We start from the raw sequence: 439,740 nt of genomic DNA, 5'->3' as shown, positions 1-439,740 counted from the left end.
ACTTTTGGCCAGCTTGGGGGGGCCTCCTGACCCCCACAAGACTTGTGGTCCGGAACGACCTCCTGCAGTCGAATCGTGTTGCCGTACGGCTGGAAAAACGATTCGCGTGCAGGAAGTCGTTCCCGGACCCCCGCTGGACTTTTGGCAAGTCTTGTGGGGGTCAGGAGGCCCCCCCAAGCTGGCCAAAAGTCCCTGGGGGTCCAGCGTGGGTCCAGGAGTGATCTCCTACGCTCCTGCCATCGGGGGACAAAAAAACAAAATGGCGCCGGCGCTACCTTTGCCCTGTCATATGACAGGTCAAAGGTAGCGCCGGCGCCATTTCTACAACGCACCGGAGGTCCGAGAGTAAAAGATCACACCGGGACCCTTCCTCTGGACCCCAGGTAATTTAAGGCATTTTGGGGGGGTTCGGGAGGGTGGGGGATTTATTTTAAAGGGTCGGGGTGGGTTTTAGGGATGTTTTAGTGTGCCGGTTTTCGATTTACACGATATTTAAAAAACCCAAACTGCGACGATCCGATTCCCTCCCCCTCTCAGCCGAAATCGATCGTTAAGACGATCGATCACACGCTTCACATCTCTACTCTGGACCTCGAGAGAAGGGGAGAAGAAGGTGGAGAGGCGGCCTGTGGCTCCTGCCTCAGGCCAAATCGTAAACACCTTTCTGTTGATCTATGTTCAATGATGTATCCGGTTTGGTAACATTTTCTTGGTCTAAAAATTAAAAATAACATGAAGTCACTCATTTTATTCCTTTTACAATATTTTAAGAAGAATTTTGTAACCTTGAAAACTATAACAGAAAAAATATTTACTATGTTGTTATCTTTAGGTTTTTTGGAAGGTGGTTCTTCAAATTTTGTTGGCTTATTCAGTTCTTGGTCTGACATGTAAAAACACAAGGCAATATCTTTTTCATTTACACACCTGAGAACTATTTGGATGTTTGCTTGTATAGATGTAAAAATGTTTACTTACCTTCGTTTGGTCTGCTCTCAGAAAAGCTGTGTGGCCTTTTCATTTTTTCTTTAGGTGTCTTGCTATATACTGGCTGTTGGTCTCTGCTCAATGATGTATCTGGTTTTAATACATTTTCTTGCTCTGATAATAAAAAAAACAGCCACACTTTTTTTCTTTTACAATAGTTTTAAAATAACATCTAAAAATAAAAACATCAACAAAACCATTAATTAGGTTTTAATTTTCTTTGATGTCACCGTTTAGTAAAGGACATTTTATTTATAAATTTTGCCCTCTGCCTCTCATTGTTTGAAGAATCCATTTCTGTTTCAGCCTCTTCAGCCCTTACAATCTGCAGATTGGTGAACCTTTCTGGTCACTGGATATATCTTTATTCCGCCCACCCTAAAGGAGTAACTCACAACTATCCTCAAAAGTATTGTGTATTATATCACAAAACCGTCTGACCGCTCTGTCACATGATGGACGTCTATAGCATCTACACCCAGCCCCTCATAGTATAAGTTAAATCTCTTGAGTGGGTTATCATTTACAGACCTTTTGAGTGAATTATCAATGCCTCTTTAGGCCTTGGGGCTCTTTACAAACTCTAGACTGGTGAACCTTTCTGTGATTTAATGGTCCCTGTGTGTTCCTTCATTCCCCACAGAGGTGTAACCGCAGCAATCCTCAAACGTATTGTGTATTGTATCATAAAATTGGCTGCCCAAACTGTCATGTGTTGAATAACTGTAATGCCTGCCTACAGCAACCAACCTTACAGTGAAGTTAGCTTCTTGGGTCTATCATCATTATCAACCAGACCCTTTGTTTTCCTCCAAAGACTTCATATTATACATTGTTTCTCGCTGATTATATTATCCATTCACAGATCTCGAGTCCAGACATCTGCCCCCACCTAGATCATTACAATGTCCATTCCCTTAATTCATGAAATGGTTGTTGCATCAACCATTTTACAGTCTGAGCATGGTCATCAGCGAGGCTTAATAAAGCCATAAAGATTGCTTGCTATACATGCTTTGTGTGGGGGTTGTCCTTTGTCTCTCAAAACCTTCCATGGACCCTTAAAACACACTTGACACAGTTGTTAATTCATATACACATTTGTTTATTAATTGCTTTCATATGTTTCTTTATTAATCATTTTATACAGATGGCAAAATTTATTAAACATCAATGTACACTTTTTTCCTCTTCATACGGTATTTCATGTTCAATATGTATTTCTGAAAATACAGACAAAATAGACATTGATAACACACATCGGTTGTTTTATTATTCTTATTATATAGTTTTAAAAAATGACTGGTGCTTTCTCCCAGAGATGATGGCATTTATATTTTTCATCATTAAAATCTCATCTGTAGGTCTAAGCATACTGTTTAGTTTTTCTACAGGATTTAGAGCACTTTTCACATTATTTAGACTTAACATACCTCTTTTATATGCTGCTAAAATAATAAGATTCAAAACACGTTCTAGGCACAACTTGGTACAAACTGTCCTTAATTTTTCCTGTATGTCGAAGGCATTCCACAGGAGACAATTGTGTTTTTTTTTACTTGGGTCATCTAAAACACAAACAAAACAGTCATCATGACAAGTACCAGCCAAGCATTTTGCAAGAATGCTGTACATGGCCACACGTATTATTGATTTAAATGTGGTTTTTTTTTAAAGTTCATGTACTGGTGGGGACTTCAGCACTCCTATCCCTGTCCACCAGCTCAAATCATGAGCATCTTCTGGTCTGACCATTTTTACTGTCATTTTGATTACCTTCTGTATCTGATGGTTCCTTGATGCTTGGACAAAAACAGCACAGACAGGACAAGTTGATAACTGGTGTGTCCCTATATTCTCTAGAATGTGAAGATCCTTCATTTTTGTATAAAACATAGTGTTAACATGAAATTAAAAACCTCTTCTAAACAAGGCCACTATTACAGTAATATCCCAACCCCTAAAATGCTTAATCACAATGAAAGAATTCTTTCTTACCTCTAACCCTTCAAGTTTTTCCAGCAAATAATCTGCTTTAGCATCTAATGTGACTTGGTGAAACTCCATATGTGTAGAATCCACTGCATTATCGTTTTGAAAGGCTGGATGCTGTGAATCAAAAAGCTGTTGTCCCAGTGGTCGCTCCTCTGTCTCTGTCATTTAATCTGCTTTCCGTTTCTCGCCATCATTCACATGCGACGTGTGCAGTGGTGGGTCATCTTCTGTTTCAGCGATAAGGTCCATGAGGAAGCCGCAGCGTTTAGGATCGCTCTTTAGTTTTGGCTGCTGCTTGCTTTCCATTTCCAACCATTTAGGAGTCTCATACAAATAAATAATTTTATTTGCAGAAGCGCTGAGCTAAAGCTTTTCACGAGCAGTTACTGTCTTTCTATATGTTCTCACATGACCTCTATCACATGTTAGTTATCAGGTGCTTATTTCTACATCCAGTTGTACAAGCCTGGGCATGCCTATGCAAACTAAGTTGCATACAGCCATCATAGCAACCCAACCTTCTGTGTCTTAGCAGGACGGTGTAAAGAATAAGCAATCTTGATATGTAAACCATTCAGTTACTTGCTTTCTGGTCATTTTGGATTTTAAGGTCCTGTTAAATCTCTCCACAACTGCTGCCTTAACATCATTGTTGGTCCCAAAATGATGACCACCTCTGTGTTTTAACAAATTCTTCACAGAGCTATTTAAAAACTCTTTACCCTTGTCTGTTTGTATTTTATTGGGAATACAGCTACCGTTAAACATATTTTCAAATGCCTTGGCCACTTCATGGTCTCTCTGGTTTTAGGCTCATAACCCATGCATATTTTGACAAGATATCTATCACCGTCAATATGTATTTGCAGCCGCTATTATAACTGGACAAGGCGGTCAGGTCAGATCAGCCTGCCATTGTGCATCCATGTCTGTCACGATGATTTTGTTTCTTTTAAAATGTGTCCTAGCATGTCTGTGTAAAGAATAAGCATCTTGATCTGAAAGCCATTCAGTTACTTGTTTTCTGGTCACTGTTTCATTACATGTTTTAGCAGCCTGAAAAAGAAGATTTATTCCACTAAGATTTCCTATAGTGCCTGAGTCATAATAAATTTTATTTAATAGCTGCTCGTGCATGGTTACAGTGGTCTATATTTAAAAAAAAAAAAACTCAAGCCTTGCTTTATTCACTTTTGCATGCCTGAGTTTCTAATACCCCAACCCCCACACCCTGCTATTAATCATCCTTTTTGTATACTTCAAAAGGATCTGCTCACATTTTCACGCTAAATGTCTACCTGGCAGGGTCATTAAGCATGCGTATTTACACTAAGGGGGAGGAGGAAAGGGGGAAAACGAGAAAGCTTCCTGCTATGTCTCAGCTAATGAAATTTAATTCTGTATGCCAGCCAGGCAAGCTATTTGGGCATAGATATTTACAATGAGGGGAGGAGGGAAGGGGGAAAGAAGAGAGAGAGAAAGAGAACTTCCTGCCAAGTTACAGCTAGTAATTTTTAAATCCGGGGTCAGAAAGTCCTGTTTCCGGCTCTATCACCACCCCCAAGTGCAATTATTTGGAATTCCGGTGAGGTCATCAAAAAGCAGACTGGGTCCATTAATTTTGTCATCATTAAAAGCGACAGGGCCATTTCTGATGACATTCTGAAAGGTGTATTTTTGAGGGGTGGGTTCAGTTGGACTTCCTATGATGTCATCAAAAGACAGTCAAAGGTCATTTCTGGTAACATAGGGGGTGTGGCTTGGGGATGGGGTGTGTTTTGGGTAAGAGGGGATGTGGCTTAGGGTGGAGCATGGGAGAGGCTACTTCATTCACTTCTATGGAATTGGAAGGGTATGGGTGGAGTTATGGGCGGGGTTTGTAGGGGTTGGGTGGGGTATGTGGGTGGGGTATGTGGGTGGGCGTGAGGTGTGGTTTGGGACGGGGCTACACCCACTCACTTCTATGAGGTAGGAGGGGCATTGGCAGAGTTTGGAGTGGAGTGGGCATGGCTTAGACGAAGTAAATGCTGATTGGCTAATATTTTCAGTGACAGTGTACCTATTATACTATTCATAGTTTTTTATTATGTCCAGTTCTTTTTCAGTATTGGATTAACGTATTGAAAATCATATAATTTGTTGTTCAATAAAAGCCATCTTTTTGTGGAGAATTTCTTCTATTGGGCTCTTTAAAATGGTTAAGAAATTTCTCTAAGAATCAAGCAAAGTTTCTCCATATATTGATTTTCAGATCGATACTCTAAGGCCGCGGTAGAAACAGTGCGGCAGTGTCAGGCGCACCCTCGTTCCCCGCACGCACAGTTCTCTTCACTACCACTCGATACTCTCTTCAAATTGCATGCAAATGCATGCCGCGGCTGCGAAGCCTTAGGCGAGCGTTAGGCCCGCGCAACCCATTTTACTGTATAGAGCGCCTATACAGTATCCTGGATTCGCGGGCCTAACGCTTCACGGCCACGCTGGTATCTGTCATTTCAAATGACATTTGAAATGACAGGTACCAAGAAGTGGACAGTTATGTTCCCCGATGCTCAGCAAACTTTCCCCCAGCCCCCGCTTACCTGCCCTGGCCCCGTCCGGTCTCCGGTGCAGCCGCAGCCCCAGTCCTGTCCCCTCCTCCCGAAGCAAAAAAAAAAAAAAACGAAAAGTAGCAAGGCTCGGGCCTGCTACGGTAGTCCCTTCTCACTTCTCCTCTCCTCCCGATTTCGCCGCTCAAGGCGGCCGGGTGGGCGTGCATTCATCCAGGCAGAGGGAGCCGGCGGCAAAAGCGGCCTCCGGCTCCCTCTGCCTGGATGAATGCACGGCCCCCGCCGGCAGTGAATGAATGCCCGTGCGATTTCGGCGCTCAAGTCAGTCACATGGCGTGACGTCACGCCTTGAGCACCGAAATCGCACGGGCATTCATTCACTGCTGGCGGGGGCTGTGCAGAGGCCCCCGCCGGCAGTGGGGAGCCTCTGCAGAGGGAGCCGGAGGCCGCTTTCGCCGCCGGCTCCCTCTGCCTGGATGAATGCATGCCCACCCGGCCGCCTTGAGCGGCGAAATCGGGAGGAGAGGAGAAGGGAGAAGGGACTACCGTAGCAGGCCCGAGCCTTGCTACTTTTTCGGTTTTTTTTTTTTGCTTCAGGAGGAGGGGACAGGACTGGGGCTGCACCGGAGACTGGATGGGGCCAGGGCAGGTAAGCGGGGGCTGGGGGAAAGTTTGCTGAGCATCGGGGAACATAACTGTCCACTTCCTGGTACCTGTCATTTCAAATTTCATTTGAAATGACATTTAAAATGACATTTGAAATGACGATACCAGCGTGGCCGTGAAGCATTAGGCCCGCGAACCCAGGATACTGTATAGGCGCTCTATACAGTAAAATGGATTGCGCGGGCCTAACGCTCGCCTAAGGCTTCGCAGCCGCGGCATGCATTTGCATGCAATTTGAAGAGAGTATCGAGCGGTAGGTGAAGAGAACTGTGCGTGCGGGGAACGAGGGTGCGCCTGACACTGCCGCACTGTTTCTACCGCGGCCTTAGAGTATCAATCTGTAAATCTTGTATTCTGTTCTGGTGGAGCAAGCCAAGTCCCATGCCATTGATGTGCCAACAAAAATTGGCAGACTGGATGCAAACTGAAAGGTTGGATGTTAAATTTGCAAGGCACAAAGTGCAAGAAGAATATATAAAATTATGGGAACTCTTGTTTAATCTTTTACCAGCAACACTTACCCAACCACTGCTGGCTCGTGGATACTCTTTGAAATGGTAATTGATCTAAAGAGGCTCTCTCCTCCCTTTATGATTGAGACAATTAGTGAGTATGAGTCTGAGCGAATGAGAATGGATGAGTGGGAGTGGATGTATGGGTATGATTGTTTATGTCTGATATAAAAGTATTAAAAAAACAAGAAAAAAATCTGTATGCATATGAGTGAACTGAAAATGCATACAGTTCATACAAATGTGTGGTTTAAGAATTTTAAGTGATGTTTATAGTATGGTTTATTATACTGAGTTGTCAATGTTACTTGCCAGTTGCAGTTATACAATACTGTTTGTTCCTACCTTTATGCTTAAATAAAGAATTACATAGTAGTAAATAAGTAAAAAATAAATAAACAGATAAATAAATAATTTCACCACTAAAGACAAGGATAATTTCATGGAGCATTTCCAAAAATTGCATTCAAAAATGGTTAGGATCAAGGCAATGAATCGTCATGACAAAATTCCCAGTTGTTTAGAGAGAGGGCCTGAAATGGTCCAAAAAGAGGCACGCCCTTCAGCACAGGCCTTCTTGAAGGCAGAAGCCTTTAAGTAAATGCACTATTAATCTCTGGAGTTAATTGCAGAGGATGTGGTTAAGGAAGTTAGCATAGCTGGGTGTAAAAAGGGTTTGGACAAGTTCCTGGAGATAATATCACTGCCTGATAGCATAGGCTCCTGCGTCAGTGATGATATCTCCCCATGGAGGGGGAAAGATGTGTAGAAAGCTCCACAATCAAGTGCAAGTGCTGAAGGTTTGTATTTTAATTAAGCACTGAAATCAGCCTCAGACTAACAAGCAGGCACTATCGCACACCTTTTCTCTTATGAAAAGTCTGTAGGAATGGGAAAATGGGCAAGGAAATAACATAAGAGCCAACTTTTCAAAATGCTCTGGGTGCTAAAATCAACACAAATTACCCCATCCTGGACAAAGTGAAGGAGTTTGTCAAATACCGGGGGTGCTCAAGAGCCCACTTCACCCACCGAGTTGGCACGGATGGAAGTAAGCAATGACAAAGACAAGTCACTCTCTAATCATAAACTGTGAATCTGGTCTCCAAATCCTAAAGCAGCCTCTGCTCCTAAGTGCAGTACCCCCCTCCTGACTAACAGGCCGATACAGTACAATGCGCTCCGACGGAGCACTGTTAGCCAGCATTTGGATGCACGTTTTCCTTTACCCCTTATTCAGTAAGGGGCGGAAAACGCGCGTCCAACCCGACGAACCTAATAGGTATTTGCGCGCGATTCAGAAAGTAAAATGTGCAGCCAAGCCGCACATTTTACTTTCAGAAATTAGCGCCTACCCAAAGGTAGGCGCTAATTTCTTCCGGCACCCTCCGGCACCTTCCGGCACCCTCCGACTTTACAGAATCGGCCTGTGACAGCACTGACAAAGGTCCAACATGGGAAGCTGGTTAGTTATGTAGGGTTCTGGGGAGCAGGAGAAAGAAATGGACCTCCGTAATCCGGGCATGACGATATTAAGTCGGAGGTCCCGAAGAGTAAAAAAAGTTTAAAAAAAAAGAAAAAAAAAATTGAAGTCAGCCGGCGGCTATTGGGTCAAAAACCGGACACTCAATTTTTCCGGCGTCCGGTTTCTGAGCCCGTGGCTGTCAGCGGGCTCACGAACCGACGCTGGCAAAATTGAGCGTCGGTTGTCAAACTTCTGACAGCTGCCGCTCCTTTTGCCCGTTTCTACCGCCGGGCCTCATTTGAATACTGTATCGCGCGCACAGGCCACTTTACTGAATCGGCTTGTGACAGCACTGACAAAGGTCCAACATGGGAAGCTGGTTAGTTATGTAGGTTCCTGGGGAGCAGGAGAAACAAATGGAGCATGTTCATTGCACAGGGTATGTTAAATGATGCAGCTGTATGCTACTTAGTGCAGTGTGTGCTGCGTTATTCACTGCAACATGCCCTAACAGTGCAAAACAGGTTAATTTATGCAGCCTATGCTCTCCCTCTACATAAAGAGGCCGATGCAGTAATCCGGGCACTAAAAAACTGTTTATAATGCCCAGATTATTTTTTAAACTCCAGATGCAGTAAACTAATGCTATATTAAAGCATCTGGAATTAAAAAACGTGATTAAACTTTAAAATATGTATTTAGCACAGGCCGAACACACATTTTAATTTATGAAAGGGGTGAAGGCACCCCTAACAGGCTATCTGGTAAGTGGCAGCAGCTACGGCCACTAATTAGCAAGATAAATACTGATTTGTCCATCTATCTGATAGTGGGAAGCAGCTGCCAGATAGCTGCACAAGACAGTTCTTATCTGGCTATCTGTGTGGATCACTGCTGCTTAGCTGGATAAGCACTTGATCCAGCTAAGTAGTGGTGAATCACACGAAAGTCAGCAGTTATCCCAGTAAATGTCAGCAGCCTCTGCCATTTACCCAGATAAATCAGTAATTATCCGGTTAACTAGTAACAGCTACAGCACTTACCTGGAGAATTCCTATTTTTTAAACATTTTAAAACTTTTTTACTATTTTTTTCATCTTGCTGGAAACTTAACTCCAGTCCTGACCTAGGAGTTAAGTTTCCAGTGTTAAAAATGGCCCACTGGCCAGATGCAATCTTTCTGCATTGCAGACTACCACTTAATGCCCTCATTTGCATGGGATTTCCATGCAAGGGCGCTAAGCAGTACTCCCATTAAGCAATACACATTGGGGCCGATGCAATAAATATGACTGAAAACAAGCGCTCGTTTTCCTAATGCACGCCCAGCCACTTCTCCTGGGCTTCCAATCCACTATTAAAATGAGGGGGGTCACACTCAAAAGGAGGCGCTAGGGACAAATGTGCATCAGAAGGGCTACCAAAATGATAAGGGGAATGGAACAGCTTCCCTATGAGGAAAGACTAAAGAGGTTAGGACTTTTCAGCTTGGAGAAGAGACGGCTGAGGGGGGATATGATAGAGGTGTTTAAAATCATGAGAGGTCTAGAATGGGTAGATGTGAATAGGTTATTTACTCTTTCGGATAGTTGAAAGACTAGGGGGCACTCCATGAAGTTAGCATGGGGCACATTTAAAACTAATCGGAGAAAGTTCTTTTTTACTCAACGCACAATTAAACTCTGGAATTTGTTGCCAGAGGATGTGGTTAGTGCAGTTAGTATAGCTGGGTTTAAAACAGGATTGGATAAGTTCTTGGTGGAGAAGTCCATTACCTGCTATTAAGTTCACTTAGAGAATAGCCACTGCCCTTAGCAATGGTAACATGGAATAGACTTAGTTTTTGGGTAATTGCCGGGTTCTTATGGCCTGGATTGGCCACTGTTGGAAACAGGATGCTGGGCTTGATGGACCCTTGGTCTGACCCAGTATGGCATTTTCTTATGTTCTTATGTTCCTAGCACCTCCTTGAAATTGGGCGCACAGGAAAGTGGCTGGCAAGCTGGTTGGGAAAAAGGATGCTCAATCTACAAGTGTCCATTTTCTCCTGCTACCGGCATATACACACACAAGATATGGGGCCTGGATCGTGTATCGTGTGTGTGTATTGGACATCCACAAAAAAAATAAATAAATACTGCTTTATTTGGTTTCTCCTACATAGTATCGCTCTGATACTATTAGGAGGAATCTCAGAAAGCAGGATTTATCTTTTTTTTTTTTCTTCAATGCACCCTTGAGCATGGCATACCTATATGCCAGCCCTGGGCTGGCGTAAAATTTGCTGCGTTGCAAGGGTTCATTGGCCGCAGTGAGATGTAAATTCATAAACCAGGACTTGACCAAATACCTCCAGCAACTGGGACGGTTAGTAACTGTGCCATGGAGCCGGGAGGAGAGCCCAGTTAATTATTTCCTTACCAGCCAGGAGCGGATACCGGGGGTGAGTGCTGCCTTGCCCCGACGGCCTGATTCCATCTCCGCCTGTGTTTGCTGTCTGAGGGGGGCGGTGCCTGAGGAGGCGGGACCCGGCCTCGGACTTAAATTTCAACAGAGCAGCGGCGCGCTGCTAAAGCCGCGCGCGATTAAGGGGCGCGCGGCTAAGCAGGGCTTAGCCGGGCTTCGCCAGGCCTTCGCTGGGATTCGCTGATCTACTGGAAGGTTGGGACTTTATAGAAATTGTTTAAGTTGAATATTACTTGTATCTCTTCCTTGGTTCCAATAGAAGTGATAACTATAAGTTTATTTGGTTTTTAAAGAAGTGCATTGTTAACCCCAGTACTTTCCTAAAATATATTTCCTTTACAGGATGCCACATACAAAGAGGAAGGCTAGAATAAGGCCTCCTATTGAAGTGGCATCAGTAGAAGTTAAGCAAAAAACAGTACTGGAATGGTTAGATCCCCCAAATTCCCCAATTGGGCAGACCGCTGTAGGAGAGTCACTAGAACGAGGTGCCGCCCCTCAGGTCAGTGAAATATCTTTAAGCCCTGGGGCACCGGTTCCACCATCTCCTCCTGGGAAAATGGGCCAAGAGACCCAAGAAAAACCAGGGGTAAATCAGGAGGGCTTAGTAGGTCACTTGGAGATACAAGGAGTAGGTGATAATCAGCTTAAGGATTTGCATGGAATAGAATTTAAATCAAAAGAGAAAGTACTTTTAAGTTTGACACAAAGTCCAACTGAGTTCCCTATTGACTCAAGTACACCTAAAATTACTAATACATCAATAGATGGTAATCAGAATGTGGAAGTGGTTATAAAGTCTAATATTTCACTTCCTAAACCAAATAATATAACTATGGAAAGTCTCTGGAACTGCCTAGTGAAATTGGATTCATCAATAAATAAGTTGACAGAGGTAGTAATGAAAACTTCTAATTCTTCTGTATTAAATGCAGCAGAGTTAAATAAACAGAAAGTTGTAGTAGATAAAATGGAGAAAAGAATTATTCAGGTAGAAAAAGTTCAATGTGAACAGATAGTTGAGAGTGGAGAAGTAAGTAAAAGATTAGAAAAATTGGAAAATATGGTTAGATCATTGAATATAAGAGTCAATAATTTTCCAATTATAAAGAAATTAAGTCCCACAGAATTATTCAGGAATTATTTACTACAAATATTAAAAATACCAGAGAATTGTTTACCAGTTATAGTAAGAGCATTCTACCTAGGGAGTAAGAAAAAAGAGACAGGACAGGAATCAAAGGAAATGAATAATAAAGCATTGGAGAATGTTAGTACATCTTTAGACTTGTCAGACTTACTTCAGAAATCGCAGGATGAGTTAGATGTAAAAATAAGAGGAACATTGCTGGTTCAATTAGCTTTCTCAACTGATAAAGATAACATCATGAGGTCCTTCTTTCGGAATAGAACAACTACTTTTTATGGCCAAAAGGTTTGGATTTTTCCTGACCTCATTAAAATTACACAGGCCCGTAGGAAGGATTTCCTTCGATACAGAGAACAAGTATTGGAAAAAGGAGGTAGTTTTAGATTGATATATCCATGTAAATGCAGTGTTAAGCTGAATGATCGTAGTTATTCTTTTTTAGATCCAATTGATTTAAAAAACCTTCTTGAAAATTAATGACCGGTATCGAAGTGTATGAGAGGATCTAAATATGCCTTTTTCCTTTAAGTATTCGTTCAATTATAAATGGCTATCACTTCTAAATTACCTTATGATATTATTGATTAATGATAGGAAAGTGACTGTGTATGTAACTTTGTTATAATTATCACAGTTTGCTGGACAATCATATGTTAATTTATTTGTTGTTGTTATTATTGAAACAATAAATAAAGAATTAAAAAAAAAAAAGTAACTGTGCCATACTCATTCAAAAAGACAGACCGTGTCAACAAGAACGAATTAGCCTCAGGAATACCATTTGAAGGTTGGGCACCCTCATGTTGTTTCTGATATGGGTATAGTAGGCTGTTTAAACCCGTGCAAAGTACACTGTTGTGGAACAGGTTTAACGTTTTTTTTTTTGTTGGTTTTTTTTTTTAGGTGAGTGGCCACAGCCTCCAGTAGCTTTGTGATTTCTGCGAGATGTGCGCTGTAGAGCTGAGCGGGCTGCTGGCAGCCGTGAGACAGCCCAGAGTGCGGCGCAAAGCACCCAGGCGCCGGCAGAGGGCGCCAGAGCCGGAGGTCGCGGTCTGCAGCGGCCCCTCCCCTGACGCTGGAGACGCTCAGAATTGAGGCAGGGCGGCGACAGGAGCCCGGAAAGAAGAAGTTCCTCGTTGACTGCCCGAAGTATGGAGGAGCCGCCGCCGCACGGGGAGGTAACTGCGCCCCACCCGCTTCGCTGAGTAACAGGCGTGGGGGGCAGCATTAGCTGGCGTTTGTGGGGTCCCAGCGTGGCCCCGGGACCCAGGGCAGGTTCCGTGCTGGCTACGTGCGAGTGTAGATGAAGGAGTAGGGCCGGGGCTGTTCGCGCGGTGCAGCAGAATGGGGGACAAGAGAGACCAGGATGTGCAGGGGCAGAGGGATGTTTGTTATTGCACCCAACCACCGTTTGGACTGATGCAATTGCAGTCCGGTTAGAGGATGCATCCCTCCTCTAACCGGACTGCAGAGCGAGGCATCCCTATACCACGTAACCGGCTTTACAGTAGTAAAGGTGGGGCTGGGTGGACCTCGCCAGTCGCTCGGTGCCCGAGGCGGTGAAGCTGGCACGGTTCTCCATCGTGAGAGAAGCTTGCTGACACCCCAGGCAGGGAGAGGAGGAGCTGACTATTGCCATCTCTCTTACGTTTCCATTCCCTTTCTTTCTGGTGGCAGTATCAGTCCATCTTTATGGATGAGTCGGTAATAGAGGAAAGTACACTGGTCTTTCTATTTGTAATAACAAAACTCTGCTAACACTTTAAAACTATATCCCTTAAGGAAAAAGCATGCACATTAGTAAGTATTATGGAATTCTAATTTTACTCTATTTCCTCTCGCTGTCCACTATGTTGGCTGGCAGTCAGTTTGTGGTACAGTATACAAATAGAGAAGCTTTTGTAAGATAGGGAGAGTTACCACCCCTCCTCCCTCAATCCCTTTCTCCTTTTTTGTCTTTGATTACAGAAAGTTGATAAATAGTTGTATTGTTAGAAGTGAAGCAGTCTCTCAGCTGTTTTACTGAGCAACCAGATCGGGTCCTTTATTGTCTGGTTGTTAGATGCATACAGACAGACTTAGTGTCAACAGTAGACACCCCTGCAATAGTGCAGGGAAATGTGCACCTAAAAATCACTGTGATGTTAAAAACCTTAACCAAATTCAAGTAAACTGTATCCTATTTTAGCAGCAAATTGGGTAGGAAACAATCTTAAAAATCCCTGCAACATGTATCTGTGGCCCCTGAAGCCGTGCAGATTCTTACTATTAGTTCCTCTCTACGTCCACAATAAATCTTCTCTTTTATAATTGTTCCCAGTTTTTTCCCTAAAATTGACATTTAGTCACATGGCTCTTAATGTGATCCCTTTGTGAGTTGGAGAGCTACATGTCTTATCTGTCAGATATGCATTAATCAATTCTTGAGTGCAGTGGCTTTGCAAACCGTTCACTCAGTTTCCAAAGTACAATGAAGATGGATTAAAAGCTGTGTTGGTACGCTATATAAGTTTATAATGCACCCAAGGCATGCTGGCAGTGGCCAAAGAAAGCACTTTCTCATACTTTCTGTATTTCACAGCAAGTAAAGTCCTGGCAATCTACTGTATAAAGTGGGCTTTCTTAGCGTCTAGTCAGATGAATCCAGAACCAGTGGGTTATGCACCTCTACCAGCAGATGGAGATGGAGCAAAGCTGACATCACAGTATATATACCCTTGCAGTGACAGCCCGCCAGTATTCTCTGTCTCCAGCAGTTGGTGGACATGCATTTCCCTACAGGGGATTGCTTTTAAATTTAGGAGAAAAGGAAATTAATTCTCCTTGCTCTCTTTTGGTAATAAGTTAAGGTCCCTCCCTCAGTTGAGAATTCCTCAGGTGATTTCCGTGGTCCCTCAGATGAGTGCCTTGGGCAAGTAGCTGTCTTTTGAGTTGGCGTGGACTTAGCTGTAAAAAAAAAAAAAAAAAGCTGAAAGGCAAGTAGGTGCAGTTAGCTGAGCGCGGTGGTGAAGGTTTTTACCCTCTCCCTCTGCAGCCGGACACCATGCATGTACTCAGTCGGGACAGGCTGAGCTCAAATAAAGTCTTTAAAATTGTTTGAGAAGGGCAGTTGATTAGGGATCCCCCCCCACCTTTTCCAGGCTCCGTGCTCAGCAAGCGATCTGATGGCCATTCCCACCTCCACAAGAACATAAGAACATAAGAAAATGCCATACTGGGTCAGACCAAGGGTCCATCAAGCCCAGCATCCTGTTTCCAACAGTGGCCAATCCAGGCCACAAGAACCTGGCAAGTACCCAAAAACTAAGTCTATTCCATGTAACCATTGCTAATGGCAGTGGCTATTCTCTAAGTGAACCTAATAGCAGGTAATGGACTTCTCCTCCAAGAACTTATCCAATCCTTTTTTAAACACAGCTATACTAACTGCACGAACCACATTCTCTGGCAACAAATTCCAGAGTTTAATTGTGTGTTGAGTAAAAAAGAACTTTCTCCGATTAGTTTTAAATGTGCCCCATGCTAACTTCATGGAGTGCCCCCTAGTCTTTCTACTATCCGAAAGAGTAAATAACCGATTCACATCTACCCGTTCTAGACCTCTCATGATTTTAAACACCTCTATCATATCCCCCCTCAGTCGTCTCTTCTCCAAGCTGAAAAGTCCTAACCTCTTTAGTCTTTCCTCACAGGGGATTGCTTTTAAATTTAGGAGAAAAGGAAATTAATTCTCCTTGTTCTCCTTGCTCTCTTTTGGTAATATGTTAAGGTCCCTCCCTCAGTTGAGAATTCCTCAGGTGATTTCCGTGGTCCCTCAGATGAGTGCCTTGGGCAAGTAGCTGTCTTTTGAGTTGGCGTGGACTTAGCTGTAAAAAAAAAAAGAAAAAAAAAGCTGAAAGGCAAGTAGGTGCAGTAAGCCGAGCGCGGTGGTGAAGGTTTTTACCCTCTCCCTCTGCAGCCGGACACCATGCATGTACTCCAGTGGTGTTCGGGAATCGGGGGGCAGCCTGGCAGGTTGAGCAGCCCTTGCGGCTAGGCCCCCTCCAAGGCTCGACTGGGTCGCCGTATGGTAGGCTGTAGTGGCACCTTCGCATGTTTTTTTGTGCACAGTATACTGCCCTCTTCAGTTCCGTCAGATTGTGACTTATGTGCCCGACTGTGCGGCCTTTTGTGCGTTTTGGTTATGTGCCTAGGAGCGCCTACCAGGGCTCCCAAATTATGCACACGCCTTTTTTATGCTCATACACACGAACTCGTAATCCCTAAGCTTCCTGTCATTTCAAAAGCCCGCAATCTTGGAGTAATAATTGATTCCAGTCTTTCTATATCCCACCATATATCTCTGATAGTAAAAAAAAAACCCTATTTTTTAAAATTACATGTGCTGAAACATCTTCAACCTTTATTACACCAGCAAGATTTTAGAACAATTTTGCAATCCCTAATTTTTAGCAGCCTGGACTATTGTAAAGCTTTGTTTTTGGTCTTCACCATAATGCCATCCGCCCTCTTCAGTTAATCCAGAATGCAGCAGCGCGTATCCTCACCGGCAAGTCACGTAGAGATCACATTTCCTCTGTACTATATTCTTTACACTGGTTACCCATTGAATACAGGATTAAATACAAAATTCTTTCCATCATTCATAATTTGTTAAATGATGACACTTCAACCTGACTTAGTTCACAACTCCGCATCTATAGACCCTTTAGAAGCCTATGTTCAGCCCATGAAAATCTATTACAAGTTCCAACAGTTAAAATTGCTTGACTGGATATCATGAGATGTCACGCATTCTCAGTAGCTGGCCCTCCGTTCTGGAGTTTGATCCCAGACAATATAAGGCACCTTGACAATAGGAAATAATTTAAAAAGTTTAAAAACCTATCTCTTCAAATGCGCTTTCAACATCAATGATGCCACCTAAACTTCTGCTTAAATATTGTTTATTTTCATTGTTTTCCCTTTCCCTCTCCCAGTTTTTATGAATAACACTGTTTTTAACTTTTATATTGTTTTAAAATTGTCCTTGTTTTGTGCTCTGTGAATTTTATTATGTATATTGCATTGTAAACTGTTTTGATTACACCTCAGTATAACAAAACGGTATATAAAACATTTTAAATAAAAAAATTAAATAAGTGGAGCACCTTGAAGCCTCCCAGTGAAGGTGTGCTAACCCACTTCCGGGATCAGGAGATAGGAGGTTGTCCCTTTTTATCAGAGGTGGGTCGAGATCACTACAGACCAGTGGGTTCTGGAGGTGATACGAGATATGCGCTGGCGTTTTGCAGTGTTTCTCGGGAAGTGTTCATGGTGTCTTCCTGCAACTCTCCGCAGAAGATTCAGGCAGTGGAGTTTACATTGTCTAGACTGCTCGGCCTGTGGGCTATGGTTCCAGTTCCCACATTTCCATAAAATATGGGCCGATATTCCATTTATTTCGTTGTGCCAAAGAAGGAGGGCTCGTTTTGCCCCATCCTGGATCTCAGAGGAGTCAATCATCATTTGCAGGTGACTCATTTTTTAATGGAAACCTTGCGCTCCGTGATAATGGCAGTATAGTCAGGGGAGTTCCTGACGTCTCAGGATTTGTCTGAGGCATACCTGCATATTCCCATCCAACTAGAGCATCATCAATGTTTGTGTTTCGCGATTTTGGGGCATTATCATTTTTGAGTGCTTCCTTTTTGTTTGGCCACCACGCCCAAGACTTTTTCCAAGGTCATGTTGGTGGTGGCAGCGGAGTTGAGAAAGGATGGGATCCTGTTTCATCTGAACTTAGACAACTGCTGATTTGGGCCAAGAGTCTGGAAGAGAGCCTCCAGGTTTCACGCAAGGTGATCTCCTGGCCAAGAGCAGTCTCTGGCCGTCTCAGTCACTCGAGTATCTCTGTGTTCGGTTCGACACAACACAGGGCAGTGTGTTCCTGCTGGAGAACCATATTCAAAAGCTGATGGCACAGGTGCGTCTATTAACAAACACAATACACCAGAGAGTGTGGTCATATCTGCAGGTGCTTGGATTGATGGCAGCCATCCTGGAGGTGATGCTGTGAGTGAGGGCACATATGCGTTCTCTCAGCGCACTCTGCTGTCTTGTTGAAGCCCACAGTCTCAAGATTATTCGATTCGGCTCCACCTGTCGATGGAAATTTGCACTCAACTGCAGTAGTGGTTAAAAGCTGATCACCTGAGGAAGGGGGTTTCCCTAAGGTCACCGGACTGGCTAGTACTCACGACAGTTGCAAGCCTCCACGGTTGGGGAGCTCACTGTCGGGAGCTGACAGTGCAGGGACGCTGGAGTATTGAAGAGTCTCTTTCTAGAATATCAATCGGCTGGAAGCCCAGGAGGTCCGGTTGGCATTCTTGCAGTTCGACAACAGGTTGCAGGGTCAGCGGTCCAGATAATGTCGGACAATGTGACAACAGTAGCCTACATCAATCAAAGGGAGAAAACGAGGCAGCAAGTGTCGCAGGAAATAGACCGGCTTATGGAATGGGTGGTCGTGCATCTTCAGGAGGTCTCAGCTTTGCATATTGCAGGAAAAAACAATGTAAGAGCAGACTTTCTCAGCAGGCAAAGTATGGACAGAGGAGAATGGAAATTATAAGATGAGGTGTTTCAGCTTATAGTGGATCACTGGGGTCTGCTGTTTCTGGACCTGCTGGTGACATTTCGCAATGCAAAGGTTCCTCAATTTTTCAGTCACAGGAGAGATCCAAAGTCCTTGGGCATCGATGCTCTCATGCAGGAATAGCCGGAGGATAAGCTGTTGTATGCCTTTCCCCTATGATCCATGTTGGGCAGAATGGTTCAGAGGGTCAAGAGTCACAGAGGGATGGTGCGAGTGTTTGAGGCTTGGTGTGAAAATCAAGGGGTTCCTCCTCATTCAGTACAGATCCCGCTCATCTTGGAATCTTTTCAGGATGGTCTGAGTAAAGGATTGGCCTATTAATTCATTAAAGGTACAGGTAGTGGCTCTTCCATGTTTCAGGGGTCATGTGAATGGTGGACCATTGTCAGCTCATCCAGATGTAGCCCGTTTCTTGAAAGGTCTTCGTCTTCCTTTGCTGTTACTGTGCCCTTGTGGAGTCTTTAATCTGGTTTAGGATTTCTTAGCAGGCCCTACATTCAGACCAATGCGTAGCCTTTCCTTGTGGTTACTGACCTTGAAAACTGTGTTTCTTGTGATGATTTGTTCTGTGCGACTAATTTCCGAGCTGCGGGCCTTGTCTTGCCGGGAGCCATTTCTTTGGGTGATTCCAGGAGCAATACAGCTGTTTACTGTTCCTTCCAGTTTGCCCAAAGTAGTCTCAGATTTTCACTTGAATCAGTCCATTTTCCTGCCTTCTCTGGGTAGGGAAAGAGATGTGGAAGAATGTCACCTGTTATAACCCTTGGATGTTAAGAGACATATCGTGAAGTGTCTGGAGGTTTCTAAGCCTTTCCTGAAGATGGATCACTTATTTGTCCTCCATGAATGTAGTAAACAGGGCGAGCCAGCTTTGCGGGCTACAGTAGCTCGCTGGATTAAGGAGGTAGTCACGGCTGTGTACGTAGATGCTTAACAGTCATTGCCTATTCAGGTTAGGCCTTTTTCCATTAGGGCTCAGGCAGTGTCATGGGCGGAGGTTAGATTGATGTATCCTGTCGACATTTGCCGAGCTGCAACATGGTCCTCCATACACAGTTTTCCAGGTATTATCATCTGGATTTGCAGGCCTAGGAGGATGCAGCCTTTGTACGTGTGGTTTTGAATGGACTGCGGGCAACCTCGTGCCCTATTCGGGAGTAGCTTGGGTACATCCCACTGGTTCTGGATTCATCTGACTAGATGCTTTGAGATGAGAAATTACTACTTTTACCTGATGATTTCCTTTTCTTTAGAATAGTCAAATGAATCCAGCTTCCCGCCCTTGGCTGCCGAATGATTGTCCAATGGTCCTCCTGCGTGGCTGCGTGCTCCAGGGGTTACTGGTAAGTGTTAATCCAGTCCCTAGACTAGTGTTAATACATTCTTTGTCTGAGCTCAGTGTTTCCTTTTGACTGAGTAGTGGAATGGTTATCTAGTGTTAATAAAGTTTTTAGTTTGTCCACAGTTGGCTTTTTCAGAGAATACTGGCAGGCTGATGTCATTGCAGGAGTATATATACTGTGACGTCAGCTTTGCTCCATCTCCATCTGCTGGTAGACATGCATAACTCACTGGTTCTGGAGTCATCTGACCAGTTGTATCATTTATTTCTTTATGCATTTTTGTAAGTGAAGATCAGGAGGATGGTACGTTATCATATGAATTGGTATACCTATGTGTTAAAACTATGACTAAATCAAAGTGTTCTGATCTGAGGGAGTGCTCGCTCCCTAAAGCTAGTCAAGACATATAAAAATAAAATATCTGTGCATTCAACTGGACTAACATGTCAACCATGTTACTAAATGGATCTCCATACCAACTTCAAGCTCTGATTGATTAAGAGCCTACTCACTCTCTTTAAATGTTTTTATTATCCTAATCTCTATGTTTCTTTAGACCTTTCTTTCTAGCAGTCTTGGCTTCCAAGTTTACTACCCCTGTTGAATGTAACTTTGTCCTTCCTGTTTTTTTTTTTACCAATGGTTTGTTACAGTTTCCCCTTTCGATGTAAACCGATCTGATATGGTCCTAAACCATGAAGGTCGGTATAGAAAAGTGTTAAATAAATAAATAAATCAAAGTTTGTGCTGGCTAATTTGGTTTTGTTGGGGAAAAATGCTCAGTGCAATGTGAACTATAGCTCTAGCAGTTCTTAGTGACTCCGGCCACAGCTTTTGGTGGGTGCACTTATTTAAGTGTTAAACACACAATCTTCCTGACAGTTTAATTTCATAGGAGCACCATTCTGCTGATTCCAGTTTAGAAATACACCTAGATTGTAATATTAAGATACCTGTGCAATGGGTGCATAGCTCAAAGAAATTTGCTGTTCTTCTAGCTGGAGCTTTGCTATTTTTCCCTGATTTTCATGGATCCTATGTGCATGTTTATTTTAATGAATATCTACATTTGTGTGTTTGATCAAAAAGGAAAGCAGAAAGAAAATAAAGTTATGTAGTTTACTGTATAGCATTACTTCAGTCTTTTAGGTGGCTTATATATGCCTTCCACACAGATAAATCATCAGATGGGGAAAATTGTGGACCCCCTACTGATAAATGAATTGGGGGATTTGCAGACCTTTCAGTAAAGGACACCCTACTCCCCTGAAACTTACAGGGGAGCAGTTTGATATTTTAAGTAAATAACTAAACTTCTGTTGAACTTCTCTTTTGTAGGCCAGCTTTAATGCCGATGAAGCCAGCAGCATTGTGAAGGAGGTCAGTGATTTATGTCATCTTGAAGCATCTTATTGTGAATATTTTATTTTTCTGAAACTGTAAAGGGCTTTTCCTCTTAGTAAATGATAGTTGTCTCTCATGGTAGCTAAAGCTGCTAAAATAAATGCCTTCTTACAGCAAGCCAATACCTTGCCCCCACTCCTACCCCAGAATTACTTACATCTGCTAAAACTGAAATTGTTTTACGTTTTCAACTTAGTATGGCCAGGGTTAGACTCTCTTCAAGCTGAATGAAAGGGTAGTGTTTTGTTTTTTTCATTTTCGCTCATCTCATCTTTCCTATTTGTAAGCCAAGTATTGTAATGATCTCCTATGAAAAGTGCAAGACCTGTACCCCTTCTCTTAATTTTAATTTTGGTTGGCCACTAGGTGCATTTATTTGCCGCATTGATGGCTTGCAAGAGACAAAAATCTAATTTATGACTACAGAATATGAGCATCACTAGGGCGGACTTGAGGGTAGAAATCCAGTCATTAATGGTGTGAGGACCGAGAGATCCTTCTGCAGACAGTCAAAATTCCCATGATCCTGGAATTTCTGCAGGACGGCTTGAAGAAGGGGTTGTGTCTCAACTCCCTCAAGGTTCGGGTGGCCGTGTTGGCCTGCTTCAGAGCCAAAGTGGATGGCGTCAGTCTATCAACCCATTCAGATGTTTCCCGCTTCCTGAGTGGAGTCAAACAAATCTGACCACCATTAAAGTGGCCGGTGCCCCTATGAAATCTCAATCTAGTACTAGACTTCCTAGTGGGAACTTTCTTCAGACCAATACGCGGCCTGTCACTACGGCTCCTGACCTTGAAGACTGCATTCCTAGTGGCAATATGTTCAGCCTGTCGCATCTCCGAGCTGCAAGCACTATCCTGTCAGAAATCGTTCCTCAGGTTCACACCAGGAACAATACAGCTACGCACTGTCCCCCTCCTTTCTACCAAAAGTGGTTTCTCAATTTCATCTAAACCAAACCATCTCGCTGCCATCTCCAGACGAACATAAGGACTTGGAAGACTCATGCCTTCTTCGCCATCTAAACGTCAGCAGACTCCTAGTCCGATACCTGGAAAGATCGGAATCTGTGCGAAAGATGGACCACCTATTCATCTTTCACAGCAGGAAAAAACAGGGGGAAGCAGCCTCGCGGGCAACCATAGCCTGCTGGATCAAAGAAGTAATCAAGGCGGCCTACATAGAAGCAGGGAAGCCCCCACCTCTGCAAGTCATGGCCCATTCTCAAGGACCCAGGCAGTATCCTGGGCGGAAACCATGCTGCTGTCACCTGCCGAGATCTGTCGGGTGGCGATGTGGTCCTCCATACACACCATCTCCAGGTTCTACTGCCTGGATGTCCAGGCCCGGGAGGACATAACCTTTGCAAGGGCAGTACTAAGTGGGCCATGGGCAGCCTCCCGCCCTGTTCAGGAGTAGCTTTTGTACTTCCCATTGGTCCTGAGTCCATCTGCTACATGCTAGGAAATGGAGAAATTACTTACCTGATAATTTCATTTTCCTTAGTGTAGACAGATGGACTCAGCATCCCACCCTTGACTGCCCCGGAATCCAGGAACCTCTGGTGACAAACCCCGAGAACAAGACAAACACGGGTAAGCCAAGTATTACCCCTAGTTCAAGACACCCATAGTTGCCGGGTGTCGGCGTTATCCGGTTGAGTGCACTGGCGGTCTCCAATTTGGAAATCAGTTGAAACCAGTCCTAGTTAATCAAGTTATTAAAGCACACATATATCCACAATTGCTTTTTGAGGAGCTTACTGAAGAGCTAAGCATGCTGCACGGGTATATGTAGGGTGACGTCAGCTTTGAAATCTGACTCAGTCTCCCATCTGCTATCAGGAGTACACCATACCCATTGGTCCTGAGTCCATCTGTCTACACTAAGGAAAGCGAAATTATCAGGTAAGTAATTTCTTCATTGATGAATTGCCCAGTTATACAATTTTAAAGTTGGAGTTGCTAAGTCACCCTCCTTTCTACATTGTTCCAAAATGTTTCTTACCACTCTGGGTTCCCCCCCCCCCCCCCCCCCCCCCCCATTAACATGTTAATACTTTTATTCTGTGTCAACAAGCGGGGCTGAATTAGCCATAAACTTGGAAGATGTCATCCAACAGCACCAAATGGATCCAACTCTCTAACTCAGTAAAGTTTTACTACTAAGCATATGTGGGAGTTCCCATGCGCACGCTGCCTCTTGAGCCCACTGGACTTTTTTGTCTTGAGTTTCCACAAGGAAATGTTCCCTTTCTCTCTCTCTCTCTCTTATCATTTTTTTTAAGTCCTGATCAAGCTCACTCATTTTTAGAGTTGCCTTGCTGCCAACAGAATGTTTCAGTATACAAAAAAAAAAAAAATTTAGTAATGACAGCAGAAAAGGACCAGATGGTCCACCCAGTCTGCCAACAAGCTTCTCATGATAGTACCTGCCACTCCATGCAGGTTACCCCCATGTTTCTGTTAAGGTAGTAACTGCTGTTCTGTGCAGTTACCCCCAAGCCTTATAATAAAGGTAGTAATTTTTACAATGAAAACCAAGCAACTGTCAAACCCATAACAAATTATTGCTAGCATCATAAAAAATGTATGAATTACCTATGACTAAGATCCCTAAGCGATTTACAAATGAAACATACATAATTTAAAATATTGCATCAATAAACAAACAGCTAACATATTGCATATTTAAACATATTCATCAGTAAAAGGAAAACCTGCTCTTGCAAGTTGTCCAGCTCTAGGAAGGTCACCTCCAGCGGCTTCAGGGGCTGTGTCTGTGGCTGCAAGATGTTCATCACTGACAACCATATTTGTTACATAATCCTGTGTCCCAACCATGATTCAGCCAATTGCTATGACTATAGTTGGATGTTGCCAAGTCCCAGAGAAGCAGAGCCTGAAATATGGAAGTACTTTGCAGGTTGGTCAAAAGTCAGAACCAACCATCTATCCTCTGATTCCCTTCCTGCCAAGTTGAGCAGGAACTCCCCTGGCAAAGCTCTGTCAATTACGGTGCTGGGTGTTGAACCCTCTGTAATTCAGGGGTTGAGCAACACACAGAAACATCAAGCATAGGGGCACATCCGGGCGATTCTGTCTCTTCATAGGAACTGTTGGCACATAAGCTTTTGGAACCATAGAAACACAGACTTTGATGCACTGGTACCCAGTGCCATTAATGTATTTGATGCACTCTGTGCAACAGCAAGCTTTGGGAGGACCAGGAGGAGACTCCTTACAGTTATCCTTCTACATGTTGGTGCCCTTGTCTCCATCTTGCCTGCTGGAACTGCTTCTCTTCTGTCAGCATATGGGCTTTGTCTGGAGATTTCGGACTTATATTCTCCATTGTGCTTCTGGTCTCCATGTGGCAGCCAGTGCAGTTACCCCAGGAGGGAGTCACTGCCTGGAGTCCAGTGCATGCTTCTCCGGAGGTTGACCCTATATTTGTTTCAGAGGAGGATGTGTCTTCCTCCAACTCCAGGTCGAAGGGTAACAGCCCATAGAACAAGTGGCTGAGTTGGTAAAGACTTTCTTTAACTCATTAGTAGCTAATGACAAGGAGGCATTCTTCAATCTCTTCTGTTCAAAATGTCAGATTTGTTCCGAGAAGGGGGAGTCTTATCTTGCCCCCATGCATCGTGAGCTCCTATCAGAGGTCCTAGTGCCACCTTTGTCTTCATCAGGGTCATGGACTAGTGTCCCTCCACCTCTGGATTCAGATCAAGGGTCTAGGGAGATGCCCTGACCTGCCGGAGCATTTATCTCTGCCAGAATACCTCTCAAACTCAAAATCCCATGATATACTGGGTAAAGTGCTCAGATTCAATATCCTTAGGAACACAGATCTCTGTGCAGAGGTGTTCAGGATACTGCAGATTTTGGAAACGCCTGCTCAACCTATTGCAATGCCAATTCAGTCCTGCGGGGATTACAAATGAGAATGTGGAATAATCCAGCCTCCTGTCCCCTAGTAGCCAGGAAACTGGACTTCAGATACAAGGTTCAGCTACTGCACCAGTCCATGATTGTAGAGTCCAGCTTTGAAGTGGACAAAAAAGGCCAGGATTTTCTCTAACACTCCACCCTCCCTCCCTCCCGAAGGAAGGACCCTATGTTGGAAAACTTTGGGAAGAAAATCTTAGAGTTTGATGCTCAATAAGTGGAGGAGTAACCTAGAGGTTACAGCAGCGGGCAACAAACCAGGGAAACCAGAGTCAAATCCCACTGCTGCTCCTTGTGACCTTGGGCAAGTCACTTTACCCTCCATTGCCTCAGGTACAAATTTAGAATGTAAGCCCTCTGGGGATAAGGAAATGCCTACCTGGGCTGGTGCCAGCTTTTTTTGCTGCCTTGTGCAAATAATTACTGACCCTAACAATTAGGAATAGCTATTGCCAAATGCACATTGTTTAACTGACCTGCAAAAACTATATTGTACATTGCTATGCTCTGGCTGCCTTCCAAATCATGTACTCTGTCAAGGCTCATCAAATAAGAGCCATGAGCTACTTCAGTTCCTCACCTAAGAGCCATCTCCACTGAAGACATCTGCAAAGTTGAAATTTGTTCATTGGTTCACACCTTCATGTCTGTCTGGACAATCTATCAAGTAGTGACAGTAACTTTGGGCAAGTAGTTTTGCACAGTCTGTTCTCCTAGTAGTCCTCTCTCCCCTGATTGCTTTTCAGTAAGTGTTCCACTGCAGTCCTTGGTTTGGGACTCCCCATGTGTCTCAGCTAATTGAGCTCTGCTTGTCAGCAGAGAAAGCAAGTTTGCTTACCATAAATGGAGTTCTCCGTAGACAGCAGGATGAATTAGCCATGCTGAATACCCACCCGCCTCCCTACAGAGTTGACTTCCTAGATAATACTAAGCTCTGCAATTGACTGAGTAGCTCACGAAGCAGTGCACATGGAAAGTCCCATGCATGCTCAGTAGTAAAAGTTAACTGAGATAGAGAGAAGGGTCTGTTTGGCACTGTTGGATGACATCACCCACACATCATAGCGAATTCATCCTGCAGTCTACGAAGAGCCCCATTTATGGTAAACAAACCTGCTTTCAGCTCCCTAAAGAAAAACTCAGGGATGCTAATAGGAAACAGCATGAAAAAGAGCTTACTCTAGGGAAAATATAGTATTTTTCGCTCCATAAGATGCACTTTTTTTTCCCCCACAAGTGGGGGGAAAATGTCTGTGCGAATTATGGAGCGAATGTAGCATTTCTCCCTCTCGTGTGCCGTCCCCCTCCTCCTCCTCCTTCTCCTCCCCCCATCTCAGCCCAATCAGTATGGTGGCGCAGGTCAAATGTATCGTCTTCTGCTGGCAGAGCTTGAGTTCCCTACCAGTCTGCTGTTCGAACTGGAGGGGTCTCCCTAGCGCACGTGGTTCAAACAGCTGATGTTTGACCTGCGCCACGCCGAGCTTCGCTGTAAAATGCACCCCGGGAATACGGACAGGCAGGGAGCTCAAGCTCTGCCGGCAGAAGACGATACATGGCATCAAAGTTTATGGTTAATGCAAGCCATTTCCTTCTCATTTGTTCAGATATATTAGAAAATCATGAGGGTAATATACTGCCTGGGATAGAGGACACATGATACAAACCTTTACTTTTTTAGTTCATGGTGTAGTTCAGTGATTTATGATAAAATGTTTCTTGCATATGAAGCAATGTGGATTTTCAGAACTGATTAGCAGTTTTTGACAGCTGAAATTAATGAAAAGCATACCAGGGCACCTGGAGGGAGCTCTGTACAGAGCCCGTCATGGGGACAACATTTTTTCTTATTTTCCTCCTCTAAATCCTAGGTGTGTCTTATGGAGCGAAAAATACGATACTTTTTAATAGATGCAGTCTTTCCCAACCAGGAATTTTGCATAGATAAACGTGGGGTAAAATATAAAGAGAAGAAACTCACTTTAATGTTTATATTAATTCCCAGATAATGCAGAGAACTATTAGACTACTTCCCCTATTTTATAATTCCATGTAGTTGCGTCTTCACACATTTGTGATTGTCATTTTCAGTGGTATTTTATATCAGGATTATCCTATGCATTATGCTTGTAAATGGGGGGGGGGGGGGGTGGGAGATTTTCTGTGTTACAGAAAACCATTTTTGAAGTAATGTTGGTGGAAAAGGTGCCGAGTTAGGGTTACTGTGGTCTCCATAATGCTGACTTTCCTATGTTGGCCCTCTGGCTAAGACTTCAGTGCAGAGTGTCCAGTAGGGCTCATTGTGCCTGGGAATACCACAGAGGAAGTGCATGTACAGCCCTGGGGTCTGGCAAGTAATTCTTGGCAAACTAAGCAATGCGATATGGGGAAGAGTAAGGGCAGAAGAGACTGCTGCAGGTACTGGGGAGCAAGAAACATTTCCTGACTTATAACATTCTTCCATCAATTTTTGTATTGAATTAGTGAAAATCTGGTTAATTTGTTACACTAAAGTGATTTGATTAACCTGACCAGCTCTGCTTGAATGATTCTCAGTAGTTGCTTCTTTTGGATGCAGTACTGAAATATAGTAAAGACATTTTATTTCTGTACAGTGTTGTTCATACAGTAATACAGAAATGCAATGGGGAAAAGCACGTCTTCCTTTCGCAGCCCTTATAGCTGCCTTTCCATAGTCGGCCCTCCGCATGACTCACGATGGCCTGCTTTGGCACGGGTCCTGCCACGGGTCCTGAGTTCAGAAACACGAGGAAAGGAGTTATGTTCATGGTCAGCATCCCAGTAAGTGCAAAGAGTGGATGTACTAGCAAATCCAAGGAATGGCACCATTACCTGACAGCTCAGTAAACCCATTGAATTTTCAAGAGTTGGAGGAAATAACTAATCACCATTTAAAGAATAATTAACAGACATGTTTTCTGTACAACCCCTAGGTCTATGGCAGGGATTAAGTAAATTGATGAAATAGGCCACAATAGTGAATTCTCCGATTTTACTGTTTGTCTGTACTTTGTTTATTTTCTAGTGTGTTGATGTCATCTTGGGAGGTTTAAGCTATGACCCTGAAAAAATCAATCAGTGGATGGCAGCAGTAGTGGAGCAGTGCCTCACTCATCTTGTCAAGCTGGGAAAAATGTACAAGTACATTGGTAAGTGCAGAGATATATAAAATTATTTTAATAAGAATAGCTTAAATATTTGGAAGTCCATATTGAAAAGCATTTAACTGGCTGAATGAATATTTGAGTAGATATTAGCCAGCTAGGATGTAGCCAGATAAGTTGAGGGCATTCCAAGAGCATAACAGGGAGGAGTTAAGTAGTCTGGCTACGTCTGGTTGGGTCAAAGAGTTGTCCTAAATGTATCCAGCTAACATTAAGATAGCCAGCTTATTCAATAGTGAGGCTGCGCTAGTGAAAGCTGAAAAGTCCTAATTTTGTTAAGTCTTTCTTTCTTCTGAATTTAAACAAAATCCACCAGTGGGAGCTTAGGGGAGAGTCAAAGAAATTTGAGGCCCATACTGAGTAAGCCAGAGAGTGGGACAGTTATCCAGGCAGAGCTACCTGAATAACTTGAACTAGTTATTTGGTGGCGCTTACCTGGGTAAATGTCCCGCTGAATCCAGATAATTTTAGGATTTTTTTCTGATCAGACTTACCTAAAGTTAAAGCCACACTCCCAGCAATACCTCTTTACCCAGCTAACTTTTTTGTACAAGCAAAAAGTTGTCCAGATAGAATTTAGCTGGGGAGTAGGATATTAAGATCTTTGATTTTGTCCAGCTAAATCCCCAGGTCTTGACCTCGTGGTTTATAATATGGGGGTATTAGGACAGTTGAGTTGAATCCTGGTGCCTGCTTTGCTTTCTGAAGGAAATGGTTTCCTTTGTGATGCTGGGGGGTGGGGGAAGTGATCCAGATATACAACCTGACAAGAAACAAAGGAATCTACTATGATTACTATCTGAGTTTGCCAAAAAATATGGAGGGGCGGAACCTAAAATCATTAGCTAAGGAAAAATTGCAAAGGCATTTTAGAAGCCGTGGATAACCTGATCATACAAAACATATACTCCAGCCATATTTTGACAAGATATCTCTATACATATATATATGATATACCTATTTACTTCAAGTAATTTCAATTTATTTCTTTATTTTAACACTGCAGCTTCAGATTACCTATTAAAGCCACAAGTTATTTTGAATCATCACTTGCCCTGGCATTTGAATCCAGTAGTAATTTTCTTGACGTTTCAAACAGACGAAAAAACAGTTGTTTTGGAACCTAAGTCTCTCCCCATTGACCAGATGTGCTCATCTTACCATTAGTATAGTCACACAAGGGTCAAAAGACAAACTACCTCTTCCTTACTGAAATGCAAAATGTACACAAGAAGAGGACATATTCAACAAATAAATTCGTTTATTCATATATACCAATTACCTATCTAACATTAAAATCTCTCTAACACACTCATCCATCACACATACACACACATCTAAAACCAATGTTCATCAGTAAACATGAAGTACTCTGTATACAATGTATATGATTTTTAATTATAGTTTTTAAATATTTTTTAATTTTTATAAATATTTATAAAGTGCTGATGTTTGTCCTGAACATCCAACAAAGATCTTCGTTTTGCCCGTTTTATCTTAAAGGCTTCTTCAGGGATGGACTCAAACATCAAAGAACATCCGGAATAACTTTCCCAGACGGTATTATATTTCTTCCTGATTAATCCTTTCCAACAGGTATCCTTAATATCGTCATCAACTTCATAAAAATCTAAACAAACATTAATAAAGATACAATGAACACCTTACTCAAGGACAAGTACCTTATTGACATGCATAAGCCTAAAAGCTTTATATTGCTTACCACCAACTTGCTCAGTGTATATCCCGATCGCAGATATTTTACATCACACGCCCAAATATCCGCTCTTAACGCCTCATATCAGACTTATGAAGATTATGGCCCCAGTTGATATCTAATTCTACAATAAAAAGTAACAGGAGATAATCCTTACTACCCACGCCTGAAACAATAGCCAGAATAGAAGTATAACCATAATCATAAAGCTTACAATACCTTCAAAGAATCTTCAGCTGAATGATTACGCAATCAATCTGTATTATTCATACCATATCTTATCCCAGAAGGGAATTCACCGTCTATAACATATCAAAAATGCTTTTAAATGATCAAGTCCTTTCACAATGAAATTAGAATTAGATATCAACTGGGGCCATAATCTTCATAAGTCTGATATGAGGCGTTAAGAGCGGATATTTGGGCGTGTGATGTAAAATATCTGGGATCGGGATATACACTGAGCAAGTCGGTGGTAAGCAATATAAAGCTTTTGGGCTTATGCATGTCAATAAGGTACTTGTCCTTGAGTAAGGTGTTCATTGTATCTTTATTAATGTTTGTTTAGATTTTTATGAAGTTGATGACTATATTAAGGATACCTGTTGGAAAGGATTAATCAGGAAGAAATATAATACCGTCTGGGAAAGTTATTCCGGATGTTCTTTGATGTTTGAGTCCATCCCTGAAGAAGCCTTTAAGATAAAACGGGCAAAACCAAGATCTTTGTTGGATGTTCAGGACAAACATCAGCACTTTATAAATATTTATAAAAATTAAAAAATATTTTAAAACTATAATTAAAAATCATATACATTGTATACAGAATACATCATGTTTACTGATGAACATTGGTTTTAGATGTGTGTGTATGTGTGATGGATGAGTATGTTAGAGAGATTTTAATGTTAGATAGGTAATTGGTATATATGAATAAACGAATTTATTTGAATATATCCTCTTCTTGTGTACATTTTGCATCTTACCATTAGGGCATTCTTCACATATAGAAGGTTGACCAGGTTCAGCTGAACTGCTTTGTTCAAGCACCAGCACTTTTTCTCATGTGTTTGTGTTTTTTGATAAAATACAGTGGTATCGTTGCACACTCCTGCCTCTCAATTTGTCCTCACTGCAAATTTAATATCTTTGTATCCATCACCTTCGCAATCATGCCGTTCACCTCTGTAAGTGTCAGTAGCATTGCCCTTTCACATCCATATCAGAATGTCTCCAGCATAACGCTGAAGTATCCCAAAGTCTGAGAAGTATAGTAATCTGATCATATATTTATATTGCTTGTCCGAATCAGGCCTCTTAAGACTGCTTTTTGAACCCTATATTTCAGTGTCTTGCACAGTTATGCAGAAGACGGGAGCAGGATTGCACACAGCAAGTTCTTGCTTTTGGGATAACCGTACTGATGGTAAGAGCCTTTTCTTTAGTTAATTTAAATAAGCATCGGGTTACTTAGAAGAAACTCTGAGATATGATATTGCTTTATGCACTGTAGTGCTTTCTTCTGGAGTTCATAGGATGTAATATATACAAGCAACATATCAAGGTCCACCTGGAAGTTCCTCTTATTCAAGCTGCTGGCACCCAATTCAGTTGGAACAGTCTTGGTATCTTTATTGGCTTTGTGAGCAGTACAGATCCCTCCCTTGGTGTCTCTTCACCTCTGCTTTTGTTAGTATTTTCTTGATCACTGCTTTGCGGACACTGAAAGGATTTGTCAGTGAAGTTGCTCCACCTGGGCTGTATGGAGGTGCCAGGACAGGAGGCAGAAGGTGCATTTAAAGAATTATTCTGCCCTTAGAGCACAGACAGCACAATGCTGACCACCCCTTGGCATACCAAATTATTTCAACATCCCTCATGTGAAAACAAACTACAGCAGTGAAATTAGGTCTGCTCTTCCTTGTGCTACAGAATAGAGCACACAAATCACAGACTTAGCTAGATAGTATGTTGGATTAGAGAAATTTTGTGAGCTGGTTTCTCCTAGGGTATGAACAGCTGCTGCTGATGCCACCATCTCTGGTTAGGCTGTAGATTTGATTTTGGATTCTCTTGACTCCATTTGGCATTGAATGCTAAGCAAATGCAGTGGCCATGCCATTGCTACAAAGCCAAGAGCAGAAGCAGGAGAGATGACTTGAACGATTATTTGCACAAAACTACCAACATTTAAAAGCAAGATACTCTATTAAAAATTAATTAAAAGTTTTGCTTTGAATAATTACGGTCAAACTTGGTGTACTCTGAATTAGAGTTCCTAGGTTTCAAGTATGCTTTCCTAATCGCTGCATTTCTCAGGTAGTGAGAAGAAGTGATGTATCCTACAAGCAGTCAGGTTTGTAGGCTTAACAGCTGGGAGATCTAAGTGCAGTGGGTGGCAGAGGTAAGAGTAAAGAAGGACAGTGGCCACAGCTAGAACAGTGAAGGCAGTCAAGCTTGTACAGCTGGGAGATCCCCACAGCTAGAGGAGGGTAGGCAGGGGCAACCAGGAAGACCGGATATAACCTGTCTACTATGTTACTGTATGACCATGGGTACATCTTGTTTTGATTTAGTGTACTCTGTTTCAGTTGGATGGTAATAAAATGTTTCCTTTTTGTGTCATGTACAGCAGCATCAAAATTGGTTACCAGATTTTGCACCTCAGAGGTGACTGAATTCATATTTGTGAAATACTGTAATGATAAAACAAATTGAGACTCTGGATAAGATGTGCTATGTAAACACAAAGTGATAATAAATTATAGGAAATTGTTTCACATTTTGATTTTAGTGATCCATTTTTATACACCTCTGGTATAAATTCAGTGTATGACTATGCATATTATAAAATTGTTTAGCGGGACTCTTACAGGGAGACTATCAGGGTTGGTAATTTTAAGAATTAAAAAATATTTAACTACTGTTACCCCAAACCTTTCCCTTTTTCTGTTTTTCATTTTGCTAGGAAACTGCACAGTGCGGTGGGAAAACCGGACCATGTACTGTGTGGTCAACGTGTTTGCTGTTGCTATTCCTCTGTAGCTGACTGGTTGCTTACATCTACATGTGAGTCTTAAAGTGGAACTCCAAGCTCAGAGTTCAAGGCTGCCCTGTTCAGTGAAAGAGCACCCCCAGCTGAATGGCATATTTCAATCTCAAGTGGACTATAAATTAACTTAACTTGAAGTGTGCTTTCCGCTGCCTCTGGGAGCATCTATTTGGTGCTGGAGCAGCAGAACAGCAATATCAGAAAGCCCATCCCATTGTGGAAGACAGAAGGCTTTGGGACCTCCCTATTTGCTCTGTTGCCCCCAGTACAAAGTGGATGCTCGGTTTGAGACCCAGGCAGGGCCAGGGAATGCCTTCACTTGGACAGTAAGGTACATGGCCTTCCTCTTTTTAAGATCACCAACTGTAAAACAGAGTAGGAAGAAAATTAAGAAGTTGACATTTAAAAGGCTTGTCTGGGTGACTTGTTATCGACTCCATACAAATCTCGAGTTTTAATTTCCCGCCTCTCTCCATGGTGAAATTTTATCTGGGGAAAAAGAATCAGGACAGGAGGCGTTAAAAATGTATCCAGCTAGCTCCAGTATTCAGCACTAGCTGGGTGAACGTAGCCGGGTAAGTTTGATCAGAAAAGTCAAAGTCCTGGGTAGCTTTAGTCTGATATAGTCAGTGGATCGCTTCGCAAGGTAGGTTTACCAAATATCGGGTAACTTTCCCACTCCCCAGTTTACTGAAGGCTAAGGGTACATTACATAGCAAACAGGAAGAGATGCAACATGCCTTTAAGTGCTTGGCAACTCAAAGTAAAACAGGAACAATGCACCATCAGTGCTCAATTTCCTCCCGAATTATAAAGTTCTTATTGAAATGATTTTCCTATTCTGGCCAAAGCCAGCTGACCGGAAAAGCACCATTTATCCTAAGCCTTGTCTTTTTTTTAAGTAATCTCTTTTTTTTTCTCTTTCTCAGATCCCTTTGTGGGTGATATTACAGCTCAGGCTATTTAATTCAAACCCAGTGTAAAAACTGATTTACTCCATTCATTTTTACCCTTCCTTCAAAACATCTCCCTATAGTTTTCTACCTGCTTTTCATTGGGAGTAGTCATAAGTGCCAGCACAGACTTAATGGCTTCCTTATCCCCTCCATGTAAAAGACCAAGGTGTGGAAGCAGCAGGTGCCACTTGCTCACAGTTATTCTTCATGCTTCGCCTGGACTATCACTTAGCCATCGGGATGACCACCTGGATCTGAAGTCACCAGAATTGGGTGAGCAAGCCCTGCGTTTTATACTGCTTTATCTTTGTTTTTAATATTGATAAACTCCCAGGAAAGCAGGAATTGAAAAATTAGGACGGACTCCTCTTCTCTTAAAGATTGGACAGCACAGGGTCATCGACAGTCATTGCAAACTCAGGACTTGGCTCAGGCATCCTTCAGGGAAATGAGTACTACCGACGAAGCATCTGTGGCCGCAGGAGCCTCAACCTCTGGTCAAACCTCAGGTCTCCCAGCTGGCAGCACAGCATTCCAACCGTTGGCATGGCTTTCATATCTAACCCGTATTTCTGAGACTTTATTCTGTGTGCTGCCTCTCTTTTTATTTTCATTCCACTGTACCGCAGAGTCTCACTTTTGAAAGAATTGGAGCACTTATGTCTGTGACATTCACTAAGTTTTTGAGCTGGAGCATGTTAATGCAATTTCTGTGCCTTAATCAGAATAGAGTTGCCTGCATGAATGACTGTATTTAAACTAATTCTTGACTGCTATGTCCAAAATGGGTTTTACAACATACTGCCCTTCACACACAGTGAAAGAAAAGGGTCAGACTGGACTCAGAAAATCCCAGATCCTGAATAGCTGGCAAGAAGAAAAAAGCATTTAAGATACAGCAATAGTTGACTTGCACTGACAGCAATCTGTAATGAATTTCTACTTTGTGCCTATTGGTGTAACTGCTTTGTATTTGCTTGGACCAGGCATGTTACTTATGTATAAAGTAAGGGATAGTATAATTGGGGGGGGGGGGGGGGAGGGATTGGCCAAGCAGTTTTTTCCTGCTTCTTTCGGCTTCTTGCTCAATCAGACGTGGTCTCTGCTAGGCTACAACACATGATCCTTCACTTACCACCACCCAGGATGTTTTCCCCATTTTATATCCCTTCCAGCCAACGCATGGACAGTCTGTGGCCAGGGGTCACAAGCTCAGTACTAAGTATTAACTGTTGAGCAGTGGTCGAGACTAACGCCCCACCAAGGGCTGTGAAAGCCTTTATCACAGCATTCTTAGCTGTGGCTGGCGCATGGAGCAGAGGTCCACGTCCCTCTGCACAATGGGGTGCAGTACTGTCACAGAGGCAGCCTGCAGTAGCATCCAGAAAACTTTTTCCTTCTTTAAAATTTTTGTTTTTTAACTCATTTATTGTATGCAGTCTTACCTAACTGTGTAGATCCATAGGATTTTGTAGCTTGTAGTTACCACTTCACAAAGAGGGGATAAAGAGAGAGAATTGTTTTCACAGAAGTTAGTTTTAATAATTTTCTTGTATAATATAGACTTGTGAATTCATGTGCTCTTTCATCTCCCCGCTGGCTCATTCAGCTTCAAATAGTAAGGCCTTGAGGCTTGTTATCGACTTCAGGTAAAGAAAGATGCTTTAAACTTATTAATTGAATTAGTGAAAGAAAAATGTGAACACTTGTACTTATTAGCTTTTCAGCCCTGTATTTATAGATTGACAATACTTGGTACCAAAGAGTTACCTTTTTGCCTTTATGGCTAAACTTACCAACTGCATGATATGCAGAGGATAGCACTCAGAACCTCCGAGAGGTGTCATTTCCTAGTGACGTCCATAGAGTTAAAGAAAATTGTAGAAAGTGGAAAAAAGTCTCTTTTGCACCAAATAAGAGGGAATTTTCCTTCTAAACAGGGAGAGTTGGCAGCTTTGACTGTCCATTGTACTGAAAAGTGGATATTCAATAAGCAGAACTTGATGGTAATTTGTAGAAGTTGCACCTTTGGCTTACCGATGTGGAGTTGCTCTGAGATTAACAGCCTGTGTGTTTCTATGCACATTGGCTATATCTGTGCAAAAAAAGACTGAATTGACAAATTGGATTGGTTGGTCCAGTCATGTCTTAACTAGTATAACCAAGCAGCATGGAATGAAAGCATTAGGGACAAAATACAAAATTCTATAAATCAAACTGATAAAAGTAAGTGGGAGATAGCAAAGTGTGCAGTGCCTGCTGTCAGCACTGACTGGCAATCAGATTTGGTGTTGTAAGAAAGTAGATGGAAAATATGTACTACTGCCTCTATCAAAATATCTCCCCTAAACTACATCAAAGAATGCAACTGGGGAATCAAAACAAATGTGCTGTAACTTGTGATGTTCTGTACTGGTCTTGTGGGTGGTAACCGTTAATTAGGTTAAAACTCAGGCTGTGCACCCATACTGTTTTTGCTTTATTTAATATTTAATTTGTGAAAACTTATATTGGTTTATTTTTATAGTGTAATTTTCTCTTTATGACAAAAAGTCTCTCATGACTTTGGATTTATTTGTTCTTTTATTGCCAAAGCTCTCCTTGTGTTAGCTTACTAAATTTGTATTGTTGTTAACCATTTGGCAGACTTATCTTAATGAATGCTGCAAGCGATTGTTATTTCAAGCGATGATTTCTTTTTGAAGGTAATGGCTCAAACCTGCCCGCCACTGGCCATGTTTCGAAGCACAGCATCTGTTTCAGGGGTTAGGGAGTTGATAAAGGCTTTCTCTTCATTCTTCAACTGCCACCTTTCCTGCAGTAAAAGAACAAATAAGTCCAACGTCATGAGAGATCTTTTATCATAAAGAGAAAATTACACTATAAAAATACACCAATATACAGTAAGTTTTCACAAAGTAATATTAAATAAAACAAAAATGGTACGAGTGCACAGTCTGATTTTTAAGCAAATTAACGGTTACCACCCACAAGACCAGTACCGACCATCACAAGTTAGAGCACATTTGTTCTGATTCCCCGTTTGAGAAAGCAGATGAAGCCAGTGGTCAATCCACTGGTAATAACACAGGTAGGACTTTCTGGGCTTCAGAGAGGCTGTGCAGGTCTTCTCGTTTACTAGTGAAAATTTCTTATTTTTGCACAACAAAAAAGTTTATATCCTCTCAAGCAAAAGTAGAATAGTAGTGTCATAATCATGTCGACCGTAGGAAAAACATATCCTGAGTACTTCGGACCAGTCACCCAATCAAGTATGGGGGATGATTTTATTAAATAGGTTGGTCAGATATGATCCAAAAGTCCCAACTTCACAAGCTGGCACACTACTGCTAATGGTGGTCGTTGTTGCCAAAGTTAGTTTTTAGAAGATAAACAATTAAGAAGTTAAAAATACTCAGGTGGAGTTTGTTTTAAAAAGGATCATTTTCGTTTCAAGCAAAGGAATTATTGTATCTTTTGTTACCTAATGTAAGGTGCAATTGGTTCAGCTATTAGAAAACCTTGCAAGTTTGATTTGAAGAAGCAGTCCTCTTAAATCAGGTACCTGGTACAATAGATATTGCTGATTATTCAGAAAACTCTTTACTATAAGCCCTACTAAAGTTAAGAGGAGACAGAATTTAAGATGCTGGGAATGAAGATATATTTAAGAAGTCTCTAATGGCTTTGCTTCCGACTCTTGCCAAATAGTACATACATGGTATATAATGACACGTTAGTAATGATCGAGAAACTCATAAACAAAGCCTCCAGTGATTTCTTAAATGGATTTGTGGTCTCTTGCCAATGGATAGGTGTCCATAACACTAAAACCTACCATGGCAATTAGCACCCTTGTTGATATTCTGAGAAGAGATTGAAAGGGCATGGAAACTGCCAGTAACCCCCTCACCCCTCCTCCAGGCAGGTCCTTGCAGGAATATGATTGAACCAAATTGTCAAGGCAGCATGGCCAAACTTATACTGCTGCTTCAGTTCTGTTCCTTTACTGTGGATCAAAAACTTCGGTTCTCAGTTCATATTAGAAAAATATTATGGATATAATATATCTTTATTACGCCTGTTTGTACTTCTTATGCAACAGTGTTTTTGTTTCATGGGCTGTTGGCTTTATAACTGGCTTAGCAGTCTTATTAAAAAAAATACTAGCAAACCAACAACAACAACAGAAACAAAACTGCCTTATGAAAGCTGCCTTTTTTTTCCACTGGATGTCTCATACAAAACTTGTTTGTGAAAGCTGCCTTAGTATATAGTGTTATGCTTAAAAAACAAGAGGAAAATATGGATGTATGTGTTTATTATTGATAGCATTGTGTCAAACAAATCTATTGTATGCTAACCATTCATAAATATATAAATTTAAAGAGCATAACGATACACAGAAAACCTGATATAGGGGTATATCTCTACACCTATTACATATATTGTGTAGTATCTATATACAAAAGCTAAAGCTCTTAGGAAATATACAAAGATTAACATATCTGTGACCAAAGAAAAATATTTAGAATCGGTTAAGATAACAATGTGTTGCAAGAGAAATAGTTTCGCTTAAAATTAATTTAGGAGTAATTTTAATGAAGATGATGGTTGTACCTTATTGGTGCTTTTAATAAATGCAGCATGAGCATTCATTGGTGGCTGTTTTGTTGCAGAAGCTCTTTCAGCCCCTCCCTCCTCATTCCATTTGCGTAATTTTCTGGGAGACATATTTTCCGATAGATGACAACGTAGCATGACTAAGAAGAAAAAATGACTGGCATCTCTGAGAATCAAGCAAAATAATATTTACTACTAACCATTTTAGCAAATGTAATCAGCTGGAATAGAATTGTTCACGTGTTCGTTATGTGTTTGTTCATTGCAAATGTTAGTGGCAAATAGGATATTGAAGTGCCACATAAAACAGATAGTAATGAGGCTAACCCTTCCTCATAGAGCAAGATTTATACAAAACCTAATGTAAGCAGAGACTGTAAAATGGCTTGTATGGTGTAAGTTGGTGATGAATTCTTTTGACAAATCCACAACATTGCCACCATATGCTTGGTTAAAGAAGGTTGGATAGCTTGGCCTGATATCTTGCATAGTATGATTTTAATGAAGTTATGAAACAAAGATCACCCACCAGAGATCCTGGAAATTGTTTGATTTCTGTTTGTCACAAAAAAAAAAAAATCTGCCTTTGTTGCACTTTTGAGTTTGATAAAATCCGAACATTATGCACAGCTGTAACCTTATAATAAATTATTTTTATTCTAGCCTGTTACAGGTGTATCTATATTGTAGCTGTAATTATTGTCATGGGGAAATGTCACATTTGGTGGCAGAGAAACTTTTATGTGAGTTTTCTTGAATATGGAAAAAGCTGAAAATGAAAAGTGATTTAAGGAAGTTGCAGATGGAGATAAGGACACAGGAATAGAGAGCTATATACATTTTGATTCTTTTAGTGAGAGTGGGGATTTTGAAATTATATATTTCTGATTACCACTTTCTTTAATAAACAAGGGCACACGAGAGAGAATGCGAAAAGGAAACTTGTCATTCTGGAAAGAAAAGACTACTGCATATATATAGTGACAAATGGGATCGAATCCTGATGTCTGAAAGCAAAATATTGACTGTATAGAAATGAGAAGAACATGTGTAGCAGACAGGGAAAGAGGGTAGCAGATCAGACATTATTTAGTAAAGAAGATATGTCTTGAAAAAGATCCTTGTGGCGTAGCAGATGCCCAGTGTAATTAATGTTTTATGAAATGAGAAAATCACAAATTCCTCATGAGAATGTAAACAGTAAAATGGCTGAGCTTCCACAAAACATGAAAAGCTTGTAATATGGTTAGCCAGGCCTTAATCCTTCTCCTATGCCTGCCCTTTCACAAAAATCATCACAATAAATACACATACAACTCAGTGGGATCACAGGCTGCAGCTTTATTACAAGTAACAACCAGGAGCCCGAGCCAGATATAAGATAGTAATCAACCCACAGCGTCCATTCACCACCAACCAGCCAACTGGACAGCTCCAGGCTACCCAGCCTGTAGTTTAACATCATTAATAATAACTGTACCCATGACCCCCACCACCTCCCAGTAAGGAGCCATGCAGACCCTCTCCACCATCCAGCAAGGAGCTGTACATGGATAAACTGCACCCAGCTGTTCTCACAGGAATTCCTGACATGACCACCATCAAGTCAGTCAGCCATTCAACACCAGGCAGAACTCCCAGTTGGCACGGGTTGCCCAGCTGCAACGATAAAACCATACCCAAACACAAGCAAAATGCGGGTAGGATGCAGCGGCTCAAGTGACAACAGGCACGTGTCACTTGCACCGTCACGCATGACCCCCAAAATGCTCAAACTCCACCCACTACCCGACAATACCAGCCCCCAGGAAACAATCTGTTTCCTGATTCGCAGTGGTTTAAATTCAAACCACTAACCCTAGCCTAACTGACTGGAAAAATCCAGTCACCACCAGCCCCCTTCCTCCACTAAGCCAGGCTTGTTCACAAAGCGAGCCTGGTTCCATATTACTATGGGCAGTCAGATACCAGACCTGCCTGCCTGCCCGCCCATCCATAATATGGGTAGCTAGGACTTCTGCTTCTCCCGCACCTGCCCTTTCACAAACATCATCACAATAAATACACATACAACTAAGTGGGATCAAACAGGCTGCATCTTTATTACAAATAACAACCAGGAGCCCGCGCCAGATATAAGATAGCAATCAATCCACAGCATCCATCTGCCACCGACCAGCAACATGGACACCACCAGGCTACCCAGCCTGTAGGTTAACATCATTAACAATAACCAGACCCACAACCCCCACTACCTCCCAGCAAGGAGCCATACATAGGACAACTGCACCCAGTTCTCACAGGAATTCCTGACATGACCATCATCAACAATCAACCCAATCGTATCACTGGTAAAACTATCAACATTTACTGGTCGCTGCCAAGTGTTATATGTAGGCCTCTCACTCACAGGGTCTGCATAGCGTATCAGACTCCTAATTAGGTACAAGGCCACCTTACTTTAATTGTAATATTTTTGTTAGAATTTTTTGAATTTTTTTGCACATTAAAACTGCCTCGTATCAGTTCTTCAGTAGATTTTTCATATATTATATTCCAAAGGTACGGGAGAAACAATAAGTACTTATCTCGCCAATTTTGGTTAGTCACCCGACACGCGCGTGTTTCGAACCATCGGTTCTGCTTCAGGGGAATTTTCTTCCGTATCCTGTCTCAAAGACGAACTTCTGGGTTTCCATTCCGCAAGTTGAGGCGTCCATCTCTCTTTTCTTGGCTCAATTACCACGATTTTAAATATTGCCGCGGCTTCCTTGCGCCGCGTCCATCTTTGAAAGGCACGCCGACTCGAGTGATCCTATTATAGCCCAGACCGGAACCTACGTCATTCCAAACAGTCTCCTTTCACGTCCGGTCCTCTCGTTTACTTTTCTATTTTGAGATACACAGACCCCACGGAAGTCACGTGGTAATTGAGCCAAGAAAAGAGAGATGGACGCCTCAAAGTCACGTGGTAATTGAGCCAAGAAAAGAGAGATGGACGCCTCAAACTTGCGGAATGGAAACCCAGAAGTTCGTCTTTGAGACAGGATACGGAAGAAAATTCCCCTGAAGCAGAACCGATGGTTCGAAACACGCGCGTGTCGGGTGACTAACCAAAATTGGCGAGATAAGTAGTTATTGTTTCTCCCGTACCTTTGGAATATAATATATGAAAAATCTACTGAAGAACTGATACGAGGCAGTTTTAATGTGCAAAAAAATTCAAAAAATTCTAACAAAAATATTACAATTAAAGTAAGGTGGCCTTGTACCTAATTAGGAGTCTGATACGCTATGCAGACCCTGTGAGTGAGAGGCCTACATATAACACTTGGCAGCGACCAGTAAATGTTGATAGTTTTACCAGTGATACGATTGGGTTGATTGTTGTGGGATACATTGAAGGTACACTGGAGTACAGTTGTATACGGGTAGAAGGTTGTGATTGATATGACCATCATCAAGTCAGCCAGTCATTCAACACCAGACAGAACCCCCAATTGATTCAGGGTACCCACCACAGGCACAGGTAGAAACTACTTGTGACCCCCAAAGGTGTGGCCAGGATCCCCATGAACAATGACTTCCAAGGCCTCCTGCAATGTATTCAGAAACAAGTCCAAAGCAATAAAGGACAGGTGGAGCCCCATCCCCTCCAAACAAACCCCCAGCCAGATCCCATGACCAAATCTAATATGATAACCCCCCATTGAAACCAGTCAAGTACCAATCTGCTGATTGGCCTTAGCTCAGCGGTGGCACCATATTTCCTTATCAATCTCAGCAGGCCTTGGAGTTATGTCAGACCAGCAAATTACAGCAGCAGGCAACAGAATTGAAATAGAGAGCAAGTCCTTTCTGACTATACTGATGAACTTGTGGCCAGACATCTTACTCCAATCATTACCCCCAGGATGAATAATCACCACATGTGGATGCCCAAAACAAACGAGCCTGCAACGCAGACAAGGAATCAGTTTATCCCAGTGCATCCCTCTACACCCCAGCCAAAAAAACAGTTATCCCATACCGCCGCATATCCAGCTGCATCCCGTAAGAACGCCCGCAAGCATGCGTATAGGCCCACACGATGTATGAATGGCCTACTATCCATGCAATAGTCCCTCAGCATGCCGAGCCTGCAAAGAGAAAACAATTACTATGATAAACACATTAAGAAGCTCCAGGATGAACATACCTGAAGGTGTCTGATTTCCACCGCCCAATTTTCTGAATTACACCGCCTGACAATCCAGAGGAAGCTGCCGACATTGCGACCCCAATCCGGAATGAATGAGTCCCGAACTGGTACTTAGTCAAAGGCCACAAGTCACAATGGACCAAAAATTGAGATCCTCAGCCGATTTAACTGGCAGATACAATACAAACTACTTACCATTGTTGCCAACTTAGCCAGCAATTTTTATTGTGAATTATCATCCACCTTGCATCTATATACTCCAGCTCGAGTCTTGCAACCCCAGAACCAAATGCTCTTACAGATACCTTCCCCAAAATCCACTAGACTGGTAATAACCTGCGAAAGATTCTTCTCCATAGCTGGCCCCATCATTTAGAACTCCCTGCCCAAATCCATATTATAACCGACTCTAAAGATTTCAAAAAAGTGCTGAAAACCCACTTATTCAAATGTGCCTTTCCAGATTAACTACCTTGATCTCATTCTTCTGATTCTACACTACCACCTTTTCATGTTCCCCTCCTCTTTGCTTCTCCCCCATCTCCTCTTTCTTTGTTTTGTTCATTTATTTGTAATTATTTTATATTCATTTTGTCTATTTTTAACTATAATTTTAAATTCTGTTTTAAAATATTATTAGTCATTTGTTAGTTTTATTCATTTTTCTCTTTATGTATGTTTCATTGTAAACCGCCCCGAACCTTGGAGGATGCGGTATATAAATATTTTAAATAAATAAATAAAAGCGATAGAATTAGTTACTGGACAGATCTGCAAGCTCAGAACAGCTGTGAGGACCTCCGAAGTACCCCTACCACCCTGATCAATTTTTGATCTAGGAATGTAAATAATAATGGAGTTGCTACCCAATGTAAAGTGTTGTGATAAGCCAGAAGACTCTTTAGTCGCCTTGGCAACAAGCTCACTAACTCAGAAAGCACCAAAAAAGGCAAGCACAAAGGGTAGATGGAACAGACAGCATTCATATTGCAAATCATAAATACTCAATAACACATCCCATAACCTAAGCAAGAAATCACGAGTAATGGGTAACTGTCTGTCCAATTCCTGCACTGTGCCCCGGGACCAACCCAGTAACAAGCAACGAACCAAAACTCTACCCATGGGAAAACCCCAACCGTGAACCCGCATAAAAAAAGGAAAACCCCCAATAATTGCCTGGAAATGGCAGCCTTCAAAACCCCATCAGCTTTCGCACTTTCAATAAAGACACACATCAGGAACAGGATCCCACTGCCAGTCCACAGTTGCAAGGATGGACACCACCTTGTCAGCTCCTTTCACATAACTGGTCCAAGTGGAAGGGGCTAGGGATGCCCGGAGCAGCTTCCATGCTTCCAGGAACCAAAGTTCCACAGAAAAGGTGGTACTGACGCTCCACACTGATCCTCCTCTGGAGCAAGCTTCCGAAATAAGGCCTGCTTGCAACAAGAAAAAGAAATAGCCAAAGCATTAGATACCCCAGGCACATGACGAGCCCAAACAGTAACATTCAACCCCATGCAATGCAGCACAGATTCCTGCAACAGGTCAGAAACTATAACATGCATTTTGCTGATCGCTTATTGATAACCTCCACCACAACTGGGTTATCACAACAGAAAACTACCTTCTTGTCCCTCGGACATGAGCCCTACAAAAAGACCAAGACCACTATTGGAAACAACTCCAAAAAGTTGATTTTTTTCATAGTACCGGAAGACTTCCAATCCTCCAGCCAAGAAACCGCAAACCAAGAACCTTGACAGGCACCGAAACCCATCGAATCCGCTGCATCAATGTTCAACTCCAAATCAAGATTAGACAATGACTCAGATTGCATAGCAAACAACCATTAAAGTCTAACAAGAAATGGTCCCATACATGCAAGTCCTCCTGCATCTTATGTGTAATTCGTATGCGATAATTGCTCTCTCACACCCACCATAGCGAAGGTTAACCTGCGCAGAAAAACTACCCATGGGAATCATGTGACATGCAAAATTCAAACTACCCACCAGGGATTGCATCTGTCACAAGGTCAACTTCTTACAAAGAAGTGCCCTCCCTACCAGACCCTTCAAAATCTCCACCTTCTCAGAAGGCAACCGCAAGATTATTTCCATTGAATTCAACTCGATCCCCATGAAGACCAATCGAGTGCCAGGCCCTTCGGTCTTGCCTTCAGCAATAGGATTACTGAAAGTAGAGGCAATATCTTGAAAGCACTGCAACTCCTCCGCACAGGCCATCGAAGACGCCTCACCAACAAACAAGAAGTCATCTATGTTCAATGTTCCTGCCCGTTCTGCAATTATCCAATGGACAAAAGTACTGAATGCCTCAAAATACGCACATGTGATTGAGCACCCTATAGGCAAGCATTTATCAAAATAGTATGCATCATTAAAGTGGAAACCCAACAACAGGAAACTCTCTGGATGAACTGGCAATAGCCGGAAGGCCGTCTCAATGTCCACCTTAGCCATCAAAGCCCCCGACCGCAACGCCGAACCTTTTTCACAGCCAAATCAAAGGAAGCATGCCACACAGTGCACAGTTCTCATGGAATAAAATCATTAACAGAATTACCCTCAGGAAACAAGAGATTATGAATCAGGTGAAATTTTCCAGGTTTCTTCTTTGGAACCATCGATAAAGGCGACAAAACCATTCCCTGGAACGGAGGTTTCGCAAAAGGGCCAGTGATTCTTCCCAACTCAATCTCCCCGTACAACTTGTCACTAATTACATGTGCCAGCTTCCGAGCTAAAGGACAATTTTGTCCACACCCCACCCCAACCGGTCCCGAAAAAGGGATCTGGAAACCAAATTCAAACCCATGAAACAAGAGAAGGGCAACCTCCACCTTCGGATACGCCTCTAACCAGGGCAACAAAGCAGCATCTCTAGTTGGTGTAGGAGCCTGACAAAATTTTGCAGCGGCCCCCTGCTAGCTGCATTTCCAGACTGCTTAGGATATTTGGAAACTGGATGGCTGGCTCCGCAACCCGAACACACATGCTGGATTTTGCAGTCAGGAAAGTTGCAGACAGAATGATTGAACTGCCAGCACACATCAAGGAGGCCAGTCCCAGATTGCCCTGGTGCGGGTCCCAACTGAAAGGACTACCTACCCGATCCACTAACTATTCCGCCCCCATTACCCCCAGAAGAGGACAAGACCTTGGTATTCATCTGGGTCAACCATTGCCCTATGTCCTGTGTGTCCCACGACATAAATTTGTTCTCCATCCAGTCGCAGAAATGCTCATCATAATTGAGCCAAGACCACCCCTCATACTCTCTGCTGGTGGCCAGAATAGCATCAGCATAAGCCAGAAGAGGACCATACTGTGAAGAATCGTGATGTCCAACCACACTAGCCAAACAAAGGATCTAATCCAATTAAGAACATTCCACGCCACCTTCTTTTGAGTCCCCAGGAATCGCTCGGCACTCCCCTTCTTCTTCTCCCTCCTCGGCCTTCCAGTAGCTGAAAAATATCTATATACTTACGCTGCCTAATTTTCTTCCTAAGGGACTTAGGTACATCCACAATTCAGAAAAGGTTACTAGCGCAGGCGCCCCTCTACCAGCCCCTTTTTCCCCTGGCCCCACTACAGCTACAGGTGAAAGAACTGAAAAACCAGAAGATGAAGAAGAGGACGAGGAATCAGAAGAGCTGGACCTAGCACGCTGTTTCTTCAACTTGTCCCACCTCTTTACCTCCAAAGAATCATCTGCCTTACCCCCAGCAGCCAACGACTCTTCTACTGCACCCCCTCCAACAGATGACTGTAGATACAGCAAACAGATTGAGAAGAAACCTCAACCCCTCTACCAAGATCACTGGATGACTCACCATGCCGATCACTGCCAAGGTCGGTCTCTCTGGAAGCTGGGATCGAAGTACCAGACGTATTAGACGCCAGGCCATTCTGCCATCTTTCCCATCGTGAGGAACCTGGACCATCCAAGGACTCATGGGATGGATGCACCTGCAAAGGAAAAGGAGCAGCCGAACAGCAGGCCCAAAAGACCCTGCCGAACCTGGATCCTCAACGGACTCCCAAGAAAAATCAGCAAAAGGGCCCCAACCCATCGAGTAACCCGGAGCAGCCCACCAAGAACCCTGACCCGAGGAACCAGGAGTGGCTCCACCCACATCAAAACTTTTCAGCCAAAAACCCAGTTGCCCCCACACAGAGAAGGAAACCTCCCATGGAGGCAAGGCCCCAACCAAGGAGCTGAGGGACCCTGTCCCCAGCTGAAAAGAATGGTCCCCAGTTATCCCAGGAACCTCTAAAATTGTTATTTTCTGTTATTTATTTAGGAGAGTAGTGGGTGGATCCTTGGGCTGGTGGCAGATGACCACGCCCCCGGGGGAAGAGCCCGAGAGGGACCACCGGTCAGGCTCAAAGTCAGGAGACAAACGCACACTAGTTCTTTTATTTAGACAGTATACTGAACCACCAGAGATGGCAGTAGTGAGCTGGTAAGCTCAGCTGGGCTGTAGTCCCTCAGATACTGGAACAGTGATACCTGGAGGCTGAGCTGAAGAGAGACTAAGAAATAGTGAGTAGGCAGGGTATGCAAATGGTAACACTCACACAACATCCCAATGAAGGCCAGGAGCTGGAAAGTATAGGCCCTCGAGGAGCGAGTACTTGGTTCCAGGGAAAGCTCAGAGAGAAAGATGGTAACTCACTGATGTAGCTGATATAGTTGGTAGTGATGACTTCCAGGCAGAAGAGTATACGAAGCAAGTCTGGGATCAGGGCCCTCGAGGAGCGAGTACCGGTTCCACACTCTCGCCTGAAAAAACAAGGAGAGAGCGAGGCCCCCGAGGAGCGGGTACCTCTGGTAAGTCCGAGGAGGCAGAGTAGCTTGGGTAGCGAAACTCTTGCTAACTCGATGTGTTAGCAAATTCTGAGACCTTAAATATCCGTCGCGCCACACGCGTGCCCCTAGGCCTCCAGGAAACATGGCGGTTGCAGCGTCGAGCCGGTCCAGGAACGCCTGAGGACAAGTGGCAGGAGAATGCCACGGCAGCCAATCTTCCCGCGGACGGAGAGGGAGGCACCAGAGAGTTAAGGAGGGCAGAGAGAGAGGGCATCGGGCACCAACGGACACAACAAACAGCTGAAAACCACCAATCCCGCACCCCCAGTCAGCAGGAAAACAAGCATCCATAATGGATCCAGCTCTATCATTCCCAGCTGAGGCCTCCCCACCTGGATGTAGAGCTCCCCATGAACTAGGCCCATCCCACTCCACGCGCAAACTACCTGAACCCACCCCCCCCTCCCCCCCCAGCGCCGAATCTGCACTGAGGCCAGGACTCAAATCAGAAGCTCTCCCCCTCAGAAGAAACAGCAACTGAAGCACTGACTGTTTCAGCACCGGACAGCTCTGGCTTACTCATGGCAGCGGAGGAAGCCACAGACAGCCTAGGCTCCGAAGCCTTGCGAGAAGAAGAGCAGGCCCGAGACAAGACTCCCCGTGAAGGCGGATGAGGCCTCTCCAGCAGAAGGTCCATGACTATGCACCCCTGAGCGCGCACCAGCACATTCCAACACGGGCGGGACAGGCAAAGCTGTCCCACCCCAACAATCCTCAGATGACCACACGCTGCTCAGAGCACTTACCACTGGAAGGTCCAGGAAACTAACAGGCCCCGAAGGAACAATTGCACTGCTATGAGACTCCGCAGCTGCCTGCACCTGTTGACTGCCACGGGATACTGCCACCGGCAAAAAGTGCAGACCACTGCTCTCCTCAGCGATCTCCTCCGCCAGCATTGCTGCCTCTTCAGACTCCATGAGACAACAACGTCAGCGAAGACTAACCTGCGACGAAGAGCTGCAGTGACTCCAGAGATGGCAGGCAAGTTTCACTTGCACTGCCGCACATGACTCCCATAATGCTCAAACTCTGCCCACTACCCGACAATCCCAATCCCCAGCAACCAATTGGGTCTCTGATTCGCAGTGGATTAAATTCAAACTACTAGCCCTAGCCTAAGTGACTGGAAAAATCCAGTCACCACCAACCCCCTTCCCCCACCAAGCTAGGCCTGCTCACAAAGCGAGCCTGGCACCATATTACTACGGGCAGACAGGTACCAGACCTGCCCTCCCATCCAAAAGGGGTGTGCAAATAGTCCAAAAATTAAAAAGGGGTTAAAGGTTAACTTTGTCAAGCTGCAGATGCGCATTGCCCATATCCTGTTTACAAGCAAAGATAAATAGATGTTTGTTTGTTTTTTCTTTTTTCATTTCAATAGACCAGATTTAAACAAAACAAATTATTATGAGGCTCAGTCCAACACGTCTAAACAAGGAATGTACTGATACAGTATTGGGAGGGGATTACAAAAATTCCTTAATACAATTTTGGACAGGTACAAAGTTAGGAATGCCAAACATAAAAGGAAAAGAAAAAAAGTTATAGAACAAAAGATCATGTTATGAGGCTCAAAGAGGGTAAACTCAGGAGTAACATTAGAAAAACTTTCTTCAAGGGACAGTGTAGTAATCCGTATACAGGAATGTAAGAGTTAAAACTGAAATTGTAAGTGAATAACTGAAATGAAGAGATGGAACAGCCAGAGTAAAATTATGTGGTAAACAAAAAAAAAAAAAAAACTACTGCAAAGGCCAACAAAGAATAAACAATTTATCTCAGCACTAAAATGTCTCTGGTCAATGTGACATTTTCATCTTAGTCCCTGAAAATGTTCTAAGCTTTAGATTGTATGTTCCTGCATGATCTAATAACACAGTTGCTATAGCCACCGGTTTGCATAATAAAGATAATTGCTATTTTATAGCAAAAATGTATAAAACCTGATCAGTGAGAAAGGTATATTGGCTGCCATAATCCTGGTTTGTGGGAAGCTTTGTTAATAGCCAAGTAAGCTAAGCAGCTCTCAGTAATCCATTGCTAGTACCAGTCTACTCTCCTGGACCACTCGCAGCATCTCCCCCAGTGTCGTGGCTGCTGGAAAGCAGGCACAGCTGCCTTGGTTATCATGAGAAGAGCAGGAGAGGCAGCAGGTCATGATACTAAAGCAGGAAACAGTGAGGCCACAATTCTTACTGTCCTTAAGGATATTTACCTCTTCTTCCTGTCTTCTATTGCATGGGCTTGCTGATTAGAAAGGAAGTCTGCACAGGGATAGGAGGAAGAGGAGGCAGCTGTGGGGACAGGAAGTGCAGTGTACTTATTACTGTTTCCTATGGAGGCTGCTGCTGCTGCTTCTTTTCTTGCATCCTGCTATTTCTGCGCTTGTGGTGGTTGTTTTGCTACTTCCTAGTTGCCATAGGGGAGATGACAAGATTGGAGATAAGAGATGTGAGAAGTGAGAAGTGGAAAAAAAAACCAAAGATGTGAATTGGAGAGGAAGAAAAAAACCCCAAGAAATAAGGGCCTGGCAGCGGAGGAGAGAAGACGAGAAGGGGAAAGACAGGAAATGGAAAGGTGAGAAGTAGAGTGAGCCAGATAAAATGCTGGGGTGAATATCTTGCTGGGGAGCAGGACAAGAGGGAGTTGGAGGGCTGGGAGAGGTTAGGGAGAGGGAGAGTAAGAGCTGAGAGCCAGTAAAGAGATTGTGGCTAGCTGTGGAAAATTATGCAGGTATGTAAAAGTTAAGCATGGAAGTTTCCACAACCAGGAAATTTAGATGGTTATGTGTCCACAGATGAGTAGATGAAAAATCACACAGAACAGCCGGAGCACACGTTCCCCTTCATCCACAATTCCACCAAAACACAACCCATCCACCCCACACCCACTCCCCAAATTAAAATTCTCACTCACAATCTCCCACATACTGAGCACCTCCTCTAAATACTATCCCACCCACACACACACACCCCTATTCTTCTCCCACTCCCAAGTCTCTTCCTACGCACCAAATCCATCACACACAAAAAAAAATATGTAGGAATCCTTCTGCAAAGGTCTGAGAGGGTTAATTACAATTATAAGTGAAAAATACGTGAAATGCAGGGTTGGAACAGCCATGGTAAAGTGGGCTAAAAATCTTCAGCAAGACCAAAAATATACTTTTTAAGAACATAAGAACATGCCATACTGGGTCAGACCAAGGGTCCATCAAGCCCAGCATCCTGTTTCCAACAGTGGCCAATCTAGGCCATAAGAACCTGGCAAGTACCCAAAAACTAAGTCTATTCCATGTTACCGTTGCTAATGGCAGTGGCTATTCTCTAAGTAAACTTAATAGCAGGTAATGGACTTCTCCTCCAAGAACTTATCCAATCCTTTTATAATCACAGCTATACTAACTGCACTAACCACATCCTCTGGCAACAAATTCCAGAGTTTAATTGTGTGTTGAGTGAAAAAGAACTTTCTCCGATTAGTTTTAAATGTGCCACATGCTAATTTCATGGAATGCCCCCTACTCTTTCTATTAGCCGAAAGAGTAAATAACTGATTCACATCTACGCGTTCTAGACCTCTCATGATTTTAAACACCTCTATCATATCCCCCCTCAACCGTCTCTTCTCCAAGCTGAAAAGTCCTAACCTCTTTAGTCTTTCCTCATAGGGGAGCTGTTTCATTCCCCTTATCATTTTGGTAGCCCTTCTCTGTACCTTTTCCATCGCAATTATATCTTTTTTGAGATGCGGCGACCAGAATTGTACACAGTATTCAAGATGCGGTCTCACCATGGAGCGATACAGAGGCATTATGACATTTTCCGTTTTATTCACCATTCCCTTTCTAATAATTCCCAACATTCTGTTTGTTTTTTTGACTGCCGCAGCACACTGAACCGACAATTTCAATGTGTTATCTGGTCTCTGGTCACTGTGACATATTAATTTTAGTTTCTGAGAATATTCTAAGCTTAGATTATATGTTCTATAGTGTTCCATAAATATAAATTGCTATAGTTGCTAGCTTATGTAATAAGATATTTGCCATTTTGCAGGAGAAATATATTTGTAATTAAGCTGGGATCCTACTACTACTAGTACTATTTCATGAAGCGATCCTAAGAACTGCTTTTCTACCCATTGTATCTTATCTCTACACAGCTGCACTGGGAATATAGTTACAAAGGAAACATAAGAAATGTGCCAGTGGGTCAGACCTAATGTTCATCATTTCCAGCATACTCTCTCCAACAGTGGTCAATTGAGATCACATGTGCTTGGCAGGATCTCAAAGAACAGATCCAAGCCATCTTGCTCATAACCAAGAATATGCAGTGGCTTTACCAAGTCTACATAGCTAATAATAATTAATGGACTTTTCCTTTAGGAACTTGCCTAAACCCAGCTGCACTAACTGCTTTCATCACAACCTCTGGCAACAAATTCCAGTTTAATTGTGCATGGACTGAAAAAATAGTTTCTTAGATTTGTTTTAAAGGTGCTACGTATTAGGTTCCTGGAGTGTCCTGTAGTTGTAATACTATTTGAAAGGATGCATAACCGTTCACTTTTCCCCCATTCCACCCTACTCATATTTTACAGACCTCTGTTATACCTTCTCTCAGTCATTTCTTCTCCAAGCTGAAGAACCTTAACCTGTTTAGACTTTCTTGATAGGGAAGGCGTTCCATTCCCTTTATAATTTTAGTCACCATTCTCACATTTTCTAGTTCCACTTTTATCTTTTCTAAGATGGAGTGATCCAAAATGCATACAGTACTCAAGGCGTGTTCATACCATGCATCAATACAGAAGCAATATGATATCCTCAGGGCTAGGGGGGGGTTCTATTCTTTTCCTAATAATACCTAACATTGTGTACATTTTGCCTGCTGCCATGCACTGGGCCAAGGATTTCAAAGTATTATCCACAATGACTCCAAAGTCTGTTTCTTGGGTGGTGACACCTAACATGGAACCCAGCATTGTGTACCTATAGGTATAAGTTTATACATCATTATAGTAGGAACCAGAGCCAGGAGTATTGTTTTACCTTGTTGAGGGATTTGGGAGAAGCCTAACAGGAAGCCCAGTGCTATAAAAAAAAACCACACACACCACATAGGGTTCTGGGGGACTGTCTAGAGCAGTGTTTACTAAAACTGTCCTGGAGGTCTCTCAACCAATCAGATTTTCAAGATATCCACAATGAATATGCATGAGATAAAATTTGCATGCACTGCCTCCATAGCATGCACATTTTATCTCATGCATATTCATTGTGGATATCCTGATAACCTGGCTGACTGGCAGACCCCCCAGGACAAGTTTAGGAACCTCTGGTATATCCCATCCTCATCACCCAGGGAAAGAGGGTTTGCACCTGTCCCCAACCTGTCCCCAAACGGAGGACATGTTAACACAACACATGTCCTCCGTTTCACACCCCAACAAACACCTTGGAATACCCACATTCCTCTTGCACACTCCCACAAATCTTCCACACACAGTTCCTTCAAAACAAACCCCACCTACCACACACACATTATTACATAGACACACACACACATACCCCAAAATTTAAAAAAACCCTCGCATTAGCACCCTCCCCACACAAATATGTACTCACTATGTACTCAACACACATCACCTTTAAAAATTATATGTAGCAAACAGCAAGAATTATTGTTTACATTTCTCCATTGTATGTACCACACTCCAGTGTTCTTTGCAAAGTTAAGTGCCTCCCGATGGAGAGGCTCTGTGTAGAAGGGCTCTTATTCACATATGTGGTGAGCGTGTGGGGAGGTGCAGATCTTTTGGTACAAGGAGGTGGATCTTATATCTATTATGTGTGGTGAAAGGCTGAACATTGATGCCTTTTTATGCCTTCTGGGACTGTGGTCCAAATGATCTAGTTTCATGGATCTGAGCCCTTTGGCTGTGGCATGGTGATGCAACCTAGCAGGTGAACCCACTAGTCCCACATCGACAGCAGGTGGACACGCACTTACAAGGACTAGGAGTAGGGCTATACCAGCTCATTCCCCACATGTTGAGCCCTTGGGTTCCAGGGGCAGTAGGGCTTAGCAAAGCACCTGTAAGGAGCAGTCAGGCAAGGTCAAGGAGCAGGCCAAAGTCAGGGCAGGCAGCGAGTATCAAGGAAGCAGTATTAAGGGGCAGGCAGAGATAATGCAGCGTTGAAGTCCAGGCAAAGATCCAGGAGAGTACTCGAGGTCCAAGCTGAGGTCAAACCAGGAAGGAATCAGGCAGAGACAGACAAGACCAGGGCAAGGGACCAAGATATGGTTGGGGCAGGCAAGGTAAGGCAACAAAGGCAAGGCAGGAGAAGGCAACAAGGAGACACCAAGGAAGCAACGCACACTGCAAGACTGCAGGAAAGCCTGTTTCTGAGGCGCTAGCTGGAAGCACAGCTTGGGTTTAAATACTCAACCGCTGCCAACATCATCACTGAGTGATGTTACAGGTTTCCCACCACGTGGCCTCTGTCAATGTACACCATGCACGCATGCCTAAGGGAAGCCGTGGGAGGAGCAGCATGGCGGCATCCCTGTTGCTGAGAAGGCTGTGGCATTAGGAGTTAAGTACAGTTAGTCGTGGGGCCATTCTGCGGTCAGCCAAACATGACATCTAGTATGCGAGGACAGAAGAAATTGATGATTCAGCTTCTTCATGTAGTGCATTGTGTACAGGTGGAAGACTTCTCCATCGATTACCTGTTGGGAATACAAAGCAGCTGACATTGCTACGCTGGAACAACAGACTTATTCTCTCAAGAACAAATAGAACTGGCATAGGGAGATAATGAATAATTAGCACTTTGTCATGGTTATTGGGATCTAACTTGAATACTTTGCTTATATATTTTTATGACCTTATGAAACTATTTGCTTTGTTGAATGTAAGTACCTAATATTGTTGTGCAGCATACCACAATTTACTGAGGTGTATAGACTTGGACCTGTTCTCTGTTTTTGTGCCTTGTTGAAATAACGAGTTAAAAAAAAATACACCATATATTATTTTTGGCATTTTTTTATGTATGGAAAAGAGATGAGTAGGATTAGATTGGCTTCTTATCTGCTTCCACCTATAGTTCAAGCTTCTTTTAATTCCCTACAAGAGCATTCATTCTGCAGCTCCTCAACACCTCTTCTATCTTTCTCTACATCTCTCTCTCAGGCCAATGCAATATCGGGTGCTCAGATCAGCTCGCTGCTTAACACGTGGTTGGGCGTGTGTTTTGGATGCGCTAGATTTACGCCTGATGCAATACAGGGATTAGCATGTCCAAAATGCATGTTCAATCTAGCACATAGCTAATAACCGCTCATCCATATAGATGAGGCAATTAGCTATTACCCTGCAATGCCAAAAATTGAATGCAGCCAAGGCACCCATTTTAACGCAGCAAATTTAACGGCTGCCCAGAAGCAAGCATTAAAGCATGCCGCACTCAAGGGTTCATGAAAAAAAAAAAGTGCTGCTTTCTGTGATTCCTCCTATTAATATTGAAGTAATACTAAATAGGAGGAACCACCGAAAGCAGAATCATGCCGTGCTCAAGGACTCAATAAAAAAAATCGTGCTTTCGGTGGTTCCTACTATTAGTATCGTCCTGATAAAAGTAAGAGGAACCGCAGAAAGCAGAATCCCCAAGTTCTGGCCTGATTGAAGGAGTGAATAAATTAATATTAAGGGTCAGATACTTATTATTAATTTATTCACTTCTTCATGAGAGGTCTAGAATGGGTAAATATGAATTAGTTATTTACTCTTTTGGATAATAGAAGGACTAGGGGGCACTCCATGAAGTTAGCATGTGGCACATTTAAAACTAATCAGAGAAAGTTCTTTTTCACTCAATGCACAATTAAACTCTGGAATTTGTTGCCAGAGGATGTGGTTAGTGCAGTTAGTGTAGCTGGGTTTAAAAAAGGATTGGATAAGTTCTTGGAGGAGAAGTCCATTATCTGCTATTGATTAAGTTGACTTAGAAAATAGCCACTGCTATTACTAGCAACAGTAACGTTGGATAGACTTAGTTTTTGGGTACTTGCCAGGTTCTTATGGCCTAGATTGGCCACTGTTCGAGACAGGATGCTGGGCTTGATGGACCCTTGGTCTGACCCAGTATGGCATGTTCTTATTTACTGCTGATTGGTCCATTCACTGTCACATGTCAGTGAAAGGACCAATCCCCTTTCAGAAGACTGTCCTGAAAAGGTCCTTTCACTGACAAGTATCGGTTAAAAGGACCAATCGGGAACATCCCTGCTGGGAGGGTAGGGAGGGAGCTCTGGCCAGGCTGTTATGGATACACAGCTACTCTCCTGGGTACCTGATGCAGAGTGCTAGGAATGCACAAATTATCCATTGCATATCCCTTTTAGCGCTTCAGATCATTTGCCTATTGCATCAAGCACCCAGGAAAGTTGGATGTGTGCGTATTCAAAAAACGTGCACTCAGTTCAGATGCACGTTTTTTTACGCAGTGATATTGCATTGGCCTGTTTGTGAACTCTGTTTTTGGACAAGTCATTCTTATCTATGCCCATCTCCTCTTATTCCCAACTCAAGACTCCATTGTTTCCACCTGGTTGCACTTCCTGAGTTGTGGGCTATGCTCCCTCTCTGGCATTATTCAAATCCATCCTAAAAACCCTTTTTTTTTTTTTTTTTTTTTTTTTAATAACTCTTTATTTATTAAATTTCCAAGGCATACTTCAAAGAAATAATAAAGGAAAAGTCCTCAACAGCTTATACAAAGTGTACAATCTCCTTAAGAAAGGAAGGTAGAAAGAAGGCAAAATGATTACCATCATGGTTAAAAGGTGAGGTGAAAGAGGCTATTTTAGCCAAAAAAAATCCTTCAAAAATTGGAAGAAGGATCCATCTGAAGAAAATAGGATAAAACATAAGCATTGTCAAGTTAAGTGTAAAACATTGATAAGACAGGCGAAGAGAGAATTTGAAATGAAGTTGGCCACAGAGGCAAAAACTCATAATACAAACTTTTTTAAATATATCAGAAGCAAGAAACCTGTGAGGGAGTCGGTTGAACCATTAGATGATCGAGGGGTTAAAGGGGCTCTTAGAGAAGATAAGGCCATTGCAGAAAGACTAAATGAATTCTTTGCTTCCGTGTTTACTAATGAGGATGTTGGGGAGATACCAGTTCCGGAGATGGTTTTCAGGGTTGATGAGTCAGACGAACTGAACGAAATCACTGTGAACCTGGAAGATGTAGAAGGCCAGATTGACAAATTAAAGAGTAGCAAATCACCTGGACCGGATGGTATGCATCCTAGGGTACTGAAGGAACTAAAGAATGAAATTTCTGATCTATTAGTTAAAATTTGTAAACTATCATTAAAATCATCCATTGTACCTGAAGACTGGAGAGTGGCCAATGTAACCCCAATATTTAAAAAAGATTCCAGGGGTGATCCAGGTAACTATAGATCAGTGAGCCTGACTTCAGTGCCGGGAAAAATAGTGGAAACTATTCTCAAGATCAAAATCGTAGAGCATATAGAAAGACATGGTTTATTGGAACACAGTCAACATGGATTTACCCAAGGGAAGTCTTGCCTAACAAATCTGCTTCATTTTTTTGAAGGGGTTAATAAATATGTTGATAAAGGTGAACCGGTAGATGTAGTGTATTTGGATTTTCAGAAGACATTTGACAAAGTCCCTCACGAGAGGCTTCTAGGAAAACTAAAAAGTCATGGGATAGGAGGTGATGTCCTTTTGTGGATTACAAACTGGTTAAAAGACAGGAAACAGAGAGTTGGATTAAATGGTCAATTTTCTCAGTGGAAAAGGGTAAACAGTGGAGTGCCTCAGGAACTGGAAAGGAATACGACGAGTGAGGTTATCAAATTTGCAGATGATACAAAATTATTCAGTTAAATCACAAGCGGACTGTGATACATTACAGGAGGACCTTGCAAGACTGGAAGATTGGGCATCCAAATGGCAGATGAAATTTAATGTGGACAAGTGCAAGGTGTTGCATATAGGGAAAAATAACCCTTGCTGTAGTTACACGATGTTAGGTTCCATGTTAGGAGCTACCACCCAGGAAAAACATCTAGGCATCATAGTGGATAATACTTTAAAATCGTCAGCTCAGTGTGCTGCATCAGTCAAAAAAGCAAACAGAATGTTAGGAATTATTAGGAAGAGAATGGTTAATAAAACAGAAAATGTCATAATGCCTCTTTATCGCTCCATGGTGAGACCGCACCTTGAATACTGAGTACAATTCTGGTTGCCACATCTAAAAAAAGATATAGTTGCAATGGAGAAGGTACAGAGAAGGGCAACCAAAATGATAAAGGGGATGGAACAGCTCCCCTATGAGGAAAGGCTGAAGAGGTTAGGGCTGTTCAGCTTGGAGAAGAGACGGCTGAGGGGGGATATGATAGAGGTCTTTAAGATCATGAGAGGTCTTGAACGAGTAGATGTGACTTGGTTATTTACACTTTCGAATAATAGAAGGACTAGGGGGCATTCCATGAAGTTAGCAAGTAGCACATTCAAGACTAATAGGAAAAAATTCTTTTTCACTCAACGCACAATAAAGCTCTGGAATTTGTTGCCAGAGGATGTGGCTAGTGCAGTTAGTGTAGCTGGGTTCAAAAAAGGTTTGGATAAGTTCTTGGAGGAGAAGTCCATTAATGGCTATTAATCAATTTTACTTAGGGAATAGCAACTGCTATTAATTGCAACAGTAGCATGGGATCTTCTTAGTGTTTGGGTAATTGCCAGGTTCTTGTGGCCTGGCTTGGCCTCTGTTGGAAACAGGATGCTGGGCTTGATGGACCCTTGGTCTGACCCAGCATGGCAATTTCTTATGTTCTTATGTAATACGGGCATGGTCACCGTCAAGCTGCAAAACATTTGGCAGCCATTTTTCAAAGAAGTGAACTGCCTGAATGCTTTCTCAGGGACTCCAAGTACGCGAATGTTGCCACAACACGAGCAATTTTCTAACTCATCTATTTTTTTCTAGGGCCGAGTTATAATGCTGCTCCAAATGATCAATCTTAGCTCCAGCTGCTGCTGTCAGGGCCATTTCAATGTCCCTCATTTTTCCATCATGCTCTTCCAATTTTGTGGGGTTATCCTGCACTGCCTCCACTAATTGAGCCACTTTGTCCACGACAATGACGTGCCGGTCATCGAGCTTCACTGAGATCTTTTCAGCAAACTCTATCCAAGCACAAATAAAGGCCGCCTCATCACAGGCCTTGTGAAGCGCACCGGCCATGTCTTCTTCAGAGGCAGAGTTGCTAGCCTGCTCCAGCATGGCAGCCCCGCTTTTCTTTATAGATTTCTTGATAGTTATGGCCTGCTCCGCCCAAAAAGATGGCAGAAATCACTTGCCAGCATCTTTACTGAGCAACATATCCAAACATTAAATGCTCTTTGTAATAGGATAAATGTAAAAAGGATGAAAGTGGCAGGAGCTCACGTGAGACACAGCTTCCCCTCCTACTGCATAACCAGAAGTCCAAAAACCCATTTTCTTGAGACTCCTTTTAAATCTTAATCCCTGGTTCTCCTGCTCATATCCATGTTGATTTAACAATTTCTATAATAAATGAAATGTCCAAAGTATCTTATTTGGTCTGTCTTGGATAGATTGTAAACTTTAAATATATTTGTACAGTCTTGCATATATCAAAAAGCACTATAGAAATTATTAATATTAGTAGTAGTAGACCAGTGTTCACTTGCAATATGCCTTCCCTTGTTTCCCGGAAGTGAACAAAGTAAACTTGGGTTATTTGGCACTTCCTACCTCTGCCATAGTGTCCCTTGTTTCTTCCCCAAGATCTAAACTGATGCCAGTCTACTAGAAAGATACAATAAAGCTGTTACACTTGCCAGTCTCACTCACCTGATGTCGTACCAGGGCGGTTGGGTCAGCCCTGGGCCTCCTAGTTGTGGCAGGGTGCCACCGTCACTGACCCTGCAGCCCTGAGCCACCAGCTGCTGCCGCAGGATCCCTCCTCTTTGCAGCTGGAATGCTGCCGACACTGCCTCATTTCCTCGCGGTCTGAGCCGCCAGCCCAATGCCGCCAACTTCCTCTACCCGGCATTCCCCTAGTCATTGGCGCGCCCATCCTCGTTATTTAAAGGGCCTTGGGCTGTTACGCGCCCCAGTGTGCTGCATCAGTCTCGATGACATCTCCATCTCGATGACATCACCATCAGGGGACTATATAAGGCTGGACCCTGCTTCCAGCCTTTGACTTGGTAATAACTTGGTATTGACTTGGTAATAACTTGGGGAGGAGGAATAGCCTAGTGGTTAGAGCAGTGGGCTACAAACCAGGAGACCAGGGTTCGAGTCCTGCTGTCGCTCCTTGTGACCTTGGGCAAGTCACTTTACCCTCAATTGCCTCAGGTACAAAACTTGGTTTGTAAGCCATCTGGGGATAGAGAAATACCTACAGTACCTGAATGTAAACCAATGTGATATCTCAGATCAAATGTCAGTATATAATAAATAAATAATAGGTCTCCTCACTCCTGCAAAGTGGATTGTCATCCTGAGTTCCTTCCTTTGTTCTTCAGACTGATCTTGGTCATGACCTTGACTATGAGCTATGCTGCCAGCCACAACCCTTGCCTAGAAACTGGAACACAATCTTTGCCACCTGCCACAACCATTGCCTGGATCTTGACCATGAGATATTTACTTATTTTTATTTATGGTTTTTATATACCAGCATTCATGAATGAATCACATCATATTGGTTTACAATTAACAGGGGGACTGGGTGAAACAAGAGCATGGAACGAGTGCACAGCAACCGAGAAGTTACAATAAAACAAGGCTGGTTGAACTGGGAAAGCTAGAAAGAATTAACAGAATGAGGCATAATTATTTACAGTATTTACAGTATATACGGTATTCTGAAGTGTCTGATTGAAGAAAATGTTGATTTGAAATTTAGGTAGGGTCTGGAAAGGCTTGTTTAAATAACCATGCTGCCTACCTTGATGTTCTGCCTACCTTGGTCCTTGCCTGGATCCTGACCTCTTGCTTCACTGCCTGTTCCTGAACTTGGCTTGCACCTCAGCATCTTCTCTTCTTCCTGGACTTCCATCTCCGCAGCGGCCCCTCATAAGTCCAGCTGGCCCCGGCACCCGAGAGCTCAACCTAAGGGAACTTGGGCTGGTAGTGGTGAAGCTCCAGTGGGGTCTCTGCTCTCCATCTGTCTCACCTATTGACAGTGGGGACCTGTGGGGCTCCTTCCCAAAGGTAGTGTTAACTCTCCCTCAATCCAAGGGTCCACCAGAACAACAAAAACACTGACAGAAATGCTCTCTCTAGCTACCTCGGCATCACTGGCTCTGCCAGCATCGGCATCTGGGCATATGGGTGCTGCTTGTTATTTGCCAGTTAAATGCTAATTGAAAAACAGACCTAAACCTCACACTGAAATTTAAAATAGAGTGTTTTCTCTGAATGTTGAATTTGTATACTGGAGACACACAAGATATCTCAGATTCTTGGAAAGGATACAGTAGTCATGAAAGGTTTAGAACCACTGGTCTAGGGCACTGTAACCAGAAGTAAATTAAGTAGATTTATCTGCTGTTTTATTCTCGGTTTCTATGAGGGAAGTTGGATTACAAATGCTGGAGGAATATCACAGATCCTTGGAGAAATAACTAGAGCATCCTGAAGAGAAAGGAACTTATGCCTTCCTATCCCCTTGCTGTCAATCATTTTTGCTTAATTTTTTTTTATCCTGATCTTGTTATAAAATACAGGGTCAGCGCGTGCAAGGCTGCGCAAAATCGGCAGCCTGCGCGCGCAGAGCCGTGTAGACATCCTCCATTCCCTCCGAGGCCGCTCCGATTTCGGAGCGACCTCAGAGGGAACTTTCCTTCTGGCCCTCCCACTTTCCCCTCCCTTCCCCTATCTAACCCACCCCCCAGCCCTAACTAATTCCCCCCACACCTTTATTTTACAAGTTACGCCTGCCGGCCGCACCATGTTCCGGTCCGGGGGCTGGTCCAGAGGCTGCAGCCCCGCCCCCGGAATGCCCCCCGATGACGCATCGACCGCGACATGCCCCGACACGCCCCCCCCCCCCAGGAAAGCCCCGGGACTTACGCGCGTCCCGGGGCTTGCACGCACCGCCGAGTCTATGCAAGATAGGCTCAGCGTGTGCAGGGGATGGAAGGGGCAGCTTTTCAGGGGTTATGCACGTATCTTAACGTGCGTAACCCTTTGAAAAATCTGCCCCTTAATGTACAGATAAGGCAATCTTCAGATGATTTTGCACTGTCCAAAAGAAGCCATTGACGTTCCACATTAGAGGCTCTTTATACACCGGCTTTATAATTCGCAAAGAATAATCTCTTTGTAATAATTTGTTACAGAGATTATTTTTCTTTGAATATATCCTCCATAAGCACAAAAACTGGCCCACGGGTAAATTAGAATGAAGACTATAAGGATGGAAACTGTCAAATCTCAAAAGTGTATTACAATCTGTAGGTTTTCTGTACATTGTTAATTCCAATTACATTCCTTATTTGTAAATCCAAATATCCAGGAAAGCTCTATATTCTGCATGTACCTCCATAGTAAATTGTAGATTGTTATCTTTGGAGTTAAGCCAACTCTTGAAATTTTGTAATTCCTCCAATGTAGATGACCACAGACAAAGAATGTCATCAATATATCTTGCCAATAAATCGAAAGCTATGATCCCAGATAATCCATAGTATGGATTATCTGGGATCATAGCTTTCGATATATTGGCTGTTTGTTTCGCTATTCCCTCCCTAGTAATGTTGCACTAGAAGATACTATAACTTGTTCTGATCAATATATCTTGATCAGGTATGGATCTTTTCAAATTACAATGATGTGTATAGGAAAGCTGTGGAATCTCAGGAGGCCAGGGACCCTGAATAAAATCATAAATCAATAAACATTTCAATCAAGAAAGAAAATTCTGGATCAGGACAGTGTCACCTGGCTATATTTCATGTGCGATATCCTTGCCAAGTTTTGGCAGTGCAGCACTGACCTGTTGAGATATCTCAGTCAGTACACTGCAATAAGAAATTATTGAATCTGTTAAATAAGCCAACCACAATGTCTCAGCCATAATAGAATCTCTGGTCAATTAAACCACTTAAGGTATAGAAATCTAGCAAACAGAAATCAGATCCTTAGCTGGAGTGGTTTTACAGAAAACGACAAACACTAGCTATGCTATTAGCTGAGAAGGGGGGAGTTTTGCTAGTTCATTAACACTTCTTGTACATTTATTGATAAATCTGAAGAATACAAAAGGTCTCCACTTCCTCTATGTCCTCTCCCATCAAGTTTATATTCCTTTGCAGAACTCCTAGGATTGGAATTGTTAGGTATAGGGGCCTCATTTGGAAGTTTGGATAAGAAATTAAAGTACATAATTGTGTTTATTGCAGTTATAATGATCATTTTTATTGTTCTATGCCTTGGCTGCCAATGTGTAATCAATCTCCATCTCTGCATTTCCTCTATCAAACAATGGCTGCATCAAAATAAACTCTCTTTAAATATGTCTAAAACAGAATTTCTATTGATTCAGAGGCCATTTTCCAGCTGCCAGCACGATTCTATTTCAATTGATAATTTGACCTTCTCAATTAAGACTCCTATAAAAAGTTTAGGTGTTTTAATTGATTCTTCGCTTTCTTTCCAGCCACAAATTACATCCAAAATTAAACTTGGATTTTATAAGTTGCATTTATTAGCAGGCTTGAGACATCTTTTGCACAGTAATGATTTCTATACTGTTGTTCAACCAATATTTTTTCTCATATTGATTACTGCAATAGTCTTTATTTAGGTCTTCCATCTAACTCTTTAAAACCATTACAATTATTTTTGAATTCTGCTGCACGATTGATTACAGGAACTAGATGATACAGATATATACTGAGGTATTAAATAAATTAAATTGGCTACCTATTCAACAATGAATTTTCTATAAAATTGGTATGATATTGTTCAAACTGTTAACCTCAGATTCTTGTTCATGGTCCAATGCTTTACTAAACATTTATGAACCATCCTGACAATTCAGATCATCTAATTGAGGCTTACTTGATGTACCTTCGATTCAACAGGCCCATCTCTCCACAACAAGAGACTCTGCTTTCTCAGTTGCAGCACCCATTCTTTGGAATTCCTTGCCTATGAAACTCTGGATGGCTGATTGTGTTAAGAAATTTAGACTTATTTTAAAAAGCTGTTTGTTAAAAACAGGCATTTTATTAAGAACTGCAGCTTTGACTTTTACAATATAGTAGCTTGCGATATTATGTGCCAACTTGAGTTTTTTGAATGTTTTTTGTTTTTATGATTTTTATATGTATTTATTATTATGAATGTTTTTAATTTTTGTACACCGCTTAGGCCCTTTTTGTGTTAAGTGATTAATAAATTTAATATATGAAATGAAAAAAAATCTCTTCTGTAAGTCTGCCTCAAATTTGATAGTTTCTGCAGTGATGACATCCCCACTGCCTGACATTGAATACCTCTCTGCAGACACCTGTCTAACTGATTCACATTTTCCTCTTATACCCCCGGAGGATTCAACCTGTTACAAATAGGCCTCAAATAAATGCAAGGCCTCATTCTATACCCAGATGCTTCCCCCTCTATGACGAGTAAGGATCCTAGCCTATCTATAGCTCTGTGGGTCAGGCATGCTTAGGACCAACATAAGACAAGGGAGGGAGGCCACTGGTTTTTGAGCTGTACCGCATTATCATCATACTAAAAATGATAAAGAGGTGGAATGTAGCGCAACCCTGCAGAGATTTTATGATAAATACCTGCAAAGGTACATCCCTAAGCAATAAAGTGCAGAGGAACAATACAAAGGCAAGGCACAGTATATCATTATTTTTAAATAAAGTACTGCATTTTACTTAGTATTAAATGTAGTACTTGCAAGGCAAATACATTTTTAGAAACCAGAAATTTCTAGTAATGGCTAGTAAGAAGTTTGTTAGCACTCAATGTACTGAAAATTGGAATAAAGTTCAACAATATAGGGAGGGGACTGAAGCCAGCTTTGCTCTAAGCTCATTTTACATTATTATATATTAAAGATAAGAAAATTTGCATTAGCCACTTGTAGAAATATTATTCATTATCAGCCAATTAAAAAATTGTTTTGCTTATTAAGTAGCTAATTCATTGGTGTATGGATTAGAGTGTCAAACTATTTAATCCTATGTATCAACAATTGATTCCTGAGAGACTGCTCCTAACCATCTTGCGTGGTAAACTTGTAGCAGCTCTCCATAAGGTTACTTGCTTTTTGAAAAGAAAGACTTTTCCCTTCTAGCTGTTCGGTATTATGAGTTTCTGTAATAGCCTTCATCAATATCCTAATATGTACTAGATTAGCATAAACACAGGATATTAGGCACCCTAGGTAAACCTTACAGCCTGGCGCCCCTCCCCCACCTCCCCATACACAATTTTAAATTATGCATTTATAACAACATATTTTACATGAAAAACGACATTCTGAGGTAAAATTAATATACACGTTGTTGTGATAATTCCATGCACTGTTGTGATGCCAACAAAAAAACTTTGCATCTTGGAATTCATATGGCATCATACCTATTGTGATATGTTTAGGCATGGTCCTCCCGTATCAACACAGTCCTATCTGCCAACACTCAAAGAATAACAACCTGGCCTAGGTCCTGCAGCTGCCACCAGTGTCGGGAACTGGGATAACATTTTTTCACAATTCTGAGCAGGTCCGATGGAAGCAGTAGGTGGCTGCTGTTAGGGTTTGCTCCCCCAGAGGGGAAGAGTTAGCAATCTGTTAGAGGTTTGCTCCTCCAGAGGGGAGGAGTTGGCACTCTATTATAATCTCCGTGCTGAGTTGCAATCTGTTATGGTTCTGATGTCTGATGGGCGGAGACATTAGATAAGAACTAGCACTCTGATATGCTCAGCTCCTGAAATGGGAAGGGTGAGCACACTGTAGTAAATAGGTGAATCCTTGGGCCGATGGCAGATGACAGCACCCCCAAGAGGATATCCTGAGAGGGACCACTGGCTAGGCTTGAGTATGGAGACAAACACAGATATTTCTTTTATTAGACAGGTTAGTAGAACCACCAGAGGTGGCAGTAGTGAGCTGGTATGCCCAACAGGGCTGAAGTCCCTCAGATACTGGAACTGCGATCCCAGGGTGGCTGAGCTGTAGAGAGACTATAGATAGTGAGTAGACAGGGTATGCTGTATACATAGCCAGTAGTAGATGACAATCTCACATAGAATCTTAAGGAGGCTCAGTAGCTGGAAAGAGTTAGGCTCTCGAGGAGCGTGTACCTGATTCCAGGGAAAGCTCTGAGAGAGTGGTGGCAACTCACGATTGTCTGTATCTATAGTAGCTTCTAGACAATAGAGAATCTTCAGAGTCTTCAGGAACATGGGCCCTTGAGGAGCGAGTACCGGTTCCTATCTGCAATCTGAAATAGAGAAAAGAGAGTGAGGTCCCCGAGGAGCGGGTACTCCTGGTAAGTCCGAGGAGGCAGAGTAGCTTGGACGAATCCGTATTCCTAGACCGAGTACGATTCGTAGTCCTTGCTAACTCAAATAGTCAGCGCAAGTGAAGACCTTTTATGTTGGAAGCGGATGACATCAATACAGGGGGACGCCCCTGCGGTTCGCGCCCTTGCTGGTACATACTTTGGAGCGCGCACCGTACATCATCAGGAACATGGCGGATCCGCAGTGTTGAGCCGGTCCGGGGATGTCGGAAAGAAGCGGCATGGAGATGCCGCGGCGGCAAGCCATCCATCAGGCCCAGAGGGAGTCACCATAGTGGTAGAGAGGGTGGAGCGAGGGCGAAGAGCAGGCCCGAACGCAACAGCTGCTGGGTAGCCCCTAAACCTTTGGCACCCTAGGCGATCGCCTAGTTCGCCTAGTGCTTCCACTGGACCTGCATAAACATATGTATTTTTACCATAGTGGAGTGCAGTATATCTCATAATATGCACAATGAGACTTAAGGGGGAGAGAAAGCTGGATAGAGTATTTTTTTTTTCAATCAAGTTTTGCTATGCACCTTCAGGTGATGAACTCATTATATAACATCTAGACCAAATCTCAGCAAGGTAACCACCACCACTGGAATTTGAAAGGAAGGATAAAGAATTCTTCCATGCTATCCATACATCACCCAGAATAAAAAGGTGCAGGCTCTTAGCCTCAGCACTAGGTCTAATGATGATGGTAGTGGAAGTACAGAATTTTCATGGGAAGACAGCATCCCATGTGCAGCTATAGGCCAAGGTGAAACTGTTCATGGACCCACTGCAGCAGGACCATAGAAGCTAATTAAATAATTAAGGAATTAACTACAGTTAGGTGGACTCCTGAAGATAAAAATGAGATAATGTATTACAATGTTTATATACTAGAAGAAAATTTGAGATTGAGATTGTATCCAACATGTCCTGGCTTACAAATGAGGTTCATTCCTGTTATTAGAGATGTGCATTCCTTTTAAACGAACAAAGATCTGAACTGACAAAATGGGCATTTTGTGTTCAGATCATTTTAAACAAAATGAATCCAACCTGCTAACGCAAACACTGACAATTTTTGAATGTTTTGATTTTGGGAAATATTGCTTGCTATTTGCTAATATTGTGCACTCATTGCTGAGGGGAAAAAATAGATGGCCCCTGCCACAAAGCCAGGGCCCACCCAGCTGAGCTAAACCCAGCCAGTGCCTCCACTGGCTCTTCTGGCCCCTCAGCCCCTAGCAATAAACTGGGACCAGGGTCCAGGCCTATCTGGCTTGACTGATCTAAGCCTAGCTGGGACCACCCAGGCCCCTCCAGCCCTCCCCCTCCCTCTTTACTTAACCCCATTTACACCTTCCATGAGGATCCTGCAGCAAGAAAGGGGCAGAAACACTGCCCACTCACTCTTGCCCCACCATAGGCTCTAAAAATGGCACCAACTGGCCCTGAGACTGGGTGGGCTGGGGTGGGTTGAAGGGGACTGGGAAGGCTCCTGTGGGGCTTGGCTCAGCCCAGCCAGGGAGGTCCAATTTTGAATTATTTTCTTTTTTTTATGAAAATCTTTTTTTATTGCACAAAGATAAAATACAACAATAGCACAGGATATAATTTTCCTTTTCCATATTATACAGGTAACGTACATGGCCAATAAAGAAAGAACATCACTGTAGAACTTATTTCCTTTTTTCAATGTTTATTTTGTTTTGGCAAATGAACCAAACTGAAAAAAAACATTAAAATTAACTGAAAAATAAACACCCCCCTTTCCCCTCCCCATAATGAAAAAATGAACTAAAATAAAATTTTGGAGTCTGCCCATCCCTGCAAAACTAAAATACAAATAGAAGGAACCCAAAACATAAATATAAAATGTCAGAGGTTAATCTTCTGGCATTTAATCATATATTTTATCAACAGACAGGTGGCACAGCTGTGGGCGCAACTATGGCCCCTGACCATGCCAATTTATATGTTGGTGATTTTGAAGCTCACTGGTTGGTGGATTTCCCATATAAAACTTCAGTGTTATTATGGAATCGTTACATTGACAATATTTTTTTTTATTGTGGAAAGGATCGATGTTTATATTTGAAGAATTCCTGGCTTGGCTTAATTCATTGAATAGTCATCTTAATTTTATAGCCAATACACACACCTATGAGATTCCTTTTTTGGATATTCTGACCCGCAATATGTCCATTGGACTAACTACAATGCTGTACTGTAAACCTGTCAGCTCTAATACATTACTACATTTTTCGAGCTGTCATCCACGGGCTTTAAAGACCAGTCTCCCAGTCAGTCAATTTCTTTGTCTTCGTTGAATCTGCTCATCCATAGAAATGACGGCAGAAAAAGACCAATCGGCCCATCCAGTCTGCCCAGCAAGCTCCCACACTTATTTTCCCATACTTATCTGTTTCACTAACCACCAAGTTCAGGGCCCTTGTTGGTAACTGATTCAAATTTCCTGCCATCCCCTGCCATTGATGCAGAGAATAATGTTGGAGTTGCATCAAAGGTGAGCATAAGGCTTAATGGTTAAGGGTAGTAACCGCCACATCAAGCAAGTTACCCCGATGCTTGTTTACCCAGACTGCACATATCAATGCCTTGTTAGATGTTGTCTGAATGTAAATCCTCTTTTCCACATTTATCCCTGCCGTTGAAGCAGAGAGCAACGCTGTATATGCATTCAAAGTGATGTATCAGGCTTAACTGATTTAAGGTAGTAACCGCCGTAATAAGCAAACTACCCCCAAGCTTATTTGTTTACCCAGACTGTGAAGTTTGGTCCTTGTTGGTTGTTATCTGAATGCAAATCCTCTTTTCGACATTTCCATTGATGATTTCAAATTACAGGCTAAATCCCTGACTAACTGCTTTTTGGATACAGGATATCCGAAATCTTGTGTTACGAAAGCTTTCTTAAGAGCACGGTTTAATCATCGTAAGTGGCTATTTTTACCATGCACTACTGAGGAATCATCATGTTGTACTTGCGTTCTCCCATTTTCACCTCAAATTCATGTGCTGCTTTCTTCAATACTACATAATTGGAGAATCCTTCAGATACATGATGTTTTCAAAGAACTGCCAAGGATTACTTATACCTGGAGCAATAACTTAAAGGACTTACTTGTTCATTCGGATGATTCACATTATATCACTAGATCTGATTTTTTTTAGTTTTGGTTCACATCAACCTTCCAGTCACTGTTCTGTTTATCATGTTTCCATGAATGTATCTTCCTTAACAGTGCTCCAACAAATTATCAGATTGTACTGAAACATCATACTACATGTCTATCTACATCAATAATCTATTTGATCAAGTGTCCTTGCGACAAGATTTATGTGGGCAAGACTAAATGTATAATTAGAACTTGTTTAATAGGGCGGCTGTGCTAGCGGCAGAGGGACCTACCCGTGTGCAGAGAGACTATCTGGCTTTTGGCATTGCGCTAGCCCTGAACGCTGAGAGCAGCCTGCAGAACCGGGAAGAACACCTGGGCTCCACCCCTGAAGCCCCTGACGTCATCTGAAGGGGACGAGACGACTATAAAATCAGCGTCTGTGCGGCGCCCCGTCAACGCTGGCGCGCCACCAAGCCGGCCACACACAAGGGGTGCGCCGGCTTGGTCCGGCTTAGTCCGGAGGTTTGGAGCTGATAGGAACCGTGAAGCAACACAATCCGTCAAAAGGAGACAGAAGGCTGTAATAAACGCAGTGAGTAAGCCGCTAGAACGTGTTTGAAAAATTTCCTTGAAGTATGCCATCTAAAAGGAAGGGGAGAGTTCGGGTCTACCCCTCCGAACTCTCCCCGAACACAAATCAGCGCTTAATCACCGCTTATACTCCTGCGTTGGTGACCTTAGAGGAGAATGTCCCCGCTATGGCACGGGAGGTGGGAGCTCCTTCGCCGTCAGGGGAAGTGACTCTGTCTCCTCCTGATCCCCGACGCCTAATAATGAAGTCACCCACCGGCTCGCCCGTGTTTGCTGATGTACAGCCAACTGAAGGGGTTGGGGATGTCTTGGCTGGAGTAGACCCCGGGTGTGAGCGTCTCAGCTTTCCAGAATCTCCTGAAGGAACCGCGATAGGTGTTAATGGAGGTTTGGCGGTAGTATCAACATCAACTCCTGAGCAGGGAGTGGGAGTAAGAATGGAAAAGCAGATGATGGTGGAGAATAGTCTGGCTGATAGGGTGGGCGAGTCAGCCCCCTTCTTATTACCAGCAAAGCCAGCAATTGTGACACTTGACTCATTATGGGACTTAGTGGCTGGTTTGAGTAAAGCTTTATTTGAGACAAATGCAAATGTTGGAACTCTCAGTACTAAGATGGAAAAAATGGAAGATAAAGTAGAAAAAAGTGAATCCAGAATAAATAAAATAGAAGCTGCTATAGAAAAAAATGTTAATGTTCAAACTAAGCTTATTAAGGATGTTACCTCAGCTTCACGTAGAATTGAATATCTTGAAAATTATTCCAAACATGTCAACCTTAGATTTACAAATTTTCCAAAGATAGTGGGGCAAACGATGGAAGTCACTCTTAAGAAATATTTTCTTGAAAATTTAAAGCTTGATGAACAGGGGTTACCTAGTATCACCAAGCAAATTTTCTTAAAGTCCCCACAGATGTCTAGAGTGCGGAATGAAAATCAGGCTGAGATAATGGAAAATTTAACTGGATACTTGGAAGATTCCTTAATAGAATTGTGTGATAGAGCTACCCTCCTAGTTACCTTTGCCACTGTGCAAGATATAGGAATTGTGATGAAAAATTTCTTTAAGAATATATCAACTCCATTTTATGGAGCAGGGGTGAGAATTTTCCCAGACCTTGCTCGTGCTACACAGCAAAGGAGAAGGGAATTTTTGTTGTTTAGAACACAGGTAAAAAATTTAGGCTACTCTTATGTCTTGAGATACCCTAGCAGATGCATTGTAAAAAGAAAAGATGATGAATGCTTCGTGTTTTATTATCCAGAGCAACTCAAGTCATTTGTAAATGCTAGGGTGATTTCTGTAATATCTCCTAGTGAGCACTAAGAGGGATTTAGAAAATTTAAGTCATCAGTAATGTCAGCCGTTATAAATATAAATATAGAATACCTGAATAACTCCTAATAATTTTAGTCTCCGCAGATTTCTTTGTTTAAGGATTTGGCCAATTAAGTTAAAATGTGATATTGGATATATATATTACCATGATTATTAATATGGCTGTATTCTTTTTTCTCTTGTAAGTTTTGTCTTACTTTAATCATTTGGAAAATTATAATAAAGATTAAATAAAAAAAAAGAACTTGTTTAATAGAACATCATTCAAGCTTGTTACATCATCATTTAATGCCCCTTTTGTTGGTCAGTGTGATGAGATGCACCATCTGTTTGATGAATTACAGTACTGTGTGATTGATCATGTGATTGTTCATTGACGTAGTGGTAATCATAATCGGAAACTTTTGCGATTAGAACAAAAATGGATTCATCATTTACAATCTGTATCTCCAAATGGGTTTAATGTTGATTTGGATCTGAGTTTGCTTCTGGGCTGATTTGCATGCATTTGCATGTGCTTACGTCACACCATTATCATTCTTCTCTAACCTTTCCAGGTGGATTCCCTTGTTGACATCACTTTTGACCTAAAAAGATGTTCATGTCTTCCTTCAAGTGGTCTGATGAGATGCCTTTGCAGAGACAATGGGGTAGATTTTCAAACCGCGCGATTTGGCGTACTTTTGCTGGCGCATCAGGCGCAAGCAAAAGTACGCGGGATTTTAGTAGATACGCGCGTAGCCGCGCGTATCCGCTAAAATCCTGGATCGGCGCGCGCAAGGCTATCAATTCCGTATAGCCGGCGCGCGCCGAGCCGCGCAGCCTACCCCCGTTCCCTCCGAGGCCGCTCCGAAATCGGAGCGGCCTCGGAGGGAACTTTCTTTTGCCCTCCCCTCACCTTCCCCTCCCTTCCCCTACCTAACCCACCCGCCCGGCCCTGTCTAAACCCACCCTTACTTTTGTCGGGGGATTTACGCCTCCCGGAGGGAGAAGTAAATCCCCGCGCGCCAGCGGGCCGCTAGCGCACCTGGACGCGACCTGGGGGCGGGTCCGGAGGGCGCGGCCACGCCCCCAGACCGCCCCGGGCCGTAGCCACGCCCCCAGGCCCGCCCCCGGAACACTCTCGACACGCCCCGAAAACGCCGCGCGGTTCGGGCCCGCCCCCGACACGCCCCCCTCAGAAAACCCCAGGACTTACGCGAGTCCCGGGGCTCTGCGCGCGCCGGTAGGCCTATGTAAAATAGGCTCACCGGCGCGCAGGGCCCTGCTCGCCTAAATCTGCCCGGATTTGGGCGGATTTAGGCGAGCAGGGCTCTTAAAATCCGCCCCATTGTGTCCTGCCTTGCATGGTATTTTTCTGGCATGCAGATAAGTATTTTATTACATTTTATTTGTTAATCATTATGACTGATTATTACTTTTCTCATTTATTGTAGACAACAGTTCATGACAACAGTCATATTATTGGATTATAAGCATTTTTGTACCCCTGAATAAGCTATAATTAGCGAATCACTGGCCATGTTGGGCTTGTTTCTATACTTACGACTATTGCAATTGATTTTATATGCTTGAAAAAACTCTCAAAAAATAGCATTTGCATTGAAGGTGGATGATTGAACAGTCTAGGTGGTCCTAAGCGTATTTCTTCACAGGATACGCTGTCAGGCTTGCTGACACATTTCACTATTATAAGACACTTCTGCTGATCACTGGTATTTATATTTATGTTTTGGGTTCCTTCTATTTGTATTTTGTTTATTTGATTGGGTCCTTTTTTTTTACTCTTTGATGTGTATGCAAAATTAATCCATTTTGGATACTGATCATATACAGAACAAACTACCGTACATAATAATGTACACATGAACAGCCAGTCTGTGATTCATGATCTGAATATCTAATACATATGTGTTTTGCCTTGTTAAAATCTGTATCAAGTGAAACACTGTGCTATATTAAGTGTTATACCCACCTGCACTAAAAAGGACCTGTTATACAAAGCGCATCAATCTTGGTCAGCTGAAAGAAAAGCTTTAGAGGAGTTGGTAATGGTATAGCACTCTTCAAGTTTCCTTTGGCAAAGACTTCAACAAGTTATAACATGTAAGTGTTGGAAATTTATAGCTGAGTCACAGCTAGAGTCCAGTGTTTTTAATTTAGCTGCTAAAGTTTATATTGTACATGGTGGTTGGTTCTGTACATAATTGGCATAACACATGGTTTAATGGACTCCAGCTTTTGCCATTAAAACTGTTTCCTTATCATAGTACAGTGCACATCTATTTTGTTATCCTCCATTTTCCTCCATCCCAGATAATCTTGGTCAAGAGCTGAAAGAAAGCATATTTCAAAGAGACTGCCGTAGTAGCAGCTGCCACCTTCCCTTCCTCCCTCTCCATCATCTCCACAGTGCATCCAAGCCTCACTGGCCCCATCAGACAGGAAACTCAAACTTGGGTCCCCTGCACTGCAGTGGAGGGCCATGGCCAAACCACAGGGTCAGACCCACATCTATTTTTTTATAACAAAATGCCACACTTTTAAAATGACTCTCTTTTTGAAAAAATTAAAAATGACAATAGTTAATTCTTCACTGAATATATTATAATCAAGGAACATTGTATCTCCTTTCTATCTTTTTTAAAGATGATCGAGAAAAAATGAGTATACATGAAATGGCCATCTGCCATTTCACTCATGGTTAACCCATAACAAATTGGCATTAAATATTTCAAAAAACAAATTGCCTGTAATCCATTGTCAACCTGATTCATAATTTCCCTCTTCCCTTACCATGGACAATGTTGTGTTTCTAATTCTTAGAGTGAAAAGTCTTGGCATCTGGATTGATTCCACGTTATCATTCCGTTACCATGTCAGCTCAATTGTAAAAACTGTTTCTCCAAGCTATGGGGTAGATTTTTAAATTTACGCGCGCAGGGGGAGTTTGGGGTACGTTTTCAGGGGGTACGCTCGTATCTTACGCGCGTACCCCTTTGAAAATCTACCGCTATATGTTCTTTTTGTGGCTTGAAACCTTTGCTAGACCCCTGTGATTTTCATATAATAGTACAAGCCTCGATTCTGCTTTTCTTTGACTACTGTAATGCTATATATTTGGGCCTTCCTGCATCCACATTGTGAGCACAACTGCTGCATAACGCAGCTTTGCAGCTGATCTTGGGAAGAAGCCAAAGGGACCATATATCACCGGTCCTCCTTGAGCTACATTGGTTAACCATTCAGTATCATGTGTTGCGCCGGAGGTGGACCCTTGGGCCGAGGTGGGGTTGACGTTACCCGTAGAGGGATCGTACAGGTCCCCACCGTCGGCAGGCAGAGAGGGCTGACAGACGGAGGCCAGCTGGCACTTCACCAATACCAGTCCTTGTTCCCCGCGGGTTCAGCCTTTGGGTGCCGGGGCCGGCTGGACTTAAGTGGCCTCCGTCAGTGGTCATCGATGGTTGGATCGAGGTCAGCCCAGAGGCAGCAACTGGTATAGGTATCAGTCTGTACTGGATGAGGCAGAGTCCCGGAGACCCAGGCGCCAATAGGAACACAGTCTGACAGAGGGTGCCCGAGCAAGAGCAGGCCGAAGCCTGAATGAACCACGTCCAGGACAAAGGCTGAAGAGGCGTCTTTAGGCAAGCTGGGTTCTCGGCTGGCGGCAGTCTGGAAGCAGTGGCAAGCAAGGCTGAGGTCTAGACGAGGAGAGAGTCAAAGGATGGTCAGATGAAGCAGGAGTCCAGGGCTGGAGAGAAGCAAGGGCGTGGTCAGGCAATGCAGAGGTCTGGGACTGGAGAAAGGCAACGGAGTAGTCAGGCAATGCAGGGTCAAACCAGGTTGGCAATCCGATGGAGGGATGAAGGAACAGAAACACCAGAACAAGGAAACAGGAACGAAGGCAATCAGGATCAGGAACCAGGAACTGAGGAAGAAACGAGTATTCGACTAGCAAGGGGACCTGTTGCATAGGCAATTTGAGAGAGCGGAGCCCGGCCTTAAATACTGGGTCTTAGCCGATGTCATCATCTGGGGCTGCGGCCCGGTTCCCGCCGCTGGCCCTATTAAGGGATCAGCTGTGCATGCGCGTGCCTAGGGAGGGGCACGGCATTGGTTGGGAAGCCGTCTCTCTGCGGGCCACGCGGAGAGGCCCGACGCGGAGCATCAGGAACTGTAGCAGAGCCGGAGGCCCCAGGGGCAGCCCAAGGACAGAGCCGGCGGCCCACAGCCGCCAGAGATGAGGGACCAGGTGCTGGATCACTTTGAAAGAGATGAGGGGGGCCGAGCTGCAGATCTGCTGCGGCCGGCGCGCGTAACATCGTGTTGTGATTTTATGCTCAACAATGGTGCATAAGGTATTGGGGATAGATTCTCTGCCATGGGTTAATGCGCTTCTGCGCATTTATAATCTGATACAATCTCTCAGGTCATCTCAGAGAGGCCTTCTTGGCATGCCTTCCCTAAAATAGCGCTTTCTTTGTTGAGTCCCCCGTCTTCAGGAAATCACGGCCTGTGGCCCTGTGATTAATGGACTATCCTAGAAATTTCAAGTTCATGTTGAAGACACTCCTCTTTTGAGCAAATGCTAGCTGAATAGTCTGTGCCACAGGCAAAGATAAGGAAACTGTGACAAAGTTCTAGTTTAATGTTAGTATAATTGCTGGATAACATCTCAGCGGGTGTATATTTGTATGCTTTTATGTTAATTTTGTTTGTTTTGCTTTGAATTATGAATGTAATAGTTGTACATCACTTAGGGCAATTGCGTAAGCAAATAATAACTAATAAATAAATGTTGTGCTAAATGTTTTCAGAAAGGAGTCAGATGAAAAGAACATTTCATCTAAATATTTTTGGGGTATAAGTATTGCATAGTAGGCATTTTGGGGAGAAATAGTAGTTCTGCAACATGATATGAGGGGACAGACACATGAACAACATAAGAAAGCATTTCTTCTCAGAAATGGTGGTAGTAGCATGGACATCTTCCAACGTAGGTGATGGGGCAAAACCGGTGACAGAATTCAAGAAATACATGTGGCAGTTGTAGGGTTGCTTAGAGGGACACGAGGATAAAAGACAAACACGCCAAGTCTCAAGCATTTTGTGTGGGCTCAAACATCAGAAGGGGGTCATGTGCACTCAAACTGTGAGCTCGTCCTCTCAAGTATTCGAACCTTGGCGAGATGGTAAAGATGCACTTGAGGGGTTCCCACCCCCCCGCCTCCCATGGGCAGAAGACATGAACAGCAGCAGCACAGTGATGACGTGCCTGTGGGGTTCTCACCCCTTGCGTGGACCATGTGTGGACCATGGCTTCCGTGCTGCCGCTGGAAGCTCTCTCTGTCCTTCGGGGACAGTTTCAGATTCTGTTCCTATGATATACATACTGGATAATATGTTGACTGAATGGCTCATGGAGGTCTGTAGAGTGGGTTTTAGAACTGCTTTTGCTATTAATGTTTTTAATTACTTTTTATTCTTTTGAATTTGATAGGAAAAGGTTACACAATTTTCAGAATAATTTATAATTAACGGATTATACTGCAGTTTATATATAGTTTTTAATGTGCAATGAACTTTGACATGGTTCATGATTTCACTTTAATTATAACACACACTTCTGTCTTCCCATCTCACAAAAACTAAACTGTTTATCTGTATTATCATACCTCCCCCCCCCCCCCCCCCAAGGAAGCGGAAATAGAAAGGGGTCTGAGATTTAATCTTCCTCCGTTACTTCCGGGATCCTAGCTGCTAGTCGGGTCTGTGCGGTACTGCCATTGAGTTTCAGCGAAGCCCCCAGCATTGTTTTCTTGGCAAATGCGGATACTGTTTTCATTTTGGACGGTCGACATTTAACAGCTGGCATATCGGATAATTTCGTCCAGGACTGCATGGATTTTCCTATTCTTCTGGACAGTACAAAAAGGTCAGGAAGGGGCTGATTAGGATAGATCAGATTTTAAAATATTTTACGGGATTTTTTTTTAATGGATTATGCACCTGACGTACCCTCAACGTCTGCACTGTGATTTAATTCACGTCGAGTTTTTAAAGCCCGTTTTTGCAAACGTCATTTGTTCAACAATGGCATCTGCAGAACTCCCGTGTGTCATAAATCTGGAATGCTGATCCGATCGATATCTCTCACAGTTGCAACGCAAACATAAAAGAGCTGTTCAGCGCAATTTACGCCAATTAAACCGACAACTTTCTGGCACGGCAATGTAGAAAATGCTTCTGGTACCTATTTTTTCATATTTTTGCAAATGTTGCAGTAAAACAGAGTCATCGTATACATATACCTAACACTGCATCCAGACTGAACGGGATGGGGGTGGTGAATAAAAAGCAAATGCAGAAAATATGTTCGGGAAGATCAGATGCCATTGTGCGGTCACAATGAAACCGATGGATTTTGCACTGAAGTCTGCATAAGGAAAGAAGGCACCGCCGCAGCTTGCATACAAGACAAGGGGAAGCTCCCGCGCGCCATCCAATTACCTTCCCGCCCAGAAGCTCGGCGCCGCCCAGCTCCAGGTGAGCTCCCTGATGGGCGCGAGCTCTCAGGGCTGACTGTGAAGGCGACCAATGAGGGCGCCGTTTCCATGGCGCTGGCCTGCGCCAGCCGTCACCGTACGGCGCTCCTCGATTGGCTGAGCTTTGGCGTTTGTGGGCTGCAGGCGGAGTTCGCGCTGCACCGGTTATCGCAGCGAGACGGAGATAGGCAGGAAAACCGAGATAAGAGCGAAGCACAGTGATAAGAGGGAAAAGGGACAGAACGAGAACAAATAGGGAGAGAACGATATGACTGCAATAGAAGAGGATAGATAGAGACAATGTCAGAGACCAGGACAGTTGGAAAGAGAGATGAATAGAGAGAGACAAGGAAATACATTACTGTTTATCCAAAAGGATAAGCGCAGAAAATTGAACAAATAAAGATGAGAGAGAATAAAAGAATCAGAAAGACAACATCATCAGAAAGAGAAACTACCAGGAGAGACAACAAGATGCACTGGAGCCTGCTGCTAACAGTAATTATATTTCTTATAAAAGCCTTCCTCCATCTGCCAGTTCTTTTGTCCCATTGTCTCAGTGTTCTCCTCCAAAACAGTTGGGAGATTGTGGAGGGTTCTACTTCGAAAGCTTGACCATCTCCCTTGTTCTCTCAGAGAATCTCCTGAAATGTGGCCTAGTTCTCTCTATCACTTTCGGGAGATTTTCTTAGACTTGCTCCTTCCTCCTTTGCATATTCAGGAGACCACAGGAGAGGTGGGAAATTCACATTTTGAATGCTGAAGTGTCTTCTGAGTTGTGAAAGGCACCTGATCTATTGCACTTGTGTTCTTCAGAGGCATGGGATGGTTTCTTTACAGTGGATTTACTCCTGAGATGCGAATGCGTACCCTTTCTTTCTCAGATTTCCTGAGGCACAGTCTCCTGCCGCCTGTTTTCAGAGTATGTCTTGAGATACAGGCTCCTATTATCTTAGGGGATTTTTTTTATTCTTTTAACTATTATTTTTGTCCTAACATTTTTCTCTCTTGTTATACGCCAATTCCTCCAGTAAAATCCCCTTCCCTTATTTTCATGAATCTCCTGAAACTTAGACTCTTTCTTTTTACATTGTAGATATTAGCAGATAAGTACCAACTGACTTACCCAGTCTGTCTAACTGTCCTAGCTAAAATGTCCTGTTTTGGAGGAAAGTAAAAATGTCTCTGTCCCAAGGGTTAATCAAGCTTAATAAAAAGCATGTGAATGGGAGGGAGGTGTATCATGCCTTAGAGATTTGAAAGTGTATGAATTGATGGTAAATAAATAGGGGTGTGTTTACTCAGTGATGAAGGATGGTGGTAATGTATGGTCGTATGTTGGTTCATTGTGCCGATTGTACTAGGTGAGATGAGATGTTGTGGGTGGTAGGGACAGTATGTGGTTTGTACTGATGGAAATGGGTTTATTGTAAAATTGGGGTCAGGAGGCCTTGCTACTATAATTGTGATAAGCCTGGGATTTCCATAAGGAACATTCACAGTCTTATTGAGTTTGGTTGGGTTTTTATAGCTAAGTGAGGGCTAGTCTGGAGTCTTACGTTAATGCACTTATGTATAATCAGTTTTGATGTATGGGATTGTTTCTTTGATTTCTTTTGTATTACACATGGTTTTATTTTTATTTTTTTATGAGTGTTGATGGCATTTTTGTAAATTGTACACTGCTTTTGGTTAAACTGGAAAATGTATAATGTAGTATATAAATGTTTCATGAGAGATCTCCCACCTGTCAGCTGTACAAATTTAATCACCTGCAGCATACCCCTTCTTCTCCAAGTTTGTTTTGTTATCTCTCATTCTGAGTAGATGATCAGGGATTTGAAAATTCCTCCAGGACTTACTCATAATTAGGTTTCTATTCTTAAGTGTTTATAAATTGTAAATATTTTCCAGCTAATTAGGGGTTCTTTGAGAATATAAAAAGCCTCTGTTTACTGTTTTTGCGATGTAGGTACTGTTTGCTGGGTATCTTTTCCAGTTGCACAAATATACACACTATCTAATTCATCTGAGGAATCCTCAGCACTGGAAAGGCACAAAAACAGAGTGCAGGGTTGAAGGCAGGCAAGGGGAGGGGTGAGAGAACTATTTTATTTTTTGCATTGTGAGCGTGTGCTTAGTTAAAATCTAAAATTAGCCCTCCTTTCTTCCCCTTCTTTCACTCTCTTCCTCTCACTTTCCTCTCTGCAACCCTGTTGCTGCCTCCCAGGCCTCTAATGGAGGGAGCTGAAGACACTGCCTCCTCCTTCCAGACCATGACTGGCACCAAAGATGCTTCTCCCTCCTCCTGAATCTCCAACCGGGGCAAAGATGCCACCTCTGTTCTCAGTTCCATCTCACCGGCTGACATAATCCACTCACCTCTGACCAGAGTATTTTCAAAACTTTTGATGCTCGTATGTTTCCATATCTAAACTGATACAGAGCTCTTCCCCCCCCCCCCCCCTAATTTGTCTTACTCAGCTTTTTCCAGCCCTTACTCTTATCATTGCTCTCTGTATCTCTCCCAACCAAACTCGAATTCTGTCCTAGTGCTGGTTTTCATAAACTCTGTGGGTAGGTTATTCCAAGCATCTGTCACCCCTCTCCATAAGGAAGCATTCCCTCTCTCCCTCCAGTTTCGTATTATGACCTCAGTCTTCTGGCTCTCCTCCCTTTTGCTTTCCCAAGCAATCTCCAGAGATGTGGGCTGGTTCCCTCCCCTACTTGCAGTGGATCTCCTGAGAGAGAGATGCACTCTTTTTCCCTTTTCTCACTCTCAGGATGATCTCCTAAGATTCTGGCAGGCTTCTTGCCCCTCGCACCCCTGGGTATCCTGAGAATGTGGACTGCCTGCCCCTCGCGCACTCGTGAGGATCTTTAAGATGAGTTTCCTCGGTGTCATCAGGTGAGTTGTGTGACATTTTGGCAACAGTAACAAGAAAAAGCTTGCCTTATTTTGACCTTTTAGTTTTCTGGATAAAGGTCTAAAAGTATATGGTTTCAAGATAGATGAGATCTGTACCTTGTGAATCATAGAAGCATTGTGATGTTATAGGACATTAATACATTCTTACAGTATTGCATTGTTACATGTTGCCATGGATCATTTTTATATAGTCTCTTCTCTGGAAATGCTGCCACAATGACAAGAATATATTTTCAGTGATTGAAAAGCGTGATTCCCAATCATATGTAGCTTTTTTTTTTTTTTTTTCCTTGATGAGTATGCTGTAAAAACCAATAAATTGTGCTTGTATGAAGCCAATAAGCACAAATGCAGATATTTTCTACTATTTATTAAACTGCATCAAGCCATTTAGACTGAAATACATTTCTTGCTCTGGGATGGTGCTGAGGAGATCATTAAATGTATGTGGTGCAGCTGTTATTTTCCATCAGTTAGGTACATCTGGGTTGGCTGGGTTAGAAATCAAGATCCAGGTTCCTGCTGTCAGCTACTGGCTTCCTTAGTCTGAATGCTCTTTGATGGCTCTCTACTTTACTTTACTTTTCTCCCCTCTGTGGAAACTGGCTCTTGTGCAAGAGGGTGGAAGCATTATGTGGGATTTTAACCTCCTCTCCAGCACTGCACACCCAACACTGATCTTCTGCAAAGTGAAATGCATCCTCCATCTCGGGCTGCTTTTCTCTTTATGCTGCTGCTGTTATTCTGCTTGCTTGTTCTTTACGCAGTGCTCTAAACTGTGTGCTTACTGGACAAAGTCATTCTTTATTAAAAATATGGGGTCTTTTACGTTGATTGACACACGGGAAGAGATGGGTTTTACTTTCATTCCAGAGTGCATCCTCTTAAATGCTTCGGTGCCTTATGTTGCCTGGGTCAGGCTGCTCACTGAATGGTAAATAGTTTGGACTTTATCTCTGTGATCTGGTCCTCCTTCAGTATTTATTTTTCAGTTTGAATAGTTGTTGGATCCCGGCTTCCAAGCACATAGTTGAAGTAAGAGTTCTTTAGGCATTTCCCTGTCCTCTCTGCATGAAAGATGTGTTGTGTCTTCTTGAGTCAGCAACCCCTTAGTTTATTTTTTGGACTGCAAGTAAGACATTTGTCATTCTGTCTTTTCTGCATAATGTAGATGTGGATTGCTGATTCTGTTGTCCATGCCTCCTCCCTCCCCCCCCCCCCCCCCACCAAAAAAAAAAATCTATGTTTCTTGCAGCTAAGAACATATCCACTTTAAGTTTAAAAAAAAACCTGATGCAGAGCCTTAATAAACAGACTGCAAAAGAAATGTTTTGATTTAAAAATACGTTTCTTTGATTGTTATTTGATTTTTAATATGTATTAAGTTGCCTTGAACTGTTGCATTAGTTTCACATGGAATTTGTTACACTTTAGTTATGGTTTTACATGTAATTTGTTTTTTTAAGAATGATAAACACACCCGTTTGTGCAGTAAAATATCTTTTAAAGATATTTATTTGAAGTGATGCAGTGTTTGGCATTTCAAAGTGAGGGGCACCCTTGTGCACTTTTAAAATATTGCATATTTTACAAATAGGCAGACATACTTCTCCCAGAAGGGGAAAACGGCACTTTACCGGTAAGCATATTTTTATTTTAATTCAAGGCATTTGGTGGAGCGTCCATATTCCACACTGGGTCACCAGTGACCTCACATGGAATGGCTTCTCATTGGCTAATGCAGTTTGTGATTCCAGAGCACTGAGATCTAGTGAGCATGAAGGCTGCTCAGTTTTGTCTCTAACCCATGCTTGACATAATTTTATACTTTTTTTTTTTTTTTTTTTGTAACTGGAGGTTTAGTCCTTGTTTTTGTCAGGGTGCAAGCAGTTTGCTCCCAGTAGGGTCAGGTGGTAAGGCACTATTTGCTTCCTTCCTCCACCCTACCAAGAATGGACCATCCTCAGCTCATGGCCCAGATCTTACACTTAATCTTAGTCAAAAAGAGGCCACTAAGCAATGTTGTACATCACGTTTAAATGCAGTCAACAGGAAACATACACCTGCAGTATGTGACATGGTGTGTATGATGTAATGGAGAATGCAGAGAAGACAGAACATTTGGCAGGTTGTGATACCTGGCATGAATATATGAAGGTGCTGTGCATGAGCTTTTGAGATTGTAGAACGTCTTTTCTTCAGTTATCGCACCAAAAGCTCATGTGCAGCATTATCTTTGGGCAGTCTTCCTACTGGTCCAGTGAAAGGCATCTCCTCTCCTCCTTTCTCCTTTTTGGTCCCAATTAATCCTTCCTTCTCTGAAGCAGCAGTGCTTGCTGGGGTTCGTCAAAATATTGAATTGCCAGTTTCTTGGCTCCCTTTTTAATCATGTTCCTGGTTGGGGGAATTATTTTGTCCTTTTTATATATTTTCTTAAGGTTTTACACCTTTGGGAATTAAAGGAGTGTGTACTTTTGATTAACGGCCACATGCCCCTGGGTTTTTAAATCCCCCTTCACCATGTTGTCCGCTCTTTAGCACTTGGCTGCACTCATGCTTTATGCGTGTCAGTGTGATGCCTAAGTGGGCTTCTGCCCACGCCACTGAAATCTTAACAACGTTTGTTAAGTTTCCGCCTACAGTTTCTCGTATTGTATATTCAGCACCTGCAGCGTTTTAACAAAGTGCGTTGTTAAACAGCCTCCTTCTAACCTAAGAGAAGAGTTGGTTATATTTTATAAACCAGAACATTTTTTTCAGTGGGGATAATACTCTGTACTCTTACACAAAAAAAAAAAAAAAAAAAAAGCATTGCGCGTTCTGTAACCCCTGGAATTTTTCTTGGGGTGATGGTGCCTTTTAGAGGTTTGCACATGACTTTTCTGCAGCTTTGCTTAGGATGATTAGATGAAAAATGCCTTGGGACCTTGTGGGAACAATGTTTGTGATTTTAGTCTTGTAAAACCAGTCTGACAGGGTCTTACTCTACTTCTAGGTTTACAGAGGTATTTGATTCTTCTACAATACTTATCACTCCACCTTTGATAGCCTCATGCTAGGTTGAATGAACACTTTTTTTTTTTTTTTTTTTTTAGAGTGGGGGTTAGGGATAGGGGGCCAGATAGGATAACAAAAATGTTTCCTGATACTTTTTTTTTTTTTCCATAACCAAAATTAAAATTTGACTCTAGTTTCCTGAAATCTGGGTAGGATTGGATTTTCATTTTTTTTTTCTTTGCCCAGCCTACTTTCTACTGCTTTTTTTTTTTTTTTTTTACTTCCTGTTTAACTGGAGCCAACTTCTGTTTGGGTTGCGGTAAGCATCCAGAGTTTTTCTCCCACCCCCGCTCCTCAAGGGTCCTTGGCTCAGTCTTTGCAGTGATGGTCAGAAGCTGGTACCTGAGTCTGGCTACTAGGTGTTACAGTTGAGTGAAGGATGGCACTCCCTATATCTCCCCCACAATCTCACAGATTGAGTGCGCTGCCTCTGCAGCATCCCTATCACTGGCTGGCCCCGGGAAGAGAGTCCTGGCCTGGAAATAATCTATCCTAGGTCTTCCGTATGGCAGTGTACAGCTTTGCCACTGGGCCAGCTCTATAGGCTGACTATAAAGTATGCCTATTAAATTGCACATTTAGCACCAATCACAAATGATCTTTTCTGTCCAGAGAGATAATAGTTCTTCAACTTTTTTTATTTTATTTCTGGCTGTGATTTGTTCTTCCATCTTGACTCTTTGTTTCATTTCTTTTTTCTCTGTCTTTCGCTTTCTCTTCTCCTGCAGTTCCAACATCCATTTTACTAGTCCCTCTATTTTCTCTTTCATCACTTTAGTCTCTCTTTCTTTGCTCTGCGATCGCTTTCCCCTATTGTTTATCTGTGCCTCCTTCCTGTAGTTTGTATCTGTCTGATTCTTCCTATTTTTTTCCTTCTGCCTCCTAGACTGTTCCTCTTCTATGCTTACCTCACTATTGGTCCCTTGTTTGGCCTTTTAGCTTTAGGTTGCTCTCTCTCCTCCCCTGGCATTGTGGATACCTTGCACTTGTTGCTTCCCTGCAATAGTTTGCAGAATTCCAGTTCGTCTGTTGGTGCCAACAGAGATCCATAAAACTGCAGGCACCCCACACCCAGTGAGAGTTCTTAACAGCTAATACTAGGGAGGGGAGAGAGAGGCTTACTTCTGTGTATGAGCAGAGCAAAGAGGAAATGCTCTGCTCATTCTCTGTTCTGCTTTAGCTGTGCCAGTGAATCTCTAGTTCCCCTCCCTTCCCCCTGTGGCCCTCTGCCTAGCAGAGAACCACAGCTGCCCCTATGGGAAAGTGATTTTGAAATGAACATGAGATGTGCAGAAAGTTACCCAGTGAATGTTGGTTACAGGTGTTGGGGGAAAAAAATCCTTTGTAATTCAGGAGAATGTCTTCAGGCCAAAGTGCCCAAGCAAGTGGAAACATGAGTTGTGGAACCTGTAGCACTGGGCTGGAACTCTTCACCTGTTGTATTATATGCTCTCTCCCGAGTAGAAACATATTTCTCTAACTAAACTTGTGTATTTTGTTATACAGTAGGCCGACATAATAAAACTGCGGTAAAATATCAGCACCAAAAAGGTAACTGTCAAAAGGATTTACATGCTGAAAACTGGGTTTTACGTGTGTAAATGCACTTTATGTAATCAAGTGGGCTTTTTAAAATTGCTACGATATATGCTACTGAATTGCATGTACATGGGCTTTTGAAAATTGCTATGAATTATGCTAATTTTACGCATGTAAATCCTTTTTGAAAATTACACCCTAAGTTTTTTAACCCTGATTTTGTTATCAATGCAATAAATTATATTTCTGATGTAATAAGCAAATGAGTTGCATAACACACAATAGTTAAAATTATGCTCTAAATCAAAAGTAAAGTAAAAAGTGAGCTAAAATGGAAATAAACTTTTGTCTTTTTTTTTTACTTCAATATTTAGAGGTGGAGGTTAATATTAACTCGCACCTGTAACCAGGGAAGTAAAAAATAAAAAAAAATTGGACATGTCTGGTTTGTCCCGAGTGCCCTGGTTCTCCCAAGGCAGAGAAACTCTAATCCCAGGACCAGAGAGCCCCCACTAAACCAGTCCCCACCCGTCTACTTTCCACCTTCCTCTTCTGATCCCCACTCTCTAACGCATTTACTTACCCCTTCAATTACTGGGGTGGGGAATAGTGAATAGGAAGGGGGTGGGTGAGTTGGTTGGGGGTTAGATAAGTGGGTAGAGTGAGTTGGGGGCAGTAGATGGTTGGTGAGGGTTGAGTGGGTTCGGGTATTGGGGAAGCCATATTAGGGGGATGAGTTTGGGAATGTGGGGTATAGTGGGCAGGAGGGAGTAGAGTGGAGGGAATAAGGGGGGGATGGGTTAGAGGTTATGGAGGACTTTTACCTGTGAGTCTTTGGTCTGTGGATCACCAAACTGGGGGCCTGTGTCCAGGAGTCTACAACTTGGGGATCCCAGGTTGGTGGGTGGTTTGTATTTTTAATTTCTGTTCACTTCCCATAGAAGCAAATGGAAGTTAAAGCTTTACTTCATCCTAATTCTATTCTTGTTCAATTTTTGTTAAATTATGTTCATTATGTTCATATTGTTCATATTGTTAAATTATGTTCATATTGTTCGCTGTAATTTCCAACTGCTGGTTCGCTGTAAACCGAAGCGATATGTACTTGTACATGATCTTCGGTATAAAAAAGTCTTTAAATAAAAAAATAAAATCCTTGAGGTGAAGTAAAAATCTGAGTGCACTTGCTGACTGGAAATAATTCTATATGCAAATCATTGCCATGCAGCGTGTGCTAAAACCCTCACTCTTTTACTTTCCTCTTAGCGTACATTACTCGTGTGCTAAAACCCTTATTACATGGAAAGTAACGGATGCTGAGCCCAAAGTGAAGCAGTGCACCAGCTCTAGCACCCTTGATTACATAAGAAATGCCGTGCATCGAGCCCAGCATCTTGTTTCTGATGGTGGCCAATTCGGGTCATAAGGGATAAGCGTTGGCTTTCTCAGGTCTTACGTGGTGGTTAATGCTTTTATAAACATTCTCCTCTAGGGAAATGTCCACATCCCTTTGAAATCCAGCTGGGTCAGATACCTTGACCACACCTTCTGGCAACACATTCCATGACCTGTTTTTGAGCTGAGTGAAAAAATACTTTCTCAGACTTATTTTTTTTATCTGCTGTTAATCCTAAAACTAAGGGATACACTATGAAACTATCTAAAAGGTTAAATAACCATTCCCTATTTACCTGTTCCACCCACTCATGATGTTCTAAACCTCTGTTATATCTGCTCTGTTGCCTCTTCTCCAAATTGAAGAACCCTAAAACGTTTAGCCTTTCTTCATAAGGGAACCATTCCATCCTCGTTAGTTTTTTTTGCCCTTCTTTGGACCCTTTTCTGGTAGGGAATGTGCTGTTGTCCTAAAATGACAAGGAAATAACAAAAATTGTTTAAAAATGTTTCATTTTGTGTTCCTTCTCATTTGATGTCATTTAACTTTTTGTTTTAGTGCATGGTAAAATGAATCGGTGTGCACTAAAATGATTTAGCATATGCTGAAACTACAGAAACGAAATGAAAACACAAACCAACTAGAAAACAAAACAACATTTAAAAACTTTTCTCTATGCACTCTTCCATTTTCCTGTTCCACTTTTTATCTTTTTTTTTTTTTAGATGGAGTGAATAGACCTGCAAACAATACTCTAACAGGCTGATAACGTGTAATCCCGTAAACAAAAACGCGTGTCCAAACTGGGCACACATTTTTTGTACGTGCGCACATCCACCTCTCCTGGGTGCGCGATGTAATAGGCAAATAATCTTCCGTGCTAAAAGGGACGTGCAATGGGTAATTTGTGCCTCCCTAGCACTCTGCATCGGGTGCCCAGGAGATGTGGCTGTGTGCCCACAGCAGCCTGGCCAGAGTTACCTCCCCACCCCCGATGCTTGTCAGTGAAAAGGACCAATCCCCTTTCAGTTCAGCCTTCTGCAAGGAGATTGGTTCTTTCACACACACGTGACAGTGAATGTACTAGTCAGCAGTAAGTGCCATACGCTTAATATTAATTTATTCACTCCTTCCCTTACTGCTGGCAGGGTTTCTAATTAGGCCAGACCTTGGGGATGCTGCTTTCTGTGGTTTCCCCCATGAGGAACCACGGAAAGCAGGATTTTTTTTAGTTTTTGAGTCCTTCTGCACAGCGTGATTCTGCTTTCCGTGGTTCCTCCTGATTAGTATTGTGACGATTCCAATAGCAGGCATCGCAGAAAGCAGTATTTTTGTTTTTTTTCGGTGAGCCCTTGGCTTTAATGCCAGCTCCCGGGCAGGAGTTAAATTTGCCATATTAAAATGTGCGCCTTGACTGCGTGGCAATTTTTGGCATCGCAGGGTAATAGCCAATAGCCTGATCTACATGCAGTTTACATGTGATGAACGCTGGATATGCTGATCCCAGTATTGCATCAGGGGAAGTCCAAAACGCACGTCCAACCGCACATTTAGTGGCGTGCGGACCTGAGCACCCGATATTGCATCGGCCTGCAGGTGTGGTTGTACCATGGATTAATACAGGAACAATATTATATTTTCCATTTTATTCTCCATTCCTTTTAAGATCGTTCTTAAAATTCTGTTTGCTATTTTTGAACGCCGCCAGACACTGACCTGAGGATTTCAAGGTATTGTGCATAATGACTCCGAGATCCTTTTACTGGATGGTGACGCCTAATAAAGAAACCAGCATTATATACCTATAGTTAGTATATTTTTCCCAATGTGCATCTCGCTACACTTTTCCATATTAAATTTAATTTACCATGTGGGTGCCCAGTCCCCAGTATCGCAGGATCCTTCCTTTTGCAGTTTCTCACAATCTGCTCATGTTTTAAACAGCTTTTTATCTGTAAACTTGATCACCTCACTCATTGCTCCCTTTTCCCGATCATTTAAACGTATGTCAAACAACTTTGGTCCCAGTGCAGAAACCTGGGGGCACTCCATTATTTAGCTTTCTCCATTGGGGAAAACTGACCATTTAGTCCTATTCTCTCTTGTTTCCTGTGTTGTTAGCTGTTACCAATGCACAATAGGACATTGCCCCCCCATCTCATAATTTTTAATTTTCCGAAGAATCTCTCATGAGGGACTTTGTCAAATGCTTTCTGAAAATCCAGATACAGTATATGGACTAGCTCACTCTTATTCACCTTAAAAAAAAAAAAAAAATGCGGTAGATTGGTGAGGCAAGACTTCCCGTGGGTAATCTCTGGTGGTTCTTCACTATTTGGCTATGTCTATCTATACGGTCAGTAGTTTTGTTTTTTTAAGAATAGCTTCTATCATTTTTCCTAGAAATAATATCAGGCTGATTGGTCTATAGTTTCCCAGAAAACTTCTGGAGCCCTTTTAAAAGTTGCCATTTCATTGCCCACCCTCCAATCTTTAGGTATTTGGGCTGTTTTTAATGAGAGGTTATAGATTACTAGCAACAGGTCTGCAATTTCATATTTGTGTTCGTTGTGAGCTCTGGGGTGAATACCATCTGCTTCTATTTCTGCTTTAGTTTGTCAGTTTGATCTCTCCCATTTTCACAGCGATTTGCTTTAGTTCCTCTGAAACATCAAGGAACATTTCCAATGTGGTTATGTCCCCCCAATATCCTCCTTAGTAAAGACCAAAGCAAAGCATTTAGTTAATTTTTTTGCTATGGTCTTGTCATCTCTGAGTACCCCTTTGGCTCCCTTTAGACATTTAGTGGTCTGAGTGACTTCCCTCATAAGCTGCTTGTTTCAAATGTAGAATAAAAACATTTTCAAGTTGTTTTTGCTTTCTTAGCAAAATTCTTTTCAAATTCTCTCTTGGTCTGCCTTATTAATGTTTCCATATAACTTGCTAGTGCTTATGCACTAGAGAAAAGGCACGGAAGTGCGACCAAAATGATAAAGGGCATGGAAAGGCTGAAGAGGTTAGGGCTGTTCAGCTTGGAGAAGAGACAGCTGAGGGGGGATATGATAGAGCTCTAAAAAATCATGAAAGGACTTGAATGGATAAATGTGAAACATTTATTTACTCTTTCAGATAATACAAGGACTAGGGGGCACTCCATGAAGTTAGAAAGTGGCACATTTAAAATGAATCTGAGAAAATTATTTTTCACTGGACGCATATTTAAGCTCTGGAATTCATTACCAGAGGATGTGGTTAGTGCAGTTAGTGTAGCTGGGTTTAAAAAAGGTTTGGATAAGTTCCTGGAGGAGAAGTCCATTACCTGCTATTAATCAATAGGGAATAGCCTCTATTTGTTGCTGGCATTAGTAGCATGAGATCTGTTTAATGTTTGGATACTTGCCAGGTACATAGGACTTGGATTGGCCACTGTTGGAGACAGGATGCCGGGCTTGATGGATCCTGGTCTGACCCAGTATAGCAATTTCTTATGATGTTATGCTTTTTCTTATTGTCCTCATTTCAAAAAATGGAAAGCAGATCAAAAAATGTCCTTTTGGCTTTAACCCCCCTCTTTTATATCACCATTTAACCATGCTGGCAGTCATTTGGTCTTCCTTTGACATTTTTTAATGCACAGAATACATTTTTTCTGGGTTTCCATTATGATATTTTTATATAATGTCCACACCTCATGCAACCTTTTAACCTTTAACCACTCCTTTTTAGGAATTTCCTCATTTTACCATATTCTTCCTTTTTAAAGTTAAAGGCTTCTGTAGTAGTTTAACTTATCCTCCTCCTTCCAGTAACTGTCGTATTAGCTTATTAGTCTTGTAGCAAGACTCCGGTTGTACTTCTCGATGAACCTTAGTTTAGAGGGTACAGGTTAGAGTATCTGTGGAACTAGCCGTGTAGTATAGATACACATCCTGATTATTAGGAGTCCCGACTCTCCCGTTCAGTGAATGTGGCTCCATGCAGTTACCACACTTTCTGGATGCAGACGTTGCATTGGTACTTTGAACAAAATCACAAGCTTACAGCACAGACTGGAGAGCACTGCAATCATGGCACAAGCAGCAAGTACTAGAAAGGACTGATCTCTACTTTTTTTTTTTTTTTTGCTTTAACAGATGTCCTTAGAGCTAGAAAGTAGCTAAAATATCCAGGCTGGACTCGGCATATGCTCCCCTCTTGAGTGGCTTCAGTGAACTCATCTGAGTCCAGCTTGTGCGGGCAGGACCAAGGCTATTGAGCATTGCACCCTCCCTTGCCCCACCGTGCACTTTCAGGTCTATAAACCAAGACTCCAAATCCCTGAGATTTTGATAATTTCAACTCAATAATTATGGTAGCCCCACCAGAACAATCTTGTAAAAACACATAATTATACTTAGGGAAGGCAACTTTCAAAAGCCATTTACGCAGATAAATACAGATTTACCTGGGTAAAAGGGCTTTTTAAAAATGTCTCACCCTGTAAGTGCCTAAATGTGCATACAGTGTGAAAGGAACTTATGCTCCTATTTTTGTTTGAGAATTAGTACCTTGGCACCAAAATGAACAGTTCTGAAAACTGCTCCCCATACTTTTAAATATTAAACTTTTGTTTGCATATGCATAATACAAATATGTTTCAGAAATCATGTCAGTGTCTAATGAATGTGTTTGTGATTTTTGGGGTAGACAGCAAAAAAAACCCCCACCCCATTATGAAATGCACCCAGTTTATAAATGAAAAGGAATCCATGCTGCATTTGAAGGTAGTCTCCTGAGATGATTGGCTGATTGGCCAGGTTGAGCAAGGATGTTTCTCCAGACAAAAATAATTCAGATTTCTTTTTTCAGCTTAGTAACTGTGACACCATCTCCCTCCATTACCAGGTACATTATAAAGTAACACAAAATTCTGCGGCAAAAAAAAAAAAGTCCTTCAGAATCTATAGCAAACCTGCCATTCCAAAACAGCATTAACTCCCAGAATTCATAGATACCACTGTTGCTGTTTGAAAAAACCCCCAAAACTGTAAATATTGCATTAGACCCTAGAACAACATTACTGTTCTTCCCAGCAAGGAAAAGAACTGACCTAGTGGCTGCAGTAATAGGCTGAGATCCAGGGAAATCATACTCCCTCTCAGACATTCCTTGTGACCTTGAGTAAGCCTTTACCTTGCCCATTGCTTTAAGTACCCACTTAGTTTCTAAGCTCTTTGGGGCAGGGACTTATTGCATCCAAATTTTAAGCATGCTGTAAACTGCCTTGAATACTATTTGGAAAGGTAGACTAAACATCTAAATTTATTATTAGCAATCCCCCTCTTATTGGGAAAACAGAATAAGTTGGAATACACAAAAAGTACACATTAGCAGAATATCTCAGGTTGGTCATGCACACAGAGCACAAAAAAAGTTTCCCACCAAATACAAAATAAGTGACCACAAATTTATAAATAGAAATATGCAAAAACTGCATTTTTTTTGTCCACTTTTGTTGCAACCGCCTCCTGTTCCCTGCAAGACAGGTGGGGAGGGGCTGTATTAAGGGAAACATTATCTGCTCTGAGCATTGCTCTGACCATTCTAGCCTTGACTTCTCCCATCCTGTAACGTGCAGACAGGAAGTGCCTGCTCCTTTCTCTGCTCTGGCTCATGCCTCCCCCATCTGTTCCCTACACTCTGCCTAGGTGGGGAAGGGACAGAGCGGGAAATAGAAGGCACTGGCCAGTAGTCACAGGGACAGAGTCCTGTGTATTCATACATAACAAAGCTCCTGGTGGAATCCCCCCAAAATTGCTGTGCTCTAGAGTCTAAGAATCACCTACATCTGTCTAATGGAAGAGTTCTCGCCACTTGCAGTAACTGCTCTGGACTGCCAGTGTAAAATGTGACGGTGAAAAGCTTGCAAAATCTATTCTGCAGAACAGTTGTTCTCATCCGTACTACAATGGCAGTCACAGGGAAATATGCTTAGTTGTCAGCGTGCCTCCCTAAAATTGCAACTGCACCTGTGTGACCCCCACTAAGGCCAACACTGTGGACTTTGTGAGAAACAAAGGTGCTGACCTTGTTATTGATGCCTCTAATTCTATAAATCTAGGCAAAAGTCAAACTGGGCAGAGTCTTTCCTCTGTTTTTCATGGAAAAAGCAGGGCTGAATTATAGCCATTATATATGCCCAGATTACTTCCAGAAATGTGGGGGGCAAGTGTTTTTATAAAGTAGTTTGGATCTGTTATCTGCAGCGCACAAAAGTGTTTTAAGAGGTTTTTATTTTTTTAGCTTGCTTTACCTAGTGTTTAATACTATTCTTCAGCAAAAAATTAATTCCTGGGGGATGTGGTTTTCAGCTGCCTTCTTTCTAGGTGCCGCTCTAAAACTGTTAGCATGGGATATTGTGAGTTTGACTGAGAGTTCTGTAATGGCAGGGTGCTGCATGCTCATAAGCTTGTTTAAGTCTTTGATAGCAGACTGGTATCTTATCATTTAGTGATTAAACCTGTAAATTCTTATGGTAAAACTAAGGCGGAAGCAAACTCATCAAGATCCAGACCTCTGGATTTTCTAACGGGTATTTTTATTTTGGGGAGCTAATTAACAATAGAACAAAAGGTAATTTAAAATACTGCCATCTCCAAATAGGAGATCTAGATAGTCTACTTTCCAGGGAGGCGGGGAAGAATTGTTCTAGAGAACTTGTCCAGACAGTAATAAGATGTAAAAGTGCACACAGATGATCATATTGCAGCTTTGCAGATGTCTTAAAAAGGTACTTCTCACAAATGGGTGACAGGAAAGGCCATAACTTTCATCTGATGATCTTTGACAGTGTCTGTGATTTGCAAGTCTGCTGCAGAGTAGCAGTGCGCTGTGCACACTTTTTACGTCCTAGTACTGTCTGGACAATCTCTCAAGAGCTGATGGTAAATTTGGACAAGCAGTTTTGTGTAACTTGCTCTCTCAGTAGTTGACTCTCTATGATGGAGTCCTGGTTGCAACCCTCAGCTTGGGACTCCCTACATGTAATAGCTAATTCAGTCTGCTTATCAACAGAAAAAGTAAGGTTACTTACCATAAATAGTGCTTTCTGTAGATAGCAGGATTAATTAGACGTGGAATACCCACCTGGCTCCTTGGAGAGTTGAGTGTCTAGCTAGTTTAAGCTCTGTTATCAACTGAGGAGGTTCAAGAGGCAATACCTGCATGGGAACTCCTGCACATGCTCGGTAGAGCTTAAAGCTCTACTAGCTGGGAGAGACAAGTCCATTTGGTGCTGCTGGATGATGTTGCCCACATGTAACGGCTAATTTATCCTGCTGTCTACGGAAAAACTAATTTACGGTAAGCAAACTTGCTTCAGCCCCAATCTTTTGTGAACTGGGAAGGGAAGGGCATAGCCATCCTTCTGTGTAGAGGGAGAGGGTATCCCTGTCTACAGTGCTTTATAGGGTTTAGAAGAGGGATTTCCTAGCTCCTGCACTGCTTTCCTTATTCTTAGGGCTGTAGGAGAGAGGTTCCCTAGCTCCAGTGTTGTTGCCTCCATCTTTGTGTTGCAGATAAAATAGCTGCGCCGGTTTCACTGAAGAACTTTTTTTTTTTTTTTTTTTTCGTGATGAAAACCATAAGCCAGTGGGGATTGTGGTTTTAACACAGAGGTGGTATTAGATCTGTAAAGCATGGTGGTGTAACCCAACTACATTTAACTGTAACAGAAGTGTTCCAGGAAGAAACATTTGCAACTTGTCATGATGTGATTACTCAGCTGTTTGCTCTGGGGTGAGTGCATTCTTTTTTTTTGGCTGGTGGGTCCCAGAGTTGCGGGTAGGCAGCAGAAGCATATTTTGTCCTGTGACGGAGAGGTGGTGTCAGAATTTGGGAGGAAAGGCTGAGGGGGGAGCGCATGGCCAGAGAAAAGGAGGTACAAGAGGGAGAAGAGGAGAAAGGGAGAGGGGGAAGGAGAGGGCAGGCTGTGAGAGAGGACTGCACCTGGGGGAGTAGGGGGAGGAAGTGTGGGATGGAGGAGTACAGTGAGAAGACTGCATGCATCAGACATGAAATGCACTCGCCATGTATTTCTGCTGCCACTACCCCTTCCCCCTATATATATAATTTTTTTTTTGGTTTGGTGGAGTGGAAGGCAAGTGTATTTAATGCCAAGTCCTGGAGGAATTTCTCATAATATAACTGGGCACAGGAAAGAAACCACCGTCATATGACCATTCTCACTCCTTAGTTAGGCAGGGTTTCAAGTATTAAAGAGATTTAAAGAGAGCTGTAATTTACATGTTGCTGCTGTTTTACCTTGAGAATTTTCGTGATAGCAAGCAGTCGCTGGTTGAGATGCATGGACTGCGGTTAAAGACCAGGGTTCCTGCCTGCCTCGCATAACCTTGAGTTTGGAACCCTTGTTCAGCATCTCTGTTGAATGCGTCACAGAGGTAACAGCATGACAGCATTGGCACTGAGCTTGGAAAGGTTCAGAAGCTGTGGATAGATTGGCGTGGTAAATCATGGAATGTGCCTTGGATGGTGCCTAAGGTAGGCAGTCAGAGAAATGTGGTGAAGCAGGGTTTACTCACCAAACAAACAGATTCTGAGACATTCAGAGTCTTGTTTGTTTATTAGTACTTGATTAGTCACAGTTTAATTATAAATGTAAAACAAAGCGATGTACAAATAAAATAGGCAAAGCTAACAAAGCAATATGTAGAAAAAATAAACAAAATTAGTAATAAACTGCAAATCAAATCTAAAAAAGCAAAAAAACCCCCAAAATACAATAAAATAAATAAATACAGATAAAATTCAAATAAGAAAATACAAAATAAACATATACTGGCTGATTTAGTTAACAATTCATTGTGGAAAGAGTCTGTGCAAAAAAATAAGAATTTAATGCCTTCCTAAATTTAAAAAAATCTTTCTCAAGATAAATATTGAGAGGTAAAGAATTCCAGAGATGAAGAGATAGGTAAGAAAAATTACACGTGAGCTTTCAAAATGAATATTACAAAAAGAAGGTAGTACTGAAAGTTCATATTGTGAAAACTGTAATTGACGAGAAGGAAGATAGGGAGAAACTGCAGAGGCAAGTCTTGCATGCAGTCTTCTGCAGGCAAGACTGTGTTTTTAGTTTGCTTTTATTTTATTCTAATTGCTCAGAGCAAATAGCAAAGCAGCGGAGTAAACAACTGTTCACATAGATGTTAGTGGAGGAAAGGCAGCAGATGATGAACTGATGAAATGTTTTAATTTTTCATGTACAAAAATAAAATGTGTTGTGTAGGACTGATGCCAGTAGACAGGTGAATGATTGAAAAGATTGGGTTGTTTTCTAAAATTGCCTTATTGCTCTGAAAAGACATTGAACTGTCCTGGCTTGCTGACACACACATCTACATCTTTCACAGATTTTGGTGCTTGTTAATAGCACTCTTTTGTTACTATCTCTCGTTTTTGTGATTTTATTTATTTACTTATATGCCAGTAACAACGTCCTGTCTTACCTGGTGCTTATGGCACCATGATTTGTTTTTTCTCTTTTGTAATTTTTCCTTCCCCCACCCATGTCTAGCTCCGCCATTGCCGCAGCAGTATTTGGCTGATAGGTACAGTCTAGAGATCCATTTCAAAGCCAGTGCCGAGTGCACTATTGACCTAGCAGTTTGAGGACAAAGCACTAGGACTACCTCTCTCTCCTTCCCAGAAGCTGTGAATGCTGAAAGTCAGGAGCTGGGTTCTGGCAATTGGACTTGCACTCCTACCCGTTGGCCCGTTGGACTGGCCCACCTGTATCCTAAGTATATTTCAAAATGAAAACTTAACAAGATAAATGTGTGAACATTTTATGATGCCTAGTTTCTCTCCTTTTTTTGGTACATAAATGTGTTTGTTTATGGTTTTGACTACTAATCAATTTATCAACCACCTTTCAATTAAAAAAAAAATGTTCAAGGTAGAGAACAGCAATAATAAAACTGGCAGGGCAGTTTTCAAAATGCTTGACGACATTACCATGTACTTTGACCTCCCTGAGATTTCAGCTGAACCGATCTGGTTCCCTATAGGAAGGGGACACTAAGCATCGGGGCCTTTGAGGGCCCACGACTAGTATCGGGAGCTCCACCCTCTGCCACAGAAATCTGAATGAAATTGGAGGAACGCTCCAAATGTTGTTGACGGAGGAGGAAGAGACGGCCGCGCAAGCATTAATGGTTTTATAAGGCTAGATTCCTCTCCTCTGGGTTGGCCGAGGTTGCTGCGGATTGATAGCCCGTGATTACAGGGTGCTGGAAGGAGCACTGGCGGGTGCATTGTCCCTGTCCATGGTCTGTTTCAGTGACTTGGACTAGTTGGTAGGGGAAGCACCCCCCTTCACCCCTGCCAGGTAGCTGTGCACGAAGGTTCAAAGTTCACCATACCCCAACAGAAGTCAGCTCTAACTGAGCCAAAAGCCCAGAGGAACAGAAGAAAACCACTGTCCAAAAACAAACCCACTTCCAATTAAGGCTACCAAAATGGTTAGCCATAGTCATTTACTTTTGTTTTTGTTAATTACTGCTATGTCTTTATGGTATATGTAATGATAATGCATGCAACGGCCAAAGTTTCATATTTCATAAGAAGCGAGCTTCCAGTGAATCATCCACACAGAAGTAAAAATAGCTTCGACTTTTGCTGGCATTTCTCATGTTCAGCACGTCGAGTACTGCTTGAGAATCCTTCCCTCCCACCACCCAGCCCCACAATATACAAATCGCTTCTGATGTATGCAAATCTATGTCATGAAAATTCATACCGGGCATCCTGCAAATCAGACCCTATTGGAGGTGGGGGTTGGGGGAGGATTTAAGGGCTTGATCTGAAAGCGATGGAATAAACAGTTTGGATCACAGTACATTTCTTTTTTTTTTTTTTTTGCTAGTAGCAACTTGATGTGAGGATTTGTCCTGGTCTGTGGGATTTTGTAAATATTTTTACTTCATTTAATGCTTTCTGACAGACTGGGACACTGAAACTTTGTGGAGACTTTTCACAGCTATTTTTTTTTTCTCTAAAATTTATATGGACAATTATTTTCTAGTGTTAATAAATTTGTGTCCCAACTTCTGGGACACTAGAAATCTGTGAAAACCTTTTTTCTTTTGTGTTGCAGCTAATTTTTCCACTACTTTATTCTCCCCACCCCCCCCCCCCCCCCCCCCCCCCAAAAAAATGAAGGGTTTTTTTTTTTTTTTTCACTTCTGTGGTTTTTATTTTTGTTTCTCTCCTTAAGGGCCTTAGTAACATTAGAAGAAAAGGCAATGTAAAATATGTGTCCCTTCTTGATTTAATTGTAATGCTTTATGATATTTTCTGGATTTTATTTTTTCATCTGTGCTGCTTAAAAGATAATGATTTGTTTGTTTTGATTTGTTTGTTTTATTGGATTCTAATTGTTGTACCTTAAACCTTTATGGAAAGATGAGTTTTATAAATTGGTGTAATAATAATAATATCTGCTTGAAGTATTTTCCCTATTCACGAACACTACATACGTATAAGGTGTGATAGCAGATATCAGTATAGCTGGCTGTTAATGAAATCATGTTGAAATGCTGTTTCTAATAAGAAAATGTATATATTTTACTGTGCCACCTACTCATGAACTCCAAAAGCAAACGAGGGGGAAGTCCAATATGCATTAAATACCGAAATGCAATTTTTCTTTGTTTTTTTGTTAGTGGATACGGTAAAGATTGGGCCTGGTCACACTAAGTGTGACCATAAAAGTAGAAAATTTCAAAATGCTTTATTCTCTACTAAAGAAGATTTTCTTCGGTGAGTGGGCTGTTTCTTATTGAAATGCTGTTTTAGGAAATCTGCTGAAAATAAACAGAAATGCATGAAAATAAGCTTGACGCCTGCAGAGGGATGTTAGTTGAAGGGTTAGCATCGTTTGCCAATCGTATTTCATCACTTTTGCGTGTTGCTATTTACGGTTTATCTCCTTTATTTTTCTTCCTGATACCCTTAACTCCTCCTTCCCCGTTGTTTGCTGCCAGTCAGCTCTCTCCTATCTGATTTGTTTAAAAATCTTCCCAGCTTTTTTTCTCTCCAGCTTCATGGAGGCAGACAGGCTGAAGCCTGATGAAAGAAAATTGCACAGCAGTCTAAAAGTTGGGGAATTAGTGGATTTTTTTTCTGAGTGTAATTTTCCGCTCTCACTGCTGATAGTTTAGCTCTAATAGCTGATGACGTTTTCTACAACTGTCATGCATAGAGTTCTAGCAGATTGATGGTGCAGAAAACTGGCTGCTTTGTTGATTGCAATACCTTAAAAAAAAAATTAGACCAAGGCAAGTTGAAACTAGCAAAATGATGGAGAGATTCACCTTGTTAGGTGAGAACTGAGCAGAGATCCCTGTTCAGGAGAGTAGATGAGCTCTTGAGCTCCTTTGCAGCTATACCTTTAGTGTTGTCAGCACTTTTGGTCATGGCAGTTAACAGCCAATGTGTTTGCTTCAGTTTTTGTTAATTTTTTCTAGTCTGTCTGACTTTTTTGATAAAACTTCCCATTTTTTGACAAATCAGTATGATCCGTGGTTCAGTTGACATCTCTGTTATCTTTCTGTGTAAATGGCAAGTGTCCTGCAATGGCATCCACACACAAACTTAAGTTTGTTACTAGTATGTAAATAAAGGTTAGCCAAACATGATGGTGTAGGTAAGAACATAAGAAATTGCCATACTGGGTCAGACCAAGGATCCATCAAGCCCAGCATCCTGTTTCCAACCGTGGCCACTTCAGGCTGCAAGTACCTGGCAAGTGCCCCAAACTTTAAGTAGATCCCATGCTACTGATGCCAGTAATAGCAGTGGCTGTTCCCTAAGTCAGCTTGATTAATAGCAGTTTATGGACTTCTCCAAGAACTTATCCAAACCTTTTTTAAACCCAACTACACTAACTGCTTTTGGGACCATGGAATGCCCTGACTGTGACCAAATACATTTTGGGCCGGATTTTAAAAAGGTTATGCGCGTAAATCCGGAGGCTTTATGCGCGCCGGGCCTATTTTAAAAAGGCCCAGCAACGTGAGTAAAGCCCTGGGACGCGTGTAAGTTCCGGGGCTATCCTAAAGGGGCGGTCTGGGGGCGGGGCCAGAGGCAGGTGCAAAAGGTAAGACGATTCGGGGGGGGGAAGGGGTGGGAAGGTTAGGTTATGGGGGAAGGAATGGAGGAAGGCAGCACGCCTCCGCGTTCGCAAGGTGCACAATTGTGCACCCCCTTGCGTGCGCCGACCCCGGATTTTATAACATGAGTGTGCCTGCGCGTGCATGTTATAACATCAGGCGTACATGCGCGCGCACTTCTTTTAAAATCTACCCCTTTGTTTTTACATTAACATTTTAAATCCATAGGAACTTGTTTTATCGTTGTCCTGCAGACCAGTCCAGATGAATGGGATTCACCACCCCCCTGCTAGCAAATAGAGGCAGAGTGTAAAATGTTTGACCCGATGACCCTCCTTATGGAGCCTGGTGTAGCAGGGAAGGCGTCACTAGTACTTTGCCCCCAGCAGATGGCAGGCAAAAGTCTGGGGCAGCAGGAAAAAGCGGAGGACGCAGGCTCTTGGGGCAACAGTCTCTGAGGCTGCTTTTTCCAGGGAGACTTTGGCCAAGCAGGGAGCTGAAGTCCCGGGATGACATTCGGAGAGGTGGTTGCTCTTTTCTTCCCCCAGGGTAATCAAGGCAGGAGATCCCTGCCTTGATTACCCTAGGGGTAAATGGCAAAACTTCCCCTTTAAAGAGGTTAATTAAAAAAGAAATAGGAGAGGATAAGAGTTGCATAGTAGTCAGCAGTCCATGACCCTTGGCAGTGACTCAGCCAAGAGATCCAGATGCTCTGAGAGCATTACCCCCCTCTCTCCCCTGCTGATTAGCAGCTATGGAATGCGGGAGGAAGTGTGGAGGGTGTGGGGTCCTTAGCCTTACTACTGTGGCCAGCTCCTTTTGCAGGAGCTGTGATGCAGCTGAGATAAATGTGGCACTGAGGAGGGAGGGGCCTGTGGGTAGAACAGCTACCGATGAACTCCAAGGTCCTTCCAAACCAGTGTTCCAGGCGCTGCTGGAACAGGAAAACGGTTACACCCCTCCACGGCCTCAGTAGTGTTCCTGGGAGACCTGAAGCGGGAATCACGGGGCCTGGAGAAGAGTGAAGTGTTCTGGTGATGCACAAAGCTTTTTGTAAATTAAAAGCGAGAAAAAGCAGGCCGTGCCTCAATAGAAGAGCCCCAGCTGCATAAGAAGTTAAAGTTGCAGCCAGATCAGGTGTTACCCTTGGAGGAGAGCTCTCCTTTAGGTAATGCTTGCAAATCATCAGGAGGAAAGGAAGTAGTTGACAGACAATGGTTGCAGTGAGGAAATGGGGCAGCTGATTGCTGAAGTAATTCACTCTATAAAGTTGGAGGAAGATCAACCCAAACAAGAAGAACCAAAAAGGGACCCGATACCGATGGGATACAGAGGCCCTCTAAAGCATTAACAGTCTATTTGGGTATAATGGAAATGCTGGGACTTAAGTGGGAATGCCCTGATGCAATGTTTAAATGCAGAGGGGCTATAGAAGAATTGTACCCGCTACAACAGAAAGATTAGGTTACCTAAGGTAGAAGCAGTGGCAGCAGTGACCTAAGAGAACCACAATGCCAGTTGAAGGCGGAGCAGCGCTTAAGGACCCACAGGAAAGGAAAAGAATCATTCAAAGTGACTAGCCTTTCACTTCTGCAGAGGTTATGTAGCAAGGTGGATGCAACACTCCCCTTAGTGTGAGGACCAAGAGATATCTCAAATCCAATGGTATGCACATGGCATCTAGAGTCAGCAGCAGCCTTTTGTAGCATGATTTGGACAGGACTTCAGCTAAACAAATGGCATCATTAGTGTTGGCCAGGTGCCGGCTGGGGTTGAAAAACTGGGCAGCAGATTCAGACTCTAAGACCAGATTGGGCAAATTTATTTTTGAGGAGACGTAGAAAAGTTAGTGAAAATTGCTGGTGGGAATCAAAGCTGCAGAGATTGCCTGAGATAAGGGCAGAACTAGTTTTAAAAAGGCAGCCAGTAGGGCCTAGCTAAATAGCTATAGGCAGTATGGGCCAGGTAGGTCTCTGTCATAGCAAATATCTAGACCACTGGGATGCATACAACCGTTTTGAAGAAACAGGTGAAATGGCATAGATAAGAATACCAGGGGTTCAACAACAGGCAAAAGTGCCCAGGGCCACTCCTTGATCCCACCAGTAGGAGGTTGGTTTCAATAGTACTACGAGGAGTGGACCCACATAATGGGGGATCAGTGAGTCTTAGAAGTCATCTGGTAGGGTTATGCATTGGAAATAAAAGCCCCAGTAAATGGTTCAGTCCCCATGCAAGGGACACAAAAAGTTAGCGGTACAGGCAACAATAGACAAGTTGCTATATTTACAAGCAATAGTGCCAGAACAGGAGAGGGAAAGGCAGGTACTCAATTTACTTTATCCCCAAAAATGAGGGAACCTTTTGTCTGGTTTTAGACTTAAAAGGGGTAAACCAGTCACTTCATGCACCACACTTCTGCATGGAAAAATTGAAGACAGTATTTACGGCAGTAAGAAAAGGAGAGTTTTTGTCAGCGATAGATCTGTCAGAGGCCTACCTCCATATACCAATAAGAAAATAGCCGCAATATCTGCATTTTGCAATATTAGGAAATCATTACTAATTTAAGGCCTTACCATTTGGCTTAGGATCAGCCCCCAGGACATTTACAAAAGAATTGGTGGTAGTAGCAGCCATCTTTTGCAGGGAAGAAATAAGGGTGCACTTGTATCTGGACACTTGGTTAATAAGGGCAGATTCTGTGCAGGAGGGGCAACGATCAGCGTTATGCAAACACTGGAGAACCTAGGCTGGGTAGTGAATGAGGGCAAAAGCCATTTAGAACCATCACAGTGGCTCACCACCTCAAAGTTCTGTTCAATATGAGGATAGGGAAAGTATTCCTACCAAAAAAAGAGAACACTCAAACTATGAACCAAAATCGGAGGCATGCTGACCACAACCTCGCCAACTACCGATGATTTTCTCCATCTCCTAGACTCGATGACAGCCACGATTAAGTTGGTGTCCTGGGCAAGAGCCCACTTACAGAACAGCCTATTATCCAGAAGGTCACCACAGAGTCAAGAATTTGACAGGATTCTTTCTGATAAGATGGACTAGGGAAAACCTGCAGTGGTAGCTTTTCAGAGCCAGCATAACAAAAGGAATCAATTTGGAAGCACCAGAGTGCGTAATGGTGACTACAGATGTGAGCAGGATAGGATGGGAGGAAAGGCACATTGTGAAGAAAAAGTGGTAATCAAGGATGCTGGTTGAAGAGAGCAGTGATACTTTCAATGAATCATCTAGAAACCAGAGCAATCAAACTGCCACTGAAGATCATCCTACCAACGTTCAAAGGTAAAGCTCTAAGAGTATTATCAGATGGTGCAGTAGCAATGGCCTATGTCAACAGGCAAGGGGGAAAAAAGTCTGCAATTGACAATGGAAGCAGAATGCCTCAAAGGATAGATGGAGGAATATCTGTTGGATATATCAGCCATGCACATAGATGGAGCACTCAATATGAAAGTGGATATCTTAAGCTGTCAGAGATTAGACCCAAGGGAATGGGAACTGGCAGAAAAAGCCTTCAACCAGATGGGGATGCCCCCATTGGGATCTAATGGTGACACACAAGAACACCAACGTGAAGTACTTCTTCATTTGAAGAAGAGAATGGGGATCTAGGGAGATAGACACACTAACACAGACCTCTTCCAGAAAGGTGTTCCTATATGTATTTCCACCTTGGCTGATGGTAGGAAGAATCGCGAATCATCGAATGATGCCAGACTGTGTGCCAGAATGATGCCAGACTGTGTGAGGTGCCCATGATATGCAGACCTGGCAAGGCTCAAACAGGAAGAATCACTAAGATTTACCCAGACTAAAGGTCTACTATGTCAGGACCCGATGATGATGGAAAATGCAGCACAATTTTGTCTCATGGCATAGCTCTTGAAAGGCGAAATCTCGACAGAAGAGGGTACTTAAGACAAGTAATAGCAACCTTATTAAGACAAGAAAGAAGTCCACCTTGATAGCTTATGCAAGAATTTGGAAGATTGAGACATAATACAGGAAGAAGGGAGTGACTCCGAGAAAGGCACAGTTGCCCTCTGTTTTGGACTTCCTCCAGGATGGATCAGATAAAGGCTAGCAGTAAACTAAGAATAGAGTGAGTCTCTATATGCTACAGGTAGCAACTCAGAGGCCCCTCTAGTATCTCACCCAGATGTGGCTTGCTTCTTGAAAGAAATAGGCCAGATTAGGCCAGTGATAAGAACTTGGTCCTGAGGGCATTCACAAAAGCTCCATTTGAACCACTTAAAAGAGCCAGTATTAAGGACTTAACATTGGTAGGAATGTGTTCAGCCAGTAGGATCTCAGAATTACAGGCTCTGTCATACAGAGACCCTTATTTCTCCTCCTTTTTGGAAAAAGCCATGATCAGGATAATCTCATTCTTCTTACCAAAGGTAATGTCAGAATTTCACTTAACACAAGTGGTTACTTTATCGGGGTTTAAAAAGAAGAATGTTGGGGACAAAAGAAGGATCTGAGATTTCTGGATGTAAGGAGATGCCTGTTCAGATAGCTGGAAGCTACAAATCGATTTAGAAAGTCAGACAAACTATGTTATTTGCAGGGGCACACAGAGGGGAAGTGGCCTCAAAGGCAGCAATTGCAAGATGGATTAAAGAAGCAACTGCATCAGCATACATAAATGAATGGAAAACAAGTACCAGATGGGCTGAAAGCCCACTCCATGAGAGCTCAGGCGGGCTCATGGGTGGAGCGTAGACTGGCAGACCCAATAGAGATTTGTAGGGCAGCCACATAGTTGTCACTGCAATGATTTGCAAAACCTTATGGGCTGAATCTTCAGGAGAGAGGAGATACAGCTTTTGCCATGGAGGTCTTAGAGGCAGGTCTAGGATACTCCCAGCCAGGTTAGGTACTTCTTAGGTAAATCCCACTTGTCTGGACATGGTCCACAGGATGATGAGGATGGTTCAAATAGATCTTACCTGGTAACTATCTTTCCTTGAGTGCTGAGAGACCAGCCCAGAACCCATTCCGAGAAGTGATCAGGAGATAACCCCCCGCCCCCCCCCTCCCCACACACAAAAATGTTGGAATACAGTGGGAAGGAGTAAAGTAGACAAAGAATAAAGAAGTAAGACAAGGAATCTCTTTTTTCCTTTCCTCTACTTTTTTACTTGTAGCACAATTGAAACGTAGCCCAGGAAGGGAGAGCAGAAATTACTTACTCCTATTCTATTTCTGTTCATTGATTTCTTTTTTGAATATAATTTATAATACTTTGAGATCCAGAGGAATCCGTATCCTTCAACTTGAGCAAAGAGACTATTAACACCTTCCCTGCTGCACCAGGCTATATAGGGAAACATTTTGCCCCTCCGTCTCTATCTATTGTATGGGGATGAATCTCACTTGTCTGGACTGGTCTGTCAGGACTCAAACAAAGACAATTAGCAGGTAAGAAATGAAGTGATGAGGTGGCTACTGGCAATTTCATAATGGATACTGTAGAGAATTTTGCTAATTCATTTGTGTTAGCATTATCTTTAATGCCCCTTCCAAAGTTAAAGCAGTGAAATGGTTTAAACCTAGAGTTCCTTGGTTTGATACTGCTCTTGTAACTTAAGAAAAGATCCATGCGCCAAGCCGAGAGGAAGTGGTGCAGGTCTTACTGCTGAATCTCATTTACAGTATGTTTATGATCAGCAGGAGTATTGGGCATTTTTTTACTACAAAATTGCAATAGCCCTTAATCATCCTCGTATGTTATTTGAGACAATAGGTAAATTAATAGCTCTAATAAGAGAATTGTGGCCTTTCAGGAGTTTGCAGATTATATTGTTGCTAAAAGGGTAGTGTTAGCAGATAAGGTTATATGGCAGTGAGCCTCTTTAAGCCCTGTGACTAATCTGCAATCTTTAGTTACTGATATTACTTGTTCCGGGGGCTTTTTACCAGCAGTCTGAGAAGATTTCAAATATATTAGTTGTAAAGAAGTGGAGAGCATGTTAAATAAAATTAAGAATTTCTATTGCCCTTTGTATCCGTGTCTTTTTTTTTTTTATTTTTTATTTTATATGTTTTGAGAGAGGTTTTTTTTTACCGATTCTGACTGCCCTGGTAAATCAGTCAGTTTTGAAAAGAGTTTTGATATGTTCTGTCTTTTTAAGAAGGGTGGATTATGCCGCAAGCTACTGAGCCACCCTTCTCTAACACCACTTTAGGAAAGTTGTTAGTGAAAGTGGTTTATCAGCAGCTTGATCAATTTTTAAACCACAAACGATTTCTTTGCATCGCTTTCGGTGTGGGTTTCAAAAGAAAACCAGTACTGAAACTCTGCTTTTATCAGTAGTTGACGGTGTTTTACAGGAGTTTTTTGATAGGAGGTATGCCATCATTGTGGTGTTTTTAGATGCTACTGCAGCATTTGGTAACTGTTTCTCATACAATTTGGGTGTGTGGGTTACAAAATATTGGGATTCAGGACTCTGTTTATCAGTGGTTTGAATCATACTTTTGTAAGAGCAAACAAGAAGTTCATTTTGGCAATTCTGAATCTGATTTGGTATGATATGTGGACTGAGTTTCTACGGGGGTCGGCTCTTTCCTCTGCTTTATTTAATTATGTCCTCTGTGCTAGTTTTTAGATCACCTTTCTATTAAGTTTTGATTTTATGAAGATGTTCACTTGATTTATTCCTTTTGAAAAAACTAATTTGCCTAGAGTGTTATCAAAAATTGAGGGGTATTTGTGTGTTATAAACACCTGGACGTGTAGCAGCAACTTGCTAAATCTTGCTAAGATTGAACTTCTCTGTTTCTTATTAAATCGCAGTACAATCCTGTACTTTAACTGTTCTGAGTACTCCACATTTTATTTTCAGTATCCCGGGGACTATCTAATAGCCTCATCAACATGCATTTGCATGTGATGGGTGCGTTTTTCGATGAGCTAAACCCCTTACTATATAAGGGGTAATAGCGTCGAAAATGCACGGCCAATTGCAGGTTAAACGGTGCGCTCGGTCGAGCTCGCTTTACTGTATCGGCCGGTCAGTCATCAAGCTGTCTCTGTGGCTCCAGGGCAGGCTGTTACCGATAATGTATTCAGCCAGCTCGAGGAGTCGGGGGGAGCCACAGGAGGAGATAGTATTGCCGGTTGAAGAAGATGCAGTAGCAGGAGGCTTTGGAAGAATCCCACAGAGGTGGAACTGAAAGCCTCTGTCAGGATTAGGGAGATTCAGCAACAATGAGGTGAGAAAGGAACTTTCTACCTAGCAAAGCCTGACTAATTTACCTTCGAGGAAAACTATAGTGGGACTAGGTCAATCTCTCACCTTACAGATTTCCCCCATAACAGAGAAGGTGTAAATGTTAGAGACTGCTTTGGCACAGGCTCAGAACTCTGTTCAGGAGGAGCAGCGAAGGTTTTGTGCACTCAGGTTAAATGTATCTAAGCTGGAGTCAGTGCAAGAAGCCCTCATTAAAGATAATTCTTGGATAAATGCTAAGATGGTGAATTTGGAAAACTTATTTCAGTGATGTTATTTACGTTTCATTAATTTTCCAAGAATGTCTGTGGTTTCTTCTGTTGAGATGTTGAAGAGAGAGAGAGATGCAGTGGAAATGTTAAAAGTACCAGAGAAATCTGTTCTCCTGTTGCACAAATTTATTATAGTCCATTGTTTAGAAAAAAAAGAATCTGGAACAGGTTAGGGCAACTCTTTCACCCACATCTAGTAATAACTTGAATTTGACTGGGTTTTTGGAAACTTCTGATGATAAATTGGTGGAACTAGAGACTAATTATTTCTCTAGCTTTAGATCTGGCAGGGATTGGCTCTTAAAGTTGTTTTTTAGATATCGTGAAGATTTATTTTTGAAAATGAACGTAATGAAGCTGGCTACTAGGCAGTCCCCTGCCAGCAGGGAGCTGCAATGGGCGTATCAGACCCACACTCTCGCCTCCAACTTTAAGGCTGCGTGATGCAGCAAGGCCAGCCCTATAAAACTCCCTCACAGCTTATTTCCTGCCTCAGTGTGGCGTCTCTTCCTTCTTTGGACTCCTGTCCATGTATTCTTTGCCTGGTATCTTTGCTCTTGCACCTTACCTGTGTATACCTTTCCTTGCTGTTGCTCTCTTTAGGTCTCCCGGTGGCCCAGTTCTTGTTCTTTGCCCTTCTCTTGCTCTATTTAGGTCTCCTAGGGTATAATCCTTGTCTTTTGTCCTTGCCTGTGTGCTCTTTGTCTTGGCTTCCTGATCTTGCCCCCTGTCTTACCTAGGTCTTCCTGGAGGTCTTTTTAGCCTTTGTGCTCCTCTTCTGGTTCCTTGCCCAATTGAGGTCTCTCAGTGGCCTTCCGTGCTTGTGTGATCCCAGCCCTCCTCTTGCATGGTCTGGGCCTTCCTGTGGCCCTTCCTATCAGTGTGTTTCTAGTTTGCCCCCCTCCTGTGCTAGGCCTTGCTATGGCCCCTTGTTCATGTGGTTCCTTTCCTGTCCTTGCTGTTCCATGCTTTGTCTAGCCCCTTGTTTGTCTATATACCTCCACTGCCTTGTACTTCCTTGTCTGTCCCTGTCCTACCCGTGCACTCCTTGTTTGTATTCAGAGGGTTCAGGGCGCCTTCCTGGCCCTTGCTGCCTGCCAGTCCCTGTGGGTTCCCTGACCCTGATCGTCTGCACCATCCACCCAAAGGGTAGGTGGCTGTTCAGACAGAAGACCTCAAACTTGACCTGCCTGCTTCTGACTTTTGCATTCCCCGCCTTGGGGGTATCATTGAATCAGCCCATGTGGCCGTGTCAGTGAGGGTGTTTGCAGATTTCGCTACAGCTACTCAAAGAAGAACAAGCAATTTCTTTTGTTGAAGCCAGAGGTTTTCCAGTTGGGATCATCTTTCTTTATGAAGCATCCTTGTAAATGTCTAATTTGAATCTCAAATATTTTTTGAGTTTTGTTTTTTAACCGAGCCAGTAGTGTCTCTTGCTTAATGTTAAGCATATCTAGGATGGCTGGTAATTAATTTCTATCTCACTGAGTCTTTATATAATTTGTAACTCTCAATTTAACAACTGTTCACTTACTTTAGGTTTTATTGCTTTTTTTTGTTTGAATATTTCTTGGGATTGTGTTATTGTTTCCCTTTTGAAATGAGGATAGTATGGATATGTATGTTTTTTCAATATTTGTATTGCTTATGGTATGTAAAATATGCATATTCTTTTTCCTCAAGGCTTCTTGAAGTATAATTTTTTTGGAAATTAATAAAAAGTAAATTGAAATGCCTCTTCAAGCCGTTACCCACTTGGGTAGAAGGCAGGGTGTTTTGCTGAAGAATACAGGGAATGGGAATGGCATCTTTTTGTGGAATTCCCAATAACAGCTGACTTGTGGATCATGAAACTGGTTTGCTTAAGTGAAACCGCTTTGTGCGGACCATCAGGCTGTCCCATAGCAGCCAATTTTGACTACATGAAAGAACTGTCTTTATACCTTAAAAAAAACAACCCAACAAAAAACCCAAAACCTGTCGGGATAACTTTCTTAAATCTCAGCAGATTACCATTGAAGTGTCTCTGGGATAAGTTCTGGATGTAGCCAAGAAAGCTTCTTCCAGAACTCTTTTCCACATTTTCACTGTAAATAATCATTCTCCAGACTTAAATCTGCCCCTCTAGTTTTAGTATTTTACAGGGTCTCCTTGTTCTGGTGTCTTGAGGGAAAATATTTTCTTTACAAGATAATGTAAAACTTTGTAATGATTTTGTACAATTTAATCATGCTCCCCGTCCCAGCCTTTTTTGCCAAGGGAAGTTTAGACTAATAAAGTTCTACTCATAGGGTGACTCCCATTAGTCCCTTTTAATTTAATTATCCTTAACTGTCCCCCTCTTTTTTTTTTTTTTTTTTTTTTTTTTTTAAACTCCTCTTCTTACATTTTTCCCCAATCAAGCAAAGTTAAGGCTTTATTAGGTAAAACAGCCTTTACTCAAATGTATGCATGTAGTTATGAGTCTCGCTTAAAAGTTATTTATTCACAAAACCTAGATTTGTATAATGATATGAAAAAGGAGAATGAACCATTGGTATAGAGGTTTCTGCATAAAAAATATTTTTGCCATGGTGGGGGTGGGGAAACAGATTACCCTCCTTGTTAAAATCCAGGCCCATAAGGATACAGCATGAAAGCAGTGGGCTTCCTCTGTACTAATGAGTCAGACATATTAAAAAGATGAAATAGTAAAATTAGTCATATTTAACCCCCAGCATAGAAGGTTGTTTGAGGGATTTTGGTACAACCAGACTGTAAGAGGCCCTTAACAGTAAACAATGGTGCAAAATGAATGTGTAACATGGGAGAAAGCGGCTAGCCTAGCAATGGTTTTAACTGTTTTTATAATAAATGAAACTCCCCAATTCTCTTATTTGCCCTGTCTTGAATAGACTGTATTAATGAATAACCCAGTGCTCTTCACTTTAAACTGGATATTATTGACGCTGCACAGCTAACAATCTTCAGAAATGACCATCATACTAGGCTTCCTCGTAAGGGCTTTTGCCTATTCAACTCGGCCTTATAAATAATCATAGGTCATGTTGATGAAGCTATTTTTTAAGTATTTTTCTTATGCACTTAAAACTCGCAAAATCATGGGCTACTTTAGCCAAAATTAATATTATGCCTTGTGCAAATCCATCATTTGAAATTTCAACTTATCTTAAGCTCTTCGATATGTGAATAAAAAATGTCAGTCTTGAACCATGACGATGGTCTCAGTGCTGATGACCCGACACGGAGCCGTGTTTCGGACTGCTCTCACCATCTGCCAGTCCTTCTTCAAGGGTAATATTTTACAGTTGTCGAACCTTTTCAAAAATGGCGCTTCAGCGTTTTTTTAGTCATTTCTTTAGTCATTTCTTTTTTTAGTCATTTTTAGTCATTTAGTCATTCTTTTTTTAGTCATTTAGTCAGGGAAATGACTAAAAAAACGCTGAAGCGCCATTTTTTAAAAGGTTCGACAACTGTAAAATATTACCCTTGAAGAAGGACTGGCAGATGGTGAGAGCAGTCCGAAACACGGCTCCGTGTCGGGTCATCAGCACTGAGACCATCGTCATGGTTCAAGACTGACATTTTTTATTCACATATCGAAGAGCTTAAGATAAGTTGAAATTTCAAATGATGGATTTGCACAAGGCATAATATTAATTTTGGCTAAAGTAGCCCATGATTTTGCGAGTTTTAAGTGCATAAGAAAAAATACTTAAAAAATAGCTTCATCAACATGACCTATGATTATTTATAAGGCCGAGTTGAATAGGCGAAAGCCCTTACGAGGAAGCCTAGTATGATGGTCATTTCTGAAGATTGTTAGCTGTGCAGCGTCAATAATATCCAGTTTAAAGTGAAGAGCACTGGGTTATTCATTAATACTGGTTTATTCCCAATACTTTTCGTCTATAATATTAAGTCCTACTCCTTTGAATTCGAGTTGAATAGACTGTAAACATGGATTACCTCTTATGTGTATTTGTACAGCTCTGCCTACATCTAGCTATGCTATTGATATTAGTAATAGTAAATTCAGGCACTGGAGTCCAATTTATGACTCTGAAGTTGTGGACTCTTTTCCTAGATATTATGTGGCTATTTATTTGCAGATTCTGAGTCCCAAAACAGATAGATGCTCTTGACAGTAGCTGCAAGTTGAGCTTGAGTACAGGATTCAGATGCCAGCCCCTCTGACAATAATGTAATCAGTTAAGTTTCCCTCTCCTGCTAGTGCACTCCTTGTTAGTGACCCCAAATCCAGGAAAATAGATTTTTTTCCACCCATTCAAATGTTAAATTTGATTTAATGTAAATAGATTTTCTTTTACCTTTAATTTACATGCCTTTTTACTTCAGAAATAGCCAGTTGTTTTAATTGCAAATTTTTTTTCCTGGTGGACAAACGGCCGCATCTCAATCAATCAATTTGTTTTATTCATCATCCGCCTTTCCTGCAAGAGTTTAAGATGAGGTATAACAACTATAAAAAATGATAAACAATAGATAAGACAACAAAAACTTAGACATGTAGCATAAAACAATATGCAAAAAACCAACAGAACAAAAAGTCATGCATAACAGAAACAAATAGAGGAATCCAAAGACAATGTAGCATCAGCTAATGCAAACAAAAATAATAGTTAAAACTGAAAAATAAGAATACCAAAGAATGGATCAAATTTTAAAAGCATTAGCTTTTGAAAGATCAGGGTTCTTTTACTGTCTCCATACCCCAGATTTCTGTAACTAGTGACAAAGTAGAACATCGGATTTGAGTCTTCATACTTGACCGAGACATTCTTAAGTTTGGGAGCATTCTCTGCTTACTCTGCCTTCCCTTCTATGCTACAAAGATTTCACAGGCCTGTAGTAGCATTTACTAGAGACCAAACCTTTATCATGGAAGGTAATTTAACTCTTCAGATTGTCAGTCCCAGAACTGATTTGCTTCAATGTTGCTTCTAAGGAATTGTATAAATGGTGCCTATGAAGTAATATTTGAGAGTGAAGACTCCAAGGAGCACAGACTTATATCTTCACTCATGCATACTGTAGTTCAGTTGATATGAACACACTTCCTTTAATGTACTGCTTTCTGAGAGTCATGTGCTAATTGACTTAGATTATTTGTCTGACTTTGGCATTTTAATTTCTCAAGTTTAGAATGGTAGAATATCAAGGCAGAAACGAATGAAAATCAAAGAAGCCACAGCCTTTTAAAGGTAATTGAAAATTTAAATAGCGGGAGCTCTTAAAGGTAATTTTAAAAGCTGTAGGTAATACTTTTTATTGGAATTACTGCAATGGAAACATTACCGTACCACCCTTATAATCTAACTTGCAATTGAATTGTATAGTCAGCTAACATCATCCTAAGCTCATTCTGCACACAACTATCAGGTCGATACAGTAAAGTGTGCTCCGTCGGAGCGCACTGTCAGCCTGCTCTGGACGCGTGTTTTCCCTTACCCCTTATTCAGTAAGGGGAGGAAAACACGCGGCCCACCCGCGGCACCTAATAGGGCCCTCAACATGCAAATGCATGTTGAGGGCCCTATTAGGTATGCGCGCGGGATCCAGTAAGTAAAATGTGCAGCCAAGCCGCACATTTTACTCTAAGAAATTAGCGCCGACCCAAAGGTCGGCGCTAATTTCTTCCGGCGCCAGAAAAGTGCACAGAAAAGCAGTAAAAACTGCTTTTCTGTGCACCCTCCGACTTAATATCATAGCGATATTAAGTCGGAGGTCCCCAAAAGTAAAAAAAGTAAAAAAAAAAAAAAAAAAAAAAAATTTTGAATTCGGCCCGCGGCTGTCGGGCCGAAAACCGGACGCTCAATTTTGCCGGCGTCCGGTTTCCGAGCCCGTGGCTGTCAGCGGGCTCGAGAAACCGACGCCGGCAAAATTGAGCGTCGGCTGTCAAACCCGCTGACAGCCGCCGCTCCGAGCCAAAAGGAGGCGCTAGGGACGCGCTAGTGTCCCTAGCGCCTCCTTTCCCTCGTTTGCACCGCGTCACCCTCATTTGAATACTGGATCGCCTCGCACCGGCGAAGGGCCGGTGCGTGCGCCGGGAGAGCGGGCGTTCGTCCGCTCTCCCGCGGTTTTACAGTATCGATCCGTATGTTAGACACCTTACAGGACATACTATTGCCCCCCTTGTTTAGTTGAAATGCAAGGTAAAATATTATAAAGCTCAATGTATTATAAAGTTTCAATGTATAATAAGTATCACCCGTCCTTTTAAAAACCCTAGTACACTGTAAACCGATGTGATATTCCAGATCGAACACCAGTATAGAAAAACAAATAAATAAAATAAATAAAACTAATCAAGGAAAAAAAACTCCCAAATGTGGTGTTAGGTCCAAAAAAAAGGTATAATTTACATTTTGTGTTTATTTCCATGTACCCATTTGGACTAATGCAGCAACCACTGCTTTATCCACGATTGCTCAAAAATCGCATGTGCACATAGCATTGAAATGCCCCCAACATATCCTCTTTCTTGTTTCAAATAACTTGATATCTTTCCTGAAGTGTGAGGCCAAGAGCTGGTCCTTTCCTCAAAATCGTCGGATTGTTTGACTAGGCTTGTACTATCCTGAATATTGTTTATACAGCCAATAGCAACTTTATAGCTTGATGTTTTTAACAATATTGGCTATGTTCATATGAATTCACTCTTCCAGATCATTTGTATATAGGATATATGAGAGCCAGCTTACCATTGGCTCTTGGTGTATACTACATGCAGTATTTTTCCAATGATCGCTACTCATTGTAACCTATCAACCAGTTTTTGATCTAAAGACAAAAAGGATCCTCCTCTAATTTCTTTAGCTTTTACAACTTTTCAAAGGAGCAAAAGCAAATAAAAAAAAAAAAAGGGAGACCCATAAACAGAAAACATTTTCTATGCAATGGTCCACTGCAGAAAGTAGACAAACGTCCACAAACGCTTCAAAAACTAAATTTTTAAAAATATACACATATAGGGATTATTCCTGTTTAAAAGTGCATTTTGCTTAAAGATTGATAGAATTATACAATTTGTTCAGTATTCAAACTCCCTTCTACTCATTGACTCTGAGGGGGCACATTAGGGAGCTGAGGGTCCATCAGTTTCCTAGCGTGTAGACAGATGGACTCAGGACCAGTGGGTCATGCTTCCCTCTCAGCAGATGAAGATGGAGCCTGCCAGTATTCTCTGTCTCCAGCAGATTGTTGATTGCTTCCGATTTTGGAAGGAGAAATTTTAAATTAAGAAGGAAAAACCCCGTTCTCCCGCGGTGATACCAGATTGTTTCCCCTCCCCCCCCCCCCCCCCGTTGAGAATTCCCCAGATGATTTCTGTGGTCCCTCAGATGTGTGCTTTGGTCCAGTAGCTGGGTTTCCCAGCAACGACTTAGCTGATTGTACAGCTTAAAGGCAGTGGGAGGAGGAGGCGAGCATGGTGGTGATGGCAGATGCCCTCTCCTCCCGCAGCTGGAGATCATCTCTATCCTCAACCAGTAAGAGCTGAGCTCAGGTAAGGTTTGAAAAAAAAAAAGATTTTTTTTACCTTAAGTAACAGAGACAGTTGGAGGAGTTTGTAGGACTTCCTCCGATCTCTGTGCTCGGCGCATCATTCTGACGTCATTCCCGCTCCCATAGGGATTAGGGAAACTGGGTGTTGCACTTCCCAGCCGTGGCAGGCCTGCAGCCGGCTTCACTCATCCCCAACGCTGGGGCCCCAGACCTGGCTCATCCTCTCTGGCAGCGGTGGGCAGCCGCCTATGCGCTCACGCTCTCTGTGCTCCCAGGCCCCTCCAGCGCTGCTGCGGTCTCCTCCGGTCCCGGTCGGGTATCCCCACGTGCGTCGCGGGGAGACGCTGCCATTTCCTAGTCTTCGGCCTGTTTGCCTTAGGCTTGCGTGCGAGCGCCTCCCCAGACTCTAAAGGAGCTGTAGTGGGAAAGCATCCCACAGCCCCGGATGATGACGTCAACCAGTCTCCGTATATAAGACAGGCCCTGCTACATAGACTTTGCCTTAGCAACAGATCTCCATGCTTCCTGTCGTGTTCTTCAGTTCCTGTTCAGTACCTGATCCTGTTCTAGCTCCTGTTCTTGCTCCAGTACCTGCTCCAGCCCCAGTTCCTTCTTTCCTTCGGACGGCCCTCCCTGGCTTTGACTTCTGCTTGAACCTGACCGAGTCTCCAGCCACCTACCCTGACTTCTGCTTGAACCTGGCCGTGTCTTCAGTATCTGCCTGACTTGCAGTCCGGACTTAACCTTGTCTCCAACTGCATTGCCTCCGCTTCAATCTGTCCGGACTTTGGATCCTGTCTCTCCCTTTTGGGACCCTGCATCTCCGCTGCTTCCTGGCATCCTGCTTTGGACACTCTCTCCAGGATCAGCCACGCGGAGGCCCACCTAAGTCCAGCCGGCCCCAGTACCCAAGGGCTCAACCTGCGGGAAACGAGGGCTGGTATTGGCGAAGCTCCAGTTGGCCTCCGCTTCCTGTTTGGCCTTGCCTCCTGATGGTGGGGACCCGTGGGGGTTTCCCCCACAGGTGGCGCCAACACCACCTTGGGCCAAGGGTCCACCTCTGCAACACTGGGCAGCCTGGAGGGTTGAGCAGCCCCAGTGGGCTAGGGCCCGCAGTTAGGCCTTTTGCCTGCACTCTGCGTGGTAGGCCACATCAGCCTGTTTGTGTGCTTTTGTGCGTGCTTTACTGCCCTCTGCAGATGTCGGTGTGCATAGTGCGTCGGCTCTGTGCATGCGTTGTGCGCTCAGTTTTGGGCGTGCCTTTTGCGCACACAAGTTTTAAGCATGGTGATGCACTCAAGCTTTGGCGCACAAGTTGTGCATGTGTTTTGCGGCGGTTACTTTTGAGGCTCATAAAAGTTTTTAAGCGAGAGCTGTTTGGACGCGCATTCACCGTCGCCTTGCACTGGTAACACCGGTGAACAAGAAAGTGCCTTTCTCTCTGTGTTGCATGTCATATTCAGGCTTCTCAGCCTGACCTGTCCTCTAACATGGGTCAGTGCTGTTTGGATGCTCAGGGTGAGCTGTCTTCCTCCGACTTCACTAAGCCTGGATTCTCCCATCCTGATGATGGTCTGGTTTCGGCTCCGTCTGGAGGTACGCCAAACCTTGGTACTCCCTTGACTGGCTACTCTGCTGGCGATGGCAGTTCACTGGGCCCCACACTAGTTCCTTCTGGGTTTGGACTGGATCCAGCTGTTTTTTCTTGGGTGGAGTTTTTTTTTTTTCAGAGTTTACAAGCGCAGTCCTCAGCTTCGCCCAATCCCTGCCCTCTTCCAGTCCTCTGGTTAAGTGCTAGGGTATGCCTCTGTTTGCTGCGGTATTCCCAACAGGAACCCGGATGGCACTGATGACGAGGCAGATTCTGATTCCCTTGAAGATGGGGAAATTCCTCCAGGGCTGGAACTGTATCGGACCAGTCCTTGAAGATGCTGGGTGTTCCTGGTATGGAAGGAAGGCCAAGCGATTGCCAGCATGGTTAAAAGGACCAGTTGCAAAGCTTGAAGGGTAGGCTCTGGTAAACCAGTATACAAAGAATTACAGTATGATTGGATCTTTCATTTTGCTGTCCTAATTGACCCAATTAGAAAGCACTATGATGCTTCGTCCACAACGTGTTTTGTTTGACCAATGACTTTACAAATTAGGCTGATCCATGTCTCCTACTTTAGTATAAATACCTCAGCATTTTTTCTCTTCTCACAGTCATGTGGACCTATTACATCTTTGGCAAAATTTCGCTTATTATGAGAAGTCCACATTAAGTTACAGCTGTCAAGGGGATGAAATAAACCCCTGAGGCAGGCAGCTAGTAAAGCCAGAACAGCACCTGTGATATGTAGATTTTTCTTGCTCCCATCTTTTTCTTCCCCCTGTCAAGAGAACCCAAGATGTTAGGACTCTTTCTGGTCTGTACGGGAAGCTGTCCGGTGTCTTGGCTGGTTTGGAGGTCAGTTCTATGCCGATACAAAATAGATCATCAGGTTGTCAAGAGCCTAGAGATCCGGTCTTATAATACCTCTCTGCATTCCTAAGTGCAAGGTCTTTCCTTATCCAAGTAACCCCTTCCTCCCCCCTCCCCCCCCTCATGTTTATCTTCCTTTCTGCCTGCTCTCTGGGTAGGCCCCTCTCCTGAACCTAAATTATCCTGGTTCCCACAGTATCTTCCTTTAACAGGTTCACCCTGGGTTTGTTCTATCTTTCTTTGCTCAAAAGAAAACACTTTAACATCACTTCTATCCATATACTTTTTAAATTCTTTAGTCTCTCTTTTATATAACAACAAAATCTTCTGAGCCTTAGAATTCTCTACAGGATTTACATAAACCATACATTCTCAGAAGCTTTGTCAATAATTCAGAGAAAGAAAGGAAAAAAAACATTGCTACTTGCTTGCTGATAATAGTCCTCATTCTTTGAAGCTCTCTTCTACAACCTTCTACTCCAAACCACCTGATAGGCAGGGCATGGTTTTCTACTACTTATATAATTCAAGATTTATTAAAACTAACACAAAGTTAATCTCTTAGGGCAACTTCTGCTGTATTAGAGCTCAGTGCAAAAACCTTTCCATTTAAGTTGAACTAATAGCAATGCAAGGTTTGCTTCTGTGGGATCCTCCCTAAACAACTGGCAACCTCTAGTTTAAGCTAATTAACTTTCATTTTCCAGTGAAACTGGAACACAGCTCTCATGCAGACACTAGTACTTCACTCTTTAACCACAAAAATAAGTGTCAACGTGACTTAGTTTAGGGTTTTCCTTTCCTTTTCTCATTTTTTCTTTCCCCTAGAGCATAATCCTGTAATCTATTTCTTTACCCCCTATACCCAGCACTGCCTTAATTAGAGGAACACAGTCTCTTAATGTTTTTCAAAAATAAATTTAGCTTAAATACTGATAACATTCCCCATATAGGCTCTGACTCAGGCTCTGGATCTCAGAAAGCTCCTCCATCGCATGGATGAGATGACTGCCACAGCTTGTTCTCCTCCTTCCCCCTCTCTCCCCTTATTCTTAATCCCACTACTTATTGAAAGTGCCTAGCAGCCTAAGGCTGAGAGACTGCTGAGTTATCCTGACAGCCCCTGCTTGCTTATGCTCTGAGTCTGGGTACAGGGGAAGCTGGGACATGTAGTCCCATCAGCGGCCATCTTAGCTTCTGTTAGCCCTATCTCTTCCCCACAGCTATTGATTTATAGTTTTACAGGGCTTCTTTTGAGCAGAGACTAACAGCTGCTCTCAGTAAATCATCACACTCCGTTTAAGTGACTTTCCACATAAAAAGAGAGTCCGATTTAACTTTACATGTTTAAGGGAGCTTTGTTCTTGTGTATGCTTTTCGGACTTTTTAGCATGATTCGGTTTTGGGATATTTCTTATTTATTTTTGTTTAACACATGGATAATAGGGCTTCTATCGGTTTTATGCGCAAGCAGTGCCAGTGCTTCCATTAGGAAAACTAAGCAGTTGCCTAGAATGCCAAAATTTTGGAGGCAGCAAAACCCACCAGCATAAGGCTCAGAAACTGTATTCTGCAAGAGCCCAATATCACCAAGGACTGCTGTGTTGGAGCTACTGGCAATAGGCAGCTAGGGAAGGGGGCGCACGACCAAAGGTACACCCAAGGCACCAAATACTCTTCTTCTGGCCCTGGTTGTAAGATTTCTTTGGTCCTCAACCAATGTTTTGGTAAGACATACCCTATACAGTGCTGAGAGTTTGTGAACCCCCTAGAATGATCTGTATTTTAGCACAATTTATACCCTGAGTTAGACCCTAATCTAAAGCCTGATAAGAGAGGAAGTTAAACTCCACTGAACAAATAACTCAGACAAAGGATATATTTTTATTTTTTCAACAAAAAGATTCAACAATAAGTATCCTTGTGTGGAAAAAGTATAGGAACCCTTTATTTAGTAACTGGTGGCACCTCCTTGAGTAGCTTTAACTTTCAATGCTTCTTTTAACAGTCAATTCGTTTCTCACATCACCTTTGTGGAATTTTGGTTCACTCTTCCATACAGAACTGTTTCAGCTCTGTGACGTTTGAGGGCTTCCTTGTATGAACAGCTCGTTTCATGTCTTGCCGCAACATTTCAATAGGGTTTGGATTAGCACTTTTGACTTGGTCAAGCCAAAATACAAAATCTCTTCTTCAGCCATTTATTTATTAAAACTCAGCCGTAGCACGCCTATGACCATAGCCATAGGCACCGCTACCGAAGAGCACCATAGCACCGCCATATGCCAGCGAGAGCAGCGAGGCCTCGGTAAGAAAAAAAGCAGCATGGCCCCATCAAAATTGACGACATGGTCGGCAGGGTCTTACTAAGTGGAAAAGTAGTGCAGCCCCACCGCCACACTGCTGATTTTGGTGGGGCCATGTTGCTTTTCCACTTAGTAAGGCCCTGCCAACCATGGTGTCAGTTTCAGCGGAGTCATGTTGCTTTGGAGGAGGAGGTGGCGCACGCTCTGCCTTGCTATGCCCTGCCAGAAGGATTCCAAGGCCAGAGCTGGGTCCCCCCCCCCGGCCAGACGTTGTTTGTTCCCTTGGCTGCAGGGCTGAAGAAGGAGACTGCTGCTGCTTTAAGGGGGGAGTGATAGCGTCTGTGTGTGCGTGTGTCTGTGTGTAGAGTGAGAAAGCTTGTGCGTATGCATATGGAGGAGAGAGCAAATGTATGCAGAACAAATCCCACTTCTCTGCCTGTTAACCCATGACAATTTCAGGACATCTGGAAATCAAAAGTTTCCAGGTATGGATAACGGGATTTTTAAAAACCTTTATTAGTTTTAATTGTTGGGTGTTATTTGATGTCTGTTTTGAAATATTTTATTGGGTTTTGGAAAATGTTTACATTTTTTTTTATTATTGTTCTATTCATTAGTTTTGAATTGTTCTATTTATTGACATGGCTTTACTAATTTTATTTTATGAGGAATGGTAATGCTTCTGTTTTTTCATTGTTGCAGTGCATACAGAAATTGACTTGTTGTGATTTCCAGTTTTTGTTTGTGCTATTTATTCTTCCAGGTAGTTTAACTGGAAGGCTTCAGATGGTCTAAAATGTAGCAGCAAGAATCGTTTTGGGTTGTTCTAGACATGAATCTGCAGTTCCTCTTTTAATGAAAATGCATTGGTTGCCCATAAGGTTACGATACAAATTTAAAGTGCTTGTACTTGCATTTAAGATCTTGCATGGGATTTGCTCTCCTCACATGGCTCAAAGGCTTCATTTGAGATCATCAGTCAGAGGTCTACATTCACAGTATTGCCATCAGTTCCAAATTCCATATCCAAAGATTTTTTGTCATGAAAGATTACAGAATAGATCATTTTCTATATCTGTACCAAAGTTATGGAATGATCTACCTTTATCAATCAGAGAAAAATCTAATCTAATACAGTTTCACTGTAAGTTGAAGACCTGGCTGATGATAATTATTAAAGAATTAGATGGGCCTAGCAGCAAATTGTTTTGTTTTAATTTTAAGTTAATGGTAGAAGTATGTTTCTTTGTTGGGGTAATGTTTTTATCTATTTTAGTGTATAATTGGGATGTTCTATTTTATTTTTTTTGTATTTCTGTTTTTCATTTTATCGTACATCGCTTTGGAAGATTTTACTGTAAAACCTGGAATGTGGTTCATAATTTTTATAAATAAATATTCTGTATTTGAGGGTCTATCCATGTTTTGCATGTATAACTGAAGTGAGGTTTTCCAATAGTGTGTAGTTTCAACGTAGGGATCTATAGCAGCTTTGCTTGTTCTGTTTTCCTAATAGGCGGTGTATTACTGTGTTAGGCCTGGTGTAATATTTACAGTGTTAACTTCCATAGGTAAATTGTCGCTGTTTGAGTGCTGGCAGTTTGTGGTGTTTTGGTATAGAAAGTTTATTGCATCGTAATTGTTTGTTTTCTTGTGGCTCTGTGAGGGTCATGCCCATACCTGCCTAATCCTAGTGTCTCTTGCTTTTTTGTTTTTGTAGGGCTTTCTGGTTGGCCCCACATCAGTGCACATAAATATAATAAATATATTGTAAGTGATATTTCTACCTCAGAAGACTGCTTTGAATGTCCTTTTTATGTAAAATTTGTTATTATAACTGCATAATTTTTATTGTGTGTGAGGATGGGGTGAGAGGTGCAAAGCTGTAAGGTTTTCCTAGGGCACCTAATACTCTTACACCAGTCGTGGGCATTTGCTGTACAAACATTTAACAAACTCTCCCAACTCATGTTGTCATGTATTGCATAATGGGTGAGGGTGCAGTTTTTCACTTGGCCATAGGCGCCACATTGCCTGGCTACAGCTCTGATAAAACTTAATTACATGCTTCCCATCAAATAGAAAACAAAGTGTAGTACAATAACATTTGCTCAATACCCAATGTCATCAAATGCAATGCATATCACATCCTACCTAATAAACGAAGGATGACCGACGTGCCGCAAATGCGCAGTAGAGACCAGCTCTACCGCGCATGTGCGGGCGAGCATGTCTGTCTGAGCCGAAAAAAAATGGCGGCGTCCAGTGGCAGCGGCGTCCAGTGGTAGCGGCAGCGTCGGGAGGCAGCGGCAGCGTCCGGTGGTGGCGGTGGCAGCGGCGGCGGCGGATGGCAGCGGCGGCAGCGGCAGCGAGGGAGGAGAGAGAGGGGGAGGGACTGACAGAGAGAGGGAGGGACTGAGTGAGAGGGGAGGAGAGAGAGGGAGTGGGACTGAGTGAGAGGGAGGGAGGGAGTGGGACTGAGTGAGAGGGAGGGAGTGGGACTGAATGAGGGGGGAGAGAGGGAGGGAGTGGGACTGAGAGAGAGGGAGAGAGGGAGTGGGACTGAGGGAGAGGGGGAGGGAGTGGGAGTGGGGACTGAGGGGGAGGGGGAGGGAGTGGGACTGAGGGGGAGGGAGTGGGACTGAGGGGGAGGGGGAGGGCGGGGGACTGAGGGGGAGGGGGAGGGCGTGGGACTGAGTGTGAGTGGGAGGGAGAGAGGAGGGAGGGGAGTGAGGGGGAGGGAGTGGGACTGAGGGAGAGTGAGTGGGACTGAGTGAGTGAGAGGGGAGTGAGTGAGAGGAGAGGGAGGAGTGGGTGAGAGGGAGGGAGGTAGGGGGTGGTGAAGAGTGAGGGGAGAGAGAATGAGGGGGAGGTGAGAGACAGAGGGATGTAGCCCGTTTTAACGGGCTTAACAGCTTGTAATAGCATATACAACCCTGGTTAAAAATCCTCCCTCTCTCCAATATACATCGAACAGCCAGAAACCATAAAATCATTAAATGAACAATCATCATCTGTCTCATTAACAATAAAAGCCCAGCCACCAGTCATCTAAAAACATAGAGCCATACTCACCAGTAAAATTAGGTGAAGAGTCTAGATTTTACTAATTTCCTAAACTTTAAATGACCTGAAGACTTACATCAAGCATTAGATTGTCCCATGGCTTGGAACCAAAATAGCTGAAAGCTTTGTCTCATAGTTGAAAGCTTCACCTCTCTGAGACTAGGGGGCAACACGAGGGCTTTCTGGGATGAAAATAGGGATCTTATAGGTTCATAGGATTTTATCAAACTAGCTCAGTAAATTGGTAGGCCATGGTGACTGCACACTTTTGATTTAAATGTCGCCCTTCTCCAACAAAAGACCCAAGGTGGCTAACAGACATCAAAGATAAAATCTTAAACTGAATGCAGGATTCGATAGACAACCAATGCAATTCATGTAAATTTGGGGTGATGCAGTTATGTTTCTTGGCTCCTATCGCTAACTGTGCCACAGTATTTTGAATTAGTATCAGTTGGCATAAACTCATTCCTGTTAAATCCTGATAAATACTATTGCAATAATAGAGTTTATTTGTAATTGGTGAATTACAGTTTTTCATGTAGATAATGGAAGGTAGATATGTAGTTGTGTTATGTGATAAAAACTTAAATGCACAGCATTTGAAATTTAAACTTTTCATGTTTATCTTGCTGTCAAGCCACACACCCAAAGTCAATACTGTTACCTTTCGGGTAAGCAACAAATCTCTAACTTTTGGTAGAAATAATAATGGCCTTTTTCTATGGCTAGCCATAGTGCCTTTGATTTTTCTGGGTTTAATTTCAGTCCATTTTGATCAAAATATACTCCTAATGATTTAAAAAAGTATTGATATTCTCTGTGGCTTCCTTCTGATCTTGTCCCACTCCACTGGGGCCATTCTGAATGTCATCCACAAATAGATAACAAAAAAGGAAATCTTCATCCAGGAGTCAAATACAAAATACATATTCAATAAAATTCTATATGACCATCATACTTTGGATGCAGGCCACACACAAGAAGTAGAGTGAGAAATGTTTTAATAATCAGTCATTAGAAAAACTCATGTTGCCTTAAGTGTTTTCTATATAAAATTCTCTAAAAATTATCTGTGAAAAGAGTCTTTCAGTCTGATGTGATGTTATACATACAGTCTGATACTCTTTAGGAAGGGAAGTTTAAAAAACACCCGACATTGGCAGTATTTCAAAGATATTACATCTGCTTTCAAAACCATTGAATGGTATGTACAATATCTGAAAAGAAACATATACTTTGACCCTTTGTGTAACTGCATATGGAAGCATTTCATGAAGGTTAAAGTCTCCAAAAACAAGGCGTTATTAATACAAATTGAGCACTGAGAAGAAAAAGAATCTTTACACAATTGAGTGCATTCTGCAAGTCATAAAGTATCAATAAAATGTACCAGAAATAAACTTTTGAAGTTCAAGTAACATTTTGCCATCATAAATGTTGTAATATTAAACATCCACACTTGCAAATCAATCCATCAAGGCCAGTAAGCAGGCTCTCCTGCCTTTGATCATCCTAGCTCTGGAATCAAGTATAGATTCAAACCGATGTAAGATCTGCTCGGATTGCTGCTATCTTATGATCAAAGGCAAGAGAGCCTGCACACCGCCATCATTAAAAGGACAATGGCAGCATTCCCATTAATAAAAGAAAAATATTAAAATCATGTTTTTAATACTTTATTCTGTTCAGTACTGTATTAAGTTTGAATCATGTTTTAATGTATTTTGGGTAGATTTTAAAACATTGCGCGCATGTGTCCATGTGTGCATGCTACCCGGTGCGCACGTGTGGATGCGTGATTTTATAACATGAGTGCGCTGGCGTGCGCATGTTATAAAATGCCAGGTCAGCACGCGCAGGGGGGGGGGAAGATATTTGCATTTATGCGTGGTAACGCATTGGGTCCTTCCCCGGTTCCCTCCCAGTCCGCTCCAATTAAGGAGCAGTCTGGAAGGGAACTTCCAACCCCTAGCCTGACCTCCCTTCCTCTATCCTGCCCTCCCCCTATCCCTATCCCTATCCTAAATCCCCCCCAAATCCTCAACTTACCTTTTACGCCTGCTTCTGAGCAAGAGCAAGTTGCACGCGTCGGCACGCGATCCCCCAGCACAGCAGCAAATGGCTGCTGTGCCGGGTGCCTCTAGCCCCGCTCCCTGCACTGCCCCTTTCACTAACCCCGGTACTTACATGCGTGGCCGGGCCTTTGAAAATTGGCCCGGCGCGCGTAAGGCCCACCTAGTGTGTAAACCCCTGGGTTTTACGCACGTAGATGATTTAAAATACGGCCCTTTGTGTGGTTAATTATAACCTGCCGAGATCTATGAACGTGTCATAGTTTACATTAAAAAAAAAAAATTATTTATCTTCTCGTTCAGCCTGGATATTGCCATGTTGTTCAGAGAAAATCTGATGATGATCGTGTTTGTTAGGAATTGCATTAATATCGCCTCCTCTTGGCAATTGGATTTTCTCTAAAATCAATTCAGTTGGTTAAAAGTATGTTCATATGAAAGGTAGTATTAGACAGTAGGTGCCTGAATCTTCCTTGTGTTTAGGAAATGTGTGTATTCTATTAGCTATGTCCTAATTGGTAAGCTAGTTCTTCCTATATTAATCAAAGAATATGACACTGTATTGCATAAGTTACTGGTTGTGTTGTGCAGTCTGTCTGATCCTGAAGTTTCTAGAGTTCATATGGTTATACACGTCACATCACAGTGGCCACATATTTGATGGCCTGATTGCAAGGATGATCTTTCAGATGTAAGAGGGAGTACTGCTCACACAACTCGTTCCTTGATATTAGAGACACAATGGTGGCATCTGGAATACCGGGTACATCATTAGTGTGTGCCGGTGTTGCTTAATAAATGCTGTTAATTTGTGTGCCATATCAGAGTAATTTTTTTTTTTTTTTTTTTTAATTCTTTATTTATGAGTTTTTCAACTTACATTGAATAACATTTAAAATTTACTATATTCAAAAAACTTTTTGAACATTTTTTTAAGGTGGCATGATATTCCATAACAAAACCAAATAACCTCACAAAAACAACATCATAATATCATATTTGTATCATATCTTGTCACCAGGTACAAAACTAATGGAGGAGCTCTGAGCAAATTTATATATTCAATATTAACTACTTAAAGCTAACAGGATTGTAGATTTTACATATTTACTTATTTCATTCCAACTGGCAATTAAGTTATGGCCTCTCCGACCACTGGGTTTCTCCGACTTTCTAAAAACTTTTCTAAATGAATAGGATCATAATAAACGTATCTAACTCCATCAACTCTCAAGACACACTTACATGGAAATCTTATTATTATTTGTATTCCTTGTGTCCTTGCTAAATTGGCCAATAGAATAAATCTTTTCCTTTTTTCCTGTGTCTCCTTAGAGACATCTGGATATATCCAGATCTTTTGACCCAAGTAGAGAGCTGAACGTTTTCCCATAAAAGCTTTTAATACCCTATCTCTATCTAGAGACTTCTCAAATTTTACCAATAGTGTTCCTCTTGACTCTACTTGGGCAGTATATGATGTCTCAATTAAATCTGTTAGGTTCAGAGACCCTTCTATTTGGTCCACATCATTTATTTTCTTTTGATTCACAAAATATAGATTAATTATTGATGGAACTGTTTCAGGCTGCCATAATAAAATTTCCGAACAATAGTTTTTTAGCTGTTCCTTAGGTGATGTCATTTTACACTTAGGGAAGTTCACTATTCTTAAATTAGAATACCTAACTTGATTTTCCAATATTTCAACTTTTTTACTTAAAACTGTTTCACCTTTAATAATTGTTGCTTGCACTTTTTCTATAGACGAAATATTCTCTTGTACTTTATTTATTGCTACTCCATAATTAGACACCATAGGGTTTAAATTTACCAATATATTTTGCATTTCCTTTATACTATTATCCAATTTCAAAATATTATTTTGTAATGCACTCATGGCACGCCAGAGCGTATCCACAGTTACTGTTTTATGATTACCAGGTTGGGCCTCGGGTAATGATGAAGAAGAAGATGCGTTAGCTAACAATGGAGTCAAGATACTCCCCAGTGGAGGGATTGATGCCATTCCTATAGATGAAAACGAAACCTTGGAGCTTTCCAAGATTTCACCAACTCAGAGTAATTTAAAACAAAAATCAACTCATTAGATCAAGGCTTTGATTTGTAGTGAAGAAGTTGGTCATGATCTGCATACTTTGCTCACAGATAGGCTTATTTGATTATCTGTTTGGGATAACTTCTGTGAGAACCTATGAATCAGATTCTGTGTTTGGAATTTATACTCCGATGAATAAGAGTAATGTCGTTGGAGTTGTTGGAGCTTAAATTCATGGGGGTGAAAACTTTGAAAACAAGGTTATTGTACTCTATGGGGTCATTTTCAAAGGAGTTACGCGCATAAATGTAACTACTATTGTAGCAATTTTCAAAAGCCATTTACTCACGTAAAGTGAACTTATGCGAATAAATCCTATGGACGATTCAATGGCATATATTGTAGCAATTTTCAAAAGCCCACTTACTCGAGTAAAGTGCATTTACATGTGTAAAACCCAGATTTACGCATGTAAATGCTTTTTAAAATCCGCCCCTATATGTTTACGAAAAATGTAGTAGAGATAGCTGTCCCTAACTTCTTATATATTGATATCAAGAAAAGAGATGGTATCATAATGATATTTTAACCTAAATTTCAGGTTCCCTTCTTGCAAGTTAAGCCACTGGTGATACTCCTTCAATTGTTGTTCTGTTCTTGTCCATATAAAAAGAATGTCATAAATGCATCTTCCCCAGAAAATATTTGCAAAGAGAGAGGATGGATATGTAAATTGTTATTCGAATCTAGTGACATACAAATTGGCCATGTCTGGGGCTACTAGTGACTCCATGGCTACACTATGTATTTGATGGGTAGAATTCAGAGCCAAACATAAAATAATTTTCACACAACGCTAACTCTGCCAAATCATAAATAAAAGATGTAGTCCATTGTGGTATAGATTGATCTAGAATCGACTTAAATATGTACAATGCTGCTAATTGCGGGATATTCATATACAGTGATTCCACATCTAATGTAACGAACAAAGAATTTTCAGGAAAATTTAAATAAATTTGACAATGTCCTTAAACACATGAGGAGTCCTGTATATATGAAATGGCTGTTTGGATATAAGGCTACAAAGTAGGAACAATAAGACTAAATCAGAATCAATGAATGAAAAATATGTATTTATTTATTTAACATTTTTCTATACCGACCTTCATGGTTAAATACCATATCAGGTCGGTTTACATCGAACAGGGGTAAATAACTAAGGTAAAGGAAAAACAAAGTTACATTAAACGAGGACCATGAACTTGGAAGCTTAGGTAGCTGGAAGAAAAAGATTAAGTTAAGTTAAAGGGAGACATAACAAATTCCAGACTAGGGTTAGTCCAGACTAGAGTTAATCCACATTTTAAGAGTCTGTATCCATGCCGTCCAGGTAATCAGAGGAGGGGAGGTTCCATTGTTCGTGAGTAGATACCGTCTAATGTGGGTCCCAGGGTTCTGGGAAGGCTTGGCGGAACAGCCACGTTTTGAGTTTTTTCTTAAACGTTAGCAGGCAAGGTTCCAGCCTGAGTTCTGCAGGGAGGTTGTTCCAGATAGCTGGGCCTGCTGTTGAAAATGCTCGGTCCCTAGATGCGATGAGTCGCGTGGCTTTGGTTGGCGGGGCTTGTAGCGTTCCTTTGGATATTTCTCTCATTGGTCTGTTAGATGTATGGAGTTTTAACGGAATTTCAAGGTCGAGATAAAGGAGATTGTGGATGGATTTGTGTATTAATGTTAAAGATTTATGTAGGACTCTGTGGTTGACTGGTAACCAGTGTAGGTTTCGGAGGATGGGTGTAATATGATCTCTCCGGTTGGTGCTGGTCAGGATTCTGGCCGCAGCATTTTGTATCATCTGAAGTGGCTTGATGGTTGAGCTGGGTAGTCCTGTGAGGAGCGCGCTGCAGTAGTCTATTTTGGCAAATATCAAAGATTGAAGAACTGTCCTAAAATACTAAAATACTAAGTAAACCCCTAGTTTCCTTAGAACAATAATATTTTTTTTGTTAACACCTAGTATAACTAGACAAAAAAGAAACAACTTCTGAGGTTTGAGAAAAATGTTAAGAACATGCCATACTGACTCAGACCAAGGGTCCATCAAGCCCAGCATCCTGTTTCCAACAGTGGCCAATCCAGGCCATAAGTATCTGGCAAGTATTAAAGATGTTGTGTTTATATTGAAGGTGCTAAAGATCTGAGAGATACTTCCTGAAGAAGTTCTGGCTAATAGCAGTGGATTTGTTTTAAAGGATGTTGTTGACTTCCTGCAGGAGAAATAGTTCTTTAGAATGTAAATACTAATACACTGAGGTGCCATTTTTGGAATCCATTGGAGACAAAATTTGCTATGCCAAAGTGTTTGGTTTTTTTTTTTTTTGTTTTTGCTTTTTCTTTGATCATATTAGAGATTTGCACAATTTGATTTCTGAGCTCTCTTCATTTATCCCAACCTATTGTGTTACTCTTTGTATTATATTAAGTTGTGATCTTCCACCTCTATGTTCTGGAGTAGAAAACAAAATACACCCCCGACTCCCTTTTGTGATACTCTTAAGAGTAGCATCTTCCTCTCATCTCCTAGAAGCTGCCGCACATGGGAAAATTATGAGACTTGGCAGCTATCTAATGAACTTCTATTTGCCGCCTTCTCCCCTTTTTAATTGTGCTTCCTTCCTTTTCTTGTCTGGCCCCAGCTGGCTGTCTAAGTGACTTCCTTTTATACTGAAATCCTAATGCTGACGTATACAGCAGCCATTATCACAGCCTCCCTCACATTCACTGCCAGCTTGGCTCACCGGTTGGAAATGACTTTGTAGCTGCTGTGAAGACTAAACTTGGCTCTAGGCAGCTGGTCTATTTTTATTTTTTAAAATAGTAGCACTGACAAAAAAAATATATATTTTAGATAAGGGATGACCAGCTTTCAGTATTCAGAGAGTCAGTACACTACTTACTAAAAATTTCAAGATCCACAACTGAGTCCGGAGCCTTGTTACTCATGGCAGTAAAATGTTCAGGTAAAGACAGATCCAGAAAAGCTATTTGTGCCACACACTTCTACAGAGTGTAGTTTAGCAAGGGTCACAACTTTATAGCTTCCAAATTGTTTGGAATAGCATGTCTGGCAAGTATTGATCTGCTGCTGTAGGTTGACATTCTTGGTAGTGGTGTATGTTTTGACAATGCAATTTGGAACTAGAGAATCTAAATGCAGATAAAGACCACCTGACTCTTTTTAGGATCTCCATTTTCCCTGTGCTTGTTTTGTACCATTGAAATTTTTTATGCTGCTTCTTCCCTTACCACCTGAACTATGAAAGCTGTTGAAGTATCCTGCCCTTTCTGTGAAGATATGCATCCTTATTACTAAATCTACTTCCTGGGTGCCTGTCATGACACCTTGTCCTAGCATTTCCTTTCCATTGAAAAATGTTTGCATTCGTGTATTTTTTATCCCCTTGAGCTCTTTCAATGTCTGTGCTATCCCTCACTTTTCTTCCTGACCTCCACAATAATTCTCATCTACTAGGGCAGGCACTGTGCCATTTGGGTAGCCTGCTTGCTGATTTTCTGTGTTATCCCTCCATGTAATGTAGTCCTCGGAAATGATCACAAAACTCCAGATGATTTCACTAGTGACTTGTAGATGCTGCATTCTAGGAGCTGATGGTCCACGAGAAGACTCAAGTCTGTAGTTTGTGTACAGAAATATTTATATTAAAGTAGGCCTGGTATAACAGTCAATATTAGAAATTAAGGAAGCTTTGTTAAATGCCAATATTTTATATTCAAGAAAACTTTTATCAAAGCATCAAGTGTATAATTAATTTTTTTTTCTTAAGTGCTCTACTGATCCCCTGTGCACTAAAGTTCCTGTATATTTGTAGAGAGAGGTCAAATGATATGTTATAAGACCCTAGATCAAAAATCATTTTAGGAAGTTTAAATCCACTATTATACCTTGCAGGTTTCAAGTCATCCTTAAATCAAGAAATTAAGTTTAAAATAATGCTAACATAAAAAACTATGGTTACCCCTGATGTATCTGGGTTGTCAGTCCAATTAAATTACTTGCAGCCAAAAACAATTATTATTACAACAAAGACTTGAATGAAAGACGACTTCGGTTTAATTGACTTTCTTAGAACTCTAGAATAGTGACAAGATGGATATTCATAATGGCTAATATATCCCATATTAACTGTCTCTTGTTCTAACGATGACTTTTAGCAGGTTTCTAATTTGCAAACCATCCACCTACTTGTACCAGTCTGAAGAGAAAATAGAGCACAGTAAAAAGAGGGAAGGAATAATGTCCTAAAGGCTTTAGCTGATAACACTATTGCAGGCCCATACAGTGTAAGATGTTCTCTACCTTGCTATGTGTAGTATTTCATAGCAATTACAATCTACAGGAGACAATGATGCCTTCAGTTAATCAAATAGATTAAACAACCATGATCACCATGAATTTTTATGAGTGTTTATTGTAATTCGTGTTTGAACATTGCAAGAATATGCGGAATATGGGTTTTTTTGTTAAATAAATCACTACTAAACAACACATAGGAATAAAGAATAACAAGCCTACAAGTTAGCTTCCCAAAATTCTAATACTAATAATAATTCTAAAGTCCATGGTGTTCTAGTCCCAGAGTTGGTGACGCTCAATCTCTAGACGATTGTTGCTAGGTTACTAAGTTGCTAAGCAACAACATACACATAGTAACTGAAAAATTAATCCTGAAGGACAAAATGTGCAAACCGTTTTTATATAATAACCAAAGTTGATTTCTTCACATCCCAAAACATGAGATTGTGTGGAACCAGACACACACACACACACTTTAAATTATTTACGCTCAAATTGTAACAGTGTGTCCTCCCAAACGATTACATTTTTTTTTTTAGTTGCAGCCCAAATATACAATTCATCGTTGATTTCTTATTTCTAATGTCCATATTATCGCCCAGAAAACTGTACTCAGAAGAAAAAAAAGTTTGTGTGTGTGTGTTTGTTAGGGATGTGCATTCATATAAAATAAATGGCACATCTGAACCGAAAAAAGCCATTTTAGGTATGTTCTGAAGAGAAAAATCTGTAAATTAGCCTTGCCTGAAAATACTTGAGAATTTTCAGTTTATTTAAAAATGCTCCTTGAGCTCACCCCGATACTGCATTTTTGTAGATATACAGTTACCATGACTCTTATCCATTATATTTCCTCTACAAAAATCCCCAAACTCTTTTAGGCCAATTAGACCAGAAGGATCACCCAGATGTGATATTAATAGTCTAAAAGAGAAAATTACATGGAAGCTAAAGATTTTAGATTGAAAGAAATAAATATTTTTACTTAAGGTACTTAAAGGTAAATTGTTATACCATTGCGCTGTAAAAAGCTCCAGTAATGTATGTAGGCAATAAAAGTACCATATTCAAACTCATCACTTTGCATCACTTACCACTTCTTTCATGGTCAGGCTAATGGTCCTGTAGTTATTTTTCTCTTTGCTCATGCTTTTTTATGGCGAGGGACTACATCTACACTTCTTCAGACCTCCGGAGCTACTTCTTTCTCTAGTGAATATCTGAACAACATTACCACTGACAGTGCCCTGCCGGAGTATGGAGGTATGGGCTCCACTGCGGCCCAGCCAGGCATCTTCCTTTTTCTCGAAGATCTTTTCTCGAAGATCTCTAAGATCTTCCTTTTTCTCTAAGATCTGTTACAGAAGATGTCCTCCTTTCACAAGAAATAATCTTAAAGTTCTTTCTAGCAGGAGCAGAGAATTGGGTTTCCTACACTGAAACCCATTCAAAAAACTGATTTTTTTTTTTTGTCAGATTGAGCAATGAGTGTCCACATAAGCCAGCATTTGGGGTATGCGACCTGTGCGTTAAGGGATGCTATGGACTCGCACTGCTAGTGCAGTGTTTTGGCCTTCTAACAAGTGCCTTGCAGCCAACTCACTTTGCCAGAAAAATATGATTATTAAAATGCACACGGGGCCGTAGCAGAGTCCATCCTGCCCTGGCCCAAAAAAGGAAGATGCCTGGCTGGGCCGCAGTGGAGCCCATACCTCCATGGCCTGAAGAAAGAGAGGGTTGTAATGGATCCCATCCCACTGCGGCCTAAAGAAAGAGAAAGCCCAGCAGAGCCCATCCTGCTGCGACTCAAAGAAAGAGGGAGCTGGGTGGAGCAAATTCCACTGTGGCATGAAGGAGGAGGAGGCCCTGAGAGTATGTGTGCCCTGCATGCCTGCCAGAGAGCTTGTGTGGATGTGTGAGAGAGCCTCATGTCCATGTGTGTGTAGTGTGGGTGTGCGCAAGAGCTGTGGGCATGTGTGTATGGTGTGCTAGGAGCCTGTATATGCATATTTGTATATGTGTGACAGAGTCTGTATGCATGTGTGGATGTGTGAGAGAGCCTGTATGCATGTATGTGGGTTGTGTGGGAGTGCATGCTGAGGGATCGAGAACCTGTGTATGTGCATGTTGTGTGAGAGAGAGAGGAGGATAAAGTTTTTTTGCAGTCCCCTCCCCCAATCCATGACAATCTTAGGGTGACTGGAAATTAAAATATCCCAGGTCAGTGTGAAATTTTTTAAAATTATTAGATTTAACTGTTGGGTTTTATTTGATGGGTCTGTTTTGAAATATTTTGTTTTGTTTTTTTTTCAGAACTTTGCAAACACTTTTTTTGTTTAATTAAGGTGTCCTGCTCATCAGCTGTTTTGAAATATTTTTTTTCTTATTAGTATAGTTTTACTATTATTGATGTGTGTGTGTGTGTGTGAGTGCTTGCATGTATATGAGAGAGCCTATGTGGGTGTGTGCGTATATGAGGGAAAGAGATCCAGTGTATGTGAGAGCATGGGCATGTATGTATGATAGAGGGAGTGTGCAAGAGAATGAACGTGTGTGTGTGTGTTTGTGAGTGAGAGAGAAGATAAAATTTGTGCAGTCCCACCTCCCCCAGAACTCGACAATCTCAGGATGACTGGAAATCAAAAGATCCCAGGTTTAGAGAGCAGGAGACTTTTTAATCCTTATTAGTTTTAATTATTTAATGTTTGATATTTCAGCTGTTTTGAAAAATTGTATTTGTATTTTGGGAACTATATAACATTTTTTAATTTATCTGATGTTTATCAGATGTACTGAAATAATCTTTTAATTAGTATGGTTTTACTATTATGATTCATGAGTTATATTTCTTTCGTGTTTGATGTTTTATGAGGAATGGTAATTTTGCACTTTATACAGTGTCTGGCTTATTAAGATTTCTAATTCAGCTTTTGTCTGCATATTTCTATTTATTCTTTATGGTCTCTTTATTCTGTATTTGTCTCCAACAGTTATCTAACACTGTGGATATATTTTGTATAATATATGAGGCATTAAATATTATTTGAATAAGATCTTAAATCCGTTTTCTAAAATTGTTGCAGTGTTAAATGATTTTAAAAATAGTTTTGCTAGGTGGCTAGAACTGGCCAGGGCTTTGTTTTTCTTGTAATGTCTTATAGCCAAACTGCCAGATACAATCAATGTCAGGCCAAGGTATGTGTGCTCTACTTCTTGATTATTTAGATAAAATGTGAAATTTTGTTGGAGATCCTTTGGTTCAGTTCTGTTAGTGATGTGTGATCCAGGCATATGTGATTGATAGAAAATTTAAAAATGTCTTTTTATTCTGTAGATGCAGCATATCTACATCTAGAGAATGTGTATTGCTATATTTCTAAGGCCAGCACGGGAGTGGTGCTGGTAGTGGGAGGAAATGGGGAGAGAGTGCTAAGGTCAGGGGAAGAGAGAAAGTGTGCTCGCTACTGCTTAATCCATGTCAGTCTGAAGGGAAGTGTTTGCCCTTCTCCCATCTCCTCCCAGTCTGACCTCCTTACCTTTTGCCCCTGAGCATCAGGGATCAGTTGTTTGGGGGGTTTTTTCGGTGGGGGGAGGGCACCATCAACAATTTTTGCATAGGGTGCCATTTGCACTAGCACCACCCCTGAGTGTCCAGGTTCACATTCTACAAGACTTGCCAGTTAGGGAAAGACCAATTTTTGCAAGTGAAGTGTAGTTCTCATTCAACTGAAGAAGCCATTTGATTCTTGTGAGCCAAAGTATTTGACATAAAAGCTTATATTTTTGTTAGTGGTCTCTTCAACCTACAAAGTTGATGAGCCTCAGTCTCTTACTAACAGATCCACTACTTGCCAAATTTTTATGATGACAAGCTGTTCCACTCTACATCCATTTCTGCCTAAAGTGATGATCGAATTCCACCTTAACCAGTCATTCTTCTAGTATTCTTTGCATAATTACTGCTAGGGAGAAGCTACCTATTACGATCTTGAATCTTAAGAGTTATTGTCTTCTATTTGGCAAACTTTATCCAGCCTTTATCTTTTTTTATCCCAATAAACCTGGCCTCCTTTTGTGTAAACATGAAATTTCCAGTTGGCTAGCAGATTTCGTCTTTGTTATATCCTGGCAGACTTGAACCTAGAGCACAAAAATGATGAAGAAAGGGGAAAAAAAAAAAAAGGATAATTGATCATAAATCTTATGGTAATTTTATAAGGGTGATAACCGCCACTCCCAATTCTAATTATCGGCGTAGCAAATATGTACTCACAAATTCATCTTTGTCACTGGAAGTTTGTATGTGAACATTGAGAGAGCTATTTTACATTTTCTCTGCACCTCTGTTGCAGATATTCATTGAAACACAGACCATATCTGGTGGGCAGGGCTTTTTTTTTTTTTTTTCCCAAGGTCCTAATTCTCTTGGATCCCTTTGGAAAATTTTGAAGAACACATATTTTGAAAAACATTTTTTGGCTTGAATCTGTCTGGACTATAGTGGTTTGTCTTTTTAAATGCATAGATACATATTTTCCCAAAAAGTATTGGGATTCCAAGGGACCAATGATTAGGATTTAGGGGTAGCGATTAACACCTTTTCCCCATTATAATTTTATGAGGCTTTTATCAGAACTGTAGTTATTGATTGGGTATCACCTTTCGTTTTTCTTTTGTTGTGACTTTTATTGGGTCTTATTTTGCTTGATACTCGAAGCAACAGTGATAACCATGTTTGTGGCTAAACTTGGATCAAAAACCATTAGGAGCTTTGTAAAGCTGTTATGTTTGTTCTAGTGTGAACCCCTGGGCTGCGGAGAGAGGTGTCTCCGCCCACAGGGAGGAGCCCTGTGAGCCTCACCACTGGCAACCGTGGCCTCAGCAACGTCAGACACAGCTGTGGAATAGAGTCTTTTATTGATAGCAGAAAGTAAAGTTCAGAGCAGGGGGTATCCCTAATGATGGTGATGTCACAGGTGACGATCCGGTAGTGGCCCGCGGAGCGGGGTATGCCAGAAAGTCTTGCAGTAATGGAGGACAGTCGGATGTGTAGATCCGGTAGTGGCCCACAAGCGGGATATGCCGGAGATGAGTCTCAAAGATGAAAAGAGAAGGCTTATCCGAAGTGCAGTAAAAGCCAATAGGCCGGATATACCGAAGTAGTTCCTTCAGGGGAGAAGTGGTAGTGGCCCGAGGCACAGGGTACACCACAGCGAATCCCCAAACGAGGCTTTAGATAGCAGAAGTCCGAAGAAGTAGTTACTCACAGAAGGCAGTTCCAGAGGGAGTTCCAGGAAGAGGAACTGATGGTAGTTTAAGGCAAAGGGTCCTCTGAGGAGCGGATAACCAGAGATGGATAGGGCCCCCGAGGAGCGGGTACCCAGAGAGTCTCACGCCAATGAAGAACTGGAACGGAAGTCCAGTGAGTGGAATTCAGCAGGAAGGAATTCTTTGCTAACTTGTAGCAGTGAAGGGCTGAGTAGTTTAAGTACCGGAGGTGGATGACATCATTCAGGGGGGATGCCCCCGAAGTTCCCGCCATGACGTGTACAAGAGCGGCCCATGCATGTACGCCTAAGTGATCCCTGGTCCAAGATGATGGTCGGCAGCACTCACGCCGTCCCGGGGACACCAGGCTGGTTGGCGGTGGCTGGCAGAGGCCGCCATTCGTCCAAGGAATGAAGATGCAGCAGAAAAAGAGGTGAGTATGAGAGGTCACAGCTCTCTGCGACCGGGCGTAACAAAAGCATATCTCCACTAAGCACTCTTGTCTAGATATATCCTTTCGGTTGGACTTTGGTTTTATGATGCTTCAAGAGGATATTCTTCTGATATTGTCCATCTTCTACCCCAGGGTCATCTTTTTCTTCCTTACAAAAAATAAAGCACACACATAATAATCTGTCTTGATTTTCCTAGATATGTATTCTGGAACATAAATGCCATGCTGGATCAGACCAAGGGTCCATCGAGCCCAGCATCCTGTCTCTGATGGTGGCCAGTCTGGGTCACAAGTACATGGCAGATCCCAAAAAATCTATTTCCTGTTACTCGGTCCCAGGGATAGCAGTGGATTTTTCAGGTTCACCAGGCTAATGTTTTATGAACGTTTCCTCTAGGAGCTTGTCTAAACTTATTATATCCTTTGTTATCGCTGAGATTTGTGTTTGGTTGCTCAGACACATTCCCATCTATCACTGTTACTCATAGTAACAAGGTAAATGATGGCAGATAAATGCTAACATGGCCTGTCTAGTCTGTCCAGTAGCAATTTATCCACTTTGGATAGATACATGTATACATTTCTGCATGGAACTCAATACACACTCCCCTGTGGGTCTTCTAGGGTTGTAGGGCTGATCTGTGCAGGTTATCCCCATGTTTTCCAAGAAGCGCAATGCAGGCCTTTCACTGGGGTTTTGAACTGTAGCTGCTGCTCCATGCAGGTTCCCATAGTGCTTCATTATTATTCTCTTGCCACCAGAGATCCTAACATCAGTTTATCCCTTTTTTATGTTTTTATTTTAATTTTGTTACTATTGTTTCCATTACCTCTTCTGGGAGGGCATTCCAGGCATCCACCATCTTGTCTATGAAAAAAAAAAATTCTTGACAACGTTCCTGAGTCTACCCACTTGGAGCTTCCTATCATGACCCCTAGTGTTACAATTATCCTTCCATTGAAAAAGTTTTGCTTCTTTTGCATTAATAACTTTCACATATTTAAATGTCTGTTTTATCTCGCCCCTTTCTTGCCACTGTCCTAGAGTATAGTTATTGATGTCCTTAAGTTTCATCTCAGTAAGGCTTGTGGTACAAACCCTGCACTGTTTTGGTTGCCTTTTTCTGGACTGTGTCTAGCTTCTCTATATCTTTGTTCCGAGATGGCCCCAAAACCAAACACAATACTCTAGGTGAGACTTCATCAACAATATATTAAAATCATTCATTGTACCTGAAGACTGTAAAGTGGCCAATGTAATCCCAATATTTAAAAAGGGCTGCAGGGGTTTTCCAATAAATTATAGACTGGTGACCCTGACTTCAGTGCCAGGAAAAACTGTGGAAACCATTCTGAAAACAAATCACAGAACATATAGATAGGCATAGTTTAATTGGAAACTCAAAACAAGCCCCAATAAACTCAGAAATCTGAGGTAACTATAACAAGACCAAAAAAACCACAGCACACTGGTCCTCAGTATATTTTTTTGTCATTAAATCAGCTATTTTTGTAGGAACTTCATGGGAACAACTTTTAAACCAACAGATAAGTTGTGTATCCTTTCTGGTCCACTTTTATTTAATTTTATCTCATTTATGTATATCCATTTTTTGTAGTTTTTTACTTTTTTCTTTAAAACACAGTCCCAACTCGTGAAGATCTTTAAATCAGATCACATCCAAACACCATATCTCATTTCAAAAGAATTAAATGAGAGCCGCTTTCACTTATATTTTTTTCGGAGTCCAATTTTACTCACAAATCCCCTTTTTGATAGTTTAATTGGACACAGCCAGCATGGATTTATCAAGGGAAAGTCTTGCCTCACCAAATCTCAACAGTATTTTGTAATAATGTGGACAAAGGTGAACCGATAGATGTGGTATTTTTGGATTTTCAGAAGGGTGTTTGACAAATGAGAGGCCTTTTAAGAAAATTAAAAGTCATGGGATAGGAGGCAAAGTACTTTTGTGAATTGTAAACTGGTTAAGAAGAAGGAATCAGAGAGCAGCATTAAAATAGTCAGTTTTCTCATTGGAGAGAAGTAACAGTGCTCAAGATCTGTACTTGGACCAATGCTTTTCACATATATTTATAAATGATCTGGAAACGGGAATAAGTGAGGTGACGCAATTATCAGAGTATTTAAATCAAAAGTGGATAATGTTTTAATTGCAGAAAGACTTTGCAAGACTGGAAGATTTTGTGTCCAAATGGCAGATGAAATTTAATGTGGGCAAGTGCAAGGTGATGTATACAGGGAAAAATAACCCATGCTGGAGTTACATGATGTTAGGTTTCATGTTAGGAGTTACCACCCAAGAAAAAGATCTAGGTGTCATAGTGGCAATGCATTGAAATAGTCTGCTCAGTGTGCTGTGATAGTAAAAAAAAAACCAACAAACAAACAGGATGTTAGGAATTATTAGGAAGGGAATGATGAATAAAACAGAGAATGTCATAATGCCTCTATATCTTTCCATGGTGAGACCGCACCTTGAGTACTGTGTTTCGATTCTGGTTGCCACATCTCAAAAAGATGACTGGAGATGGTACAGAGAAGGGCAATCAAAATGATAAAGTGAATAGAACAGCTCCCCTATGAAGAAAGGTTAAAGAGGTTAGGCTGTCTAGCTTGGAGAAGAGACGGCTGAGGGAGGCTATGATGGAGGTTTACAAAATCATGAGAGGACTAGAATGGGTAAATGTGAATTGGTTGTTTACTCTTTTAGATAATGGAAGGATAATGGAAGTTAACAAGTAGCACATTTAAATCAAATCAGAGAAAATTCTTTCACTCAATGCACAGTTAAGCTCTAGAATTTGTTTGCCAGAGGATATGGTTAAGGCAGTTAGCTTAGCTGGGTTAAAAAACGTTTGGTCAAGTTCCTGGAGAAGAAGTCCTTAAACTGCTATTAGTCAAATTGACTTAAGGAATAGCCACTGCTTATTACCGGCATTAGTAACATGAGATCTATTTAATGATTGTATAGTTGCTAGGTACTTGTATCCTGGATTGGCCACTGTTGGAAAAGGGATGCTGGGCTTCATGGACCCAGTATGGCAACTTCTTAGGTTCTTAAATATGACATGGCATTATCATCATTTTTTTTTTCCTTTGTACTGATGATGCCTCTCTCTGTGCACCCAAACATTCTCCTTTCTCTGGCCACCACTTTATCACACTGTTTTGCTACCTTGAGGTCTCTCTCCTGGTCAGTGCACCTTAGTTCCTTACCATTTATCTCATACCTTTCCTATTGATTTCTGCACCCCAAGTGCCGGATTCTGCACTTTTTATTCAGGATGATTACTTTGTAGAAAGGGTGAATACTAAGTTCTTTGAAGATAACATCTGAATAGTCACACAACTATCTCTCCTATCCTTTTGTGGAGTTGGCCATTGCCCTTTTCAAGCCCTTATTAAAAAACAAACTGAGGGAGCTTTTGGTGGTGGCAAAGCCGCCTTGTGGCGTGAGAACATTCTGAAAGTTCGAGAGCTTGGAAGTAGCTGCTGCGAGTTTAGCACTTGTCAGGTCAAGTGACTCATAAAAGTGGCCCAATCCAAAGGCTAAACAATTACTGCAGGTAATTATCCTTTTAAAAATTATTGCAGAAATAAGGGTCAGCAGACAGTTGTAGGTGATGCCTTTTTATTGATCTAATTTTAATACATTTGTGACTAGCTTTTGATCATTATCCTCCCTTCCTCGGGTCAGAAGCTGCAGAAAGGACTCTGATGGAGTTTTGGCCATTTCGGTGGTAGTTGACCAGCAGGACTTTGCAGTTATGGTTATAATGGATATTGATCTCGGAACTTATATGGTCATAAATTTATTAATATTCATGATCAGGAAGTGCACTTAGCCAGTCAGAAGTCACTTTTTAATTCTAGTGATTCTGATTTCTCCTAAAATAATGACCAGTTCCTAAGAGAAATTTAATCAAACTTGAAATTACGACATGCTTTAGTTCCCCTGACATTTCATTTGAATCATTTGAACAAAAAAAAAAAAAAAAGCTTTAAAAGTTAGCCTTTAAGATTTTAAAACCAGTATTATTTTGGAAGCAGTGCATTAAGATTTTGCCACACTTTTGTGTGCAAATGGCACACTGCATTTTGCCTCAAACCCTACAAGGTACCTAGATTATGCAGCAAAATGGTTTAGTGCACACCCTTGTCTGTAGCTGTTGTTTCCTTGGAGTTGCCTTTAATATTATTGCTTGGTGATGCATCATCAGGAAGATCTGGGAAGCTAGAGATTTGGCTCTTCTTTTTGCAGAAGGAAACAGACAAAACAGCACACGAGCTGAGCATTGTCATTTCTGCAGAAGGAAGTAAAGCATAGTTTTAACGCAGTACAGGCAATCATTCCAGGTATGCTTGGCACATCTTCCCAACCTTGGAATATTCTGTTTTTCCCCCCCAAGAATAATATAGCATCTTTTGAAAAAAAGAGTTAAGATAAATGTATAGTATCTCTATCAGCTGTTTATTAATTGCTTTTTACAATTAACTCAATGTAACCTAGGCTGAAGGTTCTCATGATTGGCTACTTGCACACTGTTTCAGAGTTGTGAACTGGAGGCACCCTGCAGAGGTATCCACAGGCAATTAGACACACTGGGCAGGAAGCAGAGAGTGAGGAGGAGGAGGTTCACACCAGCCAGAGTTCGCATTTGTGTAAGAGGATACCAAAAGCAGAATTAAATAGATGAGAGGAGGGAAAGGGGAAAAAAAAAAAAAAAGCTCAACACACCCAAATGGCTGGTCTGATGAAATGTACGGAGTTACACCCACTCAGCCAGCCGGAAGCACAGTGACACCGGGGCATTTCTTCATCGCTTGCGCTGGATGTTAAAGCATGTGGATCACGACATGGGTAAAATGATTCTATTAACTCTGGTAAGTTTTATAGCAACAAACTTGATAGGTCGTTTTGATCTTTCTTGTACCGTATACAATTTATGTAGTTGCTATGTGCGAAAGTAATTAGTACTGATGTGTTTGTGCACACTGGAAGCTTTGCTTTGTTACACAGTACGCTTGAGAAGAAATTTTAGTCTATATTTTTCTAATTTTCACATTTTAGACCGCATGCGTGTTCAGTCTGGATTGTGTTTTAAAGTGAAAGTACTGATAGCATATGTTAGACTTCTCATAGGGCTATTTTGGCATTTAATCTTTTACAGCGGACTTGTTATAAAGCATTGATTAAGGCTGTTTTTTATCACAGCTTTTTAGAATTAATGCTGTAAGATGAATTTTATTGCTTGCAATCTGTACATTTTTAATTCAGCCCAAGGCTTTCTTTAAAAAAAAAAGCTTGTAAAAATCTAACAAACTAAAATCAGCAAAGGAGAAAAATCTCTCTAGTGATGACTATTGAAAGTGAAGAAATGCATGATAATTCTCTGCATATTCCTACTTTAAACATCGTTCTCTTGATCAAAAATAACGTGGTGCTGTTTGTGCTTGCCTTCTGTTACTTCAGAACATTTAGAGCCCTGTGTGGTGTTCTTTACCTGAAGTAGTTCTGAGAAAAGGTTTTCTCATTATCTATTGTACACCCTCAGGCCTCTCTTCTTGCTGACCCCTTTGTTTGTCTTGCCTGCCTGCATGCCTTTTTTCCCTTGCTATACCCTACCCACTCCCCCATGAAATAGTATACCATGCTCCTGGTTTCCCTTCTCTCCTCTGTTCTTCAGAGGGTAATCTCATTTGACTCTAAATCTAACCCTGATCTGCTGCATTGGTGTAACTACTTCCTTATCCCTTCCCTCCCCTAACCCATTCCTATTACTCTTCTACTCTTGTCTCTCTCTCTCTCTGACCCTTTAGGCTTTAGGCTGTTTGGGGCAGGAAACTTTTACCTAATGGATCTCTGAGGCTCTGCTGTTTCTCTGATACAGAGCAACATGTAGTCTTTTTTTTTTTTAAATTAATAGTCCATGCACAAAAACTTTGCACATTCAGCATGGTTAACGCTTATATCATAAATGGCATCGCAGTTGATAACTTATGTAAAGTTTTAAAAAAAAGTGCTGTTCCATTTTAAGTATAAAATGTCCAAGAATTCCCAATAACCATTGTGCCTGTTTACATGTATTTATTTATAGACTTTTGATATTCTGCCTTTTTCTAAGAATGGCCTCAAGGCAGATTGCAAACTTTTTGTTTTTTTTAAATAAACAGTTTAAAAGCTTCTGCCCTCAGCTACTAGCCCCCCTCACTCCACTGATCATGCCTTTTGTCTTTCCTAGTACCGTTCCCTCATGTGCTTCTGCTTTCCTATGACTCTCCTCCATCTCCTCGCTTCCCTTATTCCTTCCATCTCTGTTAAACTTCTCTCCTATGACTGTTCCCCCCCCCCCCCCAACACATCTCTCTTCTGCTTATTTCTCCTCAGAATTTCATTGACCTACTTCTCCTACTGTGAATTTCTTCCTGGTAACCCCGTCCTTCATTGCCATGCTCTCTAACTTGTACTGAACGTCCTGTAACCCTCTTTAACCTGTACATAATAGTGAAGTCATGATAGTGGAGAAAGGTGCTTAAGTCTTGATTGCTGAATTTCCTAACTACTTTGTGTTTGTTATAACGATAAAAATGACTGTTTTTGTGAATGAATTTCTAAGGAATGGTTTGTGTGTTTGTTTATTTTTCAAGTCCGTTTAACTCTTTTATGGCCACTCTGGTGTAATAATAAAAGGCCCAGGGTGCAAGCTTACCCTTGTCACTCCTGCTTGAGAACTGAAATGGCTATAATTGTTTTGTGTGTTTTTTTTTTTTCCAACTGGTTTAACCAGCACAGCAAACTCAAGCTGACACTATAGATTGCTGCTCCCTTCACGTTCTTAATAGCCAAACATCAAGGACTACTGATCAACCTAGTGTTCCATGCTCTATGCACCATCATTACAAGTGAAATTGATCGACAGTATAGGAATACTGTCCCCCTAATAAATAGCCAATAAACTGCTGTGGAAGTTGATAGCAAGAGTGTCAGTACTGATCAGTATTAGAGTTGAAAGCAATTTCCATGCCGATATTATTCTTCTGAAAATATGGCCACTAAGTGGCCATGGAAATCAGTATGAAGAATGTCAGCACTGATAATTCAGAATTTATTCAACTAAATTAATATTTGGGCACTTTATGTGGCTAAATTCTGTCTGGATATCTTTTTATCCAGCTAAAATTTGGCCTGATAAGTCACGGGTGTTCCGGGGACATAACTGGGAGGAGCTGACTTAGCCCGATAAGTTATCTGGCTAACTCTGATCAGCACTTACACCTGTCCTAAATTTAGCTGGATGTATTCAGTGGTGTGGCTGTACTGTTAAATGTATAGGCTAAGTTATCTGGATAAGTTTATCTGAATAATTAGCCAAGCCACACAGTGACTGAATGTGGACCTCAAAAGTAAATGATGGCAGATAAAGGCCAATTGGCCCATCCATATGCCCAGTTATTCTGGTCCACACTGCTAAAGATATATCCCAGGTGCCAGCTTTAGAAGTTTGACATCTTGTAGATATCATTTCTTATTTATTTATTTATTTATTTAAGGACTTTTATATACCGAAGATCATGTACTAGTACATATCGCTTCGGTTTACAGATAACCAGCATTAGAATTACCATATATATGGTGTACATAGAACAATTAACAGTCAACAGTGTACATTAAATAAGGAATACATAAAACAATTAACAGTCAACAGTTATCCAATTAACAATTAACAATTAACAGTCAACAACTGACTTATCCAAGTCAGTTGTTGCTGTCGTCCTCCTTGATTCTATGCCATCCTGGGTAGATGAGTATCTAAGTTTCCAAACTTAATCAAACACCCAGCAACCCTCCTCTCCATGTCTGACCACCATGCTTTGTAGTAATCTAATTGGCTGTCAAGTTAGTGAAGCTGTTGCCATACATCTGGCTGCCTAGGTCTTATGACATTGCTTGAAGGTATTGTCAATCTGATTGGTTTCTGGGGTAGTTGCAGTCTTTGGTTTCCAATTCATTGATCCCATGGCCTACTGTGTCACTAGGTTGTGCTTCCATTATCTTTCTTTGCCTTTGCTCTTGAAGGAGTAAAGGATGGCATGTTTGCAATACTTTATTCTGTTTCATTCATAGATAAAGAAGCATCAAACGGGCTGCTGAGAGAACTGAAACTTCCTCTAGCCTCATATCCTGACCATCCTCAAGTACCTTAAATTGTTTTGTGAAAAAGGTGCAACTTAAATCAAAAGTCCCAAAAACCAAATATCAGTCTATTCAAATTCCCTAACACCATCTTTATAAATAGAGAAGCTACTTAGCTTGTCTGTCTTGTTCCACTCCACACGGGTAAGACTCAAATTTTTTGACTCCTTGGAGTCATTGCACTGAGTTTTATTTTTTTTTTGTCCACATCTTTAGGGTGGAGCACCTCTGAGCTTGACTGCTTCTGTAGTTACAACTGTGGCCCCGAATTTCCGCTCAGCACCACTGGCATTGGCAACCCTTTAGTGAGAATGAGCCTCCTCTAACTCAGTACAGAGTTTGGGGTAGTTTAGTTACTGCACCACTCTGTGGTAGTAGTATTGGTGTTGAAATATGCAATGCACAATCATGATTACTCTAACATGCTTCCTGGAAGGATCCAAAGGTGTTGGATACTTTGTGGGAAATATGGTCTTCCAAGGATCCATGTATAGTACTCTGATCTCGGCTCATCAATGGTAAATGGTGCAGTATTTGCATGAATGCATGCAAAAGCTGAAGCTTTTGATGGAATCATCCGACCAGCAATGGAAGACACAAAGGAGTGTGAGAAGCATCTGATCTGCTCTGCCTATGAAGCTTTTGACCTTGTGACCAGGACTTTGGCTACTTCCATAGGAACTTGAAGGCTCATGTGGTTGTGAGTGAGTGGCCTTCATGTAGATGTATATAGCCATTTGGTGGATGTTCTCTGTACAAGGGATAATTTGTTCAGCAATAAAGATAAAGAAATGGTATCTCTGATTAAGGAGCATCAGTCCTCCCTACAGTCATTATCAGTGGAAGTGGGGACCTGCCAGCCCCAGCCTGATAGCAGTACTTCTGTGAGTGTCTATTCTTCTAAAGACATCCTTTCTGTTCTTGTCAATGTTATCGAGCTCCTCCCACTCTTAAGCCACAACAGTTGACCCCTAGATGTCAGCCAAAGGCCAGGCCCAGCACCCTCGCAGCCTAAGTTCAGAACTAGTTTTTTATGTCCTTGAGGTTCACCTCCAGTGGGATGAAGGGTTCAGTCCTTTTTTTAGAAATGGATCAGCATCACCAAGGACCAATGTGTCCTAAAAGTTGTAGCATATGGCTATTGCTTGTGTTTCTCTCATCCTCATCCAACCCACTGGATTTCAAACTTCAATTCTAATCCCTTTCAATCTGCCTAGCTGGTGCTGGAGGTAGAGTTGCACCTTCAAAAGAAGGTAATCAAGTTGTCTCTTTGAAAATGTGGCCAGGGGTTCTATTCCTAGTATTTTCTAATCAACAAGAAATCGGGGACGTTGAAGCCTATTCTGGCCTAATGGAGGATGAACAAATTATTGGTGTGGGAGGAGTTCAAGATGAACTCTGTTCAGACAATTCTTCCTGTCATTTAGCTAGGGGATTGGATGTGCACTCTGTATATGAAAAATGCCTTTGCGAACATTCATTTTACCCCATCTATCAGAAGTTCCTCAGGTTTATGGTGAAGGACATGCATTATCAGTACAAAGTGCTTCCTTTTGGCCTTGCTATGAGAATGTTCACAAAATGCTTGGGCTACACAACGGGGAGACTGTGTATTCCCATGTCTGGATGATTGGTTGGTGACAAGCCCACCTCTGACAAGAGTTTTGGTGTCTTTTGAAACAACTATCTGACTTATCCAGTCTTTGGGTTTCCTGGTCAACTTCTCAAAGTCCAACATGACCCTGCTCAAAGAATTCAGTTCATAGAAGCCTGGATGGACTCACTTCAGGAGGTGTTCCTTCCTGTTGAAAGAGCCATTTTGCTGATGGGCCTTGTAAGGTCTATTCTATACTACAGCAAAGTCTGTTCTAATTCTTCTGGGAGGCATGCATGCAATTCCTCTGACTTATCTGCATATAAAGAACCTTCATTGGGTCCTCTAAAGCCAGTGGGATCAGTTCTATCAACTATTATTCCACAAAATCTCTGTAATTCCCCTAGCTGAGAGTTTCCCTATAGTAGTGGATTAACCTGGAGGTTCTAAAGGTGAGGGTCTCACTGCATCAAGTGACCCTGTGTACCAGCACCTCCACCAAGGGGTTGAGGGGGGGCGGGGGGCACATAACGAGGTTATGTGAATCCAAGGATTGTGGTTTCCAGCAGAGAATTTTCTGTAGATCAACGTTCTGGAACTGCAAGCCATCTGTTATGCTCTAAAGGCTTTCTCTTACCTACTGTTGAGTAAGAGAATGTTGATCTGGATGGACAACCAGGTGGCCATGTTCTGCATAAACAAGCAGGGAGGAACAAGCTCATAGGTCCTCTGGGGTGAAGGCCTCTAGATCATAATAAATAGCTCAAGGTGGCCTACCTTCCAGGAATCCAGAACCCATTAGTGGAATGCCTCAGCAGAGTGCGGTAACTGCACAAGTAATTCCTGGATAACAGGGTAGCAGATGATTTATTCAGTCACTGTGGAATTCTATTGATTGACCTATTCACTTTTAAGGACTACAGGTCGAGAGGTTCTGCTCTATACATCTAAGCAGCTACAGATCAGCTCCCGATGCTTTTGTGCTAGACTGGAGTGCCAATCTACTTTCTGCATAGCTACCAATTCCTATAACTGCTAAGGCTATCCAGAAGGCTCTTCAAGACAAGGCAAGGTAAATTCACATACATTGACTTGGCTGCATTAAGTGTGGTATCCTTATCTCCTCAGTCTATCAATTCAGTCCTTGTTCCATTAGGGAGTTCTCCAACTCTCATCAAACAAGAGAGCAGGCTCTTCTATCCTAACCTGACATTGCTGGCCCTGATGGCATGTATGTTGAAAATAAAATAGTCTTCTCCTTGCTCCTTTTTAAGGAGGTGGAGATGGAAGAGATTCTCAACTTGGTTTGGGACTAGCCAGCTGGATCCCTTCTCCTGTAGCCTGAGGGACTTGCTTCAGTATTCGTCCTCTCATCTGGAGGTTTTAGCACCTATTAAGTTAAAGTTCACCTCAGTGCCATTGCTGCATATGAGCAGCAGGTAGAAGGGGCTTTGATCTCCCTCCAATTGTTTGTATCAAAGTTCATGAAAAGATCGTGGCATTTCAAGTTCCTTGGGACTTTACCATAGACTTTGCTCAACTCTTGAAACCTCCCTTTGGACCTCTTGAGCTGATGAATTTGAAATTTCTCACATAAAAAGTATTGTTACTTTTTGCCATCACCTTGACACAAATTACATACTCTGGTTTCATATTCACTGTTCAGAACATAGTGGTTTTATGCACTTGCTCTAATTTCCTTCAAAAGTGGCATCTGTATTTCACATTAATTGTACTGCCTACTTTCTTTCCAAAACCACCTGCACACAAAAATGGAGGTCTTCATTACTTGAACTGCAAAAGAACCCTAGCATATTACTCGAAGGACTCAACCACACCTTCAAGCTTCTCCGTTATTTGCGGCTTTGAGCCCAATAAATTGAGACGGGGTTACCAAAGGAACTCTGCCTATTTGGCTAGCAAACTGTATTACACAATGTAATACATGGCCTGGCTTACAGATTATAAACTCTGTCAATGCTCATCAAGTGAGAGCCATGACAACTTCTATGGCTCATCTCAGGGCCACTTCCATTGACAACATATGCAAAGGTGCTGTTTGGTTGTCAATTCCCATCTTTATGTCCCACTACTTTCTGAACAACATTTCCTGAGGAGACAGTAACTTTGAATAAGCAGTTTTGAGCGGCCTCTTTACCCAATAGTCCATGCTCTACAAGCGAGATCCAGCTTGCCTGTTTTCTGTAGGGGTTCCACTATGCAGTCTTCTGCTAGGGACTCCCCACGCATAGTGACTGGTCTATGCCTACCTGTCAGTGGTGAAAACAAGTTTGCTTATCTGGAAACATGGTTCTTCATGGATAATAGGATAAATCTTCTATACTTAATATTCGCCTGCTTCCTTGGAGAATTGACTATCAAACTTAAGCTCTGGAAGAGACTGAGGAGCTGACAAGGTAGTGCATGCAGTAATTCCTATGCATGCTCAGAAACTTTTACTGAGCTCTGAGAACTGGGGTCCGTATGACCATGACATCAAGATGATGTCTCCCATAGGTAACAGCTGCCTATGTTGAACCCTGTTTACAGGTAAGCAAACTTGCTCTCTCATGCTTACTTTGAATCTGCCTTCTTCCAACTTCATATCATGACTCTTTGTCCTTGAAATTCCTTTTAAATGGAAACTATCACCTTCCTGTAATTTATTGAAGCTCATTAAAAATATTTGAAAATTTTATTTTTTTTTTTGAAACCAGCAATTTTCTTCTGCTCCTTTGTGCTTGCAGTTCAATTGGAATGAGGGCTGGGATCTGATGCCAAGTGCCTTCATTCACAACAACCCAAGGTTTTTCTTCCTATTGCATATCCTCCAACATTTCTAGTCTGGTCATTACTGTGACAGTCATGGGCCAAGGACCAGGCACCAGGGCTCCTTCTGGAACCCTGCAATCATGCATCCTGAATCTGGCCACTAGGTGTTACTCGTAAGCATTGATCAGGGCTCCCTCCCCTCCCCAGGGGCTGGGAGCACTGCATCTGCAAAATCTCCAGACCCGGCCAATCTGAGAAGTAGAAGACCCAACCCAAGGATTGAATCGAGGATCTTCCTTGTGTCAGTGCACAGCACTGCCATTGAGCCCCAGGGCCAGCTCTGTTTGAATGTTTTTTTGACATATCGCCTTTTTTTCTTTTTTCTCTGCATCAAATAAATTTTGAGTGTTAATCCTTTTTTTGTAAGGTTTATATTTCAGGACCTCTGTTATTTTAGTAGCCCTTCTTTTAACTGCTTCCATCCTCTCCTTGTCTTTGTGAAGTTATGACCTTCAGAAATGTACATAGTATTGAAGGGCGGGTGCGGTCTCATTAGTGATCCATACAAGGGCTGTATTTCCTTTTTCCTGCTGATTCCACCTCTACATATGCAACTAAGCATGCCCTTAGCTTTCCTTGTTGCTTTATTACATTGACTGGCTACCTTCAGGTCTTCTGAGATTATTACTCCTGGAGTTCTTTCTTCTTTAACAGTTTTTTTTTTTCAAGTTTTGTCCTTCTGAATGATATATAGTTGGATTTTTGTACCTCAAATTAATGATTTTATATTTTTTTTTAACACTGAAGATCTTTTTTCAAACCCTTGACCATTCTTCTAGTTTTCTCAAGACCCCTTTCATTGCTTCTTCCCTCCCAGTGTGTCTAGCAAATATTTTTTTATCATTCTGTAAACAATTTTTTCCATCAAATCCAGGGGTTTGAAAATTCCTCTAATTTACTCACCAGCAAAGAAATGCATTCTCCATGTACTGTATCCTTATTGCCCGCACCCGTTTTAGCCTGCTTATTCTCCTTCCTCTCCACGTTTTCCTAGCGCAGTTCTATCACTCTCCTTCCATCCCTGCTCTCTCTCCTCACTCCGCCTCATACAGCTCTCACTCTCCTCCCCCTCCCATTGCAGTCATCTCACTCTTTTCCCCTACAGCACTTCACTCTTCTTCTACAGTGCAGTGTTGCCCAACCTTTTTATGCTCGAGACACAACCTACATTCACAGAAAATGGCATGTAGTGCACTAACCACCATGGACCAGGCAGTCCAGACAGGAAGAGGACTCGTATGGCCAAAAGAAAGAGCTAGGAAAGCACTGAAAGCCTCGCCAGTCTCTTCCAAATATTAAAACAAAGGGAGAGAGAGGCTGAAGTCAGAAGACAACATGGACCAGTTCCCTCTATTTATATAAGTGTAGAAAAAGGGAGAGGTCCGTGTGGTGCAGGCAGCCCCCCTCTATTAGTTACCTTGGCTGCTGCATGCCAGAGCTCCTTCATTGTTGCTGCTCCCAACACTCGAAAGTGAGTCACGCTGTCCCCGTGTCATTCAGCCTGTGGATAAGACAGAGATTGGAAAGGCTCAGACAAGATGCGGAGGTGCTGTGTACAATATGTATGCTGCACAAAGTAGGTCCCAGCTAACTGTACCCTGCATGCTACCCATTAATTACCATAATCCAGGGCTCATGCTGCAGCTAGGAAGAAGACATGTATCATTATGCATATATTCAGAAAGGAGCTTCTAGACTTTTAAGAGTCACCACAGCTGTCTCTCTTGTTGCTGCAGGGTTCTGAGAGCAGAGCCCAGATGCTGGCCTGCATCAGGCAGTGGTGACTTTTCTGTAGCACACCTGATTAGAGTGGAAGGCACCCTGGCTGGAACACACTGTCCCCTGCTAAGTGGTACGCTTTCTCTACTCTCTCTCCCACGCCGCAGTACTCTCTCTCTCTCTCTCTCCTCCCTTCCTCTCCATTCCCCCAGCCTTTTCAGTTCTTCTGCTGACCTTCCTTCCCCCCCATACTCCCTGCAGTCCTCTTGCTCTCCCCAGCACTCACCCCCGTGTAATTATAATTTTCTTATGTCTTAAGTATAAGTCAGTACACCCTTAACACCATGTACCATTTGCATGCAAATGTTTGAAGTGACATGCATAAGAGTTGTTGAGTTTTAGGTGGCTACCTGTATAACTTCTTTTAACTGAAGTGAACGTCCAGCTTGTGTAGTGCTGCAGTATACCTATGTGCTGGAGCGTCTTTCCCAAAATATACACTTGACTTCACAGTGGTCTGTGGTTATTGCAGTCACTGGTTTTGCTTTTGCTTTTTGTTTAACTGATTTTTTTTAAGATTACGCAATGCATAATGATGCGGATACAGGGTTCATATTATTCAAATCGAAAAAGACAGCAAATTGAATCATTATATAAAAAGCCTACACTGGGTAAATCAGCACACTAACTCAAAATAATAAACAGTCTGAAGGCTTGTACCTTGCATGTATTTAATAATAATTTTTTATAAAGGGGGGAAGCTGACTGCAAAAGTATTCACTCTTTCTGTTCCCCATGTTCCCCACCCTCCAAGTTCATACGTGAGTTTTTTGATTATTGCAGTTTCGGCAATCTATGCTCTCTCATGGTCCATGTGTAGTTTCGCTCTTCCTTGAATAGGAAAATCTTTGTTTTTTTGGGTATTAAATATAAACATATAAGCACAAATATAAATATTACATTGTATTTCCTTCATATGCTGAAAATGTATTCATTCAAGACAGCTTTGTGGTATTTTACCAAGCTTAGTATATCAGCAGTTTATGTTCATCAGATTACTTACTGAAATAGTAAATCATAGAAAATGATTTCATTGCATTTGGCTTTTGTCATTGAATATGTTTTCCGTTTTTCAAGCCTATTTTATCAGGCGTTGGTTTAAGTGAGCTTCAGTGTTTTGAGGGAAGAACTATAGCATTCTTAAAAGAGGAAGGTTTTCAGGCTGCTTTATTGTGACAGTATCACTGCATAAAGCCGCATACAATATCCAAGTTTGGGAGCTGATAAGGGTAAGGAGAGTTAACATCAGGTGCTTTATGAGTGACTCCTGAAGAGTTCAGCTTTCCAGTCCTCCACCATCAAAGGATCTTTGGGTACCTGAGAGAGATTTTCTGTAGGAGCACAACAGAGATGTGCTTTTGTTTGAAACAAAAAGGGATATTTTAATAAAATGTTCCATTTTTGTTTCAATTCAATTTGAAAATGGAAGAAAACCAAATACAATTTTGTTCTGAGTTTGGTTTTTGTTTTTTTTTTTGTTCCATTTTCAAAAGCAAGGCCCTATATCTGAATAGATCAGCTCATAAAATCTAAGCAGGGCATCTAACCTGCTAATATATTTGTCCTCCAGGAGTTTCACTAACCTCCCCATATCCCATGATTTTATTACTTTTAAGTGTAAAATCTTCATCCTCTAGAGGTGACGAAACTCATAGCTAATATTGACGTTGTTGCAAGGCACTTTAAAATACTCAGGGCACAGATACATATGATCTTCATGGAAAGGGTGATAGATGGATGAAATGCCCTCCCAAAAGACGTGGTGAATGCAAGAATGGTAATGGAATTCAAAAGGGCATGGGATAAGCACAGAGGATCCTTAGTGGCTAAAGATGAAAAAACAATTAGCACGGGTTATCCTGCTTCTTCTAAGTGTAACATTTCTGCATGGGGGTAACCTGCGAGGAGCATCGGTTACTATGCTAAACAATTTGCTAGGCAGACTGGATGGACTATTTGGTATGTTACTATATTACTATCTCCTTGGAATTTTGCTAATTACATTCAACTATCTTGATTAGCTCCCTCTGACCCTCAAGATGATCCAGTAAAAATACGGTACTAGTGTTACTGAGATTCTGCTGGCTTTACGAGAACAACTTCCAATGTGATTGGTGACAATTTTGTAAGAGTCATGGGATATGCTATACTGGTTGATTCTTATATAATCAGTGATGTGCTGTCAGTTTCTTATGAAAGGGCTTGCACCAGCTCTATTCCACTTGAAGTACTCCTTGTTTTCACAGAATTATTTAACCGTGCATCATCTTTCTCCATGTAATAAAAAATGAATTGTACATATGACTTAACATTAAAAATTGAATTCTATTTATGGCAGGGATGACGAACTCCAGTCCTCAAGGGCTGCAAGCAGGCCAGGTTTTCAGGATATCCACAATGAATATGCATGAGAAAGATCTGCATGCACTGCCTCCACTGATTGCAAATCTTTCTCATGCGTGCTCATTGTAGATATCCTAAAAACCTGGCCTGCTTGCAGCCCTCGAGGACTGGAGTTCGCTCTCCCTGATTTATGGGATTCTTAGCAGATTCTAAAACCTTTTGCCTGATCAGTGTACAAATTATCTAAAAATATTCTACATGAGCTTTTGAAACCATAGAAGTCCATTCTTCAGAGACATTCAAAGCTACATATGGATGCTATATGGTCTTGATAGCTCATATACAACAGTTTTGGATAAGACTTACATTGATCCAATATACTCAATCTCATCTTGCAGAAAATCCAGATTAATCCAAGAACCATACATAGAGGCAATTCTAGATAGACGTATTTGGGGGGAGGGGGACAACATGGTGGGAAAACCAAAGTGACTTTCTGCACATCATGCCCACCCCCACAGCACAACCTCCTGTCCTTCAAATTGGCTATGAAAGAGACTAGAAAAAAGTTCCAAGGACCTTCTAGGCAATTTAAAAACAAACAAACAAAAAAAAAAACCCAACCAGTTTCAACCATCTAGTAAAACTTCTTTTAAAGTTATTTGATAGCATCATTCAGTCGATTTTTCTGTATGGCTATGGGAATGAAGCCTGGAGTCTATACAGGAAGGGATAGAATCTCAATATAAATCCTGAACCTCCAGTTCCGTAACACATATGCTACATCCACAGAAATTCCCTGAACAACTCACCATACAAAAAAATATTAAAATTCTGGGGGCCGATATTCAGCCGCAAAGTGGATAGTTTACATTAGCTGGATATAGCTATCCGGCTAACTTAACAGGAATATTCAGCAGTGCAACCTTGCTTCTGAATATTCCTGGCTATCTTAAAGTTAGCCAGATAAGTATATCCTGCTAAATATAGAATAGCCCTATGGTGTGACAAGTGTTAGCCACTTAACTTATGTAGCTGACTCTGGCCCATCCCAAAACACCTCCTGCATGCCCCCAGACTATCCCTGATTTATGCGGCTAGAATTTAGCCACATACGGCTTCTAATATCGCCGCTTTGCCATTTAGACAGATAACTGAAAAATTGTCTAAATGGCTTCTGAATATTGGCCTCTACTTTTCCCCTCAGTGACAGCTACCTTTAATTGCCAGAAACATCATGAAGTAACATACAACCCTGCAAAAAAAAAAAAAAGACATTTGGATCCTTTGTAGCAAACCTTCCATACCATAAGAGCACTAACTTCCAGGACTCTTACAGCAGCAGCCCTATTTGATAAGGGCCCTAGATTACCAATAAACCTCCTACTGGGGGAAAAAAAGAACAAGCCAGACTGCTATAAATTCCTACATGCTAACAGAATCTCTGACCACAATCACACAAGCAGAACACAGACCAACTCTTACCTAATACAGAATTAGAAACAAACTGAAGTGGTAACCCCAGACAGCCAGACTGAATGCAGTACAACACCAGAGAAACAGAAACAGAAATCTATTTCCTCCTGTACGAAGAAAAATGTAAGGATATAAGAAATGCATATTTCCAGAACTGACATAGTCCACTTTGGGCATTTAGTTTTTTTGGGACTATTTTGGTTCTGGTCTCTTTCAGTCTTCTCCAAAGATTTTTTCCAGGGTCTCCTTTCCATTTCTTTTCACGTCTTGACTTCTTCCCTTCTTTCCTTACATCTGTCTCAAAACATTGATTTTCTCCTTCAACTTTTTTCTCTTTTTTTTTTTTTTTCTTCTCATAATCTTCCCCCCTCTAACCCTCTATAATCAGTCTCCCTCTTTTTACCTCTGACATACCTACCAGCTTTCTATCTCCTGCTCTCACACCACCTCCAGTCCACCCCATTCCCGATATAACTCCATCCCCAGCTTGGTAAACTGAAGCTGACCGCAGGAATTGAACCTGGGTCATCTTCACAGCACTGCACAGAGCCATTGGGCCAACTCAAGTTATTTAATGTTCTTAAACTACAGGACTCAAAACTGTGCCCTTTTCTCCAGGCCTGATATAAAAGAGTCTTTCAAAGCGGTAATAAAATTTAACCCCTCAATTTTTCTTCACATTTACTACACATCAACACTTTGCCCAGACTCTGAGGTTTTCACAGTGTTCAATTTTCATTTCTGGTCCACTCTGTGGTTCTGTCCCTTGTAGAGTTCAACATTTTGTGATTTCCTTTGGTTTTGCTGTAGGTTGCCATGACAACCTGCATTAAATTCTCAAGCTCTCTGTGGATTGCTACAACTCTGAAACAGCTGGTACTGTAATATCCACGTTTGTTTTTTTCCCTGTGAGATAGGAGAGGGCACAGAGACTGGTCCAGTCAGTTAATATTCTGCTGTTTTTGTGTGTCTCATTTGCAGTTATCTGGTAATCTAGTTTCATTTCAGAGTTACGTGAACATTTGTATTGTTTGGACAGTAAAAATGTTTTAAAAAATGTTTTTTTCACAGTTCGGGACATGTTCCCTATGTTGACCAATACATGAACTGTCATATGGGATTTATTTTTCAAAGAACATACCAGAAAAATGTGCAAGTTAGACCCAAGTGCTTAAAAAAAAAAGAAAGAAAGATTGTTCTAAAGCAATTGGCTGGAGATACTGATGAAACCCAAGTACTTCATCTTCTCTCCTTCTTCACCACTCCCTTTGCTTAGCACAGGGGGGGGGGTCTGTCCTCTCTGCCCCTTTAGCTTCTTTGCTGCACTTTCGTCTTCAAGCAGTTTCTCTTCCTCTATCTTTCTTCTAGAATGCTCTTCTCCCTCTTTCTGTTTTCAGATTTAAAGGTTAAGTTCTTACCCTCTATTAGATTCTTCCCAACTGGTATTTACTGAGTGCAGTCCTCCAACCTTCCTCCTTAGCCCATCCTATGATGGAGTATGTTTGGCAAGCTCCATGTCAGAAGGGTCAGGAAAGGCTTGGCCAGTCCTGGCTGTACATCATTGCATCCATGGAACTGGTAATCCTCTTTTAGAGAAATTGAAGCCATTGCATATGACGTGGAGTTTGTTGGTAATCTTACTCGTTATTTTTCCTTTCTTCTAACTTGGACTTCAAGCCGTTGGTAGCAGTGAGCTCTCTAACAGTTGGTTTGAATTGTATTTAGTATCAATGTTAACGATTTTTTTTAATGTTTACTATATACAAGTTATACTACTGATAAGAGATCTTGCAAACGTAAGATATATGGAAAATCTACCCAAGATCTCCCGAAATTTAAAAAAAGAGAGAATATTTTTCCTCAAAATAGCTGTGCAAGTTTGAACGGATTCTGAACTCATTAGTCAGTTTGAGTGGATTTTTCAGATTCACTCATCTTTGTTACTTCACATTTCCCCAGAGCTGCCAGGAAAAGAGTCAGATTGTTCCCCAGCAATCTAGGGAAAAATCTGATTTTGTTTTTTCCCATAAAAAAAAACCAAAACTCAAACCGGGCAGAAATCCTTCTGATTTGAGTTTGACCTCAAATTGTTCACAGTGTTACTGCGTGGGAGGGGTGGGAGTAAAAGAGGATCTCAATATATTTTATTAAATCTCTCAGTGAGAAATATTTGATACAAAGCTAGGAAAGGAGAAATTGTATTCTCTGTCATTGTGCTTGTGTCGAGGTGTGCAGCAGAATTCAAAGATTCATAGGAATTCGACAGAAGCCGCAATAGGAACACTTTTGCTATGGAACTGAACGGAGGCCTCCATCTCCTTTCCTATAGGCTACCTTAGCTGGGATTTGAGGTGAAAAAAAAAAGACTCTAATCCCATAAACAATTCTCCTGAGACATCCAGCCACCTGCAAATGTACTGGTGCTGTTTAAATTCTATGAGCTGCCAACATGAGTCAGCAATTTCACTGCTTGTAATCAGTTTATTTTTGTTAAATTTCACAATTACACAAATTAATGAATCATATGAATATAAATTTTGCCTGATGCCATAGTTACTATGTTTGCAGATGGTTAACACTGAAACACAATAAATACTGTAGGAGTGCTCCAGAAGTATTTTTCTGACTACGTGATTTCTATGCAACTTTCTTCTAAATCTGTTTGCAAAGAAGGGCTAGAAGTGCTTTTTCTCTCTCTGTCTCTTGTTATAACTGCCTTAGTCTTCGTCTGCCTCAAAGCATTTTAATTTCTGCTGCAGTGGGGGACACTCATGACACAATAAAAATAACGTGCTGAAGGGAGGGACTGTTTCGTTCATCCAGGTTTCCCCCTGTAAACCAGTAAGGGCATGTTTAACCTGTGGAGATGGCATGCTTTTGTAAGCATCTCTAGTGCTTGATTTATTGTTTGCTCCCGCCCTCACCATCACCAGTACTTGTTTACAAAATCACTTTCACTTTTACTTGCTTCTTTTAATATGTAATTTGTGTTTTGGGGTGGGTTTTTTTTTTTGACTTGGCTCTTTTCAAAGAGAGGCTTATGAAATCCTACCAGTGTCTGTGCTGTGTGCTGCGGTTTCTGTGTGTATGTGTGTTTTATCTCCATTGTAACTCAGAAACGGCTTTAGAAGGGTTTGAAACTTTGGGGGTGCAGAAGGACTTAGGCAGGGACGTGACCTTTGTGGTTTTAGAGGGTTGGGACGTAATAACTAAGGGTGGCGTATGTCAAAGAAATGCATTTGCAGGAGGTTCGGTAGGAAGCTATGGGGAAACGCAGAGATGAGGCTCTAGAATCTTAGTTTCTGCATGTCATCTCATGAATATGATTTTTTTCCATCCCGTTCATATCATTGGCCAAATGCCTTTTACAGTACTTTACTAGCCTTCAATCCTAAGGCTTTGTCCTGCACCCTTCCTTGCTTGTTCTAACCTGTAATTTTTCAGGCTGCAATTTCTGTTACCCGCCCAGATCTCTCTCTTATTGAAAACAGTGTTTCCTCTTGCTTTGGGTTCTCATTGAGGGAGGGACAAAAGTCCCAGCCCTATTTTTTTTTTCTCTTTTGTTAGCTGCGGGAAAGGATACTGGAGGACCCTGTTTTCCTGTGATGTTGGGAGAATATTGCCAGTAACATTAGTGGGGCTGACTGATGGATGCATTCATCAGGGATGCACCAGCAACAAAATTACAAGACCGGCGTTGATTCGTATCTTTAGAGACCTTCAGTTACAAAGCCTGAAGAAAGTCAAGGTACAAGCACCTTGTACTGTGGCAAAGAAAACAATTTTTGCTTGCTGTGGATCTAAATCAAGTTACAGCACAGAACAGGAAGAAGCTTTTGTCTAGGTGAGACAGCTAAGAAATTTAGAAGCAAGGTTCAGATGATTTTGTCCAGCAGGGATTAGTCACTGTGACTGTAAGACCAAAATATCTGAGGATCCTGAATAAGTGCAAGGTTATATTCAGGTTTGCTGCAATGTTTGGCCTTTGTGGTAGAATTGTGCAGTCTCCTTCAAGATCATAGGAGACTAGAAGCAGGTTCAGGGGGACAGCAGTTGGCTGGCTGGGCATGCATGTGAGTGAGTATGTGCCTGCCCGCTAACTCCCTATCTCCTCACATGTGTGATGATCAGCTGGCAGGAGGAAGAGGAGCAGGGCGATGCCTTGAGCTATATTTTCCTCCTCTTCCTCTCTTGACCTGACTCAGGGTTTGAAAAGCTAATTTCCAACCTTGAGTTAGATCCCAGGCAGTAAAGGAAGAAGAGGAAGCAGCTCAGGGCACCAATATTCTCCTCTTTACTGTTGGCCAATCAGTCCAGATAGAGAGGGAAGAGGAGGATGAGAACTGGAGTGGAGAGGGAGGGGGGAGAGAATTAATAAGTGGGAAGGGAGGAGGGGTTGCACGGATAGGGAAAGGTGGGGGTTGTGTGTCTTTGAGAAATGAGAGCGAGTATCCTCTCCTCCTCCATCCCAAAGATCTCATCCCCATGCCAGTCCCTCTTGGCCCCTTCCTGCACCGATCATGAATCCCTTTTTGCCCACCCAAACAAAACTAAAAAAAAATAAAATAAAATACTCACATGATTAAGAAAGGTCAGAAAATGGCTTTATTTCTATAAAGTACAGTAAATTGTATATTATCTAAGATGCATGTATATGCAGATTTATGCAAACATGCTGCAGAATTTTCTAACCCTTGCTGCAGAATCCAGCCCCAGGACTGTGCTTATATTTATTTATGTATTTTTTTAAAAGAATGTAACTACTTTTTAACAAGTAATTTATTTATTTATTTATTTATTTATAATTTTTATATACCGACATTCTTACATTAAAATGCAAATCAAAATTTCAAAGCAGTGTACAATTTAAAGTAACATACATAAAAAGTTCAGAAATAAGTCAAAATTAAACCCTAAAATAGGGCTTCCCAAACCTGTCCTGGGGACCTGATAGCCAGTCAGGTTTTCAGGATATCCACAATGAATATGCATGAGAGAAATTTGCATGCCATAGAGCCTCAGAATATGCAAATTTATTTTGTGCATGTTTATTGTGGATATCCTGAAAACCCGACTGGCTGCAGGGTCCCTAGGACAGGCTTGGGAAGCCCTGCCCTAAAATTTACAGAAAAGTATAAAGCCTGCTCACACTCTTCAGGACCCAATCTCAACAGCAGATGGAGTTTCTTGCTCAAATGCCAGAGCAAGAAAATACATTTTCAAGGTTTTCTTGAAGGTCTTCCTGCATGATATTGAAAAAAGATAGTCTGTAAATGAGTTCCAGTGAATAAGGCTAGCAAATGAAAAAGCTCTTGCGCTAGTAAATTCCAAGTGAACCAGTTTAACAGTTGAAACCTCAAGCCAATTTGTATTTGCTGACTGAAGCACCTGAGTGGGTTTATAGACTCGCATTACTGCGTTAGCTCAAGGGCTTGAGTCGCCATACAAGATTTTATGTATCAAAAAACTAACTTAAATGAGGCCCGTCATTTCAGAGGAAGCCATTTATTTATTTATTTATTTAAATTCTTTTGATATACCGATACTCAAGACTAGGGTCTTATCATACCGGTTTACAGCGAAACAAGTGGTAACCAATTAACTAGAAAGATAAAGTTACAATGAACAGGGATTTACAGAGTGGGAGAGATGAGAGCAAAAAGAATAAGATTAACATAACAAAGTTTAACAAAAGGAACGAATGTAGCAAGCTTTGGCAATGGCTTAATCTTTAGATCAAGAACTGAAGGCAAGAATGTGGGAGAAGGTGGAGGCCGATCTGTGAAAATGAAGTGCAGGACTATGCTGTTAGTGGGGTGTCCATCAAGGGAAGGCTTGAGTGAACAGCCATGTTTTTAGTTTCTTTCTGAATGAAAAAGGGCATTGTTCCTGCCGAAGTTCCAATGATACGGTCGGCCGTGCACAAGGTTCTTTTCTGGATGGAGGTGTGACTAGTGGATTTGTTAGAGGGGGCTTGGAGAGTTCCTTTGTATGCCGATCTGATCGGTCTTGTGGAAACGTGAAGTTCGAGTGGAATTTTGAGTTGTAGTGTAGATCGGTGATAGATGTTTTTGTGGATGATGGATAAGGTCTTAAACATTATTCTGTGGTTGATAAGTAACCAGTGTAAGTTTTTTAGGATTGGTGTGAAGCGACATTAGTATAGGAGTGATATGATTATGCATGTATGAGCCTGTCAATATATATGTACTGTGGCCGTTCTGTATCATTTGTAAGGGATGAGTCACATTCACTGGCAAACCAATGTATAATGCATTACAGTAATCCAGGCCCACTATCAGAACGGCCTGGAGAGCAGTGTAGAAAGTTTTAGTTTCAAGAATAGGCCTAAGCTTCCTAAGCATTCATAATTTGAAAAAACAAACACAAAAAAAACCCAACCCAGATTTCATAATTCTTTTAATGTGCAGAATCAGAGATTGACTAGGATCAATCAATACTCCCAACCTATGCACATGTTGAATAATTGGGATGTTGTAATCACCAAACTGAAAAAAAGGAATATTTGTGTGAAGAAATTTGCTCAAGATCATGACTTCATTCTTTTCAGTATTCGGCAATATCGTATTGTGTGACAACCAGTGATTAATGGAATTTAATATAGCGAGACAAATTTAAGTTTCAGACCAGGATGAAGTATATGGTATAAAAAATTGAATGTCATCAGTTTAACTACATAGCTTAAAACCTAAAACTTTACAAAGGGGAAAAAAGGGTAAACATTGGAAAGGGGTTGCCAATAAGGCAGAGCCTTATGGAATGCCTGTGGTTACAGCATGCCTGCTAGAGACTGCATTCCCAATTCTCATCTGTTGAGTTGGGTTGGAAAGACAGGAGTCAAACCAGTTGAAAACAATATCAGAAATGCTAAAAATGACAGTTGTCATCTGTGAGTTGCCCCAGAAATGAATGGCCTAATGCCAGGAGAGCCACCGATAGGCAAGCCATTTTCTCTTTGGGTTGAGCCCTCCGGTGCTGGTGGCTGACAAGGTATGAGAAGCAAGAGTAGCCCCAACATGAGCAAGGTGAGGAGCAGGAACAGACCACAAATCCAGGAACCTAGGAAGGAGAGCAAGCAGGAGCGCTAAATGTAGAATCTGAAGATGAAGAAGTCTTCCAAATGTAGGAGCGTAGCCAGAGTACGAGAATTAGAAGGAAGGACCAAGCTCTGGCAACTGACTGATGAAACTTCCTCAATATAAATACAACTCTATACAGGAAACAAGATGGCCACTGAGAGGAAATGACGGGTACTGAGCTAGGAGGACTGTATAGATAGACCAGGTGGCTCACAGTACCACCTATAGGCCAGAGAAGCTCTCGGCAATGGATCTTTACAAAATGATTTCAAGTGTACTAGTAAGATACTGTGGTCAAGGGTATCAAAAGTAGTGGAAATGTCGACTAAGAGAACAAGCATACATTCAGTGTTGCTATCGAAACCCTTGATGATGGTATCAGAACTAGATAAGAGAAGAGTCTCTGTGCTATGAAACTTTCTGAAACTGAATTGGTGCTAAGTCAACTTAATTAATAGCAGGTAAGAGACTTCTCCTCCAAGAACTTATCCAATCCTTTTTTAAACACAGCTATAATAACTGCAGTAACCACATCTTGTGGCAACAAATTCCAGAGTTTAATTGTGCGTTGAGTGAAAAATAACTTTCTCTGATTAGTTTTAAATATGCCACATGCTAACTTCATGGAGTGCCCCCTAGGCTTTCTATTATCCGAAAGAGTAAAAAACTGATTCATATCTACCCGTTCTAGACTTCTCATGATTTTAAACACCTCTATCATATCCCCCCTCAGCCTTCTCTTCTCCAAGCTGAAAGGTTCTAACCTCTTTAGTCTTTCCTCATAGGAGAGCTGTTCCATTCCCTTATTTTGGTAGCCCTTCTCTGTACCTTCTCCATCGTAATTATATCTTTTTTGAGATGCGGCGACCAGAATTGTACACAATATTCAAGGTGCGGTCTTCCTGCATGGGTCTCAAGGAAATCAGAAAGCTGAGCCAGCACAGCACTTTCAGTTATCTTGCTAAGAGTTGGAAGTGACGATATAAGTCTGTAATTAGCCAGGGTGAAGGGGTCAGCATAGAATCTTTTCAGTAAGGGATACGCTGATGCTTGTTTAAGAGAATTTGGAAGAGTACAAGTTGACAAAGGGAGATTAACTATGTCTGTAATAAATCCGCAGAGATCAACACTCAACATCTTTAATAGAGCAGTAGGACAGGGATTAAGAGGACATAAGAAATACTTCAATCTGGCTAAAATATAAGTAATATCCACAGAAACCAGGTCAAAAGAATCCCAAGAAGTATAATTCTCAGTAATGGTATTAGCAGATATAACTGAATTAAAGCTATTACAAATATTTTTGTGGGAAAAATAATCTGAAAATTCATTTCAGTGAGCGGAACTATTATCACAGGCTAAACCAGGGTTCACTGGCCTGGAGGTTAATAATTTTGCAATGTGAAAAAGTTCAGCAGGAATGTTTCCTATTGCATGAATTATTTTGGGAATAATACTACTTTTTAGCTTTATTAATCTGTGTCCAGTAGAGAGCAAGTTTCTGAAGGTAAGCTGATTTTGTAGATAAAGAGGGATCTTTGTGCCATCTGCTCTCATAGCACTGTTATTGCTTTAAAATCCTTATAACAACACTATAGCATGAAGCAACCTTAGAATATTTGAAACAATGTGATTTTACAGGATCAATTTGATCAGTAATTGAATTCCATTCATGATCTATATTATACTTGGGAAGTTCAGCAAGCAAAGGTAATACAGCAGCCATAAACATATCTGGTTCTAGATACCCATGCTTAGTGATTTGTTGGCTAGAAGTGTTGATTGGTGTCATAAGGTCTGAAAGAACAAACAATGAATAGTAAATAATGATCAGACCAAAGGATATGTTTTTCCTTAATTTGAACAGTGTTTTGAACAAAGCATCCAGAGTTTAAGAAAATCAAATCAAGTGTGTAGTCGTGGTATGGATGGGACATTTAACATATTATCCCACCCAAGGCCAATCATCATGGAAAAGAGAGTACCTGCTGCATGTGATAGAGTTTGGTTACATGAAGATTGAAATAACCTAAAATAATCGTGTATATAGATTGCTATGTAAATCTGAAACAAGTTCAACTAAAGGAGAAATATTATGAGGTAAAGCTCATATTGCAATATTGGAATAAACCTAACATAACGTAAAAGAAGGTATTAAATCTAAAGTAAGTTGAGAAAATCTAAACTTATCCTTTATGGTAACCATCAGACCACCTCCACTTCTATTCAGGCACAGCTCTTTCAGAAAACAAAATGGAAACTTGGTGAGGACAGGTAAATTTGGGAGTGAGCAATAAGGACTAGATCTATTTTTGGGATATGCTGGGTACTTGTGACCTGGATTGGCCACTGTTAGAAAAAGGATGCTGGGCTCTATGGATCTTTTGGTCTGATGCAGTATGGCACATCTAATGTTTTCAGGTAACCAGGCTTATCTGAGAGCTTGGAGGAGTGGGCTTAAAAATGCAAGATGTAGTAGGAATCATTTATAGGAGCATGTTCTGCATTATAAAGGTTGTAAAAAAGTATGCATGGGCTTTGATATTACTTTAACTTAGAAACCACCAACCAAAATATAAACCCAAAAGGATCACTTGGAATTATTTTTGGTGACCACCATCCCAACATCCAAATGTTAAGAGGAGTATTTTCATGTAAGGCCACCATGCATTATTTATTTATTTTATTTATGCAGTTTTTATATACCGTGGCACAGAAAGCAAGTTTCTATCTCTACGGGTCACACAAAAAGAAAAAGAAGTACAATAAAATCCAATATAAACTCAATTTGATATTCATAAAACTACAATTAACACTAAAAATATGAATGTACTAATAATCTAAAAACATAACAAATATTAAAACATTAAGATTAAATTAATCAATGTTAGTACTTGACATGACTCTCAGCTGTCCTCTTGGGAATTAGGGTCGTATGCTTGGTGGAAACACCTCATTTTCAGGTCTTTTTTGAACCTCTTTAAATTATGTTGTAATCTTAGATCAGGTGGGAGACTGTTCCAAAGTTTTGGACCCGCCACTGAAATAGCACGATCTCTTACCTCACTGAGGTGTGCCTATCTTACCGTGGGAATTGAAAGGAGACCTTTGTTGGAAAGAATTGTGAACTATCTACAAGCAGCAGAATTGATGGACCAGAGGCAGCATGGTTTCACCCAGGGAAGGTCCTGTCAGATAAACCTGAGAGACTTTTTTGACTGGGTGACTAAGGAATTGGATCAAGGAAGAGCGCTCGATGTCATCTACTTGGATTTTAGCAAAGCTTTTGATACGGTCCCATACAGGAGGCTAGTGAATAAAATAGTGAGTGCCAAGGTGGTGGCCTGGATTGCAAACTGGTTGAAGGACAGGAGACAATGTGTGACGGTAAATGGAACTTACTCTGAAGAGAGAGCGGTGTTAAGTGGAGTGCCGCAAGGATCGGTGTTGGGACTGGTCCTGTTCAATATCTTTGTGAGCAACATTGCGGATGGGATAGAAGGTAAGGTTTATCTTTTTGTGGATGACACTAAGATCTGCAACAGAGTGGACACGCCGGAAGGAGTGGAGAGAATGAGACTGAATTTAAGGAAGCTGGAAGAGTGGTCGAAGATATGGCAGCTGAGATTCAATGCCAAGAAGTGCAGAGTCATGCATATGGGGGTAGATTTTATAATTTTGCGCGAGCGTGTACTTTTGTTCGCGCACCAGGCGGGGTCGGCAGGCACAAGGGGGTGCACATTTGTGCAACCTGCGCGCACCGAGTCCGGCGCGCGCTGCCTGTGCCCTCCGAGGCCGCTCCGAAATTGGAGCGGCCTTGGAGGGAACTTTCTTTCCCCCCCCCCCCCCCGCACCTTCCCCTCCCTTCCCCTACCTAACCCACCCCTCCGGCCCTATCTAACCCCCCCTACCTTTTGTTGGCAGATTTACGCCTGCTGAAAGCAGATGTAAATCTGCGCGCGCCAGCGGGCTGCTGGCGCGCCATCACCCGACCCAGGGGGCTGGTCCGGAGGCCTCGACCACACCCCGGTCCCGCCCCTTCCCCGCCCCTTTTTCGAAGCCCCGGGACTTGCGGGCGTCCCAGGGCTGTGCGCCAGCGGCTTATGCAAAATAGGCGCGCTGGCGCGCATAAATCCGTCCAGATTTACATGCGCAGGGCATTTAAAATTCGGCCCATGGGGTGTGGAAATACGAAAGAACAGTATTCGAGGGGGAGGAGAGGGCTGGTGTGCACAGAGCAGGATAGATACCTTGGGGTGATAGTGTCTAACGATCTGAAGTCGGCGAAACAATGTGACAAGGCGATAGCTAAAGCCAGAAGGATGCTGGGCTGCATAGAGAGAGGAATATTGAGTAAGGAAAGGGAAGTGATTATCCCTTTGTACAGGTCCTTTGTGAGGCCTCACCTGGAGTACTGTGCTCAGTTCTGGAGACCGTATCTCCGAAGGGACAGAGACAGGATGGAAGCGGTCCAGAGAAGGGCGACCAAAAAGGTGGAGGGTCTTCACCGAATGACTTACGAGGAGAGATTGAAGAATCTAAATATGTACACCCTGGAGGAAAGGAGGAGCAGAGGTGATATGATACAGACTTTCAGATACTTGAAAGGTTTTAATGATCTAAAGACAATGACAAACCTTTTCCATTGGAAACAAATCAGCAGAACCAGGGGTCACGATTTGAAACTCCAGGGAGGAAGACTCAGAACCAATGTCAGGAAGTATTTCTTCACGGAGAGGGTGGTGGATGCCTGGAACGCCCTTCCGGAAGAAGTGGTGAAGACCAAAACTGTGAGGGACTTCAAAGGGGCGTGGGATAAATACTGTGGATCCATAAAGTCTAAAGCATGTGAATGAAGAGAAGAGGCATGGGGATAGCTTGAGGGAATTACGGCTACTTCCTGGATATTAATACCCTTATTCAATAAACACACTCACTGTCAGTGCAACTCCAGCATTCCTCTATGCTTCAATGGCATGAGGAAATGTGGAAAAAAAAGGATTTGCATTCACAAAAAACCAGGGAGTAGCTTGCTTATTGCTGCAGTTATTACCCCAAACCAAATAAGTCTGATACTTCACTTCAATGCATATCCAGCATAGCTCTCTGCTTCGACGGCAGGGGGGGGGGGGGGGGGGGGGTGGGGAAGAGGAAAAGAGGTTTTATTTTCAGGCAACAACCAACAAGGAATGAATTACATAGTCTGGGCAAACAAATAATTATGGGAGTAGCTTGGTGGTTACTACTCTGAATCAATTAAGCCGGATACTTCACTGGGAAGAAAAGAGGAATTATATTCAGACAACTAACAAGAACTGAATGGCACAGGCTGGGTAAACAAATAAGCGTTGGAGTAACTTGCTTATTGCAGCAGTTGCTACCCCTCACCAATTGAGCTGGATGCTTCACTTGGATGCAGCTCCAGCGCTGCTCTCTACATCGATGGCAGGGGTAAAGGGAAACTGGAACCAGGGCGTTGCTGATGGGGGCCAAGAGTAACAGATAAGTATGAGGAAAAAAAAAGTGTGAAAGCTTGCTGGGCAGACTGGATGGGCCATTTGGTCTTCTTCTGCCATCATTTCTATGTTTCTATAAGATCTTAGGTCTCGCTGTGGAATATGTAATTTTATGGTTGAGTTCACCATATATGATTTTATGAACAATACATAATAATTTGTACTTTATTCGATATTCGACTGGTAGCCAATGGAGGTTCTTTTGAACTGGGGTGATATGATCCTTCTTTCTTGTATTGGTCAGGAACCTAGCTGGCCTGACCAATGGTGGCTTTTGGGAGTCCTCGCATGGTAGAGTTACAATAATCAAGACCCGTGAATTACATGACCTGAAGGACATATCTAAAGTTGTCGAATGAAAGTAAGTGTTTCAAACGTTTAAGCATCCTTAATTTATAAAATCCTTCTTTTACTTTTTTTGATATATGTGCTTTAAAATTTAGTTCATAATCTAAAAAGAGTCCTAAGTTTCTTGCTACGTCCACTAGCTTAAAACATGCTTTGTTGTCAAGGGTAATCATATTCTTCTCTAAATTAACATTTTTTCTGTCTAAAATCATAAAAACCAACTTATCTAAATTTAAAATCAGTTTCATTTGAGCAACTAGCTGACCAATAATTTTTAAGTACATGTCAACTAATATGAAGGTAGCTTCTATATTGCTTTTGATTGGAAATAGAAGCTGAATAATATAATCAGCATAAGTAAAATATGTTAAACTCAAACCTGAAAGCAAATGACACAACGGGAGTAAATAAATATTAAAAAGGGTAGCCAATAAGGCAGAACCCTATGGGACTCCTGTCGATAATTTTATCTTTTCAGAGATTTTATCTCAACAGGAGAGGCTGAAGGATCTAAATATGTATATCCTGGGGGAAAAGGGGAGCAGAGGAGATATGATACAGACCTTCAGATACACTGATGGATATTAATGATGCACAAACTTCAAACCTTTTCCACTGGAAAGGAAACAATAGAACTAGGGGTCATGATATAAAACTCCAGGGGGGAAGACTCAGAATCAATATCAGGAAATATTTCTTCACCGAGAGGGTGGTGGATGCCTCGAATGCTCTCCCAGAAGAGGTGATGAAGACGAGAACAGTTGTTAATGAATTCAGAAGGGCATGGGACAAATACTGCGGATCCCTAAAGGCATAAAGAACATAAGAACATAAGAAATTGCCATGCTGGGTCAGACCAAGGGTCCATCAAGCCCAGCATCCTGTTTGCAACAGAGGCCAAACCAGGCCACAAGAACTTGGTAATTACCCAAACACTAAGAAGATCCCATGCTACTGATGCAATTAATAGCAGTGGCTATTCCCTAAGTAAATGGACTTCTCCTCCAAGAACTTATCCAAACCTTTTTTGAACCCAGCTACACTAACTGCATTAACCACATCCTTTGGCTATTCCCTAAGTAAATGGACTTCTCCTCCAAGAACTTATCCAAACCTTTTTTGAACTCAGCTACACTAACTGCATTAACCACATCCTTTGGCAACAAATTCCAGAGCTTAAGTGTGCGTTGGGTGAAAAATAATTTTCTCCGATTAGTCTTAAATGTGCTACTTGCTAACTTCACGGAATGCCCCCTAGTCCTTCTATTATTTGAAAGTGTAAATAACCGATGTAACATTTCTGCATTAGGGTCACCTGCATGGAGCGGCAGTTAGTACCTTTAACAGGACAAATGAGGGTAACTTGCGTGGAGTTGCAGCTACTACCATAAGCAAATTGCTGAGTAGAGTGGATGGACCATCTAGTCTTTATCTGCCATCATTACTATGTAACATGTATCATCATCGTAATCCTTATGTATAAAATCCATTACACCACTTTTTGGAAAAAATGTTTGAATCAGTTAAAAACGTATCTGAAGTCATAGCATCATAGCCAATTCTTAATACAGACATTAATATAGGGCTGCGGTTCGAGTCCTGTCTTCAAGGGCACATAATTTCCAAATGTTATATAGCTTTCAACAGAAAGGTATCTCACTGGTTACACATTGAAGCACCAGTCACATGCTATTTATGAAGCTATTGATCCTGAAAAACATCCAATCAAAAACGTCCACCGTTACTCAAAATAACCAGTCATGTACTGTTCTGTGTAATCACGTTGATGGAACAAGGTCAAAACAAAATAAAGGTGACTAAATACAAAATGAGTTCAGAATAATGTGTGCCATTGTAAATCTTCATTAAGTCCCATCGGGGAGACAGTGTGCAGAGTATAAATCTAATACTGTTCTGGATAGTTAAGATGGGCTGTCTATCACCACCTCTGGTCAAGGGTAACACTTGTTCTATTACCGTCCACTGTAATTGTGTAAATTTGTTCTATTCTACACAGTGCTGCACTAGCAGTGCACTGATTTTCCCTGTCTTTATCTAGCTCTGATGCTTGATAAGCCTAGTCTTAACTGGCCACTTTGTGAGGCTCACATATATTTTTGAACACGAGAACATTATAACACACACCACAAAACTGAAAGGGCAATTCGTAACTGTTGTCCTCTTTATTTTGTAGTTGGTAACAGAATGTATCCATTCACTACTTGATTATGGAGGTAGCACAGAAATCACACCTGCTGTTGCGTGGTACACGGGTGGGACTAATATTAGCTGACTGTTCTTCCACAGGCGCAGCCGCCCGTACTACTTGGTCCTAAATATTGGGACTACGAAGAGCATGGTATTAATGTTTTTTCTCGGAATATACTATGGAGAACTAGTACATGCCAATGTTTTTGTATTGATGCTGCTATTTCCCCTGCCTTGTTTGCATATTTTTTTACACACATACTGTGGTGTAGATTGTGACCAATACTGTAAAAATAAATAAATAAAAAGCTATCTTAGTCAGAAAAAAGGGTTCTCTTATTAGCCTGCATAAGAGCAATGACTATATTGAGAATTGGCTACAATACTGTGAATTCAGTATGATTTTTTTTTTAAACTGCTTAAATGGACTTTATACATACGGAATGTGATGATGATATGTGTGAATTCAAAGGGGAATGGGATAATTACTGTGGATCCCTAAAAACTACAGGATGGAAATGAAGAAAAGAGTGCATGGGGATAACTTGCTGTTGTGCCGGTTACAACCCTTAACCAATAAGCCTACATTTTGACAGTGCAACTCCATCAGTGCTCTCTGCTTCAACGGCAAGGGGTAACGGGGAATTGGATTCAGACAGTAACCAATGAGGGCCCTGACATTTACGGTTTGGGAAACTGATAAGCATGGGGGTAACTTGCATGGCGTGGCAGATACTACCATAAGCTTGCTGGGTTCTTTTCGGCAGTCATCTCTGTGTTTCACCTGTTGAGAATACTCCTCTTTAATGTTTTCTAACATTTGGATGCTGAGATGGTGGTCAGCAAAAATAATTCCAAGTGTTAGGATTCTTTGATTTTACTTGCTGGGGCTTTTCCCCAGTGACTGTGAATGTGAGGTTGGCGCTGGGCATCCTGCATGCAGGCTCATTGTGGCATGGCATGGCAAGTGAAACTGAAGTGTAAGCTATCGGGGTTGGATACCTCCAGATGAACAGTACCCACTTTGGCACCCACTAGGACAGTCTTGGATCCAAGGCCGTTTTGGCAAGGGGAAGGAAGGGGAGAGGGGGAAGGAAAGGGGAAAGAAAAGGGATGTGAGGGAAAGGGGCAAAAGGGGGGTGATAGAGGGGAAGGAAGGGTGGGAGGCAGGTACTAAGGTTCCTGGGAGAGTGTGGCAGAGTTGCCCAGCTTCCTGATATTATTACCGACTTCTGTCTCCACTAGGAAACCTTCCCCTCACCCCCTCATATACATCCCCTATTCTTCAGCGTTTCAAATCTCTGAAAGGGCCAGACTCCAAGGCACTCCCTATCTGCAAATCCCCAAAGAGGTTTGCCCACTCCCGCCCCCTGCTCTGGCTGTTTCGGGGACTCATCCTGTCCCGTGCACCAGGCGGCAGTCTGCTTTCAGCTGCCTTTATTGGGGATACTGTAATATACTCCCTGATACATTTTGTTCACCAACCACACTGGTGGTGGGTTGTGAGGATAGTTTGTAGGTTGCCAGCTGGCTCCAGATTTTCAGAACAGGTTGATCTGGTCCTGGTTTGACCCCATTGCATGCTGGGATTTATTCTGATTGCCCTGTTGCATTCCTCTGTATAAGAGAGCGTTGGAAGGAGCCCAAGCCTGGCCCTGTCATGGTCCCAAATTTTACAGGACCAAAACAAAATTGTGTGTGTTGGGTTGTTATGAAATTCAGTAAAATAAATTTTGTCAAGCTTGGAATTTTTTTCTGGTAAAAATTGGTTTAAACTAAAAAAAAAAAAAAAAAATGAAGGGCCCTGTGGTGGAGCGCACCCGGGAAACTACCTTGAGAATCTCTTCATGAGAGCCAAGGTCATGGTCCCAAAACCCATTAAACCTGTTAATAGATTGTATTTTCTCTACAGCTGGGAACATGTTTCAGGTGTGTCACATCTCTCAAAACCAGAGCTCTCAAATGTGCTGCTGGGTTATTAGTGGGAGAAGCAGCGCAGTCTCTCCTATGTCTGAAAACAGTCCACTCAAAAGAAGATTGATGGAACACAGAAAAGGCGTTGAATACTTTAATGGCCATTTAGATTAATATTTCCCTTAGTTAAAAGTTGGAGTTTCCAAAACTCATGTTGGTCTGGAAGCTGCCAATTGGTTTGGTGCTAAGGAGTTCTTGAGACCCAGATTTAGCACAGTTCACTTTTACAAAGGTATTGGCGAGGGGGCGGAGGGGCAGGCTTGTGCAAAATAAGATGTTACCAACAGCAGCTACAGCAGTAACCATGTGACTTTATTTTACTGCAGTTTTTTGAGTGGGGAAAGGAGGAGGTCCGTATAAGCAGAGGTGTGGCATCATCAGGAAGTGTGCTAGCAAGGAGGTTGCTCTCTCTTTCTAGCCCACCTTGCACACTTTTTTTTACCTCTCAGGCTGACTCCTCTTTCTGTCTTCTCTCATGTTGCCCTTTCCTCTCCTGGTGTCTTCTCCTGGCTGAGCTAATGGCGTCAGCCGCAGCTTTCATTCCCCGTGGCTTGGGACTTGAGCTATATACATCTTGCACTCAAGATGTTTTGTTTCTCAGAGCAGTGCTAAGTAAGCAGCAACATCGCCTCCCTCCCATAACCGTATGGAGGCTATGCAGAATCTCCCTTGCTCCCTTGCCCTCATGGGAGTTTCTTGTCTCTGGATTGCTCGTGGTGGAAGTTCCACCAAGGTGCAGGAATCTTGGCATGCATGCATGCAATAGGGAAGCCTCTTCAAAGTAGGTTAGCTCAGGGTCCACTTGCATCCCATGCTAATGCCCAACCTTGGGGTGCTTTCAGTGGGCTGGAGGACAAATTGCCTTGACGTTTTTCTACCTTTCCAGAACAGTTTTTCATTGTTAGCAGATTCATTAGTAGAAACTTTATTTCTGAATTGTGGCTTTTTTTTTTTTTTTGCTCTCCAGGTTTACAGCGTTTATTCACACACTGATGAAAGAGTAATAAAGTCTTAGCGGGGCAGGTGCTGACAGATTCTGCGGTTCCAGTAATTTCAGTTTGGATTTTAATTCCAATCCCATGCATCTCAATGCTACAAATGCCTTGGCAATTTTCTGCTGGATATCCTCGCTGCCTTGCAAGGTATTGAGACAGTTATATTTTTTATAATCCCTTATTCTGTGGAAGGGGAGTTTTATGCCTGTGGTTACTCACAACTTAATTCATGATCTCTCCGCCGTCTGGTTATGTACCACATTACGTCTATATCAACCCCAGGGTCACCTACATTCTGCCGATCATTATCTCCTTCAAGTCCCAATGATAAAAATCACTAGATTAGAAATGACAAGAAAGCACGCATTCTCAGTGGCTGGTCCTATCTTATGGAGCTCACTTCCAACAGCTCTTAAACTATTAACTAATTCTAAAGAATTTAAGAAAAAATTGAAAACTCATCTGTAGCCTGTCTCCTTCGACACAAAAGTATAAGCTGATGTTTTATTTTATTTTCCTGTTTCACTTATTTTATTTTTATTTTTTCTTTAATGAGTATATGTTGTTAATGTCTGTCTTATACCTTGACATATGTTCCTTAACATGTTTATGTGAGTTATCATTGTACGATTATGTACGTTACACATTGTAAACCACTTAGATCTCTTATTTGTATTGGCGGTATAAAAGTTTTTAAGTAAATAAATGAGGCAGTGCAGAAATCAGGAGAATTTTTAGAACCCATAGTTTCTCATAATCCCATTGTAAATATATCCTCCTAGCTGGGTATCGTCACTATGACACTGCTAGCTGAAGTTCAACTTGCGAGTCCATTGGTTTAGGAGAGATCACATGACCTATTAGGTTTTCCTCAATAAACTCTTGTATGGACAAGCTAATAAACTATTTTCAGGTTAATAGATCTGGTGCTGATATCCCTCCTTTCTGTCCAGGTTTTATCACCCTGCTCTTTCTTAAAATGTTATAACCTAAGATATACTACTTTTTACTTTAAATTTTTCCAAAATTATATTTTTTTAACCAGATTTCATTTTTTAATTTTCTAAACTGGCTGTTTGCAGTCTCTTGCTCTCGTCTCATGGTATTACAGTCTTGTTATTGGATTTTCTCAGACTTTATGGCTTCATATTTTCTTGCTACAATCCTGATGCTTATACAGTATATATTGGTTGCGTTCTCTGCACCAGTTTGTCCATGGAATAACTGACAGGCGAAAATGACTTATTGCAGCCTGGCTGGGCATTTCCAAGGACTGGCTTGAGAACCACTAGTTTAACTTATCCTATCATGTGGTATTGTGTACTGGTTTTGTTTTGTTTTATTTTTTTAATACAATTCTAAGCACTGCTCTGCAATTGGAATGCATTGATTTAACAGCCATCTCTAGTCTATTAGATGTCATGAAGGCATCCTGAGAGCGACAGTGAAACCAAAACAGCTTGATATTTTAAGCAGCAGATTCACATCCGGCAATAAACAGAGTACATGGTGATTTCCCATATCAGACAGGATTAATTCTCGTTCACTTACAAGCGGAGTAAACGCTTTCCCCACGCAAAAGAGTTACGGAAACATTTCCTCATACTCCTCACTGGTAAATGGGCCTCTGGTAAATGGGCTCCCATTATAGATCTATTCTCTGTTTGTTTTTAGGACCGTGCATCCTGCTCTGGAATTGGAATGCACTGATGTAATTGCCCACCTCTGGCCAATCACATGTGCCTCATGTTGCAAAGCTGTCATAGTGGTCAATGACATCACAAGGTCAGTTTCAGCAAAACCAGAAGAGCCTGAAATGGCAGCACTGATTTGGTTTGCCAGTTCACATGCGGCATAAACAAAATCGAGGAAACAGATTTTCCTAACGGCCTTAAGAGTATGCATCTTACAAGGCATGCAAACCCTTTCCCTTATTTGTGATAAATGAGAATAAAACCTTTATTTAATAGGTAATTGTTATGTATCCTATATACAGTATAACGGGGGGTGTGTATGGAAAGGTTTGCATCCTCAATGAATTTCTGTATGAGTTAGGGTGACAGTACTTTTTGTGTACTAGAGTAGGAAAAGATGGATTATTTCTCAGGAGCAAAACTTGTTTATATAAATTGTAAGACCCTTTCCATTGTGCAAACCCAGTTTTACACGTAGTTGTTTTTCAAAATATTTTTAAAACCAGTTCCCTGGGTGCACATTTCTTCTTAAACTAGTTTCCAGTTGAAAGGGATGGTGCTGGGTCAGCAATTACTGAAAAACATTTTTGCTGGAGCCATTTACAATCAAACCTCATGACCCATCTCTCTCGAGTTGTCCTGAAAATGTCTGTTGTTTTGCATTCTCTGTTAGATGGACACAGTTTGACTTAAGTACTTCAGGAAAAAAATGACCTTCAGTCTTACGCTTGCTATTTTGTGAATGGATGTATTTTCTTGCAGAGCTAGCACAAAAGGAATTGAAGGCCTTTGCTTGTTGCGATGTAATTTAAGTATAAAAACAAGCCTCACGGTTTTGAATATAAATACACTGGGGAAATAGTTACAAGAAGGAGACAGGAGCTCGACAGAGCAATACATTAAAAGGGATATTGCAAGCCTTTGTCCCAGCTCTCCCATCTGGATGGATCCAAATCCATCATGATACGGGGAAAAAAGACAATTTATGCCCCCCTAGTGCTTTGAGAACCACTATGGACTTTTTAGGCACTGAGGTTTGTTACTGCTGATGATTAGGCTTCCTTTATACTTCGGCATTATTTCACGGTGAGCATTATTGCCTCAAATATTTCTCACTGGTGATGGTTATTACAGCAGCTGAGTGGCTGGGGCCATTCGTGCTGCTCGTTCCCAATATATGTGATCGATTCTGTACTGACAGAGGAGAGAAATTTCTGATGTTGTCAGAAGATATTGTAGGGGAAAGTCGATATAGTAGAAGATTTGTTGTGTGTTGTGGGAGATAGGTAATTGTATAGGCAGCATCTCAGGTTATAATTGAATGCTGATGAAATGTTTTTAGGTAAGAAAGGAGGCACAGTAAGTGTGTCAGCTCTTAATTTTTTATTTTTTTTTTTTGTTAAATGGCAGCTGTTCTTTTTATATATATTTTTTTTCAAATATGGGGCAGAAAAGATTACATTTAACAGACATATGCATATGCTTTTAAAATATGTTTTGCAATTCTTGTTTTCATAAGGGGATATTTTGAAAACAATGAAATGTACACTCTTTAAATTAGATTTTTTTTTTCATATCAACCTTTAGATTTGCTTGAAAAGCTTGGATTAGTCAGTGCTTATAGAAACATATTTAATGTGGCAGTAATGAAAAATCTGCCTGATATGAGAAAATAAGGGATTCTAATATTTTAAAATAGATTTAGAAAAAATACATAATTTTGTGTTTGAATGTGTTTGTTAAAACACATAAGAAAATGTTTTGTTTTGTTTTTTAATTTCAGGCAGAAACACTCCTCTCCCCTAATTACCAAATCCACCATTAAAAATTGGTAGACAGCTACATCAGGAAATTATATGCCTTGGTGATAGCTCTGATATATAGATTTTACTGAGAATTACCGGTAAATCAATTGCATTCAGGTTTTTAGGCCTAGAGTGGGTGAAAGGGATTTACATTGTCCCTTTTAGCTTGTTTAAATATCCCAAATCTGTTTATAAGCTGTACAGTGCACAAAGCCTAAGCTCTTGAGCTGTAATGTTAATTTTTGCAAAGTACTAATTACAGTCTAAAATCTAGGCCTGTATCAGTCCTCCCACCAGTAATTTAATTTCTACATTTGTAATCTACTTCTCTATAGTTTGCTTCAAATACTCTTTTAATAGAGTACCAATGTGAGCTCTGCTTTTGTCCAGTCTTAATAGAATGTCAGTATGAGAAAAAGAGAAGATGCAAAGTGATTAGGAGGATATAACCCAGTGTTCCAAAATCTTTAAGTGATATGGAGCACTTACAAGCAAATTTATTGTAATTAAAGTAATGTGTAGAAAATGTTTGATGAAGCTAGCAAGTTTCTATGCCTTCATGTAGTAGTCCAAGAATGGCTTGATAATCTGAAGCCCAGTTCAGATCTGTAGATTATCAAATGATGGGGCACAGCACTTCTGCTAAATGGTGTTCAGACTTGCTTTAGCTCAAATTAGCGAATCAAGAAGGATTTGTGTGTGATATGTTTCCTCTTAGGATAATTAGCTATCAGCATCTTATGCAAATACCCTGTTGAACGCACATCACTGAAGATGAATGATGTAGGAAACTTTAAATTAATAGGTTTTGTTTAATTTTAATAGAAAGATAGAAATGACAGCAGAAAAGGACCAAATGGTCTATCCAGTCTGCCCAGCAAGCTTATGGTAGCATCTGCCGTGCCATACAGGTCACCCCCATAATTAGTTTCCCAAACTGTCAGTGTCAGGGCCTTTGTCGGTTGCTGTCTGAGTCCAATCCTCTGGCACTTCCTGCCGTTGAAGCGGAGAGCAATGTTGGAGTTGCATCAAAAGTATCAGGCTTATTGGTTAAGGGTAGCAACAGCCGCATCAGCAAGTTACCCCCCATTCTTATTTGTTTTCCCAGACTGTAAAATTCTCTGTCCTTGTTGGTTGCTGTCTGAATCCAATTCCCTTTCCTCTTTTCTCCCCGCTGTTGAAACAGAGAGCAATAATGGAGTTGCATCAACAGTATGAAGGGCCAATGGTTAAGGGTAGTAACTGCCACACCAGCAGGTTACCCCTATGCATTCAATTCTTCATTTCATCCTCTAGCCCAGCGGTTCTCAACCTGTGGGTCGCGACCCCTTTGGGGGTCGAATGACGATTTGCTAGGGGTCACCTAAGAGACCATCGGAAATATGGGTTTTTTGTCGCTCCTCGAGTCACTCCCTCCCCTCACCGGATGCAGTAAAAAAGTTCATTCTGCGCTCCCTCGCTCCTTTTGCCCAGCACCGACCAATCGGGCAGCGTGCCTTCACTCCTCGAGTCACTCCCTCCTGCTGTAAACGTTGGAATGCTTTGGAAGAGGGGTAGTCTTATACGGCGAGTATATCCCAAACTCTATATTTTAACTGTAAAAGTTGGGGGTCGTCTTATACGCCGGAAAATACGGTATATACAGTACAGTTACTTAGGCCTATGAACGAAAATAATTTTACGGTTGGGGTCGCCACATAGTGGGGAATTGTATTAAAAGGGTCGCAGAACTATAAAGGTTGAGAACCACTGCTCTGGCCTTTAGAGATCCACAATGTTTATCCCATGCCCCTTTGAAATCTTTCACCATTTTTGTCTAAATCACCTCCTCTGGAAGGGCATTCCAGGCATCCACCACCCTCTTCATGAAGAAATATTTCCTGTCATAAGTCGTCCTCCCTGGAGGTTCATTTCGTGACCCCTGTTTCTACAGACTTCTTTCCAATGGAGAAGGTTTTGTCGAATGATGCCTAGTGAAACAATGCATGTAACATCTAAGAATCATACAAAATATACAAGAAAGTCAGATGATCTGTTGAGTGACAATTAAACAATGGATAGTTCAAAAGTGAATTTGAAAAACGTAATATTAAACAGTTATCCTGGGTATGGTTTGCAACAGCGCCAAAATTGTTCCACTATCATTTTATCTGTTATGGCCTTAGACTTTTACTCCAGTGGAGACTAGTACCAAAATACTTTCTCTCTCTGGAGCTGATGCAATATCATGCGCTCAGGCTAGTGCACAGGTTAGCCCATGATTGGACGCATGTTTTGGATGCGCTAGCCTAACACCCGATGCGAAAAGGGGATTAGTGCATCTAACATGTGCATCCAAACACATTCTTAGCTAATAGCCTCATCTACTTGGTATTTACATGTGATGAGAGCTATTAGCTATTGCCCCTGATGCAAAAAATCACGCCCGACGCACACATTTTTCCAGTCGAGACTTAACACCAGCCCCGGAGCTGGCAATAAGTCTTGACACATGTCAAGGGCTCAAAAAAAAAAAAAAAGGAGAAATTACTGCTTTTCTGTGGTTCCTCCTACTTAGTAATCACCCCAGTACTAAGTAGGAAGATCCACAGAAAGCAGCATGAAAAAAAATCTTGATGGTGTTTAGGTTAGGAAAGCAGCTGCTTAATTTGAGTGTCCATTTTCCTAACCCATGGCTGTGTGTGGTTTAGGAAAACGGACACTTGTTAATTGAGCGTCTATTTTCCTAACCCATGCACAGCCACATCTCCTGGGCACCCGATGCCATGGATGCGCTAGGGATGCACAATTTATCCTTTTTAGCATGGCAGCTCATTTGCCTATCGGATTGGGAGTCCAGGAGAGGAGGAGGATGTGCGCACATTGAAAAAATGTGTGCCCAATTTGGATGCACGTTTTTTTTCTTGCTTGATATTGCATCGGCCCCTCTGTCTGAACAGGGTCAGAAACAACTGTGCTTCTCTTGCTGGTGTTTATTTATTTTCATTTATTTTAACAGCTTTTGTATACCGACGAACGTTGGGAACATCTCATCGGTTCACATGGAACAAAAATTAGCAACAGGCTTTACAGAGAACAAAGAACTGTAGGAAAATTAACAGAGGGAGAGGGCAGGGAGAGGGGCGGGGGGGCGAGGAAGTATATTAAGCACAACATTCTTATGAGGAGAAACTATTTACAAAATTGTATACAGATTATTTACAAATTATAAACAAATATTCAATTGCAAAGGAGTTAAGATAGGTAGCATTGTCATTGGCTACAAGAGGTTATGCTGACAAATTGTACTTTGATTTGAATTCGGAGGAGAAGTTGCAGCGGAGGAGAAATGCGGGAGAGAAAAGCGTAGAGAGTCGCACAGAGATAAATGTGAGGAGGAGATAAGGACGGCAATAGGTAGGGCGTGCAGTTATGTGTAAGCTTGCTTGAAGAGCCAAGGCTTAAGGTTCTGCTTGAATTTTTTAGGGCAAGGAGTGAGGATGGTAGCTTGTTCCAGAGGGAGGGCCCTGCTAGGGAAAAGGCCCTACCTTTGGTAGAGCATAGCTTGGTAAGTTTGGGTGAGAGGGTGTGCAGAGTAGCCTGGTATTCTTTTCTTGTGGGTCTATTCAGAAAGAATATCCTTGGTCAGTCTGCAAAGCATAACCTCAACCAACATCACTGCTAGCTAACTAGCTGAACTGGCAAGACACCCAGTGTTGTACTAGATGTATTGCTTATCTTCGTAGCAGCCTAATCTCCAAATGTACTCGTTTCTGGTTACTACTAATGTTCCTGGCTAAGTCTGTAGCTGCATTGTAATTGACGAGCCCCACATGCCAGTAGACAAGCTGCTGGGTGGTTCCGTAGATGACCGTCTGACTTGCTGAACTACCAAGTCTTCCACTCAAGCGCAGTCAAGACAGGCTGGTTTTCAAAGATCACCCAGTGGCTGACATTCCCCTTCCACCCTGCAAATTGAAGCCCGACACCTTGAACTTTGACCTAAACATTTTTGCTCCAACATTATTCTTTCTGGTAGATCTTGAAGGGAACAGCTAACCTGGCTCTTTCTGCCCTACTCATCTTAACTCCATTCTACCAGCTCATGTACTTGTTCATCCACCTACCTTCACATTCTTTTCTCAGCAGTCGACTCACAACAGCTGTCAAATGTACTCCATTCTAGGTGCAAGAAGCTTTCTTTTTTTTTTTTATACCCACCCAAGATTATAAAGTTTTTTTTTTCCACTGATTAAATTTTCAATTCTTATAATAATCAGAATAACAAATCAAGTTTTCAAGGTTAAAAATACATATCATGGTGCATCCTTGTAAGTGCATGTACTCAAAAAAAGTGAATATACTTATTTATTGAACAATTATTTCTCTTTATGAGGTATAATTGGTCAAAACACTATGGGGTAGATTTTATAATTTTGTGCGAGCGCGTACTTTTGTTCGCACTAGGTGAAAAGTACATGCGGGATTTCAATAGATACGCGCGTAGCCGCTAAAATCCGGGATTGGCGCGCCTCTCCATGCATGCCTCGGGACTTAAGCGCAAGGCTGCCGATTTTGGGCAGCCTGCGTGTGCCGAGCCGCGCAGCCTGCCTCCGTTCCCTCCAAGGCCGCTCTGAAATCGGAGCGGCCTCGGAGGGAACTTACTTTCGCCCTCCCCTCACCTTCCCCTCCCTAACCCACCCCCTCCCCTACCTTTATCGCCGGATTTACGCCTGCCGGAGGCAGACGTAAATCTGTGCGCGCCAGCGGGCTGCTGGCGAGCCATCACCCGACCCAGGGGCTGTTCCGGAGGGTGCGGCCACGCCCCCGGAACACCCCCGGGCCAAAACCACGGCGCCGCCCCCCGAAACGTCGCGTCACGACCGCCACGCCCCTGACACACCTCTCCATGCAAGCCTCGGGACTTGCGCGCGCCGCCGAGCCTATGTAAAATAGGCTCGGCGCGCGCAGGGGTGGTTTGGGGTAGGTTTTCGGGAGGTACGCGTGTATCCCTTTGAAAATCTACCCCTATATATACAGTGAAACACCAGTTCAGGAAGGTATAGGATACATTTTAAGCACATACAGGCACTGTTAACCCGCGATTGGACGCACGTTTTTGATGCGCTAGCTTTACCCCTTATTCAGTAAGGGGTAATAGCGTGTCCAAAACGCACGTCCAACCCCCCCCCGAATCCCCCAAAGGTAGGCGTTAATTTCTGCTGGCGCCAGGGAAGTGCACAGAAAAGCAGTAAAAACTGCTTGTGGGTTTAAAACTGGACGCTCAATTTTGCCGGTGTCCGGTTTCGAACCCGTGGCTGTCAGCGGGCTCGAGAACCGACGCCGGCAAAATTGAGCGTTGGCTGTCAAAGTCGCTGACAGCTGCCGCTCCTGTCCAAAAAGAGGCGCTAGGGACGCGCTAGTGTCCCTAGCGCCTCTTTTTGCCGCGGACCCTCATTTAAATAAATTAATTTACTGTATCACGCGCACAGGAGAGCGCTCTCCCATGATTTTTACTGTATCGGCCCGATAGACAGTGGCCACGCTTGGTTAGAGATCATCTAGCATTGTTTAAAGCGTAATCTAAATTGTTGCTTAAAAGCTAAGAAAAGGTTAAACAAGTCTGTATGTGTTGCCGAGGCAATAAGGACATTATGGCCTTAAACTTGGAAAGATTGAATGTAGTGAGAAATAAAGTTGCTATGTAATCTGCCCATTTTCCCTTCCTCTTTTAATACTGCAGATCCAATTGGATTTTAATTGACTTAATTATCCCACAGCTAAGGGTCCTTTGCACGTATCCCGTGCTTCCTTCAATTCTGATTTTTGCATCCCCTGCCTCTAGTGGCAGTCTGATTGAGTCCTATGCATCACCCTTTCTGTGAAGTCATTTTTCCTTACGTTACTACTGAGTCTCCCCCCTCCTGACCCCAGGCCACCTGTTAGGACCTCTTGTCCTAGAACTTCTTTTCTACATGTATTTATATCTTTTAAGGTATCATAATTCCCCGCTCCTTTTTCTCCTCTATGTACGTAGGCTCTTCCGCATAGGACTTAAATAATGCAGGCACTGCAACATTTGGCTAGGCCTCCTCTGAACTGACTCTACTCTTTCCACATTTTTTTTTTTTTTTTGGGGTGATGTGACCTCCAGAGCTGAACACGACTCTCAATTCCAGGTGAGGTCCTACCAATGATTTGTACAGAGACATTTTCCCTTTTTTTTTTTTTTTTTGCTGCTAGTTATTTGATATCATCCTGAAGTCATCTTTTCTTACAAGGTGCCCACACTGCTTACAGAAAATAGTATAGTGATTTAGAAATGTGAAATACGAATGAAGGGTGGGTGGGGGGGAAATACATGTTTGTATCAGTCAAATGCCAGAAGTATTAAGTATATGTGAAATTGAACTGCTGATGTCACTATACAATGAAGCCAGAATGCAAGCAGCTTACACCAAATGTTATTCTTGATTTACTGCAATTTAAAAGTGATTTTTTTTTCCAATTTCTTTATACGCTTTAAGATGAATTTTAAAAGCTCGGCTTGTGCATCCATTAGGGGATGCGCATTTAAGTCGGGCTTATGCATGCTGATCGAATATTTAAAGCTCCGAAATATGGACGCATTTCCTGCTGCGTGCACATCTCACCTGGATTTAAAAAAGGAGTATGGTCTGGGCGGGGTGTGGGCATTTCAGCTCATGGCCAAGAGATATGCATGTAAATACTTACACGCCCGGGTCCAGAGCCGTGTAACTTTTATTTCTGCTGTGGAGGAGGTGTAAGTTTAAAAAAAAAAAAAAAAAAGCCATCTCTGAAGGGTTTAAAGGGTATGGAGTAACTGGAGAGAGTACAAGCTATTAAACCAGGGGGGTTTAGAGGAGTTAGCTCTACACTAGGGGAACTGGTGGGCAAACTGGTAAAACTGGTCATGGTGTGGACACGCACCTGTTATAAAATTCCCCAGCTGGTGTGGCAGAAACCCAAATTGCGTGGCTGGGCGCACACAGACTTAAAAGTTGAGTTTACACGTGCACACTCCCAGGCTGTTTTATAATGTGCGTGCAAGTTCCACAATTGCTGCATCCCTGGACGTGCACCAATACACATGCGACAGAGTGCGCCCGCTTGCACCTTTGAGAGTTACCATCTTTGGGAGCAATTTTCAAATGTCTGTAGGTAGCTACAAAGTCCATCGGTTCTTCCACCCTCCCCGCTCCCCACTCCAGACATTGCACCAGTTCTCAAAGGGAAAGTACCTGTAGAGATTTGCACCTCCTTTTTCCATGGGAACTTTTCCCCCTTCAAAACAATGGGGCGGATTTTCAGAGCCCTGCTTGCCTAAATCCGCCTAAATCCGGGCGGATTTAGGCGAGCAGGGCCCTGCGCGCCGGTGCGCCTATGTTCAATAGGCGCACCGGCGCGCGCAGACCCCGGGACTCGCGTAAGTCTCGGGGTTTGGCGAGGGGGGCGTGTCGGGGGCGGGCCCGGTCGGCACGGCGTTTTGGGGGCGTGTCGGCAGCGTTTTGGGGGCGGGCCCGGGGGCGTGGTTACGGCCCGGGGCGGTCCGGGGGCGTGGCCACGCCCTTCGTACCCGCCCCCAGGTTGCGTCCCGGCACACTAGCGGCCCGCTGGCGCGCGGGGATTTACTTCTCCCTCCGGGAGGCGTAAATCCCCCGACAAAGGTAAGGGGGAGGTTTAGACAGGGCTGGGCGGGTGGGTTAGGTAGGGGAAGGGAGGGGAAGGTGAGGGGAGGGCAAAAGAAAGTTCCCTCCGAGGCCGCTCCAATTTCGGAGCGGCCTCGGAGGGAACGGGGTAGGCTGTGCGGCTCGGCGCACACCGGCTATACAGAATCGATAGCCTTGCGCGCGCCGATCCAGGATTGTAGCGGCTACGCGCGTATCTACTAAAATCCCGCGTACTTTTGCTTGCGCCTGATGCGCCAGCAAAAGTACGCCAATTCGCGCGGTTTGAAAATCTACCCCAATATGCGTAATTATGAAAATGCAAAACTATGGTCATTGTTGCATTCCCTGCTCCCGGGATGACTTCCATTCAATGCAGGGTTTACATCAGGGGAGCAGTTTTCCACAAGCACATTTACTCAGTTAAATAACTATTTGCCCACCTTCTTGGTGACTCTGAGCTGAGGCATAGACTGTCGTGATGTGCATGATGCAGTCACAGCAGTGTTGGTTTTGGCACACTGGCAAGTCTGTAGGTATTTTGCATATATAAAAGTACACATTGATGCGTATTTTAAAATGTGATGATTCTTTAGCGGAACTGAGAAGGCAGGTTTAATTCATTTCATTTCAAATCTTGTTCTTTTCTATTGGAAATTGAAGCTTTGACCTGGGACACCTTTCTTTAAGCAGAATCTGTATTGGCATTGTTTCACGTTGGCTCGTTTAAATATGAATATTTAGCATAGCGCAAAGAATAAAGTCCATGAAGGAAAAAACAAAAATCTAAATATAAGTAATCCTTCTAAATACTATGACACTAATTTTTGGGAAAGACCAGCATATTGAAAAGCAATATGCATTGCTGCAAGCTTAACTGCAACCATTATTGCCTGCTTCACGTGTTTAATCACAGGTATACCCCAACATTATCGTAGAATCTTTGTTCTTATTTTCTTTTTCTCTCACTTTTCTTTTAAATATGCACATAAAACTGAATATTTATCTTAAACACTCTTGGGAAGGAAAGTTTGTCCCATTGAAGGACACTGTCCCCAATTATTCAATTGTCCAATTGTGAAAGATGGTCCCCTTGGTTCTGTTCAGGCATCCTATCTTGACAACTGACCGCTCATCCAACATGGTCCATATTTCAGAAGTCTGAACTTCCTGCTTCAGGGAAACATTTAATGTGGGAACAAAAAAATGTAATCCTTCAAGGGCACTACAAATATCTGAATGGGCATCAATTGTAATTAGAATCAACTTTCCACCAAAGTCCCTAGGCACCACAGAGTGTTAACCTGCATGGTGAAGACTGCGTCTTGCATCACTGCTGCGTCAGCCGTTGCAGCTCATGATTAAAAAAGAACCTGCAACCTTCAAGATACATATATCAGAACCTCATTCTCTGGTGTTATAGTTACTTGGAAGAGAACAGAATATCATCGCTGTGTCAAGAAAATCAAAGTGCAGAAAGTATGACCTATAAAAGTCCAATACAGACATCCACACAGTTTTATATCAAAGAATACCGGTCTGTTTCCTGGTTAAGATCAGATGGATGTACTGTCTTAAAGTATGTATCCAAACTGTTCTCACACATTTAATATTTTTTTTATTTAGATTTTTATTCCGCTTTTTGCACTATTTTTTTTCAGCACTTCAAAGTGGATTACATTCAGGTACTGTAGGTATTTCCCTAACCCCAGAGGGCTTACATTCTAACGGGCAGATACAGTACAGTGCGCCCTGCCATTGGACGTGCGTTTTCGACGTGCTAGCGTTACCCATTATTCAGTAAGGGGCCGAAAACATGTGTCCAACCCCCCGAACCAAATAGCGCCCGCAGCATGCAAATGCATGTTGATGGCCCTATTAGGTATTCCTGTGCGATTCAGAAAACAAAATGTGCAGCTAAGCCACACATTTTGCTTTCAGAAATTAGCGCCTACCCAAAGGTAGGCGCTAATTTCTTTGGGCACCGGGAAAGTGCACAGAAAAGCAGTAAAAGCTGCTTTTCTGTGCACCCTCCGACTTAATATCATGGCGATATTGAGTTGGAGGTCCCGAAAGTTTCCAAAAGTTTAAAAAAAAAAAAAAAAATTGAAGTCGGCCCGTGGCTGTCAGGTCGAAAACCGCACGCTCAGTTTTGCCAGCGTCCAGTTTCCGAGCCCGTGGCTGTCAGCGGGCTCGAGAACCGACGCCAGCAAAATTGAGCGTCAGCTGTCAAATCCGCTGACAGCCGCCGCTCTGGTCCAAAAGGAGGCGCCAGGGACGCGCTAGTGTCCTTAGCGCCTCCTTTTGCCTGTTTTACCGCCGGGCCTCATTTGAATAGAGAATCGCACGCACAGGAGAGGGGCCTGTGCTTGCGCCGGGACGCCCACTCTCCCGCGGACTTTACTGTATCGGCCCGTAAGTTTGTACCTGAGGCAATGGAGGGTAAAGTGACTTGCCCAAGGTCACAAGGAGCAGCAGTATCTTTGTTTTCCCCCCCTGTGCTGGAACAGGCACATGATCAATGATGACTGAACGCAATTGATTAAAACTATGAGCATATTCAATTGTTGTGATGCACCAGTCTGTGTCTTAGTCCCTGAGCAGGAATCCCTGGTTAAAACCATAGGAGAAGTGCAAGATTAGGTAGAAGTAAAAGAAAAGTGAAAATAGTTGTGCAGGGGTCTACATATCCCAGAGTGCCTCTGCCCAGTCCCTTGGGCAAGAGGCCAGCACACCTGGTTCAGGACTGGGTGGAGGGATTAACACCTCTCAGAAGACTCGGGGTATAAGAGGCCCCTGGAGCAGTAAAGCAAGGAATGAGGGCTGAGAGACCACTGCTGGGAAAACACAGCCAGGGGAACAGCTGAGGCACTCTCACCATGAAAGGAGACACAGATGAAGAGGATCCCGAGATAGGATTTTCCATACCGTAGGACTTTTAAGTTAAGTGATGGTTTTCTTTTGCCAGACTGCCTAAGAAGGACACTGCCATAAATTGAAAATGAAAGGAAAGGTTTTGTAGAAGTGTATGAGAGGAACAAGGCAGAAGCTAGTGAAGCTATAACCTGCCTGGAGTTGGGGTTTGCTTGTTGTGCTAAGTCCTGCCCAAGTTGGGGACTCTAATGTATTCAGCAGTAAAGAGAATGTGGGCAGTGGTAGCAGCAAACAAACTGATCTTATAAGTAAATAGAGACTCTGTGAAATGCCCAGGATTAAACCTCTCCACAGCTTATAAACTGTGGTAGGGGAAATACATAGGAATAGTGTTTTGTTTGAATTAAAAAGCTGTGTTTGTGAGATGCCCAGAAGTAAAAGACTAGGCTTAATTAGTATCTGTGAGAGCTGTACAGGGGCAGATCATCCCCTCCTAATTAGCAAATAGGAATGTAAAGCCTCAGAGTTTAGGAAACCTCTTCCTAAATCACTAACCTTGCCTGGGGACCTACAGACCATTTGCTTGGAAGTGGTATGCAGCTGAATAGTCCAAGGAGCTGCTACATTTTTTTTTTACATGGGGAGCTCCAGAATTGGGCCCCTCGGTAGGAGACAATGTGTTTGGGCAAGCCGTGCAGGCCGGAGGATGTGAAGTGTGAATAATTGAACCACCTCTGGGGCTGTGGGAAGTCGGGGAAGCGGAATGAAATGAGCCATGTTCAAGAAGCGATTGACTATGACCCAAATGATTGTGCAACCCGTTCGAGAGAGAGGGAGCTCCACAACAAAGCCCGGGCCCTGCTTAATAAAGCAAAGTGTTGAAATGTACCGAAATGTTAACTGCTTTGTTTGAACCCAAGAATTTTGCCTGTGATTTGTTATGGAAGAATTATAATGCTGCTGGGGGCAGTGAGGCTGAGATTTGCCTGAAGAGAGATGGCACCAGGGAAGTTTATTAATAGAAGTAACTAAAGGAATGCTTCTGCTTCATGCACTACTTGTTCTTTTGGGATATTAAGAGACAGGTCTGATTTTGACAGCCTGAATGTGTCATTGAGCAGGTGAACTTAAAGGAATGCTACAGCGAATCCCAGAGGGAGGAAAGGGTCAGCAGTGATATCACAAAGCACTCTGCCCAGGGCCGTGAAAGTACGGGGACCTAGGAGAAGTAAATTGGAATTTAGGGCACAGTTTGCCTGATTTACAGATTAGCCGGCACCCCAGCACAGGACAGCTAAAACACTAAACCCACTGGACTTGTAGGCCCCAAGGCTCCCGCCTTGCTACATCAATACAGGGTTTTCCAATGGGCGCTGTGTTTTTCAGGATTACCAAACAACTGCGATGTTCCTTGAGATGTGTCTTCTTCAGTGGGACAGCTTTTCCTTTCCAAGACTGTTTAAGTATTGAGTTTTATGTGCATATTTAAAAGGAAAAAAAGAACCTAAAGATTCTGTGATAATGTTGGGCTAGACCTGTGATTAAACACTTGAGGCAGGCAATGATGGTTGCAGTTAAGCTTGCAGCAATGCACATTGCCTTATAATATGTTGGTCTTGCCCAAACATTTAATTTTGTGTTAATTAGGGTCATATAGTATTTAGGAGGATTATTTATATTTATAATATTTAGCATAGGACATTTTGTTAAACCAGATTTTGTTCAGCTTTTTGTGGTGAATCCAAATTACCTTTATCATTTGTCTCATCGGTAATCCCAAAATCAAAGTTCCATACAAGTAGATCAGAGTTGCAAATGGCAGGGGGGGCAATATTCAGAATTTTTTTTACCTGGTAAAGGCAGTTTGAATATTGTCCCTGCCCACCACTGTGTGAGGGTAAACGTATGTGTACTTTTCCCTGCACAGTAACATGGGATTGCATTCTCTAGCCACACACATTGCATAGGCAATGTGTGTGCTTCAGCTAGAGCATGCAATCCCGGTACAAAAGTGGCCACTTCGTGTGCTACGCCCACACTTTCAAAGGGAAACTCCATAGAGAGTTTCTCTTTTTGAAAACTGGCTTGCTGGCCTGCGGACACAAAGCAAAAAAGCCTGTAAGCTGCCTGTGGGATTTCGGAATTGCCCTTGCCTTTTCTTTCATATTTCTGAGTTTGATAAACCTTTAAAAAAAATGGAGGATAGTGGTAAACAGTTTAACCTTTTGCTAAATCTTTTTTTCTTGATTACCCACATAACTATGTGAAACCAAAGGCCAGATGGTTTTCCGTTTAGAAATATAATGCAGCAGAAAATCATAGAGCTCCATTGTACCATCCCTCATGTTTCTACTTCACCAACAATAGCAGCTCGCAGCTTTCTTATATTAAAAATAAAATCCAGTTTTCTTCAGAACCAGTGTAACTACTAGAGTGCTGCACATATGATATATGATAAAAATGAATAAATCACAGCTTGGGATGCATGAACTCTATTCCTTATTGTACCAATATAAAAGATATAGACTGATCATATATCAGAGGGCGTTAGAATCCAGCCTGCCTGTTGGATGTGGTAATTATGTGATATAATACAGACACTATCTGAAGTGAGGGGGTATGATCTCAGTTACTTGTTGTAATGATATAGGCTGTATTATAAGTTGGAGGTGGGGATGCTGTAATGAGATGGGTTGATGTAGGCTGAATCATACCTGGGGGTGTTATGATACAGAGTTCTTTCTTAACCCTTGGGAGCCCGAACACTTCTCACAGTTTCACAGAATGCTCTGTTTGTCGGTGATGGAGTCGTGTAACAACAACCAGGCCGACAAATGTTTTATTTGATTAGACTTAATCCCAGTACAAATGTCTTCAAGCTGCACATTTTCTTTTATAGTTTTTTTAAATTTTCTCCTACAAAAAAAATCCATAACAGAAGCATGAAATTATAGGTAAAAAAAAAACCAAACCACCTTGTTTTTGTACTTTTAATGGAACAAGAGCAATAGGAATTTTGTTTGACTTTGATGCCAAGGTTTGTGTATTCACTGACTTTGAAGGGAATGTGTAAAAGTAAAATTGTCTTTCTGGCTTGGCTTATAATTATAGCAATATGCAATAAAGATGGCCAATGTTTAGATCATGACAACTGGGGACTTTATTTTAATTTATTTATTTTTTTGCCTTGATAGTTCTACACATCATGAAATTCCACTTGTTGATCACAATCTAAAACTGAGACCTGTGACAGAAAATATCCGGTTTGGAACAACCTTTGGGGGGATGGAAGCGAGGAGAGCGGATTGGAACTTTTATGCAGCAGCTATCTCAATGGGAGGGATTCGGGATGAATGCATACCGGCTTCTGCAGGGCTTCTACTGTTTCACTGCTAGGATGGTTATACAAGGCAGAGAGCGAGGCCTCGCTGGGAAAACCTCCATGGAAGGCCCATGCACACGGTGCTGGCCATTCCCTCTCTCATAAATAGCAGCGAGTTAAACCTGAGCAGGTTCCAGTGGGGCTGAAAGCTCAGGTGAGGGAGCAGTCAAATTGGGCTAGAAAAAATATGGACCCTAGCTGTTTAGGGATTGTAAGAGTCCACTAGAACTTTGCGATCAAGAAAAATAACCCAGATGACAAAAATTAAAAAAAAATTAAACCAGCATCTTTCATTTTTATTCGGATTGTTCACCTCCCCCCCCCCCCCCCCCCCCACATATCATGATCATCACAATACAAAAATTGTTTCTCTCTCCTATTTAATTTTATTTTTTAATCTGGTTTACCAGTTACTTTCTTGGAGATTTTGATGGGCGTGTGGGCGTTCATGTGCACGTGTGGGTCGGCACATGCCCAGAGACGCAGCCATTTTATAACATGCACACACTACGCGCGTATGTTGCACAGGCCTAGGCTGTTTTATATGTGTGGGCACGCTCAGCAGTGTAAAGTCGTGTTTGAACTGTGCAAGTGGGGAAATTTTTATAACAGATGTGTGACCACGCCATGACCAATTTCACCAGTTCACCCACTCTAGGACTAGGCCCTCCATACCCCCCTGGTTCTTTAGCCTGCACCCCCCAGTTGCCCCAAACCCTTTAAAGCCCTCAGGGATGGCTTTTAAAAAATTTTTTTAACTTACACCTCCTCCATAGCAGAAGTAAAACTTAAGCAGCAGTGGATCTGGGCTCAGGACCAAACGTGTAGGTTCTTGCGCGCACATCTCTTGGCCATGCCCCACCCACACCGCGCCCCTTTTTCGTTTGAAGTGAGATATTCGTGTATTGGGAGATGTGCGTGCACGTAGGCAGCTTTTAAAATCAGGTGGACACACTCATGTCCTACATGCGCACATATCTCCTGATTTTAGTGCGCGCCCGGCTGTTAAAATTCACTTTTATGTGTGTTCTCTTTGTAGTCTCATCACTCGTGCATGTACTTACATACGTTTCATACCAAAGACATTGTGGTTTTACATAATGCTTCTTGTGAGCTGAGCTGTGCTTATATTGATGGGATTTTATGCTCTGTGTTATAAAGCCTTGTGGTCACTCAAAGTAATTGACTCTGTTGCTACTAATTTTTTAAGCAGTTTGGTTACTTTTTGTGTTTGGTTACAATATTTCCTGTGATCTGCTTTTTCTGAATATGGAAATACCTCTCAATACAGTTCAGTATTTTTTTAAAAATACAGTATTTGTTTTGTTTACAAACTATTCTCAAAACAGCCTGTAAATGAACTATTTTAATTTGTTTGCTTCATATATGTAGAATGTGTCAATGATGATTATTTGTATGTTTATGGAAAAAAAACACACTGAAGTGTTATATCTTGGTGCCAAGTGAGACCAAAGTAGCTGTAGCCAGTTTTTCTTTCTGATAAACTAAGAACCATCACTAGTCATAATTTTCTATCTAACCAGTAACTCTTTTTAAAAGTATCATTTTTCAGCATTGCCCTCTAAATTCACATTGATAACAGGTCTTCCTTCTTCCAGTGTAGACTATTGGATGTAATGAATTGCCTTTTAAAACTCAATTGTGTTTTTTTTTTTTCTTTTTTTCTTGTAGATTTTAAAACTATGGGAAATGCAGAAAGTCAAAACTTAGAGCGTGCATTTTATGAAAAAGAGCATGCCAGCCTGAGGCGAAAGCACACGTCACGCTCACTTCGCCTTTCGAACAAGAGTGGTCGCCGAACTCGCCGCGCATCATCAGGGAAGGCTCTGCGCAGGAACTCTGAAGTGATCACTAGATCCAGCAGTACTCCAAGCATTCCCCAGTCTTTGGAAGAGAATGGCCTCGAACCCTACTCCCAGGAGGCGAACTTAGAGGATTTTGCAGGCTCGGTTTGGATGGATATGGGTTTGAGACCTGTCTCGTACCACACAGACTCTTCAATGACTCCCAGTGCGGCCAGCAGTACAGTGCTTACGACAGCTTCGGTGCAGAGCATGCAAGATTCAGAAGAAGGCAGATTGTATGGGGACGAAGCCATGTATTTGTCTGAGGGAGATGGCAGACTACATCCATTTGTAACGAGCGGGTCTACCTTCATGGAAGTGGCAAACTTTAAGAAGAAACGCTCAAAGTCTGCAGACATTTGGCGGGAGGACAGCATGGAATTTTCACTTTCTGATTTTAGCCAAGAACATTTAACTAGCACGGAAGATATTTTAGATTTTGCAGAGGAGAAGGAGAGTGAGGGAACAAACAGGACAGAAGCAGATGGCAGTCTCAAGCAGCTGGATACCTGCCAGCGTGCCAGTTCTCTAAGTGACTTGTATATTCAGAGAAGCTCAAATGCAGCAGTGAATGGCGTTCCAACAAATAAATTCATTGGTTATTTTCGGGATTTGGTATCCCACTCACCAGATGTTGCTAAACACAAGGTACTGCCAATGTCCAAGAAGGATACATCTTTTTATAGTAATTATAATACACTTCCCTGTAGGAAATCACACTGCCTTTCAGAAGGTGCCAGTAACCAACAAATTAACCATGGCAGTAGCATGCAAGGCCGAAGAGCAAAAACAAGTCAGGTAAGCAGAAGCATTTCATAGGGATAGCTTTGGTACCCACGATATGGATCATTTTTAGAATTTTTTTTTCTTTATAGAAGATTTCAAAATCATTGACTTGAGGAATCTCAACAAAGTTGTACTCTCACATCTTCCTGTTCAGAGTAAGCTTTTGAGCTTAGCCATTTCCCATGCTTTGATCTGTTCAGCAAGCCAAAAATGCCATGAAGCACACGCTGGGATAACCTTTCACCAAAAATTCAAACACCCACACCTCACCAGTGCACTCTGTCCATCTCTATTTTTTTTTAACTCTTTATTTTAAGACACAACACAAAGCACAGAAATGGGGTATACATCAATAATACTAGAATAAATGAAAGGTTACAATATCATAGAAAAATGATAAATTCTACATTAAAAATAAGAATTAGGGAGTTAGGGAGTATAACTAGAATAATATAATTTAAAATTACATTAAAAAAGTGAACATCCCCCTAACCAATACATACCCCATACTTGCTCATATCCCTCCTGCTTCTCTTTCAGTGTAAAGGAAATCCTTTTCCAGTCTCTCTCTTTTTTTCAAGTATACTAAATCCATTCCTTAAAAGAGAGTCTTTATTCTCTCATAACACTGGTCTACATCAATTTTGCTGACTACAAGATAACATGTGATCTTTATGTATTTTAATGTGCTGAATCCAAAAATCACATCCGTTTCCTCCAGTCACGTCCGGTTTTTCTGCAAAATGCTGACTACTCATAAACTCTTATAGCAGTAACGTAACATTATTATTTAGATATGCTGAATACACAAAAAGATAATTAATGCGCAAAAAGACATGCTGAATACGCAATCGGTAAAACCAATAGGAAGACTGCTTATTAAACTATTTAAAACTGCTGACGTTGACATTTTATGGCTATATAAGTAGCGTGAAAACAGACAGCAGCATTCAGTTGTTCAAGAGGCTTAGAAGTCACAGCAAATTTAACTCTTAAATCTGTTTTTGTTGAATATGTCATCCAACACTCGAATAGTTCGTGGACGGTGCTAGTATGATCCTGATATATTCTGTTACATTTGTGGTTGTTTTACAACACCCAAACAAAAGACAAATATATCTGACTTTGTATGAAAAGCTTATCATGCATGTTTCAGGGTTAAACTGGGTGACCAAGACAAACCTTGGACACCACATAAAGTGTGCAGGACATGTGTTTGAAAACCTGAGACAGTGGACTAAAGGTCAGAGAAAAAGTTCAGCTTCGGAGTTCCAATGGTGTGGCGAGAGCCCCAAAACCATGTTGATAACTCTAACAATGCTCCCTAACAATTAAAATTTACACAACTATTGCTCTCTTGGTTAGACGATAGACTCGTTTTTTGCATAAAACAAATATATTACCTGCTATCGCTTCTTCAGAACTTATTACCCTTGATATTTGACTTTATAATCTTTAATCAAACATTTCTCATTTGTGAAAAAATTTGACGTACTGCATACTTTTTGAGTTCATATTTTAAATCAGCACCTTTCATTTGGGTTAAATCAAAAATAATTAGGTCAGCAGAAAACATTTTTTCAAATGTAGACCAGTGTAATTGTCTTCTTTCAGCCTTTCTCCTTTTCCTTCTCCTGGTCCTCTCCATCAATCGTTCCCAACTCTACCTTGGCTTCTCCTGATCCACTTTTTTGATCTGTATTTCCATGTACTACCACTCGCCTCTTGATTGCCCTTTTCTTCCTCTTATTCATACCTCTCCTCTTGTTTTGGTCTTTGGACTTTTCCATCATCTTTCTGAGAGCTTGCTGTCTGACCTGCCTCATCTTCTCTCTCTGGAGAAATGGTTAGAACAGAGGACTAAAGAAGCCAGGGTTCAAATCCTGCTTCTCCCACCAACCCTCCTTGTAACCTAAGCAATTTACTTTATCCTTCATTGCCTCAGGTGCTAACTTTTATTTATTTCATTGACTTACACTTGATTACCAACTTACCCTTTCCAAAGAAGTGAGGTACAATATAATTTACAAAATAATTTAAAATTAAAAAATTAGCAAAACCTCAGGTGCAGCAGATAAAACTGTTTTAACTTGAAAATTTCTGGTCAAAAAGACAAACTTTTAACCTTTTACTTAGATTGTAAACTCTCTGGGTCAGGAACTTACCTAATATACCTAAATTGCATTTTTTTTATTTGATATTTATTTATTTACAATCTTGTGTATGCTACCTATACAAATATTTTGTTAGATCTAAGCGGTTCACAATAAAAGGAACAGAATGGTAGACATGAGAATTGAAAAGATAAAATAATTATCTAAAAAGTTATAAAAGAAGAAAAACTCATATTGCTCAGAGTTTACTAAACGCAGAGGAACATAAATGTATTTTAAGAGAGGTTTTCTTTTAAACTCTTTTGAATTTGATATTAATCTGAGGGAGTCGGGAAGTGAGTTTCATAAAGTGGGGCCTGCCACTGAGAAGGCACATTTTCTTCTTAGATCCAGCCTAGCAGTCTTAATCGTAGGAACTTGTAGTAAGCATTTATTAATTGAACGTAAGTGACGTGACGGTTGGTATAGTCTTCATGAGGATCAAAGTCACACTGTGGATGGATTGTAAATTATGTTGTGAATTAGTATCAGGACTTTGTATTGAGTACATTGGCGAATCGGGAGCCAATGGAGAGTTTGAAGTACTGAGGGTAATGTGATCTCTACGAGATGAATTAGTAATAAGACGAGCAAAAGTATTTTAGACTAGTTGAAGTGGACGCAGAGCAATATCTGGGAGACCAAGATAAACAGTAGTCAAGGCCTCTCAATATATGAGAGCTTGTAGGACCGTGTGGAAATCAAAGGGGTATAGTAAAGGTTTTAATCTTTTTAACTGCTGAATTTTGTAGATGATTTTTTCACTACTGCAGAAATATTTGTGGACATTGATAAGTTGGAATCCAAGATGACTCCTAAATTACGGGCACAATTAGCAATGGAAATGATACAGTTTTGAAAGATAAATTCAGTCAGGGGACAACAAATAGAGTGGGGAATAGTGGATAGATAAATCATTTCGGTTTTTGCAGTGTTTAATTTCAGGCGGTTATGGGATAGCCATGCGTTTGTGGATTTGAGGTATAGGTTTATTAAAGAGAGTGTGTTTGGTCATGATTAGGTGTAAGGACTGAACTGAATGTCATCAGCATAAATCTTGAAATTTATTCCTAAGCCGGCTAGCAAGTGACAGAGAGGAAGCAGATAGATGTTAAATAAGGTAGCAGATAGGGAAAAACCTTGAGGGACACCCAAGTTAGTGCAATACCAATAGAATAAGATTCCCCAAGATTGACTTTTTGAGGACGATTAGACAGAAAAGATTTAAACCTATGTGTTGAAGATTGGAAAAGAGAATGTCGTGATTTAAAGTGTCAAAGGCGGCAGAAATATCAAGAAATACTAGAATATAATCTATATTAGAATCAAAACCACGAATAATAGTTACAGGATGAAAGAAGAAGAGATTCTGTGCTGTGTTCTTTACGGAAACCATGTTGCTTTGGGTGAAGCAAATTGTTGTCATCTATGTAATCAGTGAGTTGGTGAAGTACAAAGGATTTGGTTATCTTTGCTAGGGTGGGAAGAGAGGCTATTAGTAATATCTAGTGGATACATTGTTTTCTTTTTGGGAATTGGTAGAGCCAATATTTGTTTTAACATGATTGGAAACAATCCAGTGTTAAATGATAAATTTACTAATTGAGCTAAAGCATATGAAATATGTTCCTTTATGTCCGTTAATAGTTATCCAGGACATGGATTGAAGGGACTATTGAAGGCTTTTGATTTTGAAAGGATGTGGATCTATAGTAGTGAAGTCAGACCAGGAACACGTGGCTGGGGGAAGATTAGTATGCGGAATTGGTAAATGAATAAATTCAGCAGAAATTTTGCTTATTTTGTCCTTGAAATGTTGTGCAATACTATCACAGAAATCCTTGATAATGTAATCAGATGATTCGGAGTGTGTTGTAATAAGATATTTTATGATGTTTAATAGTATGAGGATTGCCATTAGCAGCCTGTATTTTGTGAGCGTAGAGGGACTTTTTCATACGGCCGACTTTTTTGGCACTTCAGAGCAGATTATTCTAGGTATTTCCTTCCCTGGGACCAGAGGGATCACAATCTAAGGAGGTACCAGTAATTTTAAAAGGAGTTCATGTGTAAATGTAAGATACTATCTTAGCAATTTAAAAAAAACAAAAACATTTACGCACATAAAGCTCACTTACATGTGAATATTCTGTGGCAGTTCAATGGCATGTATTGTAACAATTTTCAAAAAGCCCACTTACATAGATAAAGTGCATTTTTATACGTGTAAAACCCAATTTTAAGCATGTAAAATGCTTTCTAAAATCAGGCCCTAAATTTTTACCTGCGCCAATGGAGGGCGAAGTGACTTGCCCAAGGTCCCAAGAAGTGACAGTGGGATTTGAACCCTGGCTTCTCCTCCGCTCCTGCATTGTAGTTTACTTTGAGCATGGGCTCGGAAAGATGAATAATAAAAATCCAAATTAGATCTCATGATCTGGCTTCAAGTTATCTTCCACACTACTGTAGCCAAAATGAGTAATGCTTTTACTGCCTGGTATAGAGTAGCAGAGGTTTGTGGCTTTTGGGCAGCTCTTGTTTTTCTTTATGGTCATTACCCGGTCAGCTCTCTTTACAGAGCATGAGCTGAGAGCCAGTAGTTAAATATAGCACCGACTTGTAAATAAAGAAAAAGATAAAGTGTTATTTTTGGAAGCGAGACACTGGTTTATCATAAAGGGTGTCATTTTTGAAGCCATTTATGTAACTAAAACCTGGTTTTATGCGCATAAACGGTTTAACTAAAATAGGCTGGGGCCAAAGGTAGTCCAGGCAAATCTTCTGTCTTGTGCCCCCATTGCCCCCCCCCTCCCTTTTACTTTTTGGTAGCAGCTCCAGCACAATGCCCAGTGCCTTAATTACATTGGTTCTGGCCCAGCATCCCCCTCTCTTTGCCCACTCTCCACCACCCATAGTGCCCAGAATCCTCCCTCTCTGCCCAAATCTCTCTTCTGCCCTCCCCCACAGCATTCTCTTCTTTCTCAACTCCATGTTTAGTATGCCAGCATCACCCCAATCTCTTTGCCCTCTTTCTACAGTAATAATATCCTCTCTCTCCGCCCCACCCTCATTCACCCTGCACCCTCTTCTTTCCACCCTGCCAACTGCTCAGCACTTTCTCTCACCACCCCATATGCTCAGCACATACACTCTCTTGCCACCCCCACCACCCATCCAATATCCTATCTCTTTGTCTCCCTGCCCTTCACGCTTATAAGCATTTATTTCTTTCTCCCTTTCTAATGCGGCAGCTCCAGGCCGCCTCCTGGATTCTTCAGCCATTGGTGGGATGGACAGTACCAGCAGCGTTGCCATTGGGCCTATTCCTCCTTTTCGGTTGCTATATTAGAGAGGCTCCGCCAGCCGTCCTGGGCCTTGCACTGGTGGGAATTTGCCACCCAAAAAAGCTTGGCACTCTAGTTTACCTAATGAAAATACCAATCCTGGCCTGTGAACGTACATGTGTACTCTTACACAAACCAAGCAGAGACGTGGCAGGGTGCAGAGTAGGCATATGCGCATACTCTTTGATTTAAAAAAATATGCGCTTAAGTATACACGCCTACGTTTCGCCCTCCAAAGCAGAACTGTAGTGAGTGAATATGTGCAGCCAGTTACCCAAGTATATTCAAAGTGAAAGTGGGTATGTTTGCTTTTAAAATACTTGGTAAAGTTTGCATGCGCAATGTACGTGCAGTCTTTACCACTATGCGGGCTGTTTGAAAATTACCCTCAAAAACATTGTCCTGAGGAAACTGTTCTACACAAATAATAGCAGTGGATGACCCAAATGTTGACCTGGAAAACAATGTGACCTTCCACGGTGCTCAGCAACCATTCTTGGTGGCCAGAGCTGTGCACACAAGCAGGCAGATATTGCACTGTCAGATGGGGAAAAAAAAAGCTAACAAGAAATCAAACAGAACAGAACCCTGAGTAATCCTCTGAGTGGCCAATGCTATAAAGTGTGCCCAGCCTAACGCACGGTTTTACTTGCGGTTGGATGCACATTTTGGACACTCTAAACTAGCATCTGATTCAATAAGGGGATTAGCGCATCCAAAACACGCACCCAAACAACTGTGTAGCCAATAGCGCTCATCGTGTGTAAAGCCCATGTAGACGAGGCTGTTAACATGACAAATTTAACTCCAGCCCCAGAGCTGGCGTGAAGTCCAGCTGTGAGATATTTCCAATGTGTAAAAATACAAACCAACCACCGCGTAAAGAAATACCAGGAGGATATGCAGGACTTGGACAGCCCTGGTTCAATAGTTCTGCCATTGAAACATGGTAAGGAGAAACTATTGAAAAGAGAGCCCGTTTTTCATAACATCGCCCGCAAACTAAAACTTGTCAGAGTGACAGGTCTGCCGAGCGAGCATTGGCGCGCGCCCCGCATTCACATCCTGGGCTCCGTGGCAGCTGCGGGCTCCTGGGAGGACTGAGGGCTGCATCTTCTGTAGGCGGGTTTGAAGTGTGAATTTCTGTACGCTGTTGCAATTGTGGGCACACTGCCACGTCTCCTGGACGCCCGATGCAGTTGAGTGCTAGAGACGCACAACTCTTCCCTAGCGTGTCCTTGGTAACGTGGCAGCTCATTTAAATGTTGCATCGGATGTCCAGGAGAAATGGCCATTTTTTTATGCGTGTCTTATTGCATTGACTTGGTGAAGTTGTTCAAATGCCGGTTTGTGACCTACATGATAAAGTCCTTTTGTACCTGTCAGCCACCACTCCTAGGTAATAATGTATGTCTGCTCTCTTACCTGCGGCAGTGTCAGGTTTGGAACAGATTAAGAAACTTATGTTGATAGTCATTCATTGGTTACAGTTGTAACCACCTTACTGGTGGTTAAATGTTACGATCGATGAGTTCTTGTTGTTATGGTATTTTGGGGTTTTAATTTTAAGTTGGTCTGGATTGTAATGGCATTTTAATTAATTTAAAGAAATAGTCTTTAATATTTTTTGTAGTATTGTACTCCGCCTTGGGTGGCAATGTGGCTGGAAAAGCGGTTTAGAAATCTTTTACATAAATAAAAGTAAGTTGTGGTAAAGGAGCACTTTTAAAACCGCTTTTACAAACTCTCTTTCATTCCACTGTTGCAATTCTTTTCTTTCCTGTGCTTATGGACAGGCTCAACTGATGGCCAAATAACGTAAGGTGCGATTTATAAATAATAATTTAGAATCCCTTCCTTCCCCCTAGTGGGATAAGTTTACATTTCACAGTCTGTGGCAGGAGAAGACCTTGGAGTATTACAAGTCAGCATTGACTCTGCAAGGAATTTAAAAGAAGACTTGCAGACCTTTCCAAGAATGTTACTGTGAATGAGCAATGTTATCGCTTACCGTAGGAAGCTGTGATTTTGGAAACAGCATCTGTTTTTAAAAATCAGTTTCTCTCTCTCTCTTTATATACACACCGCCTTGGGCAGCAATGTGGCTGGAAAAGTGGTTTAGAAATGTTTTACATAAATAAAGTAAGCTGTGGTAAAGGAGAGCAAGAGAGATTTTTTTTTTCTTTTCTTAATGTGATGCTGATATGGTGGGCGCAATGGGTGTGAGAAGTCGGTCAAACTGGGCAAAAATCTGCCTCGTCTGAGTGTGATGGGAAATGCATACACTTCCCCAGACCTGCTGGGAAAATTGGATGGATTTTTTTTTGGCAAATCTGGAGGGAAATGTGAACTATGGATTTCTGTGGATACATTTCAGGTTTTGCAGCAAATGTGGCTTTTACATTCAGGCTGACTTGAAGAAATCTGCAGATTTTCTCATGTGTTTGCCCAAATGGCTGCTGAACCTCTTTAAAAGAGATTTGAAGATCCTCTCTGAGAACCTGGCTCCTAATTCCTGCAGTGATATTATAGTGGTTTTTTGCATTAGTAATATCTGTATCCAAGCTTTGGTTCCATGAGCTGATCTAAGTAATGCTGAAGGAGGTCACGTTGAGGTGGTTATACTGAAAGACAATTTTTCCTTCAGCATTTGGGTCAAGGCATATGTGTTGATGAGGTTTTAATGAACAGTAGATCTGGCTGAGACTGTAACTTAAAGCGATCAACCAGGAGACCTCAGTTTGTTTCCTTTATCCACCACACACTCTGTGACCTCTATGCACGTCATTTAATCTTCCTACCCTAACAATTACATTTCGTAACCTAGATTGTATATTCCATGGCTCATAAGCAGCAGTCCTTAGGGGGCCACAGATGGATCTGATTTTCCAGTTGTTCACAGTAAGTGAGATTACCTGTTTATTGGAACAGATAAATGCAAATCTAATTAGTATATTTGATTACCCTGAAATTCAGAGCTGTGTTGACCCTCAAGGGTTAGAATTGGAGGGTCCTGGCATACACGAAAGTCCATATATAAAAATATTACTATTTCTTTCTGCAGCCAGTTTTTATAAGTGTTGGAATGCGTTAAAGTTTTATGGATACTTTAAATACCTAACTTGGATATTTAAAAGTATGAGAGCTTGTGGAACACACTTCAGATTTGTGTGGCATAACATTGATAGGGTTTGGATTGACTCTGGGCATTCTTCTTTTCTTTATCAGGATGTCGTTAGCACAGGTGAGAGAAGTGAATTTGCTGACAGTGGGATTGAGGGAACTGTTGCAGATGCAGAACTTCTATCCAGATGTCCCAGTGATGCTGCATCCAGCTATTCTCCAATCGGAGGAACATTTTCCACTAGCGACTGTGGCAGTAGTGTGGGAGATTCTCTTCACCAGGGAGTGTATGAGAACTTTAGGCGGGAGCTGGAAATGAGCAGTGCCAGTAGAGAGAATTTGGAAGAAGCCAACTGTACACTGAGCGACGAACAAAGCAGCGGTACATTGAGTTCTCCGGGTCAGTCTGACATCCTTCTCACTGCAGCCCAAGGAACGGTACGCAAAGCCGGCACGCTAGCGATCAAAAACTTTTTGGTCCACAAAAAAAATAAAAAAGTAGAGTCGGCAACTCGCAGAAAATGGAAACAGTACTGGGTTTCCTTAAAAGGTAAGTACATCTGTATGATTTCTTTCCTAAAATGTTGATTATCCCTTGTGGGTAATTTAAAGTAAGCACAAAACGTATGATTTATCCATGTATAAATACCATAGTCTATTTTTTTTTTTTTAAAGTTTCTCATGCAGCTTGGTTGAAGTTTGCATGTGCATGGAGAAATAATGAGTTTTGGGGAGTTCTTTGCATTCTCAAATGAACTTTGAATTTGCTAACTTAATTTTTAAAAATCTGACTCTGAAGTTTTCCTGAAAAGCATGAAAAATAGGTAGCATTTCCACTTTATGAGTTTACTCGTGATTAATGTTTAACATGATGTTGGATCAACTCAGTATAGGGCATAGATTTCTATGATATTAGGTTGTTAAATTTTGAAAGCAGGTTTAATAACAATGCAAGATTATTCCCTACCTAGATATCTGGTTTAGATTATATTAGACTGTGCCATGAAGATTTCATCAAGCCCGATGAGCAGAAATAGAAATGGATGCTGTATTGTCTCTGCATGGAAAGCTCATGTAGAAATGATAGGCTCTCGTAGCATGGAGAGCTGAGCTAGGATTAATTTTTAAAATGTCTGAGCTTCAAAAGCAGGTTTATAAATAATTATGGGTCATTCCAGCCTGGACAAAGGAGTGATACCGGATCCTCCTAACATGAAAATAAAGTTTTGATGATATTAGATTGCGTCAGTACAGCGGGCAGGATTAGGAGATGTTGGATTATTCCAGACCATAAAAGATGCACAGAAATGACCAAAGTTTGGCCAGACAAAGAACAGATATATGGAGGATTCTGGATGTGATCCAGCATGGTTGGATTTGTTCATCATTTATAATCAACATATCCCTTGATTTCTCTTTTTAAATTAAGCATCAGTTTGAAAAGGTGTGAAGATGCTGGTATATAGAGAAGGCATGGGGAGTTAAAGAAATGTTTCCATTCATAAGCAAGATGAATTAGCCATGATCTTGGTGATGCCCCTTAGTGGCACCGAACTGAACCTCTCTCTCCTGGCTTATAGAGCTTTTGCAGGATTTTCCGCACAGCCGTTACCTCTGAGATCCCTCAGTCTTTTAGTCCATGCTGGCGCATGGATGGACTCTCTAATTCCCTTCAATATTTTTCTGTACTACTTCATTTTTTTACCTTTCTTCACTGCTTGGGCAGCCTCCCAACAGCACTCTTCAGTGCTCTCTCAATTTATGTTTTCCAAAAAAAAAAAAAGGGAGCAATGGAGAAAATTGAAAAATGGAGTAAAAAAAAGGCAGTAAGCGGCTTTAAAGCCTATCCTTGTGGGCACCTGATGTTGGTGATGGACACTCATGACCGATGCTATTGGTGTTTGGGACCCGACCATGACCAGTCCGGCTGTGCCACCTGCGGCAAAATGTCTCCCTGGGCCCAAAGGAAAAGGGAAGAAAAGATTGAGGAGATCCATAGAGCATGAGGACACAGCAAATTTTACTCCCCAGCTCCAGGCAGTGAAGCTAGTATAGCCTCCTCTACCCAGTCATGCGGTGAGTCGAAAGTTCAGAGCGAGAAGAGTCCAAAAAGGCCAAAGTCGCAGTTGATGTGTCATTCGATGCATGAGGCGTAGGTTTCAAAGCAGACCGCGTCAGGGTCTGTGCTGCTGACACACAGTGAACCAAAGGATCACGGTGCGTCGACTCATATGTCTGTGGCAGTGAAGAAGCCATGACCGATGCATCCTGCGCCAACAATTCAGGTGTCGACTCCTACGAAGCGCTCAGTCTACAGCATCAGGCGCCTCTGCTCCGATGAAGCATGTTCCAAAACTGGCTGACCATAAGCCCCAAAGCCATAAAACTCTTAAGGCCTTCTTCGCCTGGAAGTATCAGAGTGTTACTCCAGATTTCCTTCTGGTGCATTGAGACATTCTTCTGGAGCACAGTGGAGTCGTGCAATTTCACCATCTTCCTTAAAGTATTCATTGAGGCCTAAGACATCCCAGTGAATGACTCCTGCGTCGAGGCAGTCCCCGATGCAGGAGAACAGAGTACTCGAGGCCTGACTCGGACATCTCAGCGGTGGGGCTACCAGTACTGTATAGATGCATATACCCCCTCTGGAGCAGATGTTTCACTATCTGCCATTTATCGATACCTTGCCGATTGGTCACTTGATATCTGAAGGGACCGCAGCCTCTCTGCTCTATTGTTTGTTTGTTTGTTTATTTAAGGACTTTTATATACCGAAGATCATGTACTAGAACATATCGCTTCGGTTTACAGATAACCAGCATTAGAATTACCATATGTATGGTGTACATAGAACAATTAACAGTCAACAGTGTACATTAATAAATAAGGAATACATAACACATAGGGTAATACGAATTAAAACGTTAAAAAATTTGAAATGGTGAACCATAATGCATAGGGTATACCTAGAATATGGCGTGTTATGCAAATAAGAATATTCATATGAAGGTGCGGTATGGGTAGTGTGGTGCTTTATTGGTAGCATGGCAGTTTAAGTGAAGGCTTCGGTAAAGAGCCAGGTCTTCAGTTTCTTCTGACTTCATCAATGTAGCACACATGACTGAATGAACTCAGTCTTATCCCAGAGGAGGACATAGAGCTCCCTTCACTGACAAGGAGAATCCAATCATCCATGGAACAGCTGATAGATCTGGTTAAGTCCTTTGCAGCTTTTATGCCACCCTTGCTGGCACTGCCTCTGCCGACTACGTATCCTCTTCTGCTAACCCAACTGATCATGCCAGGGGCTCCTTCCCTCTCACCTCAAGGGGACTCGTAGGATGGCGCATATTCATCTCTGGGAAGACCCAACCCGATCTATCTGACGACATCTCCTCCAACTTTGCTGGCCTCCTCACAATCCCGCTCTCCTTTACCGGCATTTTTGGGAGGCCACTCCCCGGGGGAGTCCCCAAGTAGTTCTAAGGGGATCTTTTCGGATCCATTTCCAGTTCCATCAGCTCATACCTCTCCATTTGAGAACTGAACTGGTGGCCCTACCCACACACACACACACACTACTGGATTACATCCAAAAGAGAATGTGGGAAACTCCCATCTCATTTGTGCCAACGACGAGAAAGCTGGACCTGAAATTTTGGGTGCAGAAGTTACAGGGGCCATGGGGTGGAACAGCTCCTACATCAGTCTGTGGTGGAATCTAAACTCAAGAAAGCCAAAAAGATGAGGCTGCATTCGAACGTGCCACCTGGAAAAGATCACCATCTCTTGGATACCTTTGGAAAGAAGGTCTTTTGGGGCTCTGTTTGGGGGCCCACATAATATATCACGAATTCTACATGGTTCAGTATGTTCAAAACTGTATATGGGCCCTTAAGCCATACATCAGAGACTATTCAGGAGTGCCGATCACTCCATTGCCTCTTCTGGACCTGGAGAAAGAGGTACGACAACTATTACGAGCCGACAGTGAATGAATGGCTGCGAGCGAGATCCATCCACGACTATGTGCACGAGAAGTTGGCAGATCTCCCGTGCACGTGGGATAACCTAATCGAGGAAAAGCTTAGGGAGACCGTATCTCAACTAAAAGAACATGTAACAATTCAATCCCTTTCCTCGGAACATGCTGGCACTCCGTGTTGCCCCTACTACAACTTTAAGTGAGCTTATTAGTCTCGAAGGCCATAACAACCATTCCAGCAATATCGCTTGCCACCCTCAGCTTCCAAGCAGAGGACAACCATGTGAGTGTCGGATGCAGAAGATGCCTCTGCAGTCACAGGCAAAACCCACTCCGTTTTTAGTGAAGCCGATACTGAGGAATCTCAGTCCAGTGGGCAGCAAAATAGCACATTATTTGACAGCTTGGCATATAATAACAGATCAGTGTTTTCTCTTTATTGTGCAGTAGGGATATCATCTGAATTTCTCACAACTTCCCCCTCTGATATTCATGTTGACCAGTCATACAGACCAGTTGCTGCAGATGGAGGTCCAGAAGCTCTTGGAGCACTGGGCGATAGAACGAGTCCTTCCAGATCAGTCAACCCAGTGTTTTACTCTGATATTTTCTCATTCCTTAAAAATTGGCGGGGTATCCACCTGATCCTGGACCTTTGTAATCTTGAATACATTTCTGCAATGAAAGAAATTCAGAAGGAACTCCTTGGACACTATTTTGCCATTCATTCAGAAGGGAGACTGGCTGTGCTCCCTGGATGTCCAGGATGCATATGTGCAGATTCTCATTCATACATCCTATTGGAATTACCTCCAATTCCAGGTGAATAGAACGCACTACCAATACAGGATGCTTCCCTTCAGCCTTTCTGCTGCACCATGCGTCTTCGCTTCGCTAAGTGTCTAGTGGTGGCAGTGGCACAACTTCGCCGACAAAGAATCCAGGTTTTCCTTACCTGGACTATTGGCTAATATCTGCTCCTACCAGAGAGGAAGCCCAAAATCGCTACTGAACACTATTGAGCTTCTTCAGAATCTTGGAATCTTAATTTTGAAAAGTCATACCTGACTCCCACTCAGTCTCTACAGTTCATAGGGGCACATCTGGACATCCTAACTGCCAGAGCAAGCTTGCCAAAGGAAAGGCTTGAAAGTCTGCACTACCATGTGAACCGACTCCTCCATCAGCAAATTGTGACAGCTCGCCAATTGCTTGTTGCGTGGGACACATGACGACTGAGATATATGTGGTACTGTTCATGCATCTGCACGTGATGCCTGCAATTTGGTGTCAGGGTACAATGGGATCAGTGACAGCAATGCTTACACACCCAGTTCTCACGCCAGAAATGAAGGAAGACCTGGCATGGTAGCTCCACTCGAGGCCCATCAGGGAAGGCACTCCACTGGCTCCTGTCCGTATCGCATTATACTCATCTTGGATGCTTCCAGTGTTGGATGGGGAATGCATGTGCTCTCTGTGAAAATGCAGGAGACCTGGACACTTGCAGAAAGATTGCTCCACATCAATCTACTGGAGTTGTGTGCTATAAAGAACATTCTGCGGGCCTTTATCCATTTGCTAGAGGGACATAATGTTCTCCTAGGGCAAGAAGGATGGTAGTCCTCACATGTGGATGACCTCATCCAATGGAGCCCGGCATGGAAAACTTTTGTCAAAGTTTCTAGAAGCTTTGACCAGCACACTGAGCATGCCCAGCATGCCACTATCCACGCATCCACACGAGGTCCCCCTTTAGTCTCTTCTTTTCTATGGTGCAGTTGCTTCGGGGTTCATGGAGCTCCTTTCCTTTCTTATTTTCTCGACGGCATTGGGACTTTACCCGTCTTCCTCGACTGGTCCTCCTTTGCGGTCCTCCTCTCGGCATGGTAGGTTATTTACTGCCTTTTTTTCTCTTCTGCGGTTGATTCCTGATTCCTCGCCTCACGGTGACTGCTGGTTATCGACCACACATCGGGTATTCTTATGGTGTGCAGTTTTCGTCGGTGCCCCCAGTGCTTGCAGACCATCACGGATCTACATGAGGTTTGCATCCTCTGCCTGGGGGCCTCGCATGACATCTGTGGGTATCGTCTGTGTGATCAGATGACCCCCAAAGGCTGTCGGGCACGTCTTGATAAGATGGAGAAACTTTTCGGTTCTTCAAAGTCTGCTCCTTCCATTCCTGCATCAGAGCCCTCGACATCGGGGAGCCCCTTGATATGCTCCCTCTTGTAGTTCCTATCATTACCTGAGAGTTCAATATAGTAGGTTCCCCCCACCACAGGAGAAACCTGTAAAGCACTATTAGGCTGTAGGTGGTTCTCCTGTGAGCCTGCTAAAAGCGCAGAATCCAATTTAGGTGGCAAGTGAGAGTTAGGGCTAAGGGAGGTGGAATTCCCCAAAATAGAGGGTGCAATAGCCCCCATGCCAGACTAAGGCATCCCTGACGGTGCAAGACCCCCCTCAATAGTAGGCTGGGTCACTGAAGAGAGAGGAACTGTGAATTTGGAAGGGAAAACATAGACAGTCCCTTTCCTCTTCTTCCCCATGCGCTTCAGCGAGTTAATGCCCAGTGGAAATAATAAAGGGAGAGAGAAAGACTTACTTGGAGGAAGCTTCGAGATAATTAGCAGGAACAGTCAGAAGTTCAAGTTGGTCAAAATTAGACAAAGCCGTGCACTCCAGCAGGGCCGTTTAAGAGGCCCCTCTGATGTCCCAGGGTGATGACATCAGGGCACTTGCTGTCCGCGGTTGGAGCAGATCAAAATCATGCTCCTGGGTGGGCTCGGAGTCTCCTCTCACCTCTCTCTCTCTCTCCTCCAGTCCCCATGATCCTTTTTCTTGTGAGGTCACAACCCTACCGAGCTACCTCCATCATCTTTCCTTTGTGGGCTTAGCCACCTCTTCTGTGCGGATGCATCTTAGCAGCTTACCACGAGCAAATCAATGATGGGTCCATCACTATACATCTGTTGGTCTTTTGCTTCATGAAGGGGTTGCTTCACATTCACCCTCTTATAAGGTGCCCTACTTCCCCATGGGACCTTAATGTTGTTCTTCAGCAGCTCATGTGGTCCCCATTTAAACCTTTGGAACTGGTGCCACTAAAAAATCTGACGTAGAAGGTCTTGTTCCTTGTGGCTATCACATCAGCATGCCACATTAGCGAACTTCAGGCCCTGTTCACGACACGCCTTACCTTCTCTTCCATTGTGCCAAAGTGGTGCTGCCAACTAACCTTATATTTCTATAAAAATGTTATCATTGTTCCATATTAATCAAAACATTATATTGCCTACCTTCTTCCCTCACCCATATGCTCATCAGAGGGAAAAGGACTTCCATACACCAGACTGCAAATGGGCACTGGCTTACTACAAGCAGAAAATGGAGATTTTCTGCAAATCTTCACATGGGAGTTGCTGGGGCAAAAAGAACAATGGCAAATTGCTGGGCTGCATTCACCACTGTTATGATGCGGTATACCTCCCACTCAGTGGCTCGGTTCATGCCCACCAGATTCTAGCCACAGTGATGTCGGTGGCTAATCTACACAACATCCCCATCGAGGACATTTGCAGGGCGGTGACATGGTCTTCACTACATACTTTCTCCATCCACTATTGCCTGGATAAACAAGCAGAGGTGGATAGCACTGTGGAAAGAGCAGTGTTGTCGCAACTCCTTCAATTCTAGTCTGATCTCTACTGTAGGATTAGGGTTGCAAAAAAAAAAGTATCATTTGGCTTCATAACCCTTAGCTGGGGACTCCCCAAGATCATGGTTAATTCAGCCTGCTTATCAACGGAAAAAGCAAGTTCGCGTACTGGAAACGTTGTTTTCCTTAGATAGCAGGATGAACTAGCCATGAGCTACCTGTCCACCTCCCTGGAGATCAGACGGGATTCCTTCCTATGGCTACATACAGACTGAGGGATCTTAGAGGCAACGGTTGTGCGGAAAATCCTGCACCTGCTCAGTAGAGCTCCAATTCAGTGCCATCAAGGAGCGTCACCAAGATCCTGGCTAATTCATCCTGCTCTCTATGGAAAACACCATTTACGGTAAGCAAACTTGCTTTTACCACTAATATTTATTTATTTAATTTATTCTAAAGTATTTTATTTCCCACACCCTCCAAAGTTCAGGACAGAATCGCATACATAATGAAATCACAAATTCAATATCAAAGACAAAAAAACATAAACAAACATCCATGTTGCCTGCATCAACAGCCAGTCTTGACAAGGAAGTAATAAACTGCAGATGGATTCCCTTGCTAGCTAATGCTCTGCTTTGCTTTGCCAGGATGCACGTTATTCTTTTACGAGAGCGATGGCAGATCTGGGATTGACAACAGCAGTATTCCGAAGCATGCCGTCTGGGTGGAGAACAGCATAGTGCAAGCTGTGCCTGAGCACCCCAAGAAAGACTTTGTTTTCTGCCTTAGTAATTCACTTGGCGATGCATTCCTATTTCAGGTTTGTTCCGCTTTCTGCTTGTATGAAGCTGCTGGGTTTGTTTTTTTTAAATAGAGATGGGCTAAAGATTACCCTTGAGCTCATTATCAGAAACTGCAAGTAGCTACTTACTAGTAGGTGGTGTTTACCGGATCATGGTCAGAGATTGGGTTATTAATATCTCGGAATGATGAAAATACACCAGTGTCCCTAATCATGTGAGGAACTTTGTCATCCCCCCCCCCCCCCCCCCCCCCCCCGCCATGATTTTCTGGGAACTTAATAATTCAATCTCTGATTTGCTATGTGGTAAACTCTACCCACTAGTAAGTAACTCATGTGATGGGTGACTTTTAAAGTCTGTTCACAGCTTATGTTCCCTGTACGTACCAGGATCATTCCAGATGGTGGGTTATGTCCCCCGTCCAGCAGATGGAGTCAGATGGAATGATCCATGGTACTACAGGAACAAAAATTAGCAGGTAAGGAATAATTTTCATATTTTTCAGCCCATTCTTAAACATTCATTGCTGTAATGTATGGAATGGGCTCCCAATGGAGGTGTTGAAGTTAAAAACATGGTATAGGACAAGCACAGAGGATCCTCAGAGTTGAGATAGTGAAAGGGATGCCAGGGATTGGCTGGGGTCTGTGGCCTTTATTTATTTATTTATTTGGAGCTTTTTCTATACCGGCATTCATGATAAAATCATATCATGCCAGTTTACATGTAACGGGGGTGCAATAACCTTGAACATTTAACAAGTGGAGATGAGCCAAAAGTTACAATAATATTGTACTGGGGGAGGAAGGAGACAAGAGTAAGAGTAACTTTACAGTAGTAATTATTTACATTGTGCTAAAAGGTCTCTTAATAGTTGTTGTGGTGAATCAGTTAGAATCGGGAAAGGCTTGTTTGAATAACCAAGTTTTAAGCCTTTTTCTGAATGTTAATAGACATGGTTCCTGTCTGAGATCAGGGGGTAAGGTATTCCAAAGAGAAGGTCCTGCTGTAGAAAAGGCCCGATCTCTGAATGCTAGATGGTGTGTAGATTTGGTTGGGGGGACAAGCAGGGAACCTCTGTAGGCTTTAGGAGCAAGGGGAACTGGATTGCATGGACTCTAATGGTCCTCGTTTGATGTCATGTTTTATAATTGTGGTAAGAACAATTGCTGTTAGGTTGCAGTACTGTAAGTCACCCACCTTTCACTCCTGGGGCAGAGGCAGGTGGTGAGGTGATAAGGACAAAACAGAGTAGATAATAGAAGCATGACATAAAATGCTGCAGGCCTTGGAGAAGCTAGATTGATACCAACGGCAAAAACCCCCTCAAACTAACCGGTTTGATGTTAGCAGATTGCAAGACCACAGGAACCTAAGAGGCTGGGTGTTTATACAACAGTCTTATAGGTTTTGGTGGCTGTTTTGGATTGATAGAATCCTTGGAGGTGGGGAGGGCTGGATTTTGGATTGAATGTGGGATCTTGATGTTCATTTATCTAGGATGGTGGAGAAACCAGTGAGGAAGAAAACAAAAAATTTGCTTGGGTAAGGAGCGATATCCCACAAGCATTCAGGCTTCTATGGCTGGCAGCTGGGGTGTATCCTTGCAGAGTGATACCACTGGGCAAATTGGATTGATTGATTGAATTGTTCTACTGTGTTAACATGTAATTCTCTGGCTCCAGCATTTAGTTTTCTGGCTTAGAAAGCGGTTTTCTTTTCATGATTGATGCAGAGTGCTTATTCTTCTATGCATATTTAAAAAAAATAAATATTAGGTGCTAGCCCTTTGTTTTTGTGGGGTGTGAATCTATATGAAGTAAACATTTGTTCTTCGTAGGCTTTATGACCAAAACTGCTCTGTGCAAGTTCCCTTCCTTTGTCACACCAAAATCAAACTTAAGAAGAATAATTCCATTGCTTACAGCAGGGGTGGCAAACTCCGGTCCTCGAGGGCCACAAACAGGCCAGGTTTTCAGGACAACCACAATGAATATGCATGAGAAAGATTTGCATGCTCTGCCTCCAAAGTATGCAAACCTATCCCATGCATATTCATTGTGGTGTTATCCTGAAAACCTGGCCTGTTTGTGGCCCTTGAGGACCAGAGTTTGCCACCCCTGGCTTACAGAAATGTTCTTGGCTCCTGGATGCATGTCCCTTTTGTAGATGTTTGATATGTTTAAAGGAAAAAAGACTTTTCAAAAATAGTATAGAATAGTTTTGCTATGAGGTATCTGGATTTTTTTGCCTCATGTTCCTTGATACCTCAATAATGCTTATTAGCTTTTCTCAATAGTAGCTGAATTCACTGTTTACAGGGATACCACTGAGCCTCAAAGAGTTTAGACTGGGACTGGCTAACTCTGGTCTAAAATGCTAGTCTTTCAGGATATCCACAATGATCATCATTGAAATATATTTGCATGCGGTGGAGGCAGTGCCATGCAGATATAGGCCATGCATATTCATTGTGAACATCCTGAAATCCTGACCTGTTTTGGAGTCTCTTAAGGACCAGACTTGGCCATCCCTGGTTTCAACTGAGCTGAAAGGCTTAACCTGGAGATGTCACCTGTCCTTGATGAAGCTCCTGCTGTAAACAAAGCAAACCCTTCCTCGCCACCACCCCCTTTTCTTATGACCCCCGGGAGTGAGGGAGAGCGGTATTTTCTTTCAGGTGTATTGTAATGCTTTTAAGTGCATCTTTCTTTTAACCTGTTGCTTTGAGGTACTGCAGTAGTTACAGGAAGCACTTGGTTGTACTGAAACGTGTGTGAAAACACAGCTGCCTCCTACCTAATAGTCATAAAAATGTCTTTTGCATGGATTCCTTTGTTGGAGCAGTAGATTCCACTTCTGGCTATATCTTCTAGCACCACAATACAATATAAATTTCTAGCCCCTCTCTGCGTTTGTCCTTACAAGCAGGAAATTTTGCCACCAATGAAAGGAAGTAACAGGAAACAGATAACAATCTGAGTAGTAGACTGAGTAAGATATTTTTTTTTTTTTTGCATGTAAAACATTCAATATTAATCTTTTTGTTAGCTTTAAGTACTTATAGGAGATGTAAACCTTGATTGAGGTCAATATTCAATGCTGGATATATTCAGCGGCATATCTAAGTTAGACCTGCTGAATGGCAGGTCTAACTTAGCCAGTTAACTAATGCAGCTAAGACCGAATATCACTGCTTAGTCGCATAAGTTATGCAGCTAAATAATTCTGCCCTGATCCGCCCTCTAATGCAGCTAACTCTTTAGTCGTATAAGTGACTTATGCAGCTGAGTGGTGGCTGCTGAACGTAGGTCTATATTCAGCGGCAGCTACTTAGCCAGATAAGTTAAACTGATCCGGCTAAATAGCGCTAAATGTACTTTGAATATTGACCTCATTAGGTTTAATGGGAGGCTAAAGAGCTTGCTGTAGTGAGACTTTAGTGCTGATCCAGACAGAGGTGCAATTTTTGGGATCATAAAGAAAATCCTTTCACTGAGGGACAAAAAGTTGTTGCAAAAGTATATTTTGGTTACCTTCAGTTAGGTGGAGAGGCTGTAACATGATGGGGGGTGGTGGTCTTCGTTCAACTTTTTCTGTTGTGATACTGTGTGGGTCAAAACCTCTCTAAACCCAAGGGCAGTATCCTGATATCACTTTAGCCAGTCAAAGGGAAGGGGTTGCTGTAATGATAGAGGTGTTTAAAATCACGAGAGGTCTAGAACGGGTAGATGTGAATCGGTTATTTACTCTTTTGGATAATAGAAGGACTAGGGGGAACTCCATGAAGTTAGCATGTGGCACATTTAAAACTAATTGGAGAAAGTTCTTTTTTACTCAACGCACAATTAAACTCTGGAATTTGTTGCCAGAGGATGTGGTTAGTGCAGTTAGTATAGCTGTGTTTAAAAAAGGATTGGATAAGTTCTTGGAGGAGAAGTCCATTACCTGCTATTAAGTTGACTTAGAAAATAGCCACTGCTATTACTAGCAACAGTAACATGGAAAAGACTTAGTTTTTGGGTTCTTGCCAGGTTCTTGTGGCCTGGTTTGGCCACTGTTGGAAACAGGATGCTGGGCTTGATGGACCCTTGGTCTGACCCAGTATGGCATCTTCTTATGTTCTTATCATATGCAAATATCATAGTACCACAAAAGTGAAAAAAGAGGCCTAGCAGGGGCAGTTTGGATTTATGTGCACACTTTGGATTGTAAAAAGTACTTGTGTAAAGAAACATGCTCAAGTATCGCGTTGCAGAGAGCAGGTGTGGGTTTGTATGCGTACTTTAAGGATAATTTTCAAAGCAAAGTTAATGCGCACCAGTTCGCTTGTGAAAACTGTTATAACTTAAGCGTGTAAGTGTGCATTAGATACCTGCGATGTTACAGAAATACCTTCCCTAAACACCGTCATTGAGGGTATCACCTTCAGAAGTATTTAATTTTTACAATTTTATTGAGCCTTGAAAAATTGCGGTAAACTCAGAAAGCACAGAGCAGAGCTTCAGAACAGAGAGAGAGCATGCCATGACAGCCAGATGCAAAGCACAGCAAGGAGCCCTGCTTCCTAGCTACTGGAAACCTGCAGCGGCAGTCGGGCGATCAGCATCAGACAGCCCAGGCTGCATGGAAAAATCAGAACAGAGGGGCTAAAAAAATTAAAAAAAAGAGTTCAAAGTTTTTTAGCCCTGGGAATAAGTTGAAATCTACAGCACAGCACTGGTCTGTGGACTCGAGGACATTTAAATCCAGTAGGAGGCTGGTGGTGGAAGGAAGGATATAATGGCAGTACTTTTTGGAACTTTAGATGTGCTGCATAAAAATGCTATTTAGTAGAGCTCCCTATACCATAATCTTTCAACCTTTCCCTCTTCTCCCAGCTCCCTGCATTGCCTAATGTTTCTCCTCTTCCATGCTAAACTACAGCCCAGTTGGAATTAAATGGATGTTGACAAAAGAGCTTTTTTTTTTTTATTTTTTTTTTATAGTAGTATATAAAGTGATTAAAGCTCGGTGGAAGAACTTATGACAGCAGTTAATATTATTTGGACTAGTGATTTTCAAGCTTTTAGTTTTTTTTGCCTGTAATGCAGATACTAGTGAAAAAATAATTTGATCAGGGTGAACAGACTCGCATTCTAGGTTTCAGTAGGATTTTTAAATTTTATTGTTTGTTTTTTTTTTATCTGGGATTATGAAAATACTCACTGCTTTTCCACCCCCTGCTGTACTTTCAGACCTTTAGCCAAACGGAGCTCGAGAACTGGGTGACTGCAATCCATTCGGCCTGTGCCAGTGCAGTGGCCAGGCAGCATCACAATGAGGACACCATCAAAGTGCTGAAATCGGAGATCAAGAAAGTAGAACAAAAGATTGACATGGATGAGAAAATGAAAAAAATGGGTGAAATGCAGCTTTCGGCAGTAACTGATTCAAAGAAAAAGAAGACCATTCTGGAGCAGGTAATAACTCTCTGTGCTATATGAAAAGAAAATCGCATAATCCCCCAAATCAGAGACTGCTGCTTCTGTATTACTTTCCAGTCTTTCCGGAAGGTAAATTGAATGGAACATCCACACACGTCTGATGGAAATCAGAGGTTTCTTGGAAATAATTTGCTGTGAAATGTTTTAGCACTTAACGTGCATGAAAGTATTTTGATTTTGATGAATACTTCTGAGCAGTGTGTGTGTGGATATATATATAACAAAAAAACACTCTAATGAGAGTGGGATACAAGCACTTTCTATATTACAAATAATTTTAAAATTGTATTAAACAGACATTTTTATCAAAAAAATTATTTATTACACAAAATGTTTACAATAATTGTTACACAATAACATGCAATTATTCAAAATGCATTACATACATCAATTACTTTATAATCCAAAAACATTAATTATGTACCTAAAACCTTTACATCATTGTAGAAAAACCAATCATTCACCCCCATGTGAAACTCCATTCATAACCCCTACTAAATCATACAATATGACAAATTAAACTGTAAACATTGACCTTTTCTTAAATTCTATCTAGCAATATTTAAGCTGTATCAAAATCACAAACTGTGTTTAAAAATATATATTCCAATTGATCTCTCTTCTAATCAAAAATTGCAATATTATGATCCTCACGCCCACCAGCCACCTGGCTGTCTACATTCCTAATAATCGAATCACCTACTATGATGGCCAACCTAACCCTTCCCTCCTGGGCAGTAGCCCTGGGAGACACATCCTCGGTGCGAGAAGACAATGCATCACCTGGAAAGCAGGTCCTTGCTACAAATCTTTTCCTGCTGCACCAGGTTGATGCTCTACGATCATGAGACCTTCCTCCTCCAAGGCAGCACCAGAGCTGCCAGACTGGAATTGCTACACTACATGCAGTTGGGCAACTGAAATATACAAGATATGGTTGAGATTCATGAGCTCAAAATGCATACTTTAGACTTCAGGAATAATAAATAGTGCCGAGTCTAAAGTGTGGAGGGTAGAGTTCATTGGGAGATGATCTTCTCATCCTTAAGACTTCAGTCTTGGGGAGGGGGAGGGTTCGGTTTTGATATATTAACGTGCCTCCAATCAGATATCTTCCCTAAACATTGGTTTAATTCTTGGTTTAGGAATAAGGAATCCCTTCATCTGAAGTGGGCGAAAACTATTTTCTGTTATCCTTAGAGGATGTGTCTTTGCTTGATACCCTGGGAGTGTAAAAAAATAAAAAGGTTGCCAGTAAGATCTCTGTAGGGATCAATAATATAGTTGTTCAGTATAATTAAATCCTCCCTCAATTGTCTCTTTTCTAAGAAAAACAAAACTGTCTTTGGCTGCAGCTGCAAGGCTGGTGAGAGGTTTTTTGTTCTTGGTTTTTGTTTTTTGTTTGCCATCCTTAAGGGCAGAGTAGAGGAGGCCAGAGGAATAACAGCTGCAACAGGTGATTGTGTAGAAGACACTTAGATTGGCAGAAGAGGGTCTCCCACATCAGGGAAGATTAGCACCTGGAGAGGTGGGGGTATGAGGGCCCAGAGTGACAGTGGAGAGGAATAAACATAGAATCGAGAAAAGGTGGAGAAAACAGAAATCTGGACCAGGAGCGGAGCGGAGGTATGGGGGAGCCCACAGCACTGTCCCTGCTTGCCGTGAGATTCTGCTGCTGTTAGTTCCTGTGTCTGGTGTGAATCAGACAAGGCATTGACGGGGTGGGGGGCTGACAGGATGAGGTTGAGTTTTGCCGCTCCTTCCATTGTGTCGCCCTGTGGATGATAAAATATTACCTTGCAATATTCTAAGTACTGACCCCTCAGGGAATACCATTTTTTTTTCAGCCTGGCAGTTTCCTCCTGCCCCTTTGGTCTTCCAGCTCAGTCGAAATTGGGGCAACTTATAATCCCCCCTCCAAACTTAGCCTGGTTGTTGCCTTCAGGGAGCTCTGCTAATTCCAGTCATCGGGTGTCACATTTTTGCAATGACTTACGACTCCCTTCCCTCCACAGGGGACAGTAAGTGCTGCCTCCAGAGCATCACCAGCAAACCTTGGGGAACAGGAGTCTTGACCCGGGAATAGACACCACATTATCTGAATGGCATCGACACTGAGCCACCAAGATGGCCCTGAACTCCACTTACATTTTATTCCAGTTGGAATCTGTGCTACTCATGAACTGATACTGCTCAGCTATGCCTTCCATCATTTTAAAACCAATCTTAGTCTCGGCTGAATCTGGATAAATAAGAGAGAGCCCGGACTGCTTCTTGCTAACCATGTTCCACATAGGCCTTAATATTATTAAACCTTAACAGAAAACTGGTAGGAAGCTAAGTCTGATGAGCCAGGACAGCAGCATCTGCCATGGTTTACTCGGCCTAGCCGTGGCAATGCTGCTGGGCTCCTTCAGGATAGTAATTTCCCAAGAACCGTGCGAGCCGCTTGGCCCTGCGATGCTTTGTAATACATTGCTTCGCAAATGAATTTATATGTACAAGACAGTACATAATGGAATAGCGGATAAGGCCTCCTTTGCTCCTCTTGACAAAAAAGTAAGGGAAAAAACCTTTACTGTAGGACCTTTACATTTTTTGTTTGGTTTTGCATTCCTGTAAAATAGGTGCCCTGACTACAATGCTGCAGAAATTGTTTTGGTATCATATGGTCCTTAGCATTCCAGCAGAGGTTTTGGAGAGCCTCACAAGTTTTATCCATGTGCAGCTTTCAACATTTTAGTTTGTATTTCTCAGTTGTTTTTTTCAATTTTAGCTCAAGGAAGTTTACAGCATATTTTTGCCACAATAAGTCCCTTCTTCAAAGAATTTATAATCTAAGGGGGGTCATTGGCCAAGCCTCGGTATTTTTACCCAAGGGGAAAAAAATACCAGGGGAATCACAAAGCCGCGGTAAAAGGAGCTGTGGCCCCTGTGAGTCCCACAGTTAATTTTGCCCTGCTGGAAAATATCGCAGCAAAGAAAGCTTCCCCCCAAACAACGTGTGATGTAGCCCTGGGACTCTGGGGCTGCACTTGCTTAAAGCGGATGCTCAGCCTAAGTAAGCCCCCACCCAAAATTTGTCACAACCCGCGGGGTGGGGGGGGGGGTGTCAGGGGTCTGCATAGGCCCTTCTTTTCCCCCTGCCCCTCCCCTCACTGGCCGCCCTTGGAAGCAGCCACCAGGTAAGGACGCTTCCCTTACACCAGGGATCTTGTTGTGTGGAAGGGGGGGTGTGGGGGACTAGGATAAGGGGGAGGGGGAACCTGCCTCTCAGCCTCTTGGTGGGAAGCAGGTCTTGTGATAATTCCTATAAAGTAATTTATTTTTAAATTGAGCAACAGCTGCTTCCAAGGGCAGCCTGGGGGGGGGGGGGGGGGGGGAGGTGGGACAGGGAGGGCTGTGCAGACCCAAGGGGGTTTCAACTAATTTTGGGAGGGGGGAACTATTCAGGGTCAACAGCCCCTTTAAGACAGGTGCCTCAGTATGCGCATTAATGTCCCATGGCTCAGGAGGAGTTAAGTTACAACTTCAGTGCTGTAGCTATCTTCAATTCAAATAACGTGGCTTGCAAATTTTTCAGCAAGCCCTGTTATTTTAGATGCATAATTTAGGGTAGTTTAGGGTATTAATGAGGTTTTTTTTAATATGCTCTGTGCTGGGGCTCATTTAACACAAGACATTTCAAATATCTTGTGTTAGGTCATTTACTTTGTGAAAATCAGCCTAATGCAACATAGTAAACGAGTCCCTAAGTAAGTATCTGAGACAATGGGAGACAGTATGATTTGCCCAAGGTCACAAGGAATGTCAGTGGGAGCAGCACATTTTCTCTAATTCACAGCCTCTTTCTCCAACCACTGGGCCTCTCCTTCCTCTGTTCATCTTTTTATGATGGGTCCTTCATGGTTCTTCAAATTATGTACTTACAATGTCTACAGGACTATCTAAGCCAAGTATGGCCAACTCCAGTCTTGCATAAATGGGCCTGATTTTCAGGACATTCACAATGAATATGCATGAGATAGCTTTGCATACAATGAAGGATCTATCTCATGCATATTCATTGTGAATATCCTGAAAACCAGGCCTGTTTGTGGCTCTTGCATACCAGAATTGGCCACCCCTGATTTAAACTAATTTCCAGTCATAGAATGTCAGACCATGTATACCATCTAATAAGATCTATTTACTTAAAATGAACATTTTGCTGAAACAATCTTTGCCAATTGACTCCCTGTCATATCATTATTAAAAATATTGAGGTTAATAGTTTGTGTGTGTGTGTGTATGAGAGAGAGAGATCTCTGTAGAAAGGGAAGTAACTTGATTGGAAACAGAAGTAAAAATAGTTGTCCCACTTAGTCCATTCTCCAAATTCCTACTAAGGTACTTAAGAAAATAATATAGGTGACTTATAATTAAGTTTGCGCTCAACATATAATGTAAAGTATTTGTGACGTCTGGCATTTGCAGAGATTTCATTTGCTCGCTTAACACCAGTACAACACAATCTTGGCTTTTCTCCATGGATCTGAAAGGAAGTCACTCAGCTGAAACACTGTTCATAGGAAAGAGGCTGTAATCACTTTTAATGTACTCATTCCATTTCATATTAATGTGGATTCGAGGTTTTTGTAGTAGTTTAAGACCAAAGTTTTTTCTATTTGTTTATAGAAATGTAGGTAGTAGGGTGCTAGACTAAATATTTTATTTGATAACCAAGAACCCAGGAAGGAAGAGAATTGTGACACAGAATCTGGTACATGCATCCGTCACCTGACGGGCTGTCGTTTGAGATCTCATCTTGAAGGAATCATTGGGTACTCACCCAAGAGATTTTGCAGTATTGCCTATCCCGAGGACCCGTGCCATAGCAATGCCGTTATTTCAGATGGAAATGGTATATATCCAGTTGCGTTTGAGGAGTTGTGGGGAAACTGGATCTGTAGCAACTTGTTTTGGGTCAGCTTGTTGACCTATTTTGGGTCTAAGTATTTAGTAAAAGTAAGAAAGCAATAAAAGAGGATCCACCTATAAAATCCACTGTTAGACTCATTTGTAGTGGAAGTGGAAACATGGGATACTTTACTAGCAAACTGAACTCTCAACCAGTGCTTGTTTCCTTCTTTCAGGTCAGTTTTGATCTGGTGAAACAAGATGGCTGATCTGTTGAGACACATTTAGGATGTTTTTAGGCATGCCTAAGCAGGTTGCTTACAGATATAGTTTAAAACTAGGAAGGGCCAGTGGTATCTGGGCTACATTTGGAGACAACCTCGTGCTTGACCAGAATAATGTACTTGTTTGGTTTTTTTTTACCAGGACTAATTTGGATTCTGGTCACTTACACATTTGGATTTTCCTATTTTGACTGAAGGGAAGAGTATATCATATTGGTGGGGTTATGGTGGATTTAGAAGAAAGCTACTTTTTCAATTATGTATTTGTATCTTGAATATCTGTACATGCTGTTTACTATAAAGGTTTCCTAAATTTCTAGTGAAATGAAAACTAAAAACTAAATGTTTCCTATGTCCATGTCTCTCTCTGAGTCCCTGTTAATATAAGTTGCGCCAAGCTGTGCGCGCATGTGTTTCTGCATACATTTATGTGTGTAGAAGTGAACGCCTGATGTAGCAAAGAGTTTTATGCACAAAAATATGTGCACAGCCCTGCATGCAAATCCATTGTTAATCAAGACATTAGCTGCTATTCCCCAGCACAGACAGATATACTGGAAATCTGACTCCTGGTCAGAGATGGAATAAAGTTTCAGGGGACTAGTGTTAGTGTATGGAATTTCACTAACACTCACCTCTTATTACATTGGGGCCTTTGCTAGTGCTACCGCTATACTGTCTTGGCAGGCGTTTCACTGTTGATGTAGCTAATCTTATCAGCATAAAAACACTGGGAGGCTTTTCTCTTGAGCATGAGTATTTACTTTTCTTCCATTTGTTTATCTTCGAAGATAGCTTATCGATGATCTTAATAGTCTCCTAAACTTTCCTTCTTCCCTTCTGAGTGTTACACAATTTACTTTCGCTATATCTAGAGTTGTTCTTGCACAAAGGGGCCAATGCAATATTTGTGTGCGCAGAAAACGAGCACTCAGTGTTGAGAGCCCGTTTTCCTAACATGCGCCCAGCTGCCTCTCCTGGGCCTGCAATGTAATATTTAAATTAGGGGTTGCGCTAAAAAGGAGGCGCTAGGGAAAATTGTGTGTTCCTAGTGCCTCCTCGGCATCAGGTGCCCAGGAGAGGTGGCTGTCAGCATCCATTTTCTCCTGTTACTGGCATATACATGCACAAGATACATGGCCTGGACCGTGTATCGTGTGTGTGTGTGTCTGTGTGTGTGTGTGTCTCTGTGTGTGTGTGTTGGACGTCCAGAATTTTTTTACCCCAAAACTTTTTATTTTTTTTTACCTAAATCTGCTTTCTTTGGTTCCTTCTAATTATTATCACGACTATACTGTTAGGAAGAATCACAGAAAGGATTTTTCTTTTTTTTAATGCACCCTTGAATGTGGCATACCTTTATGCCAGCCCCAGGCTGGCATAAATTTGCCGTATTTGCAATGGGCTTATTGACCGTGCAAGAAATTTTTTGCATCGTGGGGATTAGCTAACAACCTCAACTACACGGAATTTACATGTGATGATCGCTATTAAGAACATAAGAAAATGCCATACTGGGTCAGACAAAGGGTCCATCAAGCCCAGCATCCTGTTTCCAACAGTGGCCAATCCAGGCCATAAGAACCTGGCAAATACCAAAAAGCTAAGTCTATTCCATGTTACCATTGCTAATGGCAGTGGCTATTCTCTAAGTGAACTTGATTAATAGCAGGTAATGGACTTCTCCTCCAAGAACTTATCCAATCCTTTTTTAAACACCGCTATACTAACTGCACTAACCACATCCTCTGGCAACAAATTCCAGAGTTTAATTGTGCGTTGAGTGAAAAAGAACTTTCTCCGATTAGTTTTAAATGTGCCACATGCTAACTTCATGGAATGCCCCCTACTCTTTCTATTATCCAAAAGAGTAAATAACAGATTCACATCTACCCGTTCTAGACCTCTCATGATTTTAAACATCTCTATCATATCCCCCCTCAGCCGTCTCTTCTCCAAGCTGAAAAGTCCTAACCTCTTTAATCTTTCCTCATAGGGGAACTGTTCCATTCCCCTTATCATTTTGGTAGCCCTTCTCTGTACCTTCTCCATCGCAATTATATCTTTTTTGAGATGCGGCGACCAGAATTGTACACAGGATTCAAGGTGCGGTCTCACTATGGAGCGATACAGAGGCATTATGACATTTTCCGTTTTATTCACCATTCCCATTCTTATGTTCTTATGCTATTAGTTACGCGATGATTTGGACGTGTTAAGCCGTTTGCTAGCCGCTGCACATGGTATTGCATTGGCCCCAAAGTTTCAAAGGACGTGAGATAGTGGGTACATAATACAAGCATATCCTGAAGTGCAAGGTACTTCAGAAGTATTCTAGGAAGCTTTGCTGGATGCATGAGCTAGAGCTGTGGCTCTTAACCTGGTTCTCAAGTCCTGCCCCCACCAGTCTGGTTTTTCAGGATATCTCAAAGACTATGCATGAGAGATATTTGTAAGCACTGTCTCCTCGTGCGTATTCATTAGGAGAACCACTGAATTAGAGCAAAGGACACATTTGGATGACTTCATTAAAACGTATTTATTTATTTAAAATTATTTGTATCTCGCATCCTCCAGTGTTCAGGGTGGGTAACATTGTTATAGACCTAAAAATACATAGTTTATACATAGAACAACAGGAGAAAGATAGTAAAAGGACCAAACATACACAACAGTGACATGGTAAAACTTCAACAAAACCTTGTTGTACACTTTTTCTAATGGCTGCATTGCGTTATTATCTTAGCTATAAGTAGGTATAGATTTAAATGCTAGTTTATCTGTAACCTAGCAAATTTGTTAGTAGTCGCAGGAACCTGTGTATCAATGTAACAACATGCTTTACTGTGGGAGCACTTGATTAGCTGTAGGTGTTGAGGAGTACGCAGTAGTGAAGAGGTGTGTTTTAATGCAATTCTAAATTTTTTTTTTATTTGTTAGAAGCCTTATGTGTTGCAGTAGAGAGTTCCAGAGTGTAGGGCCTGCAAGGGTAAACACTTTCTCATGGGTGGAAGAGAGTCTGGCTAATCGCAGAATGGAACTTCAGGTAAAGATTGGGAAGCTGATAGGAGAGGACTAATTGGAACGTACATTTTAGGAGTACTACTGACCCATGGAGAATTGACGTGGTGTAATAAGTTATGTACTAGTGGAGCAGGTTTATATTGAATCCGGTATTCAGTCTGGAGCCAGTGCAAAATCTGAAGTGCTGGAGTGATGTGTTCGCGGCAGAATATTGAATTAGCTGAAGAAGTTTAATGGTAGTATGTGGGAGGTCGATATATAAAGTGTTGCAATTGTCGAGTGAGGATAATATTAGGGACTGAAGTTGCTGTTGGAGAATACAAGAAATTATTCATTCCCCTCACATATTCTCTATTCTGTTAACACTTTGATATCATACTATATACTTTTCCTTGGATAAAGCGAGCTGACTCCAAATTTTTTTCAACTACAAATTTAGAGTTCATTCATCCTTCAGATACTGGTAATAAAGAGGACCTTGCGAGACTGGACATCCAAATGTAGATGACATTTAAGGTGGACAAGTGCAAAGTGATGCACATAGGAAAGAGCAACTCAAATTATAGCTAGACAGTGCAAAGTTCCACATTGGAAGTCACCACCCAGGAAAAGGATTTAGGCGGCATTGTGGGTAATGCGCTAAAATCCTTTGCTCAGTGTGTGGTGGCTGCCAAGAAAGCAAGTAGAATGCTAGGAATTATTAGGAAAGGAATGGAGAATAAAATAGAGAATGTCATAATTCTTCTGTATCGCTCCATGGTTTGACTGCACCTTAGGTACTGTGTGCAGTTCTGATCACCACATCTTAAAAAAGATATAGCAGAATTAGAAAAGGTATAGAGAAGGGCAACCAAGATGATAAAGGGGATGGAATGATTTCCCTATGAGAAAAGGTTACAGAGGTTAGGACTCTTCATCTTGGAGAAGAGACACTTTGAAGTGCCGAAAAACAGAATATAAATCAAATAAATTAAAAAAAAGATAATTATGATGGAGATCTATAAAATGAATGGAATGGAATGGGTAAGTGTGAACTGGTTTTTTCAAAAGGTACAAAGACTAGGGGACATGCAATGAAGTTACTAGGTAATAATTTTAAGACAGATAGAAAACATTTTTTACTCTGGAATTCATTGCCAGAGGATGTGGTGAAAGCTAGGTGTAGCTAGGTTTAGAAAAGGTTTGGACAAGTTCTTGGAGGAAAGTCCACAAATCCATTATTAAGATGGAATTGCAGAAATCCACTGCTTATTCTTGGGATAAGCAACTTGGTATCTTTCTACCCCTTGGGATCCTGGATTGGCCACTATCAGGTGCAGGATGCTGGGCTTGATGGACCTTTGGTCTGATCCAGTATGGCAAATCTTATGTTCTTAAGTCTCCTTTATCAAAGAGCCTGCATTTACTCTTTTGTGCGCTTTTGATTTTTGTGTGATATGAATGCTGCCTTTGGAGGAGTCATGTTAAGGTATTAATTAGTATTCAGTGGTTCCCAAATCTGTTTTTGGGACTACCCAGCCAGTCATATTATCAGAATGCTTGCAAGAAATATGCAGGAGATATATTTGTGTACAATAGAGACCAGGTATATGAAAATTTATCCTAGAATACGTTTGTTGTGGATATCTTGAAAAACCTGCCTGGCTGCAGGGTCCTACGGACAGATTTCAGAACCACTGTACTGCTTTAAAAAAAAAATGTAATGTAATGAGGTGCCTGTTATTTCAGAAGATTATATAAATATATTACACCCTCATATATTCTGTACATTTTGATCATTTGTTCTTTTTTGCCTTTGTATTGTAACAGATATTTGTTTGGGAACAAAATCTTGAGCAGTTCCAGATGGACCTGTTTCGGTACAGGTGTTACCTAGCTAGCCTTCAAGGAGGCGAGCTGCCAAATCCAAAGAGACTTCTTGCATTTGCAAGTCGACCAACTAAAGTGTCCATGGGCCGTCTGGGTATCTTCTCGGTGTCCTCCTTTCATGCACTGGTGAGTTCATGCATTTTTGTCTCAAAAGTCACAAATCTTTTGATCGCTTGATGTTTTACGGTTGCAGTCGCAGCTCACAAAATCCTGCCAGTCCTGTGAGCTTTGAGTTCAGAAAGAGAGTGTGCCTGTCTCACAGAATATTAAACAAAATGCAGTGAAAATAGCACAATGCTATGTATTTCTTGCAGCGTTTCTCTTTGCTAATCTAATACTGTCTTATGAGCTGAACTTCTTGTCTGATGTGACTCTTCTTGTTGATGGAATCAGCTGCAGACAGGTAACTGGCAGGCTCAGTAGATTGACACATGAGTTACGGAGGCCTTTGCCTCTGGCCTGGGATGCTTCAGGGATTTGGCGGAAGGGTATTATAGCGCCTTTCACTAGGATATGAGTTCCCAGCAGGTGCCTGCACCTCATGAACACATACTCTTCCCTTTTTGCTTTATTTTTTTGTATCTTTTCCCCCTTTTGTACAGGCATATTTTTACCCAAAGAGACATCAACATGCCATGCCAGTGGGTCTCTTCTTTCCCTACCTAGGTTATTTTATGCCTGCTTCCTCACAATGTTTATTGATGGAGAGGAGAGGATGTATTGCTGATTTGTATCACTATAGACAACTTCTGAATTCCATCTCTTTGTTTTAAAATCCATGTTAGGGGCGTCTCTTCTGCCCTCGACTCGGCTCATTTTGCCCAATGTATATATTTTTTCATTGCCTGGGGAGCTAGTACGTGTCTGTGTTCAAATGGATGTTTTCTCCTTAGTTGCATTTGTATAAATGCAGATTGCACACATGTATGTGCTCCAAGCCATTTGATATTCCCAGTTACTTTTTTTGCTCAGGGCAACAAAATATATGTATTTTAGGCGACATTTACTTCTTAGCATGTAAGCTCTCCTGGCTCTTCAAAGCATCTAGAAATTTTGAGCAGCTTGTAATATTTGCAGCAGTTTACAGTGATTCTTGTGAATTTCTATATGTGAATTTTGCAGGTTACCCACAAATCTTCCACTATTGCATTGATCATTTTTGAAGCAGTCTGAAGCTGCAGCTCAGTTTTCCATTTGCTATTTTGTTTTTTTTTTTCAAATACTGCAAGTACTTGTCTGTTGAATACAAAACTGTAGTTCAGTGAGCAGCGGAGATATTTTCCATGTTAAAAAGTTTGCCCATCCGTTTAATTATTCCCAAGTGGCGACTTTGAAACAACATGCTTCAGTTGGAGAGCTTGACCTTCCAGTTCATCGTGCAGCCTTGTCAGCATTAGCTTATACAGCACTGCTCAAAGCATGTCCTGTGCCTTGCATGTTCTAAGCTTTCGTTTTCTAAATTTATCGACTGTTCTTGAGAATTCTTGAATATCTAATCAACATTTCTCAGAAGAGTGTGACTAGAAGAACTAAAAGTTCCTTGTTTCTTGCCTCCTGACAGATTTTTCCACTGAGTTGATAGTCTGTGCCAGGATCAGCAGGTGCTGGGGTGGTAGGGGACAGCCCATGTGCCAGTTTTACACCCACAAGCAGTCTGCCTCCTCCTCATCATCGGAGAGGAAGATGTTTCTATGCCATGTATCTGAAACGCAGTCACACTGTGAACTGTAGCGTCCGCTCTAGTAATCAGAAAGCACGAATGCAATATACACAGATAATAATTCTGCACGTCTTTGCCCTGTTGATGTGTAAGCCAGTATTCTGGCGAGGTTCCAGCAGGCAGGCAGTATCAGGTGTGGGAATGTGGTTTTTTTTCTAGTAGATTTTTCTTCCAGCTGAACATGGTGGGGGTGTGACAGTTTTATTTAAAGTCATAATTATCCAATCTCCTATTGCTTCCTCCTCCGCAAAACAGAAAAAAAAAAAAAGAACAACTTGTGGGTGGGCTGACTTAAAGCTGCTGAGCTCAACTACGCAGGCTGGAAGAAAAGTTCAAAGATTTTTATCTTGTGAATTCTTTGAATGTGAGCAATAATGCATTGCTTTTATACTGGGGAAATAAGGGCGGCTCAGTAGCATGGTGTCCCAACACAATATGAATATATCCCACCCAAAAAAATGCACTGCACACACAATGTCTTGCCATTAAATGAAATCAATTACAAAAAAAAACTATAAACCAGTTTAAATGATTGGTGGTGGTGAGGGGGGGGGGGGGTTAATGAAAAAGGACAAACAGTGCAGTTTGAAACTGATGTATTTTTCTTGCTTCAGTAACATTCCCCTTTTCCTTATTAACCTATGTTTTTGAATACGTGTGCAGAATTAATTTATTTCATAGCTGGACTGATAGAGCAAATTCTTGATTCCCCAGTGGTTCAGTACCCTGTATTATTTCTACTCATAGTGCCTACTTATATAGATAGATAGATAGATACACTCTCTAATGGGGTTTAGCACATTTGTCATTTTTCTCTCATTTGTTCTTTCAGACATTATTTGAATGTTAATGGGGACATTTATATCAACAAAACATTAAGTATGGGACTTTTGTCAGGTTTCTAGAGAGTGATAGGCATCATGAGAGCATTTTCAAATTATCCGTATTGGCATGAAAAAGGATCTCTGTACTGTTTCGTGCTGTATTACATCAGATCATCAAGTGGTCTGTTAAACTGAAAGATTTCAGTTTTAAGGTATTTTATAAATGTTCAGGCAATCACCCCAGGAAAAGCCATATTGAAAAGAATATAACTTCTTATCACATACACTGTTATATGATTGGTCCATGCAGACAGTGTAATGTTTGTGGTATTCATTTTTTCTCTCTCTATTTCATATCTCCTGATAAACATAGTTTAGGGCCAGGTATGGAAGCAGTAATCCTCAGCCAGGGGTCATGCCCAAGATCATCTTTCAGAACACCACAGTCACGGCCCCTAAATCTGGTCATTAAGTGTCACCATTGCGCTATGACTTCCTTCTCCCTGCATGCCATCAGCGGTGCCTCCACAGCATCTCTAGCCATGGCCAGTTCACAGAGGGGGAAGAACTGAGAGCCAGGAATCAAACCCACATGGCACCGAACAGCTCCGCCACTGAGCCACCAGGCCAACCCAGTCAAGATATGTGTAAACCAATTAAAAATGGGTTCAATAATAGCAAGATGGTACCAAATGCAAAACTAGATCAGCAGTTTACCACATCGGTGAAAACTGATTTAATTTCTTATATGACTTCTATATAAGACAGGCGAGTAGTAAGTCGCAAACAAGGGGGAAAAATACAACATTATCATCATTTACCAGGCCCAAGCAAATATTTTTAAATTTTGAATGTGCAAGTGAAAAAATGCTGTCATAAGGGTGGCCAACTCCGGCACTCTAGAGCCAAAAAGAGACCTGTTTTTCAGGATATCCGTAATGAATATGCATGAGATAGATTTGAATACAGTGGAGGCAAAGCATGCAAATCTTTCTCATGCATATTCGTTGTGGATGCATGCAGCTGCAGCCACCACTTTTGCCATGTAAAGAAAAAAGTCAAGTGCTCCTTGTGCTCGCTCATATGGATCCAGAAGAGGATCCCTGCAAGCTAATTCTTCCACCGCTGTTGTGGCTGCTGGTACCACTGCTCAGAGCTCCCAAATTAGTTGAAATGGAAACCACTGTGGCTATTGTGGCTGCAGCGGCTAAGATACGGGCCGATACAGTAAAGTGCACTCAGGCCGAGCACACCTTTAGCCCCCGTTTGGACGCACATTTTCGATGCACTATTTTTACCCCTTATTCAGTAAGGGGTAATAGCATCTGGAAAACGCACGGCCAACCCGTCCCGAAACTAGTAGCGCCCACAACGTGCAAATGCATGTTGATGAGCCTATTAGTCCCGCGCGATCCAGAAAGTAAAATGTGCGGCCAAGCAGCACATTTTACTTTCAGATTTCAGCCGGCACTGGGAAAGTGTACAGAAAAGCAGAAAAAACTGCTTTTCTGTACACCACCCGACTTAATATCATAGCAATATTAAGTCGGAGGCCCTAAAAAAAAAAAATTAAAATTAAAAAAAAAAAAAAATCTGCCCACGGGTTGGAAGACAGACCCTCAATTTTGCAGGCGTCCGTTTTCCAGACCTGTGGCTGTCAGCGGGTTCGACAACCAACGCGGACCCTCATTTGAATGCTCTTGCTTACTGAATCGCGCGCCCAGGAGAGTGGCCTGGGCGCGCGTCGGAAGAGCGCTCGCCATCTCTCCCGTGCGTTTTACTGTATTGGCCCGATAGTAATTACAGCAGAAAAGGACCAAATGGTCCATCCCGTCTGCCCAGCAAGCTTATGGCAATGCCAATCTCTTAAGGGTAGCATCATCCACTCTGTGCAGTTGTTCCCAAGTCTTATGATAACCCATAAAAAATTTACTGCTAGCAACATTTTTGCTGGGTGATGAGCCTTCTTGGAAATTCAAACAGTGCTGACGTGTTTTGCTTTTGCAGTCCTGTGCTTTTTCACTTACGTCTGCGTATCGGCACCCCAGACCGTAAAAGTCAGAGCCCATGTTGGTTGTTTCCCAATCCAATTCCTCTTCTAACCCACCACTATCACCACCACCATCAAAGCAGAGAGTGATGTTGTAGTTGTGTCAAAAGCATTAAGGCTTATTGGTTAAGGTTAGTAATCCCTTGCCTTCTGTTAAAAATAGTAATTGCTATTTTTGCAGTTCTAAAACAAAATGCCCAGCGCTCACCAAACTACCCCAGTGCTCCTCACAGTGCTGACTGGAATAAAAAGCAGAACAAAATACTGACATTTGCTGCAGATTTGGCAGTGCCCACATCATGAGAGCATTAACAGAAAAAAAAAATCATGTATGATGAAAATGCAAGCAGTTCTTGCAAGCACTTCTGTATGACTGGCTAGGTCACAAAAACTGGAATATGGTAAGACAGAACATTGAACTACAATAAAAAAAAAAATGCAGAAATCATGACTACATCTGTCCCCTGCTCCTGTTTGTCAGTTCCAACGTAGTATGAAGTAATCCATTGACAATCAAGTGATCCAAAAATCAGAATTAACGAGCACTGTATGAAGGGAGGATTGATGGGTTTTTTCCTCTCCCTTTGTCTTTACTTGCTGGCTTCTGGGATTTTCTTTTTAGGATCTCCATCTTCCAGGCTTGGCACTATGTTATTATTGCAATACTGTTCGATTATTTCATTAAATGTTAATTTATTTTACTTCTATGTTTATTTCTTGTTTTCTTTTCAAGTTATTCTTAATGTAAATATTGAAATGCAAATTTAAAAAATAACAAACACCAGAACAAACCCAAAAGTATGTTAGCAACACAGATAATTCCCAAAAGTTCAATTCAGCATTCAAGCCACAGGGCTCCAAGGAGTTAAAACAAAGATCCACTACTCCAATTTAAGCAAATATTTTATTTTAAAAATAAAATAAAATGAGAAAATACACAAGACGAGCACGGCTGGCCAGCGAGCTTTGAAAACGCTTGCGTTGTGCTGGCAGCCTTAGATGGTCCTTGCCAGCCCTGCGTTATCCTTCTCTTCAAGAGCTGCCCCAAGCCAGAGACCTTTTCCTGCTCCTGGTTGTTAACCAATGCTCCTGTGTGAGGCAGCACCAAGAGGGCCCTCTCCCTGGCTGTCACTGCCGGGCAGTGTTGTTACCCGAACCAGATTATTCGACCCCACCTCTGGTCCAGAATGGATTGGGTAATAAATGCTGCAACAGGAGGTAAGCCGGGTAGAAAAGCCACCTCAATCCTCTATTTCTGTGATGAGTATAGTTAATTGTACATCAGTTATCCCAACAGAATGGTATTCTGTTACTTAACCACCAGTAAAGAAATTGGGTAAAGTATCTATTAGTTTAGTAGCTAATTAATGTATAACACTAGATGCGTGTCAAATTGTGACTGCATCTGCTTGCCTTAAACATTCGTTCCCAGTATACTATTGCCCCTGTATACGCAGGTCTCTTTCCTTGTTGTTGTCGGCAACTCTTGATAGCAAAATGTACAAAAGTTTGGGCATAAGTAAAAAAAAAAAAAAAAAAAATACAGGGATAATTGCTTATTAGCTTAGCAATATTCAGTGCTTCAGAAATGGCAACCTTAGATGTCTGTAAAACAGGTCAGCCCGGAAAGATATGCAGTGCATTTCATATGTTTTTATAATAATGAATTATGTACCTAAGGCAGAGAGAATTTAGAAAGATTCAGATGATAATTTACATTTCGATTTAACAATGCTGTCTCAAAGTATAAAAATTCTGCTGCTGAGCAGATTTTCCAATATGTGCTTAGCTTTAAATCATATGATAATAATATTCGTTGCTACGCTGCTCCTATGTCCATATTTTGATTGTTCTTTAGTATGCATTGGAATATTTTATCCTGTAGGAGAGTTAATTTTCACTGAATAAAAGTACGCTTTGAGGTAGATTTTAAAAGCATTGCTCATGCAAAAATGCCCACATCCGTGGACTGCACATGAGCAATGCAGATTTTAAAAAGCGCGAAGTACGCGCGTAAATACTGGTATGTGAGTCAAAAATAAGAGGGTGGAATAGGGGCAGGGAATGGGCGGAGCCAACAGTTGTGTGTAATTTTGTATTTTAAAATCGGAGACCGTGGCATGCATTGGCTTGTTAACTGTATAACTTTATTGTTGCTTCAGATGAGGAGCAAATCTGTAGATCTCGAGTTTTAGACTTGCAGGGTAGGGTGAGGGGTCTAGGTCAACTGGGGGGGGAATGCATGAAGGGTAAGGAACCAGAAGAGTCTGGAAGACCTCGATATTAACTGGGCAAACTGGTGGACTAATTAGAAAAACTGGGTTGTCCCTCCTGTGAGCATGTTTTAAAATCTGCCTACATATGGGCATAAAACTCGACAAAGTCCTATGGAAAACATGCACGCTAGCTGTGTTCAAGTAACCTCTTAAAATTAGAAGCATACTTACATGTGATTGGTGTATTTCAAAACATATGCACGCAAGTTTGCATCTGATTTAAAATCTCAGTGTATCTTTGCTCATGACCAATATGCACGTATATGGGCACACGTGTTCATTTCAAAATTAGTCTATAAATGCAGAAACTGTATCCCTGTAACTCAGGAGTAGGAAATGCTGGTCCTCGAGGGCCACAAACTAGTCAGTTTTTCAGGATATCCCTAATGAATATGCATGAGAGATTTGCATGCACTCTGCCTCAGTTGTATGCAATCTATTTCATGCATGTTCATTAGGGATATCCTGGAAACCCGATTGGTTTGTAGCCCTGGGCAATTCCAGTCCTCAAGGGCTGCAAACCACACACATACTCTTGCTTTCTGCACTAGTTCTGTGCCAATCTTTACTTCAACCCACAGGTCATCCCCTTTCTACCATGAATGTAGCTGGCTGCCCTGTGGCTATCATACCAATGCCAACCATATTTACTTTGCTTCTGAGGCAGGTGGCAGCTCGAACTGGCGAGTCTGGCGTGAGAAGGAGGACTCAGGCAATGTCAAGGTCAACAAGCAAAAGGAGAAACAGGTTTTCTTCTCTTTGGGGGCTGGATACTACGTCCAAGAAAAAACAGGAGCGCCCAACCATCAACCAGGTAAGACTGGAGAAAGGTCTTGGCATGCCAATGTTTTATCGCAAACTTCAATTGTGTCGTCATCTCGAGGTTTATGTGCTGGTCTGTCATTTAAAATTGCACAGTACAATTAAATTAAAGGTTCTAACAAAAGCCAAAATAGCTCACCATATAAGGTGCGCCTCCCTGAGATCTGAGTGAAAAAGCAGGGTATAACCGCATCCTAAAGCTGTGTAGTAGTGTGCTTTGATAAAAGTTCTTGTGCCTTTACAAATGCATTTTAAGAGTAGGTTGAATTACTTTAAGGAGAACCTTGTACTTGAATTTTGCCTGCTTGGATGGGGCCCATGAGAGTAGCTTTTCTAATGTAAAACAAAACTTGCTGTGCTTTAGTTTCTTTCTGCCGTTCCCTGGATAACCACAAGAAAATTACCAGAGACCATTTGGTTATCATTCAAAATCACCTACAGGTCGATCCAGTAAGGCCGCGGTAGAAACAGTGCGGTAGTGTCAGGCGCACCCTTCCTCCCCGCACGCACAGTTCTCTTCACTAACTCCCCGATACTCTCCTCTAATCGCATGCAAATGCATGCCGCGGCTTTAAAGCGGTAGGGAAGGGTTATGGCCGCGTAACCCATTTTACTGTATAGGCGCTTAATACAGCGCCTATACAGTAACCAGGGTGCGCTGGTACCTGTCATTTCAAATGACATTTGAAATGACAGGTACCAGGAAGTGTAAAAATCAAAATTTTTAAATACCTGTCGGAGGGCCGCGTGGGTCCAGGCGGCCGGCGGCGGCGGGAGCCGGGTGGTCGCGTGTTAAATCTAGGCCGCGGGCGGGTGGGCGCCTGTTCCGGGCGGCGGCGGGGGGACACGCGTTAGTTCGAGTCGGCCGGCGGGTGGTCGCGTGTTAAATCTAGGCCGGGTCCGCACAGGCGCGCATTCACTGCCGGTGGGGGCTGCCTCTCCCGGCAGTGAATGAATTCATTCATCCAGGCGGAGGAGCCGGTGGCGAAAGCAGCCGGCTCCTCCGCCTGGATGAATGAATTCATTCACTGCCGGTGGGGGCTGCCTCTCCCGGCAGCCCCCACCGGCAGTGAATGAATGCGCGCCTGTGCGACCCCTGCGATTCGGCGCTCAAGGCAGTCACATGCCGTGACGTCACGCCTTGAGCGCCGGATCGCAGGGGTCGCACAGGCGCGCATTCATTCATCCAGGCGGAGGAGCCGGTGGCGAAAGCAGCCGGCTCCTCCGCCTGGATGAATGAATTCATTCACTGCCGGTGGGGGCTGCCTCTCCCGGCAGCCCCCACCGGCAGTGAATGAATGCGCGCCTGTGCGACCCCTGCAATTCGGCGCTCAAGGCAGTCACATGCCGTGACGTCACGCCTTGAGCGCCCAATCGCAGGGGTCGCACAGGCGCGCATTCATTCATTCACTGCCGGTGGGGGCTGCCGGGAGAGGCAGCCCCCACCGGCAGTGAATGCGCGCCTGTGCGGACCCGGCCTAGATTTAACACGCGACCGCCCGCCGGCCGTCTCGAACTAACGCGTGTCCCCCCGCTGCCGCCGCCGCCCAGAACAGGCGCCCACCCGCCCGCGGCCTAGATTTAACACGCGACCACCCGGCTCCCGCCGCCTGGACCCACGCCGGCCGCCTGGACCCACGCGGCCCTCCGACAGGTATTTAAAAATTTTTATTTTTTCTTCTGACAGGTTTTATGTGTCCCACATCATTACATTTTCTCGATCATCTCTGTATCGCTTTTTTTTTAAATTGTGTTTTATTGTTTTTGAGTATCTTAAGCGGTGTCGATGGATTTATTACTAGACTCACAGTCCTAACTCCTATTAGGGGGAGGCGGTAAACTAACACGTTACGGCCGCGGCAAAACAGTGCGTTACTAATGAGAGAACCTGAGCGCGCGTTACGGTATCGGAGGGGAATAGCTAATTCCTTCATTATACAGCTAAGTTCATTTACATGCCGGGTGCGGGAAGGGTTACGCGTCTGTTTTAAGAAGCACTACGGATGCGCAAAATTGGAGACTGTATCGCTGGTTTGCCTTACGCGTCCGAATTGTGCGCAGCGAGCTCGTTACAGACGAGAAATCTTCAACTGAACTTTACTGGATCGACCTGCTACTGTGCTACTACTGGGTTTGAGATTCCAGAAGGCCAACTTTTGCCTTCCCATGGTGCTTGCAGCCCCATGAGTACTTTTGTACCCACGGACCTGCAAGCCAGTTTCACAAAGGGAAATGCTGGCAACGGACAGTGCCACTGGAATTTTTTTTTCTGCATAAGTATCCTTGAGCCTGCAAGCATGTCTGAGACTCTCCCAAATGTGTATAATCACTAGAGAGACAGAGCTACCAGAGACAGTTTGTCATCCTTTCATTTCACTTGCTGCATTTCTACTGTATTTGAACTTCAATGTGCATTTTTATGAGTAAGGCTCTCTGTGTATGTGCCCCTCTTAAAATCAGGGTGCTGGCTATTTGAAGACCCTTTTGATTGCTTATTTGACAGTAGGAAAACTTAGGTCTGCAGGGACAGGGCCTCCTTAAGATATCCTCTCTGTTTCAGGCAAAGCTACTAGTCATTCACAGCTCACCTTTTAACTATGTTGTGTTTGCCCTATGGGACAGTGTGCCAATAAATATACAGCAGATAAGCAACTGTCTGAAGTTCCAGAAACTGTTCTTGCAGGCATGGCTGTTTGTACAAGTTTAATGGAGGCTGAGGAATGCTGAGTGAGATCTGGAACAGTGGTACAATTATTTCTCCTAGGACAAGCAGAATGGTAGTCCTCACAGATGGATGACATCATCAGATGGAGCCCAGCACAGAAAACTGCACTAGAAACTTTGACTGGCACACTGAGCATGCCCAGCATGCCACTATCTGAGTGGTCACATGGGATCCTTCTTCAGTCTCGTTTTTTTCCACAAAGCAGTCGCCTCGCGGTTCTCTGAGCTCTCTCCAGAAATTTTCAAGAACTTCTATCAAGGATTCTTCTTCCGTTTTTCCTCTGTTCAGGGTTCGTCTTCGCTGTCTGTTCCCCCGGCATCTCGATAGTCGTTTCTCTTGTTCTTTGCAGTCGATTCCCAAGCATGTCTCCGGTGGCTGCTGTCCATCAACCGCTCGCCGGTTTGTTTTCATGGCGTTGTCCGAATTTCGTAAATGCCCCCAGTGCCCGCAGACTATGTCTCTCACGGACTCACACGAGGTCTGTATCCTCTGCCTGGGGGCTTCCCATGACGTTCACAGGTGCCCTGACTCTGCTCAGATGAACCCTAACGGCTGTCGTTCCCAGGTGGACAAGATGGAGCAGCTTTTTGGCACCAAAATGTTGGCTCTATCAACTCGGGCATCGGGAGCCTCAACACCAAAGGGCCGCAGAGACTCCTCCAATGCACCGTCGCCTTCCACATCCCATTTGGTTCTTCCTCGTGAGGAGAGGGGCTCAGGGAACCAGCCCTCTCCATTGTCGGATCAATCCAAGGTATCCGGATCATCATCAACCTCGGTGCTGGAGAAAGGACCAGGCCGAGCATCGAGGGAAGCACCGGCAGTCATCCTCATACGGCAGATTCCAGAGGGGCATCAGCCCATGCAGTAGTGAAGAGGCCCCATCCTCTTCCAAACCCAGGAGTCCCAGGTGTTCCCCCCCTGAGTGCGGTGCTGGGCACTGAGCCTCTTCGGCCACCCATGGAGGCTCCGGTGATGCCTCATCTTCCTCCTCTGTCATCCGCGTTCTCTTCACCAGACTTCTAGGAGGAGTTGGACTGCAGGCAGTGCTCCAAACCCTCCGAAATTTTGAACCACCCTGGTGCCAGAACCAGCACCTGCGCTGTTAGCGCCCCTGCTGGAGCATCTCAACGCTCTCTTGGGCATCTACCGACGCAACCGGTGCCTGAGGCTCCTTCCATTCCCCATCGGTCACAGAGGTCCCCCTCTGGAGCGATACAGATTCCTGGATCCTCTGAAGAGGAAGATGCACAACCGAAGTCCTCAAGGGTGCCTCCACTCCCCAATCCCATTCTCGGGCCATCGGGAGTTCCAGGGCCATTGGTTCCCTTGGGGCCCTTGGAGCCCTCGGCACAGTCGATGCCCCCGATTCTGTCAATGCCCCTGAGACCTCCGGCACCGAGGCTGCTGATGCATCCCTCAATGCCATTGCTGAGGGGCGTGAGCACCGACCTCCCTCGACGTCCCCCGGTGGACATTAGCGAAGAGGATATGCCCTGTGATCCCTGGGGCGACGATTCCTCTGAATCAACTTCTGATGACTCTGGCAACTTGCCTTCCAAGCCATCTCTGCCGGATGAGCGGCATCACTGTCCCTCAGAAAACCTCTCCTTTGCAGGCTTCGTCTGGACTATGGTGGAAGCCATTCCTTTCAAGCTCCTCACAGAGGAGGACGCCCACCACAAAATGCTGGAGGTGCTCCAGCTTGTGGATGTCCGGAAGGAGGTAGTAGCCATCCCAATCCATGAAATTCTCTTAGAACTTCTATACAGAATGTGGGAGCACCCGGGCATAGTCCCCCCCCCCCCCCCCCCCCCAGTCAACCGGAAGACAGATGCCCTTTATCTAGTCCAACAGGCCCTTGGCTTTCAGAAGCGTCAGCTCCCCCACCAGTCTGTGGTAGTGGAGGCTAAAAGTTCTTGTACTCACTCCTTTGCTCATCCAGGCCGAGATCATAGGGCCCTGGATACCCTTGGAAGGAGGGTTTTTCAAGGGGCAATGCTTATTGCCCACATCGCCTCCTATCAGTTATACATAACTCAATACAACAGGAACTTGTGGAAGCAAATTCAGGAGCTGGTGGAGCATCTACCTCAACAGCAGCAAGAGGCGCTGGAGGCAGTAATACAGAAGGGCCTCGAGTCTGGGCTGCATGAGGTAAGATCCACTTACAATGTCTTTGAGACAGCGGCCAGGATATCGACTGCAGGCATTAGTGTCCGACACATGGTCTGGCTTCAGGCCTCTGACATTCAGCCGGAGGAACAGGAGAAGCTGATGGACCTACCTTGCATCAGTGAAAATCTCTTCGATGTCAAAGTCAGGGATGTAGTCACTCAGCTCAAGGACCATCACGAGACCTTGCAACAGCTCTCGGCAAGCACTTCAGACCCACCATCCTCCATGCGAAGATCCCTACATCAAGGAGCTCACAAGTCCTATCACCAGAAGGAGATACTACCCTCTGGCTTCTCATATCATATCATACACCTCGCCAGCCCCTGACTGAAGTCAAGGGCTGGCCTCGCCAGCAGCGTGCCCCCCAGACCACAACATGCACCCCAGCCCAGCTGTGGGCTTTTGACTGGCAGCGAGAGCGGATGCTAGCTTCCGGTGCCCACAGACCCCTGCCCACTGGTTGGGGCTGGCTATGTCTGTTCACAGACCAGTGGCCCCCTATTACTACAGACCGCTGGGTTCTGGCCATCGTACAACGCGGGACTTGTCAGGGCATCAGAAACTTCTCGAATTAGAGCTCTCCGCCTTGCTGAAGGCCGGAGCTGAAGAACCCATGCCCCACTCTCAAAATGGCCAGGGGTTCTACTCGAGATACTTTGATACCAAAGAAAACAGGCAGCCTTCGGCACATTCTCGACCTCAGAGCCTTAAACAGGTTCTTGCAGCGAGAAGAGTTCAAAATGGTCTCCCTGGGCACCCTGATTCCTCTCCTACGCAAAGGAAGTTGGCTCTGCTCTCTCAATTTAAAGGATGCTTACACCCACATAGCGATCTTCCCACCTCACAGAAAGTATCTCTGCTTCGTAGAGGGTCACGGATATTTCCAATACCGGGTGCTGCCATTCGGCTTCACCTCAGCCCTATGGGTCTTCACAAAATGTCTAGTGGTGGTAGGGGCATACCTGCACCGCAGTGGAGCGCGTGCTGTGTTCCCTCCGTTTGAGCCACAGTGCTAAAATCGCTGGGGTTCGTGATTAATTTTCCCAAATCCCATCTGAGCCCATCCCAGCAGCTAATATTTATTGGGGCTCTGCTGGACACAACTCTAGCCAGGGCATTCCTCCCCTTGCACTGTGCTCAGATGCTAGCGTCGTTAGCACACTCCATCCGACAGAGTCGGACAGTCTCTGCCCAGGTGTTGCTCCACTTGTTGGGCCACATGGCGGCATCGGTTCATATAACTCCGCTTGCCTGGCTAGCCATGCTAGTAGCACAGTGGACTTTTCCGCTCTCAATGGCTTCAAGCCACCCAGGACCTCTCTGCGCTGGAACAAGTTACCTTACTACTCCAAGACACACTCTCCTGGTGGGAAAGTCTGTCCAATTTGAAAAGGGACCTCCCCTTCCAAGCCCCATCCCCCCCAAGTGGTACTGACCACTTATGTCTCCACCTTGGGCTGGGGGGCACATGCCGGCAGCCTCCACTCGCAAGGCATGTGGTTGAAACAAGAAGCAAGTTGTCAAATAAACTTCCTGGAACTGCGAGCAATCCGGTACGCCGTCTCCGTTCCAGGATCACCTGGCCCACAAAGTCGTTTTGATCCAGACCGACAACCAAGTCGCAATGTGGTACATAAACAAGCAGGGAGGCATGGGCTCCTTCCTGCTCTGCCAGGAAGCGGTACAGATTTGGGCTTGGGCCCTATCCAGGGACATTCTTCTGAGAGCAGTTTACTTGGCAGGGACAGAGAACATGGTGGCGGACTGCTTGAGTCAGGCATTTCACCCGCATGAGTGGTCACTCAACCTCACAGTCGCGGACAAACTCTTCCGCCTGTGGGTTTTCCGGACATGGACTTCTTTTCCTCCCCGCAAAATTTCAGAGTAAGCTGCTTCTGCTCCCTGTACAGGGAAGACGGGGAACAAGCCTCGGATACCTTTATCCTGTTTTGGGGCAAGGGCCTTCTGTACGTGTATCCTCCACTCCCGCTGATGGGGAAGACTCTCATGAAGCTCCAGCAGGACAGGGGCACCATGATCCTGGTTGCACTATATTGGCTGCAACAGGTTTGGTTCCCGATCCTGCATGACCTGTCGATATGGGAGCCCATACGTCCAGGCACCTCCCCCAACCTGTCATGCAGGATCGGGGCAGATTGCGCCACCCGAACCTCCGATCCCTGGCCCTCATTGCCTGGATGTTGAAAGGGTAGTCTTACAGTCCCTCGACCTCTCTGATAATGTGTAGCAGGTCCTGGTGGCTTCCCAAAAGCCTTCCACCAGAAAGTCTTACCGATTGAAATGGAGGAGGTTCTCCATTTTGGTGTGAGGCAAAAGGCTTAGACCCTTTCTCATGCCCCACTCTGCGACTCTTGGACTATTTGAGGTTCCTCTCGGAGTCTAGCTTACAGACCACCTTGATCTGAGTCCACCTGAGTGCTATCAGCGCCTATCACCAGGGCAAAGGTAGTATACCTATTTCTATGCAGCCCTTGGTAGGCTGCTTCATGAGGGGCCTGTTACATGTGAAGTCCCCTCTGCATCATCCTGTTAGGTCCTGGGACCTCAATGTGGTACTAGTACAGCTCATGCAGCCTCCTTTTGAGCCTATGTGCTTCTGCGAGCTTAAACATCTCACCTGGAAAGTCATTTTCCTGGTTGCTGTCACCTCTGCTCACAGGGTTAGTGAGCTTCAGGCGTTATTTTGATTAGTTCTTAATGATTGTTATTAATATTTGCTTTTTCCTATTTTATTATTGTTTTTTATCATGCATTGTATTTATGTTTTTATGTATTGTATATTTCTTTTAACATCTTGCAAACCATTGTGATGGCTTCACCAAATGACGGTATACAAAATCAGTAAAGAAATAAATAAACAATAAAATAGTGATGTATCCGCCCTATACGAAATTCTTTCATGACAGGGTGGTTTTACACACTCCCCCTAAGTTCCTGCCTAAGATAGTCTCTGATTTCCATCTCAATCAGTCCATCATTCCGCCCATCTTTTTTCTGAGGCCCCATTCCCACCAGGGTGAATGGGCTTTGTACAGCCTGGACTGCAAGCATGCTCTTGCCTTTTATCTTGAGCGCACAGCAGCCCACAGGCAGTCCACGCAACTCTTTGTCTCCTTTGATAAAAACAGACTTGGTGTTGCGGTGGGCAAGCACACCCTGTCCAACTGGTTGGCGGTATGTATATCATTCTGCTACGAGCAGGCAGGCCTTCAGTTTGGTGGCCGCGTCAAGGCGCACTGAGTCATGGCCATGGCAGTGTCGGTGGCACACTTTTGTGCGGTCCCCATCGTTGAGATCTGCAAGGCTGCGACGTGGAGCTCCCTGCACATGTTCGCCGCCCGCTACTGTTTGGACAAGGATGGTCGTCATGACAGTACCTTTGGTCAGTCTGTCCTTCGTATTCTGTTCCAAGCGTAAGAACCCAAATCTCCCTACCTAGAGCCCCAGTATCTGGTTCATGCTGCCTCTCATTCTTGCCTTCAGCACTTCTGTTGTTGTGCCCGTTGGCAAGTGGTTATGTGCTGTGGGTTCTGTTTTATCAGGGACAGCATATAGCTTGGTATTCACCCATCTGTGAGGACTACCATCCTGCTTGTCCTTGGAGAAAGCAGAGTTGCTTACCTGTAACAGGTGTTCTCCTAGGACAGCAGGAAGTTAGTCCTCAAGAAACCCACCCACCATCCCACAGAGTTGGGTTTTCCATCGGTTTCTTATTTTATTTTTCGCTCATCCTTTTTCGCTAAGGTACAAGACTGAAGAGGGACCCTGCGTGATCACGCGCATAGTGGCAAGCTGGGCATACTCAGTGTGCCAATCAAAATTTCTAGAAACTTTGACAACAGTTTTCCGTGCTGGGCCCCATCTGATGATGTCACCCATTTGTGAGGACTAACATCCTGCTGTCTTAGGAGAACGCCTGTTACAGGAAAGCAACTCTGCTTTACGTGGGGGAGGGTAGATTTAGGATTGGAAGAAATTATTTGGGGGCTGACGCATGTGATGGTATTTTGTTTGGGGCTGATCTAATGGTGATGGGTGGATTGTGGGTGAATGATACTGGGCCGGATTTTAAAAGCTCTACGCACGCCGGGCCTATTTTATAAAGGCCCTGCGACGCGCGTAAAGCCCCGGGATGCGTCTAAATTCCGGGGCTTTAAAAAAGGGGTGGGGAGGGAGCGGGGTCAGAGACCTCCGGCACAGCGGCCATTTGCCGCTGTGTTGGAGGATCGTGTGCCGGCAGGCGCAACTTACACCTGCCCAGAGGCAGGCGCAAAAGGTAAGATAGAGGTCGGGGGGGGGGGGGTTTAGAATAGGGCTAGGGGGTGGAAAGGTTAGGGGAAGGGGTGGGAAGGTTAGATTAGGGAGAAGGGAACAGGGGAAGGTTGCGGGGGTCGGCGCGCACAAGATACATTACTGTGCGCCCTCTTGCGCGCGCAGACCCCCGGATTTTATAACATGCGCACGTGCACATTTACGTCCACGCGTAAGTTTGAAAATCTACCCCACTATCTGTAAGGGTTTTTATTAATGATTGTCTGAGGAGGTTAGTGAGGAATTGGATGGTGAGGGGGGAACAGGTTTATTTTATATTTTTGTTAATGTTAACCTCCTGGAGACTTTTCGTATCAGGCAGTAAATCAAATAAAAATGCTGTTTGAAACTCTGAAGCTGTGTGCGTTTGTGCGTGCATGGTAGAGAGCGAGCTTGTGTAACTGTGAGCCTCTGGGACCCTAAGCATATGTGTCCGCATTTCCCAGGCCACGAGTCTGTTTCTGTCTTCCTTTTTGTTTGACTGAGACTCTTAAGTATATGTGCGCCTCTAGATGAGGTTTTGGTCGTATGCATTATCGTTGTGCAGAAGTCTGAAACTCGGCATATGCTCTTGTAGGATCCATAAAAACAATTTCTCTAAATCTTAATTGAACTCTGCTCTATTCAAATTAGTCAAAACCAGTTATACAGGGAGATGTCCTGGCAAGTAAACAGAGACTGAGAGCAAGCGGAATCTTACGTTCACAGGTGGTGGTGGTGGTGGGGCGAGGGAAATAGCACGAAACGTCAAGGCGTGTTCTCATTCTGCCCCACTGCCTGCCAGGACATCACACCCTGTGTGACTGGTTTTTTTTCTGTATAAATTAAGGACACTTCTATCAAGCTTTTGAAAATACGTGTGCCATCAGTTTGGAGGATTTTCTTTTTTGGGGGGGGGGGGTGGGGAAGGTAGTGGGGGTGGCTGTGGATAATTCATCTCTAAATTTCTTTTCTTTGCAACAACAAGATAATTTAAAGAATTAATGTTTCTCTCTCAATAGATGATTTATATTGGGGAAAATTAGCTGTGGGAGATTGGAGTCCACAGCAATGCCATTTAAAGTTATTTGACGGCTGCAATGGGCAACAAAATATGGGACTGATTTTCAAAAGCGCTTGCAGGCCATTGAATTGTCAATAGATTTTACCTGCGATAAGTGTACTTAATGTGGGTGAATGTCTTTTGAAACTTGCCTCGATAGTGTGTTACATTCACACGGGTAACTCCTTTGGAAATTCACCTGTATGTGTGTGTACTGCCTGGATATGCTTTACCATCTAGAGCTTTCTTGCACAGGTGTTTGGCGAAGACGAGGATTCTGTAAAGAAATCTTTAGAGGGAATGTTTGATGAACCTACAGCGGAAAAAAAGGTAAAAACACACAACATTTTCCTCCAGAAAAAGTATGGATAGTGTATTTGCTTATTTAAGCTGAAATATGGTGGTCAGGCTGGAAAAATCCATAGCGCAGCAGCCCTCCATGAGTCACAAATGAACCGAACTATGTGGTTTTAGTTCATGGAGGTGTAAGCAGAAGCCTGCGGTGCTTGTTACAGCTTTGCTATGACATTAACCCACACCTGAAAGCTGAGGGAAATGCTATAAAATCATGCCAGGTGGAATCCTTTCATTTTTGCCTTAGGGTTTGCTTTTCCCTCACTCCTGCCCTTCCCCCATCTCTTTATGATCAGAGTGAGACCCAAGTTTTTTTGGCCTGTCATAGCTATTTCTGGAAGGACTAATACAATGAAATATCACTTTGATAGAGACAGGGAGAAATGAATGGAAAGTATTTCTGTGTCAAATGTAACGTTGCATTGTGGATGCTACCTTAATGATTGATAATGCGAAGGTTATATAATATTTAGAGAAGCAGCAAGGAATGGATTGATTGTGCTAAATTAAAATAGCTGCCACAGATGCTTCCTGGACCCTTAGTTGCTGGAGATGTTACAATCCAGGGTGTTAGGTTAACACCTCGTCAGGACTGAGAACAGAAGGTGCTAAAGTTTCCCATAATGCAGTGCCTTAATTCAGTCCATTATTGCTAATTTTTTATTTATTCTAATGCCTCCAGCGATAAAAGCTTCTGTCAGTTTTTCTTAATTTATGCTAATCCCATCTTCATTGACACCATCTGAAGACATGTATTGTGGGAATTCCTGCCCTACATCCTCTAGATATAAAAGCTTCCTTCTTACAGCCTTCCGGTTACATCTGAAGAAGGGGGCCTATGTGGCTTTGACAGCTTATGAATTACAGCATCTCTTTTTTGTTGGTCCTTTTGAAAGGTATCACAACTTACTCAGACACTGCTTTTGAGTTTGTGTTGATTTGGTACGTAGCATAGTGACTTACTTGTAACAAGGGTTCTCAGTAGACAGCAAGATAAATCAGCCACACCAGTGGGTGAAATCAGCCAACGGTGCGAAGGACAGAGCTCAGAATGAACCCCAAAAAGGGGTTTTCTGAACATGTCTAGGATGTCTCACATGGCTGCTGCCTTGTGAGCCCCTCATTCCTTACTAGAGCTTAATGTATAGGAGTCAACTCTCCAGGGAAGCAGGAGGGAAAATATGGCTGATTTATCCTGCTGTCTATGGACAAACCCTGTTACTCGTAAGCAAATACACTTTTTTTCTGTTGATAAGCAGAATGAAATCAGCCACACCAGTGGGGAATCCAGAGCTGAGTATTGTCATTGCACTTATGGGTACAGTTCTCATGATAACTTAGGGACTCCCAAGTGGGAGAACTGACTGCTTAGTTGAGAAGGGTATGCAAAACTGCTTGCCCACATGCACATTCTCTTCAGAACATGTTATCCAGATGATAGTGGGATGCGAAAGTGTGACCAGATGACCAGGTAGCAGCCTTACAAATCTCATTTGCCACTGAGGCTGCCATTGACCTTACTTGATGTGCCTTGACCACATCTCCAAGAGCCTTCTGTCCTCTCCTGTGGGGGAAAAGAATCCTAGTACAAATGGACAATCAAGTGGCCATGTTCTGTGTGAACAAGAAAGGGGGGCATGAGCTCATTCTCCCTGTGCAAGGAAGTCCTGAAGAAAGGGGCATGGGCCTGCAGCCATCAAGCATCTTTGCTAGTGGCCTTTCTACTGGATGCTCATAATGTTCTTGAGGAGAAGCTCAGCAGGGTGCTCCAACTGCAGGAATGGTCTTCAGAGAAGAGTGGCCAATGACCTGTTTCAGCCCTGAGGAATGCTGGAGGTAAACCTCTTTGTTTTGGAAGCCAATTGCAAGCTCAGCAGGTACAGATTAGCACTGAAGACATTTACACTAAACTGGAGCAGAGGTCTGTTGCATGTATTCTGTCCAGTTCTGTTCATTTCCAAGGTGCTGCAGAAGATACAAAGGGACAAGGCCAAGATCATTCTCTTTGCTCTGGCATGACCATGTCAGGTGTGTATCCCTACCTGCTTCAATTGTCCATCTAGCCATGGATATAAATGGATTCTATCTCCCTTATACCACAGGAAGACAGGAGAATCTGCTGTCTGAGCCTTCCATTCTTGACACCTTAGTGTAGATGTTGAGCGCAAGGTAGTTTCACCTTTCCTCTTATTCAGGGAAGCAGGACATTCTGATTTCTTCAAGAAAACCTTCCACACAAGGTCTCATGATTTTAAACGGTAAATGTTCTTCGTTTGGTGGGCCAGCTATAGTGAACCCATGTCAGGACCAGTGGATCTTGAACCACTGGCTGTGGAAGCTGCAGGCTGGAGCCCTCCAGGGAGAGCCATGCTGGCTATGGAAAGCTGAGGAAGCAGTATTTCTCTCCGTCAGGTATTAGGGGCTGGGACACACCTAGTGATATCTCATTGGCCCAAAAGGAGACCCACCCTTGATAGCATACCCTGTTTAAATCCTTAGCCAGCATAGAGTCTCTGCTAGCACAATGAATCCTTAATTCACTTGACTGGATCTGTAGGGGCTGCTCTGAATCTGGTTGAGTTGCTTTGGATCTCACTCCTTGCTGACTTGGTAAGGAAGCACTCTTGAATACTTCGGTTTCTCTTGCATATTGTAAGACAGGAACCCATATTATATTTGATACATGTTTCTTTAATTAAAGCTGTTTGTGAACTGTGCCTGTTGTATCTGTGCCCTGATCAGATCCTGAAAACCCAGATTGCTACTCCAGTACCTGTTTCATCTCTCCTCATCAGTCCTGGCAAATTCATACATTAGGGTTCATCTGAGTGTGATTGTGGCTTATTGCTGGGTGGAAAGGAAATAGATTTCCCTCCACACTCTGGAAGCCAAGTTCATCAAGGGGGCCAATATCTTGTGACATCAGTATGGTCCCAATATGGTGGTGGTGCACAGCTCAGGAAGCTACTGTTCAAGTCCCTTAACATGGTAGACTTGAAGCCCCTCACTTGTAAGGTCCTATTCCTTATAGTAGAAATCTTGGCTCACAGAGTAAATGAGCAGCAAACTCTCTCAACATTTTATTTTGACACAGCATGGTAGTTCTGTGGACTCATTCCAAGTTCATACCAAAGGTGATGTTGGCTTTTCATATAAATTAGTCCATTGTGCTGCCCACTTCTTTCTCAAAACCACTTGCAAACAGAGTAAAGGTTCTTCACGTTTTGGACTGTAAGAGACCTTGGCATACTACTGGCAAAGGACTCAGCCTCATTGTCAGTTGATGCAGTTATTCATCTCCTTTGATCCCAACAAACTGGAGTTGGTGGTAGCTAAAAGAACCCTCTTCAATTGGATAGACAGACTGTTGATTGATGGTCCTTGATCAGATGCACCATTTCCTTCATCTTATCACAGAAGAGGCTTTCCTCTATACAGGGGACATCCACTAGTCAGCAATGCACATCTTCTCTGATGTCACTCTTGCTGAGCCACATCAGCCTCCAAACATTGATGGTCATAGCTGACATTGTGGAGGCCATAGCATATGCTTTGTAAGAGATCCAGATTGTTTACAGTATTCTTCTGCCCTAGGAATGTGTTTGAGAAAACTATCTTGCTCTGGCTCCGGGGCAGGCTTCACTGATGGTCTCAGTTTTTGGACTGAGTTGTGCAGGTATTGGACCATATAGAGCTGGTGTGCTGCTATCCGGTTATTCAGCATGTACCCCTGGAAGACCTTCCTGCCTACCAGATCCAGTATCTTCTGGTAGATTAATGTTAGTTAGTTATTTATTTATTTATTTATTTATTTATTTGGACTTGTTGCCTGTGCCCTCCAATGTTTGGGGTGGGTTACAAATAAAACATAATAACATTCAAAGTACAAATATCTACCTTATAAATGGCCTGTGACCGACGGAAAAATGGCGGTGGGGCCGCAGGAGCGGGAGGAGAAGTAGCGGCACCGCGCGCGCGCGGTGCCACTACTTCTCCTCCCAGATCTGCCGGCAGATCTCGGGGGGGGGGGGGGGGGGTGTCACTGCCGCGCGCGCGGGAGTGACACCCCCCCCCCCCCCCCCCGAGATCTGCCGGCAGGAGCGGGAGGAGTTAATGGAGCCGGGTGAGGGTTGCGGGAAGTCGCGCTTACGGCGCCGGGAGAAAATGGAGGTGGGTGTGGGCTGCGAGGAGTCGCGAGTACGGCGTTGGAAGGAAATGGAGGCGGGTGAAGGGAGGGACTGAGTGGGAGGGAGGGAGAGGGGGGACTGAGTGAGTGGGAGGGAGGGAGAGGGGGGACTGAGTGGGAGGGAGTGAGGGAGAGGAGGGAGTGAGGGAGAGGGGGGAGAAAGGGAGGGAGGGACTGAGTGAGAGGAGAGGGAGGGTGGAGAGGAGTGGGTGGGGGAGAGTGAGGGGAGAGAGAATGAGGGGGAGGTGAGAGACAGAGGGATGTAGCCCGTTTTAACGGGCTTAACGGCTTGTATATATACATATGAAACAAAACAAAGACATAAGCATAAACAAATGCTTATGAAGCACAGAAGCCTGTACAGAGCCTGGGTATTAAGAGGCCTAATCAAAAACAAGCATAGAGGCCTTAAAAGGTAACGGATTGGAGAGTGATAATAAGGCTTGAAAGAGGACGTAAGGTTTGCAGTGGTCTTTAATTTCTTGACTGAACAGATGATATTTCAGGGTATTTTTTAAATCCTTAATGCTAGACAAAGATCATAAGTGAGGCAGGATAGAAATCCCTATAATATGGCCGGCAGTAGAAAAAGCCCACTCACGAGTTACTGCCAACTTGTTCCTTGGAGTGCTTTACCCACTCCACTACTACAGAGTAGTGGGGTATCTGGACTATACTGAACACTGGAGATGATTGAACCTTGTACTTTAGATCCAACTTGTGTGCAGCCAGTGAGCAGGAGACAGCGTTTTGCCATATCTTGAGCTGAAGCTCTCTCAGGAGCCAGTGAATTTGCACCAATTCTGACTGCATCAGAGGTGTGATGTACTGTAGTAGCCAAAAAACATCTGTCCTTGGATGCTCCAGCTTCTTAAAGTTCAGGGACAATGTTGTTTCTATCTTGTCCAACTATATGGCTTTATTAAGATCTTCCAGTGGTGAAATATCCCTGGCCAAATCTTGGGGGAGTTCTAATGGTATCCCTATAAATTCTTCATATCTCTATCCTGTACACTGCAAGTCACTGTCCCATAAATCTGGGAGTAAGGGGGAGATAAAATACCAGGTGATATCTCCAGATACCAAAGAGAAGTAGTGTGACACTCTAGACCTCCGGAACTGAATGTCCCTGGTCACCTGTCCTCCTTTGGTTGGAGATGGCTTCTGAGGGCACACATGATCTGACTGCATAAAGCATCACAACTCCTCATATGGAAATGCATTCTCTGCCACATGAGTCAAAACTGGCTCCACCACCTTGGTCACTCATATGCGATTATGTTCTGAAAAAGGTCTTTTATGAACTCCATGAAATGATTTTTTTTGTCTGGGAGGGACCTACTTGTGAGACCCTGTTGGGCAATTCTTACCTCCTACCAGTAGTGGGGTCTTGATAGGCCTCTTGGACAATCTAGTTAGTTCTCTTAGCGCTATGGCCCACTCTTTCTGCTGGTAACCATCTTGTTCCTGTTTGGATACAGTTATATTCTAGGTTCACAGTCTGCACTGTCCCAGAGCTTGTTCCTAAACTCAATTTTATGTTTGGTCTTCATGGTCCTAGACTTATTTCTATGTTTTGTGATCCTGTTTACTTCTAGATGCTTTGTGTATCCAGTGTTGCTGTTTGGTCCTAGTTTGCTTTGTGCATCCAGTCCTCCTGCAATGGTTCTACACTGCTTCTGTGAGATTTCATGTCTCTAGATTTTCCTGTAGTGGTCCTGTCCCACTTCTGTAGATGTCTTCATGTCTTCAGGTTTGGGTTCTGCATTTTCTTAATATGTGCCTAGCGTTTCCTGTCCAAGTCCTGCTGGCCACCAGCACCTGAGGGTTCAACCCAAGTGGAAGGAGGCCATTGCAGGCAGAAAGATGCCTTGCCTTTGTTCCAGTTAAATACCGCCAGTCTTCTCCTGTTTGTGCTCAACCCGGCTTTGGCTCTGAGGGTCACACCTCTGGCTGACTACACTATCACATTATTGAGGTCAGTTTTGGGTGGAAAGCATCCTCCAAAACAACCACCATTACTTTCTCTGCAGTCCTCATTAAATCTGGAGTTGAAGTGCTTTTCCTGGCGGAATGGTTCCATGGCACTCCATGCCAAGGAGGATGGCGCTGTGGCACTCTGTGCGGAGATGGATAACATCACTATCCCTTTTCTCTCTCTTCAGAGCAGAAGGCCTCCATACCAATTGTTCATATGCTAAGGGGGAACCCCAATGCCTTTTATGCGCAGTGCCATCTCTACCTCTTGGGGTGAGGTCTTCCACACCTTGCTGCTCTGCTGAGAAGGTGCCTGCAAAACATGGCACTGACAAAGAGCTTCTTCCCCAAGTTGCCTCATAAGGTGTCCTGGGCGGGCCTGATTAAGTCTTTCCCTCCATCATCGAGCCTCTTTGGACAAGGCCTCATTCCCAGCTCCAGCAAGCCTAATGTAAGTTGTTTAAGGTAATAACTGCCACTTCATGTAGGTCACCACCTATGCCTTCTGTTAAGGGTAGTAACTGACTCTCTGTGCATGTTACCCCCATGCAGAAATGTTACACCTAAAGTTAACAGACATTAGGGATCATCTGTGCTTATCTGTGTCCTGCTCCCAATAGCCTATCCAGTAGTCGCAGAGATCCTAAGAGCCTCTCTGGCTCTGGGAAACGTTCTGGTGTAATGCTGGCAGTTAGGGACATTGGGGTGTGTGACCATAAGGGATATCATCCTCCTGTAGCAGCAAGCCTTGACTCTGCCAATGTAACTCGGCATGCTGCTTTTTACTATTTGAATTTAGTTTAGTTTTTTCTTTTCTTTTCTTTTTTTTGGAGAGACTACCCCAAGGCAGGCAGCATAAAAGAAAAAAAACTGTGACTTGGAGGTCAGAAGATACAAGCTAAAATCCTTTTTGAGCTAAAGTCCTCTTTATGAAGCAACTCAGATGAACAGAGGGGCTCACGAAGTAGCGGCCATGTGGGAACACCTGCACATGCTCAGAAAAATTCTTTTTTCTGGGTAGTTTTGAGCTCTGAAGGGCCAGTCCATGCTGGCGCGGTCAGATGACATCATTCACTGGCCTGACTGATTTCATCCTGCTTGTCGATGGACAATTAATTATAGGAGTTAATTTTCAAAGGGTTTAGGCGCTTAACATTTGGAGATAGGCTCCTAAATTGGTCCTTTTGAAAGTGTACTAGGGTTGAGTCCCTAAATTTGGAATTCTTGTTTCATTTTAGGTCCCTAAATTTAAGAGCTTAGAAAGTGGGTGGCTACAGGGGTGGAGTTTGGGAGAGGAAATAAAGTTAGGAGCTTAGCACTGATTTTCAGAATTTAAGTACCAAATTTAGGTTCCTAAATCTAGGTAAATGAATAGCAAGTCTAATTTTAGGATCCTAACTTTTAAGAACCTAAATGTATGCAAATTTTCAACACCAGTTCCAGTTAAATACTGCCAGTATTTTATCACCTATGTGGTGGGAGCCACATATACTTGCACCAAAAGAGCACACATATATGTCAGTTTGCATGTATTTTTGTAATGGAGGGAGATGCATACTTTCTCTACTTATTTTTAAAATGCCTGTGCACATATGCATGTAATAATGCTCATTTATATGTGGAGGTATGTATTTTAGAAGGTATGTGCATGTTTGAAAAAACTTAACTTGTCTGTGTATTTGGACCTTCCCAGTTTGCCACACCTTCACCAGTTCACCTAAACCCTCCACCCTCACCGCCCAACATTTAAGCCAGGCCTCTGACACAAATACTGCAGGCAAAAGGCAAGTGTGGTTTCAGTTTTGTGACTGAATTAGCAGGTGTAAAAGTGCATGGACAAATTTGGTAGAATATGTGCGTATACCGCTTGTGAAATACCAACTTGTGCACACACTTCTGAACCCCGCCCCAGACTACCCTTTGCCTACTGGAATTGCATGACAGCAAGAAATTATCTCCAAAACTGAAATCTATTTTTTCAGCAAGCAATTTTATATATGTTCATCCACTCCAAAGGTTCCAATCTTTCTGTAATAAGTATTGCTCCAGCATCAAAATTAGCTCCTTGCAGATATTCTCTTCCTGTGTCTGACATTCATACATGCTTCATCCAGCAATGTGCAGTGTGACATCCTCACCTGCAGTACATTAGGAAAGGGTGAAGCTCCAGGAAATTGAGATAACCACATTAAATAAAGAGTTAGAATTACTAATTTTATAGTTTACAATTTGAGACCAGCCCTTTAAACATTTTTTTTTTTTTTGCGCTTTTGTGTAGTAGGTTGTTCATTTTCCAATAGCAAGCATTTCCTGAACTTTTTTTGCCTGCTTGTTTAACCAAGAAAAAAAACATATAAAACATCTTAGCCATTCTAATGCTTTAAAGTAAAACTTAATGTACATGTATATTGCTTCCTGATTTTAAAAAGAAAAGCAAAATGATGGACTGCCCAGTTGCATATAACGTTTATTTTCTGCTTAGAGCGAGAAAGAAGTGGTCCTGATGAGTGTCCATCCTCCTGCTCCTGACTGTGATATTTGGGTTCCTGATTATTTAACTCCATCCTGGGTCTGCCTGCCAAACAACCAACCAGTGCTCACAATAATCCATCCACAGGATCTGACGCGAGATATTCTGGAAATGGTTTGCAAGGTATATGAGTTTTGAGATTTCAGTATTTTGAGAGACAAGAAGGGCAAGATGTGAATATTCCTCTGAAATAATTCATACATTTGACTAACAATTCCATAGAATTCACAAATATTTTAATTTAAAAAAAGTATTTTATGTCTTTGAGCAGCACAAGGTGACTTAAACCAAACCTTGGAAGAATGGAAACTACTTAAGTGCTAAAAAGTGTTGAATCATGCATTTGGGGCAGAAAAATCCACTTATCAGTTAGGAGGATAAAAACTGGCAAGTGTGACACCTAGGAGAATTGATTGTTTCCCTAAAGGCTATTAGTAAGTGCAATAAAACAGTATGAAAAACTAATAGTATATTTGGGAGCAGAAGGTGAGGTAATATTGCCTTTGTGTAGACCACTGATAAGACCCTAATTGGAGTATTACATTAATTAATTAAAAGATTTATATTCGGCACTATTGACACTGCTAGGCAGTTTACAGAAAAACATAATTTAAAAACCAATAAAATACAGAATAAAAAGTAAAACATGTATTTATTATTAAAACTTTTATATCCCGCTGTTCCAACAAAAGGAAATCAAACAGTTTACAACTAAACATACATAATGAGGTAACATAAATTAAACAGCTATCACAATATCATAAAATCATAAACACATTAGAAATCAAGAACTTTAAAAACAAAATCATAAAAAATATATAAAAAGTAAGAAAAAAATCAGATAAAGACTAAATATACACTCCGGGATGTATAGTTATATCTTGAGAGTAACTTAAAAACTCCTCAACATTTGCCAACACTTTCTTTGACAATGCCTATCTCGCTAACACTATTACTGGTTGGAGAAAGTTGGGACAGAACCTTTGCAGCATGGATAGAACAGCACATTTGGCGGGCCGTTGGACTGATGCTCTACATTCCTCAGTTACGGGCGCTCAGCTACTTGAGGTTTTTGCCCATTTACATCACATGATTCCAGATATTGGCCTACGGGAAGTGCAGTTCAAAATTATACACTGGTTGTACTGTGATGATGTTCGTCGATCTCAGATGCGGTTGACCACTACGCCGCTGTGTATCAAATGCGGATTACACCCTGGAACACTCCTACATAGACTATTTGACTGCCTAACGCTCCGTGCTTTTTGGACAGCCATAGAGAAGGTACTTGGCACTTGCCTGGGAGTGACCGTTGGCCTCACGGGGAGAGTGCTATTGTGCAGCTCTATCCCACTTTCGGTGTTGAATAGACGCTCCAAAGTGAAATTCGAAAGAGTGGCGGTTATGCTGGCATGTCGTACGATCCTGGCGGATTGGATTGTACCGGACAGTGCACCAACTTTTCTCGCTTGGGCTCGTCGCATGGCTGACTTGGCGCAACTGGAACGTATGGACTTCCTCCTGGGTCACCGGAAACCGGATAAGACTTACTGTGCTTGTTGGGATGCCTGCGTTTTAGCCCTACCTAAAGACTTGCAAGATGATTTACGATCTCATGGCTACAGGGCTGATTGGGCCGCTCAAGGGGGGGAAGGGGGGGTTTCATAAGTGTCAGTATGAATGTGTATGACTGTGGAATGGATGCTGGGCTTGGGGGGGGGGGGTTGGGGGAGTGGGAAGGGGTTGCAGTATTGCGGGGTTATACAAAGTTAATGGTGTATCAGGTGACACATAACTGCTGAAGTTCCTATGTAACAGTTTCCTAAGTTTTTGTAATACTGTTTTGTTTGCTCAGAAGTTTCTGGGCGCGGTTGGTTGTTCACTGCCTGCTCACACCAATAAAAAATATTATTCTGACAAAAAAAAACAAAAAACTCCTCAACAATAAAAATCCACTACAAACAACAAAATTAATCAGATTTAAACATAAGAGCATAAATATATAAAACCCAAGCACACACAACATATTTATAAAAATTTTAAAAAATATCAACACTCTTATGGAATCTTAATAAAAAGCCCAGGCTGTGCTTCAGATATCAAGAGCCTGTTGGAAAAGAAATACTTTAATCAGCTTTCCAAACTTCAAAAGAGATAGTTTGCCTTTAATTGCCACTGGTAGTGCATTCTATAGGATTGGACCTTCTACACATAAAAAGGCGCTCGTGAGATTCATCCAGTCTGATTGATCCTCCTAAATGATGGACCACATAACCCCTGGGATGCCGATCTCAGGCTGTAAGTAGGTTGATAAATATTAAGAGCCATATTAAAAGTGGGAGGTGCTAGTCCATGTACATCCTTAAAGACCTCAGGTAAAATTTTAAATTTCACACACCAAGCTATTGGCAGCCAATTTAACTACAACCGGTAGGATATGCTCCTGAATTGATGTTCTTGAAATAATGCAGGCTACAGTATACACCAACTGCATTGTGTCTAGCATTGTTTGAGGCAAGCCAACATACAAGGCACTGCAATAATCTAGCAAGCATATCACCAGAGTTTACATAACAGACTTAAGATAGATTCAGCAAGAAAAGGACACAGTCAATGTAACTTATAAAAGGTACTCTTTACTACCCTATTCACTTGTGGGTGAAGTGATAGCGATGTGCCCATAATCAGGCCTGACAAGGTATCAGAGTCTGGGTATCTTCAGTTAGCAAGGAACTCAGGACTTCAGCAGAAGGTGACCTTGCTAGATATAAAATTTCCATTTTTATTTTCATGTTTAGCATCAGCTTGTGTTCAAACAGCTAATTCTTAAGAGTAAACAAGTAATCAGAACCTTGCTAAGAGCCTCACTAACCAAATTTTCTGTGAGTGTAAAAAACCCCCCAAAACAACAAAACACGGATGTCATTCTGTATAAAGTCAATAGCCAACATCCAGATTAGTCAATACGTGACAGCTAGGAGAGATATAAATATTAAAAAGGGGTTGCTGACAAGGCTGAATCCTGGTGAGTACTGGGAAATTAATGAAAATACTGATGATTTGGAAGTAGACATCTCGATCTTCTGAGTGCATCCACAAGAAAAAATTCAAATAAATTATAAACAGTTTCACTAGTCCAATCTGCTTTAACCATTGCAGCACCATGGCATGATCAGTTGTATCAAACACTGTAGTTATTTATTTTAAAACTTTTATACCGCCCTATACAAATAAGAGATCTAAGCAGTTTACAATGTGTAACGTACATAATCGTACAATGATAACTTACATAAACATGTTAAGGAGCATATGTCAAGGTATAAGACAGATATTAACATATACTCATTAAAGAAAAAATAAAAATAGTTAAATTAAGTAGAACCAAAAAGAAACCTACACCACTATTAAATCTTCACCAAATTATGTCAAAAATTGAGAGCAACAAAATCTCTGTATTACGAGCAATTCTAAAGCTATATTGGTGATCATCTAAAATAGATTGCTCCTCAATGTAAAAAAGTTGCTAGAAAAGATAAATTTGAAATAGGATGAGAGTTGTTAAAATCAGACCTATTAAGACTAGTTTTTGTTTTGTTTTTTTTTAGTTGGACGGATTGCAGAAGATTTTAGAGGCTCAGGCACATAACCCTCCTTTAGGGAAAAATTTACAAACATACTAACAAAACTAGCTTGCTCATTCCTCGGCATGTTCATAGGTGCATTAGAATATTCATTCATTGACCAAAAATTATTTAATGAGGCAATATTAGTATTCTCATCAGGGGGAATACCTCTACAAAATGGTCCCAAATAACTGGTTGCAATATTTTGACATCTGAAACAGTGACCAAAGAAGCAGAAAATTTAGGAGGCTGCAGGATTAGTAAAGAAGTACATGAAGTTAGCAGATAGCTCATTTAAAAACAAATCGAAGATAATTCTTTTTCACTCAGCACATAGTTAAGCTCTGGAATTAATTGCCAGAGGATGTGGTTACAGCAGTTAATGTGACTGGGTTTATAAAACGGTTTGGATAAGTTCTTAGAGGATAAATCCATAAACTGCTATGACGGTATTTAATAAGCAATAGTAGCTTGTGATCTATCTAAAGTTTGGGTACTTGTCAGGTACTTGTAACTTGCAGGCCGATACAGAAAAACGCGCGGGAGAGCTGGCAAGTGCCCGCTCTCCCAGCACGCGCACAGGCCACTCTCCTGGGCGCGCGATTCAGGAGGGTGGCCTATGCAAATTAGGGCCCACGGTAAAAGGAGGCGCTAGGGATACTAGCGCGTCCCTAGCGCCTTCTTTTGACAGGAGCGGCTGCTGTTAGCTGGTTTGACAGCCGACTCTCAATTTTTCCGGCGTCTGTTTCTCAAACTCGCTGACAGCTACGGGTTTGGAAAACGGACACAGGCAAAATTGAGCGTCCGTCTTCTGACCCGCTGGCTGATTTTTAATTTTTTTTTTGTTTAATTTTTACTTTTTTTTTTTTTACTTTTGGGGCCTCCGACTTAATATCGCTATAATATCGCTATGATATTAAATCGGAGGGTGTACAGAAAAGCAGTTTTTTCTGCTTTTCTGTACACTTCCCCAATGCCAGCCGAAATTAACGCCACCCTTTGGGCAGGCGTTAATTTCTGAAAGTAAAATGTGCGGCTTGACTGCACATTTTACTTTCAGTATCGCGCGGGAATAACTAATAGGGCCATCAACATGCATTTGCATGTTGCGAGCGCTATTAGTTTCATGGGGGTTGGACACGCGTTTTCGATGCGCTATTACCCCTTACTGTATAAGGGGTAAAGCTAGCACGTCGAAAACGCGCTTCGAAACCTGGGCTAACAGCGCACTGTACTGTATCGGCCTGTTGGTTTGGCCGTTGTTGAAAACAGGATACTGGGCTTGATGGACCCGTGGTCTGACCCAGTATGGCATATCTTACGTTCTTATGTTCTTAGAATATTCGATGCCCTAGGTGAACCTTCTGTCATACCCACCCTCCCCCATCTTGCCTATTGGCAGCAGCTCCAGCATAGCACTCCCTCCTGCTGGTGGTAGTGGCTCCAGCACAGCACTTCCTTCCTTGACAATATTGGCTCTGGCATAGCATCCTTCTGGGCCTCATGCTTGCAGGTTTCGTTGCCCTCAAAATTTCGGTGCTCTAGGCAACCACCTACTGGAAGCACTGGCCCTGGAAGGCCATAGCTTTTGTAAAGACACTGAAAAGATGGAAGCACTTCAGAGAAGGGATACCAAAATGACACATGCTCTACAAAACAAACCTTACACAGAGAAACTTAAGGAACTCAAAATTAATCTAGAAGAAAGAAGGAACAAGGGATTTGATAGAAACATATATAAGCAAGGAAGGGTGATGCTTAGGGACAACTAGGCATATATGGTGGACCAAAATGCCATACTGGGTCAGAGCAAGGGTCCATCAAGCCCAGCATCCTGTTTCCAACAGTGGCCAATCCAGGCTACAAGTACCTGGCAAGTAGCCAAACATTAAGTAGATCCCATGCTACTGATGCCAGTAATAGCAGTGGCTATTCCCTAGTCAACTTGATTATTAGCAGTTAATGGACTTCTCCAAGAACTTATCCAAGCCTTTTTTAAACCCAGCTACACTAACTGCACTAATCACATCCTCAGGCAGCAAATTCCAGAGCTTAATTGTACATTGAGAGAAAAAGAATTTTATCCAATTAGTTTTAAATGTGCTACTTGCTAACTTCATATCTAACTAGATAAACGACGCTTGACCGACGTGCCGCAAATGCGCAGTAGAGAGCAGCTCTACTGCGCATGTGCGGGCGAGCACGTCAGTCTTAGGAAAAAAAACATGGCGGCGGGCAGCAGCGGCGGTGGCAGCGGCGGTGGCGGCAGCGGCAGCGGGCGGCGGCGGTAGCGGCGGCGGGCAGCAACGGCCAGTAGCGAGGGAGGGAGGAGAGAGAGAGAGGGAGGGACGGACTGAGTGGGAGGGAGGGAGTGGGAGGGACGGAGAGAGAGAGTGGGAGGGAGTGACTGAGAGGGAGGGACTGAGTGGGAGGGACTGAGTGAGAAGGGAGGGATTGAGTGAGAGGGAGGGATTGAGTGAGGGGGAGGGACTGAGAGGGATGGGATTGAGTGGAGGGGGAGGGACTGGGAGGGAGGGACTGAGTGAGGGGGAGGGACTGGGAGGGAGGGACTGAGGGGGAGGGAGGGAGGAGTGGGTGAGTGTGTGGGAGGGAGGTAGGGGGTGGGGAAGAGTGAGGGGAGAGGGAGAATGAGGGAGAGGTGAGAGTCAGGGATGTAAGTGGAAGGGGGAGAGGGAGAATGTAATGTAGCCCGTTTTAACGGGCTTAACGGCTTGTAAATGCATAATTAAAGCAGCCCTAAGGAACTGATTCATTAAGGTCTTTTTGCATAGATACGTAATCTGTCCCTTAGAAAGTACATGTCACACAGATAAATCATATCTAGCCTCCTATGTGTTAGCTACTTTTGTTCTGAACAAAATTATTGCAGGGAAACTAGAAACTACTTATTTTGTTGCTTTTTTTTTTTTGTTCGTTTTTCACATTAGTTTTCTCCTGCTCCTTTGGTGTCCAGTTCATTTGAATGCAGCCTCTCTACTGAGCTACAGTGCCACGAGCTTCCTTTGCATCTTCCGGGGGGGGGGGTTTCCCCTCTATTTTCATATCCCCCTCCTAACTCAGCCCAGCCATCGCGACAATAGTACTCAGCAATTGTGTTGTGTTCTGGAACCCAGTATGGCTGCACCATGATTCTGACCACTAGGTGTCACTGCTGTGCGATGGCTGACTCCCTCTTTCCAGAGGATACTAATGCTGCCTCCACAGCATCTCCAGCCCATCCCATGGAACTGAAGTTAGCTTTGGGAATCACGGTTACTGGGCTAGCCCTAATTAGTTTATTTTAAGAGAGTTCTTTTTATTTTTTCATTTAAATGGCGTATATTACATTTTTCTGTCAATTCATGTCTAGCTGCCTGAGAAATGCTTTTGGTTTTAATATAAGTGGCTTCTTAAATGTTTTAGAGATTATTGAGCTGTTTTGATAAATCAAGTGGCAAGGAAAAGTATGCATTTTAGGGGTAAATTGCACATCTTTTTTTAATTTGGTCTCGTTGGGGGAAAAGAATGACACTGACTTCTCCTTTGTGGCAGCGATAAAGTTGTTCCCATCCACCCTTGCATTAAATTGTTGCCATGGTGATAAAATGAGAAATTAAGAAACTCACCTGCATTCTCCCTGTTCTGGTATTGGTGCTTAGCAGCCTATTTCTGCTTTATGCTAATCAAATAAAGCAAAGCCCAAATGAATCTGACAAATTATTACCTGGGCTGCAACTTCTGGGCTGTGGAAAGCCGCGACATTTCTATATATTTTATAATTAAGAGAATTTAAACTCCAGAAACATCTCGTGAGGGGGAGGTGTATGCCCAGTGCACTTCAGAACGTTGCTGCAGCCTCTTTAAGGTTCCCTACTGTAAGCTGTGAAATGAAATTATAGGATAAAGCGGAGAAGAGTTGGGGGAGGGGCATTAGAATAATGCATTGCCAATATGAAGTTTATATTTGCCAGCTGTTTGAACAGAACTAGTTTGTTTACCTAGCTGAATACCGTTCTTTCATGGATGACTGTCAGTCGAGGAGGTACGTTGTGACACTTTCCTTAATATTTAATGATCAGCCACTTGTTTTTGTGTGTTCTATTCACTCATTCTTCTCTTCTAAGATTTGATGGTCCTCGTACTCTCCATCTAATTTGCCAATCTCTCCTACGTGTAGAGCTCTGATTTGGAGAAATCTTTAAAGATGTCTGTTTCATGTTGTCAGTGTTCTGTATCTTAAAGATTAGCAACCTGTCTGTTTTCTGGGCCTCAGTTGCTCTTCCTGTGGTAATCTTCTTTAATCACCTCTCTCTTGTTTCTTCTTTTTTTTTTCATGCCCTAATAATGTATTCTTTTATTTTCAGTTCTGAACCATTTATTAAAACCATATCCTCTAGGGTTTTTTCCTCCTTGGGATGCCTAGGTTAATTGGTGTTCCTCTTCGGCTCTCTGGTACTCTGTGCTTCCATTTGCAACTACCCAAATTATTTTTCTCCCTATTTTATATTCTTTTCTCAGTTTAACCCAGACATAATCTACAGCCATGAGCCACAGAGCAGTGCTCCATCCAGAACTCTGCAGTCATGGGCTCCAGCCACTGGAGTGTCACCAGTGCCTGATGATTGGGACTCGTTTCCCAATAGGGACTTGTGAATGCTGCTTCTGCAGCATCCCCTGCCTTCCTGGGTCCAGGAATCAAAGCCATGTCCTCCATATTTGGGCCGTTGAGCAGGTGCACTCTCTGGGTTTTAGATTTTTTTTTTCCTCCCTAAATCCACTGTCAGGTTTTTTGAGCTATTTTTAATGTATTCGATTTACCATTGTAGTGCCTTCTGTGCCTAAGTAGGAAGAGGCTATGAGATCATTAAAAATGATCATTTGCTTAAGAATAAAATAAAAATCAGAAGGAACTGAAGATCTGCGAGTTTAACTTGACCTTTGTGATGTGAGCAAGCAAGACTTCTGTTTTAGTAAAACACAGGTAAAATGTAAACAGGAATGAGCCAAATTTTGGACCATAGGGATTGTGATTCAGAAAGCTGAGGCTTCATAGGAGCATTTTCTGAGATTAATTCTATCCCAAGGAGAGGTGGTGCTTTTTTCTGTTAACAGTGGAAAGGGAAATTGAGGGCTGGATTCTAGGACAGTTTTCATCCTTTATTTTTATATTGGAGTCTGGATTTTGTACCTACGTCCAAGATATCAACTTATGTTCAAAATAGGGACCAGAGAAAATACAGTGGGCCCGATACCGAAAAGCGCATTCAGCGCTCAGTAGCTGGTTAAGTAGGACTTATCCGGCTATCTAGCAGTTTGCTGAAAATCAGCGGCTGCTAGATAGCCGGATAAGTCACTTACCAGTTATCTTTTTAGCCAGTCAATGTATGGGGTGGGCAGTGGGTGGAATCAGCCATAGAGCCGGTCTAACTTAGCTGATATAACTTATCTGGCTAAGTAGCGAGATATAAGTGGATTCAGAGGCATAGCCGTGCCATTCCAGATCCCTTGTAATTTATCCTAAGTCATATCCAGCTAAGTTACTTAACCGGCCAGTGCTCAATATCAGGCCCAGTATATTTTATTTATTTTCAAATGTATTGATCACGTCTCTCCCATGACTACAAAGCAGTTTACACACATCTCAAAAGGAAACGGTCTATGCTGATCTTGGGTTCATTGCAGAACAGAGGTGTTTAAAGATGACGACATGGGAGATGTAGTTCTGAAGGACTCATTTGAATGCTGTAGAAGGGCTTCTGAAATACATGTTCCTTGAAGCACATTATCCTAGTGATGTGGGAATGCAGTGTTTTGAGCCCAAACCAATTAAATACATCATTGTAGCTAGTGCTGCAACGAAAATGGGATCTTAATTATTTTAATTGCCAACTAAATTATCAAACCTTTTTCCTAGTATGTCTGCCTTACGGTGATGTGAAATATTCTGCTTTAGGAATCTAAATGGAATACAATTGGACTTTTCTTTGAATTATTTTAAAGAGGCATTTTAAATTTTGAGTTGGCTAGGTTGCAATGCTTCTTTGCAGTAACAAAAGACCACAATTATGTTGTATCACATTTAGACTCCTCAACTAAACTTTCAGGATCATCTTTAAATATAGATAGTTTTAAGAACATTTAGAACATTAATTGCACATCTTGAAATGTTTATTATTCAAAAACTTAACTAATTCTAGTATGACAGATGGTAAATTTGCAACATACTGAGTCATCTCCGTTAAACCTCCTTATTAATAATCCCCTGTATATGCATAACCCTGACTTTTGTAGGGTTACAAAATATAACCATGCCAACTCCTTATATAATCACTGAGATCTTTACAATTTCAGTCTGTGGGAGAGATGCCCATTAACTCAAACATGTTATCTTCTTTCACCTGTTTACTTTATGGGTGGATTCGGTGAGGAGTTTCTTCAGCAGTTAATGTAGAGCAAGACCAAAGAATTTGATTAGTGTCAAGTATCGGATGTGGTATACTTGGATTTCAGTAAGGCTTTTGGCACAGTCGCACACGAGAGGCTGACAAATGAACTGAGCAGGCTAAGGCTGAATCCTAAGGAAGTAAACCGGTGAATGACGGGCAACAGACAATTGTGTTAAATGGAGTTTACAGCAAGGGATATCAGTGGAAAGACTCATGGATCGGTCCTGCATTCAGTTACGTTTACCTTTTATTTAAGTGATATTTTAAAGTGGTTAGTAAGGTTTGTCTTTGTACAGCGTGAGCACTCCAGATGGCCAAGAGTTTGGCAGCTAAGATTAAATGCAAAAAAAAAAAAAAGTATGCATCTAGATTGCAGAAATCCAAGAGAGCATTCCATGATACTAGATGAGGTACTGAAATGCATTAAGCAGAAGAAAGATTTCAGGGTGACCATGTCTTATGTTCTCAAGGTTTCAAAATAGCATGACAAAACAGGAGCAAGAGCCAGAAGCATGCCACAGTACATAGGGATTGCTGGCATCAGCAGGAAAAAGGAGGTGCTAATACTTCTGTTCAAATCATTGGAGAAATCTCATCTGCAGTATTGTCTTCAGTTCTCACTTCTGTATATACAGAAGTAGATACAGTAAAGCAGTGGTTCCCAACTTTGTCCAGGGGACCTCCCAGCCAGTCGGATTTTCAGGATATCCACAATGAATATGCATGAGAGAAAATTTGCATGCATTGCTTCCAGAACATGCAAATTTTCTCTCATGCATATTCATTGTGGATATCCTGAAAACCCGACTGGCTGGGGTATGGGGGTCCCAAGGACAGGGTTGGGAACCATTGTAGTAGTGGCTGTCCAGAGGCTACCAAAATGGAGCAGAGTCTGAACCATAAGTGCTATGAAATGAGACTAGTTTAGTTTTTATTTATGTATACATACAAAGAAAATTTCCACAAGGAAAGTAAGCACTAAGTACAGTATTCAATGTACAATGTACATAAATAAAAATTCTGTATTCATAGATTTTAAACAAAATAAGTGAGCAGCTATAGACCTAAAACTTTCAGTCTACATGAACATACATAAATCTTAATGGTTTCACATCTATCACTTACAGCACTCTTTAATGTAACAATGTAGCTAAATAGCTGTTTATACCCACAGAAGAAATAAGCCTATAGTATTACATCTATTGCTTACGACACTAGTATGAACACTCTTGTTAAATGGCTCTAACAGAAAGCCTGCGCTTATACATTCGCACACATTATTGAATGTCTTATTTATTTTTTTATTTATTGCCTATCTACAATTCTAGGCGATTTACAATAAACATACATAGTCAAATAAGCAACAATGGTAAAATAAAAGGACATATAAGCTTATCTGTTAGATCCAACTAATCATGAGTGGTATTTAAATGTTATAATTGATAAATCTGTGTAAGTAAATAGGTCTTTAGAATCTTCTTAAAATCAATTTACTGTTTCTTTTTTTTTTTTGTTTAGATATTGCATTCCACAATTTTGATCCCTGAATACAAAAAAGACAATTCCCAGACTCTTGTAGATGAACACATTTAAAAGAAGGAACATCTAGGTTCAATTGGGATCCTGATTGGAGTGTTCTGTTTGGGCAACATCTTAAGAGTAGTATTCATACTATGCGGTGCAGTATCTTTCACTCCTTTGTAGACTGTCATTAAAACTCAAAATTTAAGCCATCAGGCCACTGGAAGCCAATGATGTTTTAACAGATATGGAGTAATGTGAAAAAGATGGAATTTGGTCTATTATTCTCATGGCAGAATTTTGTGCGTATTGTAAAGCTCAAGTGGCATTTTTTGGAATATCCAAATAGAGCAAATAGAATCAATGGTGAACAAGGCTATAGAATGAATCACCTCTTTCAAGTCAGAAACATCCAAAAAGGGTCAAATTCTTCTAAGTATCCGTAATTTAAAGTATGAGGTTTATAATACCTTTTTTATCTGAGGATGAAGTGATAGCCACTGGGGTGCAACAGGGGGGCAATCTGTAAAGTCATCGCTACTGCCTCAAAGGCTTGCTTAAGAATAGCCTCACTCCTTCTATCATGTACATCCTTCAAGGCCTCTCCTCCCTTGATGGGGATAGTCATCCGCTTAGAGATGGCACATACCAGTGCATTCACTTTGGGGAAAATGCAAATACTCTCTCACAACCGGATCCAAGAGGTACTAGGCCTTCCAGTGTCTGACCCCCTTTAAAATTTGCCTCTGGGACGTCCCATTACAGATCAATCAATTCCTAAATGGCATCCATCACAGGGAAAAAAACAAGAGCCTTTACGTAAAGAAACCAAAATGGGATTCTTCCTCTGCTCTGACATGGCATCCAAAGTAGGGACACCCAGCTGTTTTGAGGTCTGGGAAATCAGGGCTGGCAGTTCATGGTTCGATACGGTTCCAGCCCTGGAGGAATTTCTCCATCTTCCAGGGAATCAGGATCAACCTCATCATCAGTGCCATTCGGATTCCTGTCCGAAACCCCCCACGGGGAACAGAGGCGAGCTCCGGTGCTTAAGTATAGGACTGAAAGAGGGAGGAGCCACTGGCTGAAGGTCTGACCAGACAGAAATGGGGGAAGGTGGAGTACTGTGCCTGAAGAAAAGCTTGTAAGCCTTGAAAAAATTCCAACCAAGAAAAAGCAGCCAGGTCCATACCAAGCCCAGAATTAACTGGAGCTGGTCCCACAGAACTGCCCTTGCCTGTGGAGGAGCCAGTCAAGGAAGAACAGAGGTCTGGTGAGCCCCCAGTCAAGGCTGTGACCAATCCATAATCTGGAATTTGAGGAACCAGGCTTAGCAAAATCCGAGGTAGACAACGCTCCCTGAGTGACTGAGCAGCGCTGACACAGGTTAGAAGCCAGGTTAGACTGAGAAGCCCTAATATGACAGGCAACACAAACAGGAAGATACTTAGGCTCCTTGCTTACCAGTGCAATCGTGGCAATAAATGTGCATCTGAATGGCTCAAGCGCCTAGAAGTGTGGCAAGGCGCACACACAACTTGTGCGCTGAGCTAAGCATGTGAACAATGTAAAACCTGAAGGCAAAGATAAAAAAAAAGACAGACCAGAGCTCTTTTACCAAGACAATTGTGTGAATAAATAATCCGTACCTAAGGCAATTTCTGGCTTTGACAGACTACCTTCCGGTTTGTTCAGTGTAAAACTTGTGCATGTAAAAAGCGCACACAAAAACCGAGAGCATGACACGTGCGGAGAGCCGATGCACTGCGCATACCGATGACCTGTAGAGGGCAGCAAAGCACACACGGGCCCAGGCAAAAACGCCAGCACGGCCTGTCATGTTGTGTGCAAGAAAAAAGCCTAAGTGTGGGGCCTAACCCACCAGGGGCCGCTTAACCCACCAGGCTACCCAGTCCCCAACCCGAGCAGGAACAAATGTCAGGATGGCGCGCCAAGAACAGAGACCGGAGGAAGTCCTGAAAACCCCTCTAACTGTGTCTGATTCAAGGTAAAACTTGCTTTTTCTTTGTTTTTTTAAACCTTACCTGAGCTCAATGCTCACCAGGTAAGCACAGAGACAGTCTCAGGCTGCGGGGGGGGGGGAGAGGGCATCTACCTTCACCGAACTCGCTCAGCCTCCTGCACCCACTGCCTTTCAGCTGAACAAGCAACTAAGTCCACACTGGGAAATCCAGCTACCGGACCAACACACACCTCTGAGGTACCATGGCAATCATCTCAGGAATTCTTCAACTGGGGGAGGGACTTTTAGGTATCACCGCAGGAGAGCGGGGCTTTCTTTTCCTTAATTTAGAATTTCAATTTCTCCTTCCAAAAGACTTGAGGCAATCCCCATAGGGAAATGCATATCCACCATCTGCTGGAGACGGAGAATGCTGCAGGCTGGGGGTCACTGCAGGGTTATGTATACTGTGACATCAGCTTGCTCAGTCTCTATCTACTGGCAGGGGAGCATAACCACTGGTCCTGAGTCCATCTGTCTATACAAAGGAAAATGAAATTATAGGAAATTAATTTCTCCAGTCCTGGACTTTTAAGGCATGACTACATACGCTCTCTTCTATATACTTCTCCTCAGCTTGACCTTGTCAGGTTGAGAGTCTTCCTCTACCCAGGTTAACTCCTGGGAAAATAAATCACCATTCTTACCCTGAACTGGCTGACTGACTGACTCTTTTTTTTTCCATGGAGGGTAAGGTCGGTGTGTGGACCCCCTAAGCCTGTGTATACCTTTCCCTCCAATACTCATACATGCCTCCAGCCCAACTCAAGGAAATTACTTTTCAATGGGGCCTGTTTAACTTTTCCAGTTACCCTCCCCCACCCTTTTTGAGGAATCAGGGTTTCCCAGACTACCCACAGCTCCCTCTGATTCATGTCACCATGCATAGTTTAAAACAGCAAAATCCCAACCAGTCTTTAAACACTGGGAGTTCTTGGATTCCTTTCTCTTTTGCCGTCTGTGGTCTGAATATCTTTGGCTTTGTGCGATATACATCTGCAACATTCCGTGGAGTGGTTTCCAAAGAAGATATTTCAGTGCAGTCTGGGCTGGCCCACAGAGTCTCAAACTGGTGATAATCACATCCCAGAACCATGGGATATAGAAGCTCAGGAAGTATTCCCACTTTTATATAAGCTTGTCTTGCTGAAGTTGTCAGTAGATGCCTAAACTGGATGGGGAATGTTGCTGGTCACCATGTATGCAGGTGAATGTTGTTTTCTTCTTGTATTTGATAAACATTCCCTCCGATCCTGCTGTCCGTCCCCCTTTTGGAAGTTTTCCTTTGTCAGTGGGTATTTTAACCTTTAGTGCTGTCTGTGTCACCAGGCTGACCTTCATTGGTTTGCTTTTTCATAGCAATAGACTTTGGCCAAATGGCCTCTCTCTCACAGTTAAGAACAGCTGGTAGACTTGGGGTCTGTGGACTGGAATATGAAACCGGAGCTAATTTTCTCTGAGGGTCATTGCTGAAGTCTTGCACTCACTGCTATGCCTGTGACCCTGTTGTGGGTTGCCTTTCTAGCTTGTATATTAGTTTTGGTATCAACTGAGCCTGATGGAAGGCATTGTCCACTTCCAATGCTTTCTGCAGAGTAAGCCCTGGGTGTCGACACATCCAAACTCTGCATGGGCCTGTCCAGCCTATCCAGGAGAACCTGATTAGCCACTTCAAGGCTTGTTTTCACTTCTGGCGTAGCCACTTCCATCTTGACATCTTTTAGATGATTGCAAAAGGGCTCTTCATGAACTTTTCCCAGGCTGTAGGGTGCCATGCCAGTACTGTTGGTATGTTTCCGAAATGTAACCCACCCTTTCCAGGATGACAGTTTTATCTTCCGAATACCTGGCTCTTCCATCTGGATTAGCAGCTTGAAAGGCCATTTGGCTTTTTCCTGCAGATTTGCCAGGTGTGTGTTCCAGGTGACTTCTGGCTAGCCAGCCATGTGAGCAGTTCTTTCAAAATTTCTTTAAGAAAACATCTGGGTCTTCACCTGCCTTCCACTTCCAGTGATGACACTGATTCTGAGTCATCCTCCCTGGGGTAATGAAATGAAATTCCAGGAGGACGACTCAGAATCAATGTCAGGAAATATTTTTCATGGAGAGGGTGATGGATGCCTGGAATGCCTTGCCAGAGGAGGTGGTGAAGGCAAACACGTGCAAGATTTCAAAAGGGCATGGGATAAACACTGTGGATCCCTAAAGGCAAGGGGAGAGGATAGAATAAGAGGCTTGGGGGAAACTTGCTGGTGTGGTGGATACTACCCTTAACAAATAAGCTGTCACATGGGGGTGACTTGCTGGTGTGACAGATTCTACCCTTAACAAATAAGCCTCAATTCTTTGATGCTACTCCATCAGTGCTCATTACTTCAACAGCAGGGGGAAAAGAGGAATGGAATTCAGTCAACAACCAACAAGGACATCGAACTGTACAGTCTGGGATAACAAATAAGCATGGAGTAACTAGCTTGATGCAACGGTTACTAACCTTAACTAAAAAGCCTGATATTACACTTCTGATGCAACTCCAACATTAGTCTCTGCTTCAACGGCGGGCGGGGGAAATTGGACTCAAACAGTAACCAACAAGAGTCCTGACCTTTGCGGACTGAGTAACTGATAAGTATGGGAAATCGATAAGTATGAGAGCTTGCTGGGCAGACTGGATGGGCCCATAAGGACCTTTTCTGCCATCACTTCTATGTTTCATTGTAAACAACTTTTGGAGGCAATGGGGTTGTCTGTGTTGTGGCTTGCATGGCTTGGGCTAGCTGCTCATGTAAGAGTTGAACCTACTCTCTGGAGTTGCTGCTACCCTTCAGTGAGGATCTGCACTACTCGCTTCATGTTGGCTTACTAGCTCCAGTAGCACAAACTTTCTTTTAAGGGCTCTGTCCTGTTTAGGAGTACATACACAACAAAACTTCTCCTTGGGGAGGGGGAGGATCTGCTTATTAGGTTCCCTCTCTCCAGGCAGAGCTACCCTCCTTAGCCTGCTGAAAAAAATCCTATGACCACAGCTTTAGCCAGACCCCCCCCCCCCCCCCCAACAAAAATGTTTTTCCCTTTTCCTTTTTTTTGTTTTTTTTTTAATTTCTTTTTGGCATGGTTCTTTGCCTGTGAAGAAATCCTCAAACTGACATCATATGTGGCACCTTGAATGGTCAGTGGCTGGCCAGAGAATATATTCAGATTAGACTCTGGCTCTTTGTTCATAAACTTTTTATTACTTCAGAAAAACAAACAGAAACAGTGCTGCTTACCTTAGCAGTTTTCAAAAGCAAAGGTCACAAATGTAATTCACAGTGGGACAGTGTTAGTCTTCCCTAAACTGCCTTCTCTTCTCTGTAGCTGCTTTTTTTTTCCCCTCTGGGCCCTGGCATCTTATCCATCTGCTCAGGGGAGCCATCATGCCACTAGGATTCCCTTGTGTCTTTGTTAAGGTGGACCAGGCTAAATGTCTGGTCCTGGACTTTTAAGAAGAGTCTAACATACCTTCTTTTACACACCTCTTGAGGTGTAGCTAATCTTCCTGAAGTAGCACAGCACATGAAGTGTTTTTAGAAGCTGCATTACTCATTGACATGGCAGTGAGCTACTTTGCATGCAATACAGCTCGTTACCATGATTTATGTAATATGTAATAGTGTGCTTTTATTGCATGTTAAATGCCAAAAATGGCATTTAATTCATGCAAACACGTTATTGCAGCTTAGTAAATTTTCCCATTAGAGCATTGAGGTATAAAATGAGAGAGAAATTAGATAAAAGAATTTTATGTAGAAACATGAAATTAAGAGTTTTTTTTATAATTGAACATTTCTAACAGACGTGTGATGTACAATAGAGTGAGAACCTCAGCAATTATCAATACTGGTTCTACTTATGCCATAACTGTTGTGTAGATAAATGGAGGATTTGGTTTCCAGTACTGGAACTGGGATACTTTTCCAAAGCACCGAGTTCACTGCTTTTATCTGAGTCTGTTTCCCTTCTGAGAAATATTCATGTTGAAAACATAAAGTGCAAAATTCTATAGAGCTGTCAAATTGCTCCATATTTTAAAAAATGCTAATTAGTTTATTTATATTTTATACAGCCTTTCACAATTACAGTAGTCTACAATAAAAAGCAATACAAAAACAATAAGCAAATTTCAAACTACAATAATTAAAACTATGAACAATCAAGATACCATCATAACCACTTATTATACAGAAAACAATATAAATAATAGAACAAGGATAACATCTTTTATATTAGAAAATAATCTAGGAAAAAGAATGAGCCAGATGTACAACTGGAGCTTTACAGAGAGAATGGATGATGGCAGATAAGGACCAAGTGGCCCATCCTGTCTATCCAGTTGCTCCCTTGTATGCTGCTCAGGCTAGGGATGTATCCCAGCTGTTAACAAAATGGCTTTTATTTATTTATTTTATTTAACATTTTTCTATACCGAACTTCATGACAAGATTCCTATCAGACCGGTTTACATAGAACTTAGGGACTAACTAAACATAACCAAATAACAGGAAGGCCGAAGCGCAGTTACATATAACAGGGAGATGGAACTTGGGGGCAAGAGTAGCCTGGAAATAAAAGGACAGCGAAAAAACTAGAGGTTGAGAACATATGTCTATACTGTGGCTGTAGCGGGCGTCTAGCCAATTGGGATGATTCTGGTAGAGTTATGTTAAAAAGTTAGAACTTAAGGGAAGGTTTGGAGGAAAAGCCAGGTCTTGAGTTTTTTTTGGAAGGTTAGCAGGCAGGGTTCCAATCTTAGGTCAGTCGGCAGGTTGTTCCAGATGATTGAGCCTGCTGTGGAGGATGCCCGTTCTTTCGTGGAGGATAGACGTGTGGTTTTAGTTGGGGGAACTTGAAGGGTTCCTTTATATGCTTCTCTAATTGGTCTTGCGGATGAGTATAGTTTGAATGGGAACTGAAGGTCTAGAGGTAGTTGGTTATGAATGGATTTGTGGATTATGGTGAGTGCTTTGTGTAGGATTCTGTATTTTATAGGTAGCCAGTGCAAGTTTTTAAGTATAGGGGTGATATGAGCTCCCCGGTTGGTGTTGGTTAAGATTCTGGCTGCTGAGTTCTGGAGTATCTGTAGTGATTTGGTGGCGGAGATCGGAAGTCCTAAAAGGAGAGTGTTACAATAGTCAGTTTTTGAGAACAGTGTTGACCGGAGGACAGTTCTGAAATCCTGGAAATGAAGAAGGGGTTTGAGTCTTTTAAGAACTTGAAGCTTGTAAAAACAGTCCTTAGTGATATTGTTGATTGATTTCTTTAGGTTCAAATGGTTATCAAGGATGACTCCTAAGTCTCTAACTTGAGTGGTCTGTGAGTTAGAGACTGTCTGATCTGAGCTGTTTGAGCGGTCGGGGGAGATAAGAAGGATTTCTGTTTTGGCTGCGTTGAGAACCAGGTTTAAGCTGGTGAGTAGATGGTTGATGGACTTAAGGCAGTCCTCCCAGTAGGAAAGTGTTTTTGTAAGGGATTCTTTTATAGGGATCACGATCTGAATGTCGTTTGCGTATAGGTAGTGAATTAGGTTTAGGTTTGTGAGCAGCTGGCAGAGGGGCAGGAGGTAGATATTGAAGAGGGTAGGGGATAGAGAAGAGCCTTGGGGAACGCCTAGAGTAGATTTGAAATTAGGGGATTCTTTGTTATTGATTGTCACCTTAAAGCTTCTGTTGTTGAGAAAGGAGTAGAACCATCTGAGGGCGTATCCAGATAATCCAATGTCTGAGAGGCGATTTAGGAGGATGTTATGGTTCACGGTGTCGAATGCCGCGGAGATGTCTAAGAGGACAAGTAGGAATGAATGCCCTTTATCTAGACCCAAGAGGATGTGGTCTGATAGAGAGAGGAGGAGGGTTTCAGTACTGGATGACTTACGGAAGCCATACTGGGAAGGGTATAGGATTTTGTGTTCTTCAAGGAAGTCCGAAAGCTGAGTGTTCACCACTTTCTCTGTGAGTTTCGCCAGAAAAGGGAGGTTTGATATGGGTCGGAAGTTGGAGAGCTCTTTTGTGTCCAGGTTGGGTTTCTTCAAGAGGGGCTTAAGGGATGCTGTTTTTAGATCATCTGGGTATATTCCTTGGGCTAGGGAACAGTTGATTATGTCGGCCAGTGATCTGGAGATAGTGCCTGGAATGAGGCGTAGAAGTTTAGTTGGGATGTGGTCCATCGGGTGGCTGGATGGTTTCAACTTCCTGAGAGTCGATTCAATCTCCAGTGGGGTGGTGGGTTCGAAGGAGTCTAGAGTGGCTCTGGTGGAAGATGTAGTGGTGAAGTTTAGGGCTGGTGGGGTTGAGTTGGTAGGGAGACGCGCTAGAGTGTTTGCAATTTTATCCTGGAAGAAGAGTGCTAATTCATTTGCTTTGGATTGAGCCTGGTCGTCCGGAATGGTAGGAGCAGAGAGTTTAGTGAGTTGAGATACATAGGAAAACAGGGCCCTGGCGTCGTATTGAATATTATGAATTCTGCTGGCATAATAGTCTTTTTTTGCCTGTAGAAGAGCGATCTGATAGAGATGCATGGTGCGTTTGTAATCGGATAGTGTTGTGGTGTTGTGGGTCTTCCGCCAAGTGCCTTCCTTGTGTCGGAGGTCTTGCTTCATCAGTTTAAGTTCTGGTGAGAACCAGGGTTGCTTCTTTTTTGTGTCCAATTGATAGTTTTCGTCGCTTTGGGGCAAAGTTTATTGGCTATCGACTCCGTGATATTGCTTTACTGCCTCTTGGACATTGCTGTTTAACCAAGTCAAATTTATATTATTCCCTCCTTGTTCTACTATTCTGGAAGTTATCCTATGTGAACCAATATCCAAGTCTGGAACCCACCCTCGACCCCATGTGTTTTACCCACCCTGCCCTCTATATCTATTGTAGATGTACTTAAAATTATGCCACAGTCTTAGCCTCCACTACCTCCATTGGAAGGGAATGCCAGGCATCCTCCACTTTCTGGCTAAAGAACTAGTTCCTCACATTTTCTCTGAGCCTGCCCCCTTCCAGCTTCATCTCATGACCTTGACTGTCTTATTCTATGGAAAATTGTGCCTTCCTGCAGCCTTTTCAGAACTTTACCCAATGCCTTGTATAAGTATTTGCTGAAAGATTGCTTAAAATGCACCCTTTTTAATTACCATAGGGGCCGACTTTAAATATTACGCGCGCGGGGTACATTTGTGCGCGCATGTTATAAAATCCAGGGTCGGCGCGCGCAAAGGGGTGCACCTTGCGCGCGCCAAGCCCGAGGGGAGCCCCGATGGCTTTCCCCGTTCCCTCCAAGGCCGCTCCAAAATCGAAGCGGCCTTGGAGGGAACTTTTTTTCGGCCCCCCTCCCTTCCCCTATCTAACTCACCCCCCAGCCCTAACTAAATCCCCCCCTACCTTAACTCCACAAAAGAGAATGTGCCATATCCATTGCAGACCCCTACGCCTGGAATTCCATGCCACCTGAACTCAGATAGGAGCATTTCACACAGAAATATAAGAAAAAACTCAAAACCCCTGCGTATCCCAGTTTTCCTACGGCCTCTCCCCGCTAATGCCTCTGTCACCCCTTTGGGTCTCCCATAGAGCTTTAAACCCATCCCCATAGATCTTGAATCCCTCCCTCATAGATCTTAAAAATTTGCCGCCATAGATCTTGAAACGCTGCTATTGTTTAACTTTGTACTGCTGTAATTTTTATATTTTGATATGCCTGTTTGTTTCAACTCCCTGTTTTATACTCCCTTGTTATTTATAACTTTGTCATTTTGTTACCCTTGTTCGATGTAAACCGGCATGATGTCCCCACGAATGCTGGTAAAGAAAAAACCTAAATAAATAAATAAATGCCAGAATTCCATTAATCTATACAGTGCTGAAGTAGTTAATGTTTAATGTAAAACACAAATCTGAAGAGGTATGGTCTGGTGGTTAGAGAACTAGACTGTGGTTCAGGAGAAATCTAGGGAATCTGTGTGATCTTGAACAAGTCACCATGTCTGCCTTTGCTTCTAGGACCTAGTTGAAAACAAGGGTATTTATTTATTTATTTGTTATTTTTATATACTGACATTCGATCTGAGATATCACATCGGTTTACATGCAGGTACTGTAGGTATTTCCTTATCCCCAGAGGGCTTACAATCTAAGTTTTGTATCTTAATGTGGATTTCCTAGTCAATGAGTTATGTTACCTGTTATAAGTTTATGCATATTTTATGATGGCCAGGCATTCTCTTGCATTCACTCTGCAGTTATTAGTCTGGTATTCATACTTTGCAGATATCTGTGTCACACTTACATGGTGATTGAATAAGGATCATCACAGCAGCAGTCTGATTTATGCATTAGCTCGAGCAGCTAAGCAGGAGAAGCTTTTGAAAAATATAGATAGGAATCTTTCCTCAGGAATAAAATCCAAAATCAGAATGGAATTGTGAAATCTAATTGATTTTTTTTTTTTTTTTTTGCTTTGTTTTCTTTGGTGGTTGTATTATGTAAAGATAATATGTCAGTGCAACTGCTTTTACACATGCTTGAGAATAAAAATAAGTTCTGATTAAAAAGTACCATTATGCGTGCTGTGCTTCCCATTTAACATCTGATTCCTGCCAGACCTAATGACCATAAAGTGTGTCCAGCAGGAATAAGGGCTGCCCATCATAGTAGATTTCCTGGTGCCCAGTAGCACCCAAGCTGCAAAGAAAATGAAAGCTCTGGGAGTTATTTTCTTGCCGTCTGTGAATAGATATAACAAAATGGCACTGTATAATGGTCTCAGAGCATTTCAAACTAACCATCTTTTAAACTGTGGTGTTCACAAATAAATATATGGAAGTGCTGCTGGTGGCTTTACAAATCAGCTTTTTTTTCCCACATGACGCACCTTTTGAATTGGAACAAAAGCACCCATTACTTTCAGAATTTATGATGCTACTTAAGAGAGTAATAGCATTAATCATAAAGTATATTTGTAAGAAACTGCATGGTAAAACCTGTTCACGGTCAGAAAATACAGCAACCTTCATTTATAGTAGAGAATTTTTTCTTCTCTTCTTTTGCTACATGTCATGAACCGTGGATTGTTTCTTTATGCTGTTATATGTGAGAGACCCATTCATTGCCGTTTAGCAGTAACATCCTCTCTTGCATTGCCTGCAGGCCCACCAGCTGAACCCTTCTGTGCACTACCTGCGTCTCAGGTTCTCAATAGGAAATCAGACACAGTACTACATACCAAAACTGGATGAGGACATCTATGAGCTGGTAAGCATGAGCCTGCCCCTTCCCCCAGATAGAACTGAAGCATGTACTACAGAGGTGATGCTCTTATACTGCTAATGGAATGTAGGATGAGTTTCCACGTCTAATTTACATAGGTTATGCAGGAATATTACTCCCTTAATACTGCAGTAAGAACAGTAAAAAGCTATACATTGCACAGATAATGCTCAAACACACTCTGGTGTGATATCTGTTCATATATACGCCTTTTTTTTATATATATATGTTCACTTAAGTGCAGCATGAAAAGAGGTTGTTTTGTTACTGTTGGTAGAGAGAATCTGGCTGAGTGTATGGCCAGATCACCACAGCATTCCTTGTCTGACATGGCGTGCAGCTCTAGAATTGACCTCTATAATTAGTTCTCTGACAACTTGACCTTGCCTTATTGAGGGAGTATTGCAGTGTAAAAGGGCCTGATTTTGAAGGACTTTTCTCTAAAGGGAAAATCTGTTTTATAAATCAGGACCAATATGTCAAAGTAACACGTAAAACATATATGAGAAGGAACTATTGTACTACTATGTTTCATTATAAACCCCTTTAGGTTGAATTTTTGTTCACCTAGAACTTCTAGGTTTAGATGCTTATATAATTGTAAATTTAGGTGTTTGTTTTCCAGCTAATTAGGGGTTTCTTTGAGAATACAAAAGTGTCCGTATTTTATCAGTGTTTCTGTGGTACAGGTACTATTACTGAGTACCTTTTCTAGTTGAATCAAATACATGTGTTTGTACAGTTAAGGAGTCATCAGTAAAAATGCACAAAAACAGAAAAGAGGACAAGGCATGCAAAAAAAGGGATAAGAGAGGACTAGAGAAATGGTGTTTTTCCAGTGTTTATCCAGTAAACACCTTTTTTTTTTTTTTTGCATTGGATGTGTTACATCAGTGTGTTATCAGTGAAAACCTAAAATCAGAAGCCCTAAATATAACACCAAATTTCCTAGCGTGTAGCAGATGGACTCAGGACCAGTGTGGTATAGTGTACTCCTGATAGCAGTTGGAGACGGATCAGATTTCAATCTGACATCAGCCCTAGTACATATACCCTGCAGGAAGTTCAGCTCTTCAGTATTTTCTGTCTCCATAGCAGTTAGGGACTCTATGCACGCTAGCACAGCGTTAGAGCAATCTTACCAAAGAAAACCAAATTAAGAAGAAATCTTACCTCTACAGATGAGCCCCACTCTCCTGCGGTGACACCCCCTGGGTCCCTCCCCCAGTTGAGAATTCCCAAGGTGATTTCTGCAATCCCTCGGAGGTAAACCTCGGTCCGGCGGCCGGCCCTCGGCGGGGACCTAGCCCCCGACATCGGGTGAGGCTGAGAGGCAGTGGGTATAACCGCGAGCGCGGCGGTGAAGGTATTTTCCCTCCTCCCCCCCCCCCCCCCCCACCCCCCCCCCCCCCCCCCCGTAGCCAGAGACAGCCTGGAATGAAACCGGGAAGCGCCGAGACAAGATAAGGTAGAAATCTATTTAAAAGTCTCCGGTCTCCGAAGCTCAAGGAGACGCACAGATCGCCAGCCGGGACCAGTGCCACCGGGTTGATCGGCCCTAGCAGGGCTAGACTCTGGTCAGATCCAAGGGCCCTCCCACGTGGAGGACCCTCTGAGGTGGTCGTCAATATTGTCCGCGTGGTCGCCGTCACCATTTTTGGCTCTGTTCGCTGCCCTGTTCCGCCGTTTCGATCTGTGTACACAGAGGCGAGCCGTGCGCACAACGTCACACGCACAGGTACCAGGCACACAAGCGACGCGCTTAGCCACGCTGAATGTATAATTTCAACCTGTGTGCACATCTCCTTGCACGCGTGCACCAAACGTACGCGCGCAACTTCGACGCAAACTGGAGCGCACAATTGTACGCGCACAAGCCATGGCACCACCAGAAAATAAACTCAAAGCTCAGGGCCCGGCCACTGCCCTGTGTATACAGTGCAAAGAGGCCCTAGGGGACCCAACTCATGGCCCTCCCCAGCCGGTACCGGACCCCAGCCTCTCGAGCATTATGCCAGACCTAGCATTACACAGCGTGACCCCCCCCCCTCAAACGGGGCTCCCCAAAGACACGGCGCCCCCTAGTCTAGACCCAGCATCTATCTCCTGGGTGGAATTCTTCAAAGGTCTGCATACCTTCATCCACATGCAACTGGGGCCTCCTACAATGCGGCCTCAGGCTCCACCAGAGGACTTCAACATGTCGGGACCCAGGGAAGTGATCCCACCCCCCAGAAGCCCCACCTTCGGCGACACGGACATCTCAGATGAGGAATCAGAACCTCAGAACCCCTGGAGGAAGGGGAACTCCCTCCGAGGACAGAACCCCATTGAACCATGAGACGCTTCTTCACCAAGGACGAGCTTCCAGACCTGGTCACACACAGCTTAAAAGAGCTTGCCATCCCGGGCACAAGTGCCTCGGGGACTCCGTCAGACCTCCCGCCATTTCCCACTATTACAAGCTGGCCAGCAACTAATTGACCTTGAATGGGGGGCCCCAGAAACCACATTCAAAGGGGGCCAGGCTCTGGCAACCATGTACCCTCTGGACCCAGCCACCAAAGATCTCCTGGCATGTCTGAAAGTGGATGCCATGGTCTGCGTGGTCTCGAAGCACACTACTATCCCGGTGGAGGGAGGAGCAGAACTCAAGGATGCTCAAGACAGATGTCTGGAATCTATCCTCAAACTGTCCTTTGACTTCTCCACTATGTCTTTACAGATCACGGCCTGCTGTGCCATGGTGACACACACCTGCTTAGCACAGACCAGGAACAGCACACCTGGGGAAGCCCTGGAAACAGCTGTATCATTCCTTGTGGACATCGCCAGATGAGCATAAGAATTCGGAAGAGGCTCGAAGTCTATGCCATCTCAACGTCGGCAGGCTCCTAGTCCGATACCTGGAAAGTCGGAATCCGTACGAAAGACGGACCATCTATTCGTCCTTCACAGTGGGAAGAAGCAAGGGGAAGCGGCCTCGCGAGCAACCATAGCCCGCTGGATCAAAGAAGTCATCAAGGCGGCCTACGTAGAAGCAGGCAAACCACCGCCTTTACAAGTCAAGGCCCATTCTACTAGAACCCAGGCAGTGTCCTGGGCGGAAACCAAGATGCTATCACCCACCGAGATCTGCAGGGCGGCGGCATGGTCCTCCATCCACACCTTCTCCAGGTTTTAGCGCCTGGATGTTCAGGCTCGGGAGGACACAGCATTTGCAAGGGCAGTACTAAGTGGGTCACGGCAGCCTCCCACCCGGTTCGGGTGTAGCTTTTATACATCCCATTGGTCCTGAGTCCATCTGCTACACGCTAAGAAATGGAGAAATTAATTACCTGATAATTTCGTTTTCCTTAGTGTAGGCACCCAAGGCTGCCGTTACTCATGGAATTCTCGGGGGACATCCCCGGGAGCGAGTGATTCACGGGTAAGCCAAGCTTTCCCTCCAGTTAGGACTCCCACCCTACCGGATGTCGACATTTTCCGGTTGAGGGCACTGCGGTCTCCAGCTATAGCCAATTCAACCAGTTCAAATGAATCAAGTTAACCAAGTTATTCAAATTATTCAGACATACATATATCCACAATGCTTTTCGAGGACTGAAGAGTTGCACTTCCTGCAGGGGTATATGTACTAGGGGCTGATGTCAGATTGAAATCTGATCCGTCTCCAACTGCTATCAGGAATACACTATACCCATTGGTCCCGAGTCCATCTGTCTACACTAAGGAAAACGAAATTATCAGATAAGCAATATCTCCAATAGGCAACCTTCAAATGTTCTTAACTTGCAGAAAATCTGCTTGATTGCAATGCAGGAAATCAGTTTTGTAACCATGGCTACAAGATGCATGATCTATGATTATGTGCAAGTATGTGCTATTGGCAGGTATGAACAGTGCTTATGACTTGGAAAGTGGAGGAATCTTTCCTCTTAGCATAAGAGGGTTCTTTTAATATTGTTTTTGTATTTTACTCCTGGGGTATAAAGATCAGCTGTAACGTATAGAGATATGATGGCAGAAAAAGACCATTTGACCTATCTAGTCTGTATAATCACCACCACTACTACTACTACTACTACTACTACTACTACTACTACTACCCTGTGCTTGTCCCATGCTTGCTTGAGTTCAGTAACTGTTCCCGCCTTTTTCAGACACTTGAAAATGGATTACATTCAGGCACTGTAGGTATTTCTCTGTCCTCAGAATCTGTTTGTAGCTGAGGCAATAGAGGGTGAAATGATTTGCCCAAGGTCGCAAAGAATGGCAGTGGGATTTGAACTCTGGCTTGCAGCCTGCTGCTCTAACTACTAGGTTACTCCCTCCACATGTTATTGTCTCAACCATGTCCAATTGGAGGCTGTTCCATGCATTCAAGACCCTTTCTATAAAGAAATATTTTCTTAGATTACTCCTGAGTCATTCCATTTCACCCTTATTCCATGACCCCTTAATCCAGAGACTCCTTTCCATTGGAAGAGGCCTGCCTCTTGTACATGAAAACCTTAGAGGTATTTAAATGTCTCTATTATATTTCCCTTATCTCCTCTTTCCTCTCGAGTATACATCTTTAGGTCTGTCCACATATCCTTTACAACGAAGGCCACTAACTGTTGTTGTAGGCCACCCTCTGGACTGACTCCATAATTAATATTCCTCAGGCACAATCGCATAATTTGATCTGAGAACAGTATCATTTGTATAGTTTGGTTACCTTGAAAACCAGACCTGTGTGTGAACAGGGTTCAGAAATGTGCACCCCTGGTTTGATGTGTCTTTGCTCTGAGCCTATACTTTGCCTTTGTGATATCTCTGTTTTCCTTAAGATGTCATCATTTTTTTAATTATTATTTTCATGGACAAGCAGGATGAACAGTCCCATATATGGGTGATGCCACTGCATGCATGCAGAGAGAGCATCAGCTCATTGACTAGAAGCCTAGAAGGCTTTGCATAGGTGCAGTAGGCACTGCACCAAGCACTCCTCAGTCAAGCCCTCTCAGTAGCTCCTTGCTTCACACAGGTTCCCTCAGGTTTTCTCTTATTTTTATCCTCAGTTTTCTTCAGAATTCTCTTTTTTCCTTTACCTTTCTCTTTAAAATTTATTTTTATAAATTATTTTAATTTGGCAAGAGCCTTTTTTTGTTTTTTTCTAACTATGGCTGAGACAAAGGCTTCAAGTTTATTAAGGTACTCAGCCAGTAATTAAAAAATGTCCCTCACAAGCATATGCAATACATTTGCTGCCTCGGAATGACCATGTTACTGAGAGTTGTTCTGGGGGTTCATGCAGGCCTTCCAGAACTGTTGAACAGTGAAGGTTTGCCTGAACTCTTCTCACTAACCTTGTTGAATCACAAGTACTCAAGTGTGCAGAGGCTGATCAAGAGATTAGGTGAAATAAAGGATGCTCCAGACTCTGAGCAAGGCTCCCGCTTATTAGCCCAACGGACTTGCCTGCTGCCTCTGAGGATGAGGTTCAAGAGTTTTTCTCTCAAAAAAAAAAAAAAAGGTTTGACTGGAAGACATGGAGTTTGTATTAAAGTTCAGAGGCTATCCTCTCTGAAGTCTGCCCCCCCTAAGGAGGCCAGACAGGAGGATGTGCTGTTGACCCCCATGGAGCTTCAGCATTGTCTGTGTTAATTACATCTAGCACAGCTGTTCCACTTCCTGTGTCCTCAAGACCTCTGTTATGTTAGTAACACAAGAAGGCACGTTATCCAGTATAGTCGTTTCACATTAGTTATTTTCTAGCGGGTAGACAGATTTACTCAGGACCAGTGGCTTTACGCTCCCCTGCCAGCAGATGGAGACTGAGCAAGCTGACATCACAGTATACATAACCCTGCAGTGACCCCAGCCTGCCAGTATTCTCCATCTCCAGCAGATGGTGGACTTACATCTCCCTATGGGATTGTTTTGAGCTTCTTGAAAGGAGAAATTTGAAATTCTATTTTCAGGAAAAGAAAAGCCCCGCTGTTCTGTGGTGATAAATAAAGGTCCCTCCCCAAGTTGAGAATTCCTGAAGCGATTTCCATGGTCCTTCAGAGGTGTACCTTAGTCCGGTAGCTGGGTTTCCTGGTTTGGATTTAGCTGCTAGTTCAGCTAAAAGGCAGCGGGTGCAGGAGGCCGAGAACAGCGGTGACGACAGATGCCCTCTCCCCCCGCAGCCAGAGACTGTCTCTGTACTCAGCCAGTAAGCGCTGAGCTCAAGTACAGTTTAAAAAAAAATAAAGAGAAACTTTTACCTGAATCAGAGATGGAGGGGTTTCAGGACTTCCTCCAGTCTCTGTTCTCGGTGCGCCATGCCGACATTTGTTCTCGCTCCCGTTGGGGTTGGGGAACTGGGCAGCCTGGAGGGTTGAGCGACCTCTGGTGGGCTAGGCCCCGCACTTAGGCTTTTTTCTTGCATACGGCATGGTAGGCTGCGGTGGCCGTTTTCACACGCTCTTGTGCATGTTCTGCTGCCCTCTATAAGCCATCAGTTTGCCACAGTGAGTCAGCTCTTGCACATACGGGCGCTCATTTTTTGACGTGATTTTTATTGCGCACAAAACTTTTTTAGGCGCTTAACGTGGTGCACAGGTTGTGCATGTGCCTTGCCGCGCTTTCTTCTAGGTGCTTATTTTTTGGGCACGTTTCATTTTTGAGCACAAGCTATTCCGATGCATGTTTACCGCAGCGATGGTGCTGGTAAGCAAGAAGCCTAAGCGTTTTCCTATTTGTGTTGCCTGTTATATTAGGGCTTCTAACCTGTGTCAGCACTGCTCAGGCACTCAGGAAGAGTTGTCTTCCTCGGATTTTGCTAAGCCTGGCTCTTTTCATTCTGATGATGGGTTGGTCACAGCCTTAACTGGGGGGGGGCGGCACCAAATCTTGGCTCTCCCTTGAGTGGCTTCTCCACTGGCGAGGGCATTTCTGTGGGACCAGCTCCAGTTCCTTCTGGGCTTGGTCTGGACCCGGCTGCTTTTTCTTGGGTGGAATCTTTTCCAGGCTTACAAGCCTTTCTTCAGGCACAGTCCTCCGCTTCCCCCATTTCTGTCTGGTCAGACCCTCAGCCAGGGGATCACACTGGCTCCTTGAGGGAGTTCCCGACAGGAATCCGGATGGCACTGATGATGAGGTAGATCCTGATTCCCTGGAAGATGGGGAAATTCCTCCAGGGCTGGAACTGTATCAAACCATGTTGCAGTTCTTTCATAGAGATGAACTGCCGGCCCTGATTTCCCAGACCTTGAAACAGCAGGGTGTTCCTGGTTTGGATGCTGTTTCAGAGCCAAAGAAGAATCCCATTTTGGTTTCCTTACATAAAGCTTCTCTTTTTTTCCCCCAGTGATGGATGCCATCAGGAATTGATTGATTTTGGAATGGGATGCCCCGAGGCAAATTTTAAAGGGGGTAGGACATTGGAAGGCCTGAACCCCTGGATCTGGCTGTGAGAGAGCATTTGCTCTGGTATGTGCTGTGTCTAAGTGGATGACTATCCCTATAGAGAGAGGAGCAGCCTTAAAGAATGTACATGATAGAAGGAGTGAGGCTATTCTTTAGCAAGCCTTTTGAGGCAGTGGCGCTGAATTTACAGATTGCCTCCTGTTGCACCCTAGTGGCGAGATCTTTTCTGCTTCTCTCCCTCAGGAAGTTGATGATTCTAAGAGTGAATTCCAGAGCGGATATGGAGCCTGCTGTTGCCTTTTTAACAGTGCAGGCTATGATTTGGTCCGGACCTCAGCCAGAGGAGTGGCTTTGGTGACGGCAGCCAGGCGTCAACTCTGGTTGCGAAATTGGTCAGCTGACACAGCTTCCAAAGCCAATCTTACCAAGAAGCCCTTTAAAGGCTCACTCTTGTTTGGGAGCAAGTTGGAGAAACTGGCCAGTAAGTGGGGCGAGTCTCTGGTGCCTCAGTTGCCGGAGGATAAGAAACAGTTACAGCGCCCTTTTGGTATGAGATGGAGACGGAGCAAATTGATATCACAGTATATATAGCCCTGCAGTGACATCAGCCTGCCAGTATTCTCCGTCTCCAGCAGATGGTGGATGTGCATCTCCCTACTGGGGATTGCTTGAGATTTTACAAGGAGAATTTAAAAAAGAAAAAAGAAGAATTAATTGGCTCGCTCTCCTGCGATGATACCAAATGATCCCTCCCCCAGTTGAGAATTCCTGAGGTGATTTCCATGGTCCTTCAAATTTGTGCCTTGCTCCGATAGCTGGTTTTTCAGCTGGCGTGGACTTAGCTGATTGAACAGCTTAAAGGAGGTGGGTGCAGGAAGCCAAGCATGGCAATGACAGCAGCTGCTCTCTCCCCCAGCAGCTGGAGACAGAGACTGTCTCCAGCTGGAGACAGAGACTGGAGACAGAGCAGCTGGAGACAGAGACTGTCTCCAGCTGCTCTCTCCCCCAGCTGCTCTCTCCCCCAGCAGCTGCTGTCATTGCCATGCTTGGCTTCCTGCACCCACCTCCTTTAAGCTGTTCAATCAGCTAAGTCCACGCCAGCTGAAAAACCAGCTATCGGAGCAAGGCACAAATTTGAAGGACCATGGAAATCACCTCAGGAATTCTCAACTGGGGGAGGGATCATTTGGTATCATCGCAGGAGAGCGAGCCAATTAATTCTTCTTTTTTCTTTTTTAAATTCTCCTTGTAAAATCTCAAGCAATCCCCAGTAAAGCTCAGGTAAGTTTTTAAAAAAAAAAAAAAAAAAAGAGAGATATTACAGAGACAGTGAAGGAGGGTTGCTTATGGATGCCCCTTCCCCGGTCTCTGAGCTTGGCATGCCATTCCGATGATTGACCCGCCCCGAGGGAGGTCCGGGATCGGGGAAGCCTGGTAGGTTGAGCTGCCTCTTTTGGCTAGGCCCCAGTCCGAGGCTTTTCCACTGTGTGCCTCGTGGGTAGACCGCAACAGTGTTTTTGCGCACTTTTGCCTGCATGTTTGGCTGCCCTCTTTGGGACGTCTGTTCAGTGGTGCATCTGTGTTCATGCAGGTTGAACATCCAGGTTTGGATGCTTAGTTGACAGTTTGCTTGGGCGCCCAGGTTAAGCAGTGTCTGGCTTGGACGTGTACTTATCCTGTGTGCACAAATTGGGCATACGTTTGTGTGCGCTTAAGATGAGATGCCTAGCCTTGCAGTATATGCCCAATTTGTGCACACAAGATAAGCGTACGGCCAAACCGGACACTGCTTAACCTGGGTGCCCAAACAAACTCTCAACTAAGCGTCCAAAGCCTTGGATGTTCAACCTGGATGAACACAGAGATGCACCGCCAATTTATATATATAAAATGGCGCCTATAGCTAAGAAGCCTAAGTGCCTTGCCTTGTGTGCCACCTGTCAAATTCAGGTGTCTCAGCCTGGCATGCTCTGTAATGTGTGCCAGTGTTGTTTAGAGGCTCAGGGAGAGTTATCTTCCTCTGATTTTCCTAAGCCTGGTTCTTCCCAGCCTGATGAGATTATGGGTAAAGATGTGTCATGAGAAATGCCTGATATTGGAACTCCCTTGACTGGTTCCTCAGCAGGGCACGGCAGTTCAGTGGGCACCGCACAAGTGTCTCCTGGTTTTGGCATGGATCCTTCTGCCTTTTCTTGGGTAGAATTCTTTCAGGGATTGCAAACCTTTCTTCAGGCACAGTCCTCAGCCCCATCCAATCCTGTCAGGTCAATTCCTCAGATGGTGGCCTCTCCCTCTTCTGGAACAAACAAGGAATAGATGCCCGAATAGTCTTTTCCAAATTCTTTAACGAGTGGAGACGTATAAAATAATTGTTAAAATTCACCCGACTTAGGCTGAGTTTCGCCACCTTCTAGTGACTGCCTCAGGGGCTCTAAATGACTTCTCAAATTGGAAAATCAAATTGTGATGCGGATCAGCATGTGTGGTCTCCACTCGTAACTCGCAGTCTACACTTATGCGGCGCCATTGATTGAATGGAACCGTTAGAGTTCTAAGTGCGGTCTGCTTCATTAAAGATGTGTTTGCACTGTGGACGGTTTTTGAATACACATGTTATACGTGATTCATCACAATTTGATTTTCCAGTCTGAGAAGTCATTTAGAGCCCCTGAGGGATGTGCATGATAGACTGAGGCCATCCTTAAGCATTTGAAGCAGTGGCAGTGACTTTGCAGATAGCTTCCTGTTGTTCCCTGGTGGCTCGTTCTTGTTTGCTTCTCTCTCAGGAGGTTAATGACTCTGGAGTGACTTCCAGGGCAGTTATGGAACCCGCCACTACCTTCTTAGCAGATGTGGGATGCGATTTGGTACTCATCTCAGCCGGCTTCGGTAATAGTGGCCAGATGACAGTTTTGGCCGAAGAATTGGTTGGCTGATGCAACCTCTAAGGCTAACCTTTCGAAAATGCCTTTTATTTATTTATTTATTTATTTATTTATTTATTTATTTAAACAGTTTTATATACCGTTGTGCGGACAAAAGTCCATCTCAACGGTTCACAATTCATCACAGTAAAAAAACGAAAAATAGAAAAATACAGTTATTATATTACAAATATCACTAAAACCATAAAAAAACTATAAAATTACCATAGGCAAAAAGTAAAAGCAATATAAGTAAAAGATTAAAACATGCTAAAAATCATTAAAAGACTCCTATCTTCGTTTTATTCGTCTGCATAAGCTTGCCGGAACAGCCATGTTTTTAGTCCTTTCCGAAATTGTTTCTTATCTTGCTGTAACCTCAAATCTAGTGGCATTTTATTCCAGTGTTTAGGACCCGCAATTGATATAGCTCGCTCACGTACCTCGCACAAGTGAGCGATCTAATGGTCGGGATTGAAAGTAGGCCTTTATTTGACGATCTTAGATCACGTTGGGGTACATGTAGTCTTATTGCGGTATTTAACCAGACTGTTATATCTCCATATAAAATTTTGTGGACAAAACATAAGACCTTAAAAATTATCCTCTGTTCAATTGGGAGCCAGTGTAAATCTTTCAAAACTGGATTAATATGGTCTCTCCTCATATCTGTCAAGATCCGTGCTGCGGTATTCTGTAGAATCTGCAGAATATCGCAGCACAGTATTCTGCAGATTTTAAAAGCTTGCTCTTGTTTGGGAACGAGTTGGAGAAGATGGCCAGTAAGTGGGGCAAATCTCTGGTTCCTAGGTTGCCGGAGGATAAGAAGCAGTTGCCACATCCTTTTGTTATGAGGGATCATCTCAGAGATTCCAAGCATTTTCGTCCCTACAGAGGGACGACTTTTCCGAGGACTCGACTTTTTGGCAGGTCTCAGTCCTTTTGTCCCAGACAGCCCAGGCGAGGCAGCAGCTCGGGTAGTGCAACCTCCCCACTCTCCCAATGAAGGTTTGCCGACCCACCCCCAGAAACAGGAGACAGGGGAATGCCTCTCTCTCTTTTATCAGAGGTGGGTTGAGATCACAACGGATCAGAGGGTCCTGGAAGTGATATGAGAAGGATATGCGCTTGAATTTTGCAGTGTTTCTCGTGTCGTGTTCATGGTGTCTCCCTGCCACTCTCCGCAGAAGAAGCAAGCAGTGGAATGTGTAGTGTCAAGGCTACTCAGTCTGAGGGCTGTGGTTCTAGTACCCACGTCTCAAGAAAATACGGTTTGATATTCCATTTATTTCATTGTGCCCAAGAAGGAGGGCTTCTTTCATCCCATCCTGGATCTCAAAGGGATCAACCATGATTTTTGAATGGAAACATTGCAATCAGTGGTAATGGCTGTGCAGTCGGAGGAATTTCTGACTTCCTTGGATCTGTCTGAGGCTTAACTCCACATTCCTATCTAATTGGAGCACCAACATTTTCTGTGTTTTGCGGTGTTGGGCTGCCATTATTAGTTTCGGGCACTGCCTTTTTGGTCTAGCCACCACTCCCAGAACTTTTTCCAAGATTATAGTATTGGTTGTGTCAGAACTGAGAGAGGATGGGATCCTAGTACCACCCATATTTAGTCAACTGGTTGATTCAGGCCAGGTCTCTGGAAGAGAGCTGTCTGGTGACCCTCAAGATGATCTCCCTGTTAAAGCAGCTTGGTTGGGTGGGAACCTAGCCAAGAGCAGTCTTCAGCCATCTCAGTTGTTGGAGTATCTAGGTGTGCAATTCGACACAATGCAGGCCAAACCTTTTTTTGCCAGAAGCTCGAATTCAAAGGTTCATGTCTCAGATGCATCTCTTGGGTAAGCATTATACCCTTGAGCGTGTGGTCCTATCTAAAGGTACTCTGGTTGGCAGCAAACCTGAACATGGTGCCATGGACGATGGTGCACATGTGTCCATGTCAGCATTCTCTGTTGTCTTGTTGGAACCTCTGCAGTCTCAGGACTATTTGATTCAGCTCTACCTGCTGATGAAAATTTGCTCTTACCTCCAGTGGTGGTTGCAAGCAGATCTGAGAAAAGGCGTTTCCCTGCCATTACCGGGCTGGTTGGTATTCACAACAGATGCAATCCTTCAAGGTTGGGGAGTTCACTGTCAGGAACTAATGGCGTAAGGGTGCTGGAATACAGAGGAGTGTCTCTAGAACATCAATCGGCTGGAAGCCCAGGCGGTCCGGTTGGCATGCTTGCAGTTTAGCAGCAGACTGCAGGGTCGAGAGGTCCGAATAATGTTGGACAACCCAACGACGGTGACTTACATCAATCAGCAGGGAGGAGCCAAGAGCTAGCAGGTATCGCAGGAGATAGACCATCTTATGGAATGGGCAGAAATGCATCTTCAGGTGATTTCGACATCACACATTGCAGGAAAAGACAATGTAAGAGCATACTTTCTCAGGAGGGAATGTCTGGATCCAGGAGAATGGGTATTGTCAGATGAGGCATTCCAGCTGATTGAGGATCAATGAGGCCTTCTCCTTCTAGATCTGCTGGCGACTTCTCACAGTGCGAAAGTTTCTCGATTCTTCAGTTGCAGGAGAGATCCGAAGCCCTTGGGTATTGATGTTCTCATGCAGATCTGACCGGAAGACAAGCTGCTGTATGCCTTTCATCCATGGCCCATGTTGGGCAGAATAGTTTGAAGAATCAAAGGCCACAGGGGGGATGGTGCACCGGATTGGCCTGGAAGACCAAGGCATGCAGATCTGCGAAGACTCCTGGTAGAAACCCCCCTTCATCTTCCACCGCACAGGGGCCTATCCTTCACAAAAAACAACTTTGTTTTGTCTTAAGCCAAGGTATGGCCCTTAAGAGGGCTCGCTTCTTGAAGTGTGGATATTCTTCTGTGGTGATTGCCACCTTGCTACGAGCTCGAAAGTTCTCCACTTCTTTGGCCTATGTGTGGGTTTGGCGAGTGTTTGAGGCTTGGTGTGAAGATCGAGATGTTCTTCCTCAATCAGTTAAGATCCTGCTTATTTTGGAATTTTTGCAGGATGGGTTAAATAAAGGGTTGGCCCTTAATTCCTTGAAGGTACAGGTAGCAGGTCTTGCCTGTTTCAGGGGCCAGGTGAATGGTAAATCCTTGTTGTCTCATTCTGATGTAGCCCGTTTCTTGAGGGGAGTGAGCATCTTAGTCATCCTTTGCATTGGAGTCTTAACCTGGTGTTTGATTTCTTGGTGGGCCCAACGTTTTGACCACGGCTTAACCTTTCTTTGCAGTTACTGATCTCGAAAACTGTTTCTTGTGATTTTGTTCTCGTGTCAAATTTCTGAGCTTCAGGCCTTGTCTTGCTGGGAGCTGTTCCTTTGGGGGACTCCATAAGAACAAAAGATATGCCATACTGGGTCAGACCAAGGGTCCATCAAGCACAGTATCCTGTCTCGAACAGTGGCCAATCCAAGTTACAAGTACCTGGCAAGTACCCAAACATTAAATAAATCTCAAGCTATTATTGCTTATTAATTAATAGCAGTTTATGGATTTTTCCTCTAGGAACTTATCCAAACCTTTTTTAAACCCCGTTACACTAATTGCCATAACTACATCCTCTAATCAATAACCAACCTCGTTCCCTTTGAAGAATAACTACATCCTCTGGCAGTGAATTCCAAAGCTTAAACTACGTGCTGAGTGAAAAAGAATTTTCTTCGATTTGTTTAAATGAGCTACTTGCTAACTTCATGGAGTGCCTCCTAGTCCTTCTAAAATCTGAGAGAGTAAATAACCGATTTACATTAACTTGTTCAAGTCCTTTCATGATTTTGTAGACCTCTATGAGCGATACAGCTGAGTACTGTTCCTTCATTCTTGCCTAAAGTGGTCTGGGATTTTCACTTGAATCAATCTATTTCCTTGCGGTCCTTGGATAAGGAAAAAGATGCGGAAGAATATTGCCTGTTGCATCCCTTGGATGTCAAGAGAAATGTCATGAGATATCTGGAGGTTTCTAAACCTTTCTGAAAGATGGATCACCTGTTTGGCCTTCATGGTGGAGAAAAACAGGGTGAATCAGCTTCGCGGGCTACAGTAGCTCGCTGGATTAAGGAGATGGTCACAGCTGAGTATGTGGCTGCTGAAAAGCCATTGCCTACTCAGATTAGGGCTGATTCCTCTAGAGCTCAGGCAGTATCATGAGTGGAGATTAGATTGTCGTCTCCCGTTGACATTTGCTGAGCTGTGACATGATCCTCCTTAAACACCTTTTCCAGGTATTATAGTCTGATGTGCAGGCCTGGGAGGATGCCGCCTTTGTACATGCAGTGTTAATTGGACCGCGGGTAGCCTCCCACCCTATTCGAGAGTAGCTTGGGTACATCCCACTGGTCCTGAATCCATCTATCCACATGCTAGGAAATAAGAGCTTTCTACTTACCTGATAATTTCCTTTTCCTTAAGGTGGATAGATGGATTCAGCTTCCTGCCCTTGGCTGCCAAATGATAGTGTGATGGTCCTCCTGTATGACTACGTGTTCCAGGGGATTACTGGTATGTTCATCCAGTCCCTAGACTAGTATGCATATGTTCTTGCCTGAGTTCAGTGTTTCTTGTTGGTTGAGTACAGAAATTGTTGTCTATTTTTAATCAAGTTTTTTACTACTCTGTCCACAGTTGCTTTTGAAGAGAATACTGGCAGGCTGATGTTACTGCAGGGGTATATATATACTGTGACAGTTTGCTCCGTTTCCATCTGCTGGTAGAAGTGCATAACCCACTGGTCCTGAATCTATCAATGTGACTTAAGAAAAAGGAAAATATCAGTTAAGTAGTAATTTCTCATTTTTGGGTCCTTCAAATAGTAAAGTAGAGAAACAAACTAAGATTAAAAGAAGTCCTGCCAAACAGACCTCCAAGGATATGCATTCAACAGGTGCCATAAAGTCTTGATAGCAAAAACCTTTGCTCTACTCAGTGTAAATTCCTTTGAGTCAGCACCACCCAGGATAAAGGGGGCACGGTGTTGTACTCCAAGAACTTCCTAATCCTAAAGAAGTATGGAAGCCTGCTTCCCATTCTAGATTTCAGAGCCCTGAACAAACTTTTTTTTTTAAATAACACTTTATTATTGTCAACCAAAAGAGGATAGCATCTCCATATTGTAAATAGAAAAACAAAGGAACAGTTACAAAACAAATGTTTGAGAACAACAATAAATATACCTATATGATCCCACACCCTCCCCCCCCCCCCAGACTTTCTGCACATCTACAAAGTGCAAGAGTCACTTGTTTCAATACACAACAAGACTGATCAACAGATCATTGGCATGACCTATCATGACATATGTTCCGTCCAAGACATATAAGGACCCCTTATGGAGTGAAATTTCCACAAATTGTCGTTTAGCAGCTGTGATTTTGCTCAGCGTACACACTGTATCAAGTCTAGAAAGCACCTTATTCAGAGGCAGGGCAATTTTCTGTTTCCAATAGCTCACAATCTCAATCCTGGCCTCTATGTAAAACTGTTGTGTCAGAATTTGGATACCAGTACACGTACTTTCAAGAGGACAATTCAGAAGTGCAATCTCCGCCGACAAAATAACTTCTTGTAGATCTCTGATAGTCATTATCTGTTTCCAAAACAATTGAATAACAGGACAAACCCACCAGATATGGAAAAAGGATCCCACAGAGTTGCAACCCCTCCTACAAAGGCTACTAACATTGGGATAGAACCTGTGTATTTTATCAGGCGTATAATACCATTGCTACAGCAGTTTATAACTATTCTCCAAGATTAAAGAAGAGATAGATGATTTGCTGGTTTTAAGAAAAATAACATCCCATTCCTCCTCTGAAAGAGAGCGACCCAGATCTTTCTCCCAAGCTTGAATATGCAAGGGTTTGCGATCTTGTTGAGAATTTAGCAACACAAATTTTGGAAATTAACCCCCCCCCCCCTTAGTACAAACTCCCTCAAATAAAGATTTCCCATGCATTAAATGAGAGCCATTTTTACCACTACATAAGAAATGAGACAGTAGTTGATAAGAAAGAAACTCTGAAAGAGGAAGGTTATGTCTCTGACACAGAATATCAAAAGAAATCATTCAATCCACATCCCATATATGTTCCACCAGATAAATAGCACGATCCTTCCAGAGTTTAACTGCATGAAGAGGAATACAAGGAGGAAAAGAAACATTATGAAACAAATGAAAAGAAAGAGAAAATAATCCTGGGTTCCCACTAATCAACACCAACTTTTCAAAATATTTAGCGTATTACGGGTAATTGGTGCCATGTCGCAACATTCACGCCAGGTGTGTCAGGACTGCCAAAGGGTTACCGAAAGGGGCATAGAACTCATCCAAGATTGTTCTATCAAAACCCAGTGCTTAGTATGACTGGAGGAATGCCATTCAGCCAACGAACATAGCTGAGCGGCCACAAAGTACCACAAAATGTTCAGTACCCCTAAGCCGCCATCATATTTAGGTTTATACATGACTCTTCGGCAAACCTGGGAGGTCTTCTTTTTCCAAATAAAACTATTTTCTGCTACCAGGATTTTAACAGCTAGTAGACACATGAATTGGCAAAGTTTGAAACAGAGCCATTTTGGTAAAACATTCAGTTTTATCTCTGAAATCCTCCCAAACCTCAAAAGAGACAAACGTTCCCATTTTTCCAAATCTTGCCAGAGATTTTTAAGCAAAGGGGGATAATTGAGAGCAAAGAGTGCCTACCAAGATAAACCCCAAGATATTTAATCTTGCTCGAGGCCCATTTAAACGGGTGATGTTTGTGTAAGAATAATTCTACATCGGAATCACACGAGATATTAAGTATCTCGGACTTCTCCCAGTTGATCTTAAAACCATACACTTTACTGAAAGCTCCCAAAGCCTTTTCTGTTGAGGTCAATGAAGTATGGGGATCACTAATGGTAAACAGAATACTATCAGCAAAAAGGGAAAGCTTATTTGTTTGTGAGCCCAGTTGAAACCCTGAAATGAGTCTATCATTGCAAATTTTAATAGCCAGGGGTTCAAGAAAAATAGCAAATAAACAAGGGTGATAAGGGACAGTCCTGTTGGGTACCCCTCCCCACAGAATACCCATTTACCTTGATGCAAGCTCTAGGCCAATCATACAATTCAGAAATCCAAGAACAAAAAAATTCACCAAAACCCATTTGCTCAAGTGTATAAAGTAAAAAGGAACAGTGCACTATATCAAACGCTTTTTCGGCATCGATGGTTAGAAAGAGAGAGGAGATACTCACTTTCTTTATGGGCCCACTAAATAATATCCACCAGCTTACGGACATCATCTCCCGCCATCCTTACAGGAATGAACCCCGCCTGATCCTAGTAAATAAGATGCCCAATCAAATTGTTAAAGATGGTCAACTAAGGTTTTGTCCAATACTTTAAGATCAAAATTTATTAAAGAAATGGGCCGATATGACCCACAGGTTGGCAGGATCACGGCCAGGTTTAACAATAATGGTAATACCTGCCACATTAGAATCCTGAAGCAGAGATCCCCCAGTTCTCAGAAAATTAAATACTTTTTGCAAATGGGCTACAAGAAAGCGTGCAAACTGTTTATAGAATCCAGCTGACAGTCTATCAGGTTCGGGCACCTTACCCACTTTATGGGCCGGATTTTCAAAGCTCTACGTGCTCCGGTACTATTTTTAAAATTTTATTTATTTATTTATTTTTAATTTTTATATACCGGAATTCCTGTATACAATACAAATCAATCCGGTTTACAAGTAACGAAAAGGTTGCCCTGGTCTGGGAGGTTAGACCAGGGTTTTTTTTTACATGGAACATTGAACAATAACAATCAGCCATTGAACCTTATTACAACTATTTAACCTTATTACAATGAACATTGAAAGTAATAATAATTATATTTAACAAATTTAACAATTAACAAAACCTTAACCGTGTAATGAATAGTATGTGTGAGTTCATCTTTTTACAAGGAATTTTAGTAACGAATATGGTCTGCAAAAAGCGGCTATATAAAGGTGAATAACGACTGTTAAATAGACATGAGAATAAGTAAGTGCGGGTATGAAATTAAGTGTCAATGTGTTAGTGACACCCTGCAATGGTTGGATTTGAGAGTCAGGAGGAGGTGCCTAGTTAAGAGTCAGGATTTGAGAGTCAGGAGGAGGTGCCTAGTTACACTCTGGGAATTGGAACGCTTGCCTGAAAAGCCAGGTTTTTAACCTTTTTTTAAACTCTAGTAGATTGGGTTCGGCCTGGCAATGCGCGTAAAGCCCCGGGATGCATGTAAGTCCCAGGGCTTTACTAAAGGGGCGGTCCGGGGGTGGGCGTGGGTGGTCTGGGGTGGGGCCAGAGGCCTCCGACATAGCGGCCATTGCTGCTGTGTCAGAGGATCGTGTGCCGGCAGGCTGCCGGCGAGCGAAACTTGCGCCTGCTCAGAGGCAGGCGCAAAAGGTAAGACAAAAGGGGGGGGGGGGTTAGAGTAGGGCTAGGGGTGAAAGGTTAGGGGAAGGGCGCTCGCGCACGTTATAAAATTGGGCATACATGTGTGCACGCCGGGTAGCGTGCGCACATTTACTCTCGCGCGCACCTTTTAAAATCTACCACTATGATTCTTAATAGCTAACAAAATCTCTGGACTAGAGATTTCTCTATCCAAAGCTTCCTTCATTTCCTCTATCAGTTTAGGTAAGGAAAGATCCTGGAAATAAGCCTTAATTGAAGCCAAGATTATAGAAGCGTCAGTACTATATAAATCCCCACATAATTTAAGGAACCTATTCCTAATATTAGTAGTATTAGTCAGAATCGCCCCAGTTTCAGCCTTAATTTTTAAAATATGGTTTTGAAGAGATACTTCTTTTTTCTATTAGCCAACAACTTTCCTGCTTTCTCTCCACTTTCAAAATATTCTTGCTTAACAAGATTGAGGGTGTGTGCAAGATTTGACACTTCGAGTCGTTTCTTCTCAGGCCTTAGATAGTTTAGACAATGTTTGCTGTGAGCCATCAGAAAGATGTTGGAGGCACAATTGAATGCTATGCCTTAAAGCCTCACATTCTTTTTCTTTCTGCCTTTTAAGAAAGGAGACTCTAGAAATCAAAAGTCCCCAAACATAAGCCTTCAGGCAGTCCCATATTACAGTAGGGGATGAGTCACCATTATCATTTCTAACCAGGAAGTCTTGAATGTCATTGGCTAAGGACAATCCTTATCTAATAACAATGATTCATTTAAACACCAAAGTTTATGTCCCTGATCATAATTAGTGAAAAGAATATGCACCAATATAGAGGCATGATCAGACCAAACTATGGCTTCTGTACCCATAGCAATGATAGGAGAATGGATTTGTCCACCAAAAAATAATCAATTCTCAAATAAGAATCATGAGAATTGGAATAAAATGTATAAGAGCGTGAGATGGGGAAATGCATTCGCCAAACATCTGTCAGATGCCGGTCTTCCATAATATCCTTCAATTTTCCCCTATGGAATTTCGCTAAGGAAGATGAGCCCTGTAAAGTATCTAAAGCAGGAGATTTAGCTACATTAAAATCCCCTCCAGTGATCAAATTACTAGAGCAAGAGGTAAGCAATATTTGGTGAAGTCTCTGAAAGAATATCCCTTGTTCTGTATTAGGGACATAAATATTCACCAAAGTATATGGAACACCATTCGCCAGAATCTGCAAAATTAAATATCTATCCAAGGGGTCTTTAACACACATTTATTTATTTATTTATGCCTTTTATATACCGTAGTTCCAAAAGTAGATCACAATGATTTACAAATATACAAATATTTTTAAAGAGATAGTAAATTTCAAACTGCATTAATATAAAAGAATGAAAAGGATATGAGAATAATGGAAGAATTCATTATTATAATAATGGAGAATAATTCCAAGGAATGATTTAAATAGAAAGTTTAAGAAAGCATACAAATTAAAGAAAATTATGAGTGAGATCAGTCTTTTTACTAAGTATATATGAATAGTTTCAGGTGAGTTCGTAGGCTTTTTTGAAGAGCCATGTTTTTAGGTCTTGTTTGCATTTCTTTTTTTCAGTTGTTAGTCTTAGAAGAGTAGGAAGGGAGTTCCAAAGTTTGGGACCAGCAATAGAAAACAAACTATTTCTGATTTGGATAAGATGAGCAGTATGTTAGAAGATATTGAAGAATGCCTTGTTTTGGGATCTTAGGTCTCTTGTTGGATTGTAGAGTTGTAAAGAAATTCCTGGAGGAGATGAGTCAATATTATTGATGATATTGAAGATAATTGATAATACTTTGTATTGGATTCGGAAGGTTGCTGGATGCCAATGAAGATCTATCAGGGTGGGAGTGATATGGTCAAATTTTCTAGTTCCGATAAGAATTCTGGTGGAGGCATTTTGGAGTAGTTGAAGAAGTTTAATTAAGTTTGCAATTAAGGCCTAGAAAAAATGAATTGCAGTAGTGTAGATTAGAAAAAATTAGGGTTTGTAACACTGTGCGGAAGTGCTGGAATATTAGTAAAGGTTTCAGACGGTGAAGCATTCTAAGTTTGGCGTAACCAGATTTGATGATCTTCGAAATATATTTTTTCATCTTGAGATTTTCATCAGTTTAGATTCCTAGGTCACGAACATCATTAGCAGTTGATATATTGGCTATTTCTTTTTTTATTTATGAGATTTTAACATAATTATACAAGTATCCACTTGTTAGGAAATTTACAATGTAGTATGCAATAAGGTACATAATATTGTTATAAACATTCAAAAGGAAATAAAATAAATCTACATTTGTATATGATAGAAGAAATAAGAGGAGAGCTGGAGAAATGGAACGTTACCTAATCATAATGACTAATAACTTCAAGAAAATAAGGCCTTCTGAGCAGGTACCACACCATAATTATTTAATACCAAACCAATATTGGAAAACTTTAGGTGTGGGAATCCAAAAATGCTCTCAAATGAGACAGTTCAAAGTACACATAATCTTGGATATTTCAGCATTATTAGAGACTTCGCAAGAATTAGTTATTTCAAGAAGGAGACCTTTATTGGTCTCTTTCGCTTTTCTATTGGATAAAAACACTGTTTTTAGGTATTTTTTCAGGAATAGGCATGTTCTGTTTCATGGCTATAAAGTCTGGTGCTGCTACCCAGATCTAATTAAAGCTACCCAAGTTAGAAGGAAAATGATTCTATCAATCGAGAAATTTACAATGTAGTATGCAATAAGGTACATACGAAGTATACAATGTAGTATGCAAGAAGGACATACAAAGTCCGCGGGAGAGCGGGTGAACCCCCGGCACGCGCACAGGCCACTCTCCTGTGCACACGATTCACTATGCAAATTAGGCCCGGCGGTAAAAACAGGCAAAAGGAGGCGCTCGGGACACTAGCACGTCCCTAGCACCTCCTTTTAGACCGGAGCGGCAGCTGTCAGCAGGTTTGACAGCCGACGCTCAATTTTGCCGGCGTCGGTTCTCGAGCCCGCTGACGACCACAGGTTCGGAAACCGGACGCCGGCAAAATTGAGCGTCCGGTTTTCGAGCCGCGAGCCAACTTCAAATTTTTTTTTTTTTTTTTACTTTTGGTAACTTTTGGGGACCTCCGACTTAATATCGCCATGATATTAAGTCGGAGGGTGCACAGAAAAGCATTTTTTACTGCTTTTCTGTGCACTTTACCGGTGCCCGAAGAAATTAGCGCCTACCTTTGGGTAGGCGATAATTTCTGAAAGCAAAATGTGCAGCTTGGCTGCACATTTTGTTTTCTGAATCGGGCAGGAATACCTAATAGGGCCATCAACATGCATTTGCATGTTGTGGGCACTATTAGGTTCAGGGGGTTGGACGCGCGTTTTCGGCCCCTTACTGAATAAGGGGTAACGCTAGCGCGTCAAAAACACGCGTCCAATAGAGAGTTAACAGTGCTCTCCGTCGGAGCGCATTGTACTGTATCGGCCCGAGAGAGAGCTGAAGCCCTGCAAAAGGGAGCATTATTCCAGCTGCGTTTCCCTTGCGAATGTTGTTTCAGCAGCAAGATATTTTGGCTATTTCTAAGTTTAGTATGGAAGGTTTTGGAGATGTATTTTCTTTTCTTAGCCAAATTACAATCAAAAGTAAAACCTTGGGAAAAGAGGATACAAATGCCTATATAAGTAGCACCCTTGCAACAGGGAGTAAAATAAGAATGTTGAAATCTAGGAGACTGAAGCAAATGTTCAAATCTACTCTTTAAATGAGTTTCTTGAATGAAAACGATGTCTGCTCGAGTGTGGTTGATTTCCCTAAAAAGGAGGTGCCTCTTGTATGGTGAATTAAGACCCTTAGCATTGATAGAAGTAATATGAAAAGAAGCCATTAGAAATGGTTGAGTAAAAGGGAAAAGACCAATACAAACCACCCCAAAAAAATACTGAGAGTAAGGGGACCCAGCCTACAATCTGTATGAGAAAAAAACATGACACCCTTAATAGCGATCTTTATTAATATAAAGGGGTATCCTTTGAGAGAGAAAAAAAGAAGGGAGACAATGCTAGGTCACAAGATAAATACCACAAAAAACTCTCCACCCTATAATTAATCAGAGCCGCTAAAACCTCCATGCAGATCATTTCCTCTTACTCCAATGGAGGAAGGTTGGTCATCCATAGAATTGGGACTCTCTCTCACCGCCTAGAAAAAAAAAAAGAAAGAAATAACTGAAGCATAGAACAATATAAGGAATTAATAGTATCACAAGGAGCATAGAACCATCTCATCAACATAAGGAGCTCCACATAAATAGAAAACCTGGCAAAACTGAGCTTGAGAGAAAATTTAGCACAGCAATAAGAATTGCTGAATGAAAGAAAAGTTATGTGATATCCGTAGAAACAGAAAATCCTCCGGAGTGCCTCCTGAATCTACTATTGCATTTGCCAGCTCTCTGCGAAGTTGGAAGTGAGGTCCTCGTGCTGGTAATTTTAGTAGTCTTCGGTGCTTGTGGAGAAGCAGTAAAGCTTCAGGTCCAAAGAGCAGGAATGGCATCAGCAACAGAACGAACTTTAGAAGTCACTCCCTCAATGGAGAAGGATAATCCAAAGGGATGAAGCCACATATATGTGATGTTCTCTTTATGCAGGAAAGAGGTAACTTCTCGCAGCTGGTGTAGGTTTTGAAGAGTGGCATGTGAGAGGTCAGCATATATTGCAATATATTGTTCCTTCCAGGACCATGAGAGTTGCTTTTTAGCAGCTGTAGCGACCTTTTCTTTTATAGTGAAGTTGTGAAAACAAACTATGACATCGTGGGGCCAGTTATTATTGAAAATGCCTGATGAGCCCTATCCAATTTAATAGCTGGGGGATCGTTTGGTCATCTTCTGAGGATGACATGAGAAGAAATTTGCAGAAACGCTCAATTAGAGCCATGCAGTCAGCATTTTCGGGGGACTCCCAAAAACCTCTGAAGCGCAAATTGCTCTGTTGTGCCCTATTATCTAGGTCAGCCAGAGCAAATCTCTTGAAGATTTTTAGAGGTCTCCGTTTGGCATTCTAGGCGGGTATCAAACTCGTCGAAACGATGATCCAAGGTGGCGATCTCCTTAATTTCCTCCACCATACCTATTAATTCTTTCTTGTGATCTTTCAGATCTTTGCGCAAACTGCAAAACCATTCCCTGAATTTGTCTTGGGATGGTAAATCTGCCGGAGGAACTGTCTGTGTATCAGCAAGGTTGGAGCCTTCTTCTAGGCCTTTCGGGCGATCGCCAATGCTGTCCTACCTGTCCTCGGCTGCACCGCCTTTGTCATAGGAATATTGATGAAAATCTACCGATTTCGCTTAGCAGCCATCGCACTATCGGCACGATAAAACAGACTCGTTAGTATAGTATAAAAAGTGGTTCTAGAATCTCCGATTAAATAAGATTCACTAGGTAACGAGAGGAGCTCCGCAGTTAAGCTTCCATCTCCACCGATGTCATCACTTCCTCCTCAACAAATTCTTGTACAGGTAAAAATTCTAAATCTTTACCCTTCCCAGGATTTTATGCTTCCTGGAGAAGGAAAACCGTCTGTGCTCTCTAGACTTGAAGGATACAGATATTTGCATCCTAAGTCGTTCAGAAATAAAAACTGAATTCCTGTTTGTTAGTGGTGGACAATCATTTTCAATACAGAATCATCTTTGTAGCCTAACAGCAGCTCACTGGGTCCTCTCAAAGCACCTGTTGATGGTGTCTGCACACTTCAGAAGGCATGAAGTTTTTCATTTCTCCATACCTAGAGGACTTTCTCATCAAGAGATTCAAGTATTGCCCCTATAAACTCAGGTTGGCAATTTAGAGATAGATGGGACTTTCCATAATTCATGATAAATCCCAGACTCTCTAAGAGACGAATCACCAAACACAAGGCCTCCCCTGTAGAGGCCTCAGAGTTGTCCTTGTGCTTGGTGATTCATCTCTTAAAGAATCTGGGATTTATCATGAATTATGGAAAGTGCCTCCTACCTCTAAATTACCAACTAGAGTTTATAGGGCAGTACTTGACTCGGAAAAGGCCAAGGTCTCCCTCCTCCATGGCCAGGTGAGCAATACTGTACTGGCGGTTTGCAGTCTATTCTACAGTTCACCCATAACAGTGAGGGTCTTGCTCTGGATGATGGGACATATGACCTCAACAGTTTATATACTCCCGAAGGCCAGGTTACAAATGAGGCAGTCTTAGTGGTGCCTGTATACTCAGCCAAACCTATATGCTCAAAGTCTCAGTCACAGCATGAGTGACCAGAAAACGCAAAGTACTTAATAGTGTGGCTGGTCGGTGACCATTTCACATCAAGATGTCCATTTCAAATGCCACTACACCGTGATCTTTATGGCATATGCATCCCTTTCTCAGGATACCTATTTCACCATCAGTTTTTTGGAACTTGGAGCAATATATTCAGTGCCCCTAGCCTCCCACGATTGTGTGGCTGCAGGAGAAACCTCATAATTAGTTTGCTTTCGCATAATTGACAATGCCACAGAATCAAAATACCTGAAGCTTTCCACCTCCTTATTTCAATCTTTTAAAGAAAGCTACAAGGGTGCCTGCCTTCAATCTCATCTCTCCCTGTTCCTATTTGAGCCCCTCCCCTTATAAACAGCTTGCAGGGATCCAGAGGGAGGGGATGAGGCTGAGGTTTCCTAATTGTCCCTTTCCTTCTGTTGCTTCTCTTTCTTCCCCCAATTCTCTTGTCCTGAAGCGAGAAGTGAAGTTAGAGTAGACAGAGGAAGCAATGTTTGATCTGTCATACAGTTCCTGTTAGAAGAATTTCATCTTTATAAAAAGGTTTTTGCACTTGCATATGTGGCCAATCATGTACCATTTATAGAAACCTGGAGGGGTTTTTGAAAGTCTGCAACTGGTGGTGTCTCACAGCTGGCAGAGAGGCAATTTTATTCAATTCATAGAAGCCTTGATGCCAACAAGTTTCAAATTTGTGCTAATTCAACCCCTTTTGTATCTGATCATGGGCCCAATATATGTGCACATATCTCTCTGTCGGGCCAATACAGTACAGAGCGCTCCGACAGAGCGCACTGTTAACCCGCCATTGGATGCACGTTTTTGACACGCTAGAGTTACCCCTTATTCAGTAAGGGGCCGAAAACGCGTGTCCAACCCTCCGAACCTAATAGCGCCTGCAACATGCAAATGCATATTGATGGCCCTATTAGGTATTCCTGCGGGATTCGGAAAACAAAATGTGCAGCCAAGCCGCACATTTTGCTTTCAGAAATTAGCGCCTACCCAAAGGCAGGCGCTAATTTCTTTGGGCACTGGGAAAGTGCACAGAAAAGCAGTAAAAACTGCTTTTCTGTGCATCCTCCCGACTTAATATCATGGCGATATTAAGTCGGGAGGTCCCGAAAGTTTCCAAAAGTAAAAAAAAAAAAAAAAAAAAAAAAATTTGAAGTCAGCTCGCAGCTGTCAGGTCGAAAACTGGACGCTCAATTTTGCCGGCGTCTGGTTTCCGAGCCCGTGGCTGTCAGCGGGCTCGAGAACAGACACCGGCAAAACTGAGCGTCTGCTGTCAAACCCGCTGACAACCGCCGCTCCAGTCCAAAAGGAGGCGCTAGGGACGCGCTAGTGTCCCTAGCGCCTCCTTTTGCCTGTTTTTACCGCCGGGCCTCATTTGAATAGAGAATCACGCGCACAGGAGAGTGGCCTGTGCGTGCGCCGGGAGAGCGGGCATTCGCACGCTCTCCCGCGGACTTTACTGTATCGGCCCGTGTGTAACTAACAGCCTAACAAATCGCAGGTGATGAGGACATTTTAACATACATAAGCACACATACTTGGAATGATGAAAAGGACTTTCTCAAGAAAATATAAAAAGTAGGATTGCACTATTTCAATTCAAAATAAAAGTGACGTTTCATAGTTAAAAGTTTGTAACTTATATTTTACACAATGTGGGGGCAGAGGGCATTCCTAACATTTCAGCGCAAACTCTGTCAGCCTGCTATTCAGAGCACCATAGTTACTACATATGGATGCTCTCATTTGGTGTCCAGAGTTGGCTTGGAGGCAAGAAAACAACCCACTAGGGGTTTCTGTAGTAGAGCCTGGAAGAGATTCACAATTTGATGTACAGAGAAGGGGTTATCCACTTTATCTTCTACAGTCTAGTGTTTGCTAGACTATGTACATCACTTATCAAATTCTAGATTAAAAGTGAGCTCTGTACAAGTTCATCTCAGTGCCTTAGCAGCCTACTATTACCAGATGGCAGGAAAACCAGTTTCCAGTCATCCCGGTTTTATGAAGGGCTTGTTACAAATAAAATCATTATTAAGGCCACTCACCGTATTGCAGAGCCTTAACGTGGTCCTCTCATATCTAATGAAACTGCCATCATTAGAGCATCTGACCATGAAGCAAGGGAGTATTAATGAACTCCAAACACTGGTCACCTACCCTCTTTACACAAGATTCTTCCCCTACAGGGTAATTTGGCATACATATCCCAAATGTTTGCCAAAGGTAGTCTCAAATTTTCATTTAAATTAGGAAATAATCCTACTCCCCTTCTTTCCTAAACTGCTTACTCTGTGGAAAGAGGTAACATTAAGGAAATCAGAACACCCACACAGCTATTTATCTTCTATGACCCAAATAGACTAAGGAGTTCTCTGAACCAGCTTACGATAGCTAACTGGATCTCTGACTGTTTATCCATCTGCTGTTAAAAAGCAAGCCCCTCATTACAGGACTATGTACATTCTCATCAGGTCACATTGGCTCAACCTTTCTCTAAGAAATTTTGTAAGGCAGTCACATGGAATTCAGTGCACATTATTGCATCCCACTAGTGCTTAGAGGCTGACTCCTAAATTAGAACATTACTTTCAGTCCGTTCTCAAGTTAGTTTAAAACAAAGATGATTAAGCAATTGCCCAAATGGCATGTTGTCTTATGGAGGGTAGATGGAAGAGGACATCAAGGCAACTCTTAGCTTGGGAATCCCCACGTGTGGGACTGTTCATTCTGTTTATTCATGGAGAAAACAGTTGCTTTCTTGTAACTGGTACGAAGAGGATAAACAGTCCCATATTCCTTCCCACCTTCCCAGTGAGTTTAAACACCTCTCTTCTTTGCATGCTGTTAGCTTTGATATAAACTGAGGGAGCCATGGTGCCATGTGTTGACATCACCTACATGTGGGTCTGTTGATCCTGCAGTCTCTGTAGAACACCAGTTACAGGTAAGCAACTTTGCTTTCTAGTATTTTTGCTAGTATTAATAACAGACTATGCAAACTGTTCCTCCTACAAATTTCTTTCCCATTTGATGCCTAGACACCACATCAGCTTGCTCGCCTCTACCACCCATTTCAAATGATTTCCCTTTATATAATAATCATTAAATCAGAATAGAATGAAAGTAGTTTTCTGAAGGATGTAATTTATTGGGTTTTTTTTGTTTGGTTTTCAGCTATACAAAGAAATTGAAATCTGTCCAAAAATCACACAGCATATTCAGATTGATAAGTTTGATACATTGCTGTGTAATTATGGTAAGAGTCTTCTGTTTACGTTTTTAGTTACTGATTCATCAATAGTAATTTGCAATTAAGACACGCGATTACTTATCTATTCACTGCTTGCTAATTATTAACGATATGAACTATAAGAGAGCTGCATGTCCTTTTTTGTGCTTTGCAGGTAAATTTTATATTTTCTCTCAAGTGAAAATTTGGTAGGCTCCATCCCTGACAGCAGGTAAAGGAAAAAGTCTTTGATCTCCAATCTGACTACAGAAGATCCTGATGGACATTAGGCTCAGCTGCTTTCTGCTCTTTTCTGACTTTCAGATATCCAAGGCATTTCTATGCAGCTAAACCCAAATAGAGGCTGATATGTAAGGTTCATTCATGAGGCAGTACTGGCATTTAAAGATTTTTTGAAAGCTACCTAGCCATTCCCTTTATTATGAATCCAAACAAGACTAACTGCTTCCATGATGATCTCATGTAGACACAACACTGATGCATGTAAAGTATAAATGCAAAACTGAAAAGAACACCTGAGGAAAGGGAATTTTTAACACCAGGAAATGTGCCCATAGTAAAAAGCATACATTTTTTTTATTCAAAAAGATATTTAATATCTTAAGGTATAAAATATATTAGGATGCCAAAGAGGTGGGTTGCAGAAGTTCCCTGGTTTAATCCCCAAGTCAGTTCTTTGGCTTAGGATGCCACAGAGGTAGCATTCACAGTCCCCAGCGGGGAGGAAGTCACTCATTACGTGAAGCTGACACCTAGTGGTCAAATTCAGGACTGATGATTGCAGGGTTCCAGAACGAGCCCTGGTACATGATCTCTGGCTATTCCCAGATAGTTGCCCATGGCGCTAGATTCCAGTGCTGATTCCATCTGAGCTGGAAGTATTAAGGAGCAAGAGGAAACTACCAGGTCAAAAGATGCAAAGGACAGAAATTTGGAAATAAGACCTAGTGAAGAAACCATAGCCATAAAATGGGCACATTTTGGTGCATCTAACAAATACTGCTGCTATTAATAGAAAAATCCCAAAGCCTGTTGCCTAAACAAATAAGCGGAGTAAACAGCACATACATGTAAATAAATGTCAAAAAACAAGAGGATGTGTCACGCAAGCAATTAATGACTGTTCAATACATTAATCCACAGATCTTTATTCAATGAAAGAGTACAAAAGAAAGACTAAAAAGGCTCAAATGCCTCTAAATAGTTCATAATTGTAACCCTGACACAGCCGTGTTTCCCAGGGTTGGGGGACCAACAGACATTCATATTGTCTCAGACGTGCCCCAGTTCACTAAGGGGCGGATTTTAAAAGGCCCGCGCGCGTAAATCCTTCTGGATTTACACGCGCAGGGCCCTCGCGCGCCTATTTTGCATAGGCCGCCGGCGCGCGTAAGTCCCAGGGCTTTCGAAAAGGGGAGGGAGGGGGCGGGCCCGGGGGCGTGGTGCTGGCCCGGGGGCGTGGTCGAGGCCTCCGGACCAGCCCCCGGGACCGGAGGACGGAGCGGGGCTGCCAGCCAACAAAGGTAGGGGGAGGGTTAGGTAGGGGAAGGGAGGGGAAGGTGGGGGGAGGGCGAAGAAAAGTTCCCTCCGAGGCCGCTCTGAAATCGGAGCAGCCTCGGAGGGAACAGGCAGGCCGCGCTGGGCTCAGCGCGCGCAGGTTGCACAAATGTGCATCCCCTTGCATGCGCCGACCCCGGATTTTATAAGAGACGCGCGGCTATGCAAAGATTTTAAATACTTGCGATCGCGCAAGTATTTAAAATCTGCCCCTAATATTTCTAATTAAAAACACCTGCCTGCCCTTGCTTTGGCTCAGTACTAATTTTCTTGATATTGTCAAAACAGCAAGTTCTCGCTGTGGAACCTTTTCTTCAGATTATATGAGACTCTCCCTGTCTTCCGCTTGTTTGCTGAATACGCCAGCTATATAGGAGTCTTGATTATAGGCTTTTTTTCCCCAGTTGGGACCTTGTGAGTTGCCTCTCACCTCATTAAAGGTTTACGTACTTTGATGGTTATGTCGGCTCGAGTTCTCCCTCTTCTTTGAAGCATCTGCCGTCCCTGAGCTCTTCTGAGACAATATGAATGTCCGTTGGTCCCCCTGACGCAGCCCTGGCATGAAACACGGCCGTGTCAGGGTTACTATTATGAACTATGTAGAGGCATTTGAGCCTTTAGTGTTTCTTTTGTACTCTTTGATTGAATAAAGATCTGTGGATTAATGTATTGAACAGTCATTAATTGCTTGTGTCACACATCCTCTTTTTTTTCGACCTCAATAAATAAGCAATGAGCATAGCTTGTTTGTGAGCGTGCATTTAAATTTGTGATTCAAATGCATTTCTGATTACCTTGCCCTCGAGTTTGTGAAATTTGGTGGTGCATAAGAAATGGCGCACAAGAATAAATCTCCATTGGTTTATCCCCCGAAGTGGGGCAATATTGACTTTTGTGCAATAGAAGGGGGGGGGGAAATGTACCCAGGCTGCTTGTATCTGGATAGCTGCAGATTCATGCAGCTCAGGAATTGTGAGGCCTCTGGGGCATTTGACTGGTTTGGAAAGAGTTTTGCACTGTGCTGTATTTAAGGGATTTTCATGCTTCAGTTAAAAGGTCTTAATAATACATGACATTATTTAAAAACTCCTGTGAAAAGCCAGGCTTCACACTCTTCCCTAAAGATAGCAGCAGCAGCATCTATTGCTTTAAACAAGTAAGGCCAAAAATACCATAAAGAGGAACCTAAATATAATAAATCCTTCTTTTTAGTTTCCACTAAGTTAATGTTGGCTATAGAACCTTTAAAAGAATCTGCTGGGAAGAATGCAGAGATATGAACAGACACGATCAGCAAGAGAAGGGGGAAGCAGAGTTATGAAGAATTAGAAATGGCGGAAATAACACTGAAATCTATCTGTTGTGCTATGGGCAGCAATGAAGATCTCCAAGCATTAGATTGAGTCCTAGTGATGAGGCAAGCTTGCGGTGCTTTGCACAAGCTGAAGCCTGTGCAGTTGATATTTAGGGAGCTCTGCGAGCAAAGAATGGCAATAATCAGTACGTGTTAGTACCAAAGCTTGAATCAAAGTATGCAGAGTTGAAAAAAACAAGAATGCAAAAAGCAGAAGGGAACAGGCCTTAATGATGGTAGAAATGTGCATAAAAGTATCAAAGTGCCAAATGCAATGCGCACTCATTTTCCATCACTGGTTTTCAAAATTTTCTAATGGGTGAGGTTTAAGTAAATCTTCAAATGGCGAGTTCAAGTTCAACATTTTAGACTTGCCCTGCAGTTTCAACAAATAAATGCACAGTTTGAACTTTAAAAAATTGGGTCTCCTACGTTTAGGACAGCTTTTACTTTCCAGCCATTCAGGACTGGTGCTTTCATAACCTGGGCAGTCGCTATAATACGTCGCAAGCAGTGGGGGCGAACTGGGCGGTCTCCTAGAGCACCGCACGTTGAGGGAGGGGGGGGGCATGACATTCAGGTAAGGAAGGCCAAAGTCATCAGCAAAGCCCTTCTCACCGGCAGCTGAAGAGAACAGGAGCTACCACCAGGCGATAAGTCTCTGGGGTTGGGGGGAGGTGGAAGATCAGTAGTTGCCTAGGACTTCTAATACCCTTGTTCCAGTCCTGCAGCCTCTACAGAGCTGGCAAAGCAAACTTTTAACAATATTCGTATTGTTTTGAAGGCTTCTCACTGTCCTCAGTGGAAGAAGAAGGAATCCAGCGGCTGTATGTGAATAATATAAAGGAGACAGGTCTAGCTTTTAAAAAAGGTAACAAATAATAAAGTGCAGTGCTACAAATTTCTCACCTTCATTTCTTGGAGTTTGGTGTTTTGGCTCACCCACACATCTGCAGATCTTGCTGATTTTCCCTCATCTGCATTCTTGTGCCTTTTTTTTTTTTCTCCACTCTGTTCTTTTCTAATCTTGGATAAAATCGCGTGGCTGCCGTGTTAGTCTGCTTGAATGCATGGAAATATTCTGTCCTGAGAAAGGGGAGGATTAGCTCCCAAAAGCTAGTGAAGAATTGTATTAAGTTAGTCCAATAAAAGGTATCATCTTATGTATATTTTGGGGTGGGTTTTGTTTTGTTTTTTTTTAATCTTTATATCCTTTTCTAATCTATAGTTTGTTGGGGTTTAATTAATTTATGTGCTGCTGTCTTCCATTTTCTTCTATATTGCTTGTTTGTGTGTTGTTTTCCACTCTTCCATCTCATTGGTTTGTTCTTTTTATTCCAGCTTTCTTGCTATGTTCTTTGCATTTCTCCTCTTCTCCTTTCTTTGCCCATGCACTCTCCTTTGTTCCCCTTCCTCCCACTCTCTCCTTCCTTTCCTTGTTCTCCAACTTCCTCCCACGTTTCCTCCCACTCTTGTCCATTGCATCGCATTTTTCCTGTTGACTATATTCCCAGTGTGCTAAGCTTTTCTTGTTGCTTTTGATTGCAGGCCTGAAAGCAGGCGACGAAGTGGTTGAAATTAACAGAAAAACTCTCAGAGATCTGAATTCAGCTGCTCTGAAAAATGCTCTTGCTCAGCCCTCGCTGTCTCTTACAGTGCGTACGTACCCTGATGTAGAGGAGGGGCAGAAACTAACACAGGCTCCTCCACGTCGTACGGATGCAGGGCTTGAAATAAGTGACTCTGCAGTTTACAGGAATCAAGGTTTGACTACCTTCTGTTGTAATAAGTAATAGACACTGTTTGGATGTGATAACTCTGTAAGGAACGTGGTCGTTTTCTGAGATGTTGAAGTGCATTTGACCAGTGACTGTAGTAAATCGTAATTGTGAGTTGACCCAAAAACCCTTTTGTAGCAAGAGGAATGAAAAAGCCACAGGGCCATATACCTTCAGATAGTCATTTTTGTGGCTTAGGAATTCTGCAAAACTGAGATCAAGCGCATGAATTACAAAACTTGGTACGATCTTGGCACCTCGGTGATAAATGAAACTGCGCTGCAGTTCAAGTCACAAGAGTCATTCATATTGCATAATAAAACTACGTGTGACCTTAACTTCTGGATAGAAAATCTCATCTGCTTGTCAAAAATCCACCTTCAATCATTGTACTAGAATAGCAGCACTTTTTCAGCCCTTTAGGTTTCTGAACTTTGTTTGGGTTCTCAGTTTGCAGCGAGCAAGATTTTGGTACTGAGGCAGCTCCAGAGGAGATCCAGCTGCAGTTATCTGATGAGGCTGATGAAATGAGCAAGGTGAGATTTTTATATTTATTTTTCTTTGGCTTGTCTGAAACGTTGTTTTCCTACTTAAACATGCTTGACAAATTCACATAAGTTACTATGTAAGGGAGCCGCAGACGGTAGCTCCATCCAGAGCCTAGCCATTAGGTCTTGGCACTAAGAATAACGGAATGAAACTCTTTCCTCCAACCCAGAGGCTGTGAAAATAAAAAGACTTCCTAATCATTCTTGGCTATGAAGTCAGCAGTTTTCCTCTGGTATATAGCCCTCCTTGCCTTTGTGGCTGGGGCATCTTCTTGCTTGATTGCAGTTCTTGTTATGTAAAACTGTTTATTGAAGTAAAAATATCACAAACATTTGACATACATGACTCTGAAGCATGTCAAATAGTGATCAGTGGACACTCATGTGTGCAAGTGTACAGTTTTTATACAGAAACCCCCTCCCTAGGCAACTGCCCCCCCCCCCATCCCCTCCACTGAAGAGAACAAAAGATAGCAAAGCAGTAGGAAGATTCTTTTCAGGCAAAACCAACACATTCAGGGGTAATTAACTCACTTCTAGCGTAGGGGATAATCTTTGTAAATAAGGATACCAATTACTGATAAACTTACATTTCCTAGCGAGTAGCAGATGGACTCAGGACCAATGGGTATAGTGTATGCCTGAAAGCAGTTGGAGACGGATCAGATTTCAATCTGACGTCAGCCCTAGTACATATACCCCTGCAGGAAGTGCAGCTCTTCAGTATTTTCCGTCTCCATAGCAGTTCTGGACTCTGTGCATGCTAGCACAGCATTAGAGTAATTTAGCAAAGAAAACCAAAACAAGAAGAAATTTTACCTCTACAGACAAGCCCCACTCTCCTGTGGTGACACCCATTGGGTCCCTCCCCCAGTTGAGAATTCCCGAGGTGATTTCCGCGATCCTTCGGAGGTAAGCCTCAGTCCGGCGGCTGACCCTTGGCGGGGACCTAGCCCCCAACATTGGGTGAGGCTGAGAGGCAGCGGGTGCAACTTCGGGCTGTGAAGTTATTTTCTCTCTCTCCCCGCAGCCGGTGACTGCCCGGAACAAGACCGGGAAGCGCCAAGACAAGGTAAAGTAGAAATCTATTTAAAAGTCTCTGGTCTCCGAAGCTCGAGGAGTCGCACAGGTCGCGAGCCGGGACCAGTGCCACTGGGTTACCACCGGGTTGATCTGCCCCAGCAGGGCTAGACCCCGGTCAGATCCGAGGGTCCTCCCACATGGAGACCCTCCGAGGTGGTCGCCGTCACCATCTTGATCTGTTCGCCACCCTGTCCGCCGCCCCCCAATCCGTGCGCATAGAGGCAAGCTGTGCGCACAAATATCTTGTGCGCACAACGTCGCACGCCCAAGTACCGTGCGCACAAGCGACGCGCATAGCTACGTGCTTACTGTGCCGGGCGCATAACTTTGATCTGTGCGCACAACAGCGCGCACATCTCCCTGAACACATACCAATCCTACGCGCACAACTTCGATGCACCTGAGCGCATAACTAAGCCACCCGGGCCCTTTATTTTACGCGCTCAAGCCATGGCACCACCGGAAAAGAAGCTCAAGGCTCAGGGCCTTTGCCCAGCATGCCACATTAGAGCTGCACAGCATGAGGAGACCACGGCCCTGTGTATACAGTGCGAGGAGGCCCTGGGGGATCCATCCCATGGCCCTCCCCAGCCGGTACCGGGTTCCAGCTTCTCGAATAGTATGCTGGACCTAGCATCCCTCAGCGGGACCCTCCCTCAAATGGGGCTCCCCAGGGACACAGCGCCTCTTAATTTAGACCCAGCATCTATCTCCTGGGTGGAATTCTTCAAAGGCCTGCATACCTTCATCCACATGCAACCGGGGCCTCCGATAATACGGCCACAACCTCCGCCAGAGGACCTCAACATCCCGGGATCCTCTATGCCCAGGGAAGTGATTCCACCACCCAGAAGCCCCCACCTTCGGGGACATGGACAACTCAGATGAGGAATCAGACCCCCTGGAGGAAGGGGAACTTTCCCCGGGGACAGAGCCACACCGAACCATGAGGCGATTCTTCACCAAGGACGAGCTTCCAGACCTGGTCACACACAGCTTGAAAGAGCTCGCTATCCCGGGCACAAGTGCCTCGGGGGAAGCTAAGACGAATCCCCTCCTAGAGGGACTCCGTCAGACCTCCCATCATTTCCCACTATTACAAGCCGTCCAGCAGCTAATTGACCTGGATTGGGATTCCCCAGAGACTACGTTCAAAGGGGTGCATGCCCTGGCAGCCATGTACCCTCTGGACCCAGCTGCCAAAGATCTCCTGGCATGTCTGAATGTGGATGCCATGGTCTGCGCGGTCTCGAAGCGCACTACTATTCCAGTTGAGGGAGGAACAGCACTCAAGGATGCTCAAGACAGACGTCTGGAATCCATCCTCAAACAGTCTTTTGACGTCTCCGCTATGTCTCTACAGATCGCAGCCTATTGTACCCTGGTGACACGCACCTGCTTATCACAGACCAGGAACAACACTCCTGGGGAAGCCCTGGGACCAGCAGTATCATTCCTCACGGATGCCAATTCTGATCTGGTGCGCACCGCAGCTAGAGGAGTGTCATCAGCCGTGGCAGCCAGAAGACAACTCTGGCTCCGAAGCTGGTCGGCCGACGCATCTTCCAAAACGAGACTCACAAGGATGCCCTTCAAGGGAACCCTCCTGTTCGGAAGCGAACTAGAGAAGCTAGCCAACAAATGGGGCGAATCCCCACTGCTGCGGCTACCGGAGGACAGGAATAAGAGAAACCAGCGACCTTTCCCCCGAACTTCCAGGGGCAGAGGATCACAGCGCTTCAACCCATACAGAAGCACATATCAAGCGGCTCGCCCCGCAGGCAGGAGCCAGTCCTTTCGGATCAAGCACAACAAAAGGGGAGCTGGCTCGGGCCCAGGCCCCAGCCGCACCCCACAATGAAAATCAGCCGACCCGTCCAAAGGAAGAAGCCATAGGGGGCAGACTTGCCCTATTCTACCAAAGATGGGTCGAGATAACTTTGGACAAGTGGGTCCTAGCCATCATTCGAGAGGGATATTACCTGGATTTCCACCACCTCCCTCCGGACAAGTTTGTGGAATCCCCCTGCTACGACCCTTCCAAGAGGATGGCAGTAGAAGCTACACTGACCAGATTGCTAGACTTAGAGGCTATAACACCGGTGCCGGCACAACAAATAAATATTGGACATTATTCCATCTATTTTATCGTTACCAAGAAAGAAGAAGGAACGTTCCGGCCCATCCTGGACCTCAAGTCGGTCAACCGTCACCTGAAGATTCCTCGCTTCCGCATGGAAATCCTATGCTCGGTAATAAGTTCCTTACATCCCTGGATCTGTCGGAAGCCTACCTACACATTACGATCCATCAAGAGCATCAGCGTTTTCTACGCTTCATGATCCTGGACCATCACTGCCAGTTCCGGGCACCAACATTCGGGTTAGCCACAGCACCAAGTTCATGGTGGTAGTGGCAGCAACACTGAGGAAGGAAGGAATCCTCGTACACCCTTATCTAGACGATTGACTGATCAGGGCGAAATCTCCAGAGGAAAGTCACCAGGCGACCAACAGAGTCAAAACTCTACTGGAGAGCCTAGGGTGGGTGGTCAACACAAACAAGAGCTGTCTGCAGCCCTCCCAATCTCTAGAATACTTGGGAGTCCGGTTCGACACCAAACAAGACAAGGTCATCCTGACACCGACAAGGAGATCAAAACTGATGACCCAGTTGCGAACCCTGTTGAGCGAGCTTCGTCCCACAGCATGGGACTACCTCCAAGTCCTCGGCCTCATGGCATCCACACTGGAAGTAGTGCCATGGGCAAGAGCTCACATGAGATCCCTACAGCGCTTACTACTATCACAATGGAATCCGCTGTCCCAGAACTACACCGTACGTCTTCAGCTCCCAGACAAAGTTCGGACCCAACTACGATGGTGGCTACAAGAAGGCCATCTGAGCCAGGGAGTGAGACTATCCTCACCAACCTGGATCCTGCTCTCCACGGATGCCAGTCTACGAGGATGGGGAGCACACTGCCAGGAGCTAACCGCCCAGGGGCAATGGAACAAAGAAGAGTCGGGATGGAACATCAATCGCCTAGAAGCCCGGGCAGTCAGACTAGCCTGTCTACGGTTCGGTCACAGACTCCGAGACAAATCAGTCAGAATAATGTCGGACAACGCCACAACAGTGGCCTACATCAACCATCAGGGAGGAACCAGAAGCCAACAGGTGTCTCTGGAAATAGACCCCCTAATGTCATGGGCGGAAGGGAACCTTCAAGAGATCTTGGCCTTCCACATCGCAGGGAAAGACAACATCGCTGTGGATTACCTCAGCAGAGAAAGTCTAGACCCAGGAGAATGGAGTCTGTCGACCACAGCATTCCAATTGATAATAAACTGTTGGGGAACACAAACCATGGACCTCCTGGCAAACCGGTCCAATGCCCAAGTGCCCAGCTTCTTCAGCCACAGGCGGGAACCTCAGTCCCAGGGAATCAATACCCTGGTACAGACCTGGCCACAGGAGACTCTGTTATATGCCTTCCCACCGTGGCACCTATTGGGCGCAATCATCCACAAGATAGAACACCACAAGGGACCAGTATTTCTAGTGGCCCCGGACTGGCCAAGAAGACCGTGGTACGCAGACATGAGAAGGCTGCTGACAGGGAGCCCCCTTCCGCTACCGCCACACAGGGACCTGCTCCAACAAGGGCCGATCCTCCACGAGGATCAAGCTCGATTCTCTCTTACGGCCTGACCATTGAGAGGACTCGCCTGAGGAAGAGCAGATACTCGGGGGCAGTAATTGACACTCTGCTCCAAGCACGCAAGTTCTCCACTTCCCTAACATACATAAGGATGTTCCATGCTCAGTCAAAATTCCTGCGATTTTGGAATTCCTGCAGAACGGACTACAGAAGGGATTGTCTCTCAACTCCATCAAGGTACAGGTGGCCGCATTGTCATGTTACGGAACCAAGAGTGAGAGCGGCAGCCTAGCCTCTCACCCGGATGTCTCCCGCTTTCTGAAAGGAGTCAAGCAGATCTGACCACCCCTAAAGTGGCCGGTACCTCTTTGGAACCTCAACCTGGTCCTAGATTTCTTAGCAGGAGCCTCCTTCAGACCTCTTCGCAGCATGTCTCTCCGACTATTAACATTGAAGACAGCCTTCCTGGTGGCAGTCTGTTCAGCCTGTCGTATCTCCGAGCTACAAGCACTGTCCTGCCTGGAGCCATTCCTCAGACTCACCCCGGGAACCATCCAGTTACACGCCGTCCCGTCTTCCTCCCCAAAGTGGTTTTTCACTTCCATCTCAACCAAACCATCTTGCTACCATCGCCAGATGAGCATAAGAATTTGGAAGAGGCTCGCAGTCTACGCCACCTCAAAGTCTGCAGACTCCTAGTCCGATACCTAGAAAGGTTGGAATCCTAACGAAAGATGGACCATCTATTCCTGCTTCACACTGGAAGAAGCAAGGGGAAGCAGCCTTGCGAGCAACCATAGCCCGCTGGATCAAAGAAGTCATCAAGGCGGCCTACGTAGAAGCAGGCAAGCCACTGCCTTTACAAGTCAAGGCCCATTCCACTAGAGCCCAGGCAGTGTCCTGTGCAGAAACCAAGATGCTGTCACCCGCAGAGATCTGTCGGGCGGCGACAGGGTCCTCCATCCACACCTTCTCCAGGCTTTCCCGCCTGGATGTTCAGGCTCAAGTGGACACAGCATTTGAAAGGCAGTACTAAGTGGGCCACGGGCAGCCTCCTACCTGGTTCGGGAATAGCTTTTATACATCCCATTGGTCCTGAGTCCATCTGCTACACGCTAGGAAATGGAGAAATTACTTACCTGATAATTTCGTTTTCCTTAGTGTAAACAGATGGACTCAGCATCCCACCCACGGTTGCCATTATTCATGGAATTCTCAGGTGAGATCCCCGAGAGCGATGATTCACGGGTAAGCCATGCTTTCCTCCAACAAGGACACCCATCCTACCGGTTGTCGACATTTCTCGGTTGAGGGTACTGGCGGTCTCCAGCTATAACCAATTCAAACAGTTCAAATTAATCAAGTTAACCAAGTTATAAAGTTAATCAAGTTATCCAAGTTATTCAAGTTATTCAGGCATGCATATATCCACAATTGCTTTTCGAGGAGAATACTGAAGAGCTGCACTTCCTGCAGGGGTATATGTACTAGGGCTGACGTCAGATTGAAATCTGATCCGTCTCCAACTGCTATCAGGAGTACACTATACCCATTGGTCCTGAGTCCATCTGTCTACACTAAGGAAAACAAAATTATCAGGTAAGTAATTTCTCCATTTATATTTAAAGGAAGGTGTGGTAGTCTGATATTCCATTTGCATCAGAGCATGTCATTTATTTCTCCAGAGCCAAAATATTGGAGGAGCTTGCTCATTCCAGTGAAACAGACTGGCCTTCTTTGCGATCAAACATGCCTTCCATATCAAGAGAACACCCATCCCTCCTTGTAACTGAAAAGCCGAGGCTACATCAAAACACACCCTCCAGGGCAAAAACCACTGGCCTACTCACCAAAAGAGACAGATACCTATGAACCTTACCCCAGAAAGTTTGAATAACAGTACAAGCCCCAAAAACAATGCCCTAAGGTGCCCCTGTCTGTCTGACACTTACTGCACAGCTTAGAGTTTAAATAGCCTGCCCTATGCAGCCAGGAGGGAAATAAATATGCCCTTCGCAAAAATTTATATTGCATCTCCCGTAAAGATGCATCTTCCTTCAACTCAGGTATGCACTTTACGGCATGAAGGAGGGGGAAATCGGTTAAGGAAGATATTTCCATCTTCCACTTGGCATATAACCCTCACACCTGCAACCTAATTTTTTAAACTAAGAAATGACCTCCGAATACAAGAAATCCCCATCTGACCTCTGCCTGTCTACTTGAAAAATCTCTTCCAGCCAGTCCATTAGAACATCGCGGAGATGAGGTTTCTGCAAAGATTTTACATAGCGATGCAGTTGAAGGTAGGCAAAAAAGGACTTAGGGGAAAGAACAAATCACGTGGACAATTCTTGGTAAGGTAATATGACACCTCTGGAGTCTACCAAGTGCGATAAGGAGTCTATGCCCGTTTCCTCCCTTTGAGAGAAAAACAGGATCTGCATGCCAGGAGGCAAATCCAGATTGCCCCATATAGGTAAGTACACGGATTCCTGCAGGTTCTGGCCCAATTTGAAACAGTTATGCCCACATCTTGCACAAAGATACCAAAGTAAAGTTACTACAAATAGAGGAAGGCAAATGAGCCATCCGAGCATTGAGTACATATGCAGGATGCAATGGCTTAATTCTTTTTCCAGGTCCATGGGGGTAAAGTGCAGAAAATTAAATAGCCAATCTTTCACATGTCGCAGTAATCAGGTCATATTATATTCCTCTAAATCAAGGACTCCCAGTCCTCCCTGGTGCCAAGGCCCTACCAGATGAGCCATAGAAATCTGCGCCCTTTTCCCAAGCCAAACAAATCGAGACAACATCATATAAACTAGCTTAATATCTCTTCTGAAGCAGTAAGGGAAAGGTTTGTAAGATATATAACCATTGGGGCCAAATAAGCATTTTAAATAAATTCACCCTACCCGTCACCAAAAGAGGTAAATCTTTACATTCCAAGAATTTATTCTTTAGAGACTTGAAAAGTGGGAGAATGTTTAAATCATAAACTTTGGCCAGAGAGAATGATAGCTGTATCCACTGATAACAAAAAGAGTCCCCAATCCATTTAAAAGGAAATTTCCTTTCCCAGTCTGCCTGATAATGTGTGTGGGAAGCTATCACCTTAGATTTACCCAAATTTAACTTGAAGCCAGAAAAGCCCCCAAAATGTTGAATTCCTTCATCAAAGCACTCAATGATGCTACCAGATCACTAAGATGGACCAGGAGTTCATCTGAAAAAGCGGCAACCTTGAACAGTCTGGTTCCAACCACAGTACCAGAAATATTTACATTCTGTTGAATGGCCACCAACAGTGGTTCAAGCAGCAAGATAAATAGTAACGGTGACAGCGGACAACCTTGCCAGGTACCATGTTGCAATGGGAATTCATCAGTAAGAGAGCCATTTGTCAAGATTTGGGCACTAGGCGCCGAGTATAGGAGGTGGACCACCCTCAGTCAGTCACCTCGAAACCCAAACTGCTCTAAAACAATGAAAAGGTAATCCCAGGCCACACAATCAAAGGCCGTTTTGGTATCAAACCCCACCAGTAGGGATGGCATATTATGAGAAGCACTCCACGAAACAGAAGCCAATGCATGTCACACGTTAAAAATAGGATGACATTCCCACACAAACCCCACCTGATGATCCCCAGTCAATGAAGGGAGAACGCATGCTAGTCTATTAGCAAAAATCTTAGCAAGTAATTTTACGTCAAAATTCAATAAGGATATTGGCCTGTAAGAACTTGGGTCCAATGGATCCTTTTCGTTTTTGGAAATTAATGTAATCAGGGCCTTATTGGTGTGAGGTGGAAAAGATTGCTGTTCAAGTAGGTTCTTGTAAAAAAAAGAAGCAAGGGAAGTGCCACTCTTGTAGAATCTTGTAAAACTCCCCCCCCCCCCCCCACCATTGCCATCCAGCCCAAGTGCTTTATATGAAGGAGCCCCCAAAATCCCATATTGAATTTCCTCCAGACGTAGAGGCGCATTTAGTTTTTCTAATTGCGCATCGGTGAGTTGCAGGAGAGAAAATCTTCGAAAGAAACAAGACCTGGCTGCTTCATTCCCTGGCTGCCGAGCATAAAGCTATTGAAAACAGTCAAGAAAGGCTCCACTAAGCCCCTGCTGTGAGTTAACAATTTTATAAGATTTAGCCCTCAATTTACATTTTACCAAATTGGCTAATGGTTTCCCTGTCTTACTACTATATTGAAAAAGTTGAAATTTGTAATAAAACATAGATTTAACTATGCGCTGATGAAGCAGGGAATTCAAGGCAGCTAGAGAGGTGAGATAATTTGTCCTAGCTAGTTCAGAACACCCACCCCCTAGGCGCTGCTGATCATGAAGCACCTGTCGTTCTAGTTTTAATAATGAGGCATTAAAACCCTTATGTCTATGGTCTACATAGGCTATAATCTCACTCCAGAGTACCGCCTTACTGGTTTCCCAAAAAAGGGCGGGCGGAATGACATGTTCTTTGTTATGCTCCTGAAATACATCCCAGTGTAGCTGCAAAAATTCTTGAAGATGTTTATCTTTTGCTAAAAATGCTGCCCTTGCCCCACTAGTCCCCCCAAAGAAAATCCACCCAAATCAAGGCATGATCAGATATCATCAGAGGACCAATCTCTGCAGCCATCACTTGAGAGAACATAGCTGGTGCAAGCAGAAGATAATCTAGACATGATTGAGAAGCATGTGCCCGGGAAACATGGGTGTAATCCCGGTCCGTAGGGTGGAGAACCTGCCAGACATCCAATAAATCCAATTGCTTACACAGTATGGGGATGCCTTTGTGTTTCAAGGCCACTTCTGTCAGCCCTGGGTTCAATTTATCCAATTGGAGGTCATTGACCACATTAAAATCACCATCCAGGACCAGAGAGACAGAGGGAGCTTTGCCTAACAACTGACAAAGAGAGAGAAAAAACTTGCAATCATACTAATTCAGAGCATAAACATTACAAATAGTATGTATTTATTTATTTAACACTTTTTTATACCGATATTAGTAGCTACATCATATCGGTTTACAGCAGAACTGAAGATTGAAATTACATTAAACAGGTACCAGGGATGGGATTGCATAGGAACAGAGATATAGAGCTTGGAACTGGCAAAAAAGAGCAACAGGCTGCTTGAAATCACAAGAAAAACAACAAGAACAAGAAAACATTGTAACATAAATTATACCAAGTATTTATAAATTTATAAATACATAATATATATATAATATAAATACATAATATATATATAATATAAATACATAATATATATAAATTTATAAATTATACCAAGTATAGTGATTGATTAGCGACCTCTGGGGTTGCTAATCGTAGCACTGTGTTGAAAAGACAGTGATTTATGCAATAAAACGAACATTTCCATTTTGAGATCCTGAAGAAGCCCAATATAATTCACCCACTTACCATTTACATAGTTTACCATGATCAACATCATTAAGGAGTGTTTCTTGAAGCAGAGTTATGTCAGCCTGATGCCTTTTCAGTGTACTCGAAATTTTTGCTATTTAATAGGTGAACCCAGCCCACAAACATTCTAGGACACAATACGTTAGTCATTGTTTGTTAGGCAGTGCTAGGGAACCACAGTGCCAACAAACAGATCTTACACTCTTCCTAAAGGGCACATCCGCCCATCCTAGGGTGCCCCCTTATTAAAAAGCAAGGAATCTTAACATGTGCAAACACAAAAGTAGCATCCTGCATATTGGTCTCCACAGTACAAAACCCCAATAACTCCCAAAGCTCATCCCCCCCTTTACCCACGTCCCCAAACCCCTACCCCAAGCCTGAGACACCTGGGCATCTACATTGCCCTCTAACCCTATGCTCCCACCCCTATTCACCCCCCTTTCCCCAGGTTGGACACCCAGATAAGAATGGTCATTCATATAACACTTAAGGGCCCCCCACCTCCTCCCAACCTCCATGAAATGGTACAGATTCCAACAACATAGAAGAACCCAACAATAGAAATTGCAAAGAAAAGAATGCAAATATGATCAGTCTATGGACGGTAAGTCCTTGCACAACTGGCCCTTGGCATTGCCAATGCATGGCCAAAGATCACACATCAGAAAAAATCCAAAAATGTTGAATTTCATATTATCAAAAAGTCAGAACAAAGTCTCCTGAGCCAAAATGTCAGAAAAATAATAGAACCATGAGACTAAGAGTAACATGGTCCTCAGTGATTGTACTGTCCAGGAGCATCCGAATCCAAGTCTCATGGAATACTGAGCTGCAGCAACTAGAAACATCAACAACCTGTCCAACGGTAAACCTAGGAACCATGACCCCAAATAAGGCTTTGGGGTTGGGAATAGATCCGTACAAGCAACTCTGGGCATGTCAAAGCCCTCATGGTCACCCAAAGAATGTTACTACACTCAAGTAAGGTCTACAAGGGCAGCAGCAGTTCATCAACACTGCCAGTGTGTCCCGCTCAGGACCAACATCAGTCTCTGAGATTGACTGCAGAAAATGCTGCGCCTCCACAGGAGTATTGTTGATGGTAGTTGCTCCTGCATACGTGACCCGAAGTTTGGCTGGGTAAATCAGGGCAAAATGGATTTTCTTCTGATATAAGAAATTACATACTGGTGTGAGCGCTTTCTGAAGCCCCGCAAGTTTAATTGAATAGTCCTGAAAAATTAAAATCTTCTGCTCCCCCATTCGGGGTTGGGGGCCCCAATGCATCGCCTGCAAAATTGCCGCTTTCTGATTAAAGTCCAAAAAACATCACCACTCACGGTCTGACTTGATGATCCAGCCAGGGGCCTATGTGATGCACCCTCTGTATTCGGATAGGGCCCATGGACTCTGAAAGATGGAATGCCTCTCAGAGCCACTTCTCCAAAAACTCCCTCAGTTCGACTTCCACCAGTGATTCGGGAAAACCCACAAACTGCAGGTTGTTGCGCCTTGAATGGTTTTCTAAGTCCTCCAGCTTATTTTCAAGTGTTTCTAGTCTCTCTGCTGTCGCAGTGACAACTAAGTCCCGCCTGCGACCACCATCTTCTAGCGCCGAAATAAGCTGTTCCATCTCCATGAGCCATCTAGCTGCGGACTCAAATGAGCCAGGCAAACATCTTATTTGATAAATATTTCCACAAACTTCTCAATCAGCTTAAGGTTGATAGCCTTATCATCCACCCCTGTGACCACAGCGATCAATACCTAGGTAGTGGCTGGCTCAGCGGTCCCAGCAAACTTCCCATCAGCCATCTTGAAAGGTGTGAGTTGGGTTTTTTCCTTTTTTTTTTTTTTTAATTATTTATTTATTGATTTTTTCATAAATTTACAGAACATAAATTGGAAAAAAATTATAACAGCATAAAACTGGTTTACATATTATACAAACACCATAAAAGAAACATCCAAAAGAAATTACTTCCAGCTATACTGTTCTACATTATAGGCAATCCGGAAGACAAGACGTACATTTAGCAGTAATTAGGGGAAAAAAAAATCAAATCAAATACAATATTTGAAATATACTTGATAGCTTTGGAATTAACCAGTGTTATTCATATCTAATAACAGCCCCCTCAGGGACTAATAGGAGTTGGAGTCAAGATATACTCGTAGATGTTCCGGTTTTCTAAAAATATATCTGGAATTTTGATATAAGAGAATACAGAAACACGGAAACCGGAGGATAAATTTAGCTCCTCTCACCTGAGCTTCATCTCTCATGGTTAGACATTTCTTTCTCTTTGTTTAATTTTTGTTATGTCAGGAAATATTTTTAACATATCCATAAAACTTTTGAGATTGGTTTCGAAAGTAAGTCCTCAATATTAAATCCCTTTCACTAAAAGTAGCAAACTGAACAAAAAGCGTTGCTCTTTCCTCTACTACTAGTTCATATGATTTTTCCAAAATGGACGTCAGGTCAAAAGATAATTCTTCTTTCTTATCTTGTTCTTGTGATTTCTCCCGACCTATTTGGGGTAAATAATACATTTTCACAATAGTTGGAAAGTCTTTCTCAGATATTTTCTAGACATTTGCAAGGTAACTCTTAAAAAGTTCTTGATGAGCTAAGAGTCTCATTCTAGGAAAATTTAAAATTCTTAGATTATTCCTTCTTAGGTGGTTTTCCAAATTTTCCATCTTGGTCATTTGAGAGCTTTCTGATTTATTCAGATTATTTTGAACTTTTTGCATCTCTTCCACTTTAATTTCTAATGCAATCATTGCAAAATCGACTTTCTCTGTTCTGTTTTCTATTGCTTGGTTTTTTGTAATACTTTCTTTCACCATAGAGGTTAGCGACTTTATTGATTTCTCCATGGAAGAGATAGTCCTTAAAACATCTTCCAGAGTCACTTTAGAGGAATTAAAATTAGAGACTCCATATACCACTTGTAAATCTTCCTCCACCTCTCCTTCCTCTGAGGGATCTGCTCCTTCCCCGGCTCGATTCTTTGCTTCTATGGGTTGTCTCCTGGAGCCCTCTGAAACTGGGCTCGCTGAGGGCCATGTATCACCGACACTCCTTCTCTGGGATTCCAACTCCAACTAAGCTGATTTCCTCCTCAGAAGAGCTGCTGTTAGCTCGGGTTCCAAACCTCCGAGCGGTGGGTCAGGGGTAACGGGTGTACCAGGGCTTAGCGATGTCTCAATGGCCAGAGGGCTCAGTGTCTGCTCATCGCTGCGTCCCTCAGCGGCCCCTCCCTCTGGTTTCATACACACTGATCCGGCGAAAGCTTCTGTTATCCGGGGCTGCCTCACAGAAGAAGTAGGAGTAGAGGTAACATCCGGGTTGGGTTTTTTCTTTATCCTTTTTTAGGACCCAGCAGAGCAGGTACACCTTCACTGCTGCAGCGGGGCAGATAAATCAGCAATGGATGGAGCAGTTAGTGGCAGGAAAGAGGCAGATGGCGGGTAGGCCAAAGGGAGCCAGTCAGAAACATGTCCTGCTCCATTCATAGCATTATGTGACCTCATGCAGTTCTTGTTAAAATGTGACATGAGCATGCTGGGTAAGATTTCTGTTCATACACTTCTCATGAGATAGTAGAATGCTAACATTGGCTCCTAAAAATGAAAGTTCTTGATCTCGTGCTCAGGCTTTTAATCTTTTATCTTTTAGCAGTGCTTTCAATCAATAAGTGACAATATTATAATTATTTGATTTCAATTTCAGTCAAGATATTTATTAAAGTGGCAGTATTAGTGGGGTGTAGAGGGTGTTGGCAAGGGTGTTGGACAGGTTTTACTTTAACAGACTACCACATAGTGTTTTTGTCTGCTGTTGGTGCAGCACAACACAAATACAGCAAGATGTTAAAAACAATGAGCAACTTTCTGAAACACTAAAATTAGATGATACTGAGCAAGATGCACTAAGTTTTTTTTTCTTGCGCATACAGGCTATTAGAACCCATTCAGCACATCTGGCCCATTGTCTATTATCATGTATTGTTTATCATTGTATCCGGGTTTGTTCATGACTTTTCAGTGAAGCAACACTATGATTAGCAGCTTTGTCCTGTGGGCTTCTTCCTCTCTCAAAGGAGGAAACTGATAAAATAGTGTCATATTCACATTCTGCAGGTATGATTTTTAGATGTCTGGATTTTTGTGCTTCATATTTTGTGATTGGGTCAACACTTTGCTTTATGAACGCTTAGATGCAACCAGATATTTCTTTAGGTAATGTATTGCTGGTTCATTTATTAATAATCATACTTTCTAAAGATTTGAATGTGAGCGATAGCTTGCATTTAGACCTGACCATGCAAAGGACCTGAAATTTAAGGTCATTCCCTACCAATGATATCCTTTTTTGGCAGTACAAGATAATCTACAGAGGTTCAGAGTAAGAAACGTGAACACCGAGTTTCCACCTACATTTGAGATATTCAGGATCATTTGAAGCCATAGAAAAGGAGAAATCCAAGGGAGTCCTCATTAACATGATGCCCCATGTTTGCTAAAATTCCACAATCTATAGGATATTTTTTTATTTTAGAAAACTGTGCAAAACACATTTCATTTTTATAAACACTTTCTGAATGACAGTAAAGTGAGACAATGACTGCAAAAATAAAAAACGAGGTCATTATATTGTTTCTAAAAATTATCTGTCTTTAACAGCTGCAGAAGCAAAGTAAACAGAGAAGGCAGCGATAACCTGGGCTGTGAAATCATCACCTTCCCCCCACCCTACCCCAAAGTCAGACTGCATGGATTACTTAAAAAAGTCTCTACCTCGCAAAAGTTAGAACTATCCAGTGCACTTATAATGATGGTTTGATAGACTGTTTACAGTCCCTTGCATGTATATTGAAAAGTGGGTTACACAAAAATGAGTGCCATCTCAAACAGAAATGGAAAAACTCCAGTCAATTAAGCTTGCAGGAACTATTCGTTACTGTCAGTGAAGATTAGCTCTGAGAAACCTGTTTTCCTGAATCCCCAGGTTTCATCCCCTTCTTGGACAATTCATCCTGTAAATGTCAACTTTGTAGGGTTTTGTTTTAATGGTGGGGAGGAAAGGAGGGAGGAATAAAATTTTGCATTGCATCAACAATGAGGTTGAAAGCTCTTTGCACTGCAGCAAAGTATAGAAAAGTGCCGGTGTCTTTGGGCACAGCCCATGTAAGAGATATTCCCGATGAGTAATTCTTTTGTTACTTCTGTGTGCTGGCTGACGATTCCATCGCTTGAACTTTGTAGGGCCTTTTTGTCATCATTTGTATGTTAGAACATATTCAGTAGGTTGAGAGCCTTTCCAGCTAACACCATAAAGGTTATCATGGTGCAAAGGAAGGAAAAGCCTTTCTGTTTCCTGTATAACATACAAGCCTTGGACCCTCTCTTTTTATAGTCAGACTCTGAAAGTTGTGTGCTGTGGCTCATTTTTCTGTTTGAAACAATAATATACAATCTTCCACATAAAGCAGACGTGATCTGAGAATTTATAGCCTTCTGATTTTTCTCCAGAACAATTCCATGATGGTAAGTAGAAATTTTTTGGAGTAAAATTACAAGACATTTTCCCAGAAGATTATTTTGGAAAGAGACCTAATCTTGCAAGTAACTTGTCTCTAATTTATTCATTTATCTGAGATTTCTTTCAGTTTGTGCTCGTGTGGCCAGATATAACTTTTGGGCAGAATTAAAGGCCTAAATGTACTAAAGTCTGCAAGTCATTTGCTTGCAGAGTTTTGAAATAGTGCATCATTTGGCCCTGATTTTAATTTCATGCAGCTTCTGGAAAAGAAAATAAATACCACAGCAAAATATTGCGCAAATACAAACTTGTGATAAAAGTGCTTAGACATCTTTTCCCAAAAAAAGCTAAATTTAAGGATAGGAAAACATCTCACTGTGGTTTTATACAGATTTTTGCTTGCACAGTTTTTTTCTCCTGTGGAAATTTCTCCCTTGTAAAACTTGCAGGGAATTGAAACATCAAGCAAAAGATGCACAGTTTCAGAATTGTGTCGGTGAAATTACATTTTGCGCTTTCATTTTTATTTGCCTTTTCCTATTTTGCTCCCTCTGGGCTCCCTGTCTTACAAACCCAGATCTCCCATAGCATATTGTACATAGCTGTGGCCATAACCAGAGGGCCAGCCCTGACTTTTAGCCCTTTTGTCTGATTCTTAAATCTAGCCCTTAGTAGCAAGTTAGCAGTTCGTTTAAATCAAAGCTTATGATTGTACCCTACTCCTCTGTACTATTTGTGGTTTTGTATCACTGTTTCTGTAAAAAAAAAAAAAAAAAAAAAAAAACCAAATGTAAGACTTGATTGTATTGAATTCATGAGTAAAATATGTAGACAAATTGTGGATAAAAGACAATCAACCTATACATCAATAATTTTTTAAAATTCTGCATCACCTAAAACGTATTTATCAGTTTTAGTGTTTCTACATCTGAAAAAAAAAAGTGTGCTTGATTCAAATGTTTTGAATAGAGGCATATAAGATGCAGATAATACCACTCACCAGGATTCAGCAATAGTCGTTCCCTTCACAACCCCAGTATGAGAAGTGTGCATACCTGGAAATGCAGCTCCACTTTCAGTTATACCAGATGCTGACTTGCTTATTCTGGACTCTGACTCTCAAAACAGAACTTGACCATCTCTTGAAGTCTATAAGCAGTTTCTGTTGTTGTTCAATCTCAAACTTTAGTTTTCAATAACAGAAACTGGTTTACTGAACAACTAAGTCACACATTCAAATATAGAAGATAGGGAGGGCTCTGGCTGATGGTCATATAAATAAGGTGAAGGAGGTGGCAGATAGAAGCTGATTAAATTAGGCTGTCACTCACAACAAGCAAAGCTAGTGGTCAAAAACACAAAAGTGTGTATCAGAAGATTATCTGTAAAGACCATGGATCACAGTGTGGAGGTATGAGGATATGCAAAAGGAAAGACAAGGGAAAGAGGAATTTCTGGAAAGTTCTGAACACCAATGATTAAATTAGGCTGTCACTCACAACAAGCAAAGCTAGTGGTCAAAAACACAAAAGTGTGTATCAGAAGATTATCTGTAAAGACCATGGATCACAGTGTGGAGGTATGAGGATATGCAAAAGGAAAGACAAGGGAAAGAGGAATTTCTGGAAAGTTCTGAACACCAATGATTAAATTAGGCTGTCACTCACAACAAGCAAAGCTAGTGGTCAAAAACACAAAAGTGTGTATCAGAAGATTATCTGTAAAGACCATGGATCACAGTGTGGAGGTATGAGGATATGCAAAAGGAAAGACAAGGGAAAGAGGAATTTCTGGAAAGTTCTGAACACCAATGCTCACAGTATAGGTGGTAAAATTCCAGATTTGCAAATCCTAATGGCAAACGCTGATCTAGATATTGTGGCTGTCATCACAAAACCATGGTTTAGCGAGTCCCAGGATTAGGATGTAGCCTTAGGCTGTAATCTTTTCAGGAAGAACAGGATAGACAAGGCAGTAACTTTACATTAAAAAAAAATATTATTAGAGCAATAGAAATGCAGGAGGTATAAGGAAAGGGGGAGCACTTTGGATTGCCTTGGAAAGAGGAGATGGCATTTCCAGTTCCATTGGAATGATCTACAGACCTTCAGTGCAGACAGAAGAGTTTGACAGTGAGCTAGTCAAAGATACATAAGACTACAAAAAAGGGGAAGGTGTTGCTGGTGGAAGATTTGAATCTACCAAATGTTGATTGGAATATTCCATTTCCAAAATCCAGTTAGAAATAGAAAATGACAGCAGAAAAGGACCAACTGGTCCATCCAGTTTGCCCAGCAAGCTTATGGTAGCATCTGCTGTGTCATACAGGTCACCCCCTTACTTAGTTTCCTAAACCATCAAATTCTGGGCTCTTGTTGGTTGCTGTCTGAGTCCAGTTCCCTGTTACCTCTTGCTGTTGAAGCAGAGAGCAATCTTGCATCCCAAGTATCAGGCTTATTAGTTAATGGTAGTAACGCCGCATCAGCAAGTTTACCCCCATGCTTATTTGTTTTCCCAGACCATAAAATCCAATATCCTTGTTGGTTGCTGTCTGAATCTAATTCCCCTTTTCCCCCTGCTGTTAAAGCAGAGAGCAATAAAAGAATTGCATCAACATTATGAAGGCTTATTGGTTAAGGGTAGTAACTGCCACACCAGCAAGTTACCCCCCATGCTGCCTTTTCTTCACTTCCATCCTCTAGCCTTAAGGGATCCACAATGTTTATCCCATGCCCCTTTGAAATCTTTCGCCATTTTTGTCTTCACCACCTCCTCCGGAAGGGCATTCCAGGCATCCACCACCCTCTTCATGAAGAAATATTTCCTGATGTTGGTTCTGAGTCATCCTCCCTGGAGATTCATTACGTGACCCCTAGTTCTACTGATTTCTTTCCAATGGAAAAGGTTTGTCGATTGTGCATCATTAAAACCTTTCAGGTATCTGAAAGTCTGTATCATATCTCCCCCCCCCCCTTTCAGGGTATACATATTTAGGTCCTTCAACCTCTCATCATAAGGCACTTGATAGAGACCCCCTGCAATTTTGGTCACCCTTCTCTGGACCGCCTCCATCCTGTCTCTGTCCCTTTTGAGATATGGTCTCCAGAACTGAACACAATACTCCAGGTGAGGCCTCACCAAGGACCTGTAAAAGGGGGCTATCACTTCCTTTTTCTTACTGGTTATTCCTCTCTCTATGCAGCCCAGCATTCTTCTGGCTTTAGCTATTGCTTCACTGTCTTCAGATTGCTAGATACTATCACCCCAAGGTCCCTCTCTTGCTCCTTGCACAACAGCCCTTCACCCCCCAAGACATATGGCTTTTTTGGATTACCACACCCCAGATGCATGACTCTGCACTTCTTGGCATTGAATCCCAGCTGCCATATCTTCAATCACTGTTCAAGCTTCCTTAAACCACGTCTCATTCTCTCTACTCCTTCCGGACTGTCCACTCTGTTGCAGATCTTAGTATCATCCGCAAAAAGACAAACTTTACCGTCAATCCCTTCCATGATTTTGCTCACAAAGATATTGAACAGGACTGGTCCCAACACAGATCCTTGCGGTTCTCCATTTAACACCGCTCTCTCTTCAGAGTAGGTTCCATTTACCATCACATGCTGTCTTTATTTAAATGTTTTATATTCTGTCTGTCAACCAGGTTGTAATCCAGGCCACCAGCTTGGTGCTCAACCCAAGCTTCTCATTTTATTCACAAGCCTCCTTTGCGGGACCATATCAAAGCTTTGCTGAATTCCAAATAGATGACATTGAGCATGCTACCTTGATCCAATTCCTTAGTTATCCAACCAAAAATATCAATCAGATTTGTCTGACAGGACCTTCCTCTGGTAAATCCATGCTGCCTCTGGTCCAGCAATTCTTCTGATTGTAGATAATTCACTATTCTTCCCTTCAGCAGCTTCTCTATTACTTTTCCCACTACTGAGGTGAGGCTAACCGGACTGTAGTTTCCATCCTCCTCTCTGCTCCCACTCTTGTGAAGTGGGACTACCACTGCTCTTCTCCAGTCACTTGGCACCACTCAAGTTTTCAGTGAGCTATTAAACCAGGTCGTGCAGTGGACCCACCAGCACATCTCTGAGCTCCCTCAGTATCCTGAGATGAACCTTATCAGACCTCATGGCTTTGTCCACTTTCAGTTTTCCTAGCTCTTCCCATACATTCTCTTCTGTAAACAGAGTTTCGTTTACTCCACCATCCTCCATCTTCTTGTTAACTAGCAACGGTCCTTCTCCAGTGTCTTCTTTAGTAATCACCGAACTGAAGTATTTGTTTAATATTTCTACCACTTCTTCGTCTCTCTCCACACATTGATCCTTTTCCCCTTTCAATTTCACTATACTACTTCGGACCTTTCTCTGATGTATCGGAAAAATGTTTTGTCACCTTGCTTTACCTCTTTGGCAATCCTTTCTTCCGCTTGACATTTTGCTTTCTTGATTACTTTCTCCATCTCCCTCAATTTCATCAGTTATTCTTCCTTGTGTTCCTCCCTTTGGGATCCTTTGTGTTTCTTGAATGCTGTTCTTTTTGCTTTTATTTAATCAGCCCCTCCTTTGAGAGCCAGATAGGTTTCATATTTCTCTTGCTTTTTGTTATTTCTAACATACAGATTAGTTGCCTTTCTAATTCCTCTTTTTAGTTTGGCCCACTGTTGTTCTACCTCTCTCATTTTCTCACAGTCTTCTAGTTTTCGCTCCAGGTGTTTCCCCATTTCATAAAGTCCGTATTTTTGAAATGCAAAACTCGGGTCTTTGTGTGACTTCTCTGTATCCTATTTGTGATATCAAACCATACCGTTTGATGATCACTGGTGCTGAGGTGGGCACCCACCCGAACATTAGAGACATTATCTCCATTAGTGAGCACTAATTCAAGTATATCTCCCTCCCTCGTGGGTTCCATTACCGTTTGTTTGAACAGAGCCCCTTGCAGAGCATCCACTATCTCTCTCTACTACTGTTAGATTGTGCAGAAGGGATTCTCCAGTCTACATCCGGCAGATTAAAATCTCCCAACAATCACCTCTTCTCCCTTTATTCCCACCTTTTGGATGACTTCAACCTGATCTCTGTCTAGTTCTTCTGTTTGACTTGGAGGCCTGTAAACCACTCCAGTAAAAATGGGTGCATCATCATCTTTTTTTAGGACGGCCCATAATGCTTCTTCTTTACCTCATCTTCCTTGCAGTTCAGTTGCTTGGATATTGTTTTTGACATAAAGAGCTACTCCTCCCTCCTTTCTGTCCTCTCTGTCCTTCCTTTACAAGCTGTAGCCTGGTATGGCCTTATCCCAATCATGATATTCCATGAACCATGACTCCGTGACAGCAACAATGACCAAGCCCGCCTCCACCATTAGGGCTTGCAGGTCTGGGATTTTATTGCCCAGACTATGAGCATCTGTGCTCATATCTTTACAACTTTTCTCATTCAGGTTACTGCTTTTCTTGGAATTCTTTTGTGCATTATTCAGCCAAGGTTTTTCAAAGTGTTCTTTGCAGGAAAATGGTAATGGAACTGACAATGGGGGGGGGGGAGGCAATATTAACAGAGAAAGTGTTTCTAATGTCCAGATGGGTGGTCATCTTAGTTCCAGTGACCATCAGAAGTAATGGTTTAATATAAGAGCCAAAGCAGATAGGGATCATATAAAAGTTAAAGGTTCTGGGCTTCAGGAGTACCAGTTTTCCTGTAATAAGGGACTACCTTAAGGAGGTGCTGGCAGGGTGGTTATGTTCTTCATGAAGTAAAACAACAGTGGGCAAAACTGAGAGGAGATATAGTTTATTTGAATTTTAGCAAGGCTCTTGATACTATCTGATATAGGATGTCCATCAGTAAACTGAGCACTCAGGGCACGGGTCCCAAGGTAATGAACTGGATTAGAAATTGGTTGAGTGATAGAGAGAGTAGTGGTAAATGGAATTCTCTCTGAGGAAAGAAAGGTGATTAAGTGCTTCAGAGATTGGACCTGGGGTTGATTCTGTTCAATATCTTTGTGAGAAATATTGCAGAGGGTTTACTAAGAAAAGTTTTTTTTTGGTTTTTTTTTGTGGATGATGCTAAGATCTGCAAAGAATAGAACGTCAGACATCCATAATGTCAATGGGTTCTGAACCAATAGCTGGGTGAGATGAGACTGAAGGACCTAAATATGTTTACCCGAGAGGAGAGGAGAGTGGGGGACATATGATAGAATTTTAAATACCTTAAAGTTATTAACAATAAACAGGAAACAAATCTTTTCCAATGGAAAGGAAGTATACACAGTCAAGAAACTCATAGTATCCTTAGTTTCCAATATTTTGTTTTAACTTTTGCTCATATTATATAGGTTTTATTATGTTAATTGCTTGGATAACTTGTTTTACAATCGTATATAAAGTCCAATAAAGAAGAATAAAGAAAAAATCGGTCATAACTTATAAGCAAAAGTACAGCAGCAGGATGCTGAGGGGGAGGAGCTTTACCTGCTTTTTCCCCTCAGCTGACTGCACAATCTGTTTTAGAGCTACTAAATGGATCTGGGTGTTGGGGGTTTAGTGCCAGTGGGATATGAGGCAATGAATATCTCTAAACAGGCATGAGTGTTAGAAGCTTTGGGAGCTGGAAACATATATACACAACATGTTCCTAAAAGTACTTTCTCAGGCAGCTAGTATAAAAAGAAAAAAAAATAACAGATAGGAATATGTTTCAAATATCCTAACCAGGCAGGACCAAGTGTTCCAGAACCCATGTTAGGTCTTTGGTAAGCATTGACCACCCTTCAAGCATATACAACCATCTCCTCTCTTGTAATGATTTAGTTTTGCTTCTAGAGTTAGAGAGAGGCTAGTTGATTAGTCGTTATCTGGTTTTTGATTGCAGGAACTATATGTTCCCACTGTCAGTCCTGAGGCATCTACTCTACTGTAAATCATTCATGAAATCTTAAGGTGGATGTGCAACCAGTTCACTCATTTCTCATCCTTCCTTTGGAAGAATTTCATCCAGTCTCTGTGCTTTATTAACTTTACCCTGCTTTAGGAAGTATGATTTTCTTTACTTGGTTTCTTATTCATGTGCACAAAATACTCTTTAAAAAAAAATGTGGACTTTTCGGGACCCAATGATTAAAATTTTGGGGTGGTGAAATACACCGACATTTGGATGTATTTGAGTCTTCCTATACATTTACATGTCTTGTACTTTTCTATGCTGTGTCTAATATTGGTGCCTTAGTTTGATATTTCTGGTGGGTTTGCTGGTATCCTTGGGTCTCTCTTTTTTTGGATGGCCGCCTTAACTTTCACACAGTCCATTTCTTTATCTGTTCCTTTTGTAGCACTGGCATGGTTTGAATCTCTTTTTGACAAACCGTTCCTTTCAGACTAGCTAAGGATTGGAATTGTCAGAGCCCAGAGTCATAACCTGTGGAGTTCCTGAAGGTTTGGTCTTATCACCATTAGCCATCTAGATTCAGGACCTAGGGTATAGTTGCTTTTATATGCCGATGATGTCTTGGTTTATTTTATGTTAAAAATATATATTTATTTAATAATTGTCTAGACTGAATTTTGGATTGGTTAGATTTACGTAAATTGAAGGTTAACCTGTATAAATCTCTTAGGCCTTTGGGGTCAGATTAAAACCTGGGATACCAATATTTTAATCTGGCCTACAGTTAATGTTTGTCAATCTACTTGCCAATTCATTTTTACATGGTTAGTATTTATTTATTTTAACTTTTATTAAGCTAGTTCTGTTTTTAGTGTATTTAATGGGGGGGTTCTTTTTTTTTACTCAAACGGACTCTGATTTTATCTTCCTGTCATGTTTTATTATACTGTATACATTTATTTGTTATATTATGTATGTTAACTTGTTCACCACCTAGGCCTCATAGTGTTAGGTGGTTTATAAATTCAAATAAATGTAAATGTAATGAAGCCCCCATATAGGTGAGTAGGAAGAATACACTTCTTAAAGCAACTCATCAGATGCTGCTATTAATATCTATTGAATAATGCAGTCTTACAATGTCCAATCAAATTTAATTGACAGGGACTGCAATTTTATTTTTATCTTCATTTCATCCACTGCCTCGAACCATTTTTAGATGACTGATTTAATAATGTTTGTACATGCTTTCTTACCCACTGAACTACTATAATATTTTATATCAAGTTATTTCTATAATTTCATTGAAAGGTTTGCAGTTACTTCAAAATATGGCTGCAACAATGATTTTTTTTGGATCAGCAAAACATGACCATGTAACTCTCTTGTTGATGAATCTGCACTGGTTAATAGTTTGGCATAGAGTTGAATTTACATTTTTAAACCTTACTTTTAAATCATCATACAGGGGGTTACCTCAATACTTGGTTGATTTATTGCTTTCATATAAACCAGTTGGTGCTCTCCATTCATCTCATCAGTATCTTCTCAAGAATTTCTCCCCCCCCCCAGCTGAAATTAGGCTACATATTGCAAGACGCATTGCATTGATATATCAGGCACCCTTGCTGTGGAATATGTTTCCATTAGAGGTGCATATAGAAGGGAACTATGGGGTGTTTAGAAAGAAGATAAAAATGTTTTTTTAATCAGTCATTAATTAGTCTTAATTAGGTTTGTTCATCTGAATAGGAGATAAGGTTCCATGTGAATGACGTGATAACTGGTTATGTATTGTATGTTTTATTAGTTATGATTTGTAGTAGTTTTGGCATTTTATGACCTGATGTTTTAAGTTTATTATGAACTTGGATTTTAATTGGAGCTAGGATCTATGTGATTGATCACCATGATTTTTGTATGGCTGCACTCATATTTTCTTAGTATTTTATAGTATTTTTGTAAGTATTTTATCATTGGTTATTACTGTATTAATGATTTTATATGTTGAATTGATTTTTGGTTTGATATTTATTGTAAAGAACTTTCATTTCTTTTTTGGAAGGCAGTATATCGGAATATATTAAACTTAAACGAAACATTGTGCATATCGCTTAGGAATATTGCCCTTGTTGGATGATTTTCCTTAAGCAACCTTTCCAATATCAAATTTCATGAAAAATTTTATTTAGGATTTCTGATTTATCACTGGTCCCAACTCCTGTCTGCTTCAATTTTGTTCCCAACTCCATCCATAAAGAGACTTATCTTTGAATTTTTACCGTTCAGTTTTTGTTTGTTTCCCATTGTTATGCATATATTTTGACAACTTTGTAAAATATTTTTTAATACTTTCATTTCCCATTTTTCCCAATGAATTCTACATCTCCAGATTTCTTTAGTTAACAAGTATCCAAGTTTATAGTTGACCTTGCAGTGCATTATGGGAGTTTAACATGGTTGGAAACAGATGTCTACTCTCTCATCACTATTTCATTACTCTTTTTACATGTTACTTTTCTGATCTCTCGTTTAACAAAAAAAAAATATCAAAACACATGAAGGACCTTAGACAGAGGTTAAGGCTTGTTAGGTTTATTGTATGACTTACACTATATGCTAGCTTCCCTTTAACCACCTCCCTAAATAGTCAATACGGTAAGCAGGTATTGCTGAATAAAGTCCAATATTCCTAAAAAGTTCTTAAGGTTATTTTTATTTTTATGCAAGGAATGTTTCTTTAGTGGTGTAGCTGCATGCACTGCTAGTTACTGCAGGCAGAGTCATGTTTCATCCTGCCTGCCCTCTCGTTTCCTGAGGTGGAAACGGTGCACTGGTCGAGAGCCTCATTTTCCATTCTTCCCTTAGTCTTGGAGTATTCTGCGCACTGTAAGGGAATTCCTGCACTTCAGATGTTAAGGTAACAAAGCCTTTAAAGCATGGAATTCTTGGAAAGGTAGGTAGGTGGTTGGCTGGCTGTGCTGTGCAGCATGGAAATCACTATATAATTTATTTTATTATTGAAAAAGGTTTTGTTTGCAGGCAATAGAGTGAGAAGCACGGTTCAGTTTCTTTGCAGTTCTCTGTGTTTTTGCCATTGTATACCTATTCTTTATTTAAAATATCTCCTCCTATAACTGGGAAAATGTCCTTTATGTTCTGGAGGATCATTAATTGTTATGGTTGTTGTAGTGGTGTTCTTATGCTAATTCTTCGTGTACTGATAAGGCTTCTGGATTTACAGAATTTAGATTAATATTTTTTTTAAATAAAAATCTGACTCAAAGGTTCTACTTTTCCACATCCTGTTCTTTTTTGGATCTTTGATGTGGATATTTGTGCACAAAAACTAGTGCATCTCCTTCCTTAAAATAAGACGTTTTGCTTGCTTTTGAAAAATGTTTTGTGTAGTAGTTTAATTTATATATTTTTTTATATTTTTAAAAATTATTTGCAGGGGTGCTTGTTTGCCCTTAATATTTCTTCTTTAGTTGCAGTAATATATTTTCCATTTTTTTTCCTGTACAGAATTATACAGATAAAATTAACGTTTAATGATCTGTGGGTGATATTTTTTTTTAATCCAGAACACTGGGAGTCCTATATATGACCCAGTTTACCAAATTTCCTGTGCCTTAATGTAAAGCAAATACTTTAACTCCTCCTGGGTGATGCATGGAGACTGAGACAAAAGTGCGCTCATTATCATTTTGATTAATTTGTTTTAGATTTCCAACAAGTTTATATTTAGCTCTGACAGGAACACAGTTGGCAGTCTGCAAACAGTGTATGCAGTACCAACTGATTGATCATTCAGCATGAACCTTGAGACTGCGCAGGCTGTGAAAATTTCTTTACTGGTGAAAAGATTTTCTGATAAATAGGAAGCTTTGAGTTCAAGAAGATATAGGGGTTTATAAAGCACCATCCTAAGAAGTGTGTGGGTGGTGCTTTTGCTTAGCCAATCGAAATGCTCAATTGACCAACAAATCTCTTTGTTTATAATTTTGATGCATTTTCAACCCATGCAGTGGCACAGCAGTTGAATTCTTCCATTGTGAGCCATAAATGGACATTTTCCTCATATCAAGTTCTATAAATTCAAAGAAAATGTTGTAAAGCAAGCTAGCAATATAAAATTTGTATAGTCTTATAATAAGTTGATCTGTTTGCTTGGTAATGTGTGTATATAAAAGTGGCCTTGCCTCTACATGTATGAATAAAGAATAAAACATAAGCCTTATATGTTAATAGTATATTTGATTTCATTGAGCATTTCCAGAAATGAGCAGAATATTTAGGTAAAGGATATTATGTACAAGTGAATGTACCATAATTTGCAAGAACCTGACATTCATACAGAGAGAGACATATGTTGTATGATATTTGTCTATTACTATTGTAATTTGAATATTATATGATTCTTCAGGATGTGCAAAATGCATGATAAAGCCTGTTTGCTATGGGTGAATAATAGAAACAGAGAAATGTCGGCAGAAGGAGACCAATAGGCCCATCCAGTCTGCCCAGAAAGCTTTCACACTTATTTTCTCATACTTATTTGTTACTCCGACCGCTGAGTTCAGGGCCCTTATTGGTAGCTTTTTGATTCTAATTTCCTTCTACCCCAGCCATTGATGCAGAGAGCAGTGTTGGAACTGTTTCAAAATGAAGTATAAGGCTTAATGTTTGAGGGAAGTAACTGTTGTATCGAGCAATTTACTCTGATGTTTGTATACTCATACTGCTCAGATCAATGCCTTGTTAGATGTTGGCTGGGTGTAAATCCTATTTCTTCATTCCCCCCTGCCGTTGAAGCAGTGAGCTGCGCTGGATATGCATTCAAAGTGAAGTATCAGGCTTAATTTACTAGGGGTAGTAACCGCCGCAACAAGCAAGCTACTCCCACGCTTATTTGTTTACCCAGACCGTGCAATTCAGTCCTTGTTTGTTGTTGTATGATTGTAAATCCTCTTATCTTCATTCCCCCGCCGCTGAAGCAGAGATTTTTGCTGGATATGCATTGAAAGTGAAGTATCAGGCTTAATTGGTTTTGGGTAGTAATCACCGCAACAAGCAAGCTACTCCTATGCTTATTTGTTTACCCAGACTGTGCTACCTTGTTGGTTGTTGCCTGAATGCAAATCCTCTTTTCCTCATTTCCTCTTGCCGTTGAAGCATAGAACAATGTTAGAGTCGCATTAACTGTGTGTATGTTTATTGAATTAAGGATATTAATCACCAGGTAGTAGCCTCATTCCCGCAGCCACCCCCCCCCCCCCCCCATACCTCTTCTCTTCATTCCCATCCTCCAGGCTTTATGGATCCACAATGTTTATCCCACACCCCTTTGAAATCCTTCACAGTTTTGGTCTTCACCACTTCCTCCGGAAGGGCGTTCTAGGCATCCACCACCCTCTCTGTGAAGAAATACTTCCTGACATTGGTTCTGAGTCTTCCTCTCTGGAGTTTTAAATCGTGACCCCTGGTTCTGCTGAATTTTTTCCAACAGAAAAGATTTGTCGTTGTCTTTGGATCATTAAAACCTTTCAAGTATCTGAACGTCTGTATCATATCACCCCTGCTCCTCCTTTCCTCCAGGGTGTACATGTTTAGATTCTTCAGTCTCTCCTCATAAGTCATTCGATGAAGACCATCCACCTTTTTGGTCGCCCTTCTCTGGACCGCCTCCATCCTGTTTCTGGTCCTTCGGAGATACGGTCTCCATTGCATGTAGTGATTTTTTTGTCCCAATAGAATTCTAAAAAGTACTGTAGCTCTATATATGCACCTATCCTTGGGGTGGACTGGTTATTTTGTTTATTTTGCTTGACAGCTTCCAAAGGCACAAGGAATAATTCTCTCAATTACAGTTTTGAAAATGAAGGCTGTGGAAAAGAATGTGATTTGCCAGAGGTTGCATAGAAAGTCAGTAGTAAAGCAGGATGTTAATGCATGAATTTCAGGTATTCTTCTAGCTTGGGGTTTACTAAACTTCACTGTGGTCCCTAGCCCTTCTTTGGAAACTGGAACAGATTTTTTAAAAAGTGAAAAGGCTAGCTATTTCTGGCGAATATAACACATCTGTCTTCAGCTAGACATTAATGGGTGCGTGCCGAAGTTGGGAGATACACAAAGAAGTCAGGCCAGCGGAAGCGGCGGTGGATTTTAAAAGGTTCCTGCTTACGCACATATCTCCCTGTACGCGCGCATTTATTTATGAAAAAGGGGTGGGGCATGGGCGTTCCAGGATTTATGAATGAAACCAGCGCATAAGTATTTACGTGCACACTTGCGCGCCAGGGTCCCCTATCGCATAACTTTACTTCTGCTATGGATGGCGTGTAAGTCCTAAAACAGAAAATACTAGGCTAGTCAGCGGGGTTTTAAGGGTAGGGATTAATAGGGTAAAAAGGGGGGTTAATTAACTAGGAGGGTTAGGAAGTTCTATCCTTTACCAGGGTGAACTGGGGAAACTGGTAATTGTGTTGGCATGCATGTCTACTAAAATCCCCTCACTTAACGCAGTAGAGGCGACATGTTCACGTCCGTATAAAATTGTGTGTACGTGCATACGGCCTATTTTATACTGTGCACGCATATATGCTCATATGTTATAATATGGCCGCGTCCTGTGGCACGAGCTGGCATACACGCGTACATTTGCATCCGCGCAGCAGTTTCAAAGTTACCATCAAATTGTATTACCTTTAGATTAGATCCTGCTAAATTATTCAAATTGTTTGAAATATAGCTAGAATTATGTAATTAAATTCACAAAATATTCTGTGCTTGCATAAAATTTATGGGTCTAACCCTAATGCATAAAAGGCAGGAAATGCCAAGGAAAGATGCCGTGTAAAACATACATTGGTACCTGTTCATACGATCATGACATCACAAATGAAAACTGACGGAAAATATTTGGCATACATATTTATCTGATAGTATAATCAAAACATTCCAGAACCCATTTCATGCTTCTTTCCCGTTCCCCAAATCCCCGTCCTCCTCTCATGTCTCCGGCTTGCTGTCGGCCTTCCAGCATTGCCTCCCTATGCATTCGGTTCTCTCGTGCCTCTTCCCTCGTACTTGTTCTCACCCTTGTCCTGTGTTTGTACACATCCCTGGTTCTCCATCTTCCCTTAATGTGTGCACCTGTTTCCCATGTATCCTCCTCCTCTCCATTTTGATGTTGCCATCACTGTCCCGGCAGCAAGGATGGTTTTAAGGATTTTGTTGCCCTAGGGCACTTCCCCTCCCCCCCCCCCCCCCCCCCCCCATCACCACCACACCCTCCTGTTTAAGGGGCTGTTACAGGGTAGCAGAGGGCTGTTCTCTGTTGAATGAGATGGATCAGAGCTGGAAGGCAGCAAATCTTAGCCAGCCTGCTGCCCCTAAATATTGGCTGCCCTAGGCGCAGGCATAATGGATGCCTATTGAAAACCTCAGGCTGCCCAGTAATGTTTCCATCATTTTCCTTCCCTTGTTTCTGCCTCTCCCCATCTATTCATCTGTTTTGCATGCTTTCCCTTATTGCTTGTATTCTCCAGATTTCTCTCTTCCCCCTTACGTCTTCTGCCTCCCATCTCTTTTTCATCTTATTGTTCTTACTTTCCTGTGCTCTTCCCTCTGCAATGATTTTTTTTTTTTAATTGTATATAGCTCAGGGGAGGGAGGAGGTGTTACCTAAATTGTTTTACTAGGCATGCACTGATCACCTCCTGTAAACCTGAAAGTGGTGCTTTACTTGTAGCCAAGGAAAGGTGATAGAGGGTAAAAAGATCCTAAACTGATGGATCCAGACTGAAAGCAGCAGCAAAAGGGAGGGGTCAGAAATAAGAGCACCAACTTTAAACCTGAAATCACTTTTACTGACTTTGGCAGCAGCAAGGGGGAGGGGCAAGGACTAAAATAAGTCAAAAGGGATTAATTTGGGGAAGAAGCAAGAAGGGGGAACGGTGATAAAAGGTCAGTGTTCAGACCAGTCCATTTCTTACTCTTCTGCGTGAGAGACCACAGACACAGCGGATGGATGAATCCAAATTCTGGATGTTAAATAAAAAAAAACGAACATTAAAGTTTGCACTGTTATTGTGGGCCAGATTTTCAAAGGGAACCTCCTCGTTGCACTTCCCTTTAAAAAGTCTTCACTTGTTGGGAGACTGTGAGTACATTAAGTACACGCAAAGCTTGCAGGTGCAAACTCCCCACTGGGAGTTGAAAATAAACTCCCCACATGTGCTTTGCCGGGTCACCCCCAGCGCTGCTGTTTTTCCCAATGTGAAAAGTACGTGTGCTGTAGACGGGGGACTTGGTTTTTGAAAGGGTGTTCTCTGCAGGTAAACACCCATTTAAGCATAGTGAATCCCTTTGAAAATGTCCCCCTTGCTATATAATATTGTAATTAGTTTATCTGAAGCATTTTTAACCAGTTGAATACTAACTATTTTTTAACCCTGCAGATGGGGCTACAGACAGCCGATTAGAAAGCTCAAGATTGTACTGTACATCTACTGTAAATGTCATTTATTTTCACTGTTTTCCTGTCACTGCTTGCCCATTCAACTTGTTTTATGATGGTTCAATATAGGAGTGTTGCGGCCTGATGCTTAACAAGCCAGGACAGAGGACATTTAAATTCTTGTTGATATAATAACAATTTAAAGCCTGCAGCAGTTATCGGAAGGATTCAAGAATTTGCTTGTCCTTTTAGAAACTGTAGCAGTAGTTGACTCTTTTATGGAAGTTGACAAAGGCGAGGGTTGGGTTTTTTGGGGACTTTTTTTTTTTTTTTTTTGTATCCGTTGAGCAACATAAAATACTGGCAATAGGCTGCAGATTATGTATACCAAATATCACATAATAACATAGTAAATGATGGCAGATAAAGATCAAACTGGCCCATCCATTCTGCCCAGTTGAGATTCATCCTCTTTTGGTAGATGTACATATAAAATTCTCAAAGGTATGGTAAAAGTTGTAAACGTGTTCAAAATGAAGATTATGAGCTAGTACTGTTTATTTTAGCAATATCATTTTTGGGGAGTTAATTTCAAACCAGACAGGGCATTTGCAGTTTATGGGTACAACAGCAACTAGGTTATGTTATGCTAAGCGTGATCTAAGCTATTGAAAGAATATTTGAGAGCCTTGTGTCTGTTAGGGGAATTTTCTTTCTAGATAAATCATCTGTTTTAATCCTGCCATGTATGTAAATCTGTATTAATATGGAACGCTAAAGAAGTATGCCGTATAAAAATGACATACTAGTACAAGAACTTATTAAGCAAAGGATTGATTTACCAATTTTGAGGCCAGAAAGGAGGCTCAGGCAACTAGCCAGACCGGCAGACTGGTGAATAACCAGTAGAAAGTGTGACATTCTAGATAGCCTGAGTTCAGTTTGTTTTAATTATACTCTGGAATACAAAATAGCCCAATGGATCTCTGTGAATAACAAGATATCCCTTCATGCTTCTATTTATTTTCAGATGGTTAATATTGCATTGCCATATAATCTTTCAGTAATCAAGGCCAGACCAGAATTTTAAGGTATCAAACTAAATTTCCTTATACCCTTTGACCAAATCTCAAGTTTAGTTAGACTCTTAAGATCTGGTGAGTTGAATTCCCTCCTGCCCATGCATTTCTTATGTGGAATTTGTCTATTTTTGCCTCCCTCACCCTTACAAATCCCCCTTCTAGAGCACTCAAAAACTTTGCAATATAAAAAAAGACAGAAGTACCCCCAAAGGCCTACCTCCATGCACAGTTTGGTGCAGTTCGGTCATACCATTTAGAAATTGAAAAGGTGGAGGAGGGTACACACACAGACATATTCAGTATCTGAAAGTTTCTTAAGGAACCAAGGCTAAAAATAGTTACTGTTCAGAGCTGGATCAGAGGTTGTGCAGGAAGCCTAATAGGGAGAAAATGGGCAATTAATGAAGCATTTCAAGCCTGCTTTCCTCAAAGCTGCAGAATGCTTTAGCAGCCTCATTTCCATACATATGTACCTTATTATCCCTTTTCAGACATGCAGAAATTACTATGGTGATGTTGGTCCACTATAGAAAAACGCAAGGAAACCACACCAGGCATTCCTGTGCTGTGATATCAGCACAATGTAAGGGGCAAGAAGCCAGAAACACTTGCCCATACTTCAGTATCCACGCCCTCTCATTAGCATAGTCTCTGAAACACTTATTTACCCCAGCTTCAAGGGAATCAGTGGGGAAAACTACTGAGGTTAATAAAATATAGTAGTACTAAAGTCTTGCACCACAGACACAAGACCCTACACAATGAAAACATGATATGGTTCAATAATGAACTTTACTTCCACAAACACTCCAGAACCCCTAGAACACAACATGCAGCCACCCTACACATCCCCACACATAAAACCACCACTCTTGAGTCAACTAGGAAGCGTGCGATAACCATAGCCGGACCGAACTGTTGGAACAATATGACACCGGAGTTGCTGCAAGAAACATGTCCAATAAAATTTAAGCAAAAACTGAAAACATGGCTTTTCCTACAGGCTTATACTTAACCCTTTCGCTCTCCTCTCTCCCTTACTCCTACAGCCTTGCCCACTAATTTACTTAAATGTACACCCCCTTTTTCTTTCTCTCCACACCTAACTTTTTGTTGGCAATTATTCATATCGATTGTATATCGATCATATATCAATTGTATATAAGACTTCTATCCCATTTCTTTCTCTCATACCCAGCTTTTCTCTTTTCCAATTGTGTTTTATAAAATTCATTCTATTTATTTATAGACTTATAAATTCAGTGAGATAACAATTTGCTTTGTACCACTATTTTATTTTTCCCTTTCATTGTTCCACTGTTCTCTCCCCTCCCCCTCCCCCCCCCCCCCCCCCCCCGGTTAACTAGTTTATTGTAAAGTTTATTGATTATTGTAAATGTTTTTTATTGTTTATTATAAAGCACTGTTGCACATGTTCGTTCTAGTTGGCACAGCTGCAATGTTTCTGTTAATTGTGAACCGATGTGAGGTTACTAAACAAATGTCGGTATATAAAAACTGCAAATAAATAAATAAATATGCCACTTCAATTTTAGAAACAGTACAGTTATATAAAGAAAAGGTGAAACATACAGGAAAATGTTTTTTAATTGTGGCCATGGTGGTAAATATAGAATATGATGGCAGATAAGAATCATAAATCCCACCTACTAGATAGGATCCCAAGGCCTACATGGTGTTTCTTAAATTTATTATTAACTATTCTAGAGATGCTGAAACCTTTCCTAGTGGAAACTTTGGATCAAAACTAGATAGTTAAGCATTTATTTTAATGAAACAAAGATGGTCTGAGTGGTTAATGAAAGCCCTTTAAGTTGATTACCTATTTAATTTAGTAGAGTTTTTTTATATACCGCAGTTTCAAGTTAATAGAGCAGTTTGCAAATAAAAGTAATAAATACAGAAAAAAACATTAATAAGATAACAGACAATAAAAATCTTCCAAGTGAAAGCTAATAGTCATGAAAAGCTTTAGTTTTTTCCCGTCCTAGGTCTGAAGGTAACAAATTCCACAGGCAAAATGCAAAGTAACTAAACGTTGTTTGAACGTGTAAATTTCAACTTAATTAAATTTGGTGCAGAGATTATTATTAAATCATGATAAAGAGATTGTAGGATTCTTTTGGTGGATAAGAAGTCATCAATGTAGCCAAATATTGAGGAAACACTCCATGAATCTCTGTAAAGTTTAATGTAAAAATTGTAAATGCTGTTCTGCATTCTATAGGTAACCATTGCAATTCCATAAGTAAAGGTATTACATATCCCTAATTTTTGCTCCAAAAAGGAGATTAGCTGCTGTATTTTGGACTAGTTGAGGGTGCCTCATAGGAACCATTGAACATCTCTGCTATACAGAGCATTACAGTAGTCCAAGTAGCTTAAGATGAGGGGGTAAATCAGCATTTCCAAATCTTACCAAGATATGATGGAAGTTGACGGATCCCTCTTAAATAGAAAAAAAACAGGTCTGTGCTGCAGATGAAACCTTCCCCTGCATTATATAGCTTAAGTTCAGTCTCATTCCTGATGATGTAACATCTTTTGTGGAATACTAATATTCTCAGTCATAGAAGGAGATTTTAATGGACAATTCAAGCTACTTAACCTATAATGCCTCAGATTTGTCTGGCTTTAAACTTAGTTTGTTCTTGCAACCATATATGAATAGCCTCTAAACCTGCGGTTCTCAACCAGTGTGTCGCCAATCAAATGCAAGTGTGTCACCACATTTCCCAGTCCCCCGCTGACTTAGCTGCTCCAGCGAAATAGGAATTCATCCTCCGACCGGGCTTAAAATGCTGATAGCCTGGGTGGAATCTGGCAGGAGAGCTGGAGTCAGCGGCACCAGCAGGGTCTCTTTTTTTCCTGCCCCACCTGCGGCCTGGAAGAGGAAGTGGTGTGCAGTGGCTGCGTGAGTGGGGGTAGAAGAGGCCATGCTAGTGCGTGCATTATTGGCCCAAAGAAGAGAGGTGCGGCCTGAAGAAGAGCAACACGGCGCAGAGCAAAAGAGGAGCAGCGTCAGCCCCCACGGTGGATGGGAGTCCTTTCTCGAGGCCACGAGGTCTAGAAGTGGTGGAGACTGCTGCTGTTGCTAGTTCGGTGGGGGACAGAGAGAAGAGGGTGAATGAGCAAGCATTTAGTTTGAGATCCTGTGTGTGTGTGTGTGACAGCATGTATGTAAGTGAGTGATTGAGAGCCTGTATGTGTGTAAGATTGAAAACCTGTGTTTGTGATTGAGAACCTTTGTTTGTGAGAGAGATAGCATGAATGTAAGTGTATGATTGAGAACCTGTATGTGTAAGTGAAAGAGATCATGTATGTGTATGATTAACAGCCTGTGTGTATAAGTAAGAGAGAGAGCATGTGTCTCTGTGTGATTGAGAGCCGGTGTAGATGAGAGCATGTGAGCCTGTGTGTAAGTGAGAGAAAAAGAGCATGTGTGTAAGTGTGTGATTGAAAGCCTGTGTATGTGTGTGTGTGTGTGTGTGTAAATGTGTGAGAGAGAAAAAGCATTTGTATATGTGTATGATTGAGAGCCTATGTGACGGGCCGATACGGTACAGTGTGCTCCGGCGGAGCGCACTGTTAACCCATATTTGGACGCGTGTTTTTGATGCGCTAGCTTTACCCCTTATTCAGTAAGGGGGTAATAGCGCGCCGAAAACACGCGTCCAAACCCCTTCCCCCCCCCCCCCCCCCCGAAACTAATAGCGCCCGCAACATGCAAATGCATGTTGATGGCCCTATTAGATATGCCCGTGCGATTCAGAAAGTAAAATGTGCAGCCAAGCCGCACAGTTTACTTTCAGAAATTAGCGCCTTCGCAAAGGTAGGCGTTAATTTCTGCCGGCACCGGGAAAGTGCACAGAAAAGCGGGTTGAAAACAGGACGCTCAATTTTGCCGGCATCCGGTTTCCGAACCCGTGGCTGTCAGCAGGTTTGAAAACCGACGCCGGCAAAATTGAGCGGCGGCTGTCAAACTCGCTGACAGCCGCCGCTCCTAATTTAAATAAATTAATTTACTGAATTGCGCGCACAGGAGAGCAGGCACTCGCCCGCACTCCCGCGATTTTTACTGTATCGGCCTGTGAGAGAGAGAGAGAGAGAAAGCATGTGTATATGTAGCATGATTGAGAGCCAGTGTGACAGAGAGGAGAAAGTTGCAAGCAAACCATCCCTCCTCCTGCAAATTCAAAACAGTCTCGGGGCACCTGGATATAAAATGTTTCCAGGTATGCAGAGAAAGCATTTTTTTTATCCTTATTTTTCTTTATTGGGTCTTTGTGTCTGCTATTTTGAAATATTTTATTGGTATCTAGAAATTTTTGATATGAGTTTTTAATTATTGGATATTCCATTCATCAGCTGTTTTGAAATAATCTTTTCTTTTTTTTAGTATGGTTTTACTGCTACTGATTTTATATTTCTTGCTTTCTTTTATGAGGACTGGTGGTGATTCTCTTTTTTCCTTTGTTGCACTGTACACAGTCTCTAGCTTGTTGGGGTTTCCAGTTCATTTTTGGTCTGCATGTTTCTAGTTATGCTTTATGATTTCTTTATTCTTTGTTAGGTGAGGGTCAGCACATGTGACTGAGGTGAGGTTTTCTGCTGGCGTGTAGTTTCTGTGTAGGGCTCTATAGCAGCCTGACTTGTTTCATTTTCCTAATAGGAGTATTGGAGTTTTAAGGCCTTTTCTTACGTAAGGTGGCTACTGTTTGGGTGCTGGAAATTGGTGCTGTTTTGTATGGGATGTTTACTATTTATGCAATTTTTGTTCAGACAGAATACGTATCTTTTAGTCCTGGGGGAATTCTGCACTACTGCGGAGCGCAGAATTTGTGCAGAATTCCCCCCCCCCGCACAGAATTGCCAAATTCTGCGCAGAAAAGAGCAGAGGAGACCCCAGCATGCCACGAATGGAGCGCGTCCCACATGTGCCGCGGGATGCGCTCCGTTCGTGGCGAAGATGGAAGACCCCTGAGAGAGAGAGAGGGTGTGTGTGTGGAGAGAGGGAGGAGGGTGTGAGAGAGCATGGGAGGTAAGAGAGCGGGGGGGGGGGTGATGCTTGAGTGTGGGTTTCAGAGAGAGGGAGCCTATATGAGGAGATTGTGAAGGAGTGTGTGTGTGTGTGTCAGAGATTGGGAGCTCGTATGTATGAAAAAGGGATCGTGTGTATGTGAGGGTGCTAGCTTGTGTGAAGGGATTGTGTATGTGTGAGACAGAGCCTGTGTGAAGGGGTGTTTGAAAGAGAGGCATAGGTAGCCTGTGTGAGGATGTATGTGTGAGAGAGAAAGGGAGCTTGTGTGGGTGTGTATGCAAGAAAGAGGTGCCCTGTATATGAGGGTGTGTGTATGTGTATTAGAGAGAGGGAGCATGTGTGTGAGAGAGGGAGGGACAGAGGGAGCCTGTGTGAGGGGCAGCACTGAGAACAGGGTCAAACTCTGGGACTGGCAATAGAGTGGAAGGGGTTGAGCCTAGAGGTAGAGGGGAGAGATACTGGAGGTGGAGGAGTTGGGGCCTGAGAGGGCAAAGTGGCCAGGGTTGTAGGGAGAGCGAGTGGAAGGGACACTCTTACAGTGAATTTCTAGGGAAATTCTGCTCAAAATATTTAACATTCTGCATCTTTAAGTAATAACTTTTTTCTGTATTAATTTAAAATGTAATTACCGTATTTTTCGCTCCATAAGACGCACCTAGGATTCAGAGGGGGAAAATTTAAAAAAAAAAAAAAAAATTGTGCTAAACCGGCTCTGCGTCTGGGCGTCTTATGGAGCAAATTAGGGGAGTGCATAGCTTTTTTTTTTTCTCCCCATTTTGTTTTCGGGTCTGGGGAGGGCCATTTCGGTCCACTCCCCAGATCAGAAAACTTTTTTCTCTAGGAACCCCTCCCCCCCCCAAAAAAAAAACCCCATCCCACACTTTAAATTAACAACCCCCACCCTCCTGACCCCCCCAAGACCTGCCGACTTAATTTACCGCAACCCCCCACCCTCCTGACCCCCCCAAGACCTGCCAACTTAATTTACCGCAACCCCCCACCCTCCTGACCCCCCCAAGACCTGCCGACTTAATTTACCGCAACCCCCCACCCTCCTGACCCCCCCAAGACCTGCCGACTTAATTTACCGCAACCCCCTACCCTCCTGACCCCCCCCCCAAGACCTGCCGACAATTTACCACAACCCCCCACCCTCCTGACCCCCCAAGACCTGCCGACTTAATTTACCGCAACCCCCCACCCTCCTGACCCCCCCAAGACCTGCCGACTTAGTTTACCGCAACCCCCCACCCTCCTGATCCCCCCAAGACCTGCCAAACGTCCCTGGTGGTCCAGCGGGGGTCCAGGAGTGGTCCGGGAACGATCTCCTGGCGTGGGCCATCGGCTGCCAGTAATCAAAATGGCGCCGGCGGCCCTTTGCCCTTACTATGTCACTGAGACCGACCAATAGCAGCGGTCGGTCCCAGTGACATAGTGAGGGCAAAGGGCCGTCGGCGCCATTTTGATTACTGGCAGCCGACGGCCCACGCCGAGGAGATCGTTCCCGGACCGCTCCTGGACCCCCGCTGGACCACCAGGGACGTTTGGCAGGTCTTGGGGGGGTCAGGAGGGTGGGGGGTTGCGGTAAATTAAGTCGGCAGGTCTTGGGGGGGGTCAGGAGGGGGGTTGCAGTAAATTAAGTCGGCAGGTCTTGGGGGGGTCAGGAGGGTGGGGGGTTGCGGTAAATTAAGTCGGCAGGTCTTGGGGGGGGGTCAGGAGGGGGGGTTGCGGTAAATTAAGTCGGCAGGTCTTGGGGGGGTCAGGAGGGTGGGGGGTTGCGGTAAACTAAGTCGGCAGGTCTTGGGGGAGTCAGGAGGGGGGGGGGGTTGTTAGATTTTTATTTGTTTTTTTTATATTTGCTCCATAAGACGCACATACATTTTCCCCCCACTTTTGGGGGAAAAAAAGTGCGTCTTATGGAGCGAAAAATACGGTACTTAAAGACTGACATTTAAATTATGTTATTTTGACCAATATAAAGTTTGCAGAATTTTAAGTTTTTTTGCACAGAATTCCCCAGGAGTAATAAAGATCCCTTGTGTCATTCTTAACAATAAAAGAAATACTGGGCCTTTATTTTTTATTTCTGCCGTGAATGTAATGAGCAGCGTGTCACACATGTGAGTGTGGTCTGTCAGGTGTGTCACGATGGGAAAAAGGTTGAGAGCCAGTTGTTCAACTATGATAATCCTTCTGTATGATCGGAATCTAAATAAGCTATCAACTGAATATCATTAGCAAAAATAAAACAATCGGTCCCCAAACTCTGAATGATAGTGGTGAGTGGAGCAAGGTAAAGATTAGAAAGGTTTGCAGATAACACCAAGCCTTGAGGGAACCAGAAAGTAGAGACCTAGATGTAGAAAGATTTTGTCCCCAAGAAACCCCATATACTCGACCTGAGTAGCAAATCATTCTAGTGCTATTCAGCTAACTGTGGCTCACGTCATCAAAAGCCACACTTATATCTGTTAAATGAATGAGCATCATTTCCTCCATCTGCATTAATTTTCTCATTTAATAAAGCAAGGAGTAATGCTTTCATGCTATTTCCTTGTTTAAATCCAGCTTTTCTAGAGTGGAGGGCAGTTCATCTCTTTAAAAAAAAAAAAAATTAGTTAGTTGTAAGAGACATCACTTTTTCTACTACTTTACAGATGAAAGACAAATTTGAAACCAGCCTTTAGTTTCCTATATCACCCAGATTCAGTTTTCCTTTTTTTTTAACAATGGCTTCACTAAAGTTTAAAAAAAACCCAAAAAACAGAAAAAGTTCCTAACTCCAAACTCATTTGGACAATTTCTCACAAGTAAGGGGTTAAGTCCCAATCCCAGGTTTTGAAAAAATTTTGATGGAGTGGGATCTTCAGAAAAAGTTGATGAAGAGCTCATTTTCTTAAATAATTTTTGAGTAGTTACCTCAGTAATTACATTAAAACATGCTGGCGCACACATGTTATAAAATTGTTGGGCCACACGCGCATATGTGTGTGACGCGCACAAGGGGGGGTAAGGTTTTGCCAGTTTTGCGCGGCGACGAGATCGGGGCCTTCCCCAGTTACCTCCCAGTCCGCTCCAATTAAGGAGCAGACTGGGAGAGGGAACTTCCTTACCCCCTACCCTAACCTCCCATCCCCTCTCCTCCCCAACCCCTAAATCTTACCTTTTCCCTTTTTTTGCGTTTGCCTTCCAGCTTACTTCAGGGCCCAACCTGAAGTAAGTTGCGCGCACCGGCGCAGAGATGAATGGTGCTGACCCGCCCCTTGGAAGAGGCCTTGCTCTTGTGCGCATAACCTCCGTTTTCCCCGCACGCACCTTTTTTTAAAATCGACCTGTAAGAATTTACTACCAATCAGCCCAGAAGGAGAAGTCTGGTTTTCTAAATCATCAAAATCATTTGTAATAGAAAAGGAATCAAGTAAAACCCTTGTTCGACGACAAATCTTTTGCTGAAAATAATCAACAAAGTTTTCAGCTGTTAATGATCCTGGATATTTTGATAACTTCCCTGATTCCCATTATTGAAGTCCGATAATGTTTTTAAAAGTTGACACGGACAGTTATCGGTCTTTCTAAGTGCTTTAGTCAAATATGTTTCTTTTGCCTCTTTCACAGCAGCCTTATAAATTTAATGCTGGCAACATCTCCCCTGTGGAGGCTCTTTAGCTTGGAAAAGAGACAGCTGAAAGGAGACAAGACAGAAGTTTATAAAATCATGAGTGAGGTGGCACAGATTGAAAACAAATCATAGAAAGTACTTTTTGACTCAGCACACTATCAAGCTGTGGAATCTCGTGCCAGAGGATGTGATCAAGGCGAGTAGCATAGCAGGGTTTAAAAGAGGTTTGGACAAGTTGCTGGAGGATAAGTCCATAACACACATTATTAGCCAGGGAGTCTAAAGAAAGTTATTGCTATCCCTAGGAGTGAGTAACAGATCTTTATGGAATTTGTGACTTGGATTGCCCACTGTTGGAAACCCGATGCTGGGCTCAATGGACCTTAGTTTGACCCATCATGGCACTTCTTAAGTTTGTAAATCAATAGATGATTTCTTCATCTTTCGCTTGCATTCCAAATGACGATTTTGCCTTTTCAGCATTTTTAGGCCATTACGGTATCTGGGAGGATTCTTATTTTCATGACTTATGTATATCTGATTAGGCGCCAATTTATCTACTGCTGTTTTCGTTGTAGAGTTCCATACCTCCGCCTGTGTTTCTAAAGCTAAACCGGAGAAATCAGCAGGGAACTTACCAAGTTCCACTGCTAATTCATACAAGTTGATTTTCTGATAGTTCCTAAAAGAGTATTGGGACTTGATTTTTGGAAGGTCTGTACACTTTAACTGTAAAAAAACAAAAAAAAAAACTAAGTAAATAGTGATCAGACCATGAAATTGGGTCCACATGACCAACATCATGTGAGGTACATGTACATGCTGTAGAAAACCCATATCCTGCATCCATAGTATTTCTTTCTAGATTTTTAATGGGTCCTTAGTAACACATTATACATAGCTGCGGTTAATTTTTGCATTTCCTGTTTTACGTTGGTCTCATAATTATTTTCCCATGATACATTTTACATGGGACCCAAAATATGTATCTCTACATTTTCCTTGCATTACCAAAGTCCTGCTGCCATGTTAATTTGCTTTTGATTGACTTCAAAATCATGGTTTCCTCCATTGCAGATAGAGCTCATGTTATCCTGTACAGTGCTGTCTGATAGTAACTTACTTCCTTTGCTGAAGTTGTTTTGCACACAGGCATATTTATTTCGGACAGAAGTATTTATTTTACTTTTTTTTATATCCCATCTAAGCCAACACAGAGTTCTAGGCATATAACAATAATAAACATAAAATAATTTACACATAGGGATTCTTGTTTTAAGTTATTTTATTTTAAAATCCAAAAAAGATGCATGGACTCAATAGTCAACAGTGTGTGTGTGTATAATGTGTGTGTATGTGTGTGTGTATATGTGTGTGTGTGTGTATAAACAAATCATATAATACTAAATTATTGTTATTAGAAGAAGGGACGGTATCAGACAAACAGGTGTAAGGATTTTAATCCACTGTCTCTTGCAATGGGCTTCAAACAGTATCAGTATTTTAAACATCACAAGTTCAAATCATGTACTGTTACTCTTCCTACCACTCTATCCAAAAACTTTATTCACAAACCTCTCAAAATATACCGAATATAACTGTCAAATTTTTAAACAATTTTTTTAGATATGAGCAACTCCAAATGGCAATCAGCAATGTTTACCTTGGTCAATTCACAGATTTTACTTAGCTTAAAAATTATCGACTCAATACTTAGCTTAGCAGTTACACCGGCTGTGCTTAGCTGGAAAAATTCACCAATTCAAATTCTCCAACTCTACATGGCCATAATATTTTATCATTATCCAAAAGGATGCTTCACGCAGAATGGCAGAGTCCCTGCATCTCTTTATTTTTTGAATTTTGATTTATTTAGGGAGGTGTTGATCTTTTTGATTTATTAGTTATTTTATTTTTCCAGGGAATTTCAATGGTATAACAAAAAATATCAGTGGAAAAATGACTTTGTTATAAGATACTGGAGAAAAATCAGTGGAAGTGTCATTTTTCCACTCTTTTTTATTATACCATTGAAATTATCAGGAAAAATAAAATAAGAAAAATGAAAGCTCCCTTTTTATACATTACCATAATACTAACAGCACAGTAGTAATTGCTCTTAGCATCAGCAACATAAGGAAATATTGTACGTTGTCGCAATATTTCTGTTTCAGACCATTTCCTAGTCAGAAGAACAAAGGTCCATCAGATCCAGCTGTCCTATATGTGGTAATCCTGTGCATCTGTAGCCACTTCTGCTGTGGAAACAAATTCCTTCCTGATGCATGTAGAATGATTACCTTCAGCTGCTTGCTCAGCATTCCCCACCCTAATTACATCATCATCTCCTCCTGTCTCTTATCTGTTCTCAAACCAGTTCTCTTTTCTTTAGAAGTTATTTTGAGGCATTAAGATGGAGATAGGCATATCTGGGGAATGCTCTGAATCTTAAACCCAAACTTCAGGTCTCTGGGAAAGATTTTAGGATTTCCAGGTCCCAGAACAAAAGCTCTCCCTTGCATCTTTCTTCCCCCACCCAAACAAAAAATTACAAGAGAACATTTACATAGCTACACATATGTAAGAAAAAGGAAACTTCCTTTTTTGTGGTGCTTCACAAATCCTTTAGCTCAGCGTTGTTTCTTTTTAAGTTTGGAAGGGGAGAGGGACAAAGGAACACAAAAAGGAGAAAGAATGACAAAGGGGGGGGAGGAAGAAGGATGGCGGAGCAGATGGAGGGAAAAGCATAGAGGGTGTTCAAGAATGACAGAGGGATACAAAGGAAAGGGTAAAAGGTACAGGGAGGGAGTAGAGAAGGACAGAGGGACAAAGGGTGGAAAAGTCAAGGACTTACACAGAGGATGGAGAAAGGAAAGTGCAAAGAGTTCTGAAGAAGGCAGTAAATTAAGACAGCTAATAAAGAATCAAATGAGTTATTCTCCATTGTTAATAGATTGTTAGGGAAGAGCCAAGTCAATAAGGTAGTAGATCCATCATTACCATATTGTAGTGTTTGCCCAGTACTATGCTAATAAAGGTGCTAAGCTGAGAGAGGATCTAGAGTTGAGGCACAGCACCGTAATACCTGCTTTTCCTATTGGGAAGGGGAGTAGTGATTTGTTAGAAGAACTCGGCCCATTGTTGTTATCAGATTTTAAGCTCTTGTAAGTATTAGAAATGGAGAAAATATTAGCTCATATATGTCAGAGAATGTTCTCTCTAATTTTGAAAAGCTACATGTGAAAAAAAATGTTTGTGTAATTTTTTATAAGCAGAGTCTAAATTTGTGCGCTATTAGCTAATATACCACAAATAATATTGGCATTTCTTGTGTGCACTATGTTTTACTGTATGCACAGCTGAGCGAGAACAGTGGTGTTAGAGCCCCTGTTAGTCCCGTTTGTTGAAAAAATTAGAAGACATCATATTAGAGCCTTTGAAGAGCGTTGTAAATGGTTCCCTAAGCAAGGTTTAATGCAGTCTTGTTTGTAGTACTCAATAGTAACTCCAGTATTAGAAAAAACCTAGATCATTTCCTCAATGTGTGCAAACTATAGGTGGGTTGCAAGCATCCCATTTCTGGCAAAGCTTATGAAGCACATTGTTATCCTTCAGTTAATATTTTTGGAGACTGGTGACAGCTTGCATTCTGGACATAGTACCAAGACGATGCTTATTTCCACACAAGAAAGCGATCATGGAAGATGTATGAAAAGATGTATCCTCTTTATATGAAATGTGCATTTTTTCTATTTTGATGCCTACAGCATTTGTTTGGCCTACTGTCCACCTGGCATTCTAAAGTTTAATCTTTCTCAATTTTTTGAGGAGTTATTACAATCAAGGGAAAATCTGAGCAATATCATGGTTATTGGTGATTTCAATTTACATGTTTACATGCAGTTACTCATTGTGAGCAGTTCCTAGATATCACGGCCCATCTAGGCTGAAAACAACTCATCAATTTCCCCACTCTTCAACTAAGCCAACCTTAGATTTAGTCTTCATTAAATCTTCTCTATGTACTAGTTACTTGTTTAATGTGTCCATAAGTCCTATGTCCTGGTCTGATCATGCTCTTATCTCCTTTAGTCATCCTACATGGGGCCTTAATACATCAGATGATTCATCTGAACCAATTCTGAAACAAGGACACATTGATATTGACTGCTTCTCTGAACTGTTAAGTAATGATTTACATGACTTTGCATCTTTTAATGCTGAAGAAGCAATTTTTTCCTGGAATAATAATAATTCTAAAGCAGCAGTTTCCAGTCTCACACCCGAAGGAAACCAAGCTGGCTCACGCCAGATTTGAACGTTCTTAGATGCACTTTGCGTCGTCTAGAAAGATCTTGGCAACATAAGCGATCTGCAAAATTATCCAGTTATAAGACCCAAGTTGCTTATTATAAACAATGAGTTAATGATGCTATGAAAATGTATTTTTTGCATCAAACACTGCCAGCAATAAGACTTGAGAACTGGTTTTATTGTGCACATATTGACTAGACTGATGGTTCCTCTGATCTTTTGAACTCCCTTCTGGTAATACTTTTATCAACATTTTTTTTTACCAGCAAGTACATTTGCCAATGTTACTCCTTGGTTTTTAAGCTTACCTAAACATTGTCATGACTTTTGATTCTACCTTGAGCTTGTAGCTTCATCCGAAATCAGTTTAATGATATCTAAAGTTAAGTACCTTTTTCTCCTTTAAATATATGTGATGCCACTATTTTCAGAGTTCTTAAAGATTCATTAGCACCTTTGTTTGCCAAATTAATAAATCTTTTACTGGCTGAGGATATGGTTCCCTCTGCCATGAAGAAAACTGTTGTCAGACCTCTTCTTTAAAAAACTGGCTTAAATCCTCAAGATCCTTCTAATTACAGTGTATTTCTTCTCTCCCTTTTGTTAGCAAGATTCTGGAATTCTTAGTTCTGTGACATTATCTGATTTTCTTGGCACTCACTGCATCCTTGACCTTTTTAATTTGGGTTTGGAAGACTTTGGGCCAGACATTTTATTGACTTCTACTATTATATACTATGCAGAAGACTTGACAACGGTCAAGAGTATCATTGGCCTTCGACAGCTTGGATTTCTTGCTGTGAGCTTAAATGGTTCAACTCTTACCTAACTGATTGTTCAAATCAAGTAAGATTTGGCAATAAAGCTTCCCAATGGCATAAATTATCAACTGATGTCTCCCAGGATTCTGCATTATCTTCTTTGTTTTTTAATCTATATCTGCATCCACTGGAAAGGTTCTTGCAGGTACAAATATAGGGGGTCATTTAACAAAGTGCTATATGGCGTTTTCGCATGCGTTAAGGCGTTTTCGCATGCAAAAAACGCCTTAATGCATGCGAAAACGCCATTAATGCGTGCGAAAACGCCATTAACGCATGGTGCGATGCAAATGAGGAAAAGGGAGGATATTGGGGCGGGATTTTTGGCCAAGTGGGCTGGGCTCACAGTTTTGCGAAGTCGTATCGCACAGCTTTAACGCGAATTTTAAGTACACCTTTTTCATTTGCATAAAGCCTTGCGATTGAGCTTTATCGCGTGTTGCGATGTTTTCACAAATGCCGTTTTAAGCTCCTGGAGAGCCAGCCTAGCTATCAGGGCCACTGGGGGGAGAGAGAGCGCCTAGCCATAATGTCCTCACACTAGATAGGTATTTATATTTCTATGGGAGGCCCACCTAGTAACTGGAGGTGAGGTTTAGGTATTAGTGTAGGGGTTAGGGGCCACTTTGACATTCAAAGTGAGACGTACAAACAGAATCAAGCTAGGTTGAGAGAACATTGTACAAATCTCATCTTTGGGTGAGTTTCCTCACTCTGAAGGTCATCAAATCTTCACAAGAGAGCACTGTTCTGTTTGTACGTCTCACTTTGAATGTCAAAGTAGCCCCTAACCCCTACACTAATACCTAAACCTCACCTCCAGTTACTAGGTGGGCCTCCCATAGAGATATAAATACCTATCTAGTGTGAGGGCATTATGGCTAGGCGCTCTCTCTCTCTCTCTCTCTCTCCCCCCCCCCCCCCCCCCGAGTGGTTGTATGTAGGAAATACAACAATTCTGGCACTTATTGCAAAGTGAGAAAAAGTTATTGCAATTTGCGGTAAGATAGCACTTCGCATAGGTATTGGCGCAAATTGCGATAAACTGCCTATTACCATAAAACACACCCATTTTCCTATCGCATGCGATATTTATAAATCCAGGCCATAGATTACCATAAAACACACCCATTTTCCTATCGCATGCGATATTTGATAAATCCAGGCCATAGATTGCAAACCCTCTGGGGATAGGGAAATACCTACAGTACCTGAATATAATCCACTTTGAAGTGCCAAAAAGTGGAATATAACAATCTAAAAAAAAATTAAAATTAAATTAAAATAAATCTTTGCATGCTCCTGTATCTATGCAGATGACATTCAGTTTTTCATTGTTATGGTCTTTTTGAGCTGCTACAATTGCCCTGTTTACCCTCTGTTTATCTACCATCAAATCTTGGTGGTCACATAACATGTTCTCTTTAAGCCTTAAGAAGACAGAACGTTTGGTAATTTATCATTCCCTGTACGTACCCAGATCAGTCCAGACAGTGGGTTATGTCCCCATTCCAGCAGAGGGAGTCAGAGGAAAAACTTGAAGGCGCTCTCCCAGACACAGGTGCGCCCTCTGCGTCCCTTCAGTATTGCTCTGATTCCAGCAGAGGAAAGTCACAGAACCTGCAGTTCCCTACTAATCTCTCTAGAGGGTTTGAATTTTCCTTTTCATCTCTACTTTCAATAATATTTTGTTTCTCTCTGTTGGATGGATCATTTCTAAAAAAAAAAAAAAAAAAGAAAAGAAATATTTATCCTGAGAAAGTTTCAGAGACCTCTTCTCTTTTCTCCTGGCTTGCTCAGTAAATATTCTTGCAGGCTGAACCGGCAGCAGACTAGTTTAATTTTGTTTTAAACTTGTATTAAGTCTCTGTAATTTTTTACTTCACAGATTTAGTTTTGGCTGTCTGGGGGTGCACATTGGTGGTCCAACCTCTCCCCCCACAACGACCCACTGCCCTGAGAAGCCGTTTCCCTCAGGGCAGCGCTTGCAGAGACGCAGCATTCCTCTGCTCTTAAATAAAAAAAAATAAATAAATATATATATATATATATATATATATATATAAAAACACACACACAAAATAAAGTATAAAGGACTCTTTCAGTGGATATTTGCTGGGTCGTTGTTTTTTACCTGAGCGGAGGTTTCTTGCTGTTTCCCGCTCCTCACAGCCTTCGGGGGAAATTTGTTTTAGTTTTGTTTACCCTTCCTTCCCCCATGCCGCAACTTTCGTGATGTTCGGCATGTGGAGAGCCGGGGACCCGGCTCTCCCGCCATGGCCTGTGTATGAGTTGCCTCCCTGGTGGGGAGGGTACCTCGGGGTCAGCGGGGCGTTCCTCAACACGCTCTCAAGCGCGACAGATCGATGGGGGGGTCGGTTCCTCTCCCGTCCAAAGCGGGAACGGTGGCCATTTTGTTTTCTGTGCCGGCTTCTCCACAGCAGCCGCCTGAGGATTCAAATGTGTTTTCTCTGCTAATTCTGACTCCGGAGAAACCCCCTGATCAGGAGACTCCTTCGGAGGACCCCTGATGCCCACACCCCGGGACCCCTCCCATCCATTTTTTCAGCAGATTTTATTTTATGTCTGCATAGGGCTTACCTAGCCAGTTTGGAGCAGTAGCAGAATCCAGCTTCTGAACCTACTCCTCCCAAAGTTGCCAGGGTTGCGGATCCCCTCGATTCTGCAGGAACTTCTCAAGGTACTTCTCGGGTTAGGGTGGTTCCGCAGCCTGATCCTCCTCGTCAGGATCCCTCTCCATTGCCAGATACTGTCCAACATATGCTGGATGATTATGTGCAAGTGGAAGGCGATGACCCGTGGGTCCTGCGTTTATTCCAAAGGGATGAGTTGGACCCCCTCATTCCCCATGTTCTGGCGGAATTAGATATTGAATCTCCTCAGGAGTCTCCGGTTACCCCTTCAGGAACTAAGAAGGGTGACCCCCGTCCTTGCTGGGCTGCGCCCTCCGGCAAGCACCTTTCCTTTCCATCCCATGTTACTGCAATTGTTGTCCATGGAATGGGACTCGCCGGAGGCTAGTCTAAGGGTTGGTAGAGCTATGGACAAGCTCTACCCTCTCCCGGAGGAGTATTTGGAACTTCTCAAGGTTCCCAAAGTTGACGCGTCAGTCTCTGAGGTCACTAAAAGAACTACTCTTCCAGTGACGGGTGGAGCTGCCCTTCGGGACTTACAGGATCGGAAACTGGAGGTTTACCTCAAGGGGATTTTTGAAGTTTCAGCCTTAGGGGTCAGAGCCACAGTCTGTAGCTCCCTGATGCAGTGCGCTGGACTCCGTTGGTTCCAACAGCTACTTGGCACTCAAGATCTGCCTCCGGAGGAAGCACAGCAAGCAGAACATCTAGAAGCGGTAATACCTTATGGAGCGGATGCTTTATATGATCTCTGCGTCTTGTCCAGATCGATGGTATCCACAGTTTCTGGTAGACGTCTTCTCTGGCTCTGTAACTGGTCAGCAGATGCCTCTTCTAAGACTCAGTTGGGGTCTCTTCCCTTCAAGGGCAAGTTATTGTTTGGGGGAAGATCTAGAACGAATCATTAAATCCCTGGGAGAGAATAAGGTGCATAAGTTGCCGGAGGATCGTCCTCTGACCTTTAGGACCTTCAACTCTACCAGAAGCCGATTCCGGACCCAGCGTTGTTTTCTTCAGTCAAGGCCACCTTCACAGAAGCTTCCTTCCTCACGGTTGCAGCCCTAGTCTCAGTCCTTTTGGGGCCGCAGACCAGCCCGAGATGGCTTCTCCCAAGGGGCCCCCTCCAAGCCAGCCCAATGAAGCCTTGCTGATCCACTCCTCAACTTTCAGGATAGGGGGACGTCTTTCCCTCTTCCTCAGGGAGTGGGTCAAAATTACTTCGGACAAATCGGTCCTGGATATTCTACAGCACGGCTACACTTTAGAATTTGTTCGCCCCTTAAGAGACAGATTTCTCTTTTCTCCCTAAGGAACCCTGCAGAAACAATATATAGTTCGTCAAATGCTAGACTGCCTCCTGGACCTAGGGGCCATCCTCCCAGTGCCTCTGTCGAAACAAGGATCAGGCCATTATTCTGTCTACTTCATAGTCCCCAAAAAGGAGGGCGCCTTCCGGCCAATCCTGGATCTCAAGATGTTCAACAAGGCCCTCAAAATCCCACACTTCAGGATGGAAACATTGCGATCCGTAATAGCAGCGGTTCACTGCGGAGAATTCCTAGCCTCTTTGGATCTCATGGAGGCTTACCTTCACATTCCTATCCTGAAGCAGCATCAACGTTTCCTTTGGTTCAAGATACTCGGACAACATTTTCAATTTCAGGCCTTACCGTTCGGTCTGGAGACCGCTCCCCGCGCTTTCACCAAAGTTATGGTGGTGGTAGCGGCAGCCCTACGAAGAGAAGGGATTCTGGTCCATCCCTACCTGGACGATTGGCTCATCTGAGCAAAGACCCTGGATCTTTGTCATCAGGCAGTCGACAGAGTCTTGCACCTCCTGCGCTCTCTGGGATGGGTCATCAACTTTGCCAAGAGCAGCCTTTTGCCCTCTCAGTCAATCGATTTTTTGGGAGCTCACTTTGATACCAGTGTGGGCAAGGTCTTCCTCCGTCACGATCATGCTCAGTCTCTTATTTCTCAGGTACAGCGATTCAGCTGTCTCCCTCTCCCCACAGCATGGGATTATCTTCAGGTCCTGGGCTCGATGGCTTCTACTATAGATCTAGTTCCTTGGGCCTTTGCACATATGAGACCGTTGCAGAGAGCATTGTTCTCCTGCTGGAAGCCTGTATCTCAAGAGTTCCAAGCCCTCCTGCCCCTGTCAGAGGTTGCCAAGGACAGCCTAAGCTGGTGGCTCTGTCTGGATCACTTGCTCCTGGGAGTGGACTTAGAGATCCCTCAGTGGGTGATCATCACCATGGATGCCAGTCTCTCCTGCTGGGGAGCGGTGTGTCAATCGCAGTCTGCTCAGGGGCGATGGTTGTCAGTGCAGGCGACATGGCCAATCAACCGTCTGGAGACCAGAGCATTTCGTCTCGCGTTAAAGCATTTCCTCCCTCTGGTTCATCACAGAGCGATAAGGATCCTCTCCGACAATGCCACTACAGTAGCGTACATCAATCGTCAAGGCGGGAACAAAGAGCCTACATGTCTCTCAGGAGACGGACAAGTTAATGGCTTGGGCGGAGCTCCATCTCTCCCGCCTGGCAGCCTCCCACATAGCAGGAGTCGACAATGTTCAGGCGGACTTTTTAAGCTGCCAGCACATAGATCCCGGGGAATGGGAACTCTCCGCCGAAGCGATGGCACTGCTCGTCAGACAGTGGGGATCCCCCCATCTGGACCTGATGGCCACTCAGAGGAATGCGAAGGCTCCGCGCTTCTTCAGTCGCAGAAGGGAACATGGCGCAGAAGGCGTGGATGCCCTAGTCCTCCCATGGCCGACACATCTCCTGCTCTCTATGTGTTTCCACCATGGCCCCTGGTGGGCAAGGTGCTTTGACGGATAGAAATTCACCAGGGGCTAGTAATCCTGGTAGCACCAGAGTGGCCCCAAAGACCATGGTTCGCGGATCTAGGCAACCTCGCGGTGGACGGTCCTCTTCGCCTGGGACATCTGCAGAATTTGCTGCGTCAGGGTCCTCTATTTTTCGACAGGACAGATCGCTTCTGTCTTGCGGCATGGCTTTTGAGAGGCGCAGATTATGGAGACGGGGCTACCCGGAGCAGGTTATCGCGACGCTCCTGAGGGCCAGTAAGACGTCCACTTCCATTTCCTATGTCTGGGTCTGGAAAGTTTTCGAGGTCTGGTGTGATTCCATCCAGATATCGCCTCGTCGCACTTCTGTAGTCCAAATCCTCTCCTTTCTGCAGCGAGGCCTTGAGAAGGGTTTGGCTTACAATTCCCTGAGGGTTCAGGTGGCCACCCTTGGATCCTCTCATCCATCGCCTGGACGGGGCTCCTTTTTCCTCGCATCCAGACATAGTCCGCTTTTTAAGGGGAGTGAAGCACCTACATCCACCAGTTTGCCACTTATGTCCCTCCTGGAGCTTAAATTTCATTCTTCAGATCTTGGGCAGGCCGCCCTTCACTCCTCTCTGTTCTTTGTATTGACAGTATTGATCTGCCTATTTCATCTCATGTCAAAAGGCTAGGTGTTTTGATTGATTCCAGATTTTCTTTTCTCTCAGGACAAGCAGGATGGTAGTCCTCACATATGGGTGACATCATCATATGGAGCCCTGTCACGGAATACTTTTGTCAAAGTTTCTAGAACTTTGGCACACTGAGCATGCCCAGCATGCCACTAACCCTGTGGCTACACGGGGTCCCCCTTCAGTCTCTCTTTTTTTCCACGCAACAAGTTGCCTCGCGGTTTAGGAGCTCTGTGAGAAATTTCTCACACTTTTCCTTACGGAAAAATTTGAAGTTTATCTTCCAAATATCACCCTCACCAGGGTCCCCCATCGCACTCCGTTCCCTTCGACGCTCGGTAAGTGTCTTTTCTGCGGTTTGCGGTCAGTTCAACTTTTACAGAATTTGGCAGCTCAACTTATTACTGGTTCAAACATGTGAATACATCACCCCATTGAGGAGGCCTTTATACTGGCTGCCCATTCATCAGCAGGTTCTATATAAAATTGCAGTTCTGTCTTTTTAATCTTTTAAACTTGACTCTTTTCCTTAGAAAAATGCCCTTTTGAGAATTTATAATCCAACCCGTAATCTATGTTCTGCCCACAAAGGCTTACTTGGATCATCCTTCCAGTAACATGCATGTTCAGATGAAACATGCAAAAGAGTATTCTTGATCACTGCTCCTAAATTCTGGAATAGCTTATCTACTGAATTAAGGCTGATGACTTGTCAAAATCAGTTTAAATCTTCTTTAAAGAGCTATATATTTAAAATAATTTATGGGTAGCTCTCTAAAATTGTTCGAGCCAGGTAACACTTCATCTTTTTACATGTTTTGAAATTTTGTATGTTCTGAACATATTCTTAATTTGTTTTATAATTTTTATTCTGTTGTATTGTATTTTTATTATTTTATTTTTTATGAACCCTTTTCATTGTATTATGTATGCCTAAGGCTTAGTGCATAAAGTGATATATAAATCCTTAATAAAAATAAGATGAGAATCTACGTTATGCATATAAAGGGGAACAGGTGCTCTTAGTTTTGCTGGACATGACTTTAGTATTTGACTTAGTAGACCATTCAGTTCTCCTTGATACATGATGTTCACTTGGGATTGAGGATGAGACAATTCAGTACCCACTTTTTTTTTTTTTTTGTAGGATCATTCAGCACCAGTTGGCACTCATGGTTTACTCTCTTCTTTTTGAGTTGACTTATGGTTCCCACAGGGCTCATTGCTGTCCCCACTGCTGTTTACTATATTTTTGCAGCTGTTAGGGAGATTGCTGCACTCTGTGGGCTTCAATAGCATGGAGAGATCTCACACACACACACACTCATACTCATTTTCCCATTAGGTAAAGACAGTACTTTGACAATTCCTGATCTCAACCAGGGTTTAATTACAGTTTCTAGCCAGCTATTGGTTAATAAATTGTTTTTGAATTCTCAGAAAACAGAGATTCTTAATTTTGGGAATACTAATTTGGTATCTTTCCCCATTACTGCTAATTCAGTGAGAAACTTGAGAGCTATCTTAGATCCTTTACTAAATCTAGAGGCACTAAATCTAGAGGCACTTGTTTTCTCAGATTGTTTATATATGGTTTAGGTTGCTTATGTGCAGAAACTCTCAATTTCTGGATTTAAATTCCTTCCGAATAGTGGTTCATGTCATGGTGATGTTCTGCTTGAACTATTGTAATGGCCTATACATTAGCCTCCCGCAGAGACTAACACACAAACTTCAGGTAGTCCAAAATGCAATGGCAAGAATGGTACTAGCCCACCTAAATGTACTCCTTCTGCTCCCTTGCTGCGTTCCTTGCATTGGCTCCCTTTCAGCCTGTGAGTGAAGATCTTGTTGCTTGTTTTTTGAGCTAAGTGATGGAATGGCCCTCTTTATTTAAAAAGTAAATTGAAAGGGTATAACCCTGCAGCAACAACTGTGAGCTAGCCAGGGATCCTTAGTATTGGTTCCTACTTGGAAAGTAATTTAGGAAAACCAGAATAAGGGCAAATGCTTCCTCTATAGTGGCCCCTACACTGAGGAATACATTCCTGATGGATATCAGGCAAGAGTTAAATCATTTTTGTTTTGCTGAGTCTCTGTTATAAGTTATTTAGGGTACTTCCAGTTATAGCTTCCTGCGTTGATTAAAGCGCTCTTTAATTTTTTTGTACAATTCTATTATTGTGGATGTGTGTCTGAATATGGTTTTATTCTGGTTGAATTTTTATTCCTAAGATTTGTTTTCATGATTATGTTGTATTGTGTTTTTTATACGTGTGCTGTATGTTTTATTAATTTTGTTCACAGCTTTGGATGTCTTTGATAAGGCTAGAAGAGGTGGCTCAGAAATCTTTTAAATAAACGAAAGCTGCAGAAAGCAAAGAGCAAGGGAAGGGGGAAAGAAGAGGAAACTGCAGTGGGGAGGGGGAGGAGTGAGAAAAGACAACGTTAGGGTTATGCCGTGATTGTGCCAGAAATTGCAGTTGCACTGATGGACCTTTCCTGCAGGTAGAGACATGAGCATCTACTTGATAGTTTCTGGCACTGTCATGATACCAGAAATTGCTGAGTGAAATCTTCCCTCTAGCCCTCCCCTCCCCACCCAAACCAAAAAAAAAATATATATAAACTAATGTCAGGTGAGCAAAACCTGTACAGGAAGAAATTCTACTAGAAAACAACCAGCAAATGCCACAGCAGGTGTTGAACACCAAAGGAGAGACAAAAGTTATAAAACGGAATATATCCAAAGGGGCACAGAGTAAATCCAAGCAGTGTCGTCATTCACCAGTTCCGTTTTTTTCTCCCAAAGCGCAGCTGCATATTTACATCATAAAAGGTTTGAATCAGTAATCTATGCCACTCTTGACTAAACAGACAGACAGGAAATGAATGGCACAAAGAACGCATTTTTACAATGCCAGGCTGCTATTTTTACTAGACATGTGATTCGGCTGAACCTTTTGGTTCGGCCTTTGTTATCGGCCCGCCGCAGGAAATTTAGTTTTCCCGCGATTCAGGCCGATTTTTTTCAGCTGCCCTGAATTTCCGGGTTAGCGTGCACTAACCCCGAAAAATGAATTTTCCCAAAATTTCGGGAAAATCCATTTCGTTTTTCGGGGTGGCCGAACCAGGACGAATGCACATCCCTAATTTTTACAACTTTACTTGAAAAGTGCTTTTATTCAGTTCCTCAGTGGATGGAACCATAAGCCAATGAAAAGGCAGGTGTAAATAATGCTACAAAATCTTTCCAATTTTTTCCTGCATATTACAAAACATTAGTCAGCACTTTAGGACCTCGTCACCTGCCTGTTAACAGCACAATTGATGCATAAGCTGCAAAGTTCATCAATATCGTTTCCTCTGCTGGTGTTTGCTGCATTGTACTGTACAAAGCTTTAGTTCTTAATGAGTTTGATTAGTTTCAGTCCTAAATTCTTATATCATGTTTGCATGCTTTGCACCCGATTTTGATTCTGAGTGTAAATGAACCTGGACTGTAACAAGGGTCCCAAGAAAGAGGAGAGAAGTAATGTGCCTGTGCTAGACTGCCACAGGTTGACCCAGTAGATCACAGTCCTCAGCATGTAATGATTGCAGGTATATTTCCAATAACTCCTGCCTAATCCTTCTCTCTTCACAGAGTACAAAACAAGCTGCTGCATTTTGCCACGAGCTACATGAGATGAATCCCTCCGACTTGGGTCAGATAACGCAGGAGTTCAGGGGACCACAGCTGGCAACTATGAAGCAGTTAACAGATGCAGAAAAACTGCGCAAGATTATCTGTGAGCTACTGGAGACCGAGCATACCTATGTCAAAGTAGGTCTTTTCTCAGATTTGCTGCAGTACTTGTAACGATTACTTGTATCCTCAAATTCTTTCACTTAAAAATATGTCCCTGCTGTGCATTGTGAAATGTTTCAAAAGTATGCATGGAAGTAATAATACCCACCCTGTCTGAATTAAATATGTTATTTGAGATAGGTACAAGTGAGACAGAGTGGATAATTACTATCAGTGTTCACTTTTGAAATGCTGCACAGTACACGGGCATTAACATTTTCTTGTAAGATTCTTTCACTCCATATAATTTGTTTAATATTTAAGTAAATCTAACTTAAAATAAGTTCATTAGTAAAGCATCACAAGATGTCATCACTGTAGACTGGGTTTGGCATGCAAACAAAAATAATTGTCATGAATTCTTTAACCTTTAACTTTCTGATTGGAAGGAAGGTGCCAGGAGCTAGAACTCTGGAGCAGTGAGATAAAGAGCCATTATCATTTGCTGCTTGTAAGATTGTTTTGTTTTCACAGTTATCGCAGATTTAATGGAAACTATAGCTGACCCCTTGTCTATATGAAAAATTATCAGCTTCCTCGGGTGAGGGATTGGTATCCTACCAGAAAGCATTCGAAGTTGGGAAAGTTTACCCAGACTGATAAATGAGGTTTTCTATGTATTACGTCCTAGACTAATATGAGCTATTGGTAGTGTCTATTCTTGGACATGGTTTGTGTTCATGGATATTTTTAGTAATTACAATGTATATAATTTCCCAATAAAAACGTTTTTTGTAACCATAAACCAAAGATCAGCTTTCCTGGAAAAGAATAAAAGTTCTCTTTTCTGGCACCACAGCGTGGTATCAGTCTCACCCAGGTAGTTAAGCAGCCAATGAACCCACAGCAGTGTACAACTGGACACACCTGCAATACTTCTGGAAGGAGAATGATGGCTGTGAGATTGGAAGCAGACCATTAAATAGCAGCAGAAAGCCTTTAAATGAATAATTTTTCTCTCTCCTCAGATCAATACTAAAACATTTACTGAAGGTATAACCTGCTCATTCCTAGCTGAGCATGAACTGTTCTGTACCGCCCCATAAAGTTTGACCCTTTTGCTCTATGATGTGCCACTTGTTTGCATGGAATAAACATAGAACAATTAATTTCTTGACCTCTTTTGTCTGATAAACTGTTCTGAGATATCAGAGCAATTTTGTTTCCATACTGGAAGTGGTTTGGATCTAGCATTTAGTGATAAGCCCTTAGGCTATAACTCTGGCTTTAATCCCTTTCAGTCAAACGTAAGGCTTTTGGGTTATAGGTGACAGTGCTACAACTTCTACACACAGCTCCACCAGCTCAGCACAAGCACAGAATGTGACCACCAGGAGGAATCTTTAAGTTTCCTAGCATGTAGCCAGATGGACTCAGGACCAATGGTTTATGCTCCCCTGCCAGCAGAAGGAGACCGAGTCAGGTTTGAAAGCTGATGTCACCCTAGATACACCCCCGCAGTGACCTCAGCCCTTCAGTATTTCTCCATCTCCAGCAGATGCGTACATGCTTTCCCTTTGGGGATTGCTGTATCTTTTGGAAGAAGAAATCCTACTTTTAAATTGGAGAAAAGATTGAGCCCCGCTCTCCTGCGGTGATTACCTAAAGGTCCCTCCCCCAGTTTGAGAATTCCTGAGGTGATTTCCAAGATCCCTCAGAGGTGTACCTTGGTTCGGTAGCCATTCCCAGCATGGACTTTGCAGCTGAAGCAGCTGAAAGGCATTGGGTGCAGGAAGCCGAGCATAGCGATGATGGGCAAAGCCCTCTTCTCTCACAGCTGGTGACCGTCTCTGTACTCAGCCGGTTAGCACTGAGCCCAGGTAAGAAACAAAAATAAAAAAAGGATTTCCTAGTGTGTAGCAGATGGACTCAGGACCAATGGGTATAGTGTGCTCCTGATAGCAGTTGGAGACGGAATCAGATTTCAATCTGACGTCAGCACTACACGAGACTTTGCTCTCCAGTTTTTTCCGTCTCCATAGCAGTTCGGGACTTCACACACGCTTGCACAGCGTTAGAAAACCAAACTCCAAATTTAAAGAAGAAACAAAGAAAACCTTACCTCCAAAACGAGCCCCGTTGTCCTGCGGTGATACCTAAGGATCCCTCCCCCAGTCAAGATTTCCTGAGATGATTTCTGATGCTCCAGAGGCCACCTTTAAGGGAGAGCGAGCCCTAGAAGCTCTCTACCCCTTGGACCCCGCAACGAAGGAACTCCTGAGGTTTCCCAAGGTCGACGTCCTGGTCTGCGCCACCACAAAGCGCACTACCATACCAGTCGAGGGAGGAGCTTCACTCAAGGATGCCAATGACAGATGGCAGGAATCCATCCTCAAGTAGTCTTACGATGTATCAGCTATGACCTTACAGATCGCTGCCTGGCTATGGCCAGGGACGCAACTACGCCAATAGAGGCATTAGACCCGGCAATATCATTCCTCACGGATGCGACCTCAGGCCTGGTATGCACCTCAGCCAGGAGCCTCTCGTCCTTAGTGGCAGCCAGAAGACAACTCTGGCTCCGAAGCTGGTCAGCCAACGCAACCTCTAAGAAGAGGCTCACGAGAATGCCCTTTAGAGGAACACTCCTGTTCGAAAGCAAACTGGACAAATTAGCCGACAAATGGGCCGAGTCCCCAGTACCCCGTCTACCGGAGGACAGAAACAAGAGGAACCATCGTCCCTCTCCCCGGGCACCCAAGGGCAGAGGATCCCAGCGTTTTAGACCATACAAAAACACTTACCAAGCCCCTCACCCCGCCGGCAGGGTCAGTCCTTTTGGAACAGACACAACAAAAAAGGAGCTGGCTCGGGACCAGGCCCCAGCCACAACATGCAATGAGAATCAGCAGACCCATCTACAGGAAGAGATCATAGGGGCCAGATTCGCCCTATTCTACCAAAGATGGGTCGAAATAACATCGGACAATTGGGTCCTATCCATCATCCAAGAGGGATACTACCTGGACTTCCACAGCATCCCACCGGACAAGTTTGTGATTTCTCTGTGCCACGACCCCTCCAAGAGGCAGGCAGTGGAAACCACACTATCAAACTCCTCGCCCTAAAGGCAATAACACCAGTGCCCACGCACCAACAAAATTCTGGGCACTATTCCATCTACTTCATCGTGCCCAAGAAAGAGGGAACATTCCGGCCCATACTGGACCTCAAGACCGTCAATCGCTACCTGAAGATACCCCACTTCCACATGGAAACCCTGCATTCGGTCATAAAGGCGGTACAACCGGGAGAATTCCTGACCTCCCTGGATCTGTCAGAAGCCTATCTCCACATACCAATCCATCGCATCCATCAGCATTTCCTATGCTTCGCGATATTGGACCATCACTACCAGTTCCAGGCCCTACCGTTCGGACTAGCTACGGCTCCCTGAACGTTCACCAAGATCATGGTGGTAGTAGCGGCGACACTGAGGAAAGAAGGAATCCTTGTGCACCCATACCTGGACGATTGGCTTATCAGAGCGAAATCGCCAGAGGAAAGCCATCAAGCAACCACCAGAGTCAAGGAACTACTGCAGAGCCTCGGGTGGGTCATCAACACACCCAAGAGCCACCTGCAGCCCTCCCAATCCCTAGAGTACCTGGGAGTCCGGTTCGACACCAAATAGAACAAAGTCACCCTTCCCCGTACAAGGAGAAGGAGATTGATGGAACAACTACGAGCATTGTTGAACTCCACTCTTCCCACAGCATGGGACTATCTCCAAGTCCTCAGACTCATGGCATCAACCATAGAAGTCGTCCCGTGGGCAAGGGCCCACATGCGGCCCCTACAACATTCCCTACTGTCACAGTGGAACCCAATGTCTCAAAACTACTCCACCCCCCTCCGGCTGGATCAAAGAAGTAATCAAGGCGGCCTACGTAGAGGCAGGCAAGCCTCCACGTCTACAAGTCAAGGCCCATTCCACAAGGGCCTAGGCAGTATCCTGGGCAGAAACCAAGATGCTGTCACCCACAGAGATCTATCAGGTAGTAACGTGGTCCTCCATCCACTCCTTCTCGAGATTCTATCGCCTGGATGTTCAGGCCAAAGAGGACACAGCATTCGCAAGGGCAGTACTAAATGGGCCACGGGCAGCCTCCCACCCGGTTCGGGAGTAGCTTTTGTACATCCCATTGGTCCTGAGTCCATCTGCTACACGCTAGGAAATGGAGAAATTATTTACCTGATAATTTCATTTTTCTTAGTGTAGACAGATGGACTCAGCACCCCACCCTACCCATGGCTGCCTCATAATCAAGAATGCTCAGGGGAAACCTCCCCCAGAGTACAACACAAGCATGGGTAAGCCAACCCTTAATATCTAGTTCAGATACCCATGTTCCCAGGTGTCTGCGCTTCTCGGTTGAGTGCCCTGGCGGTCTCCAGCTAGAAACCACGTCAATCAATCCGAGTAATCAAGTTACTCAAGTTAACCAAGTTAATCAAAATTATCCAAACACACATATATCCATAATTGCTTTTTGAGGAGAAAACTGGAGAGCAAAGCCTCGTGCATGGGTAGATGTAGTTCTGATGTCAGATTGAAAATTAATTCTTTAAGTTTCTTCGATTGAGCTCTGAAAGACAAGGTTCCATGAACATAACCAGTGCTATACTACCTACTACTGTGGTCTGTACCTATTACTATATACCTATATACCTATTACTATATACCACTCATATTACCACTCATATTACTATATACCACTCATAGTCTCCACTCCTCATTAGCTTTTGTGGTCCCATCAAACCATGTCTATCTAAATATTTTGTGATTTTATTCTTTATAATAGTTTCCATGATTTTTCCCGGCACTGAAGTCAGCTCACCGGTCTATAGTTTCCCGGATCACCCCTGGATTCCTTTTTAAATATAGGGGTTACATTGGCCATCTTCCAGTCTTCAGGTACAGGTCTGAAATTTCATTTTTTAGTTATTTCAGAACCCTGGGGTGTATACCATCCGGTCCAGATAATTTATTACTCTTCAGTTTGTCAATCAGGCCTAACACATCTTCCAGCTCCACCGTGATTTGATTCAGTTGATCTGAATCATCACCTTTGAAAATCTTCTCTGGAACAGGTATCTCTCCAACATCCTCTTCAGTAAACACTGAAGCAAATAAGTCATTTAATCTTTCCGCGATGGCCTTATCTTCTCTAAGTGCCCCTTTATCCCCTTAATCGTCTGAGCTCTCTCAGTATCCTCGTATGAACCTCATCCGGCCCCATGGCCTTGTCCACTTTCAGTTTTCCTAGTTCTTCCCATACATTCTCTTCTGTAAACGGTGTTTCATCTAAACTATCTCCACCTATGGTCTTGTCAACCAGCAATTGTCCTTCTCCAGGGTCATCTTTAGTGAATTTGTTTAATATTTCCGCCATTTCTTCATCTCTCTCCACATATTGTTCTTTTCACCTTTCAATTTCACTATACCACTTCGGGCCTCCCTTCTTTCTCTGATATATCTGAAAAATGTTTTGTCTCCTTTCTTCACCTCTTTGGCAATTCTTTTTTCCGCTTGATTTTTTGCTTTCCTGATTTCTATCTTTGTCTCTCTCATTTTTACCAGATATTGTTCATTGTGTTCCTTTTTTTTGGGATCCTTTATACTTCTCAAATGCTATTCTTTTTGCCTTAATTTTTTCAACCAGTTCCTTAGAGAACCAGATCAGTTTCTTTTTCCTCTTACTCTTCTTTACTTTTCTAACATATAGATTTGTTGCCTTTGTAATAGCTCCTTTTAATTTGGCCCACTGTTCTACCTCGCCCATTTTCTCCCAGTTTTCCAGTTCTTCCTTCATGTACATCCCCATTTTGACAAAGTTCGTATTTGTGAAATTCAAAACTCTGGTCTTTGTGTGAATTCTCTGTATCCTATTCGCAGTATTGAACCATACTGTCTGATGATCACTACTGCACAGGTGAGCCCCTACCCGAACATCAGAGACATTATCCCCATTAGTGACCACTAGATCAAGGATTGCACCCTCCCTGATGGGATGCATTACCATTTGTTTGAGCAAAGCACCTTGAAAGGTATCCACTATCTCTCTACTTTTTGTACATTCCGCAGAAGGGACGCTCCAATCCACATCTGTCAGATTAAAATCTCCAACAAGCAACACTTCTTCCCCAACTTTTGTATGTCCTTGATCAGGTCTCTGTCCAGGTCATCCGTTTGGGTTGGAAGCCTGTAGATCACTCCAGTAAAAATGGAAGCACCATCTTCTCTTTTTAGGAACGACCATAAAGCTGCTTCTTTATCCCACTCCCTTGCAATTCAGTTGCTTGAATATTGTTTTTGACATGCAGAGCTATTCCTCCCCCTTTTCTGTCCTTCCTTAACAAGTTATAGCCCAGGATGGCCACATCCCAATCCTGAGACCCTGTGAACCATGTCTCCATAACAGCAACAGTGTCCAAGTCCGCCTCCACTATTAGGGCCTGCAGGTCTGGAATTTTATTGCCCAAACTCCGAGCATTTGTAGTCATAGCTTTCCAATTTTTCTCCTTTCATTTGTTGTACTTCCTAGACCCCTATTCTGCTTTTTTGAGCTGATTGATTTTTTTCTCCTCCCACATCTTTTATTGCTTAGGGGTGACATGTCACTTTCATTGGTCATCTCCTTCCACTCCCATTCTTTAGTTTAAATGTCTGGAAATATATGATCTGAATTTCTCACTTAGCATCCTCCTTCTTGCTACAGACAAATATAGGCCATCCTTACCATATAGCCTTTTACTGCTCCATACATGACCCTAGCCTCCAATGTATCCAAAACCATTTTCTGTATACCAGTTTTTGAGCCATGAATTGAAATTATTTATATGGTATAGAGTCTCATTTTCCTTTGCACTTGTCTGCATTATACGTTGTCTATTTAGATGCCCATTTCCACCAGTCTCACAATGTTATCCTGCAATTACTCACAATCAGCTAATGTTTTAATTTTATGTCCATCTACAAATGTGATCACCTAATTTATTGCTCCCTTTTTCTAGATTGTTTATGAATACGTTAAACAGCAGCAGTCCCAGAACAGATCCCTGGGGCCCTCCTCTACTTACTTCTCTCCATGGGGGAAAACTGACCATTTTTATAAAGAAATAATGAATAAAACATTTGCTGTCCAGATTGAAGGCTTGATATCTTTTATTGGATCCACCAGATAATACAGAGTGAGGGGAAGTTTCAAATCCATTTCCATAGGGTAAACCAATGCTTTGCCCAGGAAAATAGGCTTTAAAATTGCCCGCCTTATATGCAGGTAAAAGTACCCATGTAAGGCTTTATGCATTTACTTTTTCTTGCAGTAACAAGAGATGTTCCCGGGGGCGGGGTTGGGAAGAGATTTCCATTATTGCACATACCTTTGAATTATTTTTTTTTAAATGTGTGCATATTCATGTTTTTCTAGGAAAAACTTACTCGCCTGTAAGTGAAAGTGTGAATTGTACTTACCCCAATGATGATGATTTTCAAAAGCCAATTACCTGGGTAAATACTGTTTTACATGGGCAAAAGGGCTGTCTGAAAACCATCCAGCCATAACCCCAGAGCACGCATACTTTTAGCCAGGATAAGGTAAGGCGTTCCTAGAGATGCTTCATGACTGGGATTAAGAGGTAGTGCTCCTACATTACATTTTCAAATGTATGGCATGCTGTTTCCCAGCCAGGTTTAGTTCACATAAAAAGCAGGTGCAAAAGTCTCTGGACCAGTTGTACCTCTGGGCACTTTTCAAAGGCAAAGCACAACCCAGACTTTTCCTTCGAAAATTCGTGCATAATCCATGGATGTAAAATTACCTATGGACTTTGCACCTGGGCGGGCTGTGTTGAAAATTGTCCCCAATATTATGCTACCTGAGCTGGAAAAGACTTATTTAAAGAAGAGACCTGCGGTGCACCAAAAGGCTTATGACGTGAGACCTGAGGACTTCAATATGTATACCTCAGGGGAAAGACAGAGGGAAAGGTAATAGAAACATTCAGAGATCTCAAAGGTATAAGTAATGCACAAATAGCAAACGTCTTCTTCAGCAGAAAGGAAATTCTAGAGCAAAGGTGGAGGACCAGCAATATCAGGAAATATTTCTTCATTGAAGGGGTTGTGGATGAATGGAATGATCTTTCAGGGGAAGTGGGAGAGGCAAAAACAGTGGTGGAATTCAAGAAAGTCCTGGAATAAGCACAAGAGGATGCCTAGTTGCAAAGAAGTGAAGAGAGAGCCAGAGATCAACTGGGATCTTTGGCAGTATACCAGTTAGTAAATTGGGTGGAATGGATGGGCCTCATGGGCCTTGCCTGCCATTATATTCTTTGTTTCTATGATAGACTCCAGTATGGCTCATATAGGGTAGCCTAATATCAGCTTGGTTTCTATGGGGCCCCAAAAGCTGAGGCACAATGATGTTGATTTCATTTATTTTGGTTCATCCGGTAAACAATGTCACAGCCCACAAACAATAACTGAATATAGAAGCATTTTATTGAAGGAATAAGCAAATATGATCAATAGGTCAAAGAGTAGATAAACATACATAACACAATATATATGTATTTATAATAAAGTATCTTTTGATCCCAAATACTTGTAGAATGGAAAATCCTATACTTTGTCTCATTTTGCTCATTGCACCGATTCTAATTCCAGGCTAGAATTTTATAAATATCATTTAGATTAACATCAACATGGAAGCACTGGCAAAACTTATCTAGACCTAACCTCTTTCTCTAGATGATTAGCAGCACTTATCACATTCAGTTTAATCTTGTTTGTTACTTGCATTTCATTTTTCTGGCTAATTTAATATAATAGTCGACAAAATTAAAATATGTAATCTTGCCTCTGTATGACTCCTTTTAGCCAGAAGACACACTGTGAATTCTGCTTACAGTTTAGAAAGACTAGAATTAATGCTGAAGGATATTTTTTTGTTTGATTTTTATCCCCCAGGACCTAAATTGCCTAATGGAGAGGTACCTTAAGCCACTTCAGAAAGAAACATTCCTCACCCAAGATGAGGTACGGCACCAGTTGTCTTGATTGGATATTATTTGCCATATTGTCTTTGCAAAGATGAACAGGGTTGTCTGTGCAAGGTTTTCAGTCTCCAATGTGTATCTTTTTTTTTCTTATTTTAGCTTGACGTTCTCTTTGGAAATTTGACGGAAATGGTAGAATTTCAGGTTGAATTCCTGAAAACCCTTGAAGATGGAGTGAGGCTAGTACCTGACTTGGAAAAGCTTGAACAAGTTGAGGAATTTAAGGTAAAGGAAAAGTGGCCAGGCTTTTGATAAAGAGCCAGCAGGGCATGAGGACCCTTCACTAATATGAAAATTGACTTTACTTTGTAACTTTCTATCTTTTTTTGGCATTTTTTGTGCACCTTCCCATAAAAAAAAAAAAAAAATCATTTCAACCATACATAATAGCTGCATTTGTTCTGGTTTAAGCTGTGCTTGGAGGATCATTCACAACAGGCATGCCTTTTCTGTTGAGTGATCCATATTTTTCCCCTTACCAGGTGGTCCTGATATGAGCGTGGGAGAGGGTTTCCTAGGAAAATAACAATGTTCCAAAGCACAGTTTCCTAGAACCATTATGTATGACCTTACTGTTTAACCGCAGGCTTTTTCACCTGAAGGCTTATGTACTGTAGCTGGGGCTGAGATTGGAATTCAGAGGGATAAACTGGAGATGTTGTCACAACACCACCTGGCTCATCCCTCCACCTGCTTTAGAGCTTCAGCATCGCCAGTCCCATAGTAACGTCTGGGCAGGTCTCAGAAGTGCTGCACAGAAAAAGGCTATTCATGTGAAGCAGTAAATTAAGGGTACACTAAGGGAGAGCTAGGGAAAATAGTAAAAATATTAACTTTATTAATTTTAATCAAAGGTTGGGAATAAAAACATGTGTTATCCGATTATGGATATTCAAGGTTATTGCTTCAGTGTTATATGTATTGTATGTCAAAAAAAAAAAATTTAAGTATTCATTTAAAAGCAAAGTTTCAATGTGATTCTTTGGTGGATTTTCCAGCATTGTTTAGATGTACTTCCTGTGTGCCATGTGAAGAGAGGAGCAGTTGAAATGCTAAACGGCCAGTCTCCTGGCACAGCCTAGATGCCTGTCTGTCATCTGCCGAACATAATCTCCTGCATACAGTGCACTTGTTAGACGACTGGTGCAGTGCTATCTAGCAAACGTGCACTTGAATCATTCATAAGCTATTGACCTTTCTTTACTGGCAGCAGGATCTTATTCTGGAGATAGAAGAAGGAATGCAGCTTTACCATTCCTGTGGTGTTGAAAAATGGGTCAGGCTATGGCAGGAGTTCCTCATGCATGTGCCAGTAGTAGTAAAAGAAATGGTGGGACTCCAACTTTTATAATACCTGTCATGATTCTTTGTCTCTTTGTTTGTGCACACAGATGGCTTGCTACATAGAGGAGATGTTCTCTAAACCAGTTCAGTGACTGGTTCGCTCATGTCTTCCAAGGCATGGGAAGATAACAGTAGTCCCCACTTGCCTGCATCTTCTGTAGAAGTAGCAGATGTTCCTTATCACTCTTCACTGAGCCTTAGAGAAAGATAGAGATACCAGTGTATATGATTTCTGCCGTCATTTTTGGAGTTGTGGAAGGAAAGCATGTCTTTGATCTGTATTTCCGCAGCTTCTGTAGGTTTTGCTTTTAGATATATTTGTGCTGTGTGAGAATTTGCCGTCTGATCTTCATATCTTTGGCCAATAAAGAGGGAGAACTAAAACTACCAGAGAATGTTATACAAACCAGGTTTTAACCTATAGCTACCCGGTCTCTGTACTTCTATGCACTGAACCCTTTCAGTTCTGCTGTCAGTCATATTCTCCATGATCCCTTAGCCTCCACAGACTGTGTGCTAAATAAAATAAAATGTAGTTAAAGATCAGATAGTCATTGTCCTCACGGCAAAGTCAAGTCAGCTCAGGTGGGACACCTCCACTGCAAATAATAAGCCAAGCAGAAATTCATGTAAATAGTGGGAAGATTGATATTCAAAAGCCATTTAGATGGTTAACTGAAAAGTTATCTATCTGTATGGCTAAACTGACATATTAAAAGACTTGTATGGCTAGATTCTAGCTTGGTTAATGAGTTATTTGGCTAGAATTTAGCCAAATATGTTGGGGGCATTCCAGAGGTAGGCAGGAGGTGTTTCAGGGCGGAGCAGAGTTAGCCATATAAATTAACTGGCTAACTCCGATATTCAGAGTTAGCCAGTTAACTTATGCAGCTGACGCTGGTTGTACCTCTTGCCGGTCCTAAAGTTATCTGGATAAACATGCCCGGCTAACTCTAAGCTTATCTGGCAAACTGGCTGAGCTGCTCGGCGATTGAATATTGCCGCCTTAGCTTTTATAGCTCTACCTGTTTTTCCAAAAAACAATATTTTTTTGTTTGTTTGTACATTGTAGAAAGTGTTGTTCTCTCTGGGTGGGTCCTTCCTTTACTACGCTGACCGCTTCAAGCTGTACAGTGCCTTCTGTGCCAGCCACACTAAGGTTCCTAAGGTACTGGTAAAAGGTAAGACACATTTCTCCCTTTCAAACGTTGTAAAAATGTGTAGAAATTGGAACTGGCAATTCTGTTTTGGCTTCTTTGCCTTCTTCCTTCCCCAAAGGGGGAACCCAAAGCAACTTATTGTGAATTGCATTAATCAAGGAATTGAGGATGTAGCTATTGAAAGGAGAAGCATGTATTGATGTTTTAAATGTAAAAGAATTTTTAGGCGTCTTAATAAACTTTGGTGTTGAAAAAAAGAACATGTAAGGCTAGATTTGTTGGTGACTTTGTGTTGGACTTAGTTTGTCCCCAGTCACATTTGAATATCAGCAGACTACATTACAATGCAGAGGGAAATATATTTAAGATGATAATAGAGTAGATTATCCATTGTACAAAAACTCCCAATATCCAAAAAAATGTGGTCCCTAGGCCAGGTTCCACTGTCCAGAATAACTTCTATGATCCAGAATTTGTGTGCCATGGAGACATCAGAACCAGGGCCTTGGAGCCCATCCTGCCTTGTTCACAGCTATTGGTGGTGCAAATGGGCACTTGGCAGATCAGCAGCAAGCATTGCTCCTTTCCATTCGCCAGCAATTCTGGCAGTGATGAGCCTGGTAGGAAAGCAGCCAAAAGGCCCTTTCGCTGCTAAGGACACAATATGCCAGTGTAAAGTAGGATACAATGAAAAAAAATGCAGGGTAAAAGGGTTAAACACCAATGTAGGAAAATCAAGTCAAGGAGTAAGTCTGTTATCAAACAGTCAACTTCTTTTAGAGAAAAGTCTAGGAGTGAAAACAAAGAGGTATGTGTTATCCATGCAGCAGAAAGTGTAATAGCTTAAAGAATATTGTGCTGCCATGGAGCTTTACAGTCCGCGAGGTGGACTCCCAGACAACTGCAAGGTTGTGTAGCTTTTCTACAGCTGTCCTGTTCATCCAGCATGGCACAATCTAAGGCTGCCTACCATATTCTTGAGAGAAGAAGAAAATAATTTTGACGTGAAGGTTTAAGTGAACTAGTTTTGAATGTCTGTGCAATTCTGCCTTGCTTGCAAGCCAGCCGCCCAGCACTTCACCTCTTTTTAAGTGACTCTGACAGAGATGCTGAGAAGTACGTGGGCGAGGGCTATAAGTCATCCACGCCTACCAAGCAACCACATACAAACTCTCACAGTAACTGGCTTGACATGCTATAAAGCAGCTGGTATGATTTAAAAGCACAGAAAGGCATGAGGATGGTGTTTCTGCTTATGAAGTGATTACCGTAGAAAGTCCTCTTCTCCAGTGACCAATAACACAAGAGTCTACCTGTTATGAACGTGCATAGCATCTACCTCACTGCTCTCTTCCCATATTGGCACCCTTGAGGTCACATCATCTACCTGCTCGAACTGAATGCCATGTGGCTTGAAGTCCTTATATGCCTACTAGTCCTTAGTTTCAGATGAGACTTTTTAGACATTCCACATCTGTAGCTTATTTATTTAAAAAGTCTTACCTCATCATAAACTATTGTAAAAATGTCTCCCCGCCCCCCCCCCCCCCCCCCCCAAACCAAGCTCCACAACAACAGCCTCCCTCACTGGCCAGGGCAGCGGGGAACTGCGACAGCGATGGAACATCAGCAAAGCAGGTGAGCTCTCCCCTCCCCCCACCCCCAACACTAGCGGAGAGAAGCCGGAGCCGAGGAGACTGCCTCCGCCCACTAACTCCTGCAGAGGGAGCAGGGAGGATGCAGGGCCTTACAAAATCTGGCAGTGACACTGATGGTGCCTGCGCCGTGAGGCACACGCACAAAGGAGTGCAACAAAGGAGCTTGCTCCATTGTGTGCCCCTTCATGCTGACCCGAAGTGCATACCCATTACAACCAGTTTGAAATTGCCAAAAGCATGGATCAGATATCCTTCATTGAGACTGTGCGAGGATGCGGACTGTATAGAGAAATAAGAAGTGTCCCAAGAAAAAAACAAAGAAGGATCACAAATTTGATCTTTCCTCGATAAGTAACAACTCTTCCACTATCTCTTACTGCTTAATGTTTACTCTACTCCTTTTAAAATTCAGTCTCTGGCAAAAAAAAAAAAAAATCCCTCTGATTATTGACCTGCTAGAGGATTTAAATCCCACTATTTTTTGTATCTCTGAAACATATCTGAATGACAAAGACAATGTACTCTTAAACCAAATCTCTCATCCTAACTATGAGGTATTTCATTTTCCTAGACCTAAACGAAAAGGATGGTGGCTTATTAATAATTAGTAAAAAGGAGCTTAAGTTAGTACCTTACAAAATAGAGATTAACCCTCCATGTGAAGTAGCAATTCTAAAATTTCTACAACTAAACCTGACTGGTCTATTGTCCTCCAGGTACTATACAAAAAGACTTCTCCCCAATGATTGATTTATTCACTAAGGTGTTTCCATCACTGGACTCTATCTTAATTGTAGGAGACTTTAACATACATGTAGATAAAACTCCAAGAACCAGAGCCTGTGAAATGTTTTTAGAGACAATGGAAGCATTGGGATGGTCTCAATTTGTTTCTAAAGTGATAAAGCAGGACATATCCTAGACCTAATTTTTGCCAATAACAGTAATTATAGAATAAATACTTCAGATCATAGTGCCTTGGTCACCAATTAATAAAGGCAGAAATAACCTTTCTCAACACAACTCACAAAAGTAAAGATAATGACCATACTTTTTACTTTCAGGAGAAAAATAGGTACTGAGGTACTTGCAGAAACAATAGAAAATAAGCTCTGTGAACTAAATCAAGCAAATGCTACAGCGGCATTTGAGTCATGGGATCAGGTTGTGAATGAAATAGCTGAAAACCTCAGCCCTGTACAGATGAAAACTATTAACAAAGAAAGGAATACCTCTAAACACATGAAGCCCTGGTTCAATGAAGACTTAAGACGCACAAAACAGAATCTAAGAAAACCAGCGAAACAATGGCGGAAAAACCCATCCACCGAAGCTCTAGGAAAATATAAATCCCTCCTAACAAAATTCTGCACACTAACCAACAAAGCAAAAAAAGATTACTTTGCTAAACAGATTCACAATGTATTATTTAACTCTAAATTGCTCTTTGATGTTAGAAATTTAAAGACCCAACATCATCCATCCCGATAAACTCTAACTTCTCAAAGAATGCCTGCAGTGAATATGCCACATCCTTTCTAGACAAAATCAAAAGGTTGAAAACCCAATTACTTATCTGTTCCCCCACAAAAGCACCTGAAGATACTCATGGCCTGATCAAATAGTCCATGTTCTAATCTTGAAATTAGTCAAATCATAACCAAAATTAATCCTGCAGTTCACCCACATGATCCAGTTCCAACAAGTTCCTTAAAACAAGTACTCAGTGTCATAATGCCGACAATCACTATCTTAATTAATCTTTCTCTTGCAAAAGGAATTGTACCAAATGGGTTAAAACAAGCTGTAATAAAACCAATTCTGAAAAACAAAACCGGCAGAATCGATGATTGGTACAACTATAAGCTCATATCCAACTTTATTTTTATTTTATTTATTTCTTTTATATACCGACATTCGATCGAGATATCACATCGGTTTACAGGAAACATAAAAAGGGCGGGGTCCGCCATATTTTACATTATAACATGATTTTATAAAACTTGTCTTTTTATTTTTTTACTAATTTTTACTAATTACTAATTATTTTTTTACTAATTTTTTTTACTAATTTTTACTAATTATTTTTTACTAATTTTTACTAATTATTTTTTACTAATTTTTTACTAATTTTTACTAATTATTTACTAATTTTTACTAATTATTACTATTTTGTACTAATTTTTACTAATTATTTTTTTACTAATTTTTACTAATTATTTTATAAAACTTGTCTTTTTATTTTTTTACTAATTTTTACTAATTACTAATTATTTTTTACTAATTATTTTTTACTAATTTTTTACTAATTTTTACTAATTATTTACTAATTTTTACTAATTATTACTATTTTTTACTAATTTTTACTAATTATTTTTTTACTAATTTTTACTAATTATTTTATAAAACTTGTCTTTTTATTTTATAAAACTTGTCTTTTCTGTCAAAAGTACTGGAAAAAGCAGTATTAACTTGCGAACCATTTGGATGATCATGATATTCTATACCCAAATTAATTTGGTTTTAGGAAGCATCGTTCAACTGAGACATTACTTTTCTCTTTAATGGACTCTGTTTTAAGATGGTTTGATACTAATGAATCTTATTTTCTTGTGCTAATCGATTTAACAGCCGCCTTTGACCCATTGGACCAAACCCTTTTTTGCCATCAGCTGAGCAACATTGGGATTGACTGTAGTGTTCACAGATGGTTCACCTCCTTTCTGTCTAAGAACATTCCATGTTAAATTGGGCAATTACACATCTGACACTGTCCATAATGATATAGGTGTCCCTCAAGGCTCAGCCCTCTCAGCAACAGTATTCAATATTTATATGCTCCCACTGTGTAAACTATTAGCTGATTTAGGAATTACATTCTTCTTGTATGCTGATGACATACAGTTCTACATCCCATTCTCCAAATCATTTGGAAATACAGTATCGACACTAACAACAATAATGAAAGCAATACAGCAGGAACTATCACAACTTAAACTAATATTAAACCCCAAAAAGACTGAGATCATTTTGTTAAGTAGAAACTCTTCGACAGATAAACCACCGGCCACAGATCTGGGTAATTTTCAAATTACTCCCTCAAATCAAGTACAGGATTTAGGGATCCAGCTAGATGAGAATCTTAACATAAAAAAAGCACATCAACAAACTAATGAATACACTATACACCAAACTGCGTATATTACATTGTTTAAAACCTTTACTTGACATTTAAGGACTTATGTACAGTACTGTAAACTCTAAGGGGCGGATTTTAAAAGAGTTACGCGCGTAACCCCGAAAACCCACTCCTGCGCGCGCCGAGCCAATTTTGCATAGGCCCGGCAACACGCGCATGTCCCGGGGCTTGAAAAAAAGGGCGGGGAGTGGGTGGTCTGGGGGCGGGACTGAGGCCTCTGGCACAGTGGCTGTGCCGGGAGATCGCGCGCTGGCTCTTGGCTGGCGTGTGCAACCTACGCCTGCCCAGAGGCAGGTGCAACTTTTAAAATAAAGGGGGGTGATTTAGGTAGGGCTGGGGGCGGGTTAGGTAGGGGATGGGAGGGGAAGGTGGGGGTGGGCAGAAGGAATGTTCCCTCCGAGGCTGCTCCGATTTCCCTTAGGGCTCGGCGCGCACAAGTGTGCACTCCTTGCGCGCGCCGACCCTGGATTTTATAACATGCACGCAGCTGCGCGCGCATAGTATAAAATCGGGCATAGCTTTTAATATCTGCTCCTAATTTTCTCAAACCTAGGCTACTATAACTCCTTATTGCTCAGTCTTCCTGCTAGTACCCTAAAACTATTGCACCTACTACAAAACGCCTCAGCATGACTCTTGGTAGAAACTAGGAAATTTGATCACATCACACCCTTACTGATTTCACTGCACTGGTTTACCAATACAAGCTCGAATCTATTTTAAGCTATTAACGCTAATAAAATCATTCAATCCAATAATACCTGTATGATAAGAGTGACTTTACAACCATACACACCTCATCGAACACTAAGATCTCAAAATAAAGGACTACTAACTGTACCCATAATATGGAGCACACATCTGTCACAAATAAGAAATCATGTGTTCTCCATAACAGGTCCAAAACTCTGGAATTCACTACCTGAGATGTTGCATTTGATATCAGATAGAAAGAGATTTAAATGTGAGCTAAAAACATGGCTATTCAAAAATGCATGTAACCTAACTTAAAACAACAGAAAGTAAAGAAGCATATTAATAAGAATGACAAAGGATACAAATGGAAGAATGAAAAATAAATCTAATAAATATGAAAGAACTCTGCCCAACATAATTAATGTGACATCTGTAATATTAATTGATGTATATAGATGGAATGAACATTTCATTTAATACTTGCTTATAAATACAAACCAGTAACCCATCTTTAATTGACAGCACCACCAGGGTCTTCCTGGTGGTGCTGTCAAAGACTTGTGAATTTTCACTACAATGCAAAATAAAAATGCCCCTCTCTCTCTGTGTTATCCATCCTACTCTTAAAGCTTCAGATACCATATTAGTTATCAATTGAAATAATGAAGGTGTGAGATCTTCTGTCAATATTAAATAAAACTTATCTGATAATGGTATAGAAGTATATATTAAATAAATAAATAAATAATTGACCATATACTTCCCCACCTTTGTCTGCTGGTTTTATAATCAAATTTTCATCTTTTGATGAGGATGTTAAAGCCTCCTGTTCTATACCAGATAAATTATTATAAAACTGATCTCTCCCTTTTTTGTGGGATAAGATTAATGCTTTCTCTGATCTATCTATCCATCCATCAATTAGCCCCAATCGATCTCCATATCCCCCTCCGATTACACTACTCAACAAGACCGACAAGAGATGCTTACAAAGGATCTCTTCAAGTACCTCCAGCCAAAACTACCAGACACATCACGCTCAGAGATCGGGCCTTCTCCACAGCTGGTCCAACTTTATGGAACGCCATTCCCCCGGATCTTAGAATGGAACCCAGCATCTCAACTTTCAAGAAAAGACTCAAGACGTGGCTGTTCACGCAGGCCTTTCCTAACTCCAACATTACTTAACTCCCTCCAATCAACATACTTCGCTAGTAATAGCTTTAATAGCCACCTCTTATAATGTTATTATATATATATACAATTATCTGATCTTCATTTTCCTTCTTACTCCAAGTTATTGATTCCCTGTTACATGTAACTGCTTTTCTGCACCATTGTTCAAATTGTAAAGTTTATTGCACCCCTGTTTCTTGTGAACCAGCATGATGGGACTACCGTCTTGAATGTTGGTATATAAAAAAAACTTAAATAAATAAATAAAATAATTGTTAACTTTGTAAACCATTATGATCTTTACATGGAATGACGGTATATAAAATGTTTAAATAAATAAATAGTGACTCAGTATAATATAATAACAAACCATAAATTAAGCATTCTAGTTCAATACAGCAAAAAATTGTAATTGCAAAGAAATAATACATATTCAAAATGACAAATCCTTGGTCACAAAAGTAAAACATCAGAACTTTGTTAAATATAGAATAATTTTAATAAAAGGTTAAAAACTAGCCTAAATCATAAAGAATAACCATTAGAAAAGCAGAGTGATAGCAATTTTTATTTTTATGTAAAATAATTTCATACTTACACTATCCCTAGGTGCTAGGTGAGATACAAAACAGTAAAACAAACCACCACCACCAAGTTAATGTGCAGATTATAGTAAAGAAAAGGCTGACCCAAATCTTGAGAGCTAAAGCCAATTAAATTCCATCAAAAGCTTCTTAAGAGACCACAAGTAATCTCCCCAAGGCAACAAATCATCAATAGATCTCAGGGAGAATCAGGATTCATAACCTAATAGTTTTCAGGTTCTGTAAGAAGTCATCATAATTGGTCAAGGAGCAAGGTGTCAAAGGCTTGCTACTTTCAGCACCTAATTTTTTTATTACTTTTTTTTTTAACCAAATAGACACTTTTTCTTTTAACAGCACTGTTCTCTGTTCTGCTTTTTTAACATATAGGGATAACATCTGTTATCTGGAAATATCCATTATTCAGAATGGCCTTAATGTTGGGCATTCCAGATATGTACATTGCTGTCCTGCAAAACATACATTTAGAACATATTGCTGTGTCTGGGAAACCTCTGACTAAGAAGACACATCATAGTAATCAGATGTGGTTACTTCATGATCTGCGTAGGACTTTTTTTCCCCCATCTCTCTCTTCCCAACTCTCTCACATACTTTCCTGTTTTATACTCTTTCATTATTGTAAAGGACTCCATTTTCTAGATGTTTTTCCTTCTTGGTACCAATAGATTTGGAGGTCACAAGCAGTAGAGGTTGGGAAAAGAGTGTCTGGTTATTGATGATATTAAATTAATTTAGGTGCTAGATCTTATTAACGGCAAAGAAAATTCCAGGTACATTGTGATACTCCACAAAACCCTGCCAAAAACACACTCGGAACCTTTGTAGCGAAAAAAAAACCTGCCACACCATAACAACACTAAGCACTCAGGACTCACTCAGCAACAATGCTTCCAGTGAAAAGGCAGCGCTGCAAATATAGTAACAGGGAAAGCAGAGCCAGCTGAACTGATATAGATCCCTACGGAAAGTTAAACACCTGCAAAATCCTTCACCTCTATCTCACATGCAGAGCACAGGCAGACCCTCACAAAAAAAAACAGAATAAGGAACCACAAATTAGAAACCAAAAACAGTACATATGAAAAGTGCACTGCAAAAACCCCAAGATGCATATCTGGTAACTTGAGTTCTGGTCACCCTAGGAATCCTGTGGATTAGCTGGCGGAAAGATCTCGATAATCTCCCTACCCCAGGACGAGACCCCATCATTTTCCCCCTCCCCAGAACGAATCCCGACACTCACCTCCTTACCTGCTGTCCAGGACAGATCTCCAGATTTTGCCCCTTCCCACCCCACCCTACCCTCCACTGGACGGACCCCAGCCGCTTCCCTTTTCCTCTGCTCCCCTCCAAAACTTGACCCAGTATACGCCCACCCCTCCCAAGCTGATCTGAGGCGGCGGCAGCAGTCTTCTGCTTAATAATCTTCCCCTCCCCATCAGCACATAGGGCTGGCTTTAGGGATAGAGGTGCCAATGCCACAAGCGGCCCCCCTCCTCCGAAAATTAGGGGGGAAAGGGCAGGAAGAGGCTAGTTGTAAACATTTCACATAAGAAAATGCCATACTGGGTCAGACCAAGGGTCCATCAAGCCCAGCATCCTGTTTCCAACAGTGGCCAATCCAGGCCATAAGAACCTGGCAAGTACCCAAAAACTAAGTCTATTCCATGTTACCATTGCTAATGGCAGTGGCTATTCTCTAAGTGAACTTAATAGCAGGTAATGGACTTCTCCTCCAAGAACTTATCCAATCCTTTTTTAAACACAGCTATACTAACTGCACTAACCATATCCTCTGGCAACAAATTCCAGAGTTTAATTGTGCGTTGAGTAAAAAAGAACTTTCTCCGATTACTTTTAAATGTGCCCCATGTTAACTTCATGGAGTGCCCCCTAGTCTTTCTACTATCCAAAAGAGTAAATAACCGATTCACATCTACCTGTTCTAGACCTCTCATGATTTTAAACACCTCTATCATATCCCCTCTCAGTCGTCTCTTCTCCAAGCTGAAAAGTCCTAACTTCTTTAGTCTTTCCTCATAGGGGAGTTGTTCCATTCCCCTTATCATTTTGGTAGCCCTTCTCTGTACCTTCTCCATCGCAATTATATCTTTTTTGAGATGCAGCGACCAGAATTGTACACAGTATTCAAGGTGTGGTCTCACCATGGAGCGATACAGAGGCATTATGACATTTTCCGTTTTATTCACCATTCCCTTTCTAATAATTCCCAACATTCTGTTTGCTTTTTTGACTGCCACAGCACACTGTACCGACGATTTCAATGTGTTATCCACTATGACACCTAGATCTCTTTCTTGGGTTGTAGCACCTAATATGGAACCCAATATTGTGTAATTATAGCATCGGTTATTTTTCCCTATATGCATCACCTTGCACTTATCCACATTAAATTTCATCTGCCATTTTGATGCCCAGTTTTCCAGTCTCACAAGGTCTTCCTGCAATTTATCACAATCTGCTTGTGATTTACCTACTCTGAACAATTTTGTGTCATCTGCAAATTTGATTATCTCACTCATCGTATTTCTTTCCAGATCATTTATAAATATATTGAAAAGTAAGGGTCCCAATACAGATCCCTGAGGCACTCCACTGTCCACTCCCTTCCACTGAGAAAATTGCCCATTTAATCCTACTCTGTTTCCTGTCTTTTAGCCAGTTTGCAATCCACGAAAGGACATCGCCACCTATCCCATGACTTTTTACTTTTCCTAGAAGCCTCTCATGAGGAACTTTGTCAAACGCCATCTGAAAATCCAAGTATACTATATCTACCGGTTCACCTTTATCCACATGTTTATTAACTCCTTCAAAAAAGTGAAGCAGATTTGTGAGGCAAGACTTGCCCTGGGTAAAGCCATGCTGACTTTGTTCCATTAAACCATGTTTTTCTATATGTTCTATATGTTCTGTGATTTTGATGTTTAGAACACTTTCCACTATTTTTCCTGGCACTGAAGTCAGGCTAACCGGTCTGTAGTTTCCCGGATCGCCCCTGGAGCCCTTTTTAAATATCGGGGTTACATTTGCTACTACATCAAGTAGTAATTAAAATTCAACATTCATCTTACCTGTAAATCATTTTCAACAGTTACCTAGGGGTTAGAGCCAATGGGCTGAGAACCAGAGTTCAAATCCTACTTCCCCCCCACTGACACTCCTTATGACCTGGGGCAAGTCACTTTATCTTCCATTGCCTCAGGTACCAACCAACTCGCGGCCTCATTTACTACTAAGCTGGGGTATTTTTCTCCGAGAGAAAAATATTGTGGCATTCACCAGGCTGCAGTAAAAGACCCCAGTGGCTTTAGTGACTCACCCTGCTGCCCCCAAACACAGCACAGTGGTGGCATTGGGTACTGTGGAGCTCATTTAAATATGCACAGTGCCGGGCCTGGAATAATGCGAGATGTTTGAAATAAACCGTGCTTTTCACGCATTAAATGGCCTGACATGGCTTAGTGAATCAGGTTGTTAGATTGTAAACTCTTTGAGGCAAGTTCTTACTGCACATGAATTCTTTAAAAAAAAAAATGCTGTAAGCTGTCTTGCACATTATTTGAAAAGGTGGGTTTAAATCCCCAAATTATGTTAAATATAGTGTAAAAAAAAATCTGTTTGTTTCATTTAAATTTAATGCAACCCATGGGCTTGCTTGTTCCAGATCTTCCAATCCGAAACAAAATATGAAGCGCTGGCCCCATATCAGGTCTGTTCTTCTGTCACGCTCACTCTCAGCCTTCCAGCCCTTTGGCTTGCTCTCTTGCTCCTTGTTCACTTACTCAGCCCCATTGCTTGCTCTCCCACGCCCCTTTGCTTTCAAACCTCCAGTTCCTGTTTCCTATCTCACCCGATCCCCCCCCCCCTTACTCATTCTCTCATACTCTCTCTCCCCACAAGCCTCCCTTTGCTCACTCTTGCCTCATTCACCTTTTGCTCTCCCTCCCTTCCTCCCCCCCACCAGTGGCAGAGCCAGGACTGATATTTTAGGGGGCCTGAGGTTAACCTGGGTGGGCACATGCAAACTCCTTAATTGGGCAGAGCTGGTATACGTGTAGGGGAGGCAGATGAGCTTTGTCTCCTCTCCTCTCCTCTCCTTCTCTGACACACTCACGCCACGCATACACATTCTCAGTGACATACTCGCACATACTTTCACTCTGCATACACGCTCTCACTCTCTCATGCCACACATACACATTCTCAGTGACATACTCGCACATACTTTCACTCTGCACACACGTTCTCACTCTCTCACGCCACGCATACACATTCTCAGTGACATGCTCGCACATACTTTCACTCTGCACACACGCTCTCACTCTCTCACGCCACACATACACATTCTCAGTGACATGCTCACACACACGTTCTCACTCTCTCACGCCACGCATACACATTCTCAGTGACATGCTCGCACATACGTTCACTCTGCACACACGCTCTCACTCTCTCACGCCACACATACACATTCTCAGTGACATGCTCACACACACGTTCTCACTCTCTCACGCCACGCATACACATTCTCAGTGACATGCTCGCACATACTTTCACTCTGCACACACGCTCTCACTCTCTCACGCCACACATACACATTCTCAGTGACATGCTCGCACATACTTTCACTCTGCACACACGCTCTCACTCTCTCACGCCACACATACACATTCTCAGTGACATGCTCACACACACGCTCTCACTCTCTTTCAGGCATAGATACTTCTGGTGTTGCACATGTACTGAATCAGTGAATGGTCCCCTTCCTGAGCTCCTTAACAAAAAAAAAGCACTGCAACGACTTCAAGAAAAGTGCTCTCTCCCCCCATGCCCCCCCCCCCACCTATACTCACTGGCTCCACTGCCTTTCTCAGAGCTGAGCCCAGCCAGCTCACTTTTCCACTTCCAGTTCTCTGCTCCTCCTCCCTTAGCTTACACCCTGGTCTGCTTTTCTTTACTCTCCCACAGGAGAAAAGTAGCAGCAGAGTTTCTTAATGGGGGGATTGCCTGCTTCCCTTCTCCACCAATTCACTATGAAGTTTGACCCGCGCATGGCCCATAGTCTGACAAGTCAAACTTGCAGCCTCCAGTGCCTGCAGATCAGGCTTGCTAGTTGGCCAGTGGACTAGGAAGCAGAGATAAGCACTGCTGCTGTGGGAGTGCAGAAGGTGGATGATGGGCGGTGGGGGGGGGGGAAGCGAGGAGGAGGAGGAGGAGAACTGAGCTGCACTGCCCCAAAGCTGGTTGTATTAGCTGTGCTGCTACCACACTGCCAGTCCTAGCAGTGGATAATAATTGTATGGGGCAGATGGTGGCACAGTGCCCTTTATCCAGTAGTACCTACGGCCAACACCCATATTGGCCATAGGGTTGCTGCAGTTCTGCCCAATGGGATCAGGTGGTAGAACATTGACCTCCCATATTATTCAAGGACTCCTACAGGTTGTTCTCTCTCATACTAAGACAGGAAGGGATTTGTGGCAATATTATGGAACATTTTACTAACCGAGACGGCCATGGAATGCTAAATAGTTTAAAAGAAAATTGGACGCGTTCTTGGAGACAGAAAAAAGAAATAGTGTAATCGCGTTCTAGGAAAAGGTGCTGATGCAGGTATCTTTGCGGATTACAGTCTTTAGGAGTAGAAAACAATTTTTCACTCTTCTGTTGAAACGGTTACAAATGCAGGGTTTCTATGGGGGTGGGGCTGGGTTGCCTTCCTTTACGTCGCTGGGTGGAGAAATCCACAAGTGAGTCTGAAAGCATTTGATTTTGAAGGGTTTTTTTGTTTGCTTGGTTTTTTCCCCCTTGCGGCCAAGCCAAACATGTAACTTGTATTTTTGGGTATCTGAATGAATGTGCAGGGAAAGTCTAATTACAATACAAAATTTAAATGGGCTTTTTTGTATTCTTTTGTAGCCAAGACTGACTCTGCTTTTAAAGCCTTCTTGGATGCCCAGAACCCTAAACAGCAGCACTCCTCTACACTAGAGTCTTACCTCATCAAGCCCATCCAGCGTATACTGAAATATCCCCTCCTGCTAAAGGAGCTCTTCTCCCACACCGACGCCGACAGCGAAGAACATTACCACCTCGACGGTAGGCACGAGCAATCCCTGCCAGCCATCGGCTGCTGCTTCTTTCTAAGTTCCCTCGTCCAGCTAACTTGGTTCCTTTTTTTTTTTTTTATATCGACTGTGTCTAGTGGCAATAAAAACCATGAACAAGGTGGCAAGCCACATCAATGAAATGCAGAAAATCCATGAGGAGTATGGATTTGTGTTTGACCAGCTGATAGCAGAACAGACAGGAGAAATAAAAGAGGTGAGGAAAAGAAGGTTCTCTTCGCTCATTTGCAAAGCCGTGGTTAATCCTCCCATCACTCCTACTTTTTTTTTTTCATTGTGTACCGCAGAGCACTTGAAGGAAATTACTGTCTTTTATTCACTTTTTTTTTTTTTTATCGGTGCTTACTGTTATCACACAATAATAGAAAAACCTTACTTGCTCGCACATGCCTCGTTGTGAAGAGAACTCTTCCCTGGGCAAAGAGAGAGCATCTGCTATTTTTTTTTTTTTATTATAAAAAGGGCTTTTATAAACCAATTCTGTACTAAATTTAGTGCTTTTGAACGGTGCTGGATTGACAGCACTAGGAATGAAAGTCCCTCATTTATCCGCAGCAGCCTCGTGAGCTTTCTCTGCAGTGCCCTACCCACGCACCTGACTCTAGTGAGACCACCTCTGGCAGGAAGAAGATATCATTCACTCTCCCTACCTGCGCCGTCTCTGGCCTCTGAGCTGAAATGGCAACAATACAGAATTAGAAGCCAAATGTCCGATCTGGATTCTTTATTGGACAAAAACAGATAACTTTGAACAAGCCCGACTCAGGCCGAGTTTTGCCCTCTTACAATGGGGCTGCATCAGGGGCTCAGCTTTTTCATTTTGAGATTTCTGAGTGTCCGGGTTGGAAAATATGATTCTACATCAATTGGTCTCTGGTAGATTGTTAATATCTTGTGCCGCATGATCGGAGAGAGACAGAGCTTGCCGCTGTATGACCAGTCATTCCTAGGCACATCGAATCCATTGGAGAGCGTTGTTTTTTGAATCACACTGCGGCACAAGATATTAACAATCTACCAGAAATCTCAAAATGAAAAAGCTGAGCCCCTGATGCAGCCCCATTGTAAGAGGGCGAAACTCGGCCTGAGTCGGGCTTGTTCAAAGTTATCTGTCTCTGTCCAATAAAGAATCCAGATCGGACATTTGGCTTCTAATTCTGTATTGTTTCCTCCATGGCTTGGTTAGATAGCCTCCCTTGCTGTTTCATCAGTCCATCACCTCTGGGCTGAAATGGCCAGCAAAGGTGCCAGTTTGTGCCAAAGTTGTGATGGTGCTGGTAGTGAGGGGGATACTTGTCCAATTGAGGGCTGCACTAATGCCACCAACTCATTTCAAATATGCCCCAGATAGCTTTCAAAGGGTACAAGACATTCTGGTCAGTATTGGCTTGAGCAGTGACAGGCACTGTTAACCACCTGAATTATCCAGTTCCCTATGTACTGAGAGTTTAAAATAGGGAAAGACCCTGGTTTCTTTCTCATGCATAATGTTTCTAGCTTACCTACTCATTAGGATGGGGTTAAAATCATATTTTAATTTTCAGAGTAAGAGTACTGTGCCACTAAACCCACATGTCCGAATATTAGAATCATGTTGCCCCATGCAGGTGCTGAATTTTAAAGTGTATGAAATTCTGTGCCCCAATTATGTCACATCTGTGCGACAGTTTGTCCTGTTAAAGCTTCAGATGTTTGCTAATAAAAAAAAAAACACGGAGGGGAATTCAGAACTGTACGGTAAGCTGAACGTCTGCTTGAAACTTGTACATGCACATTTTGACCAACATTTTCAAAGCAGACGTATGCACACAAGTTTGCTTTGAAAATGCTCGGGTAATTGGCCTGGTATATGCACAAGCTAACTTGCACGGCTATATCTCTTCGGAGGACATAACTTGTAAAATGAAAAAGTATGTACATAGCTTTCATTCCACCCCCCTGGAACGCCTGTCCTCAAGGCACATTAAAAAGTGCATGTGTAACTAGGTTCCACGTGCTCCAGACTGTTTTGTAACAACCATTTACATAAAACATGGATATATATGTGCGCAAATGACTATGGTGAATTCAGTCCATAAGGCATATGTCAGAAGCCCGGGACAAGAGGGACCATATTTTGATTAGCCAAGAGCTTCGGGAAATGGGGAATCAATGGTCAGGGAATGCTGGTGCCCTTAGCAACAAAGATTTTAATGTAGATAGCTACAATGCAAGGACTGTTCTTTTTATACGGTTTTATGCGAGAAGCAGTAGCCCTGAGTGGGTCATTTTCTGTTTGCTGCTGTTGCTGCTTTCTCTAGTTAAGAACCCTTGGTTTTAGCTCTAAGCTCTCAGCTTCTCCTTCAGGGCACTGATCAGCAGGAAATGTCCTGTTACCCCAATTACAGGGCCATAATCAAACCAATGTACTCAGGTAAACCCAGCTATACTCACATATTAATGCAGCCTGATTATTGCCCCTCCCCACTCTGTGCAGATAAAAACACAGCATGAATGTTTTTACCTGTAGGGAAAAGTGGGTAGGATCAGAAGAGGGAAATTACACACAGAGATTACTTAATCATATCTCCAAGTGTCCTTTTCAACGTGTATTTTTGTGGATGCTTCAGTGTAGGCATAAAAGTATGTAGGTAATTTGTACCCCTATTCCATGTGCTGGCCAAATGTTCAAAAGAAACTTCTAGGAGTTTCCCTTTGAAAATGAGCTTGCACTCCCATGGGAACTACAACCTCCATGGGAGGGAAGGATTCATCATTATCCTTTCTATAATTAACGGAGCAATAATCAAAGTTATGATGCTAGTAAAACTTGGGTTTACCTGATTATTGTGCCCTCCCCTTGCTGTACACAGGTTGGAGAAAGGAAATTTTGTGCAGAAATTGTGCAATCAAATCTCTGCATGTAATTTCCAGTGCATACGTTGCACCTGCGTTGTATGTATCGGCAGGATTTTCAAAGGGAAACTCCACAAGGAGTTTTCCTTTAAAATTGTGCCTGCAGAGAAGCTGATTGTCTTTTCCTATAATCGGCAAATAAACTCCATAGGATCTTGCTATTGCTTTTATGTTCCTTTTGCAGGTGGCAGATCTGTCCATGGGAGACCTACTTTTGCATACAACGGTGACCTGGCTTAACCCCCCTGCATCTCTGGGGAAGGGGAAAAAGGAGCCTGAGCTAGCAGCATTTGGTATGTTAATTAAGAACAGAAATGAAATGCTTATTAACATGGACCACTTTATGGATTTTGGAACCACATTTGCCTGATCCCAGTCCTGAGGCACATTTCCTGCTATTTTTAATTCCTGCAAACCTCTCTTATGTGTAAAGTATTTATAAAATAGGCCCATTTCTCCATTTCAGTAACAACAGGAAATTGTGTAAAAAGCCATTCCAGTTTGCATATTTGTTTTGCTTAGTTTTTTATTTTGGGGTTGTTGTTTTTTTGACCCAGCAGTTTTTCTGCTCCTTTGGTCTTCCAGCTCAGTCAGAACCAGAACCAGAACCAGATCTACCTCCTTGGTCGTTTATAACTACCCAGGGATGCTTGCCCTATTTCGTATCCCCTCCCAAATTAACTTTATTCCTGCCATTGCAGCAACAATCTTCAGCAGGAAGCCATGCACCAAGGGTCCTTCCAGGACTCTGCAATCCTGGGCCCTAAATCTGGATATTAGGTATCGCCATTATGCAATGCATATGACTCACTTCCTCTCCCTCCCCAACCCTTCCAGAAACTGAATGCTGCCTCTGCAGCATCCCCAGCTGACCAAAGGAGCTGAAGGCAATTCTCTTTTTCTGATACCAAGAACACCATGCATAGCCAGGAACAAAATGTATATATTGCAATTGCTTCGTATTAGTATTGTAGAACATCATTAATGGTTAAATTTCTAAGGTTTTCAGTGCTCACGTACTGAATCTGAACTCTTCCAGTATGCTCTGTAAAAGCAGAATGACATGCATTGGTTTTTAAAGACTCTATCCTGTCCTCTTCCATCACACTTGTAGTGTTTCCTCTGGCTGATCCTCCTCTACTGCCATCCCACAATCAACTGCAGTGCCTCACGGTTCTGTCCTGGGCCCTCTTCTCTCTGTTTACTAATTTCCTCGATGCTTCGATTTCCTCTCATGGCTTTCAATACCATCTTTATACTGATGATTCCCAGATCTACTGCTCTACACCAGAAATTTCATCAGGAGTCCAGTCCCAAATCTCAGCTTGCTTGGCTGATATTGCTGCCTGGATGGCCCACCGCCACCTTCAACTCAACATGGCCAAGAGAGAGCTCCTTATCTTTAACCCCCTCTAAACCCACTTCCCCTCTTCCTCCTTTCTCTATTTTTGTGGGTAACACGGTCATCCCCTCAGCCCGTAACCTAGCAGTCATCTTCAACTCTTCTCTCTCCTTCTTTTCCATATCCAAATTTCTAAAATGTGCCCTTTTTTTTTTTCTCTATAACATCACCAAAATCTGCCTCTTCCTCTGTGAGCACACTATCAAAACCCTTATCCACTCTCTTATCACCTCCAGCTTAGACTATTGCAACCTGCTGTTCACAGGTCCTATGTGCTTTCCACCTGGCTGCACCAGAGCTGGTGCATCATGCCTTATTTAAATCCTGTCTAAAAACCCACCTTTTTTAGGCTGCTTTTAAAACTTAATCCCTGATTGTCCTACTTGCAGCTTCATTCATTTTTAACCATTTTCTTAATAAATGAAATTCTCAAAGTCTCTTTTGCCCTTTATGTTTGTCTTGATTAGATTGTAAGCTCTACTAAGAAGGGACAGTTTCTTATTATTTTTTTTTAACAGCTCTGCTACATTGATTAGTGCTATAGAAGTGCTTAGTAGTAGTAGAATTAGAAATCTCCATTTTATATTGGTTGGTTTATGTGTTATTACAGATTGGAAAGTGTTCCAAAAAAAAGTGAAACAGTGCTTATTATTGCAAGCCAACCAGTAATTGCCTGTGTTGTTTTATGTAACTGTATTACTGATATATTGCTGATTTGTTATGATGCTTTAATGTTTGTGTTGTGATGTTCCCTGCCTAGAACAGCAAGTTGTTGTGATAAGCGAGTTTATAAGAAATGTTAAATAAATAGTGAAAAACTAAGGCTTGTTGGCCAAGTCTTATGCTCACAGAGCCCTTGTAAACTTCTACATGCATCACTTGTAAAAGCTAATAGGCACTTGGAGAAATTTTAGTGATACCAGATTTTGATTGATAAGTTATGTAGGATTGCTTTTTAATTTTTTTTTCATCAGTTTTGTCTTCCATCCCCTTACACTTGCCCTATAATCAGACTTACCACAGCCCCATATACTGCTTTAACTAGTTAGGATCTGAGGAGCGGAGGGTAGTCCTTATTGATTCTGGATTAATTATCCATTTGAATATAAATTACAAATTAAAAGTGCATAAAATAGGAAATAAACTTGCAATCTATGAAGTGGTCAGAAGATGGCATCAGTTTTCCACAAATTATAAAATTCTGATTGCAAAATATATTTTTACTAAAAGTCAGCAATGCTAGCTACCCAGGTCAGCTTCAGGATATCAGCTTACCAGCTTCTTGTCTTTTATTTCCTCTGTTTGTCTTATTCTTAAGTCTTCTTCCCTTTATGGCATAAGATTCTGTGCTTTACACATTTTGGCATAAAAACTACTACTATTACTACTACTGCTAGTTTCTTTAGCACTACTAGATGTATGCAGCCACTATAGAGAGATGTGTAAATGTAACTTTTTTTTTATTATTTTTTTTATTTATTTATTTATTTATTTAAGGTTTTTATATACTGGCATTCATGATAAATCACATCATGCTGGTTTACATTAAAACAGTGGTGCATAAAAAGAAAATACAAACATGAACTGTAGTGCGGAAGAAAGCAGTTACAAAAAACAGGGATGCTTAAACTGGGAGAGGAAGGAAAAAAGAAAAGGTTAAAAGCAATTGAAATATTTACAACGAACAGTTAATTGAGCTGGTTGAGTTATAGAACTTAAAATTGAGGATTTTTATTTATTTGATTTTATTTGATTTTTTATTTATTTGATTTTATTTGATTATTAGGATCAGACTACCTGTTCCACTGTATTTTCTAATTGTCTAAATGTTGTAGTTTGAACACTATCAGTGCATATATCAGTTCTTTAGACTTGTCTGTGCCAAGCATATTATTTCATTCAACCTTAACTGTATTTTTGGTTTAAAGTAATAGAATCTGATAAAACATCCCAGTGTGAAAATGGGGCCTATCAGCTTAAACTGGAAAACCCTGAATATGTAGCTGCCCTGCCCAGTTTGGCCAATAAGGCTGAAGAGTGGAGAGAGACACACACATGCACTTACACACACACGCACACATTTACACATACACTTACTTTGATGTTTTCTCAGCTGCCAGTCTGCCCCTTCCCCAGCCGCCGTTGCGACTTGTAGTTGCTGAAACGGACCAAGGTTTAAGTGTTGGGGGGGGGGGAGGGGCTGTGCTGGGTCATGGGGGGGAGAGCTCTTGGTCTGTGATGGAGAGGTGTGGTTTAGGGGAGAGTGCTGAGGCAGTGCTGGGTGGGAAAACATTCAGGCCGATACAGTAAAGCGCGGCCGCAGTTACCCTGTTTCTAACCCGCTGTGTACTCACAATTTCGCCATGTAAGTATAAACCGCGATTCACTATCTGTTTTTACCGATCCTTACCGCTTCTTTAACTCGACGCATATCCCTTTCCGCCCGCGGCATGTATATGATATGTAAACGATCCGATTAGCTATTCCCTCCCATACAGTAAAGTGCGCCCCGACTATCGCCTTTTAAACCTGCTATCTTGCCGCGTCTTTAACCTACTAATTTACCACCTACCCTGACCCTTGCGTTACTGTGGTGAACTTAGCCGCCCAGTCCCAAACCAACCCAATCCACAGAAAAAAAAAATGCTTCTCGCACTTAGCTGCCCAGTCCCAAACCAACCCAATCCACAGAAAAAAAAAATGCTTCTCGCACTTAGCCGCCCAGTCCCATACCAACCCAATCCAAGCCCCAGCAGAGAGAGACGAAATTTAGCCGCCCAGTCCCAAACCGACCCAATCCACAGAAAAAAAAAAAATGCTTCTCGCACTTAGCTGCCCAGTCCCAAACCGACTCAATCCACAGAAAAAAAAAAAATGCTTCTCGCACTTAGCCGCCCAGTCCCAAACCAACCCAATCCACAGAAAAAAAAAAATGCTTCTCGCACTTAACCGCCCAGTCCCAAACCAACCGAATCCACAGAAAAAAAAAATGCTTCTCGCACTTAACCGCCCAGTCCCAAACCAACCGAATCCACAGAAAAAAAAAATGCTTCTCGCACTTAACCGCCCAGTCCCAAACCAACCGAATCCACAGAAAAAAAAAAATGCTTCTCGCACTTAGCCGCCCAGTCCCAAACCAACCCAATCCACAGAAAAAAAAAATGCTTCTCGCACTTAGCCGCCCAGTCCCAAACCAAACCAACCCAATCCAAGCCCCAGCAGAGAGAGACGAAATTTAGCCGCCCAGTCCCAAACCAACCCACAGAAAAAAAATGCTTCTCGCACTTAGCCGCCCAGTCCCAAACCAACCCAATCCAAGCCCCAGCAAAGAGAGATGCAATTTCACAGTCCCAAACCAACCCAATCCACAGAAAAAAAAATGCTTCTCGCACTTAGCCGCCCAGTCCCAAACCAAACCAACCCAATTCAATCCAAACCCAAGCAGAGAGAGACAAAATTTCACAGTCCCAAACTTTCCCCCAGCCCCCACTCACCTACCCTGGCCGCAGCCACGCAAGCCCCCAGCAGCAGCAGTAGAAGTAGAAGGGCGGCGAGAGAGAGCGGCTTCAGCAGCCCCGCCAGCTAAAGTGAATACGTGCACGCCTGTAGGTCCAATATGGGCGCTCAAGGCAGCGAGAGCGCATGCGCACACGCCGTGACCTCAGACATCCAGCCGGTCATGGCGTGTGCGCATGCGCCTTCGCTGCCTTGAGCACCCATATTGGACCTACAGGCGTGCACGTATTCATCTTCGCCGCCGGGGCTGCTGAAGCCGCTCTCTCTCGCCGCCCTTCTACTGCTGCTGCTGGGGGCTTGCGTGGCCGCGGCCAGGGCAGGTGAGCAGGGGCTGGGGGAAAGTTTGGGACTGTGAAATTTCGTCTTTCTCTGCTGGGGCTTGGATTGGGTTGGTTTGGGACTGTGAAATTGCGTCTCTCTCTGCTGGTGCTTGAATTGGGTTGGTTTGGTTTGGGACTGGGCAGCTAAGTGCGAGAAGCATTTTTTTTCTGTGGATTGGGTTGGTTTGGGACTGTGAAATTTCGTCTCTCTTGTCAGTCCGAAGGAGGGTGCTTTGTTGCGCTCCCTGCCTCCGATCGCCGGCTGCTGGGGCTTGCTGGCACCGGGCGCTCAAGGCAGCGGGTCTGTAGGAGAACCATCCACTTCCTGGTACCTGTCATTTCAAACGTCATTTGAAATGACAGGTACCAGCGCACCCAGGATACTGTATAGGCGCTGTATAGTGCCTATACAGTAAAATGGATTGCGCTTCATGGACACGCGTTGGACGCGACTTGCATTTGCATGCCATTTAAATACAGTATCGAGTGGTAGGTGATCCGAACTGTGCGTGCGGCAAACGCGGGTGCGCCGGGCACTAACGCACCTCTTTCTACCTCACCTTACTGTATCGGCCCGTTTGTGAGTAGGGCTTCTGATATGGAGAGAGACCTCTCCTGTGGAGCTTGCAATAACTGTGGGGACAGAAAGCTCATTTTCGAAGGCAAACACCTCTAGAATTCCCCTTGGAAAAACCTACCGCAGATTGGATTTTTGCAGTCTCAGCATGTCCTTTCCGTCCCCCAATCTGTGTCTGCCCCTTTCTCTCAGCAGGAAATAATACATGCTCTGTCAACGCATGTGTGCTCTTACCCTCACAGAGGGCAATAGTCAAACTGCATTTTTATATGGGTAAACATGACCTTAAGCATGTAAAAACGTCTGATTATTGCTCCTCCAAGTGTTTATAAAATGTTTATTTAATCATTTATTTTTCATCTTATCACTACATGTATTCAAGGTGAGATAGAACTGATCCAAAATATAATTGAGGCAATTTTTTTTTTTAATTTTCTCTTTATTATTTTTCAAAAACTTTACAAAGTATCCACTTTGAAACAGAAATTTGGTATTAACTTACATGGATAAACATATACTTAAAAAAAACAAAAACCAGAGGAAATAAACTTTTTCCATTTATATAATACCCATTAGACCGCTATGCTTTGGGGGGAACAGAGTCACTGCACATTTAGGAAATTACAAGGAAACATATTTAAATTAAATATAAACATATGAATCTCGCAAACCATTTACTTTTTATAAATCAGAGATACAATTACTCAGCTGTAACAGAGCTTTTTTCCCTTCTGCAAAGCTCATCAGATGTTCTGGCTGGTAGAATATATGTGTCATCTTTATATTTTACGATACACTTATATGGGAAGCGTAAATAAAAGGACACTCCCAATGCTAGTACCACTTGTTTTAAATCAAGAAATGCCTTTCTCCTCTGTTGTGTACTCTTTGTAACATCAGGGTATATTCTGACTGTTGCTCCCATGAAATTTGCATTGGGCTTTTTAAAATAAGCCCGCATAATGTCCCCGAAGTCTTTTTTGTTGAAAAAAGAAATTAGGAGCGTTGTTCTCCCCGCAACGTCATATGCTGATGATTCGAGGAATTCGGTCAAATTCTCAAGAACATTAGGAGTTATCTGTTTTTTCTGAGCTTTTCGTATCGGGAGAAAGTATACTTTAACCAGAGGCGGAGTTTTTTCAGAAGAAATTTCAAGTACTTCTGTGAAGTATCTTTTTATAGTTATACACGGTAATTCTCCTATTACTCTGGGAAAGTTTAAAATCCTAAGATTTAGATGTCCCATCACATTCTCCAAGTATTCAATTTTTCTATTAATAGCTCCATAGTTCTGCACCATAGTTGACTGGACCGTTTTAACTTGTTTTACTTCTTCTTCTATTTGTTGACATTTCCCCACTGTCTCCTGTTTTGATTTTTGAAAGTTCTCGTTTAACAAGCACATCTCAGAAGAGAGTACACTTATATTTGCAGAACATTCCAATAGAGACTTAGCAAGAGTAGATGTTAACGACCACAGGGATTCTAAAGTCACTACCTCCGGTCTTTTCATGCTTATTACTTTGCCAGGTTTAATAGGGGTAATAGAATCTAGGTTCTCACCACATCCACTGGCTTGATCTCCTGCAGTTCCCCAGCACAAGGTCTCTGGCAGTATTCTCTCCGGTCTCTCCGGGTGTCTGACCTGTGTTACACTCCGATTTGGCCCCCTCAGCCTGGTCAGCTCGAAGATCCACATCGGGACTTCCTGTCAGGCGCAAAGTCGAAGTTCCCCGTTCAGATGGAGGTAGCCTCTGATCCAAGGGGCTGAGGAAACTTCCGAGGTCGGGTCATGGTCTCCTTCCATCGGCCCAACAGCCGGACCACTCAAGCCCTTCTCTTTTGGTTTGGCGGCGCATTGAGGAATGGATTTCAGCCCGGGGGGTAGCGAGGGTGTCGAGGGGTAAGTCCTCTGCTTCCCTTTTCGTTTTGGAGGCATTGTTTCTTAGGAAATCTTTAAAAGCGAAAAGAAATGCCGGAGCAGTCTCAACATGCGACCGGTCGAGACGCCATCTTGAGTCCGCGCCCCCACCCCCCAATTGAGGCAAATTTTAACAGTTCAGAAATCAATAAATACTAAGAGCAAACAATAACAGCATGTAGATACAGTATAAAAGCAAGGCAAACTGAGAAATTCATAAATCAGTAAATAAAGAACAATAAATGGATAGAAATACAATACAACTGATAAAATACACAGATATATAAATATATTAAACCAAACATCGTTAAAACAGAATGGGCCTGATTTTCAAAAGCTTTTACAAGTTTACAACTGGATTTTACACATGTAAATGCACTTTACCTGTGTAAATGGGCTTTTGAAAATTACTATAATATGTGCTATTGACTTGTCAATAGATTTTACCTGTTCTAAATGCACTTAACACGGATAAATGGCCTTTCAAAATTGCTACGATAGTAAATTACATTTACGGAGTTAACTCCTTTGAAAATTCACCAGTATGTGTTCAAAACAACCTATGTCTAAAAGCATTAGGCCCTATACAAATCAATCAAGAGCATAACATCATTACGATTTTGTAGACATCTGCACTGTCGAATAATTAAAAAGATGATAATCTAAGCATGAGGATTGTATGTTTGATTCAACAGCCAAGTCTTACAACAGCCAGCAAAGTTCATATAATCCTTTGTAAGACAAGCCTCCTTAGGTAGTTGATTCCAGAAAAATGTGGTGCTAGTTTGAAATAACGACAAAGCAACCCAATAAATGTGATGGCAAACATGAAAACATGGGTAAACTCCAATTTATTTTTAATCCTCAAAGAATCTCTAATTAGCTGGAAATAAACACCTACATTAACAATTTAAAAACACTTAAGATCAGAAGCCCTAATCTATAATGTGTCAATAAACAACAATATATATTCCTAAAATATTAGTGTGATTCTGTGTATATGCGCACACCTAGGTGGACATGGAAACATGAAATGTCTCAAACACTGTCATTTCGCAAAGGTGCTATAATCACAATACTTACAGTACATACTGGTGACCTGCAGTGTTTGTTCATTCTATGTACCAAAGCAATCTATTCCATGCTGATGATGACTATGTTCAAATCTATTTTTAAAAATGCATAAACAACTAACTTCGATATCATTGGTATGTAACAGTTTACCCTCTTTATGGCAACAGGATTGTTCAGCGTCAAATGCTTGTTAATAGACAAAAGGATTAGTGTTAGGGTCAAGTGTGCATTCCAAATGCCAACAGATGTTGAACACTTCATCTTGCAGAAAATGACTGCAATATACTGCAACAAAATGGTGCATTCTCCAAATACATGCAGAATGTGAGGTCCATACCAGTGGGTGACATCATCTGATAGCATCTGACCAGTGAAGATTTCTCCAAAGCTTCTAGAAGTTTTTTTGGCATGCTATACTGAGCCTGTGCTTGCTGTGCCACATCATGCGGGGCTCCTTCAGCTCTGGATATTTTTTCTGTGTGAGATAATTTTTTCAAAATTGCGTATATTTTCGTTGTGGGGCTTTCGGTTAGCCGTATCTTACCCTTCTTAGATTCACAAGGTAGGTTTTTCGATCATGTTCAAGTTTTCTTAAATTTTTCATTGACTGGAATTGTCAAAAGGGCCAAGAGGCCTAAAATCCACTCTTTTGTTCCCCCTGAAAAGGAGTCTCATACTCCTGACCTTATTGTAGGGATGGCCAACTCCGGTCCTCAAGAGCCACAAACAGGCCACACTTACATATAATGCATGCAAATCTATCTAATGCATATTCATTGTGGATATCCTGAAAACATGGCCTGTTTGTGGCTCTCGAGGACCAGAATTGGTCACCCCTCTCTTATTGGGAGAAAAGTTTCTCAGGGTGCTATGCTCAATGCCCTTATAGCATCTTCATGGGCCAGTATACATGAAACATACTGAAAAGAGGTAACAGGAGTGTCAGAATATTTCAACCAGAAGAAGTGCAATACTCTCTAGACAAGGATATGGCATATGGAAAACACATGGTCTAAGAGTCTCTGCAGTGGAGATTAGTGCCCGCAGACTTGCAAGGTTACAGGCCTCAGATCTCAGACAAGATGTCCAGGAAAGTCTCACAGACATGCCATACAGTAAAGAAAATCTCTTTGGAGATAAGGTCAAAATAAAGACTACTGTGCTACTCTTCAGACTGTCTTCACTACCATTCCAGATCCAACTTCCTCAAGATATTTGAGTGGAGTGCCAAGAAGAGACTTCTGTCCTCTCAGAAGGTGTTACCTTTTGCCCCCTCACTTCATCATCAGCAGGAACATTACTCTTATCCCAGACAACAGAGGGCCTAAAAGCCACAACCTGCATTCCAGCCAACACCTGGGTTGTGACTGCATTCAGGAGAACATCACCACAATTCCAGTATCTGTGCCAGAGAACATTAGGATTTATTGTTCATTAATTTGATATATCACATGTTCATATTGATCAACAGTTTACCTTCCTGTCGGGGAAAGACTAAGATTTTACATAAAGTATTGACCCAAAATAACCTCAGACACTTGGCTTCTCATCATAATCAGAAATGAATAGGGATTACATCTATTGGAAAACTTGCAAAATTGCCCTCTGAGAAGCTCTTGGTCTGCTTCTCGATATCAGAAACTGTTGAAAAAGAACTCTTCTTCCTCTTAGAGGCCAATGTGGTGAAACCTATTCCAGGGGAAAGAAGGTGGGATTTTATTCCAAGTACTTCCTAATTCCAAGGAAAATAGGGGGATTTAATTCCAACATAGATCTATGGGCTTTGAACAAATAGCTGATAAAGGTAAAGTTCAAGATAGTTCCTTTGGCAACTTGATACTCTTCATGGAAAAAGAAGACTGACTGTATTCCTGAGATTTAAAGCATGCTTATCAATTTCCTAGAGCTAAGAGTAATACAATATGCTCTAAAGGCTTTCAGAGATTGGTCAGCCAACAAAAGTCTCCTCATTCAGACAGTCAGGTAGCAATATTCTATGTAAATGAGCAGAGAGGAACAGGTTCATACCTCCTGTGATAGAAAACTGTCCAGATGTGCCATCTCTCAAGGGATAGTCCTAAGGGCCATATACCTAACAGGCAAGGAGAATGTCCTGGTGGACAGATTGAGTTGAATCCTGGAACCTCATGAATGGTCCCTGAATAGAGGCATAACAAATCAGATATTCTACAAGGGGGAACACCCATGGTAGATCTATTTCTATCTCCTCTGAACAGAAGGGTCCCAAACAACAGCTCCAGAAGGGGGATTGAAGACAAACTAGCCTTGGATGCCTTCTCCATATACTGGAAAGAAAGTCTTCTGTATGATTAGCCTCCAATTCCTATAGTGGCAAAAATCATACTAAAACTCCAAAGAGACCAGGGAACCATGATCTTTATAACCCCCTGGTGGCCAAGATGGATTTGGTTTCCACTCTTCTGGATGTTATCCATCAGGGAACCAATCAGATTGTGGAATATCTCCAACTTTTATTACTCATAACCAGGGAACACTGTGTCATCCCAACATCAGGTTGCTAGTCCTCACAGCATGGATGTTTAGAATTTAGCACTGAGTTGACTTAAGCTAGCTGAAGATGTCTCCAATTTTTCTAAAAAACAAACCGGAAGCCAATCCAATCCAGCTATGTAGCGACCAAAACAGATGAGATCAGTGTAAAGGCAAAAAACCTTTATTCACACAGTATTTGTGCCCAAATTTTTCTAGCCTTTAGAAAGAATTCCACAAGGAAATCATATGTTTTAAATGGATGAGGTTTGCCTTCTGGCATGAGGGAAAGACCCTGAACTCTTTCTCCCACAGTAAACTGCTTCAATACCTTCTACATCTTTCAGAGCTTGGTCTGAAGACTAACTCTGTTCAGGTTTATCTTGGAGCAGTTGGTGCTTATCACCACTGTGTCGAAGGTAAAACCCATCTCTGTACAGCATTTGTTTATTTTGAGCCATTGTACTCCTGTGAGCTGAAGTGCCTGGCCTGGAAGGTCATATTTATGGTGGTGGTCACTTTGGCACACAGTGAACTCCAGACCCTAGTGATTTATCTGTCTTATAGTACATTTTTTCATAATACGGTCATTCTGCGCACATACCCTAAGTTCCTATCTAAGCTATTGTCCGACTTCCATCTTAACCGGACAATCATCCTTCCACCATTTTCCCCAGGCCATATACCCACAAAAGCGAATTAGCCTTGCACAGTGTAGATTGCAGAAAAGCTTTAGCCTTTGTTTTGTTTTATTATTTTGACCACCTTTTCACAAAATATCAAAGCAGTTTACAAAAAAACATAAACATACAATCAACATCATAAAATAATCATATTAAAAATATAAAATCTTGACAATCCAGTAAAGTAATAAAATACTTATAAATAGAACCTAGATAAATACCTGACCAAAGAACCATTTTTATAGTCTTTCAGAATTTGGCATAATTCTTTTCTAAATCTAAGAATTTCCACAATTAAAGTATTCCAAAGGAGAGAACCTTGGTAGCTAAAGGCGATCTGTCTTGTGCATTCTAACCTCATCCTATTTGGCCAAGGCAAAGTTTAAAAAAATAAATAAATTCTAATTGTACTGATCTTAAATGTCTGCTAGGCAGCCAGGTGAACTCCTGTGAATGGAGTTAAAAGCCTTCTATCTGGAGCAGACTGAAGTTCTTAAAAAGTCTGCCTAGCTTTTTGTTTCTTTCGACCCATAAAAAATCTGAAACTGCCATTGCCAAGCATACTCTTTCAAACTGGATAGAAGATTACATCTCTTTCTGTTATGCCTTGGCAGGTCTGACTCTGGTTGGGCATACCAAGGGTCATAGTGTTAGGGCCATGGCGGTGTTGGTGGCTCACCTGAGATCAGCCTCCATAGAAGAGCAAGGCTGTGACGTGGAGTTCAGGCCACACATTCATATCACATTACTGTTTAGATAAAGACTCCCAGCACACAGTCTGTTTGGTAACTATATGCTGCAGAGTCTATGTCAGGTTTAGAATCTAACTGTGTCCTCTCTAGAGGTTATCTTTAGAAAATAAAACAAAATTATAAAATGTCTTCTTGGCACCAAGAAGGCACTTTTGGCACTTTTTTCCTGAATGTTTGTTTTTCCCCTTTTTTTTGTTGAAGGTAGCCTATAACTAGAGGTTTCCCACATGTAAGGACTACATATAAACTGCTTATCCTCTGAGAAAGCAAAAGTTGCTTACCTGTAACAGGTGTTCTCCAAAGACATAGAAACATAGAAATGACGGCAGAAAAGTACCAATGGTCCATCCAGTCTGCCCAGCAAGCTTCCCATGGTAGTATCTGCCATGCAGGTTACCCCCATGTATCAGTCAGTGCTGCTTGATGTGCTTTGCTTATGGATTTGGTCGTAAAAGCAGTCCTGTGTTTTGTTTTGTTTTTCCTTAATGTCTGCACATCAGTACTCCAGACAGAAAAAAAGTCATGGCTTATGTTGGTTGTCCCTTCATCCAAATTTCTCTTTCCCTCCTCCCCCCCCCCCCCCACCCCCTCCTTTGAAGCAGAGAGCAATATTGCAGTTCATCAAAAGCATCAAGGTAAATTTGTTAAGGGTCATAATCCATGCCTTCTGTTAAGAGTAGTATCTGCTGCTCTGTTCAGGTTACTCCCATGCTTATCAGTTTCCCAAACTGTAGACTTTGGGCCCCTCATTGGTTGCTGTCTAAATCCAATTTCCCTTTTCCCCTACAAAAGTATTCAGGCTTATTGGTTAAGAGTAGTAACCACTGGACGCTTTCTTCATTTCCTTTAGGACTTGGCTGAAGCAGTCCTGTGCTTTTTCCCTTATGTCTGCATATCAGTATCCCAGACCATGGAAGTCAGGGCCCTAGGTTGTTTTCTGAATCCAATTACTCTTTTCCCCTGCTGTCTAAGTGGGGAGCAATGTTGCAGTTGCATTAAAAGCATCAAAGCATTATGGTTAAGGGTAGTAATCTCCATGCCTTCTGCTAAGGGTATTAACTGCCGTACCAGCAAGTTACCCCCCTGCACGCTTATCTCATTTTCATCCTCTAGACTTTAGAGATCCACAGTGTTTATCCCATGTCCCTTTGAATTCTTTGCCTGTTCATTTCTTCACCACCTCCTCTGGAAGGAATTGTAGGCCTCCACCACCCTCTCCATGAAAAAATATTTCCTGACTTTTGGTTCTGAGTCGTCATCCCCCCCCCCCCCCCCGGAGTTTTATTTCATGACCCCTTGTTATTTTGTGTTCTTTCCAACGGAAAAGGTTCAAAGTCCATACATCATTGCAACCTTTTAGGTATCTGAAGGTCTGAATCAGTATCTCCTCTGCACCTCCTCTCTTCCAGGGTATACATAGGTCTTCCGATACAGACCTCACACCATTTTCATCGCCTCCATACTGTCTCTGTTCTTTTTGAGATACGGGCTCCAAAACAGTTCGCCAGGTGGGGCCTCACCAAGTACCTATAAAAGGGCATCACCACCTCCATTTTCTTACTGGTTTTTCCTCTCTCTATGCAGCCCAGCAATGTTCTAGCTTTAGCTATCGCCTTGTTGCATTACTTCACCATCTTCAGATCCCCAGACATTATCACCCCACGATCCCTCTCTTGGTCCATGCACATCAGCCTCTTCTCCCCCCCCCCCCCCCCCCCCCCCCCCCCCAATCACATACTGCTTTTGGAATACCGTATCTGCACTTCTTGGCATTTAATCCCAGCTGCCAAATCTTCAACCACTCTTCAAGCTTTCTTAAATCACTTTTCATTTTCTCTACTCCTTCAGGCGTGTCCACTCTGTTGCAGATCTAGCATCATCCGCAAATAGACAGACTTTACCTTCTATCCCTTCCTCAATGTCGCTCACAAAGTTATTGAATAGAGCAGGTCTCAACACGGATCCCTGTGGCACTCCGCTTAATACGGCACTCTCTTCGGAGTAAATTCCATTTACGAGTTTGTAATCCACACCACCACCTTGGCCCTCATTCCCAAGCTTCTTATTTTAATCACAAACGGGACTGTATCAAAAGGTTTGCTGAAATCCAAGTAGATCACATCGAGCACTGTTCCTCGATCCAGTTCTCTGGTCACCCAATCAAAAAAGTCAATAAGATTTGTCTGAAGTTTTGGGCTCTGTTAGGACTTACATCCTGAGTCCTAACAAAACCCACTGGTCTCCCTTTGGATTTGGCATACTCTGTATCTTTTTGCTATTGCAAGAACTGAAGGGGGCACCATGCGACATCTGTGGTGCTGGATCGCATGCGAATGCTCAGCAGGGCATGCCAAAAGGTATGAAGAACTTTTCAGCAGCTGGACTCATCTCATGTCATTCACCTGCTGAAGCTCGCATCCTGCTGTCCTCAGAGAATACCTGCGAAAGGGAAGCAATTTATGCTTTGTCTGTGATAATTTCATGTCTGATGCCATGTATACACGATGACAATATAAATGTGCAGCATGGTAGTATATCTCATTCTTTTAAATGTTATGTCTTCTTTTTGTCCAGTGTTCAAGACTGCCATGGTATTTATATATAAAGACAGTTCCAAACAGAAGAAGAAACTTGTAAGTGCTTTTGTTACAAATGCATAATATATTCTGGAGGGGGCAAGGAAGTTAGAGAAGGTGTGGAGGAGTTATCCTAACAACTCTCGTCTTTTTCTAGCTCGCTGGATTAGGACGGCGTTAAAGCTACTAAACCCCGAGATCATCATAATGGCTTTACTTACATTTAAGAGTGTTAACGTGAATTGCTAACATTTTGAAACCTAGTTGAATAAGCCCAGAGACTCTGTAATAGTACTGAATCCAGATTCTGCCCCTTGCATCAGCCATGGCTAGGATTCTGCCATCGTACTGCATATACACACACACTGTTATATTTTGCACAAATATAAAAGGGGCAATTTTCAAACTGTCTTCATTGAGGTAAAGTCCACAGATACCTTCTACTCACAAACTTAATATCAGTTTTCAAAGAGAGAGCGCACGAGTGCTTGTGTTTTGGAACTTGCAGCGCCATGGGTACAAAGTGCTCGTGAACATTTGAACCTGCTTTTTCTCTGGGCACTTTTTTCATGGGAAATAATGTGCAGAGGATGAAAATGCCAAACCCCCCCGTTTTGTGGTTAGCCAGCTAGCTCAAAGCATTTGAAAATTAACCAAACCATCTGTCTAAATTGTAGCCACCAAAATTTCCCCAGGTAGTTAGTAGTCGGTCAGATTCAGAGTGTGCACCTGGGGGGGGTGGGGGTGAGGTCAGGGGGAGAAAGTTACATGGAAGCACTAATTTTCAGCACCAAGCGCTTAACATGGCCGGCCAAATGTAGGCATTTACATTTGTCCATCCAGCCACCCTCCCTCCTGACTCTTTAAAATTGCAAAAAATGCCTCAGTAACCAAAGTCTTTTTCTCCCTGCCTCTTGGCCTTTAAATTAAAAAAAAAATAAAATTAAAAAAATAAAATAAAATAAAAAAAAGTTCCCACAGGAGGAGGACCCCCCCTTTCCCTCTTGCCCTCCAAACCTTCAAATGTGGTAGCATTCCCCATTTTTCTCCTTTCCTCTGATCCTTCATGTTAAAAAAAACAAAAAGTCCCATACGGGGGGGGGGGGGCCTGCCCTGCCCTGCCCTGCCCTGCCCTTCCCTTCCCCCTCCAGTTCTTCAAATGCAAAATAAAAAAAGCAAGGGAACCCATTTCCCCCCTCCCTCCCCAAATTTAAAAAAAAGGCCCAGTGGCAGTCCCCCTTCCTTCCTGCCTCCCTATGATCTTTATTTTGAGAAAAAAAAAAAAACCAAACTGGTTCCACCTGCAAAGGGGAGCAGTGCTTCTTGCCACTGGGGATCCCCCTGCTGCTAGGACCATTTTTTTTCCCCCAGTACAAAATGTGGGGAGGCAGAGAGGGAAAGGGAAAAACTGCTATTGTGAAGCAATTAAAAAAAAGAGAGGCAGATAAAAGAAGGCCTGCTCCCAGGCAGAAGGGAAGGGAAGCAGAGAAGGGGGAGACTGCTACCGCAGGACCTTTAAAATAAATAAATAAAAATAAAAAATAAAAATGTATTTATTTAATTTATTTATTTAAGTTTTTTTACTATACCGGTGCTCAAGACAAGTCTTATCGAACCGGTTTACAATGAACAAGGGGAGAACCAATTAACACAGCAGGCGTAAAAAGTTACAATAAAACAGGGAATGGAGAACTTGGTCATTAGAAAATGAGGGATAGATTAAACAGTAAAAACAATGAGTAGAGAGCAGTTGATTAGATAATAAAGCATGTACATTCATTTAGTGGTTCAGATATCAAAAGTTAATTGAATGATCAGTTACTGGCATAATAAGATAATTGTATGAACAGTTCCATAGTGAGGGGGACTGGGGGGGAAGGTGGGGGGACGGACAAGGAAGGGGAGGTACTAGGGAGAGGGGAGATGGACGGTGCTGGAAGAAGAAGGAATCTTCAGCGGTATGCTTGAGTGAATAGCCAGGTTTTCAGTTTTTTTCTGAAGGAGAACTGGCATTTTTCCTGGCGTAGATCAGGGGGGAGTGAGTTACAGTGATGCGGTACTAGGGAGAGGGGAGATAGACGGTGCTGGAAGAAGAAGGGGGGGTCTTCTTGTCGGTGGCCATATTTTTTTATTTGAAGATTCTGACAGAGGAAGAAATGGAGGCTGCTACTGTGGAACCTTTAGGTTTTTCTGTGTTTTATTTGAAGGCTAGGGAGAGGATGGAGGAGGTTCCCCCTGCCATGGGACCATTTTCTTTTTTTTTTTTTTTATTTGAAGGATCGAGAAGATGGAGGAAAGGAGAGCTGGTTTGTTTGGTGTTTTTTTTTTTTGTTTTTTTTTTTAATTTTCAGGTCGGAGGAAGGAAGGAAGGAAAGTGTCCTGCTGCCTCAAGACTCTGTTTTTGTTTAAATTTGAAGAGTTTGGAGGGGAGGGCAGGAGACCTTGTGCCCCAGGACTCTGGGCTCTCTCTTATGAAGTAGAGGTGGTAGTGATATCTGTTTTTAATGTACCCTTTTTTAGCAAGCAGAAAAGTTCATATACAAAAACCAACAGGGGGCCCCTTTACTTTTAATTTTCAATAGAGTCACTTAGTTGTTTATTGTTATGGTACAATACTTTTGTTTTTACATGTTAAGTGCCACTAGAGATGACCTTTTCTCTATTACTGTTAATAATGCAAGTTTTAGTGCCCACAAACCTAAGAAAGGTGTTGGTGGAAAGATAAAGGAATCTCTGCAAACTCGATACTGTTTTACGCATAGGTATCTCTCTTACTAAATGAGTGTTTATTTCCTTTATTTGACAATCTAGGGGGGATCACACAGGGCATCCATTTATGAGGACCGAGACCCTTTCCGATTCCGCCACATGATTCCCACAGAAGCTCTCCAGATTCGGTCTCTCACAAGTGCAGGTAAGGCTGAGATTTGTTGCTGATTGTAGTTCCTCTGTCCAGCTTAGTCAGAACAAGGACTGAGATCCTGGTGCCCTACACTGTCATTCGCAACCACCTAGGGATTTTTCCCCACTGTTCCTAATGTGGTCACTGCAGCCACGGTGCTAAGGCTGGGAGCCATGCAGCCGGACTCTTTCTGGAAACCTGTATCATGGGTTTTAAATCCAGCCACTAGGTGGTGCCCCTGACAATAACCATGACTCCATTTTAAAATGAAGTTATAGAAATTAAATAATGGCAGAAGAAGACCCAGCAAGTTTTCACACTTATTTTTCTCATACTTATTTGTTACTCTGAATGCTGAGTTCAGGGCCCTTATTGGTAACTTTTTGGTTCTAATTTCCTTCCACCCCCACCATTGATGTAGAGAGCAGTGCTGGAGCTGCATTAAAGTGAAGTATCAAGCCTAATTGGTTAGGAGTAGTAACCTCCGCAATAAGCAAGCTACTCCCACACTTATTTGTTTACCCAGCCTGTGCAATTTAGTCCTGTTGATTGTTGTCTGAATATAAATCCTCTTTTCTTCATTCCCCCTGCCGTTGAAGCAGTGAGCTGTGCTGTATATGTATTCAAAGTGAAATATCAGGCTTAATTGGTTCGGGTTAGTAACCGCCGCAACAAGCAAGCTACTCCCACGCTTATTTATTTACCCAGACTTTGCAATTTAGTCCTTGTTGGTAGTTGTCTGAATGTACATCCTCTTATCTTCATTCCCCCCTGCCATTGATGCAGAGAGCTACGCTGGATATGCATTGAGAGTGAAGTATCAGGCTTATTTGGTTTGGGGTAGTAACCGCCGCAACAAGCAAGCTACTTCCACACTTATTTGTGAATGCAAATCCTTTTTCCCACATTTTCTTTTGCCGTTGAAGCATAGAGCAATGTTGGAGTCGCATTAACAGTGTGTATGTTTATTGAATAAGGGTATTAATCACCAGGTAGTAGCCTTCATTCCCGCTAGCCGCCCCCTTGCCTCTTCTCTTCATTCACATCCTCTAGACTTTATGGATCCACAGTGTTTATCCCATGCCCCTTTGAAATCCTTCACAGTTTTGGTCTTTATCACTTCCTCCGGAAATGCATTCCAGGCATCCACCACCCTTTCCATGAAGAAATACTTCCTGACATTGGTTCTGAGTCTTCCTCCCTGGAGTTTTAAATCGTGACCCCTGGGTCTGTTGATTTTTTTCCAACGGGAAAGGTTTGTCGTTGACTTTGGATCATTAAAACCTTTCAAGTATCTGAAACCTTCAATCTCTCCTCATAAGTCATTCGATGAAAACCACCCATCTTTTTGGTCGCCCTTCTCTGGACCGCCTCCATCCTGTCTCTGTCCCTTCGGAGATACGGTCTCCAGAACTGAGCACAGTACTCCAGATGAGACCTCACCAAGGACCTGTACAAGGAGATAATCACTTCCCTTTTCTTACTCGATATTCCTCTCTCTATGCAGCCCAGCATTCTTCTGGCTTTAGCTATCGCCTTCTCCATTGTTTCGCCATCTTCAGATCGTTAGACACTATCACCCCAAGCTCTCTCTCCTGCTTTGTGCACATCAGCCCTTCACCTCCCATCGAATACATTTCTTTTAGGTTTCCACACCCCATATGCATGACTCTGCACTTCTTGGAATTGAATCTCAGCTGCCATATCTTCAACCAGTCTTCCAGCTTCCTTAATCCCATCTCATTCTCTCCACTCCTTCCGGCGTGTCCACTCTGTTGCAGATCTTAGTATCATCCGCAAATTGACAAACCTTACCTTCTATCCCGTCCGAGATGTCGCTTACAAAGATATTAAACAGACCGGTCCCAACACCGACCCTTGCGGCACTCTGCTCATCACTGCTCTCTCTTCCGAGTAAGTTCCATTTACTATCACACATTGTCTTCTGTCCTTCAACCAGTTTGCTATCCAGGCCACCACCTTGGCACTCGCTCCCAAACTTCTCGTTTTATACACAAGCCTCCTGTGAGGGACTGTATCAAAAGCTTTGCTAATATCCAAGTAGATGACATCGAGTGCTCTTCTTCGATCCAGTTCCTTAGTCATCCAATCAAAAAAGTCTATCAGATTTGTCTGACAGGACCTTCCCTTGGTGAAACCATGTTGCCTCTGGTCCAGCAATTCTGTTGCTTGTAGATAGTTCACTATTCTTTCCTTCAGCAGCAACTCCAATACTTTTCCCACCACCGAGGTGAGGCTAACCAGCCTGTAGTTTCCAGCCTCCTCTCTGCTCCCACTTTGTGAAGAGGGACCACCACCACTCTTCTCCAATCACTCTGCACCTCTCCCGTTTCCAGGGATCTATTGAACAGGTCACGCAGCGGAACCGCCAGCACATCTCTGAGCTCCCTCAGTATCCTGGGATGAACCTCATCAGGCCCCATGGCTTTGTCCACTTTCAGTTTTCCTAGCTCTTCCCATACGTTCTCTTCCGTAAACAGAGTTTCATCCATTCCACTCCCCTCCAGTTTCTTGTTAACTAGCGTCTGTCCTTCTCCGTGGTCTTCTTTATTGAACACCGAACTGAAGTATTCGTTTAATATTTCTGCCATTTCTTCATCTCAAGATCTCCAGATTTCACTCTTACCCATTGATCCTTTTCACCTTTCAATTTCACTATATTACTTTGGATTTTTCTCCTTTCATTGATGTATCTGAAGAATGTTTTGTCACCTCGCTTTACCTCTTTGGCAATCCTTTCTTCCGCTTGACTTTTCGCTTTCTTGATTACTTTCTTCGTGTCCCTCAGTTTTATCAGATATTCTTCCTTGTGATCCTCCCTTTGGGATCTTTTATATTTCTTAAATGCAGGTCCATCCTTCAGATTATCCATTCAATTTCAAAACTGCCCTCTAACTAAGTACCAGAAGGACCATTTTCAGTAGGATGTTTAGTAGACAAGTTATCCGGCTAAGTTTAGCCGGATAACTTGTCCTTAATGTTCAGTAGAATAAATAACCCACTGAATATCCCTGTTTAAACTTATCCGGCTAATGGTAGCCAGATAACTTTAAACATAACCGTATATTTGGCTGTATACAGAATATAGTTGGGTAAGTAGCTCTCTTGGTTTAAAAACAAAACATTGCAGGCCTACAGGCCAAACTTGTCCTGCCTCCCTCCCACCCGAACTGCAAAAGGACCTCTGGGTCCGAACCTGCCGGCCCTTACCCTATCTAAGTTTAATAAAAACTATTAGGGCCACGAGTCATAGCAATTTCATTCTCCCTCCGTCACCCCCTGCTCAGTGTTCCTCTATTTCTTTTTTCAAAGATGTAATACTCTGCAGTGCCCCCTTTCATCCCTGCACTTTAATATGTAGCATTTCTTCAGCCTGGACCACAGTAGCATCCTACGGCAATCCAGGCCTGGCGCTTCAGCCTAGCAACGGCACAGGCTACATATTAAGGTACGGGGGGGTGAAAAGGAAAGGGTAAGAGTGTGAGGCATCTGCAGAGAATGAAATCTTTGAGAGAGAAAAACAAAAAGGAACTGGGAGCACAGTGGGAGGGAGGATGAAATTTCTATGAGTTGGGGCACTAATAGTTTTTATAGAGGGAGCAGGGGCCAGTAGGTTTGGATACGGAGCTCCTTTTGGAGTTTGAGTGGGAGGGAGGCAGGGGACAGGTTTGGGCCTGTAAGCCCGCGGCATGTGTTTTGTTTTGTTTCTTTTTAAACCAGGATAGCTACTTAACTGGTTATATTCTGATGAATATAGCCGGCTAAATGTAAAGGTATCCGGCCACACAAGGCCAGCCTACGTTAAGACCCGCTCTGAAGCAGGTCTAATGTTTTCTGGCTAATCTACAAGGTCATTCATCAAATCGCATTAGGGCCCTAACACCCACGATAATGCCATAACGCCCGCGCTAAAAAAAAAACCGCATCGTGAGACACATGCACATTTTTAAAATTTAGTCAAAAGGTAGGAGTTTGGGCAGAGTTTATGAAAATGAGGGGTGTTTAACGTTGCATGCGATAGTGTTATGCCTGAAACTGTATTTGCGATAAATGTCGCAAATCCCATTTCGGGCAGGAGAGGGGAGGAGAGAGGGATACGAACAGCGCAGTACACATCAGTGAAGATTTGATGTGATTTGGCGTGAGGAAAGGTACACAGAGATGAGATTTGATAGCAGCTAGGCAGAGTGTTCATCAAACTAGGTCGAGAGTACAATGTACAAATCTCATCTTTGTGTACCTTTCCTCACGCCAAATCACATCAAATCTTCGCTGATGGGTACTGTGCTGTTCGTACCTCTGACTGTGCAGGTAAAACTGCCCCCCAAACCCTAGACCCACTACCAAAACCTTACCTCGAGTTACTAGTTCATCCTCCTACAGTTCTATAAATAGTTGACTTATATGAGAGCCTTATAAAGAGAGTCTCTTTCTCTCTCGTGAAAATATCGCGGGTGTAATAAATTTAACGCGCGTTGCAGTAAAATACCTATGCGAAGCTGTAAAATAGCACACATTGCGGTATCTCAAAAATTTCACTAGTCACGCCCCTTTTTTTTATCATGGACGCTATTCATGCAAAATTTATAGCAGAATTATGAATCTAGGTCTTAGTCTTGAAAATCGGCTGAGTTAGCCAGATAACTTTATCACACCCTGGATGCCCTTTTTTTAATCCAGCTAAATTATAGCCTGATAACTGGCTGAATATGCCAACATTTTCCATATAGACAGATAACTTTAGTTAACCATCTAAATGGCTTTTGAATATATACCCCCTTGAAAATCTAATTTACTGCAATGGCAGAAGCAAGACTTGAATTCTGGGCTCTTGTTTATCAGCCCATTGCTCTTGTCCCCTCAGCTGCTAATCTTCCTGGAGGTGGCATACGTTATACAGAAAAGTTAATTTTGACAAGTTGTTGGACTGTAGTTGCACAGTTCGCACTCATGCAAGCGTGGAGAAATTAAGCTGGCATTTTATAGCATTGTTATACACCTGTGCCAGTGTACTTTCCATTCTAGACTTTCACAGTAATCAGAATAATCTAATCTTTATGCTCACATGCTGACAGTTTCATTATTGATCGTGCTAAAGTACGGTTTTAAAAATATAGAAAGAGAGATCTCCAGATTTCATTTACAAGGTACTGGAATTTTAATACCTTACCTCAGGAAAGCAGAGTGATGGCACAAATGTTTGCACAACTATGATTGGACAAAGGGAAATATGTCAAAGCTAGCTGATAGCCATTGAATATTCAACAGAGGATATGTCAGGTGGGATGTGCTCTGTACTCTGTCTCTTGATCCTAGCACACTTTTCCTCCTTCCCTCCCTAACCTGATCCTAGCAGACTCCCAACGCCAGCACATGCTGAACCTCCTTTCCAGTCCGAACCAGCAGTCCTGACCCCCAACTTACTCCACCACTTACAGAGTTACCTTAGTACTATCTTCTTCCCTCCCTACAGCCTGACTCCAGCATGCTCCAACTCCCCCACCTTCCCAGCATGACCTCAGCACTCTGTTCTCCACCTCCTCCATCCCCATTAACAATTCTGACACCTCCTGTGCACTCTGACCTCCGTGCACTCTTACCTCCTTTCCTGACCTCTCCCCAGACCAACCCTATTGTCTTCTCCAGCATTCAGCTCTCCAGCCAGACTCTTCATGCCCCCAGCAACACCACCCCAGCACTTTTTCCTGAGCTCTCCAACTTCCCTTCCCTGCCCACAATCTGACCCCAGCATATGCTGATTCCCCCTTCCCCAGCCTGACCTCAACCACTTTCACCTCTTCCCTAACTTGCCCCCCTGCATTCTCCAACTCTTTCCCCAACCCAACCCCAGCAAAATCTGACTCCCTCTCCCTGTGGCTGAACCCCCAGTACTGTATTCCCCTCTCCCCAGCAGAGGGTGTATGTATGCATCAATGGCTGGGAGTGTGTGTAAGTGGGTATTTGTGGAGAGCTGTGTGGGTGGGTATGGGTGAGTACAGTGGTTGCGACAGGCTGTGCTGTTGGTGAGGGTTTTCTTGTGGTGGCTGTGCAGGTCCAGTTGGCAAGTGTGGCTCAGGAGTAAAGGAATTGTGTGAATGAATGGCTGGGTGGAGTGGGTTGGTGGAAGCGGGCTAAAGGGGTTTGAATTTATTAGTAGGGCCATGTGTAGATTGTGTTAGTGGCTGGCAGAGAGCAGTGGTGGAGTAATGGAGGATGCATGCATAGCTAGGGATGTAAAATGGCTGTACATAGGAGGGCAAGGGAGGATATCTTATGCAGGATGTGTATGTGTTTAAGTGGCTGTAGCTGTGCAAATGCATATGCATCAGTAGGTGACATGGGTTTTGATGGCAGTGGGGCTCCAAGGAGAGAGCGTACTTGTTTGTCAGGAGGTAAGGGGAACACACTGTTAAGCCCACAGGATACTGGACCCAGCCAACTTTTCTAACTCACTCCTGTCATGCCAGCCCTCTTTCTGATATGTTGCCTGTCCTGTAAGTGGTGGAAGTGGACATAGCGTGCACTTCGGCATTGTGCCACCTCTGGAAGGCACGTCTTTGAGAAGGATCTGGAAGCTACTGGTGAGCACATGCACGTAAGCCCAGCTATAGTGTAGCAGACACTTCCCACCATCTCCGTGAGTTTCAGGAAGTGATGAGGTGTGTATATGCGCTTGTGCACACATGCTTACCCCACCAGCCATCCACTGGACTTCGCCCTTTACCTTTTTACCTAGCTACACCTTTTGGGGACTGTTGCAGTACATGCCACCAGCCACCCACTTCACTCTGCAAACCGGCTTCCGTAGCCAGATCAGTAAGGGGACTGGATGGGTGAGCATGCACGTGCAGCAGCTGACAGACACCTGCATACATACAGATAGATGTTGACATGGAAGCCCTGTGTTCTGCAGGTGTCTATCAGTTGCTGTAGTGCACGTATGCATGCATGCTCACCCATCCAGGCCCCTTACTGATCTTTCTACAGAAGCCGGTTTGCAGTGTGAAGCGGGTGACTGGTGGCAGTACATGCCCGCGATGGTTAGCATGATACCTCTTGATATTTGGTGCAAGAGGAGGTTATGAATAAGTCATGTTTCTCACACCCCATCTTACCTTAAAGATTCATTATACTATTTCTTAAAACCATCCTCTAATGTTGACATGGAAGCCCTGTGTTCTGGTTGATTTGCTTTGTTCTAGATTTCTATGATCTCACTGAATTTCAGAAGTGTAAAAAAAAATAAATATATTTACAAGATATTTGTAACCCACTATTAAATTTAAAATATACTAAACACATCACTATTATATTTAAAGGGATATATCTAATATTTGAAAACCATAGATTAGCATTAGCATATCCATTTATTTTGATCTGTGTTACTGTGTGTGTTTGAGGTGTATCTGAAAAATATTCAGAGTTTTAATGAAAATGTGCAAGTCCTTATAGGTCTTTCTTCTGTTTCCCTCTGTCTAATTGTGTAGCAGCTCACAACTTGTTTGGGAGTATTATTTAAACTGAATTGGCATAGTGGAGGATGCCAACAAGTTAATGTCATTTCCCCTTGTGTATACTGCAGAGATTAAAATATACTTATGCAAACTACACAAAGCCGTTTACATTTTTTATTATATGTTCTTCTTTTTAAAATTATATAGATGCAGAGACAAATTTGGTGTGTGAAATTGTTCATGTTAAATCAGAATCAGAAGGAAGGCCTGAGAGAGCATTTCATCTCTGCTGCAGGTGAGTGTGCCTACATGATGGACAGTGGTCCTGGGCTGGTCTGCTTAGAGGTAGGTACGAGCCAGGTTTTCTAGAAGTTGACTTGGTTGTAACGGCCAAAAACAAGACTCTAGTGATTAAATTCCATTCATATGGTTAAAATAGTACAACAGCTTTCCCTGGAACTCAGGCAGAGAAAATATTAAGGGATCGATATTCAAAACCATGTAGCTGGATAACTCACAAGTTATTCGGCTAAATGGTGAGTTTTGAATATCCTTCTTGCTTATCCAGCTAAAAGTTAGCTGGATAAGTTGTCATCAGCTACGATTTAGCTGAAGAAGAAAGGAGAATATTGGGGAAGTTCTGAAGCAGGAGAAAGTTAGCTGAATAATTTATCTGGCTAACTCTGATATTTGCAGGTCTAAAGTTACCTGGCCCTGTACGGTCAGATAACTTCTGGTTAATTGCTGAGTTGCATTTTAAAACAAATTCAAATTAATTGTGAGCTATGTAGCCTTATGACTGCCCCCATACGAGCGCCTGTGGCACCACCTCTCTAACCCCTCACAGCCTTCTAAAAACAGCATATTTTAAAGGGCCAGTGCTGGCCTTCCTCCACCCACTTCCAGTTCCGCCAAAATTGTGCCACTTGGCTTCCCAGGCCCCCCTCTCTACTCCCATCCTCCCACACTGTTTCTCTTCAGTCTGGATCATGGTAGCAGCCTACTGCAACCCATGCTCAGTATAGATTACTCTTCCAACGTGGTTCCGCTAGAAAAACTGGAAACATCGGGCCTGGATCGCAGTAGGTTGCTACCATGATTGGACCGAAAAGAGTGTAAAGATGGTGGGAGGATTGGGGGTTGAGAGAGAGGGCCTGGGAAGCCAAATGTTAGCACCATTTTGGCAGGACAGGAAAAGGGGAAGGGGGGAGCCGGCACTGGCCCTTTAACATACGATGATTTGAAAAGACTATGAGGGATCGTGGGGGGCAGGGGTGCTACAGGTGTGGCCCAGCAGGCCCATCTATTTCTAGCTCAGGTGGGGTCAGTGATAGGGCCACAAGGGTTGCAACTTTTTTTTTTTTTTTTTAAACCTGCAGCTCGGCACTTAACCGGGCCAGCATGATCTATTAAGCAGCAAGATGCAGAGAAGTGGCAAAGGTGTCCCCAGCAAGCCTCCACCATTGTCATTGTTTCGCCTGCCGCCACTCTCCCTCCCCCCCCCCCCTTGTGCTTCTGCCTCCCCTCGCGCCTTCCAGCATCCATAGAAACATAGAAACATAGAAATGACGGCAGAAGAAGACCAAATGGCCCATCTAGTCTGCCCAGCAAGCTTCACACATATTTTCTCTCATACTTATCTGTTTCTCTTAGCTCTTGGTTCTATTTCCCTTCCATCCCCACCTTTAATGTAGAGAGCAGTGATGGAGCTGCATCCACTGCCACATTGCACCTCCTCGTTCTTTGGAAACTACAGGGTAGCCCCAGACCTCACTGCTATGTGCATGGTGATGGTGACAGCAGAATTATCATCCCCTGCTTCCCTTGCACTCACAAACTCTGCAGAGGCCCTGCCTTGTTACCATATGGATTCCATTTTAAATATGAAGTCTATGCAGAAGGGAGTGGGGCAGCAGCAGAGACTGTGAGCACACACCAGCTCATAGTGGCTGCATGCAGGGAGGGAGGGAGTGCTGCCACTACCACTTTATCAGGCCGATACAGTAAGGACACGTTAGAAAGAGTGCGACAGTGCCGGGCGCACCCTCGTTTGCTGCACGCAGAGTTCGGATCACATACCGCTCGATACAGTATTTAAATTAGACGCAAATGCAAGCCGCGTCGAAAGCGCGTCCATGAAGCGGTAGGCCTGAGCAATCCATTTTACTGTATAGAGCGCTATACAGCGCCTATACAGTATCCTGGGTGCGCTGGTACCTGTCATTTCAAATGTCATTTGAAATGACAGGTACCAGGAAGTGGATGGTTCTCCTACGCTTGGGCATCGGGGATTGCCAGTCCTCTCCCCCCTCCCCACTCCCGAAGCAAGGCGCACGGCGAAAATCGACTCAACATGTTATTAAAGCAAATGGGAATAAAGTGCAACACAAGTAAACTTACTGCATGTGAATGACAAACAGTCCTCTCTCCCCTCCTCCCGAGGCGCGCACCGCGGCTCTCCTGCCTCCCGGGGGCAGCCGGCGGCGAAAGCGGCTTCCAGCAGCCCCCACCGGCAAAGGTGGATGAATGCACGCCTGTACGTGCAATTTGGGCGCTCAAGGCAGTGAAGGCGCATGAGTGCACACCGTGCATGACGTCACGGATGGCTTGAGCGCCCAAATTGAACATACAGGCGGGCGCTGAAGGCAGCAAAAGTGCCTGACCGAACGCCGTGACGTCACAGCGTTCGGTCATGCACTTTCGCTGGCTTGAGCACCCAAATTGCACGTACAGGCGTGCGTTCATCCACCTTCGCCGGCGGGGGCTGCTGGAAGCGGCTTTCGCCGCTGGCTGCCCCCGGGAGGCAGGGGAGCCGCGGTGTGCGCCTCGGGAGGGGGGGAGAGAGGACTGTTTGTCATTCACATGCAGTAAGTTTACTTTTGTTGCACTTGATTCACATTTGCTTTAATAACATGTCGAGTCGATTTTGACCGGAGCCTGCCTATTGCTGTCTCTCTGCCTATTGCTGTCTCTCTGCAGGTTAAACGTGCGGCAAAACTACAGGTTAAAAAGGCGATAATCGGGGCGCACGTTACTGTATGGGAGGGAATAGCTAATCCGATCGTTTACATATCATATACATGCCGCGGGCGGAAAGGATTACCCGTTGATTTAAAGAAGCGGTAAGGATGAGTTAAAAGGGATAGTGAATCGCGGGTTGGACTAATGCAGCCAAATTGTGAGTAGAAAGCGGGTTAGAAGCAGGATAACTGCGGCCGCACTTTACTGTATCGGCCTGTATGGTATCACATGGTGGCAAAATTCCTTGCACCAGTGCAGCTGTCTTGTGGTTTATTAATTCCTTTAAATCTGCACCGAGTGGTGAAGGATCTCTGTTTTAGATGCATCTCTACTCTGTTTCTTTCTTGTCTCACTCTCATTGATGGAGAGGCTGAAGCAGAGTCTGAGCTTCGGTGCATCCCTTTTCTAAGTTATATAATAGTTTAAAAGGAAAGCTTATCAGAGATCAGAACTATATTATGGGAACATGCACCTTGCTATTCTGGCAGTAGTTAAGTTATTCAATGTGCAGTGCATAACTTTTTAGGTGTCCCCATGATGTCTAATTTAGCAGAGATCTTTTGAGTTGACATGGTATTTTCAATTGCTAATTTCTTTCCCGGCCCTTTTGGGAGCAACAAGATTTGTAAAAGCTACCAATGCTTAAGATGCTTTCAAGTCTGAAGCCGAGGGTAGGAGTCAGATCAGGGATCAGCCAGTGCTGAGCACTGCCATGCAGGAGACCTGGGATCAGCTCCTGAAGCTTCTGGATAGAAAGTAGCAGCAATTCGAAGGGCTTGGTGGATAGAAAAAACCAGGATGAGGACAACAGAAAGTGAGAGAACAGAAGAGGGAAAGCTAGTGTGAGGCAGAAAAAGAGATGAGGACAGGTTGGAATAACTGGACGGAGAGGAGAAAAGGATAGACTGAGCAAGTGGAGACCAGTAGAATGAAATTAGGCACCTTTGGCATGAGAGAGACTGGCTGTAAAAGCAGAGAGAGAGAAGCTAAAGGATGGGAGCAGAGGTATTAGGAAAGTAGAGAAGATCAAAGGTTGGCAAACTGTTTTACTTAACCCGTTATGTCCCAGTGTCCTATTTAGAGGACAGCTTCTTACAAATTTTGGGACATAACGGGTTAAGAAAATATTTAACAGCAATTTTCAATGAAATTGATTTTTTTTTGCATATATTAAATTATACATATGCAAATGAATACAAAGATGCTACAGAATAGCCTCAGAATTTTCTACCCTGAGAGCTGGGGGCTGGAGGCTGCTCCAGGAGAAAGCAGAAAGAATTTGTCACGAGGTCCCTCTTCCCATTGAAAGAATTGCCTTTGGTACCCAGAACGCAGGATTCCTCTGGATCAACTCCTAAAACCAAAGCAAGTCTAGGGCAAGGGAAAGAGATCTGAGTGCCATCAACACAGAGGTGGGAGTCAAAGCTGAGAGGTTCACAGTAAGATTATTATTCATCCTTTTCTTGAAAACTATTCTCTTATGAATGAAATGCTTTCTGGATCAATAGGTAATACCTGTTAACTTTCTGAGTGCCCTGCCCTATCTTAATTCAGTTTGCTATTTGTATTCCTTTGGGAGTCCTATCAGTTTTTGATTGGATGCAACTGTTTTCTGTGCCCTCTCCCCCCTCCCCCAAATTGTTTGCGATAGGTGCAGCAGCTTCATATTCTTCTACTCCACTATATGCACAGTGTGGTGTTTGTAGAACTTAATCCCTATTTGTTGAGGTTAAGTTTAACCCTAAAGTGCACCTTTCTTATTGCTAGTGTTGAAAGGTGATTTTGCTGCTATTTTAAATTTTGTTTCCTAGCTTGTAGCCAGATGGACTCAGGACCAATGGGTTATACTCCCCTGCCAGCAGATGGAGACAGAGTCAGATTTCAAAGCTGACGTCACCCTACATACACCCCTGCAGTGACCTTGGCCCTCTGTCTCCAGCAGATGGTGGACGTACCTCTCCCTAAAGGGACTGCTGTACTTTTTGGAAGGAGAAATTCTACTTTTAAATTGGAAACAAAAGTCGAGCCCTGCTCTCCTGCGTTGATACCTAAAGGTCCCTCCCCAAGTTAAGAATTCCTGAGGCAATTTCCAAGATCCCTCAGAGGCGTTCCTTGGTCCGGTAGCTGGTTCCTGGCATGGACTTGCTGCTTGTGCAGCTAAAAGCCAGCGGGTGCAGGAAGCCGTGCACAGCGGTGACAGCCAAAGCCCTCTCTCCCCGCAGCCAGAGACCATTTCTGTACTCAGCTGGTAAACACTGAGCCCAGGTAAGATTAAAAAAAGAAAGAAGATCTATCTCCTGGTCAGAGACGATTAGAGGGGTTTCGGTAAGATTTCCTCCAGTCTCTGTGCTCGGCGCGCCGTACCGATGTCGTTCCTGATCCCATTGGGGTAAGGGGAAGTGGGCTTCCAAGCGGGTTGAGGCCCCCCCCCCCCCAAGGGCTAGGCCCTGCTTTGGGTGTGGTAGGCTGCAGTGGTGCCATCTTGTGCACGCTTTTTTTGTGTGTGCTGTATTGCCCTCCATAGGACGTCCCTGCACACACTGCTTTGGCTCTGAGCACATACCAAGTGCATAACTTTGGGCGCGTACCTACAAGCACAACCTGGTAAGCGCAGGAGATAAGAAAAACCGGGCGCACACACTGTGCGTGCACCACGCCATGTCCCGCCTAGGTGCTCAAAATCTGTGCGCATAAAATTTTAAGCGCGAGCCAATAGAACACACAGTTACTGCTGTCAATGGTGCCGGCAACCAAGGAACATAAGCGCCTTTCTCTCTGCACTACTTGTCATATTAGGGCTTCACAGTCTGACCTGGATTCCAATTTATGGCAGCACTGTGAGGTAGCCCAAGGAGAGTTGGCCTCCCCAGACTTTGTTAAGCCCGGCTCCTCCCATTCAGAGGATGGGTCAACCACAGATTTAACTGGAAGTACCCCAGATCTGAGTACTCCCTTGACTGGATCATCCATGGGAGAGGGAAATTCAGCAGCACCTACCCCAGTACTTCCCGGGCTAGGCATGGACCAAGCTGCTTTTTCTTGGCTGGAATTTTTCTAGGGTCTACAAGCTTTGAACTGGGGAAGTTTACTACCTTGCTTGCCCCTGTCCAGATGGAACCTCAGCTGGTAAGCCCTCCCTCTCCCAATCCTATCGGCAGACCTTGAAGCATGCCTTGCCTTACCAAGGGCATCCCTGGTAGGGACCTAGATGGCTTAGATGAAGAGGATGATTCGGACTCCTTGGAAGAAGGGGAAATTCCCCCAGGTTGGAACCATATCAAATCATGTTGCAGTTCTTTCATAGAGACAAATTGCCGGCCTTGGTTTCCCAGACCATGAAGATGTTGGGAGTCCCTGGGACCGATTCTATGATGGAACCAAAGAAGAATACCATTCTGATTTCCCTACGGAAAGCCTCTTGCTACTTTCCAGAACTGGAAGCCATCCAGGAGTTGATTGACCTGGAATGAGATGCCCTGGAAGCAAGTTTTAAAGGGGGAAGAGCGTTAGAAGCTCAATACCCACTGGATCTGGCAGTGGAGAGAGTGTTTGCATTTCCCTAAAGTGGTTGCTCTGGTCTGTGCCGTCTCTAAGCGAACAACTATCCCAGTGGAGAGAGGAGTGGCCTTAAAGGATGCACACACTAGACGGATGGAGTCCATCCTTAAACAAACCTTTGACTCAGTAGCATTAACCTTGCAGATTGCTTCTTGTTGTGCCCTGGTAGCTAGGTTTGTGCCTACTCCTCTCTCAGGAGGTGGATGACTCGGGGGTTAATTCCAGAGCGGTTATCAGTAGCATGGGATCTTCTTAGTGTTTGGGTAATTGCCAGGTTCTTGTGGGCTGGTTTTGGCCTCTGTTGGAAACAGGATGCTGGGCTTGATGGACCCTTGGTCTGACCCAGCATTGCAATTTCTTATGTTCTTATGAACCCACCACCGCCTTTTTAGCAGACGCAGGCTCGGATCTAGTCTGTACCTCAGCCAGAGGAGTGGCCTTAGTGGTGGCGGCCAGAAGACAGCTATGGCTGCAGAATTGGTCAGCTGATGCAACCTCCAAAGTCAATCTTACAAAGATACCCTTTAAAGGATCATTCATTTTCGGAAGTGAATTGAAAAGCTGGTCAGGAAATGGGGCAAATCTCCTGTCCCCCGGCTACCGGAAGATAAGAGGAAGCAGTTACAACACCCCTTGCCTATGAGGGGCCGATCCAGGGGCTCCCAATGTTTTTGCCCCTACAGAAACTTGACATTTCAATGATCTCAGCCCTTTGGGAGTTCTCAGTCCTTTCATTGTCTACAGCCCAAGAGAGGGGCAGGTTCAGGTTCATCCCAAACCCACAAAATGAAACTTTGCCGATCCACCCTCGGAAGGAGGAGATAGGAGGTTGACTGTCCCTCTTCTACCAGCAGTGGGTCAAGATCACTTCGGACAAATGAGTACTGGAGGTCATATGAGAAGGATATGCACTGGAATTTCACAGCACTCCTCGGGACATATTCATGATGTCTCCTTGCCACTCCCAGCACAAGAAGCAGGCAGTGGAAATTACTCTTTTAAGACTACTCAGGATGAGGGCTATAATCCCAGTACCTACGCCCCAGGAAAATATGGGGCATTATTCCATCTATTTCATCGTACTCAAGAAGGGTTCCTTTCATCCCATCCTGAACCTCAAGAGTGTCAACTGACATCTACAAGTGAATCTTTCTGCATGGAAACCTTACGTTCCGTGATAATGGCAGAACAATCGGGAAAGTTCTTAACCTCCCTGGACTTATCTGAGGCCTACCTTACATATTCCAATCCATCAAGAACACCAATGTTTCCTACACTTTGTAGTACTGGGTTGCTATTATCAGTTCCAGGCACTACCCTTTGGCCTAGCCACCGCCCCCAGAACATTTTCCAAAATTATGATGGTCATAGCGGCAGCATTGAGAAAAGAAGGAATTCTGATGCACCCATACTTGAATGACTGGTTGACTTGGGCCAAGTCAGTGGAAGAAAGTCTCCGAGTGACCAGCGGGGTGACCTCCTTGCTTCAGGAAATCAGTTGGATAGTAAACCTGGACAAGAGCAGTCTCAAGCTTTCACAGTCCTTGGAATATGTGGAAGTCCAGTTTGACACCAAGCAAGGCAAGGTCTTCCTTCCAACCACGTGGATAAGGAAGTTGATGGCCCAAGTGTGTCAGTTGATGAGCACGATACGCCCGACGGTGTGGAACTATCTCCAAGTTCTTAGTTTGATGGCGGCAACCCTGGAAGTAGTGCCGTGGGCGTTGGCACACATGCGACCACTTCAGTGCTCACTGCTGTCACATTGGAACCCTCAGTCTCAAGACTATTCAATTCGCCTCCACTTACGGATGTGAGTATGCTCTCGGCTCCAGTGGTGGCTGCAGGAAGCTCATCTGAACAGTGGTGTACCCCTGTCTTCCCCGAACTGGCTGGTCCTCACAACAGACGTGAGTCTCCGGGGCTGGGGAACTCGCTGTCAGGAACTCTGGCCAAAGGATGTTGGACTGAAGAAGAGGCCCTCCGGGCAGTCAGATTGGCATGTCTACAATTCAGCCACAGACTCCAGGGTCAAGCGGTCGGCGTGCTGTCGAGGAACACAACGATGGTAGCCTACATAAACTGCCAAGCTGGAACCAAGAGCCAACAAGTGTCACAGGAGATAGATCTCCTTATGGAATAAGCAGAAATACATCTACAGCCTCCCACATCATAGGAAAAGAGAACATCAGAGCAAACTTTCTAAGCAGGGAGAGTCTGGATCCAGGAGCGTGGGTGTTGTCAGCCAAAGCCTTTCAACTGATAGTAAATCGCTGGGGCCTCCCATCCATCGACCTGCTGGCCCCGATTCTTCAGTCGCAGAAAAGATCTGTGGACTCTGGGGATCGATGCTTTCATTCAGACCTGGGCGGAAGAAGAGTTGCTATACACCTTCCCTCCGTGGCCCCTGCTGGGCAGGGTCATTCGCAGAATCGAGCACCACAGGAGATTAGTCCTACTAAGTAGCTCCAGATTGGCTCAGGCGTCCGTGGTATGCGGGCACACGGAAACTCCTAGTGGAATCTTAATCTAGTATTGGAATTTTTGGCAGGGCCCTCCTTTCGGCCGCAGCGCAGTCTTTTCTTGCATTTATTAACCTTGAATATGGTGTTCCTGGTGGCTATTTGCTTGGCACATCGCATCTCTGAACTGAAGGCAGTATCGTGTCAGGACCTTTTCCTCTGGATGACTCCAGGAGCGTTACAGCTTTGTACTGTAACATCCTTCTTGCCCAAGGTAGTCTTGGAGTTTCATTTGAATCTATCAATTTCATTGTCATCCCTAGATAAGCACAAGGACGCGGAGGAATGCCGCCTCTGTCATTTGAATGTCAGAAGACGTTTGGTGCGGTATCTGGAAGTTTCAGAACTGGTCCGGAAGACAGACTGCCTGTTTGTCCTTCATGGTGGAATGAAGCAAGGTGAATCAGCTTCGCAGGCTACCATAGCTTGCTGGATTAAGGAGGTGGTCACGGGAGCCTATGTGGAGGCAGGAGAGCCATTACCTTCTCAGGTTAAAGCTCATTCCACTAGGGCTCAGGCAGTCTCTTAGGTGGAAGTTAGACTGCTGTCTCCCGTCAATATCTGCCGAGCAGCGACATGGTCCTCCTTACACACTTTCTCCAGGTTCTATTGCCTGGACGTACAGGTCCAAGAGGACACAGCCTCTGCAATGGTGGTGTTCAATGGACCATGGGCAGCATCCCACCCCGATTGGGAGTAGCTTTTGTACATCCCATTGGTTCTTGGTCCATCTGGCTACACACTAGGAAATGGAGAAATTACTTATCTGATAATTCCATTTTCCTTAGTGTAGATAGATGGACTTAGTTTCCTGCCCTCAGCTGCCCAAGATGTGCGTGGAATGGGCCTCGAATCCAAGGGATCACGTGTAAGTGTTCATCCAGTCCCTAGATTTAAGGTACCTATATTCTTACTGGAGTTCAGTGTTTATGGTTGGATGAGTACAGATATGGTTATCCATTTCTAATCATATTTTTAATCAAGTTTTTTTCACTAGTATGTCCATGGTGGCTTTTGAAGGAATGCTGGAGGGCTGAGGTCACTGCAGGGGGTATATTACTATGTAGGGTGACTTCAGCTTTGAAATCTGATGGAGCATAACCCATTGGTCCTGAGTCCATCTGTCTGCACTAAGGAAAATGAAATTATCAGGTAAGTAATTTCTCCATTATACACTTTCTCTTGTAAAGCTTCAAATGACCTTTGCACATATACTGCTATTCTAATGTACTATAAACTGCTTATTTTTTAAATACAAAATTCACTCAAGCAGGTAATGAATCCAAAGAAAGAAATAAAATTCTACATGTTTTATACCTACAAGAATCATAATATCCTCTGCCAGATATGCCTTTACATTTTTATTTACAGTTCGCCAGAAGGTAAAGCGGAATTTTTGAAATCCGTGCACTCCGTTCTGCGGGACAAGCACAGGAGGCAGCTTCTTAAAACTGAGAGCTTGCCAAACTCACAGCAGTATGTTCCCTTTGGAGGCAAACGATTGTGTGCTCTTAAAGGTGCAAGGCCAATGATGAGCAGAACAGGTACAGAGCCGGTGTTCACAATATTTTTTGTTGTTGTTGCGATTAAGGTGCAGATTGCGAGGACTGACTAATGATGCAAGAACAGAGAGTCAATATTCAAATCTTTCAAGGGAAGGTTACTGTAATGCAGTGCTTCCCAAACCTAATAACCCCACAACCAGTTCAGGTTTTGGAATATCCACAATGAGTATGCGCATGTGTATTGGAGACCTGGTATATTACATTTTTCTCATGCATACATTGCATGGCTCAGCATGAAAGAACTTGCTTCCTGATGGCAATTAGCTAACAAAAATGCTGGCTGGTCTCAGTAGAAAGCAGTTTTCAGGTTAGAAATGTCTATATAGTATTTATTGTGTATATTGTGCACAAATGAGCATACTCTGTATACAGTGTGGCGGTCCTAACCCAGAAACACTTTTGTTACAGTAGGCATGTCATCAGACGCTCGTAGAGAATTGCCTAACATTTAGAGATATCCTGTTTCAAATTAAAAGGAAAAAAAATTGCAAAATGAATCTTAACTGGTTTTGAATGAGACTGCTGTTTTAATTTTCACTTCCAAACTTTTACACAGTGGTAAAAGAAGCTCCATGTGGGGCTAATGGAGCCTGATTTCTGAGGTTTGTGTGTGTGTGTGTGTGTGTGTGTGTAACTCTGCCAGGATTCCCTTAGACCTCAGATGTGTGCAATTCGGTGTGGAGAAGATGCGGGCACACACTCATGCTTTTTCTCATTCTCTAGAACGCAGATCCAAAATAAGCATTATCTTGCTGTTTTATCCCCTTTCAGTTTAAGAGGTCAATATTCAGTAAGCCACTGAGTGGGAAAGCTAGCTAGATGAACTTAAGTGCCTAACTTTATCGGAATGTTCAGTGGGACATCTGCGCACAAGTTTGCCACTGAATATTTCCATTTAAAGTTATGCACATAACTTAGATCTGGATCATTTAGGACAGCTGTTTGTTTGACCAGACTTTATATTCCTAACTCTTTTCAGGCAGCGCTAAGCGCGTAAACTTTAACCCTGACCCAGGAACACCTCCAGCTCCACCCCTGCACGATGAGTTACACCCACAAAATTTACCTGCTGAGTGTGAAGGGATGGGATGGGAACCTTGGCCCCAAAGATTTATCTGGCTGACTCCCAAAGTTAGTTGGACAACTCTTTTTGAATATCAACCTCTAAATATTTAAGATTCTAATTGGAATCCTTTTTTTTTTTTTTTTTTTTGCTGAGAGCTTAATTGGCTGCCTTGAGGTAGTAAAGCTCCTTAGCTGGGGCACTGCTAAACACAGCCCTGTGAGGAAAACCATCTTCAGACATATTTCAGCTTCATGGAATGACTGGGGCTGCTGCCAAGGCAGCATTCACGGTCCCTGAGAGGAGAAGGACTCCCATTCATTTGTCAATAGTGACATCTGCTGGCTGCCTTGAGAGTGCGGGGGGGGGGGGGGGGGGTTTCACTGTTACTGACAGACTTGAGGGGAAAGGGAGAGGGAATGAAGGTGGGTGAAAGCCCCAGCTGGCAGTGAATAATAATATGGCCCCAACTGGGGCAGGTTCCAATTAATCTGGAAGCTGCTGGACCAAAGGGGGGGGGGGGGGTGGAAACGCAGATCTTAGCTAAAATCTGTGCAATTACAAGCCACAAACACATCTGATTTAATTGTGCAGTGGAGGTCGTAATGTGTTTCCTTGATCGTCTTAACTGGCAAGACCTGACTCGTGGTTTTACCAGAACGTTTGAAGGATATTGTAAGTGACTTAAGGAATGTTTCTTTTTACCCACCTTTTTCTTCAGTGTCTGCCCCCAGCAGGTCCCTCGGGAGGAGAAGGCGCCTGATCAGGAACAGATTCACGATCGATTCGGATGCTTTGTTCACAAACAGCCCTGACGAGTCCCAGCAGCAGTCCGCAAACAGCGGGGATGCCGAGCGCTGGGTAGAAGAACAGTTTGATCTAGCTCGGTACGAGAAAGAGGAGGACATCAAAGAGACGGACATTCTCAGCAGTGACGACGAGTACTGCCAGTCCGTTAAGAGCAGCACGGCCGATAAAGAGCTTGAGGAACAACTTCAGGGGGCTTCCATCACCGGCAAGCCATGTTGTCAGGGAAGAAGAAGCCGTAGCTTGATGGGCACCCACGCATCCAGAATGACCCTGCTGAAGAAACAAACTGCATTGTCTGGCGTGAATGGCAGTATGGAAAGCAACATGGGAGAAGTGGTCTGGGTGAGGCGTGAGAACTTTGTCCCCAGCAGAAAGCTGAACACAGACATCTAAAGCCGTCATGTATCTGTTCAAATGTGTATAAATGTATTTCCCCCTTCTCCCTCACTACACTGTGCAGAGCTCTCCTGTAGACTGCACACTTGCACACACATCCATGGCAGCTGAATGGTTCCCAAGCCATGCAGCCACATTTGGGTAATATCAAATGAACAAAACTTGAAATGGAATAAGCTTGAGTCCTTTCTATACATTACTAAGGGCTTTTTAATTATTGTATTTATTCTTCTAAAACAATCAGGGTTTGTGAAAAATCATTCAAAATTCTGAATAGCACTGGGAAGACACAAATTTCCGAAGGGGCTCCAAGCCTGTCTGGCATATATGAACAAAGGGGATTTTACGTTGTGATATTTTGATCAGTTTTAGAGTTATGCTGCTTTTCAATCTTTGTAAAATTCCTAATCCTTCCCCTGCCATTTTAAATGTAAAGCAAAATAATGTATTTAGAAATGTTTTGGGGGTTTTATGTTGTGAAGAGTGTTTCTGGTTCTTATTTAATGTCAATAATGGAAACTATACTTTTAAATAAAATTCTAACGATGCCAAATTTTGTTAAACCCAAATAGGTCAGCTGAAAGAGGTAGAGATTTCTTTTGAATTTTTTACCCAAATCGCAGGTGCATAAAGGGATGAGAATCTGTGTAAACTTGGCTCCAAACTCAGAGTGCAATGTTTTATCTTATCAGTCATATTAATTTTATACAATGCATATTTAATTTTTTAAATATCTGAAAATGCATCCTTCTGACTACTGTTTGAAAAGGTTATGGTTTTTTTAGAAACCAAGCATTCAGTACATAGATCTGATGGTGTATTATGGGACTGATGGTTTGTTAGCTGTACTGCAACTTCATGCAAATTTTATTCTTCTGACACAAGTGGTAAGGGTTCAGGTAATGGTTAATATTTTGGTTTCACCTAAGTTTAATGACATGAAAGCAGTTGCTTTCCTAGTAGAAGATGTATATTTTTGTTAAAAGAAACTCTATCTATACCAATGAAACATTCTGAAGAATTTTTTTATTCATCCAAAACAGGGTAATGTGCATTTACTGTACAATCAAATTTCAACTAGCACACAATACAAAAAAATACATATAGCACTTTAATTTGTGGAGGTGGGGACAGGATACTTCATACTTACTGTCTACACAGAGAGGAAAGAAGAAAAAAGTTATCCTTAATGTTAAATGATATGAAAGTTTCCATGAGAGAGAATTACCTGCTCATGTTTGACACATTCATAAATGCACAAAATACTTTCTAATTCGGTTTGGGATTCTGTTCATAGAATGGGTTGTGAATTGTATTTCAGACCGTAGTAATTGTAAGTACACATTACCTGTGCTTGCTCCAGTCAGCCATTTTCCCCTGTACCTTCTGGTAAATTTCTATTTCTTTGCATTGTACTAGCTACTTGTGTGGGGGGTGGGGGGATGGGACCGTGAGAGGTTTTGATATATCCTTTGTATCGCATCTCTTCACTGTTTAATAGCATGTACAATTCAACTATGTTCCAGTATGAGATGAGAAGAAACTTTATCAGTCCTGTACTGTGCCAGGCAGATAATGGTCAATAGTGCAAAACTGTAGTCTGCTGCTTGGAAAGGTGCCATTGTTCTTTCTGCATAGTGCCATGACATGTCTGTCAGACGTTCTATATTTCTTTTATAAGCTGAAAGAAGGTCTATTTTTATGTTTTCAGATCTATGAATGAAATCTAAATACTTGTGACACAATAAACACTGAAAGAGTTGGCTTGGTCTCGCTTAGCTTTTGCTGGTAGGTGCACAGGCAAAACTTCTTCAGTTCATTCTTTGCCCCAAATTAAGTTTTCATATAGAAATTAAATTATCCTAGACTAAATGGGTTATTAGGGAAGGGTTATATATGTTAAAACGTGAAACTAATTCAGACTAGCAAAATGAAAAACATATATACTACAGCAAATATATATATATATATATATATATATATATATATATATATATATTTTCACCTTTTTTTTTTTTTTGCTGCAGCTATGTTGCTGTGTATCTTCTGATCCTTTTTGCATTGGTTGTCTTTTTGTGCCTCCATTATCCTAACTGGCTTTGGTTTTTAACATCTACCTGTGAATAGTCCCCTCTGATGCTTTTTATTGATATCTATGTGTATCCTCCCCCATCCCTCTCACCCTTGTTTTCATATTTTATTTATTTGTTTTTATATATCGATATTCACCCAAGAGTATCACATCGGTTTACATAATATCTAGTGAGATAGTGTGATTACAGGTCATACTATTTTTCCATTGAGACATTGTGAAACTACAGCGAAGTATAGTTTTGTAAGGATAGAGATATAACATTGTGATAACAAAAACAGCTTATTTTCATGACAATATAATAGCTAACATTTGATTTGACTATTAAGTGTTCTCATTGTAGGATATGTGCAGGGTTAGAGATCTGTTTGGTTGTGGTCGTTGGGGATGCTGTGGAGTTAACTGTTGGCTGGGTAGGCCTTTTGGAATAGCCATGTGTTTAGTGATTTTTTGAATATCTGTGATGAGGGTACCATTCTGAGATTTGCTGGAAGTTTGTTCCATAGTTCAGGTCCAGCTATTGAAATTGTTCGATCACGTGTTGAGGTGTGTTGTGCCTGTTTGTTGGAGGGAATGGAGAGTAATCCGGAGTTGTTGGATCGTAGGTTTCTTTGGGAGGTGTATGGGTGAAGGGTGTCCTTTAGCCAGACTGTTTTTTCATTGTTAAGGGATTTGTGCATTAGGGTAAGGGCTTTGTATTGAATTCTGTAGGTTATGGGGAGCCAGTGGAGGTCTTTTAGTATGGGGGGTGATGTGTGTGGAGTGCTTGCTGTTTGTAAGGGATCTGGCTGCCACATTTTGGAGTAGTTGGAGGGGCTTGAGGGTGGAGGCTGGGAGCCCTAGGAGGATGGAATTACAGTAGTCTAGTTTGGAGAAAATGAGGGCTTGGAGTACAGATCGATAGGCTTGACTGAGTAGTAGGGGTTTGATTTTTTTGAGGACTTGTAATTTGAAATATCCTTCTTTTATTATAGTGTTGATGTAAGTTTTCAGGTTGAGTTCGGATTCTAAGGTGACGCCTAAGTTCTTTCAGTTGTGACGAGATGGTTCGTGATTTGTGTGGATGTGCAGTCTTAAATATTCCATGCTGGTGGTTTGTTAGAGATGTATAAGATTTCAGTTTTTGTGTGATTGAGGGTGAGTGCTATTTGGGATAGGAGTTTTTGTATTTGGGTTAGGATGGAGCTCCATTGTAGCAGAGTGTTCTGTATGTTTTCTTTCACGGGGATAAGGATCGGCATATACAAAGTATTGGAGGCCCAGGTCAGTGAGGAGTTTGCAAAGTGGGAGCATGTAGATGTTGAAAAGGGTGGAGGAGAGTGATGAACCTTGGGGGACACCGTGTGAAAGAGGAAATTGTTTTGATTCCTTGTTGAAAGTTACTTTGTATGTTCTATTCGATAGGTAGGATCTGAACTATTTGATTGTGGTGCCATCTAGTCCGATTTCACTTAGTCTGGTTAGGAGGGTGCTGTGGTTGACCGTGTCGAATGCGGCAGATATGTCCAGTAGTATAAGAAGGTAGGATTGTCCGGCGTCTAGACCTCTGAGTGCTGAGTCGGCAAGGGTAAGTAGGAGCGTTTCCATGCTGAGAGCTTTTCTGAATCCGTGTTGGGATGGATATAGTATTTTTTGGGTTTCCAGGTGTTCGGAGAGTTGGTGGTTTGCAGTTTTTTCAAGGATTTTTGAGATAAAGAGGTTTGATATGGGTCTGAAATCGTTAGGGTCGGTGGCATCAAGGTGTGGTTTTTTGAGTATAGGTTTGATGATGGTGCATTTAAGGGCTTGGGGGAAGTTTCCTTGTTCTAGTGATACGTTGATTATATCAGCTATAGGTTTGGCTATGATGTCTGGGATTAGTTTCAAGGTTTTGATCGGTATAGGGTCAAGGGGGTGGGAGGCTGGGTTTATTTTTTGTATGATGGTTTTTATCTCGGAGGAGGCTGTGGTTTCAAAGGTGGTCCAAGTGGGGACAGTCATGGGTTAGGGGTCAGTTGCTTGAGGGGTTGGTAGTTATTAATTTGGTGATTTTGTCCAGAAAGAACAGTGCTAGTTTGTCTCATGTTATTGTGTCATTCTCATTGGAAGGTGGGGTTTGGATGGGTTGCGTCAGCTTGGTGATGAAGTTGAAGAGGGCTCTTGGGTTGTATTGGTGTTCGTGGATTTTCCTTGCGTAGTAATCGCGTTTGGCCTTGTCTATGTCGGTTTTGTAGATGTGGAGTATTGTTCTGTATTTGTCTCGGTGGGGTGTGGTAGGATCTTTTCTCCATTTTTTTTTTTCAGCTTGACGGAGTAGTCGATTTGTGTTTTTCAGTTCTTGTTTGTACCATGGCACTTTGAGTGTTTTCATTTCTGATTTCTTTGGTGATGATGGGACATTTTGATTTGGCGATTTCAGCATTGATGTTGAGCCATGAATTTATGGCTGTGTTTGCTGTATTGAGGTTAAGATCTTTTAGCGCGGTGGGGAGGGCTTCTGTGATGATTTCACTGGGGCATGGTTTGGGGAATGTGATGTATTTTTTGCTGTTGTTGGTTTCAGTGTGGTTGATTATGAGTTATAGCATGGTTTGGATACGTTTGTGGTCGGACCATGGGATGTTGGTCGCTGTGAGGGGTTGTTGGTGCGTGCTGTTTTGTTGTTGATGAATATGAGGTCAAGGGTGTGACCAGATTTCTGAGTTGAAACCGATGGCTGACATGGTGTCAAGTAGTAGTTTGCATGTGTGAGACTGGGAGGTGGAATCTATGTGGAGGTTGAAGTCACCTAGGATGATTGCTGGTGTGTCCATGTTAATGTGTGATGGGATGATTTCAATGAATGATGATAGGTGGAGGTCCAGGGATTTAGGTGGAGTGTATATCAACATGACTTGAAGCATACTAGCTAGCCTGCTCAGTCTCATTTTCCCTTCCTTTGTTTAAGCAATTCTTCATAATAATGTAATGAATGATGGCAGATAAGAGCCCATTCAGTCTGCCCAGTTGTTTTCTACTCTAGTTCTCTACCACTTTTGGTAGATGAGCATGTAAGTGGTAATTTTTTTAAGTATCTACGCACATAAAACTGATTTTTCTTTTTGTTCCCCCAGGGATTATACACGTAAAAGTACACATGGAAGTCATTTCACATATACGTTTACATGTCCTCCAAAGAGTTTTTTCCAGGGATGGAACTTATGTGTCCCTTCAATTTTCCCACTTATTTTCAAGGCAAGCTTACACATGCAAGTCCACTTTGAAAAATAGGGCTCGTCCTTCTTCCCCGTGCCTTTTATCCAGCCTCTCATCCCTGTTCTTACCACTGCTCCATGTATTTGGCCCATGCATGTTTAAATTCCATTACAATGCTGATCCTCTGCCACCTTCACCTCTGCCTATTATAGGTCATCTTGTCTTCCTCTTTCATTTTCAAAAATCCCGTACGTGATTCAACACCCAAGTGTCCTCCCATGTCTTTACCACCAACCTCTGTAATAATCCAACCAGCCACCAAAACTGGTAAGGCTGTTTTCTAAAATATCTGGCCCCCCCTGTACTTGTTCATGTTAGGGTTATAACCATGGCTGCTTCGTGCAAGTCACCTCAGCTACCTTGAAAATCTGATGCAGACTTACTGTTAATATTACGGTTATCACTGTAGCAGTTACATGCAAATTTCCCTAGCCTTTTTGGGAGCCCAATATAGTTGTACTGCCACCTTTTGCCCATTGGCTTATGTATTTTATTTATTTTCATATTTTTATAATCCGCATCTTCCAGTAGCAATGCAGAGCACAATGGTAAACATTCATAACTTAAAACATACGTAAAACTTAGAAAAACTTTAAATTTAAAACAAACATCAATACTAACAGTATAAAAACTTACACAAATATAAAATTACAAATACACTTCCTTAAAATGTCTTTACTTTTTTCCTGAAATTCTTAATATCTTTATCACATTGCAGCTCAGCTGGAAGAGAATTCCATGTAGGAGTGATATAAGAAAAATCCCAAACATGTGTTTGCAATTTATAATCTTGTGTAGCAGGCATTAGTAACATATTTGAATCAAAAGATCTAAGTACCTGCTGGGGAATAAACGGTTTCAATTTATCAGTCAATGAACAGAAATTGTCATCAATAAGAAGTTTATGCATAATTACAAGAATCTTAAATTGGATTCTCCATCTAACAGGAAGCCAATGAAGATCGCATAATATAAGGACTGATGTTCAATACCCCCAGCTTCATGACTACAACTTAGCATCAGCATGTTGTATTAGCTATAACACTCAAATTTGATTTTTACAAAGCCCTATGTAAAAACTTACAATAATCTGTCTGAACAATAAAGATTGTAGGACAGATCTGAATAAATCCTTAGTGCCTTTAGAGGCCTCAACAATTTAAGTTTATAAAAAACTTTTTGCAATCTATTTAAACTAAAGCTTAAAAGTTAACTTAGAATCTGTCATAAACACATTTCTTGTTTCATCAACTTATCTGTATTTAACGCCTGCAAATACTAAAGGGTGAATTTTCAAAGCACTTGTGTGTAAACTTACCATATATGCATGTAAGTAGTTTACATTCACGTAATCTGTATGTTTAGAAACATCAAATGTCCACACATACTTAAGGGTTCGCATGCACACATACTTGCAAAAATAGGGATGATCTGGGGCGTTCCAGGCAGGGCCAACAGTTACGTGCTTAGAGGTGTACATTGGGCAACCTACAGATGTAATTTTACACCTGCTAATTATCTTGCATGGCTCAATAAATATCAGACTTGTTTATTGTATACCATAGGCTGGGTGGGAGGTCTGGATGAAGTGGAGGGATTTTAAGATGAAGAACCAGGAAGGTCTCGATGAAATGGAGACAGGACTGGGTGGAATCGGAAAACCAGTAATTCCCTGTACATACCAGGATCAGTCCAGACGGTGGGTTGTGTCCCCCGTCCAGCAGATGGAGTCAGAACAAAAACTTCTAGGGGAGGTCCTATATAACCTCACCTCCCCTGCCTCAATTCTCAGTATCTTTCTGACTCCAGCAGATGTGAGCAGGGGACAGTGTAGTCCCCAGCACCTTAGCTTAGTGTTCTAGGCTCTTGTTTTGTTATATTCCTGAGGGTTCAAGTTAAAAAAAAAAAAGAATATTAGAAGTATTTATTTAGGCAGG

General features: G+C 42.5%; 2 protein-coding genes and 1 long non-coding RNA gene across 14 annotated transcripts; 2 read left to right on the top strand and 1 right to left on the bottom strand.

Annotated features, from left to right (window-relative positions):
• Positions 1-2,083: 2,083 nt before the first annotated feature.
• On the bottom strand, positions 2,084-3,384 carry LOC115092602. Its single transcript, XR_003857035.1, has 3 exons — positions 2,986-3,384; positions 2,421-2,555; positions 2,084-2,210 (listed from the first exon to the last, which is right to left on the bottom strand). It is a non-coding gene; the product is annotated as an uncharacterized LOC115092602 (long non-coding RNA).
• Positions 3,385-12,713: 9,329 nt separating this feature from the next.
• On the top strand, positions 12,714-39,317 carry LOC115092601 (dynein light chain Tctex-type 3-like). Of its 3 annotated transcripts, none has more exons than XM_029603628.1 (6): positions 12,714-12,968; positions 21,109-21,150; positions 28,169-28,292; positions 31,373-31,450; positions 32,993-33,093; positions 34,006-39,317. In XM_029603628.1, the coding sequence occupies exons 1-5, from the start codon at positions 12,942-12,944 to the stop codon at positions 33,067-33,069; spliced, it is 348 nt and encodes a 115-aa protein (XP_029459488.1). In that variant the 5' UTR covers positions 12,714-12,941; the 3' UTR covers positions 33,070-33,093; positions 34,006-39,317. The 3 variants fall into 3 exon arrangements, 2 of the variants coding, with proteins under 2 accessions (XP_029459488.1, XP_029459487.1); XR_003857034.1 differs by having other exon boundaries at positions 12,717-12,968; positions 32,993-33,407; XM_029603627.1 differs by having other exon boundaries at positions 12,717-12,968; positions 32,993-39,317.
• Positions 39,318-77,199: 37,882 nt separating this feature from the next.
• TIAM1 (T cell lymphoma invasion and metastasis 1) lies at positions 77,200-434,241 on the top strand. Of its 10 annotated transcripts, none has more exons than XM_029603607.1 (28): positions 77,200-77,397; positions 173,588-173,762; positions 175,290-175,400; positions 192,730-193,700; positions 202,414-202,858; positions 210,605-210,777; positions 215,998-216,222; positions 226,263-226,448; positions 233,860-234,006; positions 244,547-244,621; positions 253,291-253,461; positions 276,122-276,226; positions 304,554-304,635; positions 308,325-308,411; positions 309,089-309,304; positions 309,769-309,854; positions 365,679-365,858; positions 374,857-374,925; positions 375,045-375,170; positions 377,362-377,470; positions 390,730-390,909; positions 391,016-391,134; positions 394,018-394,126; positions 409,164-409,222; positions 411,977-412,079; positions 419,750-419,837; positions 430,015-430,187; positions 431,993-434,241. In XM_029603607.1, the coding sequence occupies exons 3-28, from the start codon at positions 175,388-175,390 to the stop codon at positions 432,472-432,474; spliced, it is 4,779 nt and encodes a 1,592-aa protein (XP_029459467.1). In that variant the 5' UTR covers positions 77,200-77,397; positions 173,588-173,762; positions 175,290-175,387; the 3' UTR covers positions 432,475-434,241. The 10 variants fall into 10 exon arrangements, with proteins under 10 accessions (XP_029459467.1, XP_029459466.1, XP_029459475.1 ...); XM_029603606.1 differs by having other exon boundaries at positions 77,200-78,008; XM_029603615.1 differs by having other exon boundaries at positions 77,200-78,505; positions 192,730-193,550.
• The last annotated feature ends 5,499 nt before the right edge of the window (positions 434,242-439,740 follow it).

This window comes from Rhinatrema bivittatum, chromosome 5 (assembly GCF_901001135.1).
Source record: "Rhinatrema bivittatum chromosome 5, aRhiBiv1.1, whole genome shotgun sequence".
Lineage (NCBI taxonomy): Eukaryota > Metazoa > Chordata > Amphibia > Gymnophiona > Rhinatrematidae > Rhinatrema > Rhinatrema bivittatum.
The sequence above is the reverse complement of the archived record's forward strand: the minus strand, read 5'-3'. Positions and strand labels throughout refer to the sequence as shown.

What these genes read in the sequence shown, in the direction of transcription:
- LOC115092601 (XM_029603628.1), top strand. Translation starts at nt 12,942, where the DNA reads ATGGAGGAGCCGCCGCCGCACGGGGAG. An exon ending in CCAGCAGCATTGTGAAGGAG is followed by an intron (nt 21,151 to 28,168) that starts GTCAGTGATTTA and finishes TTTATTTTCTAG; the next exon opens with TGTGTTGATGTCATCTTGGG. An exon ending in AAAAATGTACAAGTACATTG is followed by an intron (nt 28,293 to 31,372) that starts GTAAGTGCAGAG and finishes CCTATATTTCAG; the next exon opens with TGTCTTGCACAGTTATGCAG.
- TIAM1 (XM_029603607.1), top strand. An exon ending in CCGAGCATACCTATGTCAAA is followed by an intron (nt 365,859 to 374,856) that starts GTAGGTCTTTTC and finishes TTTATCCCCCAG; the next exon opens with GACCTAAATTGCCTAATGGA. An exon ending in GCATTTCATCTCTGCTGCAG is followed by an intron (nt 419,838 to 430,014) that starts GTGAGTGTGCCT and finishes TTTTATTTACAG; the next exon opens with TTCGCCAGAAGGTAAAGCGG.